This window comes from Pan troglodytes, chromosome 13 (genome assembly GCF_028858775.2).
Source record: "Pan troglodytes isolate AG18354 chromosome 13, NHGRI_mPanTro3-v2.0_pri, whole genome shotgun sequence".
In the NCBI taxonomy this organism is placed as follows: domain Eukaryota; kingdom Metazoa; phylum Chordata; class Mammalia; order Primates; family Hominidae; genus Pan; species Pan troglodytes.
The window spans coordinates 131027133-131571220 of NC_072411.2; the positions used below are offsets into that span (position 1 = coordinate 131027133).

Genomic DNA, 544088 nt, shown 5'->3' on the forward strand with positions numbered 1-544088 from the left:
TTTATGCTAAAACTGAAATAGATGAAAGATAGGCAGAAACAGAGGAGAATAATCCAAACAAAGGGAGAAGTGTGTATGAAAAATCTATAGATGAGAGAGCTAAAAAATACTTAGCAATGGCAAGCTTAGTTGAAGCAAAAGTTGAGGCTTGGAAAGTAAGTAAAAACCACATCATGAGGGTACTCCACCTTGAAAAAAAACGGAGCTCTTGAAATATTTTAAGCGGAAGAGTAGCTTTATCAGATTTGCACTTGAGAACAAGTTTGTCAGCCGTAATGAAATCTGATTAAAGGAAACCAAACTTAGATTGGAGAGGCTCTTAAAGAAGTGCAAATACAAAATGATGCTGGCCTGAACTGGTGAAGTGGCAGGAAAAGAGAATAAATTGAGAAGGTTTCATACATTTAATGGAATGCAGGCTTTGATGATGGATTAGATTGAGGAATGGTTTTATGTTGAAATAAGTTTTTAGATTTTGGCATGCTAATTTTCCGGTATTTGTGGGAAAGCCAGAAGCAGAGGTCTAGCACACAGTAGGATATTAGGATCGGAATATCAAAACAGACCTATGAGTTTTAGTTGTGAATTTATGAGTTAGTGTCATTAGATGGTAATTAAACCATGGGAATGAATGGCATTCACAGAGGCAAATAGTTAGAAGACCTAGAATAAACCCTGAGAAACACAGAACTGTAGTGGCTTGGAAGAGCAGAAGCCCCTGAAATAATGATAAAGAACAACCAAAGGATGTGGAAAACCAGAGGACATCTTGTCACAGAGGCAGCAGGAAAGGATGTGCTTTACAGAAATGAAGGTTCGAGCGTGCAGTGCTCCCAAGCAATCGAGTCAAATAAGGAGTGAGATGTGCCTATTTATAGGATTCCCATAGGTGCTAGTTTGCCCAGAAAAGTCTGAATTTAGGCTAAAATGGTATGACTAACCCATCTTTCGTTCTGAAATGTGTCCCATTTTCAACAATAAATGATAAACCTATTGTTGGTAAGGATAGTTTTGGGATGTTAGGGAGTACAAAAAATTAGCAAGCAGTGGGTTAAGAGTGGAGTTGTAGAAATTAAAACAGAAACCCACTTTGTATAGGTGGTTCTTTGAATTGGTTATGGCAGAAAGAGAGGGATTAGATGAGAGAAGCATGGAGAAGAGGGATGTTACCCTAAGGATCATGTTTAAATGTTGATGGGAAAAAAAGTACATATAGTTGACCCTTGCATAACACAGTTTTGGCCTGTGTCCACTTATATGTGGATTTTCTTCCTTCTCTTCTGCCTGTGAGGCAGCAAGACCAACTCCTCCTCTTCCCCCTCCTCCACAGCCTACTCAATATGGTGATGATGAGGATGTAGACCTTTATGAGGCTCCACTTCCATTTAACAAATAGTAAATATATTTTCACTTACGATTTTTTAATAATATTTTCTTTTCCCTAACTTACTCTATTGTAGGAAACAGTATAAAATTCACAAAACATACAAAATATGTGTTAATTGACTATGTTATTAATAAGGCTCTAGCTAATGGTAGGCTATTAGTAGTTAAGTTTAAGGAGTCAAAAGTTATACACAAATGTTCAGCTGCATGAGGCGGTCAGCACCCCACAACCCTCATGTTGCTTAAAGTTCAACTGTGCAAAGAAAACATAATAGAAAGAAGTTTCTCAGAAGGCAGGAGAAGGTAAAGTTGGAAACACAAAAGCATAATCATTAGAAAATAAAATGATAGCTTTTGTATTGCATTCAAAGAGGAGGAAGAAAGAATACATCACCTAATGCAGGAAATCTGTAGATTTTTTAAGGGTTTCTATGAAGTGACTTATCCTTTCTTGTCAAAGTTAGAAGGTAGGTTATTTGCTTAGACTTCCTTGTTCTTATACACAAATGCCATTTGTTGAGTTTTGTAAATCAAAGTACAGTATTTTAGCTATTATTAGCTGAATTTGGCGAGGTTAGAATTGAGGATTAGTTATTTCAGCTTAGTCTTCAGGATCTACAGTCAGTGGTGGAGGTGGGATGGGGCAGAGTTGAGTGCGGGTGGGAGCTGGGGGTGTTCCCTGATTCCAAAGCCTGGTCTCTGACTCCTGAGCAGGGCTGCTGCTATCCTTCCATTTCCACATACATTGAACAACAAACTTTTTTTCAGTTTTCAGCCTGTGTTTTGAAAGTGGTGGGAGGTGGTGGGAGACAACACTTTCACTTGGTGCATTCACTTAAGTGTCTCTCTGATTTCTCCTTTGGGAATTCTTCTACACTTTAGCAAGGAGGGAAACAGGAGCATATTTTCACAGCATTTCTGCCTCCTAAAGAAACCATGCTCATGTTCTTGCAAGTTTGAGCATAGTTATGCAGATTCTAATTTAATATGTAAAATTAGGACCGGACAATATAAATCGGATGTTTTGTACTAGGAGTTGAAAGTCTTCTGAATTGAGAGATAAAACACCTGGGCTTGAATTTCAATTTTGCCACTTACTAGTTGTGTTACCTTAGAAAACTTACATAAACTCATGCCTTTATTTATTTACCTATAAAATGGGATATTGTATTCTACTCTGCTAAATGCCTGTTGCTTCTATGATAATTAGATCAAGCAATATATGTGAAAGCACATCTAATTAAATTCAAATTATGAAACCAAAGGAAGAATCTGGGATTCCTCTGTGGACCATGAGATCCACATAGGCCCATGAAAGTGGGCTCATTCTGATGTAAAATTGTGGAAACATAGAGCAGAAAATATAAAGAACAATCTGAAGTCAAGTTTCAATCAACTAGAAGTCAAGTTTCAATCAACTAGAATTCAACTAATCAACATCAGTCAACTGATCAAGGGTTTGTGGGGTGTAGTTTTGTAGTTTTGGTTTTGTTTTTGATTTGGTATTTCATTTTTAGGATTTAGACAACACACACACACACACCCACATACCCATCACCAAATTCAGAGGCTATAACCTGGAATAATTTTTAGAAAGACAGTCAGCATAATATCTGCATCAATAATATATGAGAATCATAAACAGTGACCCTTAAAGCACATTGAGTTCAATAACTTCCACTATAATCTATCTCCCAAGGCAGGAAAATTTTAGAAGTTTATAATTAAGTTATAGGGTTTTTTCCCCTCATTAATTCTGAGATGGCCAATAATGCAATGCCATTGTTCAAGTAATTCAAGAAATTAAAGTTATACTGTAGGCTATCATTAGACTTTTGACTCTTCAAGCTAGTCTACTTAAAGCTTTTCATGCAAATGATACATTTTTAGCTCTACATTTTGTGATGGTCTCACCCTGCCTGCAGCGCTCTTCTTTATAAAGTGGGTCCATCTGATAGTTCCAAATGGAGCACATTTCTACTCTTGATTTGCAGAGATATATCTGGAAGTATATTCGGTTTGAATCTCTGCTTTGGTAGTTTAGAAGAGCTGTTGATATGTTTCAGCAATGGGAGTACTGTCCAACAATCTGCTCCTCCTCCAATCCTTCCCTGCAAAGATCCATGAGTGTAGCAGCACAGTCCAGGCCAAGTGGAAATCTCCCCAGCTAGTGATGGAGTCAAACCTTATAATAATGAGAGAGAGTAGTTTTTCTAAGATGTTTCTTCCAGACATGATTCTCTTCTCTAACATGGCAACTTCAATGACAGTGAAACACTCTGAAGACAGACGCCACCAAAAGGATGGTCATCCCCTTCATCCATATGGTCCTACCTTCTCCTCTCATATGCTTAGGATGAGGAACTTCTTCTATACCCACATTTGGAAGATGACAGTTAGTCTAGTTCACTCATGGGGTTTCCACTCCCTTTGCCAATAATCAATATAGGAATAGACATATGACAAAAATGTTGATCAAGAAGATAGAGGAAAAAATATTGCTCAAAGTGTCCTGGGAAATGTTTTACTTGTTATTACAAAAAAAAAAAACTGTTGTAAAAAGAAGCTTCTATGTTTTTCTACCCCTTGGTGAGGTTATATGTGGACAGTTGTCTAAGGGTGTGGTATCTGAAGCTGTGACTGCCATTTTGTGACCATGAGGAGGCAAGCTGGAGGATGATAGCCAATGGGTACAGACAACAGAGTGGTAATATGGAAAGAAATTGGGTCTTCTACTGCTGAGCAAACTAAGTCTGTCACCACCTGCCTCTGGTTTCACTGATACTTGCAACCAAAAGCACCATACACTACCCTTAATTAAGTTTACATGAGCTGATTCTAACCTTTTTTTCTCATCAAAGACAGCATTTATTGGAAGGCCTTTGGTTGCCTTCTGCATGGAATGAGTAACCACAGGCCCACTTCACAGATGAAGATGTAACATAAATAGGAACAAGTAACAAAATGCCTCTATCCTAGAACCAGAACTTTATTCACCTTGAGTTAGTCCATTTTGCATTGCTATAAAGGAATACCTGAGACTGGGTAACTTGTAAAGAAAAGAGGTTTATTTGGCTCACAGTTCTTCAGACTGTACAAGCATAGCACCTGTATCTGCTTGGCTTCCAGTGAGGATTCAGAAAGCTTTTAGTCATGATGGAAGGTAAAAGGGGAGCAAGCATATCACACAGTGAGAGAAAGTGAGAAAGAGATGGGGGAGGTCCCAGACTCCTTAATAACTAGATCTCACATAAACTCATTACTGGAGGGAGGGAAGCAAACCATTCATGAGGGATCCACTCCCATAACCCAAACACCTCCTACCAGGCCCCACTTCCAGCATTGGGGATCACATTTTAACATGAGATTTGGAGGGGACAAAATTCAGATTATATCAACCCTACTTGCTTCATCAACTCTACTAACTTCCTGACTTCCTGAGTCAGGAGCAAACACCATCCCTTTGCTGCCTCTGCCAACCTCACTGAACATGACTACTCTGCATTCCCCTGATCTTTCCTGGTTGTTTAAGTTTCTACATAATCCCAACTGCTGCTCTGTGCTTTCATTCCACGGCCATCCACATACCAGCATGACATGTCCTCACTTTTGAATGTGACTGATAACTTTGACAGCACTCAGCAGGCGATACCTCTGTGTGTTCTGCTTTCACCCCTAGAATTCCTCACATACGTGGAGATCAGAAAGCCCCCACCCCTCAAAACCTGGCTGGATGGAAAGCTTTTCCTCAACTAAGACATTATACTATTGTTAGAGTGTGAATCTTAAGACAGGCTTGACTTAGATTCTCAGGTCATTATACAAATGACCGTCAGTCAACTCCTGATCCTTTTCTTCCACCTTAGTCTCCAGCATGGTCTCTTGATCTACATTAGGGTATCTTAAATCAAATCTTACTCTGTCTGGATAACGTCTTAAAATCACAAATTAAATTATTTATTCCTATTTATGACAACCCTATTTAAAAATTATTTACAACTATTTTCTGTACATTTCCATATATTCCTTTTTTACCTTGTATATGTAAATATAGCTATAGATATTTATATAGACATACAAATAGATAGATACAAATAGATACAAATATCTGCCTATAGACAGTCAGCTCCCCACATCTTCAGGTTTCATATCCATGGATTCAGTCAACCACAGATAGAAAATATTTGGGAAAAAAAGACAATAAAAAGTTATAATGCAACGATAAAAATAATAAAAATAAAAAATAATACAGTATAACAAATATTTACAAAATATTTACATTGTATTAGGTATTATAAGTAACCTACAGATAATTTAAAGTATATGGAAAGATGTGTGTAGTCTTTATTCATGTGAGGGACCAGAGCATCCATGAATTTTGGCATCCAAAGGAGTTATGGAACAAATACTCACTGATACTGAGAGATGACTATATAAATATATGCAATATATATATAAGAATATAAAGCTAGATATATTTCTATCCATCTATGTATCTATCATATATCTATCTAACATATCTATCTATATTTTTATTTAAAAGTTTTCCTGAGGCTAAGAATCACGAGCATTTATTTTTCTAATGACCTTAACTTACCATCTCTTCTTATTTCTAGTGTAAACTAATTTTTCTATATTTCCAATATACAAAATTGGTTTTTTTTCAACATTTTTGTGGTCTTTTTTTTCCTAAACCAAGACTGTCCCCCCACCTCCATGGCACGACTACTCTCCCTAACACTATCAGCATTGATCTTCTTCATGGTTCCTGTTTCATGCAGCATGTACATGCACATACACACATATGCATGAGTTAAGAGAGTAATTTTTTTAGAAAATGAGTAGAAAAAGTACTGTTACTCTACACTCTTCATATCAACCACCAGCCTCTTTTCTTTGGAAGTCCATACAATCCAGCTGAATCAGCTTTTCAGCTTTTGGGTCCAGGACTCCATGACATTCCCATACATGCTTCAAGATCTGGCATCAGGCTCATAGTTCACATACCATATTGAGAACCTGACTTACTTGGGTAGACATGGGAGCCATCTATGGGTTTTAAATGTGAGTGTTCCAGTGTCACGTTTGTCTTTTAATTAAAGTCCAGGGGCTGGGTTTAAAACGGATTTGTGGGAGACACATCTGGAGTCCAGAGGCCCTTTGGGACACTGTCAGTAATGCTGAAAATATTTGGTGGGGGTTTAAATTAAGGGAATAGTACAGGCCATAAATGAAAAGAGAAGACAGATGTTTTTAAATGCTTAGTAAAATTACTGAGGGTTAGCCATTGGTAGATGTGGAGACTGAGGAAGGCAGAATCAGAAACATTCCCTAAGCTTCTAGTGTGAGTAAATTGGTAGGCTAAAATGCTCCAATGAAAAGAGAGAATGAGAATATTGCAGTAGCAATAATAGCTATCTTTAATTTAGCACCTTTACGCTAAGCTTTCTTCTATATGATTTTCACTTTTTTAAACTTTATCCTCAGAATAACCCAAGAAAGCTAAATTCCATTATTTTCATGTTAGAAGAAAAAATTGGGGTATAGGAATGTTGAATGTTTTACATAACATCACACAGGCAGGAAATGATGGAGCTGAGTTTTATACTCAGGAACTTTAGCTTCAGAACCTGCACTGGGACTTTTAGTAAGCAGAGTTTATGGGGATATGGAAACAGAATGAGTGGTTTGATGATGAGTTTCATTTTATAAATGCTGGGTTTCAGGTACCTGTTTGAGATCTCAGATACTTTAATCAAGGCATTGGGTGTAAGAGTTTAAAACTCTGGATAAACGTACCAATTTGAGAATCATTAACTTAAGAGGGGAGCAGTTAAAAAAATGTTGGAGTGAATTATATCTCCAGAGAACAGTGAAGAGTGAGAATATGTGAGGGCTGAGGATGGAACCCAAAGAACACCATTGAAGACATGGCTAGAATAAGACAGCCTGTGAGTGAGAAAGAAGCAACAGTCAGGGATGTAGATGCTGGACCAGGAGAATACAGTGGGAAAGTTCCAGAAGGAGGCTGAGTGACTATGCAACTGGTAGGTTTAGTAAGATAAGCACCAAAAGAAAATTAAAATTAAAAAAAAAAAACCTATTCACTACTCAATGTGAAAATAAAGGATAACGACCAGAAATATGGTGGATGTGAGGGAAGGGGTCAAAACCCAGGTGACAATAGGTTTAGAAATGAACGGGAGGAGGTCATGTGGTTAGGCAAATTTAGATCAATTTTCGAAAAGTTTGGACAATGAGAGTGGTTAGATAACAGCTAGAAGATGTAGACTCAACAGAGTTTATTTACTTTTATTATTCATCTATGTATTTCTTTAGGATGACAGAAATCATATAGGCAATTGCAAAATTGTCTTTGTGAAGAGGGAGAATAAACTAGAATGGTTATGGAAGGAAAATCCCTCAAGAACAGAAGAGGATCAATAACCCATGGGGTAAGACAGACTTCTATGTGAACATTACTCTATGTCCACTCCCATTTTTTGTTCTCTCATTCCAATAGCATAAAGCATAAAAATAAATATAAGGGCAATTTCTTCTCATCTTTCTAAATTAGATCCTACCTATCTGACCATGATTCTATCCCTACCTCAAGAACTTTGATCCTTAACTACCCCTACCATCCTTCATACTCGAAGTTTGCCCACTCCATTAACACCTTCCTCCTTGTCTTTAAGAATACCCAAGAGATTCTACTTCTTTTCCTCAATACTACATCCGCCTCCGATTTCCAAACATTTGGGTCCTATCATTCGCTGCCAAGCCTTTAGGAAGACTGATCTATAGGCAAAAACTACATTTCTTTATTGTTCACACACTCTGCAAGTTTTTAGATCCCATTAAACTAGTAAATTATTCTTTCAAAAGTCAATATTGCTCTTCTTATATCCACATCTGTTGAATTGATTCCTTTTCTTCTTTTGCAACAATTGACTTCCATTTTTCCCCTGCTTCTCCCCCTTCTAATTGTAAATCTATCACTATTTCTAGCTGTAATAACATTAACTGGAACTTCCTGAGTGCTTAAGGTGTCCTATAGATTCATTTAAAGACATTACAAATATAAAACATTTAATTTGTTCACTTATATATGAAAGGTACTATTATCAGTCCCATTTTGTAATTGAGGAAACAGAGATTCTGACTGGTTAACTAACTGACTCAAGGTTACATAACTAGTGAGTGATGCACACAATTTTTTTCTGGGGTCAGGGACAGAATCTTACTCTGTTGCCCAGAATGGAGTGTAGTGGCACGATCTTGGCCCACTGAAACCTCCACCTCCCGGGTTCAAGCAATTCTCCTGCCTCAGCCTCCCGAGTAGCTGGGACTACAGGCATACTCCACCACTCCCGGCTGATTTTTATATTTTTAGCAGAGACAGGGTTTCACCATGTTGGCCAGGCTGGTCTCGAACTCCTGACCTTGTGATCTGCCCGGCTCAGCCTCCCAAAGTGATGGGATTACAGGCATGAGCCACTGCGTCAGAACAATGTACACAAAATTTGAACCCAACAGTGTAATTCAAATCTTATGCCCTTAATGCCTGATCAGTGACACCTTGTCAGTATCATTTATAAGATGACCCTATATAATGGTTGCCTAGGACTTTCCAAGTTTACAGCGTTATTGCAGCATAATTATTAAAATGTACCCCTTTATACTGAAGTCCCAATAACGGTAGTCAACTACATGGTCATGTTAACTTTATAGTCCCCTTTTCCTGTGGTCACCCAAAAGCTACCATTTCCTAGTAACTGTGTGAGGCATATAACATCCATAATTACTAATCGTTATAACAACACGTTGAACTTGGTTTCCTTATTTCAAAGGGGAAATGATGAGGTTCAGGTTGAGGTTAATTGCCTTAATTAAGGCCACACATATACCAAGTGGCTGAAACTGGCAGGATAAAAACATAGATGCCTCTGGCTCTGAAATCCCTACTCTGGGTCTTTTCTTCCTTTGCATTGTAATCATTTCAGCACCACTCTCTGGGATGTCTCCAGACGCTGCCTTATCTCCTACCTTATGTCCCAGTTGTATAGCTGTCTATCCATCAGTAATAAGTGGGCTCTCCAACAAGATGGCCTGTGCCTCAATCATTTCTGTTTCCTCAGGGTCCAGAGCATTGTTTACTCCACATAAGACCCTTAGTTAGTTTGTTTGTTTATTTATTTATTTATTTATATTTAATATTATATTTATTTATACTTAATATTATAATCTTACTACTGTTTATGTTTAATTCAGGTGTTGAATTTAACTGCCCTATTTTTCTGTCTTTCCTAGGGGGAGGCTTCTCATATATTCATTTCACACACTACTCCATCCTCTGATGCAGTCAGACACAGTCTGCTGAACACAATTTCCACCCGATGATTAGAAAATGCAGTCCCATCAAAAGCACATCTGCCCCAACATCCTCTGTTATAATTTGCTAGCACTGGGTGCCACCTCTTGCATTCTGAAAGCACCGACCCTTTCCTGCTCCCCAAGCTGCAGAGACACTTATGTTTTTTCCCTCGAAAGAGGAAATGTGTTTCACTTTTTTATACCCACATGTTGGGAGTGGATTAAAAACAATATTATTTGATCCTCTGCTCAATGTCTGAGGCTCAGGATTACATAGTTTTAAGTTAATGCGGTGGTTCTCAATGCTGGCTGCACAATAAAACATCCGAGGAGCTTTTAAAAATATTGAAGCCTAGACTGCACCATGGACAAATTACATCAGAACTTTTGGGCATCTGTGTTATATTACACTGCCCCTTGGTGATTCAAATGTGCAACCAGCTTGAGAGATACTAAGCGAAAAGAAACTTTTCTGTTCTCTTTGAGATTTCTGAAAACATTCTAAAAGAATCACCAAATAAGAAAATCTCAAAATAAGATAAAGAAGCTATCATATTATTTTGGTCCAAATTTGTGGATTTTATTTTTGGTACGTACACAATCTGTGTTTCTGCAGAAATGCAGAATCATATCCATCCTTGCTCCACCAGAGGTCCAACGACATACATCTTTACTGTCTCATTTGAAAAAGACTGTTCACCTTTTCTTCATCCCAGACCATCAACCATTGCTAAGCCATATACGCATTGACTCCCTTTTTTCTGACCTCAGAACTCCCACAGGCCTTGTGCACCTCTGCTATTCCTAGGCAACGAGAGCCTTCCTGCAGTAGGAAACACCTATTCCACTCAGTTCTGTTTAAACTCAATCTTTTTCATGTTTCAAGTTCCTCCTGATACAAACCTGACTCCAAATCCCCCAGCGCAGATGAACTTACACTGAGCATTAGAAGCAATCTCCTAAAATTAATTCCCAATGGGTCAGTGACTGATAGCCCGTTAAAGCGTGTGAAGGTAGCTGCATTCTCCAGTGTTGAATGCCTATCAACCTAAATGAACTGGTGTTTCATGACATTTCAGGGGCTAGAAGAGTTGAATTGAGAAATCCGTCCATTTGGGCAGAGCTTTTAGTAAAACTAAAAGTATTCAGCCCAGCCGGGTGGGTGGACCAGCCTTTTCTTCTAGTTTTATTGCCATCTACTCTCACCTCTCACAGTTTCCTTTATTCTAGTTTCACCAATTAAAAAAAAAAAAAACCTCTAAAATTTTATCTATGGCAGAAGAATCTGGTTATTTAGATTTTTTGTAATTTAGCTCATTGTAAATTAAAGACTGGCTCTCTACACTAGACTCTGCAACACATCTCTGACTTCTGCTTTACCTAAGTATATATTAAAACTAAGCCAAGTGTGAATGTGACAATCTAAGCAATTAAAAGGCAATCAACATGATTAGAAAGTTCCTTGGGTTTTCCCTAGTAAGATAGAGTAGTGGGCCTTATAGGTAGGGGCAAAGCCAGCTTCCTGCTCTGTCCTTTCTATCTGTGTGACTCAAGGCAAGTTTCCCTAACTCTTCTTTCAACCATTTGCTCTTTGACACATTTAGAAATACCGGTATATTTCCTGCCAGCTTCTTGTTAAGACTAAAAAACATAACATACAAAACTTCCTGTAGAAAGTTCTACAGAAGAGGAACAGCTCCGGTCTACAGCTCCCAGCATGAGCGACGCAGAAGACAGGTGATTTCTGCATTTCCATCTGAGGTACCGGGTTCATCTCACTAGGGAGTGCCAGACAGTGGGCGCAGGTCAGTGGGTGCGCCCACCGTGCGCGAGCCGAAGCAGGGCGAGGCATTGCCTCACTTGGGAAGCGCAAGGGGTCAGGGAGTTCCTTTTCCGAGTCAAAGAAAGGGGTGACGGACGGCACCTGGAAAATCGGGTCACTCCCACCCGAATATTGCGCTTTTCAGACCGGCTTAAAAAACGGCGCACCACGAGACTATATCCCACACCTGGCTCGGAGGGTCCTGCACCCACGGAATCTCGCTGATTGATAGCATATCAGTCTGAGATCAAACTGCAAGGCGGCAGCGAGGCTGGGGGAGGGGCGCCCGCCATTGCCCAGGCTTGCTTAGGTAAACAAACTAGCCGGGAAGCTCGAACTGGGTGGAGCCCACCACAGCTCAAGGAGGCCTGCCTGCCTCTCTAGGCTCCACCTCTGGGGGCAGGGCACAGACAAACAAAAAGACAGCAGTAACCTCTGCAGACTTAAATGTCCCTGTCTGACAGCTTTGAAGAGAGCAGTGGTTCTCCCAGCACGCAGCTGGAGATCTGAGAACGGGCAGACTGCCTCCTCAAGTGGGTCTCTGACCCCTGACCCCCGAGCAGCCTAACTGGGAGGCACCCCCCAGCAGGGGCACACTGACACCTCACAAGGCAGGGTATTCCAACAGACCTGCAGCTGAGGGTCCTGTCTGTTAGAAGGAAAACTAACAAACAGAAAGGACATCCACACCGAAAACCCATCTGTACATCACCATCATCAAAGACCAAAAGTAGATAAAACCACAAAGATGGGGAAAAAACAGAACAGAAAAACTGGAAACTCTAAAACGCAGAGCGCCTCTCCTCCTCCAAAGGAACGCAGTTCCTCACCAGCAACGGAACAAAGCTGGATGGAGAATGATTTTGACGAGCTGAGAGAAGAAGGCTTCAGACGATCAAATTACTCTGAGCTACGGGAGGATATTCAAACCAAAGGCAAAGAAGTTGAAAACTTTGAAAAAAATTTAGAAGAATGTATAACTAGAATAACCAATACAGAGAAGTGCTTAAAGGAGCTGATGGAGCTGAAAACCAAGCTCGAGAACTACGTGAAGAATGCAGAAGCCTCAGGAGCTGATGCGATCAACTGGAAGACAGGGTATCAGCAATGGAAGATGAAATGAATGAAATGAAGCGAGAAGGGAAGTTTAGAGAAAAAAGAATAAAAAGAAATGAGCAAAGCCTCCAAGAAATATGGGACTATGTGAAAAGACCAAATCTACGTCTGATTGGTGTACCTGAAAGTGATGCGGAGAATGGAACCAAGTTGGAAAACACTCTGCAGGATATTATCCAGGAGAACTCCCCCAATCTACCAAGGCAGGCCAACGTTCAGATTCAGGAAATACAGAGAACGCCACAAAGATATTCCTCGAGAAGAGCAACTCCAAGACACATAATTGTCAGATTCACCAAAGTTGAAATGAAGGAAAAAATGTTAAGGGCAGCCAGAGAGAAAGGTCGGGTTACCCTCAAAGGGAAGCCCATCAGACTAACAGCGGATCTCTCGGCAGAAACCCTACAAGCCAGAAGAGAGTGGGGGCCAATATTCAACACTCTTAAAGAAAAGAATTTTCAACCCAGAATTTCATATCCAGCCAAACTAAGCTTCATAAGTGAAGGAGAAATAAAATACTTTACAGACAAGCAAATGCTGACCGATTTTGTCACCACCAGGCCTGCCCTAAAAGAGCTCCTGAAGGAAGCGCTAAACATGGAAAGGAACAACCAGTACCAGCCGCTGCAAAATCATGCCAAAATGTAAAGACCATCGAGACTAGGAAGAAACTGCATCAACTAACGAGCAAAATCACCAGCTAACATCATAATGACAGGATCAAATTCACACATAACAATATTAACTTTAAGTGTAAATGGACTAAATTCTCCAATTAAAAGACACAGACTGGCAAGTTGGATAAAGAGTCAAGACCCATCAGTGTGCTGTATTCAGGAAACCCATATCACATGCAGAGACACACATAGGCTCAAAATAAAAGGATGGAGGAAGATCTACCAAGCAAATGGAAAACAAAAAAAGGCAGGGGTTGCAATCCTAGTCTCTGATAAAACAGACTTTAAACCAACAAAGATCAAAAGAGACAAAGAAGGCCATTACATAATGGTAAAGGGATCAATTCAACAAGGGGAGCTAACTATCCTAAATATATATGCACCCAATACAGGAGCACCCAGATTCATAAAGCAAGTCCTGAGTGACCTACAAAGAGATTTAGACTCCCACACATTAATAATGGGAGACTTTAACACCCCACTGTCAACATTAGACAGATCAACGAGACAGAAAGTCAACAAGGATACCCAGGAATTGAACTCAGCTCTGCACCAAGCAGACCTAATAGACATCTACAGAACTCTCCACCCCAAATCAACAGAATATACATTTTTTTCAGCACCACACCACACCTATTCTAAAATTGACCACATACTTGGAAGTAAAGCTCTCCTCAGCAAATGTAAAAGAACAGAAATTATAACAAACTATCTCTCAGACCACAGTGCAATCAAACTAGAACTCAGGATTAAGAATCTCACTCAAAGCCGCTCAACTACATGGAAACTGAACAACCTGCTCCTGAATGACTACTGGATACATAACGAAATGAAGGCAGAAATAAAGATGTTCTTTGAAACCAGTGAGAACAAAGACACAACATACCAGAATCTCTGGGACGCATTCAAAGCAGTGTGTAGAGGGAAATTTATAGCACTAAATGCCCACAAGAGAAAGCAGGAAAGATCCAAAATTGACACCCTAACATCACAATTAAAAGAACTAGAAAAGAAAGAGCAAACACATTCAAAAGCTAGCAGAAGGCAAGAAATAACTAAAATCCGAGCAGAACTGAAGGAAATAGAGACACAAAAAACCCTTCAAAAAATCCATGAATCCAGGAGCTGGTTTTTTGAAAGGATCAACAAAATTGATAGACCGCTAGCAAGACTAATAAAGAAAAAAAGAGAGAAGAATCAAATAGACACAATAAAAAATGATAAAGGGGATATCACCACCGATCCCACAGAAATACAAACTACCATCAGAGAATACTACAAACACCTCTACGCAAATAAACTAGAAAATCTAGAAGAAATGGATAAATTCCTCGACACATACACTCTCCCAAGACTAAACCAGGAAGAAGTTGAATCTCTGAATAGACCAATAACAGGAGCTGAAATTGTGGCAATAATCAATAGCTTACCAACCAAAAAGAGTCCAGGACCAGATGGATTCACAGCCGAATTCTACTAGAGGTACAAGGAGGAACTGGTACCATTCCTTCTGAAAGTATTCCAATCAAGAGAAAAAGAGGGAATCCTCCCTAACTCATTTTATGAGGCCAGCATCATTCTGATACCAAAGCCGGGCAGAGACACAACCAAAAAAGAGAATTTTAGACCAATATCCTTGATGAACATTGATGCAAAAATCCTCAATAAAATACTGGCAAACCGAATCCAACAGCACATCCAAAAGCTTATCCACCATGATCAAGTGGGCTTCATCCCTGGGATGCAAGGCTGGTTCAATATACGCAAATCAATAAATGTAATCCAGCATATAAACAGAGCCAAAGACAAAAACCACATGATTATCTCAATAGATGAAGAAAAAGCCTTTGACAAAATTCAACAACCCTTCATGCTAAAAACTCTCAATAAATTAGGTATTGATGGGACGTATTTCAAAATAATAAGAGCTATCTATGACAAACCCACAGCCCATATCATACTGAATGGGCAAAAACTGGAAGCATTCCCTTTGAAAACTGGCACAAGACAGGGATGACCTCTCTCACCGCTCCTATTCAACATAGTGTTGAAAGTTCTGGCCAGGGCAATCAGGCAGGAGAAGGAAATAAAAGGTATTCAATTAGGAAAAGAGGAAGTCAAATTGTCCCTGTTGGCAGACGACATGATTGTTTATCTAGAAAACCCCATTGTCTCAGCCCAAAATCTCCTTAAGCTGATAAGCAACTTCAGCAAAGTCTCAGGATACAAAATCAATGTACAAAAATCACAAGCATTCCTATACACCAACAACAGACAAACAGAGAGCCAAATCATGAGTGAACTCCCATTCACAATTGCTTCAAAGAGAATAAAATACCTAGGAATCCAACTTACAAGGGATGTGAAGGACCTCTTCAAGGAGAACTACAAACCACTGCTCAAGGAAATAAAAGAGGATACAAACAAATGGAAGAGCATTCCATGCTCATGGGTAGGAAGAATCAATATCGTCAAAATGGCCATACTGCCCAAGGTAATTTACAGATTCAATGCCATCCCCATCAAGCTACCAATGACTTTCTTCACAGAATTGGAAAAAACTACTTTAAAGTTCATATGGAAACAAAAAAGAGCCCGCATCACCAAGTCAATCCTAAGCCAAAAGAACAAAGCTGGAGGCATCACACTACCTGACTTCAAACTATACTACAAGGCTACAGTAACCAAAACAGCATGGTACTGGTACCAAAACAGAGATATAGATCAATGGAACAGAACAGAGCCCTCAGAAATAACGCCACATATCTACAACTATCTGATCTTTGACAAACCTGGCAAAAACAAGCAATGGGGAAAGGATTCCCTGTTTAATAAATGGTGCTGGGAAAACTGGCTAGCCATATGTAGAAAGCTGAAACTGGATCCCTTCCTTACACCTTATACAAAAATCAATTCAAGATGGATTAAAGATTTAAACGTTAGACCTAAAACCATAAAAACCCTAGAAGAAAACCTAGGCATTACCATTCAGGACATAGGCATGGGCAAGGACTTCATGTCCAAAACACCAAAAGCAATGGCAACAAAAGCCAAAATTGACAAATGGGATCTAATCAAACTAAAGAGCTTCTTCACAGCAAAAGAAACTACCATCAGAGTGAACAGGCAACCTACAACATGGGAGAAAATTTTCGCAACCTACTCATCTGACAAAGGGCTAATATCCAGAATCTACAATGAACTCAAACAAATTTACAAGAAAAAAACAAACAACCCCATCAAAAAGTGGGCAAGGGACATGAACAGACACTTCTCAAAAGAAGACATTTATGCAGCCAAAAAACACATGAAAAAATGCTCATCATCACTTGGCCATCAGAGAAATGCAAATCAAAACCACTATGAGATATCATCTCACACCAGTTAGAATGGCAATCATTCAAAAGTCAGGAAACAACAGGTGCTGGAGAGGATGTGGAGAAATAGGAACACTTTTACACTGTTGGTGGGACTGTAAACTAGTTCAACCATTGTGGAAGTCAGTGTGGCGATTCCTCAGGGATCTAGAACTAGAAATACCATTTGACCCAGCCATCCCATTACTGGGTATATACCCAAATGACTATAAATCATGCTGCTATGAAGACACATGCACACGTATGTTTATTGCGGCATTATTCACAATAGCAAAGACTTGGAACCAACCCAAATGTCCAACAATGATAGACTGGATTAAGAAAATGTGGCACATATACACCATGGAATACTATGCAGCCATAAAAAATGATGAGTTCATGTCCTTTGTAGGGACGTGGATGAAACTGGAAACCATCATTCTCAGTAAACTATTGCAAGAACAAAAAACCAAACACCGCATATTCTCACTCATAGGTGGGAATTGAACAATGAGATCACATGGACACAGGAAGGGGAATATCACACTCTGGGGACTGTGGTGGGGAGGGGGGAGGGGGGAGGGATAGCATTGGGAGATATACCTAATGCTAGATGACGAGTTAGTGGGTGCAGCGCACCAGCATGGCACATGTATACATATGTAACTAACCTGCACAATGTGCACATGTACCCTAAAACTTAAAGTATAATTAAAAAAAAAAAAAAAAGTTCTACAGAAGTTGGTTTCCTTCCTTCCAACTCCAGACCTAAGGATAAGGAGTATGCGTGGGAAAGAAGCAGACATCCTCATTCAAAACCCTCATCAAAATGGAACCGTAAGGTAGCATAACTACTGTTGCTATAAATGGGGCTTGAGGCAGGAATATGCCTCTTCTGCTTTGTTTAGCACATTTTTCTGGCTTATTTAGAGCAGGAAGGTATAAAGGATACTACTGAAAAATTAATAGCCTTCAACATAGAATCCTGAAATAGTTACTTGGAAAGGATCAGAAGAGCTGGAGCTGAGTGGAAAAGTGGGCTGAAGCACCCTCTTCGTTATTTGACTTCAGGGCCTCGGCTGGGAGCCCTTGCCTATTACACAGCCTGAACTCAGCAGTCTGCTTTGATTGATGACCCCTCATTTTCTTTTCCACTCCCTCACTCAAGCTCCAGACCTCCCCTGTCAGGTGAAAGTCCATCTGCATTGACGACCTTGACTGTATTGTCTCCACATGAAAGTGCTATTGGCAAGAGAACCTGGGCTGTCGTGACCCTGTAATCCCATTTATGTCATGCAATGCTAAGCTCATGGGCTCCATGAAGAGAGACTCACATTTGGGCAGAATTATAAAAATCATCATCACGTTCCTCAGAGGTCCTCATCCCAATTATGCATGCCTTCTAGGGCCATCATTTAGTTCACCTTCTAGAGCACGCTCAGCTAGGCATGATAATTACATCTGTGTTCTAAAAATGGAATAGGAGGGAGTCTTAAAGACCCATATTTCATATTAATACCCAATTACATCTGGGATGTGTTTTTCTTAGTTTAAAAAGAACTGGTGACGAAGGTTAATGATTTAATTAAGTCCACTGCCCACCCCCACAGCAGCCCCACTCTCACCACGGAGAACATGAAGGCGGCTAGCAGCAGACACCGGAAGGAAGGCAGACACAGAACAGCAGCTTGCATTCATCTGCTGATGACAGCTTTATTATTACATTTTGAATTAATGCCATTGGCTCAGTAAGTCGCAGGGGAAAAGTTCTGATTGATCAGACTCAAGGACACCTATGCTAATGAAGAACAGGACTACAAGTGGACCACAAGGAAATCAAAACTCTCCTTTTTGACGGGAACAAAGGTCTCAGTCTGTGCATTACCGCACTTTTAATCTAACCACAGAGGTTTCAAGGTAATTTTGTAGCCAATCCTGTATTCATGGACAGTAAAAGTGGCTTGGACGTTGGCTCTTTTTTCTACTGAATGCCCAGTAGCATACTCAGTACACATTTACTGAGAGAATAGTAGAAAGAAACATCAATACAAATCCTAGCTCACCTGCAGTGTAATCATCAGTCAGTTCCTGCATTCATTTATTTCATTCATTCTTACAACTTTTGCTTATGTTCTTTTCATTATTAAGCATAGGCACTTGGGATGCATTAGAGAAAACAGTCATGGATTTCTATCTTCATGGAGCTTACATTCTAGGCAAGGAGAGAATAATAAGGAACTAAATATGTAAATTACATACTTTGTAAGAAGATGGTAGAAGCTGGAAATAAAAGAAAAACCAAAGTAGGCGAGAGGATTGGGAATGGCAGCAGAGGAAAGAGTATGTAGGTTGCAATTTCAAAACATGAGGGTAGGTTCAATATTATTTAAGAGATGCCCTTTGAGCAGAGACACAGGAGAAGGCATATTAACTAGCAAACATCTGGGGTAGAAGCAATCTAGGCAAAGAGAAAAGACCTTGCAAAGGTACCTAAGCCACAACCTAAGAAACAGAAGAGTGGGCATAGGGTGGGAGCTAGGCAAGAGGACATAAAGCCCGAGAAGGGACAAAAACTAGATCATGTGAGGCCTGAGAGTCACTGTGAGGACGTTGATGTTTACTTTGCATGAAAGGAGATATGGTGCAGGTTTTGAGCAGAGGAGTGACTTAGGTTTTGAAAGACTCTCTCTGGTTGTCTTGAATAGACCAGAGGGGCTGTGGCCAAGAATGGAAGCCAACTGGGTATTTGAAGACTTCAAGACTCAGGTTTCTTATTTAGCCAGTACGTAGTAGGTTGTTACTGAGTACCTTTCCATATCTCCACTAATGTGGTGATCCTTTGGCATCTATCAACATTCGTTGCAATTATCACGTTTTTGGGGCAGCATTATGAGTTAATGTTGTCCTCAGGCTCTCTTTTCCTGAATTCCCCCAAATCTGTTTGGTCTGGTTGACAACACCTACCTACACCTGCATGCCACAACTTTCATACTCTGAGATTCTTTGTGGTGTCCCATAACATTCTAGATCCAGCTTTTCAACTGATACTCAAGGTTATAGATAAGCTTTGCCCCTTTTAGTCTCCCACCCTCCCACCACCATATCAGACCACACTGGCAAGACAAGATGAGGTTTTTCTCTCCCAAGCAACCTAGTTTTGTGATTCCTTCATCCAAGTAACCTCATTCAGTGTCCTTTATTATGTCCATGATTGCAATCTTTCCCATCTATTTATATGTTATTAGCTAGTAATGATACATTTTTCTTTTCTCAATTCAGTCCTTAATCCCAGAGTGGGTAAATGTTACTTTGAGAGCTTGCTAGACTGTGTGACTATGTAGAATAAAACCATAGTGTTCACTATTAATTACGAATTGTATTTGTATTATAAAATGGCCCTTCAAACACTAAACATGATCTATATGCTTTTCTCTATAAATGGGGTAAAATAGTCCAAATGATCATGATTTTAATGGAAAACTTATTCATCTTTGTTTGATCTCATACAATTCCCAAGGTTTGCTTTGTTTAGCATTGATTCAGTGAAGTGTTATATCTAGAAATTTAGAAAATAAGATATTATTTAGGAATTATGGGAGGTTGTCATACAACGACCTTTACAACTTTTAGGTAACTCTTAAGAAACCTAATTCAGAGATACGATTTATAGCTCCAGAAGATATCCCAGAAGACAGAAACTCATGGATCCCTTAATAATAACAGCATAAAAATTCTGGGGTAAAATTTTTGTAAAGAATGTGCTTCATCATATCTTTCCTGAGTAACACTGACTCTGGTTTCTGAGTTATATACAACATACATGAGTAAAATTTCATAAATATACATCAGCATTTTGTCCCACCCAGACTTAAACTGTTGTTTATATTCTTTGAAGATTAGATTTCTTCTAGTGAAACAGTATGGGCTATGAGTTGCCTTAAGAATTATGAACATACATCCAATAATAAGAATTCAGTAATTATGACACAAGTTACAACAATTTTAAGAATTGTTTTATCATTAATGGGCTGTAATTTAAAACAAGCTTCTCTAATCTCAAATTAGCATCACTAGTGGTCAAAATCAGTGTTTGTTGATACAGAGCTTTAAAAGTTGTATGTATCTGATTCATGTGATTGATGTCAACGTTCCTATCAGATGATAAAATCCATGAAAACTGAAATCGTGCCTTTGTTTTGTTTTGTTTGGATTTGCTTTCCATAGCAGAAATCAGTTACAAGGGAGAGATATGGTAAGGACTTCATCCTCTCTTATTTTCCTTCTCAACTCATGGTGGGGCTGAGAGAGAAGCAATGGGTGTTCTTAGCATCTGTGTGTGAACAGTTTTCCTTCCCAAAGCTGTGCTCTCCAGACCACTGCCATTTGGCAAACCAAAAAGCATGATTCAAGCTCCACCCTTACCTTTTACATTAATCTGCATTTCCTTTGAGCCTCTTTTTTCCCCATCTATGTGAATTCCAGGGGACAAGTTCATTCAAGTTCATGTCAATGTTATCAGTAAACATTAAAAAATTAATAATATGTATTATTATTTATAATAAGCTACTAATACAACTATATCCCATCCAAAATAGTTTCCTTATGCCATCAAATAAATCCATATGGTAATTTGTTTCAGTGTTAAACTTCAGTCCACTTGTCTTCTCATCCAATTGATGTTCCTTCAGCACAGGCCAAGAGTAGAGGAAAAAAAATGTAATCCATCCCCAACCTAGGAATTCAGACAGGTAAAATCTATTTCCCAGGTCAGATTTCAGACATCATTTCCACATGAACAATAACATTAAAAAATAAAAAATAAAAAGCTGTGGTCTTCTGGCTCACAGGAATATTTGGGGGAAAAGCATGGATGTTGGATGAATGTAAGAAAAATTTTAGATGGAGTTTGCATAATTGTTAAAACAGAGCTGTATAAGATTCTGACTTATTAAATAGAAATATGTATTTTGGCCCATCTAGGAGAAATGCTTCCAAAATGAAATGCTTGATAATAATAAAAGAAGAGCAATGCTATCCATATGACTATGATGTGAACTTAATTGAGAGGATAAAAGGCTCCAAATTGTAATTACAGATGAATTACTCCACGGCTTGCGATTTTCAAGAGGAATCTTGTTTCTAAATCTTGACACAGTGGGACCAAAGAAACCTATCTGTTTCTATTACTGGGAAAAAAGTGAATCTCAAAATGAAAAACAATCTGCGGCTTCAAAGAGAGAGAGCTGACAGCAAAATATTTGAATTAATTAAAGAACTACAGGTTGTTCATTGACGGGTTCTTTTTGCAGGCATATTCTGAAACATCTGTGCTTGTTTCCATGGAGATGTGGTTGATTTATTTTGTTGTTAATATACCATATGAGCATGAAGGAAATTAGAGGAAGCTACCTGATGGAAAACTAAATTTAGACATTTCCAGACAGTCTGAGAGAAGTTACAACCTCCTGAGCCAGGCAGAGGATAGTTCAATTCCTTGATGAACTATGCCAAGTTAAATGAACATCAGCTATTTTTAGAACACTGACAGTCTTCTTAGACATGACACCAAAGAATATTAGTTTTGATGTCCACTGGACGGCGTGCTCAGGTCTGAAGAGTTCCAAAAAATAAAAATAAATTCACCCATTTCTAAATTTTAAAAAATAATAATGATTTTCCTAAAGGGGCCAGCTCTGACTCTAAACACCTTCTTTGAAAGGCTCAAATGTCCAAGGGTTGGTTTTCTTGTATAGGATTTCTACTGTTTCTCTCAAGGCCATGTTCTCTGTTATTGTTCTCGTATTTTCCCCTACAGCAGAGAAGTCCTTATGTACCATAGTTTAATATTTTTTTCCTAAATTTATTTTAGGGTGGAAAAGAGAAATAAGGAACCCTGAACTGCTTCTAATTTGCTTTTGTTTCATCTTCTCTCTTCCTGTTGCAATCTCTCTTTTCACTAACTCTACCTCGTTAAGCTTTGTCCATTTGGTAGGTCTATTTTTAATTTTCCAAAAATCCTCCATACTGTTTTCTGAAAGTTCTGTACCAATTTACATTTCCACCAACAGAGTACAAGGGTTCCCTTTTCTCCACACCATTGCCAACACTTACCTTTTGGCTTTTTGATAGTAGCCATTCTAACAGGCATGAGGTGGTATCTCATTGTGATTTTGATTTACATTTCCCTAATGATTGATGATATTCATCATCTTTTCATGTATCTGTTGGCTATTTTTGGTCTTCTTTGTGAAAATGTCTATTCATGTCCTTTGCCCCTTTTTAACTTGAGTTATTTGGGGTGTTTTTTGTTTATTTTTGTTACTTGTTTTTGCAATTAAGTTATATGAGTTGCTTATATATTTTGGATATTAACACCTTACTGGATATATGGCTTACAAATATTTTCTTTTTTCTGTAGGTTGCCTTTTTGTTTCTTCATTGTTTCATTTGCTATACAGAAGTTTTTAGTTTGATGTAGTCCTAATTCTTTATTTTTGCTTTTATTTTCTGTACTTTTGAGATCAATTCTAAAAAATCATTGCCAAGACCAATGTCAAAGAGCTTTTCCTTCATGTTTTCTTCTGGGAGTGTCATGGTTTCAGGTCTTACATGTAAGTCTTTAAACCATTTTGAATTCATTTCTGTGTGTGATATAAGAGAAAGATCTGATTTTAAGGTTTGCATGTCAATATCAAGTTTTTCCAACACCATTTATTAAAGAGTCTATACTTTCCCCCATTGTATATTATTGGAACCTTTGTCAAAAATTAGTTGAGCGTATATGAACGGGTTTGTTCTGGGCTCTCTATTAGGTTCCACTGGTCTATGTCAAGGCAGCCAAGATCTTTTTCCTTCAGAGCATTCAGAGTTGAAGGGAATAAAACATTAAGTCCTGTCATTTGGCATGTTCATTTAAATTTCAACATATTTCAGAATTTCATAGTCTCATTGTTGGGCTATCAAGCCTACATCCCCATAACATCATTTATGTATATCATTAGCCCATATAAATCTGCCGTTCCAAGCAGAACACATTGTTAGTTCTAGAATTTTCCATGAGATGGGCAGGTACCTACAGATGCTAGACACTTTTGGGTTGTTTTATATCTAATTAGCAACAGAATTATGACACCAAATTAATTTCAGGAACTGTTCTTCAAATGCCAATATACATAAGGTTCTAAGAATTTGATACTGCACAACTTAGAGAAACAGATGGAACTTTCTGAACAATAGAATTCATCTCCAAGTGACATTTAATATAAAGCAATACCTGAACTATAAATGGCTTTAAAGTTATTATCTTTGAATTGTTTTCCTTTCAAACACCTACCATGCAGGTAAAAGAAAAAAAAGTGTGTGTGTGTATGTGTAGTGTTAGTCTACATATATATATAGAGAGAGAGAGAGAGAGAGTGTGTATATATGTGTGTGTGTGTATATATATACATACATGTAGAGAGAGAGAGAGAGAGATTAAATTTTGAAATGCTACGTACTAATAAAAATTTGGAGAAGATTTTCTTGAAGGGTCATAATGGCATAATTCCATAAATAGAGCAGAAGACTGAGTATATGGGAAGGAAATTTCGTTGTGTCCTGGTTTGTCCTCTCGCTGGATTTAAAATATTTATTTTTAATGAATAATGATATTATTTTCCAAATACATATTAGCTAAGCCAAAAAATAAAACAACACAGAAAAGTGACATATTTAGCACTTACAATAAGCTAGGGACAATGATAGCACTTTATAGTAATGGACATGTTCGTTTTTTGAATAATTCTATGAGATGTATATTATCTTTATTCTCACTTTCTAATGAGGAAACTGAAACAGCAGGTGTAGCAACTTGCGTAAGAAGCTATAAATGGTAGGTAGTGTGTTCATTATTTTAAACTCATCTCCAGGGTCTACACCATCAACCACAAAATTCCACAACCTCTTGTGTAAAGGAAGAAGGAGTAGTCAGAAATTTAAATCAAGCTATCCTTGTTATTTTTACTTTACAGAGCATACATTTAATTGGATTTAACAGAAGAATAATGAATTGCAGAAAAAGTGAAGGAATTATTAAAATTAAGATTTCTCTTTCTTCAACAAAGGGATAGTAATTGTTCCTGAAATTGTCCCCAAAATTAAAGTAGTGGGAGTTCACAACAGCATTAAGAAGCTGGACATGTGTTTATTATTTTAGTATACATCAATTGGCTTCTTGTTTTGAAGGCAGAGGAAACAAAAAGCTTTACTACTTCTGCTCTTTATCTTGATTATTATTATTATTTTTGGGCTTTATAACATGTAAATTCTGTTCTGTAGTCATAATTTACAAAGTGATTTTAATCATAATGTTATATTTTAAAGTGATGAATGCTCATTCCCACTTTGTTTACTTCATCTTTTCTGTTCTTAATTGCTTACTTTGATGCAAGTCTTTCAACTGGAATTTGACAAACAGCAGTGATTTTTTTGTTTTGTTTTGTGAGGGGGGTGATCGTTTCTCAAGGGCTCTCATGTTTATTTCTTGAATTCATGCATGCTTGTGAATCTATTCTTTGTGTTTATACTTGAATAAAACCTTGGCTAGGTATAAAGTTCTTAGCTGTAAAACCAACCCTCCATATCTGCAGCTTCCACATATGCAGACTTACCCGTGGATCACAAATATTCAAAATAACAACAATACAACAATAAAACACAAAAATACAATATAACAACTATTTGCATAGCATTTACATTGTACTAGGTATTATAAGTAATCTAGATGACTTAAAATATATGGGAGGATGTGCATACACTTTATGCAAATACAATGCCATTTTATATGGGACTTGAGTATCCTCATATTTTGGTGTCCATGGAGGTCCTGGAATCAATCCCCTGTGGAAACCAAGGAATGACTATTCTTTCCTCTTAGCCTTCTGCCCACAACACTGTCAAATTTTGTTTTTTAAACATTAACTCATGTTCTTCCAGCACTGAATGTGGAGAGCGCTGAAATCAATGTTTCCTTTTTTTTTTTTTTTTTAATAGGTGATTTACTTTTCAGGCCACATGCTTAGACAATTTTTTTCTTCATTCTTGAATTTCAGAATATGTTTCATTGTTGACCATTCTGTTTCAACACTGTTTCTCCCAGACATTGTGCATTTTCAATTTGTATTTTAACAAATTTATTTTAGGAAAGTTTTCTCCCATTATATCTTTTATCTTATTTTTTCAGTTCTATTGTTCTGTCTGTATGTTGGATCACTGTGTCATATATTCATATATTCTCCAAAATAATTTCACTGTCTTTGTTCTTTATTCATTTTGTGTTTGCATTGAGAGGCCGAGAGGAAACATTTTAGTTACACTTTTTCTGTTTTTTCTTGCTTCTAGTGTGCAGTGTGCTTTTTTCATCTCTGTAATATTTTTTGCTTTATTCTTCCTTGGCTTTTCTGTGCACCACTAGCTTGCTTTTTGTTTTCCGGTGTTGTGATATAATCTCTTTTTTGAATCCTTGAGGCTCTTCTTTGAGCTTTCCTTAAAAAGAAAGAAAAAAGGAACAACAACAATAAATCATATCACCTGTAGTTACTTTGGAACTATTAAATACCATTTTTCATCTGACTTTTGCTTATGTTTCTTTTCTTTGAATTTTTTCCCCAGTATCTATGCATAGGTCCTATGCTGATTCCTTCTATGTTATGAACAGGAGAATTAAGCTGGAAGAGCCTGCAGCTTTTACTGGGCTCCATCCCTTTATTTTGAGCCTATGTGTGTCTTTGCACATGAGATGGGTCTCCTAAATAGAGCACACTGATGGATCTTGACGCTTTAACCAATTTGCCAGTCTGTGTTTTTTGAGGGCATTTAGCCCATTTACATTTAGGGTTAGTATTGTTACGTGTGAATTTGATCCTGTCATCATGACGCTAGATGGTTATTTTGCACACTAGTTGATACAGTTTCTTCATAGTGTCACCAGTCTTTATATTTTGCTGTATTTTTGCAGTGGCGGGTACCAGTTTTTCCTTTCCATATTTAGTGCTTCCTTCAGGAACTCTTGCAAGTCAGGCCTGGTGGTGATGAAATCCCTTAGCATTTGCTTGTCTGGAAAGGATTTTATTTCTCCTTCACTTATGAAGCTTAGTTTGACTGGATTGAAATTCTTGGTAGAAAATTCTTTTCTTTAAGAATGTTGAATATTGGCCCCCACTCTCTTCTGGCTCATAGGGTTTCTGCTGAGGCATCAGATGTTGGTCTGATGGGCTTCCCTTTGTAGGTGGCCTGACCTTTCTCTCTGGCTGCTCTTAACACTTTTTCCTTCATTTTGACCTTGGAGAATCTGATGATTATGTGTCTTTGGGTTGATCTTCTCATGGAGTATCTTACTGGTGTTCTCTGTATTTCCTGAATTTCAATGCTGGTCTATCTTGCTAGGTTGGGGAGTTTCTCCTGGATAATATCCTGAAGTGTGTTTTCCAACTTGGTTCCATTCTTCCCATCACTTAACCAATCGTGGATTTGGTCTTTTCACATAGTCCCATATTTCTTGGAGGCTTTGTTCATTCCTTATCATTCTTTCTTTTCTCTAATCTTGTCTGTATGCCTTATTTCAGCAAGGTGGTCTTCAATCTCTGATATCCTTTCTTCCATTTGATTGATTCGGCTATTCACGGCGTTCTTGTGCTCTGTTTTTCATTTCCATCAGGTCATTTATGTTCCTCTCTATACTGATTTTTCTAGTTATCAGTTCCTGTAACCTTTTATCAAGGTTCTTAGCTTCCTTGCTTTGGGTTAGAACATGCTCCTTTAGCTCAGAGGAGTTTTTTATTACCTATCTTCTGAAGCCTACTTCTGTCAATTCTTCAATCTCATTCTCTGTCCAATTTTGCACCCTTTCTGGAGAGGTGTTGCAATCATTTGAAGGAGGAGAGGCATTCTGGCTTTTGGAATTTTCATTGTTTTTTGGTTTTTCCTCATCTTCATGGATTTCTCTACCTTTGACCTTTGAGGGTGGTGACCTTTGGATGGGGATTTGTGGTGGGGGTGTGGGGGTTGTTGATGTTTTGTTGTTGTTGCTTTCTGTTTGTTAGTTTGTCTTCTATCAGTCAAGATCCCTTTTCTGCAGGTCTGCTGCAGTTTGCTGGAGGTCCACTCCAGACCCTCTTTGCCTGGGTATCAACAGTGGAGGCTGCAGTACAGCAGAGATTGCTGCCTGCTTCTTCCTCTGAAAGCTTCATTCCAGAGGGGCACCGGCCTGATGCCAGCTGGAACTCTCCTGTATGAGATGTCTGTCGAACCCTGTTGGGAGGTCTCTATCAGTCAAGAGGCATGGGGGTCAGGGACTCACTTGAGGAGGGAGTCTGTCCCTTATTAGAGCTGGTGCACGGTGCTGGGAGAATCCCTTGTCAGGATCAGCCCCTGTCTTCAGAGCCAGCAGGCAGGAAAAATTAAGTCTGCTGAAGCTGTGCCCACAGCTGCCCCTCCCCACAGGCCCTCTGTCCTAGGGAGATGAGAGTTTTATCTGTAAGCCCCTGACTAGAGCAGCTGCCTTTTCTGCAGAGATTCCCTGGCCAGTGAGGAGAAATCTAAAGAAGCAGTCTGTCCACAGATGCTTTGCCATGTTGTGGTGAATTTCGCCCAGTCCAAACCTCCCAGTTTCCTTAGCAATGTCATGGGGAAATCGCCCACTAAAGCCACAGTAATGGTGGTCACCCCTCCCCCAATCGAGCTTGATACTCTTAGGTCAACCCCAGACTACTGTGCTGGCAGTGAGAATTTCAAGTCAGTGGTTCTTAGCTTGCTGGGCTCCATGGGAGTGGGACCTACTGAGCGAGACCGCTTTGCTCTCTGGCTTTAGCCCCCTTTTCAGGGGAGTGGATGGTTGTCCTGTCTCACTGGAGTTCCAGGCGCCGCTGGAGTGTGAAAAAACTCCTGCAGCTCGGTGCCTGCCCCAACAACCGCCCAGTCTTTTGCTTGAAACCCAGGGCCCTGGTGGTGTTGGCTCATGAGGGAATCTCTTGATCCCTGGATTGCAAAAATCCGTGGGAAAAGGGTAGTACCCGGGTGGGTAGCATAGTCCCTCACTGCTTCCCTTGGGTGAGAGAGGGAGGTCCCCCAGCTCCGTGCACTTCCCAGTGAAGCAATGCCCCACCCTGTTTCTGCTTGCTCTTCATGGGTTGCACCCACTGCCTAACCAGTCTCAGTGAGATGAGCTGGGTACCTCAGTTGGAAATCACCCACCTTCTGCATTGGTCTCACTGGGAGCTGCAGACCAGAACTCTTTCTGTTTGGCCATCTTGGTCCCTCCCCCTTTTAGTTAATTTTAAATGTATAGTTAAATTATTGACGATAGTCACCCTGTTGTGTTACCAAATAGTAGGTCTTATTCTTTTTTTTTTAATGCTTATCAACCATCTTCTTCTCCCCTTCCATGCCCCCCAAACTTCCCCTTCACTATCCTTACCAGCCTCTGATAACCATTTTTCTACTCTCTGTGTCCATGAGTTCAATTGTTTTGATTTTTAGATCCCACAAATAAGTAAGAACATACAATGTTTGCCTTTTTATGCCTGGCTTATTTCACTTAAAATAATGATCTTTAGTTCCATCCATATTATTGCAAATGATACGATCTCATTATTTTTTATGGCTGAAGAGTACACCATGTGTATAAGTACCACATTTTCTTCATCCATTCATCTGTTGATGGATGCTTAGTTTGCTTCCAAATCCTGGCTATTGCAAACAGTGCTGCAACAACCATAGGAGTGCAGATATCTCTTTGATACACTGACTTCACTCTTTTGGGTATACACCCAGCAGTGGGATTGCTAGAACATATGGTAGCTTAATTTTTAGTTTTTTTGGGAACCTCCAAACTGTTCTCCATAGTGGTTGTACTAATTTACATTCACACCAACTGTGTAGCAGAGTTCCCTTTTCTCTGCATTTTCATCAGCATTCACTATGGCCTGTTGTATTAGTCTGTTTTCACACTGCTGATAAAGACATATTCAATTTACATAGGCAGTGTACAAAATAAAGAGGTTTAATGGTTAATTAAACCTCCCCGTGGCTGGGGGGGCCTCACAATCATGGTGGAAGGTGAAACGGATGTCTCACATGGCAGCAAAGAGAAGAGAGCTTGTGCAGGGAAACTCCCATTTTTAAAACCATTAGATCTTGTGAGACTTATTTACTATCACAAGAACAGCATGGGAAAGACCTGCCCCCATGATTCAATTACCTTCCAACAGATGAGATTTGGGTGGGGACACAGCCAAACCATACCAGCTGTCTTTTGGATATAAACTGTTTTAACTGGTTTGAGATGATATCCCATTGTAATTTTCATTTGCATGTCTTTCATGATCAGTGATGTTGAGCACCTTTTCAAGTGCCTGTTTTCCATTTGTATATCCTCTTTTGAGAAGTGTCTTTTCAAATCTTTACCCATTTTTAAAAATCAGATTATTAGATTTTTTGTCCTATAGAGTTGTTTGAGCTCCTTATATATTCTGGTTATTAATCTTTTGTCAGATGGTTAGTATGCAAATATTTTCTCCCATTCTGTGTATTGTTTCTTCATTTTGTTAATTGTTTCTTTTGCTGTGTAGAAGCTTTGTAACCTGATGTAATCCCATCTGTCCATTTTTACTTTGGCTGCTTGTGGGGTATTGCTCAAGAAATTTTTGCCCAAATCAAAGCCCTAGAGATTTTCTCCAATGTTTTTCTATAGTAGTTTCATAGCTGAAGAACTTAAAGTCTTTAATCCATTTCGATTTGATTTTTTAATATGGCAAGAGATAGGGGTCTAGTTTCATTCTTCTGCATATGGATACCCAATTTTCCCAGCACCATTTATTGAAGAGACTATCTTTTCTCCAGGGTATATTCTTGGCACCTTTGTTGAAACATGAGTTCATTGTAGGTGTGTGAATTTGTTTTGAGGTTCTCTAATCTGTTGCATTAGTCTATGTCTCTTTTAAAACCAGTGTCATGTTGTTTTGGCTACTATAGCTCTGTAGTATAATTTGAAGACAGGTAATGTGACTCCTTCAGCTTAGTTTTCCTTAGGATAGCTGTAGTTACTCTGGGTCTTTTGTGGTTCTATATAAATTTTAGGGTTTTTTTTCTATTTATGTGTAGAAGGTAATTGGTATTTTGATAGGGATTGAATTGAATCTGAAGATTGCTTTGGGTAGTAAAACATCTTAACAATACTGATTCTTCCAATTCATGAACATGGACAATCTTTCCAATTTTTTGTGTCCCCTTCAATCTCTCATTAGTGTTTTATAGTTTTCATTATAGAGATCTTTATCTTCTTCAGTTAAGTTAGTTGTTAGGTATTTAATTTTGTTGGTGGTTATTGTAAATGATACTACTTTTTAAAATTTTGTTAAAAAGTGTTCACTTTTGGCAAATAGAAATGCCACTAATTTTTTTGTATGTTGATTTTGTATGCTACAACTTCACTGAATTTGTTTATCAGTTATAATAGTTTATTTGTGAAATCTTTAGGGTTTTCCTAGTATAAAATTATATCATCTACAGACAAGGATAATTTGACTTCTTTCTTTCCAATTTGGATGTACTTTATTTCTTTCTCTTTTCTGATTGCTCTAGTTAGGGCTTTGAGTATTGTGTTGAATAACAGTGGTGAAAGTGGGGATCCTTGTCATGTTCCAGATCTTAGAGAAAAGACTTTCAGTTCTTCCCTATTCAGTATGATACTAGCTTTGGATATGTCTTATATGGCTTTTATTATGTTAAGGTACATTCTATCTATTCCCAGTTTTTTGAGAATTATTATTATGAAGGGATGTTGAATTTTATCACATGCTTTTTCAACATCAATTGAAATGATCATATAGTTTGTATCTTTCATTTTGTTGATGTGATGTATCACAGTGAATGATTTGCACTTGTTGAATCATCCTTGTATCCTGGATATACATTCCATTTGGTCATGATGCATGATTTTTTTAGTGTATCATTGAATTCATTTTCCAAGTATTTTGTTAAGAATTTTTGCATCAATATTTATCAGAGATACTGGCCTGTAGTTTTCTTTATTTTTGATACGTTTTTGGTTTTGGTATCAGGGTAATTTTGGCCTTGTAGAATGAGTTTGGAAATAATACCTCCTCTTCTATTTTTTCAGAACAGTTTGAGTATGATTGGTATTAGTTTTTCTTTAAATGTTTGGTAGAATTCAGCAGTGAAGCCATCAGGTCCCAGGCTTTTCTTTACTGGGAGAATTTTTATTATTGGCTTAAATCTCATTATTTATTATTAGTCTGTTCAGGTTTTGGATTTCTTCCTAGTTCAATCTTGGTAGGTTGTATGTTTCCAAGAAGTTTTCCATTTCTTCTAGATTTTCCAATTTATTGGCATATGGTTGCTCATAGCAGCCACTAACAATCCTTTGAATTTCTGCAGTATCAGTTGTAGTGTCTACTTTTTCATCTCTGATTTTATTTATTTGGATCTTCTCTCTTTTTTTCTTAGTCAGTCTGGCTAAAGGTTTTCCAATTTTGTTTAACTTTCAAAAAACCAACTTTTTGTTTCATTGATCTTTTGGATTGTTTTCTTCATTTCAATTTTATTTATTTCTTCTCCAATCTTTATTATTTCTTTTCTTCTACTAAGTTTGGATTTAGTTTGCTCTTGCTCTTCTCTTTCTTTAAGATGCATTGTTAGGTTGTTTATTTGAAGTTGTTCTTCTTTTTTGATGTAGGCACTTATAGCTATAAACTTCCTTCTTTGTACTGCTTTTGCTGTATCTCATAGATTTTGGTATGTGTGTTTCCATTATCATTTGTTTCAAGAAATTTTTCAATGTTCTTAATTTATTCATTGACCCACTGGTCATTCAGGAGCATATTGCTTAATTTTCATATGTTTCTGTAGTTTCCAAAATCCCTTTTGTTGCTGGTTTCTAGTTTTAGTCCATTGTGGTCAGATAAAATGCTTGATAATATTTTGATTTTTTAAATGTCTTAAGACCTGTTTTTTGACCTAATATATGGTCTATCCTTCAGAATGACTCATGCTGAGGAGACGAATGTGTATTCTGCAACCATTGGATGAAATGTTTTGTAAATATCTATTTTGTCCATTTTGTCTATAGTGCAGATTATGTCCAATTATTTTTGTTAATTTTATGCCTGGAAGATCTGCTCGGTGGGGTGTTGAAGTCTCCAGCTATTATTGTATTGGAGTCTATCTCTCTCTTTAGCTCTAAGAATATTTTCTTTATATATCTGTGTGCTCCAGTGTTGGGTACATATATATTTAAAATTGTTATGTCCTCTTGCTGACTTGACCTCTTTATCACTATATAGTGACCTTTATTGTCTCTTCTTATGGTTTTTGTCTTGAAATCTATTGTATCTCATAGAAGTATAGCTACTCCTGCCCTTTTTTCATTTTCATTGGCATGAAATATCTTTTTCCATCTGTTTATTTTCAGTCTATATGTGTCTTTATGGGTGAGGTGTGTTTCTTGTAGGCAAAAAATCAATGTTTCTTTTTTTAAAATCAACTCAGCGTCTCTATGTCTTTTTAAAAAATAAGTAATTCTGTATTTTTAAAAACTTTTTATTTCCATAGGTTTTTGGGGAGCAGGTCGTATTTGGTTACAAGAATAAGTTCTTTAGTGATTTGTGAGACTTTGGTGCACCCATCATGCAGTATACACTGAATGTTTGGTTTTCCATTCCTGAGTTACTTTACTTAGAATAATAGTCTCTAATTACAACAAGGTTGCTGTGAATTCCATTAATTCATTATTTTTAATGGCTAAGTTGTATTCCCTAATATATACCACAGTTTTATTTTATCCATTCATTGATTGATGGGCATTTGGGCTGGCTTAACATACACAAGTCAATAAATGTGGTACACCACATAAACAGAATTAAAAACAATCTGCATCTGCAGAAAAGCATTTGACAATATCAAGCATCCCCTTCCTATTAAAACCCTCAGCAAAACTGGCATACAAGGGACATACCTCAATGTAATAAAAGCCATCTATGACATCTGTGTCATCTATGACAAACCCACGCATAATACTGAATGGGGAAAAGTTGAAATAATTCCCTCTGAGAACTGAAACAAGAAAAAGGTGCCCACTCTCACCACTTCTATTCAACATAGTACTGGAAGTCCTAACCAGAGCAATCAGACAAGAGAAAGAAATAAAGGGCATTCAAATCAGTAAATAAAAGTCAAACTGTTGCTGTTTGCTGATGATATGATTGTATACCAAGAAAACCTTAAAGACTCCCCCCAAAAGCTCCTAGAACTGATAAAAGAATTCAGCAAAGTTTCAGGAAACAAAACTAATGTACACAAATCAGTAGCTCTGCTATACACCAACAGTGACCAAGCTGAGAATCAAATCAAGAATTCAACCAATTTTTCAATAGCTGCAACAAAATTAAAATACTTAGGAGTAAACCTAACCAAGGAGATGAAAGACCTCTACAAGGAAAACTACAAAACACTGCTGAAAGAAATCATAGATGACGCAAACAAATGGAACCACATCCCATGCTCATGGATGGGTAGAATCAATATTGTGAAAATGACCATACTGCCAAAAGCTATCTACAAATTCAATGTAATTCCCATCAAAATATCACCATCATTCTTCTCAGAACTATTAAAAGTAATTCTAAAATTCATATGGAACCAAAAAAGAGCCCAAACAGCCAAAGCAAGACTAAGCAAAAAGAACAAATCTGGAGGCATCACATTACCAGATTTCAAACTATACTATAAGGCCATAGTCACCAAAACAGCATGGACCTGGTATAAAAATAGGCACACAGACCAGTGGAATCCAGAAATAAATCCAAATGCCTACAGCCGACTGATTTTTGACAAAGAAACAAAAACATAAAGTAGGGAAAGGACACTCTGTTCACTAATCACAGAAATAAAATCACTAATCATCAGGGAAATGCAAATTAAAACCACAATGTGATACCACCTTACTTCTGCAAGAATGGCCCTAATCAAAAAATAAAATGAAATAAAAAAATGTTGGCATGGATATGTTGAAAAGGGAACACTGCTATACTGCTGGTGGGAATGTAAACTAATACAACTACTATGGAAAATAGTGTGGAGATTCCTTAAAGAAGTAAAGATAGAACTACCATTTGATCCAGTAATCCCACTATTGAGTCCTACCCAGAGGAAAAGAAGTCATTATATGAAAAAACATACTTGCACATGCATGTTTATAGCACAATTTGCAATTCCACTCTATTTATTTTGATTGAAAGATTTTAGTCTATTGACATTCAATGTTATTATTGATAAGTTAGGACTTACTCCTGTCATTTTGTTATTTCTTTTCTGGTTCTTTTGTTGTCTTCTCTTCCTTCCTTCCTTCTTTCTTTCTTTCCTGCCTTTCTTTTAGTCAATGTGATTTTCTCACATGATATGATTTAGTTTCGTGATTTTTTTATATTAATTGTATTTTTTTGGTTTGAGGTTAGCATGAATATTGCAAATGCTATCTTATAACCTATTATTTTAACATGAAAACAACTTAAAACTGTTTGTATAAACAAACAAGCAAAAGGAAAACTAATAAAAACTCTACACCTTAACTTTTCCCCCACTTTTTAACTTTTTGTTGTTTTTATTTATATCTTATTGTACTGTCTATTTCTTGAAAAGTTGTTGTAGTTACTATTTTTGTTTGGTTCATTGTTTAATTTTTACACTTAGGATAAGAGTAGTCTACACATCACTGTTACAATGTTATATAATTCTGTTTGTCTTTGTACCTACTATTACCAGTGAGTTTTGTAGTTTCAAGTGATTACTTATTGCTCATTAACATCCTATCCTTTCTGATTTAAGTACTCCCTTTAACATTTCTTTCAGGACATGTCTGGTGTTGATAAAATTCCTCAACTTTTATTTGTCTGGGAAAATCTTTATTTCTACTTCGTGTTTGAAGAATATGTCCATTGAATATACTATGCTAGGGTAATGATTTTATATTTTCCCTTCAGAACTTTAAATATGTCATGCTACTCTCTCCTGGCCTGGAAAGCTTCCACTCAAAAACCTGCTGCCAGATACACCGGAGCTCCATTATAACTTATTTGCTTCTTTTCTCTTGATGCGCTTAGGATTCTTTCTTTATCCTTGATCTTTGGGAGTTTGATTATTAAATGCCTTGAGGTAGTCTTTGGGTTAAATCTCCATGTGTTCTATAACCTTCTTGTACTTGATTATTTATATCTTTCTCTAGGTTTGAAAAGTTCTCTGTTATTATCCCTTTGAATAAACTTTCTACCTCTGTCTTTTTCTCTACCTCCTCTTTAAAGCCGATAACTTTTAGATTTGCCCTTTTGAGGCTATTTTCTACATTCTGGAGGCATGCTTCATTCTTTTTTAGTCTCTTCTCATTGTGGATTTTCAAACTGCCTAACTTCAAGCTCAGTAATTCTTTCTTCGGCTTGATCAATTTTGCCATTAAAAGACTTTGATACATTCTTCAGTATGCCAGTTTCTTTTTCAGCTCCAGAATTACTGCTTGATTCTTTTTAATTATTTCAAAGTCTTTGTTAAATTTATTTAGAAGAATTCTGAATTTCTTCACTGCATTATCTTTAATTTCTTTGTTTCCTAAAAATAGCTATTTTGAGTTCTCTCTATGAAAGGTCATATACCTCTTTTTCTCCAGGATTGGTCCTTGGTGGCTTACTTAGTTCATTCAATGAAGTCATGTTTTTCTGGATTGTCTTGATATTTGTAGATGTTCATCTGTGTTTGGACATTGAAGAGTTAGGTATTTATTGTTGTCATCACAGTCTGGGCTTTTTTGTACTAATTCTTCTTGGGAAGGCTTTCCAGATATTCGAAAGGACTTGGGTGTTGTTATCCAAGCTTTATCTGCTTTAGGGGGCACCCCAAGCCCAGTTACATCGTGGTTCTTTTAGACTCATAGAGGTACTGCCTTGATGGTCTTAGATAAGATCTGGAGAATTCTCTGCATTACCAGAGACTCTTGTTCTCTTCCCTTACTTTCTCCAAAACAAAAAGAGTCTCTCTGCATTTTGGACCACCTGAAGCTGGGGGTGGAGTGACACCAGCACCCCTGTGGCTACAACCACTGTGACTGTACTAGGTCAGTCTTGAAGCTAGCACAACACTGGGTCTCACCCAAGGCCTGCTGTAACCACTCCCTGGCTACTTCCTCTGCTTACTCAAGGCCCTGGAGTTCTACAATCAGCAGGTGGTTAAGCCAACCAGGCCTATGCCTTTCCCTCCCGCGTGGCTATATCCCCCAGGTCCCAGGCAGGTCCAGAGGTGCTGGGAGCCAGGGACTTAGCTAAAAAATCTTAGAAGTCTACCTGGTGCTCTATTGTACTGTAGCTGAGCAGGCACTCAATCCAGAAAACACCGTCTTTCCCACTCTTCCCTCTCCTTTCTAAAGGCAGAGGAGCCTCACCCCACGGCCTCCACTACCACAGGCCCATAAGGAGTACTACCAGACTACCATTTATTTTGCCTTGAGACCCAAGGGCTCTTCAGTCAGCTTGTGATTAATGCTGCTTGGCCTGGGACTAGGCCTTCAGGGCAGTGGGCTTCCCTCTGGCCCAGGGCAGGTCCAGAAATGCTGTCCAAAACCAAGTCCTGGAATCAGGGTACCCAAGTGCCTACTTGGTACGCTACCCTGGTATGGTTGAGCTGGTACCTAAGATGCAAGTCAAAGTGCCCTTTACGTTTCCCTCTGCTTTTCTCCAGCAAAAGAAGTCTCACCCTGAAGCCACAACAGTTGAAAATGTGCTAAGTCTCACTTGAAGCTAGCACAACTCAAGGTTTTACCAAAGGCCCTCAACGTAGTACTTGGGTATCACTGCTGGTTATTCGGGCCCAACGGCTCTTCAGTTAGTAGGTGATGAATGCTGCCAGAATTGGGTTCTTCCCTTCAAGGCAGTGGTTTCCCTTCTGGTCCAAGGGGTGTGTAGAAATGTCATCTGGGAGGTAGGGCTTCGAAAGGGGGCCTCACGACTCTGACCAGTGCTCTATTCTGCTGTTGGCTGAGCTGGTATCCAAGATGCAAGGCAAAGTCCTCCCCACTCTTCCCTCTCCTCTCCTCAGGCAGAAGGAAAGGGTATCTTTTGGAGCTGTGAGCTCTGCTGCCTGTGGTTAGGAGAGGGGTGATGCCAGCATTCCTTTTGCCACCTCTGCTGGTGTCTCAGTAGGCTGTGTGCCATCCCTACCGTCTACTAGCTGTGGGCCCAGTTCAGTACTAGGACTTGCCTAAAAATTTCAGTCTTTATGGACCTAGTCCATCTGTCAATTTTATTTAGAGCGCCAAAGCACTTTAGCCTGAGGTGGCAAGGCTTGTGGGAACCTAAGTTCCAACAGCTGGGATCAGTGATTCCCCTCTGATTTGAGTTAATTTAAATACTCCCTCCATGGGCAGGTGTCAGCTGAGTTTGGTCTGGTTTTCCTTTCTGCTCTAACAGGACAGCACTGAGTTCAATGCCTCACAATTGCTGCATGCCCCTCCATATTCCAGCACACAGAAATGCTCTCTGTGCCACACTGCCACTGCTGGGGTTTGGGGGTAAGGTGGTATCAGCAATTCAAGACTGATTTTTCTACATCTTCAGTGCCTCTTTCAGTGATATGAAGTTAAAACCAAGTACTCTGAGTGGTCACCTGATTTTTGGTTCTTTTGGAGGTGCATTTTGTGTGTGTGTAAATAGTTGTTAAATTACTGTCCTTGTTGAGGGGGTCGATTGGTGGAGACTTCTATTCTGCCGTCTTGTTCTGCTTACCTCCAAATTCTAAATAATGTTTAAATAACAGACCAACATACGCAATCTTTGAATTATTTTCAAAATTGAGATTATTGATTTATACCTACAGTTAAATTTACAGTTTGGTTTTATAAACATGGGCTACTTTCTTATCTTCCATGCCACATAGCACTTTTAATCAGTGTTTGACAAGGAAGACATATACCTATGCATCTGCCACAGAAAATTTATGGTTCACATGTCTTTAAGAATGTTTCATGAAACCTTTTCTAACACTGTATTATCTTAATTGTTTTACTTATGATAATTCCACATAGATATTAATCTCCTTATTCAACTCCCAAAGTATATATGCAAAACTTATAAATTGTAATTTTTTCTAAATTTAGAAACACAGTAGAAGCCACTTCTAAGAAATGATAAAGAAGTTGTACTGAGAGCACTAATTAGGAACACTGGGAGGTCATTTTGAGTCTTTTACATCAGACAAGTAGAATACATTAAAATTAACGTGATAGAAAATACTCACTGGTATGTCACCCATTAACTCATTTGGAACACACTAAACTAACCCCCCCTGGCTCTTTCAGCCCTTGCTTCAGGAAGGGTAGGCACTTAGGAGGAAGAATGCCTCACTTCCTGGGCCTTCCAAAGACCTGAAGTTACAGCCTGGTCATCAGACACCATCTGCTCCTTCTAACTGCCTCTGACTTCCAGCTTTCAATCTGAGGTGAGTGCATGCTAGAGGCAGCAGGTTCATTATGGGACAGCATGGCTTCTTCTGTTTTATGGGAGGTAATCATCATTAAGTTGGTTATGAAATGTTCATCAAGTATGTCTTTTGGTTTTGTAGCAAAAACAACTCAATCAAGAAAGCTTTCTAGTAATTTAAGAGGGCTAAGTCTATAGTAAAACTCCCTTTTACTTGTTTTTTTAAATAAACACTTTATTTTAGAAAAGCTTACATTTATAGAAAAATTGAGGAGATTGTAGAGTTCCTATATACCACACACACAGTTCTATTATTAATATTTTACATTTGTCACAATTAATAAACAAATATTGGTACTTATTAACTTTTTTCAGTTTCCTTAGTGTTTACCTCATCCTTTTTCTGTTCCAGGATCCCTTCTGGAATATCATATTACATTTAGTCATCATGTCTCCTTAGGATCTTCTTGACTCTGACAGTTTCTCATAGTCTCTGTTTTTTATGACAGTTTTTTGACAGTTTTGAGCGGTACTGGTCATGTGTTTTGTAGAATTACCCTCATTTGGGGTGTGTCTGATGCTTTTCTCATAGTTAGATAGTGGTTTGGATTTTGGAGAGTACGACCATGGAGGTAAAGTGCCATCTCATGACTTCATGTCAATGGTATACAATGTCAACATGTCTTATTATTGTTGATGTTGACCTTGATCACCTGGCTGAAGTCATATTTGTCAGATTTCTCCACTGTCAAGTGACTCTTTTAGCCCCCTTCCATATTGTCCTCTTTGAAAGGCAGTCACTATGTGCAGCCCACACTTAAGGAGGGGAGAGTTATCCTCCACCTTCCTGAGGACAGATATTGTGTCAGTGTTCTCATGCTGCTAATAAAACATACCCAAGACTGGGTCATTCATAAAGGAAAGAAGTTTAATGGACTCACAGTTCAGCATGGCTGGGGAAGGCTCATAACCATGGTGGAAGGCAAAGGAGAAGCAAAAGTATGTCTTACATGGCAACAGACAGGAGGGTTTGTGCAGGGGATCTCCCATTTATAAAACCATCAGCTCTTGTAAGACTTATTCACTACCACAAGAACAGTACGGAGGAAACTGCCCCCATGATTCAATTATGTCCACCTGACCCTACCCTTGATTTGTGGGGATTATTACAATTCAAGGTGTGATTTGGGTAGGGATACAGCCAAACCATATCAGATATTTATTTACATTATTTGCAAATCATCTCCTTGGGAGATTCATTTTTGTTTTAATCTACAATTTTCAATTAATACTTAAAAGGGAAGTAAGACAGTTTAGGGAGGAGACTTGGTCCTGGCAGACAAGAGACATGGTAATTAGGATCCCAATGAGCCTCACATGTCTGGGCATATCCCCTCCCCTACCTTCTTGTCTCCCTCAACAAGCTGACTCAAATTAGTAGCAGAAAGGGGGACCCCTCCTAACCTAGAAGACCAGGCAAAATTCCTAACCATAAAAGGAAGAACCTAACCATTTATCTCCCTGTGTAATGTCTTCCAAGGTTGCTAACGTGCAACTCTGCCATTCCTGATAAGAACTTCACAAGATCCAGCTGGTTGGCAACAAGATGGACTTCAGTGCTGACCTTTCACTGACTTTTCTTTAACCTTTCATTGACTTTTTCCTCATTATAATCTCATTGTAATACTAAAATCTCTGCCCAAGGCAGGTCCTATCTGCCATTTTCTGTACATGCAACGCATGTTAGGGCATGATAGTTCCTATGCAGGTGCAAAGAAGACCCTGCCTAAACATGTCTACATGTTTCTCCTTTTTTCCACCTCAACTTCCTTAAAAGGACAAGAGCTGAGCCCCTCGGTGGGGAGCTGGCATCAGGACTCTCCCTGTACTCTGGTCCTTTGTGTAGCTTGAACCACAGGCTTATTATACCTTGCCTTCCTGTTCACCCTGGGGTCAATTTCTATTACCCAAGAGCCATCAGAAGTAGAAGGTGACTTCAAGCTGGAGTCACTATATATCAGAAACTGTCTATTATTGTTTACTACCTCAATGTTTAAAATTTCCCCCATTCCTGGAAGATTGAGGCTGCAACAGTGTTCCTGGGGGGTCTGAGTTGACTCCTGAGAAGCATGCATCCTCTTTATTAGTTTCCTGTCCATTTGCTCATCCTTTGATAGTGAGTCAATGAGGAGGCTCTTTGGAATGTTGTAATTTTCTTTGTTTCCATTTTCAATTTTTCAATTTTCTACAGTAGAGTATAAAATGTTATTAGTCCACAGCTTGTTCAGATTGAAAACATACTTATTCATAATTAGGTTATATACTTGCCAAAGTCTATTAAGAAACTTTCAAAAATAGGTGGACCTGGGAAAGACTCTTGATGTCTTTGGACCTCAATTCTCCATCTCAAAATGGAACTCATAATAGTAATTTATAAGGTTAGCATAAGGCTTAGTGTAGGTAATTTATGTAAAGTGCTTGATGCATATCAATAAATAGTAAATGTTACTATAAAGCAAGACATTTTAAAATTATTTTTGTGTCTTTTTACTGGAATTCAAATTTTTTTAAGACAGGATCTCACCTGTTCCCCAGGCTGGAGTACAGTGGTGTGATCATGGCTCACTGCAGCCTCAACCTCCTGGGCTCAAGAGATCTTCCCACATCAACTCTCCAAGTAGCTGGTACTACAGATGTGCACCACCATGCTTGGCTAATTTTTTTTTTTGTAATTTTAGTAGAGATGAGGTATCACTCTGTGGATTACAGGCGTGAGCCACTGTGCATGGCCCCCGAGCAAAATTTTCAATGCTATACTTTCCATAAATTTTTATGGAATGTTTTTGTATGCCAGGTCTTGTGTTATACTGGGGACATGAAGAGGAAACAAGGGCTCCTTTCCAAGGGGCATCAACCTTGTGGCAGTTCAGTTCAGATGATAAACTCTCCATCAACATTGGTCCAACACAATACTCTAGAAGTAATAACTATGCTTACTACATCTCTATATATTGTTCCCAAACATTTCTATGAAATCAAAAACAAAGAACATAAAATAACTTTTTTATTAGAAAAAGAATTTTATATTACTCTTAAAAAAAAGGAAGAGGAACAAAATTTTCAATTCACATACAAATAAATAAGTCGATTAGGGATTAAAGAAAATGCTCTTTGTTTTCCTAGCAGAGGAACCTAATAGAGAATTTATTATAAAGTTTAAATGCTTTGAAATGTGACCTGCAGGATAAGTACTGAAAGAGGCTAGATTTCTTTTCAGTGTGAACTCAAACCATCATTTCCTCAGGCCTTTCATCAGAGCTTCAAAGTTCTGCAAGTCACTATCACATCCTAATAATTTTTGATAAAAGTCTAACTGCTCAGCCTCAGGTTCAGAATGAGGAGAAAGAAACTCCTGTCAGTCTTTCAGCACTGAAACACAATAAAGCAAGCACAAGCAATCTGTGGGGAAGCTCTGTGAACAGACACCCAGAAACTTCTCCCTTCCTTCCTCCCCCAACTTTTCTCTTGAACCTAGATCTGGTGATGTTTTCAGTCCTGCTTCCTTTCCTCAGTTGCTACCTCACTTCTCAAACTCCTCGGAATGGAGGGATGCCACAAGGGCAGGGCCAGCTGCAGGTGCAGTGAGAAAGGACACGCAGGGCTCCTTATTCACAAGTATTAGGAATTTCAAGATGGTGACAACAGAGCCTTTCACCAAGGAACAGACCCTTCAGAGAGCGTGGCCCTGTGTACTTGTGCAGTCACATGACCATGAAGCAACCCTGTAGGATGGATATACAAATTATTCCACAGGAAAAAAGAAAATATTCTCCAGAATACCAGAGAGGCTCTCCTTTCTGAAAAGCTGTTGGAACTGGTGAAGAATTGCAATTTTTAGGTGGCTGTACCCAGTGGGAAAAGTCAGGTGTTGGAATCTTCCTCTAATTACCAGACCCTTGTTGAAAGGGAGGACTGAGAGCACTGCAGCGGGGAGGGGTCTGCATGGGAAGAGAGGGGAAGACAGCCCCCAAGCTGGGAAGAGGAGGCTTGGAAAGGCAGAGAGAAGAGAACAATGAAGAGGGTTTGTTGTCATTGTTGTTTCTTTGTTTGTTTGTTCGTTTGTTTGAGACAGAGTTTTGCTCTGTCACCCAGGCTGGAGTGCAGCGGCACGATCTCCACTCACTGCAACCACCGCCTCCCAGGTTCAAGCAATTCTCCTGCCTCAGCCTTCCAAGTAGCTGGAATTACAGGAGAGTGCCACCATGCCTGGCTAATTTTTGTATTTTTTAGTAGAGTCAGGTTTTCACCATGTTGGCCAGGCTGTTCTTGAACTCCTGACCTCGTGATCTGCCTGCCTCGGCCTCCCAAACTACTGGGATTACAGACATGAGCCACCATGCTCAGCCTGTCATTGTTGTTTCTTTCAAGAGTATAAGAAAGCTGATAATTGGGAGAAAGTTTACTATGCACAAAGGATGAACTTCCCTTTTAGCATGTTTTTTTCCAAAAGACTTAAAATTTGCAGTTCTACAATTATAGGTATTATATCATGTTGAAGTCTCAATGAATGTGATTTTGTACCAAGAGAGGTCCATGCATGTAGAGCCCTCGGTTTCATGAGTTGTACAATAAAACTGCTATTGGTTAAATTCCTAATTCATAAACATAAATGTAACTGCCTTAATAAGTATTCACTGGATAGACTTAGAAATACAATTACAGTTTAATTTTCATTAAGTCAATGATTCACTCACAAAGAGAGAATTCTGAGAACATTTTAAATCACAGAATTCTCAAGAATGCCATTCAGAGCTTTATTTTTGATGCTGATGAAACCAGTGGGATAAGTAGACCCCTTCTGCTCTTACTGATATGTCTTAAATTAGACAACAAAATAATAGCCAACAAATAAGAAGTATTGTCAAGTTGAAATAGTTTTACCAGCATCTTAATATATTAACAGCTCTCTGGTGGTGCTACTGAATCAAAGACAAATCTTAGACAGTCTAGAGAAAAAGGCAAAAGCATACTCTTTAGGAAGTTGTCTACAAATAAGTTTCTCTGAACTGGGAGAAGCGAGTTTGGGGTTTTAGTCCCTGACAACTCCTTGGAAGAGAGCAGAGCTAAGCCTTGACTTGATGGCCTCTTATGAAAGCGGAGAAGCCAGACATGAATCCATACCGAAAGGAAGACCGCCTGACCTTCACACAAAGCAGCCCAGCTTTATAAATGTCAAGAAAGGACTCAGAGCTAGCCTATCCATGGCTTCACCTTTGTTGCTGAAATGGACTATTCACAAGGAAGAGGGCAACAGATAGAAGAATATCAATAATCTCAGAAATTCTCCAATTCTTTCCTCTATCAAATTGCATTCACTAAATTGCACTTTGGCTTTATGACCCTGGTTTACATTGAGAACCAATAAAAATGACCCTTCGCGCACTCTAAGAAAATAGTTGAAAACAATACTGTTGAGAACAGTCATGTCTCTGACATAATATCCTCGGGAAAAATGTTCCTTTGTCATATTCTGAATAACAGGTAGGTTAGGGGGCTCCTACTTCTCCTTCTGATGACATTCAAGAGAGAAGGACATCCCTTTCCTATCAGAATTTTTCCTTTAGTGGAGTTAACATTTCCTATAGGCCTGAGGCAAGAATTCAGAGACCAGCTTCTTCCTCTAGGCTTCCTCTCACATAGAATAGGGACATGGTAGCCAGTCTCTGCCAGTGTCAGATGCCCTGATAGAAAGTGCCCAGCAAGCAATATCACATTGTACCACACCACTAGCCCCAAACTGCTCAGCATTTTTTTTTTTTTTTTTTGAGACAGAGTCTCTCTCTGTCACTCAGGCTGGAGTGCAGGGGCGCGATCTTGGGTCACTGCAAGCTCTGCCTCCCGGGTTCACACCGCCATTCTCCTGCCGCAGCCTCCCAAGTAACTGGGACTACAGGCGCCCGCCACCACACCCGGCTAATTTTTTTGTATTTTTAGTAGAGACGGGGTTTCACCGTGTTCGCCAGGATGGTCTTGATCCCCTGACCTTGTGATATGCCCACCTCCGCCTCCTAAAGTGCTGGGATTACAGGCGTGAGCCTGCTCAGCATCTTTATACATGAAACATATTTTTAAAAGGTGACTATCAAAGGCAGCTTTGAAGAGGAAATTAAGACACAAATGGCAATGAGCATCTAATAAATAAGAGGGGAAAAAATGTTCCATCAACTTAAAGATGGATGTGTGTGAAAGTGCATTAATGGGTTAATTGTGTGTGTGTGGTGCGTATGTGTGCACACACATATGATAGCAAATGTATATATTAAATGGTTATATAGGTATTGTGTATTTATATATGATTGTATGTGTATATACATTATTAAATATGATTATATATGTATGTATGTATTTATATAATTTCATAGGCATATGTGTGAGTGTATACTTCCTGTGGGTCTCTTAAAAAATGAAATCACAAGGAGTTCATCATCCTACTTCTGTACTGGGCTACTTCTTTGACTTACCAACCAATTTGTAAAAATGTAGCCCTGATCCCTAGTATGTGCCCAGAGAGCCCTGTATCTCACCATGAGCTTTGGAACTTGTCTGACCAGGGCCATGGGAAACTTGATATTTAACACTGCTGCTAACTCTTGGCTCCTGCAGCAGAGTACGTTACTGGGATGGCAGTACAAGTAAAAATGGTATGGCAGTGCGGGTCATGGTGCCCATGTACGCTGCTTGTAACAGGCTTTCACGAACCCTCAGGATGAGGATTCATAGCCTACTATCACTTCAAGTCCAAGATGGAAAGTCCTTTTGGTGTCTTCCACGTCATGGTTCATGGACAGTTAGTGTCAGCATCACTGAGGAATGTGTTAGAAAATCAGTCTCAGGCCCCAACTCTGTCCTATTAAAACAGAATCTTGCAATGAGACTGAGGAAACCATGATCTGACAAGCTGTGCAGGGGATGCACACTGAAATTTGGGAATCAAAGAGGCCTCAGAAGTGGGTAACTGATGTGTTATTAGAAGGTTACTCAGTCTTCTGATTTAGAGCAGGTGGTCAGGAAATATTCAGTCTCCAAGAGAATGAAAGTAGGGGGCTGACTTACCATTGTAGACTTTTGGGAATTAATAAATATGTATATCTGAAAAAGAGAGACACTTTGTCTAAGTGAATATAGTATTAAGATTCTGTAATTGCCAGAGCATTTCAGGAAGCAACCTTCTGCCTGAGGCAGGACTGTTAGAATGAAGTCGTCTTAGTATGGTTATAATGCCTGCCAGATGCATTTTAAAACACAACTGGTTTGACTGGTGTCTAAAACAGGCTGATAAGGAGTTCAGTGCCTGTGAGTCTAAAAAGGCCAATCCTAGAGTTAAAAAACATTCAAAAGCCTCAATCACTTCATTTTGAGACCATATTTTACCTGTGTTACAGTTTCCCAAAATTAAACAGCTTTGTATCATAAACAGCTGAGCAGTCGTCCCGAAATTGTTAGGAATGACTGCCAAAAAGAACTTCCTGTTATGTTTTTCATTATTGTGGCTATTGATCATTTATGAGTAACAGCAAAAAATGAGGGATTTTTCTAAACATTGAGATCTTCCCTTTGGGATCAAAATGCAAATAAGTCAGATGAGGTTCAGACTGGAAGAGGGAGAGGGAAGGAGAAAGTTATTCATGTGAAGCAACCAACTGCATGTTGCAGCGCCTCTAAAGCCTTTGGTCCGTTACTTGTGTTTTCTTTAATTCTAGTTTGCTAATGTCTTTGGATGCCTAAGCTCCCCTCCTATTTTTATCCTATTAACCTTACATCTCAGTTCAAAATTATTAGGCATTCTCCACTGCTATTCAGTGTGATGATCAAAACAAATTGCCAATCCTATTTCCCTGGTAAAGAGTCTGAGGCACTGACAGTTCAGATAAGCGATGTGTTTCTACAGCAGTCAGAAGTGTACAAAAGTGTTCATCTTGGAGCCCTTAGCTTCTTTGCTCACCATCTCCATTCTTACACCACAACATATTCTGCACATAAAATACTCACATTAATTCAATCATGAAAAGACAAAGTTTACACACTGTCATAGCTCCAGCTGCTGTGACAAAAATGCCATAGACTTGGTGGCTTACACAACAAACTATTTCTCAATGTTCTAGAGCCTACAGCTTTAGTCTCTTAGAAGTAGGTATTTAGTGCAAAAAAAACAAGAAACTTCTGGACAAACCAGGATCCACTGTAGGCTCAGGTCACCTCATTTCCAACTCCTTGAACCACTTCTATTGTTAAAGAAAAGTTATTCTAACACTTGCTAAAATGGTAAGGAAAACTTCATTCAAGACTTTATTCAGGACTATTGCAATAGGTGTCAAGACTGTAGCAAGCAACCGGGGAGAGATGGAGCTCCACTTCAAATACAAGAACAAGTGGAAATTTCTAGCCAAGGAGCAGGTGGGATGGGGATGGATGTTGGCAGAGGGAAAATTATTAACAGGAGACATCAAGGATAGGGGGCATTTTTGTTAGACTGACCACACAGGATTCTTGCTAAGAGCAGGCCAGGGTGATCAGAGATCAAGGGCGTGAGGGCTCTTGCTAAACTGACCTAGCAGGATTCTTGCTAAAACTGGATTCTGCCAGGAGGGAAGGCCAAGACCTAGTTGAGCACAGGGTTCAAACAAGCCTGACTAGTTTGGTCAGGGAGAGTCTTTGTCACTATGTACCATAAAAACATGCTGACCGTGTCATAACACTCTAAGCAGACAGCATCTATGACTGCCCTCCATAAATGACTGGGTCCCATTCCACCATGAGTTTTATTATCAAATCTTGCCCTTAAGGTCTTGTTCATGTCCTCTAGCTCAGCCTACTCAGCAGGGACATAGGAAGATTTTAAAACAGACTCCTTCAAAGCAAAGATATGAAAGGATGTGGCTTTGTATGTACTCAGAGCTGGGAGCTGCCACATAATCTGAATAGAACCAAGGGGCTCAATGACACCCACCTCCCAAGTCTTAGTTTTTTGTGGTACCTGGTATTTTCATCATGGAAATAATTACTCAGAGAAATATCTGAAAACAAAAACACCTGTCTACCTCCTTCCTTTGTCACCTATAGTTTGTTGGATTTCAAAGCACAGAAATTGAGTCGGGGTTAATAGTTATGATGCTTTCAAAAGTAGCAGAAACCAGGACAGAAACTGGCTTAAACAATAATGAAACTTACTTTTACACATAAAATACTCAGAAGTAGGGAGTCTTCAGAAATAATATGAAGAGTTGCAAAATTATGTAATTTTTTTTTAAAAAGTTATATTTTTCTGTCTCTTCGCTATTTTTTCCTTAATATCTACTTCATCCTGGTCTTGTCATGGCTTCAGAATGACTGCCTATGAAAATTTAAGTTATATGCTTCTTTGTGCATGTTAAATAGAAGGCAGAGACACAGTGATATGGTTTGGTTGTGTCCCCACCCAAATCTCATCTTGAATTGTAGCTCCCATAATTCCCACATGTCATGGGAGGGACCTGGTGGGAGGTAATTGAATCATGGGGGCAGGTCTTCCCGTGCTGTTCTTGTGATAGTGAATGTCTCACAAGATCTGATGGTTTTATAAATGGGAGTCCCTGCACAAGCACTTTCTCTTGCCTGCCGCCATGTAGGATGCCCCTTTCTCTTCCTTCATCTTCTGCCATGATTGTGAGGCCTCCTCAGCCATGTGGAACTGTGAGTCCATTAAATCTCTTTCCTTTATAAAGGAAATTTATAATTTCCTTTATAAATTACCCAGTGTTGGGTATGTCTTTCTGAGCAGCATGAGAACATACCAATATACACAGAGATATGCCCCCTACACATAAGTTATATGCCCACCCCAACCACATTTATCATCACTGGGTTAATTCCATGACAACAAAATTTAGCTCTTTCTGGAGCAAAGGATGAAGTAGATGCTTGATCCCAATCAGGGCTCTGATAAAAAAAAGGAAATGGGAAAGGATCGCAGCTAGGTGACTTTCCTTAAAATCTGTTGTTAGCACACCACCGTCACTGTACCCCCAACTTTCCTCCACAATTCAAAGGCTAAAACCCTGTAACTACATTTTATAGACACCCTTACTTGTATGATACAGGTACAAACTCCTGCAAAGAAAGACAATTCTGTGAAATGTAGAAAGTGAAAGAAAAGCAGAAGCTATAATATGATAGGCAGACTACAGTCATGAGAAGTTCAGCGGTTTCCAGAAGTTCTGTGAATTGCCCTCTTCAGCAGGCAGCAGAAATCACAGGAGGCAGCATCCTATGGCCCCAGTAATTCCTGATTCCCAAAATGTTAGCAGAGGTTTTCCTCAACCTTCACTTCTCCTACACTTCTGATAGTTCTGCAAACATCTATTTCTTGGTACTAAGTTTTTTCCTGTTTACAATATCTAGAATAGTGTCATTTTTTGCGACCCTTAACTTACTGCAAACTCAGCGTTCCCTTTACCTGGAAAGAGAGTGACACCAACTAGTATAAATGCCATTAGGCGATCTGGAGGAAGGACTTCCAAAAAGGAAAACAGCATTTCCACTATCATCTCTAGTCTCCTCTTTCATGATATTTTAGATAAGTTTTGAGCATAACCACTTTCTCAATACTTATTTATTGACCAGAGAGATACCCCTCCATATACGACACAAACCTTACAGTGGTGGCCTGGAATATACATTCATGAATTAAGAAATTTAGCACTGCCATCTGCTCTGCTTTTGATGAGAGCCTCGTGCTGCTTGTATTCATGGCCAAAGGCATGTGCAGAGATCACATCGGGAGAGAAGAAGCAACAGAGCATGATGGGAGGTGCCAGGCTCTTTTTAACAACCAGCTCTCACAAGAACTCATCAGATGAAAACTCACTCACAGAACCAAAGACAGAAACCAGATGATTATCTCAATAGATGCAGAAAAGGCCTTTGACAAAATTCAACAACTCTTCATGCTAAAAACTCTCAATAAATTAGGTATTGATGGGACGTATCTCAAAATAATAAGAGCTATCTATGACAAACCCACAGCCAATATCATACTGAATGGGCAAAAACTGGAAGCATTCCCTTTGAAAAATGGCACAAGACAGGGATGCCCTCTCTCACCACTCCTATTCAACATAGTGTTGGAAGTTCTGGCCAGGGCAATTAGGCAGGGGAAGGAAATAAAGGGTATTCAATTAGGAAAAGAGGAAGTCAAATTGTCCCTGTTTGCAGATGACATGATTGTATATCTAGAAAACCCCATTGTCTCAGCCCAAAATCTCCTTAAGCTGATAAGCAACTTCAGCAAAGTCTCAGGATACAAAATCAGTGTACAAAAATCACAAGCATTCTTATACACCAATAACAGACAAACAGAGAGCCAAATCATGAGTGAACTCCCATTCACAATTGCTTCAAACAGAATAAAATACCTAGGAATCCAACTTACAAGGGATGTGAAGGACCTCTTCAAGGAGAACTACAAACCACTGCTCAAGGAAATAAAAGAGGATACAAACAAATGGAACAACATTCCATGCTCATGGGTAGGAAGAATCAATATCGTGAAAATGGCCATACTGCCCAAGGTAATTTATAGATTCAATGCCATCCCCATCAAGCTACCAATGACTTTCTTCACAGAATTGGAAAAAACTACTTTAAAGTTCATATGGCACCAAAAATGAGCCTGCATCGCCAAGTCAATCCTAAGCCAAAAGAACAAAGCTGGAGGCATCACGCTACCTGACTTCAAACTATACTACAAGGCTACAGTCACCAAAACAGCATGGTACTTGTAACAAAACAGAGATATAGATCAATGGAAGAGAACAGAGCCCTCAGAAATAACGCTGCATATCTACAACTATCTGATCTTTGACAAACCTGAGAAAAACAAGCAATGGGGAAAGGATTCCCTATTTAATAAATGGTGCTGGGAAAACTGGCTAGCCATATGTAGAAAGCTGAAACTGGATCCCTTCCTTACACCTTATACAAAAATCAATTCAAGATGGATTAAAGACTTAAACGTTAGACCTAAAACCATAAAAACCCTAGAAGAAAACCTAGGCATTACCATTCAGGACATAGGCATGAGCAAGGACTTCATGTCTAAAACACCAAAAGCAATGGCAACAAAAGACAAAATTGACAAATGGGATCTAATTAAACTAAAGAGCTTCTGCACAGCAAAAGAAACTACCATCAGAGTGAACAGGCAACCTACAAAATGGGAGAAAATTTTCGCAACCTACTCATCTGACAAAGGGCTAATATCCAGAATCTACAATGAACTCAAACAAATTTACAAGAAAAAAACAAACAACCCCATCAAAAAGTAGGCGAAGGACATGAACAGACACTTCTCAAAAGAAGACATTTATGCAGCCAAAAAACACATGAAAAAATGCCCATCACCACTGGTCATCAGAGAAATGCAAATCAAAACCACATTGAGATACCATCTCATGGCAGTTAGAATGGCAATCATTAAAAAGTCAGGAAACAACAGGTGCTGGAGAGGTTGTGGAGAAATAGGAACACTTTTACACTATTGGTGGGGCCGTAAACTAGTTCAACCATTGTGGAAGTCAGTGTGGCGATTCCTCAGGGATCTAGAACTAGAAATACCATTTGACCCAGCCATCCCATTACTGGGTATATACTCAAAGGACTATAAATCATGCTGCTATAAAGACACATGCACACATATGTTTATTGTGGCATTATTCACAATAGCAAAGACTTGGAACCAACCCAAATGTCCAACAATGATAGACTGGATTAAGAAAATGTGGCACATATACACCATGGAATACTATGCAGCCATAAAAAATGATGAGTTCATGTCCTTTGTAGGGACATGGATGAAGCTGGAAACCATCATTCTCAGTAAACTATCGCAGGAACAAAAAACCAAACACCGCATATTCTCATTCATAGGTGGGAATTAAACAATGAGAACACATGGACACAGAAAGGGGAACATCACACTCTGAGGACTGTTGTGGGGTGGGGGGAAGGGGGAGAGATAGCTTTAGGAGATATACCTAATGCTAAATGACGAGTTAATGGGTGCAGCACACCAGCATCGCACATGTATACATATGTAACTAACCTGCACATTGTGCACATGTACCCTAAAACTTAAAGTATAATAATAATAAAATAAAATAAAAAAGAAAAGAAAAAAAAAAGAAAACTCACTCACTTCCCCCTCCCAAGGAGAGCATTCATCTATTCCTGAAGGATCGCCCGCATGATAAAAACACCTCCCAGCGAGCCCCACCTCCAATACTGAAGACCACATTCCAACATGAGATTTCGAGGGGACCAAGTATACTTTCCAGTATACTTTCCCATTTCGACTGTGTGTACCTTAATTGCAATCATATCAAGTGACCAATTATTCTTTCTACATAGTCCCATGTCGTTATTCATATTGTTCACACCATAATTTTTACCTGGAATGCTCTCCTCTAGTAATTTAATGATGCTTAAATGCTCTGTCAAGATTTGGAAAAACATACTATCACTTTACTAAAGATTTCAATGATTCCTCCAAAGAGAAGGAATCCTGAGCCTTTTCCCAACTACCCAGGCAGTTATTAATACCACCCTTAAAGAATTTTCTACTATTCTTCTTAGTTATCTGTATATATATCTCAACTTTACCATAGATGGTATGTTCTTTGAAGGCAAAAACCATGTCTTACTAATATTTTGAATCCCTGACAGCATTTGGCCAAATATCTTATACAACATGTTTCAATAACGAAGACAAAAATAATGTTAGTAATAAGCCTGGTATTTAGTGTTTACTATGTGCCCAGCATTATATAAAACTTGATTGGAATCATTTAAGCCTCATAAACTTTTGAGATAGATACTGTTATTAGTCTAATTACAGACTAGGAATCAAAAGCATAAAGAGAATAAGTAATTTGCCTATGCAAAAACAAATCTCTTTGAGCCCTTTTCTTTTCTCTAATGGGCCCATCAGTGAATCCTGGGGGTCTCATAGCATTCTTTCAGTACATAATGACAGAGAAAAGGGAAAGAAAAACAATGAAAACAATCTCCAAATAATAAAAATAGAGGCAGATAAATGGTATATACATTCAAAAGGGTAAGCAAGGATCGGATTATAAAGTAATCTGACAATAAGAATTAGTGAAATAGAAGTAGGAAGGTAAAAGTAGTAAAAGCATATTTGTTATTTAAAGATTGCCATCTTAAGAATATTTTGTTCATGACTTTTTATATTCTTTAAAATGATAGACAAAAACAAAACCACTAATTTACATGTAGAACAAATGGGTACAAGAACACATTTTGCCCTCTAGTTCTGCTTGAATGAGTGCTTAAATGGAAATTCTCTATTGTTACTGATTACAGCTTTCTGTAACCCAACCATCTTCCCTTTGAAAAGGAGTTTTAGTCTGATAAGGATTAAAATTCTGTGTACTTTTCCAACTCGCTTGGCATTTTTTCAAACCCCACAGCCCTAGGACTTTGAGGATATTGAATTTGGATCATTCGAAGGGCAAAAGGGCATGTTTAAAGAGGTTAATCGTGACCTCCTGTACTTACTGGAGGCTGTGCTTCTAGTTCCAGAACAAAGGGAAAACCTGGCTGTTTCTGTTTAGAAGTTCAAGGGCTCAGAATGCTCCAGAAATATATAGGCATTCCAGGATTGGATTGGATTGGATGAAATTGAAGCATTGGATCACAATGGAGTGTAAACCTAAACCTCTCTGAATACGGGCAGTGAAAGTGTGTAATTCATGGCAGAAACTTAAATTTGAAAAAGAGGAATGTTAGAAGTAATAAAAACAAGAAGAAATGAAGTGAGAATCCCAGAGCCTTCATTACTTGCCAAAATAAAGTAGACATGTATTACATTCCTCCCTTCTGTGGGTCCCTTCCACACCTGTTGTTGCTTTCCTGGGGAATTAGCCAAAGTGATACAATTTCTAAGTTTTAGTGGGGAGAAATAATTGTATCCCAGGAACAGGAGGCCAAGGTTCAATTTTTCCACCATTGTTCTTGTTTTTTAATATCTTTGACAGAGGACTATTGATTTAGTATAGTGGTTCAGGGAAAGCAAAAGGCACATCATGTACACACAGCACAGGAAACTTTTTAGTATGTGTTTATAAATTGCATCACCCCTGGCTCAGAGCTTCGTTTGATATTTTTTGCGGGGGGCGGGTTGGTTGATTGGTTAATTGGTTGATTGGTTTGTTGGACACGTTATGTTGGAGAAATGACCCCTGAGAGGTGAGTCAGCTCTATCTCTGGATGATTTCACACATACTTTATTGAAAATGTTTTCCTGGACTCATGGTCTTCAGAAAAATACAGACTTTGATTTTATTAAAGTGAAATATTATTCTGCAAAAATAGCCCATTTGTTAAGATTTATAGGAAGAATATTTCATGCATATACTCTTTCATCAATTTTGTTCTGAGCAATTATGTGCCTGGCACTGAGCTTTACTGAAATATTGAAAAGATGGAGTATTTATCCACAGGAAATCTAAAAACTAGCATGGGAGAAAAAGCAATGATGGTAGTTATCAGTGGCCAACTTCAAATCATTGTCACACGTTTTTTATCAAATATGGTATTAACAACAGTATCACTGTCACAAATAAATGTGTTTGTACTCAAGAAGAGTAGGTTAATATTTTTTCTCTGCCACAGTGACACTTGAAAGCACAGACATTCATTCATTCCCAGTTCATAAGGTAATGCGGCCACCTACCGCAAGTCATTTAACCACATCAAGCCTCTGTTTTCTCATTTCTAGAATAGGAACTAATGATAATACTTTCTTCTGAGAGTTTATGTGAGAAGAAAATGTGACAATAAAATACGTCTTTTCAGAAATCTTAACAGCATAGCTCCTTTCAAATATGCATGCAAATCTTGATGACCAAATCACTAAGTGATAGACATTGGCACATTAGAAGATATAATTCTAGCTGCCAGAAATTTCCAAAGACAATGAATGCTATTGGGCAGTTGTGATTGCTGCCACTGGGGAGCCTTAAGCATATGACCAATTGGATGAAATGTTGCATGAGAGATCTGAGTATTAGATGGGTACGTGGACTAATTTCAAGATCTCATTCTCTAATTCTATTATTTTTGCCTATTATTTATGCCTCACACCCTCTTCCTGGAAGAAGTTTCTATTTTACGTTTTTCCTAGAGTTAATGAAAAGAGAAACCAGCAGTGATTTGTACTTTCAGCCCAAATGCCCTGGAAAAGGCTGTGTGGAGCTGATTCTTCTGGAGTGCCCAGCCTATGAACTTGGAATATTCAAAAGAATCAGGTGACTCTGATCTCCTGCCAATCTGAATAGGTTACTTAACAGCTGAAAGTTCTTTACGGTACTGTTACTTCTGACCAGAAGATTCAAGTACCAAACCCAGGTCGATCCGACTGCAGAACGCTTGCCCTGCATTTCTACCCTGCACAGCTTTCCAGATGGGTTTGTCCACTAGCAGGCAAGAATGGCCCAGCTCAGCAACAGAGAAGGAAGATTTCTCAGCCAGCCAAATTAACTCAGTAAATAAATACTGGCCAATATTTACCAGGAACCCTGAGATTTCTACCTACATAAGCACAAAATGTGGTTGAGGTTCCTGGGCACTAGGCATGTTTAGATATGAGATATGCCTTCATGTTCTGTTTGGTTTTCTAAATGTCTTTTTATGTGCTGCTGATCTATATTAAAATATAGTAAAAAAACACTAATAAAATAAAATGTCCACACTGGAGGAATTTACTAAATTTGAATACATTTAGACAGACTCCACATATGTACATACCAGTGAATGTAGAAACTTCTTGATGTCCAGTTCGTTATGAGATTCGGCACCGTGGTCCTGACTGGTGGTTGTTCTGGGGCTGAGCAGGGCTGGGTTTGGCAAGGGAGTGAAATACTTCTTGACCACAATTTTAGTTCATAGAATTGATAAGCAATGAACATAAATAATGTCGTAAAGGTTATCCATTAGAAATAAAGGTAAATAGTCTGAATTCGACTAATAAACCCAAGAGCAAATGACTGAAAGAGGCAGCCAAGAAATAAAGCCAGAAGGGTTAGGAAAGAAGGGAGACTGACACCACAGGAAGTTTGATTCGGCTGGAAGAAATTTAATTCAGCTGGAGAACTATCCTTAGTGAATTTGATTCAGCTGGAGAAATTCTCTAGTCTTGCGTTAGACATTTACTATCATTTATTTTTCTTAAGCAGCGTTTGTGGTAGGCAACTACAGACTTCCATGATACCTGGTTCACTTCTACTTCCAGTTAAAAAAAAATTAGCATTCCCCACCACTTCCCTTGCCCTCTTGCTTTCAGTAGTTAGGTAGGGCCATGAAACTAACTTCAGTCAATGAAATATGAGTAGTTGGTATGTATCTCTCTTCCAGGAAAGCTTTGTAATAATTGCTGGTGGTTGACTTTCCAACTTTTCTCTTCCTGCTTCAGGGAACACTGATAATGCATGTTGAAATTGTAGTGCCGTAAAGTGGTGTAGCATAAATACAGTCATGTGTCATTTAGTAACAGGATTCTTCCCCCAGAAACGTGTCCTTAGGTGAGTTCATCCTTGTGCAAACATCATAGTGTACTTACACAAACCTAGATAGTGAAGCCTACTAAACACCTAGGTCATGTGGCATTGCCTATTGCTCCTAGGCGGTACTGAATACTGTAGGTAATTGTAACACAGTGGTAAGTATTCATATATCTAAACATATCTAAACATAAAAAAAGGTACAGTAAAAATAAAGACTTACAATCTTATGCAACCACCATCATATATGCTATTCATCGTAGACTAAAACGTCATTATGTGGAACATGACTATATATTGAGCAGAGCCTCCTGCTGACCTGCAGTGGACGGACGGAGAGCATGAGGGATAAATAAACATTTGTTGTTCTAAGCCACTAAGATTTGAGGGTTGTTTGTTACCACAGCTAACCTGGTCTATCCTGTTAGGATGTTCACAGCCAATGGGGTGAGCACACCAGAGCTTATTAAAGGGGTTACAGCAAACGGACTGCAACAAACGTGCAACTTCATATTTCTCTCTTTCTCCAAAGCTATCATATAAGGTTTCATTTTTCTAGACATTTCCAGAAAGTAGCAAAATACTGGTGGAGAAATCAAAGATCAACTTATAAAGTATTTGGTTCTTTCATTTCAAATACATCAATCTGTATTACAGTACTTTATAACTAAATAGGCATTAAGCTGAGTTTTTGCAGGACAGGAAACAAAACTTATTTTTCTTCCAGGTGCCCCAGTGTCTACCACATAACTTTAAAAATAGCCTGCATTGGCCAGGCACAGTGACTCACACCTGTAATCCTAGCACTTTGGGAGGCCAAGGCGGGTGGATCGCCTGAGGTCAGGAGATCGAGACCAGCCTGGCCAACATGGTGAAACCCCATCTCTACTAAAAATATAAAATTAGCTGGGCCTGGTGGCACATGCCTATAATCTCAACTACTTGGGAGGCTGAGGCAGGAGAATAGCTTGAACTCAGGAGGTGGAGGTTGCAGTGAGCTGAGATCGCGCCATTGCACTCCAGCCTGGGCAACAAGAGTGAAACTCTGTCTAAAAAAATATAAAAAAATAAAAAAGAAGAAGATAAAAAAATAAAAGCCTACATTTACTGAATAATTACTGACTAAAATACATAATACACCATTTGAAAAGCACTCCTTACTTCCCTCTAATAAATGTAATGCCACATATTTGGGGATTACTTCCAAGAATCATCTAGCCCAAGCAATGAGCACTTTAGATGCTTAAAAATTATTGGGAATTCAGAAGAGCACTTGTTTACATGTTTTATGGCTATTTATATTTATTGTGTAAGAAATTAAAACAGAAAATTTAGAAACACGTATTTATACTAGGTATATACCCAAAGGATTATAAATCATGCTGCTATAAAGACACATGTACACGTATGTTTATTGTGGCACTATTCACAATAGCAAAGACTTGGAACCAACCCAAATATCCAACAATGATAGACTGGATTAAGAAAATGTGGCACATATACACCATGGAATACTATGCAGCCATAAAAAAGGATGAGTTCATGTCCTTTTTAGGGACATGGATGAAGCTGGAAACCATCATTCTCAGCAAACTATCGCAAGGACAAAAAACCAAACACCGCATGTTCTCACTCATAGGTGGGAATTGAACAATGAGAACACAAGGACACAGGAAGGGGAACATCACACACCGGGGCGTTGTGGGGTCGGGGGAGGGGGGAGGGATAGCATTAGGAGATATACCTAATGTTAAATGACGAGTTAACGGGTGCAGCACACCAACATGGCACATGTATACATATGTAACTAACCTGCACGTCGTGCACATGTACTCTAAAACTTAAAGTATAATGAAAAAAAAAGAAATATGTATTTATTAGTTTATTTAAAGTAATAAAATAAATCCATTACATGTTAATGTAAATAACACTTTTTGATTTAAAAAACTACATTTTTCAAATCAAGAACATTTTTATTGAGAAGAATACCATTGCTTTACTTTTTCCAAAATCTCTTTAATGTCTGGCTTAATAGAAGACAGCTGGATTCTCTTATCTGATTCTGCATTCAGGTGGCTACAATAGCCTACACTAGGTATCTTCAGAAAAACTCCACTGTATAGTTTTGAAAGCATGAGAGTAACAATGGCAAATGCTATCTTAGTGTTATTATGGATTTGTGCACCCCTGAAAGAGTCCTGGGGACTCTGAGGCGTCTCTCTCTTCTCTAAATGCTTTTGTGTCAGGAAACCTTATAACAGAGTTTACCACTTGACTATTATCCAGTTGTTTTGTGTATGTTACATGTGGATCCCAACCTAGATTGTAAATTCTATGCAGGCAGGAACAATGAGTGCTTACCAAATACAGAAAAGGACAAAGCCTGCTATAACCAAGGACCACAGAACAATGATATAGAACTACTAAGTCTTAAAGTGCTGTTATTTTTAAAACAAATATACCATAATATAAGTTTTTAAATGTTATCTTTTTCAAGTCCTTCTCACCTCTAGAAAAAATGAAAATAATAAAATGGGTAGTTATCTTTGTAGTTAGTTTTTATACTTTACACAAATATGTCTGTATACAATATTTAGTATCAATGTTTCCCTTATATAAATTATGTTTTGTGTATCTTCTTTTTAACTCAGAATCATGATTTTGAGATCTATCCATATTGCTATTTATAAACCTAATAAATTTATTTAAATAGCCATATGGTCTAATGTAAGTTCGTTTTTTTTTTTTTCATTTGTAATTTGGATTTTTTTTTCTTTTTTTAAATTTCATTATTATTATACTTTAAGTTTTAGGGTACATGTGCACAACGTGCAGGTTTGTCACATATTTGTTTACGTTCAAATAATGCAAATTCAAATAGTTCCCAATTTGTCACACATGCCAATCAATGATGCTAAAATAAATATCTTTGTTCATGTTTCTTCAGTTATTTGTGCAATATTTGTTCTAACTTAAATTTTTTTAAATGAAATATCTGGGCCTTTGTATATGTACACTTTTTTGTTTGGCGAGATGTAATCCCCCAAAACTGTATGCACCAATTTAAACTTCTACCAGCAGTATATGAGAGTGCCATTTGCCTTATACTTTATGTTGCCAGGTTTTATTATGTTTTACTCTGCCCTTCTGCACCTAGAACAGTGTCAGCGAATAGTAGGCCTTCAGAAAATACTTGTTACCTGTAGCAACTCTAGTCTGAGGCTTGGACATTTGAATATGGACACATTTTGCAAGCATAGACACATGACCTCTTTGTCCTATGTGATCCTTGCAACAGACTAGCAGGCTGTCTCTCATGCAAACCCCACAGAGTATAAAATAAACCCAGAAGCCCATTTGGGTTTATTCCATTCCAAGAAGCACTTTGTGCTCCACATTCTGTAAGTACAGTAGTTCTGTACTTCTGTTCCTCTTTTGATTGTCCACATCCTTAGCCTCCAAGACAGCCATCCTGTCACCATGGAGGTCACCATTACCATAGCACTGAGACAAGTGCAGCTGAAATGCTTCATCCTGGACATAAGCTGCCAGAACTCTCTTCTGCAGACTTTACTGTGGGATGCATAGCTATGCAGTGAGAGACCACTGTCTGCATTCAATTACACTGCTGCAAAGCTAATGTGATTGTTTCAAGACCCTACAAATGACCAGATGTCGACAATCAGCTCAAATGTGTTTCCCTTTTCCTATAAGCTGAGGAAAAATTTAAAAGTTGAGGGGGACAGTGGTATCTCCTTGATACCTCAAATATGTGTTTTCTCATTTCAAGGGAGTTTTGGACATGTGTTTAAGAAAATGTGATGATAGCACTGTCATAAGCCAGCTTGGCTTAAATACCCACGACAGAATAAGCTTGCAATCGTGCACACTTTATGGCAGAAAATGTGCATTAGAGATATAAATGAGCAGTGTTGAATGATATACACTAGGTATTCCTATTAATTAAGTGAAATTATGGGTCTATAATCACAAAGATTATAAGAAATCTTTGTGATTTTCTTATAAGATAAAACACATATATGCAATAAAAGCCAATAAAACATAGCCACAAAGCATGTAGGACAGTTGGAAAATACTGTTACAAATCATTTAAAACATGAATATGGTCATATTCCACAGAAGAACTGAGGCATGAAGCGTGAAAGTCATTTAACAAGACAGTTCAGTATACAGACCAGAACCCAGTTGCCCTGCCCAAACATAATCTTTGACTATGCCCCCACTTCTGTTTTTACAAACAGAATGTTCTGGTGCTCATTTCTGCTGAGCTCTAGCCTCTAGATCAAGTCCAGAAAAAACACAAAGTTCACAGAATTTGCGAGCTGACCCAACGATTTGCATATTATGAGTAGTTTCTGATATTTCTCTCATAGCTACTTTCCTAGGATGTTTAGTGAATGAGACAATCTCTAGATTTCAGAAATTTCTAAATTAGGGTCTTATTTTTGTTTAAGTTTCAAATTTGTTTCCCCCGCATGATAGAAGTGGGTATGTTTATTTAGCCCTCTTTTCTCCAAATCTCCTGAAAATGCAGTGAGTTTTAAGTAGCAGAATGTCAATTTTAGCTCTGTGCACATGGCATTCAAAGCACCAAAGCTAATAATGTTTGGTTTAATTATTATCCTAGAATATTTACAAATAATTTACCATTCTTTCTCAAAATAAAAATCTTTCAAGGAAAGCAAATCTGGGGTGGCTCCATGTTTAATTTCTTACTATTATTACATGCAAGTATTTTGTATCCCAAATATATATTAATAGAGTGTGTAAAATATACAGTTCCTTTTGGAGCAAGAATTAGAGAAAGTGCTAAGTTTGGGTTTATGAACTTCATGAGTCCTTCGAGTTTTGCAGTAGGCATTTGTATGATGGTTAATATTGAGTGACATCTTGACTGGATTGCAGGATGCAAAGTATTGTTCCTGGGTGTTTCTGTGAGGGTATTGCCAAAGGCAATTAACATTTGAGTCAGTGGACTGGGAGGGGCAGACCACCCCTAGTCTCGGTGGGCACTATCTAATCCACTGTCAGCTTGGCTAGAATAAAGCAGGCAGAGGAAGCTGGAAGGACTAGAATTGCTGAGTCTTCCGGCCTTCATCTTTCTCCCGTGCTGGATGCTTCCTGCCCTCGAATATCAGATTCCAAGTTCTTCAGCTTTTAATTCTTGGACTTACACCAGTGATTTGCCAGGGGCTCCCAGGCCTTCAGCCACAGACTGAAGGCTACACTATCAGCTTCCCAACTTTCGAGGTTTTGGGACTCAGACTTGCTTCCTTGCTCCTCAGCTTACAGATGGCCTATTATGGGACTTCACTTTGTGATCACATGAATCAATTCTCCTAATAAACTCTCTTCAAAAATACATATATCCTATTAGTTCTGTCCCTTTAGAGAACTCTGACTAATACAACTGGTAAGAATACACCTTTTGCCAGAGACTTATCATAAAGACAGATAATCTGGGTGTGTAACACAAAAACATTGATATGATAAAACACATGCCAAAAATGGAAAACTTGTTATAATGCAATAAATAAATTTTATTTAACAAAAGCAAACAAAAAATGAAAAGGAACAAATATAACCCCAAGCTGGTAAAACTCATTTTAAGCTCTCAAACACTTATTTGATATTATCTTTCCAAGAATAATGGAGCAGAAGTAATCACATTCCTTTTCCTTTACATATTTTTGCTCAGAGAAACCAGATGCAGAATGCAACTTTGCCTCCTTGCCAAACTGTCAAGTTTGTTTAATATTTAAGTTTCATATGACATAAATGAAAGAAGCAAAAGTATTGTTAGTGCTGAGAGTTCTGAATTTGAGTCATTTTTAACTGATCACTGTATGTTCTAAAAATAGAAATGAATCTCCATCTTCCCCAGCTCATTTGAGTGTTTCCTACTACAATTCCAGTGGTGATAAAAAGTGGAGAGGTGTTGTAAGTGTGGGCCTGCATCCATGATTTATGTAAATTGCAAGTGGTGAAGTTTTTCATGATTGAAACATATTCATGTATTTTGGAAGAATGTTTTTCATGAATAAACATTGAAAAGCTTTCAAAAAGATGAAAAAAGATGGATCGTTCATCAATTTGACTTAAATTGATCTTGTTCGTATCAATCATGGTTATAGTCAAAAATCATGCTAAGATTTATTAAGTATTTACTTATTTACTCTGTGCTAGGCACTGATCTAATCTCCTTATCTACATGTATTCATTTAATCTTTACAACGCTTTGATGTAAATACTATTTTCATCTTCATTTTAAAGAGAAAGAAACTAAGGCACAGAGAAATTAAGTAACTTGACTGATTTCGTGTGAATCATGAATTGAGTAACCTTTTCATCTCCCTTCCTCCCGAGATCCACTAAAATGGTAGTGAAAAGCTGTATTATTTAGAAATAATAATTATCATTTGTTTGCAATGATAAATTATTTTATGAACAAATAATACAGGTTTGTATTATTTACAAATACCATGTCCTGCCATGAGCATGCTTTCCTCTAAATGGACTATATCAAACTGCCATGTTGACTTTGGACTTGGCCATGTGACTTTCTTTGGCCTATAGGACATGGGTGAAAGTTTTAATGCCAAGTTCCAAGCAGAAACTTTAAATGGGTTTGTGTGGTTTGACACTATCGCTCCTGTGTTCCTGTTCTCTGCTCTAAGAAGAGCACGTCCCAGGCAGGAGCTGATCCTTCACCCTTGAAGCCACAATGAGAAGACATAAGGAGGCAGCCAAGCCCAGCATTGTCAAGCAGGGCAGCCGCTGACCCAGAGCCCTCACACAACGTAAGTGGGAAATAAATCTACTTTGTAAGCCACTGAGTTAATGTAGTTGGTGGTTACAGCAGCAAAAACAAACTGAAAAACAACAATAAAGGAAAAAAATTGCTATAAATTCACAATAATAAAAAGAGCCACAGACAGGCTATCTGAGGTTAAAAAGACTCAAAAACTTCTGAAGGATAGAAAGTTCTTGGAGGAGTACTGACTGGAACAGTTTAAGTGAAACCACAGCTTAAGAAACACACAGGGATGCTGCCACTAGGTTGGGAGGAACCTAGGTTAGATCTTGGACCTAGAAAACTATAAGCTCAAAACTTATGAAGCAACTAATTTCACCTTCCAGTCATCATGTTACACCTACATTACCTGGTTAAGAAGCCTCACTTAGTGCACGATGCTCATGTTTCTTTATTGCCCCATTGTCATCTACCAGGAGATACTAAGCTTTTGATTAAAACCTGCAAGAGAAGCAAGACAAAGACCAATATTATCATGGATAAAACATATCTTTGGAGGAGAAGGAGATATTCATAAACACAAAAATATTTTAAAATATTTCAAATTACTATTCTCTAGAGCTATTTGAGAAGAGACTACATAAATAGAAATAAGAAAGCAAAAGAGTGTCAAGGAAAAAGAAAAATCAGAAACTAAGAAAGAGGTCTTGGAAATTCAAAATATTGTTCCCAGCATTGGGGATACTGAGTTTGATTACTTGATTACACTGGAAACAATGGATATATCTATTAAGAAGGTTTGTCTTTTGTAATGTAATTGAGAAATAACTCATGGGTGGCACTTTGAGACTATGAATAGCGGGTTCTGTTTCACAGCCACCTTTCATTCAGTCAACACTAGCATTTGTTGACAATCCTTACCTTCCAGTCGTCACATTGAGAGTAGTGAAATGATATTTTCAAATGTCTTTCCTTTTACATTTATTGTCTGACATTGTGTCTCTATCTTTCTTTGGGTATCATTAAAGATTCATGGGTCTTTATGAACTTTTAATCAATGTCTTGTTATCCACTGTTACCATCTTTATTGTGGATACACAAATGTGTATCTTAAATGTGGCCTCTTGGAGCCCCTACAAACTGGCTGCTATGCATTATGTGTCTTAAGATTGTGAGAACAGCTATGTATATACCATATATACCTATATGTTAACATATTTAATTATGTGAAGTCAATTACTACTATAATTGTTGCCTTTATTTTGCAAATGATTAAATTAATAAATGAAAAATGAAATTGGTAGTCCAAGGTCACACAGCTAGTTTCTGGTACAGCTGTATTTTAACCTAGGCAGCTTGACTCTTAACCAGACAATGCATGTATAAAGGCATTATACTGAAAGACCTGTAGAACATAGCAGAATGCATTAAGAAATACAGTGAAAGATCAATTATAAATCCAGGGAAAAATGAAATGTAAACATAGTCTATTATTTGGTTCTATAGCAAGTGACTCATTATGATCATCATAATTAAAATACCGTTTATGAAATTTCAAGTTTTTAAATCAAGCTAATAGACATAGCATAAAAGGCTTAAAGGTGTTTAACAGGATATAAACTTGATCACCCTTCGCAATTTAAAAGTAAAATACAGGCCAGTCGCAGTGGTTCACGCCTATAATCCCAGCACTTTCAGAGGCTGAAGTTTGAGGATTGCTTGAGGCCATGAGTTTGAGACCAGCCTGGGCAACACAGTGAAACCATGTACCTACAAAAAAATAAAAAATAAAAAATTAGCCAGGTGTGGTGGTGCCACCTATAATCCCAACTACTCAGGAGGCTGAGATGGGAGAATTCCTTGAGCCCGGGAGTTTGAGGCTACAGTGAGCTGTAATCACCACTGCACTGTATAATCACCACTGCACTGCAGCCTGGGCCAGAGTGAGACTATGTCTCCAAAAAAAAAAAAAAAAAAAAAGCGAAATGCAGACAGAGGATTTAGAAGAATTTAAAAGAAGTTCAAGGATGTTAACAGTTGTCATCTTATACGGTGAAGTGTCTGGGGAAAATCTTAGTGGAACAGGAAATAAAGACATAATATCAAGATATAATTATTGTTCTGGGTTGAATTGTGTCACCTCCCAAAACATATGCTAGAGTCCTAGCCCCCAGTACCTTGGAATATGACCTTCTTTGGAGACAGGGTCTTTGTAGGGGTAATCAGGTTAAAATGAAGCCATTCAGGGGATGGGGTTGGGCAATACAAACCCGTGCCTTTATATTGCACGGGAAAGTAGGACACAGATGCCTGCACAGAGGGAAGATGCTGTGAGTATATGGTAATCTGTAAGCCAAAGAGAGAGAGGCCTGGGGCAGATCTTTCTCTTAGAGCCCTCAGAAGGAACTAACCCTCCTTGATACCTTGATTCTGGGCTTCTGGTCCTCAGAACTCTAAGACAATAATTTTTTTCCTGCTGAAGCCACCCAATTTGTAGAACTTTGTTATGGCAGCCCTAGAAAACTAATACAAGTATATTTCTTAATGTTACAAATCTATCAAATAGAGAACCAGGGAATAGTGGTATTTCTAAATTGGGAAAAAGAGGAAGTGCTACATTTACTCAATCATCTTTTATCAAAGCAGGAACCCAGGAGATAACATCTAAAATTAATAAATAAACACACATTATTAAATGCGAGATGGGACCTTCTGAATTATTAGAAACAGATTCAATTAATTTCCTCTGGAGACTGGACTGGAGGGGGGAAAGAATGAGGCAGCTTGTCAATGAAAGTTTTTTTCCATTAACAGATTTTTAAATCATAGCATATATTACTTTGGCTAATTTTTTAAATGGATTAAAAACAATATTCATTTAAGGGTTTTGGAAGGTCAACATTTTAGATCAAAACCTGTATAATCAACTATCAGTTTTTGTAAAACAGATCTCTTTACCATGTGCAAATGTAAGTTATAGCTTTCAGTTGATTCCAGCTGAAACCTCTCAGAGAGTCAGCAAATTAAAGATTGCCCCTAAATCAGGGGCAAATTCCAGGCAAGTGAGGCTCTGTAAGTCCCATAGATTTTTAAAATGAATAGTTAGAAATATTGTTGACTGTTTTTGATGTTTAATTGTAAAAAGAGCAGAAATAGTGTCAAGCTTGCAATATGCTGATGCTTTTAAGACAGAAGAAAATAAAACAACCTTGGGAGGCTTGCATGGGGCGTGAGGTGTACTATTATATAAGGTAAGGTGACAGGAGGAGCTAGCTTCATTTTATTCCACTCTATAATTTAATCATATGTGATTGGAGTTCCCATCCACAGTAGGAATACAGTCTGAAGGATTAATGGGGTCAACGTTCAAAGATAAATGGAGTCATGTCAAAAGGACACAGGAGCTCCCACTGGCCAAATGGGGGAATATACGGGCATCAAGTAGAATGACAGTGATAGATTACAACACACACAAATTTGAAAACCCATGAATGCATTGTTATAATCAGAACAAAGGGAGGGTAGAAAGAGAAAAAGAAAAGAATGTTCTTCTTTACAGAATAATATTAAAAGGTTTATCTTGTTTTTAAATAGAAGAATGTGAAAAGGATTGCCTTCTCTTAAATAGGAAAACAACAATTATAAATATATCAATTCTTCAAATCCTTATTATGTCAATCTATGAAGAGAATGTAATTAAATACAAATAACAAATTAAATACATAAGGGATTTAGCAACATGATATTGACATTTATCTAGAAAAATAAGCTGGTAAGAATTACCTACAAAATTCTAAGTGAGAGAGAGGGAGGTACATAGTTAGTACTATGTAGTAACCATTATTCAAATGGATTAGAAAACTGCAGAAATTAACATTTAGATAGTTTTACAGAAATACACAGAACAATCAATGAAGAAAAATTGAGTATAGAAGTGCATCTGGGATGTTGGGCATGTTTAAGTTTCCATTTAAAAATCAATGGAGGAAATAGATTGTTAAATAAGAGAAGCTGGAACAATGTCTAGCTATTTAGGACTAAAGGATGAGCAAGAGAAGGAGGAGGAGGAAGAGGACGAGGAGGAGCAACATTAGCAGCAGCTGGATTTCTTACCTCATGTCTTATTTCCAAATACACTCTAAATTATTCTAAGATTTAAACGTATAAAATATAACTAAATAACCCATAAAAATAGTGAGGAAAAGTATCAATATATATCTTAAAATATTGAGTGGAGAAATGGACTAACCAGAGTCCTTATTTTCAAGTAATAATAATAATAAAAAACTGGTCATCCAAAGTTGTAAAATAATGTATGAAAACACAGAGAATCATTGGGTGAGCTAGAAAAGCAGGCTTGGAAAACGAGCAGGAACAAAGGAAGACTAGGCAGACAAAGCACCACCACATTCATGCCACAGAACCAGCCCGTGAGTCACAACTGCTATCACCCCGAGCCAGGAATGTCTGCATCACCTTGCTGTAGGCACTGGTCATGGACTCTCGTCCCATCAGCACCATTGCCACCAGTGATCCCACACTAAGAATGTTGCTGCCGCTGCTGCTCCAGCAGGTCTGTGTGCTTACTTCACTGGCTTCTAAAGCAAAGTTCTGGGTGGGAGACTCAAATGGACTGAATCTAGATCATATATCAACCAGCACTCTGGCTGCAAGGGAAACTGAAAAAGCAAGTATCTAGTCCTTAAATCTTCAGATTAGGAAGTGGACTCTTAGCTGGGCCTGTCAATGGAGCTTTTATGGTCAGTAATTATCAAGCATAAGAAGGGGGTTCAGATTCTGGGTAGTCCCTGAACTACAAGTATCTGTACAAGAAGTACACAAAGCCCATAGCCACATAGGAAAAGATTATTTCATTTATATAAGAACTGTTTAAAGTTGTGGGGGGAAATCAAAATTAAAAAAGAAAGTGCATGCAAGAGCTCTTTCTAACACACATAAAAAGTACATATATTTATATAATACAGGAATCAATCCTACAAATGTGTAATTGCATGTGTATGTATACACACGCCTCCAACAGAAATTGGGCAAAGCAGATATTTCAGAAAAATAAATATAAATGACCGCTCAGGATAAGAAATAGAAAAAATGATGTCTTCTAATTCAAGAAATGCAGATTAAAATTAGATTTTTTTTTTTTTTTTTTTTTTTTTTGTAGTAGAGATGTGGTCTTGCTCAGGATGACTTAGAACTCCTCACTTCAAGAGATCCTCCAGCCTTGGCCTTCTAAAGTGCTGGGATTACAGGCATGTGCTACTGTGCCTGGCCCAGATTTAAATTTTTTACTAAAATTAAGAATGGCAAAGGATAGAGGGAAATAATGTCTCCACATAGCAGCTGCTTAAAATGGGTGAATATGTAATATGTAAATACTATACCAATAAGGTTGATTTCTATGAAGTTGCTCCTTAAAAAATGCTTGAAACACTCTAGTGTCTTCTTGATCCTCAGTCCAATTCCCCTTCCAGGGTCTGTGATTTTTCTTGTGGAAAATCACAAGCTCTAGCTCCCACAGCACTCCAGCCTCACATCATACCACCTTCCATTCCACCCATTTTGTTTGATTCTTTCACACTTGCCACCTTTTCTTCCAGCACTAATATGTGTCATCATCTGTGCAACTTTTAAAAAAAATCATTAAATAACAGAATGGCCAAAATTTGGGCAGAACAGGTATACATGAGTAATGGTAATGGACGTAGCTTCTTCTGCTGCTGGTTAAGCTATTGTCAGTGACAAAGTCAGCCCAATCCTCCCCTCTCCAGCACCCATCCTACAATACGCCTGCTGTAAAACAAGGGTGGGAAGGGATTTTAGAGAGACAAGCACAGTGTTCACGCACAAACCCATTGTTTGGAGCAGCACTTCACAGAGTATGTTGCCCCCAAATATGAGGCTTCTAAAGTGTTCCACAAGGAGAATGTTTATGAGATAAAAGTTCTGAGAAAATTTCATATCTTCTCTTTGGAAATTCACAGTAGCACATTTGACAACCTGCTTCATAACAGCCTATTTATCTGCACTTAAAATAGTATTGTCTAACAGTACCTAACTATGCAGACTTTTAAAATAATGCATAATGCCCCATGACAATAATGAATTAGAGGAATATGAGAATCATTGTTATCCCCCTTCTCTGAGAACCTCTTTCAATGGCTGTAATGGCATTATAAGACCCACTTTTGGAGTTAATAGTGAATGTGCCTGGTTTCTTGACTCATCAATTCATGCATTTACTAAGACAGCATCACTGAGTTTTTAGAAGGTCATATTCCAGCAGAAGAGGCAGACATATATGAAACTAGCAATACGCAATGAATGCCTGTAAAATAAGTGCATGCAAGGAATTCTAGAAGCACAGGGGAGGGAGAAATTAACTCCACTGAACTTGAAGGAGCTGGTTGAGGGAAGCAAGTGGAACAATCTTCACAATTACAGAAGAGCTCAATTATAGTTGACTTTAAGGATAGTCAAGAATGGCACAGAAGGAAAAGCCATCTCAAGCATGTGAAATAGCATGTACAAAAACATAGAGAAGTATCAAGAGATGTGACCCAAGGTTATGAGATAAAAAATTAAGAGAGAATTTGCATGGCTTCCAAAGGTACTGAAAAGAACAATCCAGGTCAAGTTGTCTAGGGAATAGTTTAGCCTCTAGACAAGTAGTTCTCAAGTTGGAATATGCATGAGAATCATCTGAATAACTTGTTAAAATACAGATTTTCTGGATCCTAATATATTGATCCAGACTAGGTCTGGTGTAGGGCCTGAGAAATTGCGTTTCTAAAGAGATGCTGATGCTCCTGGTCTGGGACCTCATTATGAGAACTACTGCTGTATGCATTTGCAATGCTCTAAAAAACGGTACTCCAGGGGGTAAGACAGAAAGACTTTGGTTTTTGAAAGGTCACTCTTGTGGTAGATTGTGTGAAGGATGCAATAATTGTAGTAAGTAAAGAGAAGAATTTCAAGGCTTTTGACAATGGTCCAAATGAGAAATAATTAGGATCTGAACTGGGTCTGTTCTTTAGTGGGGGTATAACAGAGGATATGTTTTTGATACATATGGGAGGGAATACAGCTATGGAGGCCATGATGATCATCTTGACATGACAGTGAGAGAAAGAATGAAGTGGAAAATAACCCCAGTTTTCTAGGTTCCCATGTCTGGGTGAATTCTATCACCCTTAGCCAGAAGAGATAAAGTAATTGATGATATAGATAGATGGATGAATAGATAGACAGACAGATAGATAGACAGACAGACAGATAGATGATAGATAGATAGATAGATAGATAGATAGATAGATCATACAGACATACAAGATAAATGGATGGCTGAATAGACAGATATCGATAGTCAGATATAATGAAGAGACACTAAAAGTTTAGCTGTGCATATTTTGAGCTTAGGGTATTTTTGGATTAATCCCTACTTGACTGTGATATTATTTGAGTCAGTCTGTCTAGGTTTTTGGCATCAAAGGATCAAAGTATTGTGAATTACAAATTGTGCATGCTCCATGAATGACCTGGAAAATCAGCTTTAAGTTGAATAACTGGAATAATTTGAATCCTTACCTATACTACACCCATAGAAGACAGCTCTCATTATCTCTGCTAAGCCCTAACAGAGCCTCAGATTCTTCCCCAGCCAGCCCTCCAGAGGCACCCTCTGTTTAGAGCTGGCAGATAATTGAAAATCATTTGCTAAACTTGATCTATAGCCAAACTCCATTTGCCTCATAAAGTTATCCCCTGAGTAGTGTCTTCATATAATTTGTCATTCAATCTAGGACATTGCAAAAATGAAATGTGACACTATTAAGAATATACCAGAACAAAAGGAATGAATCAGGGCTTTCACAAGCAAATGAGAATATAAGATCATCCAACCTCTGAACACCAAGAAATTATAATTGTAACACAATCATGTATAACGTCAGTGGTGAATTCCCTTTCTGCTCCCTATATTACAAGTTGTTTCCCTCTCTCTCCCATTCATCCTATCTCTCTACTCAGCTTCACCTTTATTCTGGCAGACAAAGTACACATGCATGGATTGCTATGTAGACCATTCACAAGTAAGAATGAAAACCACTACATCTGGTAAAGACCCATCCGGCCACGTGAAATCAGCAAACAGTAATTTCTCTCTCACCACTGGAATAGTTGCTATAAGACGGACTGCAAGAGAGGACTAGAAGAACATATGAGGAAGAGTGAGACCACCACGCTGGTCCTCCACTTGATGATGAAGGGATTGTGGTGAGGCAACTGAGGGAATCTCCCTTGATCTTTTGGGAAATATGCCCTCATCAAGACTGAAAATCAGATGTGTCCCACATCAAGCCAGAGAGACTACCATAAGCACAGGCAGCTGCACCATGCCAGCACGGGTTGCACAGAGCTGGCAGTTGAACAGCAGACTAAAGTAGACTAGAAAAAAATATGTACTTGAAATTGAATTTTTACGTGAGACTATGTTCTAAAGGTTTTCCACTGCTGAACAAGAATAAGTGCTTGTAAAGGAATTGAGATTTATGAGCAAAAAAAAAAAAAAGTTTATTCCTACACGCTTCTGACTCATGGCTGTGCTATAATCCTGTGACTTTTCCCCCATTCTCATTTGGCCCTTTCCATGATTGCTTCTTACTGGGGTTAGTGCCATTTTACCTCCTGAAAACAGGATAAGGCCTTATATTTTTTTTCACACCCTGTGCTTATTGCAATGCCTTACAGATGGCTTGTTCCCAACATGTATCTATCTACTAAATGCATGAGAAAAAGACTATATAACAAGAGTAGAAAGTCTTCTCCAAAGTACATGTTTATACAAGAATTGATTCAAAGCCTGGGATTCATGTTTCCATTCACTGCCAGGACTTGGATAGTTGAACTGACTGAAGAGATTTTTGTCTCTCTTCCTCACTACACTATTTATATACACAGAACACTGCTCCTCAATAACAACATCAACAGCAACGAAGATTACTTCTCCTAACTGTTCTGAAGTTGAACATATGAGTAGATTCATTTTCCTCTAGAACCTCAAAAGCCATTATATTTTTTAAAACAAACACAATGTAGTGTTAGAGCAAGCCTTCTATATAAAGTTTGGTTAAATAGGCATCTCCTCAGATATTGAGAATTTTGATTTATTGAGGAATACCAAAAATGTTGGTTACCATGACCATACATGAGTGCCTTCTCTGTAATCTGTTGATGAATCAAGATCAGGTCCTCATGATTAACCAGCCAGATGAGGCTTGCTGCAAGCCAAATTGTGTTTGGCCTTAATAATAGATCATTATAATTTGGTTTAAAAAAGTCTGATAATTTAAAAGAGCTGAACATCACCAGCAAACACACAAGACCTTAGTACACAATCTTTTTTCCAAAACATCAGATTGAGAAGATGATAAATATAGAGCATAAAATACCAAATACTTTATCATGTATCTCAGATGTGTATCACATACAGTCCACAGAAACAATTCACAGAAAGCATTCTTAGTGGTCAGAATTAGTAAGAGAGCTTTCAAAAAATACTTTTAAAATACATTAGAAACAAAGAAATTCCAAAGAGAATCCAAATATCAATCTATTCCAGCTGTTTTTATGTTGATGGCTAACATCTCAATAGTAGTGAGTGGTGGGGGTTACAACTAAGATTCTGAAATCTGATTTGTATTGTCTATCAAGTCCTTCCTTTGACTTGTGGCACCATTCCAGACAAGTTGGTCATCTCTCATGAGTTTTCTTATTATTTAAGGATTTCTGATGTTCATTAGTGTCTTGACAATGTTAGAACGACAGGAAAGTTTTTCACAGCCTTGCAGATGAGCCCTTCTCCTGTCTTACATGTTGGCTGTTCCATACATGACTTTTATTGGACACCCTGTTTAATGAATCTTGAACTGTTAGAACAGGAAGATAAGGAAAAGTTTAGAGATAAGGGAGTCCAGGACAGTCACGTCACAGACTGCATTTAGAATTCTCATACTCAAAAGCAAGAAGCAAACTGATCACATTATTGTAGAATCAGAGTCTGAAGGGGAAACCAAGTTCCCTAACACTTGGAGTTTTGTTCTTTCCAAATACATTCTTGTGCCTCCTTGCATTGATGTAAATCATATTCAAATTATGTTGGAACAGGTATATAAGTTGTTCACTCATTTTATCTGTCTAGGAGAGTAACAGAGTCAGTTGGCAATAGCCTGGAATCTTAGACAATCATTTAAGCTTGCTGAATCTCAGTATATTCCCTTATAAAGTAGTTTATGCGTTTATAAAGTAGTTATAAAAGTGCTTAATGTTGTGAAATGGTTAGTGTATGGAAAAACCAAACATTGACTAAAATACAATAGGAAAGGCAGATTTTATTCATTTTTATATAAGGTTATTAGTTATTCTCTCTCTCCCTCCTGTCTCTCTCATCATTTCTTCCTGCCACCAAGACTATTCTCTATATTTACCCAAATCCTCTCTTCAGTCAGGATCCAAAACTGCATTAGTGCCATAAATGTTTTTTTACCTTTATAGTTTAAATTACAGGTTGTAATTTAAGTCCTGCAATTTATCCAGTCAAAATTTTCTTTGATAACTTCCTTCACACCTCCTCCATTAGTTCAATGGTGGTGTCCATTTAATACCAGCAGCCGAGTGCAAAGGGATTAAGGTAAAAAATTTGGATAAATATGTCGAAATAGATCATTAAACAGATGCGAATCCAGAGTTAGAGTACAACCCAGAGATGACCAGACAGATAGAATGATGGACTCATGAAGTGGCGGGGCAGGAGGGTAAATGGGAGGGTCACCTGCTGAATTCCAGAGAAAGAGAGCTCATTGCAAGTATGGATAGCCTCCACTTAAATGGCCAAGGCCAAAGCTGAGCAAATGGAAAATTTTTTAAGGTAGGAGCTCTGTGTATCTTGTTAACCTTGCCCACAGTATGTATTCACAAAGGTAAGTTGAGCTAAATATGAGAAATACTTGGTATATTGGATTCACGAGGGCTCTGCTTTCTAAGCTGCTACTGCCTTTTTTCCATTCCTTTATTCATGCATTCAATAAGCATTCATTATGTTGTTCCAGCATATCATTTGAAGGACTAAAAATAGTGGGGGTGAAGCATGAGGCAACAGAGATTCCTTTCTTCCTAACCTTATTTTTAATGGATTTATTACATTTCTGTTTCTAATTTTTATGCATGCCTTGAGTTGTCAAAAAAGATGATCTTGCGGTTGCCTGTGGACATGCCCTGCTGGCTTATTTATAAGGATAGGATTCCAGGTATCAGGTGCAGTGAGAACCACAAAATCTAGGGACAGAGAAACTTATGCTGTAGCCCCCAAGTCCTAGGACAATCTAGGACAAATCCTAGCTGACTTACCATTTCAAAAGTGTAGCCTCCTGAAGCCTTATTGACATGATGAAATACATCTGGAGTTGTCATGTTTTCTGAGCCCCTGGGGACAAATGTGTGGGAAAAAGCATAATGCAGGACATTCTCCCAGAAACTAATGTGTACTTCAGTAGTTGAAGACGTAGACACCTGTGGTATTTTTCTTTTTCTTAAAGAGCATTTGTTGACCCCTGCCCATAGGACTTAGCTCTTCAACAGACTTGAATGATTCCCTCCCACTCCCATGGTTGTTTTCTTCTTTAAAAGAACAACATAAACTTCAATTTCTGGTAGATGATTGCATTCTCTAGTGATCTCATGCTCACCTAAACTCTTAGAGCTTTTATTTTGTTTATTTTTCAAAATGACAGTAATGTCTATTGAATGCCGGCTATGAGGTATTTTATTTTATATTCTACATGCGTTAACTGGTCTCATCCTTATAACCACTCTATGAGGTAGATACCACTATTATCTTTATTTTGCAAATGGGGAAACTGGCTCCAGAGCCAACACTGTCAGCTACTACATGCTTCACTCCCTCTTGCTGGAAAAAAAATTAAGAAAAACCCTACTAATGTGCAGACCAAATACTCCTCGTGTTAATAATATAAACAATTGCCTTTCATTTTGGGGAACTGTTTTTTTTTTCTACTTGTATATGGTCAGGTCACAAATTCACCCATGAAACACTTAGCATTTAAAAGAAAATGTAGCTTTGTTTATTTCATATAATTTACCCTACCTTTTTCACAAGTCCCCATTCACTGAATAATAAAAACAGTCGTACTTGCCAATAGGTACTATCTCAATCTTCTAGCATAACCAGTCTCTCCAATTCTGTTCAGTCTAAAGCAGTCTTATTTGTCTCTATCTTCTTTTCCTGTCTTTTCCAGATAATGTTGGCTCTGTGGGGGAGGTGGGTCTGACATTACATGCAGTGGAGAATGGGAGGTAGAAATGACTCCTGTTCCCTTCAGCCTTCTCTGGAGCCTTACTGGTGGGTGATGTGGAGTAGCTTAGTCTAGTTTGCTCTCTTGAATGGTAAACACTTTGGGGTAACTGCTCTGAGCTGGCCTTAAAGTTTGTTTGTTTGGGCATCCAATGCTAGATTCTGTGGTCTTGGCCAATTGATTGTCCGCTTGCAAATTCCCACAAATTGAACCTTCTTTGTCCTGAGCCTCACTTCCTAGGGGCCTGTTATCTCTCTAGCTTTCTGCACCTCCCCACTGAGCAATCACTACATTTTAAATTCCATGATTTTCCTGCATACGCCATGGAAAATCAGCAGCCCCATCTCAGGCTGATAGTCAGTCATCTCCTGCTGCTAACCCTGCACTAATATTTCCATGCCATGCTGCACATGGCCATGTGAGGGCTTCTCACAAGGCATTAATTAGTGTGTAGTTTTATAATCTGAACTTTATGCCCTACTTCTGTCCTACTTACAATATCCCTAAGAAAGGGAGTGAACTTTCTCCCTTTGCTTCCTGTCTGATTGACTTTTCTATGGTACATAGGGTTCAGAGAGAGAAAACAGCATACCCTCAGGGAACATAAATTGGGAGATATTTTGAATGCAAAACTGAAATCACAGTACAGCACATACCCTCTCTAGCACTCATCATTATAATGGATTATACTTCCTGGAATTCGCTGAGCACAGAATCAGGACACGGATTTATTGCATAGGATTTGTGAAGTGATCCCATTATTCGGAATTCAAGATAAGAAGTATTTTAGGCTTTTCTTTTAGTCATTTCCTTTAACTTCATCACTAGAATTCCATATCAGCAATGTCAATTCTACACTAAAAAGTTCAGCATAGAGCTGATCATACTGTGTAGACGTGATCCTTAATTTAAAACGTAGGCTTGGATAGCCTTTGTGGAAAAAATAAGAGCAACAAGGATAAAACAAATTACCTATGACCCAAGAAAATATTTCCTGGCAAAAAAAATTTTTTAAAAAGGGAGGGATTGTAAAATTTCCAAAAGATGCCTTTGAGACAGTTATCTAGTCTAATCTGGGCTAAGAATGACGCAAAGGAAATTGTGGGTAGAAGTAAGGAAATTGTGCTCCCTATGCAAGACTTGTGATGGAAAACCTCAAGGACCCAATTACCATGATTTAAGGGTATTGCCACAAATAGCATAGGCCAGGCATAACAGTTTTGGTAGTGATGTATAGTATCTGACCATCACCAATGACATGCATTAAATAGTGAAAGGATACCAATAAAGTTTTTTACAGCTGCAGGCCCACATAAATTTTTAACTCTGCTAAACTTTTTTCTAAAAATAAAGCAAAATATACATTTTTTTAAAAAAAACCTCAATGCACTCCATAATTTTGGTTAGCTGTTAATTTCAAATATAATTTTTGCTCAAAATATGTCCCTATTCTCACTCTTAAGTCTAATGCTCCAACCTGTAATTCCTCAGTGACCTCTTTACCTTAAAACTGTGTCTTCTCTTCCAGTCAGCCCTCACACCTGGTTTCACTAAATGTTGAAAGAGGCGCATCCAGCTATGCATGAGCATTAGTAAATTAGTCCATTGTTTGAGGGATCATTGAGTAATAACTATTTTAAATACTGTATTCAGCAGAAGTTGGTTGCTAGTAGCAGCCTGCTATCAGTGAAATTCACCTTTAGTTGAGCTTTCATCTGGAAATTCACAGATGTCTACATTGCTTTGGAGGCTGCAGGACCGAAAAAGTGGTTCTGAAAGGTAGAGAAACTTCTTTTCTTATTCATATTGAAGCAAAGTTGATTAAAAGGGGCCAAGTGAGCACAGAAAAAGTAATCTAGGAATATGCTTCAAATACAATAAGAATTCCACTCAAAATTTGTTTACATAATTATGCCTTCCATTGTGTTCATTATTTATTAGGGAGGAGGGTATGGGGATGTGGGAGATTAGTTCTAGGACCTTCTGCAGATACCAAAATCTGAGGATGCTCAAATCCCTTTTATAAAATGGTGTAGTATTTGCATAAGCCTGCACAGATCCTCCCATGTACTTTAAAACATCTCTAGTTACTGACAATACTTAATATAGTATCAATGCTATATAAATAATTATACTGATTTTCAAATTTTGCATTATTCACTATCATTATTTTAGAATATTGTCTGTCTTTTGTTAGAATATTGTCTTGTTGAATCCCCAGATGTGGAACATACAAATAGGAAGGGCTGACTGTGCCTCATTTAAAATTATTGGATTAATCCAAGACAGGAACATCTCCATCATTACTTTTGATGGCAGCAGCAGCCCATCTAGAGTGGCTGCTGCCACAGTGCTGGCTGCAGTGGGGAGACTTCCTGAGCCTCCCACTCCACAGAACAGGCAGGAACCTCATCCTCCCCAAGTGCCACTGCACCTGCCCTGCCATAGCTCCAGAACCGAGTGTCCCTGTGCTCCTGGGGCCCTGGAAAGGCTCCCCTTCCCCCAACAGGCTCGGAAGTGCCTGCTCCTGCTGCCTGACCTCTCCCTGCTACCAGTGCCCACTCCTGTCATGGAGCAAAGTTGGGCTGAGCCTGGGTGCCATCACAGCCTGGCTGGGTGTGCACACAATCAGGGAAGGGTTGACACACCAGCCCCCTGCTGCCTCGGCCCCCTTTGGACTTTGGGCACAATGAGCATGGGAGGAAAGCTGAGGAGGTCTTGATGGCAGCTTGGCACTGGTCTGCAGGTGCCCCTTGGTATGAACAGCTTGGGCACCATGAATGGCAAGGCCGAGAGGAAAACAGGCTCCTGGGCAGAAGCAGGCAGGTCCCCAGTGAAGCCCCACTTTCAGGCAGGGGAAGGCCTGAAGCCTGGCAGCCAGGCTGCCAGTCCTGCCAACTGGAGGGGGGAGCTCATGATACTTTTTCCTGAGCCCATCCATGGTGGCTCATGGACCAATCAGCATGCACTCCTTCCCTCTGAAGACCATAAAAATTCCAGACTCAGGCAGAGCAGAGGAGACATCAGGACAACCAGCTGCAGAGAGGAGCTACCCTCTCCAGGGCCTCCTCTCTGCTGAGAGCTGCAGACTATGGGATAACCAGCTGCAGAGAGGAGCTACCTTCTCTGCTGAGAGCTGAATGCTGGATGGGACGACTTGCCTACAGAGAGGAGCTGCCCAGTGCAGGTCTCCTCTGAGCTGTTCTAACACTCAATAAAGCTCTTCTTCATCTTACTCACCCTCCACTTGTGTGTGTACCTCATCCTTCCTGGGTGCAGGACATGAACTTGGGCAAAGGCACCACAGGCCACAGAGGGTTCCAGACAGAAAAGCAACACTCCAAAGATTCCTAAGACTTTTACGTCTGGCCTATGCCTGTATGTAGCAATACCCTTAAATCATATTGGTCCGTTTTAGTTAAACAAGACTGAAAATTGATGTGATTCATCCCACACTGCTCCTTCTTGTTTTTTTTTTTTTTTTTTCCATAAAATTTTCCCTCCAGGCAACCATTCTTCTGACTTCTCATGTTTTCCATTTCTTAGGATTTTTTCTTTACCCAAGAAGATTATTTAGAATTATGTTTTTAAATTTCCAAATAGTTGGGGATTTTCTAGTTATCTTTTTCTTACTGATATCTAATCTAGTTTCATTTGTCCCAGAACACAAATCTGCAAGTTTTTAATTCTTGGAAATTTACTTAGACGTGCTCTAGGATTCAGTATATGTTTACTTTGGTGAATGTTCCATCTGAATATGAAGTGTTAAATTAATGTCAATTAGCTCAATTTGCTTAAAAATCTTCAAATTTTTGCAGCTTTTTTTTTTTTTTTTTTTTTTTTTTTGAGACAGAGTCTTACTCTGTCACCCAGGCTGGAATGCAGTGGCATGATCTCAGCTCAACACAACCTCTGCCTCCCGGGTTCAAATGATTCTTCTGTCTCAGCTTCCCAAGTGGCTGGGATTACAGGTGCCTACCACCATGCCTGGCTAATTTTTAAATTTTTAGTAGAGATGGGATTTCGTCATGTTGGCCAGGCTAGTCTCAGACTCCTGACCTCAGATGACCTACCTGCCTCGGCCTCCAAAAGTGCTGGGACTACAGGCGCAAGCCACTGCACCCAGCTAGCTGTTTTTGCTTAGCAATGACTAAGATAAAATCAGTCCAGGTAGGACTGTAGATTTGTGTATTTCTCCTTTAGTTCTGTCAAATATTGATTATTTTTATGAATATGTGTTATTAGGTATATCTACAGTGAGAATTTTTAAATAGTCATGGTGAATTCCCCTTTTATCATTATAAGAGTTACCTATTTATGATAATTTTTCTTGTCTTAGAGTCTATTTTGGTTGATACTAAAATAGATTCTGGATATTTCTTACAATTAGTGTTTGCATTTTACATCTTTTAAAAATATTTTTAATTTTTGCGGGTACATAATAGGTGTATATATTTATGGTGTACATGAGATATTTTGGTACAGACTGCATGTCATATCTTTTTCTATAATTTTACATTTGATGTAAATGTTTTTATATTTAAAATGTCTCTGTTATACAGAGCATATAGTTGGGTATATTTTAATCCACTCCCTAAATCTCTGCCTTGTAATTGGAGTGCTTAGTTCATTTACACCTAATGTGTTTACCTGTACAGTTGAGTTTAAATTTACCATTTTACATTTGGTTACTACCTTTCACACTTATTCTGTGCTCCTTTCTTCCTTTCCTCCTTTTTGTTAGATTAGTCATGTATTTTTCATTGGCTTTTTATTATTGGCTTTTTAGCTTTACTGTTTTTTGCTCATTTTAACAGTTTGCTAGAACAAACATTACAGCATACATTTTAAGTTAATGCATTCCACCTTAAATATAAAAACTTTAGAATAATGTCTTTTCCTTTGCTCCTCTCATTCCTTCTGTTATCACCATCATATATTATACTTCTATATCTTTTTAAAAGTCCACAGCACTTTGTTATTATTTTACCTTTAGACAATCGATGGTCTCTCTTGAAATTTTACTACTTTACAACCTATTCACCATTTCCAGTGCTCTGCATTTCTTCTGGAGATCCACATTCTCCTATGGTGCTATTCTGATCATCTTTCATGAGCATTTCTTCTAATGCAGATCAGCTGACAAGAAATTCTCTCAATTTTTGCTAATCTAAAAGAGTTTCTATTCTAATGCAGAACAGCTGACAAGAAATTCTCTTAATTTTTGCTAATCTAAAACAGTTTCTATTTTACCTTCATTTTTGATGAATACTTTTGCTAGACACTGAACTATGGGTTAATGTTTTTGTTTTGTTTTGTTTCTTTTGTACTGTCTTCTGGCTAATTGTTTCTGTTGAGAAACCAAATGTCATTCTCACTGTTGTTCATCTGAATATGCTGTCCATTCTTATTCTAACTGATTTAATGATTTTTATTGTTTGGGGATTTTTTGCATAGGTTTCTTCTTTTTTCACAAGTTTTATTTTGATGTGTCTAGTTGTCTTTATATTTAAACTGATATGCTATTGACCTATTTCTTGAGTTCCTGGTTCTATCTTCTGGTGTCCAGAATTATATTAAATCAATCCAATGAATTCTTTGTTTCATATATTGTAAAATTCTAGAATTTTCTAGAATTTTCAGTTCTAGAATTTTCATTTAGTTCGCTGCTACAGTTAGTTTCTCTGCTAAAATTCTCTATGTATTTTATCCATCTTGCCACTAAATGTTTTAAATTCTTCATAACAATTATTTTTAAATTCCTTATCTGCTTAGTGTAAAATCAAGGTTGTCTATTAGTCTGCCTTAATTGATTGCCTTTTCTCTTGATTATGGCTCATATTTTTTGTTTAGTTGTAAATCTCATATTTTAAAAAACTATATTGTGCATTTTTTATAAACGAACAGTAGAAACTAAAGTAGATAATACCTATATGTATGTATTTTGTTTTCTTTCATTTTGTTTTTCCCAGAAAGAACACACACTTTTCTTCTCCACACAACTTGGGTGAAGGCTGATCACTAAGATACCCTCATGGGCCACAACTTTAATTAGTTTCAGTTTCTATCTGTTTTCCAAAAAGATTATATAAAATCTCTCTCTGCCTTACAGCCCTACTTCTAAGTTGCCCTTATTGCCCTCTGAGGAGCCCATTTACTTAATCTTATCAGAATTTGAGTGAGAAGGAGGTTGGGTTAGTTTTAGTTTACCTCCAGACTAAACTTTAGTCTTGTTTGTGATGCAAGATCTCCTGCTGCTCTCTTGCTATTTCCCCACTACTATTCAATCACTGAGATTCCCAGGACACGAGGATTTTCAGAATGAGGGATTTGTTTTTGCATTTATGCTTCCCCAGACTTCTTTTTGTCATGTCAGATCATTCTCTCCATCAAATTTTGGCTCATTTCTCTTTTCCCACCAAAATCTGTCTGCTTAAGGGAGGCAGACTGAACAGCCTCTGCCAAGGCAAAGACTAGAAAAAGGTGCCCTGTATGAAAGTGGCTGCTGTTCTTTACCCACCTATGAAGGCCTTATCTCTGCCTGGAATTTAGTTCACTTAGACTTCTATGCATCCATCACACTGTGTGGCTTAAAAATATACATATGAAAGTAAAAAAAATTGGGAGAAGAATGGAAAGCCTTTGGATAAATGATTAGCTGGTTAAATAAATGAGCCTGGGTTACTGAAAAAAAAACAACATATATTTAAAACCACTCAAATATATATATATATATACATATATATAATGAGTATATATATAAAAACTCATGAGTGTTTTAGTTTATATATATAAAACTCATATGAGTTTTAGTTTAGTATATATATAAAACTCTTGAGTTTTACTTTAGTATACATATATAAAACTCATATGAGTTTTAGTTCAGTATATATATATAAAACTCATATGAGTTTTAGTTTAGTGTATATATATAAAACTCATATGAGGTTTAGTTTATCCAGTGTTTCCTCACTGTTATAATGGAACTGATGGTCATTCCATCTTAAATGAAAGTGAAATCCACTGTGTTATCTTCATTATGGAAAGAGATATAAGACATGAATTGTGCAATGAAAATAAATCATCAGGTATTAACAAAATGGTGGACTGGAATGAAGAAAGAATTTAGCATGAGTGTAGATTTAAAACTAATAAGCTTTTTAAGATAGTAAATCTACAGAAGAATAGGTGAGAAAATAGATACCTGAATATTAATAGGAACACCTAAATAAATACATAGAAAGAGTTTTACCAACTAAACTTCAGTGGAATTGCTAATATTCTGTCAAAAAGATAATTTATTTCAATATCTTTTACATGACTTGAAAAATGTGCATTCCAACTGCTATTGGCTGGATTATGTTTTCCCAAAATTCATATGTTGAAGTTTTAACCTCCAGTACCTCAGAATATGACTATATGAGGAGAGATCTTTAAAGAGGTAATTAAGTTAAAATGAGGTCTCTGGTGTGGGCCTTAATCAGATCTGACTAATGTCCTTACAGGAGGAGGAACTTAAACACAGAGAGAGACACCAGGGGTGGGTGCACACAGAGAAAAGACCACATGAGGACACAATAACAAGACAAGCATCTGCAAGCTAAGGAGAGAAGCATCAGAGGAAACCGAGACTGAGGACAGCTTCATCTTGTTTCTAGCCTCCAGAACTGTGGCAAAATAAATTTTTGTTGTTTAAGCCACTTGGTTTGTGGTATTTGCTATGGCAACTCTAGCAAATGAATATACCAACCAAGAATCAAAACTATCACGTCTTGTTTCAGTCTAAAACCATAGGTATCATCTAATTAAAAGTTCAAGGCTATTTAAATTTTACAAAGTACTGGAATTTGTCATTGTCCTTTAACATGCTGGGGAGACTAATGTCCATTCTTCTCCTGAGAAGATATAGTCTGTTGGTGATGGTAAAACGTTCATGAGAATGTCTTACACTTATATCCCAGACAAGGTGGCCCCAAGTCCAGGGGAAGCATAGCTATCATTGTCTTTTAATCACACGGAGCATAATTTTTGCTGACTTCAGAGCTAAGAATGTTAAGGCATCACTCTCTTGGAAATGAAATTAGTAGTGACAGGACAAATGGGATTGAGCATGGCTTTATGCTTCTACCATTATTTCCACAAGCTAAAGACAGCATGTATTTGTGCAGCACAAGTCAAAACTGTCCTATAGTTTATAATGCACTCATTCAAATAAAATTAAACTTTATCTACTGTGTGAGCAGCCCTATTTTATCCACCTCTGGTGATCCAAAAAATTTCATTCATGGCATTTGATTGATGGCCTCATAAGTCTCTTCAAATCTATTATTTCCCCCTGCATTTTCCTGCTTGCCATTTTTTTTTTTGAAGAAAATTTTTTTTGTCTCATAGAATTTCCATATTGTAGATTTTACTATTAGGATGCATGTGGTTTTAAGAAATGTTCCTTCAACCCTTAATTTCCTCTAAATCGTTGTGAGATACTGTGCTTGAGCAATTCAGATAATTTTTTTATGTCTCACTACACCACACCCTTTGTTTATTTTTAACATGAAGATTGATTGTTCAGGTATTGTCAGCACTATTCATCCATCATCAAGATTTCTACCCACTTTCTACCTAATAGTTTTGGCAGTCACTCATAATCATTATCTGCATCCATTATTGCATTGGGGGAACAAAATGGTTATATTCTAATTCCTTATTACTTCTGCATTTACTCACTGAATTTTTAAAACTTCAAAATATTTAGGGATTTTCTAATTATCTTTTTGTTATTGAAATCTAATATCAATAATGAATTTTTTAAAATAATGAGTATTTGTTCTCATAATGATTACCCTGTGAAAAGTTAACATAGAGAATAAATGCTTGATTCTTTCCATTTACTTACTAGTTTCTCAAATTAAGTATGACTTCTCACTTCGTCCAGGGGTTGTCTAGAAGGCATTTTGTTTTATTTTAAAAATATTTTTACAAACTCCTGTACATTTTAGCATAGGTATTGCATTTCAAGCTACTACAGTTATCTTTATTGATGATGTCTGATTGCTCCTATTTTGCCTGGGAGAACTCTTTCAGATTGACTCCCAACTACTCCTAACACAACCCAGAGTCTTTAACAAAGTCCTTTGCATCTGGTGTGAAGAAATATTCCTGAACTATCTTGTCCTTTTCTCATCCCATACCTGGAATCAGCCACTTCTGCAAGACAGGCTGGCTTTTTGTGGCAAGAAATGATATTTAGCAATCACAATCTGGGTTCTACAGGGTGCTCATTGCTACAGATGGATCATTACTTTCATGTTTTTTCCAGAGACAGAGCTGAGAAAAAATGAAAATACAAGAGCTAGAAAATATATCGTGATTTTATACTGTTATTTTCAATTCAAATTTGGGATTAACTGGTTTTTGCTTCACTTTTTTTGTCTTGTAATATGTCTCTTTTGTATTGAATATTACGGTTCCTAACAGCATTACCATAATCACTTATTTGCTTGTGTGTGTGTGTGTGTGTGTGTGTGTGTGTGTTTCAGACTACATTCAGAGTTGTTTTTTAGAATCATATTTACATGGGAAAAATATGTTTAATGATATGTACAAACCGGTTAACTCCAATATACATCTATAGCCCCCCTCCCACCTCACTAATCTCATTTTACAGACATTCCAGAAAAGGGAAGAAACCTCATTTTACAGAGAGGGTATTTCATATAAATTTTCTCATATCTATGATAAAAATGAAAAAGCAAAACTTCAGACTATATAACAGGGGCAGATCTTTACATTCAGGTCTCAAGCTGAGTGACTGGGGCTTCTGTTTCTCCAAGTTAAAGAGGAAAAGACTAGAAAGCTAGGAGAATTCACAACAGATTTTTTTCACCGCCTGAGAAAGAAGGCCAGTGAGGTGGTGATGAGCCGTACTCCATGATGTCTGGAAATTTCTGAAGTAGGAGCTGTAGAGTAAGTAAGCTGCATAGGAAGTGACAGAAGGAGAATGGCAGATGTAGAGATCGAATGATGACATAATTTCCAGGACGCAACAATTTGTATGGGTGTCTAAGGGATGGAGAAGGGAGAGGCCAGTGGAGCTAAGGGAGTCAAGAATTGGGAATCTAGAGTTGGGTGGATCATCCATGTAAGTATCTGCAAAGTGGGATATGATCAACTCAGGGAGTGCTTTAATTACGATGTGGAACTACATTACCAAGATAAATACATTACCAAGATTTCTCTTTATGCCTGCTAATGTCCTTTAAACATTCCTTTCTAGAGCGTGTCTTAAACTATACCTTACGGTACAATACTTTTTTTTTTCTTTCTTTCTTTTATTTATTTATTTATTTTTATTTTTTTTTTTGAGATGCAGTCTCACTCTGTTGCCCAGGCTGGAGTGCCATGGCGCCATCTCTGCTCACTGCAACCTCCACCTTCCGGGTTTAAGTGATTCTCCTGCCTCAGCCTCCCAAGTAGCTGGGACTACAGGCATGCGCCACTATGCCCAGCTAATTTTTGTATTTTTAGTACAGACAGGGTTTCACCATGTTGGCCAGAATGGTCTCCATCTCTTGACCTCGTGATCTGCCCACCTCGGCCTCCCAAAGTGCTGGGATTACAGGTGTGAGCCACAGCGGCCAGCCACGGTACAATAGTTTTTTGGGAGTGCCTGAGTCACATGAGCAAGGAGCCTATTAAAGACTGGAGTTGGCAGACATCTCTGCATCTCCTTCGTATTGGCCAAATTAGACTCAATGGCCTGTTTATGCTGCCCATTGTTTCTTAGGAAAGTATTTGGTTGTTTTCAAAAATGCTAGCTTAAACATTCTTCTATATGTGTTCCTGCATACGTATTCAACTAGGATAAATTCTTAGAGATGGTAGGTTGAAAGTTATGCATTTTTAAAGGCATATTAACTTAATTGGTACTTTTAATTGGAAAAATGTCATACTTATTGCCAAAATATCATTGAAAATGTTAACTGGTTTTTATGTAACCCAGGTCTTATTGAGTCATAATTTAAAATATTCAATAGGAGAAGGGCAAAGAAAAAAATGTAATCAGCATAAACAGAGATGAATCTAGATTTAGGAAACCTACAAACCTACTTAAATAAATATATTTCATAGTAGATTGTGTTTTTATTTTAATAAGAATCCCATTTTTCCAATATTTCCTTTTACATGTCTATTTTTCTGGCATAAACTAGTTTGTGTGACTCTACTAGGTGGCTGGTGTCTCTAGAATCTTGGAAATTTCACCAAGCAGCACAGGAAGTGGTTTATGTGGAGATTATGTGGAGCACAGATACATAAAAGATAACATCAGGTATTCCTTTTTAAGCTCAAAGTAGACAACTGGTTCTTAAAAAAACAGCAACAAAACATCAGCTAAAGCCTTCAGTCTAGTTTTTATTTATGTATGTATTTGTTTATTTACTATATGACCTCTTTTTTCTATTCAATACTAGTCAATGTTACCTAATCTCAATTCACTGCTTCTGTTTCTATATCTGGAAAAACAAAAAACAAGATTGAGTTGTAGAATCAATGACATTCACCTTTAATATCAAGTTGACCTCCAACAAAATTGTTAGAAATGATGTTTCGTATAGAGGAGGAACCATTCCACTCATCTATGTAACAGCATGAGAATTGGCTTCTGTTTCTGTTGTTAGTTAGGCATGCTCTCATCCTCCAGGCTGACAATGCACAAAGGAAATGACAGAAATCTGATCGTGCATATGAGAACAGTACAGGCCTTCTCAAAACATATTAACCAAGGAATGGAATTTCTGTGGTTAAAGTCATAAATGGTCCCCAGAGAAGCCACTGATAATCACGGTTTTGATTGAATGAGGTCCTTCAGCAATGCATACTGTTTACCTATTTTTTAAATTATCTAACAGATTCAATGTTTTTGTTGTGGTCCCATGAGGCTTTGCCTTCTTCTGTGGAATTACCTTGACCAGAGCCTCATTAAATGACATTTCTTCTAATTAGATTTCTTGGCTGTTAAAAATTATTATGCTGGAAAACCCACATCCCATCCTCCCACTTCCCTCTTCCGTTACTTCAGTCTCACTCTTATGTTTTTATTTATGCAAGATGCAAGCCAGATGTTATATTAATAAGAGGGCTGATGTTCCTCAAGGAGCCACTCATCAGCACAGAAGCAGACCCTGTTGCAATTTCTGGGAATTCCTTAAGTTTTTTCCTTGCTTTTTTTCCCTCATTTTAAGTAGAAAATTCTGGAAGATACACTTAAAAACAATATTATTGTAAGTACAGGATTACATCTGTTTATTGTGAATGCTCATAGAGATTTGGAGTTTTCACAACTAAATTTTGTGTGTAAAGAAGAAGGAATTTAGAAACAGGAAATATATTTTATATAAATGTAGGTAACATATTACAGTTGACGTGCATAAGCTTCTCAAAAAGTTAATTAAAGTGAAACAGAGATTCCTTATCAAAACATTGAATTATATGACATTTTCATTTCTGTGCTAATGAGTGATATTAAAACAAAGAAATAATGAGCTTCTTATACTCTTCAGATGAATACATCATCTAGAACACAATAATATTTTTTTAAAAGAAAGGCCACAGTTAAATTCATTACGATTCCAAAAATAATCTTTTAAAATTGACATGAAATCCTTAAACTACCAAACTCCCAGGACTATTCAATAATAATTTTTCAAATATTTAAAAAATACTGAAAGGCTTAGTTCTAAGCCTCCCCTCATTCCCACATTGGGTTTGTTTCTGCAGCTTAGATGAACTGACCGGATGACAGAGGTCACGTTGAGTCTGAGACCACACAGATAAGACTTAATCCTGGAAAGCCAAGCAGTATTTCTCCTTTTAAACATGTTGTCCAGGCACTCATAACCTATCTGTTTATTTGTAATTGGGAGCACGCTTGGCTTTTTTTCAGTTGTACCCTTTAAATCAAAATATGTGTATAGCCCCAGCAACCACTGCTAACTCCCCTAGCACCGTCATAGGCGGGAGCTGATAAGACACAACCTTGATTTTACTAAACCAGTTCTAGTAGGAGTAATTTGCAACTAAAAATCAAGTCCTCACTGTTGCCATCAAAACTTTGACCAATCAAAGGAACAATGATCTTGCTACTTGAATTGATTTGAACCTCAAAGAAATTACGTGTCCCATGAAGAAGGAATACAAAGAGTAAAGAAGTTCCATGTTACTGAATAATTTTTAACATTAATTAACCAAGATAGAAGAGGTATGTACATGGACCAATGATTATCATGTATAATAAAAACTACAATTAATTCAATTTGAGACACATGTCCAAGTAAAAAATATGAATTAATGAATTATTGAGCACTTCACTATAGGCCAAGCATCCTCAGATAGTTGATAAATTGTATTTATACAATTTGGAATATGTTTCATTGCAAAAAATAGAAAACCCAAATTATGGTAGCTTAAACAAAGAGAAGTCTAGTTTACTTAACAAAATAAGAAAGCCAGAGGTATGCAAAAATCTAGCATTGGGAACTCAGGATCTTTTCATCTTTCCTCTCAAAACTGTTTTATGTATTGGCTTTTATCCTCATCTTATGGTAACAACGGAACTCCTCTAGTTTGAAACACAATTTCCATATTCTTGTGAGGAGGAAAAGGAGAGAGAAGAAAGAGGGAACACCAGCCCTATTCTCTCTATTATCAGGAAAAACAAAAAGAGCCTTCCTTAAGCCTCTAGTAGATGCCTATTTTTTTTTTCTCATTGGCTGAAACAGATTGCATAGATACTCCTAGCTGCAAGGGAGCCAGGGACAATGAGTATCTCACCAGGGTTAGGAACTCTCACTTGCCAAAAAAATTATAGATTTTTTTTAGACAAAGAAAATGAGAAAAGATATTCGGTGTGTGCCCCAGGTTATGTTTAATACTTAGAAGAATACTGCCAATTGGGTATTTTCTCCATTTACTTTTGAGGAAACTGAGGCACACAGAATTTAAGTTATATGGTGCAAGGGCTCACAATTGGTAAGTACCAGCCATAACTCATGGCATGCAGGCCAAACCTGGTCCATAGGAGCATGTGGCATGACCTTTAAGCCAGTCACTGCCATTACCCTCTCCTCTTTAATTCCTTGTGACAATCAACATTAATGCTTCCTAATTGCTTATGAGGATGTGCACAGCATCTTTATTTTTATCCAGCTAGGACAGTGCATATGTGATCATTGTGGCACCTCAGGGAGAATACAACATTGGGAGATTAAATAGAATTACTTTGGTATTCTCTTTGCATTTCTTTGATAGCATCACCCAAGCCCAAATACCATCTTTACATGCTGACTCTAAAACTTAGACCTCCATACTGTACTTTCCTCTTAAACTCCAGATTTGTATATCCAACAGCCATTCAGCATCACTATCCCAATGTCTAGAAGGCCTCTCAAGCAGTACGTACTCTAAATTTCACCTGCTTGCTCACACTTCTCACCTCCTCTACTGATACCACCCACATCCAAGCTACCAATATTTCCCCCTTGGACCACTGCAATAAGAATCCCAACAGATTCTCCCGGCAGCCCCTTTCCCTCCTACAGTGTACCATAGACCTGCCAGTCAGAGTGATCCTTATAAAACATGATAGATTATGTCACTGGTCTATTCAGCATCTTCCAAAGTCTTTCCAGCTCACATAGAATGAAGCTCAATCTATTTGCACTGACCAAGAAGACCTGACTTCATCCCCTAGGATTTTGCTGACCTCAGCTCCTACTACCTTGCCCCTCATTCAACTTCAGTCACACTGGCTTCCTTGGTTTACTCAAGATTCTTCCTGCCAGAGAGTCTCCCACCTCAACCCCTTTGCACATGCTGCTTCTCTGCAGTGTTCTTCCAGTATCTAGGTGGCTTGCTTCCTAGGAACCATGGGCTCCTACTTTATTTTTTGCCATCACCCTTGTTGTCCAGTCACATACTTGATGTTTCATTTATTGCCTGCTACCCTCAAATAAAGTTTAAACTCCCTAAAGGCAGAAATTTTTGTCTGAATTGTTCACTGATATTCTACATTCCCTAAAATAGTACCTGGAATATAGTAAACACTCAATAAATAAGTGTTGAGTAAATGAATGTCAAATAGTCCCTCCAGTCATAGATAGTATCAGTCAATCCATTGGCAAACGTACAACATAGACCTACAACATTCATGGATGTATGTTTAGTGCATCATGGAGAAAAATAAGAAAATTATATTCTAGTTGTGGAGTTTGAGAAACATGTACATAGAATCCAAATAATCAAATACAACACAGAACTATGGCAAATCAAATAAGAACCACATTTACTTAGGCCACTGCCATCTTCTGAGACAAGACATACAAATACATCATTATTAAATTTATTTTTTTAAAGCAAGTTTCAGGTCTATTTATTTATTGAAAAATTTCATGGTAACAGAGGTTGATTTCAAAATAAATATTCATTTAAACATTCAAACATCCATTCTTTCAAACATTCATTCAAAAAATGCTTACAGTGAATGTCTTAGTTTGGGATGTGATAACAAAGTATCATAGACTGGGTGGCTTATAAAGAACAGGGCTGGGTGAGGTGGCTTATGCCCGTAGTCCCAGCACTTTGGGAGGCCAAGGCAGGTAGATCACTTGAGATCAGGAGTATGAGACCAGCCTAACCAACATGGTCTAACCTCATCTCTTCTAAAAATACAAAAATTAGCCAGGCATTGGGGCATGCACCTGTAATCCCAGCTACTCAGGAGGCTGAGGCAGGAGAATAGCTTGAACCTACGAGGCAGAGGTTGCAGTAAGCTGAGATCGTGCCACTGCACTCCAGCCTGGGTGACAGAGCAAGACTCTGTCTCAAAAACAAAACAAAACCAACCAACCAAACAAACAAAAGAACAGAAATTAATTTCCCACAGTTCTGGAAGCTAAAAGTTGGGGATCAGGGTGCTAGCATTGGTGGGATTCTGGAGGGCTCTCTTCGTGTTGCAGACTGATGGCTTCTCATCGTGTCCTCAGATGGTGGAAAGAGAGCAAGAGAGGTCTCTGGGGTCTCCTCATAGAATTCTTTCAATGGGCATGAATCCAGTTCAATTATAAGGGCTCTACTCTTATGATCCAGTTACCTCCCGAGGTTCTTACCTCCTAAATCTTCACACTGCGGGTTAGGATTTCAACATACGAATTTTGGGGAGATGCAAACATTCAGTGTGTAACAATGAGCCTCTCCTGTTCCAGACACTACCTAAAGGAGGTAGGCTCTAATTGTGGATAAGTAGAGACAGGTCACTGGCACTTATAGAGTTTATCATCATTTACTTGAATTTTGACCTGACATATGTTGAGAAACTGCTAACTATTTTCATGATTGTACTCCATAGAAACATGCTTTTTCTTATACCTGGAATTCCATTCAAAATATTTTTGCAATTATAAGCTATATGAGGAAGAGGAATATGGGCACAGGAAAACTGGGGAGGCAAAAGACAGGCTATTTCATAAAAAATTAAATATATACTTAACCATATGACTGGGGGGTTCACAGCAGTAGAAATGTCTTGTACAAGGAATCTCATTAATAACTAAATCAGTAATATCCAAACACTGAAAATGATCCGATGTTCATCAGCAATTCATTGGAGAAGATAAAACCAAACAATTGGATATTAATAAGTAATAAGAAGGACAAACTATTGATGCACCCAACAATTTTGATGGACCTCCTAGTTGTTGTAAAAATAAAAAAAAAGACACAAAAATGAACTGCATAATTCTATTTATATGGTTTCTAGAAAATGCAAATTTATATAGTTTCTAGAAAATGCAAACTAATCCACAAGGACAGAAAGCAGATAAGTCATTGCAGGGAGATGCATGTGGAGAAAAGGACAGATGGCAAAAGACTCAAGGAAATGTTTTAGGGTGATGGGAATATTTGTCATGTTGATCATGGTGACTGTTTATGAGAGTATTCATCTGCCAATACAAATCAAATTGAACTCCTTATATATGTCCAGTTTTTTGTATAAAAAAAGTACCTAAAAAACTTTGTAAAAAAATACATGGTACAATTTCTTAAAAAAAAAATTGGCACCTCCTGTCACCCTAAGACAAAGCAGTGGCTGAAGCACACAGCAAAATATTTAGTGTATATTAAGTACTAAATACAACCTTGTTGAATTATATGTATTTGTGAATGACAGTAAACACATATAATGCTTATAATGCTCTAGCATCATTTGTCAATATATTTAAATTAATTCAATTATTTAAAATTAATTTATATATGTTATTTTATAAAATTAATTGAAATATATTATTTAAAATATAATTTTAAAGCACTATGAAGTAAATTCTACTAGTGTTACCCATTTTAAAAATAAGAAAAATTAGGCATAAGTGTCTTCTATCTAGATTAGAACATTGAAGCACTGAGAGAAGCTGAGCCGTAAAGGTTACCCAGTTGGTGTCTCACAGAACTGAGGCTCCTATGAAAGCCATCTATCTCCAGAGACATATTTTTAACCCCACAACATACCACCATAAAGAAGGACGGTAAGAAGGAATTCAGGAATTCAGAAAAGAGTGAGTGCTCTGTGTGCTTGGAAGTTAGAGAAGTCTTTATAAAAAGACAGGATGTTTGCTGAGCTATGAGAGCTAGGGAAGCTCTGGAGAAGGAGGAGGGTGGACGTGCATCCCAGACAAGGCTGACCTCCAGGCATGATTGGGCCTGAGAAGCTATTTGTCCAGTCTTTGGTCACATTTCCTTAAAGGATGAGCTAGATCAAGATCCACGGACATTTTATCTTATAAATATTGCATGTAGGATATAAATAGCTGGTTCAGTAAGGAAAAGGACAGAGGAGGTGGTATCTCCTCTGGCAGAGGCCCAGTGACAGGAAGAAACAGAATATGGAACTAGAGCTGATTGTTTAATGATTAATGAGACAATTCTTTTATTCCATGTATTACGTGACTAGGGAAACTGATGGGACTTGGCTGCTTATACTGATAGAAAAAAAGAAAATATTGCTTTCAAAAGTGTCATTTGCCAACATCAAAATTGGTTTCCAGAATTACTGATGAGTAACAACAAAAATATTACTCTTGTGATTTTACCATGGTGGTAAAGATGGCATTGACCAGATGTCCAGGAGAACAAAATCAGTACATAGACTCAAGTCCTAAGACACCAAGAAACATCTTTTATACCAAATAACAAAATGAGGGAAAGGCAGTCAGATGAAGTAAAGGTCACACAGGGTTGCAGGAAGAAGCCAAGAGGGCATCAAGTGCACATTTGGAGACAGCTCACAAGGCAAAACCAACAAGTCTCCACTCTGAATGAAAGGAGAGCAAGGTTGTAGTGAAGCTGCCCCAAACTCTTGCTGATACAACAATGATGAAAAAAACGTGAGGCAGTAAGAAACACTGCTCATACGCCATGCTTGCAGGATGCAATCTGCCAATGAGGAAGTGGGAGGAGACATACTCTGCATTATGAGTAACGCTGTTGCTACCAGTTTGATTAGGAAAAATAGTGCTAAGATAAATTCACTCTCACATTGCCACAGCCTCCTAAAAATAGTAAGTCTAGAAGGAATTTAACTTATTCAGATATGTGCAATGATCAAAAAATTACCCTCACCTAAACAGAAGATATTACATGCCCTCAACCAAGGGAATAAAAGAATGGAAAGTAACAAACAGAAAATTCTAAATAATGTAAAAATGGAAATAATTTAAATTGTTATAAAGATATCACCCCAACCTATAAAAACTTAATAAACAATAGTCATGAACTAAATGCTGTCTTAGAACAAAAGCTTAAAGTAGACATATGAAACAGAAAGCCGTCTCAGAAACAAATGTCGTTGAAAGCAACAGAGGAAAATAAACACTGCTAAACACTTAATGAATAACTTGATAGCATGGATTATGAAAAGCAATAAGCAAAATAAAATTGAAATGAAGAAAGCTGAAAGTAAAGAGAGAAATGGTAGCTGTAAAAGTAATGCAAAGATAATCTGACAGATAGTTAATTGGTATCCTTAACAGAGAGGACCAAAATAATAAAACCAAATATATTTAAGAAAGATAAAATTCAAGAAAACATTCCAATTTACTTAAAAACATACATCAATTAGACTTTAAATTTATGTAACAAATTCAGATTTTGTGGAGCATAAAGGCTAAGTGATCAAGTTACCTCTCAGATGAAAAATATCACGCTGACTTAAAATTTCCTCTCAGCAACATTAAATCAGACAAGGCAGTAAACAGCGTTCACAGAGTCCTTAAGGAAGCTTATGTCTATCCAAGGCACCACTCAAGTATAAAAGCAACAGACTAATATGCTTTAGATATGCAACACATCAAAAAATATGATTTCTATAAGTCTTTCATGAAGAAACTAAAGAACTTCCTTTATCCAACCTAAAGATAAATGGAATGCCATTGAACTCATTTAGCACTATGAATAAGACTAAAATAAATGTAAGGAATGTGATTAATGATAAAATAACAACAAAAAGCTAATATTTAGTCAGTGTTTAATAAGTGTCAGGCACTGTTCTAAGTCCTTATAAAATTTCTGTGAATTGTATGGTGGGATAATAATAATACCCACTTCACAGAAATTTTATGAGGACTTAGAACAGTGCCTCACACTTATTAAACAATAAATAAACATATGTGCACTCAGAGGTTTAGTAACAGAATACAAATATCTACTTTAATAATACACAAATAAGATAACTGAAAAGATTAAAAATAAAGGAAAAGACATCACTAATGTCTTCACCTTCTATAGTGATAGGGAAATGACATGATTTTAAATCGATAAACTAACGTAACTCTAATTAAAAGTATAAAAGTAATCACTAAGGTAAATAATAGTAATTATTAAAATCAATTGGTCGAAAGAATGAGGATGAATCAGAAATATAATTATTTTAATGATTGATTATAATAAAAGATGACTTTTATTATATAATAGTAGAATTATGAAAATTATTGCTAATGTAAAAAGTCAAGCTCTCCAAATTATTGGAAGGAATACATGCACACAAACCAAATCAAAGACTATACACACTACAAAAAGACTGATACAAGAACTCCAAATGCAATCAAATCAGAAAGCTTAGAATAAAATATGCTTCTACAACTAAACAAACCTCTCATATCATAATTGTAAGCTAATTAAAATCACATATTTAAATAAATAAAACATCTGACTGAATCACAAGATAAAACTATTTTATATTCAAGAATCAAAGAATCAATGTTACGTTCAACATTTTGTTATATGTAGGACGCATACTGAAACAAAATTACAACAAAAAAAATTGAAAGTAAAAGAGTATTCAAAATGACTCCTGAAAATACAAGACCAATGAAAGCAAGAGAAGTAACTTTCATATCAGACAAGACTGAATTTAGGATAAAGGGAATTAATAAATAAAATGTGAACACTTTATTGCCAAACGACTGAACAATATATATCAACCAAATAATATATAACCAATACTTTTAAAAAAGTTGAAAGAAAATACAAAGAAAACTGACAGGTTATATTTCATCTCTTCTTTTCTGTGAAAGATTATCAGTGGAAAAACACAAGTAAAGATAAAGGAGATTTAATTAACAATAATATAAATCAAGCTAATATGCATATAAAAAACTATACTTCACAAATAGAAAATACACATATTTTTTCAAAGACCCTTGGAACATTCAGAATATATTAGATCACAAAGAGAACTGCAATGAATATGAAATTGTAGAAATAATGTTTGCAATAAACTCATGAAAGAAAGAAAAGCCTACATGGGGAATTAATAACGAGCCTGTGATTGTTTCACATGGAATCTTACCAAACCTTAATTAACCAACAATTCCAATGCTACTTAAATTATTCCGGAGTGGGAGTCTGCAAACCTTTTCTCTAAAGGGCTTTGTGGGCTACCCGGTCTCTATTGAATCTACTCAACTCTATGTCCATGCAATGAAAACAGCCACAGATAATATATAAATTAATGGACGTTGTGTGTTGTGTTCCAATAAAATTTTATTTACGAAAACTTTATTCATTTATTATATTTTGGCAGCAGGCAGCAGTTTGTCAACCTCTGTTCTAGAATATAAGGGGGAACATTTAAAAAATTATTTTTATAAATATAATGTAACATTGATAACGAAATACAGTAAAGCATCACAATAATCCTAGTTCTTTCTTATGAAAATCTACACAAAAATCCACAACAGAATCAGTAATCAAAATTCAGCAGCACTTTAAGAGAATAATACACAATAACCTGGTGGTCTTTATTCAGTAATGTAAGTATGGCTCAATGTTAGAAATCCATTAGCATAATTCAGTATATTAATGGTTCAATAGTGAAAATTTTAACATCCATTATTTATGAAAAAAGTATTTAAAACCTAGTAATAGAAATATAAATCTTTAATATGTCTTTATCAAACTGGCCCAGAATTATGCTAAATAGGAAGCAGTGAAAGATTTATTTTTAAAAAATAAAATGTCCATTATCAAAAGAAAAATAAATGAGGTATGAAAATTGTAAAGGACGGAAATACATGTGTCATTATGTGCAGATGATATTATTGGTTTACCCAGAAAACTCAAGAGACTCCATTAGGAAACAATTACAAATAATAAAAGGAATCAGTAAAATGCCCTGGTACTTTCTATATCTGTATCTACGTATCTGTATCTATATTAGTCCATTCTCACATTACTATAAAGAAATACCTGAAACTAGGAAATTTATAAAGAATAGAGGTGTAATCGGCTCATGTCCTGTAGGCTGTGCAGGAAGCATAGCATCTTGTGCTTCTGGGAAGGCCTCAGGAAACTTCCAATCATGGCAGAAGGTGAAGGGGAAGCAGGCACATCTTATATGGCCAGAACAGGAAGAAGGTGCTATATACGTTTTTCTTTTCTCTTGTTTTTTTTTTTTTTTTTTTTTTTTTTTTTTTTTTTTGAGACCGAGTTTCACTCCTGTTGCCCAGGCTGGAGTGCAATGGTGCCATTTCGACTCACCACAACCTCCACTTCCTGGGTACAAGCGATTCTCCTGCCTCAGCCCCCCAAATAGCTGGGATTACCGGTGTGTGCCACCTAGCCCGGCTTATTTTGTATTTTTAGTAAAGACGGGGTTTCTCCATGGTGGTCAGGCTGGTCTCAAACTCCCGACCTCAGGTGATCCGCCCGCCTTGGCCTCCCAAAGTGGTGGGATTACAGACGTGAGCCACCGCGCCTGGCCATACCATATACTTTTAAACAACCAGATCTCGTTAGAACTCTATCAGGAGAAGAGTACCAAAGGGATGGTCCTAACTATTCATGAAGGATACACTCCCTTGATCCAATCCTCTCCGACCTGGCCCCCAATGTTGTAATCTCCCAGTGTTGGGGTTACAATTTTACATGAGATTTGGATGGGGGCACAGATCCAAACTATATCAGTATCTGAACTTACATATATGTCATATGTAATAAGAATCAGGTAGTTTAATAGAAGAAACAGCTAAAAGATAAAATAAATTACCAAAGCCAAATCTTATCAGAAATGTGCAAAATCCGTATTAAGAAAAACTTTAAAGCATTAGTGAGGTACCCAAAAGACTGAAAAACAGTTGAAAATACACCATAATATTAGCTAAAACTCAAGGACATTATTCGATAATTTTTTCCTAAGTTACTTGACAAAGTTACAACCTTCCAAATAGAGTGACTGGGGATTTTAAAAAATAATCAAGCGGATTCTGAAGTTAATATAGAAAAATCACAAGCAAGAGGAATCAACACCTGAAAGAAGAGGGTAATGAGGTGACACCAGCCCTGGTATAAAGGCTAATTAATTACTATAGAGTCTTACTGTGCATGGATAGATAGATCAAAGAAAGAGTATGTAAGTAGACCCAAATACAACAGGGATTTTATTTTAGGATATTCATATCATTCATATTCACATTATTATGAATATCCTAAAATAAAATCTGGATCTGGATTACTCAATAAATGGTAATGAGGCAATCGGGTAGCCATCTAGAGATAACAAATACTAAATCACTATATCCCTCTCCAATAAAAGTCAAATGGGTAAAAAAATTAATTCCAACAAGTAAAGCCATAGAATCATGAATGTGTATACAGTGCAGAAAAAGACTTTCTCAATCAATCACTAAATCCAGAAACCATTTATGGAAAAGCTAATTATTTTGAGTATATAAACTCCATAATGCATCCATGAACAAAAATAATCATAAACAGAGGCAAATACTTAAAAATATTTTAAAAAGCACATAAACCACAGTCTTTAGAACACATCATTACAAATCAATAAGAAATTCAAATGACTATGATTGAATAAAGGTATGCTATTTTGTTATTCATTTTCTTTTTATCCCATACATCCTTTTGTGTTCTTCTGTCTCTTTTTAGCCTTCTTTTGGGTTGAGTATATCTTAAAACTCTGTTTTAATCTCTTTATTAGATTTTTGCTTATTTTTGGTAATCAAAAAATGTTGGTGGTTATTTTGGTGGTTAGCATTAAAAACAAAGTGCAAATGACTCTTACACATGTTGAAAAAATGCTCAACCTCACTTTTTTATTTCATTAATTATTGCTCTTGTCTTTATTATTTTCTTTCTTCTACTTACTTCGAGTTGATTTATAGGGTTTTTAAGATGGCTTATGTTCTTACTAATGTTTTACCTGGCTGTTTCATCAATTACTAAGAGAGAGTTGTTGAAAGCTTCAACTATAGCAGCAGATTTATACAAAGAGACACAGAGATTTTAATTCATTTAAATTCTGTCAATATATACTTCATAAATGTTGAAACTCTATTATCAGACACACACATATTCATAATTGCTATGTATTACTGAGGATCTACCATTTATTAGTATAAAATGTTCCTTCTTGGTTTTGATAAAACTCTTTATCAGTAAATCTACTTTATCTAACATTAATGTAGACATTCCAGCTTTCTCATAAGTATTTTCAGGATATATTTTTCTCTCCCTATTTAAAGTGAATCTATCTGTGTCATGATAAAGTGTATTTCCTCTGGATCACATATACCTGCATCTTGATTTTTTATTTTTATTGAGTCTGATAAACTGCCTTCTAATTGGAGTATGAAGTTCATTTGCATGTAATGTTAATTATCGTTGAATAAAGGTATGCCATTTTGTTATTCACTTTCTGTTTATCCTATATGTCCTTTTTTAGTTCTGTCTCTTTTTAGCCTTCTTTTGGGTTGAGTATCTCTTAAAATTCTGTATTAATGTCTCTATTAGATTTTTTGCTTATTTTTGGTAGTTAATTGGGAGATTACAGTACTGTGTTAACTTTTCACAATCTATTTAGAGTTAATATCACAACACTTCAAGTAAAATGTAAGTACTTTATGACCACATAGTTTCAATTTTCCTGAACCCATTTGTTTATTTATTATGAATATATTTTCTTATAGGTCCTTGAACATCATTATAACAGCTATTTTACAATCTTATCTGCTTATTTCAATATCTGGATCATCCTGGAGTTGATCTCAGCTGATTTCCTCTTCAGTATGTGTCACACCCTCCTTTTTCTTCATATGTCTAGTAATTTTGCATTCACTCCTATACATTTTAAAGTAAAGATTGTAGAGACTATGAATTCTGTTGTGTTCCTCTTAAGAGAGCTGATTTTGTGGACAAGTAGGAAGTTAATTTGTTTAAACTCAAGTTCCACTCTCTGTTTTCCTTGTGTTGGAGTTCAGTCAAAAATCTTTTTTCACTTCTTTTAGCCTTAATTGGTCTGCTTGGAGTCCTCCCCACGATTGTGTAATTCAAAGATACATTCTTATATTCAAAGATGTAAGAATAACATACATCCAAAATTTAGGGCTTTCCAATTTTGAATCTCTGCTTTCCAGGGTTTTTCTCCTCGCCTTTTTAGCTGTTGTGGCCCTCAACTCTGTCCTGTGACTTGATTTCCATCCAGTTCTAGCCACCTTGAGAGGTGATAACTAGGACCTGCCTTTAGTCAAAGAATCATTAAAAACAGCATAATCACTCAGTGTCATTCTGTTCTTCTGAGTGTCCACTCACTTCCAGTTTCTTCCTGCTTTTGTTACACTCCAGGACATATAGATAGTAACAATGTTTCTACAGATTGTCTAATTATTTTGCCCAGAGTTTATTATTGCCATCTATGGAAAGCTTGGTCTGATATGAGCTATGCTACTACTAGTGGAAATGGAACTCTACCAGGCTCTCTTTTAATTTTTTAAGAGGATATTGAGATTACAATGAGATAGTGGTTTTGAAAGATAAAAGTGTATGTAATAGATAAAAAAAAGATAAAACTGTATGTTGGCTGCAATTGAAGGAGTAGGTACTTTCGTATACTGTTAGTGGAGGTGAATTATTATGAACCATTGGTACCTAGTTGTGTGAAGTATGAAATTTCTTATTAAAACTAAAAATTTACATTTTTGAGTGTGTAAATCCAAGTCAAATCCATTCCACAGATATCCACATGCAAGTGCCAGTGGTAATGGACATACAAGGATATTGATTACAATATAGTAATTGCAATGGAGTTGAAAATCTTATACATCTAATAGTGGGAACATAGTTGAATTAATTTCATTGCATCAATTTAATATAAAAATTACCATGAAGACAGCAAACACATATATAGTGGTTGGTCATACCATACAGCATCCTAAGTGCTTTACATGTATTATCTCACACAGTTTCCCAACGATAGTACTATAATCCCATGTACATATGAGTCACAAAGTTCAGCAACATGTCGAAGATGAAACAGATAGTAAATGCCAAGATTAGTATTAAAACCCAGGGGAATCTGATTCCAAGATCATAGAATTGACCACAGTACTGTGCTGTCTCACCATAGTATAATAATGAGCATCATAATGAGAATGAAGCAGTCTTCCAGGTACTGATATGGGACACTTTCAGGATGTAAATTTAATGAAAAAGGCAAGGTGAGGAATAAGTATACAGAATCCCACCAATAATAACTAAACAGTAATTTACTAATTAAAGGATGATATACACACATTTGTATATATTTGCATATACATAGATTATCCCTGAAAGTGTACTTAAGAAACTGGTACCTGTGGAAATAATTGGGTAGCTGAGGCACATGCTAGCAAGGGAGAAATTTCACTGCATACCACTTTGTGACTTTTGAATGTTGTGCCATGTCATATATTACCTAATGAGGAAAATGAATTAATCTTCTTTCCAGAATAACACGTTTAGTGCTTAGTGCAGTATATGGTTTACTGTAAACACTCACTCACTTTGTAATGGAAGTGCTTATAAAGAGTGAAATGCCTGACTCTTTGTACATAGGCAACACAAGAAAGCTTCAGCCAAAAGACTGTTAGCAGCATTGTAACTTTCCTTTTCCCCAGCGCCCTCTAGACACAGCCCACACAGAGCTGGGTCTAGAGTAGACAGTGAGTAAACACTTGTGCCCAACCAAAAATCTCAGTGACCAACTGGAAATTGATCACACTAATTCCTTTAATTCTTAGGTTGACACATTTGAAGTTTCCTTTTCCATTATCACTTTCTGTCTCTATAATATTCATTTTGATGTTATTTCCTATGCTGTAAACCTCAAATAATATCGAAGAAAGAGATAAAATACTTATAGCTGGCATATACAAATACACAATTTTAAATGCCTGTTTACCAAGGCTTTCTATAAAATGGAAAGGGAGAATTTATTGCTCTCACAAAGCATTGACACTCAGGCTGTCCATTCAACTGAGTGAAATCATTTACCTATGGTAATGTGCAATTTGCTAGTTTTACCAATGCATTTTGTTTTTCTCTAGTGTCTGTAACATAGTAATTCTCATTTCCCTGAATGTGAACTCTAATCCAAATGATCGACCAATATACTCCTTAAAGCTTAACTTGGAAATGGTAATCTCTTTCTAAAAACATTGCAAAATAACAAGATCCTGTCTTAATGCAAAGGCTGAAGTGTAATGAAGGATTTGTGATACTATTTGTGAATTGCTTAAGCATCTGCCAGTAGCATGAGTTTTATGCATTCTCCGGCTGCTAAATTATGCCTTTGTATGTACCAAGAAAACACGCTTAACATTTTTTACGCAGGGGAGATAAACCCAGTTTGTGGGCTCTGCTGTGAATGAGACTGCACTCAATACTTGTTTATGGCCCCTAAGACTGTGCAAGGAGCCTGAAATTTATCAAGTAATTATATAGTGGAAGTAGAAGCTGGAGCTTTATGTTGACTGGCTCAAGTCAATTATAACTTCTATACAACTGCTCCCATCAACTTTTGCAATTTGTAATATATATCACCATGACAGAAAGTAGGCTCATCTATACATTGCTTTTTTCCCCCCAAAGTTTAAACATAGAAAATTCTGCCTTGACTCATAATAAATACCCCTCTCTTTGGGATATGACTGGGACACCTAAGGATACCTGCTTTTCCTCCCTTTCATAAAATGAGAGCCTTAACTATTTCAAATAAATTGAATTTTCCTTTTATTTTCTTATATCTCCGTAGGTGCATAAATACATCCAGTTATTGCCTATCTGGCTATTCAAGGAAGCACTGCAATTTTCTCCAGAGACACTTCAGGATCAGCCTGACACAGAGTCATTAAATGCAGAAATTAATTATTTCCCCATTGTCCTCATTCTGCCTCTTGACCACCAGAACACTTGCTCCAGAACCCACTTAGACTGTGGATTATTTAGCTCCGTTCTTACTCATCAAAACTCATCTGTCTTGTTTCTCATTCTTTCAGGCATTTATGAGACTAGCAACTCATTCCACTCTGGCCAAGCTTGAAGAAGGGAGTGAACAGCTGGTTGACTAGAACTATTATACAAAAAAGCTTATGAGTTACATTTCCCCAGCATGGGAATGGAAACCACCTAATCCTCAGAGTTACAGTATTCTGGACATGGAAAAGATTTTTGAAATTGTGCATTTTCCACATCATAGATTTGGAGACGGATGTTCAAAAAGACCACCTAGTATTACAGAGCTAGTTAATTGAAGATCTGGAACCAGACATCAAATCTCCTATTTTTTTTTAGCTTGTTTAAGTTCAGGGGTACAAGTGCAGGTTTGTTACATGGATAAACATGTGTCATGAGGGTTTGTCATACAGATTATTTCATCACCCAGGTATTAAGCCTAGTACTCATTAGTTGTTTTTCCTGATCCTCTCGCTCCTCCCACTTCCCACCCTCCAAAATACCCCAGTTTATGTTGTTCCCCTCTTTGTGACCATGTGTTCTCATCATTTAGCTCCCACTTATAAGTAAGAACATGTGGTATTTGGTTTTCTGTTCTTGTGTTAGTTTGCTAAGGATAATGGCTCCTCCAGCTCCATCCATGTCCCTGCAAAGGACATGACTTCATTGTTTTTTATGGCTACATAGTATTCTATGGTGCACATGTACCACATTTTCTTTATCCAGTCTATCATTGATGGGCATTTAGGTTGATTCCATGTCTTTGCTATTGTGAATAGTGCTGCAATGAACATACGTGTGCATGTGTCTTTATAATAGATTATTTTTTTCTGCGCTAATTTTCTGACCTCAAACCCTTAATATTTGTTGAGGTTTTGAATTGCAAAAAGTAAGAGAATCATTCCTATTTGAATCTCTGACATAAATCTATCAATTAATAGAAGATACTATAAAATAATAGAAAATATGTCTGCATCTACCTATCTATATATTTCCATAAAAGAATAATAGAAGATATCTATCAGATAACGAAGAACACTGGGCATGTAACATAAGATGAAAATTGTCATGTTGTGTCTGCTTGTTGGATAAGAGGACTGGTGGGCACTAAGACCCTTCTTCCTCAATGGGAGTGTGCTGTGCAAAGATATTTACACTGTGGATCACCTTCTCATATTTTAGCCAGGTAAAATTGGGTGCAAATAATCACCATGTTTATTATTAAAAGAAGAGAATCTGTTGCTCTCCTCAGGCATCAACACTCAGGCTGTCCATTCAGCTGTGAAATTGTTCACCTATAATAATCAGCTATTTGCATTTTCACAAAGATAGACTGAAAGAGGAAGACATCACAAAAGGCTTATCCCCTTAATGGGGGCAGAAAAGCATGGATTTTAGGACACAGGCTTCAGCATAAAAGAGATGTAGTTGTGAGTGCCAGTTGTCCCATTTATTAACTAGGCATCTTTGAACATTTATCTTCTCATCATTGGTGAGACAGTCATCACAATGAAACCACCCCACAGGTTTTCCAAAGATAAATACAATAATGAATGAGAGTGTCTAGCACTGTGCCTGATTCATAGTAAGCCCTTACTGAATGCAGCATATAGTAGCCAAAGGGTATGTGGGGAAGAGAAGGAGCTGTTACAGGTTGTTTCTAGTTTTTGTTTTTGTTTTTTGTTTTAGGGTTTCTTTGTGTGATAGAGAATATTGGAAGAAAATATGTCTTAAATAGAGTTTGTGATATAAAAACATATTTATAGATGAGGCTCCATAATGTCATCTTTAATGTCAGGAATGGATGAGTCACCTCCAAACCCACCCTGAGCTCTTTCTAATCAACATTTAGTCATTTTACTTGGTTTATCTTCAAAGTTTTTCCCCACCCTGTGTTGACTGTCTGAAATGCCCTCTGCCTCTCACTACCACCCTGACTCTCTTGGTAAAGTCAAATGTTCATCATTCTCCTTTCAATTTCCCATAGCATATCCTTGACAACACTTGCCAGCATATAGTGTTATTCTCTCCTTTCAAGTCTACCACCTCAGGGAATGGAGCTCTTTAAGGAAATGGACTATGACAATATCTATTATCTTATTCATCACTTCATTCCTACCACTTAGCAGAGGGTCTAATAAATAATAGTTGTCCAAACATTATTTGATGAATAAATGAATGTATGAATCACTTATTCCTCAAGGTCACTGGATTAGGACCATTAGGAAAATTCTGCTGATGGTGCTGATGTTTTTCTCCCTGCAAGGAAGAGCTATTCAATTTTCTCTTGAATGAATGTGACCAGGCACTGGTTATTCTTAGTGCCCATTTTTTTTTTAACAAGCATAATTCTTCCCCCCGACCAATAAAGAAAGAAAAAAAACTAGATAAGTACTTTTTCCATTTAGATGCATTTTAAGAAACAACCCTTTATAATATAGCCAAACAAGACAGAAAAAGAAATGTAATGCCTAACCAATTTAAAGGATTATTTTACTCAGTCCCCAGAATTCACCTCTTGTCTAGATGGCCTGTATACTATACAGTATTACTTCATCAATGTTAAATTTCTTGCATATAAAAATGTTTTATATCTTCTTATAGACTCATAGCTGCAACAGTCTCTTTCCAGAGACTTCTTTGAGTAAATTCATCATCTACTCCAGACTCACTGTTCTCATCTAGAAAATGAAGATAATAGTAAGACATACTTGACAAGGAGATTTTGAGGAAAAAATTGCATGATACAAGTTAATCAATTAAAATAGTATTTGTTATATAATGAACAATTAATAAAGTTAAATATTATTATTGTATTTTAAGATTTATGCTAATATACAGAATTTTAGGGTCATAACTGTGACATAACTATGCTATTTCATAACTATGCCCCTGTGATCATACACAGGTTTGTAAATAAATTACTTTTATAAAAATGGAATATTTCAGTCTTCCAATGCCCACATCATAGCTCTTTCTTATTCTCCCTTATTCTTCTTCCATTTTCTCTCTTGTTACATTTCTACCATGCATGCTAATTTACAAGTAAAATTCATGTGAGCAAAGATATATTTATAACAAGATGCATAGGTTTGAAACACCTCCATGTTGCCTCTTGATGGCACACCCTCTCCTCTCCCTGTTACCTCTAAATGGTACACTCTCTCCATGTGGATGCAAACCATTCTTTCTTCCGTATTGCCTCCTGGTTTCTCACCCTTCTTCTCACCATGTTGTCTCTTGGTGATACACCCTTCATCTTTCCCCTCCTGTTGCCTCTTCATGATACATACTTCTACCTTTTGTGTGGTCTTTTAATGATACACCCTCTCTGCTCCGTGTTGACTCTTCATGGCACAGCCTGTCTTCTCCATGTTGCCTCCTGATGGTAGACTCTCTTCACTTCCTATTGCTAAGGGTACATTGAGGTGTACCCTTCTCCCCTCAATGTTTTCTTTTGATACTACACCCTTTTCCCTTGTGTGTTGCCTCTGATGGCACACAATCTCTCCTCCTTGGTGCCTTCTGATGGTACACCCTTTTCCCCTTCATGTTTCCTATTGATGTCACACCCTCTACCTTCCATGTTGCCCCTCAGTGGCACACCCTCTGTATTTCATGTTGCCTCTTGATGGCACACACTCTTCCCCTCCCATTACCTCTTGTTGGCACATACTGTTTTCTTCCTGTTGTCTCTTGATGGTTCACCCTCCATGTTGCTTCTTCATGGTAAAACTTCTCCCCTCCATGTTGTCTCTCGTTGGCATGCCCTCTTTCATCCGTATTGCTTCTTGAGGGTACACATTCTACCCTTTGCCTTGCCTTGTCATGGAACACCCTCTCATCTCTTTCTTGCCTCTGCATGGCCTTTTCCTTCCCATGTTTCCTCTTTATCTCACACACCCTCGCTTTTCTGTGTTGTTTCCAGATGGGAACCCTTTCCTTTCCTTGTTGCCTCTTTATGACACGCCCTCTCCCCCACATGTTACCTCTTGATGGCACACTCTTCTTCCTTCTATGTTTCTTTTTTTTTTTAATTGGGACACCTTTCTCCCTTCCAGGTTGCTTCTTGATGGCACACGCTCTATCTCATGTTGCCTTTTGATGTCAAAACCTCTTCTGTCTATGTTGTCTCTTGATTGTACACATCGTCTCCTCCATCTTGCCTCTTGATGATATGCCCTTCTCCCTTCCATGTTGCCTATTCATGGTACACTCTTCTCATCTTTATGTTGTCTCTAACAGTACAATCTTCCTTCTCCCTTTTGCTTCCTGTCGGCACATCTTCCCCCTTCCATTTTTCCTCTTGATGGCACACGATTCTCCCCTCCATGTTGCCTCTTCGTGGCACACCCTCTCTGCTCCATGTTGCCTCTTGTGGCATACTCTCTTCCTTTTGTGTTCCCTTTTGGTGGTACACCTACTCCCCTCTGTGTTGCCTTTTGGTGGTATAAATTCTCCCCTCCATGGTTCCTCTTGATGGCACACCCTCACTCCTATATGTTAACTCTTCTTGGAACACACTTCTCTCTTTCTTGTAGCCTCTCTTGATACAACCCTCTCATCTTCATGTAGCCTCTTGATGGTACACACCTCTTCCCTCTATATTGCCTCATAATGACACCAACTCTCCTCTTCATGTTGCCTGTTGATGCCACAACATTCCCCGCTCTGTGTCACCTCTTTGTGGCACACACTATTCCCTCTTGGTTGCCTCTTGGTGGTATAACCTTCTCTTCTCCATGTTGCCTCTTAATGGTACAATCTCTTTGCCTGTTGCCTGATTACGCCATTCCTTCATTTCCCGGTTGCCTCTTGATGGCACACCCTTCTCTTCTCCATGTTGCCTCTTGTTGGTACGCCCTCTAACCTCCATATTGCCTCTTGATAGTAAATGCTTTCCTCTCTTTTTTGCCTCCTTGATGGTACACCTTATCCTCTCCATGTTGCCTCTTGATGATACAACTTTGTCTCTTTCACGTTGCCTACTCGTGGTAGGCCCTTCTCACCTCCATGTTGTCTCTAATGGCACAATCTCTTGCCTCCATGCTGACTCTTGATCATACACCCCCTCCTTCATATTGGCTCCTGATGGACACCCTTCTCCCCTCCAGGCGGCCTCTTAATAGCACATCCTTCTTTCCTCCATGTTGCCTGTTTATGATACACTCTTCTACTATGTTGCCTCTCTTTATGTTATACAAGCTCCCCTTTTGTTGCCTCTAGATGTGCAACCCTTTCCCGTCTATGTTGCCTCCTGATATGGTTTGGCTTTGTGTCCCTATCCAAATCTCTTCTAGAACTGTAATCCCCACTTGTCAAGGGAGAGGCCTGGCAGGAGGTGATTGGATCATGGGGGCAGTTTCCCCCATGCTGTTCTCATGATACTGAGTGAGTTCTCGTGAGATCTGATGGCACTTTATAAGGGTCTCTCCCTGCTTTGCTCACCACTCTCTCTCGCCTGCCACCATGTAAGACAGGCCTTTGCTTCTCTCTCACCCTCCACCATGATTGTAAGTTTCCTGAGGCCTCCCCAGCCATGCAGAACTAAGTCAATTAAAACCCTTTCCTTTATAAATTACCCAGTCTTGGATATGTCTTTATAGCAGTGTGAGAATGGATGAATACACCTCCTAATGGTACACACTTTTCCCTTCCTCATTGCCTCTTGATAACGCAATCTCTCCCCACCATATTTCCTCTTGATTACACAACCTCTCTCCACCATGTTTCCTATTAATGATGCCACAACATCCCCCACTCCATGTTGCCTCTTCACAGCACACACTATCCCCTCCCTGTTGTCTCTTGGTGGTATACTTTTCTCTGTGTTGCCTCTTGTTGGTATACCCTCTCCCTTGCCAGTTGCCTATTTAAGCCATGTTCTCTTTGCTTTGTTGCCTCTTGATGGCACACCCTTCTCCTCTCCGTCTTGCCTGTTGATGATAAACCCTTCTTCTCACTATGTTGCCACTGGATGGCACACCCTCTGCAGTCCATGTTATCTCTTAATGCAACACTTTTCTCCCCTCCATGTTGCCTCTTTATGGTACATCTTTCTTTCCTCTGTGTTGCATCTTAATGTTACATGTTCCTCTCTCCACGTTCTTCTTAATGATACACCCTATCTCCTCCGTGTTGCCTCTTGATAGTACACCTTTTTCCCTCCCTGTTGCCTCTTGATGGCACAACTTCTCTTCCCATGTTGCCTCTCGATGGTACACCCTCTCCCCTCTGTATTGTCTCTTAATGTTGCACCTTTTCCCCTTCATGTCGATGAAACACCCTTCTATTCTTGGTGTTGCCTCTTGATGATACCCTCTTCTGCCTTCTATGGTGCCTATTGATGATACAGCCTTCTCCCTTCTATGTTGCCTCTTGATGGCACATCCTTTTCTCCTCCATTATGCCTCTTGATGGCACATCTGCTCTGCTCCATGTTATCTCTTGATGGTACACAATGTCCCCTCCGTGTTATCTCTCAATGGTAGATCCTTTTCCCTTCCATCTTGCCTCTTGATGGTGCATCTTTTCCCATCCATGTTCCTTGTGATGGTACAGTCACTCTTTTCCATGTTGCCTCCTGATGGTATGCTCTCCTCTCTCCATGTTTCCTCTTGATGGTACAAACTTCTCCCTTTCTTCTTGTCTCTTGTGGTACACCTGCTCTCCTCTAAGTTGCCTCTCGTGGTACACACTTCTCTGTGTTGCCTCTGGATGGTACTCACCCTCACCTCCATGTTGCCTGTTAATGGCACACACTTCTTTCTTCCTAATTACCTCGTGACGATCTACTCTCTCCCCTCCATGTTCCCTCTTGTTGGCACACCGTTCTCCCCTTCATGTTGCCTCTTGACGGTACACCCTTTTCTTTTCTATGTTGTCTCTTGTTGACACACTCTTTTGCCTTTATGTTGCCTCTTTAAGGTATGCACTACTTCTTTCCCTGTTGTTTCTTGATGGTACACTTTTCTTTTTTTTTTTTAATGTTGCTTCTTGATGTTACACCCTCTCCACTCCAGGTTGTCTCTCGATGGCACACCCTTCTGCCCTCCATGTTACCTCTTGGTGGTCCACACTTTCTCCTCTGTGTTGAGTCTTGATGGCACACCCTCTCCTCTCTGTGCTTCTTCTTGATTGTCACCTCCTCTCCCCACCATGTTTTATCTTGATGGCACAAATTCTCCCCTCCATGTTGCCTCTTTATGACATACCTTCTTCCCCTCTATATTGCCTCTTCTTGACACACCCTCTCCCCTTTATGTTGGCTCTTGATGTCACACCTTCTTTCCTCTGTGTTGCCTCTTGATTGTAAACCTTCGCCTCTCCATGTTGCCTCTTAATGATACATCTTCTCCCCTTTTTGTCGCCTCCTGTTGGCACACCCTTCTCCCCTCTATGCTGTCTCCCATTGTTCTACCTTCTCTACTGTATGTGTCCTCATGATGGTACACCTTTCTCTCCTCTGGCCTTTCACAGCTCTCTCCAGCCCTCTCACATCCAGTTAAATTGTTACATGATCCCCAGCTGCCACCTTGATAAAGGTGGAGATTGACAAAGGCTAAGAGACAGGGCCTAGCATCCAAACCTATAATTTGCAACTTTATTATTCGATCTCAGCAGGGTATTTCCTGTTGCCAAGGTTTCCCTGCTTTGATATTATAGATGAAACGGACACTTGCAGAATGTGTTCCTCATCCCAGGTAAGAAACTGAATAGAACAGGGGGAAATGCTTTAGAGGAGCATAAGGGAATAATATTCTGTGCTAGAAGAGACTCCTGAGGTGAATGCCCAGATGATTACTTTGTTCAAAGGGCAATTGTGTCCCCAGTGGAGAAAAAAAGAGAGCCCATTCTTTGAAGAAAAATCATTTTACTTTCAGCTCTTTTTTTTTTTCAGTTTATTTGATCAGGCCAGACATTTTCTTCCATTTTTTACTTATTTTGTACTTTTTTTCTGACAGATTTAGTTGATCTAGGATGACAACACATTTTTATCTTTGCAGTTTCAGGTTTAATTAAGCACAGAAGTGACAATTCAGTTTTTCAGGATACCCAACCTCAAAAAAAAGAGGTTCTTCACCTAAAGTTTTCAGAGACAATAGCCATCTAACTTTACCCTTAGAACTTCAGTTTCTTATAAACCCAGTCAGAATTAATCTTCATCCATTTATGTTGTCCAGTTTACAATCAAAGTACAAGAGACTCTTCTTTTTCCTCCTTACCACTAGCAAATTTTCTCTAAGCTTAAATACAGTCAGAAATGCACCAAGTGATATCAAAACAGAATATGATATTACATTTATTATATTACATTATATTATATTATATTTATCACAAGCAGTATTGGGGCACACCATCCATCAATCAAGGAAGTTGTTATTATGCTGTAGTATTGAATGATTAAAGTCATTGAAAAAATGTTTGTCAGGGAAATGTTCTTCAGTTTTGTTTAATACCAGAGCTTTTCTGCAAAGAAATTATGCATGTAATCTTATCTATAATAATTTTTGCCATCTATGTATTTTCAGTGCTTTATTTTTTTGATGTTTTCTCATAACTATCAAAAATGTAAAAATAGAAATATTCTGCTCCCATTCAGCTCAGAATAGAAAGCAAGGAAGAAAGGACACTAGTGTGGAAAAAAAATGCTTTGCTTATTTATAAAATTTTATTTCTTCATTTATTCAGTAAACATTTATGGAATGCCTACTGTGCCATGTGTGAATAAGTCCAGTTTATAATGGAGAAAAAGACAGAATTCCTGCTTCCTGAGGTATCCATTTGTCAGCAGAGGGGAAACAGAAAACAAACAAATAATCTGTGAACATATCAATTTTACACTACAGATTCTCATAGACTATAGTCAGCTCTAAGAAGAAAATAAGACGGAGTAATGTGATGGGGCGGGAGGAGGGAGAGGAAATTTCAATCAGGGTGATCAGCGAAGTTCTCCCTGAAGTGGCATTTGGCTGAGCCATTAAGTTTAAGAAGAAGCCAAATGTGCAAGGTCCAGGCACAGAGTGTCCCTAATGGAAGGGTCAGTGAATGGAAAGCTCTAAGGGAACAATCAAGGCCATGGTGTCCAGATCAGATCTAGCAGGTGGAGAGGGGTGTGGGAAGAAACCTAAGAAGTAGCCAGGAGCCAAATCACATAGCCCAAAAGAAGGATGTGGCCAGGACACTCTCTGTTTGTGAATGGGCAGGAGGGCAGAAAGATGAGTGTGAAGGCAGAGTTAACAGCCTAAAGGTGTGTAAAATCATGCAACCCCAAGGGAAAATGCAGTCATCAGATGCATTTTCCACTTTGAATCTATCTCAAGAAGAAAAAAAAAGCACAAAATTGCGCTACACTATTTATCAACTGTGTGCTTGGTATTCCAGTGTCTGGAACTCTGAACACTTTAGATTTTTTAAATATAGGATATTGTTGCCTTGAGCAAAGTTACTTTGCAAATCTGGAATCCTCTTATACATGTAGATGTAAGTCTTTCCATGCACTAGAATGTTGGAAAGGCATATTGTAAAATACTGTTTGAAAATAATATTGAGGTTATGTGTAAAGCTACATATGTATGAAGCAAAATGTGGAAAGGAATGTGCAAAATGAAACATTTCATTAAGGTAGTAAATAAGGGAATATTTCATTTTCTTCTCTAAGGTTATTATGATAACATTTTTATAGTAAAGAAAATCCATTTTTGGCTCCGAGGGTACGAAAGCATACATTTGCAACCAGGCAGAAGAGCTTTAAATGCTTAAAAGATAGAAAGTGACTTTGATTTTTATTTTAAGTTTTCATTTGAGCCAGGTAATAGAAACCACCATAAGATAGAATGCTGGTAATCTGAATTAATAGGTATTACTTTACAGAAGTCTAAGAGATTTCAAGAGGGGGTACAGGATTAAATGAACACCAAGCTGTTCAACAGTTAATTGACTTCTTTAAAATATTCAGTAAGTATTAAGGACTGTTATAAAGTTGTTCTGTATGGAACAGTCACAAAGAAATAACACACAAGATCCCTACTTTATGAATTTGAGCTCAGCATGTTTTCCAGCTGACTTATACTCCTTTAGAGATAAGATTTTCCCCAAATAATTAAGCCCTTATGTCTTTAATGTCTTTTTGCAATCTAGCATAATGATGTGATCACGGGAATGGACCAAGTGTCATATGGCCTATGGATATGAAAATTCCCCAAGTGAGTGCTGCTGTCCCACCGTCAAAATTGCGCTACACTGTTTGTCAACTGTGTGCTTGGTATACCAGTGTCTGGAACTCTGAACTCTTTAGATTTTTTAAGTGTTTCTATCAAGAGTAGGTTCATCATAGGTATAAAACTTGTTGAGGTAGTTTCTTAGATATGGCATCAAAAGCACAAGCAACAAAAGGAAAAATAGATAACTTGGACTTCAAAATTAAAAACTTTTGTGTTTCAAAGGACATCATCAAGAAAGTGAAAAAAAAAATCCAATCCAGGAGAAAGTATTTGCAATTTGTGTATCTGATAACATATCTAGAAAATACAAAGAATCCTTACAACTCAATCATAGACAGGCAAATGTTTACTGATTTGAAAATGGGTACAAATTTGAATAAACATCACTCTAAACAAGATATAAAAATGGCCAATAACCACATGAGAATATTCTCAACATCATTAGCCATCAGGGAAGTGCTCATCAAAAGTACAGTGAGATAACACTTCGTACTCACTAGAATGATATTACTAGAAAGACACAATAACAAGTGTTGGCAGGGATGCAGTGAACGTGAATCCATCATACACTGAGTGTATGATGTAGGGCAGCTGCTTTGGCAAACAATCAGAGTTTCTTGAAAGATTAAACATAGAGTTAAGATATGACTCAGAAATTTCACTCCTAGGTATCCATCCAAGAGAACTAAAAACATGTCCACACAAAAACATTTATATTCAGTTCATAACAGCACTATTTATAATAATCAAAAGTGGAAACAACCTCATTGTCCATCAATGGATAAATGGATAACTAAAACGTGATACGTTCATATAATGAAATGTTATTTTGCAATAAAAAGGAATGAAGTACGGGTAGATGCTACAACATGGATGAACATTAAAAACATCATGGTAAGGGAAAGAAGGCAGTCATGAAAGATCAAATACTGTATAACACCATTTACATGAAATGTCTAGAGCAGGCAAATCTATAGACACAGAAAGGAGATTAGTGGTTTTCTAGGGGTAGAGATGGGGAGAATTCAGGGGAAGTGACTGCTAATGGGTAGAGGGCTTGGAGGTGATGGAATATTCTCATATTGAGTGTGATGACAGTTGTACAACCCTGTAAATATACTTTAAAATATTGAATGATATACTTTAAAAAGGCAAATAGTATGATGGTATGGTATGTAAATTATATCTCAATAAAGCTGATGTTTTTTAAAAAGATAAAAGTTCTTAACAGAGGTGACTGCACTATGTAATTTCTACCTTTGCACATTTCTCCCCAAAATGAAGAATTCTGACATACTAAGAATGAAATTGTCAAGAAATAAGACTAGAATTAACTGTCCTTACATTGAGCTACATACGCTGCTAATTAAGCTTTTGGCATGGATGTGGAAACCAAATGAGCCAAAAGCTAAGTAATTTTCCAAAATATACAATACTAGCAGAATTAAAATTTACTAAATATTAATTAACTCCTCAATTACTATTAGCTTAAGACTCTAGAATTGTATCTTCAGAAGGCACCTAAGTAATGAATCTCCACACTGTAAAACAGGGAAACCGGGCCCCAGAAATTTCAATGTTTTGCCCCCCAGTTCACATAGTAAATGCTAGACTGAGCAAAGAACAAAAGCCAGATCTTGTGAATTTCAGTTCACTAGAAAGTCAACTACATAAACAGTTTGTAGTACATAAACATCTTAGATAATAAGTTCAGCCATTATTTAAAGAAAAAAAAAGGAAGGTATGTCCCCCGTAATGCAATTATTTATTTTAACAACAGATATCAAATTCATTGCCTTATATTGAAAGAAGAACAAACATTTCTCCTAGGAGTGGTTGCCAGTGTTGTCCTAGTGATTTCTGTCATGTGAGATTCAACCCAAGAACCAAAATTTAATGTCTCCGGACACATAAAAGCCACATTTTGTTTTCTGCTTTCTAAGGAATAAGAGATGGGCTGTGACAATTCCAACAGAGGATTGTTTTAGGCCTTGGACAAATCACCACTGTGATCCTTTCATGTTGCCCTGCCTCTTCCATCCCAGGATAGCACAGACATCCAGTGAGGCCAAGGCAGGAAAGGCACAATGGGGAGAAGGATGGTGATGAAAGGGAAAAGTGCCCTCTTGCCTACTTTTTGTTGATGTGGGAGCTGGGTAGGAGAAGTGTGAATGAGACTCCAGGTTCTTCTACCTCTAAGAGTCTAGATTCCTAGCCGAAGTAGGGACCAGCATCACCTTGTTAGAAATGCATACTCTAGCCCCACCTCACTGCCGAACAATCAGAATCTCCCTTTTTACAAGATCCTGGGTGATTAATATCTGAGAAGTGCTGGATACCCAGCCAGTCTGTGTCAGCTGTTCTCTGAAGCACTGCTCAGCTGTCTGCATCTTGGGGACCCAGGTGTCAGTGTCCAAGAAGGCGGGCAGCTCTAGTTTCTGGGCTTGCATGGACGACATCCATTTTTGTTCCAATTGGAAAAGAAATTATGTTAGAAGAAGTGTTAAGTCAGTCAGCTGCCTCACTAACTCGACTCTCAGCCCAAAGTTAATGTTCCAGTTTTTTCCCCTTCTTATGTTGACCTTTAAAAGCTCTCAACAAGCTCCCTCAGAATTTCTGTGAATGCCTTTTCATTACATTTCTGTGCCTTTATCCATGCAAAATAAGGAAGTCCTCTTTTCCCAGAAATTAATGTATCTCCTGTCAAACTCTTCATGAGTTCAACCTAATTACGGCTGCAGATGGTACTGCTAAATAAGGTTCTCTATTGTGGACACTTAATCAAATCAGTGTTCCTCATAGAAACATCTGTCTTGTGGTATAAACCTGTTGCTGGAGGTTAGTTGAGACTTTTAAGTCATTCTAGGAAGTTTTTTATCCTAATTTTATTCTGAAGCAAGGATTGCTATCAAACTCCTGTGCAGTCTTAGAAGTATCTCATCAGGGTTTCTTTCGTCTAAATAATAAATAAAATGGTGGCATTACATTTGTATTTAAACACTGCCTGGCTTGTACAGAGGAGTAAACAGCAGTAGAGTTGGTGAAGTTGCATCCATTTTGAGCCTGACTGGTGCTGTGTGGATGCGCATTTCTCCTCATCTTCAGTTGATCTAGAACTCTTCTTACAGCTATTAACAGTCTTGAGACAATCTCATAGCACTTTCACCAGAGAGCTAGTGGCTTAGAGAGATGGTGGCAGGGGGAGTTGGGGGGAAGAAAACAGAAACTGCATTTTTGAGTAATGTTTTACTGTGGAAAGTTAAACCCAAGGTCTGAAACGTATCTTTAAATGATCAACATTTCTCGAGTGTTCTTCCTTCCCTCTCATTGTCCATGGAGGCAATAGAGATCTGTCTTCTCTGATGTAAAGAAATCAGCATCAATGGCACTAAATTGTATGGGATTTCAGAACTTAATTATGGTTTTGATTTTACACTGTGGTGGCATGAGATGAATCTAAGGAGAAATGGAAAACTGTACCAACTGGCAGCTCTATATAAGAAAAGAAAATGTTCAGAGTTTCCAACCATAGCCAAATCAAGACAGCATTTCCAGCTTCAGAAATTACTAATCCCTGCCAGAGTCTCATTTTCAATGGAATGGATTTGGATGATGTGAAGGAGAAGGGTTGATTTATAGCTTAGATGGAATCCAACTCGAGCCAACATAAAGAAGCTCATTATAAGCAATGGTCACATGTGTTCCCCCACTTACCTGAGTGGCCACTTGCTTGCTGGCTACACAATGACTGCAACCTTTACAATTTACAGTTCATCAAGAACGATTGATTCCCAGACCTAACATTTTACTGTGGCCTTCACTAGGTTCACACTGACCCACTAGGCTCTCTCCCTGATAGTTCCAAACCCCCAAGGGGTGTCCTCAGATATTCCCACCCTCCAAGGAGTGGCCATGAGCCTGCTCGAGATGTGTATATGGTAAGTGCAAACAATTTTTATTTTATTAGAAAATATCTTATCATTTTCATCATAGTAGTTAACCATCAACAGCTGTGCTGAGAGCTGAGCAGTCTGTATGGAGAATTAATTCTATCTCATTCAGTGAATGTCAAGCGTTCTGGCACTTCCTTATTAGTTTAATTTAAATGAAATCACTCATCCCTCTGGGTTTCCATTTTCTATTTCTGCAAAAAAGAGCCAAGCATTGTGGAAGAAGGAACTCCACCTGCCTTTGGAGCCAGATACCTCCTCTGGTTCCTGGCTTAGCTGCCAAAAAGCACGAGCTCTGGTCAAATCACAAAAGCTCTACATGTTTCACCTGTAACATAAAATGTTTATGTTTTATAATGATATAAAATGATTAGGTTAAATTTATATGTAAAATGCTTACTGGGTTCTTTCATTCTCAAAAGTGGTTCTCAGCAATTAGATCATTCATGTGTATTTCTTTCTAAGGGAGCTTGCAATTTTTGTGCTCTTGGCAGGCTCTGTAGGTAGCTTATCTTACATTATGAATAAAAGTTTGTAAACAGAGATGGACTTACTTTCATGTAAGTTCATGAATGAGAATAAAATATTTTGTTGTACATGAAAAATTATAAATCTATACTATACACAGATATATATATATATATCCATGTCTATCCTTGTTTCTATTCTTATCTCTATCTCTATGATCAGTATATCTATGCACAATTATATCTTCTAGAGGCATGCAGATCGTGCTGTCATCTGGATTTTTCCCTTTGCAATAAAGGCTCTACTTGAAAAATCAACCTTGAATAATGTAGAAAACAAGTAGAAGCATTTTTCTCTGCTAGTGAATAGATAAAACTTTTTTATTTTTATGTTTATTTTTTTATTTTTTAGAGACAGGGTTTTGCTCTGTCACCCAGGCTGGAGTGCAGTGGTGTGATCATAGGTCACCGAAGCCTCAAACTCCTGGGCTCAAGGGATTCTCCCCCCTCAGCCTCCTGAGTAGCTGGGACTGTGGGTGGGTGTCACCATGCCCAACTAATTTTTAAATTATTTGTAGAGACAGGGTCTCACTATATCGCCCAGGCTGATTTCAAACTCCTGGGCTCAAGCAATCCTCATGTCTCAGCCTCCCAAGGTGCTGAGATTACAGGTGTGAGCCACCTTGTCCTACAGATAAAAGCTTCTTTCTATAATAGGGAATATAATTAATTACTTTTTCCATTTAACCTGTAATGTATACTCACTTGAGTACCAAAAAAGATCGCTACTTTTTATTTGACTCCAAAAGCACATGCAACAAAAGAGAAAAGAGATAAATGGAGTCATATCAAACTAAAAAGCTTCTGCACCACAAAGGAAACACTCAACAGAATGAAGAGACAATCTACAGTATGGGAGAATATATTTGCAAAACATGCATCTGACAAGAAGTTACTATCCAAAATATATAAGGAATTCAAACATCTCAATAGGAAAAAAAGAATAACCCAATGAAAAAATGCACAAAGGACCTGAATGGACATTTTCCTAACAAAAGGCATAAAAATGGCCAACATATATATGAAAATATTCTCAACATTTCTAATCATCAGAAAAATGCAAATTAAAACCACAATGAGATAGCATGTCATGCCTATGAAGATGACTGTTATGAAAAAGACAATAAAATAACACGTGTTGGTGAGGATGTGGAGGAAAGGGAACTCTTGTATGCTCTTGGTGAGAATATACATTACTAGAGTCATTATGGAAAACATTATGTAGCTTCCTTAAAAATTAAAAATAGAACTACCATACGATCCAGCAATTCCACTTCTAGGTATATGTCCAAAGGAAATTAGTGTGTGAAAGATATCTGCACTCGCATGTTCATTGCAGTAGTATTTGCAATAGCCAACCTATGGAATCAACCTAAGTGTCTATCAAGGAATAAATGCATATATAAATTATGGTGGGGCCGGGCACAGTGGCTCACACCTGTAATCCGAGCACTTTGGGAGGCCGAGGAGGGTGGATCACCTGAGGTCAGAAGTTCAAGACCTGCCTGGTCAACATGGTGAAACCCCGTCTCTACTAAATATATGAAAATTAGCCAGGCATGATGGTGGGCACCTGTAATCCCAGCTACTCAGGAGGCTGAGGCAGGAGAATCGCTTGAACCCAGGAGGTGGAGATTACAGTGAGCTGAGATCATGCCATTGTGCTCTAGCCTGGGAAACAAGAGCAAAACTTCATCTCAAGAAAAAAAAAAAAGAAATCACGGAGCATAGACATGATAAAATACTATTCAGCTCTATAAAAAAGAGGGAAATCCTGTCATTTACAACAACATGGAGGAAACTGGTGGACATAATGTTAGGTGAAAGCCAGACCAAAAAAAAAAAAAAGACAAATACTGTCCTTTCAGGGACATGGATGAAGCTGGAAGCCATCATTCTCAGCAAACTAACACAGGAACAGAAAACCAAACACTGCATGTTCTCCCTTGTAAGTGGGAGTTGAACAATGAGAACACATAGACACAGAGAGAGGAACATCACACACTGGGGCCTGTCAGGGAATGGGGTCAAGGGGAGGGAGAGCATTAGGATAAATACCTAATGAAAAAGGGGTTTAAAACCTAGATTACAGGTTGATAGGTGCAGCAAGCCACCATGGCACATGTATACTTATATAAGAAACCTGCATGTTCTGCACATGTATCCCATAACTTAAAGTAACATAATCAAAAAGACAAATACTGCATGAAATCGCTTATATGTGAAATCTTAAAAAGTCAAGCTCATGGCAGCAGAAAATAGAATGATGGTTACCAGAGGGTGGAGGATAGGAGGATTGGGGAGATACTGGTCAAGGGATACAAAATTTCAGTTAGCAGGAAGAAGTTCAAGAGCTCTATTGTATACCATAGTAACTCTAGGATTTTTTGGTTTTGTTTTTTAATTTCAAGTTCCAGGGCACATGTGGAGGATGTGCAGGTTTGTTACATAGGTAGACATGTGCTGTGATGTTTTGCTGCACTTATCAACCTATCGCGTAGGTATTAAGCCCAGCATGCATTAGCTATTTTTCCTGATGCTCTTCCTGTCCCCGCACCCTCTACTCCCAACAGGCCCCAGTGTGTGTTGTTCCCCTCCCTGTGTCTATGTGTTCACATTGTTCAGCTCCCCCTTGTAAGTGAGAACATGCAGTGTTTGGTTTTCTATTCCTGCATTAGTTTGCTGAGGATAATGGCTTCCAGCTCCACTCATGTCCCTGCAAAGGACATCATCTTGTTCCTTTTTACGGTTTCATGGTTTTCCATGGTGTATATGTACCACATTTTCTTTACCCAGTCTATCATTGATGGGCATTTGGGTTGATTACATGTCTTTGCTGTTGTGAATAGTGCTGCAATGAACATATACACATGCAGGTACCTTTATAATAGAATGATTTATATTCCTTTGGGTATTATAGTAATGGTACTGCTGGGACAAATGGTATTTCTGCCTCTAGGTTTTTGAGGAATCACCACACTGTCTCCCACAATGGTTGAACTAATTTACATTCCCACCAACAGTGTAAAAGTGTTCCTTTTTCTCCACAGCCTCACCAGCATTTGTTGTCTCCTGACTTTTTAATGATTGCCATTCTAACTGGCGTGAGATGGTATCTCACTGTGGTTTTGATTTGAATTTCTCTAATGGTCAGTGATGTTGAGCTTTTCTGCATATGTTTGTTGTCCGCATGAATTTCTTCTTTTGAGAAATGTCTGTTCATGTCCTCTGCCCACTTTTTAATGAGGTTGTTTGCTTTTTTCTTGTAAATTTGTTTAAATTTCTTGTAGATTCTGGATATTAGACTTTGTCAGATGGATAGATTGCAAAAAGTTTCCCCCATTCTGTAGGTTGTTGCTTGCTCTAGTGACAGTTTCTTTTGCTGTGCAGAAGCTCATTTAATTATATCCCATTTGTCAATTTTTGTTTTGTTGCAATTGCAACAAAATTTCAGCATTTTCATAATGAAATCTTTGCTTGTGCCTATGTCCTGAATGGTATTGCCTAAGTTTTCTTCTAGGGTTTTTATAGTTTTGGGTTTTATATTTAAGTTGTTAACTCATCTTGAGTTAATTTTTATATAAGGTGTAAGGAAGGGGTCCAGTTTTAATTTTTCTGAATATGGCTAGCCAGTTCTCCCAGCACCATTTATTAAATAGGGAATCCTTTCCTCATTGCTTGTTTATGTCAGATTTGTAGAAGATCATGTGGTTGTAGATGTGTGATCTTATTTCTGAGTTCTATTCTGTTCCATTGGTCTATGTGTCTGTTTTTGTACCAGTGCTATGTTGTTTTGGTTACTTTAGCCTTGTAGTATAGTTTGAAGTCAGATAGCATGATGCCTCCAGCTTTGTTCTTTTTGCTTGGGGGATTGTCTTGACTATACAGGCTCTTTTTTGGTTCCATATGAATTTTAAAAGAGTTTTTTTCTAATTCTGTGAAGACTGTCAATGGAATGTCAATTAAGGGGAATAGCATTGAATCTATAAATTATTTTGGGCAATATGGCCATTTTCACAATATTGATTCTTCCTGTCCATAAGCATGGAATGTTTTTCCATTCACTTGTGTATTCTCTGATTTCCTTGAGCAGTGGTTTGTAGATCTCCTTGGAGAGGTCCTTCACTTCCCTTGTTAGCTGTATTCCACCACGATCAACTCAGCTTCATTCCTGGGATTCAAGGCTGGTTCAACATATTGAAAATAAACGTAATTCATTACATAAACAGAACTAAAGACAAAAAGTACATGATTATCTCAATAGACGCATAAAAGGCCTTTGATAAAATTCAACATCTCTTCATGTTAAAAACTCTCAATAAAATAGGTATTAAAGGAACATACCTCAAAATAGTAAGAGTCATTTATGACAAACTCACAGCCAATATCATACTGAATGGGCAAAAGCTGGAAGCAATCCCCTTGAAAACTGGCACAAGACGATAGGAGTGCTCTCACCACTCCTATTCAGCACAGTATTGGACATTCTGACCAGGGCAATCAGGCAAGAGAAAGTAATAAGTGTATTCAAATAGGAAGAGAGGAAGTCAAATTGTCTTTATTTGCAGATGACATGACCCTATATGTAGAAAATCCCATCTTCTCAGCCCACAAGTTTCTTAAGCTGATAAGCAACTTCAGCAGTCTCAGGATACAAAATCAATATGCAAAAATCACAAACATTTCTATACACAAACAATAGGCATGCAGAGAGCCAAATCATGAATGAATTCCCATTCACAATTGCTATGATGACTGTAGTTAATAGCAATGTATTCTATACTTAAAATTTGCTGACAGTAAAATTTAAATGTTCTCATCACAAAAAAAAGATAAATATGTGGTATGGTTTGGCTCTGTGTCCCCACCCAAATCTCATCTTGTAACTCCCATAATTCCCACGTGTTGTGGGAGGGACCCAGTGGGAGATGATTGAATCACGGGCACGGGTCTTTCCCATGCTTTTCTCATGATAGTGAATGAGTCTCACGAGATCTGATGGTTTTAAAACAGACATTTCTCTGCACAAGCTCTCTCTTTTTGCCCTCCACCATCCACGTAAAATGTAACTTGCTCCAACTTGCCTTCCACTATGATTGTGAGTCCTCCCCAGCCATGTGGAACTGTAAGTCCAATAAACCTGTTTCTTTTGTAAATTGCCCAGTCTAGAGTATGTCTTTAACAGCAGCATGAAAACTAACTAATATGGTATGGGAGGTAATTAACATACTAGCTAATTAATTTGATTTAGCCATTCCACAATGCATATGAATTAAAAAAACACATTGTACACCATAAATATGCACAGTTCTGTCAATTAAAAAAATCAAAAGGCTGATAATTTACAATAGAACTAAAATTTTGAACTGTTCTAAAAATAACATTTTTTGTTTATTCTGTTTGGCAGATTGGCCTGGTCCTCTTATGCTAAGTACCAAGATTAGATGATTAAATTTAATATATGTGCCTATAGGCATAGTTCTGGATATAAACATGACCATCAGAAGTTTAAACCTAAAAGAACAACATTAGAACAATATTGGAAGAACAATAATGTAATAAGTAGGAGTTATGGACTGCATTGTGTTCGCTCAAAATTCATATGTTGAAACACTAACCCCCAATGTGATTGTATTTGGCTTTCTAAAGAGGTAATTAAGGTTAAATAATGTCATACAGGTGGGGGCCTAAGTCAACATGACTGAGACACCAAGGATGTGCTCACAGAGGAGGGGTCATGTGAGGACACAGCAAGAAGAGCCAATCTGCAAGCCAGGAGAGAGGCTCAGGAGAAACCAATCCTGGCTGGCACCCTGATCTTGGACTTCTAGCTTCCAGAAATGTGAGAAAATAAATTTCTGTTCTTTAAGCCACCCAGTCTATGATATTTTGTTATGGCAACTCTGGTAAATGAATATAGTAGGTTAATATCAACTTGGAGTGGAGAAACAAACTTGGAACCTGGAGTCTTTCATTCTTGTACAGACTCAGGGAATATCTCTTTTCTCACCTTGAGCAAGCCTCACATTCTTATTAGGACAATTAAAAAAAAACTTAGCTGAGAGAACTCTGATATTTGCTCTTGTTCTCATATATTTTGTCCTATTATAATGACAATAATAATAATAAGAGGTAACTTGTATTTGAGGTTCTCTATGCATCTGGCATTCTTCTATTAATGCATTCTGGCACAAGGATGATGAAACCATTGCAGGCTATAGCTCTCCCAGGCATCCAAGGGCAAGACTGCAATACTATTCTTCATGGTGTTGCAAGCATGCAGAGGAGGATAGAATGCTATTGCATTGATTCTATCAACTGCAACTCTGCAACATCTGTTTACATTGTATTAGGATCTCTGAAAGATTACCAACAACAGATTTTATTTACATGATTTCATTTATTCCTTTCAACAAACATACAGTGCCCTTACTCATCTACTCCTCAGAGCATTCCAAAAGATGAGTCTCAACATTGTTATTTCATGATTTTAAATTCCCTAAGGTCTCATGGATACACACATACATACTCCCTCACATTGTATAAATATGCTTTTGCGTAATATATTTTGAAAAATACTCTGTACACATTCATAATGGTAGCTAATATCTTACGTACTAGAAACTTTATTAAGCAATTTACATGCATTATCAGTTCTTTGAATCCTCCCCACAATACCATGAGGTAGGAGTGTCATCAACTTCATTTTACAGCAGGAGAAACCAATCATTCACTCAAACAATTCAAGGGAAATTTTGCTGGCAAAAGAACAGGGACCTGAACCCAGAGCATCTACGCACTTTTAAGGCATAAATGCTTAATAAATTATGCAATCCTGCTTCTTTGGAAAGCTACTAATTTCTGTACTGAACCACTTTAGGTTAATAAGTAGAAACAAGCCTTCAACAACAATAAAACTCAACAAATTCCTTTCCAAAATTACCGCTTCCAAAAGAATGTTTACGCAAGTTTTTTTTTCAAATTGTGACAATTACCATTTAAGAATCTAAACTAAATTCACATATAGTTCTTTCTGTGTCTTCTACATATAAAGTCAAGGCCTCACTGCTATGATTTCCAACAAAACCTCAGGCTAACAGTTGTATTTAACACTTCATCTTCATCCAAACAGTGTAAGCCCTGCTGGAACATTCAGTGAAACAAGGTCCAGGACTTGCCATGGAAAAGAGAAATTATCCTTCTTTATCCAGCCAACTGAACAGGCAGGCAATATCATGTTAGAGGTGAAACTGGCACTGGATATTTTACCCCTGGATTCAGAGTTGTCCATCCTGGTCATGACTTCACCAGAAGAAGAATAACGTCCCCAATATACAATGTGTCCTGTATTAGCCCACAAGCCATTGGAAAACATGATTCTTTGTGGCCTAGTTGAGAATAACAGGTACCTTGAGCAAATAAACTAGAATGCTCCAACCAGAATGCTGCATTTATTTTGAAGCATTATAGAATTATTTTAAATCTACATAGGAATATTTTAAATCTGCATAGTAAAAATTTCTAATTTACCTGAAAAAAATGATATTCCCTTAGCATCATTGCCCTAAACATTAAAGTAATATTTGCCTATTGTTTTAAAGATAAAATAACGTTAAGACTAATAAGGCATATAGTAGCATCTCACCGCATCCCATTCTACTTCCCATTTGTACTCTACTGAGAAAATCATATATAGCATCTAGCTATTGCTTCCAAATAACATATTTATACTTCTAATATATTTTCTGTTTTTCAGTTTTTTATATTATGCAGGATTTTCTGTTGCTAATTCATTACCACCATTATCACACACATTTGAAGTCAAAACTATGTTTCCTGAGTCCTGTTTCCTATGTGGTCCAGGTTAGAAGTTGTCATCACATAAAACTTGGAAAATGTAAATGTACCAGAATATGGTAAACGGGGGTAGGCAAGAGTGATTAGTTGTGTGTGCAGACATGAGCTTCATAGTGGCTTCCTGACATGCCTGTAGAAGGCACTCACTCCACTGCTTCAGAAGAGATTTTCACTGTCACCTTCTCCACCTTCCTGCAGCTGCTCGCCAACTTTTGGTAGCATCTTTACCAGTGCTTGCTCTTTCCCACTCAACCCAGCTCTTCCAAAAGTACCACCATCTCCCAATTCTATGTAAATATTTTTTGTTCAGAATTCAGAGCTTAGTTTGTTTCTTTGACCAAACCTAGACTGATACAGTTATTGATACTGGAATTAATTCCAAAAATAGAGAGTTTTGAATATAAAAATCTAAATTTTGTTCTGTGATATGACTAGATATAAAGATAATACTGTCCTCTGTCCAGTGGCATATTAGTTCGTTCTCACACTGCTAATAAAGACATACTCAAGACTGGGTAATTTATAAAGGGAAGAGGTTTAATTGACTCACAGTTTCATATGATTTGGGAGGCCTCAGGAAACTTACAATTATAGCAGAAGGGGAAGCAAACACTTCCTTCTTCACAAAGTGGCAAGAGAGAGAAGTGCAAAGTGAAGTGGGGAAAGCTCCTTATAAAACCATCAGATCTTGTGAGAACTCACTCACTATCCTGTGAACAGCATGGGAGAACTGCCCTCGTGATCTAATCACCTCCCATGAGGTCGCTCCCTCAGCACATGGGGATTACAATTCAAGATGAGATTTGGTTGGGACACAGAGCCAGGCCACATCAAGTGGCAAATGGGAAATTCTATGGTCTTCAGGGGCTACTTACCAGTAGTCACCTGGAATAAAATGCCTAGTTGAAGATACATCTTTGAAAAATCATATAGCCAACTCAACAGAATACTATAGTGGAAATAAGGAGTGTAAATACTATAAGGTTGATTTATTACTTCTGAGTAAGCCAGTAAATGTGGAGTAAAAAAAATGATATCAGGACCAAAAATTTCCAGGTCAATTTTCAGGTAAAAAAACAAAAAACACGGAACTTTTCTGTGACTATCCTAAACAAATTATTTATCTTCTCTAATGATTGGGTCAACATTTCTGAAAACCAAGCTCAAAGTGTGATGCTACAGGTGAATAAATTAAATTCAAAATCTTGTGAAGCCCCTTATGATGAGGTTAAAGTTTTGATTAGGAAAGAGTAAAATTCTGAAAATTGGTATGGGATATATGGGCAGATCCTGATGAAAATAAAAACTGTGAACACTCAAATCCACCATGCCATTTTTTAAATAGAAGTGGTACTTTCTCTCTTATTTGAGAGCATTAGCCTCTCCTTGTCTTAATGACTTGTATTAAACTCTTCTGAGGTAACTGAGTTATAGAGGGAATAATGATCCTTCTCAAGACCCACTCTTGTCACCTCTCATAGCTTCTAGGCTTATAACAGACTCAAATCTCAGCAAGTCCCAGAAGGATAAGAACAATGCATAAGCTAGCTGAAGCCCCATACGCATGAAAATAATTTTAAAATTTTGCCAATGTACGCTAGTACAAACCTGAATAATATATATGGGAATGAATTCTAGAGATAATAGACTATGGTAGAAAATGTTAGGATATTGGATTGGGTTGAATTTATTGATGTAGTACACACCCCAAATATTCTGGATTCTGTGGCATAGCTTGAGTGGCAGAGAGTAGCTCTCATAATTTTCTTGAAGACAACAGTGGCCTATGCCAAATAAAGTTGGAATGCAAGAAATCCCTTGGTATGCTCAGTCTAGAGGAAAGCATGTAATACTTTAGGACGGAATCTAAAGGATTAGAGAGATACAACATGTAGTAATATTATGTACCTACTCAGTCGTACTTTACCCAGGTACCCTAGAACATTCAGGATATTACCCTTACCAGAGTTTCAAAAAACACATTTTTGATGGAAGCATCAGAATCCATGAAAACTCTTCTAGTGGATGATATCTTTAAGCCAGGAATAAGAATGGGAGATGCTACTATAAAAATGGGGTTTTTGAATCCCGTGAGGTTGATGGCATTTCAGAATGGTGGCATCTATGTGGTATAATTTAACACATAGAGACAAGGTGGACATGGACAAAATTACTGTAATGGATAGCAAAGCTAAAGCAATAATGGTTTGTCTCATGAGATTATTGGTGTTGTCCCCAGGATTGAAATATATGAACACTCTTTCAAAGTTTTACTTAACTTCTGCAAGTGAGGAAATTTAAGTTTTGTGAAGAGAAATCTGACTTGAATCATCACAAGAGGATCAAGACTCCCCAGTAAACTTCAAGACTTGATGCAGTTCACTGATTTAGAGCCAGTTGAATGGAAGGCTGAATTCTTTTAAAGAAATCTGATACAATGCCAACATTTTGCACTGTATATTTTCTTCTTAGTTTTCTCCAATGAGACCTTACTTGGGATCATTTACCAAAGCAGTAAATTGAAGAAAGGAAAATACTCGGATGTTGGGGGGATTACTAGACACCGTCTTTTAATTGACAATAATTCCTAGGAACTCAAACATGATTAAGGTTTACCAGACAGAGTAGGGGTTTACGAAAACCAGGTGATTAATGGGATTTGCCTTTGATCCATCTAACTATGGGTCTCTTGGGTTCCTAATCCACTGTGTGGTTATTTTAATAGTCTTGGAAATCACAGTTGGAAGAGACATAACCAGCAACTGGCAGAATCCCCATGTCGTTCTCCTGACCCATAAAGTGAGGACTATTGTAGTAGGAAAAGCCACGAGGAAGCCTCTAGAATTGCCACTGTGTGCCAAAATAGTAAATCAGAATCAATACTGCCTTCCTGGGAGAATTGCAGAGATACCAGCCACATCCTCATTCAATTACCCTATCCAGCCTATGTGGAAGAGAGACAGCTCTCAAAGAGTGACAATAGATTACTATAAATTTAATCAAGTGGCAACTTCAATTGTAGATCATGTTCTGTATGAGGTTCTTTGCTGGAAATAATACAGTCCCTCTGACCAGGCACGCAGTGAGTAGGCTAATGAGTGTTTTTTCCTCTATAACCACTAGACAAACACAGAAATACTTATTCACTCTCCTACTTCAGGGATATATGAAATGTACAGTCCTGTGTCATAATCTAGTCCAGAGACACTTTTATCATCCTGCATTCCACAAGATACTATGCTATTCCATCATACTGGTGATAGCATGCTGATTGAATGTAGTGAAAAGGAAGTAGAAATATTCTGGCAAAATACATGCATACCAGAGAGTAGGAAATAAATCCAACAAAATTTCAGCAATCTGCTACTTCAGTGAAATTCCAGGAACTAGAGAGTTCTGAAGCACGTTGAGATCTGTTCTCCAAAATTAAGGGCTAAATCTTGCATCTGATATCTTCTACCACTAAGAAAGGCAAATAATAGCTAGCAACCTATTTGAATACTGGAGGCAAGATATACTCACATAAATTGTATATGAAACAAATAATTTACCAAGACCTCTGTTAGCCTTCCAGTTTAGAATGTTCGAGTGGGGCGCAGAGTAAAATACATCTCTGTAATGTGTACAGTGTACTGTGCAAGCTGCTCATTCACTTACACCATATGACCTAGCAGATGGAATAGTACTTGCAGTACATGTAGCAGGCAGGGATGCTACCCCATTCTCTTTGACCAGTTGGGTAAATGCCTTTTGATTCCTTCACTTTCTTTTCACTGAACTTTTCAGAGGGGAAAAGAAAAGTATGTCTTCAATCTGCCCTGTTTAAGCATAACACCCTATCATTTTACAGGAGAATTGATCTTATGGGAATTCAGGACTGAGATAAGTACCAAAATGTACTTCTTTATATTTACTTCTACAATTCCTATAACTCTCTAAAATCTAATTCATAGTCAATTATTGAATTAACCAGTGCCAGTTCTATGACCTACACTGCACGTGTGATAAGTACAATAGTTACACCTTTTCTAAATGGACTCTGCTAGTACACCCCTAATTTGGAGGACTTGAAAACTAGAAATTTGACTTCAGAAGACCTGAATATGAGGTCTGGTGTTTCTTTACTATAGGACTCTGGACAAAATCACTTCAACTCTCTGTGAACCTCAGGTTTATCTTATTTAAGAAGCAGGTGATAGTACTTGTTTTACAAAGCCAATATGATAATTAATATAAGATAATGCATATGAAACTTTCTGTAAGACCAGTCACTCAACAAGTAGAATTATAAATAGGAAATGGCCAACATCACCTGGTAATGCAAGTAAAAGTTATCTTTATTGGCTTAGCTACACCTCCTGGGAACCATCTAATAAAGAATTGTCATTGTCATGTGCAAAGCCCTGTGTAAGTAAAATTAATCTTTTGGATGGGAACATCAGCAGAAACAAGAGATCCACCAATTATCCCCTGGTGATGCACAACATGGAACATAACAAAGGGTTTAACCCTTCTTGGCTTACAATTAACCTTACAGTTAAGAATGTTGTATAAGAAAAAGAGAGATTATTAGAAACCAAAATGAATAGGTCAGTAGGCTGTCAGCAAAAAGAAATCTTAATATTGAAAAATAAAGTATTACATATCTACAAAAAATTATCTCAGTTCTGATACTATACATAAGGAGACAGAAAATCACTGCCAACTTTGATATTACAGAAGAAGTTGTGAAAAAAAGCTTGTCAATATATTTTTAGAAAATTTAAATTTTTTAAGTTTGAAAAATGAAATAGGACTAGTCCATTAAAATATATTGTTAGAAAAAAACAGCTGCTGACAATTTGATAAATTATTCATCCAAGAGTCTCACCAACGTAAAACAACTTCTCCCACATATGTTGACAGAGGAAGAACTATCTACCAAAAATGATGAAACAGAATAATTTTAGGACACTTCTGAAATGATTAGAAAATCCATTTGTCTTCTAAGTCTCTGCTCTTAATTTTAAACTAAAATTATTGGTCATTTATGCCAAAAATTTGATGCAACGTTTAAAAAATACTTATGGTACACAAAAATGCTATTTTGGCAACATAGCAGAATTCAACATAGTCTTTTGTAATAGAAATGGAAAATTTGGGAAAAGAAAACAGCAGAATGTGATTATGATATTGCCTTAACTAACATTTTGGTTGAAAGAAAAAGAGAAGCTTGATGGACACAGAGATGCACAACCCAGATCTGCTACAGGGAAGGACCCCTTGTCAGCACCTTCAGGGATTTCTTCATAGCAGAAAGCAACTGGGCCCAGACCACACCCTGCCCATGATGACCCACATCGAATGATTGACTAATGGAAGAGGGATATGATGGCGTTGCCATTTCAATGCAATATGGGCAACTCCTACTGGTCATTTTGGCTTCAGAGCTTTGTGCACGGTTAGCTGGGGTCATCATAGGGAATTTCACACAGCTCAACAATTTCTGGGCCCAATCCCACTTCCTCCCTGATACGATTTGTATCTGTGTCCCCACACAAACCTCATGTCCAGTTGTAATCCCCAGTGTTGGAGGAGGGACCTGGTAAGAGGTGATTGGATCACGGGAGCAGACTTCCCCCTTGCTGTTCTCATGATAGTGAGTGAGTTCTCACTAAATCTGGTTGTTTCTAAGTGTGCAGCACCTCCCACTTCCCTCTCTTTCTTCCTGTTCTGGCCACATAATACATGCCTGCTTCCTCTTCACCTTCCGCCATGATTAAAAGTTTTCTAAGGCCTCCCCAGCCATGCTACCTGTACAGCCTGTGGAACCATGAGCCAATTAAACCTCTTTTCTTTATAAATTACCCAGTCTCAGGTATTTCTTTATAGCAGTGCAAGAATGCATGAATACACTCCCCTTATTTTTCAAGGGCACTCTAATAAATACTCTGCAAACTAAACTTCATCTCATAGTCCACTTTGCAAACAATTTGCAATAAAGAGCAAATAGCAGAAGTTAAGTATCAACTATTTCACCATTTCCTCATTCATTTATCAATTCAACAAGCATTAATTTAGTGCCAATTGTAAAGTAAATTAAATTGTGAGAGTTTGCAGGAAAGAAAAAGCATTGATACATCAAAGAACTTTATAATCTATTGAAGAAGATTATAAATTGCAATGAAACTGTAAATTGCAGTAAAAGAGGATAAGTCCTATAAAGTAGATATGAAAAGCCCCCTACAGAATAACAGAGAAGGAATGAACTTCCTTGCCCAGGAAATCAAGCAAAGAAAGAAAAAAAAAAAAAAACCCTGGATTTGTGTTGACTCTGGTTAGATAAGCAGGCATTTTGGGTTGAACTTAGGAAATGGTGCCCACCCTTATTTAGATTCCAAGACAACACTAGGGCATTTGTTAAAGAAGGTATACCCTATTCCAATGCATTTGAATAATGCACTGTATAAATAGTCTCCTTTATTCACCAGTGACAGAACTATCATTTTGATATCAATAGAAGTTCCAATAGGTTTTGAGTTGATGAGGGTGGCAATCATGGTTAAATAAACTATCATTATTTAGAACTAGACATTTATGCCTTTGCCAAAAAGGAACTGATTTTGGCTCCTGAAGTCTTTATGAAGTCCTTTTGTGGCCAGTATATAGGGGCATAATTTTGCCTTTTTGTGTTTTAATTGGCTTGTTTTTCTTGTGTTTTTATTAGAAAACTACAGGGCAAGCAGGCAATCTTTTAAAATTTATTTAAGGACACCTAGCATGCAAAAACTGACTACCAAATCAGTTTGTAAAAAAGGAGCCCACATCATAGTGGAAAGTACAAAACCTACATTTCTAATTCTTGTTCCCAAGGAATATGATTAAAAAGATATGATGGTGCAAACCAGAAAGACCCTAACTAACATAAGAGAGCAAGGATGGAGACCCCTTTAAATGCAGACACCCAGACTTATTGCCTATGTTCTAGAAAACACAGGCTGAACACCCAAGGTGAAGGTCAATATATGGATCCTGGCAATTAGGGGATGAAACCATTCTCAATGACAAACCGCAACAGGCTAGGAGGATAGCTGGAAAAGTGAACCATAATTGAAGCATGATCCAAGACCAGACCAGCTCCATCTGATGAAGATGGAAGAAGCAGTTTCCAACACCTGAGCCCAAAGTCAGGGCATCCCAGGAGTGAATGGACCATACACTAGAGTGCTCTTCATTTGGGTGTGGAAGTCAGAATAGACTACCAGGCACCCAAACACCATGTTCCTCCTTGGAATGCAACCTGATGTGGAGGAGGATGTCCAGGTGGAAATATTGAACTTGCTGAGTAAATATAAAATTTAATCGTAGCCCAAAAGTGGAAACAACCCAAAGCCCACCAACTTGTGAACAGATGAATGAAATATACTATATCTAAGCAATGAAATACTATTGGTAATAAAAAATAACGAACTACTACAGCACAGATGATTCTCAAAATTGTGAAAAGAAAGAAGCCTAACACAAAAGACCACATACTGCCTAATCCATTTATATGAAATATCCACAAAAAAAAGTAGATTAGTGGTCACCAAAGCTGGCAGTGGAAACTGGGCTTGACTGCAAATGGGATGTAGAATCCTAAGAGGATGATGACAATGTTATAAAATTGTAGTGATGGTTGCACAACGCTGTAAATTTACTAAAATTTATTAAATAATTGTACACTTTTAAATGGTTGAATATTATGATATATAAATTATACCTCAAGAAAACTGTTAAAAATAAAAGACATTTGACATTTTTTCTTTAATTCCATGCACTAGATTACAAATGATTTCTGTAACTTCATTAGTCCTCAAAACCACAAGAGGAAAAACTTATTTCTTCTAAAGAATGATCTGACATAGCCATGGCCTAGGATATTTGAGAAGAAAAATAGCATGAATTATAAGTTAAATGTAAAAAGAACTTTAACCTCAAAATTGGGCATGTAATTTACAGACAGCTAATTCTCAATTAGCAGAAAATATATTCTTTACATGGTCCTAACCGTAAAAATCGTCATGCTGTCTTCCCAGATTAGTTCTTGGACAGATACTATTATTTGTCCATTAATCTCTGCTGCCATTTCTTTTAGCATCTCATTTAAGACCTACCAGTACAAAGAATCTGTCCTCCCATGAGGAGTTTTTAAAAGAAAATATTAAACCTGAAGTACTAATTTGTCCCAGTAATAATTATTCAGGACTGCTTGCGTTCCCAAAGTTATAAATCCAATAATAGCTCAAAAAGAGAATATTCTTCTATATTTAGTTATCAGATACTTTGTTACTAGACTCAGAAATAACTTAACAAGACTGAGGATACATTTTATCGCTTCAGAAAAGAAGGATTTATACCAGTGGTCCTCACCTTTTTGGCACCAGGAAGCAGTTTCATGGAAGACAGTTTTTCCATGGATCAGGCCGGGGGTTGGGGAGAATAGTTTCAGGATGATTCAAGTGCATTACACTTATCATTAGATTCTCAAAAGGAATTTGCAACCCTATGCAAGATCCCTCACATGCACAGTTCACAATTGGGTTTGAGCTTCTATGAGAATCTAATGTCACTGCTGATCTGACAGGAAGTAGAGCTCAGGCAGTAATGCTCACTCGCCCACAGTGGCTCACCTCCTGCTGCGAGGCCCGGTTCCTAACAGGCCACGGACCAATACCATGGTTTATATTACCTATAATGCTGTTTTGTCTGATACATTCTCTCTCTTTCTCTCTCTTCCTCTCTCATAAATATTTGACATATTAGCATTGCTCTATTAATTAGCTCAAAAATATTTACTGGACTGCTACTACAAATGAGTGCTGGCATTTCATGCTGAAGACTTAACATGACATCATCTCCGACTTCAAGAAGCGTTCAGTTTAATGATTTTTAACCCAATTTTTTTATGATCATGCATATGTAATAGATCAATTTAAAATGCATTTTCATTGGAAAGTGATATGGTTCAGCTATGTCTCCATCCAAATCTCATCTTGAATGGTAGTTCCCACAATCCCCATGTGTCCTGGGAGAGATCTGGTGGGAGGTAATTGAATCATGGGTGCGGTTACCTTCATGCTGTTCTCAAGATAGTGAGTGAGTTCTCAGGAAATCTGATGGTTTTATAAGGGGCTTTTCCCCATTTGCTCAGCACTTCTCTCTCCTGCCACCTTGTGAAGAAGGACGTGTTTGCTTCCCCTTCTGCCATGATTGGAAGTTTCCTGAAGCCTTCCCAGCCATGCAGAGCTGTGAATCAATTAAACTTCTTTCCCTTATAAATTACACAGTCTTGGTTATTTCTTCATAGCAGCATGAGAAGGGACTAATACAGAAAGTGAAAAATAACTTTTTGTGTTAAAAGATTTTTTGAAAAATTTTAAGTTTCATATATATGATTATTATTATTAATTATATGTATATGAATATATATATAATTAATCTCCCTGGCTATTTTTCTATGAAATTATTTAGCTTTTATTTTGTGTAGATCTCAGCATTAATAATATATATCTAACATCATATCATATTCTTCATTTTGCGAGGGGATTGTAGAACTCTTATTTTGCACAAAGCATTAGGATTTAGCTGTATTTTGAAGGTGAAAAAACTGGGGCTGTAAGAGTTAGAGTCTAATTTCCTGCGCTTATCTATTGACTGACTTGCTCTCTTTGCTATTACATACATTTTTCTCTGCTCTCCTCACTCTCAGTCGATGACATGGAAAATTTAAGCAATGTTTTAAGCAACCGGGAAAGAATGTCAACAAATTCCTCTACCACATCTGCATGCTTTCCAGCATCTGTCCTCACAAACTCACCATCCTTTCTATGATCAGAGATGCACTATCCATGCTCCAACCTAAAGAAAATCTCTTAATGTGTGCACTTGATTCCACCTCTTCTTGCAATCCCAAGGGCATTGTTTCAGAAATTGCTCAGTCAGTTTCCTATACAATCCATATTTCCCTCTCTACTGAATCATTCCCATCAATACACAAACCTGCTTCCATTCTCCCATTGTTTAAAAAGAAATCTCATCTTGACTTCTAAATATTGCCTAATTTCTCTGCTTCCTACTACAGCAAAATGCTATGTATATTGAATGCTATGTATGCCATCCCCAAAATGCTATGTATACTGAAGTCTTTAATTTCTCTACTCCATTTCCTTCTTAAAATCCCAAAAGGCCTTTTGTTCCCACCACTTCACCAAATGATCAAGTCACCAATGACTATATACAGTGAAGTACATTAAATAATTCTTGATTCACAATTTACTAGTTTTTTTTTAACATTGTATACAACTGATAAACAGTTCTTCTTTAAAGTGCTTTATTCACTGGGCTATCAAGGATTCTTTCAGCTTTCCTCCAATCTCACTGATTGTTCCTTCTATGTCTCCTTTGCTCCTATTCTGCTTGATGCCTCAAGGGAGTGTTCCAGGACTTGAAGCACTATCTACATTCACTCTTTGGGTCACTCTTGGTGATTCTGCTTTTTGTTGTTGTTGTTCCAGCCTAAATGCAGGAGTACAGAGGCATGATCATAGCTGACTGTAACCTTGAACTCTTGGGCTCAAGCAATACTTCCTCCTCAGCCTCCCAAGTAGTTAGGACTACAGGCCCTTGCCGCCATACCTGGCTAATATATTAAATATGTTATAGAGACAGGGCCCTGCTATGTTGCCCAGGCTGGTCTCAAACTCCTAGCCTCAGGCAATCCACTTGCCTTGGCATCCCAAAGTGCTGACATTACAGCCATGAGACTGTAATGACACCTGGTCCACATTCTGTTTGGTGAAGCTGGGACAGGAACTCTGCAAATCACACTTCTCTTTTGTCTGCTGGTCCCATTTATGTTCTGCCATTTGGAGGTGCGACAGGTAAATCAAAAGATTGGGAGAGGGAGAAGAAACTTGAACCACAATGGCCCATCACACTGGAAGACACAGCTAATTCCAGTAGTGGCAGTTTTTCACTTTCCTTGGGGAGATTGTAGGGTCCTTGCACCCTAAATTACCAGAATCAGTCTCCTTATGCCCTCTCAGAAACACCAGGCACATGGTGTCACCTCCTCAGAGGTCTGAACCCTAGCCCCATGGACCTCTCTTCCAAGCCTTTAAATTTGATTAATCCCAAACTCTGTTTTGCTTCCCCAGCCAAGGTGTGAAGTTATTACATATGTGATTCCTTATTAGTGCTTTGTTGTCTTCTTGTTGCTCTAATACGTAAAGTCTATTTTAATTGCATCCTCCAGTTAAAATAATGGTATGGTTTCTGCTTCCTGGTTGGACAGTGACCATCACAGTGATCTGCTCTTACAATACAGTTTGAAATATCACCTTACGCTGATGATTCCCAGATCTTTCTTCTAAACTTCAGACTTATATTAGGTTGAATGATGCTAACTTGATAATTTTATAGTTATATGCAATTAAATATCAGCAACTTCACGTGTTTTAACACCAATATAAAACTAATGGACATCTCATGTCCAAAACAAAACCCTCCACCAACTTTTCTGACTCTCACATCTCAGTTTTATGGCATCATCACACCTTCCAGTTGCTCAGGCAAAAATTATGGAGTTGTCCCTAACTCTTCTCTGCCTACACCCCACATTCAAACTATAAGCAAATACTGTTGGCTCTACTTTCAAAACATATGCAAAATTTGGTCATTTATCACTACTCCCAACACCAACCTGAACTGAATATCAACTCTCATCTGGTTTATTGTGATACATCCTAACTAGTCTTCCTACCTCCCCTTACAGTTATTCTCATCAAAACACCCAGAATAGTCCCTTTAAGTCATAAATCAGATGATGTCACTCTTCCACTAAAAATCCTACAGTGGTTTCCCACTTTAGCTAGGATAAAATCTCCACCAACGGTGGTCTCCTTGGTATGATTTGAACATTCCAGGCAAACTCCTGCCTTATAGTCATTATGCTGAAATTAACAGAATGTTCTTCCCTGAGATATCTGCTGGAATATCCTTCACACTTATTTCAAGACTTTGTGAAATACTACTGTTATGGACTGAACTGTTGCCCCTGCAAATTCATATGTTGAAGTCCTAATCCCCAGCACCTCAGAATGTGAATGTATTTGGAAATATGAGTCTTTACAGAGGTAATTAAGTTAAAGGTAGGTCATTGTTGTAGGTCCCAATTCAAAGTGGCTGGTGTCCTTATAAAACGGGGGAATTTCGAGACAGGCATGCACATGGGGACAAGACCATGAAGGTAAAGATGGCCATGTACAGGCCAAGGAAAGGGGCCTGAAACAGATCCTTCCCTCATAGTCCTCAGAAGGAACCAAGCCTGCCAACACTTTGATTTAGGACTTCTGGCCTCCAGAACTCTGAGACAATACATTTTTGTTGATTAAGCATCCAGTCTGTGGTACTTTGTTACACCAGCCCTGGCAAACTAATACACCCCCTCACAAGAGTAGATGTACCTTAGGCACTAGATAAAGCCCATACTCAATCTGGCCTTTGGGAGCTGGGGACATTCAGAAAAAAAATTCTGTGAAGACACAGGGGGAAATGCCCATCTACATACCAAGTTGAGAGGCTTCAGAAGAAACTAATCTTACCTACACCTTAACTTTGGACTTCTCAATTCCAGAATTGTGAGAAAATACATTTCTGTTTAAGCCATCCATTGTCTGCGATATTTGTAATGGCAGCTCTAGAAGACTAAAACCTTCACCTTCTCAATGAGGCAACCCTAACCATTCTAATTAAAATTGCAATCAGCCAAACCTTGGTACCCCATGCCCATCTACCTTGCCTGTTTTTGTATTTCTCTTTGCAGAGAATACCTTCAAACTGACCATATAGTTATTTTACTGAGAGAATGCTAGATTGCAGTATAAATAAAGCCAATGCTAGATTGCAGTACAAATAAAGCCACTTAAGAACCAAACACAATACAATTTTATTTGTCACAGGTGAAACAGTCATTGCTGTGTTTCTGGTCAGAGGGCAGCTTTTCTTTACATAGTGATTCAGTGCATGGCCCCTTCCATTCTGTGGCTCCATCATTTCCTGGGACCTTGGGACGCATGAAGTCAGAAGACAAATGAAGGTGAACATGCAGGGTCATGTCAGCCTTGGCCAGAAAATGGCACTCTCTGCTTCCAGTCGCACTGGCAAGAATGTAGTCATAGAGCACATCTAACTGCAAGATGACCTGGGAAATATAGTCTAGCTATGTGCCCAGGAAATGTAAAAATAGAATAGATAAACATCTCTTCCATGATAGCTTCCTGATTTCTCATGTTTATTGTTTAGCCATTGTCTCCCTCACTAAAATGCAATCTCCACGAGAGCAAGAGACTTTGCAGGCTTTGTTTATTGATGTATTCCATGAAACTGGACTAGTGCCAGGTACAGAGTAGTCACTCAAAAATATTTGACTAATAAATTAATGAATACCACATGTTGTATGGGAAAGAAAAGGAGGAAGGATTATCCACACCTTTGGAGAATTTGCTTTCTTTGGGGGAGCATAAAACATTCTTACAAATATACAGTTAAAAGGTAAAAAACATAAGTTGAATAGTGGGTAGAGGACACACAGTGTACATAAGCAATAAGACAACTCATTGCCAAGGGTGGAACCAGCTTTGGTTTAGATAAGAACTGGGGGTATTGGATTTAAATTAGCTGAAAAATATGAATGTCATTGTGTGGTTTATAATTGCTTAGAGGAAATTCAGAGCTCTTAGGAGGTATTTCGTAAGTTCTTAAAATAATGAACTATTTTTATAAAAATTTACTAAAACCCATCTTCTTTTAGCAATTGTTTTGCAAGGAACAGTGTGAAATGGTTTAAACATATTACATCATTTAATCTTCAAACAATCCTAACAAGTTGGTATGTTTATTTTTTTACCGAGGAATTTGAGGACAATAGGACTTTTAGTTTAACATATTTTATAATTTTCTCCATGAGGATTTCTAAAGAATTTATTGCTAGCTAATTCACTGTTTTTGCTGCTATTATAAATTACATTTTTTGTGCTTTAAGCTTTAGGTGCATTTTTAACTTGACTACATAACTAAAGAATATATAGATATATACATACACATATAATTTTGTAACCAGAAACACTTTAAGCCAGTTCATATATTAATTTGACAATATATTCTCTAATACATTTTATGCAGATGATCATAATATCTGCAACAAAGTTTTTCTCTTTCTAGCCAATCCTTACATTTTATTGCAGGTTCTCTCTATTCCATTTCAGATATCTGAGGAGGAATGACAGCTATTAAAATGTTGAATACAGGTGAAAATAGCTGGCATCTTTAATCACTTATGGATGTAAATACTTTTTAAAGTTTTGGAAGATAGTCTTTAATATGTTAATTTATTTCACTTTCTTATTTTTTAAACTGGTTTTTACTGTTTTTACTCTGTAATTAATGTTGAATTTCATCCATTGTTATTTCTATAACTATGAAAATGATTTCATATTTTCCTCTTTGTATGTCAACACTGCCGGCTGTATCCAAGATATTATTTTAGGTCTATCTTACTAAGAGAACATTGATTGTGTTCAAGTATAGATTGGTCATGTAGTTCATAAGCTGGACTCCTCCTCAATTTCAAGGGTGAATTTTGATTAGTCTGAATTAACCATGGTAATTCTATTATCTATCTCAGTGATTGGTTTAAATATAAATGAATGACATGATCTGGCCAATGAGACATAAGATGTATTCTTGCTTGGGGATTCCAGAAAGAGAACATGGAAAGAACTAATCTACACAGCTGTCCAGGGAACCATCACACACTAAATATTGCAAAGGGTAAAAATAAATGGAACCTAAGTCCCTGGTAACACAGTTGTTCTCCTAAGTTAGCCCTAAACTCATCCAACATCTTGGCTTCTTGTTTTGTAAAATAATACCTGCTATTTTTGTTATCCTCCATCTTACTTGAAGTCAAAAGCATCCTAACATGCAGTGAATTGCCCATGTAGGTTTTCCAATGCCAAACCATTCTTGCATCACAAAACACACCTTACCTAATCCTGATGTTATTTATTTTATGTCACCCAGGATTTGGGGTAGCTGGATTTTATTTAAACATGTGTATCTACATTCAGTTGTGAGATTGCTCTATAATTTCCCTTTTTTATATTGTCAATGTACAAAGTAATAAAAGCAGCATAAGATGGGATGGGAAAATCTCTTTCTTCTTCTGAAGAGCTTGTGTCCAGTTTGAATTATTTATTCCTCGAACATCTGCTGTAACTTGGCTAACAATCTGAACCTAGTAGGTATTTTTTTGGTTTAGTTGTATTAGTTATGTGTGTGCGCATTTTGTGGGAGGAGGGATAGGTGATTTATTAACAACTAATCTGATTTCTTAAGGGTCATAGAGTATTAGATTTTCTGTGTTCTTTTGAATCATTTGTGGTAGCATATATAAATGCATATTTTTACAGAAAATTATCTGTTACTTCCAAATTCCAAATACGTTGACAGAGAATCCTTTAGTATAAATACACAATATTAAAACATGGACACATTACATCTTGCCATCCCCTGTACATTCTTAATATTCTTCTTTCTCCTAGATCAATCTTTTCAGAAAATAGGGAGTTGACCCTGTCCTCTCTGTTGTTCTTTTGTTTCTAATTAATTAATTTTCACTTTTTTTATTCTATAGTTTTATATTGTTATTTTTTGACTTGGATTTTTAGATTATTAACCTTTAATCTTCTTTCCAAATACATAGATTAAAAACAATACATCTCTGCTTGTGTAGCACTTAGACTGTATGACACTTAATTTTCTTTGTGCTGTATACATTTTTATTCATTTTTACTTACTCTTCAATTTCTATTAAAATATCTACTTATGTCAATGAATTATTCAAAAATTTGGCTTGTTGTTGGTGTTGTCATTAATATTGGAATGAATCAGCAAATTACACTGAGGATTTGGATCAGGATTTCTAATCACCAGACTACACATTCTCTCTAAAACATCCTGGCTTTACCATAGCTCTTCATCTATGGAATATTGGCTTTCCATTCATTTCTTTGAAAGAAAACTTACAAATATTTTTTGATATAACTTATCCATAATTTCTATATGTATGTTGTAAGAGATAGGATTATGTTAAGTCAATCACTGTGTGGCAGAAACTAGAATTTTCTTCCAAATTATACTTTATATATTTTTTCTATGACTAGCAATATGCTTATTCAGATGGTCAAAAATTGTTTCATTCTTTGATGCTATTGTCTAGAAATGAATTGCATAGACCCAGTGGAAATCTAGTAGAAAACCAAAGGACAGTTTTTCTTTTTTTTTTTTTAATTATACTTTAAGTTCTGGGATACATGTGCAGAACGTGCAGGTTTGTTACACAGGTGTACACATGCCATGGTGGTTTGCTGCACCCATCAACCCATCATTCTACATGAGATATTTCTCCTAATGCTATCCCTCCCATAGCCCCCCATTCCATGATGTCTCCCTCCCTGTGTCCATGTGTTCTCATTGTTCAGCTCCCACTTATGAGTGAGAATATGTGGTGTTTGGTTTTCTGTTCCTGTGTTACTTTGCTGAGAATGATGGTTTCCAGCTTCAACCATGTCCCTGCAAAAGACATGAACTCATCATTTTTTATGGCTGCATAGTATTCCATGGTATATATGTGCCACAGTTTATTTATCCAGTCTATCATTGATGGACATTTGGGTTGGTTCCAAGTCTTTGCTTTTGTGAACAGTGCTGCAATAAACATACGTGTGCATGTGTCTTTATAGTAGAATGATTTATAATCCTTCGGGTATGTACCCAGTAATGGTATTGCTGGGTCAGATGGTATTTCTGGTTCTAGATTCTTGAGGAATCGCCACACTGTCTTCCACAATGGTTGAACTAATTTACACTCCCACGAACAGTGAAAAAGTGTTCCTATATCTCCACATCCTCACCAGCATCTGTTGTTTCCTGACTTTTTAATGATTGCCATTCTAACTGGTGTGAGATGGTATCTCATTGTGGTTTTGATTTGCATTTCTCTAGTGACCAGTGATGATGAGCATTTTTTCATAGGTTTATTGGCTGCATAAATGTATTCTTATGAGAAGGGTCTGTTCATATCCTTCAAATACTTTTTGGTGGGATTGTTTGTTTTTTTCTTGTAAATTTGTGTAAGTTATACATAGATTCTGGATATTAGCCCTTTTTCAGATGGATAGATTGCAAAAATGTTCTCCCATTCTGTAGGTTGCCTGTTCACTCTGAAGATAGTTTCATTTGCTGTGCAGAAGCTCTTTGGTTTAATTAGATTCCATTTGTCAATTTTGGCTTTTGTTCCTATAGCTTTTGGTGGTTTAGTCATGAAGTCTTTGCTCATGCCTATGTCCTGAATGGTATTGCCTAGGTTTTCTTCTAAAGTTTTTATGGTTTTAGGTTTTACATTTAAGTCTTTAATCCATCTTGAGTTAATTTTTGTATAAGGTGTGAGGGAAGGGTCCAGTTTCAGTTTTCTGCATATGGCTAGCCAATTTTCCTAACACCATTTATTAAATAGGGAATCCTTTCCCCATTGCTTGTTTTTGTCAGGTTTGTCAAAAATCAGATGGCTGTAGATGTGTGGTGTTATTTCTGAGGCCTCTGTTCTGTTCCACTGGTCTATATATCTGGTTTGGTATCAGTACCATGCTGTTTTAGTTACTGTAGCCTTGTAGTATAGTTTAAAGTCAGGTAATGTGATGCCTCCAGCTTTGTTCTTTTTGCTTAAAATTGTATTGGCTATATGAGCTATTTTTTGCTTCCATATGAAATTTAAAGTATTTTTTCTAATTCTTTGAAAAAAGTCAATGGTAGCTTGATGGGGATAATATTGAATCTATAAATTACTTTGAGCAGCATGACCATTTTTACAATATTGATTCTTCCTATCCATGAGCATGAAATGTTTTTCCATTTTTGGGGGTCCTCCCATATTTCCTTGAGAAGTAGTTTGTAGTTCTCCTTGAAGAGGTCCTTCACATCCCTTGTAGGTTATATTCCTAGGTATTTTATTCTCTTTGTAGCAATTGTGAATGAGAGTTCACTCATGATTTGGCTCTCTGTTTGTCTGTTATTGGTGTATAAGAATGCTTGTGATTTTTGCACATTGATTTTGTATCCTGAGACTTCGCTGAAGTTGCTTATCAGCTTAAGGAGATTTTGGGCTGAGACGATGGGGTTTTCTACATATACAATCATGTCATCTGCAAACAGGGACAATTTGACTTCCTCTCTTCCTATTTGAATACCCTTTATTTCTTTCTATTGCCTGATTGCCCTGGCCAGAATATCCAATACTATGTTGAATAGGAGTGGTGAGAGAGGGCATCATTGTCTTGTGCTGGTTTTCAAAGGGAATGCTTCCAGTTTTTGCCCATTCAGTATGATATTGGCTGTGGGTTTGTCATTAATAGCTCTTACTATTTTAAGATATGTTCCATGAATATCTAGTTTATTGAGAGTTTTTGGCATGAAGGAGTGATGAATTTTATTGAAGACCTTTTCTGCATCTATTGAGATAATCATGTGTTTTTTGTCATTGGTTCTGTTCATGTGATGAATTACGTTTATTGATTTGTGTGTGCTGAACCAGCCTTGCATCCCAGGGATGAAGCTAACTTGATTGTGGTGGATAAGCTTTTTGATGTGCTGCTCGATTTGGTTTGCCAGTAGTTTATCAAGGATTTTCTCATCAATGTTCATCAGGGATATTGGCCTGAAATTTTCTTTTTTTGTTGTGTCTTTGCCAGGTTTTGGTATCAGGGTGATGCTGGCATCATAAAAACAGTTAGGGAGGAGTCCTTCTTTTCCTATTGCTTGGAATAGTTTCAGAAGGAATGGTACCAGCTCCTCTTTGTACCTCTGGTGGAATTCAGCTGTGGATCCATCTGGTCCTTGGCTTTTTTTGGTTGGTAGGCTATTAATCACTGCCTCAATTTCAGAACTTGTTATTGGTCTATTCAGGGATTCAACTTCTTCCTGGTTTAATCTTGGGAGGGTGTATGTGTCTAGGAATTCATCCATTTCTTCTAGATTTTCTAGTTTATTTGTGTAGATGTGTTTATAGTATTCTCTGATGGTAGTTAGTATTTCTGTGGGATCAGTGGTGATATCCCCTTTATCATTTTTTATTGTGTCTGTTTGATTCTTCTCTATTTTCTTCTTTATTAGTCTATTTTGTTGATTTTTCAAAAAACCAGTTCCTGCATTCATTGATTTTGTGAAAGGTTTTTTGAAGATTTATGAACTTCCTGAGAAAGAATTCAAAATAACTCCCTTAAGGAAGTTAAGTAGGCTACAAAAGAAGACAGTAAATCTCTAAGAAAATAACAGAAAAACAAAACATGAACAAAATAAGAAGCTCAACAAAGAAGTATAAAATACAAAAAAGAACCAAATAGAAATTCTAGAGCTGAAGAATACAATAACTGAGTTGATCAATTCAAAAGAAAGCTTCAACATCAGGCTCAATCAAGCAGAAAAAAAATCAGTAAACTTGAAGACAAGTCATTTGAATTTATCCAGTCATAGGAACAAAAAGAAAACAGAATAATACAGAGTGAAAAAAGTCCATGAGACACCATCAAATAAACCAATATACATATTATGAAAGTCTCAGAAGGATAAGAAAAAGAGAAAGGGTAGAAAGCATATTTAAAGAAATAGTGGATGAAAACTTCTCAAATCTAACCAAAAAATGGACATCCAGAATTATGAAGCCCAAAGAACCCAAATAGGTTGAACTAAAAGCAGTCTACAGTAAGACACATTATAATAAAAGTATCAAAAGTCAAAGACAAAGAGAGAATTTTGAAAGCAGCAAAAGATAAACAATTTGTTACATGCATAGGAAGCCTCATGAGAATATCAGCAGATTTCTCAGCAGAAATCATACTGTCCAGGAAAGAGTGAGACACTAAATTCAAAGTGCTAAAGGAGAAAACTGCCAACCAAGAATACTATCCCTGTACTTCAAACATGAAGGTTAAAGATATTCCCAGACAAACAAAAACTGAGAGAGTTAATCATCATTAGACCTGCTTTAGAAGTCCTAAAGGGAGCTATTCAAGTTGAAACTAAAGACTGCTAAACAGAAACACAAAAGCATATGAAACTACATCTGCACTCCTATATTCATTGCAGTATTATTCATAATAGCCAAAATATGGAAGCAACCTAAATGACTGTCAATGAATGAAGAAAATGTGGTATATACATGTCATATATACTATTATTAATAGTAAATATTATTTTAATGTTACAATTGTATAACACATAATTATATCTTCTAAACATAGCACATATATAGGATATATTACAATATATAATTGTATGTTATGTATATAATATATAAATAATATCATATTAATATATGATACTATTCAGACTTTAAAAAAAAATCCTGCCATTTGTGACAACATGGATAAAGTGAAGTACATTATGCTACATCAAATAAGCCAGACACAGAAGAACAAATACTTCAGAAAATATTATTTATATGATGAATCTAAAATAGTCAAAATCATAGAAGCAGAAAGTGGAATGGAGGTTTTCAGGGGCTGGAGCAAGGAGATGGAAATGGGGAAGTATTAGTCAAAGCACACAAAGTTTCAGTTACACAAGAATACATTCTTGTATTCAGAATACATTCTACGAATTTACTGTACATCATAGAAACTATAGTTAACAATACTGTGTTGTACACTTAAAATTTTGCTAAGAGAGTGGATCCTATGTTAAGTGACATTATTACAAAAATATAACAAATAACTAGGGCAGGAGGAACCTTTTGGAGCTGGTGGATAGATTTATGGCATGGATTATGGTGATAGTTTCATAGGTGTACACTTACCTTCAAACTCATCATGTTGTATACTCATCATGTTGTTCATGAATGTATGAAACATGTACAACTTTTTGTATATTAATCATACTGCAATAATTTTTTTTAAAAAAGAAGGGTAGTTCAGGTAAATGTGGGTAGGCCCAATGCCAACTTTGCAGGTCAAATAGAATGTACTTGGCCCACTAGCTTTTAAAAAGCATTCGTAAAATTGATTTCAGATGAACATTCTTTTCCACAAGGAAATTAAAAACACATTCACAGACCATCTCATTTCCCTTCAGAATTTCTCTAAGCAGGCATTTTAAGGAGTTTACTTTCCCACTTTATTTCTAGGGAATCTAAAGTTTAGTATCTGAGGCCCAATTTCTGATGAAAATCCAACGTGCTATTTAAAATACAGCTTAGCATTACAGAAAGTATCACTCTAATATTGGATTTTCTTTATGAAACAAGATATTCTTCTGGAATATGTACTGAAAGAGGCAGCATATTTCTGAAGCAAAATTTGAGCCTTCTTTGGGTTTTATTCGTTCTTCAAATAAGATCAGATTTAGAATAAGGCTACGAAAGTGTCATTATATTATTCTACCCCAGTCTGTGCCGTGTCTTTATGTAAATAGTTTTAAGTGACACTGTTGCTGGCCACACAGACAGAATCTCAAATGCTGGGGGAAATACTTTTTCTCTTAAACATTTTCTTTCATTTTTACTGTAAGAATGATATATTCTGCAGTTACAAAGAAGAGAATTACATAGTCTTAGGGATAGTGGAATAATGGCTAAAAGTCATATTTGATATAGCAAAGCCTCATTTGTTTGATCTGTAATAATTTTTAAAATTGATGAATAGACAGTGATTAGCCTTGTGTTTCTTCTCTCCCATATATCAGGAATAATTTTATTAAGTAACTTTATAGTGCAAAACATATGTAGGGAAAATACTCAAACTCTATAGGTAAACATATTTCCTTCAAATCATTCTTATCTATTCATTTAAATGTATTCCTTTAGCAATATGGTAGTCTGGATATAATTTATTAGCTATATCTAGAAGCAAATAATTGGAAATGTTTTGAAATATATTATCCTTCAAATGTCTTATTACTTTAAACTGACTATAAGTTTCTTAGCTTATATTGTATTAGCTGACATTGATCCATAACTGTGACCCAATTTCTTAAATAAATCATTATTGATTCATTTTTTGTTGTAACTCAAGAACTCATTGTGGCGGAAAAAATAACTAATTGTGGGAAAGATGAAGGAAACTTGGGCCTTCACTCATTATTGTCCTCCAGCTTGTCTCACGATCTACTTTGTTCAGAGTTCAGAATCAATATCTAATTAGATGTAGTCAAATCAACGAAATAACAAACACATCATTTCTGCCTCCCTACATCAGAATGACTCTAAATAAAAGTAAGAAAATAAGCCATCATCTTTCCCATTACTTTAAGGGTCTGTTCACTAAAAATCAATACGTATTACCAAAGACTTTATAATCGTTTATCTTTTAATTACCTCTGGAATGTGAAAATACTCTGAAAACAAGACATAAAAGCTTTCCTCCATTTGTCCGTCTCTAATTCTCATGCTACACTTTTCTGTCAAGGATCTTTTGAATTTCACTAGAATCTCACATAAAGAACAATTAAAAAATATCAGCCACTTGCAGCCTTTGCAAAGAATTCTACATATCACAGATCTGTTGGGATTTGGGGGTGATATTTGATGCTATGAAAAAATAGCAGAGCTGTTCACACTCCTATAGTATTTGGACACATTGCCATTGCCAGGTGGTGCAGAATAAATAAAGCAAGATTGTTGACAAGAGAAAGATTACTGTAACAAAAATTTTGCACTAGTTGAGCTGCCATACCCCAGCATGGTAGATTTAGGCCATTCAGTAATATTTATAATGTTCATATTTCAGTCAAAATTAATAATAATATTTTTATGTCTTCAGCCAGTCTTTCAGGAATTAGAGAAGAAACAATAAGGATGGCCTTATTGATCTGCTTAGCTGAAACATTAAGAAGGCTTTTATAAGACAACGTACAGAAAAATCTGTTTGTGGCACCAAATGATATTAAATATGCCCACCTCCTGTTCTAATCATTTGCTTATTTTACCTGTTTTAAAATGTTTACATAAAGTAATTGTACTCTTATTCTAATAAATGTTTCCTATTAAAATATTCTTTTTTGTTCCCCTTTTTCTATTGGATTTATATCACCATAACTATGTGAGAAGGTCATAATAATCATGCACCCTCCATGAATGGTATTGCAAAATGAGAAACAGCCAACTTGATTTACTCTTCCACTCAAAATGAAGGCAGCAATTTTTCAGAAAATGTACATACCAATATGTAGTTTTGGTTGATCTCATGTGATGTTTTCAGCATGACAATAGTCATAGGTAGATTAGGTTACATAATTGTGGGAGGAGGAGGAACAAGAAAACAAAAACTATATTTTGTTCCGTGAGGTAATTTTTTTGTGATAATAACACAAAACAGTACATTTTACATTTGCTCATAGAGTAGGCATGAGAATCAGCCCTACATTGTCACACGAACTACAACTGCTCCCACCAAATGAAGTAGTGGAGGGGAACATTATTTGCTTTAGTGAATAAGTCACTCTTGCACTAGAATAAACAGGGAGTGGAAATCCACAGCAATGCATCCGTACCTAAAATCCATCCCAGGCAACAAATTGATTTGAAAAGCTGTGGTGTTTAGAATCATAAAAATGATGAAGAAAGTGAAAAAGTCAGATAAGCAACATTCTAAAAGTTAAGAGACATGTGAGTAAATTAGATCAGCTTTTTAACTGGGGTAAGGAATTGAGGGAGAAAGAAAGGGCTGCCCTGTCCTGCCTGCTGACACACAGAGAGCCCTCAGCATGAAAGAAGTGAAGAATATTGTGCAGTAGGCATCAGAGAAGTCAGGAGCACAGACTCCAGAAGTGTTCAGTGGGCACCAACCCTACCTCTGCCACTTTCTAGCTGTGTGACCTTGGCTATGTTGTAGTCTCTCTAAGTCTCAGTTTCCTAGACAGTAAAATGAAGGTAATATTGGTACTAGTGACTTCATCTTCCACCACTCACCCACTCCTGAACATGTCAAGCACCCCCGGCCTCAGGGCTGTTGCTTTTTTGTTCCATCAGTGTGGAATAGCCATCATCCAGAGAAATTCAAGGTCTACTCCCTCTTATACATTCTTTGGTTTTTCCCAGATCTCTCCTACCCTATCTAAAATGGCACCTCTTTCTACTTCCCACATTCTCAATACTTTTTCTCCATAATGTTATGCATTTATTTCCATTGTCTGTTTCTTCCACTAGAACATAAGCTCCAAAGGACATGGACTCGCTGTATTCAGTGTTGGAGCACTACCTGACCCATCATGGGCGCTTGGTTAATACTTATGGAATGAATGAATGAAAAGCTGATGAATGAATGAATTAATAAAAGGAGGGTTGTGGGTGAGGGGATAATGTTTTCACTGGAGGCTGCAGTGGCCAAACCATACAGGCCATAAAGAATGAGTTAAGGAATTTGGCCTTTACCTTCCCCAAAAAAGGGATGTGATCTCCAAGCATTATTGTGAAAAATAAATGAGAGAGGTAAAGCAATTCAGCCCAGAATCAAAAACATCTTTTACTCAGTACATGTTAGTTATCACTGTAGTATGAGTGTAAGTCCCAGTTAATCAGTTGCACAATAAAATCGCTATTCAGGTGTTCGTGGGAGATACCACTTCCCCTTGTAGAACTTTAGAATTTTTACAAGAAAATAGATTGTGAAATCCTCTGGCCAATTGCCTTTCAAAACAATTTTCCATTTCCTGCCTCCTAAGCTAGCTAATTGCAATGATGGTTTTATAAAATCTGACCTCCTGGGTGCTTAAAACCTCACATGCATTTGATCAGTTAAAAGAAAAAAAAGGACTCTGCAGGCATGAACAGATTGTTACTTTTATTCACTCTTCCTTGATAAGCCAGAGTCTGCTAGGTTGAGTAACTGTACCAGCTTCCATGTATTGCTCATTTACTAAGTGCTAGGCATTGTGTTAACCATTTTTAAATAATATTCCTTTTAGGAAGATAATCCTCACAATGACCCTCAGAGATAAATATTATTATTATGCCCAGGTTACACATGAGGAAACAGAGCCAGAATATCTGTTTCCCTAGGTGCTGCAGTCAGCCACAGTACACGGCAGAGACAGGCTTTGCAGGCATGCAGTTGGCTTCCAGAGCCAGCACTCACGAGCTCACCGTTAGTCTCCTTCAAGGAAGGAGCACCAGAGAAGTCCAGCAAATGGTCTGCCACACAGCTGGGAAGACAGCCAGCATGGATTCAAGCCTGAGTATACAACACCAGATCCCATATTGCCAAACTGCCTCCAACTATTAATTCTTTATTATTTCTTAACAATTTAGAGACCTTGGCAATTCCTCCCCACTTCAATACAGGTGTGATGCATTGCCTTCCAGAGTTGTGAAAAGTGAGAATCTGTCTACAGATGAAGTTTTCTGAAGTCTGGGGTTGGAACGTTTATGAATAAACTTATGATTTGTATAATCTGGGAATTTTTAAAGTTTTCCCTTCCTACTCACATGATATAATGCTTGCACATGCATTTGCAAATAACTGAGCAGGTTATATACACCCATGATCAGTTCTTCTTTCTGCTTTGAATATGATCATTACAATTAATCCTCATCACTTCTTTCTTTAAAAGGGCTAACGGAGCACAAAAGAAAAGGGGAAATACCAACTTTAGGTGACAGAAATTATTAAATCAAGTAGTTCTTTTACTTCTGGAATGAGAAAATAGGAAGTTTAGAGACACTTATTTAAATGAACTATATCATAATGCCATTTCTGATTTTTAAGGATCTGAGATAGGATGTTCATGTAGAACTTAACTGGTAAAGGGAAAATAGCAGGAATCCAATTTCTTCAAGAAAATACTTAATGTGAAAATTGGCTCAAAAACATGATAATTGTGGTTCTGTCTTTTCAAGCCAGCAGAAATGGCATATAATCTTAGTATCAGCTTCTCAAACACATGTGTTTTCAGCTTGCCTTACCGGGCCCCATCTGGCCCTTATTGCTATAGGGTATATCCAGACGCTACTGTTAACCATTGTAGAGCTATGAAAAGTAGAAAAGTATAAGCTAAAAAAAGGATTCTGATCAATTTTTAAAAATTGGCGCATTACCACTTCTTTTGATATGTCATTCTAGGCTCCCATCAAAGGTTATTAGTTCTCAAGGCAGTACCAAGCCAAGCCAATGCTTTAAAACATTTCCCAGCCATATGCTAACCATTAAGAATGGGTCTTCTCATTGAAAACAACTGCCATTACCTCATCTTTTCTAAATAGAGGGTTTTCTCATCCTTTGTTGAAAATAGTGCTAAGTATCTTAGTCTAGTAGATAGCATTGCCTTTCCCCTCTATTGATCAAGATGACTATCTATTAAAAAGAGTTTGATTTGGATTCAGAGAATGTTGATACATGTAGCTGCCACTGAATCACAAAGCCAAGATGTCACATTGTATATTAAATCCAAGACAAATTCCCAGCTAGAGAAAACCTCTTATCAAGAGCAGTCAACCTCTGAATGTCTCATTCTCCCAATTACTCTCTAGAATAGTGTGGGTGGCTTGTGGTAGCAAAAAAGAGAACACGGAGGCATCCTTTCTGCACATAAGCGTAAGCCTTACTTTTTTGGAAGAAGATCCTACCATACTCCGCAATGAGGGGATGGATGCAATCAATGGAGCCAGAGCCTAGCTTTTTATTTTAGAAAAATCTGGAATTTGGTACTGTTTTAAGGAATGAGCATTCCGTTGGCCCTAATTACTTTTGGAAACAATTCTATTGGAACTAGTGTAATTCAATATGGAATTTCTCTCCAGACCACCAGTTCAAAATTGGCTCCAATGAGAAAGAATTCAGAGTTATTATCTGATGGCTGTCTGCCTGCCAGAATGAGATGGGTTAGGGGAATTGACTACTTTCCATGTAGGGATGCAGGGCCGTGTGCGTCAAACATTGTTAGTATCGGTGCTTCATCACACACCCTCTCCCCTCCATCTCCCACTGCCCTCAGCAGCACCAAAGCCAAGAAATGGTTGAGATAAAAACTATATCATTAGTTTTGCTCTATGTGTGGTCTTGTCTTTCAGAGATAGCTTTAAGTCCAAAAGAACCAGTGTTAACAGTTATCACTGGTATGTAAGTCTCAAGAACTTGCTTCTGCCAAGCCAATGTGTGGGTCCATGTAAGGTCAGATTTGGATCTTTAGAGAGTCTAAAGTCTGAAAAATATTGTAGTGCCACTCACACACATGCCAATGAAAGTGAAAACAGACAAAACCATAAAGCAAGTATAGGAAGGTTCAACAAAATAAAAAACTGAAAACTGAAAAAAAATTAAATATCGAATTATTTCCAAATAGCTTTCTCATTTGTGGGGGAACTTCTGTTTTATGGATGCCCTAAGCAAATGCATAGGCTGTATATGGAGTATTAAACAAAAGGTGTGAAACAGCACAGCGATATTCTGTACATGGTGTCCAAACATCTGTGTTTAAAATATGACTCTACTTGTCAGGTGCAAGGAGCCCTGGACAAGCCTACGAACATCATAGCACCTCCATTTTCTCACTTTTAAGCCAATGGTAATATCTGCTCCTAGGGATGTTGGCAGTGTAATGTGATTTCCTACCAGGATGTAGTTTTCTAAATGATATAGTATTAAACACATGTTAGGTCTTAATATTTTAGTTAGAATTGAGATCCTTCTTTGCATCTTACTTTTTAGAAATTTAAGTAAGATTATTTCAATGTTTTCCAGTTTGTTACATAAAATTATAAACAATGCTCATCAATTTTGCCAATAAACTTTTGTTAGATTCATTTTAATATACACTTAGTAATATTTACACAGTAGTAATGATAAATACAGGGCACTGGTTGTGTGTCAGGCAGTATCCTCAGTTCACTATTTATGATAACTCATGTAGCTCTTGTAATAACTCTATAAGGTAGATATTACTGTCTTTATTTAAATATGAGAAAATTAAGTCACAGAGTAGCTCAGGAGTACATCCAAGTTTATACAGTCAGTAAGTATAGAAATGGGATTTGAACTCAAGCGCCCTTGCTCCAAAATATATATTAATGACTCAATTAAACTTACTTTCTACAAGGTGTAAATTTAAAAGAAAGATCCAGGTTGTGGGGGCAGTGCTATTTAAAGGCTTTTCTTCATTTACTCATTCTTGCATCATGCCAAACATTGAAGATATAGTCACACTGCTCTTTCTAATGGAGAGACAGACAAGAAACAAGAAAAAAGAAAGAGATAAATGCTATTAGGAAAACAAACTGAGATAATATGTTGGAGAATGATTCTTTAGTTGGGGAAGACCAAGAAGATGATATTTGAAGCAAGATGGAAATGTCAATGATGAGTTCACCGTGTGAAGATCCGAGCATTCCAGGCAGACAGAACTGCAAAGGCAAAAACTCCCAGTTGAGAATGAGCTTTGGAAATAAGGCCCGGTGTGAGTGGAAGGAAGTGCGTAAACGAGGAACATGGAGGGAGGTGAGGAAGAAGCATAACTATTTTTGAGGAATGAAAAGATGGCTAGCATGGCTGGAGAGTACATGTGAGAAGACACCAGAAGGGTGACCTAAGCCACAGAAAACAGGCCTCAGAGGCCATGCCCAGCACTCTCCATCACTGAAGAACAATGGAAAGCCACAGTGACATTTCCAGCAGTTGAGAGAGACGATCAGGTATGTCTGGCATGTTTTTGAAAATTATGCTGCCTGCAGAGCAGATAAACTAATGGAAATCACAAGAATGAGAGAAGAGAGAACAGTCAGGGACTACTACAATAGCACAGGCAAGAGATGACTTCTTGGGCTAGGGGTGGTGGTGATGCAGATGCTGAGAAATGGATGGATTGGAGATATATTTTTGGATGTATAACTGACAGGACTTGGCGAGAGTGAGCAACAAGATGGTGTAGAGGATGACTTCTAAGTATCTGGTTTTAATTAGGGAATAGATAGATCATTCCCTGAGAGCACTGAGATGCATTAGAAGATTCCAAGTTTTACTGCGGATGTTTTGAGGCCAAGAGACATACAATAATGACAGATAAAAACAAGCAAAATCCAATGAAATATTTAATATATATTTATTGAATGGTTAAAACAAACTCCTCTCCATTTTTCTGACCCTGGGTCACCAGCAATCAGAGACTCACACACAGAAAATCTACTAAAAATACAAAAATTAGTCGGGTGTGGTGGCATGCACCTGTAGTCTCAGCTACTCAGGAGGCTGAGGTAGGAGAATCACTTGAACCCAGGAGGTGAGGCTGCAGTGAGCCAAGACCACTGTACTCCAGTCTGGGTGACACAGTGATACTCTATCTCAAAAAAAAAAAAGAAAAGAAAAGAAAAGAAAGAAACGTGGTTGTCTCTTTACATCATTCCCAAAGTGACATTCTCATTTTTCTGGTAAAAGTTCCCAGTTTGCTTTCAGGAAGCCATTCATACTCATTGCATGCATCCTACTGTGGCTCTCAAAGTTTGCCTGCCATTACTGCATGCGTGTCCTACACAGGCCAAGCTAAGTATTTCATGATTCTGGCACACACACATTCACACACACATGCACACACAAAAACCGCTTATGGTTGGGGCCAAGTTACAATGATTTGATGACTGATATTGGAAGAGATAAGTTTGTTCTTTTTAAAAATGTCAAGCCATAAAGATGATATAATTTGGATTCTAGAGTCATCTTCCAAGGCTACATAAATGAAGTCATCTGCAGTATCAGTGAGTGAGATCAATGAAATGAGATCAAATAACAGAACAAACATCTAGCATTGGGATGACAGACTCAGGCCCATGATCATGCCCTCAGTTATAAAAGCAAAAATAAACTCTCCTTTTAAAAAATCTACTTCAGTTGAAAGTGGATTTCTAATGTTTTCATACAAAGGGATTTGGAAAAATAAAATTTTACTGTAAATATCACAAAATCCCAATGAATTCAGGCAATTTCAAAATGTAAGACATGCAACTATTACAAATACACCAGTGGCCGACTTGATTAAGGAGAAAATAACGAGTAATTTGGAATACAGGTTTGTCAAAAAAAACACAGAATGCGAAGTCACTAGGAAAAAGTTTTAGCATGTCATAATGCAGCATCTGAATTAATATTTTATTTATTTATTCATCTATTTATTTATTTTATTTATTCATTTTTGAGACAGAGTCCCACTCTGTCACCCAGGCTGGAGTGCGGTGGCGAGATCTCGGCTCACTGCAACCTCCACCTCCTGGGTTCAAGTGATTCTCCTGCCTCAGCCTCCTGAGTAGCTGGGATTACAGGCACGAGCCACCACACCCAGCTAATTTTTGTATTTTTAGTAGAGATAGGGTTTCACCATGTTTGTTAGGCTGGTCTCAAACTCCTGACCTCATGATTCGCCCAACTCAGCCTTCCAAAATGCTGGGATTACAGGCATGAGCCACCGTGCCCAGCCCTGAATTAATATTTTAAAAGGGCAGACGACTTCATGGACACAATAGATCATGGATAAATCAATCTTTCTAGTTGAGTGTAACTCTATGGACAAAGAGAGAATGGTTTTGAAGTATTTTGGAAGTACAAACAATGTAAATAAAAAAATACGCAGTATGCCTTAAGAAAAAAGAATGGTCCCCAGATATGAAAGATTTCAATGTAGCAAGATGGACTTCACTGGCATATCTAAAAGAAGAATGTTTTAATCTGTAGGGGAATGTAGTGCGCCATGCAAGCACAGTAAATGAGACTTACAGGCAGAAAACACTGTCAGCCCTCACTCAAGGACAGCACAGAGAGAATGAAGGAGAATGAAGATTTAACCTTATATTTTCCATTGCCTAGTCCTTTTGGCAGGCGTTGCCAATATTGAGACAGTGACAAGGAATGGAGGATCAATGCACATTGAAAAGCCACCCCTGTTGCTAGATGAGATGAGTCCTCATCTAGCCTTCATCTCAGATGAAGCCAGTGTATAGTCAGTCCCTCTAATTCCATCCAACCACATACAATGTTTTGCCTGATTCCAGCTTAATAAGGAGACTTCAAAATTATTCTCTATATTATTGCCCAAAAAAGGTTTGCTGCACAGAGAGAATTTTCTGCTCATCACAGTCTTTGAGCATTTGAATTATAGTGACAATAATTTCTCACTACAATTTAATGAATCAAAATTCTGATTTTATGTATCAATCAAATAGGATAGGCCAACATGAGTCTGCATTTGGGAAATGAAATTATTCTCTGTGAGTCCGTAAAATCGGGTTTGTGAGTCTCTGAAAAGTAAGATCCAGACTGTGAAACATGGTGAATCCACGAAGCCAGCAAATATCTTACTTTCTCCCTCCCTGGCTCCTCAAAGCCACTTACCAGGGAACCTGTTTGGTTTATCAGGTGGAAATTTTCCTAACAGAAACACACATTATTCCATGTCTATTCATGTGTCTCTTGGTTTTGTCCTCGGGGGCCTTGGTTGCATGCTTTGGGTCATCCTACCTTTTTCTTGAAAAATAGCCTGTATTTGAAGAAGTGGCCTTCTCATTTGTTTTCCTGCCTTTGGGTCATTAATTTAGGAAAGGCACAGCAGGAATGGGCTCCTCACTTCTCACAATGAGAATATCACATACTTTCTGGGCTACAGCTGAGAATATTCAAGTATCTGGGAGTAACTCAAATGGATGGAAACAGAAATCAATTGGAGGCTACTTCAACATCTGGCATGTGGGCAGGAGTGCCCTGAAGGCTAGGCTGAGCTGAGATTACTTTACAGAGCACCTACACGTGGTCTCTCCATATTGCTTGGGATTCTCACAACATAGAAGCTACATTTCAAGAAGAATCATTCCAAGACAACAGGTGAAAGATCTAAGCCTTCTTCTGACCTATCTTTGAAAGTCATGCAACTTCACTTCTATCACATCATACTGTCCATTATAATCTGAAGTCTTGTATATTTTATGGAATTTTTATTCTGTGAATAGAATTCAAAGTAAATCCCTGAGTCCAGCTGTTTCAAGGGGAGAGAAAGTAGATTCCACTCCTTTAACAAAGAATAGGAAGTTACATCACTAAATAGAAGGTCAGTAAAGAGATATTGTTAGGCTATCTTTGCAACTATGTCACAGACCATTTAATAAAATTGTCAAACAAGGAGAAAAAATATGAGGAAAGTGACTTTAAATGCCATAAGCTTATAAAGAAAAGAAAGGCTGCTAAGAAACTGAACTGTAGCTTAGAAAAGAAGTTATTTGTTCGAGTTTCACATTTCCTATACTTTGCTACAATATTCTGTCCCTAAAATGAGGCCAGCATCATCCTGATACCAAAGCCTGGCAGAGACGCAACAACAAAAAAAAGAGGATTTTAGACCAATATCCCTGATGAGCATCGATGCACAAATCCTCAACAAAATACTGGCAAACCGAATCCAACAGCACATCCAAAAGCTTATCCACCATGATCAAGTGGGCTTCATCCCTGGGATGCAAGGCTGGTTCAACATACGCAAATCAATAAACATAATCCAGCATATAAACAGAACGAAAGACAAAAACCACATGATTATCTCAATAGATGCAGAAAAGGCCTTTGACAAAATTCAACAACCCTTCATGCTAAAAACTCTCAATAAATTAGGTACTGACGGGACGTATCTCAAAATAATAAGAGCTATCTATGACAAACCCACAGCCAATATCATACTGAATGGGCAAAAACTGGAAGCATTCCCTTTGAAAACTGGCACAAGACAGGGATGCCTTCTCTCACCACTCCTATTCAACATAGTGTTGGAAGTTCTGGCCAGGGCAATCAGGCAGCAGAGGGAAATAAAGGGTATTCAATTAGGAAAAGAGGAAGTCAAATTGTCCCTGTTTGCAGATGACATGATTGTATATCTAGAAAACCCCATCGTCTCAGCCCAAAATCTCCTTAAGATGATTTCAGCAAAGTCTCAGGATACAAAATCAATGTGCAAAAATCACAAGCATTCTTATACACCAATAACAGACAAACAGAGAGCCAAATCACAAGTGAACTCCCATTCACAATTGCTTCAAACAGAATAAAATACCTAGGAATCTAACTTACAAGGGATGTGAAGGACCTCTTCAAGGAGAACTACAAACCACTGCTCAAGGAAATAAAAGAGGATACAAACAAATGGAAGACCATTCCATGCTCATGGGTAGGAAGAATCAATATCGTGAAAATGGCCATACTGCCCAAGGTAATTTATAGATTCAATGCCATCCCCATCAAGCTACCAGTGACTTCCTTCACAGAATTGGAAAAAACTACTTGAAAGTTCATACGGAACTAAAAAAGAGCCCACATTGCCAAGTCAATCCTAAGCCAAAAGAACAAAGCTGGAGGCATCATGCTGCCTGACTTCAAACTATACTACAAGGCTACAGTAACCAAAACAGCATGGTACTGGTACCAAAACAGAGATATAGATCAATGGAACAGAACAGAGCCCTCAGAAATAATGCCACATATCTACAACCATCTGATCTTTGACAAACCTGAGAAAAACAAGCAATGTGGAAAGGATTCCCTATTTAACAAATGGTGCTGGGAAAACTAGCTAGCCATATGGAGAAAGCTGAAACTGGATCCCTTCCTTACACCTTATACAAAAATTAATTCAAGATGGATTAAAAACTTAAATGTTAGACCTAAAACTATAAAAACCCTAGAAGAAAACCTAGGCAATACCATTCAGGACATAGGCATGGGCAAGGACTTCATGTCTAAAACACCAAAAGCAATGGCAACAAAAGCCAAAACTGACAAATGGGATCTAATTAAACTAAAGAGCTTCTGCACAGCAAAAGAAACTCATCAGAGTGAACAGGCAACCTACAGAATGGGAGAAGATTTTTGCAATCTACTCATCTGACAAAGGGCTAATATCCAGAATCTACAATGAACTCAAACAGATTTACAAGAAAAAAACAAACAACCCCATCAAAAAGTGGGCAAAGGATATGAACAGACACTTCTCAAAAGAAGACATTTATGAAGCCAAAAGACACATGAAAAAATGCTCCTCATCACTGGCCATCAGAGAAATGCAAATCAAAACCACAATGAGATACCATCTCACACCAGTTAGAATGGTGATCATTCAAAAGTCAGGAAACAACAGGTGCTGGTGAGGATGTGGAGAAATAGGAACACTTTTACACTGTTGGTGGGACTGTAAACTAGTTCAACCATTGTGGAAGTCAATGTGGCAATTCCTCAGGGATCTAGAACTAGAAATACCATTTGACCCAGCCATCCCATTACTGGGTATATACCCAAGGGATTATAAATCAGGCTGATATAAAGACACATGCACACGTATGTTTATTGAGGAACTATTCACAATAGCAAAGACTTGGAACCAAGCCAAATGTCCAACAATGATAGACTGGATTAAGAAAATGTGGCACATATACGCCATGGAATACTATGCAGCCATAAAAAATGATGAGTTCATGTCCTTTACAGGGACATGGATGAAGCTTGAAACCATCATTCTCAGCAAACTATCACAAGGACAAAAAACCAAACACCACATGTTCTCACTCATAGGTGGGAATTGAACAATGAGAACACATGGACGCAGGAAGGGGAACATCACACACTGGGGCCTGTTATGGGGTGGGGGGGAGGGGGAGGGATAGCATTAGGAGATATACCTAATGTTAAATGACCAGTTAATGGGTGCAGCACACCAACATGGCACATGTGTACATATGTAACAAACCTGCAGGTTGTGCACATGTACCCTAAAACTTAAAGTATAATAAAAAAAAGAATGTTCATAAGTGTCAATATAAAATAACACACTGGGGCCACCATAGAATAATTCTTGACACGCTATTTCTCATAGAACTAGGCATATTTTGCCTTTAGTAAGAGATAGGGAAATATAAATTCACCTGGGGAGAGTCAACTCCTTTTTTTCTTTTTTATCCTGCCACTGAAGATTGGTTTATTGTCCATTTAAAAGACATGTCACACTTTGGCAACCAAGCGAGACCAGGATCAGCCTCTTAGGAAAAATAATAAAATTGGTTAATCAGCCAGGGTTCTGGTCAAGATGCTGCAAGATATAGAACTGTGCATTGCTGGGGATTGGGAAGTATTGGGAATGATCATCCATCATGGCAAGATTCAAATTACAAAGTATATGAACACATAGGTATTTGGGTTAAACACTGCCCAAAGTGCTTTCTTTGTTGGTGCTGTTAAAAGCCTTTAAAAAGCTAACCAGATGGCAAATGAGTGCTGTGGAGAGGCAAGAAATTCCCAGTAGTGGAAAAGTTTGGCTAAATGTGCCTTTTGTAAGTATAGTGCTTTCTTAACTATTCAATTGTTTATTCAGTGTTTCTTAAAACTTGGTGTCTTCACTGAACACAAAAGGTAAATGCTGGGTTACACTACCTGAGTCATGTAGTTTCTCTAAATCTAGACCCAGGTTGTAACTGAAGGGGAAAGTCTGGCTAGTTTTTCAGTCTTTGAGTCTTGGACTTAATAGTTGATTAATGAAGTCTGACTTCAAACTCCTAGGATTCCTTTACCTTGGCCATATGGTCAGAACTTCCCATCAATGACTATTTCCCCATTAGTTATCCTGTTGTATAATTCCCAGTTCAGTCTTTATACTGATAAGTTGATGATCATGATGATCAGAATAAAATCACAGACAGATGATAATTTGGCCATTGAAATTTGAAATTGTATGCTTTTTGTGGATATACAGAAATAACCAGAATCCCAAAGCTTTCCTTGCCATAATGCTTTGTTTCTTTTTCCACAGAGCATTACATCTCTGAGATTACAGTTGGATTTTTGTCTTATTCCCATGCCAAAACTGAAATGTTTACAAAAGAGCCTAAAAAAGTATGCTAGAGAGATAAGTTAGCTGAGTTCACAAGTTCAAGGAGCACAAAGGCAGGAATATGCCAAAAGATGTTTTAAAATCCATATCTGAATAAAAAGCTAATATCTTCATAAATGTGTATAGCAGATCAAAAGCATTCTTACCAATAAACTAAATATAATTTGTTCTCTGTTATGACAGAATAAAATATTTTGTTTCTAACAGCATTAAACTGTCATTGAGAGTTTTACTGAGAAAATGGTTATCATTTCCACAAGGTATTCATCGTTATTTTTATGATAGACATGTTACTGTATTTACACCAATCCTTATTAGAGTTGGTATGGAAAAGCAAAAACAGTGGAAGAATGTTCTGAAACCCATATGAGATAGATATCACCTGAGACTTCTTCTTTGAGGCCATATAGATGTAGATATTGGCTTATGAACAGCATTTTCTTATCTGTTCCGGTATTTATAGCCAGTTCACGAGTGCTGTCCTCTCCAACTCCATCTCTACATCTCAACTCCATCTTTTGCCTTTTACTAAAAAATAGTCTTGAATACATGTTTTCATTATATCAATAAAACCCCTCACCTCTGAGGTAAATATAATGGTTTAAGGTGGCCAGTTCTGGTATGGTTTGAAAGGAAATGAAAAATTCTTGTCAGTCTACTCACCAAGTGAGTCTTCTCACCAAGCCAAAGGTGCAAATGAGTCCCAATGAAACTTCCAGGGACTCTTTTAAAATCATTCCAGGACATGTAGGTGTCCTACATGTGTCCTTAAATATCCTTGGTGAGGTAGTCTAGAAACGCCATCTTAAAAAGTGGCCAAACTGAAAGAGTAGCAAAGCTTGCAGCATATTACCCACAAAGATGATGCAAAAAAACATGATGCTACCCAGTCTCAACTTGGGCAGCTTTAATTCACTACAATTATTGCCTTGTCCCTTCTGCAGTGACTTTCTCTGCATTCCACTCATTTATTCTACAAATATTGTTGAAGTGTCTTCTATTTTTCAGACACTGTTCTGGGAACTTGGGATATGATCAATGATCAGAGCAAAGATCCTTGCTGTCATGAGCATTCACAAATAGATCAGAGTGAAGTGAGAAAGCCCTCAGTAATCATAAATGTAATAAATAAGCCATATGACATTTGAAATGATGTCAAGTACTGTGTTAAAAAAAGAGTGAAGTCTTTGAAGGTGCAGGGGCTGGGGCAAATAACACTTTTAAATAAGGTGCTCATGATAGGTCTCATTGAGAAGATAAAAGTAAAGCAGATTCAAAGGGTTAACAGTAAATTAGGTGTACATGGAAAGACACTGACATCATTAGCTTTCAGGGAAATGTAAATCAAAACCACAATGAGATACCCTTGCACACTTTTATAATGGCTATAGTCAAAAAGACAGACAATAGCAAGTGTTGACAAGGATGGGAAGAAAGGCACCTGCATTTACTACTGGTGGAGATGTTAAATTCATAGCTATTTGGAAAATAGTCTGGTAGTTCCTCCAGAGTTACACACACCCACCCTGTGTTGCATCAAGTTTATTCTTAGGTATATGCCAAAGAGGAATGGAAACCTAGGTCCACACAAAATTTGTAGATGAATGCTCATCGCTGCATTATCCATTATAGTCAATAAGTGAATGACCCAAATATTTTTCAACTAATTAATGGATAAATAAAATGTGGTATATCAATATAGTGAGATATTCTTTGGCAAAGAAAAGAGGTACTGACACATGCTGCAAAAATGGATGAATCTAGAAAACATTATGCTAAGTAAACTAAATTGGTCAATAAGCACCCCATATTATATGACTCTGCTTATATAAAATAACCACAGTAGGAAAATCCACAGAGATAGAAAGTGAATTGTTAGGTTCCTAGGGCTGGGAGTGGAAGGGCATGGGCAGTGATTGCTAGTAGTTATGGAATTTCTCTTGTGCTGATAGTTGCACAACTCTGTGAATATACTAAAAATCATTGAATTGTATACTTTAGATGGTTTAATTATATATGTCAGTAAAGCTGTCATGTGTGTATACATATATATACACATAAATATATAAGATGATCCATAAGGTGGGTATTTCAGAAGATGAAAAGAGAGCATTTTAGGCAAAGTGAACAGCTAGAGCAAAAACTCACGTCCAGAGAGGGAGAAGAGGGAGGGCGGCCAGTATGGCTGATGGAGATAAGAGTGAGCAGGATAACAGAAAAAGAGGGCAGAGAGGGCTTGGGGAGCTAGACCATGTAGAACTAGTAGGCTCCAGCAATGAATATGGTTCTTATTCTGGATAAAATGAGGGAGCGCTGCACATGTTTGAGGAGAGGTGTGCCATGATATAAATCATGTTTTCAAGAGGATATCCTTGATCTCCAAGACCTTTCCCAAGGATAGATACAGAGCAATCTGTCAGGAGGCTATGAGATAACCCAGGCAATAAGTTAGAATCTATAGGATTTGTTGGTGGATTGATGTCAGAGATGGAAGAAAGTGAGGGATCAAGGATGACTCCAAAGTTTTTTGTTTGGGCAACTGGCAGGATGGAAATACCAGCAACACGAGGAAGAAAGATACAGATGGAGAAGTGTGAGAGGGGCAGCAACCAGGGATTTGGCATACAGAACATTAAGTTCCATATGCTCTTAGTAAATGTCCAAGTAGAGATATTGAAGAGGCAGGTGTTGCAAAAGTTTGAACCTTATTGTATTTTATCCTTTTATAGTCACCTTAATGGCCAGAAATCACAGTTCAAATTTTCTTTAAAGAGGCCGGGTGCAGTGGCTCATGCCTGTAATCCCAGCACTTTGGGAGGCTGAGGCAGGTGGATCACTTGAAGTCAGGAGTTCAAGCCTAGCCAACATAGTGAAACCCTGTCTCTACTAAAAATACAAAAATTAGCTGGGCGTGGTGGCAGTTGCCTGTAATCCCAGCTATTCAGGAGGCTGAGGAGGGAGAATTACTTGAATCCGGGAGGCAGAGGTTGCAGTGAGCCGAGATTTTACCACTACACTCCAGCCTGAGTGACAGAGTGAGACTCCATCTCAAAAAAAAAATTCTTAAAAGATAGTTAAAGTTCCTCAAGATTAAGAGAAAAATCGATTTAGATTGCACTCCTATAACTAAACCAAAATGTTGCAAATTCCCAAGTGATGAGAATTGTTATAATCATGATGTTGGCACCAAAAATAAAATATAATAGTAATGATGATTTTTAGAGCACATATTATGTGTATTTCATTGACATTATGTCTCATTCAACTACTCCTCATGAAAGTATCAGGATGCAGAAAAGTAAGTTACTGATCTTGCTCAACCACACAAAGCTAAATGAGTGGTTAAGCCAAGATTTGAACACAAATCTGTCTAACACTGTTCAACACTTCCATTCTTACCCAAAACTGCACTGCAATATGAAATATTAAAATATATGGAAGTGCTTTAAATTACTTTTAGCATTACACATGTCTAAACTATAATCATTGAGCTTGGAAACCTAAACAGTATTGCTCTTGGTGATAACAGCAGCAAAATACCTCTCTAATGGACCATCTGGCTCTACTGCCATTAAGACTTTGTGTCATAAAGAGAAGAACTTTCAAAATAGCCAGCTCCCTTTGCCTTATTGGCTAAAAAAAAAAAAGGAATTTTTAATAGCGAATAATAACAAAAAGATACAGATAGAAACAAAGGCAAAGTTTAGAGAAAAGAGAAATCTTACCAGAAAAACAGAAGAAAGCTGGCTGGTTGAGGCATAAAATTAAATATAAAGTAATAACACATATTTAAGGGAAAATACATTTATTTTCAGGTAAAGACTTAAAACAATTTTAAAAATTAGCAAGAGAAATGTTTGTGCTATTGGAGATTCATAAATTAGACAAAACTGGAAGTCAAGTGTCCTGATATTAACAACACGCATTTATCTATTACTGATAATAGATTACCTGAGAGAAACCTTAAACCCGGGAGCCAGCAACTCAAAAGAAAATTAAGAAAATAAATGAAAAGTGAAATTCTTAGTGTTGAAAAGACTACAGGGAAGTAGAAAAGAGGAAAGCTTTAAGTCAGGAAAGCATAAAGAAGACAAAATTAAAGAGATGATTATAGGTACAAAATTAGCACTTCCCAAAGCATATGCCATAGTTTAAAATATCAGTTTAAATAATAATTTAGAAATTTGCTTTTTTAAAAATATCTTGGTGCTTATCTAGTGATTCTCCTTGAAATTTCTCTAGGCACACCCTGGGACAGCAAAGGACATCAGCCAGCTCCACACCCAGACGCTAAACACATCTCCACTGGACATCTGACCACTACCAAAAAGGATTCACTTGACATTTTGTTGTGTGATTGCAAAATGTATTTACTTATTTATTTGCTAACTGAAAGACAAACTGTTTCTTGAATACAATGGGCCTCCTAGGATAAATTTGGCCTATTATACACTTAGTCAAGTCCATTTTCTTTTAATTATTTGGTTTGCATTCTCACGGAAAATAAATCTAGTGCACAAACAGCAAGTTTTAAAAAGATCCTTGCCATCTGATATAAAGCAAGCTGACAGGAACAATATTTACAAAGCGCCCATATTATGGCCATGTGGTAGCACATCCAAGAAATTGGTTATTATATTCAAATTGTTATTTGATGATGATGGTGATGATTTTCATAATACTTATTGCACTGAATCAACATCTCTCCAATATGATATGCAACCAATCTCTTCTATTTATTAATGGATGAAGTTAAATCTCAATATCTATAGGAATCTCTATGAAAGATGAGCTGATTACAGAAGGCAATTTTTTTAGCAATCAGTTGCCAAACACAAAAGCCCATTCTGGTTAATGAAAGCACAAAAATAAATTATGAAAATAGTTTGGGGGTACTCACTTAATCAAATAGAAAGTTGAACAATTAGGTCTGGGGAGGACAGGCTCCAGGGCAGCTCAGAAAGTCTTAGTTCCAGAAAGTCTGGGGGAAAATGATGTACATATCAAAGCTTGGGTCTTATGTTCAACTTTGGAGGAGAGGCAGGTCAGGGAGATAATTCTGGAATTCAAAGTCCCTGTGGACCACATGGAAAAGATAAAGGGATATTTTCCCCCACTCCCCCATGGAGAAATGATGTTTTATAATCAGAATAAGGAGAGAGAGATGCTGGCAGGACAAACAACAGATAATGGTACTCGCCTCCTTTACTCTGGCACTTGCATTTATCAATGACAAGTTCTGTCTACTTCAGTGCCTTCACAAGTTGTTAGCCTCCCTGCCTGGAATCTTAGCTTGGCTGGGCCCATTACATCATTTAGGATTCAGCTAAATGCCCCCCCATACAGAGAGCTCTTTCCTGATTATCCTATCCAAGTATCCCCACTGCGCAGTCACTTCCCAGACCCCAAGACCCTCCCTTATTTACTTCAATGCACTCATCGGCACCTGACTCATCAGATGCTCTACTGAGATACAGACTCCATGACAGCATGGATAGTCTTGAAAGTCCAGGATGAATGAATAAATGAACAAACCATAAAAAAATGAACTATTAAGGTCATTGGACATGCCTGATAATAGCTTTGCTGACTTCTTGCCTCCTTTTTTGAGCCCTTTGCCCCATCCTATTGGACAGAAAGAGATGCTCTGACAGCCATGCTATTTAACCCTGCTCTCTGGACTGTTCAACACGGTCAAAGTTTGCATCCGGATGTTCCATGGCAAGAGTTTGTTTCAGAGAAAAGGAGGCTGAGGATGGGCCAGTTACTGAGCTGGCAGAGTTGATCTCTGGCTCTGTTTCCTGGTGCATCTACCTCCTTGTGGGCCCTGGGGCAGGTAATCAACCTCTACAACGAGAAATGGAGACTGGCCCAGTGACTGGCAATGGGAGTAATACAGGCCCCTATGGAGTATTATGGGAAGCTATAGCAGTGTTTTGTTATTCTTGTTGTTTTTATCTTCTAGTATAGTCATTTACAAGTGGCTACATGTTGTAATGCATAATACTGTCAGTTAATTTACAAAGACATCTACTTCAAAGTACAGTTTGAAATTATGTTTGTGTGTAGGTGGGTTACACAATCTATTATTATAATGCAGTAAAGAAAACCTCTCAAAATATTTGTTTTTTAAAAAAGGCATGGGATTTAGTGGCTGGATAATCAGGAGACCAGGCGGTCTCTATGGTGAAACACAAAACACGCTACTTTCTATCTCCTCTTCCACAAGGTCGCCTCAGCCTGGCATCATGGTCTCATCTGCTGCAAATTCTCACACCGGACACACTCAAGTGCAAAAACAAATGCAATGGTCCCGGGGCATGGGGAGGGGGATAGCAGGACTCGTCCACCAGCCAATTGCGACAATATGTGGCATCTTGACAGCTCCCTTCTCCAATATAGACCTCCATCTATGCTCTCCCCTGTTCTCTCTCTCCACCACTGTCCTCCAGACATAAGCAATCTACTCTGAGCCTCATCTACCTTCAGGATGCTTACCATCACTTTACCTTTTCTATTCTCACTGCCACCATCACTGAGGATAATACGGGAGCCGAGAGTTCTGCATTAAGTAAATAGCACCGTGGCTTGTACTCTGGACAGTAAAAGCTCTTGTCTTCTTCTACTTCATTCCACCTGCCAGAATGTTTCTTCTAAACCATGAATCTTATTTTATCACTTTTTCAAAACCTTTTAAGTGCTTCCAAGAGCTACAATGAAGTCTAGCTCTCCAGACTGCCCACTGCTCCAGACAAAGCCTCCTCCAGATGAAGCCTCCTGGTGTAAGATTTGAAGCCAAGCAGAGCTTGATGTCTGGCAGTTACTTATAGTCTAAAATATACTAACTATGATTTTCTGTAGGAAAAGGAGATTTTCCTCATCGTGCTAGGTTTTATGTTTTATCTCTCTGATGATGACCTTATGAAAGTCCCTAATTCATCCTGTAGCTTTATACTCCTCTGACAAACCAGTGGTAACCATGCAGATTAATCAGAGATCTGCATTCCTTTTTTGCTCTTAGAGAGTGCTAATAAAGAATGAAATCTCCTAAAGAAGGGCATTAAAGCAAACAAAAATGAAAGCACCCGAAGTATCTGCCCCATGTAGATGCCATGCCCTATGCAAATTGCAAAGGCGATGCATACTCTTAGACCGCTCTGAAGGGGTGGTTCTGAATGTCACTGGAACAAACGTGCTTGCAGCTGGGGCCTGGGCCTTGCTTGCCAGGAAAGATTTTCATTATCGTAGTGTTGACTGTGCTTTGATTTGATTTGTGCTGTGTGCAAACAGGAGTCTTAGGTTATGGGAATCACTTGATAAAGACATTTTGGCTACTGGCTGATATGAGGCAAATGATATGAGGCAAATAATGTGGGCTCCTGCAGGAAGATGCTCTTTCTCAAAACCTTTCCGAATACATTTGAAACCTATTCATATACATCATTTATCACATATTCAATACTACATTGTAGAAGGGAAAAATCAGGTGTTACAAGGCTTTTATTCCTCATCTACTGCCAACTATAGGGTTCAGTTGTATTTGCTAGTTTTTGTCTGCCCGGAATCTTTTTACGTGGGAACTTTCCTTTTACCCATTCTCATGGTGGGGCTGTCAAATCAATGATCCTATGATCAGTCGTCCTCATCAGAGGGGTAGTTCCATGACCCAAGTCAAGCAATTAGTATGTTCCCCCTGGTAGGACTTTTGTTAGATCAATCGGGAAAGATCTGCTTATTTTAATCTGGGACCCTGTGTAGAAAGCCTGCCTGAGATTAAAGCCAATCAAACAGAAAAACTCAAAAGAGAGCAGGAAAAAGAACAATTGGTGGCATGATTTGACCCTCTGAATCGGACCTTGCCTGAAGCCTGTGACCTTTTTTTATTTTACTTAAGCTAGTTTGAGTTTTGATTTATCACTTGCAATCAAAAAGAAATATTAACTAATAAATATGGATTAAATATTGACTAGTAATATGGGGAAATAACATTTACTTTAAACCATTGAAAATTCATCTTCACTCTTTAAACTCTGTTGTGATACGAAAAAGGCTCACTGTAGTGCAGGCATGAACCTACGCATTTAATGTATCAATTAGTCCTTAAAATATGAAGTAAATACTATCATTATCTCCATTGTTACCTGACGCACAGAGATTTGCTGAACTGCAAAGCTCTCATGCAACTCGTCATTTTCAGAGCTGGAATCCCTTCCACTCCTCACCATTATGCAGATTTGCTTTCCGAGATGCCATCAAAACACTGGACTCTTTCTGTGCTCAGTGGCAAGGCTTTTCCAATTCTTCCACACACGTGTTTCCCAGTTGCCTTCCTACAGTATTTACAAGCGCATAAGGGAATGACTGGGTGTGTTCACTCTAGGCTTCCTCAGATCCGGGTTGAAACTCTGACTTTATTAATGGCATTACCCGAACCTATGTCTCATTTACCTTTTCTAAAAAGAATACAATGCCAAAGGCTCATACCTACCCCATGGGTTGCTGTGAGTGTTAAATGAGTCCATGCACACAAAGGATAGAGCAGACCGTGGCTGGCACTCAGCAAGGCTCAACAAAGGCCACCAGCAGGACCCAAATCATATGTCCTGCCAGCATGGTCCACCTCTCCAGGAGCGTCCACCACACCTGCCACACACTTCGGGAGCCATCAGTCATCATCTTGGACCAGTGTGAGGTCACTCCTTATGGATTTCTCCCAATCCATTTTTCTCATCTCAATTCTGCTATTGAAATAAACCTCAATCACGTGTCTTAGAGGCCTGCCCACCACACTTCCTCAGTGCCCATCCATGAAGCCTTGTCACCACTCAAGCAAGAAGTTCACCTCTGGAGAGCCAAGGGCTTCCTCCTCCCAGTGCTTGTTATCCAAGTTACGGACTCTGTTTTCCTTTTACCAAACAACTCAACTGTGCCATTAGATAAAGACTATCTGATTTAGAAACATGCCAGGAGAGGTTACAGAAGCCAAAATTCTTGCAGGGAATGGGATCTGACTAGGGTTTCCCAAATCTCATTTACTTGCTGACACCATTATAAGGTAGGTCAGATCCAACCTGATTCAGTCTCTTCTAGTGTAGATTATGGAAACTGGACCAGGCAATTTTTCTAAGTCCATGTAGGCTACAATGTACCCTAAGTCTTTTTTTTTAGTGCAGCACGCTAAAGGAAGAATTAAACTACAGGATAACTTACTCAGAATACATTGAGGCGACCTTGGCTGGATCTGTAACAGTCAGGTAGACACACAGGGAAGGACATCAGGTGCCCACCAGCGTGTGCCAGAGCCATGCTTCAGCCCTGCTGACGCCCACAGATCCCTCTCCTACTTCCTTCTGCAGGAGTTGTTCACAGGTCACAGAGTCTTTAGTCACCTGATTACCCTATTTAATGCACCTTTGCAAAAGCAACAAACAAGCGCTCCTGAGACCTTAGGATCCGGATGCTTTCATAGCTGCCACCTCCAGAGACTGTGTTGGGTTGTGCACACCTCACCTCTCCACCAGTGACTTCCAGATTGATGACACCCTGCCTTTGGCTTTGCCTTGTCCTCAGTTACTGAGCCCACTGTACTTGTGGGCTGACACTCTGCAGAAACCATCCCATCATTACAGCGATTTCTACATTTTCCAATTTGTGTGAACTCCTCTGAGGCTTGAAGCATCTAACTTGCATTAAATCTGTGAGGAACTCTTGTTAAAAATAAAGGGCCTGTGTTTTCAATTATATGATTCATTGCATTACCTGAACCTATGTCTCATTTACCTTTTCTAAAAAAAAAAAAAAAAAAAAAAGCAATAAGGCTACTACTGGCCCCAAGGGTTGCTGTGAGTGTTAAATAAGCTCATGCATGTGGAGCACAGAGCAGACCGTGCTTCTGAGGGTGTTATTTCTAGGTTGCAGTATATTAATTTTATTATATAAAATTATTATATGATATATAATTATATATTTAGATAAAAATTACATAATAGTCATTAAATGAGTGAACAAGTGAACTAATGGTCAGGAGAATAGATAAACAAATGGCTACACAAATAAATGAAGACAGAACCATCCCAGGAGCAGCCCATACCCTGTACCCATTACTCCACTGATGACTTACATAGATATTATCTCAATCACGCATGACAACAACCTTCTGAGGCAGGAAACTTTAATTTTGCTTCAATTTTAAAATCAGAGAGCTGAGCTTCAGTTCATTTACTTTACTTATATTACCTAGAAAGAAAGTACACTTTGCCCACAAAATTTACCTGACTCAAAACGTTTTATTTTTACCACTATTTTGGTGCTTTTTCCTAATATTGAACTAAGCTACAGCTGCTTTCCCATCCAAATAAAGAGCGAATAGTGTGCCCCCAAAGGCACTGGGAGAATAAATCAAAGCAGCCAGTGGCAGGATAATTTCCCTTAAAACCTCATATTTTACTTAAAAATTTATGTAAATTTTGCCTTGTACCTCAAAATAGGAATGAATTTTATTATGATCAAGATAATGTGGTTTTGCTGTTTGCATTAGTCTGTTCTCACATTGCTAACAAAGACATACCCAAGACTGGGTAATTTATAAAGGAAAGAGGTTTAATTGACTCACAGTTCCACATGGCTGGGGAGACCTCACAATCATGTTGGAAGATGAAGGAAGAACGAAGAGATGTTTTATATGGTGGCAGGCAAGAGAGCTTGTGCAAGGGAACTCCTCTTTATAAAACCATCGGAACTTGTGAGACTTACTCACTACCACGAGAAAAGTATGGGGGAAACCACCGCCTTGATTCAATTATCTCCACCTGGTCCTGCCCTTGACACATGGGGATTTATTAAAATTCAAGGTGAGACTTGGGTGGGGATACAGCCAAACCATATCACTGTTGCTTTTGCTATTTTTCTCTCCCAGATTGTCTACTAAAAAATCATTGCCCCTTAAAGAGAAGCCGCATTTGCAGCGTGGCTCTACATATTCCCATCACGCCAACAAGGTACAGTTCAGGTGGAGAAGCATCTGATGCACTTGACAGGTGCATTTTGATGGGAGATCAAGGAATATGGTGGCATTTCCCAGGGATAATTGAGCCCAATGGGGTGCCACACTCGAGGGCTCTGTACACTCAAGACAGAGATCAAGAGCCCTGAGATTCTGAAAAAGAGGAAACAGCACAGAAGTGGAGGGTAAAGTGGGTTAGTGTGACGTGCAGAGCAAAAATATTTTTTCTCTCCTTTATTTATTTTTATCTTATTATTAAAATGTTTTTTATTTAATGTATTAGTTTTGCTGCTGTTAAGGGGTAATTGTGAAGTGGTTGGCAGGGACCTCCTCCCTAAGTCTGCTGGGTTCTTCCACGTGGAGGGGCTTTGTTATTATAACATTTCCACCTTGCTCCTTCCCCAGGGGAGGAAAGCTCTTACTGATGAGGTGAAGAGAGGGACTGGGCATTTGTAAACATGGCTCTTCCTCTCCCTTTGTTTTCCAGAGCCAGCTGTGCCCAGAAGCATGAGTTCTGGTCTGTTCCCCCTTGTTCTAAGTTTTACAGTGGCCTGCGTAGGGATACCTATGATGGTCCAGCCTTCCTGTGACCAGTAGGTCCAGCTGAGGTTGGGGTTCAGTTTGACAAAGCTCACTTGCCCCCAGGTATATGCTGCATTCCTCAAAATCAGCATTATTGAAAATTAAAATAGCATTTTCGTTTCCCATCTGCCTTACTTTTCACTTAGTTCAAAACTCAGGTGAGGAGATTATTGCCTATTGAGCCTCTCTCAAACTCCATATTTATTATGCAGTGCCAGAGACCTTGAGAAAGAAAGACTGGAATCTGTGGACCAAAATGTAGGTGAGTTTGAGGCACATAGCTTTGGATCTTGAACTTCAGTGTGCAATGTTCGAGTGGATGTCTAGACTTTGCGATTTCAGACTTATATTGGGCCATGAGGTTGGATGAAACCTGAGTTTGCAATAGGCCTTTGACTCTTGATACTTGGTGGGTAGGTGTAAGGTGAGTTGTGTATTAGTCAGGACTCTAGGCTTGGCAGCTCACTGCAGCTAGATGATGGCCATGTCCACAGGCAAATTGCCATCTTAATAGAGTCAGGGCTGTGGACGTTAGGCCTGAAGTAAGTAGCTTGCAGGCCTTACTTGCTTGAAGCAAATTTGAACTCTTCAGCAGAGGCACAGGCCTCAGGGACCAGATCAGATGCTCGCTAGGAAGGAATAGGGCTATAACTTGACTTATAAAGATATATAGTCCTTTTGTTAAGCTTTTCTTAAGGTGGTATAGCTGAGACAACGATCTGTTATAGACCCAAAAAAAAAGTGTACCTTTCTACATATGGGCCTTTCAGGCCTTAGTGAATAGAAAAGTATATGCCATTTTTTAGAAGGCAAGGCCAGCTAGTTTTTCATGCCCTATGATGCATTCATTAGTGAGAATCAAGCTCAAACTTCTAGCTCTGGGCCTAGGAAGCTGTATCAGTTGCCCCAAATTCCATTCTGTTTCTAGAGCCAAGGAGGGAATTATGGCAGAATCAATCTTTCTGCCATGTGGCTTCACAGATTGGGGAGTTGGGAAATACTTCAAATCAAAGAAATATACGAGGAAAAAAAGATACTTATTCCAGAAGACAGCACCTGTGTTAGAGAAGGGAGAAGGCCATCCACCTTAGCAGGCAGGTTAAACCTTTATCATTTTGTCTGAATCTTTCTGAGGGAAGCATGGAAAGAGCAGAAGAAAATCAAACCAGAAAGGCATGTCTGTCTTCTGCACATGTGTGTGACATACTGAACAGAAGCTGGGTCTCAGGGCACACGTGCCGCCCAGCTTGAAGCTTCAGAAGCATCAAGAGCAATTTGAGTTCAGGGATCAGGACGCAGCCTTTCCCCAGCTGAAACACATTGCAGGGTGAGACGAGCCTTCCCTCAGAGGTGGTTTCCTACATCATAGTGAGAGAAGCCTAGGATGAAAGTGCCCACTGATACAGGTGGAATTTTATTCTCCCTCCTGAATGTGTATGTTGAAGTGCTAATGCCAAGTACCTCGGAATGTGACCTTATTTGAAGATAAGGTCCTTATGGTGGTAATTAAGGTAAAATTAGATCATTGCGGGGGGTGTCTCTAATCCACCATGATGGCATCCTAATAAAAAGGGGGGAATTTTGAGACAGACAGACAGACAGACACACACACACACACACACACACACACACACAGGGAGATGGCCATGAACGTGAAAATGGCCACCTATAAGCCAAGGAAGAGCCTGGAACAGATCCTTCCCTCACAGACCTAAGAAGGAACCAGCGCTGCCAACCAGGACTTCCAAGTCCTTTGATATAGGACTTCTAGCCCTCAGAACTTTGACACAATGCATTTTTGTTGAGTAAGCACCCAGTTTGTAGTGCTTTGTTACAGTGGCCCTGGCAGACAAATACACCCCCTCACAAGGGTATACAGACGTTAGGCTCTGGATAGAGCCCATACTCCATCTGGTCCTTGGGAGCCAGGTGCATGAGGCTTACCAGAGAAATAAGAATTAAGAGGTTTTGGATTAGATCAATAAAGAAAATAAATGCAAATTAAATCTTGTGATTGGAGCTTATACCATTGCAAATTTCTGGTCTTTGCAAGAAGGTAGCAGTTTTTAATATTGTCCTTTGAATGGGTTTGTAGAAAGATTTCCTCCTGGGTAAGTTAAGTGCACAGTACTTAGGTTACTTACATATCTCCGAGTACTTAAGTATCTAATTAGTAAGTACTTAGTGTCTCAGGGTACTTAGGTATGTCTGCTGAGAAGCTTCTCTTAATTTATTTTAAGTTCACAGATCATGTACTCTGGCTGGTCACTAAGACTGAAAACCACTATGGAGAAGCTAAAACCCAAGATGTTCTCTTTCTACCATTGTTTTGAACTTCAATTATTATTCTCATTAATAACTTTACTGCAAGGTGACTTAAGGTTTTCATAAAAATTAATAATGAAAGAGGATTTATATTCAAGTTTGGGGCATCTAATATTGACATTTTAATATCGAAAAATACTTATGAGCTCTTCGACAATCTCTAATCTCTAGGCTTACTTGTAGGTGGCTGGACATAATTTGGGATCAGAAATATAATAGGATGTGAAATTTTAGCCTTGAGCAACAAATGACCATGGGTTTTGATTTCAACAATACACTGTTCTAAAACCCAACACCCATCCTAAAACTTTCTGGGGGAAATCTGGACCACTCCCAGAGGTCCAGTTAGGGTAACCAACATCAGGTATTGGTACTGGGAAGTGGACTCCTGGAACAGCCTCTCTCTTTAGACCACACATCACTAGGAGTAAGCCAGCCTCTCTAGATTTTTCAGAAAGCACCATTTCAAAAGCCAGGAGCAAATTCCATTAGAAGAGACTGTCTTAAAGTGACTCTATTACTGGAAGACAATTAGATTAGACATGCTTCTCTAATCTTCTCCACGAAACAGTGGTAACACTCTTCCCAGGAAGCCAAATTGACTCTGTCACCCTTCTCCTTGTGCAGCAGCTGTTTAAATTCACAGCCAGTTTTTAAAGAAGAGTTATAAGACACTCAGAATTGCCTGTGATCGATAGAAGGGGAGATGAGCCACATCTCTGGAATTGCTGTGCCTGAATTGAAGCACACCTCAAGAAATGTACAAAACCTCATTTCATGCAAAGTCAACTGTCCTTACTATCCTCCAAACCAATTTTCTTCTGTTGTCAAGTGTTCGGCTCAAACAGACATGCTGAAGTCTGCTGGAGCTCTGCCTGCTGATTACGAAAAGTCCTCTGTTTGCACCAGCCTGCATAGGAGAGAGTGACAATCCACCTGAAGTCAATTGACAAATGACATAGAGCTATCCCTGCTTCTAAATTTGACCAATACCACTCAGCAGAGCCATCAAAAGAGGCATATGAAATGCTCATGTAAGGCTGGTCTGCCCCTGTGGTGGCTCTCCCCCGACAGAGATGGCCAACGTTGAATAGATATGCATTACATCAATGTCACTTTCCAGTGCAGGACTGCAACAGAACCTGTGTCTCAGAAACATGCAAAGTGTGGATGTTTTTATGTCTGAAGTTGATGGGGTTGAGCATAAATATAAGGGAAGGTGAAAGAATATAAAGAGAATGCCATCAGCTTCCAGTGTGGCCAGTTCAAACCCTTGCCTCAGCATAGTAAAAGCAAACATGTACAGGAGTAAAAGCAGCAAAAAATTACAATTCAAAAATAAGCCCATGAAAATCTGTGTGAGTCCTTCAATTATAACGGTATAACAGAAAATAAATGGGGCAAGCATATACAAATTTGCAAGAAACCATGATTGTCATGACAAGTCAATTCTGCAGCTGGGGCTCCAGCATCAGTCTAACCACCCAAAACGAAGTGCAATAATGATTTCACTAGCTCTGAATCCTGGTCTGAATTATCTTCCAATCATTGTGATCATCTCACCAAAAGAAAGGTAATAGAATAATGAAATGCCTAAGAAATGTTCTTTTTCAACTTTAAGGAGAAAGATTGTGAAGCAACCATTCTGGGCATCTTATTTATAAACAGAGATGTTTGGGGGTTTTTAGTCCAAAAAAGGTAAATTTAGAAAATAAAAAAGTGAATAACAGAAAAAAATTATCCATTTGCAATACTCTATGATTAACATTTGTGTGAACTTCCATTTTCTCATATGCATGGAAAATCTAGTGCATATGCTGGTAGTAATGTAATATACAATATCATTTGTACTTTTATTTCTTTACCTAACAGTATATTATTAGCATTTTTAATTTTTCCATGTTGTCTTCCTAGCCATCATTTTTAATGGTTGCATAGCACTCCTCTATAAATATGTCTAATTCCCCTCCTATACTGGATAGTTTCTTCTTCTTTCTTCATCATTTTTCCATTGACACTTACAGAGCTGATAAATTTAATAAAAACAGGCATGCATATATACCAGTTAGTAAATGAGATTTACTATCCTAAGCACTTTACATATACTAACTCATGTAGTACAGTAGACGGTGGGGGGACTGTGAAGTGGAGGCTTTTTATTTCCATGTTACAATGAAGAAACTGAGGCACAGAGAATACACCCAGCTTCTGTAGCAAACCAGAGTTTCTGACACAGACGATCTGGCCCTTGAGTCTATGTTTTCAATTATGACTCTTTACTACCTCTGGACATGAAGTCTTTATCCCCTCACTTAGGATTGTTTTCCTTAAGATACATACACTTTCTTTTCTGAGAAGGAAAATAAGTGAACCAGGAAGTAAGAGCACTTCAAAGATTCCCAAAATGTAATTGCTGAATTGCTTCCCAAACCCGTTACAAATATTGTACCTGTCATTTTATCCTAAGTCGATACATTGTGAAGTCATCATATTCTGTTTCTAAAGCTTCAAGACTGTTTTATCTTCAGCACATTTTTTAGTCAATAAAACACGATTCCTCATATTTCCTGTTAGATATTTCCCTCATAATTAACCCTTTTTGTCAATTTTCATGCTATTAGCTTCAATTGGTTTTTTGGTTGTGTTTGTATTTGCCTATTACATGGTTGTCCATCCTTTCACTTTAATTCTCCAGTATCTTTTTGTTTTCAGTGTATTTCTTATAGGAAGGTAATTGCTGACTTGATTTTCATAGTCTGACAAATTCATAGTCTTTCCATTAATACACTACTGGTATCCTTCAGACTATTGAGTATATATTTATAATAAAAAGGCATTGAAAAATTGAATAATTTTCTACTACTCTCATCATTTGGATACCTGAGTTTTACTTGCTTCTTAACATTAATTTGTAACTTTTTAAATGTTCTGGATCATTTTAAGTAGCATGAGAATGATCAACTGACTGAATATCTAAATGCAAAATTAAACTTTCCAGATCCAGAATAATTTGGGTAAAGGGAAGAAGACTTTTTTATAATGATTTTCAGTTTCCTTCATAGTTACAGGTCAATTCAGATTTTAAAAATTTCTTCTGAAGCAATTTTACAATAGCATAATTTTAAATACTGTTCTTTCATAATTAAAAATAACTCTATCTGTGGTTGTATCTTTTTTCACATTTCTAATGCCGTGGTTTATGGTTACTCATTCTTCCTCTCTGAAGTTAGCCTACTTTCTTGGGCCTTCCAGAGCACTGGGACCTTATTTTTTTATTATTTATTTATTTATTTTGAGATGGAGTCTTGCTCTGTCGCCCAAGCTGGAGTGCAGTGGTGTGATCTCAGCTCACTGCAACCTCCTCCTCCCAAGTCCAAGAGATTCTCCTGTCTTAGCCTCCTGAGTAGCTGGGATTACAGGCATGTGCCACCACGCCCAGCTGATTTTTGTATTTTTAGCAGAGACAGGGTTTTGCCGTATTGGCCAGGGTGGTCTCGAACTCCTGACCTCAAGTGATCCGCCCACCTTAGCCTCCCAAAGTGCTGGGATTACAGACATGAGCCACTGCACCTGGCCAGCACTGGGACTTTAAATTAGTTCATATAGTTCAATATTTATTTTATTTTATTTATTTACATACTTAATTTCTGTCTTGATCTTTGTAAACAATTTTTTCCTTTTATGAATGTGCTGTTTCTGCTTTTCTTAGCCTCTTGAACTTAAAATTTTATTTCCCTTTAATTCTTCTTTATTTTATCTGGTTAAATAATAAAAGCTTCCATCACTGATGTGGGTTGACTGTCCCCACTCAAATCTCATCCCAAATTGTAATCCAAATTGTAATCCCCACGTGTCAGGGGAGGGACCTGGTGGGAGGTGATTGGATCATGGGGGTGGTTTCCCCCATGCTGTTCTCATGAAAGTGAGTGAGTTCTCACAAGATCTGATGGTTTTATAAGGGGTGGTTTCCCCTCCTCGCTCTCTCTCCTGCTGCCTTGTGAAGAAGTTGTCTGCTTCCCCTTCTGCCATGATTATAAGTTTCCTGAGGTCTCCCCAGCCATGCAGAACTGTGAGTCAATTAAACCTCCTTTATTTATAAATTACCCAATCTCCCATAGTGTCTTTACAGCAGTGTGAAAATGGACTAATACAGTCACACTTCACAAATATTGATAAGTATTAAGATTATAATCTTTATTTTTAAAACGGTGTAATGTAGCATAAAATACATTCACAAATTTTGTGACACTCTCTTCAAAAGGGGCCACCTAATTTACTTCCTAAGTGTGGGCTGTTCTCAGCAACCCACCATGAATAGAATAAGATGAAAGTGACCATGTATACTTAGATTAGGTCATAAAAGATATAGACGCTTCCTCCTCTCTCTATGGATCACTAGTTCTAGGGAAAACCAGCTGCCGTGTTTCATACAGCCTTATGGAGAAGTACTAGACTAGGCCCTATGGCTATATTCTGAGGTGTCCTGCCAACAGCAGTCTGTTGCATGAGCCATCTGTTGATCCCAAGTGCACCATCTTGGAAGTGGAAGTTCCAGTTCCAGTTCCAGTCAAGCCTTCAGATGAGCATGGCCTTAGCTGACATCTTGACTGCAACTTCAGGAGAAACCCTGAAGTAGAACCACCCAGCTAAGCTGCTCCTAAATTGTGCCCCACAGAAACTGAGAGATAATAAATGTTTGTTGTTTTAGTCTTGAAATTTTAGGGCAATTTGTTATACAGTAGGAAATAATACATCAAATATCACAGTTTTTTATTTTTTTCTTTGACCCTGAATTTGAGTTGCTTTCACTCTACATCATTGTATTTATTTTTGTCGTGGTTCTGGTTGTAACCTTTCTAAGGCCTTTGCAATTAGAAAGTGGAGTTTATACAATTTCAGCTATTTAGGACTTAGTAAGATTTTATTTGTAGCTTAATATATCACTAAATTTTGTAAATATAGCGTAGATGTTGAAAAGAAGTGATGTGACTCTATATCTATGGCACGAATCTGATAAATCAATCTGATAAAGTGTATTAGTCAAACCTTATATAATCTCATTTATGTTTTATTTACTTCATCTTTAATAACTGAGGATGATATGGTAAAATCTTTCATACCTATGGTATTTCTGTTCATTTTATCTCAATTTTGAACAAATTTTTATGTATGCATTTTAGTGAGAGTTTTTTGTTAAAAAGTTTCTTAGTCATTATATATTTATTATAAATTTAATCATTTAGTTTTATGAGAGCCTTTTTAAAAACTAGTTTAATGAAATCTTCCTGTAGATCTTTATTATATTTATTGCATTCCTAATATTAATACTGTAGTGCTGTACTTTCTTTTTAGATTTTGCTGATATAGCTTTCTTCATTTTTAACATTTAACCTTTCAATCTCTGTTATGAGTTGATCTTTTGTACCCAGAACTTAATTGCTATTCTTTGATCTGAAAGACTTTGACTTTTAATTGGGGAATTTAATTAATTTACTTTTTAAATTATAATCATTTGGTTCTGAGCTTTTCTTTTCTTCTTTAATTTTTCACTGATATCTTTTGCCCTTGTCTTTTAATGTGTAAAATCTGTTTGTTGGTGGTGGTGGTGATGGTTGGTTTGCTTAAATTAAGCAGTATTTTTGAAGGTGATTATGCCAGTGATAATTTTAACAGTTCCCTGTAAGTTTTTCAGGAGTACTCCTCAACTTATATGTATGTAAATATCAAAGACTAAAATGAAATGTTCATTTTGGTCTCTTACATGAGATGAACTTTATATGAGAGTGTACTTTTACTCTCCTTCATCTGTTAATCTATTTGAAGTTTTGGATCAAGAATATCATATTTGTTTCATGACATGGAATCATACTGTGCCCCAAGATGAGGTTTTTCAGAGATTTTCTTAACTCACACTCTTCCTTCAAATGAGTATCACTTCTTTTTAGATTCTAACTTTCAGTATTAGATTCTTAAAAGTTGCTATTTTATTTTTCACATATCATCAGGGATTCTGAGGAAAATTTGCACTGGAGACTGCTAGTGAGAGTTCATTTTAGACTAGATATCTATGCTAGAACTTAAAATATAATAAAAAAAAAAAAACTTTAAAAAAAGACTATCCCAACCTCCTCTGCTTTCTTCAAATGTCCGTCCTCTGCTCTCACATCCCCATTCACTCTTAGCAGATAAAGTCATCTCCTACTTCACACAGAAAGGAGAAGTAAACAGACAGGAATGTCCACTCTTTCCTGTAACCATATTGATCCTTTTGTTTTCTCATGCTTCTTTTTCATTCTATCCTTGCAATAAAGTAATGTTTTGTTTGCATTTATCTTCTGCAAAAATAAAATTAAAAGTAACTCCAACTGGTAAGTCCCATTAAAATTTCTCAAAGTAACTAACATTATATCACATGTATCTAATATATATTACAAAACTGAGTTAACATCCATTATCAAATAAAAACATTAAGTGTTTTAAAATATACTATATACATAATATCATAGATAGATAATAAAACAATAAATTTTGATATCCATTCCCAAATAAAATAACAATTTTGGTACTTCTGACTTGGGTTTATATAATCCCATAATTTTAAAAATTAAAAATAAATAATTATTCTCAAATGTAAACATTGCTTAGATATTAGATAAGTTTAAGAAATTACTCTAATCTCGTGGTGTGATTTTTCCACTGTGGTTATGTTTGCCTTAAAAGTCCTTATCTTTTTAGATATGCCTATTGAAATAATTATTAATGAAAGTATATGGTCTTCAATTTGCTTTTAAGTAATCCAGTGATTGGTGGAGTAGGAGGCTGTTAGAGAGACAGGGTTGGGATATAGAGGAAACAAACTTGGTCCTGGATTAGCAACTGTTGAAGCTGAGTGGTGTGTATATGGGAGTTCATTATGCTTTTTTCTTTTTGTATGTTTTTGAAATTATCACTTTAACAAAATTTTAATTGCTACAATTGTATAAACACATATGAAGCTGATTTTAACAATCACTCCCAGTCTCTGTTACAACCTCCTTTCCATTTTTCTAATGATGTGGGAATAAGTATATCTTTTGGGATAGCCTTTTTCGGGAATTACTATGGGTAGTATGTTTTCAGGGAAGAAGAATAAGATATATTTATGAAAGCTAAATATGAGAATATATCTATTGTCTTCATTTGGCCTGGATATTCTTGAACCCAAAGAAATTTTATGCTGGCATCTGCCTAACTACAAGTACCTGCCACTAAAATACATTTGGCTTATTAAAGTATGTGTGACTTGATATAATTTTTTCATTTACAAGTAATAGAAACTACTTCAGCTCTGATGATTTCTTTGAACAGTGGTAAACACTATGAGTTTCTAAATCAAGTCTTATGAATCACAAAAGCATAAACACTGTGATTTAGAGTAAGCAGGGGAGTTATAGGAGAACGCTTATTCCTGTTTATATCCCTTGCTTACTGAACTAAAGCCGGTTGACATTTTTTCCTGTGGTATTACTAAGACTTTCTTCTGCTACCCGCAAATCCTAATGCTTTGGTTGAGTTGACCAACACTGAGAGGGGAACAGTATTGTGAAATGAATAAATTATACTTCTTTATCGCCTCATTCTATACAATCTTAGAAATTGTAGGATTTTTATTTTTTACCACTGTCCTGTGTTAGTTTCAGTTTTTCTATGAAAAGTTGCAAAAATTATGTGTCTGTATATTGTTGGTGTTTTCAATATAAATCTAACAAGAAAGCTTGTGTTGAGTCCTACTACACGCATACATCTATTAATCCATTCTTTTATTCAAACAAGTGTATTGAGTGCTTAGCACACTCAAGACAATGTGTTCAGCTTACAAATATTCTCCATCTCTGACTTCATGTAATTTCCATCTCAGAGCTAGTGGCTTTTTGGAGGGAAAATAAGAGGATAAACACTTAGCCTGACAGGTCGTGATGGAATTAGTGTCTACTTCTCATAGGGTAAGAGAAGGAAACCCAAGTTTCTCCATCTCCCTGGCTCCAGGCTTAGGTATGGCAAATGACTTAGACTATTCATTTTTAATGTGGTGCCCATGGATTCTAGGAGGGGTCTATGTAGCCATTTTGTGCTTTGCACATTCTATCTATTCATAGAGACTTCCTCAGAGTCTCAGAATAGCTCATAATATTAAAAGGGTTAAAAGCCACTACCTTGCTAGACTATGCTAATAAGACATGAATAAATATGATTCATAAATGATGATGTATTGATTTTTCTCATCCACACTATGGGGGAATTCTGGAAGACTGCTGGTGTGTTATAGGAGCAGACTACAAGGAGATCCATTTAGAATGATAAGTGGCTTGCAAGACAAAGGCTTCCTCATCAGTCCTTTCTTGGCATGGCACATTTTCTCCTGCAGTTTAGAATCAATTATTAGAATTATTGATACCCATAGAAAATGAAAGAGATTTTGCTCATTCTAAAAAGCTGAATAATTCTTTTTTTGAGGTGACGATAGTCTGGTTTTAGTGCAATGGTCCCAGAGAATAATGGATGAGGTTTATTTCTCTTTTAAAGTTTAATACAGAACATCTGTTTGATAGTTACTGAACTTAGTTTCTTCAGAGATGACTTGACATTACATAAAGCATTATTTTATTTTATTTATTTCCATAGGTTTGTGGGGAACAGGTGGTGTTTGGTTACATGAGTAAGTTCTTTAGTGGTGATTTGTGAGCTTATGGTGCACACATCATCCGGAGCAGTAAACATTGTACCCAATCTGCAATCTTTTATCCTTCACCCACCTCCCACCCTTTCCCCCAAGTGCCTAAAGTCCATTGTACATTGTATCATCACTCTTAGGTCTTTGCATCCTCATAGCTTAGCTCTCACTCATTCTTAATGACACAGTAGTGGTTAAACAGAAAAAAAAAAAAGACAAAGACTTTACAAATTGAAATGCAATGCCCTTGTTTCAAAATAGTCTAATGTCCATAAATGTCTTCTTAAAATAAACACTAAATGCATGTTTGACACTTTAAACTTTGTATAACTTCAATACCACAAAATATGCAAATTATATTACGCAGACGTGGAAAAAGTGGGTTGTATATAAGCAACACTTTTCACTACTAACAATTTGATAATATGAAATGCACATATTGACTTAGAAATCTAGTTTTGAGCTCAAAGAGTAACTTTGAAATATTACTCTATGGTTACAATAGAAATAAAATAAAAATTACAGAATATCATTTAAAATGTTTTAAAATATCAGCTCCCTAGCACTGGGTTATAACCCAAAGCATAAAATAAATATCCATGAGTTCTTACTAATATAAATAAGTTGTTGCATAAACAAATAAATAAATGAGGGAGAAGAGACAAATCTCCCATGGAAAATAATTTCATAAAATTATGTAGATGCTCCGCCCTCAAGGAGGAGGAGTAACTCCCCACTCTGTATGGTGACTTTCTTCTGGAGAGCACAGAATGGAAAGAGAGAAGTTAAAAGGGTAACTTTACAGTGGAGAAACCTGGCAGACACTCATTCAGCAGGTGATCAAGGTCAACATCAAGAGTGAAAAGTCACATTGATAGAATGTACCCTTGCTGTGGCGTGATGAAATGGCACTTTACTTGTGTGCTCTCCCTACCAAAACCTCATGGCTCCAGTCTAATCATGAGAAAAATATCAGACAAACCACAGTAGAGAGTTTACAAAACACATGATCAACACTCCTCAGACTCAGTTATCAAAATCAAGGAAAGTCTGAGTAACTGTCACGACCAAGAGAAATCTAAGGAGACTTGATGACTAAATGTAATATGGTATCCTGGATGATATCCCAGAACAACAACAAAAAAAGAACATTAGGCAAAAACTAAGGAAATTTGAATAAAGCATGGACTTCAGTTAATAACAGTATGCCAGTATGGATTCATTAATTGTGACAAATGTACCATACGAAATTAATATGTTAATAATAAGAGAAACTGGATATAGAGGAACTATAAATAGTCCTGGAATACAACTGGAAATATAGGAGAGCATTCTGTACCATATTTGTAATTTTTCTGTAAATCTAAAGCTATTCCACAAAATAAAGTTTATTTTTAAAAAGTCATCTGCTTAAAAATACTTTGTATATAAGAAATGTCAAACAAAAATTTGATCACGTACAAAATGGGAACATTCTATCAGTCTTCAGCAATACTTTTCAGCACAATCTTTAAAGAATTTTAATGACTATGTAAGCACTTCATCCTTCATATGCATGATTTTCTAAATCTTTCAAATAAGAGTCTAGATAGCAATTTCATAACTGTGCCTACCTACCCCATACTGGATTTCAGGTACTGCTGCCAACCCAGCCAACTCTGTGGGTGAGCTCCCAACCTTTATCTCCCAACCTCAGTACTGTTGAAAGCGTGCGCCAATGATTTGTCAGTTGAGTGCATAAAGTCATGAAACAGGGATCCTTCCTGAAAAGCAACAAAAACTCAACAGTATAAATAATCATGGCATTGATTTGAATTACATTTTCAGATAGGTTTATCTAGAAGGAACTGAGCAAGTAAAGAATTCTAGAGACAGGAGAATTGATTGCTTGATTCTAAGAGTCCAAGGCTGTAGTGTGCCGTATTAGTGCTTGTGAATAGCCACTGCACTCCAGCCTGAGCAACGGAGTAAGACCCATCTCAAAAACAAACAAACAAACAAATGAACAAAAACAGTAGAAAGAAAGTACATGTGGACTCAGTAAGAAATCTGAACTGAATATCTTTACTAGAATTTCTGGATGGGAGCTTTCCTACACTCTTGTCGAAGGCTTTGTTTGTTAATTTTAAGAATGTCATTTTATGCTTAGCTGGGTAGTAGTAGAAAGAGAGGCCAGGTGCGGTGGCTCACGCCTGTAATCCTAGCACTTTGGGAGGCCGAGGCAGCGGATTGCCTGAGCTCAGGAGTTGGAGACAAGCCTGGGCAACACGGTGAAACCCTGTCTCTACTAAAATACAAAAAAATTAGCTGGGCGGGGTGGCAGGTACTGTTAGTCCCAGCTACTCAGGAGGCTGAAGCAGGAGAATTGCTTGAATCCAGGAGGTGGAGATTGCAGTGAGCCAAGATCACGCCACAGCACTCCAGCCTGGGTGACAGAGAGAAACTCCATCTCCAAAAAAAAAAAAAAAGAGAGGGCAATGAACTTATGTGTACATATGTCTTTTTGGTACAATGATTTATTTTCCTTTGGGTATACAACCAGTAACAAGATTGTCAGGTCAAATGGTAACTCTCTTTTAAGTTCTTTGAGAAACTGCTTCTCAAAGTGGCTGGACTAATTTACATTCCCACCAACAGTGTACAAATGCTCCCTTTTCTCCACAGCCTTGGAAGAATCTATTGATTTTTGACTTTTTAATAATAGCCATTCTGACTGATGTGAGATGGTATCTCACTGGAGATAAAGAAAATGTGGTACATACACACAATGGTATGCTATACAGTCATGTCCTTTGCAACAACATGAATGCATCTGGAGGCCATAATCCTAAGCAAATTAGCACAGGAAAAGAAAACCAAATACCACAGGTTCTCACACATAAGGGAGAGCTAAACATTGAGCACACATGGACACACGCTTCGGAACAGTAGACACTGTGGACTACTGGAGGTGGGAGGGAGAGGAGTTGTGGGTTGAAAAACAACCTAGTATGTACTATGCTCATGACCTGATGGGATCCGTATCCCAGACCTTAGCACCATGCAATATACTCATGTAACAAACCTGCACATGCACTCCATGTATCTAAAATAAAACTTGAAATTTAAAAAGATAGTTAAAAAGACACAGAGGGCCATCATACTGTCATTCCTAAAAGACAACTTCATAATGTGACAATTCTCTGGTATTTTAGGATGCTTATAGATTTACATGACTTAATTTAAACCAAACTCTGATGCTTTCATAATCTATCACCAAATTGCATAGAAAAGAATGCTTCTTGATGGGCACGATGGCTCACACCTGTAATCCCAGGACTTTGGGAGGCTGAGGCAGGTGGATCACAAGGGCAGGAGTTCGAGACCAGCCTGACCAACATGGTGAAACCCTGTCTCTACTAAAAATACAAAAATTAGCCAGGCATGATGGTGAACACCTGTAATTCCAACTACTCAGGAGGCTGAGGCAGGAGAATCACTTGAACCCGGGAGGCAGAGATTGCAGTGAGCCGAGATCGCACCACTGCAGTCTAGCCTGGGTGACAGAGCAAGACTCTGTCTCACAGAAAAAAAAAAAGAAAAAAAAAAACAAAAAAAAACCTTTTTATTTTAAATATTTTCCATTCCTTTTTTCAGAGATAGCAAATTCTTTTTAATGAAACAAAGGAGTCATTCTCATTAGAGTTTGGCAAGACCTGCATGGACTACCAACCGTTAGTAACTTCCTGTCCCTGGGTAGCTTGGCTTCCCGGTCTAGAGGTCTGATGTGAGATTTTCCATTGGTGAATTTTGTGAAGATATTCTCATAAACTTGACCAGTTTGGCCTCTTCTCAACATACAACACAAGTCACTCCACAAATAGTTATCTCGTCTGTTACTTATTTTACTAAAGCAAGCTTAGATGTCCAATATTATTTCTTATTGAGGGAAGAATCTGCCTCTTGGATGTACTGAATAATTAAGCTGAAATAATATTACTTGAGGTAATCTGTTTTTTTTTCTCTATGTTTGACAGAATTTTAAATTTACATAAGAGTTGCAATAAAGTACAAAAGCCCTCCGATGCCCTTCATTCAGTAATTTTCTTCTTCTCTTTTCTTTCCTTTATTTATTACCCTTCTCCCTTCTCCTTCTCTCCTTCTTCTTCATGTTCTTCTCACTGTTATTTTTTTAATAATGCATACATAAATGTCTCTTTATCCCTATACTATAGTGTATATTTTCTCTCTCCATTGTTTTTGTTTGTTTGTTTTTGTTTTGAGACAGGGTTTCACTCTGTCACCCATGCTGGAGTGCCCTGATGCAATCACGGCTCACTGTGACCTCAACCTCCTGGGCTTAATCAATCCTCCCGCCTCAGACTTCCAGGTAGTTGGGACTATAGGCATATTTGGCTGTACCTGGCTAATTTTCATATTTTTTGCAGAGACAGGGTTTTGTCATATTACCAAGACTGGTGTTGAACTCCTGAGTTCAAGGGATCCACCCGCCTCGGCCTCCCAAAGTGCTGGGATTACAGGCATGAGCCACCAGGCCTGACCAAATATAGAATTTTTTTACCTATCTGTAGGAAAATTAGCAAAATCAGGATACTAACATGGATAATGTATTATCTAATTCCACAGAACTCATTCATATGTTGCCAATTCTACAATAACATGTCCTTCGTTGCAAAAAAAAAAAAAAAAATCCAAGATAATTCACTGTATTTATTTTCAGTCATCCTGTCTCTAATCATTTTTAATTTGGAGTGTTTCATGATTTTTTATTTGTTTTTTATGACATTGATAACTTTGAGAAGTACAGATCAGTTATCTCATGTACTGTCCCTCAATGTATGTTTGTTTGATGGTTCCTTATGGTTAGATTCAAGTTATGCATTGTAGTCAGAAATACAATAGAAATTAGATTGACATCTTAGTGTGTAATACCAGGATGCACATGCTGTTGATTATTCCATTGCTGGCAATGTTAATTTTCACCATTAGGTTAAGATGGTATGCACTGGTTTGTTTAAGCTTGGTTTCCACAGTAAGGAAGAGTTGTCCTTTCTCTGTAAATTATTTATTGTTTGTTTTTCTATTTCTAAAATTTCCCTTAGTATTTAGGAAGCTTTGTGTTTTGTGCAGGTGGTAACCTTTGTATTTATCTTTCTGATGTTGTTATTTTATGTTTCCTTTTTTAACCTTTAATATCTTGTCAGTTTTTAATGGTATCCTTAATTTTCACCTATTGCCTATATAACAATCAATGACTTCACTCCAATTTCCTTTTGCCCTGAGACTTTTCCTCCCAAATTTTAGTTGCCCTAATTCTATCAGAACATACAACATGTAACTTATAGCATGTGTTGTATAACATTTCACCCTTGACCGCACCTTCATCTTGGTCTCATTCCAACAAATCTTTACTCATTATCTGTCATTTTTCTTAATTGATTGAAGTTCATCTTATAGTAGATTCTTTAAGATGGGATAATGAGTATAAAATTATTTGATCTCTTGAATGTCTATCTTTGATCTCTTGAATGTCTAAAAGTTTTTTATAGCAATAATACTTGAAGAATGGCTTGACTGGGTATGCAATTCTTAGGCTTTTGAAAATGCTCCTCCATTATTGCCGTGCCTTGTATGTTGTTTCTGAGACAGGTGATAATAATCTTTTCCCCTTGTAAGTTATTTGATCTTTTCCCTAGAGGTCTGCAGGCATATTCTTTATCTTCCAACTTTAATATTTTTTCTAAGATATGGCTTGGAGTTTAACATTTTGTTAAATTTTCCTGGTAGTAAGATGACCCTATTGTTATGTACATTCAGGTCTTCTATTCCCAGAAAGTATTATTAAATTATAGTTTCCTTTCAACACATAAAAAAATGTTGTTCCACTCTCCTTCAAGTTTAAAAATTTCTAATGTCACCGCTTGATATGGTTTGGCTGTGTTCCCACCCATATCTCATCTTGAATTGTAGCTCCCATAATTCCCATGTGTCATAGGAGGGACCCAGTGGGGAGTAGTTAAATCATGGGAGTGGGTCTTTCCCATGCTGTTCTCATGATAGTGAATAAGTCTCATGGGATATGATGGTTTTATAAAGGAGAGTTCCCCTGCACATGCTCTCTTGCCTGCTGCCATGTAAGACATGCTTTTCCTCCTCATTTTTCTTCCACTATGATTGTGAGGCAAACTGTGAGTCAATTAAACCTCTTTCCTTTATAAATTACCCAGTCTTGGGTAATCTTTATTAGCAGCTTGAGAACAGACTAATACACCTCTTAATCAAATTATCATTCACTTTTATGCAACTTGTCATCTTTTTCTTGCTCCTCTCAAAGTTTCTTTTTTACGTTGGCTTTCAGCAGGTTGACTATAATGTGCCTAGGCATAACCATTTTTTTTTTCATCTTTTTCACGCTTGATGTTCGGTGAGCATCTCAAATCTGTAAATATATGTCTTTCCCTATTTGGAGAAATTTCAGCTGTTATTATTTTCAAACACTTTTTTTCTGCCTGATAGTTTTTCTTCTCATGACAAGGGACTCTGGTTACATGTATGTTTGACCTTTTAATATTATTTAACAAGTTTTTAATGTTCTATTTATTTTTTAATGTATTTCTCATTATTTTCAAATTGAATGCTTCCTTTATTTATTTTAAAGTTCATTGAGTCTCTCCTCTGTCTTCCCCATTCTGCTATCTGGTAAGTTTATTTCAGTTCTAATGTTTTGATGCAGTTATCTTTTATCCATTTTTCTGCTGAGATTTCATATTTTTAAATTCATTGAAAACATATAATCCTTTACATTATCAAGGATATTTATACAAGATTCTTTGAAATACTCAAACGTTAATTCTAACATTTATTCTATGTCTCATGTCTGGCCTTCATTGATTTTTTTTTCTATTGAGAATGGATTCTATTTTCCTGGTTCTTCGTATGTCAGGTAATTTTGAATTATATCCTCAACATTCTAATGTTAAGCTATAGAGATTCTGGATTTATTTATTTTTAGCTGATAACTGGTTTTTAGGGATATTGTTGTTTGTTCTAACAGACACTTAATTTGGTTGGATTGAACTACAAATGCACTCCTGGGAGTTAGCTAAAATTTTAAAATAAGAATTTTGTAATTAAGCTCTCTTCAGTCTAATGCTCCTCCAGCTGAGCTATTTCAGCAAAGACAGTTAAACTGTTCTGAGTATGCTCCAACCACTCATGTTTCATCAGTCATTCAGAGATGCAGGTAGACATAAACCAAATAGTCCTTGGCTGACTCTTCGTCATCTGTGAATAGTCCTCCCTCTCCAATGGTTATGGTTGTCTCATCCTAAATCTTCTAATTAACCAGAAAGATTGTCATTTTTCCAACAGTGCCCTGACAACTGCACCTTCTTCAGGCTAAAATGATAAAAATAGAGATTTCTTACTATACAACTCCTGCTTACAAGCATGGACTCCACTAGAATCTGCTTCGATCTATTGTTTTCCAGTAACTGCCTTTTGTGGTTTTTTTTTTTTCAGAGTTTATTTTTATCTGCAGTAGAGTTTGTCTGTCTAATTGGAGTTTCTCATCCATTACTGAAAGTAGAACAATGGATAATACTTTTAAACATTATTTCTGTTTTCTTGTTGTTTTTTTTTTAAAAAAAAAGTCCTTTTCAGTACTCCAATTATAAGTATGTTGTTATTACTTTGCTTGTCCTTCATTTAAACCACTTTCTTTCTGACTCTTTTTACTGCTTTCTTTACATAATTTTTATTATATTTTATATTTTCCTGCTTTTACTCAATGTTTTTCATATTGTTTCAAATTGTTTTTATCTTCCTTAGGCAACTTCTAATTTAATCTTCATTACTGGTATATTTTGTCTTTTTAAATTTACTTTTTGAGTTCAATTAATTTTAATTTCATTGAGAGAATTTTCCTGACGTGAACTGTTTAGATTTTAATTTTCTAAGTTGTTTAAAGTACTTATAGATAGATGAATAAATGGATACTGTTTTTTGTATCTGCAGTCTGTGGACAGAGCTGGTAGTTTAGTGCCATTTATGAGGTTCCAGGCACAAAGCATATCTTCAGCCAGTATAGAAAAGAAGGGTTTCTTTACTGATTTGGTAATGGGAGATAAATAAATGAGAGAAAATACATAAGAAGGTGTTTTGTGTTCCTCTTTATTTGATTTAGTAATCTTGCAGGATAATGAATTCCCTCTTCTTGCTTATTTTTTCCTTGTCTACTCGATTTCAAAAAGGCACCACTCCACTTTTTCTAAAAATATTTTTCCCTTCAAACAATATTTTTCTAAGGCTCACTTTTTAGGTTCTGGATGCATTTTTAGTGTTTTTCCTGTAAACTGTGCCCTGAACAATACATTATTTCAGTGTTTTTTACATCTGTGCCTACTTTCTTTTTTGGTATTTTTTTTCTGATCAATTTTAGGCTTGTCATAAATTTTGTATACTCTGTGTCTTGCAATTTTTCCAGAGCTATTTTTATATTACCCAAAAGCTTGTATCAAGAAAGATAGGAGACACCTTGCCAGGATTTGGTATTTATTTTTCTACTTACAATTAATTTGAGGGTTGAATGGTCTCTGTTTTCTTGTTTTGGGTGTAAGTTTCACATAGGTTTTTTTGTTTGTTTGCCTGAGAAGTTAGGAATGACCTCCATTGCTTCCCCTACTAATAATCTTATATTTAGTATATTGGCATGAAATTAGAGCTTAGGTTACAAACATACTACTCACTCTGCAGATCAGCAAACGAGTGTGAAAATTCTCATTTTTGATAAGGATTTATATATCTGCATTCATCAGCTAGGGAAATAACCATAGCATGAACTGAGAGGTGGCCCTCTTGGGAGACAGCCTCAGTTCAAAATTTTATTTGTAACTTAACCCATTAAATCCCAAATCACTGAAGGTTTGTTCTAGGTCTCTCTATGACCGGGTTAAACAACTTCCACACCTCTAAGCATTACCCTGCTAAATGGATGCAAGTTCTTCTAAGAAAGGCTGAATGAAGATTCACATGACATGCCTGTGACGATATTGTGAGTCTCTTCTTTTTGAGTTCCTAGGCATTCACTTTATTAGGGCTTTGGATATGTGAAAAGACACATCTATTTGAATTTGATAAGAAACTATGTTTCTTAAGGAGACCTCAAATTTTTTATTTATATTTTTTTAATGTGAAATAGCTGTTTAGTAAGTTATCCTTTGTTTTAGCCCCTAGGAGTCCGTGATCAAAAAGTCATAATTGAAGCTCACTCAGAGTCAGGACATTTAGTTCACCCCCTTGGTCCCAATATGTGAGTACCTTTTCCACCATGCTTGTAGTGATCCCGTGCTACTTATTGGTGTCCGCCATCCTACATAGCTTAATGTCATTAAAATTAGATAGCCCATTTGAGCTACTTTGTTGTCCACATGCATCATCAGCCCAGAGAGAACCACTAAACTATTTTAAGAAATACTAATATTCATGAGAACATATGGATACAGGGAAGGAAACAACACACAGTGGGGCCTGTCGCGGTATGGAGAGCAAGGGGAGAAAGAGCATTAGGATGAATACCTAATGCATGCAGGACTTAAAACCTAGATGACAGGTTGATAGGGGCAGCAAACCACCATGTCACATGTGTACGTACCTATGTAACTAATCTGCACATTCTGCACATCTATCCCAGAACTTAAAGTAAAATAAAAAATAAAAAACTATAAAATTAATATATTCAAAGTGATAGTTATCTACAAAATAAATTCCTGTTGACAAAAAAAGAAATACTAATGTTCCTTTCACTAACGACTTCTTTAAGGTTTTAGAAAAGTCATGTCTTCTGTGTCTTCCTATAGATTATAGATGAATAATGAATGGATTACACTCAATAATTCCACCCTAGCATTTTTCTCTTTGTTATCTGAAAGAATTTATGGTATCTCAAATTAACTTAGATTGTGCCTCTCGAGTAGACCAAGCAAACCTTTAAAACTACTCCTACTGCTCTAAGTAGCATATTGAATCCAGAATCTCATATGTCTTCCAGATTTTAAAATAAATTAGTCTGATCTATATTTACATTCTTCCCTATTTGTTCTAGCATCCTTGGAATCCATTCCTACACATACTGCTCAGATTGTTTTTGCTGATACAAATTAACAAAGAACTGACTTCTTCAGACCTCTTAGGCATGCATGCTGCAATGTGTGTGCACCTATGTATCTGGAGGAAATGAGGGTTGGAAGGGAAGGGAATGAACAAAGTTGAGGTTCTTTTGCAAAATAGACAAGGGAGACACAATGACTTTAAGCCAAGCTGGAACAGACTCTTTAGACAAAAACAAGCTTACTTCAGCCAGCAAGGTAGGCTCAGTAGCATTAGAAGCTTGGGTAGCTCCAATTTTTCCAAATGCTACTATGGCAATTCTTAGAGCCCATTCTTTCTTAATCAATTTCCTAAGAGATTTGGAAACACTATATATTTAACCAATGTTGTAATTTGGCAAAGCATATAATCCTCGACGCATTTGTTTCTCAGCTTACAATCTCAGCACTTTAGGTATAAAATGTATTAAAGATGTTATTTTAGTAGTTATAGAAAGTTCTTAGTTTTCAGTTTGTGCTTTGATACAAGAATACACTGATTTCAGCATATTATTCCTTTTCAAGCTATCCAGTGCTCTTAGATGTGACCACCCCACATCTAATAATGAATACATTATTCATTCTTTGAATAATGTATATTCTTTATAATACTTTATAGCAGTAGTCACTTAGTGGCTTTCAGTGTGTATTCCAGGTCACAATTAGGCAATAATTTAACAAATTATGTTGCAACTGTATATCACAGGCTGCTACAGGCTCATCCTTTAATGCTCTGGAAAGCACTAGATTTTCATTGACTTCTTTTCCATACAGGTCAGATAACAATGTGAGATTCCCCCAAACCCTATAAGGAAAGACCATTCACTCCCTTAATAGTCCCCATACTATATATCAAGGTTCTTTGTTACAAGAAGCAGAAACAAACACTGATTTAAGCGGAAAAGACTTTTGTTGGAAAGATATTGAAGAACACATATATGGTCATTTGCTTTACCTTCCTCAGTTCTTCACCCTTCTTCATATTCACAGCCTCAGCCTTTGTAATATCCACTCCCTAAGATGTTACATTTCTTTCCACTAGAGGCAGCATATATGCCTTACCCCATCGATTTTGGGCTCAACCATGGAATTTGCATAGTCCAATCAGGCATTCGAAGGTGTGACGTAAGCAGAGACTTCAAATGTGCTTGCTCGCTTGGGCCTTCTGTCATGCATTGTTACCTTTCATCATCAGAAAGACATCCCTCCAATAACTGGTAGTCCAAGAAACATAAAGAAAATGTGGAGGAGACCTGGACCTAACCACAGCTTGTAGCCACACCCTGCAAAGTCCAGCCTAGAAGGGCTGATCTATCAACCTGCATCTATAAAAGTTTTTAAAAAGCTTATGTTGAATGTGTTAAATGCCATTGACTTTTTTTTTTGTAGGGAGCAGGGAGGATTGTGTTGAAGAATTTTTGTGGATATAGCTGATGGACACATCACGAAATCATAGAATCACCAGAATTACTAGATAACCAAGATTGAGAATGGCGGCAAGAGCCAAAGGAAACTAGGAATAGCTAAGACTCCACCACAGAAGGGATTTCTTAGGAGGGTACTATAGGTCTCATCACCACTGGATACTCCACTCTCCCAGCATATTCTGCAAACCTCAGGTACATGCTGAGAGTTTACTATTCAGCCACAGCTTCAGAAAACAATCTCTAGTGGCCTCTGCTCTCTTCATCACTCTTCCATATTCAAAACTCAAGTAATTAGCCAGCCAAGGTCACGTGTTTCCATTCTCATTGCCAGAAAGTTGGGAGAAGGAATATCTTCCTTGCTGTGGCTTATAACAATCGTGTGATTCCTGAAGCATGTAAAAGGTACGTGAAATCTGGGTAGCTATAACATGACAAATGTTTATTACAAGTCTTTGTCTGAAGGGGAATGATAACGCAGTGGAACCCACAGTCATATTTTCAAGCCAGACTATACCTAAACATTACAGCAGTAGCAGTAACAGCCAACATGCATTTACTTTGTGCTAACCAATTGTTAAAAGAATGATCTATCCTTTTATTGTAGATAATGTATCTCCTTTATAGAAATGAGAAAAATGGGGTTTAAGATGGTTAAGTAACCTGCTCAGATTCATACAGCTCAATGTGGCAAAGCCAAGCAACAAACCAGGTTGGTCAGAGTACCAAACCCTGACTCTTAACCACTGGGATGCACTATTTCTCAAGTACTAAAGAACCATTTCCAAGACACAATGAGCTCTACGTCTTGTTAAGACTAAGAGAGTTGATTACTCCATAAGCATCATCAATATCCTCCTCTGAGTCTTAATTCCATCGCTAGTTATTTTGTTATTGCTTTTATGCTATATTTTAAGCCAAGTTCCTCCTCTATTTTTTGCACAGATGAAATGGGAAATAACTGATCTTTCTTGAGTACTCGAAAACCTATTATAAAGCTTCCTCTCTGCTTCTCTCAACCAGCCTCTCACAATTTTTCTGTCTCTTAACGGAGCATGCTATTTTTTTCATTTCATTTTCTTTAATATTTTGAGTGGTTAGTGCTCCAAATATTTTCTAGAGAAAAGAATAATTTTACATTTTCCCTAAGCCCTGACAAGCTATGAAAGCTCTTTGAGGTTTGTGGTGTATGTATATGTGCGTGTGTGTCTCTGTGTGTATACCCTACTATTGTTGTTAACAGAGTCTCTTAGAGGCCTGACAGTTACACTGTTCTCCACAAATACCTTGACAACTTACTAAAAAAAAGGAGTCATGAGAGAGAGAAGGGTGGAGAAAACCATCTAGTGACCAGAGTCGTATGGTTGAAATCCTCACTTGGCCATTAACAAGCTATGTGGCACTGGCAATGAATTCAGATTATCTGAGGATTTATTCCACTGTTTACATAACAGGATAAAGAAGAAAGAATGTTGGCTGGGCGCAGTGGCTAACACTTGTAATCTCAGCACTTTGGGAGGCCAAGGCACATGGATCACCTGAGGTCAGGATTTTAAGACCAGCCTGGCCAATATGGTTAAACCCTGTCTCTACTAAAACCACAAAAATTAATCAGGCATGGTGGTGGGAGCCTGTAATCCCAGCTACTTGGGAGGCTGAGGCAGAAGAATCACTTGAACCTGGGAGGCGGAGATTGTAGTGAGTCGAGATCGTGCTACTGCACTCCAGCCTGGTGACAGAGTGAGACTCCATCAAAAAAAAAAAAAAAAAAAAAAAAAAAAAGGAAGAAGAAGAAAGAAAGAAAGAAAGAAAGCTGCACACAGTTCAGAGCCTAACAAAAAGTAGGTACTTAATGACTTAATGGTGGCAACTATCATCACTATTGCTGCTGTTGCTGTTGTAGTGGTGGTGAAAATATTGATCTTCCATACATATTCATTGGAGACCATTTCTTAGCATTTTTGACAATTACTACTAATCATATTAATAAAAAACCATATCCTAAGCAATTCAGTTTATTTTGAGGAATAACAATAAAATGTATTCCTGAACTTTAAAAATTACTATCCCATGAAATCATTCTCAGGGATCCTTTAACAGTTAGATATTCATGTGGGCATTATTTAAGTTTTCCATGGTGCAGTTCTTGTGTCACCACCACATAAATGAATTGGCTATAACCACTAATAACCTACCTGAAAGCCAGGCCCAGGATTAAAACACATCTCATTGTGTTCTCACTACTTACCTCACTTCCCTAGTGTTTCCTACCCTTACAACGGGCTCTCAGTTTTGAAGGATTCCTTGCAATGTGAGCACTGAAATATGACTGAGAGGAGGAAGAAGTGGAGTTCACAATGCTTGGGCTAGAAGGATTGAGGGGAAACCATTGAGGAAACACCTATATATGTTGGCCAGAACCATTTTTACATGTATTATTTTCATTTTTTTTTCAGCATCTGAAACCTAAAATACATGGTGTCTTTGGGCCTTGAAGTCATTGTGTTTCCTACAAATGATCTTTCAGACAATCTAGCGTAATATGTAACAGAATTACTGAGTAAATAAGGAGCTGGCAAACTCAAAGGGTATCATAGTTGAAGGACTATCATGTCATATCATGACAGTGTGGAAAGTCAACTTGATGCACTATTGAGATTTCTCCTCTTTCGGGAAGTCATCTTACATTGTGACTGCCAAGTCTTAAAGAGACAGGGAATTAGTGATGTCGGTTTGAAGAACTGGGAAGTGATTTTCCTTTCATTTTTCATTACCTTCTCATCAGCTGCACAAGCAGGAAGTGAGATCATTTGTATTCATAGAGACAAAGAGAATGGCATGTCATAAGCAGGGAGAAAAATTACTATGGCCTGGTTATACTCATATATGTTTCTAGCTGACTTGAGCCCTTTTAGAAGTTAGTGGGATATAAATCTTTAGTATTGTGTGAAGCAAAGTTTATTAGGTACCATAGCTATGCAATGAGTAACTAAGCAATACTAAAGTATTTGGGTAGGACTGGGATGGGGACAAAAATAATTTTATTATTGAATCAGAAATGAGCTAATTAGTTGAAGGACTTCAAAAAGGGTCTAGATGATTCATGCTCTTAACTAAAAATAACCAAAGAAAGAGAATTATAGATTAAAATGTTTGATATTGCTTGGTATTTTTCACCTTGACCATATATTATTGTCTACCTTCTACTTTATTTTTTTGCTTAAAATGATATGCAGTAGAAAGAATGCTCTCAGATGCCATTTGTTTGTTTTCTGTAATATAAATAACAGAGCTAAACATGTGCACTAAACAAAAATAAGTTATTTGTCTCCAAAACACATTCCATTAGTCATCTGGAAAACATCCGAGGTCGCACTTCATGATCCTCAGATGAAATAAGTGATATGAATGAAAAATGATGGGGTTTCTCCAAAGGATGGCAAAAGAAAGATTTGAAAATGAGTTTTTAATCTTCTTTCTTTGGTGCATCTCCTGGTCCTTATTAAAAGACAACAAAATGAGCTCAAGACTCCCTGGCAGGGCCCACACATAAATGAGCTGGCCTGGGGCTTCTGCAATCGTCAGATACTTCAAAGAAGTGTTCATGATGCTCATCTTACTCAGTGCATTTTACACCCAGTTGTCTAGTACCACATTCCCAGGGGGAAATTTGGGTACTTCCATCACCACCTGAAATTACAGTTCCAGCTGTCAATGACATAACAGCCCATTCTACTGTGACCAGATATATCAGCCAAGTATGCCACTGTGCAGGGGTCAAAGGAGGCTGGGTAGACTCTCCATGCTGGCTGGCTGTGGAACTATTTCTTGCATACTTGCTACAGGAGGGTTCTCACCCATTGGTTATCCATGAATACAATTATATTCATTTAAATGGAAATAGAATTATTCCCTCTCTGCCTCTCCCCTAATTTCTATCTGAAATTATTCTCTGTCTCTCTCTCTCCCCTGATATCTATCTGAATTTCTCTCTCTCTCTGTCTCTCTCTCTCTCTCCTAATTTATTTCTGAAATGTAGCAATTGCTTCCATTCCATTTTCATCCTTGAAATACTGTTCTAAGTCAGATTCATGATTGAATTCTACCAGATGCACCAAGAAGAGCTGGTACTATTCTTACTGAAGCTATTCCAAAGAATTGAGGAGGAGAGTCTCATCCCCAACTCATTTTATGAGATATTATCCTTATACCAGTACTTATAGGTATCATCCTTATACCAGTACTTGGTATAAGGTACTGGTATAAGCATCATCCTTATACCAGTACTTGGCAAAGACACACAAAAAATGAAAACTTCAGGCAAATATCCTTAATTTATGTAGATGCAAAAATCCTCAAAAAATACTAGCAAACTGAATCCAGCAATACATCAAAAATCCAATCCACCACAATCAAGTAGAGTTTGTCCCTGGGATGCAAGATTGATTCAACATATGCAAATCAATAAATGCAATACATCACATAAACAAAACTAAAGACAAAAAACCACATGACTGTATCAATAGGTGCAGAAAAGACTTTGAATAAAATTCAACATTCTTCTTGTTAAAAACCCTCAAAAACTAGGCACTGAAGGAACATACTTCAAAATTGTAACAGCCAAATATGACAAACCCACAGCCAACATCATACTCAATGAGCAAAAGCTGGAGGCATTCCCCTAGAAAACTGGAACACTGGAAAAAGACGAGGATTTCCACTCTCACCACTTCTGTTCAACATAGTATTCAAAGTCTTGGCCAGAGCAATCAGTCAAGAGAGAAAAAATGAAAAGCGAAGTCAAACTATCCCTGTTCACAGATGACATGATTCTATATTTAGAAAACCCCTTAGTATCTGCCTCAAAACTCCTCGAGCTGAAGTAGCTTCACAAAGTTTTGGACTACAAAATCAATGTACAAAAATAAGTAGTATTCCCATACACAAACAGCACCCGAGCCAAGAGTCAAATCAGGAAGGCAATCCCATTCACAATTGCCACAAAAAAAGAATTAGATACCTAGGAATACAGCTAACCAGGGAGGTGAAAGATGTCTACAGTGAGAATTACAAAAAACACTGCTCAAAGAAATCAGAGATGACACAAACAAATGAAAGAACACCCCATGCTCATACACATAGGAAGAATCAGTGAAATTAAAATGACCATACTGCCCAAAGCAATTTACACATTCAATGATATTCTTATCAAACTACCAGTGACATTCTTCACAGAACTAGAAAAAACTATTCTAAAATTCATATGGAACCATAGAAGAGCCAGAATAGCCAAAGCAATCCTAAGCAAAAAGAACAAAGCTGGAGGAATCACATTGCCTGACTTCAAACTGTAGTACAAGGCTACAACAAACAACACATCATGGTACTGGTACAGAAACAGACACATAGACCAATGGAACAGAATAGGGAACCCAGAAATAAGGCCATAAGTCTACAATCATCTGATATTTGAGAAAACTGACAAAAATAGGAAGTAGGGAAAAGAGTCCCTGTTTAATAAATGGTGCTGGGATAACTGGCTAGCTATATGGAGAAGATTGAAACTGGACCCCTTCCTTATACCACATATAAAAATCAACTCAAGATGGAGTAAAGACTTAAATATAAAGCTCAACACTACAAAAACCCTGGAAGACAACCTAGGCAACACCATTCTGGACATAGGAAAAGGCAAAAATTTTATGATGAAGATGAGATGCCAAAAACAATTGCAACAAAAGCAAAAATTGACAAATGGAACCTAAACTAAAGAGCTTCTGCACAGGAAAAGAAACAGTTAACAGAGTGAAAAGGCAACCTACAGATTGAGAGAAAGTATTTGAAACTCTGCATCTGCTGACAAAGGTCTAATATTCAGAATCTACAAGGAACTTAAACAAATGTACAAACAAAAAACAACACCATTCAAAAGTGGGCAAAGGACATGAACACTTTTCAAAAGAAGACATACATGTGTCCAACAAGCATATAAAAAATGCTCAATATCACTAATCACTAAAGAAATGCAAATAAAAACCACAATGAAATACTATCTCACACCAGCCAGAATGGCTATTATTTAAAAGTCAAAATATAACAGATGCTGGTGAGGTTATGAAGAAAAGAAAATGCTTAACACTGCTGGTGGGAGTGTAAATTAGTTCAACCACTGTGGAATGCACTGTGGTGATTCCTCAAAGAACTAAGAATGGAACTACTATTTGGCCCAGCAATCTCACTACTGGGTATATACCCAAAGGAACATAAATTGTTCTACCATAAAGACACATGCACGTCTATGATCATTGCAGTATTATTCATGACAGCAGGGACATGAAATCAATGTAAATGCCCATCAATGGTAGAGTGGATAAAGAAAATGTGGTACATGTACACCATGAAATACTAGGCAGCCATAAAAAGAATAAAATCATGTCCTTTGTTCAGGAATATATGGATTGAACTGGAGGCCTTTATCTTTAGCAAACTAAAGCAGGAACAAAAAACCAAATACTGCATGTTCTCACTTATAAGTGGGAACTAAATAATGAGAGCACATGGATAGGAAGAGAGGAACAACAAACACTGGGGCCTACTTGAGGGAGGAGGATAGGAGGAGGAAAGGGTTCAGAAAAAAAAAAACTGTTAAGTAATCTCCTTAGTATCCAGGTGACAGAATAATCTGTACACCGAACCCCTGAGTCACGAGTTTACCTATATAACATACATGTACATGTGTCCCTGAACCTAAAATAAATGTTACAATATTAACAAAAAAAAGTTCTAAGAATTTTAGAAAATGAAGTGTTGCCCCACTCCCTTTTATTTTTATTTCTTTTATATTTTCTCCTCTTCTGTCTCCTCCTACTTCTCTTATTTTAGAGACAAGGTCTTGCTCTGTTGCCCAGGCTGAAATACAGTGGCACAATCTTGGCTCACTACAACCTCAAGCATCTGGGCTCAAGCAATCTTCTCACCTTAGCCTCCCAAGTAACTGGGACTAAAGGCACATACCACCATGCCTGGCTAATTAAAAAAAAATAAATTGTAGAGACAAGGTTTCGCTATATTGCCTTGGCTGGTCTCAAACTTCTGGCCTCCCAAAGTGCTGGGATTACAAGAGTGAGCCACTGCACCCAACCTGTCTTCATTTTTAATCACATTGTTGCAGGATCCTTGGGGTGTCACTTTTCTGGCAGGAAACCTCTATGGCTGGTGGCACTTTTGCCTGAGTTTTGCTTGGGCCCACTGAGCTGGTTCCACCCACTCAGCCTGGCAAGGCTGCACTTGGCTCACACTACCAGCCTGGATCACATGCCTCACAAGGGCGAGCCAGGTGTGGAGTGGTGAGGGGTGTGTGAAAGAGTGACTGTGGGGTCTGGCCACTGCACAAAGTCAAGTGTGCTGGCTAATGCAGTGTGGTGGGCAGCTCCAGGTGGGGGCATGGGCACTGGCTCTCTGCAAAACTGCGGCTGGACCAGGTGCACCGCAAGCAGCTTCCACAAATGCCAATGGGGAATGTGGTTGCGCCCAAAATATTGGAGACTCCAGGAACCGCTGGCCCCAGAAGAGGGAGTCACAGCCCTTGTTTAGGGGGGCTCCCAGGTCTGCACTCCCCAAAGGGACACAGCTCTTCTCCCCTTCTCTTCACCTGCAATGTGGCAAGCAAGGAGTGTGTTTCAGCCCTGTTTGTGTTACAACTCTTTCACCCAGCCATTTGGCAGGTCTTGAGTTCTTGTCCTGCATCCAGGAAGAACAAGGTATGCAGATAAGTGGAAGGTGAGCAAGGCAAAGAGGAGCTTTACTGAGTGACACAATAGCTCAGAGGAGGTCCGGGAGTGGGTAGCTCCTCTCTGTAGGCAAGTTGTCACATCAAGTGTTCAGCCCTCAGCAGAGAGGAGGCCCCTGGAGTGGGTAGATTCTTTCTGCAGGCAGGTTGTCCCATTGTCTCTGCAGAGAGTTGCAGAGAGGAGGCCCTGGAGTGGGTAGCTACTCTCTGTAGCTGATCATCCCATCTGCTCAGCTCTGGCTGAGCCCGGGACTTTTATGGGCCTCAGATTGGAGGAAGTGCATGCCAATTGGTCCATGGGCAGCCATGATCAGGCCCAGAAAAGTCACCACAAGTTCCCACTCTGGTCCACGGACTGGCAGCCTGGTCCCCAGCCTTCAGTTCCTCCCTGGCCTGAAAGTGGGGCCTCACCAGAGACCCACCCCATTTTGCCCTGTCTGCCTCCCATTGCTGTTCATGGTGCCCAGGCTTTCATGCCAAGGGGCACCTGAAAGCCAGAGCCAAGCTGCCCTCAGCACCCCTTCAACTTCCCTCCCGTACTTGTCAGCACCTGAAGTCTGGAGGAGGCTGAGGTGGCAGTGGGCTGTCATGTCAGCACTGCCCTGAGCATGCACATGGCTGGCCACGCTGCAACAGCACCTGGGCTCGACCCGAACCTTGTTCTAAGATCAGAGTGGGTGCCAGAAATGGGGAGAGGCCAGGTAGTGGGAACAGACACCACCAAGCCTGTGAAGGCAGGGAGTGGGTCCTTCCTGGGCCGCCAGAGTGCAGAGGTACCCAGGTCTGTAGCTGTGGCTTGGGTGGTATAGCTTCCCCAGGGAGGGCAGGGCTCCTGACTGCTCTGTGGAGCAGGAGGCCCAGGTCTGCAGCCACCACTTGGGTGGCTGCAGCTGTGCCCAGCAGGGCAGGACTCCTGCCTACTCCTGGCACCCCCAAGAGCACAGGGAAGCCCAGGTCTGCAGCCAGACTTGGGCAGCTATAGCTGCACCCAGAAGGGTGGAGATCCTGCCTGCTACATGGAGTGAGAAGCCTGTGTCCACAGCCATGACTTGGGTGGCTGCAGTTGCACCCAGGGAGCTCCTGTCCCACCAACTTGGAAGGGGCAGGGCTCCCACTTGTCCCTGGCTCCCACTTGCTCTGTTGATGGAGTGTACAGCTCTGGCCATCCTTCCCTGCTGCAGCCAGAGTGATGGCAGCAACCACTCCAGATGGGCCACCACTGCCATCAATATCATTTCAGCCAAACTAAGGGAACCTATCCAATTTGAACTCAGTTCTCTTTTGTATTCTCTAAGACAATTGCAGTTCCAAATCTTCAGAGTCGTGTTCATTTTAAAAGGTTTTCATTGTAAAGGTTCTTGTTCTTTAACTTGAATAACAATGTTATACTGTGGAATGGTCTCTGGCTAAATTTTATCCAAATATTGATCAACATAAGATTAAATAGAGAGGGTATACTATAATGCAGATGTAGTTGTATGTATACTGTAATGTAGACATTTCAGTCACCAATATAACATGTTGCTAAAGTGTAGACTTACCTGATAGTTGACCATTTATGTTGTGTGATAATCTGTACAGAAAACCATAATCATGTAGAAGAGCATAGTTTAAATGTACTATACAAAATGATGTACTAAAACTTATCCTGGGAAGAGGCCAATAAGATTCACCAGATTGCCAAATAATCCATGAAATTAAAAGATTTGGAACTCTGCTCTAAGTCACAAACAGTGGCTTGTGCTGCATGAGGAGATAATGGAAGAGCCGACGAGGTCAAGGACACACCTGAAGCAGGGCTAGTATCATGGGCATGTGGCCAGTGCAGTTACACAGAGCCCCATACTCAGAAGGGGACATTATGCTTGGAGTTAATGCTCTGCAGTTGTCATCTTGAAATTCTTAAACATTTTATCTTTGCATTTTAGTTTTGCAAATGAAGTCAGTTGAAAAAACAGAACATGTGCCAGTGGCCTGGAGACTTGGTTCATCCACCTACTACCTCCTCCTCACCTTCCTGCCTCTCTAGGACAGGTTCTTGGCCATCAGTTCCCTCAACACTGCACAAAGCCTGCTGCCACCATATACCTGGGCTACAGCTTAGGCATGAGTGCAGGGAGAGTTGATGTTAGACACCACCAAAGGCTGAGTCATGGGATAAGGCCCTCATGCCTCAGGAGTATTCTATACCCAAGGGAGGAAGACGTTTAGTAGCAAAAACATCTTGACAGATCAAGGCTTCAGACTACAGGAAAAAAGAACAAGCACTTTTCTCCCCCTGCTTTTTGAACAAAGGAAACTGCATTAAAAAAAAAAAAACTATGAGGATGTTACAGAGAGGTCTCATATACCCAACCCTTAGTTAATTAGTGATGAAGTTGGAATTCAAACCCAGTTTATGGGGTCCCAAGACTCACAGTTATGTAAGTTGATGGAGCCATTATTTTGTTTTCTAGCCAAGGGCATTGAAAGGTTATGTAGTGGGCCATCTAGATCTCATTGAATTTCCCCAAACTCAGCTTCCTCTTCCACCTAACATCACCAAATGCCACACTCCTTTCTCTCAAGACTGAATTTGGAGGCCTTTTTTAAACCCCTGTAATCACCTTCCTGGTGGCACAAGAGTTCAATATATTCAATGGCCAGGCACTTAAAAATACAATTATCAGACCTTGAATTTGAAGATGAAAGTCAAATTTTCCAATTCTGCTTTTTAAAAATGCAAAGGTCTGCAGCATCCCCTAAGAGAAGAAACTTGGTAGGTCACTTTTCAAATAGGGATAAAGAATGTTCTATCTCTGAGTGAATCCTTATAGAAATCTAGCAGTTTCCTCTCAACATCTTACTCTCCCAATCAAACTAGTTTTCTCTGGCTCCCCTAAGTGTTGGCACTATTGCTTATTTTATTACCTACAGCAATAGAGTTTGTCATCAGTCTTATATCTGTGCCTAATTACATCTATTCCAAATGTAAAAAATCAAATCCAGACTTACCACAGTTGCCAGCCTCCCCTGAGCTCCTGCCAAACATTGAGAGTAAGAAGCATGAACAAGGCTGTCCACAGGAGCCCATAAGCCCTACTTGGCCTATCCCCGTCAGTGCTGTGGTCCTGGACCAGGTGTTGTTGCCACATAAAGAGCACAGTGATTGAACAATATGACTGAAACTCAGCATGGCACCCATTTTATATTCACCATAGAATGATCTAAATTAATCATGTTGCAGCTCTAGAGTTGTAGAAGAAAAGAAAAAATCCACTCTAAGTACAGCAAAAAAAGTATTATATTATGTTAACTATCCATTTTTTAACCTGTTCCTATGGTTGAGTAAGGCTGGCCTCTCTCATGGTTAGAAAAATAGCCAAGAGAGATCAAGATGTGAATTTGAGTGTTTCTTCTTGGGGGTTTGCTTTGAAGTGTTTCTAGTATTTAATTATCCTCTAGGGTTCTAAAATAGGTTATGTTTCTTGAAGCTGCACTGAATCTGGAATTCATTACATAAGTTTTTGGTTTAGTGGAAAATAATTTAACAACAGGTAGTATTTGAAATTAAAACCATGTTTGCTAAGGCTGGAACACAAGAGAGAAGTAAAGGTGGACAATCTAGTGAAGCTATTCTGAATAAATACTATTTTAAAATCATGCAACTTTTCTTTCCCCTTGTAAATATCTCTAAATCATTTCTTTCCTATCATTTCTACATATCTTGCTGTAAGAGACATAGCTGAGGTCAGTTGAGTGATGTGATTTCTGGGAAAGTAAAGGAGACATCCAGTGTGGAACAAACATGGATAGTAACCTTGGAATGAGGCTCAGCAGAAGTTCCCAAAAACAAGATTTCGGGAGGAAAATGTTTGCTTTGCTTTTTAGTTTCCATAGAATATATGTGGCTAGACTAGAGAACAGTGACATAAGCTGAAACCAACTTAGGTTCTACTTTATCCTTAGCTTCGTGGAATAAAAATATTAAGCCATAAATGTAATTTCACAATAAGAGACAATCTTTACATCACTCTTCTCCTAGAGTTGTCTTTTCATCAGCACAAAACACATATTTAGAACATGAAAACAACATATGCCATGAGCTGTGTTAACATAGAATTGCTAATACTAAAACAGATGCCTAGTCTTAGCAGTAGAATAAAGGTTTGTTTGTTTGCCTTAAATTTTCCTCTGGAAAATGTCCCAAAAGTGGCAAGAAGGATGAGATGATGAGTGTTAATGGGAAATCCAAAATCCATCATTGATGAAACTAAATAAAATTGGTCTCTCTGAAACACATTATCAAGAGAAAGGCTGGCTGATTCAGGGAAGACCAAACAGGAGTGAGAGGTGTGGCTGGCCAAAGACCCTCTTGGCAGAAGAGCCAGAAGAACGCAGTTGTTGAAAGAAAGCAACAAGTCCAAAACTTTCCTTTTGGTTATGGCAAGAATGGACGCACATGCTGGCAGTGGGAGGATATTTGAACCTTTATAGCATAAGGTTTTGAGGAGCAGGGAAAGTAAGTATGAATGAGGAATCACCAAGTAAATCAAATAATCCCAAAGCCACTCACAAAGGAGGGCAGATGGAGGAAAAATACTGCATACTAAGGAATTCTGCAGCAACTCATCCCAGCTGGGAAACAGCAAAGGCTAAAGGAAGTCACATGCCTAACCTGAAATTATGAACAGAATTCCCCGTAGTTTATGGCATGGACTTTGCTCCTTCCCTAAATAAATTTCACAAAATATCTATCCAATAATATATAATGTAAATCAAATCTGAATAATTATAATGATATTTATTGTCATGAATCTGATAGTCATGGAAGGAACCTGATGGGAGGTAATTGAATCATGGGGCAGGTCTTTCCCATGCTGTTCTCATGATAGTGAATAAGTCTCATGAGAAGGGATGGTTTTAAAAACAGGAGCTTCCCTGCACTACCTCTATCTCTTTGACTGCTGCCATCCATGTAAGAAGTGACTTGCTCCTCCTTGCCTTCCACCATGATTGTGAGGCCTCCTCAGCCTTGTGGAACTCTAAATCCATTAAACCTCTTTTTCTTCCCAGCCTCAGGCATGTATTTATCAACAGTCTGAAAACAGACTAATACAGGGTATCTGGCAGAAGAAATCTTTAAGCAGCAAAGCATTTAATATGTGACCTGGCTTTTTCTGAAAACATATAGTCATATATATTCACTAAGAGATGGTCTGAAATTGGAACTTATGTTTAAAAGGGAAGCAGAGTGAAAAGGTTTGGAAAATTTGTAGCATGACCATGTAGTAAGGGAAAAATAACAAACATTTTCTGGGGATAAATTTAAGCCACAGCTGCAGAAATTTCCATAAGTATCAAGGAGGTAAGTGTTAATAGCCAAGACAATGGGGAAAATGTCTCCAGGGCACATCAGGGATCTTCATGGCAGCCCCTCCCATCACAGGCCTGAAGGCCTAGGAGGAGAAAATGGTTTGGTGGGCTGGGCCCAGAGCCCCACTGCTCTGTGCAGCCTCAGGATATGGTGCCCTGTATCCCCACCATTCCAGCTCTAGCTATGTCTAAAAGGGGCCAATGTACAGCTTGGGCCATAGCTTCAGATGGTATAAGCCTTGGTGGCTTCCATGTGGTTTGGGGCCTGTGGGTGCACAGAAGGGAAGAATTTAGATTTGGGAGGCTCTGCCTAGATATCAGAGGATGTATGGAAATGCCTGGAGGTCCAGGCAGAAATATGCTGCAGGGGTGGAGCCCTAATGGAGAACCTCTACTAGGGCAATGCAAAGGGGAAATGTGGGATTAGTGCCCCCACACAGAGTTCTCACTGGAGTACTTCCTAGTGGAGCTGTGAGAAAAGGGCCACCGTTCTCCAGACCCCATAATGGTAGATCCACTAACAGTTTGCACTATGCATTTGGAAAAACAGTAGGTATTCAATGCCAGTTTGTGAAAGCAGCCCTGGTGGCTGTACCCTGCAGAGCCACAGGGGTGGAGTTGCCTAAGGCCTTGGGAGCCCAACATTCATGTCAGCGTGCCCTGGGTGTGAGACATGAAGCCAAAGGAAATCATTTCAGAGCTTTAATATTTAATGATTGCCCCACTGGGTTTCAGACTTGCATGGGGCCTATAGCCCCTTTGTTTTGGCCAATTTTTCCCATTTAGAACCAGAGAATTCACCCAATGCCTGTCTCCCATTGTATCTTGCAAGTAACTAGCTTGTTTTTCATTTTCAGGTTCATACGTAGAAGAGGCTTGCTTTGTCTCAGATGAAACATTGGACTTGGACTTTTGAGTTAATGCTGGAATAAGTTAAAACTTTGGGGGAATGTTGGGAAGGCATAATTGCATTTTGAAATGTGAAAAGGACATGAGATTTGGGAGGTGCCAGGGCAGAATGATATTGTTTGATTCTGCATGCCTAACCAAATCTCCTCTTGAATTGTAATCTCCACGTGTCAAAGGAGGGACCTAATGGGAGGTGACTGAATCATGGGGGCAGTTTCCCCCATGCTGTTCTAATGATAGCAAGTGATTTCTCACAAGATTTGATGGTTTTAAAGTGTTCAGCAGTTCCCCCCTCATTCTCTCTCTTTCCTGCCACTTTGTGAAGAAGGTGCCTGCTTCCCCTTCTCCTTCCATCATGACTGTAAGTTTCCTGAGGCTTCCTGAGCCATGAGGAACTGAGTCAATAAAATCTCTTTCCTTTAAGTTACTCAGTCTCAGTTCTTTATAGCAGTGTGAAAATGGACTAATATATGCAGTTTCTCCATCAGCTATTTCAGTGTAAAAACGATATTCCATTAACAAGGAGTTCATTTTCTTTGAGATGACCATTATATTTTCATATTCAGCAGAAGTGCCTTATGTGTAATTCCCATTTCATTATGCAGAGGATTGTAAAGCTATGTACTCAAAGAACAAAATTTAATAAAAATTAACCATAATTTTCGCTTTATTAAGAACATCTAGCCAGGTGTTCTGGTGCATGCTGGTAGTCCTAAGTACTTAAGAGGCTGAGGTGGGAAGATTGGTTGCAACCAGGAGATTGAGGCTTCAGTGAGCTGTGATCATGCCACTTCACTCCAGCCTAGGTGACAGAGCAAGGGCCCTGTCTCAAAAAAATTACATATATATTATATATATACATATATATAAAATATACATATGTGCTATATATATGTTATATATATAATATATATGTCTTATGGAAAACTAAAACTGGGAAGTTTCTGAAACTGTGAGTTTGTGGCTGTGAAGGCTTCAATGACTGCTAGTACTTTTTGGTGGTACTTCCTAAATTCATGCTAAGACACAAGCAATTTTACTCACCATTGCTTTTGCAACATCAGCACAAACATAAAAACAATAAAAGATAAAAAAGTTTCAGCATTATTATCAAAATAGTTTTGACCTTGCAGACCCCCTAAAAATGTTCTCAGGAAACACAGGATTCTGGAAATCACATTTTAAGAAACATGCAGAGAAACATGTGGTTAAGAAACCACATTTTAAGAAACACATTTTACTCAGTATAAAATTAAAAATTATTAAGTATAGTATATATACAAAGATATGGCAAAAGAAAAACAAAGTCTTGCATATTGAATGTTTGTGACCCCCACAACTCATATATTGAAGCCCTAACACCTAATGTAGCAGCATTTGAAGATGGAGCTTTTGGCAGGTAATTGGACTTAGATGAGATCATGAGGGCAGCAACCATATGAGATTAGTGCCCTTATAAGAAGAGACACCAGAGAGCTTTCTCTCTCAGCCATATCAGGACACAGTGAGAAGGTAATAATCCACAAGCTAGGAAAAGAGCCTTCACCAGAACCTGACCATGCTGGTGTCCTGATCTCAAACTTCTAGCCTCCAGCACCGTGAAAAAGTAAATGTCTGCTGTTGAAGCCACCCAGTCTGTTGTACTCAAGACACAATTCACTCTGAGGAGAAATTTCTTTCCAGCTGTAAACCTGTGACACAAGACAAGCACAAGTTATATGCTTCCAAAATATAATAATGGGCAGACATAGAATATAAATATTCCTATTCCAAAAGGGAGAGATGAGAAGAAAAAAATGGGTAATTGATCCCAAGCAGGGTCCAAAACCTTTCAAGGCAAACTCCATTATATCTTAGTGTTTGAAAATAATTTTCTTTGGCTTGATGCCCTGCCTTCTGGACATGTTGGGGTAACAAATCCACCCCTGAGGCTCTGCCAAGCTGTAAGGTTACATCTCCAAGGCCTGCTTGGAAGGGGTCTTGCATCCAAGGCTCTTCTGGGCATAGTCATGCTCTCAAATCTCTTCTGGGAAGGAGTTGTGTTCCCCGGGATCTTCCAGGCAGAACTGCCTCCACAGATTTGGACAGAAGATTTCTAGCCTGTTGAAACTAAGGTGGTGGCTGTGATGGTCTCTGAATTTCCTTTGGTCTACTTTTCTGTCTTCTTGAAGAATAGCACATGTTCATAGCCAAATAGCTCTATCATCCCATCTTGTCAAATCCAAGAAGTCTGACAGCCTTCTTTCATTCACCCCCCTTTCTGTTATCTTTAGTGGCAGCTGGTGGTGTTCCTGCTGGTAAAATGCAATCTCTATTCTAAGCCACTGCTGATATGGCTGATTAGATCCATGGTTCATACCCACACTAATCATCTTGAATGGTTATTCAGCCACACCCTTCGTATGCTCTTCAGAAAAAGCTTTCTCATTTTTTGCAATATGGGCAGGCTGACAATTTTCCAAATCTTCCAGTTCTGGACCATTTTTGCTTAACAATTCCTTCTTTAATTTATTTCTCTCCTTTTGCATTCTACTATAAGCAGTCAGGAGGAACCAAGCCACTCCTTCAACACTCTGCTTGGAAATACCCTCAGCTAAATACTCAATTTTATTGCTTGTAAGTTCTAATTCCACAAAACCCCAGTACATAAATGCCACTTAGCCAAGTTCTTTGCCATTTCATAACAAAGATTGCCTTTTCTATATTGCCCAATAAACTCTTCCTCATTCCCATCAGACATCAGTAGAACAGCCTTTTAACATCCATATTTATATCACCATACTTTTCATGATTACTTACATAGTCTCTAAGATGAAAACTTTCTCACCAGTTCTCCTCTTTTCTTTCTGAGCCATCACTAGAATCACTATTAACATCTATATTTCTGACATGCACCTCAAAACTCTCTCAGACTTTACCCTTTACCCGGTTCTAAAGCCTGTTCCATATTTTTAGGTGTTTGTTACAACAGCATCCCACTTCTTGCACCAAAATTTGCCCTACTTAGCTTGAGCTGTCATAATGAAATATCACAGCCTGAATGGTTTAAACAATAGAAATGTATTTCTCATAGTTCTGGAGGCTTCTTGGAAAGTCTGAGGTCATGGTGCTGGCCAATTTTGTTCCTAATAAGGAATCTCTTCCTGGCCTGCTCATGGCTGCCTTCTTACTTGGTCCTGACATTGCAGAGAGAGGGGGAGATCAAGCTCTCTGTTGCCTCCTCTTATAACGGCACTAATCCCATCATGAGGTCCCTAATCTCATTATCTCATATAAACCTAATAATCTCCCAAAGGCCCTAATTTTGGGAGTTAGAGCTTCAACATACAAATTTTGAAGGGGGGACACAATTTAGTTTATAACACACAAATATAAAACCAAAACAAATCATAAAAGCTTTTTTGTTGATATAGCATATATATATACATTGTGTATTTATACACACACACATTACATGTATATATGGTATCACTTCAAATTAGAAGGTGAGAACTGTGTAAAGGATGATGGGCTCTTTCCTGAGTGGCCTGAAGTGATCTGTAAAAATGGTCCACTATTTGCTTGACCAAGAAAACCCCACAAAATCATGCAAATCAGAAGGTTCAAATCTTCATGTTCACTCTGAAAACACCCATGAAACTGCCCAGGCCACCAAGGGTATGCATATATAAAAAGCCGTCAAGTATCTGAAAGATGTCACTGTACAGAAACAGTCTGTACCATTCCAGTGTTACAATGGTGGAGTTGGGAAGTGTGCCCAAGCCAAACACTGGGGCTAGACACATGGTCAGTGGCCCAAAAAGAATGCTGAGTTTTTGCTGCACATGCTTAAAAATGCAGAAAATAAGTCAGAACCTAGGGGTTTCGATGTAGACCCTTTTGCCATTGAGCATATCCAGGTGAACAAAGCACCCAAGATGCCCTGCCAGACTTACAAAGCTCATGGTTGGATTAACCCATACAGGAACTCCCCCTGCCACATGGAGATGATCTTTACTGAAAAGAAACAAAATCAGAAGAGAAAGATATCCCAGAGGAAACTGAAGAAACCAATACATAAGGCACAGAAATACATTCAGAATAAAAGAAATGTAATTAAAAATAAATAAATAAATAATGATGGGTCAACTATTAGCCATATGGAAAAAAATTAAATGGATCACTACCTAATAATTTACACAAAAATGAAATCTAATGTAAGGGAGATTGATATATACAAAATAGTAGTATGAAAATAAAGAGCTGGGGGAAATTGTTTCTTAACTTTTGGGTCAGGATGACTCTTCAGGAAAAAAGTCAGGGAAGAGACATCCCCTTCTACCACTCTCCAATCTCCAGCCAGTGCTCCCCAGTGACTGAAGCCAGGTGATGTGGATGACAAGTGAGCATGTATGTGCAGTCCTTCATTACAGAAAAGGCTGGAGAGTTGATCCAGAGGGAAAAATGGAAAGTATCTAGCCCATTTAGTGAGACGGGTTACACCATGTCTTCCCCAAATGTATGTTTAAGTCTTAACCCCTGGTACTTCAGAATGTGTCCTTATGTGGAATAGGGTTGTTGCAGATTTAATTAGTTAAGATGAAGTCATATTGAAATAGAAGGAGCCCCCAATCCAATAAGACCTGTGTCCTTATTATATAAAGAAGAAATCTGGAAAGAGACACACACAGAGGGGGAATGCCTTGGAAAGACTGGAGTAATGTTGCCACAAGTCAAAAAACAACATGGATTGCCAGCAAACCAGCAGAAGCTAGGAGGAAGGCATGGATTCACCTTCACAACCCGCCAACCCCCCCCCCAAAAAAAACCCTTCCAGCATCTTGATTTAGGACATCTAGCCCCCAGAGTTGTAAATGAATTCCTGTTGTGTGAGCCACCCAATTTGTAGTTCTTTGTTATGGCATCCCTATCAAAATAATATACAAAGTCATCACAGCATTTTTCATAATAATGAGAGATTGGAAATAGTGTGTCTATCTACCTATGTCTTTATCTACCTTCTGAGTTCTATATAGTATTTACGCAGGTGGGGAAGAGGAGAGCCAGGGTTTGTGAAGCTTAAGCCTGTGCAATTTTAGGCGGTCAGTTGAATTTAAAGGAACACAGAAATTTCATAGTTTTGCAAAGTTTACAAAAACTCATGACACAGTGAACACATTGTTAGGCCTGCCCAATGGCCATGTGCAAGGAAGGGCCCTAAAGCTTAAGCCTCATTATCTCCTGTATACAGTTCCTATAAATAGTAAATAAAATAAATAAATAATGATACAACACAAAACTTAATGACAGAACTAAGACACAACAGTTTTCTTATACACATGAATTTAAATAACTATGCTTTCATGTTAAAATAGACCTTTATATTGGATAATAAAATTAAAAATGCATATAAACAAATAAGTAAAAGAAGACAAAATTTAGAAGGCCTGCCAGGTTGGACAACTGAGTTAGCTAGCTTTGCCATATCCCCATCTCCCTAACCATAAAAACCACCCCATGGGAACAAACACAACTTGACATTTTTCATTTCTCTGAAGTGAGTGCCCATCATTTTCTCATTTTTACGACTGCATTTTATTAATTTGCAAATGAAAACAAGGAAACATTAAAAGATTGGCTCAGCCATTAGCCATCCCAATATAGTTGAGGTTTGGTCCTCCTAATTGAAACCAAGATTTCGGTTTCCTGGAAAATGTCAGAAATTGGCAGCTAAATACTAGCAGAAGACTGTTCATTTCTCAGGGCCTGTTATCTGACCATCATGAGGAGGAGCTGGAAATCTGTCAGAGCAGATAGTTTCATTTTTGAGTACTGATGTCCTATGGACATCATCAGCCTCAGTCAGCCACACAGAGCTCAGAAGCTGACCCCAGCCAGAGAATAGGTGTTTGTTTTCTATGATTGTTTAAGATTTATATGATTGTTTATAATTTTCCTATCTTGTAAGCTTGTATCTTTTCCTATTCTTTTTAAAATTGTATATACTCCTAAGAAATGAAATTTTATTTGTATTTAAATGCCTTGATTCGATGTGACATTGGTTTTCTTTCCAAATGAGCTAAACATTACCCAGGAGGGGTGTAGGAATGGAGTTGTAAGGATGACGTAGGAAAAAGTATTATTTAAAACAAACCTTTACTCTTGAAACATGTAAATCCATTATGTAGAATAAGATATTCAATTGAGCATCCAAAAAAAAGAAAAAAACAAACAACTCTGGTCATGCTAAACCACTAGGGATTGTCATTTACATGGTAGTTCATTCAGAATTAATGAAGTCAATATGACACTACGTCTCAAGACTAATTCATCTTGAGTATTCTATATGCTAGAGCTCCTGTGCTATATGAAGCATTCAAATTTTAGCATTTGTCAAAATCACCTTCTCATAGCACAGATTGGTCTGCCCCATCTCCACATTTTCCGAGTCAGTAAGTTTAAGGAGAGGCCCAGAAATCTGTGTTTCTAACAACTTGCCAAATGGTGATGCTGCTGCTGATCTAGGTACCACACTTTGAGAACCACTGTTATAGGAATTTTGTTGGGTTCAGGCTACCAGAGTTATATTTGGATGGGAGACAAGATACTGGATACCCAAAGGGTGGGCCACGTAGATCTGAGGATACGGGAAGATAATCAGTTGATTTAAAGATGTGTGAACATTCTAAATCATTGTGAAGGGTTTATGGAAAATGAAAATTCACAAATGAAGCTTGGAAAGACAGAGACGAATGTAAAATCTGTTGAAAGGAATGGTATGAAGAGTCTAGAGTGTCTCTGGAAACTTGGCTATTTCCGTTCTAGCACTCATCAAAAATTTTTTACACGTTTTTGTAAGATTATTTGATTAACTTGACCCTTTATTACATTCCCTCATGAAGAAATGAAGAGTAACTTCTTATGATAGAGTGCCTGTCACAGAGTTGGATAAAGAAGTGAGTCTCCAGATATTTGATGAATTAATGAAGTAGTGAAAAATGCATGAATGAACACATGAATAGCTGTAGCAAATGTGGGGGAGGGTGCTGTAGACAGAGGCTGGAAAAGACTACATGAAGATGAGCTCTTAGTAGATGACTGCACAGTAAAAACCATCTTCTTGACCATGAGGGCTGTTAGGCTGCAGGTTTGAAGAAGGGCTTGTGGTATATTCTGTCCTTAGGGATAAAGAGGGGTGGGCATGGGGGTGATGTAAGAACCAGAATTGATGCCCAGATCTTGGAGGAGGATGTGAAGGCGCCTAGGTCTGTCTGAAGCTATGGATAGGGCTCTCACATTGTGGGTACCAGTCTTGTCCAGAGAGTCACAGTGGACTCTGGAGCTTCAGAAATTCAACAGTCTTGCAGAGGACAAAAGAAGACTGACCTCATAATTGGCTAGGTTTCCCTAGTTTGCCTGAATTCATGTGACAAAAAAGAAAAATATAGGAGAAAAAAAGATAAAAGAAATGAAAGTGGGTAGAAGACAATACCTTTTTTCTGAAATTCCTGAAACAATATTTTAAGGATGAAAATAAAATTGAGCTCCATTTTTAAGGGTTTAGGGAATGTCTCTCTTGACCAAATGGCTTTTGTTTTGTTCTGTTTCATTTTGTTTTTTAATATAATGGACTTCATTCCACTATTTTGCTTGTTATCAGAATAATATGTGGAGATTCTTCAAAAATTTTTTCCAATTCCTGTCTCACATAGATGAAAGTTTCCAGGTGGTATTCTTTCTTTCTTTTTTTTTCCTTTCTTTACATTCACTACTAGGACACCAAGAACCACATCTAGGAAACTGTTCCAAAGACTTTTGATATTGACCCTATCCATCGACTTTCCTTCCCCCTTATTTATTCATAAGTTGTGTATGTGGTATAGTGTGTACATCAGTAAATTACTCCTAATCCTTTTGGAAAATAAGTAGTATATAAACAAAAATATAAAAGGCAAAGTCCACTTTGCACAGACAGTTGTCTGTAAATTAAGTCTGTATGGACTCTGGAGACAGACTGCATGTATTCAAGTCTGAGCCCTACTGCGTAGGATCTGTGAGACCTTGTGTATGACTTTTAAGTTTTCTATAGGTCAGTTTTCCCATCTGTGAAATGGGAATAAATACTAGTCTTTCCCATAAGGTCACTGTGAGGATTAAATTAGTTGCTATATGCGTGTCTAGCATATAGTAAGTGCTATATTTACACTACTGATTATTAATGCTGAACTTTCATATCACACTGAGTGGGTTTAGAGATGATGTCCAAGGCATCGTGCAGTATGAGAAGAGCAGAGGGTTTGTTGATAATAACAAAAAATCTACAATTCAAAGGGATTTTTAGACATTATCTAGCACAGCCCTGTTCTTTCACATCTGGGAAATAAAAGCCTGAGGTCCCTGAAGGTTAAGTGGTTTTCCCAGGTCACCTGCTCCTAGGTAGCAAGGCATATGAGTGAGGGGTTCCAGGTATATAAGCAGCAGACTTGCTGTAGGAAAAGCAGGCAAGTAGCTTGATAGAAAGAGGGCTGGATTCCAGACCTGATAGTGGTGTGTGGACAGGGTCAGGTCTGGAATCCAGCACTCGGTGACTGTGGGCAAGTCACTGCCCTGCTCCAGGTCTCCATCTTGGGGAAAAAAGCATTAAACAATTTTCTAAGGCTTTTCCCAGTTCTTGCAATTTATAATTCTAGTCATTACTATTCTCTTTGGGCACATGCCTAGAACTGAACTGGAAACATTTGCAATATGATAGAAACAGAGCTTCATAAAGTCAGAATAGAAGATTTAACGTTTCCTACATCCAGACCTTCATCTTCCTTGGAACTCTTGCCCAATCTTTCCAATACAGAAGTTTCTTTGAAGTCCTTCTGATTGGGTTGATTAAGGAATCAGTTGCTCTAATTCCCCCCCACCTACTTTGATCTCCACACAGCCCAGATAGTTTCAAACAGATGAAATCGCTATTCCTCAGTCCCCAGCCATGCTTGAAGGCAGCCAGCAAAGCATGCCAACCACCAGCTGAACCACTGTTGCTTAGTAAAACTAGTGGTGAACTTCAGGATGGTGGTCTGTGGCCACAGTCATCACTACTATAAAGCCAAGTCATTGATTCTTTCAGAACATATTTATGGGTCCCTTCTAAGTGGCAGGCATTGAGTTAGACACTTAGGGAACTTAAAATCTAGCAGGGAATGGACAACCATTATTCAAAAAGTCATGCCAATAAGAACACAATTATAACTGTGATAAGTGCATAGAAAATGCTCACAGCAACATGCCAGTAGTGTATAGTGAGGGCTTTTTGATCCCTCCTCTAGAGGCTAAAGAAGTATTGCTTATGTCGTAGGGGTTGGGTTTAAGACTGGGGAACTGGGGCCAGGAAGTTGGAACTGCTCCAGGCAGAGGGGACAACATGTGTGAAGGCCATTGGTGTGAGTATATGAGGAACTAGGAGGTGACCAGGACACTGAAGCACAGAGAATGACATGGATATTGGGTCAAGCTCATCACAGGTTTACTTAAGGATAACTCTAAGAAACAGAGTTTTTTCAGTCTTATTAAGCCTCAAGATTCCCCCTATCCCTCTTCCCGCATTTTATCCAGCACATGGAAACAGGCACATGGTCTTGGTTCAGTTCCTCTTACTTTGAAATGCATGAAGTCATAGCCAGAAAATATAACCAAATCCTATTCATAATGACTCTTTCCAAATGTTCTTCCATTTTCTACTAAAAAACTACTTTGTTGACGCAATTACTATCATCATTAACCTAAGATAACATAATCATACTGACATGCATTTCCACAAATTGTTTTTTTCCAGATGGTATATTTTCCAGTAGAAATGGCTTTGTATATTGCCTGCTGTTAGTGAATATCTCATACCATATTGTGTCTTCTGGAAAGAATTTTCACCAGGGAAACCAATATTGTGTTTCTATTTTTTTTTCAAAAATCAGAGAGCAACAGAAGTTTTAAATGAAGCATTTATGCATAATTTGCATATATATAATGTTCATATATAATTTTCATATATTTATTATATATACATATGAAAAGCATTCCATATTCATTAGCAAATGAGGAGAACTTTGGAAGCAACAATCATTCCCTAATCACAACAGCATGAGAAGGTCACTGTCGACATGAGATATATTAGGACTAACACTGCCTTTTCTCTCTGTTATAAATGTGTTTTCTTAGATGATGAAATGAAGTTACAGGAGAAAATGCCAAAAAACAAAACCAGAATTGTTATATCTCCCCCTGGAATAACAATCTGATTGTAAATTGTAACATCTTCTTTCAAAGTTGGGAAACCAAAGATAAAATAATAAAGCGAAGATAATACAAAAGAACATAAGTGCACTCAGGATGATTTTCACAAAAATACTGATATTAAACAGACGTAATGGGTCCTGAGTTTTAAAAACTGAACAATAATTATAATACAATGACCTACATTTTTACTGATGTTCTGAAAATTAGTGTTATACCATTTATTAAAGTCAATGGTACATTTGATTAAATGGTAGTGTATGAAATAACACATTTGTAATAATGAAAGGGCTCGGGAAACCATCAAAGATCCAATTGTCTCATTTGACTATGCTCAGTATCGTTTCAGTACTTTATTTTGTTTTTATATGTTCCAATTATTTGAAGAGTGTCCCTAGACAGGGTGTATGTTATCTCTGTAACCCTGGAGTTATTGATTCATGATAGCTTCTGTATTTCTAGTCTTAAAGTCTCTGGATAAGAAATTAACGTGTTAAGAAAAAATAAAAAGAATAATGTGTCTAAGACACTCACACTCCCAGTAATTTAGAGATCATCTCTTGTTTTATCATAGAAGGTGCCCCCCATGCAAAAAATTGGGAGGAGTGTCTTGAGCCTCAGTCTAGCTTTGTGTAAAATAGGAGAAGTCAATCTCTCTGGGTCTCAATATTGATATCTGAAAAATGTTTTAATAACACCTGCTGTTTAAATAAATAATATGTTAAAATGCCCAGTCATAACCTGACTTGTTAGTTCTTCTCTTCCTTATCGGAGGAAAGAAATCCTTGAAGCGGGCTCCCAACTGTAACTTATTTTACCAATAAGAAAGGTAAAGCCGCTCTTGTCTGGCTTTACCAGTGCACCTGAGAGTGCACTGACAAGAGTGGCTTAGAAGAGAGACTGCAGAAACATTTTTATGACTTACCTGAGCTAAGCGTGCCTTGCGCCAGACACCAGCCAAGGGCCTTCACTCACCTGAAAGGCTGGAAAAGATGTCAAACTAAGGATTCAGACAGCCTCAATAGGGTGGTGACATTTAGCAAAAGGATTAACATCTCTACACTTAATTGTCTCCAACTATAAAATAAGGATAACGATAGTTCTCTCTGTATATGGTTTTTGTGAGGCATAAAATTAGGGAATGACAGTAAAAAGCTGAAAGTGTGATACATGGTAAGTACTCAATAAATGCTCACTTCTCTTTTTATCTCATTCAAATCTTACATGACTTAGGCTCAGCATTTAGATTGTGACGTGCACAGAGGAAAAGAAGGACTGAAATGTATTTTCTGATTCGACACTGGGTGCCCAGGAAGGCATCAGAAAGAATCGTTGGAATGGTCCATGGAAAATTTCACATTTTGACTTCCTGGGAAGGGGCTCTGATGGGAATGAACCACCCTGGGGTATGTCTTGCAGCACAAGCGCTGGGGGTGAAACATTCTTTGTGGCTGGCTCACCAACAGCTGGCCAGGGAGGAGGCACTATGTCCTCTAAATCTGAGCTGAACCTCGATCTGCTGGAAAAGTTTGAGGCCCAACCTAGAAGTCCAAAATGCCATGTGGAAAAGCTAATCAGGGTGGGAGCAGCTCTGGGATGTCTGTGGGACATGTAAGCACATCACATGCTTTCGGACCAAGTGCCCTGAGCTCAGACTTAGCTCTGTTTCTGAGTCATGGTGGGCTTCCACCAACTTCCTTAGGCTTTTGCAACATCAACCCTTTACCCATAATGAGTGAATGATAATTCCTACAGTCATAAGGTTCTGTCATCTTAAATGAGATGATGTACTTAGGGTGTCACGACCTTGTATATATGCTCAAAACTATTAGCTCTTATTATTTTGATTCCCTCGAAACTCTCTTCTCTCTTTAATCCTCATCCCCAGCCCCTACCCATGCGGGAGCCTAATGGACCAGCTAGTACACAGTGTTGAGCCTGAATGAAATGACTTGTTATTCACCATCTTGTGTCTAATTTTCTCTCCAAGAACAGGGGGACCTACAGAAGTATTTTCTTGATTTCTTTTTCTAGTATATTCTGAGTTTATAAAGAAAGCCTGGAACATATTACTCCAAATCCCATGTCTTAAATGCTTAAATAACTCCTGAAATAGTCTCCATTGGATACTCGATATATTACGGTGTCAGTTGGATTTGCCTAGAAACAGAGAGACAAATTTTAGCACTACCAAAATTATTAGGCTGAAAGGAATTGCAGAACTCATTATTTTTTCAGAGAAAAGGAGAAATAAAAAGTTTTCCAAGTCCTCTGACAGGAGCCCATTTTGGCAAAAAAAAAAAAAAAAGGCAATTTAAAAAAAGGAATCTTTAATCATAATGTAACAAAGTCTGACCTTTAGAAAAAGAAATTAAATAATTGGTCTGGAAAATAATTTTTAGTAAATTCTCTCAGCTGCACAGAAGTTCTTTGGTTGCGGGCCAACTGAAAGCTGGTATGGGCTTATCTTAAACAAAGTGGCATTGAAGTAGCTTTTTAAATGCTGGCAAAAGATGTTCCTCCACAGTGAGGCAGAGGAATAGGATTCCTCAGTGTGTTGCAGAGGGAGACGTAACCACATGACCTGGGCCTGCAAACGCAGCAATGCACCACAGTCCTGGCATGATTGGCAAATCCCAGATTCTGGCCTTCAAAGCCTTCTCCTCTTTGTGATGTGGAGATTTTAGCTGGATCATCAGGCTGAGATGCCTAAAAAACACCAATTCCCAAAGGAAACAAGGGACACCACGAGAGGGACTGTGGCATTGGCTTAGACCAGAGTTGGCCCCGTCTCGGAAACTTGACCTCAAAAGAGTTGGCTAACGTCATTACACAGAGAAAGGGGCCATCCTGCCGACTTGAAACCGTCTTATTTCCTTCATCCTCAAACTGCTTCCCCCTCACAACCTCATTTTCCTCAGTAGACAACCCAAGCCAGTGGTTGGCAGACACCAATGCAATAAAAGGAAGCAGCTATGATGGAGAAATGAAAGACGACAAAGGGCAAGTTCAGGGGAATTTCATCTTCTTGTAATGTGGGTGTATTTAGATCCATGCTAATTTTATTTCACGAAATATTTTTTGAAAATTAAGTAATAATAGGCTTCAGAGAAATGGTCTGCTCTGTCCTTCATAACCCAACCACAACCCTGACTGGCCAGGAGAAACCAAGCCCAGACACTGAGGGCTCCCCAAAGTCGAGGAGTGGGGATTTGGGAATCAAACAACCTGGAGAGAAGCCTGCGGTGCCCCTCTAAGCTGTGAGACCTGAAGCAAGACTCAGCATTAATATCTGCCTTATTGTGATGGGGTGAATTGTGTTCCCAGCCACCTGGATTCATGTGATGAAGCCTCAGCCTCAGTATCTCAGAATGCGGCCTTATTTGGGAATAGTGTCATTGCAGATATAATTAGTTAAGATCAAATCCTAACCCAATATGACTGGTGTCCTTATAAAACAGGAAAATTTGGAGACAGACAGACAGACGCAGACACAGACACTCAAACAGAGGAGAACATGATGTGAAGATGAAACCAGAGACTGGAGTGATGCGGCAGAAGCCAAATGCAATCAAAGGTGGCCAGCATGCGCCGGAAGCTAGGAGACAGGCAGGGAACAACTTCTCCCTCACAGACTCAGAAAGAATCAACTTTGCCAGCACCTTGATGTCAGCCTTCTGGTCCTTAGAACTGGAAGACAATACATTTCTGTTCTTTATTTTTATTTTTTTATCTTTCATTTACTTATATTTTGAGATAGAGTCTTGCTGTGTTGCCCAGGCTGGAGTGCAGTGGCACAATCTCAGCTCACCACAACCTCCACCTCCCGGTTCAAGCGATCTTCCCACCTGTTTCTCAAGTAGCTGGGACCACAGGCATGCACCACCACGTCTGGCTAATTCATTTCTGTTTTTTAAGCCACACATTTCATGGTACTTCGGTACAGCAGCGCCAGAAAACGAATACACTTACATACTCGCAGGATTTGTTCATGTTCAACACTTTACTGACTAAACAAGCATTTACGAGTCCCTCTTAAGTATCAGCCACCGGGATGGGTTCTGTGAAGGAGGGAGGATCAGGCTGTGGTTCTCACCCTCTTGGGCTATGCAGCTCAATACAATAGCCGCTAGTCATATGCGGCTATAGAGCCTTTGTGCTATACAGTATAAAATATATCCTCAATTTCACACAATACAACAAGAATAAAATATCACATAAATAAATTTTATATTGATCATGTGTTGAATGGCAACTTTTTTAACATATTGGGTTAAAGTCTGCTATTGAGATGAACTTCATCTATTTCTTTTTACGTTTTTAATCAGGCTGCTAGAAATTACACACGTGGTTGGCAACATAGAGATATTGGACAGCATTGCCCTGGGAGCTCTCGGACTAGGAATGAGAGCTTTACATGAAGGTGGTGGTGGGCGTGTCTTCACGTGACTAGAAGGAAGAGCTGAATAAGCAAAAGTGGGTTCATCATGTGATCTAGGAGCAGGGCATATCAAGGTGAGTCCAGCCCTTTGGAGAAATTGAAAAGTGCTCCTCTGGTGATCTGACAGGTATCCATTGAGGAGTAAAAGAAGAAAATGAAAACCCTAACACAGGCAGCATTGACTGAACACTCAAAAGGCAGCAAGCCCTAGACTAAATGCTTCATATATATTCACTCCTTTAATTCTCATTGCAGCTCTGTGATTTAGGCATCATTTTCCCCATTTTACAGATGAGAAAACCGAGGCCCAAGTTGTTAAGTTCTTTGCCGAGAGCAATGTAGGCCCAGGGTTTGAACCTGAACCTGGAATTTCAGGTGAGAGGCAGCTCATGCATATTTTTTTATAAGCAGCTTGCAGTGGCTCACGCCTGTAATCCCAGCACTTCAGAAGGCCAAGGCAGGAGGATCACATGAGCTCAGGAGTACGAGACCAACCCGCACAACATAGTGAGACCCTGTCTCAAAAAAATTATTTATTATAATAAAATATAAAATTAGGGAAGGGAAGCAAGCAGGGAGGGAGGTAAAATGTTAATTAGTTTCTCTTGCAGACAAGAAGAAAGCCAGGAAGGATTATTACTATAATTTTTTTTTTGAGATGGAGTTTCACTCTTGTTTCCCAGGCTGGAGTGCAATGGTGCAATCTCGGCTCACAGCAACCTCCACCTCCCAGGTTCAAGCAATTCTCCTAGCTGGGATTACAGGCGCCCGCCACTATGTGCAGCTAATTTTGTCGTTTTAGTAGAGATGGGGTTTCTCCACGTTGGTCAGGCTGGTCTTGAACTCCTGATCTCAGGTGATCCGCCAGCCTCGGCCTCCCAAAGTGCTGGGATTACAGGCGTGAGCCACTGCGCTTGGCTGCCATGAAAGGTTTTAAGTGAAAGTCTGAGGTAATCAAATTCGGGTTTTAGAACAACAGGATCTCTGGAGGCTGAGAAGAATGGTGGGGCTAGAGGCTGTGTGTTCAGATTCCTTGCCCAGAAATATTAGAATAAACCAGACAGATCCCTGTTACTATGGACTTTGAAGGATATAGCGCCCTCAAGAGGCATTTTCCAGAGAAAAGACAAATGTCACACATCTAGAAGATCTGAGGGCACAGAGCTGGTTCCACTGAAACTAAATTGTGGGTAATGCTGGGCCCCTTCCTTCTTCAGGAGTTCTGTTGTTTGGCATCAGTCCATCCCTGCCACGACACTTCCAGGGCTGGGAAAGCGTGGTCAATGGAAGGGCTGGGAAAGCGTGGTCAATGGAAGGGCTGAGACAGAAGAAATCAATGAGACATCTGCCCAGGATCCCACCTTGGGAAATGAGTGTGACGCCAGGTTTTACCTTCAGGTTTCAGGGCTTTCTGGCATGGACTTTAGAAAGCTCATCCCTGGGTTTCCCCAGAATGGATTTTATCTCATTTTCTGAGGTGCCTGATGTGTGTGTTGTGCCACACTTTCCCTCAAGAGTAGCAGAGAAGAAATATCACTAAGGAAACAATGATTTTGGTTATTTAAAAAAGCAATTTTCATACAATAGCATTAAGGATGTGATGGGCCAAAGTTTTCAATTGTTTTGATTCTGAGGGTTAGAAGGAAGACAACAACCACTGCAGTGAGATTAGATGGCTTTTCTCCAGAAGATGACCTTCGAGTCATCAATGGCTCCGTAGAGGTCCTTGGGTCTCCCTCTGTGAGCTCTTTTGTTTGTGAAGCATGTGTCTAGTGAAGTACCCAGCCTTTGGTGTGTTATGCATCTGAGCTTCAGTCCTGATCCTGTCTCTGACTGGCAGTACAAACTTCGGCAAATGTCTTAACTTCTTTCAGGCGAGCTGCCTCACTCTCATAAACCTTAATACAGTGCCTCGCCCAGCGTGTGTATGTGTTCAAAGTGTGAAGTCCCACCTTTTTCCCATCTCCTTAAGCACAGACCATGTGGGTTAATGATAGGCAATAACAGAAGAAGAAAAAAGATCAACTTGTAATCACTTTTAGGAAAAAAATGGTGTAAGTATTAACCAAAGACTCCTGAAAAAAAAAAATACCCTAAGTACCAATATATGGGTCAAACTCATGCCTGCTTTTTCTAAGGTAAAGCACACCCTCTGGAGAGATAATTACACAAAGGCACTTCTCTTGGCTGATGGGTTGCAAAAGGTTCCTCTTCCTCTGGCCTGATGCCGCCTCACCCCAATTTCCAAGGCACAGGCTCTGCTAGAGGAGCCTGAGGTGGTTTCCAACAGCCACTTGGCTATGTTCACTGTGGCCCTTTGGTCAGGGCATAATCTGCGTGCATTCATCCTCAGAATCTCACACATTATTCGGATAGAGCTAACATATAGTAAATTGGCAGTGGAGCAATGCAACCAGAATAGCAGACCCGAAAAATCACAAAATACTGAACTTTAAATACAAACCAGACCACTACAAATAATTGTCATAATTGTTTTACTATATGACTTGCTAAGTTATTGAGCTTCTTAAGGTGATCTACAATAATGCTGGGTCTTGATAATTTAAGAAAAAGAAGAAAAAAAGCTACTAGTAGCAAAGTGAAGACTATATTACAGGTTGGTGATCAGAAAAATAATTTCAACTGTTTCAACAGCTGTTTTTATGAGAAAAAAGAATACTTCAGTCATTTTTAGTTTTTGTTTTTTGGCTAATTGAACCAAACATTTATACAAACTAAAAGGGAAGATGTATATAAATTATGGATATTTTAAAAGAAGAGGGCTTATATTACTTTCAAGACTCCAAATCCTAGAATTACATTAACCATCTGTTGCTCCATTGAGAACCCATTTTAATAAATAAAGAAGAATGGCTTGAAACTAGCACATCAAAGCCACAATTTCAGTCATGCCAACTTCCACTTATACTGAAATTACACTATATCTAGTAAATTGTTATTTTAATATGCAAAAGCAGTGTTTTCCCAAGTAGGCAATACTTCCAATAGCAGTGTTATTCATCCTATTTATTTGCTTATTAAAATAAGCATAAAATTTAAATTTTCAAGGCTAAAACGACAAATTCATAATTAGTTTTATCTAAATTAACGAGGTTTTACTTTCAGTACTAAATTCTAGGAAAAGCTACTGAAATTAAAATGGGAAAGGCAAAAAGATAATTTGGCAGAAGGCTGATTAAAGGTCCAATCCCATCTCAAGCCCCCCATTTAAGATGTTTCTATACTGATAATACCATCTATGTGAAGATAATCTAATTATGAACATAATGAAATTTGTTAGATTTTGTTTTCTGTGCAAAATTGGAATCAGAACCACTCCATTCAGACCTATAATGAGCTTTAGTCTTCGTTGATCCCAAATTTACTTTAAAAATGACCACAGATGAGGCCTGGCACTGTGGCTCTTGCCTGTAATCCCAGCACTTTGAAAGGCCAAGGTGGGTAGATCACTTGAGCCCAGGAGTTCAAGATCAGCCTGAGCAACAGAGTGACACTCTGTTTCTGAAAACATACAAAAATTAGCCAGGGGTGGTTCTGTGAATGTATAGTCCTAGCTTCTTGGGAGGCTGAGGAAGGAGGATTGCTTGAGCCCAGGAGGTGGAGGCTGCAATGAACCAAAATCGTGCCATCACACTTCAACCTGAGCAACAGATCGAGACCCTGCCTCCAAAAAGAGAAAAAGAAAAGAAAAAGACTATGGATGGATACAATGCATTGTTATCAACTGTAGTCAGCATGTTGTACAATGTTCTTTTGAACTTATTCCTCCTATTTACCAGAAATTTTATATCTTTTGACCAACATCTCCTCAACTCCCAAATCCCCAGCCCATAGTAATCACAATTTTTCTCTCTGCTTCTGTGAGTTTGACATTTTAAGATTCTACACATATGTGAGATCATGCAGTATTTGTCTTTCTGTGTCTGGTTTTCTTTACTAAATGTCCTCTAGGTTAATCCATGTTGTTGCAAATGACATGATTTCCTTATTGTTTAAGGTTGAATGGTATCCCCTGTGAATATGCACCACATTTTCTTTATCCATTCATCCTTTGGTGGACACTTTGTTCTCACATCTTGGCTATTGTGATTAGTGTTGCAATAAACATGGGAGCGCAGATATCTCCTTGACATGTTGATTTCCTTTCCTTTGTATATATACCCAGTAGTGGAATTGCTGGATCATATGGTAGTTCCACTTTTAATATTTTGAGGAACTTCCATACTGTTTTTCATAATGGCTGTGCTAATTTACATTCCCACCAAAAGTGTGCAAGGGTTTTCTTTTCTCCACATCCTTGCCAGCACTTATCTTTTGACTCTTTGATGATAGCCATCCCAACATGTGTGAGATGGTATCTTATTGTGTTTTTAATTTCCCGAAAATTGCTGAGAGTAGATTTTAAGTGTTGTCTCCAGAAGAGATTACACGTATGTGAGAGAATGTATACATTAATTAGCTTAGTCATTCCACAATGTATACATACTTCAAAACAATTTTGTACACTATAAATATATACAATTTTTATTTGTCCATTGAAATAAATTAATTTTAAACAATTAGTGACCTTGGATGCAGCCAACTCTTGGCTCTTCCTTGAAGGTGGGTATTTCCTTAAGTGTTTCTCTTAAGCTTTGCTTCCAGAGGATAAAGAATGTCTAGAATAGCAACCAAGGCCATGTAATGACAGGCCTTTTATCAAGCAGATCTCAAATAGTATCATGTTTTATTTCACAAACCTCAGAATGTTTTTGAATAACCCAATTTTAATATGAATGCTTAAAGAGATGAATACATCCTCATTAAAAAAAATATATTATCAGGGAGGCTGAGATGGCCAAATTTCTTGAGCTCAGGAGTTTGAGGCTGGCCTAGACAACATGGTGAAAGCCCATCTCTACAAAAAATTAAAAAAATTAACTAGGCATGGTGGCAGGCACCTGTAGTCCAAGCTACTCAGAAGGCTGAAGTAGGAGGATCGCTTGGGCCCAGGAGTTTAAGGCTAGAGTGAGCCGTGGTCAAGCCACTGCACTCTAGCTTGGGTGACAGAGTGAGACCGTATATATAAAAAAAAGTGTGTGTGTATATATATATATAGTGTGTGTGTGTATACATATGTGTATATTATATATATGTGTCTGTATGTGTATTTTTCAAAAGGTATAGACATAAAAGTATTGGTAATTATTGGTAATTCATTTACTAGCACATTCCAAAAAAAACACTTTCTCCATAAGATTGTGTCTTAGATTCAACAAAAAGGGTTTATTAGTATATATCCAAAATAAGGTGGTTCAGATTTTTCCGCTTCTTAGCAATTCACTTTTACCCATCCAGATGTTTTTCCTTCTGAGCTTGGGTTTCAGCATCATACGTAGTTTTCTTCTGGTGACTAGTATCAGTTGATGCCACTTCAGAAGGAGCAGCACAAGTTCTCAAGCTGGACAATGTATCCCATAAAATTATTCCAAGAGCCAAATCTTGGCATTTCACAGGAAAATTTCTTGAAGATCAATAAGAATCTGGGAGTTACCTCTGACAATTATGGGAATCTTTACCTTCACTATAGGTTAAGGTGTGTCTGGGAGACGGAAAGATACTTAAGAAATTACTTAAGTAAGCTATGAAGAAGCAAGTTGTCATCAAGTCCTACCTGACTGAAAAAAATAAATAAATAAATCCGTAAAGGGAATTTAGGATAATCTGCAGTGTTCCACAGTCTGGTCTAATTTTGTGTCAATGGATCATGAACCAAAAATGTGTTCTCTGGAATTCAGAGCACATATGCTCTTCCCGTCTAAAATGTGAGAAAGTCTGAAAAGTGTCACGTAAATAAACACCTAAGGCAGAAAAAAAGAGAAACAACCCCATCAAAAAGTGGGCAAAGGATATGAACAGACACTTCTCAAAAGAAAACATTTATGCAGCCAAAAGACACATGAAAAAATGCTCATCATCACTGGCCATCAGAGAAATGCAAATCAAAACCACAATGAGATACCATCTCACACCAGTTAGAATGGCAATCATTAAAAAGTCAGGAAACAACAGGTGCTGGAGAGGATGTGGAGAAATAGGAACACTTTTACACTGTTGGTGGGACTGTAAACTAGTTCAACCATTGTGGAAGTCAGTGTGGCGATTCCTCAGGGATCTAGAACTAGAAATACCATTTGATCCAGCAATCCCATTACTGGGTATATACCCAAAGGATTATAAATCATGCTGCCATAAAGACACATGCACACGTATGTTTACTGCGGCACTATTTACAATAGCAAAGACTTGGAACCAATCCAAATATGCAACAATGATAGACTGGATTAAGAAAATGTGGCACATATACACCATGGAATACTATGCAGCCATAAAAAATGATGAGTTCACGTCCTTTGTAGGGACATGGATGAAGCTGGAAACCATCATTCTCAGCAAACTATCGCAAGGACAGAAAACCAAACACCACATGTTCTCACTCATAGGTGGGAATTGAACAATGAGAACACGTGGACACAGGAAGAGGAACATCACACACCGGGGCCTGTTGTGGGGTGGGGAAGGGGGGAGGGATAGCATTAGGAGATATACCTAATATAAATGATGAGTTAATGGGTGCAGCACACCAACATGGCACATGTACACATATGTAACTAACCTGCACATTGTGCACATGTACCCTAAAACTTAAAGTATAATTAAAAAAAAAAAAAAAGAAAGAAGGAAAGAGGAAGGAAGGATGAAAGAAGAAAAAGAGAAATGAGAAAAAGTAGGAGAGAGTGCATAAGGAAAACAATGTTTTCTAAAGTATAAATTTGGGGAAAACCCAGCTGAATTCATATGCTTTATACTGTCAGAAAGTAAAAACACCCTCTCCCAACATTCTCTCTCTTCTCTTTCAGCATCAGAAATGAACAGGAGCAGACGCATGAGAGGAGTGCTTTAATCTGCTAAATGCAGGTGTCTTAAAATGCAGCATCTGTCTGCTTCCTTGGGATAATGTTCATTTCATTTCAATCATGTGGCATTGAGTATCTAACATTGTTTTTCTATGTATAAACAGCCATAATTTCCTTTTGGAATTAGGTAAAGGCCAATGTTTTTCTTCAATAAAAAGCCATTTGCTCACCTTTGGAGAACTGAGCAAGGAAGTCACTAGGATACCTTTCAGGGTTTCAAGACTCTGTCCTAGAACTTGCAAATCGATGAAACACATGGTGATTTTCCTTCCATCTGTCTATCCCTCCATCCATCCTGCCAGCCAGCTAACAGAAACTAAATGAGTTCCTCCCACGTGCCTGGTCCTGCCATAGGAGCTGGCAATAAACATGAACAAAAGAGATAAAACCCTCATCTCAAAAATGTTGACACCCAAGAGGTTTAAACAGACATTTACATAATTATACAAATAAATATGTAATTAAAAACTGCAATGAATGACATGAAGGAAAATGACAAGAGGGCATAGAATCCTGTAACAGAAGGACTTGATTGAGAATTTTAACATGTCCTCAGAGAAACAAAACAAACAAAACAGACATCTTGATTTTGTAGAAGTAGAAGAATGTGTCGATTTTGCCTATAGCCATTAAAATACTTAAGCAAAACTTCATATTATGTTATCTGGCCTCAAAAAAAAATTCTTGGGACTTTGCTTTTAATACTGTTGGTGTCAAAAATACTTCGAAAATGAACAGCAAATAATGCTTATTTTTAATGATTTAGTGTGCTACTTTAAAATAAGCTAGAAGGTTTTAAGAGGAATAGAAATGAAAAATCCAAAGGAGGTAGATCTTGTCTTGACAGAGCCACAGCCCTGGACCCGAAGTCAGAGGCTTCTAGTCTCATCAATCACGCCCTAGCTGTGCTACCATGGCCAAGTGATGTAACCTCTCTCAGGATGAGTTTCCTCGTCTCTGAAATAACTGCTATGCTCACCTATGAGGTTCTTTTCAGGAGCATCTGAGTAATGTACATGAAAGTACTTTGTGATCACTAGCATAGAAAATACAGTACAGAAAGTGGGTATACAAAGCATCAAAAAATAGTAATGCAAAGCTGAATCACCCTTCAGAGAGGAATTAGGATTGGCCATCCCAAAAGACTTCATCAGCTAATTGGAAAACATCATTGTGTGTCTATCTTTAAATTGCTACCAATCATCCCAAGCAAAAACTTATGCCAATATTATCAGAGACAATTACTTAGCATGTCACACTTGGTAGTCTGAAAAAAAAACTAGCAAATGCTTCCTGCAATAAATAACCACGTGTGCACTTAGGATTCAACTTAATTTTACTCAGTGAGGAAAAGGGCACTGTTGAAATACATGCTGGCTGTTTTTTTTTTCTTTTTCTTTGTTTCTTCTTTTTAAATGTATATTCAAGGACAACAGATAAACTGAAATTGGGAAAAGTTTGACCTGAGAGAACTGCCATTTCAATCAGAGGAGTTAGGTTACAATTCTCACTTGAATTCATCTCTTTATAACAGGCACCTATATTTTTACTTTGGAAGCCTTTATATTTGTTATTGATTCCATGAAGGGCATTGCTGAAAAAACATAGGCTCCATGGTCACCTGTCTTGCTTGTTTAATGGGGCCATTCTGAGATATCATAGCCTGGAGGAGACATTCTTTAACCAGTCCCATCAGAAAAAAATCACTCAGTGTTTACCTTCCAGGGTTTCAGTCTAGGTTCTTCAAAGACATACACGAGATTTTTGTAAATAGCAATCATTTGCAACATGTTCTGGAAGACCGCGCACTGAAACAAACCCATCATACTATAGAACTATTTCAACTGTTGCCACTTCACCATCTCAGGGGCATGCAAAAATTTAAAACAAATTGAGCATTTAGAAAATAAAACAAGATTTTTAAACACAATCAAGGAATAAGTTATTTATGACCCAGTTTAAAAATATTTTTTGATAGAACTATTTGATCTAATTTGTTCTTCATGTTTTTATTACTTGAAAGAGGACAGACACAAAGTATGAAACTCCTCAGCTTTATTAATGCAAACATATTTTTATTAAAGAATGAATGCATTTATGCTAAAGAATAGCTTACATATGTTGTAAAGCAACAAGCATATCTTCAAGAAGTGAGTCCTCCTCAATATGACTCCATGCTTATTCTACATGCCTGAAAACTGGGCCCACACACAGGGGCACACGTACACGCACACAAACGCAGATACGGACACACAGATATGCAGACCGAAATGCTGACACCATCGCTCTCTAGATTGGATTAGCTCTCATTTAAGGCTTCTTAGGTGCCGCAGTGCCCCTAGTATTACCAGGATTGAAAACAGACTTTTAGGAAGGAGCAGCATTACTTCGAAAAGTAGTCATCTGCTCTTGTCCTCCACTGTGTGTATTTTAACAAATACAATTTCATTCTATGTTGACTCTGTGTTTATAATATTTAAAGAACCATGAAATTAAGAAATCTCAGGATTGTTTTAGTGAGAACTTCCCATTCAAAATAAAAAAAAAAAGGGCAATACTGACCCTAAGATATCATCAATTTTATGATAACGCAATAAGATTTCCCTTTAGGTTAAGATGACATGGGTCTCTAGACAAGCCAAGTTTATCTAACTCATTCTGTATCTAAGTGCAATGCTGAGTGATGGGGGCAAGGTTTCCTCGGTGATACCAAATCGGATTTGAAGCTTGCCATCAAGGATGCATCAGACAGGACCATTAATTAAATAAGTTACCATAAATCTCAGCTGGATAAAAGGAGAGTTGACATAGAGTGTGTTCACTTGCTGATCACTCATTCCTCTTTGCCAAGGCTTCTGTTGTTGGGGTTGTTGTTTTAAACTCCTGGTTTGTTTGACTGTTTATTTTATTTGCTTGATTGTTTTCTTCCTTTTGGTGTCCTGCAACATATGCTGAGATTTCATCCCTCTAGGGATGTTAGAAGGGGAAAGAGGGTGGACAGGGCAGCAGGAGGGAAAGGGAAGGGGTCATTAGTAATTGCAAGTATTCTAAGAAAATAGATGAAGTGAATACAATAAGAGGGTACTACTTGGTATATTTATGTAAATAAAAGCATTATCTGTAACTGTGAATTAACTGCCAACTATCAGGTTGTTAGTTGTAAAGCTCAATAAAGGCTGTGCTGATTTGCATACAGAGGAGGGCATCTGCCGTGGGAGAGGAACAGAGGGCCCTCCCGAGATGTTCCTTCCTCCCTGCGGCCAGCGTCCCCATCAGCACCCTGCCCACCCCACTAGAGATCCCATAGGTGCCCCTAACATTCTTGTGGAATTTCATAAGGCAGATGGGAATGGCCCATCCAATAACAGCTGCAGAGTATTTGCCTGAGCGTGGTGAAAACTGGCATGGAGCTCTCCCACAGAGAGGCATTGGGAAATGAGAAAAATAAGAAGAGAGCCTAGAACCTTCCTCCCCATCCACACTCCCACCCTCCTCACAGTCACAGCAGCAGCAGGTTTCAATGTAACGTAATTACTTTAATGATACATTTCTTTAGATTTAGAATTGCTCTTCTGAATTTAAAAAGCTTGGTCAGCCAATAGTTTGGCAGTCTTTTCATCCCAAATTTGAAGCGTTGCTTACTCATCTATTCCCTTGAACTCCGTGACCAATGCTGCCTTTGCTGAAGCGTCTCAAGTTCATTCAGCCATCATCGGATTCCAATTCCTGGGAAACCTCTTCGGAGGAGCTGTTGCTGTGGATCCGCCCGTCGCTCTTCATACTGTGGAAAGTCTTCCTGAAGGCCTCCATCATGGCGTGGGCCAGTTTCTTGGCCTCGAGCTTGCTCTCGCACTCCACGGCGTGGCAGTCCATCTGGTAGGACAGGTCATCATTGATCTCCCTGTAGACCCAGGCGAAGATGTTGGGGCTCACGTTGTGGTCGGCGGTGCAGTAGGCGATGCGGGCCACCTGGAAGGTATCCATGTGCACTGTGGCCTCCCCTTTGTGGTCGAGGTGATGGAGCCAAACTTGGAATGGCCGGATTTCCAGGAGGGCATTGGCCGGAAAGACATCCTCTCTGGCTAGCGTGTGCTTCTTCCAGAGCTCAATGACTGGCTTTTCTGTGCAGCCTGACAAAAACTGCATGCCAGTGGTGGAGACTTTGCCCAGGTAGGTAACCTGCAGATGCAAGAGAGGAAGAAAAGGGAGGCATCAGCAGAAGGCTCTTTGTTCTGATAGACTGAATGAGTAGCTGTTCCACACAGTCATGGTGTCACATTGGGAAGGTGAAGACACTTCTTTCTTGCTCCCTGAAAGAATAACTCATCAAAATTTCTACCTTTTCTCTCTAATGAGTTGCCTACTTGGCAAATGTATTGAAATTATTTGAATAGAGTTGGATTTTAAAATCTAATTTCTAGAGAACTACTCTCCCTCTCCTTACTCCTTTTTTAAACCCCAATTAAAACGAAGAGTATGATCTTTTACATAATTTGGCATTCCTTTAACATCATAAAGTCACTCAAAGTTTATTTTCGGCCAAACACACACAGAATTGAATAATAGGAAGGAATCAAAAGGACACTGAGTTGGAAAAACAAAATCTTTATTAAACTTATCTCCTAGCCTGGGTCTCTTTCCAAATCTCTCAATGTTTGATTTCACTTAGGCTGCCTGCTTCTAATGCCAAGGACGCAAAAACTGTTCTCTTGAAATTATGGCCTAAAGCATGATAGTTTTCCTTCCCAAGATAATTTTTAAAAATAACAGCAGTGCCCAGTTCTTTTTTAACCTAAACTGTTTTTGAACTGATGAGCATCTGTTGATCCGATAATAAGTGAAAGATCTACAGAAGAATCAAGAGTAGAATGCTGGCTTATCACCTAGCTAGGTAGGCAGTATGAAAACTAAGAAAAATAATTCCAAACGATTCAAATACTGTCTTTTTAAAAGCGTGTTTATAATATGCCAAGAAGGGATTTTCATCCTTTCATTGTTTTATTCATTCCACAAAATGCACAGAATTACTATTATCGGGGCATAGGCATTATGGAAAGGCATAAAAACTTAAGAGATCATCTAAGAAATAATATGAAATAGTATATACTTACATTTAAAATTAGTGACACAAATAGAAATACTACGAATGCGAGGACAGAAAGACCAGAAGAGGGTCCGTGGAAACCGTGAGAACTGAGAGGGGACATTTGGTCAGAATGATTCCAAACAATGGTTATATTTAGTGGGACAATACAGGCCACATATAAAAAATTAAAACACAGAAGTTAAGGACTATTGTATCTTTGTGACAAGAGTAGTCCCTTTAAGAAGATAACTTTTTAATAAAGATGTGTAAGTGTGATACATTCCAGAAGTATTTATTGGGAACCTCTTATACACAATGGCAATATAACACATAGGCATGGGGGTTGCTATGAAACTGGGGAGGGCCGAATATCCACAGGAAAGAAATAATTGAATATTCATTCAGAGCACAGTCTTTGAGGCAGGTGAAGTTGAGGTTTAAATCCTAGCTCCACAGTTCACCAGGACAAAACTCTCACCCTTGGCACCTGCACAGCTATGACTCTGATGTAAGGCAGGCCATGGAAAGGGCAGGAAGGGGAACAGCAAAGTACTATGAGTGTTCAGTGGAGGAGGCAGTGGCATACTGATGACAGAAGGCCTCAGGAAGAGGCATTGGATTTCAAAACATTGGCCTCAGACTACATAGGAGCCCAGCAAGTCAAGGTGCTAAAAAGGAGGAGGGAACAGTAAAGGCAAGTAGTAGAGAAAGTCTCAATCAGCTTGGACAAAGAGGCTGTGCTAACCTGAGCACACGTAAAGCGGTAGCCTAAGACAGCCCTGGAGCAGAAGCCGTGTAAGAGGTCCACGACCTCTGGATAAAAATAGGCTGACCTTTGCAGGATCGCCCCACATGTGGTCTGAGGAATCGGGGCATCGTTGCTCCTGCTGGAATGCCACTGAAGGGCCAAGGTCCAAGGAGTGCCTGGATGTGATAGAGCCTGTGAACTCAGACTTTCCTGATGCCAGGAAGAAAGGTGGATGGGGAGGCCTGACTGATAGCAGCGACACAGCCAGCGGGCAAGGGTGGCCTGGATTAGGAACAGAGGCAGTGGGAAAGGACAGGAGGAGGCAGAGGGAATAATATTGCAGGACAAAAACTAACAATACAGGGTGAGTATCCCTTAGATAAAATGCTTGGGACCAGAAGTATTTCAAATCTCAGTTATTTTCAGATGTTGGAATACTTGCATATACATAATGAGATATCTTGGGGAGATAATCTAAGTTTGAACTGAAATTTATTTATGATTATGATTCATATATACCTTATAAACATAGCCATTAGTTTTACCCAATATTTTTAATCACTTTATGCATCAAAGTTCGGTAAATTGAGCCATCAGAAAGCAAACGTGTCACTATCTCAGCCACTCGTGGACAATCTGTGATCATTTGGCAGCAAATAAATTGTGGTGTTTACGCACCAAATAAATTGTGCATAAATAGAAAATGTCAACATATTTAAAAAGGCAGCCCATCCAATGGGAGAAAATATTTGCAAATCATATATGTAATAAGTAATTAATATCTGGAATACATACAGAACACCTAAAAGTCAACAACAAAAAGTCAAAAAACCCAACTTAAAAATGGGCAAAGGCATCCACAGTGGACTGAATAAAGAAAATGTGGTACATATACACCATGTATAAATACTACGCAGCCATGAAAAGAACAAAATCATGTCCTTTGCGACAACATGGACATAGCTGGAGGCCACTGTCTGAAGTGAATTCAGGAACAGAAAACCAAATACCACATGTTCTCAGCATCCAATCCAAACTATGCGCTAATGAGTGTATTATGAGCTGTTGCCCAAACAATTTCATACGAAGTTACCCTAGCCATCATCCTATTATCCTATTATCAGTTCTACTAATAAGCGGCTCACTCAATTTATATACACTTATCACAACACAAGAACCCCTCTGACTACTCCTACCACTTGTTTACTCACTTATAAGTAGGAGTAAACATTGAGTACACATGGACATAAAGATGGGAACAACAGACACTGGGGACCACTAGGAGGGGGAGGGTTGCGGGCGTGAGGGTTGAAAACTACCTACCAAGCATCATGCTCACTACCTGGGTAACAGGACCATTAACACACCAAACCTCGGCAACACGCAATTTACCCATGTAACAAACCTGCACTTGTACCCCTGGACCTAAAAGTTGAAAAAAAGCTTTAAAAAAATAAAGTTCCTGTATGTCAATCCCTGGGGGGAAAAAAAAATGGGCAATGGAAATTAATAGATATTTTTTGAAGCCAAAAAAAAAAAAAAACAAAACATGAAAACATGCTACCATCCTTAGAAAAATGCAAACCAAAACTACAGTTAAATACCACTTCGCACCTGTTAGGATGGCGGCTATCAAAAAAGCAGAAAATAACAAGTGTTGGCAAGGATGAAGAAAAATTGGAATTCATGTATCCTGTTGGTGGGAATTTAAAACAGTACAATTTCTACACCATGTAGAAAACAGTGTGGCAGTTCTCCAAAAAATTAAAAGTAGAGGCCGGGCGCAGTGGCTCACGCTTGTAATCCCAGCACTTTAGAAGGAGAGGCGGGCGGATCACGAGGTCAGGAGTTCGAGACCAGCCTGATTAACATGATGAAACTCTGTCTCTACTAAAAATACAAAAATTAGCCAGGCATGATGGTGTGCACCTGTAATCCCACCTACTCAGAAGGCTGAGGCAGGAGAATCGCTTGAAACCGGGAGGCAGAGGTTGCAGTGAGCTGAGATCACATCACTGCACTCCAGCCTGGGTGACAGAGTGACACTCCGTCTCAAAAAAAAAAAAAAAAAAAATTAAAAGTAGAATTACTATATGACTCTGTAGTTCCACTTCTGGGTATATACCCCAAAGAATTGAAAGATGTATATCAAAGAGATATTGTACACATGTTTATAGCAGCACTATTTACAATAGCTAAAAAGTAGAAGAAATCCAAGTGTCCGTTGATAGATGAATGAATAAACAAAATATAATATATATGTATAATGTATACTGGAATATTATTCAGACTTTAAAAGGAAGCAAATTCTGACAGATACTGCAACATGGATGAATTTTGATGACATTATGCTAAGTAAAATACACCAGCCACAAAAAGACAAGTACTGTACGATTCTATTTGTATGAGGTATTTAGAGTAGTTAACATCATAGAAACTGACCAATTAGAATTGTGGTTGCCAGGGGATTGGGGGAGGGACGAATGAGGAGTTACGGTTCAATGGGTGCAGAGTTTCAGCTTTGCAAGATGAAGACAGTTCTGGAGATGGTTGGTGGTGATAGTTGTGTACATTATGAATGTATTTAATATCACTGAACTGTGCACTTAAAAATGGTTAAGATGGTAAGTTTTATGTTGTATGTATTTTACCAAAATAAAAATAAATTAGGGAAAAAAGCATACGGAGGAAATTAACTTTAGTGCCTGAAATGAGGTATATTTATTTTTACTATTCACTGAAACTAGAAATAACTGTTTTTATGTTTGGTAGAAAAAATCCTGATTTGCTCTAAAGGCACACTTTCTCTCTCTCTCTCTCTCTGATATTTTTCTAAAAATTGCATACAGAAATATATATCATGACATAATTTAAAAATACTTCTAAAAAACTTTATTGAAAGTTGTAGATGATTCACTCCAATGAAAACCAATTTCATAGTAGCAAAATTTTGGTAACTAAGAGAAAATAACTTCCTCTTTATAAATCTTTATAAATATGTATTACCTATAAAATAAAGATTTTAAAAGAAATAAAGTTGTATTTTGGAGGTGTACTGGAGAGATGAGTGGAGCACAGATGTGTAGCTTATATGAGATTATATAAATTCGAAATATATTATCTATATGAGATTATATAAATTCAAAGAAATATTGTTAATGGCCGGGTGCAGTGGCTCACACCTATAATGCCAGCACTTTGGGAGGCCGAGGTGGGCAGATCACAAGGTCAGGAGTTTGAGACCAGCCTGGCCAATATGGTGAAACCCCATCTCTACTAAAAATACAAAAATTAGCCAGGTGTGGTGGCAGACACCTGTAGTCCCAGCTACTGGGGAGGCTGAGGCAGAAGAATCGCTTGAACCTGGGAGGCAGAGGTTGCAGTGAGCCGAGATTGTGCTACTGCACTCCACCTGGGCAACAGAACGAGACTCTGTCTCAAAAAAAAAAAAAAAAAAAAAAAGAAATATTGTTAACAAGTTGGCACTTCTTAAAGAAATATAGGGGCTGGGCGTGGTGGCTCAGGCCTGTAATCCCAGCACTTTGGGAGGCCAAAGTGGGTGGATCACTTGAGGTCAGGAGTTCAAGACCAGCCTGGCCAACATGGTGAAACCCATCTCTACAAAAAATACAAACATTAGCTGGGTATAGTGGTGCACGCCTGTAGTCCCAGCTACTCAGGAGGCTGCGCAGGAGAATTGCTTGAACCTGCAGGAGGCAGAGGTTGCAGAGGGCTATGATTGCACCACTGCACTCCAGCCTGGGCAACAGAGTGTGACCTTGTCTCAAAAAAGAAAAGAAAAGAAAAGGAAAGAAAAGAAACGAAAAGAAAGGAAAAGAGAAACATAGGAAAACAATTATCTGAATGGGGTTTCCTAGAAATGGAATGGAAAGAATTCTTTAAATAGCGTGTCCCTAAAAATGGAATGCAAAGGGATAAAATGATGTAGCAAGACCGTCTCCCCTCAGAAACTCTTTTCAATCAGCCCTGCTGTTATCCATAATGGCCCAAGTTCCGGAATCCTGACCTATGTCTGTGCACTTTGCTCTAGGAAGTCAATTATTTACTGCCTGTCCACATATTTCTTAATTCTCCCATTAAATTCTCCAGAGTTTGGCATTAACCCATAATGTTGACTGTAAGTCACTGAAAAACACTATTCAGACCTTTTTCCAAAAGTGAACTTCCCTCTTTATTTTTTTGTATACGGTTTAATAGAAATGCATCTTATGGCTCTGATTTTCAAGGGAAATTGAGTAAAAACTTAAAAAAAATTAATTGTCTCAAAATACCAATGATTCAGTTATGCTCTGCATGCAACCATGCCCCCTGTGTATTTGGGCCATGGAGTTCCCCCATCTCAATAAACAGAAACCCTATAATATGGGCCATTATACCTGTATATTTCTATATCAACACTGTTACAGGGACTTGCTCTAAATATAAATAGAGAGGTCTCCTCCTGCCATGGTTTCTCTCATGTGGGAAAATTCCCTTTAATATTCTTCTGTGAGCACACCCTCCTTATGAGTAAGAACACAGAACTCAATGTGCAAGGCTGCTTCTGGAGGTTCCGCAACCAACATAGCTGTGCACCAATGTCAGGTTTGGTTAAGGAGAATCCTGTTATCCTGTCTATGAAAGAGGTGAATACTTTCTAGAGGAATAATAGGCCCTGTCTTTAAGAGTCGCAATCTTCCAGAGCCACAAAGTAGACAGAAAACACCAACTTATAAAATTGGTCACAAAATGTGTCCAAAATGATACACAGATTTTTCTTTGAGCCTTCACCACCCAGGGTGCTGGAACAAAGGGACTTGGAAGATGACAAGAGGAGTCTTCAGGAAAAGTAACAACTAGCTGGAAATTGCAGTAAATACCAGCATCTTTTCTATGGTTGCAGAAACAGGCATTGGGCATGAAACTTATTACAAATGAATCATTCTGAGAGAAATAAAATGAACACTTTCCCCATGTGTCATTCCATGGCATAAACTGATCTCCCAAACACAGACATTTGCAGTGTGTGTAAATGGACTTGCCCAACCCCAACTGAAGAAGTTATTTAAGAATATTCACAGCCTGTGAAAATATACAGAGGCTGTGAAGCCAAGGGACCCGCCAGAGTGTCTGCAGTGTTAACAGCGTCGGATCAGGAGAGAGCAGTGTCCTCAGAATCTCTCCTTCCAACTCATGAGTTTTCCAACACCCCAGCCAGCTCTGCATTCATGAATCACCATTCCCTGCTCATCTGTGGCAAAACAAACTTGGTTGCCCGACATTTATCCTTCTGGTTGAGCAGTACCATTTGTTTCCCCTGGTGGCCGGTCCCTATTTCATTCTGGCCTGAGAAGCTGCTGTTTTGAACCTGACTCACCTCACGCTAGACTGGAGAGTGGGATCAAAAGGGTAATGTCAAGGGTTCCCAAACAAAGATGGAAGATGGGATGGATGATTGTGCAAGAACCCAAGCACCTGCTTTCCTGGAGTTCTTCGACTTCCCAAGCTGGATGAGCCCAGCTTCACAAGCTTAGCTTGGGTTCCACTTACTGCTGGGCTTCTCAAGAATGACAAGCCAAGAATAAAGACTTTCTAGAGGTCTCTCTTGAGATACAAAAGACTTTGCTGTGACTAACACAAGAACAGAAAACCAAACACTGCATGCTCTCATTCATAAGTGGGAGTTGAACAATGAGAACACATGGACACCAGGAGGGGAACATCATACACCAAGGCCTGTTGGAGGGTGGGGGGCTAGGGGAGGGAGAGCATTAGGAGAAATACCTAATGTAGATGATGGGTTGATGGGTGCAGCAAACCACCATGGCACGTGTATGCCTATGAAATAAACCTGCACATTCTGCACATGTATCCCAGAACTGAAATATAATAAAAAAATTTAAAAAATATTTTACTGTTTTTCCATTGTCTGTAGGACATACAATATGTACCCAGCTGACATAAAATAACATGATAGGAAAAGAGAATGGAGGAAACTTTGCTGGGAATCCTAATAGCCTTTGGGTTCCAAGGCAGAAGATGAGAAAAAGAAAAGCTGCTCTTAACCCTGGGCAAAATACCAGAGTCAAGCTCTTCTTCCATCACATGGATTCGCACCTGCACATTCCAGAGAAAAGGCAAAGGGTGCAACACAGAGATTTATGACCTCAGCTTGAATCTGCTCCTTTCTTGCTGGCCACAGAGGCACAGAATCCACTGGGCACTTTGAAGAGTGGAGATGGATCTGCATGCCAATTTCCCAACAATCTAAACCACAAACACTGACTCGATAATTATGACCATGAACCTGTATTACAAGCTTTAAGCCATGAAGAAGGTATCAAAGGATAGATGCTGTTCATAGTGAAATCTATGAAATTATTGTCGGCACAATAATAAATTTTGGAGGTCTAGAAGAATGCAGAGGGAAGACACAAAGGGGGCTACTAGAACCAATTCCTGGTTCCTGGGAATCACTAACAGGAACAGAACCAACAGCCAACATTTATCCAGGACTTACTCTATGCCAGGTACTTGGCTAAATGCTTTATATGGATCATTAATCCTCATAATAATTCCATAAGGTATGTACTAGCTGTTTCTATAGATTAGGGAACTTGTAAGAGGTTGAAGTAACTTGCCCAAGGTCACAGAGTGGCCAGAACTTGAACCTGGACAGTAGGACCCAGAAACCTGGCTCACATTTGCCACATCCCAACTGCCCTTCTCAAGGCTGGTCCCTTTAGACTTGTGGTGAGCCTGCTAACAGGATCCTGTCTGGTTCCTCCTGGAGCTCCCTGCCCAGTTTCAGCATCAGCCATCAAGGAGTTGCAGGGTCCTCCATCAGTCTTCCTGTACCCTGGAGACACCCATAACAATAGCAAAGGGGAGTGGAAATCTGGGAATTATTTTCAATACTTCAAAAGGGCCAAGAAAAGTTGTTTTCTGACAGTGTCTCTTTTATTGTGTGTATGTATATATATATATATATATATATATATATATATATATATATACACACACACACACACATATATATACACATACATAGTATAAGCAAAAAATGAACTCACATTTACATAATGTGATTTATTGGGCAAATAAAATTGCTCAAAATATGGAGCCTATGATGGAAAATGTGTACCTGTCAGTGATCACATTGGAACCCAGTGATCAAAACTAGGCCACTCATTTTCCACTGAGAAGTCAGTGGCAGTCCCAGAGCCCACCAGTGAGAGAATCAGCTCTTGGGCCCATGTCTCCCAACTCTAAGAAAAATGTTCCTTCCATCTCAGCATGTGACTCCTTAAGCTAACTTCTATAATAAGGCATAGCATTAGATACAGTGATGGCTGATTTTATGCATGGATTTGGGTAGGGCATGGTGCCCACTCTTAGGTCAAACACCAGCCTAGATGTTGCTTGAAGGTATTCTTTTTTAGATGTGATTAACATTTAAATCAATAGACTACGAATAAAGCAGATTACCCTTCAGAATGTAGGTAGGTCTCATCCAATAAGGTTAAGACCTTAGTAGAGAGAACAGATGCCCAAGCAGGAAGAAAATCTGCTTCTAGACTGATTTCTGACTCAAGACTGCAACGTCTCTTCCCTGGATCTCCTGTCTGCCCACCTTCCCTTAAAATGTTGGGACTCGCCAGCCCCTACAATGATGTGAGTCAATTATTTTAAAGATATGTCTGTCTCTCTCTCTCTCTCTCTCTCCACCCCCCTCCTTCCCTCTACTCACACACATACATATAAATGGGGCCAATCATTTATATGTGTGTGTGTGTGTGTGTGTGTGCACCAACCTAACACCACTCCTTTGTTGCAAATGCAATGATTCTGATACCCAAAGATCTGAGAACGCTTGCCCCAAATCCCACAGCTGGTCTCGGAAAAGTGAAATGTAGAACCCAAGTCCTCCACCACAAAACAAAAGCTCTTTCCACTGCTTTAATTTCTTCACTTGAAGAGGATTCAGACACCTTAGTTTCCATTCTTATATCATGTACCTTTTCTCTGGCCATTTCTTCAAATGTCCATACTGAGACCAAGGCCTAGTCAGGGACAGCAAAAAGCAATAGGCACCCTACCAAGGCTTTTTAAACATCCTGCAAGGTGGTTTGGGTCAAAGGCAGGTAAACTGTCCTTAACCAGAGATGTGTTTGCATAGCCCAAGGATTTTAAATTATAATGCATCAATCATTGAAAGAAAAAGACAGTGTGCATAGTTAATATTCAGACATCATATTCCTAAAGAACTCTGAAATGGTGTTTAACAAAGCAAACCATTCCCACTTCAAAGAATAATTCCAAAAAGCAAACATTAAATCTGTGCTATGCTGGTTATTACCCTGCCTCTCGTGCATTGTGTATCAACATACTAGACAACACATGCTAAAAAATTGCTCTTGGAGCCCAACACTATGGTGGGTAGGACTGTGCACATCCCTCAATAAAGGCAGTTGAAACCCTCAGAAGGCCAACCCAAGAGGCTTGGTCTCGGCTCAGAGCAGGCCTGGGCATCCTTTATGGTTGCAATGGCTCCAGAGTCCTACTCCTCAGCCCTACAGGCTTCTGTGTGTCATCCTCAGGAAGCTCATATGACTCTGAATCAAAGCTAGGTTTTTTCTTTTGTTTGGTTTGTTCCCAGAGTGAGTCTCTGATACCATTTTGGGGTCTGTTTTTTGGCAGATCTATTTCACTTCATCAGGATAAAAGTAGATCTAGGCCAGGTGTGGTGGCTCACGACTGTAATCCTAGCACTTTGGGAGGCTGAGGCAGGCAGATCATGATGTCAGGAGTTCGAGACCAGCCTGGCCAACACAGTGAACTCCACCTCTACTAAAAATACAAAAATTAGCTGGGTGTGGTGGCAGGCACCTGTAAACCCATCTACTTGGAAGGCTGAGGCAGGAGAACTGCTTGAACCCGGGAGGCGGAGGTGGCCGTGAGCTGAAATCACGCCACTGCACTCCAGTCTGGGCAACAGAGCTAGACTCCAGCTCAAAAAAACAAAACACAACATAACAAAAAAAACCAAAAATGGATCTAGCTGTCCCATGGCTAGACTGGGATGAAGCCTACTAATTGTCATTCACCATGGGGCTACCCCTCCAAGTCTTCTGCCTAATGTCTGCTTAGCCAGGTTAACCTGCCTGACCACGAAGTAGAGGGTAAGCTTAGCTGCCTAAACAAGGCCTCCCTCTGACTTTAACAGTCTGTTTTGGTTTGTTTTTCTAAATGGAATGATTATGACCCAGAAAGGCATACAGACTTACTCTTAATTTTTTTAATAGTATCAAACATGCCGATTTTATAAAGTACACAATCTCTAGGGCACATATATGCACATGCCTTGGTTGGGAGATATTTATTTCAGTAACTTTCCTAAGGCTAAAAATATTGAGAAAATTTAAAAAATGCTTAGCACTTTTCCCTAAGTATTTGCACAGATTATGTTGATATAATCTATAAAAATATTAATAGAAATTTTATTAGGAAATATATTTTTATTATAGAAATATATACCACGGAGGAAAAAGAAAATTTACCAAGACCCAATATCAAGGAATAACTAAGTACTATTTTTGAACTCTAGCAAAGAGGTGAACATTCCTTCAGCTGTTAAATACAGCATGTGTCCCACAATTAGGTAGTAAAGTGACAGATTTATTTCTGCCACTTGTATTAGAACTTAGTTCCAATGATGCAGAGTGACTTGAGATTTTGTGCCCCATTTTGCACTTATCAAGCAGTCCCCATGTGCAATTTGTCCTGTCGATTGGCTCTTGGATGTGTGAAGCTTGGAAATATTGTCATTGTCACTGTCAAAGACAGAAGCGATTTATCTTGAAGGTACTGAAGTGTGCCCCTGAAGACAAAGTCACTTAATAAAAACGACACCATATTGAAATACACATCCCCTCATGTGGCCCCTTCTGGTGAGCTGGCCTTAGGATGATAAAACCTGGAGCTGTTCCACCCAGAGGCCCAAGAACAATTTATTTCCTGACAGGTCTGATACCTCTCCCTCTGCTTTCTAGTCAGAAGAGTATACTGAAAAGCGACAGAAATTCAGCAGAGCTCTCTAGGCCCTAACATGTTCACAACGAGAAAATTCTCTAAATGATAAATCAATATCAAGCACACTGCTTGAGAGTCATCCTGACAAATGGATTCAAGGGACAAACAGTGTGGCAGGTGAAAAATGTCACCAATTTTAGTCCTTGTAGCACTTTATCAATTCATTTTCCTTCATGCACAACTCATTAGGAATGGATCACAGAAGGCACTAAATATTTAGAAAGAATAATGTTGAGACAGCATGTGGTTAGAGGTCACAAACACACAAATCTACTGGCTACAAGTCTAGAGATTCTAGTAAGCAACCAGTGGAGATTTGGAACAAAAGAAGGAGAGGTACACTGAGGCTAATTAGACCTGGAATTGTTATATATTCTAGAGAAATGAATACATATTTAAATAAATACCTTTACATGAATGTTCATAACTTTATTTGCAATAGCCAAAAACTAGCAGTCCAGATGTCTTTCATCAGATAAATGGTTAAGTAAACTGCGGTACATCCATATCATGGGATACCACTCAGCAATAAGAAGGAATAAACTCTGATATGTGGAACAACTTGGATGAATCTCTGGGGGGAATTACACTGAGTGAAAGTCACCCTCCAAAGGTTACATACTATATGATTCTATTTATATATAAATTTTGATATAACAAAACTTTAGAACTGGAGAACAGATTACTGGTTGTCAGGGATTAGGGGCAGGGACTACTTTTATTTATAACTATCAAAATGTATCATATATTTATGTTGTTCTGATCAATGGATATTAATACTAATTGTAAGGATAACTCAAACCAAAGAAATATTTAAACTTAAAGATGTATTGTTACAGAAAATAATTTTTGAAAATTTCAATTGCTTATATATTTTTCTTGCAGAGAAAATATGACAGGGTAGACAATAAATGATTAAGCAACAGTTATGAAATCCACTCTCTCCCTTTATGAGGCAGAAAGGGAGGTAACCCTAGAGAAAGAAAGAACCTAGTCTAATCTTATTGTCAACTTGTTAATGACCACGTCTTCTGCTGTTTGCAAGTAAGCAAATCCTTTATCTGTGGAATTCTTTTTGTAGGATATACCTGTTTGCCTAGAATCGGTAAACAAACCTGAAATCTGTGGATTTATGGCATATAGCTTCCAAGAAAGAATCTCACAATGTAACTAAGTATAAAATGGAGATGTTTCAAGATTAAAAGGGTGCCCTCTACTTAAGTAACGCCACTGTATACAGTATTAGGTATCTTCTGTGCCGATTTGAGCCAGACCATATATAATGCAGCGAGAAAGGACTGAGGGTGCTGTACTGACAGTCCTAGCTCACATTCTATTTGCTTGTGCTTTCTAATTATTTGGTTATTTGTAATTATTAGTAAAGTTTGGTACTAGATGAGCTTTTTTATTTGAATATCCAATTCTTTGTATAATCTCACAGAGTAACATATAAAAGACTGAACCATAAACTTATATTAGGTTGAAATTCTGTGTGGAAAATAGAAGGGCTGTTAAAGTTCAAGGAAAAACAATGATAAAATTTATGATTATTAAAGAAGAGCTTGTTCATGATATTTTTAAAGAGATGCCAGCTTGGTGTTTAGATTATATTAGCTACATTTAAAAGAGCCATGTAGAAAATTATTTAAAATGACAGTCTTTAACATATGCTAGAAATTATATCCCTTGCAACTATTGAAACTTAGAACAAAAATATTTGATATATACTTAAAAATGTGTGGTTAACTAGAATATTAACATATTTGGTAGAAAACTGAATGAAATCCCTAGATTATCTCTTAACTGGCAGATTCTTATTTAAAATATCTACTCGTAGTATTACATAATTAGAGAAATGCAAATTAAAACAACACTGAGATACCTGTCTCACCGGACATACTAATGAAAAGTAAAATGTATGGCCCATATTCTGTTAGCAAGGCTGCAGAGAAACAGACACTCATATATTGATGGTTGGAATGCAACTTAGTACAACCCTTTTGGAAGGGAACTATCATTCTATAACAAAACTCTATATGTCTTTTGAATCATCAATATCATACCTAGGAATTTACAATGAAGGTACTCTTCAATATGAAAATACATAATCACAGTTTATCCAATGTTGCATTATTTGTAATCATAAGATACATAAAACAATCTAAATGCTCGTACCAAATAAAGCAGTTGAATACATTACAGTAAATCAATCTAATCTACTATTCCACGTGTGAAAAGGAGTAAGAAAGAGTATATGTACTTACATGAAGTGACTTATTGGGTATATTGTTATGTGGAAAAAAAAAAAAAAAAGGCTGGGCACAGTGGCTCAAGCCAGCAATCCCAGCACTTTGGGAAGCTGAGGAGGGCGGATCACCTGAGGTCAGGAGTTTGAGACCAGCCTGGCCAACATGGTGAAAGCCCATCTCTACTAAAAATACAAAAAAAATCGCGGCACTGCACCCCAGCCTGGGCAACAAAGCAAGACATCGTCAAAAAACAAACAAACAAACAAACAAACAAACAAAGTAAAAAAAATTGTTTTGTGTAAGCAAGTAGGGGAAGTGAAAGTGTATATTTTTATATATTTGTTTGTGAAAAAAGAAACCAGAAGAAAAAACTGATTACCAACATGCAGTGGTTGCTTGGGAATGGGGTTAAAATAATGGGGATGTGGGAATGGGTAGAAGGCATGAAGAAGTGATACTTCTTTAACTATACCTTTTTGTATAGTTGTGACTTGCAGAATCATGGATACAAAAATTAACACAATCAAGAGAAACAGGGAGAAAATATTCAACATATAACCGAAGTAAAAATGAGTAAACCTAACTGGATTGCAAATGAAAAACATAACTGCAGTGAAGAGAGGAAAAAACAAGCTCAAATAACATTTTAACACAGTATTTGGACAATATTCCCTCTGGCTAAAGACAGAAAAACTATAAACCATCATTGTACTTTAGTTAGTAGGTTTATTTATCAAAGTGCCATAGACTTACAAAGCTGAACTTACTTCATGCATATTAAAGAAATAAGTTAAAAAGTAGCTATACAGTAAATGTTGAGAACCACATTTCTCATTGCTAAAGAGAGTTACAAATATGCAAAGCGGGGAGGCTACACAGAACCCTGGGACATTGGAGTGGAACTGGAGTAATTCCAAATCCATGGCTTTCAATATATCTAGATATGTAGACACTGACATCAATATACAGGTGAGTTTGTGTGTACATGCATATATACATATACTTCTTAGCTGTGCCTAGCACCCTGCGAGCAGTAATGTGCCAGTCACTGTGAGCGTAACTAAAGCCCAGATCTTGGTTTCTAAATATCATTCTCCACTAAAAGAAGCCAGCCCTACTCAGACAGAGCTGTTTCAGGGCTGTCACACAAAACAGTGACATGGTCCTGGAACATCACGCTTTACCAGAAAGGAGGAAAGTGCCCAAAGAATGATATAAACATGTTCAAAGGACAGAGGCACTTGAAGGGGCTCCTGCTGGCCAAACTGGGGACAATTAGACCATCAAAGTAAATTATTATAGTAATGATTACAACCCACAGAATGGGTAGGAATCCATGAATCAATATTGATATAAATAGATAAACGAATAAATTGTAGGAAGAAAAAGAAAAGTTCCTATACTAGAACACAAACTAATAAAGGTAAAAGAGGCGATGAGACTAGAAAATCACCGTTTGACTCCCAGTGAAGTAATAAATGTTGCAGGCAAGAAGTATCAGTGGATGCTAAAATTTGGGACTAAACATCTGATGAGAAATCGGATATTTACACAGAAACAAAGTACCTCCACAAGACACCTATTATTTACAAATGGAGAGCAATAAATTCTCAATGGACAAATCTAACACACCCCATCACAACTAAGTGATAAAGTCATATACACTGTGAAGAATTCAACATTACTTCCATTATCCCCCTGCCAACCCCCTGAACCCAATCTTACGGAAATGTTGAACAAATCCAAATGGAAGGGCATTGCTTAAACTTCCAAAGTATAAAGGTCAGAAAGACTGAGAAAGAATAAAGATCTGCTCCAGATTAAAGGACATTAATGAGACCAATCTCATTATCCTGGATCAGTTCCCGGGCACTCATTTACTTTTAGTTTGATGTAAAGTACAATAGTTTACAATTGTGAAAATATGAGTAATGTCTCTAGATTATATAATAGTATTGTATAAATGTCAATTTTCTGATTTTGATAACTGTCCTGTGGATAAGAGAACCTCTTACTTTCTAGGAACCATACTCTGAAGTACGGAGACATCATGTCTACATTTTGCGATCAAACAGTTCAAAAGACAATAATTGTGTGTCTGTAAGAGAAAAAGATAGAAATACACATACATATAGAATATAAATGATAAAGTAAATAAATATTGGGGGAATATGGGAAAAAGAAACCTATGTATATTGAAATATTTTATAATAATTTTTCAACTTCTTTTGTTAAAATTATTTCATAATAAAAAGCTAAAAAGAATATCAATGAAGACGTGTCCTTGGCTCAATCTTAAGTGAAAAAGATGAAGATTTTCATGAGCACATACAGTTGACTAAGCAATGTTCATATCCTGAAGAGTAAATTTAAGATATATTCAAAAGACCTGTTTGTGATCAAAATCCACCCTCTCATGCTGGCTGGATCAATCTATTTTAGTGACATGTGACAAATTCTACTCTGACCGTCCTGGAGCACACATGTGTGTGGCAAGAAGAGGGCTGAGGGAGGAGGAGGAGAGTGTATCCAGGGATTTAACTGGAAAATACACCAGGTTAAAAATAATACCTTTGGCAATAAAATCTGTGACCACTCAAAAGCTTTCAATGTCATATTCTACCTTCTCTTTACAAAATAGAACTCAATGCATGATGTGAAAGTAATTTTTAATGACTAGTCCCGTTACATTTTCATATTCTTAACATAATCTTGGAACCACAGATTTTCTGCTATTACCTAATGAGCTGATCCAAGGAAATACTGTGACAATTTGACAATATTGTTACTATTCATCTCCATATTAGAGTTATTACATTGAAAAAAATCCTACAGGAGTTTCCTATTAGATTTTTTTCTTTTTTTAAATTTTTTTTTGAGAGAGAGAGAGAAATGGGGGAGGGGAGAAAGAGAGAGATAGGAGAAAGGGAGAATTTTTTTTTTTTTTTTTGAGATGGAGTCTTGTTCTGTCTCCCAGGCTGAAGTGCAGTGGAGCGATCTTGGCTCACTGTCACCTCCGATTCCTGGGTTCAAGCGATTCTCCTGCCTCAGCCTCCAGATTAGCTGTGATTACAGGGGCTCGCCACCAAGCTCGGCTAATTTTTGTATTTTTAGTAGGGACGAGGTTTTGCCATGTTGGCCAGGCTGATCTCAAACTCCTAACCTCAGGTGATCCACCTGCCTCGGCCTCCCAAAGTGCTGAGATTACAGGTGTGAGCCACCGTGCCTAGCTGAGAAATTTCTTTTTAAGAAAGGAGAATGATATCAAATATTTAGAAATACAGAAGAAAGTACTGATAATATAGAGGCTTATGGATTGTAATTTTGAATGGTGTCTAGTTAAAGTCATTGCCAAGAAGTGTATTCTTAAGAGAAGAAAAAAAAAGAAGCTTTTCTCTTCTTTAATGTTTGGAAAACAAGAATAAAGAGCGAAGCAGACTCAGGATATTTTGAGATGAACGGCTACTTCAGCGAGCACATTTATTTTTAGTGAGAGTGTACTTGCACTGGTGCAAAGGTTTCAAATCATGATGGATTAAGGAAAAGCATGAAGCTCTTTCATTATTTTTCAAGAAGCACCTTCTCAGTGGTCCAGGGAGCAGTCTTATTTTCTTATTTTAGGGCACAGCAGCACATTACTAGCAGGGCAAAGCAGGCAATCACTGTCTAGTAGATAGATTCAGAATTGCTTCCTTCTGATTCATTCAGAAGGAGAGAGCCATGCCTGGCCAGCCATGGAAGCCATCGGCTTAGGTAAGCAGAAAATGCATCTTGGCAATGCCCGGGGCAGACCTGTGAACCACATTAGAAGAAATGGCTCTGTGGCCAGCCAAGGAAGAGCAAGGACACATCCAGCTCAAATCCTTTGAAGTCCTTTAAAAGATGATTATCTGAATTCTCTGGGCCCCTTCCATATTTCAGGACCTTGTATGTGTAAAGCAAAGATACAGAAACCGTGACTCACAGATTTAAACCAGGAAAGCAGATCTCTTTTTAAAGAGAACTTTATTTTTATTGTTTTAGGAAATGTCTCTTTATGATGAATGTCCTTGTAAACTCTGGATTTTCCATGTGGCTGTTTGCATATTGACTTTTTCGACTGTGCTTTTCCCAAAACCCTTCTGTTGGGCTGGAGTGTACCTGGGTGTTCCTGCTTTCCCCCATCACCTGACTCATGAGGATGCTGAGATGCTTGTGTGAGAAGATCTACCAGGACTTAAAGGGCAATCTATATCCTGCAGGAATACAGAGGCGGATCATTGACAGAGCTGGTGCTGAGTTAGCTCCTCTCTGCCCATCCCACCAAGAAAAAGGTGGGACCTGCACTCCACCACCACCTGGCCCCTCTCCCCTGCTTCCCCCACAAATGGTCTCCCTCAGAACCCTAGATGAGAGACAGCCCTGCATGTCCCTCTCCTTCCTATCTTAGAGACAGTTCCAAATGTCCCTCCATTATTGCCAGCTCTCAAACTCTACACTAGTGATTTGATACTGAATCTAAGTTGGAAAGTCAAACTTGATTTCCCTGTAACACCAAGTTCTACAATGGACAATAATGAAGATAAGTCTTTGTGCTCATCATTTCCTGAGGAAATGGCCATCACAGCCTCGCTCTGCCCCTTGGACTCAGGACTGTTTTATGCTTCTTGCCAGGCCCCTCCATTTTGCTTTGTGTATGACTGTCTAGGAATTCACAGTAACAGCCCATGCTAAAGTGTAAATTCCTAGAATGTAGAGATGTGAGTCATAGTAATAGCATACCACACACTGCTTGAGCCCAATAAAGACTAACGAATAAAAAATAAATTAATTCTCCTTAACGTCCAACATTCTAATGGCACAAAAACATATTAGGTATTACCATTTTTAAATCTTTTAAAATTCAGGGTAGTTTTTTTTTTAGATGGAGTCTCACTCTGTTGCCTAGGCTGGAGTGCAATGGTACGATCTCCGTTCACTGCAACCTCTGCCTCCCAGATTCAAGCAATTCTCCTGCCTCAGCCTCCCAAGTAGCTGGGATTACAGGCACCCACCACCACGCCCGGGTAATTTTTGTATTTTTAATAGAGATGGGGTTTTGCCATGTTGGCCAGGCTAGTGTCCAACTCCTGACTTCAAATGATCCACCCACCTTGGCCTCCCAAAATATTGGGATTACAGGCCATAAGCCACTGTGCCCAGCGATTCAGGCTAGTTTTATGTGGAGAGTTTATTTTTCTTTTGGATATTGGTCTATTGGTGAATAAGTGATAATAGTTGATTAATAATAATTTCAATTAATAAAGTGAATGACTGATATCCTAATAAACATAATAAGGATGTCCATGTAACCTAAAATGTGGCCAACCTGATACTTATGCTCTTTCCTAAGTTAATTTTCCTTAATGGTTGGTTCAAATGAACAGGAGCTGCTGGTGGCTTGACTTGTGTCCATGGTTCTGTTCCTTTGTTCAAGGTTTCTGGGCTGTCAGGTCTCTACTATCACAGGTGGCAGTGATGTCTTATTTTACTTGGGAAGTGCTTTGCACAAAACTTGTGAACATTCTCAGAAAGTAACAGTGAGCAGTGCCTTGCGTGGGCTATACAACAAAAAAGAGTTTGGGGTGGGAGTGAATTGATGAGGAAACCTTTCTTTTGTGAACACACCGATGAATTTCAGGAGACTTCAATCAACAGCAAATGTCTCAAGCCAAGGTGCTGCATTGCCTGCCCAGCACACTGTCACGGAGTGTGCCCTTCTGGGCCACTCCCACAGCCTTCTCTGTCAGTCACTGTTGCTGTGTCTTGTCAAGAGCAGACAGCCCTTGCCTGGTCACTTAACATGCTTTGATTTGGCAGTCACAGAATAGGTTGCAATTGCTGAGGCTCACTCTGTGACAGGAAGGCCTCCGCTGCCTGCCTTAAGTGCCACAGCCCAAATTAAACTTGACATAGCCCATCTCTGACCACCATCGTTCTGCCCCTGGCTGGTAGCAATTCAATCAGGGCCTAAAGGAAAAAATGGCTTTTGCAACGTCTCACATATTCCATCAACGAACCCACCGACTCTGCTGGGAACCATGATGCAATAAGGCAATATTTCCTCATCTTTAACTAGTAGATTGTATTTAAAAAATAAACAAGATGAAAGAATGCTACATTTTCTCAGCAAAGCTTAGTCCTATAAATAATACGCAGACATACACATATAACTAACTTTCTAAACATCTTTTCCTCCAAGGTTTCCCTGTTTTGTTTTGGTAAATGCTGAAACTTTAGCATCCCTAAATTAGGAAAGTGTGTGTGTCTGTGTGTGTGTGTGTGTGAGTCAGGAGGGGGAACCAAAAAAACGCACTTTGTGGTAAAAAAATTTAAAACATGCCTCAAACAGCTTTTCTTTTTGGAGAGGTATATAGAGGAAAAATTAATAAACTTGGCTAGATCTTATGGTGAAAAATCTTAAGTTCTTTCTTAGTTTACCTTAATTTCTTTCAGAAAAAGTAAAAAAAAAATTATATAATTTAAGCCCTAGATAATGAAAAACTATCCCTAAATGAATTAAATTCACCCCTACCCACAATCAGCTTCGAAAAGCAGACAGGTGAGGTTTTTATTCTTCAGACTAGAACCCTAGATTCAAAGAGGAACCCAAACAGTCACTCCAAACAACTTGATCTCGCTGTTAGATTTTGGTTTAGACAAAAATTACAATTTGACGATACCATCTTGCTTTCAAAATGCATAGAAAATCCAAGCAATTTAAACTCAATGTTCTACAATCCAACGGTCTACTCGTTCTTGACTGCACATGAACCTTCAATCTCCCAAAACCCCCAGCCTGTGCTTATAAAAATTGAATCACTCTCAGTTTATATACATGTAAATAATGTGGCAAGATCTCCTACCATCTTGATAGCTGCAAAATAGCTCCCAATAAAAGAATAGGCAGTTAATTCAGGGTGTCTCCAAGGAAATGTCCTCTATGGCCCCACAAAGCCTGTAGTCACCATTTAACACCACCATGTTCTTCCTCCCCAGTCCTGTCTGCCGCTGCTCATGCATTTCGGAGCAGCATCACATCCGTGAGGGTAACACCAATGTTCATGCCAAGGATACAGACCCTGCTGTCAACCGTTGGCCTTCCAGAACCATGCAGAGTTAGAATCAATCCCGGAAAGGGCTCCTGCCCAGGTTCCCTTGAGATGATCCTTCCATCTGGCCCCCACCCTGCTAGCAAAAGGAATTTACACCCAGGCCAAAGGTCTGGACAGAAAGCCTAGTTCAGCCAGGTATAGATGGTCTTTTGGTCCCACAGTAAGATTGAAACAAAACAAAAACATAATCCACTGGAAGCCAATATCACACTAAGTAATGATCTAATTAGAAAACGAAGGAATAAAAACAAAATAAAAGTTAAAGAAAGTTTTATGTCACCAGGTAGTTATATTACAATGAATTTATAGGACTTCTATTTATTTTATGGATCTCATCCAAAATATAAAGATAATAATAACATTTAGCATTTATTGAGTGCTATTAGGCACTGTTTTATATGCCTAATGTATGAAGTCATTAAATTCTCACAGTAGCCTTGGAAAATAAGGACTGTTATACCCAATTATACACCAGTTTAGGAAATGAAGAACAGAGAGGTTAAGTCATTTGTCCGGTGATACACAGGCAGTTCGGAATCAAAGCTCTTACCCAACTCTCACAACACCTCTTAGAAACAAAATGGGATCTGAATTCAGACACTCTCCCTCTGAGCCCAAGAGCCTGAACAAAGGTTTTTGAATGGCTTGGCTTTAAGAAGCTGTTCTACATCTTGGTGTAAGATCTCAGCCAGAGATGCTGCAATCACAAAAGAAGAAAAGCAGGAGAGTCTGCATAGTAAGACTGCTGAAGTGAAGAAACCAAGATGTCCCTTTATGACAATATACTGTCACTTCCACAGATTTTGCTTTTTAGGGTGAGCCTCAGAGTGGCAGATGATTTCTTGATACATTCTACTCATCATACCAAGAGCTATTTTCTAACTCTGAGACAGTTTGTTGGGTGTGAATAAATCAGTTACAACAGCATGGTATAGGATCTAGTGATTTTCCCCTCATTCTAAAATCCCTCTGAATTGGCTTAAGTCACAGATGTTCTCCTAACTCAGGAACCCCCTTTAAAGCAGCACTGTCTCAGCCTTTTTTACTACCTACCAAGCTTGATCACCCCATTGTTCCCGTCCACATTGTGCCAATCTGCACTGCAGCCCTCACTCCCTAAAAACATTAACAAAATGCTGTATTTGGCCCAGGACGAGGGAATCCTCTGGAGGGTTTCTCTACTGCAAAGGGGAGTTGAATTCCCTTCTGTGCTGGCATTTATTTTTGCTCTCACAAATCCCTCTCCTTGGTAGAGGAAAGAGAAAAAGCAAAACTTGCAAGTGGAAGGTGCTGGCTAGAGCGAAGGAGCAGCCCAAAATTTGGTTCTTAAAACTCCACTCAGGGGCACTAACCGCGGCAGGAAGGGACTGAAATTCCATCAGCTCCATGTAGGCTGCAGCTCTGGTGGGGTAGAAGTCAAAAGGAAGGGCAGACAGCAGAGGCTAGTAATGTATGTTACAATGATAATATGTGCTTAATTTTTTAACTTTTCTAAATGCAAAATTTTACTTTGTGCCTTGTTTTTCTAATTTAATATGTAAAATGTATTAAAGTTTCCCAGACTCGAGTTTATGGATTCCTTCCAGTTTTTAAAGTAACAGTATTTTGGGTGTTACGCAAAATCAATATTGCAATAGAGGGTGCTGTGATTTTGCTGGGGTTTGGCAATCACCACAGGACCTGAGAAATTAAATGCAAACTTGATTGTATATTTGCATTTTTCTAAGAGAGGATTCATCACTTTCATCAGATTCTCAAAGGGATTAGCAATGCAAAAGAAGAGAGGAGACACTGCCGATAGTAAATTCCTAGAAGTGGAGCTGTGGTAGAGATGACTATGGGCATCTTTAAGATTTTGATGTATATATTAAATTCTCTTTCAGAAATAATTTTCCCATCTTTCTTTCCAATAGCTACATAGGAGACTCCCCCGACATACCAGATGTTTTTCAATAATGATGATCATCACTTTATCATCTTTGCTAATTTGACAGATGAAAAATGGTATCCTGTTATTTTTTGATTGCTAGTAAGATTATATTTTTTTCACATGTATGTTGGCAATCTGTATTTCTTCTTTGGTAAATGACTTGTTCAATTTCTCTGACCCTCTTTGTTTCCACAGAGGGTGGTTTATCTTCTTTCTAATATTTATAGTTCACTTTGTTTTATACCGCACTCCATTGGCCAGAATGTCTAGAACAATGATAAATAAATAATATGGCATGGTAATGACAATCCTGGTTGGTAGCTGAATTTATTTGAAATGCAAGGCAATTCTAGAACATTAGAAACATACCATGAGCAATTATAAGCACCCAAATACATTTTACCAACTTGCATGTCACCTAGTAATTTATTAGTAGTAGCTCAGATAATTGATAACCAAGAGCTTAATATAGTATAAGATGATATAAGAGATGTGTTCTCATTTCTATCCCAAGTTTCACAGCTCAGAAATCTAGAGGTTAACCTCTTTGCACTCAGAAGACCATAAAAAACTTTCTCACTGTATTTACGCTGTTTTGAAATTCAACCAGAGGGGTGAAATCAGGAAAAGTCATCGACACAGAACACATATAACTCTGGAAAAAATGTGCTGCATTACAGTGTCATGATATTGAGCTGCCTTTTCCCAGAAGCATCCAACTCTTTTATAACCAGTTTAGTTTACACACCAAGATATATATATATATATATACACACACACATGCATAGAAGTATTTATATATACACATTTATATCTACATGTACACACCTACATATAATTATCCTCAGGCAGTCAAAATTTCTATAAACATTAATTATAACAGAGGAAAAACATGAAAAAATGTCCAAATAATAAGTCATTTGTCTGTAGAACTCTTCCTAAATGACAGCTCCCAATTCTTTGGGTTATCTTTCTGTGAATCTCACCAGAAGCACAATCCCTGGGGCAAGACAAGAGACTCTAAAATCTTAGCCAACCATACAAAAGGCCCGCAGCTGTATCTGTACAATCCCCCATTAGAGCGTGTGGTCATTAGTTCTGCTTCTCTCTCACATATCACAATGCAAAATGAGGGCCATGACTGATGAAAACCATGGAGATGGCTCTGGCTGTCAAAATGTATAGCCTCTCCAGCAGAGCTCTAGTGCTCTGCCCATCCTAAATCAAGGGCTCAGGACTGCTGCAGCAGCAAACCCCTTGTTCTGTGGTGAAACAGACGCTACACATCTGGAGAGTGTTTTTGATTATACTGAATTGAGTCATGGGTCCTTAACAATATTTCTTTGCTAAAAAGTCTTTCTTTCCAAATGTTTACATGATTAGTATACTCTCAGTTCACAGCATGGTAGCTGCCAAATAATGGTGGATTGGGAAGAGTCCCATGAAGCTGCGGCCACTCTACCTAGTACAGTGTATAAACCGGTGTGTACATGCAATAGACTTGCACAGGACTCCCACAGACACATACTTGTCCTGCCATTAGCCATCTGGTCACTGAGTGTCCCATCTCAAGCTCTGGGGGTAGCTCAGATGGAAGTCACTGTAGGCCTTCTAGTAAATAAGCCATGATACCCTACTGTCTTGGGAGTGGCATAAAGGTCATATGCCAAACAAAAACAAAACAAAAACAACAAGAACAAAATCATATGGTTAAAAGCCAATCACTGCTCTTCAAATGATATGCCTTTTATGCATCTCCTAATATTTTCTATGAAGAAAATAGCTATTTGCTATCCATAATAGGCCAGCAATGCATACAATGAAAGAGAAAAGCTTAACAGAACTTAGGCAGGAAGGCCAGTTGAAAAGGTGATATGAATCTAGTCTGAATTCCGAATTTCTTTTAGATTCTCTACATGTACTCTCAATGATCACCATAACTCCTGGGCTCTGTAGGAATTCTAGTCTCACTCCATGACTATTTCAGGTGTGAAGCCCTGTACCTTTCCATTTTCCTACTGCATGGGGGAAATTAACGCAAATTCTCCAGAGAATTTTATTAGAAGAAAAGGAACACGAAGGTAAACAAATAGAAAAATTTAATTTACTAAAACAGATAAATATGCGAAAAAAGCTTTTGGATCCTAAGATATCTGATTGTTATTATCATGTGAATTATGGTCTTTTCTATTTTAATTTTTTGAGACAGGGTCTTACTCTGTTGCCCCAGCTGTAGCGCAGTGAGGTGATCTCAGCTCACTGCAGCCTCTGCCTCCCCGGTACAAGCAGTTCTTCTGCCTCAGCCTCCCAAGTAGCTAGGCTTACAGGCATGTGCCACCACCCCTGGCTAATTTTTGTATTTTTAGTAGAGACAGGGTTTCACCATGTTGCCCAGGCTGGTCTCGAACTCCAGAGCCCAAGCGATCCGCTTGCCTCGGCCTCCCAAAATGCTGGGGTTACGGGCATGAGCCACCACACCATGGACTTTTTAAAGCTAACAGTCCATTACCATTACATAACAAAGTAACAATACCTAAGGTGTACGTGTGTTGCAGGGAACAAACTTAATGAGGTAACATGCATAAAAAGTCAGCATCACGTCTGCCTCATTCTAAAGTCTGCAAACTGTTGTGCCCCAGCTTATCAGTCCAACTTGGATTCTTCTTCAGCTCCCAATTCTCTTTCTCCCTGCCTTGTGGTAGGTAACACATTCTTCCTATAACATTGGCCTAAATTCTTCACATCCTGTCTAAAGCCAGACCTAGACTAAATATCTCCCTTTAGAAAAGTCCCAGCTGCCTAGTATCCAGGTCAGGAGTGTCCTTTGGTCCCCAGCTCAACTGAAGAACAGGGAAATGTGTGGGCTCTGGGGCTGACAGACACTCAGAATGTCCTGGCTCAGGCTTTCATTGCTGGTCCTATCCAGGGGACATTGGATAGTTGACGCCCTCCACTTCTCTATTTCCAAATTTTACTAAAGTGATTTAACAACATTATAGTGCCAAAATATTCAATGACAGGAATAAACATAATTTATATATGAAGGCATTCTCATAATTCATATATGTGGACCCAAAGGTTACAACTGCCCAGAGGAAAGTACAAACTACAAATCATCTTCTTGAGGCCCCTGGGGGGAAAAAAAAAATCCCATAGAATAAAATATACTATGAATGTTTGCACCAAATAAATTTCAGACTTCTTTATAATACTGGATATAGGGGGAAATTCTCCAATTAAATATTCTGTTTTAAAGATAGTTTAATTTTAACTAAGGTGTTTAGCAATAAAATTTCATAGTAAGTTTTTACTGCTCTAAAGAGCTGAAAGACCATTTCTACTTCTACCAAGGATCTTTCCACCTAACTGTTATTTTTGATGGGACTTGGCTTAGAGAGCTTTTTTTTTCAACAAATGGGGATCAATAAAGTATTTGCTGCTTTTAAGACAGATTTATGTGTTGGTTTACTTTCTCCTCCAGAAGCCCTCATACATGAAATAAATTTACTGGTAATCTGTTGTCTAATTTGACCAGTGGGAAATGTTCATTTCAAGCAGAAAGGAAAAAAAAAAAATGGCCTGAAAACTACTGGAGGCAACTTGGCTTCTAGTTGACATGAGGAAAAAAGGTATTCAATAACCATTCCAGGAGCTAGCTCACTGTGGATATTGATAGTGGACCAAGAATAATTAACATAAGCAGATTTTTACTTTGAGTCATTTGAAAGTTTCTTTTATAAGTAAGAATTTTTTAAATAAAAAGCTCCAACACTAAAACAAAGCTTTGTCTCAAATGACTTCTATTATTCTATATGTGCCATGTACAATTATTATGAAAGCTGTATTTAATAAGTAAATAATTTTGTGAGATTTTAGTCAATTGTAATTTACAGCAACAAAAGCCTGTGCCATAAGAACCTAATAGAACACTTATAAACGTAACCACTTATAGGTAGAAGGTAGAATTCTATCAATTAAAATATATGTGAGGCATATAAATGTATGTAAATATGTAATACACGTGTCATATTTTGGCTGTAATTATATTCATTCTTTTTTTTTCTTGACTGGACATTTCTTATACAACTGGGTTTCTTGAGTTTCTCGATTAGAGAAAACAGTTTCATTTGAATTCCACCAAAATGGGATTTTCAAAAACTATAAACTCAGAAACTATAAATATGTTACACTGATTAGAGAATGAAAAACAAGATTTGTTTATTCGAAAGCAAACATTTACTGAGCACTTAAAATAAGCCAGAACTGTTATAGGCATGTGGAGACAGAAGCGAATAAAACAGACACAAATTTCTGTCTTCATGAAGGAAGAGAAACATCATATCCTCTCCTTTGCTGTAATCCAAGCTAGAACTTATGGCACCTGCCAACCCCAGGGGCTGCATGGGGCTTCAAGGAAGGTCTCCCCCAGCAAGCCCGAGGAACAGCCTCAGTTTCCCTCTCTTGGCCTGCATGGAGTTCCCAACTCACTTCACTTTGGACTGAGAGAAGTTAACTTTTTGCTTTCCAAACTGGTCTATTGTTTTTGGACACAATATAAAATGTAATTTTGTGGTTTATAGTTACTCGAACAGTTGCTCTGAAGGGGCTTAATGATAAAATATCAAATGATTTTCTGCTCCCATTAAGTACATTCTTTCTAAAATGAAACCCAGCAATCAGGGAGAGCCCAATCAGTCAAGACAGAGTCATGACCAATGTTTTGGGATCTCCTGGGGGCAGGTTTTAGAACTAAGATTCAGGTAAGTGCTTTGAATCTCAGAGAACAACTTTAAGAAATGAAAATTTTCCCTGTCTCTCCTCATTTATTCAATTCTTGTTCTAATCACACAAATGGATGGTAACCAAAGACTGGATCATTACAGAGTGGGAAGTATATAACAGGTGGCTTTTATATGCTCATAATGCTATTAGGCAAGGTGGGATATTAAAAAAAAAAGAGCTTGCAATCAAATTGAAATCAGCAAACACAAAGTGAACCCCAATAATGCAAGAAAGCAGGTAATTAAGTGATGGTTTGCTCAGTACAACTGATACACCCAACAGGGGATCAGAAAAGACCAGGCTTAATAAGGCAGAATAACCTTTTCAACAAAGGAGAGATCTGCGTAAAGCTTGGCTGAAGGAAGAATTGTGCAAATGTAGAGTGGAGAAGCCCATCTGACTGGGGTAGGGTTTGTGTTTTGAGGAGAAGTGGCATGTGATGCTGACAATGGAAGCGATTACCGAAGGACAAGATGACTGGGAAGACTTTACACTAGGTAGAATCTATGATGGAAAGCCAAGGAACATTTGGTGGGAATGAGTCAAATGTTGAAAGCAGTGTTTATACAAGTTTATTTTGGTGGTGGTGGTGGTCAAAGTCAACCGCAATGTGACCAGCCAGTCACAGGGAAAAATGTTACGTTGTGTTTCCATATAATATGGTACATTGTCTAGACCCTAGAGAACCCCTCCAGGTTATCTGATTGTGGTTATACGGGAGTATTTTACAACTGCTGCAATGCCATAAGCTCTAGGTAAATGACAGTAATGCAGTGTGTGTGTGTGTGTGTGTGTGTGTGTGTGTGTGTCTGGTTTTACTCAATTTGTACATTCATTTCAATATTCCTGACCTATCAGTGAATCTGCTTTTTGGATTTTCCTTGAGAATTTGTTATAGCATCTGCTTGGCTCCCTCATGGATTGGTAAGTATTAACAGAAAAAATTATTAACTCATGTTCATTTCATATCTGTATAAAAGTCAGGATTTTGTCTTTTTCTGAAAGTTACTGTCTTTTAACACAAACTAGAAGATAAAGTCAAGTCATGGTGCAGACATGAGTACCTCAACAGAGGTCAGTATCCGTGCAAATGAAGAGAAGGGAGAACACCAGATTCTTCAAATAAAATGATGGACAAGACATGGTGACTGACTAGGTACTCCGAATTCGTCCATTGTGGTCTCAACACCTGCCATTCATCATTGGTGCTCACACTCTCAAAGTTTACAGATCCTTCAATAACAGGTGAAACATGCATGGGTGCCTGATGCAAGAAGAGATGTGAAGCAACTCAAGCAACTTAGGCTCCCTCGACATGGCCTCCTTTTGCAACCTTTCCTTCTCCTCATGGGCAGCTGACTTCCTACAATTTATTTCAAACACCAGCCTTTCTACCTGTGACTTCTCTCCTTGAACCTTCCCTGAGGCAGGTAGGGTGAGAAAAACAAGGGGAATTTAGCATGTTTAAAAGGCATTTCCTTTTGTCCCACCAAGCCACAATTTAAAGGAGAAAACTAAAAGATAAGCAGAGGAAAAAATACTGTCAGGAAAAAGATAAAAAGTGGAGTTGCCTTGGGTATGTGCCCATTTGATTAATCTATATGTGGATAATTGGAAATTGATTCTGATTATAACTATGACTTTTCCCATTCATAAAAGCCCCAGACGTTTGTATCTTTTAAGTTCTCTGTACCTATAATATGTTTTTGGTTTGATACACAAAATACAGCATGTGTTAAATTGAAGATAACATTATACTCATATTTAAGCAAACAAACTTACAAAGATATCTACCAATTTTGCTGTGTAAAGCAGGATAAAGCCTGAGAATATGGCCATAAAGGCTGGATTTGAACATTCTTCGGCATACAGCCTGATTTCAATAAAATAACTCATTTGTAGTGCTTTAAAAGTTTCCAAAGCACGTCCACATAGGGCATTATACTCAATTCTAATCTTGTAAATCAAAGTTCCCATTTCACATAGGAGCAAGTTAAGGCTGAGAGGATGAATTGCCTGTCCAAGTGGACACGGCTGACTGTTAAGAGCTGGAATTCAAATCCACAGAAACCTCACATTCAATTAACCCTTCATTAAGCAGAAAAGGCAAGTCATTTGCATACTATACATAATCTGGTTATTTTGAGTGGTAGAGTATATCTATTCATGGGTAGTGTTCCCCATTTCCAAATGAAGTCTCAGTGGCTGGTCTCAAGAATGTTTTTCATAGCTCCTGGATCCAGATTAGCCAAGAGATAAGAATATTAACAAGAGTATAAAATCCACAGAATAAAGCCCCAACCTCTGGAAGACTAGATGACTAATGACTCATGCCCCAATTAACGGCCAAACCCTTGCCATTTATGGTCACGAGAGTGCCACATAACAAGCCACTGAGTTTTGGGGTGACTTGTTACGCAGCAATATTGTGGCCTTAGATAACTGATACACACTGCTTCTGTTAGGCACACTACCGACTTGCCTTTGATCTCTGAACATATCCCTCTTGCAAGAAGGAGTAATTTGTATGATTAAGTCATCTGTCTTTAGGAAACTAAACCCTGACATACTAAATGTAGCAAATCAATAAGGCCTCAGCATAATGTAGTATAAATAAATCTATTTCAAAAAATAAAAAACATATTTCTCTTTGACTACAGCCCAGAATATAAATAAATAAAAATAAAATATATATATATTTCTCTTTGACTATAGCCCTTTCACCTGATTTGGCTTTTTTTCCCTCCCTTCCCAATGCAACCACCAAGCAATCTGATAATCAAAAGGTGTTCACACATTTCTTGCTAAAATCAATTTCCAGGGTAATAAAGGGCATTGCCAGTATGATTACAATAATTCTACCTCAGTGTCCCTAGTGGTTCATCCTCTAATACACTCTAATATTAGAGATTCATATTTCCTGATTTTTCATGCCCTGAGGTGAAGAAGAGAGAGGCAGGATCACCTGGTCCTTATGTAGCTAGAAGAGACAACGTATCTATTCCAACAAAGGATTGTCGGCTTTACCTGACATAGTATTTTTCTAGGATTTTAAAAATTCCAAAAAGAAAGGAATACAAGCCACTTTATCATAAGAGAAAGAAATGATTATTTTTGCTGACCTCAAGACGTCTTGAATATCACTATTATAACATAAGAAACAACAAACAAAACATCCACAACAACCTAGAAGAACATAAAAGTTAAAAACAAACTAATAGCCAGGCCTGGTGGCTCATGCCTGTAATCCCAGCACTTTGGGAGGCCGAGGAGGGCAGATTACTTGTGGTCAGGAGTTCAAAACCAGCCTGGCCAACATGGTGAAACCCCATCTCTACAAAAATACAAAAATTAGCTGGGCATGATCGTGGGTGCCTGTAATCCCAGCTACTCAGGAGGCTGAGGTGGGAGAGTCGCTTGGAGGCCGGAGAGTCACTTGAATCCAGGAGGCGGAGGTTGCAGTGGGCAGAGATCATGCCATTGCACCCCAGCCTGAGCGACAGGGCCAAACTCTGTCTAAAAAAAAAAAAAAAACTACTAATTTTTCTTTCTGCAACTGCAAAGAAGCTACTGCATTTTGCCTTATCAAAATAAAGATACACACTGCAAACAGAATTGGAACTGAGTGAGAAAATTTTTGATACTGTGATAACTAAAATTATGAAAAAATAATAATTTAGCAAGTAAAATACCTAAATAATGTATCAGAAATATCACCAACATAGGAGTGCCTAATTAAAATAATATTGCAGATTGTGTGAGTTGGTAGAACTGGTTAGCTTTAAGAATTATCAGTGTGGGTTTTTGTTTCAACTTTCCAGGGAGATGTTGACAAGGCATTTGAGATTACATACCTATGAATAATTCTCTTCTGAAAACTATGATTGCAAAGATAATGGACACAGCATTCTACCTCCACATTCCTTAAAAGCCGGATAGGAGCAGAAGATACTTAAAATCAGTATTCGATACATGTCAGAAATGGGACAATGATATTGTGCTGACTTAAATGTTTACAAAGGAATTAGAAAGCAATTAGAAATGCAAAGCCTTTCTTCCTCCAAGGCAGGATACAATTCATAAGGTCAATTGTGCTATGGTGAATGGCTGTGTCCCCTAGGTAGAGGAGAAGCCAGAATAAATATAATTTTCATGGCTTGCAAGGGGCTGCTTCTCCGTGGACACCCAAATACTAGAGAGTTACTTCTTAATCCTGCTCTACATTACATCATCCCAGGATGAATATTCAATGAACTATTACTGGAAGTCTGCTCAGAAAAATCAATAAAAACACAACCAGCAGTTTTACTGACAGATTTCAGTATGTTCTGTTTCTTTAATGGAAAATACCACATTCTGAAAAGGAGAGAAGAGATGAGTTCACAGCAGGAACTTTCCAATGGTCTTCCTCTGTTTGTTTGTTTTGGTGTCTTGTCCTAGCTGTTGGTTTTCCAGCAGAGAAGGTACTCTGCAGCATGGATGCTGGTTACACCTAGAGTGGAGACACACGATTCTCTTCCGGCTACATGAAGGTTCAAATGTGTGAACTGGTTATACCGTGAAGATGTCCATATGACAGCCGCCCCTGCTGGCATGCATCATATATTCTGTAACTCTCTCAGCAGTTCTCTTGAGTATATATTTTAAAACTACAGCTCTTGGCCAGCATCTCATTTTTATTCAACCTCAGCGTCATTGCACTTTCAAAGAAACTTGATAAGAATGCTAAGTCAATAAATGTGCGTTTGATCACATTCATTATGTTAATTAAATTGAGGGTAATAATTTGAAAAAAAAAAAGTGAGTTCCATGAGGGCAAAGTCAGAATCTATTTTTTCCCTACCACTGATTGCATCATGTCCTTGAGGTATATTTGTCAACCATGAAATATGCTTACAGAGAAAAAAAGCTCCAAAACCACATCTTAAAAGAGCTTCAGAAGTCCGTGGAAAGTGAGGCAGCCCAAAGAAAAGTGTGACAATACTTCAAAAAGGAGACAAATGTGAAATTACCTGTTAGGGGAAGAACACTAATGTGTTTCTTCAGTGTCAATATAAATTTTGTAAATATAAATTTGAAGTTATTTCAAGATTCTTGAACTCAAAATAAAACAAACAAAATGAAAAACCCAAGCTAACTTAGAGACAGAGTTATCCCTATCCTTGAATGTTTTCTATAGGACAAAATACAAAAAAACGAAATGGATGAGACATGAGGGAGTGGATGAGAAACAGAATAGAAATGATGGAAATGGGCGTGTGTGTGGCTGAGTTAGTCAAAGTTGTACTATACATTTTTAAAGTAAAAGTGAGCACACAAAGTTAGGATTGGTAAATTATGTCCCACACAGTGACTTGAATTCATGAAAAAAAAAAAACTAAAGCAACTTGACCAATATGAAACATCAGTATTTCTTAGCTCTCACTCATGGCAATACATGAAAGCATCGCTGAATACCTATTATGTGCTAGGCACAAGGTTAGGTGTTTTCACATGTAACCTCATGTGTATATGTCAGTGTCATTATCAACTCCATTAAACAGAGGAAAAAACTCAGTATCAGAAAAGTAAACTGACTTGTCCAGTTCCACAGTCTAAGGGATGCCACCATGGCTTGAACCCAAAATTTTCTGAATCTAATTTTAGTGTGCTTTCCACCCAGCTATGATACAGGAATTCAAAACTGTACACTAAATTAAATCAAATGGTCTCAGCTAGCAAGTTTACTGTGTAAGTGCTACGATGTGTTTACTTCTCATGAGAATTCTAGCAAATATAATTTGATAAACCAATTGCAAAATCTGTTAAATGACATTTTTACCTCACCTTGCGACATCCCCCAAAAGTGAACATTCTTTCACTCAATATTTACAGAGCACAGACCATGTGCCAAGCATTATGCTAGGTGCTAGGGATATGACAAGGAACAGAGTCCCTGGTCATATACAGCTTATGTGGAGGGGACGATGCAGAATTACAAACAACACTTAGAATCAGTTTCTCAGGTCCTATTTTTTCCCACCAGTTGACTTTTATTTATGTATTTATATTTTATTTTTAATTGACAAATAATTGCATATATTTATGGGGTGCACAATGATGTTATGATATATATTTACATTCTGCAATGATGAAATCAAGCTTATTCACAAATCCATCACCAGGCTACATATTTTTGGTGGTGAAAATATTTAAAGTCTACTTTTTTAGCCATTTTGAAATACACAGTGTATTATTTATTATAGTCACCATTCTGTGCAATAGATCACTAAAGCTTATTCTTCCTGTCTAACTAAAACGTGGTACCCTTTGATGAATGTCTCCCCATTCCCTATCTCCCTTCTCAAGCCTCTGGTAACTCCCATTCTACTCTTACTTCCATGAGATCAACTCTTTTAGATTCTACATATGGATGACATCATACAGTATTTGTCTTTCTGGGCCTAGCAATAAGCACTTCTCATAATGTTCTTCAGATTCACCCATGTTGCTGCAAATGACAGGACTGCCTTCCTCTTAAAGGCTGAATAGTATTCCATTGTGCATATATACCACATTCTCTTTATCCATTCATCTGATGATGGACATGTAGGTTGGCTCCATATCTTGGCTATTGCGAATAATGCTGCAATGAACATGAGATCACAGATCTCTTTCGCACCCTGATTCCAATTCCTCTGGTTCTATACCAAGAAGTGGGATTTCTGTATCATATGGTCATTCTAACATTAGCTTTCGGAGGCACCTCTATACAGTTTTCCATAATAGCTGTATTAACTTATATTCCCACCAACAGTGCACAAGATTTCCCTTTTCTCCATACCCTCGCCAACACTTCTTATCATCTGTCTTTTTTTAAAAATAGCCATTTTACCAGGTTATATTTCATTGTGGTTTTAATTTGCATTTCCCTGATGATTAGTGATGAGCGATTCTTCATATATCTGTTGGCCATTTGTATGTTTTCTTTTGAGAAATATCTATTTAAGTCACTTGTCCATTTTTTGATTAGATAATTTGTTTTCTTGTTATTGGGTTGTTTGAATTCTTTATAAATTTTGGATTATAGCCTCTTATCCCACAAATGGTTTGCAAATATTTTCTCCCAGTCTGTGCATTGCCACTTCATTCTACTGATTGTTTACCTTGCTGTGCAGAGGCCATATTGATGCAATCTTATTTATTTTTTGCTTTTATTACCTGTGCTTTTAGGGTCATATCCAAGAAATCTTTGCCCAGACAAATGTCGTAGAACTTTGCCTTTATGTTTTCTTCTAGTAATTTTATAGTTTCAGGCCTTTCTCTTTAGTCTTTAATCCAAATTGAATTGATTTTTGTATATGATGTGAGATAAGGGTCCAATTTCATTCTTCTGCATGTGGAGAACCAGTTTTCCCAACAGCATTTATTGAAAAGATTGCCTTTCTCCATTGCGTGCTCTTGGCATCTTCAGCAAAAAAAACAATTGACTATAAATTGGCGGGTAAATTTCTAGGATGTTTATTTTGTTCCATTAGCCAATGTATCTCTTTTTATGCTGGTACCATGCTGTTTTGATTACTACAACTTTGTAATAGATTTTGAAGTCAGATAGTGTGATGCATCCAGTTTTGTTCTTTTTGCTCAAGATTGCTTTCGCTATTTGGGGTGTTTTATGGTTCCATATGAATTTTAGGATTATATTTTCTATTTCCTTGAAAAAAATGACATTAGAATTCTGACAGAAATTGTATTGACCCTGTAGATCACTTTGGATAGTATGGAGATTTTAATAATATTAATAGTTCCAATCCATAAGCAAAAGAGAACTTTGCATTCATGTTGTCCACAATTTCTTTCATCAGTGTTTTATAGTTTTCAGCACACAGATCTTTCATCTCCTTGGTTAAATTTACTTCCGTTTTCTTGACACATATTGTGAATAGGATTGATTTCTTAATTTCTTTTTCAGACAGCTCACTATTAAAGAAACACTATTGATTTTTGTGTGCTATTTTTTATCCTGAAACTTTACTGAATTAATTTATCAGTTGTAACAGTTTTTTTTGGTGGAATTGTCAGGGTTTTATACATGTAAGATCATGTCATCAGCAAACAGAGGTAATTTCACTTCTTCCTTTCCTATTTCAATGTTTTTAATATATTTTTATCTAATTGTTCTAGCTACAACTTTCAATACTATGCTGAGTAAAAATGATAAGAGTGGCCATCATTGTTTTATTTCTGATTTTAGAGAAAAAGGTTTCATCTTTTCACTGTGGGGTATGATGTTAACTGTGGGCTTTTGTATACGGACTTCATTATGTGGAGGTACATTCCTTCTGTGGCTAATTTGCTGAGTTTGTATCATAAAAATATGTTGTTTTTTGTCAAATGGTTTTTCTGCATCTAAGAAGATGATCTTATGGCTTTTGTCCTTCATTTTGTTAATATGTTGTAAAACATTTATTGATTTGTGTATGTTGAACCATCCTTGTATCCCAGGAATACAAGGGATAAATCCTGCTTGATCACGTTTAACAATCCTTTTAATGCACTGGTGAATTCCACTTGCTAGTATTTTGTTGAGGATTTTTGCCTCTGTTTTCATTAGGGATACTGATCCATTATTTTCTATTCTTGTAGGTCTTGTGTGATTCTGGTGATGATGATTACCAAAATCACACAAGGCCTACAAGAATAGAATGATGATTAATGTTGGCCTCATTAAATGAGTATGAAAGTATTCCTTCTTCAACTTTTTGGAGGAGGTTTAAAAATATTGGTATTAGTTCTTTAAATGTTTGGTAGAATTCAGCAGCAAAGTCATCTGGCCCTGGGCTTTCCTTTGATAGGAAATTTATTTATTACTGATTCAGTTTCCTTACCTGTTATTTGTCTGTTCGGATTTTCTTTTTCTTCTTGAATCAGTCTTGGCAGATTCTAGGAATGTATTCATTTCTTCTAGGTTATCCAATTTGTTGGTGAATAATTTGTTCATAGTAGTATTTTATGATCCTTTGTATTTCAGTGGTATTTGTTGTAACATCTCCTCTTTTGTTTCTGATATCATTTATTTGAGTATTCTCTCTTTTTTCTTAGTCTGGCTAAAGGTTTATTGATTTTGTTTACCTTTTCAAAGAACCAAACTTGTAGCTGCACTGACCTTTTCTATTGTCTGTCTAATATCTATTACATTTATTTCTGCTCTTATCTTCATTATTTCCTTCCTTCTATTGACTTTGGGCTTAGTTTGTTCTTCTTTTTCTAGTTCCCTGAAGTATAATGTTAGATTGTTTATTTGAGATCATTTTTCTTTTTTGATGTAGGCATTTATTTCTATAAAACTGCCCTCTCAGAACTCTTTTGTTGCTTCCCACATGTTTTGGTACGTTGTGCTTCCAATTTCATTTGTCTCAAGATATTTTTTCAATTTCTTTTTTAATTTCTTATTTGACTCACTGGTTACTGAGGAGCATGTTGTTTAATTTATTTGTATTTGGGAATTCTCCAAAATTCTTCCTGTTGTTGATTTCCAGTTTCATTCCATTATGGTCAGAACAGTTACCTGATATAATTTTAATCTTCTTAAATTTATTGAAACTTGTTTTGTGGCCTAACATATGATCTATCCTGGAGAATATTTCATGTGTGCTAGAGAAGAAAGTGTAATCTGCTGCTGTTGAATGGAGTATTCTATATATATCTGTTAGGTCCATTTGATCTATAATGTTATTAAAATCCACTGTTTCCCTGTTGATTTTCTGTCTGGATGATCTATCCATTGCTGAAAGTAGAGTACTGAAGTCCCCTACTATTATTGTATTGCATTCTATAGCACCCTTTAGATCTATTAAAAATAACTTTATATATTTATATATGATTTGATGTTAGGTGCATATATATTTACAATTGTTATATATTCTTGGTGAATTGATCCATTTATCATAATATAATAACCTTCTTTGTCTCTTTTTACAGTTTTTTTGTTAGGTCTTATGTTAGGGGAAGCAATGAGTGCCCAGGGCCTCAGAGAGCTCCAGACTCAGACTCAGGAGACCAGAGAATCATCCTAGGGGAAAATATTCAAAGCTAAAGTCTAAAGAACTGAAAAGGGTGAGAGAAAATGTTGAGGCTGGAGAAGAAATATGAGTGTGTAAGTCACCTAATTGGTCAGCCATTCAAGTGTTTCAAGAAGGCAAATAACATGCACAGATCTTTTATTTTCAGGAAGATCCTTCTGAATGCAATAAGGTGAATGGATTGGGGAGATTGGAGGCAGCGAAGCAAGGTAAGAGGCTATTTTAGTAGTTACAGTGAAAGAGGATGATGGTACAAAATAGAGAGCCAGGAACAAAAGAAAGTGATGGGAAGTAAAATTGAGCTGGTTCATGATTGACAGAATAGGCAGGATCATGGTGGTGGGGATTTGACTGAGTGGGGGGTTGTGCCACTCACAGAAGAAAGAACAATTTAGGAAGAAAAATGATGAATTAAGTTTTGGATGAGATGAGTTTGTTTATCAGCCATGAAGTTTAGGGCACAGGGAAATGGTCTGAGCTGCATAGACATTATTGTTTTTCAAGAAATGTTTTGAACAACAGTAAGCATTGAACTTTCTTTTGACTTCCTCAAAACATAAGTAATTGTCCCAAGAATTCATTAAATTCACAAATTATCCAATTTTTGATTAAAAAATTGCCATATTCGAAAGTGAAAAAGCATATTTGTTTGTGTTTTTGAAGAGTCACAGTGCAACTGCCCACTACTGTAATGACTTAAAATTATTTAAACTGCAGCCATTTTCCCTTTGATGAAAAGAAGTTTGAGGAAGTCGTGGAACATGATCATACTGGAATCTTCTAAGCTAAAACCCTGGAGTAAAAGCATAATTAAGGAGAAATGAAACCTACTTGTCTCGGATGCTGATGCCAAAGAGAGCCCATAAATGTAGACTATATAAAGCCAGCATAATGGAAAATATGCTGGAGTCATGGAATGGTATGGCAATTCCTTCTAGCGAACAGATGGTGGCTATGAAAACCGTGAAATTTAATGAGGCTGGAGTAGCCTTTTAAGTGAGGCAGGCTCAAGAGAGTGATAACCAGATGCCAATCACTGGCCCCATATTGATACTTTGCTTCTTACTTTAACAGCTTGCACAGACGAACAGCACATTCTCAAGGTGCTTGGCAAGAAAGACCTTGGCTGAATGGTAAGTATCCAGGACTTTCAGAAACTTTGCTTTCACTTTAAACTATTCATTTAAGCACCTGAAGGAAACTCTTCTTTTGACCGCCAGCCAAAACCCAGGATTCTATAGCTGCCTTCCTTTGAGAAATACTGTTAAGTTCTAGTCTAGTTTTTAGGTGGGGCAGGAAAAAAATTCCTTCTCCAAAGCAGAGTAGATATGACATACGTTATAAGCAATGCTAGTGACTATTTCTCCCACTGTTGTGACCAATTAGATCCTGCAGAAAAATTAAGTGAAAAGTAGAAACTGTTGGCTTCATTGTCTGCTGGAAGTATTTGCTGTCATATGGAATATTAATTCCATTTCTATTATAAATTTTTAAATGCTTCTCACTTTACACTCTCACATCAAAGTAAAGTACAAATACACATGCACAGACACAGAGACACACACATGCACATCAATTTTTAAATGTAAAGAATTAAAACCATAAGGGAGCTTGTTCAAGGTTTATTGAGGTCATTATTTCCTCTTAAGAAAAGTTTTTTCATTGTATTGTTTTAAACTAAAGCTACAAATGGGTCTTTTGTGATTTACAAAAAAAAAACAGGTTGAAATTCAGAGATTTATGTAAGGCATGAACCTGCATGATAAATGCAGCTAACTGCAGCTACCATCTTGACCACCACATAGTCTATTGCAACACATTTCCAAAGGTTCTACTCCAGTGGTCAAATGGATTCGCCAGTAGTGGATGAAAATAATTTGTATGCTTGACATTAAACTACTGATGTAAACATAGACCCCCAAGTAAAACATTTCATAAGTATGGAAATAGTATAATTTATACTTCTTTATATAATCCAAGGAAAGCCAGGTGATTCACCAACAACCTTTCTACTTCTAACACAATTGCTGTTGAAAGGAAACATGAATACAGAACTATGTTTTAAGCCACACACAAAAAAAGGAAAAAAAAAAAACAAAAAAACAACCAACCAACCAAACAGAACTAAATTGTCAAAATGAGCACAATAGGAGCTGGCATACGGCAGAATCCAGATTCTATCCATTCATTTACCTAATGCTTAATCTACACCAGGCACTGTTCTAGGTGATGAAAGCACAAAAACTAAACAGTCCCTCTCTTCAAAGACCTCACAGTCTAGTCAGGAAGACAGATGACAGGCAATTCAATACAAATTGCCAAATATGTGACAAGAGGGGAGGTATTTCAGTGGGATTAGAGGAGTTGAAGGAAGCCACTCAGAGGAGGTAACACATGTGTTGAAATTTGAAGGATGTGCAGGAGCTAGCCAAGAACTTAAAATAGCCAATTTTTGAAAACCATTCTAACTTTTATATATGCAAAAACAGTCTCAAACACTGGGAATATAACAATAACTTCCATATCCTGGATGAAGTCAGAGGCACCGTGACTCCTTCATTATGCTGAGTCGTTTTTACAAAGTGTGATGATGCTTGGGCTGAATTTGAAAATACTCAGAATTTTCCACCCCTGATCCTCTGGTCCCTCAGAGACAGATATTTGAAAAGGAGCAAGTTTCTATTTTGAGGACATAGCATACGCATGCTGAAGACTCCATTCTAGATATTAAGCTGTAATCCCCCTCCATTAAGAAATCAAATGGCTAAAGTTTCATCACAGCAAACCAGCAGGTAAATCACTGTGTTCATACCAAGTGTGATTTGGCCAATCCACTCATACGAGGTTCATTAACACCCACAAACCTCTCTACAGGTTTCTTCTAACTCCATAGGAACAGATTATAACCAAATTTTTAAATATATGCCATCGTTACTATCTTAGACTGTTCTCACACTGCTATGAAAAAACACCCGAGACTGGGTAATTTGTAAAGGAAGAGGTTTAATTGATTCACAGTTCTGCAGGGCTAGGGAGGCCTCAGGAAACTTACAATCATGGCAGAAGGGGAAGCAAACACGTTCTTCTTCACATTGGGGCAGGAAGGAGAAGTGCCGAGCAAAAAGGGGAAAATCCCCTTACAAAACCATTAGCTCTCGTAAGATCTCACTTACTATCATGAGAACAGCATGGGGGTAACTGCCCCCATGATTAAATTATCTCCACCTGGTCTTGCCCTTGACATGTAGGGGTTATCACAACTCAAGGTGAGATTTGGGTGGGGACACAGAGCCAAACCATATTACCCTTAAATAATTCAATTTCTTAGCATAAAATCATTACAAGAATGATAAGCTTATGAAAAGCCGGAAAGGATTATATATGATGTGTCAGGTACAGACAAGTAAGGGAGAGGATGGGGGGAATGTGAAGTTTATACTCAGTTTTCCTTCTTTTGTGAAATTGAGGCCACTGACTTCCCTCCATTGCAGCTTGTACAATTCTCTTTACTCCCATAGCCCCACCAAAGGCCCTCAATGCCCATCCCCTGGAGGATCGCCATGCTTTTCTAACTGGTCACTGGTCTCCCTGCCTCCATCCATACTCCTCTGCCCTGCCCATTACCAATCCTCCGTGAAGTTGCCAGTGAGAGAGCTCTAACATGCCTCCCCCGATAGGATAATGTCTATATTCCCCAGCATGGCAAATAAGACCTTCCTTAGCCCATCCATAGCCTGCATCCATCTCCCCTCCAAGATGTGACCTCACACAAGAAGATCTGTGGTGCTCTCCCACCTGCTGGGCCCCACGGTGCTCTGTCTTGTCATCTTGGCTTCTGGTCATGCTATTCCAGCTACTGGAGCAGCCTTGTGCATTCTGTGCAATGGGGGCAGGGCGGGGTCTCTCTATTCATCCTTTAGAGCAAAAGTCAGTTCCAAAGCTTTCCTTGAAGTCTCCAAGAGGTCTCCATTCTCTGTACTCATGTAACTTCCAGGGCTACAGTCTCCCTCTGTCTGCACTCAGTACATTCTATGGACAGTCTCTGTCTAGCTGCTTTTCTCTCACATTTGACTGGAAAACTTGGATACCAGGGTCTGGGCTTTGGTCAGCTGTGAAGCTGCCCACTGCAATGAGCTCCATGTAATGCACAATTGTAGAACCAAACTACCCACTGCCCTGGCATTGAGAAGGGAGCTGTGCTTGAGGGGAGTTCTGGGGAGGACTCAGTGTGGCTCAGGGTGGCCTGATGTGTTGGGAAAGTCTCCACAGTGCCAGAAACTTGGTGGCTTTCAGCCTTGTCTTTAATGCTTGGCTTGTGAGGTTTGTCTCCACCTCCCACCTTTATTTGTCAGGGTGTCACTTGGCAAAACCCAAAATGTCTTACAAAAGTAGACTGTCCGGGTGTAACAAATACTGCAGTTTGTCTTCAACAAAAAAAAGGATTTCCTCTGGAAAACAAGCACACTTTACAAAAATTGAGAAGTAATTCAATTAGGGTGTCAAGGTTCCTTTCCACTACGTTATTTTGTCAGTTACAGGTATTTGGATAGAATGAGTACATTCGTTGCCCTTCCATTTGTGGGGAAAGCTTAGTTGGAGAGCCTTCTGACTTCCTTGAGGTTAAAAGCGAGTTTGGGACTGAAGGCTGGGCTAGTCCACATGTTGTCAGCATGGTGCGGATCAGAGCAATTATGTTCCATGGACACAGGAAGCCGCCCGCAAGGGTATCCAATTTTCTCCTCACAACCCTGTATGTAAGAATTGGTGTCTGTTTTGTAGATGAAGAGAAAGACACCCACAGAGGTTAAGTCACTTGCCCACAGAGGGTCCGCTATTTTTAGTAAAAACTGGCAATCCAACCCAGGACCAACCACTGACCACTGGGTGTAAACACTTTCCATGACGTGGTGCAGGCAGTCCTTTGCCCAATCCCTCTCTCTCTCTCAGAGTGCCTACAAATTCTGCCCAGCAGCCCAGTGTCTTCTGTCCTTTCTCTCTTTGAGGAAGAATATCTTTCTTTTCCTAACCATCTCTACCTCCAGTTTGGAAAAGAGTTTTTAAAATTTTCTCCCTCCTCAATAATAATAACAATCAAAATTTCTTTCCTTTCTTTAACGAGAAGGGTTTTTGTGTGTGTGTGTGTGTGAGATGAGGGAGCAAGTAGGGTCAGGTAGAAAAATTACATATTTTCTCCCATATTTAAACAAGGATTATCAGGTCAATTTGTAATAAACTCAGCTGAGGACATTAAAAAATATCACTCCCAAGGGTTAGTGAGTTTTAGGTTCCAAGATTTGAACTTTAGACAGTAAGGGAGAGAGACGCCAGGCACAGTGGAGGGTATGCCTGTTCTGTTGGTGTGAGGTTGATGGCTGGAGATGAGTCACAGGGCCAGAACTTACCATCTATGGGACTTTAGGCAATGGAGAAAACAGTCCTACCACACTGCAAGGACCACAGTTGATAAGCACAAAGCAAATACAACAAGAAAGTACTTGGTGGCTATTTCTCCAAGGCACAATGTATACATTTTAGACTTAGTTGGACAATATTGAATAACTTAGCCAACATATATTGAGAAATGCCCCATGTGTGAAGGCTTCTGTTAGAGCAGCGGGGGAGAGGATACAGAATTCAGTAAGACGCTGGTTTTGTATTCTTGGGCGTCAATACCTGAATGGGAAAAGTAGGCACATGTACAAACAGGTGTCATCCAATCAGCCTGTATTACAAGCTACCAGTGAAGTGCTAAGCACTAAGATATTATTACTGCTTTATCAAAGAAATAATATTTTCCTTTAAATGTGTACTTTCTTAAAAATCCTCTATTATTCAAACTGACTTTTCAAGACTCACAATTCACACACAAGCACAAATCAACAGTTTGACAAAAGAAGTCAAGAGGGGGGAAGAAAACAGAAGACAGAAAGCACCTATATCTGAACATCTGCATAGTATTTTACTTTTAGAAGCATTTATTGGTCGCCTGCTAGGAGTCAGATCAGTGCTTGCTTTGAAGAAAACAAGCCAAAGAAGCCAGCCCTGCTCTCAGTTTGATAGGATTTGCTGGAGACCACAGTATACACAGAGCTTTGGATATGCACTGTAATCTTTTCTAAATATGTAAGAGCTGAAAACAGGAAATGCAAAGATGACTGTTCCCATAAAGTAGTTTGTAAAAATTGTATGTTAGGTTTATATGAAGGGGGAGGCATTGAAGCCATGCTGCCTGGGCTCAAATCCTAAGTGGCCACTTACTAGTTATGTGACATTAAGACTGCTACTTAATCTTTCTCTGCCTTAGTTTTATCATCGAAAATGGGACAATGAGAATCTCTGTATCAAAGGCTCTTGAGGGGATTAAATGAGATAACCCATGTAAAGGGCTCAATATGATTCATAGAGGAAGTAAGAATTTGCTTATTATTTTTCTTCTGACAATATTTAGAACATACAAACAACACACAAGATGTAGCTAAGAAGCTCTGATCATAAACTTATATCCAGTAATTTTGTGGCCCCTCCGAAGGAAGAAGATGGACATCCACCCAAAATTCGGTTCCAATGTTGAGAATGATGATGCCTCCCTGCACCTTCATACCAAGAGGGCATGAAAATGTTTACGATTCACATAATGAGGCCTTCTGGGGGAGCAGGACAGGCATCAAAAGCAGCTACAGAAGTGGCTTGAGAGCAAGACAAGGAACCTAGGCTGGAGTTTTAAAATACTGATTAGAGGGTGGGATGAGGATGAGAATTCCCTGTGTGGCTTTTCACTGGCACAAGGGAAAAAGCACCAGGGCTTTCTTATCAGCTTACCCAGATGTGGATAGAAGACTTAAAAGTTATGAATGATCAAACATCAAGAAATGGTGTCAGATTCTTCATTACCGGTATCTACAAACCTCCTAAAACAATCCAACTGCAGTTCACTAATACATGCTTCACATGTTTTAATTTTTAGAAATCTACCTCTATATTTAGATTATATCCCATAAAGTAAATGTGTGTATTAATATTTAATTTTTTGGTTCATTTTTTAAGCAAATGAATGTTACTTGATACTGACAAACAGTAGAATATGATGTTCTTTCAATGTATTTTCACTATAATTTTTAGAAAGAAAAAAGTCAGACCAGAGACATCGCTGAGTTGAAAAGTTTCATCCATGAGCTTGCAGAGGGTCTGACTCTACACTGACTCTGAGAGAAGTTACAATTCCCACCTGCCACAGTCCATGGTATCACCTCATACGCCTGAAAGTAACATAACATTTAAATAATTATACCACATTTGCTTCAAGCAAGAGAATTTTTCTTTGTCCAGGTGTTGTTGTTGGGGTTGTTGCTGATGCCTTTGGTGTTGTTACTGTTGAATATTCTCTGAGCACTTGCTAAGCGCCAAGCACTCTGTTAAGGACTCTGCATGCATTATGTCATTTCATAACAATCCTATGAGGTAGATACTGTTATTATCCCATTTTACAAATAGAGGAAACAAAACAGATGGCGCCCAGCTGGCCAGTCCATGATATCTTCTATATATAAGTAACAATGATTTGTTTTATCATCTTTCTGCCACACATGGATTCATGCATGTTAAGTTCTATTTGGTGTAATTAAAACCCCAGGATAAAATTTTAACTCTACCTTTGAAATAATATAGTTAGAAGAGAAGAATCTATTGAGGAAAGCCCACAGTAAAAGATAAGCTTCAGCATTTCCTAGTTTATCATCATAACCATGTTTTTGAAACCACTGAAATCTATGGTGTAAAAGATATTATGGTGAAAAAGAAACAATGACTCATTCTATCTCTGTATTGTCTCTTTTGAAATAGAAATCTTTGTTTTATTTCTAAACATATTTTCTCATAGAATGGAAATCATTTTCTATGTCATCCTTATAAAAGTAATTTAAGTAACAGACATAATATAGAAATTTTCTTATTTTATATTCTCAAATGGCCCTGTGTCATTCTATAGTTTTGAGTACTCATGGGATCATATACAAATCTGTAAAACAATGAATTCATTCTCCTCTTGTTAGCAAAATTTGCATTTTCAAAGGAACAATATGATTTAGTCCATCAATCTGAACCAAGTAAGAGAACTCACTGTTTCATTATGAACCAGACATTTTTCTAGACTCCTAAAATAATAATAAATAATAATCAACTAAGAAAATAATGTATAGTTGGCAATGGGAGTTTTAAACTATCTAACAAGTTTTGCTATCATAATGTTAATATCAGGAGGTATGCTAATTGTATAAAACTGTAGGCCAGGCATGGTGGCTCATGTCTGTAATTCCAGCACTTTGGGAGGCTGAGACAGGTGGATCAGGAGGTCAGGAGTTCGAGACCAGCCTGTCCAACACGGCAAAACCCTGTCTCTACTAAAAGATACAAAAATTAGCTGGGCATAGTGGCACATGCCTGTAGTCCCAGCTCCTCAGGAGGCTGAGGCAGGAGAATCACTTGAACCTGGGAAGTGGAGGTTGCAGTGAGCTAAGATCGCACCACATCACTCCAGCCTGGGCGACAGAGTGAGACTCCGTCTCAAAAAAGAAAAAAAAAAAAAAAGATAAATAGTTTGTCCAAATCTAGTGGTAGATTTTCATTTTCAGTGATGGTTTTAGCTGTGGCTTTCCTTTAAAGTTGCTGTATTAAAAACATGTATTGTTATGTATTTGGCAGTTGTGCTTCGCTGTTTTCAAAGCCAAGGTACTCATCAAATTTGATGTAGGCTTTATGTGCCCCCATGAACACCTAGAAAGGAGTTTAATCAGTGGGAAAGATCATAACAGGGTGCAAAAAGATCTTCTGAGAAAATAAGAACTTCTAGAAGGTGTTAGAGTGCTTGTGAAATTGGAAGCCAAGCTTAAAAACAATCTGCATCATCCCAGTGTTATAAGATGAACAAACCTACTCAGCAAGGTGATTACAAACTGCAGGGCCTAAAATGAGGTTATCCTCACAAACTGGGTAATTGCTGCCATTTATTTATTTATTTTTTTGAGACGGAGTCTCGCTCTGTCACCCAGGCTGGAGTGCAGTGGTGGGATCTCAGCTCACTGCAAGCTCCGCCTCCCAGGTTCACACCATTCTCCTGCCTCAGCCTCTTGAGTAGCTGGGACTACTGGCGCCCGCCACCATGCCCGGCTAATTTTTTGTATTTTTAGTAGAGATGGGGTTTCACCATGTTAGCCAGGATGGTCTCAATCTCCTGACCTCATGATCCGCCCGACTCGGCCTCCCAAAGTGCTGGGATTACAGGTGTGAGCCACCGCGCCCAGCCAATTGCTGCCATTTTTAAGCTAGGGTTTGACCAACTAGCAACAGGTAATCACTTGAGAGTTGAGAGACAATTTATTGTGAAAACTAAGCTTCATCAAAAAATGAGAGGAAAATTATGGTGTAGTTGCATGAATTGCCACGCTCTACGCTTCTAGAGGAGTTGGGAGAAAACATCTCTTCTCACACAATCAATATTCTCCTGTCTTCAACAGAACTAACCCTATCCCCCACGTATTTTGGGGGATTTACAAGTTAGGCTAGAGGAGTCCTAGCCTAACTTGTAAATATTCAGTAGGAAGTACAGACATCACAGAGGACAACAGAACTATAATTACTTTTTAAAGAAATCAGTAAACATTATTACAGATCCAAACAAACCTTTATTGGATTTAACTAAAATTAAGTTAATACAACTTGCTCCAAGTTGGTGAATACATTTTTCTCATTTAGGGCAATTATGAAGAAAGCCGGGGCATTTAGGTTCTCAAAGATTTTGGCTACTGGGAATAAACCTGAAACAAAATAAGTTTCTATTAAAATGAATTTTACTTTCTTATTTTAGAGGCCGCACAATGGTCCAGGGAAATCAGTATGTATAAATACACATAAACAATGTCATTGCCACACAGTTGTAAGAAATGGTATGTTTTCCCATCCTGGGGCCATACTTACCTCCCTGCATCATCCAAGTTAAATGTATTCCTGTAAAACTCCCTCAAAATAGAAATCATTAAAGCATAAGTCAAACGGCTTACAAACTGACAAACTGTCAGATTTACATTTAGGTTTTACAGGGCTTGTAAAATGGCAAGTCAGATGGTAAACCTGTTTATGAAGACAGCACAAGAAGCTTCAACAAATGCCACAATCTGTTCCGTTAATGATGTTTAAGATATTTGATTTCTGTCAACAGATACCCACTCCTCTAGGTTTTCTGGGAAAGAGACCTGTCCCCAAAAATCCAGAGCAAAATATACTTCAAGAAATTAACATTACTTAAAAAAAGATAATAATAAAAGAAGGATGCAGCCGCAACAATAAGATAGATTTAAAATGGAGACAAACAGAAATGAGGAAGAGGGAAGAAGAGAGGGAAGAAGGGAGAACAAGTCAACTAAAGCAACATCAAAATACATAGGGGATTTTAGTAATGCTTTTAAATGTAGTATTCTTAATTAGTAAAACTAATACACAATTGTGCAAGGAAATAATGACTTTAGGAGATGATAATACTTTTATTGATTAAATACTATCTCATGATTCTTCATAATTCTTCAGTCAGGTGTGCCTAAATAAATCCTAAGTGTTAAAAGACACTTATCTATATTTAAATAGTTAAGGTAGAAATGAGTTAATTAGCCTGGTCTAAAATATGTCTCAAATATCAAATATATTTCAGAAATATAATTTTGATCATAAACTACATAAATAAATTATGACAGAATACTTTATTTCCTTTAAATGATCAACGGCCTATAAATTGATGGCAAAATATATTTCAGATTTCAAGGTGATTTGAGCTTGCTGTTGAGAAAGTTTTAAAAATGCGGGGACAAAACTAGTTCGACCAATATTACATATTTTTTCTCTCCAGGTAGCTAAAAGTGTAGAATTTGTAGTTATGTAATATACAGGGCTCCTTGACTTACAATGGGGTTGCATTTCTATCAACCCACCATATGGTGAAAAATATTGTTAAATCAAAAATGCATTTAATACACTTAACCTACCAAACATCATCACCTAGCCTACCATAAATGTGCTCAGAACACTTGCATTAGTTTACAGTTGGGCAAAAGAATCTAACACAAAGCCTATTTTAAAAATAAAGTATTGAATATTTCATGTACGAGGATCATAACGCATAATGCTACCCCAGGAAAAGGTCAAAATTCAAAATTCAAAGTATGCATTTCTACTGAATGCTTATCATTCTTGCACCATGGTGAAGTAAAAAATCGTAAGTCAAACCATTGTAAGTTGAGGACCATCTGTATATGCATTGAGAGATTTTATCTACATTAGTATTCTAATAAAATATACTGGTATACATAATTTGCAGTCACTTTCATATTTTTCACAAAAGCCTGGCCCATCTGTCATGCCCACCACGTATCAGTGAACACTGACTACTTTTATAGAAAAAAACAAGACAAACACAACAAAACCTCCACAACTTTATATGTTTGGATTTTAAAGTAAACTCCATAAATCCAGTGAAAGTCTAAAAAGCGACTTGAATCATGTTTGCAATCAAGATGGCCACATGACTATGCAAATGTACAAATGAGGAGGACTAAATGCTGTTCTACACAGAGCAAGGCCACAAACACAACAATCACAGGGAAGTCGGTCACCATTTGCCACACTTTCTCTGATGTTTTCCTCTATTCATTGTCAATTAAGCTGGGTCCCCAACTCTCACTAAAGATTAATTTAACTGCTATGCTCTTCCTTTTTTCCTGAGAAGTACTGTAAGAATACTGGTCTCACACTTGTCCCTGCCCTCCCTGGTATCTTGCTGTGTTCCAATACCACTGGTACTTTCCTCTTTGTTTTTAAATCAGAATCTCTTCTTCAGGGTGGTGGCTGGATCTTCACATCACCTTACTACTGCTTCTACTCACCACTTTGTCTCTTACTTTCCTTTCCCTGATTCACTTCCAGAAGCAGCAGGATACATTGGTTGTCTATGCCATACCATTTATCAAAAGGTGTTCTATAGACTACCTATTATTCAGAATCAGAAGGAATACTTAGTTAAAAGCGTTAATTCATTAGTCCATACCAGACCTTCTGGATTGAAGTTTCCTTGCGTAGGGCCCAGTAATCTATATTTTTAACAAGTTTTCAAGATGATTCTTAAGTAAATTTTGAGAACCACTGATCTCTTTCCTCAACACCCAATCTCTTCCTAATCTTACAGTTGTGCTGTCTATTCCAGAATCCTCTGAATCTTCTCCCCAATCCTCAATCACTTCCCCACTGTCAAATCCCAAGCCAATTTTGCATTTATGGACCATCCTGCTGCCCTTTGTGAAACTCTTTCTTGAGTTTTTTTTTTCACTTTTTTTATGATTATACTTTAAGTTCTGGGATAACTGTGCAGAACGAGCAGTTTTGTTACACAGGTATACATGTGCCATGGTGGTTTGCTGCACCCATCAACTCGTCATCTACATTAAGTATTTCTCCTAATGTTATCCCTCCCATTGCCTCCCACCCCCCAACAGGCCCCAGTGTGTGATATTTCCCTCCCTGTGCCCATATGTTCTCATTGGTCAACTCCCACTTATGAGTGAGAACATGCAGTGTTTGGTTTCCTGTTCCTACGTTAGTTTGCTGAGAATAATGGTTTCCAGCTTCATCCATGTCCCTGCAAAGGACATGAACTCACTCTCTTTTATGGCTGCATAGTATATTCCATGGTATATATGTGCCACATTTTCTTTATCCAGCCTAACATTGATGGGCATTTGGGTTGGTTCCAAGTCTTTGTTATTGTGAATAGTACTGCAATAAACATACGTGTGCATGTGTCTTTATAAAAGAATGATTTATAACCCTTTGGGTATATACCCAGTAATGGGATTGCTGGGTCAAATGGTATTTCTAGTTCTAGATTCTTGAGGAATCACCACACTGTCTTCCACAATGGTTGAACTCATTTACACTCTCACCAACAGTGTAAAAGCATTGCTATTTCTCCACATCCTCTCCAGCATCTGCTGTTTCCTGACTTTAATGACCGCTATTCTAACTGGCATGAGATGGTATCTCATTGTGGTTTTGATGTGCATGTCTCTAATGACCAGTGATGATGAGTTCTTTTTCATGTTTGTTGGCTGCATGTCTTCTTTTGAAAAGTGTCTGTTCATATCCTTTGCCAACTTTTTGATGGGGTTGTTTGTTTTTTTCATGTAAATTTAAGTTCCTTGTAGGTTCTGGATATTAGCCCTTTGTCAGATGGATAGATTGCAAAAATTTTCTCCAACTCTGTAGGCTGCCTGTTCACTCTGATGATAGTTTCTTTTGCTGCACAGAAGCTCTTTAGTTTAATTAGATCCCATTAGTCAATTTCGGCTTCTGTTGCAATTGCTTTTGATGTTTTAGTCATGAAGTCTTTGCCCAGGCCTATGTCCTAAATAGTACTGCCTAGGTTTTCTTCAAGGGTTTTTATGGTTTTAGGTCTTACATTTAAATCTTTAATCCATCTTGAGCTAATTTTTGTATAAGGTGTAAGGAAGGGGTCCAGTTTCAGTTTTCTGCATATGGCTAGCCAGTTTCCCCAACACCATTTATTAAATAGGCAATCCTCTCCCAATTGCTTGTTTCTGTAAGGTTTGTCAAAGATCAGATGGTTGTGGATGTGCGGTGTTATTTCTGAGACCTCTGTTCTGTTCCATTGGTCTATATATCCGTTTTGGTACCAGTACCATGCCATTTTGGTTACTGCAGCCTTGTAGTATAGTTTGAAGTCAGGTAGCATGATGCCTCCAGCTTTGTTCTTTTTGCTTAGGATTGTCTTGGCTATACAGGCTCTTTTTTGGTTCCATGTGAAATTTAAAATAGTTTTTTCTAATTCCGTGAAGAAAGTCAATGGTAGCTTGATGGGAATGGCATTGAATCTATAAATTACTTTGGGCAGTATGACCATTTCCACGATATTGATTCTTCCTATCCACAAGCATGAATGAGCATGTGCATGGAATGTTATTCCATTTGTTTGTGTCCTCTCTTATGTCCTTGAGCAGTGGTTTGTAGTTCTCCTTGAAGGGGTCCTTCACATCCCTTGTAAGTTGTATTCCTATGTATTTTGTTATCTTTGTAGCAATTCTGAATGGGAGTTTGCTCATGATTTGGCTCTCTGTCTTTTATTGGTGTATAGGAATGTTTGTGATTTTTGCACATTGATGTGGTATACTGAGGCTTTGCTGAAGTTGCCTAACAGCTTAAGGGGCTTTTTGGCTGACACAATGGGGTTTTCTAAATATACAATCATGTCATCTGCAAACAGAGATAATGTGACTTCTTCTCTTCCTATTTGAATACCCTTGTGTCTTTCTCTTACCTGACTGCCCTGGTCAGAACTTCCAGCACTATGTTGCATAGGAGTAGTGAGACAGAGCATCCTCGCCTTGTGCGGGTTTTCAAAGGGAATGCTTCCAGCTTTGCCCCTTCAGTATGATATTAGCTGTGGGTTTGTCATAAACAGCTCTTATTATTTTGAGATATGTTCCATCAATACCTACTTTATTGGGTGTTTTTAGCATGAAGTGGGGTTGAATTTTATCGAAGGCCTGTCTGTATCTATTGAGATAATCATGTGGTTTTTGTCATTGGTTCTGTTTATGTGATGGATTATGTTTATTGATTTGCTTTCTTGTTTTTGTTTCACAGATGACATCATCTTCATCTTACTTCCCACCTCTCAGAACATCCTCTCCTGCTCTGCCATATTTCCTACTTGTCTTCACACTGTGAGTGTTCTCTGTGGCTGAATCCTGCTTTTTCTTCCAGGTTATAATAAATTTTTACTCTTGTTCCTCAGCTGCTTTGCAATGAAAAAAAAATACTTTTCAGAGAATGAGGAAACTGGAAAAGAATGCTGAAGTAAGTATAGTTTAGACAAAAATGTTTTATAACATTGCTTAGGCAAAACAAGTGATGCTATGTTTCCAAAGTAGAACTGTATGTAATATCAAGTGCCTGTGGAAACAATTTAAAACAAAAAGGGAGGAAATAAATTGAAAAAAGCAAAAAGTAGATTATTTAAAAGATCTACTTCTCTTTTTGTCAAGTTATTATAAATCAGAAACCAAAGCAAATTTACTCATCAAAGACCAGGATGAGTATCGGTCTAAGTGGGGGCTAAGAAGACTGGCCAGGAAATTGTATTTTAACTCTAAAAAAGCCTCTTTGGGACATCCTTTATTTGCCAGGACTGCTATATGGTTTGTTTTATTCAAAATATTTATTCATTGTGTCTACTTATCCTAATTCAACAGGACTTCAAAGATTTGAAGACACTTTTATTTTTTAATTTAAAAATAACATATCTATTAAATCATTTTGCAGTTTGTCAAGAATATATGCTCTGAGGAATCAAAGATGGGAAACCTCTAAAAAGGTTTGAGTCTCTTTCCTTAAGCTGCTATACTATCTGTCTTTCTATCCTCTCTAGTTCCATTTTGGTTTCTACAATTTGTTTCCCCAGTTCTCCACTGAGGCATGAGCCACTATTAAGTGTCTATGGCACTCAAGACGTGCCAGGGAAGTGAAGTACTACAAGTTCTTTTCTGTCCTGTAATTTCAAGAACTGGGTTTTTAGCATCTCCAGTTGTTCCATTTGAGGAGATAAATAGTGGCATGGAAAGATATAAGATGAGACCAATCTTTCTCTGTATTCTGTCAAGCATCAGTTAAATCCAAAGTTAAAAGAGCAGAGCCTGGGACCAAGGGGCTGAATCTATCCAGTAATTATTGTGCCCCCATTGTACTATGGGAAAAAGAAGATGTTTAAGCAGAAACACTCTCAGGTATTCTGGAGGAGGGCAGTGAGGTTGAAGCCATGGCAGGGGAGGAAGGAGATGGGCATGGAGCACTGGCATGGAAGCTGTGAAGTGGGTCCAGGAGGGAGCTTGCCTGGGACTCTGCTGGTCAGAGGCAGCAAGGCAGCTGCAGTCCAGCAACAGGGGAGGGGACAGGTGAGGCGGGGCCTCTCCTGCCTCCCTGTTCTCCAGTCCACCCTCCCAAGGCATGACCTATGAGCACCTCAGCGGCTGCCTGGCCAGGAGGAGACATGGGTAAAACTTGTCTTCCATGGTTCATGTGAAAGAATCAACAAACAAAAATCAAATACAAATCTCATCAGGTTCCTTCCTTAAAACTCATGGCTGCTCACTGTCTTCTGGACAAAGTTCAAGGCACTTGAGGCTTTCTGTAATATGGCTTCTACCTACCTTTGTAGCCTCATTTTCACCCCGATACTGAGGCCCTAACAAATCAGGTACCTTTCCCTGAGTCAACACACCCTTACATACCTCTGTGGTTGTGCACATCCTGCATTCTCTCCCGGGCATGGCTCTCCAACACCCATCCTAGCTTCCTGACTTACTTTGTGAATGACCCCTCACACTAAGACACAGACCACAAGTCACCTCCTCACCTCCTAGCCTTTTCCTAACCCTCCAGGTGAAATTAGGTGCTCTAAATTCTGTGTTCAACCCTCATATATGCACCAATTAGAGTTCAGATCACAGAACAATTTAATGCATGTCTTTCTCTAGGAACCTAGGATGTTCTCAAGGGCAGAAGTCACATCCTATTCATCTTGCATCTTTCAGCCATTAGCACGGTGCAGGATGCAGTAGTGACTCAATAAATATTTATTAAATAAACTGTTGTGAATGTTGCCCAAATCAAAATGCAGTCACATATGTTTAAAACAAACAAGAAAACCTCTAACAAATAGAGCTAGGGAAGGCCATGAGAAGGTTCTCATGCACGAATGCCTGATAACAAGAACTATCATAAAAGACTGTAGAAAGCACAACCTCACACAAAAGCCATCTCAACCTTAAACAAAATACTTCGGTGAGGACATCTTCCCAGTACCTTCCTGTCCAGCCTCAAACTGGAGCCACCCTTGTTATTGCTGGATGCTAGTGGCAAAGGATAATTATCTCAAACGATAATGTAATCTTCCTCATTTTTTCTCTAAAAACCTTTGCTTTCCTTCACCTCCCCGAATACATACATAGCTTACTATGTTACACATATTCCCATTGCAATGCCTACTCCTGAATAAATATCATTTTCTTTTAGAGAGCCTCTCCCTGTTTATTATTTAGGTTTACACTGTTGATACATACATTCAAATACATTTAACCATTGTTTTCTGAAAACTTACCACTCAGCAGACCTCTACAGGATCCTGAAGCTATCAAGGTAGTTAAAACATGATTACTATGCTTAAGAAGCTTGGACTCTTGCAGGGAAGACCAAATATCTAAAGACATAATGATAATGCAACATAAAATGTACAGTGCCTAGGTATATAGTAGGTTCAAAAATATGACTCAAGAGAAAAATATTGAGATGTAACCTGTCTATAGCAGAAACTTTAATGAAAGGAGAAATAAATTTGGCCAGGATGCTTCAAGCTGATTTAGCAGCCAGCAGAGAGCCACTGAAGGGCTTGGGAGAGGAATGGCATGCTGATGCAGATGGCATTTTAGAAGAACCATTTGGCAGCAGCATGATGAAACCACTGGAGCAAAGAGAAGGTGCAATATGAGACGCTCTAAGCTTCCTTGTTCTGAGTTACAAAACATGACTTCCTGCTTTATAAAGCTGCTTCAGTTCCTTCCATTAAAGGTGACTATATCATCAAGGGAAGCCAAGGAGTGCCTGCCACAAAGAGTTAAATGCTGGACAAACAAAAGTTAATAGTGTTTGCAGAATATGATGCATGTTGGCATTTACTGGGAAGTGCAGCTAAAAGCAGAAGAATTTGCCAAATAGCTCAGGAAAGTACCATAGAATTCTCAAAGTCAGGGGAGTTCAAGAAGAGCAAACTGCATCATGAAGAATTCTCAGTCTAGTCCTTCCAGCTGGCTTTTCAGAGAAACTGTTTAATCTCAGCAACACTTAAGTCAAGAGAGGGAAACACAAATTATAACCTTAACCTAACAGAAAATGTGCATAAAACCTCAGTATTCTTTAATATGTCTCAAAATTGTATTTTCAAGCCCAGAGCTACCACAGAGTCAAGATCAGCATTCTTGAGATGTCACCATGATACTCAGAGTAACTGCTCAAGTTTATCAATGATTCAGAGCCTCCTTCAGACTCTGGAAGAGGACGAGGCTCCAACATGGACTATGATGCCAAAAAGAAGGTATAATGTTGCATGGAGAAATGCACACCACCACCAGTCAGTTAAAAACAAACAAACATGCCTGTACCATAATTTGGTATTTCTTCTCTCCCACCTTCTGTGATAGGCAGAATTCTAATTCTAAGGTGGACTCACTGACCTTTACCCCATGGTGTTACTCCAGTGATTATGTCATATCACACAGTGAAAGAGAGTTGCCAGTGTCATTAAGGTTACTGATCAGTTGACCTTAAGAAAAGGAGATGACGCAAGTGGGTTTAATCATATGAATTTTGTTTTTAAAAACAGAAAATTTTCTCTTGCTGTAACAAAGGGGGAAGCCAGAGAGACTGGAAGTGTGAAAAGGACTCCAACACTATTGCTGGTTTGAGGATGGATGGAGTCATGTGAAAAGGGATGCAGTTGGCCTTTAGAGCAGAGAGTGGCTCCTGGCTAACAGCCAGTGATGAAACAAGGATCTCAGTCCTACAACCACAAGAAACAACTCTGCCAAAGATCTGAATGATTTTGAAGTACATTCTTCTTCACATCTTCCATAAGAGAATACAGCTCAGCCAACATCTAGATTTCAGATTTTTAAGACCCTAAGCAGAAGACCCAGTAAAGCCCACCAGAACTTCTGACCTACAGGACTGTGAGATAACCAATGAGTGTCATTTTAAGCTGAAAAAGTTTGCATTAATTTGTTATAGTGGCAATAGGAAAGGGATGCACCTCCAAAAACTTATTAAATTGATGCCCATAAATTGACGGACATAAAGGTCTCAAAACTAAACAAATACTTCCATCCTAATGTGATTTCATAAAGCAGGGGAATTGTACATTAAGGAAAACTATAAAGAAAAAAAAAGCACATTGAAGAATGATGAATTTGGGAAAGGCACCCAAGAGATTGTAGGAACAATCTTTTCCCTGCTGTTCAGAGAACCCATTTCTTTCCATGGCCCAACTGAACACCTTATTTTCCAGTAACATAAATATTATAACTCCATCTATTTAGTTGATCATTCATTCATTCAATCCAATATGTGCTGGAGTGGCTAATGTATACCAAGTAATGGACTGCCCAGCACACCCAGGCCAAGAGTGCAAGGGCAGAAAAAACTACTTGGCTGTGCTACAATTCATCACTGCCCATGTCAGGCAAAACATTAAAAGAATTTTTTTTTAAGATCCAATGTTACTAGCAAATAGGATGCTAAATTAGACAGGGAAAAGGAGCCTCTGCCCAAATTTTGAATCATTATTAGCCATAAACACTAGTATGACACTAAAGAACTTGAGGCAAGAGAAAAACATCTGTTATTTGAGAAATAAGTGAAAAGGATGATACCAGCAAACAAACACTTGATTCAGAACCACCTCTTCAGTTAAGCAGTGAAAATATATGGGTGTATTCTCATTCTGTAGTGAGTGTCAGAAATAATTCCATTATGAAAAGATCTCTTGGTTTGATGAGAGTGAAATTGACCCAGGGAAGCTCTTGGGACTCAAGGGTTACCTGTTCAGAGCTAACATGTTTATTCCAAGTACAACCTTGGCAAGCTGTCAAAGGCAATTCAGATTTTAACACCCTTGGTCACGTGCAATAGCTCAAAACAGCCAACACCACAAGAGAGCTGCCACAGGGGCAACCTCATGACAGAAAGATGTAAAGTTTGACTGAAATATTGAAGAAGTAGCTAAGGAGTTCAATGGCTGCCAGATTTTTACATTCTTTGCATTACTTTAACCAGGCAGTGAAGTTCAGTAACCTACCACATGCTGTCTATATAATAGGAAACATTTACTTCAGTGAATGATTATAAACAGAAGACACTTGAGACAGCTCACTGCCAATCGGACCCTTTAAATATTTACATTCTGCTGGCTGACACAGTGTTTATTACTGTGGTTGCTTCAAGCAAGCTCTAAACTAGAACTATACATGAGGAGGTACTCTGGCTTTCCTGGTCATGCCACTGGCTATTTCAGGGATAAAGAGGTGACAAGGTCAGACACAAAGCCAAAGGATACAAGTCTTCTTGCTATTGGCCACCTCCTGTATTATTTATTATCATTATTTTTATTCATTGCCTAAATGGCCACCACTTCATACAAAGTGGAAATTTTCTCTTGGCATATGCATGGGGATACTTTAATTGTTCCTTATGCCAATAAGTGGCAGGAAAAGTCTTTTCTTTCTAACTGGTAATGGTGTTGACAGCTCTGTTTCGCCTCCAGGTTAACCTAAAACGATTGAGCTGGCAATAGTGATTTGACTTAGCTGGTGGGTTTACAGGCATATGAATTGCGACTGTCTCATCCCATCCTGCCAAGATAAATGGTTTCTTTTCTATGCTTCAAATATAATTATGTTCCTGATTAATAACAAATGTGATGACACAGACTCTGAAGCAATGCGAAAGCAGCCAACTTTCAACCACTACAGTATTTGTTGTATGACCATTAAAAAAGGGTTCACCAGACTCACAGCCAAGATGGCAAGACTTTTCAAGAACAAAGGGCGAGTGGGGTCTGTGAAGCAAGCTCTAACTTAACATCACATGTGAGAAACAATGCACAGCATTCACTCTCAAGTCACTTGAGAAAAGCACACATTTCTCTTTACTGCTTTAAAGCTTCATAATTCACAGCGAGCAAGCAGTTAGGATATGGCCTAAGAAAAATATTGCTTTATTTTCCTTAGTAGTTCAAGGGAGATAGTTCATCTCAGTAGAAAATCGAGTCACCTCTTTTTAAAACTATGTTTTCTTCTTCTTCCTTTCTCCTTATCATTTCTGGATTCTGAACACCTCCCTCTTTAAAGAGCTGAAGACAAGGCTTTCTAACTAGGAAAATGATACAAGATAATGCACCATATTTTTTCTTTAAATAAACTGTGATAATTGCAACTATTTTATTACAATTATTTTAATTATAGAGATAGCTTAACAATGATAAACCCATTGCATACACATCTCTCTCATCCTCATACTACATATACTTGTAAAAAAAAAAAAAAAAGAGCAAGTACAGGTATTGTCTTCACGCAAATGAGGGAAACTTAATCACATAATTTGATGTGACTCCCTTGGTCTTTCAAGAAGTCCATGAAAGATCTCATCAATTGATTCTAGAGTCTTCTGACCTCCGTAAGATTATGACTCTTTCAAGTCAGGAAAGTCATTTCATTTACCTTTGCATTTTACCATCAATCCCATGCCTTGTATTCAAGAGGTGTTCAATAAAGCTGTGTTGGATTGAATTGAATTTTGAGAGAGCTGGCTGGCTAATTAATTGTGAAATTCAGGTTCTGAATCATTTTAGAAGCTTTAGGATCATTTGATGACTATTGTAGAAACATCAGTCAAAATGGTAGTTAGAAGATACCCATGAAGAAACATTGCTTAAATATATATGACATATACTTGTGATACCTGACAACACAAGTAACCTGTTACATAAATAGAAAAGTAGATTCCATCAATCAAGTATGCCCTTTGTCCTTCAACTAGTCAATTAAGTATATGGTTCATCAGACCACAAAATTCAACTCAATTTCAGCTGATCTGCATCATACCAAATAATATTAATCCACATGATACTATAAATGAGACAAACTTGAAACTACTGGGAGCATGAGGAAGCATTCAAGAGACAGCTGATTAAAGCTTCTGAAAAATCAGTTGAGGGGAAATCTGTCTATTATTATAAAAAATTATATTAAGATTATATTCAGATTAACAACATTTAAAATAAGGCGAATGGATTTCCTTAAAAGTCAATATTTTATTGACCCTGTAATACATACCCTATTTTGCACTGCCTAATTATATTTAAATTCAGGACGTATTCAAAACTTGTAATGGACATGGAAAGAGCAATATATCTTTATTTTTAAAATATAATTAGTTTTGGGTGATTTCTTATTTGCATTTTCCATTAGCTTAAATTTCTATTACAGAAGCTCCTCAACTTATGATGCGGTTACATTCCAATAAACCCATTGTAAGGTGAAAATATCATTACATCAAAAATGTATTAAATACATCTAACCTACTGGACAGTATAGCTTAGCCTAGTCTAATGTAAACACGCTCAGAACACTTACATTATTACAATTGAGCAAAATCATTTGACACAAGGCCTGCTTTATAATAAACTGCTGCATATCTCATGTAATTTATTGAATACTATACTGAAAGTGAAAAACAAAATGCTTGTATGGGTACCCAAGGGACAGTCTCTACTGAAGCCATATTGCTTTTGCATCACCATAAAGTCAAAAAATCATAAGTCAAACCATCTTAAGTCAGGACCTTCTGCATTTCTAAAGGTTTTATAAAAGTAAAAGAAGGAGAGAGTAAACTTAAATCATATAATTGCTGATGCATCCAAACATTAGGCGGCTCTTTCATTTTACTTACGTGAAAAACTTAACTGAAGGCTTGATGGCAGTGAGACAGAGGGTGGAGTAACAACTAGAAAAAGATCACATAAGCTAAATATGTCAATTAAAGTCTCCTGGTATGAGTGGTAAGACAGAGACAGCGATTTATACATAATTTTTGTAAAGCTTACAACTGTGAGCAGCAATGCCGTCTTTCAGTATAGCATGCTTCATATTTGCAGAGCATCCGCATGCACATAATATTCTCACCATCACAACAGTTAAGTATGCTTGCACACGTGTGTACACACACACACACACACACACACTGAGAAGGCAGTCAGTGACTACCTTCCATTTTCCAACCACAAACTGCTGTCAGGATGAATACTATGTTTTAGCTTTTCAAATAACTGGAAATAACACCAGATTAAGTAAAGAAGACAGCTGCTGCCTTCAAGGATTCACAGTCTGAGGCATACACATTGTGCTCAATGTTGATCAAATTCACTGGGTAACTGCTTATCAAATTACATTAATTTTTTTTCACCCTGTGGGAAGAGTTAAAAATCATAATAATGGTTATCACAGCAGATACTGACTATTAAAAAAAGATCTATTGTGGTCTAGAGCACGCATACATTTTTCAAATCAGGTGCTGTGGAACTCAGCATATTTTTAAGAGTCACTGCTAAGGACATGATGTTCAATAAAACAAACCAGACAACGAAGAGTACTTGTGGGATTCCAGTGACATGTAGTTCAAAAACAGGCAACACCAATCTATGCTGTTAGAAACCAGGACAGTGCCTACCCTTGGGAGATAGTGACTGGCAGCCGCATAAGAGGGGATCAAATGTCTCCTGCAAAGGTTTAAGGTTGTTTCCTGATCCCAGTACAGGCTGCATGGGTGTGTTCATGAAAACTCAGCAGGCTTTATGTACACTTACAATTTCCATGCATGTCAGTGTGCACGTTAGACATCAATAAATGTTCCTCGAAGACAGTTGCCATTGAGTAACGAAGTCTACAACCTTCCTGCTTTTCTCCCTTTCTCCTTAAACACACACATGATACAACACACACAAGCTTTAAGATCATTTGATGACTACTGTAGAAACATCAGTCAAAATAGTAGTTAGAAAATACCCATGAAGTAGCATTGCTTAAATATATATGATATATACTTGTGATACCTGACAACTCAAGTAACCTGTTACATAAATAGAAAAGTCAATTCCACCAATCAAGTATGCCCTTTGTCCTTCAATTAGTCAATTACGTATATGGTTCATCAGACCACAAAATTCAACTCAATTTCAGTTGATCTGCATTATACCAAGTCATACTAATCACACATGCACCCCCCACACACAAACACCTGCACTCTGCAGAAATCCCAGAATAGAAGCTTCTGAGAGGACTTCTTGTTCCATGTGGTCTCTAAGAGCTGCCAGGAGCAGGAACTAACTCCCAAGAGACAGAACTGAGCTCCTTTCACTAACAGCTCCTCACAAATAGGTTTGAGAGTTTCTAAACATGGTGTATTCTGAAGAGTATAAAGATTCTTGATGAAACAGGTGAGTCCTTATGAACGGACAGGCACCTGAGGAAGGTAGGCAACGATTTTTTGGGTTTTGGTTTTGCCCTTACATGTGTCTTCATTTTTAAAACATTTACTGAGCAACTACTGTAAGCCAGGCCCTAAGGATATGATGATAAAGAAGGCAAATGCCTTAGATAAGAAATCCCTCCCAGTAAGATGAGGACAGCGTTTTCATACCTCAAAAATGTGGCTTAAAAAAGGAAGAAAAGAAGGAAGGAGGAAAAAAGGAAAGGAAGCGAGGAAAAGAAAGAAAGTGAACAGGCAATGGAGGATTCATGATGAAATGAAGGAGTGGACAGAATACATCTTCCTAACAGAAACCAGACCTCTTCACAATAAGAAATACTCTTTTGTTCTCAACCTTCAGTCATTAGAGAAAAAATCTGGTACTATGGACCTGAAATAGAGACTAAATACAGATGGTGTCAGTGGCAAGATACACAGCAATTTGATCATAGTTTTCACATTCACACCACGCACTTACTTCCAGTTGTGTCTCATTGTCATAAACTACAAAAGAAAAAAAAATCAGAGGCAAAAATACACTGGAAGCCTGCTTCTGCTCTGCTGAATAATTCTCAAAAGCCAGTTCACTCCTTTCCATGAATACTGCCTGAGATTTGTAGGGATTCATCTTTGTCCAGGTTCTGTTTATATTTAAAAGCTACATAGTAGCTTATACTGTTAGAGTCACTGGAATAAATTATTTTTGTGCTTGCAAAGTATTGCTGGTGACAGTGATTTCCATAATTTTCTCAGGAAATTCTTAAATCTCTCCTACTGAAAGCCTGTTTAATATTTTAATTCTAACTTCACATTGGCAACCAGAAGATAGGAAATAGAGCCTTACTTTTATACTCTGAGACATTCAGAAGTAAAACAAAGGAGTGAAGGAGAGAGAGAGAGTGGAGAAACGTCATAGTTGTTCATTCTTTCCTAACACATTAGCAGAAGCAAAAGCAGCTGGTCATCAATAACTCGCACTTGCTGCTTGCCTGCAGCTATTACTTGTCTGATATTGGTAAAGTTCTCTATATTTAAAGGTGTCTGAAAACACTGGCTTATTTATCAACTTTGAAAGGCAGTAGTTAAAATGTACTTTGGTATATTCTGTTCCTCAGAGCTGCATTTACTCCTCAAACGCTTAAGCCCTATGAGTTTAATCTCTACTGAGATTTTAGTTGTATCAACCTTGAATAGACTAGACTCCTTTAAAAGGAAAAGAAATAATCAAGTCATTGGAATAACCTTGATCCCTAGACGCCGCCATTTCCCTCAAGTGAGTGATTCTTATTGTCACACTAATTAAGTAAAGACATAAAGGCTTTCCCAATGCTTTTCACAAGAGATCTTTCCTCGCAGATTTCATTTTATGAAATCTGTAAAATGCTAGGAGGCGTATTAATTAACTGCAGTGATGCTAAACATATATGGAATACATAATTAATTACCACATGACACACTTAATGCTGGAATACTAAAGAGCCAGTTCTCAGAAATTTGTCTAGAAAGGGAGTCTTTGTTTCTCAAGAAAGGCAACATAGACTTCAGACTGTGGTGTTGATTTCTGTTTCACCAGCTGGAAAATGTCAGTTATCAGCAACTAAAAGGTGTATTTCTATATGGATGGCAGTTAAGTACTCCATAGTAGATAAATGAGGCCAGAGAGTAGAAAGAAGAGAAATAAATGAGACAGAAGAACTGAAATTTGAGAATGATTGTGGCCTGTGGTTTTCTAAGTAAGTAAAAAACCCATTTGGTTAGAACAAGTTACGTACCCCAAATAAGAAACATACGTGAACAGTTCCTGCTGTTATTTCCTGGTCATCTGATCTCAACTGTAATTACCGTGCAAAGCTCAAACTCAATCTAGATCCTTCATTCATATCTCCCTAAAATAAAGACAATGATCCCAAACAATTTGCTCATCCACCCACCAATCAGAACACCTGCCTATTCCTAAGGTATTCTTTTTTGTTATTTTATGTCTCATCAAATAAGCTAATCAACATAGAAATTAAAGAACGTAATCTGGAAAAAACAGTTCAAGTAAAGCAAAGCAGGAATCTACAGAATAACAGACTAATTTAATTAATGCCATTTGATTAAATAACTGTCTTTTATTGAAAACCTGAATACACACAAGGCATTGAGTCAGGCACTGATGAAAGTCATGGCAGGGGGAAGGGAGGTGAGATCACTTCCTGCTGCTTTGGCTGTGCCTCCCTGGAAGGTCATGAGAGTCAGGTGGTTGTCAAAGGGCAACTGCAGTGTCCAGTGTTGTGGCTTGTAGCTTCCAACTTCCCGATGCCCAGATCAGAGTTTTCTTGAACTTAATAGTACAAGCAGGCCTTAGTCCTACTCCTCCAGCTCTCTGAGTAATTTTTAAGTACCCAATTCCCTGTCTTATATCCCATAGTTTTTGTTTTCTGTAACAAATCCTAGTTGATTCATGAATGCTCTACTTCAGCAAACTAGGGATGCAATGGAAGCCAGGCAAGAAATGAGAGAAAAATACATGGATGAGTCATCATCATTCATTCATTCACGCATGCATTCATTACATGATTCACACATATTATTATTTATTGAACATGTACTATGTGCCAGGCACTGTGTTACTGCCAAAAAGCTCTAACCTTTTATGAAACCAGGGTAGTGATGGGAGTAAAACAGAGAACCAGGAACATTCACTAATGCTAATCCCTCTGGCTGAGGTTCCTCTATTGTTTACCACATGTGAAATCTCTGATAACTGCCTGAAGGGCCTTCATCTCTGTATCTTTTGCCCATTCTCTCTGTTATCGATTACAGTTTCTCCTGTGTGACATTAAGTTCGAAGAGATATTTCTCTTTTAAACTTTATCTATAAATAATTACTTATGATATGCATCCTATAAAATAAAAATAAACATACTGCCATCTATATAAAATTTGCATAATACTATTATGCAAATAGGGTTAGAATACATTCTGTTACTGTAGAAAATAAGAATTAAATTATTTTCTAAAAATGTATATTAAAATTCATATAAATGATTACTAGCAAAATGGACATGCAATTCCCTTTCAAAGCAATGGGTTTAGACAGACACAAATAAGTAAGAGAGTCTATTCAAATAAGTAAGAGATTCACAAAAACTCCCTCTGGTAAAGAAAAAAAAAAAGCTGATATGCAATTACATTTCCAGGAAACATCATCAAACTCCTTGCTATGACCTGAATGTGTCCCTGCAAAATTCATATATTGAAATCCTAACCCCCGAAGTGATGGTATGAAGATGTGGGGCCTCTTGGAAAATGGTTAGGTCATGGGAGTGGAACTCTGAGGAACAGAATTAGTGCCCTTCTAAAAGAGGCCCTAAAGAGATCCCCCACTCCTTCTGTCACTGCAAAAAGACAACAATCCAGGAAGCAGGCTCTCACCAGCACCTTGATGTTGGACTTCCCAGCCTCCAGAAAGGTGAGAAATACATTTCTGTTGTTCATAAGCTACCCAGGCTAAGGTATTTTGTAATAGTAACCTGAATGAACTGAGACACTCACAAAAATTTATCAGTCACATTAACTGGACAATTTGAGCATCAGCCCTGATAGTCACAGTCAATGGCAATGGTAACCCTTTGGCCAGAATATCTTTGGATTTTTCACTGCCATCTGTGAGTAACAAGTGTCTGCTGCCAGGCCTTATCCTTATCCTGCACACTTGCTCTGTCCTTCATAAACAAGCTACTCCTGGTACAAATACTTGGGATGCATAATGTCCCATCACACATTCAGCTAAATGATGTCTAACCTTGAAAGTACAGTGCACGTTCAACCTCTTCTTGAAGTTAATGCCAATCGTCCTGGCTTGCACTGATTTCTTGTTGATATGAATGCCTACTGCATTTACACACAGAACCAACAAGTTTACTAGCAAGGTGTTTCCTACCTGTCTTGAGTGTGGGCTTATAACCCTCAAACTCATATTTTAGCTCAGTTCAATCTTTAAGCATTTCTTTAGTGCCTGGTCATCCAAGGGTCTCCACTGTACGGTGGTGGTACAAAGGTGGAAAGACATCGCAGCATGACTTTAAGAAGTAGACAGTCTATTCTGGGAATCACTTGAGCATAGAGAGCACTTATCTGAAACAAGTGAAAAGCAAAGATGAGAGAGGCATAGGCAACTCAACTAACTACCCAATCCTTGTGTTTTCATAGTGCGAAAAGGAAAACAGCGATGGAGAAACTAGCCAAAGAGAAAAGAGAGCCGCTATGGTGGTGCAGCTGGCCTTCCTTGAGGAATCTCTCTAGTGGCACCATCATGATAGTCCAAGCTGAAAGGCAGTATGTCCAGTTTCTCACTCAACTAAACTACTAGGGACTGTGCATGATGACTAAAACCCAAGAGCACTGTCAATTAACTAACAGTTTCACCTTTCCTTTTTCCAAGTGCTGACCGAGAGCTCTTGAAGTCACAGGCACCTTTGGCTCACATATCTGAGCTGGTCCCAAAAGTGCTCTTGGAGGTCCCAGAAAACCAAAGAACTTAGACTCATGCTTAAATGCATCCTCTCGAAAAATAAAAACTTAATACACTGCCCATGACACCATTTCATTTTTATAACAGATCTTTGTCCGTATACCTCTCTCAATCCTTTTGTTTCTTGCCAAATTCTGGGTAAGAGAAGTCTACAAATCATGTTTAAAGTTCTTCATCATTTGTTCACTCTCTTATAACCTGACTCATGCTCCAATTCCAGCAATCGACTCCACTGAATGCCATTCTCTATCAAGGTTAAGAACAATGCCCAAGTCAGACTGTGGTCCTCTTCTCACTGTCAGTCTCCTTCATAGTTTGTGATGTTCTGTCTCCCACTAGTTTTCCTTTCTAAATTCTGTTTCTCCCTCCCCTTTTCTGGTCTTGTCTTTCTTTCTTTTTCTTTTTTTTTTTTTTTCTTTTTTTTTTTTTTGAGATGGAGTCTCGCTCTGTCACCCAAGCTGGAAAGCAGTGGCACGATCTCAGCCACTCCACCTCCGGGTTCAAGTGGTTCTTGTGCCTCAGCCTCCTGTGTAGCTGAGACCACAGGTGCATGCCACCATGCCCAGCTAATTTTTGTATTTTTAGTAGAGATGGGGTTTCACCACGTTGTCCAGGCTGGTCTAGAATTCCTGGCCTCAAGTGATCCACCTACCTCGGCCTCCCCAAGTGCTGGGATTACAGGAGTGAGCCATCGAGCCTGGCCGCCTTTTCTGGTCTTTCCTCTCCAATCCTCCTTGTATCAGCTGACTTTTGCTGTGTAACAAAAATATCTGAAGCACCAGTGGTCTGCAATAACATTTACTCATTACACATCTACAGAGTTCAGCTGGGAGTCTGCAGATCTTGGTTGAACTTATCCATGTATGTGTGCATCGGCTGAGGGCTCTGGGTTTCATCCCATGGATTCAAAGATGATTCAACATATACAAGTCAATAAATGTGATTTACCACATAAACAGAACTTTAAAAGAAAAAATTCATACCATCATCTCAATAGATGCATAAAAGGCATTGAATAAAATCTAGCATCGCTTTATGATTAAAAAAAAAAACCCTCAACAATCTAGGCATAGAAAGAGCATACCTCAAAATAATAAACGTCATATATGACAAACCCACAGCCAGCATCACATTGAATAGGAAAAAGTTGAAGCATTCCTCCTAAGAACTGAAACAACACAAAGATGCCCACTTTCATGACTTCTATTCAACATAGTACTGGAAGTCCTAGCCAGAGCTATCAGGCCAGAGAAAGAAATAAAAGGCATCAAAACTGGAAAACTATCTCTGCTTGCCAATGATATAATCTCATATCTAGAAAGCCCTAATGACTCCTCTCCAAAAGATTCCTAGATTTAATACATTCAGTAAAGTCTCAGGTTACAAAATCACTGCACACAAATCAGTAACACTGCTACAAACCAACAACAACCAAGCTGAAAATCAAATCAAGAACTCAATCCACTTTAAAATAGGCCGCAAAAAAATAAAATACCTAGGAATACACTTAACCAAAGAGATAAGAGATCTCTAAGAGAATTACAAAACACTATTGAAAGAAATCAGAGGTGACACAAACAAATAGAAAGCCATCCATCCCATGGCCATGGATTAGAAGAATCAATATTATGAAAATGACTATAATATCCAAGGCAATCTACATATTCAATGCAATTCCTATCAAAATAATGTCATTTTTAACAGAATTAGGAAAAAAATCCTAAAATTCATAAGGAACCAAAGAAAAGCCCAAATAGCCAAAGCAATCATAAGCAAAAAGAACAAATCTAGGGGCATCACATTGCCTGACTTCAAATTATACTAAAAGGATATAGTAACCAAAACAGCACAGTACAGGTATAAAAGTGACACACAAACCAGTGGAAGACAATAGAGAACTCAGAAATAAAGACAGATACAACCAATTGATCTTTGACAAAGCATACAAAAACATAAACTGGGGAAAGAACACCCTATTCAATAAATGGTGATGGAAAAACTGAATACCACTTGTAGATGAATGACACTAGATCCCTATCTCTCACCATATACAAAAACTCCTAAAACATGTACAAACTATATGTCTGACAAAGGCCTAATATCTACAAGATCTATAAGAAACTCAAACAAATCAGCAAGAAAAAACAAACAAACAAAAGAAAAAAACAAGTACTATCTTAAAGATTTTAGTGAGGCCACAATTTAGTATCGGCCAAGTGCCTTGCTACACATGATACGTTACATGTATTATCCCCACCACACTCTAATAACAGATAGCGTGAGCCCCATTCTACATACGAAGACAATAATGATTTGAGTAATTAACTAACATGCCAAAGACATGTAGCTCCTGAGTCACAGTCCCACTTCTAAGGATAGCAAAACTACACTTCCCATACCCTTCCCTAACCTAAACCACACAAACACAGAGAGACCCCGGTTTCTCCTCTTAGAAACACACAACTGGAAAACATTTAGAAAGATTAAGGTAATAAAGGTTTGATATAACACCTCTAATTTAGGTTTTTGCATTTCAAGGCCAAAATGAGGGAAAAATGCTTAACACAAATAAAATGAGACTTTCAATTCTCTAATGGTAGAAATTAAATGACCACTGAGGTTTATAGGTTGTGGTAGGTAAACCTCTCTCAAATTATAATATTTAGGGAAAATTGCCCATTTTGCATTTTTGGACAAAGGCTACAGGGCCTCATTTTTATTGCACAAATTTGGAGTAATTTCTGATTAACAAATTACTTTTAAATTGCTTTCTATGCATATTCCTTCAGAAATCCAATTACCATTCCATTATTGGGAGGAGTGAATTAGAAAGTGAAGAGATGCTTGCATAAAATTAACATACCAATGGTTCTCCTTGCATTGATAAGCAAATTTCTTTTCATATCAGAAACCATTCATACAAAGATACTCATTATAGACACTGGAATCTGTCAGCATATTGCACACAGCATAACATGATCATGCTGTACCCAACATTTGTCCAATTTCAAATTAGACCGATCAGTCATTCACTGAAGGGTACAGACTGAAAAATGTTTCTTCTGGATATGAGCAGTCATAAAAAAAAGTCTTTGACTTACAGCTACAGAGTTAGTGTCCACTCTTAAATGTGTGATAATTAGTAGATTTTCTGATAATTACTGGATTTGGTTCTACTCAATTTGATTTTCAAGTTTCAAGAATGAGAAGAATCAGATATCTTTGCACCAATGTAGGAGAAAATAAATGATGAGTTTCATCTTGTGCATGACTTTTAATCTGTGGGAAAATATATAAGCATGTCAAATGATGTTGGAGAACAGTCATATAAGTAACAGATAGAGAAATGTCCACAGGCAAAGTCTGTAATTTTGTCTACAAGCAAAATTCTCTAATTGTCTATAAGCAAAGTAGCTATATTCCTATTAGAATTACACTTACAAATTAAAATGGACATTCATTTGGAGGTTGGATCTAAGTAAATATCATGTACTTACCTCTTTTACTTTGGAAAAAAATGTGATTAATCTGAAATAGAGAAGGGAATCACAATGCTACCATTTGCTAATTTATGCCTTTATATTCTCATTTTACTAAGTAGATGTATGCCACTTTTTGGACAGTGTCAGCATTAGTCTAAGTAATTTGTTTTGGAGGCAATATCCCTGCTAAATAGAGTGAAGATAATTTGTAGTCTTCACTCAAAAGAAAGAACTCAGCAATTTTCTCGTAACATATTAGTAGAGATGTCTCAGTTTCATACACCTGAGGTCCATGTCACTAAGCTTGACCATGTGACATAAAGAAGACAGCTTTATGATTAAAGCTCTGACTCATGGACACATTATAGGTCTTGGCTTAAGCTTTTGAATTATTGGTCTTTCCCTTCTAGTGGTTGAGCTAGATGATAATAATATAAATCTCTCTAAAGAGGATCAGACAGATAACATCAAAAGCACCAGGGTCCTACATACTCAGAGCTTTCAGAAATTCAAGACTGGCTTCTATCTCCTTGGGAGGAAAAACATCATGCATATGTTTGGTCAGAAAAGAAAATAATTTCTGAACCATGTCTCTTAACCCCTCACTAAGGATCCCTGCAATGTGCCCTTGTAATAATAACCCCACAGTTGGATCTCAAGACAAGGGCCCTGCTTACAAGAAGGCATTCAGATGTGTCATGAAAAATAAACAAATCGAAAGTGAAGAGCAAAGCGGGAACATACAAAACACACTAGAAAGCTCCAGCACTGGGAAGTCAGCTGTGAAAATAGCTTGTTAATGTCACCCTGAGTTTGATTAAAGAATAAAACATTTCTACAAAAACAGCAATGTTTGAAGTCCACCACTGCCACAAGATAAAATAAAGCCTTCAAGGAATTTTCAGGACAGAAATACATGACATGTTTATGAAAATGAAGTTCTACTGACCTCATGTGTGAAATCACTTTAAGCTGGTATACAAGTGTCTTACTGTAAACTTCAAATTGAAGAAGTCACACTTGTTGGGAGAGCATCGTAAAAGTAACAAACCCCCCCCCCGCCCCGCCCCGTCTTACATATGTGCTATGTTCTTTGTCGCATATAGAGAATTCTGAGCTTTGAATGCATTAAAGAAAATCAGACTAGATATAAATCAGGGTCCACAATATTTTGACTAAAAACCTAAGCACAACAACTTGGGATATCATTGCTAATATAGCTGAATCGGATTGTATTTGCAGTAAGGAGGGAAACTATATTCCTTTGATTAGATGTTGTTAAGTTTCCTTCTGTTTCTGTTACCTCCACTGAAAGCATAAGAATCAGATATTATATAAGCCCTATAGCTTTTCTGCTTGTATAAATTCATTCAGTTGACAATGTCAAATACAAATGTCAATACTGAAAAATAAAACAGTATATTAAAGACTGAAGCATAATTAGGAATAGTTCCCAACCGATGATTTATATGTTCTTTGGGAGATTCTGTAGAAACACCTTTTAATCACTATTTCCCTTGTAAGTGACACTTATAAATCCCTCTTTCTTTTCTAACCGAAAAAGCTGAAAGTTTTCCTCCTATTTTTCCCAAAATGATAATGAATAAGACTTGCACTGAAGCCACAATACTCTGATTCTACAGAGAAGACAAGCAAGGAGAAATTCTCAGAAGATTTTCTTTCAATAAGCAAACTCACTGCCAGTTCGATAGAGCATAAGGTTTATCTGAATTGTTCTGAAACCAGAGCTAGGAATTCTGGGAGGTCAAACTCTTGTTACACTTCTAGAATTTCTTAGGTCTCTTAACACAGGCATGAGCTTTAGGTCCAACAAAAGTTTTGTTCAGTGCAAAACCAACATTCAGAGGCCCATTGAATCATGAGCCTATGCCATAGAGCATTCAAAGAGTGCTCCTGCTGCAGTAGGACTTTTATCAGTCTTAGAGGACAACAGTAACAGGTGCGCTCTGTGCAAAACACCGACGTTCTAATTTCAGTTCAGTCCTTCCAGAGAAAAGAAGCTTGGACAATTATCTTTTCTTTTGGCTCATGTCCTTATTTGTAAAATGAGGGAGATAGACAAGCATTCCTTTTAAGTTTGTTTCACCAATCAGCACGATGTACAAAGCAAAAGATAAAAGGAGGGGAAAGGAATATTATGGTGTCAGGAATTTAGCAAATGTTCTCATGGGAAACAGTTTCTTTATGACAGGACTTCTCAGAGCCTTGAAATGAAGCTGCTTTGTCCAATTGACACATATCTAAAGCACATTAAATATTCTTAAGTAGTTTCCACTTGTAAAGTGCTCATCGTGTGCCCGTAATTTTCTATATCTCTCAGAAGAAACATAGTCTTTATGTTTAAAAAATAGTAGCTGCTCTTTCCTGGGGCTGGGGGGGAAGAAATTAGGATAACATTTCATCCCAAGAAATATTTAATATGTGAGAGTGCAGTTCCTTTCTCAACCCATTGTCTACTCCTCAATTGCATGATTATTCTTCTTTCTGAGACCAGGTTCAAGCAGGCTTTCCAAAGCTCTGCTCCTCCATTCTTTCTGAGACAGCATCTCTTCCGCTAGCTATTTGCGCCACAGATTTCATATTCAGAGCAAGTGAGGAGTTAATGGATTATTTGCTTTGGCAGCTCAGAGCAATCTGCTCTCACCATGTTCGTGCTTTTTTTCCAGTTTTCTTTATTCCTTTTCCCCTACTGAATCTCCATCATCATTTTTTGGCTTTCTTCTCTACCACGCTTCTCTAATACTAAAGAGACGGTGAAGATTTTCTCTTCCTTTTGCCAGAGCAAACAGTCAGAGGATGACGCCTGGCCAAGTGCACTGAGGCTGCACTGGGGAAGTTGGTTTAGGCCTGGGAACTTACAAGAACCAGAACTCTTTCCCAACAATTTTTGCGTCTTTCAACCACTGACACGATTTTTCAAAGACCAACATACCCCTGAACCCCAAATCTTGTGCTGTATAATCAGGGAGTTAGAAACAAGGTAAGAACTTTTTAAAAATACGTGTTTCAAACAGTAGAAAAATTTAATTTTAATTGAAAGGCAAGTAAGGGATTGAGGAAAGTAAAAATAATACAACACACTCTGATTTTATGCCCTACTTTCCCACATATTAGGCAGCAGATGTAATTTTCATCAACCAGTTTACACAGGCAAATTTGCACCCCCTGGCTTTGACACAGACCATTTTGAGGCAGGAAACTCAGTACCAGAAGGCAGGGCACCAACAGCTTAGCTTACTGCACAGGTTTCCATGAATTTCTAATTGAACATGCATAAAGATGCATAAAACATTGAGAGAAGCGGGAGAGTTTATTTGATTAGAACTTGGGGTAAACACATTCATGTCACATGTAAGTCCCATGTTAGAATGGCATTCTGAATGTGATGCTCCAACAGTGAATTGAAATTCAGCCCAAGAGGAAGTGGCACTAAGAGGTACACCATGTGACCAGTGCTTGAAAATTAGGATTTTCTCCCTAGAAGACCTATCTCTTGGTCAAGAAATGATTTCATTGCCTAAAAGAATCAACTGGAAAGAAGTAGAAAGTGATTGGAGGAAAACCTCATTGATTTCACTCACATTTGAAAGAATATAATCATCCCCTTTCCCCTTTATAGAAGCTTTTATTTTTACATTGTATAATTGGAACATCATAACTTTTGCTACACATTGAATGTTTGTGTCCCTCCAAAATTCATATGTCAAAGCCTAATCTCCAATGTGACATTGTTAGGAGATGGGGCCAAGGGGAGGGAATTAGGTTATGAAGGTGGAACCCTCATGATGGGGGACAAGTGCCCTTATAAGAAGACACACCAGAGAGCTTGCCTCCTCCTTCTCTGACCTCCAACATGAGGATACAAGAAGCTAGCCATCTACCAACTAAAAAGAGGCCCCTTACCAGACACTGGACCTGCCAGCACCTTGATCTTGGACTTCCAGCTTTCAGAACTGTGAGACACAAATTTCTATTGTTTAAGCCGCTCCATCTATGGAATTTGTCATAGCAGTCCAAAGTGACTAAGACACCTTTATATTTATTTCATACTCCAAACTCAGTTTTATTTAGTAATAGAATTGTAATAATTTATAGTAAGATTATATACATTAACATTTTAATTCCCTATGCTAATTTAAAATTAAAAATAAGTTCTTTTTATCACATCAAACAACATTTCAATGAAACTATTAGAAAAACTACAAAGGAAATTATGACTCCCTAATGATCTAGTTCATTTTCTCCCAGAAGATAAAAACTGGGCTTCTTACCTAGAACAATGGTGAAACTTACATTAAAAAATATATATATACAAAGCATCATTGCCTTCTTCTTGCTTCTGTTGCACAGGCAAAAATTTAATACGTGTAGACCAGATTCCCTGGTCTTCTGTCAACTACTTCAATAGAATATAGATAATTCACCCTCTATGCCCACTCGTAAGGATGCAGATCCAAGGTCCCTTGACTCCCCAGATGGTTTGGTTCACTAAAATCCCTTGTGCTCAGATAAAATCCATCCCAGGCCTGCTTTGGTGATGGAGATGTATCAAGTTGAAACAAAGTCAGGGCCCCTCTGCAAGCAATGATCAGAAACAGAAGGTTCCAAGTAGAAAACCCTTTCCTGCTCTTACCTACACCTGGACAAGCCAGATGCTCAGGGAAATCTGACATCACAGCATAAGGTCTGGCGACTAGTCAGCCCTTTGTCCCTTAAATAACCTACTGAACTATCCACACTTCTCAGCAAATAAAACTACTGTGTTCCTACTGAATACATCTTCAAGTAGTCTGTTACCCAAGAGACAGTGTGTGTTTTGCACCATCCAGGCAGTTGGTGAAATTGACTAACTAGGGCCCTCCTCCCTACAATGGAAACTTGGGGAGGATGGAGAAAGAATCTCACCACGGTGTGAACACAGGATTCCCATGAGGGGAGAAAGCATCCATATCCAGTGTCAGGACAGAATGGCAAATGCAATTAGAGAGAATTTTCATTTCCAAATGGATTTTTTTTTATCTTTTTAAGTACCAGGGTACATGTGTAGGATGTGCAGGTTTGTTACATAGGTAAACGTGTGCCATGGTGGTTTGCTGCACTTATCAACCCAACACCTAGGTATTAATCCCAGCATGCATTAGCTCTTGGGTTTTTATACTTTCTTGTAAGCAACCTTGAAAAACCACTCTGCCTCATCCAGAGAATGCAAAAGCCAGTGTAGGCATGTGCAGAAACTGAGCTGCACAGCACACTGCCATGCCTTGAGTGATCAACAACAGGAACTTGCTAATTACTAACAGCCAGTATATTCACTCTAACTATGGGCCAAATGCTATGCAAAATGTTTGCGTGTATTACCTCATTTAAATTTGCAAAGACTTTAGGAGGCCAGTCCTATTATCACACCCATTTTACAAGGCAAGAAATGGAAATGCAGAGAAGCTAAAGAGTTTGCCCAAGGTCACAAAGATGAGAAACTATTAAAGCAAAAAATCTCAGGCAATCTGATACCAAAGACCTTGACCTTCAGATCACCAGCTTCAATTGCCTTCCCTTAGTCTCAAACTCGGGCATTTGCAGAGCCTATGGTGGGCAGATTAAGAGCCTCCAAAAGATGTCCATATCCTATTCTTCACAACCTACTAATGTTATATTACATGTTACAGGGAAGTTAACATAGGAGATAGAATTAAAATTGCTAATCACCTGACCTTAAAATAAGATTAGCCTGGATTGTCTAGGTGGGTCTAATGTAATCATCAAGGCCCTTAAATGTAGAGAGGAAGGGAGAATAATCAGTGTCAGAGTGTTGCAGCATGAGAAACATTTGGCCACTGCTGGCTTTGAAGATGGAGAATGGGCCACACACCAAGGGAAGCAGGGGGCCAGGCAAGGCAAGGACACAGATTCTCCCCTACGTCCTCCAGAAAGGAAGATCGCTAAGCTAACACCTGGACTTCAGTTCACAGAGACCCATCCTAAACTTCTCACCTGCATAAATGTGTGAGAACAAGCTTGTGTTTTCCATAACACTATGTAGAACACTATATAGAACTGTTCTATAACAAGTTAAAAAAAATACATTTAAAGACTCATCACAAATAAAAAAAAAAAGTAAACAAATTTGCACTGTTCTAAGCCATTATGTTTGTCGTCATTTATTACAGCAGCAAGAAGAAGCTATTGTTAATAGAAGACTCACTAGTTAGAATTCTGAAGAGAGAAGCTGATCAAGAGGAAGAACCATGTGGGCCCACAGGTAAAAGGAGGAAAGCGAGACTTAAGCAGAGACGGTTCCTCTCCAAACTAGCTCAGAGCTTGCAGCTTTTCCTTAGGGAAGAGAAATGGAAGACTGACACCAGAAGCTGGTCTGCATCGTTTCTGGTGCTGCCTATAACTAGGCAGGGAGATGTTTGTTGTTCTTATCACAGAGTGAGGGCTCATTCTCATCAAATCCCTCTGTCATCTTAATAGAACCCTCTAGGTCCTGTTATAGATGGCAACTGTCCTGAGGGGCCTCTACCTGACAATTAGAGTGAGTGAAAACTGATGCCCAGAGTGGGCAGAGCCGGTCACAGAGTGCCCTGGAAGGATCCAAGCCCAGCAAAGCTGATTTCCACCTGCCATGCGGCTCATCACCCAGGACAGCCTCCATGAGGGTTTGGAGAAGATGCTGTCTTTCAGGTACTAAAGCCTCAAAGTCCCTCCCAATCTTAGCAGCAACTTTATTCAATCTCTCAGGACCAAGGAAGTTGACGAAGAGGAGGTTACCCTGGGATTCAAATTTCAGATCTTACAGGCAGGGAGAATAAGGCTTGCTCATCAGATATCAAATCTTAACAGAGCTTAACCTCTTCCGGGCAAAGGTTCCTCTTTTTGAATCAGGGATGATAATCATAAGATGGCCATATTTCTATTTTTTAAAAAGTCTTTAGGTGTGGGAGAAACTTCTGGTGCCCACCAACATCAGAGTCCCCCACTTAGGCCTGGACAGCCTGCTAGATGACAGTCCCCAGTACCTGCAGCAAGGTAGGGTCATGTGACTGGCACTTGTCAATGGGACAAAGGAAGGGCTGATGTGAGTCACATTTCGCACAGAAACACGGTCCATACTCTCTTCCTTTGTCTACAGATGCTGAGGATCCAGGGGAGGAAGACAAGCCCCAACGCATGTTGGATGAAGTGACCAGATGGCAAGAGCTGAAACCCTGAACCCTAGCAAAGAGCCCTCTCACTGACAGCCCTACTGGACTTCACTGTGTGCAAGAAATAAAGACTCAATTGTGTTAAGCCCTGGGAGTTTCAAGGTCACTGGTTATGGAAATTAGCCTAGACTGCCTAGACTTATATGCTGGAATTTTTTTTTTTTTTTTTTTGAGACAGAGTCTCACTCTGTCATCCAGGCTGGAGTGCAGTGGTGCGATCTCGGCTCACTGCAACCTCCACCTCCCAGGTTCCAGCAATTCTCTGCCTCAGCCTCCCGAATAGCTGGGATTACAGGTGCCCGCCACCATGCCCGGCTAATTGTTTTGTATTTTTAGTAGAGACTGGCTTTCACCATCTTGGCCAGGCTGGTCTTGAACTCCTGACCTCGTGATCCACCCACCTTGGCCTCCCAAAGTGTTGGGATTACAGTCGTGAGCCACTGCACCCAGCCTATGCTGGATTTTACAAACCCAGGAATTCTCCAAGATTGGTGATTCTGCCAGCCGTCTCTCCACTGCCTATGTTTGGATCATCAAAGAAAACAAGATGCTTCTTATTAGGCTTTTAGGACCATAGGTTGATGTTTCTTATTAGGCTTTTAGGCTTTTGATCTCAGTGTACAAGTAATTCTACCTTAGCTGGTTTACTTATTTATTTATTTTTTTACAAGAGCCTGAGTTTCTAGAGGCAGCTATCTAATTTCTCGAGTCAGTCTCGGTTTATAACAAGCGAAGCAAGGAAATTCACATGGCCTGCCATGTCATTGGCTTATCTGGTTCAGCCTGTGCTACAGACAACCTTTCACCTAAATTGCCCTTGAACCACCACAGCACATGTCTTTGTGGGGTAAGTATGAATTAGCCTGACAAAGCCACACTGTAAATGTCAATGTTTTCAGGAAATGTTTACTATGAACAGCATATTGAACAATGCAACTGAAAACAGATTAAGAATTGACTTTGTGGTAGAAAATTATAGAGGGATGTTAAGCTGATTTTGAATAACCAACTATATGTTTTATCTAATTTTTAAAAATACAAATGTGTACTCCTATTAGTTTGAGCACATATAGTGAGTATTGGCTGTTTCACTCATTAGGAATTAATCATACATTATCTTTTGCCGTCTCTTCTGTTGCCTTAACCCATAGTAAATTGTTAATTACCACAATAAGCTTCCAACTTACATAATCCCAACTTAGGCAGTGCTCATTCAGAAATGCCCTGCTGAGACTCTCAGTTTCTTACATTATCTGTATGGATTCCTAGACATGGAACCTGGGAGAAGTGACTCTATCGCTTCTGAACTTCTGCCTCTCTGGGCTGACTTTCTTACCTTTGAAATAGGTGCAATATTAGTGCCTGACTTATAAGGATGGAATGAAAAGAAATAACCCATGTGAAGCATTTCACATCCCACCTGGCACATAAGGAGGCAAGCCACATTGCTAGCTATAAACAACATAGGTTTTAGGCAAGTTCCCAACTCTTTATAAGCCTGAATTTCTTCACCTAGAAAAATACAGACAGACACAGACACAAATGTTCCCAGAGACAAATGCACTGCTCTGACAAAATTCCCAAAGAGCAAACAGAATTTGTGGTGCGTCAGTTAGATGATGGCCGTAACCTGCTGAATGTTTATGTAGCAAGTGCATTCTGTGAAACAAAGATTTTTTATCATTATTATTGGCCAATAGACTTTTGAAACATCCTTACGCAAGAGGGATCACCACGTTGTAACATGCTATCACATAATTTATCTCCATTTCAGAATAATAGGAAGGAATTTCCATGAGCCAGGGAGATTGGGGGCACTTCCTTTATCCTGGTCTCTAATCTGATCTGGTCCCACTTCACTCAGACCAGCGCCATGTGGAAAGGAAGCAGCCCATCCTCCCCAGGGGTGATTCAATCACCGACAGTGAGTTTCCTTCTGCTGCAGGCAGCTAAAAGCTGAATAACCAATTCAGCAAGGCTAAACCCAATCTCTCCCCTCAAGAGAGAAGGAAACAGTCCATTTGAAAATGAATTTGATCCTGGGATCTGAGATATGGAATTTTTTAAAGTTCTTTGTAAATGGGTGGGGCTAGGGGCAAGGAGTGTGAACTTGACAGCCCTTACAATTGTTCAAGTGCCACCAGTGGCTTCACCTGCTGAGTACTGTCAGTTCCCAAGTCGCCCTGAACTCTCATGTGTACAGTACCTAGCAGAATGCTTGAGAGAAAGGTCAGACCCTGAGCTAAGGGCTCTATGTGCATCATTTCATATCAGTCCTCATGAAAGACTACTATCCCAGTTACAGATGAGGAAACTGAGACCCAGGGAAGTCCAGTAAACAGCTGGAATTGGCATTTGCCCCAATCAATATTACTTCCAAGAACATGGCTGGGCACGGTGGCTCACGCCTGTAATCCCAGCACTTTGGGAGGCCAAAGCAGGCAGATTGCCTGAGCTCAGGAGTTCGAGACCAGCCTGGGCAACATGGCAAAACCCCATCTCTACTGAAAATACAAAAAATTAGCTGGGTGTGGTGGCACATGCCTGTAATCCCAACTACTGGGGAGGCTAAGACACGAGAATTGCTTGAACCTGGGAGGCAGAGGTTGCAGTGAGCTGAGATCATGCCAGTTCACTCCAGCCTGGGTGACAGAACGAGACTCTGTCTCAAAACAAAACAAAACAAAACAAAACAAAACAAAACAAAATATGCTCTGCCCATTATCCAGCATAGCATGGAGATCATATGCAGTAAATATTATTTTGCAAATGCACTTCCTTTGAAGAAAAACACAGGAGAGGTTAGAATCAAAAGATGACTTGGGTCCTTAGCATATTTCCAGGAGGAGAATCATATGCCTGCTTTCCCTTGACATTTTCACATACTTAGGAATAACTAAAAGTTCTTCCCTTTTTGCACTTTATAATACATTTCATCACCAGCATTTGATTCTTATCAATATAATTGTGAAATCATTTCAGCCAATAGCATCATTCATTTGGTGGGTGTGTGAAGATGATTTGCTTAGGACAGGGGTTTTTTAGTCTCTACATGAGCATCAGCTGCAGAACCCTGCAAGCACACCCAGGCCAGAGCCATGCCCCAAACCAGGGGGAATCAGAAACACCAGGGGAGAGGCCAGAGATCAGCAAAATGATAGATCACATGAATAATTTGTATATTGATTACATGTTGAAGTGAAAACATTTTGTATATATTGGGTTAAAGAAAGTACATTATGAAAATTAATTTATGTTTCTTTTCACTTTTTCAATGTGTCTGCTAGAGAATTTAAAACTAGCTATGTGGCTTATGTTACCTTTCTATTGGATGGGGCTCATATGACATTTCTGTTGGATGGTGCTACCTTAGGACAAGTCAGTGCTCACTACTTCACTGTTCCTACTTAACCATCATGTCAACTCTACAGCAGGGAAACTCTAATTAGTCCCATTTGCAGATAACTGAGGCACAGAGGGTAGAAGTACTTTGCCCCTAGCCATGGAGCTAGTAAGAAGTGGAGCCCAGGGCCAGGCACGGTGGCTCATGCATGTAATCCCAGCACTTCGGGAGGCTGAGGTGGGCAGATCACGAGGTCAGGAGATTAAGACCATCATGGTTAACACGGTGAAACCCCATTTCTACTAAAAATACAAAAAATTAGCTGGGCGTGGTGGCAGGCACCTGTAGTCCCAGCTACTCGGGAGGCTGAGGCAGGAGAATGGCGTGAACCCGGGAGGCGGAGCTTGCAGTGAGCCAAGATTGCACCACTGCACTCCAACCTGGGTGACAGACAAAGACTCCGTCTCAAAAAAAAAAAAAAAAAAAAAAGAAAGAAAAAGAAAAAAAAAAAGAAATGGAGCCCAGATTTGCTCCAGACAGACAGAGCCCAGTATACTCTTAAACACAACCCTGTACAATACTTTTTTTTCTGTGCCACCAAATTGGTGTAGGTTAAATGTGTAATAAAGTGTCTAAAGAAATAAAAGCCTTTCTATTATTTTTCTAAAGGATTGATAGGGTGTGGATCTTTGTCCTTCTAAATCTCAATGTTGGAAGTTGGGCCTAGTGGGAGGCATTTGGGTCATGGAAGCAGACCCCTCATGAAAGACTGGGTACTGCGTGATTTCTCCCTGTATTAGTTCTCGGGAGAACTTAACTGTTAAAAAAGAGCCTGGCACTTCCTTCCTCTCTCTCTCTTGCCTCCTCTCACCAAGAGATCTCTGCACACACCGGCTTCCCTTCACTTTCTGCCATAGGGCGAAGCAGCCTGCAGCCCTCACCTGAAGCAGGTGCTGGTGTCATGCTTCTTGCACAGCCTGCAGAATCGTGAAGCAAATAAACCTCTTTTCTTTATAAATACCCAGCCTCAGGTATTCCTTTATAGCAACACAAATGGACTAAGACAAGGACATACTACCTACACATAAATTCGTGTTCAAAGTTCAAGGCAAAATAATTTCAAAAACCAAAGTAGTATATTTTTTTCTATTGATGGAATACTTAATAATAAGGCTGACATGAGATACATACCCTCATTTTCAAGGGCAGCCATTTAAAATACAGGATTCTAGGTTAGTTCTCATTGTCCACCAAAGAATAGACTGAATATTCCTTTCTGCGGACACAATTACAGTCTTGGAATCCTATTTAAGCGATGGTTATTAATTTCTGGAAAATTTAGTTACAACCGATGCCAGATTCTGAGAACAGAGCCCAGAATAAAAGAGCTGATAATGTGAAGGTAAAGAATTTCTGAGGCAGTTGAAAAAGATCATTCAATTGATCAGAAATTCAGTTTATACACAGATTATCAGTTGTGAGTTGACTGCAGAAAGTGGGATGTATTTCCCTTGCATTAAGTAAGTTTCAAATTTCACTAGCTACATTTACAGGGAGCGGGATGGTGGATGGAATGTCCACCAAAGAAGAGATGAATAAACCTTTCAGTGGACACAATTATAATCTTGGAATGTTATTTATGCAATGGTTATTGTCTTAAAATTTAATAATATGGGCACAAATGGACTAAGGATTTACCTGCAGGATGGCTCAGCGAGAGCTGGTGGTCTCTCTGTTAAGGCATAGTGAACCATCCTAGAAGGCACTAACCACTAAATTCCATGAGTTTTCCAGTAGCTGCCTGTAAAGTCATCGGTTAACCAGCCATTGCTTTGAAAGATAACACCAATTTCTCTATCTATCTAATGGCAAGCAGCAGTGGGACATTTACTGACAGTCTCAAGAGACTGAAAAAGTCATACAGTGAAGAATTTACATTCCATTCACCATCCTGCCCCCTGTAAAGCTAGCTAGTCAAGGAGAGAGGTAGTGAAATTTGAAACTTAATGCAAGGGAAATATATCCCACTTTCTGCAATCAACCAACAACTGATAATTTGTGTATAAACTGAATTTCTAATCAATTGGATAATCTTTTTCAATTGCTTCAGAAATCCTTTATCTTCAAATTATCAGTATTGTCTTCTAAAGTCTTCTGTATCTAATTAATTAATGAATGATTAATCAGGACTTACAAGCACTAATAATTCATATTCTTGAAGAATGCCTTAGTAGTTCCTGGAATGGGATGGAGTACAAATAATTAAATAGGTCAGTAGACAGCCTGGTAGAAAGCTACCTAGTTCAGTCATTCACTAGTCAGAAAGGGAGGAAGAAAAGGTAATAAAGAGGCTAGTGTAGATTTGGAGAAATAGATAAAAAGGGGAAAAGAAGCCGGGCGTGGTGGCTCACGCCTGTAATCCCAGCACTTTGGGAGGCTGAGGCAGGCAGATCATGAGGTCAGGAGATCGAGACCATCCTGGCTAACATGGTGAAACCCCATCTCTACTAAAAATACAAAAAATTAGCCAGGTGTGGTGGCGCGTGCCTGTAGTCCCAGCTACTCGGGAGGCTGAGGCAGGAGAATAGAGTGAACCCGGGAGGTGGAGCTTGCAGTGAGCTGAGATTGCGCCACTGCATTCCAGCCTGGGCAACAGAGCGAGATTCCGTCAAAAAAAAAAAAAAAAAAAAAAGGGAAAAGAAGAAGAAAGAAAGAAATAAACAGAGGCCAATTATCTAAAGAAAATATATTATAAATGAAGGAATAAGTCTGTAATATCATTCAATAACAGGTTATCTCATATTTGGAAAGATTAAACAAAAACTTTCAAGAAAGCCCTTTTACAGACTATCACACATAAAAATCCAGTAACTATTCATTATTTCTTCTCTAGTTATCATGATTACCACTTTGAGGGCAGAGGCTATGGCATAGACACCTTCCTAATCCCTCCCTTGAAACTCAGGGACAAAGCATCTCTTACTGTGCTCTGCAAAGAACAGGGTATTTGCATGAATTATTCTTTTGCAGCAATTGTGGTCTGAATGTTTTTATCCCTCCCAAATTCATAGGTTGAAATCTAATCCCCAATGAATAGTATTGATAGATAGGGTCTTTAGGAGACAATTAGGTCATGAGAGTGGGACCCTTATAAATGGGATTAGTGCCCTCACAAAAGAAGCTTGAGGGAACTTGCTCACCCCCTCCACCATGTGAGGACTCATAGAAGGCGCCATCTATGAAGCAGACAGCAATCCTTTATCAGACATTAAATCTGCTGGTACCTTAATCTTAGACTTCCCAGTCTAGAAATAAATTTCCATAAGAAATGCATTTCTGTTGTTTACAAGCTACCCAATCATTGTATTTTGTTATAGGAGCTCAAACAGACTCAGACACCAGTCTTGATATTCTGGATCCATTATGGATTCAAGGAACTAGGATGCAGTGGATTGCATGATGTCCGCCAAAAAGATATGTCTAATTGCTATCCCCTGGTACCTGCAAACATGATTTTATTTGGAAACAGGGTCTTTGCAGATGTAACTGAGTTAAGGATCTACCGATAAGGTCATCCTGAATTTAGGGTGGCTTCTAAGTCCAGTGACTGTTTCCTTATAAGAGACAGGAGAGAGAGATTTGAGACACACAAACACATGGAGAGGAAGGACCTATGGGGATGGAGGTAGAGATTAGAGTCATACTTCCATGAGCCAAGAAATGCCAGAAGCCACCAGAAGCTGGAAGAGGCAAAGAAGAGGTCCCCCATAGAGCCTTCTTGGGGAAAATGGCCATGTGACCCTGCTGTCACCTTGATTTCAGCATCTGGCTTCCAGAATGGAGAGAATAAGTTCCTGATGTTTTAAGCCACCAAGTCTGTGCTACTTTGCTGCAGTAGCCCTAAGAAACTAATGCACAGGGGTTTTGGGGAACCAGTGGGAAAGACTTCTTAATCTCCAGGTACAAGGATATTCTACTCTTCACTCAATGGGAATAGGAGACAATGAAATGGTTTGGGAAACGCCACAAAATTGCCAGCTCCTCTCAGTAGAATTCTCTTAAAGAGAACAGTGAGATGTGTCTCCTTTCACTCTAAATATATCACCAAAAAAAAAAAAAAAGAAAGAAAAAAGCTGAAATTCATCAGGATGCAGCACGTCTTGTTTATGTCACATCAACTTGCCTAGACTACAAAAAGGTCCTTCAAAAGCCTAGACAGACAACAATATGAGTTTTACTTGGGTTTCTTATAATCAAGTTGTCGACGGTGCTTTTATATTTGAGCATTTTGAAACAGGAGAAAACAATTTGGCTTTAAAGTCTTACCCACTGAAAATAGTGAGACACCCTCAGCATACTAATGCGTCTCTACTCTAAATGTGTTGTACGGAACGGCAGCGTTGGCATCCCCTGGGAGCTTGTTAGAAAATGCAGGGCCCTTGCCAGAGCTACGGATCCAGAATCTGCATTTTGACAAGAGTCCCAGGTATTTGGGTGGCACATTAAAGCTTGAGAAGCTCTCATCTAAAGCATTTACGAGACAACTGTTTCAAAGGCTGTGGAATTTTGCCATCTTAAAACAAGAATGACCAGAAATCCGTGCAACACACATACACACCGACATCAAATCATTTAGCCTTCTCAGCTCTCTTGACCTTGACAAAAACTGTACATGGTTTTGAAATTTAAAACAAGAAAAGAAAAGAAAGAAAAAAATGAAAAAGAACATTTATGTGTTTCACTCCATTTATTGAATACACTATTTGCTAACTGGGTTAGACTCCTATGTAAGAGTTAGTCCCAGAAATCCAAGAGATCAGAAGCAATCCTTTTTAAAAATTATCTTTTTCAGCTGTGGCTTTAATGCATTTTTTAACTCAGTTTATTAGTTTATTAGGAGAGTCCAATGTTTCCAGTAGAGCTCAGCTAGTGATCACTACGCACCCTGTAACTACTACTCTGAGCATAGAGCACTGAGTGACAGATGACACCAATGCATGGGGGAGCAAACAGTGACCCAGCACTGCACAAAGCAGAGGAGAGAGGGACATGGCTTATCTCAGCATGGGGAGGCAAGAGATATTCTACAGGGTGTCCCTGGGATTACATAGAGTCTTCCAGCCCTACCTGGGAGGATCAGAGAGCAATTCCTGGAGGATATGGTGTCTATGCAAAGTCATAAAGAATAAATTATAGGAATGTTTCAAAGAAGGTAGAAAAAGACAGTCTAGGCAGAAGGAACAACACAAGTAAAGGCAGAGAGGTGTGAAAGAATCTGGGACTCTAGCAATTACGGAATACGAAGTAGGAGTCAGAGAGGGATGGCAAGGAAGCAGGGAGAGGCCAGCCCATGGGGAGATCTCTGTTGTCTAAGGAGCCTGGACACAGTCGTCTGAGGGATGGGCAGCTCATCTTCTGCTACTGCTGCTGAGAAGAAAAAAAAAAAAGTGCCTAAATTCTCTGAAGTCTCGCATAAGCCAGGCTCAATAATAGAGTAATGAGGCTGTGAGTATCTGAGTACTCTCTGTATGATATTAGCAAAAATTGGGATACTTCTAAAAGGCAAAATGCATTCTATGAATTAGATTTTATGATGACAAGGTACAGATCAGAGGAGATATTTGGGTCATATCACATGGTTAATTCAGTGCAATCAAAGCTCTAGAAATGAAATATGAGAGGAAGCTCACTAATATCAAGACTTTTAGGTGATTACATAGCTAAAAATGCACAGAGTAGATTAAGTCCTTAAAGACATTTTCTGCTGAAAAACCCTCATGAAGATCACCTTGGTAATTTGGTAGCCGAATCACCTATTTGGGGAGATTCTTTGAATCTTCTTCAATATAAAATATTAACAGCCTTTTGGGTTACAGGTGATTTCAAGCTCTTCGGGCTGCAGAAACCCCCGAGTTCTAATATAGTGTATTTCTGTGTTCATGGCAAGGAGTCAAAAAAAAAGCATGAAATGTTCTAGGCAATTAGGGGAGCAGAAAAACCTGTGTATGTCAGTCACACGCTAGTCGGCATGTTAATTCATTGTTGGCTGTGGTGCGGAATCCCACATGGGCCAGTCCACAGGTACAAACTGCATGATTACCTCCCACCCACTGTTTTGCAAATGCATGCTCCCCATCACAGAAGGCATCAGGCCAGAGGAGATGGATGACTTAAGACCTCTGTCAATATAACCCCCAAAATCACCACTGCTACTAAGGGAGGGCCAGTAGAGCAATGCTCATAAACAGGAAACTCAGATATTGTCTACTTTTGTTACAATTATTTGACACAATCATATTTTATGTTTTTAATTAGAATGCATGTATCCAAAAGAAATCGATGTAACGCCTGGAATGTACGAAAAAATGTACGAACCCAACAGATCCATATCTGGAGAATAAATAGCAGCTGCATATATTGTGTAGCCAGGGCTGCAGTGCATCAGTGAAGAGCAGATTCAATCACTGCAGCTATCCCATACAACAAACCACAGTTTTTTCCCTTTAAATACCAAAGCTGTTTTTAAGATATTCCACCTTATCATGCAGAACATATTAAAGAGGACTCCAATTAGTTACTCAGTAATTGGAGGAGTCACTCTACCTGTTTCTGTCTGCTGAAAGGAGCTTTAAGACTGCTGCCTCCTCTGCTGGGCAGATGCCTGGACTCCCACCCTACAAGACAACTTCAGACCTAAAGACGCTGTAACCTAGTAGTACTCTTATGCTGATGTGAAAGCCTGACAAGCGTGTTAACAAGCCCTCTAGGTTTTACGTGATTTATATCCTTGTTCCTTGTTCCTTTTCCTATGACATGTGCCATGGATGTCCAAGCGACTTCCTGGCTGTGGGGTGAATCAGGACTCAGAGTTAGCTGTGGAAGTGATGAAAGCCCACCACCACTGGGAAGACAAGCTAAGAGGACCCCAAAATGGGATAGATGAGGACAAGAGTCATTCTACCTAAGCAGTAGTTCCAAGACAAGAGTCCTAATTAACAGGAAGTGTCTGTATCTGAGGGGAGGCAAGATCAGGTGAGAGAAGCAGAGAAGAGGTTCTCTAGGAATGGGAGGTACAGCCAAGGGGCAGTTCACAGAATATAGCACCAGGGAGGACATTCTTATGGGGGCAGAGATTGCATGCTGAAAATGCTGTAAGATCGGTCATCAAAGTGCTGCCAAACCTTAGTTTGATATCAGAGATGGCAACAGGGAATCATTAACTGTATGGGTGAAAGAGGAACTCTAAAAATCTTGATGAAAATGGTTAGATAATATAGTAATTATTATATATAATATATGATAATATCTAGAATGTTATCTCTAGCCTGTCACAATGCAGTTATTGTCCAGTCCTTGGCTGGGATGTTGGTGGTACCCCTAGGACAGGAAGGATGCATAGTCAATGCCATGACACATCTTCCTCTTCTGCACGTCCTGTGCTCTCCTCCCTGCTCACTCACATAGGGCAGATAGGAGGGAGGCTCATATGGTTTGGCTATGTCCCCACCCAAATCTCATCTTGGATTGTAGCTCCCATAATTCCCATGTGTTGTGGGAGAGACTTGATGGGAGATAATTGAATCATGGGGGCAGTTTCCCCATACTGTTCCCATGGTAGTGAATAAGTCTCATGAGATATGATGTTTTTATAAGGGGTTTCCCCTTTCACTTGATTCTCATTCTCTCCCTTGTCTGCTGCCGTGGAAGACTTGCCTTTTGCCTTCCGCCATGATTATGAGGCCTCCCCAGCCACATGGAACTGTGAGTCCATTAAACCTCTTTTTCTTTATCAATTACCCAGTCTTGAGTATGTCTTTATTAGCAGTGAGAACGGACTAATACAGAGCCCAAGGCATGGAGGGATGGCAAAGGAGCAGCGATGCCACAGGCAGGGGCAGAGGCATCCTGTTTGGATATTGACCCAGGTAGGAGTGAGGCAGGAAAGAAGTTCCAAATAAAAGTACTGAGGAATGTCCTGTACATCTACATTATAACTATTACATCGATTAGACTGGAGTTTTCACTGTCTCAAGAATTAAGTCATAGAAACATATAGTAATATTGTTCTGACGCAAAAATCTACAATTAAGACATTTTATATTTATTTGAAATCTGCCTTCTAGAAAACACAAAGTGATGGGGGAAAGATATGGGATTAAGGCCAAGGAATTCAAACAGCATCACTTTTGACTCCCTTAATCCCAACTTAAGTAATAGAAAATGAATACTTTTACTTGTCTTTTTTTCTATACAAATTGAATATTCAGTGCCCCTGAAACAATAAAAACAATTCCAAAATGAGACCCTAAAAATGGTAATGGACTTATTTTAAATACTTTTAAGCCTTTTAATAAAGAATATACCGCTAGAGAAGTAAAGTGGATTTAAAACAATCTTTCCAAGGCAGCAGTGAGCCTAATGTTCTCATCATGTGATAAGTTAAATGACATCAAAATAGGAATGAAGGCAATTTGAAAATAACCTTTCAAAAATTATCTCAAAATGCCAGAGATAACATTCTAGAGGGTTTAGCACGAAAAGAGAAAGGCTGGCAAAAGCTTCAAAGATGAATATCCTGTCTGAATTGCTGTGATTGAGGGAAAAGATAAGTGTCTGAATGTCATAAAATCTTCAGAGCTGCACGACAGTAAATCAGCACATTGCTCCAATTATTGGATAGCATGTGATGGCTAATTCAAGAATGTCCACTGGCCTTATTAAGAACTTTTTATCCATTATTTCAATGTTAAAACGATTTCAATCATGTAAAGTTCTCAGTTCACACTGATCCACATAACTTTGTATTATTATTACTATTTCCTTATATGCAAAACAAAACTAAACAAAACCACATTCTAGAGAGGAAGAATTATTTTTAAGTTTTGATTCTATTGGCTATTTTTTCTAGTTTCTCTACCAAGAAGAAAATGCTGTTGATGATTGTTTTGCCAAGTAACTTACACTATCATTAGAGTTCACCACTGAAATGTTAAACGCTCCTTAGCAATGTACTCAGCTGTATTAGTGAACGTCACATCTAGAAATGCACCTCCTAAACAGAAGGGGTAATGCGTTTCTAAAATTTTATTTATTTATTTATTTATTGAGACAGAGTCTTGCTCTGTCGCCCAGGCTGGAGTGCAGTGGCGCAATCTCAGCTCACTGCAAGTTCTGCCTCCCGGGTTCATGCCATTCTCCTGCCTCAGCCTCCCGAGTAGCTGGGACTGCAGGTGCCTGCCACCAGGCCTGGCTAATTTTTTTTTTTAGTAGACATGGGGTTTCACCATGTTTCCCAGGCTGGTCGCAAACTCCTGAGCTCAGGCAATCCGCCTGCCTTGGCCTCCCAAAGTGCTGGGATTACAGGCGTGAGACACCATGCCTGGCCTCTACAACTTTTTTTAAGAAAAATGAGTCACTGTCTTTCTCTGAAAACCCTACACCTGATGGGGAATGACAAAACCCTAAAATCAGCTCACAGATGCTAGTGCTCCTCAGAAAACAGTCATGAACAATGTTTTCATTTTGCCTGTGGCTTGGAAGCTTCTCTCTGTATAGGCGAGTCTCATACCAAGGCCCTATCTCTATCTACCTCACAGAAATTCAGTAACGTATGCTAATATCTAAATTCCCAGCAGACTCTATGTGAGAGTAAAGTAGGAACATCTCCCAGAATGTTTCAAACAAGATTGAAGCTATGGAAATTTGATTTAGTGCACTTTGGGGAAAATATCTACTGCAGAGCATGGCATCCTGAAAGAGAACAGCATAGTTACCTATTTGCATGAATGGAGCAAGTTACCCCGAACTCCTCATCCACTATATGAATTTGTTGGAGTAGATGTCAAGGGCACCTTGTAGATCTAAAATTTTAGAATCTTAAAATAAATTAAGTAATACTCCTTAACTTGTATGTAACCATCACAGTAACTTAAGGCCTAGGTGACCTTAGGCAAATTACTTTTAATGTCTGGAGCCCCTACTATTTTTTATATATACTTTTATATATATATATATTTATATATATATTTATATATATTTATATATTTATATATATTTATATACATATATTTATATATGTATATACATATATATTTATATATGTATATACATATATATTTATATATGTATATACATATATATTTATATATGTATATACATATATATTTATATATGTATATACATATATATTTATATATGTATATATATTTATATATATACACACACATATATACACACACAAACACACAAACACAAACACATAGATGTGTGTATATATATATATACATGTATGTGTGTGTATACATATATATATATATAAAATACATAACCATCAGTGTCACTTAAGGCCTAGTTGTTTGTGTATGTGTGTATGTGCGTATGCATATATGTGTGTGTGTGTGTGTGTGTGTATGTGTATACATATTTACAGATGGGAAGACTGAGGCACAGTGAGGCTAACTAATTGATACAATAACCTGAGGGTAATAATGGGCTGAGATTCAAACCCAGGTCCTCTGGCTCCCATGTTTAAATTCTGGTTCTTAGTCAACCTCAGAGAACCTCAATCAGCTAAACAAGAACACGAAGGTGATGGTTAGTTTTATGTGCCAACCTGGCCAAGCCACATACCCAGAGAGTTAGTTGGTCCAACTTTATTCTAGATGTTTCTGTGAAGGTATTTTTCAGATGCTAAATGAGCGAAATTTCTACTTAAATGAGTAGATTTAGAGTAAAGCAGATGACCTTCCATAATGGGAGTCAGTCTCACCCAGGCAGCTGAAGGCCTTAATAGAAAAAGGCTGACGTCCCTGGAAGAAGAAGTAATGCGTCAACATTACCTCTTTCCTGGGTCTCCAGCCTGCTGGCCTACCTTGTAAATTTTGGACTTGCCAGCCTCTCTCTCTCTTTCTCTCTCTCTCTCTCTCTTTCTCTCTCTCTCTCTCTCTCTCCACACAAACACACACACACACACACACAAACACAACACATGCATACATCCAGTCGGTTCTGTTTCTTTGAAGAACTCTAATATAGTTACAAAATTGAAACTGGAATCCAGATCTATATTTTTTTCAGGGATGCTTCTGTTCTATTTGAGAAGTGCAGCTGTCTTTTTACTGGTAATTTTCTCCTGTGCTTCACCTGGACCACTGTAATGGTATCTTAACCAGTCCCCTGCCTCTAACCCTACTCCCCATCCTAAACCTTGCCAGAGATTATGCCCTGTAATACAAAAAGTACCTGTCAATCATTTGAAATTGCTCACCAGCCCCCTAGCTTGGCAGGCAGGTCCTTCACAATTGAGGTACTCTCTACCTTGACAAATTCATCTCCCTCTATTCCACTAGATGCAACTTCATGCTAAGCATGCCAAATGACCCTTCCCTCCTCCGACAAGTCTTCACTATTCGCATTGACTGTGACTCAGTTCACTTTATTATATCCTCTGTGCATCCTCTCCCACAACATTCTACCCTCCTCTTGAGTTTCTAAAACACATCTTTGTAATAAAAATCAACACCTCCTTGTTTTATAATTATTTATATACACTTGTCTTCTTCCACTCAACTATGAGCTCCCTGAAACAAAGACCTGTGTCTTATGAAGCTCTAGAAATTTGCACAATGGATTTTCCATACACTTTTATTGGATCTATAAAAACCAACTATCCTGACTCTTAGTCAATGATAGACCTAATTTCACTTGAATGGTAAAATTTTGTTATTTTTCTCCAGATCGTTTTTCACGTGTTATTACTGAACAATGAAAAAGTCAGAGTCTATAACATCTTAATTTTTTGCAAGAATAATAGAATACCTGAAATTCATATCCAAAGTAGAATTCAATTTCCTATCTTACCTTGCTCTTTTATGTGACAAGCTCAACCAATCAACCAAAACAAGCAGCTACACTCCTCACTGAGGGTCAGGGTTAGGGTTAAGGTTAGGTACACTCCTCATTGAGGTGTGTAACACCTAAATAATAATTAAAGAAGGCTCTGGGCCAGGCACTGTGGCTCAGACTTGTAATCCCAACACTTTGGGAGGCCATGGCAGGAGGATTGCTTGAGCCAAGAGTTTGAGACCAGCCTGGGCAACATAGCGAGACCCTGTCGCTACAAAAAATTAGAAATTAGTCAGACATGGTGGCATGCACCTATAGTCCCAGCTACTCTGGAGAAAAAAAAAAAAGAAAAGAAGAGAAAAAGAAATAAAGGAAAAAGAAAAAAATGAAGAAAAAAAAAGAAGAAGAAGAAGGTTCTATAGCACTAACCATAAAAATTTACTGTAAACTACACATTTTAAAGCAGAATTTAAGTAGAGGAAACACATGGTTTGAATTCCTCAAGTAGTATTATTTCCTAACCTGTGTTTCTAAAATCTTTCACCTAAGTCTCATTTTTTAGACTCCACTCCATTCATATTGAAGACTCAAAAAAGTCAATCAGGAAACTGCATGAACATCAATTTACAATACTGACACACCAGGTGTGCCCCACATTGTCTACTCAGACTGGAAAAGCTACTTTCAATATTTTAATTTGTTAAGGCCTTGAACTTGGCAATACAGAAACAGTATTGACTTCAAGTTACTACATTGGTTTTCTACTGCCCCAAAATCCAGAGGTGAGTCAGTGGAGTTCATTTCTTAATTGCTTCATGGGTTTCATTCTATTTTCAACTAGCTTCCAGGTGAAATATTTTTAAAAATCATTTTAATCATTAAAAATATACAGAAGATCCCAGCACTTTGGGAGGCCGAAGTGGGCGGATCACGAGTTCAGGAGATGGAGACCATCCTGGCTAACACGGTAAAACCCCGTCTCTACTAAAAATACAAAAAAAAAAAATTAGCTGGGCATGGTGGTGGGTGCCTGTAGTCCCAGCTACTCTGGAGGCTGAGGCAGGAGAATGGCGTGAACCTGGGAGGTGGAGCTTGCAGTGAGCCGAGATTGCACCACTGCACTCCAGCCTGGGTGACAGAGCGAGACTCTGTCTCAAAATAAATAAATTAATAAATATTCGGAAGAAGAAATTCTACAAAGCTTAGTAATGAGCCATTTAGTTATTAGGACAAAATCGGATGCTGAGTCTTTATGCTTTAGTGTTTCATCCAGCTTGAGGTTGGGTTACCCATGATCCTCATGGCACTTCATCCTGCCCATGCACTCGGCAGCATCCACGCATATCTTGTGTTGCTGATATGGTTTGGCTGTGTCCCCACCCAAATCTCATCTTGAATTGTAGCTCCCATAATTCCCATGTGTCATGGTAGGGACCCAGCAGGAGGTAACTGAATCATGGGGGTGGGTCTTTCCCGTGCTGTTCTCATGGTAGTGAATAAGTCTCATGAGATCTGATGGTTTTATAAATGGGAGTTCCTCTGCACAAGCTCGCTCCTGCCCACTGCCATGTAAGAAGTATCTTAGATTTTCCTTCATCTTCTGCCATGACTGTGAGGCCTCCCCAACCATGCAGAACTGTGAGTCAGTTAAACTTCTTTCCTTTATAAATTACCCAGTCTTGGGTATGTCTTTATTAGTTGTATGAGAACAGACTAATACAGTTGCCTTCCACAACATCACACTCTTCTGGCTTTTCACCTTCCACCCCAGTTGCTTTTTTTCAGTTTCCTCTGCAAGGTTCTCCTCCATATCTCTAAACACTGCCTTCAACTTTGCTGTCCCCACCCTAAACTTTGTCAGTGATGATCTCCTGTAATGCACATCTTAAGAAGCCAAACAACTGTTCCTTGGGGCTGCTCCTGGGACCTCTTCGCTTCTCATGTGTCCTTTCTCTGTTGACCTCGTCCTCCCACATGCTTTTATATGTTATTTATATGTGAATAGCTCAGATACATATCATTTCAATCCAGTTCTCTATTCTGAGCTCCGGCTCAATACAGCCAAGATCAACATCTCTATTTTGATGACTCACATACCAAGGTTAGTATGCCCAAAATATAACTCTTGTACCACAACCCTCCAAACAACAAAACAAAGAAACAAACAAAAATGTGTTCTAATGATCTCATCATCAGTATGGAATCATGCCATACCACCAGTCTCCCATGCCCCAGTCTGGGGAGTTATCATCAAAATCTTCCTCTCCCTCCAGTCTTGCCTCTAATCAAATCTGCCTTCACAATCCGGATCAGATGTACCATGCTTGTATCCCCTACCAGCCACCTTCCCAGACAAAGACAACATTATTGCTTGACTGGATTATTGCAAAAATCTCCTACTGGGTCTCTCATACAGTCCTGCCCTTCTCCATCCTTCCTTTCTCTGTAGCCAGGCCGATAATGCCCCTGTCTGCTTAGAAAGATAATTCTAATAATTTTCCATTGCTGTGTGAAAGAGGTCAAAATAGTCTGTGTGATTTCCAAAGCTCTTCTAAGACCAAGACCAAAGATCACCAACAACTCCTCTTCCTATCCCCTTTATGCCCTTCCACTTGCTCTCTCACTTCAAATCTCTGTTTCTCAAACATGACAAGATCCTTGCTGCCTCAAGATTTTTGCTCAGACTCTTATCTTTACCTAGACCCTTCCTGCTTGTCATGTCCCCAAGCTTCCACCATCTGCCACACTCCTACCCATGTTTTTAGTCTTAGCTAAGGAGTCCTTTTTCAGGAGACTTCCCTATACTTCTGCACTCAGCTGAAATGTCCTACTGTAGGAGCTCATGGTACCCTGTCCTTTTCTTTCAATCATTTATCCTCATTGCAATCACAGTAACTGGGTGATTTATGATGCATTGCCTTTCTGTCTCTCTCAATAGATTGGAAGGTTCATGAGGCTGGGATACTTAGGATTTTCTTTACTCCTATATCTTTGGTGACTAAAACAGAACCTAGCACATAGTAAGTACTCAATAAATACTTGAGGAGTAAATCGATAAATGAATGAATGCATGACAAAGAAAGTGATTTGTTCATTGTTTTTCTGCTTTCATTCTATTATACATCCAAACCATCCATCTCTTTTTATCCTCCAAATGTAGACACAGAATAATGACAGGAAATGGAAAGTGGTAGCTTATTTGGAAATGTTCCCACACTCAGGATTGGTGCTACTAAGCAAGGTTATTTTAGAGAAGCATAAGCATATTACTCTCCTCTTCTCTAGGGTTGGCAAAGGATTCTTCATTTCTGCTATTCACATGCCTATATGACAGAATAATACCAAGACAATGCCCTTAGTATTATGAGGAAAGAAAAAATCCTGGCTCTGCCACTAACCAGCTCTGAGACTACACGTGAGTCATTTAATAGCGCTACATCCTAATCTTTCTTCTATGAAGGAAAAAGACAGCCCTGCTGATCCCATATCTTGAGATGCTTTACAACAAAGTTTTGTAAGAGCAAAGGGAATGATGAATAGGGGAGATAAAATGCTATCCATCCCACACAAATGAGAAAAGAGTCAAAAGCCACAGACATGCTTGCTGGCTACTCAAATAATGCTGATGTATTGTTCTTGGGGGAAAGTACTAAACATGAAAGGACTTTAAGTAAAATACATTCAGAGAGCAAAATACATCAATCCTGCCTAAAAGGGCAGGATCTTTGCCAATGAAGTGCTGTCTTTTTGAACAAGAGAAAACAAAACAAAACAAAACAAAACAAAAAACCCTAAGATCTTGACCAGTATAACTACGAAAAGAAATCGATCTCTCAGGAGTAAGAGTCTGAACTCAGGTCTTTAGCCAATTGTTTGAAATGTACCTGCTCAAAAAAATTGGGGCAGGCTATTCCTCAAATTGCCTTCTAAGTTATTACACATAATTTGTTGTCTTTACCTGAACTGTCTTTTGCACTCCAGAGAGAATATCATTTTCAGGGTTTCAGCTACTAAAGAATGCCATTGGCCAGGGAGCTTGAGGAACTCATGCAGTCACTTTCTAAAGAAATGAAACTACTGTAAAAATGTGTGCTCACACAATAGTGGTATTATTTGCATGTAGCAGTCTAGAACAAACCACTTTCACATGTATTATCTCATTTATTAATACCCTGTATTCTTTTCTGTTTTACAATCAGGAAACTAAATAAATCAATTAATTTGTCTAAAATTATATACTTTGTACATATCAAAGCCAAGATCCCCATCGAAGTCTGTGTACTTTCTACTATACCCTTCATTTCTCCAGTAACAATGGACAATGCCTGAAGAGTTTAAATGTCTTAAAAGTTATTTCCTTAAAATAGTAGTCAGTGGGTGAAAATAATTCAAATGCTTTACCTCATGTCATCTGTTCTTTATTTAAAGCCATCAGTAATGGAAGACACTCTTGCCTCTTAAGGGAATGATATAATTTCTCCTTTGGTTTAGCATAATACCTTTACAGGCTACTTGGGAACAAGGCAAGGTGTCAAAGGCACAGCATATACACAAAAAATCAATGGCCTTACACTAACTTGGAAGAAGCAGGATATGATGGTTAATTTTATGTGTCAAGTTGACTAAGCAGCAGGCTGACCAAATACCTGATCAAACATTTGTTTCTGGGGATGTGTGTGAAGTTATTTCTGGAAGACATTATCATTTGAATTGTGGACTGAGTAAAGTAGATGACCCTCCTCAATGTAGTCAGGTCTCACGTAATCTGTTGAGGGCCTAAAAGCAAGAAAAATGCAGAGGAAGGTTGGATTCCCACTCCCTCTGCCTTAGTGCTTGAGCCGGGACATCTATATTCTCCTGCCTGTGATGCTCCTGGTTCTAAAGTCTTCAGACTCGGACTGGCCTTAATACCATCACGTCTCTGGCTCCCAGACCTACAAACTACACCACCAACTCTTCTGGTTCCACAGCTCACAGACAGCAGACCGTGGGACTTAGCCTCCATAATCATGTGAGCCAACATCTTATAATAAATTTTTTTTCTAGAAAGATATTTCTTACAAGGTATTGCCTATACAACAGCTGACTCTTGAACAACACAGATGTTAGGAATGGCAAGCCCCCATGCAGTCAAAAATCCACATATAACTTTTGATTCCCCCAAAACTTAACTACTAATAGCCTGCTATTGACCAGAAGCCTTACCAATAACGTAAAAAGTTGATTAATAGGCCGGGCGCGGTGGCTCACGCCTGTAATCCCAGCACTTTGGGAGGCCGAGGCGGGCGGATCACGAGGTCAGGAGATCGAGACCATCCTGGCTAACACGGTGAAACCCCGTCTCTACTAAAAATACAAAAAATTAGCCGGGCGTGGTAGCGGGCGCCTGTAGTCCCAGCTACTCGGGAGGCTGAGGCAGGAGAATGGCGTGAACCCGGGAGGCGGAGCTTGCAGTGAGCCGAGATCGCGCCACTGCACTCCAGCCTAGGCGACAGAGCGAGACTCCGTCTCAAAAAAAAAAAAAAAAAAAAAAAGTTGATTAATACATATTTTGTATATGTATTTCATTCTATATTCTTGCAATAAAATAGGCTAAAGGAAAGAAAATGCCACTAAAAATCATAAGGAAGAGAAAATACATTTACCATTCATTAAGTCAAAGTGTGCCAACATAAAGGTTCTCATCCTCATCGGCTTCATTCTGAGCAGGCTGAGGCAGTGGAAGAAGAGGAGGGGTTGGTCTTGCTGTCTTAGGGGTTGGTAGAGGTGGAAGACATTCCAAATACAACTAGACTCACAATGTTCAAACCCATGCTGTTCAAGGGTCAACTGTGTATATATATAATATCTATATTATATATAGATATATACAATATATATGTATAATGTATACACACAATGAGATTAATCATTGTCATGGTTTGGATATCATTTGTCCCCACCAAAACTCATGTTGAAATTTGGTCCCCAACATGGAGGTACTGGGGTGTGGGCCTAGTGGGAGATGTTTGAGTCATGGGGATAGATCCCTCAGGATTGGCTTTGTTTCATTCTTAAGGTGATGAATGAGTTCTTGCCCTTGTGAGACTAGATTACTTCTCACAGTAACAGGTTGGTTCCCAGGAGAGGCAGCTGTTATAAAGCAAGGTTCCTCCTCCTGTCCTTCTTTGCATGGGTCTACTCCTCCTTTGACCTCCCACCATATGATGCCACATAAAAGCCTTCACCAGAAGCCAAACAGATGCCAGCATCATGCCCATTGAACTTCCCAGCATGAAGAATTGTGAGCTAAATAAACCTCTTATTTATAAACTAACCAGTCTCTGGTATTATGTTACAGCAACACAAAATGGACTAACACAATGATATATTATATTGGTTATAAGTCCTATTGGTTCTGTTTCTCTGGAGAAACCTGAGCAACACATAGGAATATAGAGCCACCTGTCTGTACACCTGCACATTCATCTCTGGTGGGAGTACCACATGGGAGATGGGGTCTCAGACAGTAATTTTTGAACCTCAAAGAAGCAACACTCCCTAGTTTATATCTGGCTTATAATTATGATATAATCCTCATGCATACTAAATTCATTGCAAGGGCTAAACCTTGCAATAAAACTTCTGTTCTACACATTCTGACATTGGGAACCCTGTGCCTAGGAAGCACTTCATCCAAGCTATAGTCTTTGCTCTGTCATTCAATTTTGTTCTGACCATGAGTAAGTCCCTTCGTGACTTGGGACCTCAGTCTCCTAATCAGAAAAGGGAGTTGGATAAGAGTGCTCTTACAAACTCCTACATTCTCTCCACTTTTTTCTGCATGACCCTAGGTTTTTAGAAGCTGGGTAATGACTAATTACCATTGGAAAATGGGCTTATCCATTTGCTATGTATTCTGTGGGGCTCTCCTCTCAAATTATACTTTGGAGAGAGGAGTATGTGTATGGATGGGGGAGGTATTTGTTTATTCATTCAAAAAATATTTATTGAATAGTACCTACAAGAAGTCATACACTTGATCGAGGTCTAGGGACAAAACAGTGAATAAGACTGACATGGTCCTTTTCTAATAAAGTTTACATTCCATGAGGGAGATAAACAATAAAGAAATAATACAATAGAAAACAGAGAGTGATTATGGCTATAAAGAAAATCAAAGGAGAGCAAAGAGATTGGGAGTAATAGGGACCCTGTGGCTTTTGACAGGGTGATCAGAGAAGTCTGCGAAAAAAGTCCCATTCTAGAAGAGGCCTGAATAAAGTTAGAGAATGAGCTATGAAAATATCTGGACTGTCACTTTTACTAAAAATAAATTTTTCATAAACATCTTAAGAGAATTAGTAATAGCTTTTCTTATAGTTTACAGAAAATCCTGGTTGAGGCGAAGAGTTTCTCTACTAAAAAGTTAATGAAAAAGGTTTTATAATGTACAGTAGTTCAGGTCTCTTTTGTAAAAAGTGGCAGAAAGATGGTTTTTACACCGTTAATAATAGATTCAACAAAAATGTATTATGTGCCTAAAATGTTTAACTAAATATAGTCCATACAATATTTGGCTTAACGGCCTTAGCAGGCATATGCCTGTGGGGCTCTGGTAGGGGAAAGTCCAGGGGCATTGCATAGAGAGGATAAGGGAACCCAGGAATAGCTGAATGATTTGCCCCTGGAATCCCAAACAGGACATTTCTCTTCCCTGTAAAACCCTGGGGTTTTACAGCTTTTCCCCAGGGACACAGCGCCTGACCCTGCAAGTGTGTGTCCCCCTACAGTGAGACCAAGACCACACCAAGGCAGGCAGATTTGATAAAGCTCTAGGTGGTTCCAGCATCACACAGCCAGTCAAACATTGTTCAAGCAGGTAGCCAGCATTTGTGGAACACACTGAAGGGAAACAGGCCTACTATCATCATTAGTGGATATCAGGATTAAGGACTTTCATACAGCATTTCAAACAAGTTTATTAGAAAATATCATGAACTTTTAGCCAACCCTATGCCCTGAAGCAAGAAGCAAGAAATGAGGCATCTCAGTGTAGGTGGTGTGGAATGGAGGCAGGGAAAGGCCTCCAAAAGTTGATCATTGGAACAGTAAAGAGCTGTCATTCATTCCTTGGACAGATACTGGAACCCGCTGTACAGCATTATAAACTACTGAGCTAGCAAACCCTCCCAGGCGGCATTATGTTTCGGTACTGGAGCTGAGTGAAATTTAGCTTACTGTTTTTTGTTTTTAACAAAATAGCTTTATTGAAATAAAATTCATATAATATAAAATTCACTTATTTAGAATATACAATTCAATTGCTTTTAGTTTACTTCCAGAGTTGTGTGATCATCACCACAATCTAATTTTAAAATATTTCTATCACTCCAAAAAAAAACTCGTTATCTATTAGCAGCAACTCCATCCTACCACCAGGCCCCACTCCAGCCTAAGGCAACCACTAATCTACCTGTCTCTACAGATTTACCTATTCAGGGATACTTCAGGTAAATGGAATCATATAATATGTGGTCATTTGTGACTAGCTTCATTCACTTAGCATGATGTTTTCAAGGTTCATCTATGTTGTGACCTGGATCCACGCTTCATTTCTTTGTATTGCCAAATAATAGACTATTTTATGGACATACTGCATTTTGTTCATCTATTTATCAGTTGATAGATATTTGAGTTCTTTGTACTTTCTGGCTATTATGAATAATGTTACTATGAACATTTGTGCATGTTTCTGCACAGGCATATGTCTTCATTTGTCTTGGATATGTACTCCTAGGAGTGGATTGCTGGGTGATACGGTAACTCCAGTTTAACTATTTAAGGAATTACCACGGTGTTTTCCAAAATGCCAATACCATTTTACCTTCCCACCAGCAGTGTTCAGGGGTTTCACTTTCTACACATCCTCACCAACACTTGTTAATATCTGTCTTTTTCATTCAAGTGGGTATAAAGGAGTACCTTATGGTAGTTTTGATTTGCATCTCCCTAATGACTAAAGATGTTCATCATCTTTTCATATGCTTATTGACCATTTGTATATGTCCTTGGGCAAAATGTCTTTTTAAGTCATTTGCACATTTATTAGTTGGTTCATTTTTTTATTATTCAGTTGTAAGATTTCCTTATATATTCTGGATACAAGTTCCTTATTAGCTACATTATTTGCAAATATTTTCTTCAATATTTTAGTGCACAAAGTAGGCTAATGCTGGGTAATGAACCTGCTTTAGGGAAGGCTGTCTTGGCAGGTCAGAGCACTGTTAGGTTCTGCTATATGTTAAAATATGGCAAGACTGGAAGGCAGCACGAGAGACCTTCTCTGTATGTGTTTGATAAATTAAAACCTGAGGCAAAAACAAAGTAGAATGAAATGTTTACTCTTCAGGCATCATGCTGAGTTAATTTTACTATTTTCTTTTTGACCTAACAAGGAGTTTCAAAAGAGAAGTCTGGGGTTTTGTTTTTGTTGGTAGCTGCATTAGATGGATATTAGCCAACCTCTTTTCCTCATCATACTTTATCCATCTGTCCTGCCTTCCCACAAACTGGGATAACTCCATTTTATTGCTGTGTTGTCTCTTCCAACTTCTCCAAGGCAACTGGCATTTTCCCTATTTTGGGTAAAGAAAACTAAAAAAAAAAGTTAGAGGAAAGAGAAAATGAAAATAACACTAAGAGGTTATCTTAATGTTGTAAACAGTTATAAACAAGAAAGAACTGAGATTATATCTGTGGCAGTAAAATCAGATAGTACCACCCTCAATTCTTCCTAATCACAAATTAAAGTCTTTTTCTCACACTTCATATTTGCCTTTATTCTACTCAACAGACCTTGAAAATGGGATTCAGTAACAATGTTTCACATCCTTGGACATATTTCTCACTGATATTTGACCTGCTGTTCAAAAAGAAAAAAAAACTTTAAGTCAAAATTTAGTCTGAACTGTATTCAATTTATTTTTTAATGAGAAGACTAAATTACATATTCTCAGTTCAAATTATATTGTGCTAGTTTGTAACAGAGTCTGGGTGGACAAGTGACCCCTGAATGCATTTCTACTACCTGTTGACTAACAAGTCCTTAACCAGCAGAAGAATCTTATTCACTGTGTATCTCCCTAGTCTGAGCTACAATTCTAAAACTGTCCCGAATTAGATGTCTTTATTTTCCTCTGGTCAATTTCATATTTGAACTTAAGGCTAAATGTCTATACATGTGTGAGTGTGTGTCTGTTGGTATGCAACAATGAAATGTGTATGACTATTTACCAATATCGAGGTCCTATTCCAGGTATCAGGATGATCAGACTTTACTCTTTCAAGTTAGCTTTCGCTGCAAGACTTGCTCTGGCCAATAAAACTGAGCAAAAATGATGTGTGTCTCATTTTTGCTATAGTGTTGAAGAATCCATGTGTGGGCCTCCATGGTTTTCCCCACTGTTACTGAATTCTATGACATTCTAAATGGAAGAGGCTTCATCAGCTTGGGTCTCAGAGTAGAAATGACATGAATCAGAGCCCTCCAGCAATGAGTATGTGGTATGAGTAAGAAATAAACCTTCATTGTTTTTGGTTACAGACATTTGGGGATGTTTGTTACTGCAGCATAACATTCCACCTAACTAATTCAAGTAGCCAAAAAAAAAAAAAAAAAAAGCTGCTTTTATTTTCAGTCCTGTTCTTCCTCAACATACTTAAAAGTTCTTCTCTATTAATTACTGACGCAACTAACAACCCAAATCCAATTTGGTCAGACCATGTTGCAGAATCTGCTGCTTGGAACATGACAAAAACATCAAGAAAAAACTGTTCAGATTACAGAGTTTACTACACTGAAGTATATAAATGTCTTCCTCCCTCCTTGTCCTCCTGTGTCCTAGTACATTCATTGGCGTTTCACATTCATACAAATAAAATAAAAGATGAGAATACACGGTTTTGCTGAAAATCTTCCCATTCCTTAAAGTTTTTAATATGGAACATTGCATGTTTTTCATACTTGATATGAACACTTCATGCACGTTTTCCCATGTGCAATGCATGCTTGTGGGAGCCTGGCCTTCATGCAGGCAGCTGGTGTACCACAGAAGGCTTTCTCCATTGAAGAAAATCGAGCATGTTGAGCAAATATGAAACTTCTGTTTCTCGGCAACAAAGTTCCTGCTTAGGTTCTGGAATAGCTATGGATTGTACATTCCTCAGGTGCTACTTAGGGAGCAATAGAGGATAATCCACCTCTAATGTGTTTACCAGGTCAATTCTCTGCATAGTTATAAAGCCTAATTTCTCCTTACAGCCATCCCGCAAAGATCCTAAAATGTGACTACATCACGAGTTTGCAACACTCCCAGAAAAAGCCACACCACTTGCCAGATGCAACAGTAAATGCCTCTTTAAAAACACAAAAACAAAAAAGTTTTCATTAAAAGATGCTCCTGCCCAAATTTCCTATGAAATAATGATGCTGCGGTCCCAAAGGAGGTAGGCTTTTGGAGAAAGAGGAATTCTTTAAAATGCATTTGGAGCCAAGATACTGAGTTTTTCCCATTGTGCTACACGAAAAAGACGAGTCTGGAGGCAATTTAACAAGTTTAAATTACCATTTGGAAAGTAATAAGCTTTGGCTCCTGAGATGTGCAACCAACTGGGAATGGTCTGGCAAAAAAAAAAAAAAAAACCCTGTGTATTACACATTTCTCAGCTAAGTCCCAGACTCACATGCAACACTTAGCTTTTAGGAGATAATATGTGAATTAATGACTCTTCATGCATGGTTTAGGAACCCGAAATCACTAAAATGGCTGCCTGTGAGATAAATAACCTTTCCTCCATCATGTAAAATACTGATAAAGGGATTTAATGTATACTCTGATTCTTAAACATGATTCAGAAGAGAGTATATACAAATAAAAACAGCAGCATTTTCAGAGCATCATCAATTTTGTAAATTTCTTCGTACCTTTGCTCAAATTTGATCAAAGTGAATTTCTTCACATAATCCCAGTCAGCTAGCCACAAGCCATGTCACCTCATGTCTACACTTGTCTATTTCATTGCTTTATTAGTCAGAGCAGGCTAACTTCTTTCACAATTACCTCAACATTTTAGTGGCTTAACACGATCTAAGTTTACTTCTTGCTCATGCAACACTCTAATAAGGCGAAGCTTTCTGGTCAGGCTCCTCCAAACAGGAAGTCAAGAACCAAGGCTTCTCCCAGCCTGTGGCTCCGCCATTCCCCAAGTCCTCAAAGCCCCGTCTATTTGGATGCCAGCGGGGAGAGAGAATAAAAGGCCATCAGCACAGTTAATGGGCCTCGCTTGGACTAGGAATTCACCACTCTGCCCACATTTCATTGCTCAGATCTCAATCATTTAGGACACCCAAATGCCAAGGACAAAGTAGGAAATGTTGTTAAGCTGTGTGTCCAGGAGGAAAGGGGAAAGAATTTGGGGACTCCCCCTCTCTCTTGCTGGCTGGGACATAACCTCTCTGTTTGTTTTCTGTTCTGCAAAGTGGGCCTAATAATTGTATCTACTTATGATTATTCCTACTACATTTTTTTCAGGGATCCAAAACTGGCCAGACTGAGAATTGACTTGAATTGTAAGAGACCTGTGAATCAGCAAGATTGCCAGTTTATTTCCAGTAGAGGCTATAAACTTATCGGCCACCAGCTAGGACATCTTGTTTTTGACTCAAGCTGTGTAAACTGCCAAACAAGCCATCAGAAGGTGATATTCTGAGTAGAGGGGATCAGAGAAAAGGACATAGGACAGCCTGAAGGGGTGCTTTTTCTCTAGACCAAGTGACCAAGGTTTCTAAGCCTTGTCACTACCGACATTTTGGGCTAAATCATTCTTTGTGGCAGGGCCTTCCCATGAATCAGAGGTTGTACAGCGGCATCCCTGGCCTCCACCCACTAGATGCCATTAATACTTCCCCAGTTGTGATGAACAAAAATGTCTCCAGACATTGCCAAATGTTGCAGAGGGACTAAAGCACACTCTTCTCCACTTGATAGCTACTGTTCTAGATCATGAAAAAGAATAATGAACTATTTGACTGGAAAACACCTATATGCAGAGACAGTGCCTGTCTGTAGGTGTTCCTATCTGTCTGTCTGTCTCTCTCTCTCAGGCAGTGCTGGGAAAACTGCCAAATACCTGCTCTTTGGCTTCCCTTTGTCCAGCCACCATGCAGCTCATCTTCCTCAAGATCATTTGCTTCCTCCAGCTGTGCAGATGCTGCTGATGGAGCTACAAGCCCTTTGTGTGCAGGGAGACAACAGGGCTGTGTGTGTCTCCCATTCCCCCAGGGCATTCTCCTCACGAGATTTTAGGGGGAAATTACTAAACAAGCCTCCAAGCAAAGGTAAATGGATTGGGATTTTTGTACCAGAGTCCCCCAGACTTCAAGTGCTCTCAACAGCTAAAGGTATTTCCAGGGAGGCAGTAAAAAAGATGACATTTGCAACTTCTCAGAAGGCACTTATTCCAAGTATAATCCAATTTAGAAAGTGCATTTGCTTTAAACTTCCTCTAAAAACCTAAATAGAAAAAATATTTCTAAATCTTGGTTCAAATAGTGACATTGCCTTTTCTCCCTCCAACTAGCTGTTGTATTCCAGTAATTAGGGAAAGGCTCTCTGATGTGGGTATAACTGTATAAAACTCCAAGTGTTTCAAGTTGAAATGTGCAAATGGACTTATTTATGACTTTTGTTGCTTTGATACGAAAAAAAAAAACTGTTCAAAGCCAAAGGTTTTTTTAATTTGAATATAGTCGACTTACACCAGATAACAACACTTGAAAAAACTAAGCTATTTAATGAATATTAGACAAACGCTATACTAAGAACCATGAGGATTTCTTCATTCCAATTTATTTTTAAGCTAAAAAAAATCTAAAAAATAAATAAGCTAACCACCGTGCATTGAATGTCTATTATTTCTCAGGGCATTAATGTTCATTTTCTGTAATCCTTATTTATTCCCTGTAAAATTGGTATTCATATCATAAAGAGATGAATAAATTAATGGGTAAAAAAATAGAAAGAGTAAAAAAGACCCACAATTTGATACCACGACAGGGTGACTATAGTCAATACTAACTGAATTGTACATTTTAAAATACAGAGTGCAACTGGATTGTTTGCAACTCAAAGGATAAATGCTTGAGGGGATGGATACCCCATTCTCCATGATGTACTTATTTCACATTGCATGCCTGCATCAAAACATCTCATGTACCCCATACATATACACACCTATTATATACCCACAAAAATTTAATAAATAAATAAATAACGAGATAAATAAATTGAGGCTTAGAGAGACTGAACCATTTGCCCTGAGGCACACAACTGTGTACAGCTTGGTGAATATAGAATCAGGACTTGAGCCCAAGCCCTGCTGTCTCCAAAGCCTACCACACTTGTGCTAGTTTCCCACCAGGCTGTAATGCCTCCTTAAGAGACTCATTTAAAACCCCGTCTCTACTAAAAATACAAAAAATTAACCGGGCATGGTGGCGGGCGCCTGTAGTCCCAGCTACTCGGGAGGCTGAGGCAGGAGAATGGCATGAACCCAAGAGGCAGAGCTTGCAGTGAGCCGAGATAGCGCCACTGCACTCCAGCCTGGGCAACAGAGCGAGACTCCGTCTCAAAAAAAAAAAAAAAAGAGAGAGAGAGGCTCATTTATTGCAAATTCCATATCAGCAATCACAGCTACTTTTACACACCCAAACCTAAATGTGACTATGGTAATAAGTATCTTAATTTTCATTTCATTGCCTGGCAGTTCTCCTCAACTGGATAACATATTAGGCTCTGGATAACTATATTAAACTGAATCCAAATTGCTTAGAAAGCATTTATCATTACTATCTCAGAAGAGTAGTTATGCACAAGTATGATCAAGAAGCACATTTCTGGCAACAATCTATTTGTCCCTTTTCCCCCCAAATTAGTCATGGTTTCTTCCCTAAGATGAGCAGAGAGAACCAAACTAGATGTTTCTCTTGCTCATGTACACTGGGCAGGGACTGCATGAGCTAACAAGGGAGGTGGCTCCTCCGGAGACTGGCACCCACGGCTCGCTAGTCGTGTTCACATTCGTTATAATGAAAATCTATCCTGCTGCCCAGTGGGTTCAAGTAACCATGGCAACTTACCAGCAACATCACTCACACAAATTATAGCAAAGAAGCTATGACCAGCTCCACCCAGAAACTGAAACGGTCACACCAAGAAGGAAACATTTCTCAAGGACGCTTAGCTCTTAAAGAGCCATTGGCAATCCTGCATCTGTTCAGCTTTATCACCAGAATAAATCTCAGCTCGCTTTTACTGAACAGCGTTAAAAGCTGTTACACATAATACACTTGAACTTTGGTTGTAATTAAACTGGTGAATCACAACTTTGACTAACTCTCTGTGTCACAAAGAGCATTGATAAGGAGTTGTCTGGAGAGCCAGACAGCCCTCAGCCCACCTGGAATGCTGCAGACACCCGTCCTTGCATTCTCAGGGCAGACAGAACTTTCACTGCAGAACGTGCAAGTCCCAGCGCTTCTCAGAGACCAGAAGCTTGGCGCAAAGTGATGCCTGGGGGACAGTGACAGCAAGAAAAGGAAACTCTGCCTTTCTGGAAAGTTCTGAGTTTACTTTTTTAAAGAAAACATAGCAAAGTCTTTAAATAAATTATTTTTTAAAACTACCACATGAGAGATAGGAAAAGGTCATTTGTTGAATGGTGATTTGAACAGCCACTGAGGGATGTGGCGGAGCAAGTTAATGAGGAAACTCATAGGCTTGTCAGGCAGTTTCATGGGTCTAGTTGAAGCTGGTCACTACGAATTTAGAGGCTCGTCAAAGTTCTCAATCCATGTCTGTTCACCAACCCCACCAGACTGTGTTCCTGGAGGGCTTAATTCATCTTGTGTCATCAGCACCTAGCTCGGCTCTGATACAAAGCAGATGCCCCCAGTGTTAGCTAAACTCAGTGGCAACGTCTGCAATGTCTGATGGGTTATTTCCTGGGTCTGCCAGAAATGAAGTTTATTTTCTCACAGTTCTGGAGGCTAGAAATCCAAGCTCAAGGTGTTGGCAGGCCAGGGCTAGGGAAAAACCTGTTCTGGGCCTCTCTCAGAGCTCCTGGCAGTTACTGGCCTGTAGCTGTGTAACTCCAATCTTCACATGATGGCATTCTCCCGGGTGAACGCCTGTGCCCAAATTTCCACTTTTTATAAAGATACCCACCATATCGGATCAAGGTCCCTCCCTACTCCAATATGACTTCATCTTAACTTAATTATATCTTCAGTTACTCTATTTCCAAATATGCTCACATTCTGAGGTACTGAGGGTTAAGACTTCAATTCTGAGGGATCACGATACAGCCTATAACATCGGAGCATAAACACTTTAAATAAATACTACATTTTTCTTTTCTTTTCTTTTCTTTTCTCTTTTCTTTTCTTCTTTTTTTTTTGAGACAGAGTCTCACTCTGTCTCCCAGGCTGGAGTGCAGTGTTGCGATCTCAGCTCACTGCAGCCTCCACCTCCCGGGTTCAAGCTATTCTCCTGCCTCAGCCTCCCAAGTAGCTGGGACTACAGGCATGTGCCACCACACCTGGCTAATTTTTGTATTTTTAGTAGAGATGGGGTTTCACCACATTGGCCAGGCAGGTGTCAAACTTCTGACCTCAGGTGATCCACCCATCTCAGCCTCCCAAAGTGCTGGGATTACAAGTGTGAGCCACCATGCCCAGCCACATTTTTCTATGAGAACAAAGTCACGTGAAAAGAGTAAAGAATCTCCACATGCGAAAATCACCATTTTGGCTAGAGTTTAGAAGTATTAATAATTAATTTCATAGCTTAGGCAAAATGTCCATTGTTCCAAAAGTCATCATCAAATATTCACACTAGATACGAATTTCAGTAATTAATCCTATTTGTAAATTAAAAACCAAGATTTCAGCTTGAATAAACGACGAAGATCAGCCAAGCAACGTTCACTTCTTAAAAGCGTTTGTTTTGTGAAAAATGTAACAAGACTCCGTCTAGGTGGAAAGACGTGCTAAATATTCATTTATCTCAATATCAATCATTGTTAAACAACAGTGACATGAGGGTGGGCAGGTTAGTTATGATCTAGTACTATCATGCTCCTGTCTGGGAGCAAACCCTCTCTAGAGCAGGATTAAGCTATCTTAGAAAAGAGCAATGTAGACAGTAACAATCTTTATAGTTCTCGCATCTGGTTTCTTGAATATTCACTTCTTTGTTTCCAGGGACTCCAGATGATGGCACTTGGTAGAACCATCTCCTTTCAAAGGTATATAGACTGCTCACTTCTGGGAGATGGAAGGCTTAAAATTGGCTATAAGAAAGGAAGGATACACTTATTATCTCAGGGGATAAAGAATTAATAGACAAATAAAGCCTTGTTCTATCTCCTTAGGGTCATGGCTCCAATGAGCTTCTGAGGACCACAACCATCTATGTTCCATGTGTGACATCAGGAAGAAGGGCTCCCCTTCAAGCTCTGGCTCCTTTGTACTTACAGGATGGGCTATCACGATCCCAGAGGAAACAGTCAACATTATAAAACTGCCTTTTAAACCACATGATTCAGCATAAGAACATGAGAGATCCAGCTTTCGGTGTCACTATCACTGCCTGCTTTTCTGACCTTGAAACTGGCCAGAAGTCCTCCTGCTTATTACCGGCTTGGATTGCTAGAACTTCAAAACAAAGTTTCAAGTGCTAGAAATTCTTAGTTTCTCTCTCGTACATACCATTTTGAATTTTATGTGAATTAGCTTTTAGATTCAGGTTACAAATTAATCCAGGCTCATTATGTAATTAAATGTTTGATTAGGAGCATGAATTAACATATTACAAAGAGGCATATAATTTTATGAGACAAACTCTTTAATTCCAATGAAGAGATTCACCATGGTAACAAATTATCTGACCCATCCAATTCAATATGTAATTCAAAATGATTTTTCAAATTAACTAAAAATGCTGCCATTATTAAATAGGTATATTACAACGTATGCACTGCACTGTAGAGATTTTTAAATACTTAGGCAAAAGATGAGAGAATTCTAAATATGCTTTCATAAATACACAAAGTAAAGATCAAAGCTGAAATTTTGAAAAAGGATAAAAATGTTGACAATTTTGTTGTAGCCAATGCTTTGTGCTTTAATTTTTTTTTTAACCTGGCGACATTAGGAAATGGTGCATTTAATGCATTTTTAATCTTTCTGTGTTATCTTGGTAAGATGGCTCCTAGCACTCTACCTGGAGACGGATTTATTTTGATTGCTAGACACAATCTGTATTAATCAATCCAAGGCCAAGTACAATTTAGTTTGCTACTTCAGGAGCTGGATGGTATGCAATTGTTCACAGCTGTTTCTAATTACACTTTGATCCGATAATAACTAAATATTGTTTAAAGTTCTGGCAGTGACTACTTAAGGAGATGTGCAAGATCAATAAAGGAAAGTAACACTTTCAGGTATAAGCCTGCATAAATTAGAACCTGTAGAAAACACAAACACAATTCAGTAGGTGGCACTATTCCCTCAGCCAGAACTCTCTTCATTCCCTGTGACTTGAGTAGTCCTCCTATGGCAATCACCTTTACCAATTTCTTCCATGGAATTCTGTGACCTAAATTAGTATCAACAGACTAACCTCAAATATATTGCCTGGCGTCTTCCCTTTGAGATACACAACCCAGATGAAAACTATGTGAATTGCAGATGTAAGAGTACAGAAATTTGATTTCATCTCAAATCCTTCGATAATTAGGTCAGCATATTGTTACAGGTTACCTGAAAGTAAATTAATTCTTCATGCCCAATATCGACAACTCAACTGATTTGACCTCTTCCATTGATATGAGCCAATGAGGTAACTTAAAATATTTAAACCAGCCAATGAGCAGGTTTTTCAATCTCAGAATTATTGACATTTGAGCTGGATAATTCTTTTTTTTTCTTTTTTAAATTATTATTATACTTTAAGTTTTAGGGTACATGTGCACAACGTGCAGGTTTGTTACATATGTATACATGTGCCATGTTGGTGTGTTGCACCCATTAACTCGTCATTTAGCATTAGGTATATCTCCTAATGCTATCCCTCCCCCCTCCCTGAGCTGGATAATTCTTAACTAGGGAGAGAAGGACACATGGTAAAAATTTTAAAATGTTGAGCAGCAGCCCTGGCCTCTGTCCACTAGAAGCTAGTATCACTTCCCTAGTGTGACAACCAAAAGTACCTCCAGACATTGCCAGATGTCCCCTGCGTGGGGACAAAATCATCCCATTTGAGAACCATCAGTCACCTAGTGATCTTCCTTTATACTAAAGGCCGATCTCTGGCTTCATTGCCAAAGATTGAACTATTCCACTAGCATTCTTTCAATAACAATGTTTACTACCCATTTTTTTTTTTTTTTTTTTTTGAGACAGAGTCTTGCACTGTCACCCAGGCTGGAGTGCAGTGGTGTGATTTTGGCTCACTGCAACCTCTGCCTCCCAGGCTCAAGCAATTCTCCTGCCTCAGCCTCCCAAGTAGCTGGGGCTACAGGCGCCTGTCACCACTCCTGGATTTTTTTTTTTTTTTTTTTTTTTTTTGTATTTTTAGTAGAGACAGGGTTTCACTATGCTGGCCAGGCTGGTCTCGACTCCTGACCTTATGATCCGCCCACCTTGGCCTCCCAAAGTGCTGGGATTACAGGCATGAGCCACCACGCCTGGCCACCGTTGTTATCTGATTCCAAAAGTTAAAGCGTGAGCATTGTTGAAAAATGTTGAAGCTAAAAAAAGTACAAAGAAAAATAAAAGCCACCAGGAATGGTCCCATACTATGATAATAACTGTTCTAACTTCAAGGGTATCACCTTATTTTTTTTCGGCATAAAGATGAATGCAGAGTACATGTAATACTATTTGATTTATTAAAATCTTAGACTCGTGTGGCAGTATTAAGCATGATTTAATGACTATATAGTATTCTTTCCAAGAGATATGCCATACTTATTTTAGCTGATCTCTTATGTCAATATATTGAACTTTTCACCTGATCACAGGTTAATGTATATTATTTTTACTATGTCCGTGGGATAAATCCCCACAAATAGAAATTTTAAGTACTAACCTATTTTAGTTCTGCCCTCACACAAAGGGAACATAAGAGAGAATGAAGAAACAAAGAAGAAAAACGAAGATGGGGAATAAAGAAGAGGAGAAAATAAGAGAGAGAAGGCAAAAATAAGAGGAGATGGGAAAGAGAAGAGGAGGGAAAGATGTGAGAAAGGAAGGAGGGAATGATGGAGGGAAGAAGTGGAAGGGTCTTGTCTCAGTAGAGGCTAATCTAGAAATGAACTTGACTGGCAAAGCCTCCACTTGCTTTTTCTCTTGGGTTTTGCATCGTTCACGTGGTTTGTTCCCCCGCAGAGATGACAATGCTCTTGTCCACCATTCAGGGGGCATATGCTTCAAGTTATCGTCTTTCAATTCTTCCTGTGACTAGCATGCATTCGTGAAATGGCATGTAAAAGTAAAGTGAGAAACCTTGAAAGTATTATGCTAAGTGAAAAAAGCCAAACTCATGAGGCCATAAATTGCATAATTCCATAGGTATGACATATCCAGAATAGGCAAATTCATAGAGACAGAATTACACTTACAGAAAAACAATGGTACATCATAGCTGTGAAGTGAGAGCTATGGGGTCTGCAAATGTACACCCAGATAGACTATTGTATGAAAACAGTAGCATTCTCCCTGGGTGGCACTGATGCAAAGTATTGTATAGAAAGGTTCAGATAAAATTACAGTAAAACCTGAGGCTATAGAAAAACCACTGTTCAGTACATCCAGTTATCCAAAACAGTGCTGGACTGAGGGATGTGTGGATGGGGAGTGATGCACGGCATAAAAACATGTCATGTCCAGAAGGAACCTGGGGTCAGAAAAAAAGACTTGAAGCTAAGGACAGGCCATGTTTAAGAGGGGAGAAGAGCAATCATGTGACATGCAGAACTCAGATTATTAGCAACATGCTCAATTTGTGCCTGTTGATTAATTAATGGAATGAGGTCTGAAAACATGGTCAGTAAACATAGTAGGCAGTTTCTAAGATGGCTTCTGACAATGTTAGGGTGGCTCACCACCAAAATCTATGCCTTTTTACTCTTGCCTTGAGTATAAGATGGATTTGGTTATGACTTGCTTCTAAGATGCCACTTCTAAGTTTAGGTTACAAAAAAACTCTGCTGTCTGTCTTGCTCACTCACTCTTGCTGTCTCACTTGCTTGCTCAGATGAAAGCCAACTGCCACGTTTTGAGTTGCTCCAGGAAAGGCTTTTGTGGTAAGGAACTGAGAAATCTCTGGCCAACAGGCAGCAAGAAGCTGAAACCATCAGTCCAACAACCTAAAAGGAATTGGGTCCCACCAACAATCACCTGAACGAGGTTAGAAATGGAGTCTCCTTCAGTTGAGCCTTCTGATGAGACCAATGCCCCAGCCAACTGCTTGACCACAACCTCAGGAGAGACCCCGAGACAGAGGTGGTCAGATAACCTGAACTCAGATTGCTGAACCACAGAAACTGAGAGATAATGTTTATTGTGTTAAGCCATTAATTTTGAGTTAATTTCTTATGCAACAATATGTAACTGGTACAACAGGGTTTTCTGGTATTTCACTGGTTACCAGACAAAGATAATTGTTTCAAAAATGTAATTTTCCCCCTCTCAAACTTAGCCATATATTAATGCCTCTAAACAAGTTACCTACGTATGAAAATAACTTCCGCTCTTTACTGAATTAAGGATAATGAACTGTTTACCCTCCATTAAAAATCAATTAAGGAACGGCACTTTCTCTCTTTGATTTCAATCTATTGACTAGTTATCCAGAACCTCAGGGACACAAATTGACAAAGGAAATTATTAGTGCTATGTCATCCCCCGAGAAAATTCAGACAAATCTTCTCTTGAAATTCTCTGCCCTCCTTTAACTTAAAACTATTCACAGCCGTAATGGACAACAGCACCGACGGAGAACACTAAGTAGCAGGTTCATATATTCTATGCCAATACTTACCACGTATCTTTATGGTAAACATGTTTCTCTTGGAGAAAGGAGCCATAAACTAAAGTCTATGCAGCAGAAAAATCCAACTCCCTTAAGGCAAGGGGGTATTTCCTACTACTAAGCTTTACTTTGCTCATCATAATGAGGGAGAAATGCAAAGGGAAGATGAGAGACTATTTTTATTTTTATACATTTAAGAACACTAATAAAATCAAGTTCATGATCTATTTTCTTTAATCACAAAATCTCCGCATACATTATCAGTTTCAAGTAAAATAAACCGCATTGAGGAATGCAGTTCTCTGATTCCTCATAAATAGCTGCTCTGTTTAATACATTTGAGAGGATCCCAGGAACAAAAGAGCAGAGAGAATAGAATGATTTCTGTCAAATGCGCTACACTCATTTGTATGAGTAAGTAGCTTAATTGTGACATGTGTGTTTTAACAAAAAGGACTTGAGGTCCTGAGTGTGGAAAATAGAGCATCCCTACTTATCCTTTTATCACTCTTTACCATAAAACATATTTAAGTTAATTTCTCACAGTAAAGATGACATTTATCTCTTACCATAGGACTAGCGTTTAATACTTACTACATTTCAAATCAAGGACACTAAATTCAATCTGATGTTTCCAATTAGATACTAATGGTTTCAATAAAATATTTCATGAATCAAGGCAAAGAAATGAACAAAGTCCTGAAGGCAGGTAATGCACTGTAAAGTAAATCAATCTCTGGGTGCTGAAAGACTTACAAAAATAAACAAAGGAACAATAAAGATAAGCAGACTCTTCTACTTAGAAGTGCACAGAATAGGTGAATTTATGTCAAATGCATCTGCCTCAATTATGCATGTAATTTAAGCTCCATAAACCAGCACTAAGAGTTATGCTTTCTATAAATGAAGCACTTTGCTTGGCTAATTTTTAAACATACACACATCAAGGCCATTGAAAGCAGACTGAATGAACTCCCCATTGTTCTGTTTGAGACACTGGAATATGCACAAGAGAGACTGTGCAGATGACAAATAAACCCATCGACAGTTCCCTACGTAGAACAGGTGAAGATTTTGCTTTGTGCAGATGTTCAAAGAGGGCCAAATTAAAACAAAAGGGTATAGATTCCCTTCACACTACGTTCCCCAGAAAACACTGGAACCTTAGCTGGTAGAATGGAGAAACCACATTCCTAGAGAAAGGCAAACAAGTTCCTGGATCCCTAGGCGATAAATGACAGCAAATTTGCAGGTTCCACTGTCTGATATGCAGCCTTCACTGCCAAATCAGGGAGCAGACCCTGCCCTCTCTCCTGGACCCTCATAAGGGGGAAGAAAACAGCAGTGATACTCACATCACCAGGTGTAAAAGCTAGCACATCTGCTGTAAAAACTGTGCTCTAAAAACACTCAGTGCTTATAAAAATTGTACTAAATTTTAACTCATGCAGTTTCCCTCTTCTATCTGTCCATCACCAAAATCTGATTGAAATCCCTGCTCTTCAATATAGGTACCGAGAACGTCTTGGAGAAGTCCCTGCGTTCCCTCTAGTATTCAGTAAAATACCCATTTGACTTGGGTGATCACTGAACCAAGCCTGGAAAAGAAACAAGATACCCAGTGGCCCAAGGTCTAATGTTCTACATTGTGGTCTCATGGTGTATAATGTATATGTATAAGGACTCCCTCCTCAGAAAAAATGGATCATATTTGTTGTAGACAGTAATTTTTTGGTTCTCCAGTGTTCATTCCCCCACTTCTTCATTCCCAACATATCTGATTTCCCTTTGGGAGTCCACATAGTTTGAGCAAACAGACCCCATGCCTGGCTCCATCACAGAAGAAACATCCCCAGCTAGTGTATTTCACTTCCTGGACCGAAATGATTTGTTTGGGGCTAGACAAGTTACTTAAACCCATCAAATCAAAGAACCATCAGTGCTTTTGCTGGACAGATGAGACATACGAATGTAGAAGGAGGAAAAAAAATGGAAAGCGGGTGGGGAAAAGAGCACAGAGGGGTAATGGACAGGGGATGAAAGAAGTAAGAGAAAAGGGGTACTGAAGAAAAGAGAAATAAATAGAAAAAAATAGAAGAAAGAAAGAAAGGAAGGAAGGAAGGAAGAAAGAAAGAAAGAAAAGACAGAAAGAAAAGACAGAAAGAGAAAGAAAGAAAAGAAAGAAAGAAAGCAAGCAAGCAAGCAAGCAAGCAAGCAAGCAAGCAAGCAAGCAAGCTTCCCTTCCCTTCCCTTCCCTTCCCTTCCCTTGACCAAACACTCCCTTGGAATACATGTATTTTTAGTTTTGCTTCACCATGATAGTCAGGGCACTTAACCTGTCTTTAGCTACACTTAAAAGAAAGAAAAAGGGATACAGTGTCACAAATGGCACTTCCTTCACAGTGATGGCACAATCATGAATGAGTCAAATGCTGCAGCCTAAAGACAAACGACTACAGATTAATGAGCTAGATGAAGAATCTATCCTACAAATACAATGAAAATACATTTTGCCCCACCCACAGAATCTAAGATTTTCCATATTTCACACAGTGCTGATCTTAGCATCTTTATCCTCTAGGAACATGTGAACTCTTCTAGCTGTGAACTACTGAACAAGGAAAAAACAAACAATGAACAAAAAAGCCTCCTAAATCTGAATATCCCAGCACTGAGAAAGTCACTTTTCCTTTCTACAAAGAAATCTTGATCTACGAATGTAGAGTCTGCCCTAGCTAATGAACCATCTTGACTATCATAACTGGCTGCTAGTTGTCAATAAATCTCAGACCGTGGCCAAAGCTACACGAGCTACATTTCATTTTAATGTCTTTAACATCCACACAAATGATGATGAGTTCTCCCTTATCTCTCCCTTGATATAATAAGGAGGAACAGTCTCAGCACTGGAGGATTGGCCCGAGAATGAAGAAAGAGAAATACCAGTTCTGCTCCTACACCTGTTTGCTAAGAATATCACTTGGTCTGATAGGTCTAGTTTTTCTCACCCTCCACATGGGGGCCAAGAGAGGATTTTGGTCTTGATCAGGATATCTGACACCAGTCTATCATTTTCTCCTCCTGAAACAATAGCAGATATTCGTGAATGAGCTTGGCATGCTTTTCTGAAAAGCCAAGAAGCAGCCTTCATGTCCTTAGCGTGGTACTCCAGGACCTCATCCCCAAAGTATGCTATGTACACCCCGGAAGCCACATAATAGAATCACCTAGGTTGGGGACAGAATATATTAAAATTTCTATTTATAGTTATTTTTATCTTCAAAAATATGAAATAAATTCAGCATTACTAATGCTTAATACATAGGCCGACACTGGAGTCCTCCACCAATCCATTTGTCATATAATCAGTGTCACATACAGAATTAGAAGTATCCTAAGGGAGGGTGGGCATCCTATAGTGGGAAAGGAGTTGATGGGACACTTCACCTGCGGGATCACTCAGAGCTTTACAGTCCACATTCGCTCACTGCAGTGAAGTTATGGATTACAAATCTGGTTTTAATAAAATCCTGCTGACATTCCTACAAATAAATGACAGATTTAAGGTAATTAAAAGAGTGCACACACACACACACAAGAAAATGGTAGAGCTGATGTATTTCCTTCTCCTGGCATATGATCTTTTCTACCTTATTCTGGGGTGAAAACTGATGATCCAATTGCATCTGACAAGAAGTCAGCCAAACAATATTAAAACTATCAAAGCCATGTGAAATTCAGTTTTATATCCATTATTGTTAAAGAAGAGCCTTGCCTACACTAAGAGAAATCCATCATAATAACAAGATATACATACAATATAGTTTATTCCTAATGTAGCTCATGCTAACATTTCTACTTTATATTTGTTTTAAAATAGTCATAATAAACCCTATCTCTAAAAATATACATTTAATAATTAGTAACTATTACAGTGATTTAGCCTATGTATTAATACATTAATAATTATCAGTAGTGTTTCTTTTGTTTAAAGGGGTCTGTAATTTAAAAAGAAAAAATGAGTAGGGTTCCTAGTAGAGGATTTTACTGACCATGAACAAATAAACTATTCTTTTTTTGCATTGCCCTAATAGGTCTGCACATTTCCTTCCTTTGACTCTCTTTGTCTCAGACTGACTCTAGTATCTACGTGGCAGGATGACTTATCTTCCTCTCTGCTCTTTCTCTTCCAGAAGATGACCCTTGCTATGAAGCGGAAATGAAATTAGGGTTCTGTTGGCATAGTAACTATGAAGACACCACGTTTTTGCAACATAAAACTTTCTTTTTTAATCTTCAAGACTAAGGTCCATTTCTCCTATTGATGATTAATGCTGAGGATCCTGACGCTCCCTTTCCCTGGAGCTCCTTCTACCTCCAAACCAGATGTTCCTGATAGACCAGGATTGTTGGGGATGGGGCTGCAAGGAAGGGCCAAGAAGTAAAAAGACTTTAGGAAATCTCTGGAAGGAGAATAAAGAGGGGAGAACAGAAGAAAAGGGACTTTTATCCACAAGCAAGGTGGACTCTGAATGAGCTGTCTGGTAAGTAAGCACCTGTTTTGCACCACCCCATGAATAGACTAATAGGAAAGTGTTTCCATAATAGTGGATGGCACCACTCCTGCTCTAACACTTATTGCAGGCATACTAGGTGGAAACATGAGAATTCTAGCACTGCTCATAAGTGTCACGAAAACAACTCTTAAAGAGAATGCATTCATCAATCAGTGTGGGGGGGAACTAATTTCAGTGGGATTTTCAGCTTACAGGGTAACTTTCCTGGCTCCCAGGATGATGAATTTCATTTATCCTCATTACTTCCTGAGTAAATTATTTTATAATTCCTGGATTTGGCTTCTGAAGATGCCTGGTGACTCATAAACGCCAATCTGACTAATGTCTCATTCAGAGCACTCAGTACGCACAGAAGCCCAGACATCATTTCTCTTGCCAAGAAACGAATGTATAATATTTTCATTAAAAACAAAGAAATGAACAACTGGCACACCAAGGAACACATCTGCACCTGTTGTTACAGTGGTTTTTATATTCTACTAGCTGGACAGTCAGGAGCTGAAACGCCCAGGGATGTAATGAAAAAAAAAAATCCCTCTTCATATTTAAAAGAGGATTTTATGAAATTTTTATGACCCCGTGTTATTTATTGCCACTTTTTGGTCATATCTTATTTGTTACCATTTTCTCTATAGTTCATTGACCTCTACATTCAAACCCGGGGCGGGGGCTGTATTTGAATGGCAGTATTTTATTTATATAGTACTGCTCCCACAAAAAAGTTCAAAGTGCTTTATAAATATCTCTTTAAACTTGAAAGTAACTTAAGTGTCACTGTCTTCATCTTAAATAAAGATACAAGAAAGGAAAGTTCAAATGGCTAAAATTAGCAAGTTAGAGAGGATTTAACAATCCAGAGAGGATTTCTGGGAAAAGATGGCAAATTGTTCTTCAATATGTATCGCCTCTCCTTCTCAAAATCTACTAAATCGATCATAATGGAAAATATTCAGTTGTAAACAAAAAGGAAAAAATCAATGAGAGAGAAGACAGTAACATACCAGGGGTTTCAACCAAGATATGGCAGTTTTAGAAAGCCCACTGACTCTACATACCTAAGCTACATTTTCCTAAGCAAATTTATTTATGCAGCCAAAAAACACAAGAAAAAATGCTCACCATCACTGGCCATCAGAGAAATGCAAAGCAAAACCACAATGAGATACCATCTCACACCAGTTAGAATGGCAATCATTAAAAAGTCAGGAAACAACAGGTGCTGGAGAGGATGTGGAGAAATAGGAACACTTTTACACTGTTGGTGGGACTGTAAACTAGTTCAAACCTTATGGAAGTCAGTATGGCGATTCCTCAGGGATCTAGAACTAGAAATACCATTTGACCCAGCCATCCCATTACTGGGTATATACCCAAAGGACTATAAATCATGCTGCTATAAAGACACATGCACACGTATGTTTATTGCGGCACTATTCACAATAGCAAAGACTTGGAACCAACCCAAATGTCCAACAATGATAGACTGGATTAAGAAAATGTGGCCCATATACACCATGGAATACTATGCAGCCATAAAAAATGATGAGTTCATGTCCTTTGTAGGGACATGGATGAAATTGGAAATCATCATTCTCAGTAAACTATCGCAAGAACAAAAAACCAAACACCACATATTCTCACTCATAGGTGGGAATTGAACAATGAGAACACATGGACACAGGAAGGGGAACACCACACTCTGGGGACTGCTGTGGGGTAGGGGGAGAGGGGAGGGATAGCTTTAGGAGATATACCTAATGCTAAATGATGAGTTAATGGGTGCAGCACACCAGCATGGCACATGTATACATATGTAACTAACCTGCACATTGTGCACATGTACCCTAAAACTTAAAGTATAATAATAATAAAATTTTAAAAAAAAACAAAAAAAAACTGATATTTTGACCTAATCTACATTTATCATCTGTCCTTATATCTTAAATGGTTCCCAAATTAGGAGGGCAAGTCAGGATTTTCCTTAAGTTTGTTGAACTGTTAAGAAACAAGAGTCTCCAAATTAAAAAGGCCCACAACCATTAACTGGATGAAGTGGGTGAAAATCCACACCAAGGCACGTAACCATAAAATTAAAGAGGACCAAAAACAAAAAGAAGATCTTTAAAGCTTGCAAAGTGTTGAGGGATGATATGGTTTGGCTGTGTCCCCATCCAAATCTCATCTTGAATTGTAATCACCACGTGTCAAGGGAGGGACCTAGTGGGAGGTGACTGGATCATGGGGGCCGTTTCCCCCATACTGTTCTCGTGATAGTGAGTTCTTACAAGACCTGATGGTTTATAAGTGTGGCACTTCCCCAATCCCTGCTGCTATGTAAGATGTGCCTTGCTTCCCCTTCCCCTTCCGCCATGATTTTAAGTTTCCGGAGGCCTCCCCAGCTGTGTGGAACTGTGAGTATTAAACCCCTTTTCCTTATAAATTACCCAGTCTCAGGTAGTTCCTTATAGCAGTGTGAAAATGGACTAATACAGGGGGGAAAGTCACATACAAAAGAATATTAATAGCTGAATCAAATAGGATCAGGTTCCTGAAATGTAACAAGGGATCATAGAAGTCAATGGGTAGTGCCTTCACAGTGCTTAGTAGAAATTAATGCCAATCTACATTTCTATACCCAGCCAAAAGGTGAAAAGGTGAGAGTAAAATAAAGAAACTTTCAGATATAAAAGGCACACAATGTTTACTTCTGGGAGACGTGCTCCAGCATAACACAGGAGTAAACCAAAAAAGGGGAAGAAAACAGAGGAGCATCCAACACAGCAGAGCAACAGAGAGAAGTCCCTCACTTACAGAAGGAGCACAGCTGACCCAGAGACAGAGTCTACTCAGGAACAAGAGGACAAGGAACTCTCAGGGTGAGATCCCCAGGAGGAGATGAAGAATACACTATGTCATATAACCGGGTAGCTGGGGAACATATTGATAGTCATACGCCAAATTTGATAAAGCATTTGTGGAAAATTAAGTGTAGATGTATATAAAACTATTCAATTCTAAAAATAATACATATTCTAAATTGAACAATAAAGGAAATAAAAATTATGCTGCACTGATGGGCCCTTTAGTTATCACACAGACATTGAGTTCACTAAACTTTCAGAAGTAACTATATCAGCAAAACGGAGGAAAGAGAGTGAGTATAGTCATTATTGGCCTAAATGTACATCTACCAAAACAGAAAGCTAAAAAATATTATCTATCATAATGGGATAAAGTGTAGTGTTTGGATATGTAAAGGTAAACACAAGAAGAAACTGCCAAAATAAATAATTACGATCACTTCTTCAAGCAGGACTGAGGTGTGCAGAAGGGATGAAAGAGACAGCTAAAAATATTTTTTGTTTAGTTTTTTTCACTGTTATTTGATGTTTTCATCTCTGCAAGTATTGCTTTGATAAAATTTAAAACTCAAGGGAAAAAAATCACTTACAAAGAAAGTCTAGGTTTATATAAGATTACACTCACCATCTATCTTGTTTAATGCTTTCGTACCTAAAGCATATTTTTTTCATTTAATAAACAATAAATTACACTACTCTTGGAGTAGCAGGTAGACTTGTTCTCACATTTGGTTCCCTCAGTACAGATTCCTCTAATGCAAAAGGTGAATAGAACATTGAAAATAAGAATGATATAACGAATGCTGAGTTTAAATATATATATATATAAACTTGAGATAGCATTTTAAAAGTTAACATCTTATATTTAAGTATTATATTTGTATAAACCAGATTTTAGTTTTGAAGTTATTATAATCTTCAGAGAGTCTCTAAGAAGTTATACAATCTCCACTGGAAACCATAAGGCACATTATTAATGAATTTCTACCAACTTAATTAGTTTTCTGTGGAGTGTTTCTATGGTTGGCTAACAAATGAAGTCTACCATAGTGGAAATATATTTTATCCACAAAACCAACCCAGAAAAATATGTGGAATAATTAACCTTTTTTCTAGATAAATAAACCATAAATTCAGATAATAACTAAACTAAACTTTCAGAACTAAACCAACAAATTATTTCAAAGATGAACTCTCTTAACAGGAAATCATAAGGGGAAAATAACTGCATAAAAAGGTACTTCTCTCAGACATGCATATTATACTCATATTTCCCACATCATTTTCAAACTTATGCTCAAAGCTTTACTCAAAATGAGGAGAAAAGTATCTATTCACTGTCCCTGTGACAGTACCGTGAATCTTTTACAAACACTGTTTCATGTGCCCACTATATTAGAAGATAACAAACTACTAATGTGAATATTTGTAGCACAAAACCTGTGTAGAACAGGTTAAAAAAACCACAGGTTTTGTGTAAAAAAACCTATATTCTATATAAAATGTTAAAGTATCTCTTCTTTTTCAGAAATTTTAATTAAAAAATGAATTTGGCTCAACATATGAGTAAGATGCTACCTTTACAGAGCAATTTTCTTTATTTTTCGATTTTTTAGTAGCTTTCTGAATTCCAAGGAAATAATTTTCTTAGGCTTAAGAAAAAATAAACATAACCTAAAAAACTGATGAACTGAGAATGATGGCTTCCAGCTTCATCCATGCCCCTGCAAAGGACAGGAACTCATTCTTTTTTATGGCTGCATAGTATTCCATGGTGTGTATGTGCCACATTTTCTTTATCCAGTCTATCATTGATGGGCATTTGGATTGGTTCCAAGTCTTGGCTATTGTAAATAGTGCTGCAACAGAAAACCAAACACCACATGTTCTCACTCATAAGTGGGAGTTAAACAGTGAGAACACATGGACACAGGGAGAGGAACAACACACTCCAGGGCCTGTCAGGGGGTCAGGGGCAAGGGGAGGGAGATAATTAGGACAAATACCTAATGCATGCGGGGCTTAAAACCTAGATGACAGGTTGATAGGTACAGCAAACCACCATGGCACATGTATACCTATGTAACAAACCTGTACGTTCTGCACATGTATCCCAGAACTTAAAGTAAAATTTAAAAAAAAATTATGAACTATGAACATTTTGTGTGTGTGTGTGTGTGTGTGTGTGTGTGTGTGTGTGTGTGTTTGACAATTTTTGCATTTTTACAATTCCCCAATTATAAGAGAACCATCTGTAGTAGGGTGAATAATGGCCACCGAAAGACATTACATCCTAACCCCTGGAACCTATAAATGCTACCTTACAAAGAAAAAGCCTTTTTGCAGATTTGATAAAATGAAGGATCCTAGATAGATAGATTACTGGATTATCCAACAGGCACTAAGTCCAATCACAAGTGTCCTTATAAGAAAGGAAAGCAGAGGGAGGTTTGATAGAGACAGAAGAGAAGGCAATGTGACCACCATGCAGAGATTGCAGTGATGTACCCACAAGCCAAGGAATGCCTGCAGCCTCCTAAACTGCAGGGGGCAAAGAATGGATTGTCCCCCTAGAGCCTCCAGGAGCATGACCCTGCTGACACCTGGATTTCTGTCCCATGATGTTCATTGTGGACTCCAGCCTCTAGCTCTATGAGAGAGTAAATTTCTGTTGTTTTAAGCCACTAATTTTGCCAGGAAGGAGCCTTCAGCAAACCAGTATGTCATTCTTTCAAATGTGTTTGAGTAGGTTTACAATTACTATGCTGAGCACATGAGGCAAGTCTGACACCAGACAAATCACAAGTTAAATGGAAAAACGTCACTTTCCCTGAAATTTATGAAATTCTGTTTGGGCACAGAGAAGAAACAAATGTCTAAGTTACTGACTTGCAGCTTTTTACAAAATGTTCCATTTAGAATGGTGTCCTATAAATTTTCCAGACAAACTTTCAACATCCAAATAAATTTCTTCTTTAATTATTACTTTTTAAAGCTAATTTAAAAAGTAATACTCATTCAGCATTAAAAATTTAGATAATGCAAATAAGCAAAAAAGTAGGAAAATCAAAAGTGTATCTCTAGTTTTATTATCCAGGGATCACTTCTATTCATACTTTAGTATATCTGTCCAGTGTTCTATTACAAATATCTACATATAATTATTTTATTTTACATTATTTTATAAAAATGGATACTAATAACATGTTATAATCAACTTTTTTATATACTTAATACATTATAAATATTTTCCATATCAATATAATTTCTACAACAAAATTTTTGATGACTGCATATTTTCCATAGTATTGCTGAACAAAAATTGTATATTATCTTTTTCATACATTTAAACGCTTAGTAGGTTTTCCCATTTTTTCACTAATGAATCTTTGCTGATCCCCCAGGAGTTTTTAAAATCAAGAAGTAGACTAATTTTGTCAGTAAGAAAATTATAATATTTGTCATTTGCCCAAAAGTTGGGCTTTAATGTCAAATCTGATTCTCTATAGTAAAAGGACCACGATTTACAGCTATAGCCCTCACAGTGTATGGGGCACATGGAAATAAGTAGTTGGAAGCTTTCAGGGATCTCCAGAGAGTCCCTCCATGGGACAACAGCTCTACTGCACCCACCAATCATAAGAGTGACCCCATAAACAAGTCTGTCATCCAACTCAACAGCATTAAGCAAGGGCCAATTCTATGTGGCAAACCAGATAAATCAGGCAAAGTTATAATCTTCACTTGAAACACCTGTATCAGCTGGGAAGTTTTAATTCCTAGTATGAAAAGATTTTAGTCAATAAATAACAAAAGTGAGGTCACAAAGGATAAAGAGCTTTGCCGAAGCCACCACGGCTGTTGGTGGAAAGACCACAGTATAGAATTCAAAGTTGTAAGTTTGGACCTGCGGTGAAGAAGTTTACATTAAAACCACATGTATAATATCCTTCCACGCTAGGTACACTAGCAGTAGCATAAGGAGTGTGTATTTGAACATATATTTAAAGATCAACACTAAAACAATAGATGGAGGCTTCAGCTACCCCTGGAGCCATATCCACTTTCTCTCCTGACTCCACTGGAACAGGGAGGTTAGGAGAATGAGCACTGGACAGGGTGAAGAGGGAGGAGCAAGGCTGAGGGCGGCTTAAGTTCCTGCTGGGGACGAGGAGATTCCTCCGGTTTTCAAAATCTTCCTTTTCCATTGATTCTGCTAGGTCCTTGGTCCTTAAATATCAGACGCAGGTAGATGTTTATATGTAAGTGTACAATCCTGACAGTGTGCAATAAATTCTTGTGGATGTAGAATGAAAGAAAAGTAGAAAAGAAGGAGGAAGAGAGAAAGCGAAGGAGGAAAAAAGGGGAGAAAGGAAAAAAGGAAGGAAAGGAGGGAGGGAAAGAGGGAGAGAGGGAAGGAGGGAGGGAAGAAGGAAGGGAGAGAGAGAGGAAAAATATTTACAAGTCTACAAAGAGTAAAAATTGCAGAAAAATAAAAGCTTGTCTCTGAAACAACAAAGGTTAGCTCATATAAGCTTTTAGCTTCCTGCATTTGAGGAGACAAGCAGAAGTGAATGTTTTGATTTGTTTACAGGAAAGTGTAAGAAAGAATAAAGAGAAAATAAATATCAATGACTCTGAATTTAGATGAAAATATCAATGGAAACCACAGGCTTGAATCTAATATATATATATTAGATTAGATTCTATATAAATTTTATAGAATATTATTTGTATTCTGTCTTGGTATTAAAGTCAGAAACTTACTTTGCAAAAGAAAGTCTGTATAATTGGCATAGGATTCAAGAAATGCCCAAAATGGCCAACACCAAGAAAGAGCTGTAGAGATGCATGTGATGAGGATAGTCACATAATAAAACTAACATTTTCATTTGTGTTAAGGAGTAAAAAATGGCCCTTTGTCTAAAATGAGAAAACATGACTGTATTTCAAGTTAAATACATAATTGATCAACGGAACCCAAAGATTTAGGTGTAGAAATCAGATACATGTGGTGCTAATTTCAAATACACTTACATTCAAATCAAGAGTCCTTATCATGAGATAAGCTGGATTACTGGAATTCATTTCTAAGACTGGCTATTTTATACAAGCACTCCCTGATAGTATTTAAGGGTTACCTGCAAAGTCTTCAGCTCAGAAACATCTCCCCTCCCTTCTATGAAACTGTAATCAATCTCTTCCTTCCTGAGAGCTAAGGGACTACTACTGTTATACCTGAAGGCAAGGAATCTCAAAAAAAGCAATATAAAAATTGTTATGGTTTACAGATCATTAACTCCTTCTTGGAAACTGGTTTGTTTGACAGTTACCCTCATAAATGGGAAGATGACAGTAGCGGCTTTAGATTGGGCTTCACATCAAGCCAGGCCAAGTGCCTCACTCAAGAGGAGACAAGATTTGGGTACATGGGGCCAAGCACATGGTGAGCACAGGCCTAGGTGAGGGGCTGGTGGGACTCTCGGCAAAGGACAAAGGAACAAGCGCTGCCAGATAGGCTGCAGAATCAAGACATGGACACCTTCAGTCTAGGCTGGGAGGGAACAGAAAGGAAGGGGAGCACAAAGAAATATCTCATTCTGGCTGGGTGGTGGCTCAGGTCTATAATCTCAGCACTTTGGGAGGCCGAGGCGGGTGGATTACTTGAGGTCAGGAGTGCGAGACCAGCCTGGCCAACAAGGTGAAAACTCCTACTAAAATTATAAAAATTCGGCGGGCCTGGTGGCGGATGCCTGCAATTTAAGCTACTCAGGAGGCTGAAGCAGGAGAATCGCTTGAACCTGGGAGGTGGAAAGGTTGCAGTGAGCTGAGATCACACCACTGCACTCCAGCCTGGGAAACAGAGCGAGACTCAAAAAAAAAAAAAAAAAAAAAAAAAAAAAGGAGAGAGAGAGAGAAAGAAAGAAGTAAAGAAAAGAAAAGACAAGAGGTCATGCTAAATTAGCCCTGTTCACCTCGGACATCCAAGGTTGCCTCAGGGGCCAGGAGAAGCAACCCCCTGAAGCCAACCCTCAGGGCTGACCTCAGACGCTGACCCCACCAGCCATACGAAAAGGATGTTGTGGAAAGACAGCAATGTACTCTCTCAATCAAGGCAGACAGATTCAGTCCCAAACAGGAGACCCATGTCAACAACTGCTAATGATCCTGCTTTTCCTGTTCCTACACACACACCTACCCTTGGTATTTCTCTTCTGGGTTACTTCCCTTTTGTAACTCAGAGAAATCCTCATGCTCAGAAATTAGCACCAATCACAAACTTTATAAAACATTTTAAATAAAAGACATATGTTATGTGCTAAATCCCCAGTTATGTGTCAGTTTGTTTGTTACAGTATTGCTGCTATTTTGCTTTAACAGTATAAGCACTGTGGAACGGGTATTGTACAGCATCCACACGGCCATATAGGAACTCGGTGGGCATTTTGTGTTGGTTATATATCTACACATATAATTTTTATAAGGCATATGATTTTTCATTGTAGAGTGCCTTTTTTTTTTAAGAAAACCAAATTTGAGAATCTGCGTGGTATATCTGGGGTAAAATTATATGATATTTTTAGTACTTTCCTTATGCTTTCTGGTTTCTGTAAGAAAAGATAACATCCCAATCCAATTAAACAAGGTAAATCCTCCAGCCTTGGACATCTGGATGAAAGAGAGCAGGATGGGATGGTAGGCACGGAACTCAGAATCCACTAAGGAGTGTGTAACGACTCACCTGCCAAATCAACTAGCCATTACATTTTTTTTTAATTTTGTATAGTCCATGAGATCCTGATACTGACCTATGAAAGGTGCAAAAGCAGAAGCCTGAAGAAAAGAAACAACTTGCTCAAAATCACATGACACAACTGCCCCACCTGTTTCAAGAGGTACCTGTGGATAGACACAGAACCCACCCAGTGGCAGTGGAATCCGGTGTTGGGGAGCACAGGCTGTGGAGTCAGAATGCTGCAGTTCAAATCCAGGCTCTGCTAGTTACTAACGAGGGACCCTGGGACAGTCAGATGAACTTCTCTATGCCTCAACTAGTTCATCTGTGAAATGAGGCTACATCTGGCACTTAAACCGTTGAGTTGCCATGAGGAAGAAATGGCTCTATGCCATGAAAAGTGCATAGATGAGTGCTTAATGCATTAATTAACACCTGTTCTTTAATGTCAGTTCTGTATTATTAAGACTTCTATTTCTATTTTGTTTTTTCTTTTTTTTGAGACGGAGTCTCGCTCTGTCGCCCAGGCTGGAGTGCAGTGGCACGATCTCGGCTCACTGCAAGCTCCGCCTCCCAGGCTCACACCATTCTCCTGCCTCAACCTCCCGAGTAGCTGCGACTACAGGTGCCCACCACCATGCCCGGATAATTTTTTGTATTTTTAGTAGAGACGGGGTTTCACCGTGTTAGCCAGGATGGTCTAGATCTCCTGACCTCGTGATCCGCCAGCCTCGGCCTCCCAAAGTGCTGGGATTACAGGCGTGAGCCACCGCGCCCGGCTATTTTTTTTATTACTATGGTCATCATTATTATCACTATTTTGTGAAGGCTTTGAGGACATCAGTGAATGGGCCTGCAAGTCTCAATGAAAGGAGGGCAGCTCCTGCTGGAGGATAAGGTGGCACACACAGTGCTCACATCTGATCCAGTAATTCCAGAGCCCAGTTCTTCCTTAGAAGTCAGCTTTCTGGACTGCGATAGCAAATCCACCAAATCCCAATGTCCATCCCACTCCCCACCTCCCAGGGTACGTGTCTGTTCATGTCACTTACGTTGCTCTTGTCACATTACTCTGCAGAACTTCAACCTCCAAACATGGTTTGCCTTCATGTCAATTACATGGTATAATTTAAAGTGCAGGCTCCTGTTCCCCACCACTAAGCTGAGTGCCTGAGTCAAAATCTCTGGGAAGAAGGTCCAGGAGTTTGCTTGCCAGGGGATTCTGATACTCACACAAGTTTCAGAAGTACTTGTGATTTATTTATTTGGGCACTTGTCTTATTCCTTCTACTTGGCTATACGTTGCATCCCCCCACAATACCTATTTTTATTCCTTTTTCCACAATACCATGTACACAGTAGGTTTTCAATGACTACTAATTCAATAAATGTTTGCTAACAAGCTGAAGCCACCTAGGATTCCATCTTGCTAGATAGGAGGAGAAAGGTGTGACAAGCCATCATTGCTGCAGCAAAATCACACACAGCGTCTGATACTCCAAACAGCTCCAACAAGAGTCCTAATGCACTGCAGTGGGTTGTACAGTTAAATAACTCTACTCCAGAAAAAAAAAAAAAAAGTGGCAGCAATAGAGGAGAACACACAAAGACCCAGCTGCCCGAAACATGAATAGCCTAGCAAGGCAATCCCGTCAGGACCCACGGAGAATACAGATCAGCAGAAAATGGGAAATCTGAGATGAGCTAGGGTCTCAGTGGTGCTCGCCATAACCCATTTTCAACTCCCCCTTTCCTTTGCTTCCTCCTGCCTCTTTCCCTCCCCAAACCCAAAGTTATAAGAGCTATTAGGAAAAAAGAGCGACTACTGTGTGAAGGCGGAGGGTCCCGTGAGCTGGCCCTGCAGCTGGGCCCGGGCTACATTGTGTTCATTATTCCTGGGAGGCGTGAGCCCGAGACAGCGTTCCTTCTGCAGCTGGCATCTTGTGAGCTAAGTTACTAGCAAGAATCAGAGAGGAAACACTGGGCTTTGTTCTTGAAGATGATCAGAAAAAATTGGGGAAGATCTAAAAGGATTTTAAACCAAAATTTCAAGGTTCAAATAGATTTTTTTTAACAAAACTCAGAACACAAAAGTGACACTGTCTTTGAGAATTAAAGAATAAAACACCAGTACATTTCCAGTCAAAACTTAAGTGTATTCTGTCAATAGTATACAACTTGGAGAATTAACACGTTGCAGGTTTTCTTCCTTCAGATAGAATAATAACGCTGGAAAAGCCCTCAAGAGGTGTTGGCCCAGATTCCTGACTCCAGGGTTATGATTATCTATGCCTGGAATCGCCTCTTCAAGGTTTCTAGGGATGGAGAGTCCATAAATTTTTTATAGCCCAGTGGAATGTGTTTTTCTCCTTGAATGCAGAAGTTCTTCCTGGTGTCCAAATGAAATCACTGTCGATTTCCTTTGTCTAGCTAGCCACACATACCGAGGCCAGCGGAACCCTTGCCCTCTTTGGCACACTCTTCTGAATTCCTACTATTTTTTTTCAACGTCCTTTTAAAAGTAAAATAAATGAGTACAACCTAAGGCAGCACACAGAAAAAATTAGTCCAGGAGACATGAACCCTATAATCCTTTTCAGAAAAATGATGGTTTTTATTCTAGCAAATATTTTTCTCTCTCTTACAAACACACACACATTTATTTAATATCTAAATTAGATTGTTAGATTGCTAGGTATTTTTATTTTAAAACTGTGTAGTTTTTGCCCTTCCCGTTTTAAACATACTTTATAGGCTTTATCACACTTAATTCTCCTCCATATACTTGTCCCTACTGATTTCATCTTGCTTTGAGGCACCATCTTTCCTCATAGGAACAGAAATCAAAATAGCATTAATAAATCTCCTGAAGAATGTATAACGAATTTGATCTCATATCACTTTCAAATTTATAATTCCCTTGTATCATCAATTCACCAAAAGCATTAAATGCAAGGTACCTAATGCCAGTTCTGTTGATTCACTCTCTCCTGTTAAGGCAGAGCCACTGACAATAGCTCTTGGGAAGTTGGAAGTTCTCCTTATCAGAATTACCATTTAAAATCACTTTAAAATGAGTCACACAGCTCACTTGCCTTATCCCACTGATGATTCCCCCATCATAATTAGAATGAAACCTAAACTTCTCGCCATGACCACAAGACTCTTTCCCCCCCCACCCCCAGCACCACCACTCATCACAACTTTCTCAAGTTCTCAGGTACACTGGCCCATTCCCTGTTGTTCCCAAACACACCAAGACCACCCACCTCATAGAATTAGTACGCCCTATTCTTTCGCCTGAAAGATTCTCCTGCAAGTTCTTCACAAATTGGATTTCTCACTAGTCATGCTTGTTTACCTAGATTTTCTCCTCCCATGCCCCTCAGTGAGCAGTTAAATCCCACAAAGATGCTGGTGGGTTTTGCCCACACTGTGACACTATGCCGGTCAGACAGTGAGCACCCAATGAGTATGTGTGGAATGAATGAATGTGGATGAGGTTTTGTGCATACCACCATCACCCAAGATCGCTGTAGACGCCAACCTGACCACAGCTATGCGAGAACTGATTCCTTCACACTAAGCAATAAGGAAAAGGAGTATATCTCGAAAGCAATAAGGAAAGCATCAAGGAAAGGAGTATATCTACAAATTTATGAAAGAAATCCATATACAAATGCACTTTCCTTGTCTCTGATTTTATTTCCACTACTCAAAACAAATTTCTGATGATAAAACATGCATAAAACATATTTTCTTTGTGATCTCTAAATTGATTACTATATTCATCAACTCAAGCAAAAGAGAGTATCGTGTGAGAAAAAATCCAAAGCTTACCAAAATTATACATTTCATTTCTAGTTTTGTTTCCACGTTGGCATTAAAGTTTGCATAAATGAAAATGCTTTTTCTGGATTCTGAGGCATGAATATTAGTATAAATTTTGAGAGCTGAAGCAAAGCAAAAACTGCAAAATTATCCCTAAAGGATTTGGAGAGTATAACTGTTAGAAAACTTGATTTTTTATGTTTTTTTCATTCTTCAAGATATGTTTTATTCAGATTGAAAGAACAAAGGGAAGAATTATCATTAAGAACAAAAGTTTTCTTGTGAACTCCAAAGTTCCACAGAGCTACAGAAATCACAGAGAGAATACAATTTTATTCATATATACTAAAACCTAGGTCTTTAGGCCGGGCTTGGTGGCTCACATCTGTAATCCCAGCACTTTGGGAGGCTGAGGCGGGCAGATCATGAGGTCAGGAGATCGAGACCATCCTAGCTAACATGGTGAAACCCCGTCCCTCCTAAAAAGACAAAAAATTAGCCGGGCATGGTGGCGGGTGCCTGTAGCCTGTAGTCCCAGCTACTCAGGAGGCTGAGGCAGGAGAATGATGTGAACCCAGGAGGCGGAGCTTGCAGTGAGCCGAGATCACACCACTGCACTCCAGCCTGGGTGACAGAGCGAGACTCTGTCTCAAAAAAAACAAAAAACAAAAAAACCCTAGGTCTTTAATGCGTGTCCAAAAGTGATAGTGTTAGGTCATTTAGAAAAATAAAACAGGATATGAATTCAGTCTACCATCACTCTGTGAATTTATTTTGTTGGTCATTTTATATTTTCATTCTTAAAAATGATTACCATTGTGAAACATAGGTCTCAAGCCCACACATCTTTGAGGCTATCTCACCAAGAGAACCCCTGCTGGCCACGTGCCCCATACCTTGCAGCCACTGTGAGTCCTTGTCTTCATCAGCGGTGTGGTCGTGCACAGCTCAATGGCCTCCGGCTCATGGAAGATGACCGCTGGGAGAGGTTCCTTTTTCAGTGTTAAGACATTCAATTTAGACTTCAGCATGGTCTGAAAGTGCTGAAAAGCAGAAAAATAAGCCACATGTAGTTTAATCACTTGGACTTATATGTCCTACAATTGTGCATTAAACCCAGTAGCAACTTGTTTTATTGACTCTGTTCTATTAGGGGAGGCCAAGAGATATTTAGTAAAACAGAGGAGGGGGAACTGTGTCCTGTCAGGACGTCACTCAGATGAAACTGTGGAGACAGTCAATTCCTAAGCAGAGTCCACAGAAACATGACTTAGTGGTAAAGTCACCTCACCAGGACATTATGTTCTGAGAAGCTCTTCCAACGTACTGTATACAGATGAAATTGTGGCAATGGAATCCATGCAGATTCAGCTACATAAGATGTTTGGAAGAGGATGTTATAGGGGTTATTTTGGGAAAAGTCTAGACACTGTAGAAGGAGAACAGATGAAAAAGTACACAAGACTTCTGTTCTCTGCCTTCCTGAGCTCTTTCATGCACTGGCTGTAGAACCTTAGGAAATTCACTACTTTAGGACAGACCATTTTTATCTGCTGTCTTAGGCCAGGACCCTAGGTAAATATCCATTTCATATGCAACATCCGTTGGCTCTTGTTGTGAAAGATGCTCAGAATCCAACCAGATTCAATTACTGCTATCCATACCACCCAGTCTAAGACCCCTCTTTCCTTGGTCTATGATAATGACATCCAAACTGGTCCCATCACTTCCAACTTTGTCCCTATACAGAGAACTACCCCACCGTCACCAGAGAGATCCTTCTAAAATCTAATTGTGCCATGCCACCTCTGCTCAAACCCTCCCATGTCTTCCCATCTCCTCATGGAAAAATTCCAAGTTCTTACCTTGGCCTTTGAGACCACACATGATTCAAGGACCTACTGCCTCTCTGATTTCATCCTCCATCCCCATCCTCTCATGTAGGGGTCCAGACACAGTGTCCTCCTTACTATCCTGAGAATAAACCAAAGACACTTGTGCCTTAGGACCCCTGATCACGCTGCTCCTGTCGTAGGTATCTGCAAGTCTTGCTTCCTCGCCTCCTTGAGGTCCCTGATCAAATGTCACCTCATGAGACAGCCCTTCCTCATCAAAATATAAAGCAGCCAGCATACATATACACACACAAACACAGACTCATGCCTGGCTTCATGTGCCTACAGCCTGTGCTTAGGAGGGCCTCACACTCAGAAGGACTCCATACTTGGTTCAATGCCTTTGGTTTAATGTCCCCATCTTGAAAGTGGGAGGCCAAGGAAAGGGGATCACGTGAGCTTACAAGTTTGAGACCAGCCTGACCAACATGGTGAAACCCTGTCTCTACTAAAAATACAAAAATTAGCCGGGCGTGATGTCAGGCACCTGTAATCCTAGCTACTTGGGAAGCTGAGGCAGGAGAATCGCTTGAACCTGGGAGGCAGAGGTTGCAGTGAGCCGAGACCACACCACTGTACTCCAGCCTGGGAGATAAGAGCAAGATTCCATCTCAAAAAAAAAAAAAGTCTTAATAATGTTATTTTGAACTTGTATTCTGTAAGGAAAGTCTGATGGGACAGTGGAGCACAGATGTGAGTGGATAAGAAACATACAGTGTGCGCATCCCCCATCCTTACCACCCACCTTCACAGAGCATTAGTGATGCCCCATAAAGACAGAATTCTGTTCAACTCTTGACATGTAGGAATTTAGCAAGAGTCAAAGTGAGTACAAGGTAAGTATTTAAGACTTGAATAAGCAGGGGCACGCACAGCCCCAAGAGGCCGTGCATTGGAACCAGAACTTGCTTCAAGTTCAGGAAGAAATTAGCCTTGTTCTAAGAAACAGGAATGATCATGGAATCCTATCACATCCTTTCCCACTTGTATTACTTCCCTGTACAAGGCAACCACCTACGTACTGAAATGATAACACAGAAGGAAAGGGAAAGGTGAGGCAGACACAGTTCCTTCTCCTTTCAGTCCTTCCTTACTCATCAGTAAGATGAAGGCAAAGTGGTGAGAGAAAGTGCACGTATCAAGAAGTGAGATAAAAACAGGTAAGTTAGTTTTGTGCAGCGTTTTCACTGTTCCGATAAAAACAAAATACAGCATGAACTAGAAAATGCAAATTGGATAATTTCTATGACCCCACCCTTACATTTGCATTTAAAGTAGGCACTGCACAATGTAAATTCATGCTCAGAATCTAAATGTTTAATTTTTCTTTACTTAGAACAGCATTAAATGGCAAATAATAATTTTAAAAACACCAGGACTATTCCAGACAAAGATTTATTTTAAAAAAGCTTTATGTTTTGGTACCTTCAATGGTACATTTCTTCTGCTTTTTCCATAAGAAACACTGAATTTTCATTTTACACTGGGCCCTATGAGTCGTGTAGCCAGTTTGCACACATATATACTCATCTCTGCCTACTCCTTGTCCCTGCTTTATTGTTCCTATAATTTATCCCTACTTATCGCCACTATAAGATTATGTACTTGCTTTGTTTACTTTATTGTCTTCCAGTAGAATATAAAAGCACCATAGGAGCAGAAACTATTTTATTCAAGGACGTATCACAAGGGCCTAAAACAGTTCCTGGCACATTTCAGAAGTCCAATGAATATTTGTGGAAGGTAATGAAGGTAACATAATTTTAAAAAACAAACCACAAATATTAAAAAAAAAAGAAAACTAAATCAGGATTCACAGACTAGATCAGCTCACTGCTTCGTCCAAGTTGACCTTAAGGACCTGGTATGGTTTATGAAACAAACACAAGACTGAAAGAAGTGGATAATGATACACACACACAAGTACCTTCGCCTCAGTAAAAACTGCCAAAAACAGTTCTTTAAAAAGTAGAGATCATTATGTTACATGAAATAAGCCAAGCACAGAAAGACAAACATTGCATGTTCTCATTTATTTGTGGGATCTAAAAATAAAAACAATTGAACTCATGAGCATAGAGAGTAGAAAGATGGTTACCAGAGGCTGTGAAGGGTAGGGGGTGCTGTGGGGGAAGGCAGGGATGGTTAATGGGTACAAAAAAACATAGTTAGAAAGGATGAATAAGACCTACTATTTGACAGCACAGCAGGGTGACTGTAGGCAATAATAACTTAATTGTACATTTTAAAATTAATTAAAAGAGTGTAATTGGATGGTCTGTAACAAAGGATAAATGCTTGAAGGGATGGATACCCCATTCTCCATGATGTTATTATTGTGCATTGCATGCCTGAATCAAAACAGCTCATCTCACATAAGGGCAGTAGAAGTTTTGGAATTTGTGGCAAGACAAAGTGTCTTGTTCACAAGTCCACTAGGACTCCATCTGGCCTCTCTGGTGGTCCATTTAAAGCATTGACTTGGCTAGGCTACCATGCCCAGTTATTCAAACACCAATCTATGTGTTGTTGTAAAGGTATTTTGTAGATGTGATTAAAGTCCATAATCAGTTGATTTGAAGTAAGGGAGAGTAAGCTAGATAATTAGGGCAAATTTGATTCAGTCGGTTCAAAGACCTTAAGAGGCAGCCCAGACTTCCCTGAAGAAGAAAATATTCCTCCTATGGATGCCAGCTTCAGCCCACGGTTCCAGCCCACCCTTTCTGACAGTCTCCTTTGCAGTTTTGGACTTTTCTTGCCAACCCCCACAAGTGCATATGCCAATTCCTTGAATAAACCTCTAAATATAGATGTCCTACTAGTTCTGTCTCTCTGGCTGAACCCCAATTGTTACAGCCACCTTGTAGAATAAAAAGTTGCCAGCTCTGAGGGCAACTTCTTTTTAATGGAAAAGAGACTTGCCCTTAAGTTTTCCAGAGTGTTTGACTTGAATTTAAAAAAGAAAAGTAAGGGCAAGTCTTCGTATTTCTTCCAGAAACTTCGTAATCTGGAAGTTTCTGTCCTTGCTCCTAATAGATTCCAGCCCAATGCAGAGTGTAGGGTTTGGAGTTGCCAACAGGGGACAGTGGTCTGGAAGGAGCCACATAGGTCACTGAGAGTGAGATCTGAAGGTGGTTTGCCAAGTTGGTTGGGAAAGAAATTGGGGCCAACAGAGGAACAGGATGAAGGAAGAGGGAAGCTCCAAACGTGAGGTTTGAGTAAGTGGGGGTATCTCCCCTGTCTGCCATTTTCCTCAGGCTCTACAAGACATTCATAAAAGCACAGAGCATCAATCCAACTTCTGCCACACACCAATTTTCTGAAGAGGGCACGAGAAGTGGCCCTGCTTTCAGGAGGTTGAGACAACCACACTGCCTGGAAGTTCCGAGATGGTCTTCCCATCCGTGTTGTAAACCAAATGCCGCAACCATTGATTCAGTCACTAAGCAAACAGGGACTGAAAGGTGTGGACCAGCACACCTGCCCCTTTGATTGCTTGGCTGGGGAGCCAAGTGAAATAAATACACAGATAAACAGAAAAAGAAAAAAAAAAAAAAGCTAAATTGGAGACAGGAAGATAACAGAGTTCAAATTCCAACTTCAACACAATATGTTGTGCAACCTCAGCTACCTAACTCTTCTAAGCTTGTCTTCTCCAGCCAGGCAGGCATGTGCCACACATTTGCCTGCTGATTCATTCCACCTTCCCTGAACACCTATATGCAGCCAGATACTGTGATAGGCACAGCTGGAACAGAAATAAAACATTAGTCTCTGCTTGAAAGGGTTTCTCACAGTTGATGGAGACTATTAAGTCCAATGAAAACTGCAAATCTGTGTGAGAAGTTCTATAGCAAAGCTAGAGAGAGACTAAGAAAATATTTGAGGTGAAACAGAGAAAATGATTCCTTTAAAACGGGTACCTTCAATGGCTTTGTCCTCTTTGCCCACTATCAAAAGATGATGGTTAAAGAGGGAAATAAAATGTGGATTGCTTGATGAATTATTTAATCTATAAGAATACATCTTCCTATGGCAAAATTAACATTTTATGTAACTCTGAGTGGCTCTGGTACATTTTTGGTGGTTAAAAGCATGAGAGTTATAGCTGCTTCTGCTTTGGAACACTCTTCTGTCCCCTTCCTTGGGGAAGCTTCTCCACTACTGCATGCTGCCTTGTTGAATGAGGCTGTCAGTCACAGTTCCTTGCCCCCGACACTGAATAACGTCATTGCCCCCTTTACACAAAGAATATGCAACATGACACAGGCTGACCATCTGAGTGTCTCATGTCCCTGCCCAAAAGCATTGGTTCAGAGGAAACTCAAGACTGGCTGAACAGAATGTCCTGGAGATGGGCATGCAGGGTTGTGGACTGGGGTGATGTGAGCCCAGAGCTGCTGCTGGCCTCCTTCCCAATCGAAGTCAGCCTGAGAGTGAGACCACACTGAGACAAGGAAAGACAGAGATAGACAGAGAAATTTCCTGAGAAATGGAAAGACAGCCTTCGCATCATTGAACTCCTGGATCCAGCTGTGTCTAACTCAGATCCATCCAGGGACCCACCTAGAATATGAACCAGTGGACTGAATTTTATGTTTAAACAAGCTTGAATTGGGTGTCTGATCCTTGCAACTAAGAGAATCTTGCAATACAAATATATGGTAATGAAAAATCGCCTGTGAAAATAAAAAGAAGCCATTAACAAAAATTTTACAAAGACGTCATCAATTTTAAAACTGCAGAAATGCATGGTAACGTTATCTCTTTTTTAAAAAAGTGAATCTTGTACTTATTTGAATAGACTAAACCTTAATGATAAAGTACCAATAATCTGAAGTAGGTATTACGGTCCCCAGGTTATCCATATCTAAGACAAAGCCCTCCGAGGTACTGCCAAATGAAATGAATTCCACCTCTCAAGAAACAGCCAAACAGTGTACCTGCAGTGGCATCCCACTTAGGTGGCACATGCTCTTACTGGATAACAGAGTCCTATATGCCATACCCAGTTCTGTGGCCTTGTACTTCCTGGTCCTGTTTTCTCATCTGTCAACTTTAAAATGTTATATTAGCCATGTCAAAAACAGTATCACTTGTACTTTGCATGCACAGGCAAGTGCAACACAGACAATGCACCTTAAAATAGCAAAAAGAAATAGCATTATAAAAAGGCAACAAAAGAAGAATCTAATAGAGGAGCTTGGAAAAGCTACTGCTTGCAAACCAAAGGTGCACAGAGATCCATAAAGAAAATGTGTTATTCATTTTTAAAGAAGTGAATAGTGTTGTAGAAAACTAGGGCACTGCCCTGGACAAATTAAACAAAGGTTGGCTTTCTGCATTGGGTGTTTTATGTGTGATCCCAAAATAGAGCCTCTAAATCAAGCCCCATTATGCAGACGGGGTAATCGCCATGCCCTGTATAATTTTACAGTTGGCGCTGCTTCCTACCCCTATTCAGACATTAATCTCTGACAGTTTAGCAAGTGGCAATTTACATATTTTACCAATTCAAATTGGTTGTATCTCACCTTTGTATTGATTTTGTATCCAAAATATAAAACATCTTTGGAAGGCAAAGCCTGCTTAATGTTTTTATAAGATAACTGGAACACTACCCATACTTAAAAGAGAGGGAAGGCATTAAGATTTTAATCTTTGGTTGATCCTTGCATGTTGAAGACAGACTATAATGGTCAGTTTTAACTTGCAAATTACTGACTTATTAATGCCCTAATCGAGCTTCAAAAATATGGCAAATGTTCATCTTAAGAGAACCACAAGGAACAATTGGGTGAATCAGATTAATGGAAAACTTCAGTCCAAATAAATGTTAATTTGTACAAGTGCACAGAAAACACTAGGGCTTTGACATTCTATTTATAATCATGCTTCATTTTATTACTTTGGGGATTCGAAAGGATTAATGGAACTCACTTGTGGTTTTCTCACATTCTATACCACTTATTGTAAATAAGGTATATTCAGGCTCCAACTATGAGAAAAGAAACCATAGTGACACTTTTTTGTGACCTTTAATAAGACATCTTGCTTATTCTTTTTAATGAAAATTCTTAGATTTCTGCTTTTAAGCATTTATTCTAGCATTTTTCACAGAAATAAATGACATACAAGCAAAATAAAATTCTGTTAAACAATTTGTATATTTAACAACTAATTTGTATATAATTAAAAGTAATGATATGGAAGAAGAAAACTTTTACTTAAAATGACCTTTTATTTAAACTTTTTTAAACTATTTTTCTCTTACATATTAGTTCAACTTATAACCTATAAACATTTTTCATGCTAAGAGTTTGTCTATTTTTTCCTTTGACCCTTTTTTAATGCAAAATAGGTCGAATAATCTCCAAAATCTAGCAGGCATATACAAAATTAAACCTTCTTCTTCAAGAATTAACCTTCTTATGAAGTTTATGTCAATCTGGCATTTCAAGAAAAGAAAAACCTACACCAATTTGGCATTTATCTTCTTGTTACAATTCATCCTAGTCACTGTCTTATTCAAAATAGTTTCAGTTTAATTTTAAAGGCCTACATCCAAATCCTTATAAATTTAAAAGGCGCTCTATATCTATTAAAGAAATGGCTATTACTAAGCTAACTGAAAATACTCATGTTCACACAGCCATATTTATTCATGCAGCTTTGATCATGGAAGCATTTTTTTTTAACATCCCAGAGTCTCTCAAGTGATTATGTGGGAGAGGCACCAAAATAACTCCGTGCCCAAGGAGTATGCAAAAGCCCCCAAGGCTTGTGAAGGGCTCACTTACTCAGTGGGGAGAGAGAGAGAGGGAGAAAGAGAGTGTGTGTGTGTGTGTGTGCGTGTGTGTGTGTATACTCACTAATTCATTGATTTTGTCACTGACTTGAAATACACACACACACGCAAATGTGTTATGTTCCTAGTTAAGCAGTTTCTGTCATCTTCTAAACCATTTTGCTATATGTAAACAGTTATTTTTCCATTTTTCTAACTGTGAACAGTTAAACAATTCATTGTTAAACATGGGTTACAAGCTGCCTCTAGGTAAGTTGTATTTAATTCACAGACTGCTTTGTTGTTAAAATTTGAAGTGGTTTTCAAAAATTGAAATACATACATAGTTGAAATCTATATTTCCATGTCTTTTGAAAAATCAGAAGTTCTGCAAAAGGAACATTCCCTCATGGTTAACAATTAGCTCCAGCTGACTGTTGCAACTGCCTTATTGACCTAGGGGCTTTCCTCTGCAATTGGCCATGGTCTCTGCCTGCCCTCCTGCCAACTTTCTCATTTATACTAAACACCATTTGCTATTTTTATAGTCATTGTATGCCTTACCAAATTCACTCCTATACATTACTTGCTTGTCCCTTTTAGGCATTTGAATTTGCAACCCCTGATGTAAAATGCCAAATGCTAGGAGCACAGAACAAAAATTTCACCTACTCATGAAAAAAAAAAAAATCAAGTATAGCTGAATTGACTCCTACCTATATTTAAATTATGAAAATTGAACTAAGAGGGTGTGAGTCAGTGAATGATAGAATAATAATATAACACAATATAAACAGGTCAACATGTCCGTCTGTCATTGCACTCAATGAGGATGGGACATGAACAAGTACTTAGAAATCTGCTCTTCTCTGAGTTATTCCCACATGCCCCTTGTGGTGTGAGTATCTTGTTGCACTGAATACAATTAAAATGCTAACAATCAATATTGTTTACTTCCACTTTTAATCAGGACGAATTAACATGAACAGGGATGACTCTCCTACTTAAAACAACCAAAAGTTAAGAAACAACAGTTTGTGACCCTGGGTATGAAGCAGTGAAGGACAGTGGCCCCTGAGAGATGTGAAACAAATGAGGTAAGATGTACACCTGCCCAGCTTCCTGCCTTGAAACAGTTTGCAGGCTGCAGAGCAGGGAGGAGAAACACAAGCAGGGCGCAGCGGAATCCCTGAGCTAAGGAGACAGAGATGAAAGCCTGGGGGGACAAACAAGAGAAGAGAACTTCACAGAGAGAGAATTCTGTAAATTTTCAGAGGGTCTCCTTAAATATTCAGCTGACTACTGATCAGCATATGCATAAAAGGAAACTCAAGGCTGGACAAGATCTACTGGAAAGAATAAGAGATTAGAGTGCTGGTGCTCACACAGGGCCAGTTACATTGCCTGCTCGCATCAGCCAGACTGAAAAAACTCATGAGTCACAGAGCAATGAGTAGAGAAATAACGAAGTTCTAGTGCCACTAGTGGGGAAATTAGCACTAGACTACATGTTGCTCTGGTCTCACCTACAAATCTTAAAAGGAAGATTCAAAGGATCAGATTGCTTCCAAGTAATTTAACAGAATCTAACAACAACAAAAAGTTGAAGAATATAGGAATACAAAAATATCCAGTATCCAATAAGGTAAAATTTAAATGACCTAACATCCAATCAAAAATCACCAGACAAGGCCGGGCATGGTGGCTCATGCCTGTAAACCCAGCACTTTGGAAGCCTGAGACAGGCAGACCGCTTAAGCTCAGGAGTTCAAGACCAGCCTGAGCAAGATGGTGAAACCCCATCTTTACTAAAATTACAAAAAATTAGCCATAGTTCCAGCTACTTGGGAGGCTGAGGTGGAAGGATCACTAGGCCCAGGAGTTCGAGGCTGCAGTGAGCTATGATCAAGCCACTGCACTCCAGCCTGGGTGACAGAGCGAGACCCAGTCTCAAAAAAAAAAAAAAAAAAAAAAAAATTGTCAGACATGAGACATGCAAAAATGGAAGAAAATAAAATCCATGAGGGTTAATAAACCAGTTAATGAAAGCCTACCCAGAACTGACAACCATGTTATAATAAACAGGCAATGACCTTAAAACTATATTCAATGTTACACTGATGGTTTTAACCAGTGCAATAAGGCAATAAAAAGAAATAATAAGACTCCATATTGGAAAGGAAGAAGTAAAATTGTCTTTATTCATAGAAAATTTGATTATCTTTGTAGACAATCCAACAATTCTTTTAGATAACCTAAAAAAAAGCAAACTACTAGAATGGATGAGTTTAGCAAAGTTGAAGGACACAAAATCAATATACAAAATTCTATTGTTTTCTATTGTCTAGCAATGAAAAATTAGCAATGACAGCAGATGTCCTTATAAAAGACTTGTACACAAATGCTCACAGTAGCTATATTTTTAAGAGCAGAAAATTAGAAACAACCTAAATGTTTCTCATCAAGCGAATGGACAAACTGTGGTATATCCACACAATGGAATGCTCCTCAACAAAGTGAAAAGGAATAAACTACAGATGCACACTACAACATAAATTATAAAACAATTATCCTGAGAACACAAACAAAAAAAGAGAACATACTGTATGATTCCATTTATATAGCATTGTAGGAAATAGATCAATGGATAGTGACTGAGAGAAGATCAGTTGTTGCCTGGGGATAGTGAGGAACGAAGAGAGGAGAGTGAGGTACATGAAGAAAGCTTTGTGGTTATGGTCTCATGCAGGTTTACAAATATCCAAACCTACCAACTTGTGCACTTTACATATGCATGGTTTATTATATGTCGAGTATACCTCATTAAAATTATTTTTCAGAGAAAAAATAGTTTCAAGTAATATGGCCCTTTAATTCATTCAAATGGCTTCATCTGATTGCTCAATGCTAGAGGGAAAATTTGCTGAGTGGAACAGACTAAGAAATAAATTCTGACCTCTAAAATGGTGCCTTCCTAAGAGACTCCCAAGTAAAATTTTGACTTTACATGATTTTAATCTCCATGCTGACTTTGAAACTTAACTGTTGCATTGATATTACTCCCTATGAAATTAATAGTCAATGTGCTTCTCCTTGGATAAATGGCTAATTCTAGGACTGGGGCAAGAAAAGCAAAAGATGATCCTAGGGCATCTTGTTGAGCTAGAAATGAAGACGGTGCTCATAAAATGATGAGGACTTGTCGGATGAACGCTGGGAATAACCTGAAATAGCTCTCAACTTGGCCAACATTAGACAATTTCAGTAACAATAAATAATGGTTGCAATGGATTATAACCCTAGACTAAAAAAAAATCAATGAACAGTACTGAAAAGAAAAGAAAGGAAGGGGAAGGGGAAGGGAAAGGGGAAGTGGAAGGGGAAGGAAAGGAAAGAAAAGGAAAGGAAAGGAAAGAAAGGAGAGAAAAGGAAGGAAGGAAGGAAAGAGAGGGAAAGAAGAAAAGAAGAAACGAAAGAAGGGAGGAAAGAAGAAACTCATCCTTACAGTAAAGTTATTCTTTTATAAATATAGAAGAAATTATCAAAATCTAAAGTTACCATATTGCAAACACTATAGCAATGTTTCAGGCATGAATCATTGTTTAAGGCTAAAATTAGTGGGCTAAATATGATGAGAATGAAGATATTTATATTGTCTCAAAGAATCTTTCCAGAAGATAATTATTTTACAAAGAGAACTTTACTTTGGCAAAACCTGGCAGACATTACCTTGACTGAGGGACCAAAATAACCATCTCTAACAATGAGAAATATTGACATAACTTGTCTCTAAATATAATATACTGAGAAGGTTACAATGCCACTTCTGTAGTAGTCCTGCCAAAAATGCATAACCTGAATGTGATCATTAGAAAATACAGACAAACCCAAACTGAGAGACATTGTCAAGAATAACAGGCCAGAACTCTTCAAAAATGTTACAGTTATAAAAGGCAGAGAATGACAGTAGAACTGACCAGATTAAAGAATACTAAAGAGATATGACTACTAAATACAATATATGATCTTAAATTGACATATACCTCATAAAAAGGCCTTGGTGGAACAACTGATAAAATATGAATCAGTTCCTAAAATTACAAAATAGTATTTTACCAATATTACTTTCCTGGTTTTTATTATACTATGATTATACAAAATTTAATCATTTGGGGATGCTTGAAAATTCTTTATACTATTTTGTCACTATTGAAATCTAACATTATTTTAAAATGAAAAGTTTTAAAAATGGAAAGTAGTCTTTGAATTTTTGAATTTTTATTTTAATTGTTGTTAAACATCACTTGTACATTTTCAAATAATACTTTTTAGAACTAACTTTAGATTTAACTTGTGTTCATATTTTAGCATCATACAGCTACTATTCCAGTGTAGACTAAGTTATATTCTAGTTTCCGACAAGAAGTCTGTTATAATTCTTAATTTTGTTCCTTGTAATATGTCTTTTGTTTCTGACTGCTTTTAAGATTTTCTATTTATTTTTAGTTTTCAACTGTTTGGATATAATGAAGCCAGTTATATAGCTTGTTTCAGTATTTGTCATGTTTAGTGTTATCTTGAATCCGTAGATCTGTGGTTTGATATCTTCCATTATTTTTGGAAAATTTTCAGCCTTTATGTCTTCAATAGTTCTTCCATCCCATTCTCTCTTCTCCTTCTGGCATTTCAATTACATATATTTTAGACCATTTTATAGTATCCCACAAATCTTGTATGGTCTGTTTTAACTTTATACACTCTTTTTTCTTTTTGGATTTCAGTGCGGGTAATTTCTCTTGACCTATATTCAAGTTTACTTATTTTTCCTTTGGCTGTGCTGAATCTACTAATAAGCTCATTAAAGGCCTTCTTCATCCCTTTTACTTTGTTGTCATTGTTTCTGCTATTGTTACTGTTTTCCCCAGTAGTTACATCTGACTGTTTCTTACATGGTTTTTATCTCTTTGCTGAAATTCCCTATATGTTCATGCATGCTTTCCACCTTTTTCAATAGTGTTTGATATATTAAATATTAATCATCATTATTTTAAATTCCATATCTGAGTCTACTCAGAGTCTGGTTCTATCAACAGCTTTTTCTCTTCACAATAATTTATTTCCTTGTTTCTGTGTGTGCGTCTCATATATTTTGGTTGAATGCTGAGCATCACGTCCAATATAGTCTAAGGTAAATACCATTTTTACATTACATTCTTCTGTCCAAGCTAATTATTGTGGGGTTTCAAGTCAATCTAGTCTAGAACTGGATTGAGTTTGGGTTTTATTGCTCTACCACAGACTTCCATTTCTCTAGCATTAGCTTGTCCTTAAGGTGGAGTCTGGTTTGCTTAAAAGTAATCATCCATTATTGCCTCAATATGCCTATGCTACTCTCAGCTTTCTTTGTACACCTGAGACTAGGAGAAGGTCCCTCTCCTCACTCTTGCCTTGTCTCCAAAGGCTGACTGCAATTGCTTGATACTAGCCTGTGAGTTAGTATAAACTCTCCTTGGGCATCCAGCTCCCAGTGGTTCTACACTCTCATGCTAGCCCACAATTGACTTTTAAAAATGTAATAATTTAAGCTGGATTTTTCTTACCCCTTTGTATTGCAGTCCATGGTCTTCCTGTGATTTGCCATGAGTGAGTCAGAATTCATTTGTAGCCTCTTTTGGGAGCCCTTGTTTTCTATATATCAGTCTAGTTGGATGTACTATATGATCCCAGATCATAGTACATGATTTGATGGGTTCAAGAGAAGTTATGATTGTATAAATTATCTACATTTTTCTTTTTTAAGTTTTTAAACAGGCTCAGAAGGTATGGATTTTTCTTACTGGTAAAATGAAAGCAATGCTTTCTCTAGCTTTCTACATCCTAGGCAGAAACTAGTAGTAAAATTCATATTTTTAATCAGTTAAAAATTAATACATTGAGGAATGCTATATGTTCGGCAGACACAAATAAAATGTTCTGAAATAGGCATTAGCATTACTTATCATTTCCAAAGGTCCTAAGGTCCTTTCTCTCAAATGCTGTCTCTTTCCAACTCAGATAATTACGTTTTCATGAATACCGACTATCTGGTTGTGGTCAGCTTCCTATCTGCCTTCTCAGACATCTCCTCTTACAGATATATTAACCCTATCCTCCCTGACAAATAAATGTGGAAACATGAACCCTGCAACTCTCTGTAGGAAAAACTACCCAGAATTGCAGAATATTCAGAATAGAAGCAATGTTCCAGATGACTTAGACAAACTCCCTTATTTCACAGATGAAGAAACTAAAGCCCAGAGAAGTGAAGCAATGAGTCCAAGGTCATCCAGAGCCACACGCTTCAAAGAAAACTAGACTCACAACCCCAGACATCTGGTGACTGGCTCAGTTCTGAAGACAGCATGCCATCCCAGATCACTTCCGAACCCCTGTCAAGAGCTGACAAGGTAGCTGCTGCATCATCGCTTAGAACTATGAAATGGAAACCTTTATAATCAGAAAATCCAAACATTTGACTTTGGCCAAGTCGCATGTACTTCCTGAGCCTTGGTTGCCAATAATACAAGGCCAATAATACCTTTCATGAAAAATTGATTTAAATATGTGTGTGTATGTGTGTGTGTTTGAGAGACAGAGAGAGACAACATGAGTGTGAAAGATATCTTTCTCATCAACTGTCTGGTACTTTACAAGGATGTTGTTATTTACCTTCCAATAATACTCTAAAAATAGCAGGGCAGATTCATTTTGAGGCATTTGAACGTCAGAGCCCAGATTCTCTAACATCTTGCAACATTTCCCCCCACAATGTACATTAAGTACATAGAAGAGTAACTGGCACATGCACACATTTACAACAATTTTATTCTTTTCCCTCCTATTTTCTGCCATTTAAATATAGATAACCATTTAAAAATGTGTAAAAGCATATATACATAAGCATATATACAAAAGTATTACATATATACAAAATGTGTAAAAGCATATATACATAAGCATAAATACAAAAGTATTACATATATACAAAAATGTGTAAAAGCATATATACAAAAGCTATTATCAGGTGGTGGAATTGAATATAATTTTTTTCTCTTTTCTCTTTTGCTCTCTTCTTGATAATTTTTATTTTCTACCAATTTAAAAAAAACGTGTTTTCATTTTATGGAAAGTTTAATGTAAGTGATTTGTAATTAGATGGAAGATGAGGCACAGATCAAGTAGACGCCTCTTCATGACAGTCTTTGATGCACGCACGCATGGGAGTGCTGCAAGAAACACAAAGCAACCTCTGAAAACCTGCCCAAACCAAGTGCAGAGGGAGAAACAGCCCTGAGTGCTTATCTTCCTCCGAAGTAATAAATGAGGACACAGAGCAGAGAATAAAAACAAAACAGAGTAAACATACTTTCAAAAGAATGAAAGAAGTCAGACAAAACAATGTAAGATTTAGAAACCAGACCAAATGTTATGAATTTAAGAATCCAGGGACTGTTTCTCATTTTGTCCCAACGGACTTCATTCAGTCCCCAAGTATAGCCCAAGGGCACCTTGATTTGCAATTGGAAGTGCTCAGCTTAACAGTATCAGAGTGAATACCCTGCTCATCGGAACATAGCACATACATGTTATAAACACACACATATTTATGTCCATGCACATTTGGTTTTGCTTTCATTTCACTTTTGCTAGACATAATTCCTTACAGGAATATGTTTTGGTTGATGCAGGATTGAACATCATCTTGGCAGTTTGGGAAGAAAGTAAAAATAATTTTATTCCAGGGCTTCAAGTGGTCAGGAAGGTGACATGCCAGAGCTTTGGCAAGCCAGAGTTCACTTCAATAAGAGCTCAGTGGACAGCATTATGTCGCAAAGTCATCTATGGAGGACAGAATTTATCTGTTCTACACGTTATCTTTAAGGAAGGTTAAAGAAAAAGAGTAAAATTAATCTTCCACATCTAGGAAGACAGCAATTCTAATATTCTGTGGGCATTATCATATCTAGAAAGGCTTTTCTGAAACTCCCAACCTAGAACTAACCCCTCTCTCTGTTTATGCCTGAACTGTACCTTGTGCAATAATTCATACTTTCATAGCATTTGTAACACCTGAATACATTGTTTAGATGATGTTTCTTCTTTGTATCCTCAGTACCTATGAAATGTCTGGCACATAGTAGCTCCTAAATGTATATTTGATTAATAAATTAATGAATAGGTGAGTGACAAAAATATCATTGGAATTTAAAAACAATGTCTTCAAACTAAACACACGCCTAAGCCATGCTGTTCCCATCTTGCCTCACTCCCTTCTGTTGCTTGACTATATACCACTACTGGTTACCATCAACTCCATAGCTTCAACCTGGACACCATCTTGCAATGAGCTCTGGTCTAAATCCAGAGTCAAATATCCATGCTCTTTTGCAGGATGTTGACAATCTTCGGCCATGAAGATTAACAATGGCCACACTGGTTCCACTGAAATCATACAACTTTCCTTGGACAGAAAGGGCTCTGTGCCTGCAGTATCATAGAGAGCTGTGCACAGGAGTTATGGCCTAGGCTGGTCTCAGCAAATTACAACAGCAGAAAGGGCTCCTTCCTGCCAGATCCTAGCAAAGAAGTCAAAGCATTCCAATGAGGAAAGTGACTTCCTTTGAGTAACAGCTAAAAGGTCTAAACATCTGAAGAAGGACCTCTCTAATCTCCTCCAAATAGTTTCAGGGTGGAATGTCATTCCTGACTGGAGGGAATGCACAGGCAAGTTTGAAATATTGATCAATGAAGCATATATAAGAAAGTACCAAAAACCAGGTGGTTTAAAACAACAGTTATTGTCTAACAGTTCTAGAGGCTAGAAGTCTGAAATCAAGTTTCCAACAGTGCCATGCTCTTTTTGACAGCTCCAGGAGAGGCTGCTTCTTTGTCTCTTCTGGCTTCTGGTGCTGCTGGCAACCTTTGGCATTCCTGGGCTTGTAGCTGCATTGCCCCAATCACTTGCTGTCTCAGGCCTGCATTTCTTCACACCCTCTTTCCTCAGTGCACGTCTATCTCTGTGTCTTAATTTCCTTTTTTCTAAGGACAGCAGTCATATTGATTAGGGCCCACCCTAATGATCTCATTGTAATCTCTTAATTACCTCTGTAAAGGCCTTATATCCAAAGAAGATCATATTGTGAGGCTCTGGGGATTGGGACTTCAACATAATTTTTTGTTTGTTTGTGTTTTTGTTTGTTTTGAGACAAGAGTTTCACTCTTGTTGCCCAGACAGGAGTGCAATGGCGTCATCTCAGCTCACTGTAACCTCCACCTCCTGGGTTCGAGCAATTCTCCTGCCTCAGCCTCCTGAGCAGCAGGGATTACAAGTGCATGCCACCATGCCCGGCTGATTTTTTGGATTTTTAGTAGAGATGGGATTTCACCATGTTGGCCAGGCTGGTGCCGAACTCCTGATGTCAAGTGATCAACCCAACTCAGCCTCCCAAAGTGCTGGGATTACAGGCATGAACCACCGGCCTCAATGCACTTTTTGAAGGGGCTCAGAAGACACTATTCAGCCCAAAACAGAAAGGAAAGGAGCTCTCCATGTGAGCTCTCCATGAGTCCACCTGAGCATAGATATTTCACCAGCCACTGCCAATCATTATTTGTTTTCATTCCACCTAAACCCAACATAATTCCAAACAACTCAGGACTAGATATCAACGTACATGGGTAGGACCTAGCATGGGGTCTGTCCAAATTCAGTGGACCTGAATTGACTCAAGGATGCACGGTCACCAAAATGCCAGTGGTTTCGATAAGCAGTTCGGGCTATTCCCAGGCACAATTCTGCTTTGTGGTTGGTCTGTTTGTTTTCTAAGAGTAATGAAGGCAAACAGCACTTGACATCTGTCAAGTTCCATTACCAGCTTGTGTCTTACCTGCTCTGATCTATTTTGAATTGAAACACAATAAAGAACCTACCTCTTAAATCCTACTGCTGGGTTATTCAGCCATCTATTCATTAATCTTCTTATTAATATTGAGTCATGCACTCTACTGAGTATACAGTGTTGAATAAGACAGGCATGTTTCCTGCCTTCATGGAGCTGAACTTGAACCAGGGACACTGACATTGAGAAAATAAGAGTTTCCTGTTTCAAAATAAAAGGCCAGTCATCACATTTCTTAGATGGTGTGCTAAGGAAGCCTAGAGCTGGTGCTATCAGTGCTCTTCCCTTATCCCTCAGGCCTCCCCACTTCGGTGTGCCCTGAAGCTTCTTCAAAGCCAAGGGAGAAAAGTGCAGTGGAATTAACACCCCCTGGAAGCCCCAGTTCTCAATCAATGAGTAGCAGAGTTAAAGTATAAACACCTCAGCAACCTGGCCCTGCAAGTGGCTTAACTCTGAGTTGGGATGGGGAGGGGTGGTTGTTTCCATTTCTGAGAATTTCCACACAGGACTAAGCTCCACTTACCTCACTCCTGAGAGCTAACTAGGAGAGAGCACCTTCACTGGCCTCTTCCCCTTCCCTGCTCCACTTCCCTGACCTCCATCAGTGTTTCTGCATGCACAAAAGGCTACTTGCACATAATTCCTTATCTCAGGAGACCTCAAACTTAAGAATTTCTTGTTTACTCAGTGTTTGCTCAGGTTTCTTGGTATTTAAACATAGCCAGAAACAGGGAACAGAGCTTGATTCAGAGTGTGGTGTAAGAATCTGTAGTGGACTTGCTGTGTGTGCAATTTGGTAGGCCTGAGGGATAAAGACAAAACTTTACTTTCCCTTAGTCCATTTCAATTCAATTCAATAAGTAGTTTATGGACATTCCACGGGTAGATGATACAGGTACCTACAGAGTTCACGGTCAGGTAACGTAGAGAGAGAAAGAAGCATTATACAACCAACATAAATACAATGCAGAATTACATGAAATGGTTGTAAATGTAGAGTGAACAATTAATTCTGACTGCTGGGATTGGGCTGGGATAGGCATTATGGAAGAGAGGACTACAGATCTGGGCTTGGAAGTAAAGCAATGTTTCCCAAGTATTTTTTACATTATCACCCCCCTAATGAGCCTTTTTAGACTTTCCCCCATTACCTCCCCCAACCCATAAAATGTCAGTACCACAGATATACTGTGTACCTATTTATGCTGTATGGTACAGAGATTTTTTTGCCGCTCCCCAACCCCAGAACCAAGCTTCCTCCCATTGAAAATGCATGAAGAAAAAAAAAAAGAAAGAGAGTACAGGTTTAAATAAAACACTATGATAAATGCTAAAAGGTATGAAAGTGAACAACTCATAGAGGCAAAGGTAAACCGTCTAATTTGGCCTCTGGTAGATTAATAATGATTGCAACTTCTTTGATACTCCTACGTCAAGAGAAGATGTCTATGTCCCTTTCAGTTCAACCCTTAAGAGTCTGGCAGCTTCCACTTGCTGAACACTAAGCCTTGGCATCCAGCCATGCTGTGAGGAAGCTCAAACATCCCCAAGGAGAGGTGTATATGGAGAGAAAACAGGGCAGCCCCGTTGCCAGCTTGCCAGCCATGGGAATAAGCCATCTTGAAGTGGATCCTTTAGTGCCAGTTGAGCCATTCCTGCTGGCCCACATAGCCCTGTCCAAATTGTAGATTTACAAACAGAAAAAAAGTTCTTGTTTTTTTGAGCAACTAATTCTGGGAGTGATTTGTAATAAAGCAATAAATAATCAGAACATGACACAGACACTACTCAAAGCTACTAAATCACACACACGGCAAGTCCACTACAGATTTTCACACCACAGTCTGAATCAAGCTCTGTTCCCTGTTTCTGACTATGTTCAAATACCAAGAAACCCGAGCAAACACTGAGTAAACAAGAAATTCTTAAGTGACTGATTCATTAATTAAAGTCACAAGGTCATACTTTGCTTGTCAAATACAATTTTTTAAATTTTAAGCAAGGCTGCTGTTGTTTATGAGTCAATTAGCTTGTAAACAAAAAGTACTGCAAGTCTCCATGAACAACATTTTTGCATTTCCAAGAATCAGGAAGACACTGAATACATACTTTATCATAATAAATAATATAAACAGCCTGCTCTAAAAGAATAGTTCAGACCAGAACTGAATGAAGTGAAAACATTTTCAAATGAAAGTGGCAGGCAAACTGCCCCACCCTATCCTGGAAAACAATACAAAGAGGGATGAGGGAGAGAAGAAAATAAGTGATTCTCCTACACACCCAGCCCATGCCATGCTAATCCCTTCTTGAAGACCACTGGTTTTAAACAAACTCTCTTTTGCTGTAAAACAAAGAAGACCCTTTCTTATCATTGCATCCATTCGCCACATTTAAATATCAACCTAAACATAGACTACCCAACACTAAGATTCGCAGTTACTAGAAAAGGTGTTTTTACAGTCCAAATGATCTGTGATGGACTTCACCATCCCCACGGCTGCTGCCTCCTATAATCTGCCTCAAGTACAACACAGGCTCCCTGCACTTATTCCAAAAAGTAACATCTATCAAAGCTACAAATTTGAAACAGGTGCATATTTAGCATGTAAATGTAGAACAACTTTATATTTCCTTAGCTGCATTCAACACGCTCATAAAATTTAGATTTCTACAGTTTAGCCCAAAGTTCCTACAACCTTCAAAAATTTTTAAAAAAACAAAAAAAGATTAGCAAATTGAATTATAAACAAGAAGGATATGGAAACTTGACTTCCCACCAGTGAATGGTCTCGGTCAACAAACCCTAAGTCCACATGCAAGCCTCCATTAATTGGTTCCTTTTGGCTCAGCGCTCCCCTGCTTGCCTCAGCTCACAGTCACACGCCCAGCTGACTTTGCCCAGGGGGCATATGATTTTCAACCCCTGGATTCAGCACGCATTCCCCATATATCCTGTGCTGTACCTTGTTTCTATTAGGGAACCAGGCCTCCAAATTCAAAACCTTACATTCTTACAAATTTTGAAAACCCTAGTCAATGCTGATGATACTTAAAAATACAAGATCTTTTCCTATAACATACAGTCTGCAGATTAGTCATGCCTGATTTCAACAATTCTTGATGGATGTCTACATCTACTATGTTGTCTGTTGTCATTAATATTGTTTTTCAACCTTATCATGAAAAAGAAGACGGCATTGTATAAGCCCTATGCTCCCAAATATTTCATTCGTACGACAGACATCATCATATGCTTTCTCCTTCGCCGTGTAGTTAATAAAGGGAAGCCAAAAAATCTACTGTGGGCCAGAAAGAATCCAGCAGTAGGTCAAGAAAGAATTTAAGAAGCTCTATTTCTTCCACAACAGCAAGGGTTGCCTGAATTTGAATCCTGGTTCCACCTCTTACTAGATGCATGACCTGGGAAGTGAACTTAACTTCCTGTATTAGTCTATTTCCACATGCTGATAGACATACCCAAGACTGGGCAATTTACAGAAGAAAGAGGTTTAATGAACTCACAGTTCCATGTGGCTGTGGAGGCCTCACGATCATGGCAGAATGTGAAAGGTACATCTCACATGGCAGCAGAAAAGAGAAGACAACTTGTGAAGGGAAATTCCCCTTTAGAAAGCCATCAGATGTCATGAGACTTCTTAACTATCACAAGAATAGCATGGTAAAGACCCACCCCCATGATTCAATTACCTCCTACCAAGTCCCTCTCACAACACATGGGAATTGTAGGAGTTACAATTCAAGATGAGATTTGAGTAGGGACACAGCCAACCATATCACCTCCCAAGCCCCAGTTTGTTCATCTGTAGATGGGGACGATTATATATAATACATGCACTTCACAGGGCTACATAAGGATTAACTGGGTAAAATAAGTAGAACAGGTAGCCCAGGTCCCAACATCAGGCAAGAGCTTCAAAGTTAGCCATAATTGTTATGTGAATTATGCCTACATAATTAATTGTTATTGTTATTTTCTTTTTTCGTTGTCTTTTGCTTTTCTCATTCTCTCAATTCTTCATCACATCTCTTTTCTCCCCCTCCTTATTTGCACTGATTTCAACATGTCTACCTTTCATCACTCTCATCTCACCAAGTGACTTATTTTCATGAGTGACTTATTTATTCATGGGTGAATTCTACAGATTGTTGTTTTAGATTTCTGATAAGGAAAGGATTCATATGAAAAAATGTTGATCAGACAGACTAGGGGAACAACTATCCAGTTGAACCCCTGGCATCTTTCATCATCATCATCATCATCATCATCATTGTCAGTCATTCTCTTGGCTAGCATCTATTGAGCTGCGCCTCCAGAGCTATGTCAGGTATAATGACTCAGGAAATGCTCACGACAATGCTCTGAGGTAGGAACTACAGTTAAACCCATTTACAGTGGTCCAAACTGAGGAACAAAGAGGCTCAATAACTGAGCCCACAGGTGTGCAGCTCAAAATCAAAATGCCCCAACCTGGGCCACTTGTCCTCCAGGGTCTCCCCACCGACAAACCTTCCCCTCTTTCCAGAGTGTCCGTCAGCCCCAGCAGCAGCTTACAGGCCCAAGTCAGAGACTGGGGCTGCAGTTTTTACTCACTTCTCTTTCTTAAACTGTACATCTACTTAATAAAAATAGTCAGCCAGTTATTTTAATCAAATCCCCTTACTGCTATATTTTTATTTTATCAGAAGCTGAGGAAAAGAAATAGAAGCTTTCATACTTGAGGCGAACATGAATTTAAATTGCAATTTCCCCATCAGAGCTCTCTATCCTCAGGAGAGGGACCACAACAGAACCAAAACTTCCCAGTGGGGAAGGCCAATGCTGTGGGCTGCTCAGGACAGGCATCTCCTGGGTGTGTCCCTCCTGGCAGGCGTTAGCAGTTGTCTAACAAAAACCTCCCCGTAAGCTCATGTCAAAAGGCATCTTAATCAAAAAGGTATACATAGAAATTTTAGCTTATTTTCTTCAATTAGTTTTTTTTAAGAAAAAGAAAATACAGGTAATAATTCTTTTGTTGGTGATTATCTTATTGTCCCAACATTAATCTTGATTGTAGTCTTTCTCAGTGACTCTAATCCTCCTGGCCACTGTGCCATAAATTTTATGGTCATTTTCTATAATAAGCCACAATAAAAAAAAACAGTCCATTTCTTCTGAATGTTTACTAATTATATCCAATTAAATATATTTTATTATTTATAAAGGCATTTTAAATGACCCATATTGAAATTAACCTTTGCCATTAAGTGTCAAATTCTGTACAGAGCTAGATTATGTGATCGAGACTACACATCCTCTGACATTTCAGAGGCGGAAAGTGTCTCTTGTGGTCTGGAGGAATCAGAAAAAGATGTGAAGAAGGAAGTGGGACCGTCCCTGTGCACCGGGCACAAGTCAAGAGAAGGAGGGACGGAGGACACATGGAGACCACGTGAAGAGCAGAGCTGACCCCAGGGTGAGGCCCCAACCCAAAGCCAGATCCTCTCTGGAAAGGTCAGATGTGAAAACTCAGTCCAAAGAAATTGCATGTGATCCCTTTAACCACTAACTCTTTCACTACTCGCCCCTCTGGTTTGCAAATGTTTAAAAAGAGAAGGTGCAAATTTCACTCCCCTCTTGGTCCCAAGACCATCAACAAATCTTACCCCTCATGATCTCAATTCTGTGTCTCCTCAGCCTGAGGCTCTGTGCCCCTCCCCATTCACACAGAGAAGCTGTGAAAGTCCTGGGTTTCCCACAAGCAGAGGCCAAAGAATGGCCAGTCCTCGCAGACAGAGCCTGCAGGCTAGGGACCTCCATGGCTCCCATCAGCCCCCAGCCCACCCAGCCTACAGAAAACAGAGCCCATCCATGTATATTCCCTTCTAAAGATGTTAGTGGATGTCTGGGTTCCTCTGGCTCCTAATCTTATACCACATTAGGAAAATGCTTCCCATTCAAAACACTAAAGCCCACTCTTAAAATGGAGTGATGAACAGGAAACACCAAAAAGAAAGAATTTGGAGGAAAAAAAACTACTCAAAAGTAAGTTTTAAGTAAAAGACGCCCTCAAATTTTCATACCATTTAAAAAGAGCTCATAGCATCCATTTAGGAAAACTGAACCATTTTCATTACTAACCTATTGGAAATTGCATATGCCCTTTAATGCAAGATTATAATAAAACCCAATCATGCAAGATTCCCAACAACAACAACAACAAAAAAAAGCAGCTCTCCTCAAAGCAAAGGTCGCCAGATACAAAGTAAATGCCAGATTTTATCTAGCTGTTTGAGAACACAGTCTGCTGAGCTGATTTAAGCAAAGGCAGCTGCGTGTAGGTCATTTGTTTGTCCTGGATTTAGCCCTGAACTGAGCAGCACGAAGCAAAGAAGAGGCTGGACTCTCCTTGGCCACACGGACCTCTGCTCAGAAACAGGCCCATCTGCCCAGACTCACCTTGTCCCTTTTGTCCTCAACTGAGTCCCTCATTGGACATATCCCCCACCCAGCACAAGACCAAATCTGCACCAAACACAACAGCCAAGTCAAAGGGACTGGCTAAATCTCCTGTAGTTCGAATAAATGCCAATAATTACAACCACATGCACTTCGTATACATGTCCCAAATCTGAAGTCTTCATCTTTTAAACCTCTGCTTGATGAGTCTTTGCAGAAAGTTCAAGTGACCTAATTCTTTCTAGAGTACCAGAAGTGATTGATGTTTATAAGGTACACCTTAGGCAATGCACAGAACAGAGATATTGGTCGACTCATCAAAGATTAAATTATGTCCTACATAATTTTAAGTGTTATAAATATTGCAGTTAGTTGGGAATTAGTAATCCATCTAAAGTGCATATCTGTATGTGCATAGAAGACATTATTTGATAAATAATTATCGCTTAATAAGTATGTGCTAACATTATGCTTCCAGTGACAGAACGAAGCTTTAGGAAGGAAAAAAAAAGTCTCAAAATGTCAATGTAACTAAGAAAAAGATTTCAAACCTTCAGCATGGTAGTTCTCAAAGTCTGGATTCACAGCATCAGCATCACCTGAGAACTTACTGGAAATGGAGGTTTCCATGATCCACCACAGACCTGCTGGATCAGAATCTCTGGGGATGAGGCCAGGTCTCCTGCCACCTAGCAAGCCCTCTGAAGGGGTGGGTTGCCCCTCCAATTCCATCACAGGCTTTTAAATACTCTGAGATTACATCTGATCCTGCGGGAACCTTTCCTTTTAATGGCTTAATGGCTGATTGACACTCACGATTGGCGTCTTCGTATGCCATCAACTCCACTACGCCCATCTCCGCCACTCCGGATTCGGGGATCTGAACCCGACTCCCTTTCGATCCGCTGAGGGCAAGGGAGGCCACCGCCCGTCCCTTCGGAACGGCGCTCGCCCATCTCTCAGGACCGACTGACCCGTGTTCAACTGCTGTTTCACCGGACGCCGCCAGAACCGCGACGCTTTCCAAGGCACGGGCCCCTCTCTCAGGGCGAACCCATTCCAGGGCACCCTGCCCTTCACAAAGAAAAGAAAACTCTCCCCGGGGCTCATTTTTCTTTCTCTACACTTTGTCTCTGTGTCTCTTTCTTTTCCAAGTCTCTCGTTCCACCTAACGAGAAACGCCCACAGGTGTGGAGGGGCAACCCACACCTTCACCCTCCAGCTAATTCTGATATGGGATAATGTTGGAGAATCTCAGGACTAAAGGGAAGCCTTATTAGTGAGAAATCCTCTAAGCACGGCCTTGAAGGTCAGGTGAGATAACAGGATGCTAACAGATGAGGCCCCGAGGGGAGAAAGAGCCCAGGGGCAGAAAGCAGACGTTGTATTTGAGAACCAGCAAGAGTCTACTTTGGTTGAAATATACAATCCAAAAAGGTGAACAGCAGAAGTTGATGCTGGAAAAAAAAAAAAAAAGATATAGCTCAGGTCATAAAAAACTATACTATATTCTGCAGGCTACGAGATGTCAACGAGAATCTTACGAGAATCAACGGCAAGATCAAAGCTATCCATCAGCAAATATCTTTTGAAATCAGATTCACTACCACCTTATAAATAATACAAGATGACAGTGAAGTCAGGAAATTACACTGATCAGCCTTTTCTCCAAATATTCCTCTAAGGCTTTTCTACTGATAATCAAAAGATCCAAATTTATAACTACAATATCCTTAGCATCTTAATTTTACATTTAGAAGTTCTGAACCATTTAAATGCAATAGAACGGCTAGAAATGACATGCTGCTTTATTTCTCTTTGTAGACATTATCATTATCAGAGATGTCTCTCACCTAAGTGATGAAGACTTAAGAAAGCATCACCAGTATGAACAGATTACTTTTTTGTAATGAAAATTAATAACCCTCTGAATTGCCTCCAGCAATAAGATTGAATGGCACAGTTAAAAGTAATAAAGAGAAACTTAAATGTATATTACTCAGTGAAATGTATATTACTGAGTGAAGCCAATCTGAGAAGGCCACATACTGTATGATTCCAATTATAAGACATTCTGGAAAAAGCCAAACTATGGAGACAGTATAAAGATGAGTGGTTGCCAGGGGTTTGAAGGGAGGGAGGAATGAATAGGAAGAACACAAAGGATTTTTAGGGCAATGTAACTACTGAGTGTGATACAATAATGGTGCATACCTATCAAAACAAATGTGCCCAAACTCATAGAAGTACAACAGCAAGAGTGAACCCTAATGTAAACTATGGACTCTGGGTGTTAATGATGTATCAGTGCAGGTTCATGAAACATAACAAATGTGCCCCTCTGGTGAGAGACATTGATCAAGGGGGAGGCTGTGTGTTTTGAAGGAAAGAGGTAGAGAGTATATGGAACTTTCTGTGCCTTCCACCTCAATTTTGCTGAGAACCTAAAACTGCTCTTACAAAATAAAACATATTTTTTAAAGTATTTTAAAAAAGCCTCCCTAGAACAACAGTTGAGTGATTTTAGGAAATTTACTTAAAATCTTAGGTACTTAGAGGTCACTTGTCCACAGCTCCATTTTAAGCATCTAACTCCCTGACCATGAGCTTTTAGTTTTTCAGCTGAAGTCCACGGATTCCCACCATCTTCAACCAGACAGGGACCTCATCTGCCCATTCATCTGCCATCTGTTCCCTGTGACTCGCCCTCTCACGTCCCTTGGTCTTTCTTACCCAGCTTAATTTCCAAGGTCAATCATCATGACAGTTCCCTTTCATACACTTTGATTGACTACTTCATCAGCTCTTTTGAAAATCAACCATGTAAAACTCACTTTCTGATCAAGTCGTGGATCTATGCCCAGGTCTGGGGAAATCCACATGACCAAGCTGGCTGTTATGTACACTCCATGCCTTAACCCCCAAGTCGGCAGTTCAGGCTGCTCAGCATTCTCACTGTAGTCCCTTAATGCACTCATTTACATGAATGTTTAATACCTTCTTCTCTTCCCCATTCTCATTCTCAGCTGAGGGCTTTGCTTCCCGCTATAGGTTGAACTATGTTTTCCAATGTGTTTGATGTTCTAACCATGGAACTCGTGGATGTGACCTTATTTGGAAATAGGGTCTTTGCACATGTAATCAAGTTAAGGTGAAGTTATACTGGGCAAGGATGGGCCCTAACCCAGTGACTTCTGTCTTTATGAGAAGAGAGAAATTTGAACACAGAGACGCATGAGAGTACACCATGTGAAGATGGACGCAGAGGCTGGAGGCAAGTGTCTATTATGCAAGCCAAGTTTTCAGCAACCCCCTGAAGCCAGGGAGAGGTATGGAACAGATTCTTTGTTAGGAACCAACCCTGCTGACACCTGGATATGGGACTTCCAGCCTCCCAAACTGTGAAAGAATGAATTTCTGTTGTTTTAAGCCCTCATGATAGTTAACTTTATGTGTCACCTTAATTGGGCCATGGGGCCCAGGTATTTGGTCAAACATTATTCTAAGTGTGTCTATGAGGGTGTGTTGGGTGAGACTCACATTTGAATTGGTAGACTGAGTAAAGCAGATTGCCTCTCCTAATGTAGGTGGGATTCATCCAATTAGTTGAAGGCCTAAATAAAACCAATGGGCTGACTCTCCATCAAGTAAGAGGAAATTCCTCCTGCCTAACCTCTTGGAGTGGGTACATCAGTCTTTTGCTGATTTTGGACTCACACTGAACCATCAGCTCTTCTTGGGTTTTGAGACTGCTGGCTTTTGGACTAGAACTCCTACCATCATTTCTGCTTCCCAGGGTTTTGGACCCAGACTGGAACCACATCATTGGCTATCCTGTGTCTCCAGCTTGCCAACTGTAGATCTCTAATATCACAGCCTCCATCACTGCAAAGCCAATTCCTTATAATAAATCTCTCTCCTTCTCTCTCTCCTCGCTCTCTCTCTCTCTTTCTATATATATATATATATCCCATATATATATTCCCTATGTATATCCCATATATATATATATCCCATATGTATATATCCCATATATATACCCCATACATATATATCCCATACATATAAATCCCATATATATATCCCGTATATATATCCCATATGTATATATCCCGTATATATATATCCCGTATATATATCCCATATATATCCCATATATGTATCCCATATATGTATCCTATATATGTATCCCATATATATCCTATATATGTATCCCATATATATCCTATATATGTATCCCATATATATATCCTATATATATAATCCCATATATATACTATATACTATATATATCCCATATATATACACTATATATCCTATATGTATACTATATATCCTATATATGCTACATATATATATCCTCCACATATATATATCCTACATATATATCCTATATATATCCTATATATATCCCACATATATATATTCTATTGGTTCTGTTTTCCCAGAGAACCCTAATACAGCCTCCCAGCTTGTGACACTTTGCTATAGCAGGCCTAGGAAACTAACACACATCCTATCTCTGAAAACACTTATGCACACAGAAGAGAGCTTTTCTAAGCTCACATCCCTCAGCATCTGTCTGCCAAGACTCCATCTTGCCTCATGTTTCTCTAGATGCCCTCGCTATACTCCTATGGATGGCCAATTGGTCCATGTGCACACTGATCCCATCCCCTCCTGTCTACTTAGGGATGCTGCTCCAGCAAGTCTTTCCCCCTGTATTAGTCTGTTTTCATGCTGCTGATAAAGACATACCCAAGACTGGACAATCTACAGAAAAAAAGAGTTTTAATTGGACTTACAGTTATACATGGCTGGGGAGGCCTCACAATCATGGGGGAAGGTAAAGAGGAGTAAGTCACATCTTACATGAATGGCAGCAGGCATTCATGTAAAGAGAGCTTTGCATCCTGCAAAGAGAGCTTGTGCAGGAAAACTCCCCCTCATAATAACCATCATATCTCATGAGACTTACTCACTATCACAAGAACAGCACAGGAAAGACCGCCCCCATGATTCAATTACCTCCCACTGGGTCCCTCCCACAACACGTGGGAATTGAAGATGAGATTTTGGGTGGGGACATAGCCAAATCATATCATTCTACCCCTGGTCCCTCCCAAATCTCATGTCCTCACATTTCAAAACCAATCATGTCTTCCCAACAGTCCTCCAAAGTCTTAACTGATTTCAGCACTAACTCAAAAGTCCATAGGCCAAAGTCTCATCCAAGACAAGTCAGGTCCCTTCTGCCTACGAGCCTGTAAAATCAAAAGCAAGTTAGTTACTTCCTAGACACAATAGGGTACAGGCATTTGATACATACAGCCATTCCAAATGGGAGACATTGGCCAAAACAAAGGGACTACATGCCCCATGCAAGTCTGAAATCCAGCAGGGTAGTCAAATCTTAAAGCTCCAAAATGACCTCCTTTGACTCCGTGTCTCACATCCAGGTCATGCTGATGCAAAAGGTGAGTTCCTATGGTCTTGGGCAGCTCCACCCCTGTGGCTTTGCAGGGCACAGCCTCCCTCCTACCTGCTTTAGTGGGCTGGCATTGAGTGTCTGCTGCTTTTCCAGGTGCACGATACAAGCTGTCGGTGGATCTACCATTCTGGAGTCTGGAGGATGGTGGCCCTCTTCTCAGAGCTCCATTAGGTGATGCCCCAGTAGGGACTTTGTGTGGGGGCTTTGACCACACATTTCTTCTCTGCACTGCCCTAGCAGAGGTTCTCCATAAGAGCCCTGCTCCTACAGCAAACTTTGGTGTACTAGCAGGCTCAACACAAAGTGGAAGCTGCTAAAGCTTGAGGCTTTCACCCTCCGAAGCCACAGCCCAAGCTCTATGTTGGCCCCTTTCAGTCACAGCTGGAATGGCTAGGACACAGGGCACCAAGTCCCTAGGCTGCATACAGCACAGTGACCCTGGGCCCAAGCCACAACAACATGTTTTCCTTCTAGACCTCTGGGCCTGTGATGGAAGGGGCTGAGATGAAGACCTCTGACATGCCCTGGAGACATTTTCCCCATTGTCTTGGGGATTAACTTTTGGCTCCTCATTACTTATGCAAATTTCTGCAGCCAGCTTGGATTTCTCCTCAGAAAATGGGACTTCCTTTTCTACTGCATTGTCAGGCTGCAAATTTTCCAAACTTTTATGCTCTGTTTCCCTTTTAAAGCTGAACGCCTTTAACAGCACCCAAGTCAACTCTTGAATGCTTTGCTGCTTAGAAATTCTTCTGCCAGATACCCTAAATCGTCTCTCTCAAGTTCAAAGTTCCACAAATCTCTAGGGCAGGGGCAAAATGCTACTAGTCTCTTTACTAAAACATAGCAAGCGTCACCCTTGCTCCAGTTCCCAACAAGTTCCTCATCTCCATCTGAGACCATCTCAGCCTGGACCTTATTGTTCGTATCACTATCAGCATTTTTGTCAAAGCCATTCAACAAACCTCTAGGAAGTTCCAAACTTTCCCACATTTTCCTGTCTTCTCCTGAGCCCTTCAAACTGTTCCAACCTCTGCCTGTTCCCCAGTTCTAAAGTCACTTCCACATTTTTGGGTATCTTTTCAGCAGCACCCCACTCCTGGTACCAATTTACTGTATTAGTCCATTTTCACACTGCTGATAAAGACATACCCGAGACTGGGCAATTTACAAAAGAAAGAGGTTTAATTGAACTTACAGTTCCACATGGCTGGGGAGGTCTCATAATCACGGCAGAAGGCAAGAAGGGGCAAGTCACATCTTACATGAATGGCGGCAGGCAAAGAGAGCTTGTGCAGGAAAACTCCCCCTTATAACAACCATCAGATCATGTGAGACTTACTCACTACCACGAGAATAGCATGGGAAAGACCAGCCACCATGATTTAATTACCTTCCACTGGTCCCTCCCACAATACCTGGGAATTCAAGATGAGATTTGGATGGGGACACGGCCAAACCATATCACTCCCTTATTTCATTTATGTTTTCCTCTCTCCAGGATCATTTCCATGAGCATAAAACAAACTATAATTTCCCCTGGCTAAAAACAAAACAAAAATCCTCTTTCAAATCCACACCTCCTAATCTCTCCTCCACCACAGCTATTTTCCCATTTCTCCCATCCCCTCTATAGAAAACCTCAGTTTTAAAGTTGCTTCACTCTCTTCTCCAGTATCCCTTTTGCCCCTCTCTCATAAACCCATGCTAATCTGGCTGTAGCCTCATCATCCGCTGAAATGACTCAAAAATATTTGCTGAATTACAGACTGGTACCACTGTGTCACCGGGAATATGTTTACCCTTCACATTCTTATCCCTACTTATTCCTATTGACTTTTAAACCCATAGTTACCCTCATCAATTCTGATCCATGACACAAATTACACATTACAAATACACATCATCACAACAAAAAAAGCGGTGTGGCTGAGGTGAGACATTCATTTTCTCCAGGTTTCTTCATCTTTAAAACAGGGGCATTAAAAGAGTTGACTCTGACCTATCCTGCTTTGACCTTGTCCAACTGGCTTCCATTCATTTCTTGGTGGTCAGCTATGGTCTAACAGTGTCATGACAAATATTTGCATGATTTTTAAGACTTTGGGATGCATTTGCTTCTCCCCTGAAAAAAAAATAAAAAAAGGAAAAGGCAGAGAAAGAGAAAAGAGAGAAGGAAAGGGGAAGAAAGGGGAAGAGAGTGACTGGTGGAAGGAAGAAAGAGAACCAAAAAAGAAACAGAAGAGATTGTGTCTGTTAGGCCAGGCGTGGTAGCTCACGCCTGTAATCCCAGCACTTTGGGAGGCTGAGGCGGGTGGATCACCTGAGGTCAGGACTTTGAGACCAGCCTGGCCAACATAGTGAAACCCTGTCTCTACTAAAAATACAAAAAATTAGCCAGGCATGGTGGCGGGTGCCTGTAATCCCAGCTACTTGGGAGGCTGAAGCAGGAGAATCACTTGAACCCAGGAGGCGGAGGTTGCAGTGAGCTGAGATCGTACCACTGCACTCCAGCCTGGGCAACAAGAGCGAAACTCCACCTCAAAAAAAAAAAAAAAAAAAAAAAAGAGAGAGAGAGAAGGAAGGTAACACCACTCAGAGCACAGTTCTGTTAAAGAAATATTGATTTTTAGATCCTTACTCTACAGCATAAGATGATTATGTGAACTAGCTGCTCCTTAAATCTCCTTGGTCTTTAGTAAGCATCTTTTTAAATATCTATATAAAGTCTGTTTTTCTTCTGTATTAAATTTTTCTCAATGACAATTACTGGTAACGGCTCCTTAAGTGCTCCTCAGATCAAAGAGAATAAATACATCTAAGGCACGCCTGAAAAAAATTGAACTTCTTAGGTTACCCTTAAATCATGAGAAGAACTCGTAAAGTGAAAGTTCTCTTCGTGTCTATTAACCACATCTCATTTACCGTCCTACACAGCAGCTGGGTGTGGTTGTATAGCTTGTTCTTGCAAAAGAGTGCCTTTCAGTCAAGGGCAGGTAGAGGCTGAAATCCACTGAATCCTCTGCTCACCAAGCATGCACACATGGAGCTGCACCCAACCCTAAGTCACACAGAGTCAATTTACGCACTACCTGGGCCAATGTGAGGTCAATGCACAGCCCCAGGTCCATTAGATCATGCAAGTGGCAGAGAAACACTGCGGCTCTGTGTCAAGCATGGTGCTTGGCACTAGGAGCCGAAAGAGAAATAAGAAACCTCAAATGGTGGCTGGGCGCAGTGGCTCATGCCTGTAATCCCAGCACTTTGGGAGGCCAAGGCAGGTGGATCACCTGAGGACAGGAGTTCAAGACCAGCCTGGCCAATGTGGTGAAACCCCATCTCTACTAAAAACACAAAATAAATAGCTGGGCATAGTAGCAGATGCCTGTAATCCCAGCTACTCGGGAGGCAGAGGCAGGAGAATGGCTTGAACCTGGGAGGCGGAGGTTGCAGTCAGCTGAGATTGCACCACTGCACTCTAGCCTGGGCGACAAGAGTGAAACTCCATCAACAACCAAAAAAAGAAGCCTCAAATGGCTCATAGTTGATTGTTGATAATAATCCATAACGCAGAACAGTCGAGGGGCAGGCAAGGGCGGGGCACAGAGTTAACTGGACTTAGCTTACCAGTGTTTCCCAAAATGTGGGAGCGCCTCATGGGGTGCATGAGATGATTTAATCTAGCCCACAGATATAGAATTATATAGTATTCATCTCCCTTAATAATGAGAAAGTTATTCCCATTTGAATTATCTTTCAAATTGCTAATATCGGTATCAGTGAGAAAGCCTCAGTTTGATGCCAGTATACTTTCACCACCTTTCTTACACACTTATCTTCCTTTTAAGCTGAGTGATTACTGACTCCAGGCTCAGAGCCCTCAGAAAGCAATAACAGCTCATGAACTTTTTTTCCACTGTATTCATTTTTATTGTTTCCTTCTGGTTATGGCAAGTGACATTGGTTCCCCTCTACGGCAACGGCATAAATATTCCCTTTTAAATAAATGTATTACCTAACAAGATGTGTCAATTTAATAAAAAGAGAGAGTAAATATTTCAGTTACCATATAGCTATACAAAAATTGTGGAGATGGCATAAGGTATCAAAACACTGGCAACTGTATTATGCAATGATAGAGTTGAACCAGCGCCAAGCTATACCCCAGGCTGCAGGAGGGGCAGGACCCAGTCCGTCTATCCCAATGGAATTCCTGGCATTTGGCATGAGCCAGACATGGAACAGGCATCCTTGAAGACTCCTGGAAGGAACTAGGGGAAACAGAGATGGTCACCCACTGATCAACTACAGAGGAGACGGGCACAGAGAGAGAGGATATGAACATTAAGTCCGTGTCTATAGATTGTTTCTGTAGAAGAAGAGTCCAGGGCAGGGGCCTGCCTGTTGAGAGGCAGGAGAAAGACTGAGAATCTGTTTTATCTGTCTATCTACAGCTCATAGTTGACTGCTGATACTATATTGGGCAGACATTTTGCTTCCAAGCATCACTACTAATTTCCTAGGTATGTCGGCTCTTCTTGGGTTTTTTCTTTTTCTATTGTTTTTTGTTTGTTTGTTTGTTTTTTCTGTCTCATTCAACAATTTGTTGTGGACTGGGTTATTTACAAGCCTCTCACTTCCCAAGGAGATCCACTGGTACATGCACTCTCCACAGGGACCACATCACCCCCATAGAGGCAAAAACTGGTTCTTGATAGCTAAAATAACCGATTATTTTTCCTATGTGTAAACCACAGATAAAACAACAGTATATGAACCATTATAATGAAGCACATTAACATTTCATTGAGGAGTATGTTACTAGGGAAAAAATGTCTAAAAGGATCTTTAGGGGAGCAACAATGAAAAAAAAAAAGATTGGGAAACCAGAGTTGGGTTTCTCAGCCTCAGTACTACTGAAATTTGGGCCACATAATTCTTTGTTGAGGGACCGTCCTGGATGTATTGGGTGTGTAGCAGCATCCTTGGCCATTACCCATTAGATGACAGCTGAATCTCCCAGCTGTCTTTAGAAAATGTCATGTGTCTTTTGGGAGGAGGGCAAATCGCCACCGATGGAGAACAAGTGGGCTAAAGGAAAGTGTTCACAGGTATCAAATGAAGGCAGCCAGCAAGTCAGCCACGTGGCCCAGTGCTCTGGAAAGAGGGAGCTTCTAAGGATGCCAACACCCTCTCTCAAGAGAAAGGAATGAAATGCTCATATAACCAGGGTCCTCTCTCAGGGCTCCCTTGGCATGGCACAGAGCACAGTTCCATATACAAAATGCTTCCCAATAAATGCCATGAAGTGATACATCCATCAGTGCCTCAAAGAGATCTTCGTCATGAATAAATTTGAGTTCAGCAGCTAATACACACCCTGCAACTAAGCCCTAAAAGAATTAGGGGTATTTTTCAATCCACTCAGCAAGTTCATTCATGAGATTATATTTAGACATTCTTAATACTTCAACAAAAATTAACAGGTTCAAAGCACCAGGGAATGTTATGCAATATGCGAATCAGCACTCTTAAATTGGATTAAGATTTTTTTTAAAATTGGTAAGTCAAATTAAAGTAAAATAAATCTCATCAACTAAAGAGCAGGCTCATGAGAGATAGTGAGGAATATTGTGTATCACAAACAGGTTTAGAAAATGGATTCAATCCAATTTCACTTTTACTACCCAGGTGGCTTGGGAAAACCAAATCAATCTAAAATATTTACATGTTAAATGCTTAAAAATTTAAACCTGAAATAGCAAGCACAAATTAAAGGCACCCCATTAATATTAGTGGTTTTCCTAATTTATTTTATTCCTTCCTTCCTTCCTTCCTTCTTTTTTAAGTGATAATGAACACACACTATATAAGTATAAAGGGAAAGAAAAATTATTAGAAGAAAATAGGGGGTATAAAAAAGAAAGCCAAACCAAAAAAAATACAGAAAATGTAGGGCAATTTACTTTTTGCCAGTAATTAAGAGGAAGACTAGCTCTTTCAATACACAACACAGTTTGACAGTTGTCCTAGGAGTACCTTTTTTATCCTCTCTGCCAAGATCTGTTTCTTTAAAATATGTGTCAACTGTTGTCACTAGTGTGTTCCCATTTGTAAGGTGCACCTACACTTTCTAGTGTGACTTCCTTACAACCTGACTGGGGACCAAAAGAAGAACCTTTTGACATTTCTGGTTGCTTCTACTGTCCCAACATATCAAGAGTATCCGGATAAATTGTACTGTAAACCCTTGTGATCTCTTTATGTAACTGACTTTGTCCTAATTCATAACTATAAAATTTATTTTGGAACAATAAAAAAGAAATTATTATTGAGCTATCACAAAAAGGAAATCCTAATTCACAAGCAATAATCTGAAGAATCATAGACACCCAATAATCAAAGACTGAAGGTTAACAACAAAAGTATCTTAAGGAACATACAGGAGAAGGTTCCTGCTATCTCCAAGCCTGTTTTTCCATCTTTAAATTGGTAATAATCATAGTGATACCTATAATTTACAAGGATAATGTGGTATTTAAATTAGATAATGGATTAAAAGTCTTACTTCAGCACCTGACACAATGGCATTCAATAAATGTTTAGTTTTATTGCATTGAGGTTTATTCTTATTATTATTACTAGGCCAATTCTCTTTTATAACCAAAAAAAAGTTGAGAGAAACCAGGTAATTTGCTCTCAGCCACACAGGTTATTAGGAACAATACCGGAACATAAATGTCCAAGCTCCTAATTCCATGCTGCTTCTTTAATGTGCTGTTTCAGTCATCATATCCAAATTGCACTTTAGAGATTAGTACAGATATGCTATTTTGGTTATCTCTTACTGTATAATAAATTACTCCAACATTCAGTGGCTTAAAGCAGCATCCTTATTTTACTCTATCTTGTGATTTAATGGATCAGGAATATGGGCAGGGCTCAGCTGGGTGATTCTTTCACTGCACAAGGTATTGACCAGGATCACCCGGTGATATTCAGCTGGTGGACGGGCCAGTTAAGATGACTTCATTCACAGTTGAATCTCTTGGCAGGGATGGGTTGAAGACTGAGTTCAAGTGAGATTCTTGGCTAGACCCCTTGTCCATGCCTTTTCCAGTGGTCTTGGGATAGTCAGACTTTGTTCATGGTGGCTCAGAGCTTCCAGAGAGCTGGGTTCCGAAAGGTCTGGGAAGAAGCTGATGCTGCTCTAAGGCTTGTTCTGAGCCAACATCAGTCTCAGAAAATCACTTCTGCCACATCCTGTTAGTCGTGTCACTAAAGCCAACCCAAATTCAAGAGGAGTGGAGTTAAACTCCATCTCCAAATGGAAGAAGTAGCAACAAATTTTCAAGCATTGTTAGTCTACCACACACAGACCACATGTAAAGAAAAATGACAATATTGTTGTTCTTGTGAGTCAAGTCCCTAAGATATCACAGAAGAGGGCTGTATTTTTATTGTTATTGTTACTATTTGTTATGTCGTGTGTGTGAGTGTGTGAGAGAGTATGTGTGTGTGAAGAACTTAAATGACACATAATTAATAAATAATATATACTTAATAGTATGTACTTAATAAAAATTATATCATAGCCTTATTGGAAAAAAAAAATGACCTTTCAAAGTAATTTATCCAGAAAGAAAAACAAGTAAAATTGATGTCAAGTAAAATTTGCTCCCAGCCAAATTAAACACTGGCTTCACAAAATGAAGGGGAAAGCCATATGTTATTTTCAAAATGGCTTCCCAAGAGGGCAAGCAATAATGCAAAGAGGTATTGAAGCTGCAGAATGGGGGATATTGTCAAAGAGAATTTATTACCCCATGTATAACAAGAATAATCTCCAGTCCCTTGCCACCAAGTTATGGTTCAGAAAGCCTAATGAAAATTCTGGGAGGGAATTAAATTTAATTTGTTGTTCTGGGTTTAGAATTGACTCATAGTTATTCCAAGGATATATTGAACCTTCTGAGTTTTCAAAAAATAATTTCTAGATGGCTAGTTAATCTCAAAGTCAGAAGAGAAAAAAATGCACAGTTTAAAAACCCCATTAACTAATTGGATTGAAGCAACAGAAGACCTAAGATTTATTACTATCTCAATCCTTATGAATTTTAGGCAATTCTCTTTTAAAAAGAGAAGAAACCAACACAGAGCCTTTGAAAAATATTCTAGAATAAGAGAAAGACAATGTCATTCTAAAGACTTACTGTAGAGGCAAGCTTTCACATATCATTACTACAAGAACTTAAAAAAAATAAAAATCATTTTCAAATTCAATAGCATATAAGATGATATTACCTCTAAGAAACAGAATTTTTAAATTAAGGAGAACGTAAATTGAAAATACAATAAGATTACACTAAATACAAAAATATTTCCAGATCAAATTTAGAATTACAGAATGTTCTTTTAATCCTGAGCTTCATATTAACTCTAGGTTCCTTAATAAAATGAACATAATCACTATTTTTAAAAATTTCATAATGTATATGAAATACATATAATAGAATGCAATACATATCGGTTAATGTACGTGAGTGAGTGTGTGTACACACAGGATAAAGCAAATAAGTAATAGAGGATAGAATACTGCCTGATAGGATATTTTAGAATAAAACAATTAACATTCCTATATTACAAATATATACATATGCAAATGTACATGTATATAGTATAGATATATACCCATACACACACCTGAAAAAAGCTCAAAATAACAATGCCAATCTCATTGCTATAAAAAATTACTGTAAGCAAATGATTACTACAAAGCAGTTTAATATATCTTTGTGGATTTTTTCTTTGTTTTTAGTTTATATCTTACTAATGACAGTCAGTGAATGTTTTACAGTTACTTGAAATAATTCTTGTCCATGAGGTTGAATCATTAAATTAATACAAATTTATCTGCATCGTTTAAATCTTGATTTCAGGTTTTAGAGATTATATATTATATTTTGCTTTAATTTTATCTATAATTATGGAAAACATTTACATGGTTTCACAAAATTTTCCTATATTTAGAAAATTCTAGTTTCTATACCAGTCCCCTCTACCCTTCTGCCCTGTCCCTTCCTTCCCCCATTGAAACCTCATTTTTTTATTCTTCATATACATATGGTTTATCCTTCATATACATAGATAAATGAAGTATATATACACACACACACATGCACATACAGACACATACATATAAACACACATGTATATACATATACATACATAACATGCATACATACATGTATAAACACATATACACATATTACACATACATATACATACATATATTCATATTTTTCCATTCATATTGTGTCATTTTTTCCTTAAACACTAGGATACTGTGCACAATGTTCCCTACTTTGTTAATTTTTAGCTTAGTGATAGATACTGTACACAATCTTCCCTACTTTGTTAATTTTTAGCTTAGTGATATGTCCTAGAGATAATTATTTTTTTTCATAACTGCACAATACCTAGAACATGGACAAGCATATAGACAAGCATATATACATGGACAAGCATACAGACAAAAAGTGTTCCATGGTTTACTAAATTGGTCCCCTTCTTATGGGTTGTAAGATATTCCCAGGCTTTTGCTAATACAGTGTTGTAATGAACAGCCCTGAGATTATGTCTTTTTACATTTCCAGAGCATTACAGAGTTTTAATCAAAACAACAAAGAATCCATCCAACACATCATTTTTATAGACTGCAAATGCTCAGAATATATAGAACCCACATTTCTTTCTTTTCTTATAAGTGTATTAAACGATGCAAACTGAGAGAAGTACCAACACTAAGAATCCAAGAATTGTAAAAGTGTGATATAGGAGAACTGACCACTAAACCAGTTAAACATCGAGGTGAATATAAAGAGTTACTAATATATGTATACAACACTAAAAGTAAAAGTCAAAACTGTTTCTTGAAAGACACAATATGGAATCTAAAAATCATAACTCAGTAATAATAACCTGGTTATAACACCCTTCGGTTACATTTTCAAAGACTGTAAAATAGTGAGGGAGAAGGAAAAAGAAATTCATTATATTCCATTTTATACTCAGAGGCAGTAAAAACATACAGTTTCATTGTTAACCTTGATAAAAGAAATACAGGTTAGCCTTTTCAAATATATTTTTCAAAGATAATCAAAGAATCTATGCCTTCAAAGACTAAAATTTATCCCTTTTCAAAAATATTTTTCAAAGATAATCAAAGAATCTATGGCTTTAATGACTAAAAGTTATCTATACTTTCCAAATCAATGGAGAAAACACAATTAAAAACAATTCATTAAAACATGCAGTATAAGAAATCATAAAAACAACAAAGCTCAAAATAAGATGATAAAAATGTTTCTAAGTACATCAGTTACAACAATGCATGTAAATCAGTCAAATTATCTTGTTAAAGCTTCTCAGACTGGGCTACATGTAATGCAGTGTCATATCGCTTACGAAACTGCCTGCAGGGAATGCAGGGCAGACTTTGTGGTCAGACAGACCTGGCTTAAAACCCCAGCTCCATCATTATTAATTACTTGATCCTGTGCACGTCATATTTATGCTTTGGGTCTCACTTCTTTTATCCATAATACTGGAACTAATAATATTTACCTCTGAATGTTTTTGTAAGGATTAGAAAGAACGTATGTTACATGCATTTCCTAGGGCAGACAAAGATCTGTCTTTTATTAAAGGCTTACTATTAGAACATTAAAGTAAGTAGCATTGATACACTAGTATACCAATGAGCTAAAAATAAATGGACAAGCATATAGACAAAAAAGTAAGACAGTATCAACTGTAGAACACAAGGCAAACACATTTATCACTGTATACTAACAAAGGGCAAAATTTTCAATTAAACTGTAACAAGCATGCCCTTTTATGCCCCAAATAACATACTATCAAAATAGTCAACAAAAAACACATTAGGATACAAAGGTGAAATAACAAATAATACTATGAGATACTAACAAGCCACTTTCCATAACTGAGAAATGAAGGCACACAAATTTGAATTATATAAGTAATAGTGGCAACTTAATTGATATAACCCAAATCAAAGTTCATAACCCTTGATGGTACATAAAACCTTTGCAAGAAAAAAATGTAATAAAATTCCTAAAGAGAAGAAAAAAAAATTTGACAGTATTTTTTGTTTTATAGCATAGTCTGGAAATCACACCTTCTATCCAGTAAAGTACCACTGGGCATTATCATCATATTAATCTAACTCTAATAAACTCAAAAAGAGAAGATACATTATACATAGCACCACTTAAAAATAGTAATTTAGGTTTATTCTATACCTATCTTACATAATCGCATACTATAAATCACATATTTCTTTTTTTTAAGGTGCAGATAAAAACAAAATTTTTATCATACACTTCAAATGCAGCATAATTATATTATAGAAATAATGCATGTTTAGTGTTCTACATTGGGTGGTAAACAATTACAAATTGGTACCAGGATAAAGTAAAAATTTCTTACTAAACCCTAACTGAGGTCAAAGCAATATAATCCCTCTTGCTTTTATTTCTGAGATTCACAGCATGGTGAATGACGACACCAATACCTTACCGAGGCTGTATATGTTTTTAAATTCTTCAAGCAATGGAATGTTGATATTTATTGGATCATCGTAATTTTCCTTTTATGACTATTTTACAACCATTTCAAATGCATTTCATTCAAATGCATTCATCAAAGACAATGCTCTGAAAAACTCAACCAATTTAACATTAGTATTCTGGCTCAAAACCTAAAGTTTTAAAGTAGTGGTAGCAAAATGAACAACTCAAATAAAACTTTTTTGAGTTCTTGATGCAAATCCAACTAATTACAAAACCGCTGATAGCTTTCAGGCTTAAAGTAACAGGAGGCTGTAAAATATTGGCACATTGAGAAATCAGTCTTAGCTTTTCAAACAAATATTTTTCTGGAAACTATATACAAAAATCTTCCCGAAATTTATTGTCTTTCCCGTTGTACTAGAAAGATACAAAACAAAACACGTGAGGTTTTTGCACAGACTTCATAATTTAATTGGAATTTATGTATGTAACATAAATACCTTTCAAACATTCACCAACTGTAAGGCAATTATCTGTTCTCAACATCTACCCTCAGAAGCAGTTGATACGATAGTCCACATTTCAAGGTCTCTGGTACAGAAGGAGCTCTGTCCTCTGCCCACGCTCTCTCCTGATCTATGGCTTTAAATTCCAGCTATATTCCAATAACTCTCAAACACATATGCCTAGATGAGACCTATCCTCTGTGATCCAGGTTCCTATATACACTTGCCTTCTTCATGTCTTTAACTAGATACCTGAATCAGGATCTTGAAATTGATATGTCCCATATGGAATACATATTCTTTCTCCAAAAACCATGTCATCCATCTCTTCCCTGGAATCCTTCCCATCTCAGTAAATGGTACCACCATTCAGCTATTTGTTTCAGCTAAAATTCTAGGAGACACCCTTGATTCCTCTCTCTGAGAGTTTACACCTTACCTACTGATAAGTCCTACTGGGTCTATATTCAAAACATATTGCAAATGCAACCACTGCTTACTTTCTCCCATGCTATAGCCATAATCTCTTCTCTAAACCAAGTGCAATAGCCTCATAACTGGCCTCCTTGCATCCACTCTTGTTGACTACAATCTGTCCTCCAAAACAATAGTCAGAGATGTTCTTTCTGAAAGATCAGATTATATAATGTCGACTCTGTTTTAAGATCCACTACCAGCTTCCCATCACTCATGGGATAATATCCCAAACTCCCTACCATGGCTAACAAGGTCTAACTCCTGACTTTTCTAGCCTCATTTTCCTCCTCTGTTCTGTTTCCTCACAATGTTCTAGACACTGTGGCCAAGCTTGTTCCCAAACTGACACCCTTGCCAGTGCTGATCCTTCTACCTGCAATGTAACCCCCACCCCAAATATGCCTGAGACAACCTCCTTATCATAATCCATATTTCAATGAGCACCTTCTCAGAAAGGTCTTCCTTCTCCTGGGCTGAAACTGCCCCCGGCAAGTATCACGTTGCTTTCTTTTTATCTTCTACCCAATACTAGTACCAACTGATGTTATGTTATTATACTCTATTATATTATGTGGTATTTGATTTTAATTTTTGTTGGTATATTTATTGTATGCCTTCCACCATGGGAAGGGCTCTCTCATCACCCAGAGAGCAAGAACTCTCTCATTCTCCACCACAGTTGGATGGGTACCATTGTTCTAGTACCTAGAGCAGTATCTGGCTCGTGGCCAACTTTTAATAAATGTGCCTTATTGTGGTGGCTACAGCAAAAGAACAAAACTATCTTTTTTCAAATAATAAGAACACACATAAAATAAAACTGAGGTGAATTAGAGGATATTTCCTTAAACTAGGAAGCATTGGATTTATGAAATCTATAAACTATCTTCATGATTGCATTTAAAGGAAGCTGCTTAATGTTCCATGGAATATATATGTCTTCAAGACAAATGAGAAATATCTAATTTATATATATATACACATACACACACACACACACACACACACACATATTCACACACACATATATATAACCCAATCTATTCCAACAGTTTTCAAGAATATTTGAGAATTCTGCAAGTCAGAGCTTGTCTGTATAATGAAACACATATAGCAAAGAAATTTAATTTTGAAATCAAATAACAAAATGTTTCTACATATATATGTGTGTGCATATACAGATACTTTTAATAATTTTAACAATTGCTAATAATTGTATTTCACATCAAGACTTTCAGTAGGTCAACTTGAAACTCATGCATTCTCCTTGTTCTGAAAGAAGCACAGGTTCCGGCACTAAGAGAACTTGAAGAAGGCAATTTGGTTCGTTTGTGAGGCTATTGAACTAAGTGATGACTCTGCTGCTGCCCTCCCCCGACTCATCCTAGGTCCAACACGAAGGGAGGCCATGGCCATCTGAGGAGTTATTTGGTTGGTGCAAAAGTAATTGTGGTTTTTGCCATTAATACTAGAATTCCTTCTCAGGTTCTCAGGTAGGCACATCACTTTGCCTCTCTATTCTTTAGAGGAGTCAATCAAGTGAATGTATACAGAGAATTGCTTGGGGGGAGTGTATCCTAACAGTTTGTTTTGCTTTGACCAAAAAGGCACTGAGAAAACAGTATGTGGCTGAAGTAACATTAATATGGGCCCCATGCCATTTAGCCACTATAAAGGAACCCTCCCCTGCCTGTTGAGTTAGCTGTTGAGATGCTGGTCAAATCGCCATGTATCATATATCCCACGATAGCATAATTGTGAGCAACTGTATCTGCCACCCCCACTACACTGGCAGCTTGTCGGAGAAAAGGAAAATGTCTCTTCCTCCCAACCACCGAGCTCCCACTATGCTACCTGTCTACCCAGCACCTCCATCTTCTTCCATCTAGGGCTTTCAGCCATGTTGCTCTTGTTTTTCATGATTTAATTTACCTCCACCACTAGAATGACATGATTTTCACAGAAACGGTTAATAATCTCTTCAATTCCTTCCCAGTCATTAAACAGGCAAATAGAAAGCTAAGCATATTATCATGGAATTACATGAAATGATACATCCTAAGTCAAATGAGCAGGTCACAAAGGGGAATGCCTCACGTGTTCCCTGCTGTGTGAAGGCATGTGGGTGCCTGTGTATGTATGTATGGAGAACACAATGCAGAATGGACACCAACGCATTAACAGGAGAGTCTGAATTGGGTTTTGCTCTCTTTCTGATATGCTTCTATACCATGAAACCTCTCACTATGAAAATGCCACCATGTTCAAACCAAAACTAGGAAAGCCATTTTTTAAACCTGTGTGAAAACCTCTAAATCATCTTCCCTTTTTCTATTTATTTTATTATGGTAAAATACAAATAACTTAAAATTTAATATCTTCACCATTTTTCAGTGTACAGTTCAGTGGTATTAAGTACATTCAAATTGCTGTGTAACTATTACCACCAACCATCTCCAGAACTGTTCATCTTCCCAAAATGAAACGCTATGCTTATTAAACAAAAACTCCCGTTTTCTCCCTCTCCCTAACTCCTAACACCATCATTCCGCTTTCTATCTTTAGGCTTTTGACCACTGTAAGAACTTCAGAAAAGTGGACACATACTTGTTCTTTTGTGACTGTCTTCTTTATTTCCCTTAGCATAATGCCCTCAAGGTTCATCCATGTCGTAGCATGTGTCAGAATTTCCTTCCTGTTTAAGGCTGAAGGGTATTCCACTGTATGGATTACCACATTTTGCTTATCCTTTCACCTGTCAATGGACACCTGGGTTGCTTCCATGCTTTGGCTATTGTAAATAATACTGCTATGAACACGGGTATACAAGTATTTCTTTGAGATCCAGCTTTCGATTCTTTTGTGTACATATCCAGATGTGAAATTGCCGGATCATATGGTAATCCTATTTTTAGTTTTTTGAGGAACTGCCACGCTGCTTTCCACAGCAGTTGCACCATTTTACATTCCCACCAACAGTGCATCAGGTTTCCAATTCCTCTACATTCTCACCACCAATACTTACTTCTTGTTCTTATCAGTAGGCTTCCCAATAGGTGTCGGGTAGTATCTCACTAAAGTATTTATTTGCATTTTCCTTATAATAAACCATATTCACTTTGGCTTCCATGGCATTTTTTTTCTTTCTGGCTGTGAAGATAAAAATTCTTCATGTCTCAACCAGCCAAAGCCACATTCCTATGGCTCCCACAATATTTTTTAGGCCTAGGCTTTCCTCCTGCCACCTATTATGTGAAAAGAAATAGCAGTGAAGCTAGTATTTAAATTATGTTTTTAAAATTTTTTTTAAAGTATTTCTTCACTCACAGAGAAAACTCTCACAATTCTGGGAATCAATTGTCAAACATTTCTTAAAGAGAAAAGCACACGTAATCCCTAAAGAAAAACTACCCACTAATTTGACCGTCTGGAAGTATAACAAAACACGTCTGAAGAATATGAGGTTCTTATCGCTACTCTGCAAAATGTCCTCATTATCAAGAAGTTTTAGGGAACTGAAGAAGCTATGAATCCAGGGCGGGCATCAATTTGCCTTTTTTTCACTCCTCTCATTGAGTCTTAAAGAATTTTTCTTGGAATTCAAGTCAATTACTTTGATAACATCATTATTTTATTTATACTTGCACCATGTCTGACCTGAGTTATCAATGCCTGCTTACCATTCCATTCCTATAGAGTGAATGGCAGGCAAGGGGTTTGGCATGAGCTGAAAACTTCCAGGAGCATTGTACTGGGATGGCTAATTGAAAGAGTACTCCAGTTGCCTGATGTACTATTCATAAGATACTTTCAGATTCCACCATACCAGCCTCAGGTAAGGCATAAATAATGTACTTCTGCATATATATAATATAAACTAAATCTTCCTGTCACCTGGTCATCAACTATTATTATCACTTTTAAGTAATACTGACAAAGTACATAAAATGGCATTTCAAAAGCAGTACTTTTTATAAGCTTGTAAGCGGAAATGGTTTACTTTAATAGTGTTCCAATTACAATAGGATTTCATCACACTGTCTGTGAATTAATCCATTTCTCTCCAGAGCTCAGAATAACAGATATATGGTTACCATTAATGTCCTTCATTCCATCCTAAGAACAGTGATTCATAAATTCTTTTTGGATTTCAGGCCTCTTTAGAAATCTAAACAAAACCATGGATCCTCTCCTCAGAAAATAAGCACAATTCAGATTTAGAAAACAGTTTCAGGGGTTTCTGCTCATGTCTCTATGAAGTCCATATACATAGCCAGCCAATTCAGTATCAGAGTCCTTTGGGGTACCAGTTACAAAAGAAGATCATTCAGTAGGAGAAAGACATCTCCACATTTTACAAAACCCCTGGTGATTCTAGTGAATACCAGTACTTGAGAGCCAGTGTCCTTGAAGTTGATAGACTCCAAGTAAAACATTCCTGATATAGACAGTAGGGCTACAAAGTAATAGGATCAGTGTTCAGCTCTCATTGGCAGTCAATATTATTAGAGTTATATCTACAAAGGGGATGGGGGAAGGAAATCCTTAAGCCAAAATATATTATTAAAGTGTAGTAAGTCTTCACCTAATGTCATCAATAGGCTCTTGAAAACTGCAACTTTAAGCGAAACATACAGCAGGTCCTCAAGCAGCATTGTTTTCTTTAACAACTTTTCTTTATAACATTGATGAGAAAAAAAAATGGTTTTAGTATACATCATTTCACTTAAAGTCACAGTTTCCAAGAATCCATTGACAATGTTAAGTGAAGACTTACTGTATAAGAAAAATAAATGATATAATTTCATATACCTTCTCTACCAGCAACAATATGCTATACTACTCTAATCTAGCATTTAGAGTCAAATGTTCTTACCTTGAAATGTTTATTGTATCAAAATTCAAGGGACGGAAATGTGAGCAGCAGAATATGAAGTAGTCTGCACATAAGTGAGTCATGACCACCATCTACACACAGGTGGACATACCCAGCTCCTTAAGCATTTGGCCCAGGCTTTGCACATCTTCCCTTCTCCAAGCATGGAGACTAATGCCTTGTGCATGGTAGATGCTCAACACATTACCTTCAGATTTCATTTTAATGAGTCTCTGCTGACAACTCTATGCCAAATCCAACTGTTTGCTTAATGATAACTGGACCTTATTGTAATGGTCTAATGTTTAGACCATTAGACCTATCTAGACCTATTAGACCCATAGGTCTAATGTAACAAACCTTACTGAGGTTTATTACAGTATTAATATGAAATTTAATAGAGCTGAAAATTTGGCAAACTAAACTTGTTGCTCTCTTAATGCTGGAAGAACCCTGATCAATACACACCATGCCTGAACTCAGTCCCTTCTACAGCTAATGAACTTTAAAATGGCAAGAGGAGGTCAAGTCTATTTATCTGTTGTTTATTGCTAGAGCTGCTGATCGGGGGAGGAAACTATAGTTTATATAGAGCGTGACAAGCAAGAAATGAGAGTGACTTTTAAATGAGTACTTAGGAACATTAGTTTCTCAACTTCAGAATTATGTGTACTACATACAAAAAATGATGATGATAATGGTGAAAAAACACATCTTAATCCACTCTAGTATGATTAGACATATACTAAGTTAATAGTTTGAAACATGGTAAAATGATCTTTGCAGGGATCACTGACCTCTTGAAGAATCAGATAAAACCCAAAAAGCACAAAATTCATACAAGATTTTCACATCTTGTCAAGGAGTTCTCTGATCCCTGCAAGGCCATCTGTGCCCACCATTTTGTTTCAATAGTATTTGATTAGTTTGTCCACCTACCTAGAGAATCATGAGGGCAATTTAGACAAGAGGAGAAAACACGAGGGGTGGGGTCACACAGGCTTTGATCCTGCTGTATACTGTACAACGGAATGATCATGGGATCTGGACCCAAATGGTCCTGATGCAGGGCTCAACCTGTGGCTTTGTAACCTCAGAACAGTGAGGACTGCTATAAAGATCAAGTGAATGAATCATTATGGGTGGTACGGGTGGTCTTCAGTGAATGCATGCAGAGGTCATTGTTATTAAACAAATATATATTTTTTCCTGATTATCCAGGAGCCTAATGTTACTATTCTCTAGGTCAGATTTATGGTGTGAAACTTCTCAGATTACAATGAGAACTAGAACTTTACAAAAAAAAATGACTTTGGTATTTATGTTATTAAGACCTTTCGGATGAAATTCAAGAAAAACTTGACTTAGCTAATTCTATCCCAAAGTGAAAAGAAGAAGGTAATGTTTTTCTACATAAATAGAATAACACTTAACTTTAAATCTCTTCTCAAGAGAAAGTCAACATCATCCTTCCTGAAAACATAAATGTTTAAAAAGTAGCTAGAATACACATCATTAAATCATCCTAAACATTTATACAGCCAACCTACACAGACACATGCACACATGCTACACACACACAATCACACATACATACTACATACACACACATACTACACACACACACAAACACACATATACTATATTTTTTACAGCTATCTACCTGTGTATCTTTCCATCTGTATATGTGTACATATAGGAATCACTAAGTAATCTTGATTTATTTTTCATTTCCTAGACTCTACTTGGCAATAATTAACACTTTTATCTACCAATTAAAACCTGCCACAAATTCACATCTTCCACAAATTAAAATACACTTCAAAAAGAACACACAATCTGGTGGGTGGAGGTCGTGGGCACTTTGCTCAGCGGGAGATTTAATTAAATTATTATTTTCTCACCACCTTTTACACACACACACACAAAACCCAAATTATATTCAACCCTAAAAAGATATTCTTTCTCCATATTATGTCAACAAAATGTAGAGTTACAAGATCAGCAGCAGGGATCACAGGATTTGGGGAGGTCAATGCCATCATTTCAAATCTCAGAGTCAATTCACAGTAGCTACTTAAGAGATGCAAAAGGCCTGGCAAGAGTATTTATTTCCTGCAAGAATCCTCTGCAAGCAAACTGTCCATTCAGCAGTTCTGCAGGCTACTGTTTCACCATGCGACAGGCCCACTTATTCATAAACAAATCATTAACATTCTTGACATAAATCCATAGTGGACCATTAATCCCAGCTATGACAATGTTTTCGTACATTTGCTCTGCCCATCATGAATAGGAGTGTTGTTTCGCAGAACCCATCCCTGACAAATAAGAGACAAATTATGCCCCGTGAGAAAACTTGGAGAATGAACGGCTTACACACCAATTACTGTCTCATTATCTGGCTGATGCAGAAATAGATCCTGTGTGCTTTGGGTGAAATGTAGATTTTTCTTACTCAGACCAAAAAATATAAGTATACACAAAATCACTTGCCAAGGTAATTTTTGTTGCTCGGATTCATCTGAAGCCACACTCTGGGAACATTCCTCATAAAAACAAATCAATAATTATTGCTTAAGGAAAAAACAAACAAAACCCTAGTATAAGTACAAAAAAAAAAACCCCAAAGATCCTAGCAACTATCAAGACTAATAGTTAATTTTTTTTTTAGCTTTTCAATGTTCATTGAATATTGAAATATTCTGCCCAAGAGTTATCAGGAAAGGGATATGAATGACAGAGAAACAACAAACAATGTATAAGAAAATAAGAAACTCATTTAAGTGAAATAGACTCTATGGCCTGACAAGACCCTTAAATTCAGTTTATAAATTCTCCCCACTGAACTTGAACAAGAAAGCTCTTCATGATCAAAACACATTGGATAAGCACCCATACATAAGAAGGATTTGCTGTATGTTTTTATGTTCTAAGATAAACAGACCCAATTCTAGCTCTTTAACCATGACATTATAAGTTAAATAAATATACTAACAACTCCACAAAAGCGACCAACTCAAACATTTTATTTTATGTATTGGTACCCGTAGTTCTATCTACAAACCATCTGCTGGGCTGAAGCCAAGGCTCATGCTCTGTCAACCAGCACTTCATATATTTGCATTGGCAGGGACAACACCAAGAGCCTATTTATTTCTCTGTAAGATATCTGTCTTCCAACAGCTGTTGGGTAGAACAATGCTTCTCAAACTTTATGTGTATAGGAATCACCGAGGGATTTTGTTAGAATGCAGATTCTGGGTCAGTAGGTCTGGGGTGACGCTTAATAGCTTACATTTCTATCAGGCTCCCAGGTGATGCAAATTCTGCTCTCCTGGGACTACACTTTGATAAGCAAGGTGGGAGATGACTAAGTTTTGATTATGGCTTAGTAGACCAATAGCTTGGCTCTCTATAAGCATAAAATGGAAGCCTCCTCTTCTGTTCAATTTTGCTTTCCCTACTACTAATGTAATTATTAATTTCATCAATAAGGATAAAATTTGAAGTCAAGTTTTACACAAGTCTTCATTTAGAGTAAGAACGAGAATGCAAAAATCTAGACAAATACTTGCATAACATTGGTGTAGGGGCAAAGCACCCTACTAAGGACCTGGATTTCAATCTTATTCTACCCTTCCATAAAATAAAACCATGAGGCCATAAGTATGGGACTGAACTTCTCTTAGCCTCAGTACCTTGATCTGTAAAATGGGAACTGAAAATACTCACCACACAGTATTAGCACAGGATGAAATAAAACATGCAAAAAGCACCTTAGCACAACAGGCCCTCAACAAATATGAGTTTCTTCTCTTGCTTTCTTTGTTATCCAACATTAGTAGCATGGCTTGGATCTAGTAGGACGACCTCAATCTGATGTAAAAGAGCCAGCTGGGTTTGAATCGTTGCTCTGCTCCTTCTTACCTATTTATCTGTAGGCAGTCACTCAGCTGGCGGTTCTCAGATGCAGACGGTCAGACCCATACCAAGTTGTCTGTGTAATGATCACTTGACAAAAATTCAGATTCTTCTGCCTGCCACCCTGTAATTCTCACACAACAGGCTTGAGATTTCAGTTTAGAATCCGTGTTTTCAAATGCCTCCCTAGCAAGGATTGAAACCACTGCCTTCACCTTTAGAACCTCAGATGACTTGAGCACAATGATGCCCATGACAACAGTGATGCCCAACCGCTTACTGCAATGGGGCTCTGACAACACGGCTCGGTAAATGGAAAAAGGCTAACACTGTGTTGCCATTGAGACCCCTACACACAGGATGAGAGGATTAACTCAGTGACAGCCCTTAGCTGGAGACACTGCTTTCCCTGAATTTATCCTCCATTTTACAACTCAAGCAATAACTGGATCCAAAGCAACTGCAAGCTCCAGTTCCTGATTTGTTTTTCTCTTTTAATCACCACAAATAATCAGTTTGCTTTTCCCAGGCCTCTGGGTTGTAAAGGAGATGGCTTCATTGACTCTTCCTACCAGGTCAATGAATGAGTCCATTTCTGATTGCCTCCAGATCCTGACTTTCTCTGATACTTCGTTGCAAAATAGAAGAGCAAGTGCCCAGTCACTACCTGGAAACTCAGTGCATAGGTAGTGCAGTAACTTCATCAATCACTATGAACAGCCTTCTCAATCAGAAGGGAAACATTTTTTTCTTAGATCACCACTTTATCTTGCATCTTTTACCACTTCCCATCTGGTTTACCTTGGATATGTATAGAATCCAAGTAACAATTGTCTCAAAAAGAAACATATATCCCTGCCCTTTGGTTTTAGAGGATAAAGATCCCATTTGCAATTATAAATTTTAGATCAAACAGAATAGGGATTATGAAACATATTCATGCAAAAGGCAGCCACATATTTATGCAGAGATCTAGGAGCTTTTCTCAAAAGCATAGAAGGCATTCCCTTCACTGTTTCCTTTATTCTCCTCTTTCCTTTCTGCCCTCCCTCCCTGCCTTCCTCTTTGTCTTCTTTCCTTCCAGTAGCATTTGTAATTCTATAAACTCATTGAAATATTTCTTAACGAACAAAACTATTATTTATTCATCCTCAGTTTCAAAGCAAAATGTGTCCCTTAACTCCTGTGGTATAATGAGAGAGGGAGAGAGGAGGCAGGAGGAGAAAGGGGAAGAGGGAGAGGGACAGGAAAAGGGAGAGAAAGGGTATTATCAGTGCTCTGGTTTCCAATCCTGGAGTCTCACAGTTAATGAAAATTAGAGAGGAGCCCTGGTGTAAGATGATAAATGGCAAATGATACTTGGCTTTCATGGCTGGAGAGTAAGAGTGGGGGGTGACAGGAAGTGGCCAGAACTGTGGCAAACAAAAGAAGTGCATGCTCCCTTTGAAGGTAGAGTTGCTGTTCAATTCTAGGCTAGAGTGGCAAATAAAAAAGGGGGATTAACACTGTCAGACTGTCAAAGGTTTCAAAAAAGGCCACACCTGAGAGGGCCACATCTTATGCAAAATGTCCTGATCTTTTGGGGCTTGCTACAATTTTAAAATTCTATAAGCACTGTGCTGGCCAAAGGAACTATACCAGCAAGGCAAATGTGGGTTGTGGGTCAACCACTTGCAAACCCTCACCTACATAGTTTCTGTGGCTGGGATGCTGGCTGGTCACCAGAGTCTGCTTCTCTTTTTTGTGGGCACTCATCTGGGCCACATTTCTCCACCTACTTTGTAATTAGGTATGAAATGATGACTGAGTTCTAGCCAATGGAATGTGAGCAGAAAGAACAACTGCCTCTTATCAGCAAAATCTTTAAGGAAGTAGCTGTGCCTCCTCATGCTATCTTTCCACTTGTGCCAACTAGGTGCAGTCAATGAGGCCACAGGGGCAGTGGAACCACAGTGGGGAAGAAGCCTGGATCCCTGAATCACCACATGGAAGACAGCCACCCAATTGTCCAGGAACACAACTTTGAATTAGGACTTGGAAATTAAACATTGATCATGTTTTGTCCATTTCATATATTACATCCTATTAATTACTGCAACCTAGCCTGGAATCCTCTGGCTTTGAAAAATAGTGATCCTTCATCATCCTTGAGATGTCCTTACTTCAAGTGTAAGTGGAATGCTATTCTTTTTTCTCTCCTAGATAAGTTTATTTTTAATGCTAAGTATAATAGGCCCTCCATGCCTACTCAGGTTCATTTTTATTTGTCAATTGCTTAAGGGCAGAAATTCTGATCTTCTAGAGCATTCAAAATTCAAGCACTTAGGATCAGATTGATAGCAGGCTACCATGATAGATCTATCAAGGAAAGGTTATTACCAAGGAAAATGAACATACATTTTGAAAATCTTCACCATAATCACTTTTTTTCAAACCACAAAATATCTCCCAAGAGCAAGGTCATTACTTTTTATAAAGCCCGCTTCCCTAAATTTTTGTTTATTAACCTTTCTTTCTCTTGACATGACCTCTGAGATGGTTTAGTATCAGACAGCGACTACTTGAACTTAAAAAAAAAAAAAAAAGTAAAATATGTAAAGGAGGGGGAGGATCCATTCCAAACAGGAAGCAAGGAGGTGACACAAAAACCTAGAAGGCAAGGCCGGGCATGGTGGCTCGCGCCTGTAATCCCAGCACTTTGGGAGGCCGAGGCAGGTGGATCACGAGGTCAGGAGATCGAGACCATCGTGGCTAACACAGTGAAACCCCGTCTCTATTAAAAATACAAAAAAATTAGCTGGGCATGGTGGCAGGCACCTGTAGTCCCAGCTACTGGGGAGAGTGAGGCAGGAGAATGGCCTGAACCGGGGAGGCGGAGCTTGCAGTGAGCTGAGATCGTGCCACTGCACTCCAGCCTGGGAGACAAAGCTCCCAGGCTGGAGTTTTGTCTCAAAAAAAAAACCTAGAAGGAAAAAGTCAGAAGACTTCAAGTCACTTTTCTCAGCATCTTTTGCTACACAAGTAAAGATAAAATTCAAAGAATGTAGCTTTTTGTCTTATAAATTCTTTACGTGCAGATATTTTGTTGAGAACATAGGAAAATGAGTGAATGTGATGTGCCAATATGGTGCTAGAAGCCAGCAGTGAACTTTGGCAGTTCAGGAAAAAAGCTCCATCCTTCCAGGCAAGCTCTGGTATCTGCCAGCAGCAGCGGTCCCCTCCAGGGGAGACACCTAAAAGCTTAGGGAAAGCTTGGTGAAAGCTTGGCAAAAACAGTCAAGGACGGTTAATCACTTTTTCCATTTATTTTGAGCCAATAGGATTTAATTAAGTATACTTTAATTAAAATTTAATCAAGCTTTCTGGGGCTGCAGACAGTCAGTGCTAAAAACTGCATCGACTACTAGTTTCTAAAGCCCCTTTCCAAATAAAGCTGCCTTACAACGAAGAAATATTTACTGTGGCAATGTTGTATTCTGTCCCCAAAAGTGAGAAAAGGAGAGCAACTTGGGGACAGTGAAATGATGAGAGACTATACAAAGAAATGTGTAAACAAATAGGAGAGGCTGGTTTAGGGGAATTAAGTTGAGCACAAATCAGAGTGGAGCAAAGGAGCATTTACTTGATTCAAAATTACAGTAACACCTATTTTGTGCAGGTTGCTGAGAAATGGGGCGTCCCACATAATCTAATATGCCTATATCCCTTCTGTCCTTCACTTACTTGTTCATTCAGCACTTTGAACGGTAACTGTTCTGGGGACAGTAGTCTAAATGCAAAGCTGATCTCTCCCAATGCCAAGTCTTAAATTGACAGTGATGAATGAAAAATCTTTATTTGCATGCTTTTGGTTTTCTTAAACAGACTACACGAGTAAAATTTAGCTGTTTATTGGTCATATTTTTTACCCATTTGAACATAAATTTTGTTACTGGGCTAAAATGGAGAAATGCTCTCCAGGATATTGAGAAATGTATATACTCTGCCATTAGCCAAAAAAGCACCACATTCTCTTTTTAATGTACATGTGTGAGCTCTCTATCTCTTCTACAGAATGTGATGCATGGGCTTTGTGGCAGCTGTCTGAGTTCCAGAGGACTTTCCGTCCCACTATTGCCAGACTCTGGCTGTGTTCTGGATAAATGAGGTTGTCAGAAAAGAAAGTTTCTGGGAAAGAAAGCATCACAACACAGCTATACACATCCCTTCCAACAGTAGCCTGCAGTGAAATGTTTGGGACAATATATTCGCAAATGCCAATTAATCAGAATTTTAAGAAAATTATATGTTCTAGACTGAATTTCTTACTCATCTTAAGGCGGGACACAACTCTGAAAGTAATTGCATCTTTCTCCAGTAAATCAGAATCTTAGTTGATCTCAAAGTCATTCTTCTAAAATCAGTTTTAACTTTACAGTTCCACAAAGACAGGTGGTATCAAACTGGTTGAATGTATAACAATTCCAGACCTACTCAGTTGGTTTGTAAAGTTAGGTCTTTATTATGGTCTCTTTTTGTCTGAATGTGCATTTTTGGAGGGAGGGGGTAGGACAAAGAAAAAACACCTGTTTGAGGATTCTGCTTATTTTTTCCTAAGTCATGTTTAAAATACAATTTTCCTCAACGCCCTTGAATCAGGCATCTAAAAGTTTCTTCTGGAGAAATTTATAATCCCCTTTCAAAGAACAACTTTTTGAAGTTCACCAAGAGTAAGTAGAAATTCATCACAGAGAGATGTTACAGCTGCCACATGCTGCACACTGTCTTTATTTTTCCCTATTCTGTCAAAGGAAACACAACCCAGGTTCCCATACAGCAGGAACAGGAAATTCCCATGAGAATGACACTAAGAAATGAAGGCAAGTGTGAAGTAGGACTCTGTGTTCTATCTAGAGCTGAAAGGGCAGCTGGATTTGGAGAAGTGTCCTCTCTGATGTCCTATTTTAGATTGTTATTTCCATGTTAAGGTATCCCTCTACAAATGCTCATAGGAGTAGGGCACAAAGATATAACAAAAGGTTTCTTTGACAAAGACTGGGCCTTGTGCTTATCCCTGCTATCTGAAGGTTTAGAATGTGGTTGGGAGGTGCACAGATACTCCCATTAGGTAATAATAGGTAGGTAGTAATTAAGTAATATTGTCCCCATTTCACATGTGAGAAAATTGAGGATTCGTTACTGAACTCAAAGCACAGCAAGGCAGGTAGAAGAGACAAAATCAGAACGCAGGAGCTCCCACCCCCAGATTCCAGCCATTCTCCTGTCCCACACATCCCTGCTGACCCACCTGAAGTGCACCCTCTCACCCCATCCCCATCCCGTGACCCCAAGCTAGTTCCTCAAACTTACTCTCAAATTGAACCCCTTTTGTAACCAACAAAAATTAATGATGCTAGAGGAAGGGGTTAAAAAATATACTCTGCGATTCATGAAATAAAACAAAGTTAACCAAGGAGACCAGAGGTAGCGAGAAAAATGGAGGAGTTGAGGAACAGGTCAGGCCTGGACTTCAATCCAGGCTCTGTGACTTACTACCTTAAAGCTTCAGGTGGGGAAATTAAACCCTCTAAGCCTCCATTTGTCACCGGTAAAATGCCCAGCTTCCAAGATAATTCAGGAGAATTAAGTTAGATAAACAGGCAGAGCATAGGGCCCAGCACACAGAGGACAGCCCACCCCCTTGCCCTCCACATCCAATGCACCATCCAACCATAACCCTCATTCAACCGCACCAGGCTCTCCAGCCATTTTGAGTGTCATTTCTTTCAAGGATGCATCTGTCTACATCACTCATCTGCATCCAAGGTTGGCTTTTTCCAATTAGGAAAATTAAATTCAGAGTATATGAGTCAAATACAAAGGCAAAACCTAGACTTCAGAAAGCTAGAACAAGCATTGATTCGGGGAAGGGTAGTTTCCATATTCTAAACTCTAGGGTTCCTTGCAAGAATAGCAAATTGCTCACAATTCTTCCAAGCAGTTTCTCAGTCAATTACATGTTGACCAAAACAGTCCATTATATGATCAGTCCCTTTCCCAAAATTCTTTAAGTCATATACCCCTGTGCCTCTCAAAGGTAAACATTGTATCTTCCTTCTATTCTCAGTCTTCAGCACAATAGATACGTGACATTGACTTGGAACAGATGTATATAATTTCTGTCAATGAGAAAAGAACCCACAAATCATACAATATGTTGTCTTCATTTAAGCTACCCAAGGACCCTTGATTAAAAACACATGAAGCAGTAAATTCACAATCAAATACCACAAACAACTCTACATAATCTTTAACTATGTAGAATTTAATTCAGAGTGCATCAGAAATACAAATATTACATCATTACACTTTGAACATGAAGAAGACCTTCCCTGTTATCCCATTCAGCTCTCTTTAATTACAGTTAAGGAAAGTGAAACATGGAGCACAGGTGGGCATGTCTATAAACAAACATAAATGAAAGGATGACAACATCTGATATAATCAGGACTGTGTTCCAGATTCCCTTCTAAGTAGTGTTAGGTAGCATAACTTTTCATTCATACCATTTTGTGTGGTTAACATCAGTAGTCCTGTTTTACAGTGTGGAACAGAGGCTGAGAAAGTAGCTTGCCCAACAGCATAACTCTAGCAAGTGGTAGAGCAAAGATCTAAACTCAAGTCATCTTACTTGGGGGTATTTTCCTAACCACTGCTCTTGACCGAGAGCCTGGAGCAGAGGATCCCCCATCCGGAGCAAGCGTGGTATTCTTCCACCCTGCCCTTCCCTGCTGCTGAGGGTCCAGTGAGCTGTCAAGGCAAGTCAGCCAAAATATACTGACTTCTTAAGAAGTAGATCCTGAGGATATTGAAGGCTTCATCAATTAAAAACAAATCTACAAGTATTTGGATTTGAAAAAACAGGATTCTAGAATCAGATATGAGGGAAGATTAGGACATTATTAGAGAATGATTGAGAAAGAATCGAGCACTGTTTTATTAGTTAGTTTTCTTTTCACTAAATATCTGCCTGTTCACTGTAAAAAATAAAATTAAAGTGATATAGAAGAACATATAATGAAATACAAAAGATTGATCTTTATGCCCTGAATATCAGTGTGCCACCCCAGAATCAACCACCTTCAGTAGGGTTTTCTGTTGTTGATTTGTTTTATTTTGCTTTTGTTTTTGTTTTACATCTCACTGCAGAAATTTCAATGCATTTGTAAGCACAGGAAGACTCTTCTTTCATTTTTATATAGATATACACATATACACACACACACACACAAATATATATAAATGTGATCATACCATATGTACTATTTTACAGCTTACTTTCTATTTTTACTATATATCCAAAATTTTTCCCTAACAGCATATCCCCCCTTTCTCTCTCTCTCCTTTCCTTAGGCTCAATAGTGTTGTAATAAATCATGATACAATTTTACTAATCACATATGGATATTTAGAAAAATTAACACTCCCACAAATAACAACAATGTGGGAAAGCACCTGTTATCCCTCAACCATCAGCATAGGCTTTATCCTACTTTTTAACTGCTACTTGCCTGATACGATAGTTGGGTCTGCAGCAGAGGGGAGTGGTGGGCAGGGGAACTCTAACTATTGTTATATTTTACAGTTTATTAACTGAATGAGGCTGAACACTTTTATGCATGTTTATTGAAAATCGGTACTTTCGTGACTCTATTTGAGTCTTTTGCCCATTTTTCTACTGGATTGCTTGTCTTTTTCACATTGATTGTGAAAGCACATTGCGTATTAAGAGAATAGAACCTTTGTTAGTCAAACGTCTTGCAATACATTTTCTTGAATGTATCATTTTTTCATTTATCTTTTGGTGCTGTTTAGGGTAGTTCTGCCTGAAAGTTTTAAATGCTTACTTAAAATACACTAGGTTGCAGCATGTTTCTTTATTCTCACAATTCCCCTTGACCATAAGCAGAGCAGTGACCAAGCAGGTGCACCTGGGTGTTCCTACACTCAACTGAGCACTCAAACTACCACCATGGGGAGTTCCCATGAAAAGGGTATGTATAGACAGGTGTAGGCTTGACTCCAAAAACAAACAGTGTTAGCATCTAATCGGGAACACGTTTTATCATAAGTTCAAATATGTACACAGATATGGCAGAGAATGTTATGATAAAATCAGAATAAAGTAAATAAAAGAATTAAATTCTTACCCATGATCTCCAATTAATGTACTGGTGCTTTACCAATCAACCTGTTCAAATGTAATGCATAACACAGTAAACGATTTGTGCTGCCTTGTATTATGGTTTCCAACTAATGAAAAGATACTTTAAAAATATAATCAAAATCAAAATCAAAATCGTTTGTGAGACAGCAGAATCACCTCTGCAGAACGCGGTCTGGAAATCACTGAATACCAGGAGGAATTCAGCAAAACCTCATTTTTCGTGTGGAAGAGGATGTCCCCCTCAGTGACCCAGGCCTTTCTGGCTTGATAGCCAGACACTCGGCTTTAAGAAGAAGGGCTCTCGGAAGGTGAAGCTGTCAATACTTGGCCTTGTGACTCCACTGGCAGACTCCTAGGCAGCAGAAGAATGAACTACAAAGACAGCTTTTTAAAATAGCTAACAGCAACTATGATGCTTGCCACGTGGTCCCCCTCAACATGCCCGGGGGCACGTGCATCTACAGCTGTGGAGGAGAAGTGGACGCTCAGATTCATTGGAAGGTTTCTCCTCCCAATTCAGAGCTTGATACTGACAGTCTGCTTTTCACCTCCAACATCCAGCATCATTGTCTTGGGTGTTCTGATGGTTTTCCTTTCCAAAACAGTGGGATGAGAAAGCTGCATAGATAAGAACTCACAGGAAGAAGAATATACTACCACCATGATGACCAGCAGCAGCTAAATGACCATGTCTCAGAGAAAAGAGCAGAAAAATGATGGAGATGCTACAAATTAGAGTTGGTAGATTAGGGTCTTAGGTTTTAACCTTTTAAAAACACGCGTGAGTAATCCTCGAGTTATCAAGCTCTTAAAACGTAAAAATATAAAAAAACTATACAGGTTTTTACAAAGTATTTCTTAAATATGCTTCTCATATGAGGAGGAAATAAGCCAGAAATAAAACCCATAAACAAAACCAAGAACGTGGCATGCCACTTTCAAAAGAGAAAACTAATACAAAACAGTGACTGTCCCAGAGCTGCAAATGATGTTATTACTGTCACTGTCCTTTTAATTTTCAAAATTCTCTCCTGAAAAAGGCACTTTAGAACTCTCATTTTATATATACATATATATTTTTTTAAAAAAGCAAAGGAGAAGGAAGATTTCTTAAATAAGCAGATAACTGTTTTTGTTTACTTAGAATTTTATTGGGGTATAATTTACATAGTGAAATGTACACATCTCAAGTACTTTTAAATAGATAAGTAGATAAAATCACTATACAATCATGGCCCAGAGGTCCACATTCAAGGCTGCTGGAATTGGCTACCAGTGTCCTTTACTTTCCATTAGCCTCCTTGCTGGAGCAGCCAACTGGGGACAGAGCCCATTTTTGTCCAGGATCTACAGGGAGCCCTGTCTGAGCTTTGGATGACTTCAGACGATTCTATCCAGAGCATAGAACACTCCATCAAAATGAAAGTGTGCACTTGGTAAGCTCCAAATTTAATTTATTTTATGCTGATGAGGTTTATGGGTCTTTTAAAATATGAAGCTCAGCTGCTTAGGATTTGCTTTGTTTACTTTGCTTTAATTAATGATAGTGCCTTTCTGGAGAGAAAACAGCATCAAGAAGAAATTCAGTCAGAAATTATTCATTCAAAGCCTCTCCTTTTCCCTGGCTGTGAAGTAAACAAGATTCATTAATCTCACTTGGGATCAGAAAATGGAGAGAGATGGAGGGTGAGAGAGGAGCAGGTGGCTCCACCTGTAGACAGGGAGGATGCTACAGAAAACATGAGACCCAGTTCAAACGCAGGGCTGGTTGGAGAAGGTCAATGTATAATTGGTAATTTACAAAGAGGAGCCAGAATTACTAGTCCTATAAAGAAGGTCTCCAAAAGCTTCAAATAATACAGAGATACTCAATGTGAAATGAACAATCATTATTTCCCAAGTTCCTCATGGTAAAAAGTCACTTAAAGTCAATTCATTCTGATTTTGTAAGAATTTCCTATCACCACCAGACAATCTGCTTCTCATGGCATTCCAAGGTAGGTCTAAACATGGTCCTAGTTCTACCCTTCTTGCTTAATCTTCTCCTTATGCACCCTCCAACTACCCCAAACCAGTCCATTTCTAACACATATTTCATTCCTCTGAGCCTTTCACTATACTGTGTTCTCCATCTATAATGACCTGTAAGATTCAGCCTAATGGTCACTTCTGATGGGAATCCTCCCCAAGCCTAACTCCAGACAACTGAGTGTTTCCTCGGCTGTGCAGCCCAAAATCTTTGTACATATCTATCTCTGTAATAGTCCTTTACTTTCATTAACCGGTTATTATTTTTATCCTCCACTAAAGTACTAATTCTTTTTCAATGAACCAAAGACGGCCTGTGAGACTGACTGGAATATAGCAGCTGATTGAAATGATTCAACACGAACTAATACAAAAGTTCACAACATAAGTTTGTATAGATGCATGAATTTTTTATCACTTGAAATAACTTCTCTACAATTCTGTTTCCTGAGCAAAAAAAAAAAAAAAAGCATGACAACAAAAGAAATATAGAAAAGAAATCACTGACAATCTTCACTTGTTTTACTTCTTTTTGTGCCCATTCAACCCCTGTCCATATACTGTCAAGTCGCACAAGTCGTAATCACAGAGTAACTCTTCCTGCACACGCTGCAGAAATCAATAATGGAACCAAGCTGAAGCTTTGCCAGCAACAGCACAAGGCAGGATAGAGGCCAAAACCAGGGTCAGCAATTACCTGGAGGATAGAAATGTCACCCAAAAGCAGGATGGTGCAGACAGGTCTCAGAGGACAGGTAAGCAAATAGGCAGGATGTCCAGCATTTGAGAGAAAGTGCATGAGCTCAGTCTGAAAGCAGATTCCATATACAGAGTCCAGGTTAGGAGCCCTGGGATTTAGGGAAGAAAGAAGGAGTGGACTGATGGACAAAGTCCAAAGACACAGGCCAGACTGCAGAGTGGGGAAGAAGGAGCTATGGTAACAAACAGAAGACGAGTAGCAGGGATGCAGGCAAACAAGCCCACACTCTGCCCAGTTTATTGATTTACTCAACAGAAACCCTCTGTATGGATCTGCATAAAGACAGACTAATCTTGATCCATACTCCTTTCTTTGTAGACCCTCTTAAAGTCTTTCATCCTCAACTAAATTCTCACTTTCAAAGGTCAGGATATGCTAAATTGAAATCTTCTCCTGAAGCCAGTCTCTCAAGCCACCACACTAATACACATATATTAACCCTCAGCCCAAGCTTCAGTTGATGGTACAGAAAACACAATGTTCAAAAACTGGGCAAGACTCTACAAATTACCTAGTTCAGGCCCTTTTAATTAACTTATTTACTTACTTATTTATTCTTTACAGACAGGGTCACTGTATTAGTCCATTCTCACACTGCTAATAAAGATACACCCGAGACCCGAGACTGGGTATTTTGTAAAGGAAAGAGATTTAACTGGCTCACAGTTCCACAGGGCTGAGGATGCCTCAGGAAACTTACAATCACGGCAAAAGGGGCAGCAAACATGTCCTTCTTCATATGGCAACAGCAAGGAGAAGTGCAGAGAGAAGTCTGGGGAAGCCCCTTATAAAACCATCAGATGTTGTGAAAACTATCACGAGAACAGCAGCAAGAGGGAAACCGCCCGCATGATTCAATCACCTCCCACTGGGTCCCTCCCACAAAATGTGGGGATTATGGGAATGACAGTTCAAGATGAGATTTGGGTGGGGGCACAGCCAAACCATATCAGCCTCACTTTGTTGCCCAGGCTGGAATGCAGTGGCACAATCATAGCTCATTGCAGCTTCAAACTCCTAGGCTCAAGTGATCCTCCCACCTCAGCCTCCCAAGTAGCTAGGAGGACTACAGGTGTACACCACCACACCTGGCTGATTTTTTTTCTTTTTCATAGAGACAGAGTCTCAATAAGTTCTACTGGCCTCAAATGATCCTCCCACCTGGACCTCTCAAAGCACTGGGTTTATAGGCATGAGCCACTGTGCCTGGCCAAGCCCCTTTTATTTTTATTTTTTTTGTCATTGTTGTAGATAAGGAAATAAAGAGCAAGAAAGACACTTGTCTAAGGTCACATGCTAGTAAATGGTTGAAGAGGGACTAAGAATAAAAATGTGGGAACACTGAGCTAAGCACTGTATATATGTGATCGACTGTAAATTTCATGACACCATTTGTCCTTTTGTTTTGGGGACTCTTTTTTTTTTTTTGAATCAAGGCCTCATTCTGTCACTCAGGCTGGAGTGCAGTGTCACAGCTGCAGCTCACTGCAGTCTCGATCTCCCCAGCTAGAGCGATCCTCCCACCTTAGCCTCCCAAGTAGCTAGGACCGCAGGTACACTCCACCATGCCCATCTAATTTCCTATTTTTTGTATAGACAGAGTCTTACTATGTTGCCCAGGCTCCCATGACACTTTAAACCTCATTTACAGAGAAAACTGAGGCATGGAAATGTTGGGTGACTTGTCTAGAACTAGCAAGTGGCAAGCAGCCAGGTGAGAGAGCCCCAGATGGAGGGGCATCCTTACTGCACAAACATTGCTTTTAATTTTCACAAAAGGACTGTACAACTGATGAGGAAAATGAGTCACAGAGACCCAGAAGTTGGCCCCAAGCCCACATGGGTTGGACGCCAGGACTCCAATGGTCCATGCTCTCCAGTGAACCAATAGGCAATGCGATTGGGAGCCTGTGCCAGGAAACTGAACTAGGGGTAGGAACTCCAACACCCAGGGATGGCAGCAGGCAGGGCCCAGCCTGGCAAACAAGGAGGTGATTCTATGAGTTCAGTCGGCCCCCCTGCACAACCTGGGTCTTTTCTAGGATGGAGGGGCTATTAGCATTGAACTTCTGTAAACTCAGTGTTTGCCCGTATCAAATAGCACTCCACCTCCGCATTAATGCAAATTAATGTTGTTACAGGTTTTTATTCCCTTTGGAGTAAAATTAAAACTAAATAAATCAAACAGTAATTAGAAAACTCAATAAGAAAGCTATTTAGCTTAAAACTGACAATGTTTATACCAGTGCTTTATTCACTACAGTTTTATTGTGCTATTCTGTCTTGATATTTTAGTGAAAAAAATTTTTTTTAAAAATTCAGCTTATTTTTCCCAAAATTTCACCAAATTGCTTTAACCCATAAATATTTTCAAAAACATCCCCAAACTGTCTGTCCCACTGAATTGGCCGATCAGTATAGACTTGCCCCCTTGTATTGCTGTTTAACTGCATCACGTACATACATCTGGTATCCCCATCCAGCTTTAACCTCTTAGAGAACAGATATGTTAGCTTACATACTTTTGAGTAGGGTGGACAACTTGTCTTGGTATGCCCAAGACTTTCCTAATTTGGGGAATGAAAGGTCCACATTCAGGGAATGCCCTTAGTATCAGGCAAAGTGGGATAGTTGGTCACCCTATGTTTAAGCCTCTGAAAGTCCTGAGTACTTTAGAGCCATGTATCGACTGCATCACTTTCCTTTAGCTTCTCACTCCATGTTCCCTGGTTCCTTCCTCCACTTCTGTCCCCACTCCATGCTCCACTGTAACCTGCATGGTCCAAGATACAACAGGCTATCCAAAGCCACCTAAAGACTTTAGCCTTCTAAATCTGCAGCCCTCTTTGGCTCCACCATCTACTCCCTCTTCTTGAGACCTTCTCTTCATTCCATCTGCACATCTACCTCAAACTACTCCTTCCCCAGCTGTTCATCAATGCCTCTTTCCATCTTTAAACCTTAGATTTCCCCCACGGTACTGCCCTCAGTCATCTTCTTTCCTCCTGATATTCAGTTTCCCTAGGCATCCCACACTCTCCCAATTTCATCTACGGCCACAGATAATCATGCTCAAGTTCCACCACCATTCCCTCTCTCCCAAGGAAAAGACCTATATTCCAACTGTCTCTTGGAAGAAACACAGGATGCCTCTTGATGACCTGACTCCCAGTAAACTCAACACGGAACCTGGCATGTTGCCTCCCTCCCTATTCCTCTTAACCACATCCATCCAAGCCAAAAGAGTGGCAGTCCTGCTTCCCTCCTTCCTTTCCCACATGTCCACATCTGAGCACTTGGCAAATGCTGGGGATCCCCCCTCTGACATTCCTGTCAAGCAACTCCACTTCTCTCCATCACCACATTGCCATTACTAGTTGAGGTTCTCACTTCCTGCCTAGACCATTACAAAGTCCTCCTAAGCACCCCTCTCCCACTCGGAAGCCTTCAGTGCTGTCAGAATTCCCCAAATATAAATTTACTTATAACATTTTCAATGGCTTTCCAATGTCTATAAGAACAAAGTTCAAACTCTTTAGGATGGCATCAAACAATTTTCCTTACTTACCTCTAACTTCTATTCAACCTGATCTTGGAACACTCCCCTTCATGCACCCAGAACTCCACTTACCCTGAATCACATGCCAGTGCCACAAAAAGCCCATGTGTTCGCGGGTCTACATGAGCCATAACCTCCCCATCTTGTTATGGTCACTATTGTTATTTTTATTTTTCCGTACTTACTCTTAATACCAATCTACATGTGGACATGTTTGCAATTAAAAGCATAGTATAAATATAATTTTTCTTCCCTTTTTCAATTAACATCATTAGTATTTCATACTACTATGTGGCTTTTATAATTACTTTGATGGTTACACAGACTGTAAGAGTTAATTTTATGTGTCAACTTGACTGGACCACAGAGTGCCCAGATGTTTGGTTAAACATTGCTCGTGTCTATGAGGGTGCTTCTAGATGAGACTAATATTAGAGTCAGTAAAATTGAGTGAAGCAGGTTGTCCTCCCCAGGGTACACAAGCCTCACCCAACCTGTTGAAGGCATGAATAGAATGCAAGGTTGCGTAGAAAAGAATTACTGTCTCCACCTGACTGTCTTTGAACCTTAGACATCAGTCTTCTCCTGACTTAAAACTAGGACTTCTAAGGAACCTACACCATCAGCTCTGCTGGGTCCGGATTTCTCAGCCTCCAAAACCACATAAGCCAATTCCTAATTTTAAAAAGTCTCTTCACACACAAACACACACACACACACATACACACGTACCCTATTGGTTCTGTTTCTCTGGAGAACCCTAATACGCAGACCCATAATTTACAAAATCACTTCCTGTTATGAGACCTTTAGGTGACTTCCAATTTTTACTATTATAAATACTATTGCAGTTAACTTTTTCCTACACATGGCTTTCGTTGTCTTTTTAATAATTGCCTCAGGACAAATTCCCAGGAGTGGGATGGTCGGGTCAAAGTATGTAGAAATTTTATGATTCCTTAAAATTGCTGCCAAATTGCTTTTCCAAAGTGGCTGTTCAAATTCCATTGCCACCATACCAAGGGCCTATTAATTTCCCTAGTATTAGCCTAAAAAACAACCAAAAAGCCCCAAAATTATCCATTTGAAATTTGCAAAATGCTATCTCATCATTATTTTAATCTGCATTTCTTTCATTATTAATAAGCTTAATTTTTCTCAAATGTGTTTACTAAGCATATTCTAATGTTTATTCATATCCTTTTGTCCATTTATCAACATGGTGTTTCTTATGCATTGGTTAAAACCTTTGTTACAAAATTTAACCCTTTGACTGTCATATTCAATGCAAATATTTTCCCAGTGTCTTTTATTATTTGCTTTCAGCTACACTATTCACCTTATGGAAATCTAACAAGTCTATAAAACAAAGTGCTAATTTCTTCCTTCACTGTATTCTAACAGTCAGGATGGAAATTATTCTAAGAGCACAGGGTGGTTAGCGATGTGGAGTCTGGAGTCAGAACAGTGAAGGCTCCTACTGGGCTACAACACTGTCTGCCATGGGGCTCTAGACAGGATTCTGCACCTTGGTTTTCTCATCTGTGAAGCCAATAGTAACCTCCAGCTAAGCTGTGGCAAGTGTTAGATGGACAAACACTCTCTATTTTTCTTTGATTTTAGATTCAGGGGATACCTATTCAGGTTTGTTACATGGCTATGTTGCGTAATGCTGAGGTTTGGGTTTCTAGTGGACACATCGCCCAAATAGTGGACATAGTACCCAATCGGTACTTTTTCAACCCTTGATCCCCTTCCTCCCTCCTGGCTTTTGAAGACCCCGGTCTCTACTGTTTCCACCTTTATGTCCATGTGTACCCATTATTTAGTTCCCATTTATAAGTGATAACATGTGGTATTTGATTTTCTGTTTCTGCATTAATTCACTTAGGATAATGGCTTCCAGCTGCATCCATGTTGCTACAAAGGACAGGATTTCATTCATTTGTATGGCTTTGTAGTATTCCAAGGTCAGAATAGCTATTATTAAAAAGTCAAAAAATAACCAATGTTGGCGATGATGCAAAGAAAAGGGAATGTTTATACACTGTTGTTGGGAATGTAAATTAGTTCAGCCCCTGTGGAAAGCAGTTTGGAGATTCCTCAAAGAACTAAAACTAGAACTACCATTCAACCCAGCAATTCCATTATTGGGTATCTACCAGAAGAAAAGAAAACTCTTTCTGAGCCCCTACACTGCAACTGGTGTCCAGGAAACACAGACCAAACAATGTCGGCTGTTTCCTTCACATTATCTTTTGGGTGTCTCTCCATCTATTAAGCATTTACATTTAACTCTGTATCTGGAATTAATTCTGGTATTTGGTATATTATATAAATTTATAATTAACTTTTTTAAGAAATTGCTACCCATTTATTCAAACATTTTCCTTCCTCTTATTTTTGAGTCATCTATTATTTATTCACTTGTTTTACAATGGACCATCATTGTTGGTAGGCTTTTCAAAATGGACAAATTAAAAATAGCGATCCATAAGGTAAAACAGGTATTAGTACTCCACCAGAATATCTACATAACATGGCTTTTGTTTTCCATTTGGTTTGGGGTTTTGGCTTAATTTAATTAAACTGTCCTGCTGCCAGCATTTTCTAATTAGCAATGTGGTATACTTGACTGACTGATGGATTCAGAATAAAAAAAAAAAAAACCTATATTCAAATGCCAGCCCTGAGATACTCTTTTGTAGCAAGTCATTTGGCCTGAACCTTTGCTGTTTTTCATCTGTAAGGTAAAGTTAACAATACCTAACCTTTTTAACTCCCAAAAACATTGTGAGATTCAAGTGAGATAATGTCTCTGAAATGTCAGGCAGGGGTATTCTTCCCATTACTATGACTATAATTGATACTATAAGGTTAGTTTCTATATTCCCTCTACTTCTGATAAATCTCCACATCCTTCTCATACCATAAAGGTAAGAGCTTGGACTGGGAGTCTGAGGACAGTTCAGGCTACTGACTTGATCATTAACCAGCTGCTAGATTCGAGGAAATTTGCATAACTTCCCTGAGCTTCAGTCTTCTCATTAGTAAAATGGAGATTGTAGTGGGAATGAAATTAGCTAATGTGTATGGAAGTATTTAGCAGCCTGTACCCACAGAGAAGCACCGGATAAATTACAGTAATGCGTGGGTTATTCTCCTTGACCCTCAAGGGTCATTCTCCATCCTCTATGGATTGGATCCTTCACTTGCTCTCAGGCTTCTGAGAGGTGCCAGACAATAGGAGACATGGGAAAAACAAAGAAGCAACTGGAGAAAGACATAAGGGTGTTATTTATTCTCCCACCCCTACTCCAGGGCCAGGGTGTGTTCACTTGGATGCTTCTCCTGCACCCAGGGACATAGCTCCTCTTTGGTGGCCTCTCTTCCAAAACCAAGGCTCTACTGAACCCTTTTCAGGATGAGTGGATTAGTCCCTTCCCATGCTGCTAATAAAGACATACACGGGACTGGGTAATTTATAAAGGAAAGAGGATTAATTGACTCACAGTTTAGCATGTCTGGGGAGGCCTCAGGAAACTTACAATCATGGTGGCAGGGGAAGCAAACAGGTCCTTCTTCGCATGGCGACAGCAAGGACAGGAATAAGAACCAAGAGGGAAAAGTTCCCTATAAAACCATCAGATCTCGTGAGAACTAACTCACTATCATGAGAACAGCATGGAGGTAACCAGCCCCATGATTCTGTTATCTCCCACTGGGTCCATCCCAGAACACGTGGGGATTGTGGGGATTACGGGAACTACAGTTCAGGATGACATCTGGTTGGGGACATAGGCAAACTATGCCAATGAGAGACCATAAGAATGTCCCATTTATGCTGGCCTTCAGTGCTTCATTATCTCCTATTAATTCCCTTAATCCTATCCACATATCTGTAAATAGTCTCCTCTTAAAGTCACTTCAGTTGATCTTTGAGTATGCCATCTGTTTCCAGCCAGGATGCTGATGCAAATCTTAGTTCTTGTTTTAATTGGTGAGCCAACCCTTCAGGGTTCATTGAGTAGTATGAGTCTGACACTTAGGCAGCAGTATCCACAACCCACCTAGATCTGTGGCCCAGTCCAAAAGTAAGCACTTCTCACACTTCCCAACTTTCCAGAATTGGTTTAACAGTTGCTTTTAAAGGTACAGAATTTCCCACTAGAGCATTTCATGGCTTTTGTTCTGAATATCACATAAAGCAAAAGATGTTGTTGAATCCAGCAGTAAAATGAACATTCTAACTGGAAGATAAATTGACTTGTTGATGTCATATCTCCTGACAAAACTTAGCACAGGATGACACCTCCCAAACCCATGGGACACCACCCAAGATGCTGGACTTCCAAGCTCCAGTGATGTTTCCTATTAGCACATTTGAGATCTGTACTATTCCAGCTTGGCCATGTTCATTCCATCAGAGCTTTGGCCAAAGAGCACTGCCAGAATGTTCACCAACACCCAAGGGTACTAGGAAATCAGAGCCTGGAAGGACTCGTGATACTGAAAGTTCCCTGATCTCCTCTGGTATTTCTTTCTCATGAAACTTGCCAGAAATAAAATTAAATCCAAAATAAACTCACACGTTTCAGAGATTGAACCATTTCATGACGGAAAAATGCATTTACAGTTTATACAACAGCAGACAGAAAGGAGGTAAACTGTTAGACGACCCCTTTAAAAGGCATTTTGTTCTACTGCCACTGAAATAGTACCGTGAAAGAAAATGGGGTGTTTAGAATTTTTTTAAAAAATTCTGTAGTGTCAAACTTTCACAACTATAAAAGAGCAATCTCCATGCAAAATTTTCAAGAAATCTGTGTTTAGGCAGAGAAATTGTTCTTCTGGTTGACTTTGTGAAGAAAAAACAAATAAACGCAAACTAAACACATATGCACAAGGAAATAACATTTTGATATTTTGATTTTTTAATGAAATAATCATAAAAGGACTTGACCTCCCAAATGTCAACCTTCCTCTCCTTGATAACTCAGATGATCAAACTTATGTTGCCTAATATGATAGCCACTAGCCTTGCAACATATGACCACTTAAATTTAAATTTACTAAAGCTGAATTTTAAAATCTGCACTTCAGTCACAATAGGCACGTTTCAAGTGCTCATTAGTCACCTATAGCCAGTGGCCACCATATTGAACAGTGCGGATTATTGAACATTTTCATCATCACAGATAGTTCTAATGGACAGCATTGGGTCAAATTACTTACGTCTATGCATCTCAACTATTCCCAATGACAGCAGATCAGTACCAGCTATCACAATTTACTGAAGTTACAGACCTTTCAGGGGTAGCAATTATCCATTCCCTTAACCTCAGCCTTCCTCTTCAGAGGCTGGAAATGCTCAAGAGGCTTGGTAAGCTTGCTACAGAACTCTGGCAAGCCCACCATCAAACGGGTGCGGATAGAATTCTACTGGGACCTCCTAGAGAAAGTTTTATTTCCCTCATAAGGGTACTGCACCTTGCTCTTTCTTCATCCCTAAACATAAATATAGTTGGCCCTCTGTACCTGTGGGTTCTGCATCAGTGGATTCAAGCAACCAGAGATCAAAAGTACTGGGGAAAAAATTGCACGTGTACTGAACAGGTACAGACTTTTTTCTTGTCATTATCTCCCAACCAACACAGGGTAACAACGATTTATATAGCATTTATACTATATTAGGTATTGTAAGTAATCTAGACATGATGGAAAATATACAGGAGGGTGTGCATCAGTTGTATGCAAATACCATGCCATTTCATACCACGGTCTTGACTATCTGTAGATTTTGGTATTCACAAGGGGTCCTGAATCGATTCCCCAGGGATACTGAGGGACAAGTGTATTGTGACTGGAGTTGCAGCAGCCATCCTGCAACCAAAAGGCAAATGCGTGAGAATAAAGGTCGACACACCAAATCCAAGAGAATCGAGATAAAGAACCTGCAATTTTGATGGGATCTTTGTGGAGCAAATAAAACCGATACAAGCAATTATTCATCTCTACTTTTCATTAAATGAGAACTTGTGTCCCTACTTGTTTATATGACTATGAAAAGGATTTCTATTAGGAGCAGTCATTTTCTGTTACAATTGTTAATTCACAAAAGGGACGTTCTGTAAACTAAGTATCCCAAAATCAAAGATAATCATTACATCTAGAACAATCCAACTGGTAATAACAATTTATATTTATATTTACTTTCATGTCAAGCCTCACATATATTTAAGCAGATAACATAATCACAAAAAGAATTTGATTGATGTTACCATTATGTAATATACGTGGGTGGAAATATATATCCTGCAAATATATAAATTTACATTTTTTAAAAGCATGGTGAGAAATTATAGGCTGAATGGCAATATACTGAAGAGTTTTAACAAATAGCTTTGGATGTGAGTGTATGGATAAATTTTCTGCTTTAAATGTGTTTTCTAATGGACACATCCTCCTTTTGTGTGTATATATGTGTAGTTTATAAACATCCAGAAACATATGTGGATAGATAATTTAACACTCTTTCAGATTTAAACAAAAAGGTATCTGCTAAAACCATGTCGGTAGTTGTTTTCCTGAAATGATATTAGAGGTTAATGAAAATATCCTTTTATCCACAAAAATACCATTTGTTCCTAAAATCCCACCATAAGAGATACTTCTAGCTTAAGCAACACAGGAGTTTTTGAAGCCTGTGAAAAATACAGTTCTCCCTGAGGAGAGAACATATTCCTTGTTGGTTCTGTACATGACCTGGTGTGAGAAATACACCTTATCTCAAAGAAATGCCTTTGAGATATGGAAGGCTGTGGCTTGGAGTCTCATCAAATTAGATAATGGAGACACGGTCTGCTGACTTCCCTTTCCAACCCAGTCCCAATGTCATCTAGGACAGCTTGGAGCTATCACTAAGTCTATGTGTGCAGTAAAGACTGTGACTTTTAGTGGGAGCTGAGTAACAATTTGTGAGTAAGTGAATGAAGGAATAAATGACCAGCAATAAAGTCCACCCTTGGCTCTAGAGCACACACTTTCTCCAGCACTACCACCTTCTCTCAGAATGTTGCCAGCAACCTCACCTGGAAGCTACTGTGGCCTCCCAAACTCCACATTGCAATGCATTTTTTTGATGCCATGCATCATGTTTATTTTCACTCCAACTTGTAACTGGATTGCAATTGGATGTTCTTGCATTGCCCCCAAAAAATAAAATGTTTAAAAGCAATGTTCTAGGAGTTCAAGATAAGCCTGGGCAACAAGACGAAACCACATCTCTACAAAAAAAAATATGAAAAATTAGCCAGGTATGGTGGTGCATGCCTGTAGTTCCAGCTACCTGGAATGCTGAGTGGGAGGATCGCCTGAGCCCAGGAGGTTGAGGCTGCAGTGAGCTGTAACTGTGCTACTGCATTCCAGCCTGAACAACAGAATGAGACTCTGTCTCAAAAAAATAAAAATAAAGCAATGTTAATAGTGATTTTAAACACTGTTATATAACTTTCCTTATATCAAAACGTTCTACCATACAGACAACTCAAATGTCAGAAATCCACAGGCTTTCAGATGGTTCTGTCTCTCATCTCCCACCCGTCTTCTCCCTTTCCTGGTGGAGCTGGGTTTCACCTACAAAATTTCAAAAGTAAGAAGTCCTCTTTGCTTCATGTACCCTACATCATCACATGCTGATTCTACAAAGAGGACATTTGAACTTGGCTTTAGAGCAGATGTTTTATTCAATAACTTGACTCAGGTGATCTATTAAGTTTTATTTAGTTCTTCTATTTGCACATATGGTCCATATTAAGACTATTACAAAGACACAAGGCATGCTGGGAGAGAGCTCTGCTAAGACTTTATGAAGTAAAACAACTGTCCCAGTTTGATATTTTTCCTGACATTTTAATCCATTGCTTATACACTTCTCTAATTGTAATGTTTAACCTTGGCCTGGGAAAGGGGGCCAATCTAAAAGAGAGTAATTGTTTCTAATATGTTGTCAAGAAGTTTTTAGCTGTATTCATGGGTAAATAAAGGTGTTCAGAACTGTAATTTGGTGCCAAAAGCAGATACCATATTGCACTTCACCATTAGAAAGAAAGAAGCGAGAGAGAAAGAAAGAGAGAGAGAGACAGAGACTGACTGAATAGAATAATAAACTTTGGTCAGTGAAGCCAGGACCACTAAGGTTTTAAAGTGCTGAGATTCTTTGGTAAGTTTTGCAATATGAGCCCTTCTTGGCCCTTATGCACACTCAGATTAAACACCACTCAGATCCAAAGCTTGTTTATCTCTTTTACAACTGGAAGTTCTTCTGTGAATAACTCCTATAAGCCTCTTTGGTATAAAGCCCCCTTAAGTCATCTGCTTTGTCAGCTATAGGATTTTCAACATTTGTTTCATAAGTGTGGACCCTAATGGGATTTAAATCAAAAGAGGAATTTACTGCCGCCTTTGGGTCTTTGTAGTACCAGCTTGTGAAGCTCTGTCTGAGTTACTGGGAATGAAAAAGAAGTTAGTTTTTTAATTTTACATATCAAATCACAGTCTACTTTTCAAAATACAGCACACTATAATTTCCAAAGGGACATATTTTATACACACACACACATATGTATATAATGTTTATAGAGTATATATACTTGTCTGTGTATATATAAACACAATATAAAATATAGAATATAAGTATAGAAAATATATTACTCATTTCTCTTGATTTGTTTCTTTATTTAACACTAAACAGTATTTATTAAATGTAAAAGTTTCCACAATACCTCCTAAGAAGACAATTACAGAAATCAGTCAACTCCTCTTACTTTTTTAATGGCAAGGCATGTCCAGCCATGAAGCAACCACAGCCACATGAGCTGCTAAGTTCTCGCCCCAGCCAGTGTCCCAGCTGAAGCCAAACCGCCCAGGGCCAGGAACGGTGGCCAACACATCTGTGCTTCAGCCCACCTCTGTCTACCTGGAGATGGGATTAGAGGCCACCAAGATCTCAGAAAACACTCACAGCTCACTAGCAGCCAATGCAATCCATGAGGTCAACTCAGGTGCAGATTAGGTCTAGTCAAGTAAAGCACACAGCCCCTCATCCAGTGAACTCAAACCCAAGCTGTCCCTTTAGTCTACGGAGGATTCATCCAAGCACCACAATTGGCCTTCTATAGTAATTTTCACAGTCAATTGCCCCATCCCCTTTGAAGCAGATCCCTTTGCACATAAAGTCATTCTGGGAATCTACCATCACATGACTATGTCACAGAAACAATGTCTCCCACTTACTTAATATCAAGCAGTAACAGGCATTTAACGTGTGCTCTCTCTAACCCTTCAAGGCAAGTACTATCAGCCCCATTTTACAAGTGACGACGATAGAGCCCAGGCACTCTGAGACATCTGTCCAAGATCACTCCACTGATACAGTAGCAGACCCAAGGCTAAAACCAAATGTGTGTGGCTTTGGAGTCACTTGGAGCTACTTCAGAAGAACAGAAGAACACTCTCTCAGCTATGCTGGAGTTCCCAAACTTTGATCAGTTCTCTCCCATAATCAGGTTTCTGTCATTCATGTTGCCATGGATATGTCTCAATAGTCCAGATGTGTGATGGCATTTTACCAAACCTACTTCCCACTCCTCTTCTTTTACCTCCTTGTCTTAATCTGTTCGTGCTGCTATAACAAAATACCACAGAGTAGATAATTTATAAAAAAAAACAGAAATTGATTTTCTCACCGTTCTGGAGGCTAGGAAGATCATGATCAAGGTGCGGGCTTGTTTGATTGTCTTGTGAGAGGTGCAGCACTTGGAAGGAAGGAATGCTGTGTCCTCACACAGTGGAAGGCTAAGGGGCAGGCTGAACATGGCATGAAGCCTCTTGTACGAGGCTTTTCATTCCATTCAAGAGGGGAGGAGCCCTCATGACTTAACCACCTCTTAAAGGTCCCTCTTGGCCGGGTGCAGTGGCTCACGCCTGTAATCCCAGCACTCTGGGAGGCCGAGACAGTCAGTTCATGAAGTCAGGAGATCAAGACCATCCTGGCCAACACAGTGAAACCCCGTCTCTACTAAAAACACAAAAAAAATAAAAATTAGCTGGGTGTGGTGGCGGGCACCTGTAGTCCCAGCTACTTGGGAGGTTGAGGCAGGAGAATGGCCTGAACCTGTGAGGCAGAGTCTGCAGTGAGCCGAGATCACGCTACTGTACTCTAGCCTGGGTGACAAAGCAAGACTCCGTCTCAAAAAAAAAAAAAAAAAAAAAAGTCTCTCTTAAGGTCATCACTTTGGCCATTAAGTTTCAACATCTGAATTTTGGAGGGGACACATTTAAACTATAGCACTCCTCAACCATGTATGCAGAGAAGGAAATCAGAGATAGGAAGATAATGTCACGTAACGTTCCTCTCCCTTTTCCAACCTCACCCATCTCCACTCAATAAAATCACATCAATTTGTGTGTGTGTGTATGCATGTGTGTGCTATGTATGTATACATTCATATATATATATATATACACATTCCAATATGATGCATTGTGGTTAATAATGTTTGTTGACTGACCAAAAATGGATATATATACTCACGCACACATATAAGTATATATATATATATATTTACATGCATGTGTGTGTGTGTGTATTCACACTTATAGGAAAGAAACTGCCGAAGAAAGTATATGAGATACGAAATGCAAACTAAAGCAACAGAAAGTCACTCCGAGTTGAGACTGGAGGATGTGTCTCTCAAGTCTGCTTTTCCATATCATAGTATGGCCACTAAAACAAGTGAACAAGTGTGTTTCCATTTCTCAATAAAGCAGAGCTGTAAACTGTTCAATGGGAAGTGCCAAGAGACTCTTATTAGCAGAAAGCACAAGAGAAGAAGGCAGCGGATGTTTTCATAAATCACATAAATTCCTTAGTTTAATTTTTTTAAATAAGATCTTTGTTAGAAAATAAAAGATCAGAATGGTTAAAATTGCCTTAAGTCTTTCATAATATAATATGAATTATTCAAATTGGATTACTTGTTCAAAGCTGGAGAGGTTTTAGATGTGCAAAGAGAACAACAGGATAGGAATAATATATTTGTAATACGAGAACATTTAGAAGCTAAAGGCCAGCTGGCATGACATCATAAGGTCTTTTGAACTACTTAATAGTTATAGATGTACATGGGCAGGGTGGGGATGGGGCTGGGAGACCAAGATGAAAAAAAGAGGTATAGAAATGAAGGGTCTTGAAATCCAGGTAATTGAAAGTAGTCAGTGTGCTAGATTTTTTTTTTTTTTTTTTTTGAAATGGAGTCTCACTCTATCACCCAGGCTGGAGTGCAGTGGAGCGATCTTGGCTCACTGCAACCTCCACCTCCCGGGTTCAAGCAATTCTCTTGCCTCAGTCTCCCAGGTAGCTGGGATTACAGGCACCCGCCACCACGCCTGACTAATTTCTGTATTTTTAGTAGAGATTGGGTTTCACCATGTTGGCCAGGTTGGTCTGGAACTCCTGACCTCAGGTGATCCACTCACCTCCGCCTCCCAAAGTTCTGGGATTACAGGTGTGAGCCACCACGCCCAGCCTTGTACTAGATTTTCTATAGTTATTATACAACGAGGAAACCTCTACTACCAGCATGTGTCTCAGTTATTTTTATAGAATTGTTTTTAGCCAGTCAATCAACAAACATTTATTATTTACAACAATGCATCATGTTAGGATAGGCACAAAAATATCCTTAGTCTCAAGAAGCATATGACTTGGAAGGCTAAGACGTACAGAAAATAATGTATAACCCTTAATAAATGTGTTGAACACCATATGCCAAAGATGATCAAAGCTGTGGGGAGAGGCCAGCATGTTGACCAGAGTAGCCAGCGCTTCATGGAAAGGTTATGACTTGAATTTAACTTTGAAAAATGAAGAGGAATTAGAGACATTGAGCCAAGACAGAGAAGACAAATAAAACCTAAAACCATGGAGGGCCCTGAAAGAAATACAAAAAGAAGATCAGCTAGACTTCAGGTATAGGATTTAAAGCTGGTCAATTAAAGTTGTTAATTCCTTAAAGTATGGGCATTATAGTGGGTTAGCCAGGTGGGTCCAGTGTAATTCAAGGGTCTTTTAAATGTAGAAGAGGGAAGAAGACAAGTCAGTCTCATAGCGATGCCATGTGAGACAGATGCAAGTGCCTTTGAATATAGAAAGGGGCCACAAGCCTAGGAATGTGAGCAGGGAAACTTCCGGTAGCTTAAAAAGGAAGAAAACAGCATCTTCCCTAGGCCTCCAGAAGTAACTCAGCCCTAACAACACCTTGATTTCAGCCCACTAAGATCCATTTGGGGCTTCTGACTTCAAAATCAGTAAAATCATAAATCTGTATCATTTTAAGCCAATAACTGTGTGATAATTTATTAGAGCAGTAAGGGAAACTAATGTATGGAATGTTCTCAAATTTCAGGTATTAGGGTGAGAATGGGGGGCCATTTGCCTACTAGACATATACCCATCTCTTTAACTGAAGAGAAAGCTAACAGGAGGTTAGGTAAGTAAGTAGTAGGTAAGTCTGGAGTTTCTGATAGCCACTGACCATCAAACAAGCACCTATTTTGAAAGACCATGGCGTTTTCAGAGCACCTAGCATGGTGCCTGATGCTAAATATTAAATATAAAAACTCCCTTCATAAATATTAATAGCAATTCTTACATCATTAGTGACTACAAGTCCAGTTTTCTAAATCCTGGTAATCAAATGCATCATGCTTTATTTTGAGTACTGAAATAACAGTTGTGATACTATTATCTCAGCCTCTGATCAACAGCTTTTTGTCCCCTTTCTTGTCCCTCTCCATTGTTTCCTCCTCTCTCCCACCCTCTCTCTAGGCTTCTCTGCTCCTCTTCACCACTCAGTTCCTACAAGTACAGCTCTCTCCCTCCAGCCCCTCAAAAGCCATCAAAAGTTTGACCCCTGTGGCGGGAGGAGCTCTCAGAAGCAGTGAGTCTCTCCACTGGAGAAAAGGAAAAGTAAGGCAGATTCAGGAGGAGAAATCAGTCAAAACCACAGCTACTCTACTCAGAGCCTGAGGCAGAGCAGAGGAGCTGCCCACAGGCTGTGGTCCTGAAAGTTTGCACTCAAGGGAGCAAAACAGCAGGAAGAGTCTGAAGTCTGTTGACGAAGACCTCAGAAGGTGGTGACTTCCAAGGAGACATGAGAAAGGGAAAGGACACAAGAGAGCGAATGGTAACTAGATGGGTGATTTGCAATATGTTTATGTTTTTTTTTTCTATGAGAAATCTGTTTAAGATTTATTTTCATTTATTTTTCCTGACTTTTGAACTACTTCTTTCTAGAAACACTAAAATTAATCCTTGAAATAGTCACTGCAACACTGGCACCAACACTTTCCTCCACTGTTGCAATCACTGACAAGTATTATCGTTGTTCTTGAGCAAGGAAAGGGTGAGCTCATGCAGTGACATTGTGGTCCTATTAGTTACTTCAAATGGATGGGCTGGAGAGATGAGAGATTAAAATCATTCCAAGAAACTGGCTAATCGGCATTCCAGTCTGAAGCAAGAAGAAACGCCAGCCAAACAGACCTCCATGGAAAGAGATTCAACATGATGGCTTCCAGGCATCTCGGGACGGGGGGCCAGGCAGGAGGGAATAAAAAAGACCTATGGCCAGCTGGACGCAAAAAGCAGCTTGTGGCAAAGTTGGCAAAACACATGAAGACATTTATTCTTCAGTAGTTCTTCAATGGAGTGGAAAACCAAAGCCTGTATTTTGAAGAAAGGGGTATGAATATTATCTTGGAACAAGATTCCCTGAGATGTGAGGCAGCACATCACCCGAAGATGATCTGTTGAGGCTCGATGAGCATACAAGTCTACCAACGACTTACTCTATGACCATATTAAGCAATGGTTTTTGGCTTTTGAAAAAAACATGTTACCTTTAGACAGTCACCCATGGGGTCAATTCAGGTACAAACTTTTAAGAAAGAGGCCCTCTTTTAAGCACAGAAGTCTCCTTAACATAAACTCACCCCCAAAGAAAAGTGAGGAACAGAAGGAAGAAGAGGGAGGAACAGGGGCCACCTCACGATGGCAGGTCAAAAAACTTGCAAGAGATTTGGAGAGTTAGGCATCCATTTCCAGATAGAGTGGTCAGTCGCAGCTTCACAAAGATGGTTCTCCCACTTTAAAGGAGCAAAGCCACCTTCTTCTGAGAAGGTCACCGTTTTCTGCTGGGAATGAAATTTCAGGAGGGACTTTCCTGAAATGGTAAAGGAGAAAGGAGCAGCCCAGTCTGGACAGTCAGAACAACTGAATAAACCCTGGTTATCAGTGGGGAAAGAGGCTGCCACCAGGTCATTTTCACATCTTACAAAGGAATCTTCAAGGAAGAGCAGAGAGATAGCAGATAAGAAAGCATGCAAAGGTGGAGAGCATAACTTGAGGAAAAATGAAGAAGAAGAAAGCAGGCGACTATCACCAGGTAGAAGGAAGAGGCCAGGAGGGTGATGTGGAAGATGATGGGTTACAGAAGACAGATAAAGCCACAGTAATTATCACAGAGCAGGGTAGGCAAACTATACCCAGTTCCAAACCAGCACAATACCTCTTTATATATTAAAGGTTTATGTAAATGCAGCCACACTCACTTGCTCATGTGTTGTTTATAGATAGCTATTTCATACTACAATATCAGGGTAGTATGTCCCGCAAAGCCTAGCATGCGGCCTTCTCCTTTACACACACACACACACACACACACACACACACACACACACACTGACTTCTAATATAGATGAGGATCTAAGTATTTTGGAAATCTTGTAAAATATTACTCCATATTAAGAAATTAAAACAAACAGAGGAACTACATGATAGATCATGAGTAATCAAGAAAATTACCCATTTTAGGAGCTAGGAAATCTTTTTGCATCCAGAGAATAACAATAGAAACCCAAACTAAACTTTATTCTTTCTGTGAATATGTTCAAGGACTTAGGAAAAAATATGCAGTCACCAACACCTGTCAGTGTTGTAGAATGAGGCAGTCAGCACATAAAAAGACATCTACAGTTATGAATTACTTTGGTGGACAAGAGAAGCAAACAAATGTTATGTGAACATCTCCACTTACAATTTTCATTCATTCAAGCGTATCCCCTATAAATATTGCCACACCAAACTGACCTAACAAGCATTATTCTCTAGAGAGAACACTGTTTTGATGGAAGAGATAGCAATTGTTTGCACAAAAATCACCTTGTACAACAGAAAAAAAAAGGTTTTTTAATCTCTGGCAAGTGCAAAGCTGTTCACTTGTTTCTAATTATAAGTGGTGTGAGAAAAGGGAAAGGGACCTAGGTAGAGAAGGAGATGAGGGAGAAACATTCTAAATAGGTATTTTGCTTAAAATTGAAGGCTATCCTAACATAAATAAGAAATTGGAGTAAAAGTGACATTTCTTAAATATCTATACATTTTCATGTCCTTTACCTGCCCCATACACACAAGCACGTATAAATGCTTATTTGAATTCTGATATCAGAATGACTGATAAATTCTCAATTATTGAAGCAAACCATGGAAAGGAAGTCTATGGAATTACTAACACTGGAGTTAATTTATACTGACACTGGAATTAATTTACACAGACACATAACGAAATTAATCATTCCAATTTTAATTAATGTTCTTCTTTTACTCTCCTCTACTAAATGAAATCTACATGGTAGAAAAAGTGGAGCTAGTATCAAACTAATTAGTAACTCTGAAGGTTACTTTAAGTTTTCACTTTTATGTTAAAATATGACCCCATTAAGTTTCAATTTAGATAGTTCCTTTCCATTTAATATGAATTGCCTTACTTCTTTAAAACATTATATTTCCTTGGTGGTCAAGAAAATAAATATATCTTGGAGTGCAAATGAATCCCTCAATTGTCATGAGTGGAATTGGAAAGCCTGCCTCTAATCATCCAACAAAGTTTTTTAAAAGGGTTGGGTGGGAGACCATAACTCAGTGGGATAAAGACTTCATTCGAGCATGAATTGCTCTCAAAATCATCCAACTTTATACTATATTCGCGGTTTAAAATGCCAAACCATATCATTGCTCAGTTGATCTTGGAAAGTTTCAAAAACCGCAGGCCAGAGCCCAAAGATAAATTGGTCAGTGAATTCAGTACTTCCAGAAAGAGAGAAACTTTTGAAAGAAAAGAGGCCATAGTGGCTCTAGCGGTGCAATCGATTAGCGTACAGTACTTATAAGAAAAGAGGCCATAAACATTTGTTTGCCTTACGAATGAAGTACAGCATTCCCTCTCCTTGATCCAGGTAGCTTTGGCTACTAGTTTGGGAGGTGGGATAGTCTACAAATAAGTAAGAAAGGCCAGAGTTAATCTACAAAGACATGAACTTTCACTCCACCTCTTGCATTTTTAAAAAGAAACGAATAAGTCTCTGGCCTCACAGGGAAGACATGGGCAGGGATAAGAGGAGACAGGCATTACCAGGCATCTCAGGGAGCATTACCAAGTGGGCTGCAGCATGGGTGCTAGTATTGGTCAAACCAGCATCATCATCAAGGCTCCACTACTAAACACCTTGACTTTGGCTACCTTCTTTCCTAAACCTGTTTCCTCAAAGTAACACAGCAATAGCATTAGTAATGACCTCAAGAATATTGTAAAGATATTACTACTAATTATTGTTACTATTTAAAATACATCACTTAATTTGAAAAGTGGTTTATTCAACACCCCGCTACCATCACCACCAAGAACTCTTAGATTCTGCTTTACCTTTGTTGTCAAATAACCAAAAGGATGAGAAAAAATTGATTTAAAAGTTTTTTCTTACTATAGAGAACAAGTTCTCAAACTTCAGAGAGCCTCAGAATCTCTGGGAAAGCTTGTTAAAGCACAGATTGCTGGGCTGCACTCCCAGAGTTTCAGATTTAGTAAGCTAGCAGGAGGGGCCAAGAATTTGCATTTATTACAAGTTTCCAAGTGACAGATGCTGAAGAACTGAGGACCAATTAGAGAACCACTGCTGTAGAAGAAGTTTATAGTCGTTGGTTGGAAGCCTTTGGTTGAGAGGGAAAAGAGACTGAGACTCACAAATTCCTGGAGGAAACGAGTAAGGGAAAAACACAGAGAGAGGAATGTCCACCTTGCCCTTTACAGCCACAGACAAGAAGACAAAGCCAAACCCCCCGTGTCAATCAACACTAATGCGGTGGGAGCCTGAGAGCCTCAATGTTGGCTATGTAGAGATTTCAAACTCTGCTGTGGAAAGGAAATATGTTAGACATCTAGGGGGTTATGACTAGATTTAGGAATAGGGGATGGAAAGAAAAAAATTTCACAATAAACCTTTTAAATGATGATCTCTTAAGCTCCATTTTCTAATATATTCAAAGAGAAGGTCATGTTCAGAGCAGCGATGAAATTTAAGTCACTAATCCTTCACTGAATTATTTCAAGACATTGAAATTTTATTTTAATTAGATGGCTTAAGTCATTTACAATGTAATTCTGGACTACTTTTACAACTTGCTTTTGGTAGCATTAATTTGTAACACTCATGTTTAAACTACATGTAAGAGTACACATAAATACTCACAAGACAGAGGCATAAAAGATAATGATTTTATTGTAATCCAATTCAACCTATATTCCTGGCACTATTATACTCATAAAATATGCATTGAAAACTCTAGGTGGGAGTTCTATTTTCATCTATTTCTAAATAGTCCAACAAGGCAAGACTGAACCATTAGGCCTGCTGGAAACTATGTCACCTGGCAACAGCCCAAAGCCATTCAACTCTGAAAGTGTTATTAGAAGAAAGAAAAGTCAATGTAGGTAAAACGTCACATTTTCATTATTACAGATGCAAACAGATACATTGCTAATTATTTTCCAAAATCACTTCATCCTGGCAATATCATGAAAATAAAAATGAAGAATAAATATCAAATTCCATTCCTGAAGCTTAGTATTTCCAGACGTGTTTTACAAATACAATGAATCCCCTGAGACATTCTGTGAATAAAGGATTTATGGTCAAAAAAAAAACTTGGATATCAGTGAATGTGACATCCTCTTCTTAGAACTTCTCTATTACTGAGAAGTCATACAGTACAGAAATCTACTTAGCTTTGTGTAACTCAGAGGTTCCCAAACCAAGTAAGCAAAACATCTTGTTTTCATGTCCGTGGTGTATGTCTCCTGGATATAGAGTTCTGGGTTGACAGATGGCTCTTTTCTTTCACCACTTAAAACAAGTCATTCCCATTGCCTCCTCCTTTCCATTATTTCTGATAAGTTAGTGAACATTCATCATCGCTGTGTATATAATGGACTGTTTTTCTCACTGTTGTCATGATTACCTCATTGCTTTGACTTTCAGCATTTTGACTATGATTTGCCTAAAAAACAAAAGTGTAGTTTTCTTTGGATGTCTCCCACTTACGGTTTGCAAAGGTTCTTGAATCTTCAAGTTAATATTTTTCACCAAATTTGGGAAATTTTTATCCATTATTTGTTAAAATATTGTTTCATGTGCCAGTCTCTTTCTTGTCTCTTTCTGGGACTGCAATCACATGTATCTTATATTGCTTGATGTGTCCCATATGGGGCTCTGTTAATTCTTTTTATTTCTTCTACATTCTTCAACTGGAGTAATATCTATTGATCCATTTTCACATTCACTGGCCTTTTCTTCTTTCTTCTTCAATTTGCTGTCAGGCCCATATTGCAAAATTTTCTATTTTAGATATTTTACTTTTCAATTCCAGAGTTTCTATTTGGCCCTTTTGTAAACTTTTCATTACTCATTTGAGATTTTCCATTTGTTCACTCCTTATGACAAAATCCTTAGTTCCTCTAACAAATTAATAGTAGCTGTTTTAAAGCATTTGCTATTCCCACAGCTGTGTCTTCTTAGGGTCTATTTTTATTGACTCCTTTTTCTCTTGTTTATGTTTCATTTTCCTGCCAGAATTTTTTTAGTTTATACTGACCATAGTGGATGACACATTTTAGGACTCTGTATTCTGTTCTAATTCTGCAATAACAGGACTATTGATTTGTGTTTTAAAAAGCAGTTAAATTACTGGCTAATCACCTTTAACATGTGGAGGCTTGACTTTTACAGTTTGCTAGGCTAGGTCTGTTTCCATTTTGCCCTCAGTCCAACAGAAAAATTTATTTTACCCAGAAAAGCCTATAAAACACTATTAACCTAGCCACAGAAATCTGAGTGTTGCACAAATAAAACAGAATGAAAAAGTACTCTTTATGAGAGCACAGGTTTTTAAGAGGTCCAATTCTTTCTTTATAATTCTGAAAGCTACTCAAACTATATCTTTTCCTGAAAAGTTAGTGAGTTATTAGGTAGTACAAATTCTCAGCATTGTAAATCAAGCTTTATTTTCCCCCATATGGTCAGAAAAGTTATAATAACCAACCTAGATCACCAAATAAGAAGCAAAGCACCTAACCACTTCTCTGCTGAAGTTAAAATAGAATCTTTTCATTTTTTCACCTGCTTTCTTACAAATGTTACCTTTTTTCAAAACTCACATATAACAAAATGCTTACATATAATACAGAACTGTCTTGCTCCCATCTTCACCACTTTTGACAAATTCGTAAACCTCTATAAGTACCCTTTTTCTCCCTTGTAAAATACTAGTAACTAGTAACTAGTAACACAGTACCTCTTAAGCACAGCATCAGGTACAGAGCTATCACTCAGTGAATCAGTGTTTTTGTTTTTGTTTTTGAGATGGGGTCTCACTACATCACTATTTCACCCAGGCTTTTCTCAAGCTCCTGAAACTCAAGTGATCCTCTGGCCTTGGCCTTCCATGTAGCTGAGATTACAGGTGGGAGCCACCATGCCTGGCTAGTAAATAGCTATTTTTAAAGTCAGAGACCTCTACCTCTAGATCATGAGGTGGAAAAATATTTAATCCAACAACTAAAATAGAGTTTTCCTGTTCTGCCTAATTAGAGGCCAGCTAAAATCAAAACTCACAGCACTTGCTATGACTCAGCTCACTCCATATAACAAGAACTGCATGTCCACAAGCTAAGATATAGCTTAGTTATAGGTCCAAAAGAAAAACCCGTGATTCTACACCCACCCTATCCCACTGCCACCTGAAATATGCTGCTTCGACTGGTAAAACTGGCTGACTCCATATTTGGCCTCATGCTCCACTCAGCTGCCTACACTAGGAAACTCAGGACTCTCCTCTACATTTCCCGTCCTCTCTAATCAGCTGTCAACCCATTCTGCCTCTTCACCCTCACTCAAAACCTCTGCCACCTCCTCAACCCCAAAGTCACTGCTTTAGATGATATCCTCATCCCCTTTTGCCTGTACCATTTCCAACAGCCTCCTTAAAACATTTCCCTGCTTGCAATACATTTTCTATACCACCAGCAGAATCATCTTAAAACCAATCTGAGTCATTTGTTACCTATAAGCTCCCAATAGTTTCCCAATGCCTAGAAAATGAAGTCCATGCTCAGTAACATCCTATAAAATGTTGTGCTATAGCCCAGTTGTGCTTCCATACTCTTTCACTCCAGTTCTTCTCCAACCCTTCAGCCTCATGTGATGTGCTCACTCTTGTCTGGAACAGCCTGAGTTCACAGCTCTGTGAAGATTCTTCCCTATGCCTAGGGTAATCTTCTCTACCTACCAAATGCCTATTCATCCTTATATTAGTCCATTCTCACGTTGCTGATAAAGATATACCCAAGACTGGGCAATGTACAAAAGAAAGAGGTTTAATGGACTAACAGTTCCACATGGCTGGGGAGGCCTCACAATCATGGTGGAAGGCAAGGAGAAGCAAGTCACATCTTACATGGATGGCAGCAGGCAGAGAGAGCTTATGCAGGGAAACTACCATTTTTAAAGCCATCAGATCTCGTGAGATTTATTCACTATCATGAGAACAGCATGGGAAAGACCCACTCCCATGATTCAATTACCTCCCACTAGGTTCCCCCTACCACACATGGGAATTGTGGGAGTTACAATTCAAGATGAGATTTAGGTGGGGACAGAGCCAAACCATATCAATCCTTAAATAGGTTACATCGTCTTCTTTGTGAAGGGTTCCTGTCTAGGGCAAGGTTTATAATTCCCCACTCTGCTTTTATTATAGCACTGATTCCGCTGTACTGTAATTACTTATCCATAGGTCTATTGCATCCTCAAGACTGTACACTCCCAGAAGACAATGACAATGCCTGGTATAGTATCTGGCTCAGAGTAGGTGCTCAAGAAACATTTGTTGAATTAATAAATGAATATCACCTTTAAAAAAATTTTCTGTAGCTAACATCCTACAGGTAGGTGGTATTTGAATATGAAGCCCAAAGATGAAAAACAAGAATGAAACAAAGTATCTGCCTCACAGTAAATCCCACCACCCAAGGGAACTAATCAAATAAAACAATAAATAAGGAGGCTTAGTATTAATCTCAATCATCTTTATCTGTATTCCTCCAATACCAAGAGAAATGAAACTCATGTATTTTTACACAATCAAAGTTACATCTCCACCATTCAAAGCCCAATTTAGTAACTCTCAGCTTTTCCTAGCTCATACATTTTTGTTATAATGTTTTCTTTTCAGATCATCTAAGTTTTTTTAAAAAATCGTCTTATCTTGGTTTTTGTCAAGCAAAGGTTAATATTGGATACTTTAATCACAAAATTCATGTTTGGCACTGGGTCTTGGCAGAAAGCCCCACATGTAATTTCTCTGGGACTAAATTACTCATTTCTAATATAAACATAAGAATAAAGCAAAAACTAGCATTATGTAAACAAAATATGTTATTTTTTAGTTCTCAACTGAAAACTCATGCAACCTCATTTAACCACTATTTCAATGAGACATGGGATTTTAATGTGACACAAGACAAACCAGGATCCCTTGTTAAGCAGTCAGCATAGTCCAAAAGAACCCCATACCCAGTAGCCTTTTTCCAGTCAAATTTTTAAGCAGTCTGGTTTCATTTTTTCCAAATACAGAACCAAGTATCCCTGATTCTTATCGTCATCCAAACAACTGCAACCAGCTGTGAAAACTAGAACTAGGAATCAAGTCTGTCTATAGGGAGTCCCCTCAAAGCTACTAAGCATGACTGTTTTCATCAACAAATATTCATGACCCTATTTTCCAAAATTCCAACTCTGCCGACCATTTCATTTTAAAAAGAGAGAAAGCAAATGAGACAGAAAGAGAGATTCAATCCTTTAAAATCCTTTAATTTTTCTTCCTTTCAACTCAGTCAAAATTAGGTAACCTCTCATAAGAAAGTTAATTATCTTCTCCTCTTTTGGGATTTTATTTTGTAACCCCCCCAAATAATGCATTTATTACAAACACAAGATACCTCTTCTATTGCCACAATCCTCACATATTATCTAATCTGCAAAAGCAATTCCCTACTTTGTTAAAAGTAAAACCATGGACTCTTCCTTTCCCATTTCCTTATTGAGAGCTTCATGTCCCAGGCTTTGCTCTCTGGATTCCCATCAGAAGGTTCCTACAAAATCCTCCCTACCTTATGCTCTGCTTCTGCAGCATTAGGTATGACATCTGCCATGGCATTAGCCACTTCAGTGCTCAGAGAAATAGAAAAACCATCCTGGAGAACTTCAAAACTCCATAAGCAGAAGCTTCAGGTAATAGAAAGGGAGCGTTACTTGCTTTTCAGTTGCCTAAGATCAAAATCCCACACACAGGTCTGTTGTGTTGCAAAGCCCATCTCCACCAGTAGACATGTTTTTCTTTACACTTAAAAGAGCTGTCCAAACTAATTAAGGCATTTGCATCTTCTCCTTGACAACACTCTTAAAAGCCCACCTGTTGTGTGAAACTCTTCTGCATGACTAAGTCTCTTGCACTCCCTTTTTCCTGTGTTCCCTTTGGAGCACATGACTTCATAAAGCTTGTCTCTTGGCCATGTGCCTCCCTACTCCCAAACAAGGCCAAGATGAAAATGATGCTTCTTGTAACACTCCAAGCCTCCTGGTAAAAGATGCAGTGGTGGATATAAGCTCAAGTGCTTCTTACTCCTCATTCCCAAGTTCAAGTGAAAAAGGCAACTTGTATTGCCTTGCCTACTTTCCTTCCCTCTCATCAGCCTTTACTAACAACAATTATAATCCTGAAGGTATGAAGATGCTACTTGTTTTAATCAGAATAGATATGTGCACATTACATTAAAAATTCTGACAAATTCTTAACACTTACTATTACTTAGAGTGCAAATTACAGTGCTGTCTACCAAGACCATTATAGCACTGGGGGTCTGGGGCAGCTATGCCACACCTTTGATTAGCTGACTGATAAAAAATACTTGAACGTATTTTATAGTTTATGAAACACTTTTACATATATGATCTCATTTCACACTCAGAAGAAGCTAATGAGGTAGATTTTATTAGACTCATTTTGCTGAATGGGGAAATTGAGGCTCAGAAGTTTGTGTAACTTGCCCAAAGTTATAAAGACAGTACTTAGTAGGGCTAAAACTTCCATGAAAATTTCCCAATTCCTAGTTCTACCCTGTTCCCATTATACCACGTTCACTTAGGCCAAGGGAATGTTTAAGTCATGTTTTATCCTGCATCCTTCATTTTGGCTGTAGTTTCGTTGGTTATTGGGCTGTTTTTCGTGCTCTGTTTGTTTCATTTTGCAGACCAAATTGTGACAGGTACTTCTTTGGTAAACCTGAACAAATAAGAGTTATTTCTTCTCTTTTTCTGTAGAAATAAAAACAGAATTTGCATATAATAGCAATCGCTGATTCCTGTCTAGGCTAGTTAGAGTTTAAAAAGTTGGAAGACCTCACCCACAGCAGTTCCAAATGTAATGCTTTACATTTAGGTAATTATCAATTATCTTTCAAATTCATATTAGCCAGGGAGCCAATACAGCCAGCCTACCAGAAGGAAATGATGCTTCAAACTGCGAAGCTGCTGGCATTCAGGTCATGAAATAACATAACTATGAAATTATGCAAGTAAATACCATCCTCATTCACGTAACATTTGAAAAATAATTGCTGTAAAGGAAATAATGGAATATCATGCAATATCCCTGCAAGGTCCATTTTTCTGGCCCATATTTGACTACACAGAAACACACATACACATAATTGAGGAGTTAGGCTTCCTTGGTTACATACCCGTCTAACAATAAACAAGCTGGAAGTCAGTCACTCTATTCATGTTGAGCTGTGGGCACACACACCCATTTATTATCTGTGGGACTGACTGTGCCGCAAACCTTAGTGGCAATAAATAGTTGCAGAGGAAGAACCATCCACGGAACAAATAAAAACATGAGTGGATTCCAAAAAGTACAAAGATTTGCTCAACAAAACTCACTAGGCAAGGCCAGCACTATAAAAACCTGCCTCCAATCCTTCAACTGAAGTAAAATGTCTCTGGCAACTGGGAATAGTTAAAATTTCCTATTTTCTGATTATTCCAAGTGCTTACCTCCGCACATCCGGTCTCCAGCTGGGTTGGTCAGGACAAGAAGTCGCCTAAGAAAGCCAGTTCTCACAACCTTTTCAGACCAATTTAGCAATTTGCAAAATGGAGAAGGTTTACCATGATGGAAAAAAAGTAAGGTAGCCTCAGCAGTAAAAATAACCAAAGCCACAGACAATGACCCACCAACTCAAGTACAGAAACAGAATCCACATCACAATAAGAAAAATTCTACTCAGGGAAAACAGAAAGGGAATATAAATAAAACCAGAGAACTTCTATCATTAATGTGCATATGGGGCAAACTGAATACAAAGCTCCATAGAGGAGCAAAAATTTAACAACGATGATTTCTAGAAAGCACGGTGTATCATTGAGGATTAGCTTCAGCTGCAAATGAAAGATAAAGCAAAAGAACATTGGTTTAAAGGACATAGACATTTCCATCTCTCACACAGAAACAAAGCCTGGAGTGAGAGGCCCAAGGCTAGTATGGCAGCTCCAGAACTCACACATCTTTATGTTCTACAGTTCTTAGCACATGGCTCCTCTCACATGGCTTAAAAGGGCCTCTCAAATAACCATTACATTTATATTCCTGCCAGATTACAGGAAGAAGAGTGCAGAGATGCATGCATCCTGCCTGTAAGATATCCCTGCTTATGTCCCACCAACTACAACTAAATTGTTGTATGACTAGTGCAAGTGAACTTGGAAATAGCAAAACATCTCATAACTAGTGCAAGTGAACTTGGAAATAGCAAAATATTTCTTTACAATTGGCATTTGCAATGGTTGGAAGATAAATATTTTACAGCTCGAGGGAATTCAGGGCCTTGGGGTCCATGCAAACATCCAAAAGATATTTAGAAACTACCTACTTTTGCCAGATACTAGGCTCTGCACTGGAGAACAGCCCCTGCCCTTAGGCACAGACAGTTCAGTGACCACCACTCCCTAAAACAACTAGAAGTGACGTTTATGAACACGCATGCATAATGTCTTCTTCTTTAACGGTTTACTTGGAAATAACCTCCAACATACCAAAACACAGCAAGAATAAGACAGCTTTATCAGATCTACCAACCACCAACACTTTATCACATTTGCTTTATTATATATTGTCATTCTCACTTATTCACTTTCTCCCACCTCCTTCCCTTACTACTCCTCTTCCTTCTCATCCTCCTCATCCTTCCTTCTCTCTCTTCCCTTTCCTTACCTTTCTCCTCCTTTCACCCACATGCATTTGAGAGTAAGATACAGATGCTATTTCCCCTTCATCCCTAAATATATCAGTATATATTTCCGAAGAACAAGAACATTCTCTTGCCTAACCATAGTAAAATTATGTCACCAACTAACTCAGTGAAGTCATTTATACTAATGTTTTTCCTGGTCCAGGATCAAATTCAAGATCATGCACTGCACTGGGTTGTCATGTCTACTCAATCTGGACCAGTTTCTTAGCCTTTTTTTCTCTTTCATGGTACTGATATTTTTGAAGAGCCTGAGACAATTGTTTTAGAGAATACATGCTCCTGGAACAGGAATATGATGCAAGTGAGCCTTCTCAGTGTGTTGTATCAGGAGGCAGACGATCATGGTTTGCCTCATTATGGGTGATGCTAACTTTGATTCTTTGTCTAAGTTAATTTCTTCCATTGGACTTTTCCAGTGGAAAGTTAGCATTTTCCTGTAGTCAACTGATAGTGTCTGGTGAGATACTTTGAGATTCTATAAATAACCTGTCCCACATAAAACATTCACACACTAGTTTTATAATCACTAATCATTCTTGCCTGGATTAAGTATTATTATGATGATTGAAAATGGTGATTTTCTAACTCCATCATCCCTGCTTTATTTACTAGGTAACATTTTATTGTAAGGAAGAGCTTACCTTTCTTATCTATTTATTTGTTTGCTTATTCCTTTGTTTAAACCAGTTTATATTAGTATGAACTCATAGACTTATTTTTTTTAAAGGGCTAAAATCCACAAAAGCTGTTATTTATTTTGAGGTGTACTAAATTTGTCCAATGAAAGCCAAGGGGCCTTCCGTGTCATGTTGAAATAACTTTTTTTTTTCTGAGCACTTCCTTGCTTTCTAGAACAACAGATAATGTGTTTAGGAATCTTAGAGACCTCTGGCTTTCTTGATGATGCTCAAATGGAGCTCACTTTGTTTTACACAAGGAAAAGCAACCTAAAACTTTCTCCCCCATCTGAAAGCCCACCAGAAAACAGATGCAACTCTGAACAAGACAGATTCTATGTTTTATATTTTTAATTAATTGCCATTTACGAATAGCTCCAACTATTGCCATCTCTCGCATTCCTGAAATTAAATATAACAAAGGGAATGTCCCTAACAGTAAGTAGAAATAACTTGGGTACAAGCTATCTGCAATGTGTAATATTTTCATTTAAATGTCAAGAAAATCCAGAACACATTTCAAAGAGTTTAATATAAACACATAGAATTGTGCATTTTCCCCCATTAACATGTGGCTCTAAAGATAAATGTAAGAAAAATACCTCTCTCAACACAAAAGTAAAATTCTTCTCTTAGCATGCTCATTATGCCACTCTATCTCTTACCTTTCCATCCACAGAAATTAAGAGAGATGGCAAAAAATAAATTATAAAATATCATTAGTTTATTGAAGCATGACATAAATATATTCACTGAGCTTGTATGGTGTTGCCGGCCTTGTATTCCAAGTATTATTCCATGTGCAATGGGGCACACAAAGATGAACAAAGACCCAGCCCTCAGCTTCTAGGCTTTTGGAAGATAGAAGTCCACACATAATTCCAATAAAAAGAAAAACAAGAATGAGCTGAATGGTATAACTGAAACAGAAGAACAAACTGTGGACACCCAGAAGAAAGGGACGACTCATTGCAACTGGATACCAGGAAGGACTTTGGCAGAAGAGGGGCAACTTCAACTGCTATGAGAGGAGTATGATCCCCTGGGCAGGGCAGGCGGCTGACAGGAGTATGATCCCCCGGGCAGAGCAGGCGGCTGACAGAAAAGCATATTTCAAAGTTACAAAACAACATTAGCAAAAGCATCAAACATCAAAACACACAACTGTGGAAGATGGTCTGGAATGTATGGAAGGATGTAGAGAGAGATGAAGAAGATGCTTTACGAGCTTGAACCAAAGCATCAAAGCAACTTCTTAGCATCCGATAAAGGCACTTTTTTATAAACACTAACTACAGAAAGTGGAGGGAAATTGTTTCACCTAATCACTGATATTTGAGTTCATTTGGCTTTGTTCCCTACAATCTGCTCACATCCAATGTGAAAAAGACTGCAGAAAAATGAAATAAAAGGAAAAGAAGGTATAAACCAAATGATATTTTCCCAAATAGAAAATTATCCAAACAGCATCTGTCCAAACAAACATAAAAATTCCCAACTTCTGCGTACTCAGATGCAATCTTTTTAATCACAAAAAAGAGTCTTTCTTTCTTAGGACTCTTGGCAGTTTTCAACACATGCCATTGGACAAAATGCTTTTATTTAAAGATGGGCTAGAAAACCATCTGATACCATATCAGACCCAGTATCAACTGACTGTTCAAATCAGAGGACTGTGTTGCTTTCAGCATTATTGCACCAAACCACAGGAAAAAAGCACAAAGGTGCTACGGCAAATAAAAAAGTTCACAGCATCTGGGCATATCACATCTTCCACATCTGCCATTATTTTAAACTCAGCACCTGTGGTAGAGGTGGCTGGTATGATGCTGCCAATTTTCTCGTTTTCCTTATTGACAGAACTCCGATTTGGTTGGGGGCAAAAAAGTGCCCAGTTAAAATATTTTCTTTCCCAAGCAAATATTTGGGCACATGTCACAGTTCTCATCCCTGAGGTGTTAGTATCCTTCTGGGTAGGACTCCAGGGGAAGCTTTTGTTTACCTAATAAAAACCCAATGCTGATGAAGACCCTCATCTTTGCCCTTTACAGCGTCTTAGGATGGAGGTTTCCCCTGTAGTAACATGGATCTACCCGGCATTTAACTGATTGAAACCTTCTTGAGCACAGGGACCTCTTCTTTATACCCACCTTAAAACTCAGTTTGGCTCCTCACTCAAAAACAAAAGATCAGTCAACATTTGCTGAAAGTAAAGACTATGGGAAATTAACACGAGGAGAAGCACTGTGACAAATCCAAATCACAGTCAGTGCACTTTTACCCTACAGTAATCTCCATCAATCAATTCAAGAGTGCCCAAATCTTTCAAGTATCACCATCCTTTTTACATCCAAAATGTTGCCGACCCACACATAGTACTTTGATGCTCAATGATTGAAAATGCACTTAAAGTCCAAAAGCCACTGTGAATCAATAATGATTTCAAATAAGTATTTCTTTTAATAAAGCACACAAGATTTGAAAAGTAATTGAAATATTTGCAAGGTACTGTATTTTTTTTTTCAGTGTATAGGAAATGTAGAATGCACAGAAGGTTAACAGTGGCCTGGAAGTAATTCCATGGCCCTCTTGAGTTCCAAGACCCGTTGGTCAAGAATTACTAATCAATACTAAAAGCACTGTATCTGAGTCTATTCCACTGTCAGTATATCACCCAGAACTCCCCAAGATGTGAGTTTTAACATAGCCATGACTTTGCCTTTCATTTTGGCCAAACTTGGTTTCCAATTTCTAAAGCAGGCTTCTGCTCATATTTATAATGTGAAAATTTTCTTAAATGTTAACACTTATGAAATCGTTATGCTACATAAAAATTCCCCTGAGTGTGAGATACACGAAGAAATGCAAGAGATGAAAAATAATTTGCTCTATCACACATTTTCATATTTACCATTAGGCATTAAAAGCTTCAAATCAAAATTAAATTTCCTATGTAAAATTAAAAAGACAAATAGCATCAGTTCCTTAAATTAGCAGAAGCAGGCATCTGCTAAAGTTCTGAGGTAGACATTCAGTGCATTTTACAAGAAATCAACAATATGTCCATTTCTTCCAGTCCTTGGATCAAAATAAGTCCATTCGTTCTCTTCATCTATAACCCAATAAATAAGTTTTGATGGCCATCTAATGCAGAGATAATGCCCTCTTAACCGTAAGCTAAAAAAAAAAAGAAAAGCTTAAAAAAGGAAAGAAAAAAAAACACACACAAAGAAAGCAATGGCTTTGAAGCAACAGCCAAATTTGCTTTTGTCCAATTCATTTGTGTCTTCCAGCCCACCAAGAGCTTACAGCCACTGAAAAGGGAAGATGGAAGAAAGGAGAGGTGGTGATGGCCCCTTGGAAAAGCCATAAAAAAGTGTCTAAAAGGCTCAGCAGTTAGCAAGAGAGTTCAAAGAAATCAGGAATGGAAAGAACTTCACTCCCATTAATTATAGGGAAAGGAGGAAGAGAGAAGCAAGAAAGGAAGAAAGTTGTTTTTGTTTTTGTGTTTTTAAGTTGGGGGCAGAAAACACAGATGTGGTCACAAATAACAGAGCAATTCCACCTTACTTGCAAAGTTGGGATCCCTGTAAATGCAAATTAATTTTGATTTCCAAAAGACTCCCTCTAAGTTTCATCGACTGCTTGCCTACTCCTAGGACGTGCCAGCACACATCCTTTCCAGTGCAGAGCAAATACATATCTCATGGGCCAGCTCCTGTTCAGCAAGGGCATTGAATTACATTATGAAGAAAAATGCCAATTCTCTGGGCCAAGGAGTAAAGAGATCAGCATTGAGCTTGAGCTATTTACCATTAACAGAGTAGAGAGGAGACATAAATTAGTAGGTTTTTTAAATTCTGTATTCTTCTTTCCCTAGCCTGCCTTACTTCCAGAAAACCCCTGAGCTGTATCACTCAGTCAACTTCCTAAAACAGATATTGGCTGTACTCTATACCTGAATATTTAAATATAATTTCTCCAAGAAGATTCCCACAAGGGGAATACTAATTTGAATTTCTTTGGTTGCACAACACTTCCCCAAATTTGCACTTTTGCAAAGCCATTCATTTCCTACAAAGCATCAAGTTCCTAGAGAAAAGACAAGGAGGTGGGTGGGGAAGGGGGTAGGGGGTGCCAAGCTAACTAATGCCAGATGAACTTTCCTGGATCCAGAGGGCTTTGTTTTGAAGATTTCTGCCTTGTGTTAAATCAAAGTAGCAAAGCAGGTCTTGAAAACTGGGGAACTATATTCTCTACCCAGAAGGTCAGGACTGCCAAAGTTGGAGGTATTTAACTTTCTGGGCTTAAGAATCCACATTGTCCTAGAGTGAACTTACAGAGCCATTCACATTTTTAACCAACAACTACAAATGTTTCTTAAGAAATGAAGCTCAGACAGACTAAGGCCATGTCTTCTTTGACTATTTTGGCCAAAGCAGCTATTTGCATCCCTGACACTATTTCCACTCTAGGCTCAGAGATAAGAGGGATTTGTTTCATAATGTGTACCAAAATTACTTTATTTGTTTTGGATGCAGTAAAAGCATCATTACTTAAAATGACACTTTGCTTTCTCAGTGCAGCAATTTGGCAGGAAGGTGAGAGTGACATCCAAGTTATAAAAATCTTAAGATTTATAGGAGATGCCAATAGCAGGACTACACCCTTATAAACAACAAGGACCAAAAAACCTTTCTCCAAAGATGGGCCAGAACCTGGAAGCTGTGGGCCAGTACTACGGTAAAATGAGGATTATCTTCATTCAAAGTCACTTAATAAAGTAAGGGTATGCGCTTAAAAGAAATTCCAAGCAAAAAAAAAAAAAAAAATTGCACCCTTTCTCCATCCCCCAGTTAAGCATGCACAGTTTTTACACGGAAGGGTACCCATATACGAGGACACTGTGCATCCATGGGTTTCTGGTATTTTACAGAGCTTTCAAGCATGGCTCCTTCACTTTTCCCCAGACATATGCTCTGCCCCACATATCACCTGTTGTGAAATAGAATTTGAAGACTGAACATCAATTGGTTCAAGGGAAATGTTACCTGTATATCATTCAGTTCTATGGTTGCAAGCAATAGACACCAACTCTGGCTGACTTAAGCAGAAAGAAAAAATATTGGAGTAACACTGAATTGAAAGGAGAGGGAGAGGATCCAGCTCAGAAAGGAGAGGGATAGAGCCACTACCAGGGTCTGGGCAGCAGGACGACAGACCCTCTTTGGAAATGGTTGCCAGCATTATCAGCTCTGACTACTTTGTCTTTTTGTCACCCTGCTGAGGATTCCAACTCCCGGGAGAAAGTGTCTAATCAATCTAGTTTGGGTCACACATAGTCCCCGTGGCTAAAGAATGGCACATTCATTACGAACAACAACAAAAAAACCTCCAAAATTGAATGGAGTCTCCCTACTGAAGAGGGATAGAATAGTTCCCCAAAGCAAAATCAGGGTGTTGTTACCAGAAGATGGGAAATGAAGCTGAACAAAAAAACAAAAACAAAAACAAAACACAGATGTCCACTTCTGCTTCTACATAAACAGTCTTAGCATTCCTATTGAACTGTTTATTTTTTCAACTTCTAGGGACAACTTTGGCAAAAACTACAACTAATGCTATTACCCAAGTCTGCATTACAATGTCCCATATAAAGAACCACATGATAAATTCCAGGGCCTTCAAGTTAGAAAAACGTCAGGGCTCCAGATGAGCCAATATACATTCTTCTATTAGGCCATGAAGGTTAAGTAACTAATCATGTTTCTTTTTTTCCTTGGGCTGCTAGGAAGCTCAGACCTAAAAGTTTTAGGCTGAGTTATGACCTTGGTTATAATTCTAGTCTAAGTTTTCAGGCACAACTAAATTCCTCCTTTCATTATATGACTGGTGTTCAAGGGGTTTTATGTTTAAATGGTATGTTTTAATGTTTAAATGATATGTTTCTCTTTTATTGACAAGTACTTCAAAAGCATGTGAATTTTTTTCCCTTACTAACCAAAAGCCAACCTTTTCAGAACTATATAGGAGTCTAATGTATATTTGTATTTTCTGAGTTTGTAGTTTGGCCAGGACTTTTATATTCTGTGGGCATCACCATCCCTTTCATTTTCTGCTACTGCAGAAATAATAAGCTTCTGCAGCAGAAACTATTTCAGATGAATTTCTGGTTTTAAAAGGTGCTACAGGAAAAACAGATTCGATGAGAGAGAGTATGCACACTAAATCTCAATGTGATTAGAGTGTGCAATATTTTTTCAAATAGTTATCAATAGAGTTCACTTTTTATGGGAAGGGGGTCAAATGGAGAGCAATAAACAACTGTCTCAAGTCTATAATAGCCTCATCCAGCTCAGATGGATGATGGACATCTCAGGGACTGGAATGCACACAGCATCCGTGCTTTCATGAATCAAGTGGATGGGTTGAGGGTGGGAGATCTAATTCATTGTTTTATAGCCCAAGCCACTGTGTGAGTCGATTCCAAGTACGTTTATGCTAAAAATCATCAGAATCCTGTAACTGCAGGAAATGGGTAGCGTTAAGCAGATGGGTTCCACACCCAGCAAAGTAAATGAAAGCAGCAGGAAGTTTGCTCCCAAGATGACCAGTAAAATGTCTGCAAAGTGCTTTTCAGTGTTTTTTGGTGGGAATGGAGATTCTCTAAATAGAGAGGTATTACCACCATTATGGATGTTTTTCAGTTTGGGTTTTCTGAAATGGCATTTGAATGGGTCTTCCATCGGCTGATAATCTGTGAGGTATATGTTGAAATCCATTAAATTAAAAAATTATTCTCCACCCTCTACATGTCCTCCATTTTTGGAAGTAATCTCTTCCAATGTTTGGCAGTAAAATTCCCCAAAATAAGCCAATATCATAACAATGAGAAGTTTTAGTTGCCTGGCGTGGGATATGTAGGAAACAGGGATCTGCATTTAGTTAAAAGTAGAAGAAGCCTCCCACTTGTGCCTGGAACCCCTCCCAGATGCTCTAGATTAGAAAATAGGATAAACCCCAACACTTCTAGTTTCTATGCATTGGTTTGCCCAGGAGACAAGCAATGACCACGGCTCCCCACTCCAATCATGAAAACTCCATCGCACAGCTCTCAAAAGAGAGGGAACAGAAGTTGGCCTCCATGCACCTGAAGGTGGGCTGCGAGAGCTGTGCTTGGAGAGCAATGAATGGTGCTAAACAAGTAAAATCAGTTACCACCTTGGTCTTTAAGAGTCAGAAGACCAAGGACCTGGTTCTGTTTCCAACACAAGGTGAACTTGAGAGGCAGCTTTTACATTGGCCAAATGAAGGAGCTGAACTAGATTGGTGTCCCCAATTCAAGTATCCACAGGGCTCAGCAAGCTGGGTGACTCAGTGAGATGCACCAAGGAAAGCTCAGAACCAGCTGGAGGCCACATCCCATCCAGATGGAACAGCAGCTGCTCAGTGGTCGCTATTTGAAAATTCAAGCCCTCCGTGATCTGACGTTTTTCAAAAGAATTAAGAAGTCCAGATTTTCTTATAAATTCCTCTAATTTTCGAAGCCTGGAAATGAATTTTTAAAGATTTTATATATTGAAGGAGCCGAAGGAAATATTTCTGCAAGCTAGAGCCAAACCTCAGGCCCACAGTTTGTCAACCTAAAGGAGTTCAAGTATTGAAGCACCCTGGACAATGGAATGCTTCTTTACAAAGGAGCTAAAGCTGTCTTCTTCCTTCACTTGGAAACTCCCAGGGCACTGGCGTCTTAAATGCTACAAGAAGTCTTGCACTAAGTAATCAGCCTGACTTTGTTTCATCTAAGGCTTCCCCAAATTATTTAAAGACTGAAACTTCTGTGGCAAGACTTATGAGCAACACACTGAATTCATGGGACACGCTTTGGGAAACAGCAAACCTCTATTATTCACATGGCTGTAAAGTTCTATGCTTTTATTCCTAGGGTACCCTTGGATCTGAAATAGGGGAAGATATTAGTATTTATCTGACTCCCAAAGATGTGCCGGATACTAAGCTACGCTCTTTGTAGTCCATATCTCAATTAACATTCACGGCAACCAGGAGCTAAGTGTTATAATATTATCCTTATTTTTAAGTTGAGAAAATACAAACACAAAATACATATCAGAGGCTCTGAAATAACTCCTAATAAGTGAAGCAGCCAAGATTTGTATCTATGGGTGCCTAATTTAAAAACCCATGGTCTTTCCACTGTTTAACAGTCTGAATGGGTTACAAGTGGTCTGACTTGTAACCTAAAGAAATATTCTCATTATCCCCATTTCCCCCAAACTGCTCACCCCTGTGGCTTTAGATCTGCTTTTATGATCCCTCAAAGTGTCCAAGCTCTTCCTCTAAAGGGCATTGTTTTTCCAATTGAGTCAGATAATCCACCAAAGCATTCAACGCCTGAGCAGGGTGAGCATGTGATGTCTTGGCTCCAAGTAATAATGTATTAGTATCCAACAACTGCATTCAATATCTTATAGATAATTATGGTGGAGCATTCATGTGCCAGGGACAGTGCTAACTGCTCGTGTGACTTCCTCTAGCCTACCATTTCTCTCTCTTTCTTTGTGTGCACATCCTTTGCCCCTCCGACTCTCCTGTCCCCTCTTCCTGGCTTTCTTGTCCACGTGATGTCCCTCACTTCAATGTATTTCATTTCTTTCCTTCACCCTCAAAATAGAGTTAGAAGCAGAAGTACAGTAGTTTACTTGCTGTCTCAGGATAACCACATGTACAGGTTGACAGGGGATTCTCGGTTTATGCCTGCTGTTCCAGTTAATTTACAATGCATTCATCACCTCGACAGAGCCCCAGACTGGACAATATGCCACATCGTTTCCTTACATATTTATTGAACAAAGTCTTATATTCCTTACCCTTGACCTTAAAGGAGGTTGAGTTGAATGTCTCAAATTTTCCTCCTTGAGGGGCAAAATGTTTTTAAACTACTAGGTTAAAGTCATTTTGTGAATGTTTCTCATTAGCTTTTTACTGAGGGTCAGTTGCCACTAGTGAAGTTATTCCATCCTGTCTGGTTTTCAGTTGCCATATTCCTGAGAAAAACAATTGTCTCACAAGGAATCCAGACCCTACGTCTGCTACACACATTACTTTAATCCACAAACTAGAATCAAGACCCACTAATGGTTTTGCATGATGGATTTGCTCTTTGCTTTCTGTCACGGGAGGAAAAATAACAAGAAGGCAGCCCAGCCAGTCATAGGGGCCACATCCCAGAAATTTACCCTTTCAACAGCAATATCTCCTGAGTCTACTGGCCATGGAGGCTGGAGCCAGGCACTGCGATACAGGGCTGGAAAAGGTCTCAGAGGACTGAGCCAGAAGGGAGAGTCAGCTGGAACACCAACATGCTAGAAACAGGAGAAAAAACGAGAAACAGGGCCATCCAGAATGAGGAAGAATCAACAAGGCAACGTGAACTTTCCACCCTTTGGTCTGGATTTGTTCTCTTGCTCAACCACTAGTTTGACTAAGATCCCTAGGCAAACTGAGATGGATGAAAAATGTCATTTCAAGAACTAAATGAAGAAATGTTTTAAAAGAAGAGAATGCCAAGAAAAATTATAGAGTTCATTATTTATATTCTGGGTTAGAATTTTTATTTCCAGTAAAAAGGAAATGAAAATGACAGGGAATTCTCAGGAGTGAGAACAGAAACAGTGTATTGTTTAGTTCTCCCAACATCTAGCACTATGCCTGGCAAATAATGAGGATTTCACATACACATTTTTAACAGCTCTGTATAGATAGAGTTGACATATAATAAGCTGCACAATTTGATTTGTTCTCAATGAATGTATAAACCCATGAATCCATCACATAATCAAAATGTTGATCCTGGCTAACACGGTGAAACCCCGTCTCTACTAAAAATACAAAAAATTAGCCGGGCCTACGTAGTGGCGGGCGCCTGTAGTCCCAGCTACTCGGGAGGCTGAGGCAGGAGAACGGCGTGAACCCAGGAGGCGGAGTTTGCAGTGAGCTGAGATCGCGCCACTGCACTCCAGCCTGGGTGACAAAGCGAGACTCCGTCTCAAAAAAAAAAAAAAAAAAAAAGATGTTGAACAAATCCATCAACCCCAAAACTTACCCCAATCCCCTTTCAGGCCCCTCCCTCCAAGTCCATCCTCAGGTAACTACTGATCTGAATAAATCATTTTACCTTCCCACCAGTAGCGTATGAAAGTTCCTGTTTTTCCACATTCTCATCAACAGTTAGCAAGGTCGTAGTTTTTTTTTTTTTTTTCAGTAGTTCTAATAATTGTGTAGTGATACCTCATTATGATTTTAATTCACATTTACCTAATGACTAATGACACTGAACATCTTTTCAGGCCATGTATAGACCTTCTTAGTTCAAATCTTTTCCTGGTTTTTAAAAATTGGATTCTCTTTCTTATTATTCAGTTTTGACAGTTTATTTATCCTAGATCTAAATCCTTTAATATATACATGAGATGCAAGTATTTTCTCCCAGCCTGAATCTTACCTTTTCATTCTTTTATCCATATCTTTTAAAGGGCAGAAGTTTTTAATTTTGATAAAGTCCAATTTTTTCTTTGTTGATTGCATTTTTGTCATTGTTCTAAGGAATCTCTGCCCAACCCAGAGAAACTCTGGGATGTAATGAATATGTTCATCATCTTGATTGCAGTAATGTTTACACAGATACACACAAAGGCACAAAGATTTTCTGCTGTTTTTGTCCAGAAGTTTTATAACTTTAGGTTTTATATTTAGATTTATGACCCATTTTGAGTTAATTTTTGTAAATGGCATGATGAATGGATTGAAGTATCTGGGTTTGTTGATGTTTTCACTGTCATTTTGTATATGAATATCCAATTGTTCCAGCATCATTTGTTGAAAACACTATTATCCTTTCTTCAGTTGCTATGGTCTAGACTCATATGTTAGAATCCTAATGCCCAAGGTAATGGTATGAGATGAAACCTTTGGGGAGGTCATGGGAGTGGAGCCTTCATGAATGGGATTAGTGCCCTTACAAAATAGGCCTAAGAGAGCTCATCCAGCCCTTACCTTATGTGAGGACACAGCATGAAGGCACCATTTCTATGAATCAGAAACAGGCCTTCCCCAGACACTGAATCTGCTGGCATCTTTATCTTGGACTTACAGCTTTAAGAACCATGAGAAACTAATGTCTGTAGTTTCTAAGCTACTCAGTCTAAGGAATTTGTTACAGCAGCCCCCAAGCAGACTAAGACACTAGTGAACTATCTTCTCTGCACCTTTGTCAAAATAATATATATTTCTGATCAAAAAGCATAACTCTCAATAAAAGCCCTCATTGACAGCTGCTGAAATTTAAAACATGTATACTCTGACTCAGCCATATCAGTTTTGGCAGTTCAGCCTAAAGAAATACAGGCACCAGTAGGTCAGGATATACACAAAAATTTATAGCAGTATTATTTATAGGGGAAAAAAACAGAACATGAACACAACCTAAATACTCCCTCAAGAGGGAATGGGGGAATGAGTAAATAAATTATAGTCCAGCTTCACCACAAAATTCTACACAGGTACTAAAAGGAATGAGTTGGGTCTACATATATTGACCAGAAAAGATACCCACAAAACACTGTAAAGTAGAATTTTTTAAAAAGTTGCATATATATATATATGTATATATATGTGTGTGTGTGTATATATATACATATATATAATTGAAATTCATGAGAAAAATTAAACATGTGTTTACACATATGTATACATTTGCAAAAGCCTGGGGAAAGTATGTGGAAAAATAACCACTAGATAGAAGGAAATCATGGGTTTCCTTCATGGGTAGAATTGGGAATTGGAAAAGGCACAAAATTACTAACTTCTTTACATACTTCTAAACTGACTGATTTGCTACCCTAAGCAGACATTATTTTGTAATTTTTAACAATCAAGAAAGTAGTAGACATGACATGGAGCAGATGTAGAGAAAATTCTGATTGCCATTTTTTTTTTTTTTTTTTTTGGTGGCTGGTCAAGTAGGGATAAATATCTTGGTGACTGGTAGATACCCAAAAGAAAATTCTACACTATTATAGATTAAATTGTGTCCCTCTAAAATGTACATGTTGAAATCCTAACCCGTAGTACCTCGACATGTGACTTTATTTGGTCAGTAAGGTGGGCTCAACCACTAACCCAATATGACTGGTTTTCTTATAAACAGGGGAAATCTTGACATAGAGACACACACACAGAAGAATATCACATGAATACTGGAGTGATGATGCCACAAGCTAAGGAATGCCAAAGGTTGCCAGTAAACTACCAGCGGCTAAGAGAAAGCCAGGAGCTGTGTCTCCCTCACAAGCCCTCAGGACAAATTAACCCTGCCAGCATCTGATTTCAGACTTCCAGCCTCCAGAACTGTGGGACAACCCACAATACCAGTACCACCCGGTTTGTGGTACTTTGCTATTGCAGCCCTAGGAACAAATACATTAAGCTACCAAGATTTTATGTCCAAAAGCAAAATAGCTACCACCAGGACCAGGCCCCATAGCCTCCAGCTCACTTACTAGGAAACAACCTCAGAAGACTTGGAAAGGAAACAGCAGTTGCCACTGCCCACATTACAGGTGGCTTGTACAGCAGGATTCCTCTCTCACCTGAGGAAAAGTAGGCCCATTCCTGACATGAAACCATCAAAGCATGCAGTGGGTGAATCTGTGAATTTATTCTCAGACCCACAACTATAAAGCAACTCTGAGGAAAGGTTTGTCATGAAAGGATTAGGATGGATCTAACAATTATGCAGCTCCTTTCCCCTGGTAACTGTCCATTCCCCTCCTGCTCCCATGGACACAGGGGATATTCCTTCTAGAGAAGAGAATGAAAAGCAAAACAGCATTTTAAGACCAGAATGACTCTTCACTCTCAGAAAGAGACACTGACAGAGCAGTTCTGCAGTTGGACAGGCTCCCTGCCTTCATCTCAGAGGGACTGGAAACATTTGTGCCTTCCTGGCTGTATCAAAAAAAGACAAGCTTGCCCAAGAAAATAAGTATTATGACATGGCTGACTTTTTTTTTTGTCTTCAAAGTGAGTTCCAGAATAAGAACAGGCTCTTCACTAAAATAATTTATACAGTTATCAAGTAAAAAACAAAACAAAACACCAAACCAGGTACAAATAATCAACCTGACATACCATGAGGCTCACCTGGAGGTCAATTTAAATATATTTCTTTGTCAGCTTACAGGTTTTCCTAGTCAGGAAGAGGCAAATCACAGAGGCTGCTACCCAGAGAGCCTACAGGGACTCTGACAACCTAGTTTGTTTTGAGGATAAAATCCTTAATACTAGTCTTCCCTTGGTCTCAGCCTGTCTGGAAAAGTTTCACTGAGGTCCACCTCAAAGTGACTGTGTTTCACATTCCAGCCCATAAGTTTCATCTCCAAAGCGAACCATCTTCAGGCCTGAAGCTCATGTACCATATTTTCCAGAGGACCTTCCCTGAGCAACACAGCACATGTTACACTCAAGGTTTGCCGCCTTTTCCTAGGATGTTGTCCACCAGAAGGAAATAAAGGAGAAAGAAGCAATAGCTTAGTTGTTTGCTGTTTTCATTTTTTTTTTTAATCCACAGTAGATAAACTCACACTCGGTATTAAAAAAAGGATTCCTTATAGACACATGCATTGTGTCCCAGTATGTGAAAGTTGGGGATACCTACAACACAGAAGTAGAGTGACCAAACATAGTCAAGAGGCTATATGGTTTCACTGGTGTAGTAGCTACCTAGGGCTGTTGTAACAAATAACCATAAACTGGGTAGCTTAAAACAACAGAAATTTAATCTCTCACCATTTGGGAGGCTGGAAGTCCAAAATGTAAAGGTTGGCAGGGCCACACACCATCCAAAAGCTCTGGAGAAGAACATGTCCTCGACTCTTCTAACATCAGGTGGTTGCCAGCAATCCTTGGCATTCCTTGGCTTATGATGCCATAACTCCGGTTTCTGCCTCGATCTTCACAATGGCCTTCTCTGTGCCGCTTCTGTGTCTTCAAATCTCTCCTTATAAGGACATTAGTCATTGGCTCTAGGGTTCACCCTAATTCAATATGACCTCACCTTAACTTGCTTACATCTGCACAAACCTTATTTCCAAATAAAGCTACATTCACAGGTACCAGGGGTTAAGACTTCAACACATCTTTTAGGGGAACACAATTCAACCTTCAACAATGAATAACATATGGAGGCTTGGGTTTGAATCTGAATTTTGGTCCCTTAGTAGCTGTGTCGGTTAGGAATGTCAAAGATACATGTAACAGAAGTCCCAATTCACATATGGGCATAAACAAATGAAAGGGGGTCACATTTTTCTCATATAACTTTTGTTAGGAGGTAGGTTCAGGTGCTGCTTACTGATCCAAGGCCTTCCATCTTATCATGCTAGCCTTCTTAGTGGACTGGTTTTAAGGCTTGTCATTTATTGCTGCAGAATCACAATATGGCTGCTGCAATGCTAGACATCACATCTATGCTCAGGACAGCAAGAAGACAGAAAAGGAGGAAAAGGCTATTTCCCCAAGAAGCTTCATTTGTTATTCATGAAGGTAAAGTATCTTTAGTAGATATCCTCTCATATCCCAATGGTTAAAAACTGGTCTCTGACAATCCTTGGACCAGTATGAGATTATTATCATGGCTGGGCTAGAACACCCACCCTCAGGCCAAGGTATGACCATCTGCTGCCTGAACAAGCTGGGGCTTCATCTGCAGAGAAAAAGGTGAGATGGAAGATGTGTAGTTAATGAACTCAAGCAAAAGTTATCTGTAGTCTCTGGAGAACTGTTACATCATCCAGAAAAATGAGACAACAAAATCTCTGTCCCTTAGAATTTTCTCAAGGATTAAATATGCCTCTCATATAAAACAAAATGTCTGCTCCATGACACAAGAGGCACAGTGCTTAGGAGTGCAGACCCTACAACCAGTCTGCTGGCTATGAACCCCAGCTCTACTGCCACAGGCTGTTGGGAGGACAGGTCAGTGCTGGGAACACAGTAAATGCTAAGAAAAAGTTGGCTGCTATTGTTATTATTACTGACACTACTACTAAATAAGCCTGCAATGAATGGTAGCTGACATTTCTTGATTTTCTCCATACTTGGAAATGAGCATGGCTGGAAAAGTAAAAATCACCAATAAAACCCGATTAAATGAGAGTCTGCTAGCAGCACTGCTGGAGTGGAAGGAAATGTTGCTTCTGGGACCCTGACCACAGCACCCCTTCTCTGTGCCCTGTTTGAGAATACTTGCCACGCTATATAACCTTCTAGCTGTGGCTAGTTGGGAGCAAACATGCATTTGATGGCTTCTGGAATGGCTTCACTTATCTAAAATTTCTTTTGGAGCAGTGGACTCTCAACTCAATAGTATACACGAAATTTCCCAATAGTCAACTTCAGCACGACTTCCCTTACTACATTTATAACACGAGAGAACTAACACTTCATCCTGACCTGGAGACCACTGCCTGGCAGAAACTAAAGGAGATATAAGAGGTATGTCAACTCAGACCATTTTCAGGATAGTCACGCCCAGGCCTCTCTAAAACAGGGACCCAAGTGATCAAGGGCCACAAGGTATGTGGCCCCCAAGTCCCAGCCCAGCTCACCCATACCCTAACACCCACTATCATATATGAACCTCCATCATCTTCACCCCCAACTGTAAAGACAATTGCATTCTGTGCATCACACTTTCCTATACATTGAGAATAAAAGGAGCTTCCCCAAGTGAGGAGACAGAGACAAGTGGACAGTGAGCAGGTCATTAACATACTGGTTCTGGTTTATAAAGCTGAGCTAGCTAGGGATCTTCTTCATATGAACAGAAACACTGAAAGTTACAATCATACTAGGAAATATATATTAAGTCCAACTTTGAACAATAAGGAATAGGACTGTGAGTCCTCTAAGTTTACAACTATGCCCTTCTTCTCACCCTTCACCCACACCCAGCATAGTACTTGGGACGTAGTAGACGGACAAGAAAGATGGACAGAAGAGAAGACAGGAGCTTAGATCTAAATTCAAAACTCCATTCCTACAGTGACCAACCATAACAACATTAAGAAGTGCTTCTGTTTATTGAGCACCTACTATACGCTACATACCAAAATCTCTGCAAAGCACATCTCTCTATTTTACAGATAGGGAAAGCAAAGCTCAGAGAAGTTACAAAACTGAAACATTGCTAGTAAGCGATTGAGTCAAAATTATTTATAAAGAGACAGATATGCTTTTTTTTCGTTATTTTTTTTTACCCAAATGATTTCTTATTCAGGAAACAACCTGGCTAAGAAGGCCATTACTGGAGCCTCCCTTATCAAAGTAAGAACTCGGTTGAAACATAAGAGAGCAGAGGAATCCTGGGCCATCAGGCATGGGAAAGAAGACCTCAGCCAGATTATTGATCCACGTGGCATCAGCATTAAGTGGAAGAGCATGTCAAGATGCTGGAAGCATTGAAATATGCCAGTCACCAAACAAGTCTGTGTCTTTTCCCTGACACCTTCCTTTTGCAGTCTTTGGCCTCAAGGGTTGGACCTGGTGAATACACTGATGCTTTATCACTGATTAGCAGCTAAATAGGGATCACAACTTTTTTTTTAAGTGAACACAAAATGACAGTAGACTAATTCCACTAGACTTTAAGGAGGTCTTTGGACAAACGACTCAACTATTTCTTCTTGCTCTACTTATATAAAGCCTCTGTTTAAATTTGTGTCCACAGGGCTGAAAGAAGCACACTGCAGTCATTGAGTGTTCTGGACTAGTTTTATTTCCTGACCACTAACAAGTCCCTGAACTGCTGCTATTCACAGAATAAAATACCTTGTAGAAGGCAGCCTGATCTCCGGTACCCTTGAAGCTGTAAGGCTGATTCTCCCAGAGTCTCCTCCAAGGCTAATTTTCATGGTAGAATGGGGTCAGTGTGGAGGGGTATTGGTATGGGAGGCACCTAATCTGGAACATCAAACAAAATGCAAAAGTTGCCTAACACTCCAAGATCACTCAGTACAGTCAACACGAAACAGCCATTAGGCCATGGTTAAGCAAGGGGCACAGAGTTTGTTCCCAGGCTAGGATTTTGCAAATCGCTTGAAAGAGATTTGCTGACAAACTTGGAGAAAGACTCAATGATGTAAGATAGCATTTTATTCCTGAGGGAGACTAAGGCCCTGGATTAATGACAACTCCAAGTTTTCTTTATGAACAATAGGGCCCGATGTTTTGTGCTTACTCAACTACAATTGATGAAAACAACAACAAAATCTAGAATGGGTTTAGTGAGAAACCTGTGCCTCTGTAATAATAGCTGTTGCTTTTTTCTAAGCAACCGCTCTGAAAATCTCCAACCTCCTCCCTCCTTCTCCCCATTTTTTTTTGTCTAAACTTGGAATGAATGTGTACGCAATCCACCCTAATCACCGGCTTTCAAGGTCTCTAGTTTGGATAAATGCTATGTGCTTCAGCTGAAAAGCTCTTCAATGGCACTTGTGAATTTTAACTTCAATAGAAGACAGCAGCTTATGTGCCACCAAAGATTTGAGCCACCAAAAACAGAGTAGCCTTTGGTCAACCCACTGCTTCAGCAAGAAATAGGACAGCAGCCTCTCTGAGCCCACAAAACAGTCATTGCTCTAACTGTATTTATTAATAACAACAGCACCAACATGTACATTGCACTGTGCCTGTCTTATCCTTCTGCACTATGGTGAAGTGCTTAAGAAGTAAGGATTGGAACCAAACTGTCTGGTTCAAACTCCAGCTCAGTTCATTTCTAGCTGCTCAACGCTGGCCAAATCACTTCGACTCTCTGGCCTTCAGTTTCTCTCTAAAATGGGGATAAAAGTGGTTACAGGATGCAAATGAGCCAGATAGTTAAAATAAAGCTCCTCGGCACAGTGCCACACACAGTGCCTGCACCACAAAAGCAGGTTACTAGTATCTTCCCATTCTTAATCCTTGCTCCTTTTGTCAATTTGGTCAGCCTGGAAAAGTATCAGATTTGCCGGTTTTCACCCTGCCTGATGGGCCAGGGCTAATGGTCTCCAGTTGACGTTTTAGAGGGTTCTCCAGTCTCACTTCTCAGGGGAAAAGTGAAAGTGGCATCATCATAGAGAAGAAAAATCTAGAACGATCCACACTCCAAGTCAAGACAACATCTACCAGATAGGACAAGGCAGAGAAAGGGTGAGATAATCCTCAGAGGAGGACTTTGGCTCCTAAAATCCCCAGATAGTATTTAGCTGGAAACTTCGACCACTTCATCAACCAAAAGTTTCAGAAGAAACCAAAAGAAAGCTTTTTCAGGATCTGGGGTCCTCCCTACTCTTCACTGTGTTTCTCCCTCTTGTGGAAGTGCTAGTACACAGACATTGGCCACAATGAGGATGAAAAAGGAAGTAATGGATGGAACAGAAAAAAATGCCCAGGCTGCAAAACTCAAATCCAGCTTTGTGAATAAAAAGCTGTTTTTTCTGAATCTGCCATAGAGAAATGGTAATCTCAGTGAAGACAGCTAGATGATTATATTGGAACCTTTATAGAATGCCTCATGAGAAGATGGTTACATGTAAACTTCACAATTAGAATCTGCTAGAACTCATATGCCTATCACATTCCACTCTATCCTAGTAATAACTACACCAAAGACCTTTAAGGATGTGTTGACCTCCTTCGTTTCTAAGTCAGCCTTGATTCATCTTTCTCCTCCTATCAAGGCCTCCAGAAAATGCATCTGGTAGCTCAGTGAAGACATTTGCTCTGAGAAAATATTTGTTCCTATGGATGGGACACACTCTTGCATGGATGGGTTTGTTACTTCTGAGGGATCCACCCAGTACAATCATCAAGTCAATCCAGAAACTCATACAAATTTTAAAATTTCAAGGCCAGAGGTAATCTCATCTCTATTTCATAAAAACCAGTAGGGTTTTTATTTGTTCAGAAAAGTCTCCTTTACTTTTCTGAAAGGAGTCTGTTTCAAATCTGCTTCTTTAAAAATGTATAACTCTCCTCAATACCTCCAAGAAAAAAAAAAAAAGTCTGCTGTGCAGACGGGAAGGTGAAAAGAGAAGAGTTCATATTTATTCACTGTAAAAAGTTAGGGTGGTAAATTAAATCTTCACATCCCTTTTGATCCTATTATATTTTTAATGGCAGAAGCTCCCAGCGAGGGCTCGAGTGGGATGCAACAGAAGTTTTAACATTCAAGGGAGCAGATGAACTTGCCTCGGTTTGTGTGACTGAATGAGAAATTACCCAGCGCAGCTCTGCTCAGGGCAATAGGTCCCTTTGCCTGTGCTGGATTTGGGTCAAACAGCTAAACCTCAAATCAGAAAATATCAGCATCATTTTGTGGGGACACAGAAGTGTGGGTAACAATAATGATAATCAAACCTGATCAAAGATGCCATTTCCTGAGCAACGGAGCCAGTTGCTACACTCAAAAGTCCATTATTTAGAGGGTGACTGTTCTACACAAAGATCTATCACACTCCCCTGGGACACAGACTTCTCAAACCAGCCTCATCGAATATGAACTATATCATCAAGAAAGGGTCTGGTTATTTTCTTCCATCCCCTCTTTTGATTCTAGGTATTGATAAAATAAATTGACTCCTTAGTCCTATTAGGAAGTTCTGGGAATGTTTCCTTGACGAATTTTCTTCACTCTGGCTCATCTAAAGTAGAATGTTTGTATTAAAGATTAATGAGAAAAAAATTAATGAGGTTGAATGAGAAGGTTTAAAAAGATTTGTGAAAGGCACATGGAGCTCAGACATCATTAAAGAGCAGGACTCATTCTCAAGTTTCCTATCCAGCATGATATCCACTGCTATCTCTGTGGCCACAGAGCCTGGGAGTGGCAAAGTGGCCTCTCACTGAGGAATCGGACAGGCATGTTTCTATATCACGGTGGAAGGAAAAGAAAAGGAAAAAAACCCAGACAGCAAACAGAGATTGTGACAAAGATACCCACAAGGAATGTAAATAAAATATGATAAGCAGCTCACTCACCATCTCATCCTCAACAGCTCTTTCAGAGGCAAAAGTAAAAACATATAAATTATGTGTTTTCAAGAAGAGTCAAGCAAAACTCTTTGGGAAGAAGCCACGGATATAAAAAAATTTTTCCGCATTTGTCTCACTTCTCTAATCTCAAGGCTTGAGATGTATGTACTTTCAAAAGAGACTCATTGAAATTTGGGCAGCATGAAGTTGAGCCCCCTGTTGGTAAGGACCTTCCAACAGTGACTCGGTCTTATCGGTGATAAGCCCTGTTTATATGAGCTTTCAAAAGCCTAAAAACAGGTTCTTTCAACATGACACCTTGAAATAAAATAAACGCATTGCAAACACCAACTGCAATAAACCAGGCTCACGCCAAAATGCCCACGTGCACATTTCACAAAATAAGGGGGAGACATTTCTAGTGAGGAGCAATCTCTATGGGAAGGCAAGCGAGAGCGCCCGCCTGCCAAGGGTCACCTGCTCCAGAGCGCACAGGATTCCCTAAGTGAAACAGGCCGGTAGGAAGAACTTGAATAGTCAAAAATCTACAAACTCTTCAGAGGTACAGATCATCAGGCCATAAAAGCCACCTCAAGGAACTTTGGTCACATCTCTCTAAGGACTTCCAAAAGCTACCCTCTGCACTTGAACAGGAAACCTGCCAGCTCCCCTCAATCATTCTGCTCCTTTGGAATAGAAGTTACGCCTTTAACCGAAGGAGAACTTCAAATGCACCACTGGTATCTGGTGCCACTGCCAAAATATATTTACATCACCTTCTGCCAGTCATTCAGAGCCCAGTGCTGATATTCTCTTAGTAAGACAAGGAGGGGGTTAGGAGGTTGGTCATCCACCTCCTCATCTGCAAGGCTAAATGCAGGTTTTCTTGTTTATTCTACTTGAGACCCTGGGGAACTGGTCTGGTGTCTCAGGCTCTGATAAATTGAACACACTCCCCACCAATCATGGCCCAGGGAGATTTGGAAAGGAGCTGTGTGTGGGGCATCTGTTTCCGCTAAATGCAATGCCCTCTGCAGGTTGTTCCTCTGTATGAGGACTCCTAGACAAAGGTTAGCCTCTCCCTGCATCTGAGAAACTGTGCTTGGGGCTGTAAATGTTCATTGAGAAGCCTCCAACCTAGCCAGGGCCTGGCCTCACTGTCCTAAGTCTTCAGATGCACTCAGCCTCCAGTGGTGCTGTATTTTACCAGTTAAACACGTCTTCAAAGTTTACTACGAAACAATGTGGCTCCTAGCTTGCCAAAAGTTTAACTGCAGGATTCAGTGGATTTTATCTGGCAGAGTAGCTGCCGTGACTCTTGACAATATTTGCCAGCAAAAGGCAGTCCTCAAACCTTGCAACCAGGGCAATCCCAAGGCCCAACGTGTCACTGAAGGAGTTCTTCTGGGAAAGGTCCCTCTTTCTCTTCAATCACCTCCCGCAAATCCCCAGCTTCCAGAATCCAATTCAAGGCAGTCTGGCATTTCAGGAGACAGCAGTAAAAAACTTTTGATGGGATAACCCAGGACATAAATATTCCTGGCTGAACTTACTTTTGATTCTTAAATATCTGAAGGAGCTTGGGTTTAAGGAAGATAAAGGGAGAGAACCAATGAATAGGGAAAAATAAAATAAGTAGCATACCATGACCAAGCCAAACCAAGCTTGATATTTCCACATTATATTGGCAAATGGATGCTTTCACATATCACTTGTTCTGTCTTTCCTGGAGACCACAAAAAAAAAAAAAAAAAAAAAAAAATCTGGATTCAAAAATCCTAACCCCAGACCACTGCATTGTGTCAGTGGAATGCAATCTAAATTGCCAGTCAGAAAGTCCAACCTTATATGTACCAACCAACACGCACACAAGCACCTCCAAGCCAAAAGTTGTAACGCCTGAATCCGTGCGTTTATCAATTTCATCATCCCCATACCCCTGCCGGGTTCCTGGCGCTGGGTTAAACCGACAGCATCATGTTGCCATCGATGCGTCTTACAAGATGGTTTTGGGCAAATCCCCTAAAGTAGGCAGAAGCAAAAACTAGGTTCCTCTGCCCGGGCACCTCCTCCTCCAGGCTGGCCCCCGGCCTCCCGGGTGCCCCTTACCTGCAGGCGCTCCGTGGCCGGCTGCCACATCTTCCAGCCCTGGGTTTTGGCAGAGGAGACGCTGGCGAGACTGTCGATCGCGCCGGGGGGCGAGGGGCTGGGGTCCCGCTTTACATCTGGGGTCGGTGTCCGCGGGATGTGCGTCCTGGCGCTGGCCACCGCCGCCGGGTGGGCGTAGGGGGCTGCGAGCAGGAGGAGGCGCGGCGCTCAGCTGCCGGCAACTTGTGGGCACGGCCGCGCGCCGGCTGTCCTGGCGCAGCTGCGAGAGGACTGCGCAGCTCCGCCCGGGCCCGGCGAGCGCGCGGCGGCGGCGGGGGCGGCCGCTCCCTCCTCCCCCGCCGCCGCCGCCCGGACCTGCGCGCTCTGAGCATGCCCGGGGCAGGCGCCCAGGGGCCGCGCGGGGCGGGAGTGCAGCGCGGCAGACTCTAAATCCTAGTGAGGGGTGAATGGGGAGGCTAGAACAGCCGGCCCTTCCCTGCAGGAAGCCCCCATTGGGTTGAGGTCTGGGAAAAGGGACAGACTGGCTGAGGGGGGAAGGGCCTGGAGCCGGGGGTGGTGGGGGCAGCGGGGATGTCGGGGGTGGCGGGGGTGGGGGAAATTCCTAAAATAAGGAAACCGTAGCCCCGGGGGTCCCGGGTTTCCATATAACAGGCATCTCTGAAGTGCCTGTGCTGTGCCTGGCGCTGTGCTAGGGAGACACTTCCATTCATTCTTCCCACTCCAGTTAACTGAGCATCTATTAGGCTCCAGCCCCTATGCTGGGTTCTGAGGATGCGGCGACGCAGAATAGAAGACAAGAGAATGTTCCTTCTCTCTGGAGCTTACCTTCTGCTTTGGAGAGAGAGTCGTGACTGAGCAAACACATCAACAAGCCGGTGCTATATCGGGTGGTGATAAAACAGGGCAGATGTGGGAAGAAGGGGAGAGGAGAGTTTCTTAGACGAGGGCCCTGGGGAATGCCTGGAGTAAGACCTGAGAGATGAGAGGGATTGGCCATGAGGAGGCCATGCTTCATGATGGGGAGAGGACTCGACTCCTAACCTATACAGGGATGAGGAGGGCCATGCAGACTCCCGCATCACTAACTCATCCTGAGATCTGCCAGGTGCAGCAGGAGGCTCTGAGAACCCAAGGGAAAGCCGCTCTGGGCTCACAGGCCTGGAGGCTCCCCGGCTAGTGCCGGCCACCATGAGATGACTTCCTGTCCTAAACAGGCCAGCCCTTCCCATTCTCTTGACAACTCGGCAAAATAACTATTAATATTTTCACCATGTGGATCAAACAAATGAGGCTTATAAGGTTTAGGTCACTTGTCCAGGTCACACAGCCAGTGAGTGGCTTAGAGAGTGCACAGTCAGATGACTTCGGGGCAGGAGATCTGGCCCTGCGCCTCTAACTGACCATGGAAACCCAGTGGAGAGAGCATCCGTCTAGGGCTGCGGGTTAAAGGCACTTGGCGAGTCAGGGATACTAAGCTGATTCTGGAGCTGATGAAGAGTGGGAGAGGAGAACATGGTGGGAAGAACTCACGACATAGAATGACCAAAGAGAGCAGCAGAGAGAACACATTGTTTGTGGGGAGCCCTAGGATCCTACAAGGCAGGGTCCTGAGAGCAGAAGGGTGTGAAAGAGAGGCATTTCATACTGAGACAGCTGCACAACTTGGGCCCTGAGCTACCCATGCAATGTCAAAATCCACACTCCATGTCTGGAAGGAGGATCTGTCCATTTTCCTTGTTCTGCATGACTACAATGATTTCCAGATATGGAACCACTCCAGAATCTAACCCTCAGCTCATCCGACCCTCGCAGCAGCTCTCCGTGGGACAGAAGCCCCTATCTCCCAAGGCTTAGGGAGCACAGGGTTCACAGAGTCACACTGTGGGGAGTCACAATGGCGATTCATATCCAGGATTCCAGGCAGATCCTTCTGGACCCCGCGGTTGCTATCTTGGTGCCACCAGCCTTGGCAAGCCCAGGACCCTCAGTGCCTCTAGGAGCCTCTGGCAAAGCCACAGAACTGCCTCCGAAGAGCTTGTCTCTGTCTCCCTGGATATCCACAGGACCCTCCCACTCCTGCCTGATAACCACCTGAACCTTCTCAGCTCCTTCTCCAGTTCCTGCTACTTGTTCTGAACTTATTAATAAATCTCTTTTCATGAGGTGTTTGCCTGTCAGCCCTGCACAGACATGTGCCTCACATGCTTGGTGATATGGTCTCTGTTTGCTTTTCCGGTAACTCCTCCTGCACACCTCCACACGTACAAAATTCCTTATGACCTTCCCGGCCCCTAGTTCTCTTTTATCAAATCCCAAAGTAGAAAGAAATGCAATTCATTACAAAAATCTAGAAAATCCAGACATGCATATAAACCCCACCCCCCAACCCCCCCAGGAAGCTAAAACAGGAATATTCAGTTGCCAGGGATGTCTTCAGACTTAAGCTCTGAAACCATCCTTAGTTGCAGATGCTTCCGTGGAAAAGTGATCTTGTTTTAAATAGCAGTGGAATGAGATAACGGCCTAAATTCAAATCGCATTAGAGCGTTAAATCCTGTCTTCTCACCTCCGAACGTAATTAATTGTTATGACTCAGTAATACAGCTTTTAGTACGGAGTATGGTGCTATTTAAAGAGAAAAAGCTTTGGCTCTGTAAAGATTGCTTTCAGTTACCGTTCCCACTTTGCAAACAGATTTGGTAAAGTAAAGAATGTATTTAAACTCAAATGGCACTCCTGTTTCAATTACCTTTATGCCACGAATCAGGAAGCTAGGGGAGGGGGTGGAGGAGGGGCAATTGCAGGCTTGTGGGAGGTGACAAAAGGATGGGACAACCTCCCACTCACAGATTTTGCTCCCAAGTCTTCCCATTCAGGAGGAGCCTGCAATGAAGGGTGAATGAAATAGAGACATCTGCTGGCTAGAGATGAGACCTGCATGCCAATGTCTCCCAGCTCTGTTCTGTGACATTGGAAAACTCATCCTTCCTGGTGAATCTGAAAATGCTGCCTTACGATGTAAATAGGTTTGTTCTGAGCAAGAAACCACCCTTAAAATGAGCAGAAGGTGTTTTGGTGCAATGAGTAGAAATATTAGGCATGTAAATGTGTGCCTAATTTCATGTACTTAGTCTCCTGCAATTACCGAAACAGGTCTAATCTTGTTAATAAATACCATTTGAAGGCAAATGACAGAAATCAAAAAAGCTTGACGAGGCGCAGATGCGTTATTCACACATTTGGTTCAGAAAAATAATTACAGCATCCCTAGAAATTGTGTTAAGCCAGATTTGATCTAGTTCATGGTTCTGAGCCCTAGCAAAGCAACCTCAATGTCCAAGTCAGAGTAATGGTGAATGAAAGTATGGTCCAGCATATCAAAGAAATATTAAAATATTATACACCATTTAAAAGGATAATTATAAAGTTGTGTTGCAGCTGAAAATGATACAATTATGGTTTTTAAAGTAGGATAAAATGTATATAATTTGAATATATGTATAAAATATGTATCAATCTCAGTAAATATTGGAAAGGAGCTAGGACAAGCAGAAGACTCAGGTTGAATCCCAGCCTTCGAACTGTCTACCTAGGTATCAGCTTTTCACAAGTCATTTGCCTTGCTGAACCTCAGATTTCTCTTCTATAAAATGGGTGATAGTATCACTTAATACTTAGGATTTTTGGGAGGAGTGAATGAATTAATATGTGCAGCATGCCTGACACATGGTAGGTGTGTGGGAAACATTCATTTTCATCCCCATTATGTTTCTTTCTCTTTTTATTATTGGAATGATCCAATTCTCACAAAGCGGCCCATGCTTCCTGTGGTTACACTATTTCCATTTGGAATATTTGTGGGTTTCAGTTATTTGCTTTAGATTCTCAAATAAAAATGACAAAGGATATTCAAGCTCACTTATGATTCTTTTTTCTTTTTTGAGATGGGATCTCATGCTATCGCCCAGGCTGGAGTGCAGTGGCGCGATCTCGGCTCACTGCAACCTCAACCTCCCAGACTCAAAGCAATCCTTCCACCTCAGCCTCCTGAATAGCTGGGACTACAGGTTTGTGCCACCACACCCAGCTAATTAAAAAAAAAATTTATGGAGATAGAGTATTGCTGTGTTTCCCAGGCTCCCTGGGCTAAAGTAATTCACTTGCCTTGGCCTCCCAGAACGCTAGGATTACAGGCGTGAGCCACCATACCTGGCCCACTTACAATTTTAACTTAAGCAGATGACAGCAAAATTTATTATGGTTGTGTATTTAGCAGAATTATCATTAAAAAGCCCTTGTTATGGTATCACTAACCTTATTTCAAAATCACCAAAACAGCTGTATATAAATGAGCAATATAAAAAAGTCTGAAAATTCATTCGACCATTTAAACCTCCCAGTAGTGACAGAACCACTGGCTTTCATCCCTACAGAGTGATAGGAATTTATTGGGATGTTAAGATGACGCTTAGCAGGGTAGGACTGGCTCATTCGTGTGTTGTGACTCTCCTACTCTTGACTCCTCATATCCTCACGAACCTTAGACACCTGATAGATTATTTTCAAAAATGCCCACAAAAATCTCCCCTCCCCAAGGAAGTCATGCCCATTTGCACTGTAACTTGCCTGCTTCTCTCATCATGAGATGCAGTCTGTCCACATTCCTTGAATCTGTGCTGGACTTGTGGCATACTTGACCAATAAAATGCAGCAGATGTGACACTGTGGAACTTCTGAGCTTGGGCCACAAAACACTTTGCAGCTTCTGCTCTCACCCTTTTGGAACATAAGTCATCCTATGAAGGAGCCTGGACTAGACTCCTCAAGATGAGAACCACACAGAGGGAGGTCAGACCATGAGTTAGCACCCACAGCCAGATATGTGAGTAAGCTCATCTCATAACACCCAGCTCAAGCCACTACACGACAGCAGCCACATGGGTGATCCCATGTGGGTCCCACCAGCGGAAGAACCACCCAGCTGAGACCTGCCAACTGCCGACCCACAGAATCATGAGTACATAACAAGGTTGGGTTTTATCCCTTAAGTTTTGGGTGGTTTGTTAGGTAATAATAGAAAACTGATAGAGAAAACATCACTAATAAGTGTCTGTCTTTCCCGCTAAACACACCCTTCTCAACATTTCCTAACAACCAATTGATCAGGGTTAGCAGTAAAATGAAGCCTAATAGTCTAACATAAAAACTTATTTCCTCTTTTGGTTTTATTTCTGCTCTCACAATTCCCTCATACACACCTCCATCCTAGTCTCAGATTGTGTGGGCCCTGTATCCAAGTCCCATCTGTTAAATTTTCTAGTAAGTCCCTCTGAAAAGAAGATGGGAATTGGGCCGGGCGCCAGCCATATAATGATTAAGATGAATTTATTTTCTGGCACAATTTGCAATAAACATGAACATATCTGCTCTTTTACAGCCCTTCTCACCCTCTCAGCGACACTGTCTCTAGACAGCTATCTGCCCATCATTTTGGATGGGTAAATACAGCTCCTCTTTCACTTAGAGCCTGGGGGAATTGAGAGTGAAATGGAGAGTGGTGTTTAGATTTGCCTTCACCACATTTAGCCCAGAAAGGGGCAACTCTGCACTATTAATGTTCTCTGTGGTTTCTAAGGGTCCTTGTCCTCATCTGTATTTGTGATGAAATGATTAGCTCTATGATCCCAAATACATTCTCATGGGGACTTGTGTGAAGCCACACCTTATGCTATCTTCCCACTTCATCCTTTCTCCATCTGAGCTGACTTCACACAAAAACCAATCTTCCTTTGCTTCTATTTTTTTCTCCCTTTTCTTCCCACTTTCATTATCAAAGCCAAGAATTACTTATCCTAAAACCTATAGGAAATGTTTGGGCATAACTTATAGAAATTAGGTTGTCTAGAAAAAAAGTCTCCACAATAAGAAAGATGATTCCTGATCTACCCTGGCCTTTGCTTAACTCAAAACCTCCATGTACAATTGTGCAGTGCATAACCTGCGCTGCTGAACATGGCAGCCCTGGCTAGACTACTTTTTCTCTGCATTTCATTCAGAGATCCACAGGACTACTCCATCATAAAATCATAAGGGAGTGGTGTAGATAAAGTTGGTGACCTTATGGATAAGAATTGGAGAGAGGTAAGGATAAATGAAATCTTCATCTTTAACAAGCTCTACCTGGATTGCAGGAAGAGTACTGCAAAAACTGTGGCTATATAGTCTGTTCTCTGTTTTTACTGGTCATATTGTAAGTAGCAGCAAGAAAGCAGGAAATCATCAATGACCTCTTAAAGTGCTGAAAACATTCAGGATTTATCTGTTGGTAGTGGTGTAGTGGATGTTGCAGTGTGCCATCCAGATAGCCCCTTCAGGAGCACTGGGTTCATTGCCTCAGCAGCCAGGAACATCAGATGATGCTGGGAGTGTGAGCCAGTGACCCTGTCTGAGTCCCTCTCTTGGCATTGCCTTCGGCCAAAGAGAGCTGACTTGCTCAAGGTTTTGCTGCCTCCCTTGATGCAACCCACCTCCAAAGGCCGGCTAGTGTGGGGGTGTGAAGGCCTCAATGGGTGACAATCGTGGAGGGCCATCCCTACTCTAGAGCCTCCTATTGGATCAGCCAAATCTCAGTTGCAGCTGCCTCAAGAGTCCAGCTTCTCTTCTCATTCAAAATTCCTCACTTGCTTCCAGATTCTTAAGTAGGCATTTGGAAGCTGGACCACCCACTGGATAGTAGCAGGTAGAGTACTGCTCACTACTGGGAGGTGGTAGGGTAGCAGGGCTATTGTTAAACCTTTCACCAGTGGTGAACTGAAATGGAATACAAATGGAAGGAAATGTGCTGATAGGTGCACTGCCCCCAAGCATTAGAGAGACTTAGGGGAAATAGTAATTATAAGGATTACAGAGTCAGATGGTTATTGCTGAGCGCTGTGGATGCATCAGAGAAAGACATGGAAATGCTGCTAGTGATTATGGCTCGTATGAAAGCCAGGGTGCTCCTTTGCAGCATATACAGAGACCCTCATCTCCTGCAGCTAAATGAGGGAGAAAGCTGAGGATCAGGTCCAGGAATTCATTATACAGAGAGTGGAGCTCCAGAGAAGATTGAATTCACCAGTCCAGTAAGTGTTGTGGCAAGTTCAGAACCTTTATTGGGAAGGAGTGAAACCCTGAGGCTTCGGTTGTGAACACAGGTTTCTGCCCTTTGGAAATCTTGAGCTCCCAGGTTCTTCCATCTCTCTGCACCTTGAGAAGCGGCCCACTTCTCTATTGAGAGAAGTGCCGCTTTCCTTGCTCGTGAAAGATGCATCTAACTCTGCTTTGCAAGATAACTATTTTAACATAATTGATTTTTATAAAACACTGCACATGACAAAAGCAGAATACACACTCTTTTAAAGTGCAGATGGACATTCACTAATATAGACCATACACTGCTTCATAACACAAGTCTTAGTAACTTTAAGAGAATTGGAATCATACAAAATATGGTCTCTGACCACAACAGAATTAACTTAGACATGGATAACAGAGAGATGCTTTGGAAAATCTGCAAATATTTAGAAATTAAACAATACACTATTAAATAATCTGTGGTTTAAAGAAAAAATCACGAAGAAAATTTAAAAATATGTTTAGTTAAATAATAATAAAAAACCAGCCTATCAGAAATGTTGTATGCAGCAAAAGCAGTATTCAAGAAGAATTTAGAACTTATATTTAGAAAAGAAAAGATGTCTACAATCAGTTATCTAAGCTTCTGCCTTAAGAATCTGGAAAAAAGAAAGAGCCGTCTCATGGGGACTTTTCAGCATTGCTGCTTGGAACATAAAATGGCACAACCATTTCAGAAAACGGTTTGGTAGTTTCTTATAAAGTTGAGCATATGCTTATCATATGACCCAGCAATTCCACTTCTAGGTGTTTACCCAAGAAAAATGAGAACATATGTCCACACAAAGATGGAAGTATTTATAACAGCTTTATTCATCATAGGCCAAATTGTAAACAACCTAAGCATTGATCAACAGGTAAATAGCTGAACATATTGTGGTACGTCCTTACGGTAGAATACTTCTCAGCGGTAAAAGGGAACATGCCACGAGCAAATGCAATGACATGGATGAACCTTAAAAACATTATGTTGATTACTTTAAAAAGCTCAACATCACTGACCATTAGAGAAATGGAAATCAAAACCACAAAGAGATACCATCTCACGCCAGTCAGAATGGCTATTATTAAAAAGTCAAGAAAGAAGAGATGCTGGGAAGGCTGTGGAGAAATAGGAATGCTTTTACACTGTTGGTGGGAGTGTAAATTAGGTTAACCATTGTGGAAGAAAATGTGGTGATTCCTCAAGGATCTAGAACCAGAAATACCATTTGACCCAGCAATCCCATTACTGGGTATATAGCCAAAGGAATATAAATCGTTCTATTTTAAAGATATATGCAGGCGTACGGTCATTGCAGCCCTATTCACAATAGCAAAGACATGGAATCAACCCAAATGCCTAGCAATGATAGACTGGATAAAGAAAATGTGGTACCTATACACCATGGAATACTAAGCAGCCATAAAAAGGAATGAGATCATGTCCTTTGCAGGGACCAGGATGGAGCTCGAAGCCATCATCCTCAGCAAATTAAAGCAGGAACAGAAACCCAAACACCACATGTTCTTACTTGTAAGTGGGAGATGAACAGTGAGAACACATGGACACAGGGAGAGGAACAACACACACTGGGGCCTGTGGGGGGTGGTGCTGCAGGAGGCTGCAGGAAGGAGAGCACCAGGATAAACAGCTGATGCATGCGGGGCTTACTACCTAGGTGATGGGTTAATAGGTGGAGCAAAGCACCACGGCACACGTTTACCTATGTAACAAATCTGCACATCCTGCACATGTATTCTGGAACTTAAAATTATTTTTAAAAACATTATGCTGAGCAAAAGAAACTAGATACAAAAGACTCCATATTATATAATTCCATTAATATTAAATTCTAGAACAGGCAAAGCTTATATATAGACACATAGTGATGGAAAGAAGATTAGTAGTTTCTTAGGATTGGAGGTGGGGAATCCCAGGGGGCGGGTGGTAATTGAATACAAGTGGACATGAGGGAGCTTTCTGAAATAATGGAAATATTCCTGATTTTTATTGTGATGGTGATGAGTCAAAACTCACCAAACTGTACACTTAATGCACATGCATTTAATTTCATGTAAATTATACCTCAAAAGAGTTTATTTTAAAAATTATTTTCGATTTAAGTGATAGCTATGCCCAGTTACTTCTGATTTCACATGCTGAGAGGTCAGCAGTCAAGAAAAATACTGATCCTGCTGCAGGGGTCATTGACCTGCATTATGGAGAGGATGTAGGGCTGCTCCTATACGCACAGGCAGGGAGGCCTTCATTTTGACATTCATGTGATACACTAGGGTGTTTCTTAGAACTCCCCTGCCCAGTTATAACAGTAAATAAATAAATGCAGCAGTCATGGCCTGAGAAGGACATAGTGACCAGGAGTTGAGCTCCCTTCGGGTATGATGGCCCGGGTCATCTCATCAAGTAAACTGCTAAGACCAGCTGGGTTGCCAGCCGAGGTTGAACCAAACCTGGAATGGGTAACTAAGGAGGGAGATGATGCGCATCAGCGGGGCCTTGACTCCAGGTCACGGTGCATTGATGAGGCTGTGCTGACTCCCACTCATCTTTCTCTTATAAGCTTCCTCAGGGAAAAAGACCTGTAAGAAACCTGGAGCCTCCAGAGTCAGACAGACCTGAGTTCAATTATCATTCCAAAAGCTCACCGGAAACTAAAACCACAGAAACAGTCCCACTTAATCTTTACATAAATACAATGTTCTAGAATTTTTAAATTTCGAATATTTTAATGGAGGGTCATATTCTGTCCTACTGACAATACATTAAACATTGGGCCCTCCATGTTCCCACTACGATCGCTGCAGTCAGCAGGCAGTCGCCCTTGCTTCCTTGGGCTACCTACAGTGAGTCAATGTTCTCATCTTTCCTTCTCTGATATATAATTTTTCAATGGAATTAAAAATCCAGTTTAAGAACATTGTGTTGAATTAAGGGATACAGTGGAAATGTTTCCAAGTTTTAGTCTCTGGCGAGTTACTGAGCCTTTCACTATTTAGCTTCAGGGCTGAGATCCATCATTTTGCAATTCTGAGATTCCCCTCCACCCACTGAAAGGATCATTAATATTATAAGAGTGGATAAGGAAAGAGCCCTTGCTTTGTTAATCTACGGTATGTTTAACATGAATTTATAAACATCATAAACATTTCTCCTTAGATAATCACTGTCCTGTGACGTCCTCATGAAATGTAAGAAAGCTTATGGTCTTCAAACATCAATAAGGACAGGCGTGTGTGCAGAGTCCGGGTCTGGATACCAGCCCCAGCCCTGCCACTACAGCACCAGGTGACTTTGAGAAAGTCACTTCACCTCTCAGTCTCATTGTCTTCATCTGTAAAATAAATGATTTGGATTCGTTTACCTCTAAGCTTTGCTCGAGCTTTAAAATTTTATTATTCGATTCTTTGGCTAATGATCCCATTAAAAGTATATAATGTGGTACATCAATAACACTAATGGGATTCTTTAAGGCCCATGATTGCTTCACATTTCTTCACCATCATTTAAATCTATTTTCAGAATAGGAGTAGCTGTGTGATTTGCCCTTTGGGGATCTCCAACTCCAAATATGGTGCATAAGGTTAAGGAGTGAGATTAGAAGTTATTTTATATCCTAATATGTTGGTAGAAGGCAGAAAGGAAATCTCATCCCATAAAATAATGAATCCTTGGTTGCTAAGAACATCGTTGTTATACTGCTAGTGGTGGTAGTATCAGTCCCAACAAGTTTCCCTAGAACTGAATAATTTCAAACACAAACTACTTCAATGGGATTCCACCTAATGGGTTCCATTTGTGAGTCCAGTTCCATTTATCCTGTCGTATTTTCCATAGGATGTTACCATCCTTGACCCTCATTTCTGCCTAACATCCATCTAGCTGTCCTCTAGCCATGGTTTAAATGTATAGCGAGTGATTGCTAAGAACAGTAACTTTATTTTCTGAGCCAAAAATCAAAAAAACAGTAACCTTATTTTCTGAGTATTGGGATTACTCGGAATTCTGTACCTACCTAGTAGCAAGAAATTTTCCTGTGAAATAGTACTTGAATTCTCAGCACAGATTATAGTTTATGTGGACAATGGATAGAATATTTGAAATAGGAATGATTGTATTTCTAATGTCCCTACCAATGCCCAGAAACCGTGGTAGTGTGATTCTAACCATGTTCAAACCATAATAACAATCACTAATAGGTTGGCGCAAAAGTAATTACAGTTTAATGGAAAAACCACAATTCCTGTTGCACCAACCTAACAGCTATTACGTTTACTTTTAATGGCAAAACTACAATTGCTTTTACACCAACCCACCTTCTGTTGAACCCTTATCTTTGCAAGCCACTTGGCTCTGTGTCTTACTTCTACCACCGCTTGGATCCTCACAACAACCCTATGATGTAGGCGCTCTTATGAGTCCCATTTTGCAAATGACAAAACTGAGGCACAGAAGCATTAAATAATATACCTCAAATCACATTGCTAGCAAAAGACATAGCTGAAATTCATATGTAGGCATGTCTGGCTCCAGTAGTTCAAGTTCTTAGGCACTAGGCTAGACAGGACTGTCTCATCAACAAATTTCTAAGTCTAGAGGGACCTGAGAGACCATCTAATACAATCCAACTCTCTGAAAGATTAACTGATGTGTAAAAACTCAACTGGCTAGTTAGTGGTATGCTAGGACCAGACCTCTAGAATCTCTGGCAGATATATTGCAACAAATAAGACCCAGGGTTTATCTAGTGGTCAAATTGTGCCAGCCACTGAGCTGTGCATATCTGAAATATATTATCTCATTAGTCCTATCAACAACTCCAGGCACTATATTACCTCTACCCTATGAAACAGGTAATTGAAGCACAGTAAGTTGATACAGAGTCACACAGAGCTAATAAGCCAGGATTCAAACATTGCTAGTCAGTCTCCAAAGCACAGGCTGTTGACTACCATCCACCAGGGCTCAGGTAAGGAAAATGGCCCAATGTGGTGGTTCCAAAGTCTCCTCTACTCCTAAGACCTGCACTCCACATCCCTGGGTTGAGTCTTGGCACTGGCCTTTCTTTTATCATCGTCTGAGCTCACTCCCTTTCTGTGGTTTGGCACTGACCACAGACTGTCTTTTGAGCCAGTTCCTGAGTGACTGTACGGAATCCCTTTTCCACTTAAGCAATTCCTAAAACTACCTTGATGTAAATCCAGCAAAGAGCACGAGAATAGTCATCCCCCAATTTCTCAATGTGTTTTAATCTTAAAAAATATTCCCCAAGAATTATGCAAACAATATGAATACTTTTATGACTCTTAGTACATGTTACCAAATTGTCTCCAAAAAAGATTGTGAAAATATACAGTCAGCAGCAAAATATGAGAATATCATGTCATCATTAGCATTGGATATTTTCATTCAACTCTATTAACAACTTTAAAAACAAAATGCTTTATTATTTTAGTGTGCATTTATTCAGTTATAACTGAAATTGAACATTTTTCTGATATTAAAATAGTTGTATTTCTTTTATAAGTTATCTGTTCATATCTCTCTTTTTAATGCAACTGTCTGCTGCATATTTAATTTCAAAATTTATTACCATAGGTAATGAATATTAAATCTCTATGTTTAAGTGCTATTCCCTTTCCAACTTCTAATTTTGCTTCAGTTACTTATTGATTACAATGGTCAGAGAATTTTTGGTTTTATTGTTTATGTCGCTCATACCAACCTCTAATAATATTTTTTCACTGTAAGTCACAGTTTTATTCTTTTAAGATTCCCATATAAGACAAATAGTTTTAAATATGCTTGCTATTGAATGCCAAAAAGGCTTTAAGGCAATAATTTTTTTCTGATTATACTTTTTATACATCTCATACATTTTAGTTAAAATGTTCTTCATAATTCTATAAAACATACACTTATTTAGACAGCATTTTTGGGCCTGAGTTGTCAAAATATTTCAAGTTTATATTATTTATTTCTATTTTTATTGTATTACAATCAGACAATGTTATACTACTGTATATTATAATAAATTATTATTATTACGGTTTTGTATATGTGAATATTTGGCCTATTATGAAAATGCTTCATATGTGCTTCAGGAGAAATATACTCTTGCTTTTAGCAATACAAACTGTAATATGTCTTTTAATCTTACTTAGTAATTATTTAATTTTTCTGTCTCCTTACCTTTTCTTCCAGAATGACTTTTAGAATCAAAATGTCCCATTTCTATCATGTTTATGTCATTTTTCTCCACATATGTTAAACATTTTTTGAGACATAAATGTCATTGCAATATTACTTGGATCATAGTTTCAGTACTACAGTTATTTACTAGTAATTCTAATTTTACAAATATAAAATAATTCTCTATGAAATGTAAGATATCTTGTTAGTTCCTATCTAATTATATTTACTTTGATTTCTTGCTCTTTATTGTTTATAGTTCACTGACATATTACTATTACTGTTAATATTTTAATATCATTTTCCTTCTTTTGCATTTTCAAAAAATCTGAAACCTTATTTACCACAGACTTATTAGTAAATAAATGGTATTAAAAGTATTATTATACATATTATATATGTTATATTTGACTTCTGTATAATTTTTAGCTTGATATTTACTTTTTCATTCAATAATTTCTTATTGATATTTCTTTATTTTTACCTTCTTGATTTTTAAAAATATAATTTATACTGCTTTTTAATTCTGCTTCTAATTTCATGAAAGTTTTTTACATACATTTTCAACCCACATTTATCCTACTTTAAGAACTCACCATTTTTATGCCAATCATGGTGGACAAGAAATTTAGTGTGTAGGTTTATATTTTTCATCCTGATACTTATTAGATGTTAAATTATCATTTGAAAAAAAATAGGAAGAAAATTTCTTGGAAAATATAAGGCCAGGAGAGAAGTCTAGCCTTAGCAGATATTAAAACATATTATAAAGCCTCATAGCATTGACTCTTAAACATACAGAAATACCAACAGAACAAAACAACAAATACTGAAACAGACCCAAATGCATATAGAAATTTAGTGTACAATAAGGATAGCATCTCAAATTGGTGGGAAAATAATCAACTTTTTTAAAAGTGGTACTTGAATAACTGAGTAGCCACATGGAAAAAAGATAAAAACTAGATTTATTCTTTTTTGGTATATTAAGATAAATGTAAAATACAAGAGAGATTTAAATAGGTAAAATATAAACTCTATATGAGTATGAAAGAAAATATAAATGAATTTCACTATAGGATAAATTTTCTATGATTCAAAATTTAGAAAATAAAAAATTATAAATTTGACAAGACACAATATCTTTAGAAAATTTTTTATAGCAAAAAGTTTTGTAAGCAAATTATTTATTGATAAGTGACAAATAAAAACTGAAAAACATATTTGAAAATTAACCACAGAAAAGTGCTAAAATTCCTAATGTATAAAGAACTTATAAAATAGAGAAAAAGGGCAATAACCCAAAGAACACCAAACAGGATATAGGAGCAAACTGTTCACAGAAAAAAAAATGTAAATGGCCCTTAAAATGTGAAAAGATGGTCAATCTTCCTCATAATGGAAAAAAATGAATTAAAACTACATAAAGATATCACTTGTCACTATTAGATTGGCAAAATAGAATATATTTTTATAATATATTGATGAGGTTGTAGAGAAACAAGTATTTTTGTGCTTTGCTGGTGGGAATGCAAATAGCACAATCCCTGTGTACAGGAATTTGGCAACATCTGCCAAAATTGTATATCCATATGGCCATTGACCCAAGAATCCTACCTCTGGGATGTAATCTCAAAGATATCCTGGCAAAATATGAAAAGATACATACACAGGTTATTTATGACAGTGCTTTTGTAATGCGAAAAGAAAGGAAGCGATTCAAATGCTTATTAATATGGGATTGATTAATAAACAATGGTACATCCACACAAGGAAATACTATACATCTGTAAAAGACTATCTCTATAAGCTATGGTGTTCTCCAGGATACATTGCTAAACAAGAAACAAAGAGTAAAGAACAATATACATAGTGTGGTGCCAAGAGACAGGGAATACACACATACACACACATACAAAATGGTAACTAATTGTGATGATGGATGTGTCCGTTAATTTATTTATGGTAATAATTTCACAATGTATACATATAACAAGTCTTCTCATTGTATACCTTGAATATGTAGTTATATTTGTCAATTATACTTTAATAAAGCTGGAAAGAATAATAACAAAAAATGACAATTGGTAAATAAAGAGAAAGAATCAAGCATTTCTCTTGACTTACCTACACAAACTATACTTAAGATAAACAAATTGTTGATGTGGCTAAGCGTTTTTGTTGTTTTTCAAGCATTTCAGCTAATAAATAAGAAATAACATTTTTCAATCCTCAATGAAACGATGAATCTAGAAAAAAATTTAGTTTCTGCTAAAAGCATTACGTAAAATACTAATGAAGGATTTATAAGGTATAATTCAGTTTGTTAGCATCTGCATACACCAAATAAACTAAATACCATAAAAGGAAGAGACCAGAGACTCGTCTATAGAAGCAAACACCAACAATTAAGGATTTTTGTCTTAAAAAAACAGCAATCAGATAAAGCATCTAGATCAGCCCTGTACATTATTTTCTAAGCAATTGAAATGTGGCTAATTTGAACTGAGATATGTTATAAGGGTAAAGTACACATGGGATTTTGAATACTTAGTATAAAAAGTAAAATATTTTATTAACATTTTAATATAGTATATATTAAAATGATAATATTGTGGATATACTGAGTTAAAATACTGCATAATATTAAAATCAATCTGACTTACTGCTTGTGGGAGTGTCAAATGGTACACTCACTTTGGAGAAGAGTTTAGCTGTTTTCTAAAATCTTCAACCTATACCTACCATATGACCCAGTCATTTCACTCCTAGGTACTTACCCAAAAGAAAAGAAAGATTGTGTCCATAAAAGACTTATGAACAAATGTCATAAGTAGCTTTCATGGGGGTGGTGGATATATTCAATATCTTGATTCTGGTGATGGTTTCAAATCATACACTTTAAATATGTTCAGTTTATTCTATGTCAATTATCTTTAATAAAGCTATTATGAAATTAATTCCATCTGATTCTTAGTACTCTCTTTAGATATCTACTGGAAAATTTGCAATTACATATGTGGCTTGAATTACAATTCTGTTGGACAGTGCTGGTCTAGACCTAACCACCATTTTGTAGAAAATATGGGGGACAAAAAAGCACTTTAAGCAAACCATTGGAATTCAATCAACAAAACTCAGACTGTGGACACTGTAGAACAAATGACCAGATTTCTTCAACAGTTATATGACAAGGGAATTATGAAAATTAGATTAAAAAGGGAATAATGAAAATTAGCAGTGTGTGAGCTTTTTTGACTCTGATCTGAACAGTCAACCCAAATAGGAGATTTGACTACTGATTTTTTGAAGCCATTAGGGAGTTAACTATTAATTATTTTGGGCATACTGGTTCATACAGACTCTCTCATCTCAGCCCACCAGAGAGGACAGCTCTGCTCTCCATAATGTCCACAAATGACAGATTGAGTAGCTTTACTTTCAAAATCTTCCTCACAAATTCCTGATTATTTGTCCTCCAGAGATGTGTATAGGTTATCCCAGTAAGTGCTGAGGAAAAGAGACAACATCACAACATCAACTATGACCATCCTCAGAGAATTAAGGATAAAGTAACACTTAGTAGCCATGGGAAAGTTATCAGTGACTGTGCCAATATGATGACTAGATTCAGTAGTAACACCCAGTAACTTCCCACTTTATTTTTTCACTTCCTTTTTTTTTTTTTCCTGGAGTCCTCAGGCATTAATCTTGTTCTCCTTCACTGTAACAACCATTTATTCTTCCTCCCATAACTTTTCCTTCAGTCATTTGTAAATAAAACTTGGGTACTCAGTTGTTTTTCACATCAGAACAAGGGAATAAGCCCATACACTATTTCCTAAGCCTTCATTTGTAGTGATATACACAGGGCTCAGATCTTTTTTAATGAAAAAAAAGTGAGGTTACTAAAAACAAATACAAATCACTGAGTTCCCTTTCATTTGTGCCTGGGTCTATTCTTACATTGATGCAAGTCCTTTAGTTTTTCAAGCATATTACTACCACAAATGTGGTCCATAAACAGACAAGTCCAGAAACTGAGAGTAAGAATTTTGATATACTTGTATAGCAGTTTGGCGGAGTAATTATATGTCTTTTAAATCTAATAAAAATGGGGCTTATATTTTATATTTTACGTTTAAATATTTACTTTTCTAGTAATTCATTTTTATTATGTTAATTCATGATGGCTTAGAACTTAGAAAAAACTGTTCCAAAAAGAAGCAGATATTTTTAACCCTAGTGAATAATGTCTGTCAAAATCTGGTTGATAGACCATCTGCTTCTGAAACAGGTGCTTGTCAAGCTATGATTGCTACAGTTCATTTAAATCAGAGAAAAGGGGGAGATGTAGGGAGACCCCCTGAAACTATTGCTACGGAATAAAAGATGAAATGATCCTGATTATTGAAAATACAAAATTGCGTGCAGGATCGTGTAAAGACAATGGCAGGTTGGACTGCCAGAATGAGCCAACAGTGTGTGATGTGCTTCCCCCTGCAGAGAGCCTATGAACGGACCTGAAGTCAGGGAGGTTTAACATCACCAAGATTCCTATCCCAGAAAAGCAGATGTTCATAGCTCTGGGAATGGAATGCGACCCTTGTGGAGAGCCTATAAACGGATGCATGGGGGGCACCTGTCCATATGGATAAGATAGGGCTATAAACGCCCTCATCTTGCCGCGGCTCTTCTAGGCCTCTTTAGGGTTAAGGCATACTCCCTTCTGACAATTTCTGGTCTAACCGGTTGTCTAGCTTCACGTCCTGTTTCTATGGATTGTTTGTAACCAGCTTTTGCTGCAACTGTTACTGCTGATAATATCTTGCTAATCATAGGTTATGGAAAGACTGTGTTTCTGTGTTAAGGCTCTGTTAGAAATTATTGATGCACACACTATATTGTAAATTCTTACCTCTGTATACTGTACTTCTGCATAGAGATGTTATGTTAAAGAATTACTTCATCCCCATGTGACCATCTCACCTCATAATCAAATGACCCTAAATCCCTCACTAACCTACCCCTGCCCTCACTAAACTTAATAATAAATTCTGGTATATCCAGTGCATTAGCGGCACCATAGGACCAGAAGGCAGTGACCCCTCTGGACCCAGCTTTCACAAAAAAAAAAAAAAAAAAAACAACAACAACAACAAAAAAACCACAGGTGCTTGTTACAAATGCAGATTCCTGGGCCCCACCTAGGACCAACTGAGAAAAGATTTGAGAATCTGTTTATTTTTTACTTCAACATTTACTTATTTCTTAATTGACAAATAAAAATGGTGTATTTTGATTGTGGGGTGGCTAAATCAAGCAAATTAACATATGCATTATCTTATTTTTGTCGTAGCACACTTAAAATCTACTATCTTAGCAATTTTTTTTTTTTTTTTGAGATGGAGTCTCATTCTGTCGCCCAGGCTGGAGTGAAGTGGTGTGATCTCAGCTCACTGCAACCTCCACCCCCGCTGGGGTTCAAGTCAAGTGATTCTCCTGCCTCAGCCTCCCAAGTAGCTAGGATTACAGGTACCCACCATCATGCCTGGAGAATTTTTATACTTTTAGTAGAGACGGGGTTTCACCATGTTGGCCAGGCTAGTATCGAACTTCTGAACTCAGGTGATCCACCCGCCTCGGCTGCCCAGAGTGCTGAGATTACAGGCATGAGCCACCGCTCCCGGCAGCAATTTTCAAAAACACATTATATTGTTTAGATATAGTCACTATATTGTAAAATAGATCACTTGAACTTCTTCCTCCTTTCTAACTGGAAATTGTGTATGCTTTGACCAATATGACCTCAACCTCCCTGACTTCAGGCCCTGGTAACCACCATTCTATTCTCTACTTCTATGAGTTTAACTTTGTTAGCTTCCACATATAAGCGAGATCCTGTGGCATTTGTCTATCTGTGCCTGGTTTATTTCACTTAACATAATGCCCTCCAAGGTTATCCATGTTGTCACAAATGGTAAGATTTCTTTCTTTCTATGGCTGAATAATACTCCACTGTGTATATACCACATTTTCTTTATTCATTCATTCATTGATGGACACTCAGGCTGTTGGCATGTCTTAGCTATTATGAATAATGTAATGAACATGAGAGTACAGACATCGCTTAGATATACCGATTTCATTTGCTTTATATAAGGGGTCTTCAAAAAGTTCATGGAAAATGTGTGTCATGAAAAACTATGCATGGACTTCAAATTTTTTTGCACCAAAATAAACTCAAGCTAACTTGTTATAACATGTCTGAACAAGATCTATTCTGAGGCACTACAAAGGATAAAACATCAGTTTGAAAAGAGCCCCTAACACAAAATAACATGAATTCTGCTAAAATAGAAGCAAGAACAAACATCAAAGCTATGGTGAAGCTTGGGTGGAAGCATAGTGAAGTCATTGATGTTTCACAAAAAGTTTATGAGAACAATGCCCCAAAGAGATCAGCAGTTTATAAATGGAAAACTTATTTTAGGAAGAGATGAGATGATATTGAAGATGAAGACCACAGCAGTAGACCATTCACATCAATTTGTGAGGAAATAATTTTGTTTGTGCCCTAATTGAAGAGGACCAATTATTAACAGCAGAAATAATAGCCAACACCATAGACATCTCAATTAGCTCAGCTTACACAATTCTGACTGAAAAATTAAAGTTGAGCAAATGTTCCTCTTGATGGGTGCCAAAACTCTTGTGCCCAGGCCAGCTGCAGACAAGAGCAGAGCTTTCAATGGAAATTTTAAACAAGTGGGATCAAGATCCTGAAGCATTTCTTCAAAGAACTGGAACATGGCTTTACCAGTACAATCCTGAAGACAAAGCATGACCAAAGCAAAGGTTACCAATATGGTTACCAAAAGGTGGGAGTGGTCGAATCAAAGCAAAAGTAGACTGGTCAAGAGCAAAGGTCATGGCAACATGTTTTGGGGTGCTCAAGACATTTTTCTTGTTGACTTTCTAAAGGGCAAAAAAAATAATAATAATGTCTGCTTATTATGAGAGTGTTTTGAGAAAGTTAGCCAAAGCAATAGCAGAAAAAAACACCTAGGCAAGCTTCCTCAGAGAGTCCTTCTCCACCATGACAATGCGTCTGCTCATTGCTCTCATCAAACAAGGGCAACTTTGTAAGCATTTCAGTGGGAAGTCACTAGGCATCCATTTTACAGTTGTGATTTGGCTACTTTTGAATTTTATTTCCTAATCATATAAAATCTTTAAGGAGCCCCATTTTTCTTCAGTTAATAATACACAAAATACTACATTGACATGGTTATTAAATTTCCAGGATCCCCTATTCTTTTTTTTTTTTTTTTGAGTCAGAGTTTTGTTCTTGTTACCCAGGCTAGAGTATAGTAGTATGATCTTGGCTCACTGCAACCTCCGCCTCCCAGGTTCAAGTGATTCTTCTGCCTCAGCCTCCTGAGTAGCTGGGATTACAGGTGCCTGCCACCATACCCAGCTAATTTTTTTCTGTGTATTTTTAGTAGAGACAGGGTTTCAGCATGTTGGCCAAGCTGGTCTCGAACTCCTGAACTCAGGTATACGCCCACCTCAGCCTCCCAAATTGCTGGGATTACAGGCGTGAGCCACCACGCCTGGCCAGGATGTTCAATTCTTAATGGACTAAATAGCTTGTGTCATTGCTTACAACAGTGCCTTGACTTTGATGGAGCTTATGCAGAGAAATAAAATTTACATATATATATATTTACCTTAAATATATATAAATACACATATGTATATATGTGTATATATATGTATATGTGCATATATATGTATACGTGTATATAAATACACACATATTTATATATATAAATATATATATATTTATATTTAACTACTTCCATTTTTCCACCAAACTTTTGAAGTCCCCTCAGTACTGGGGCATCAGATACCCAGTAGTGGAATTTCTGGATCATATGGTAATTCTATTTTTAATTTTTTGAAGAAACTCTATTTTGTTTTCCATAATAGATGTACTAGTTTACATTGCCACCAACAGTGTGCAAGAGACCTCTGTTTCTCCACATCCTCTACAACATATCTTTCATCTTTTTTGTAATAGTCATCCTAACAGGCCTGAGGTGACATCTCATTGGGGTTTTAATTTGCATTTCTCTAACGATTTGTGATTTTGAGTATTATTCCATATAGCTGTTAGCCATTTGCATGTGTTTTGTTGAGAAATATCTATTCATATCCTTTGCTCATTTTTAATTGGGTTATTTGTTGTCTTACTCAAGTTGTTTAAGCTTCTTATATATTTTGGATATTGACCCTGTCTCAGATGTACGGTTTGCAGATATTCTGTCCCATTTTATGGGACACTCTGTAGATTGTTTCCTCGGCTGTGCAGAAACTTTTTAGTTTAATGTGAGAATCTGCATCTTTAACAAGATTCCTAGGTGAGCCTTCTGCAAAGCAACATTTAAGAACCACTAATCTAGACCAGCCCTGTCTTACAGAACTTTTTGTAGTGATGAAAATGTTCTATTTCTGCACTCTATAATATGGTAGCCACTAGGCATATACGGCTATTCAGCACTTGAAATGTGATTAGTGTGACTGAGGAACTGAATTTTACATGTTAGAAGTTTAATTTAATTGGCCAGGTGTGGTGGCTCACACCTGTAATCCACACACTTTGGGAAGCCAAGGTGGGTGGATCACTTAAGGTCAGGAGTTCAAGACCAGCCTGGCCAACATAGAGAAACCCCGTCTCTACTAAAAATACAAAAATTAGCTGGGCATAATGGTGCAGGCCTGTAATCCCAGCTACTTGGGAGGCTGAGGCAGGAGAATCACTTGAACCCAGGAGGCGGAGGTTTCAGTGAGCCAAGATCACGCCACTGTACTCCAGCCTGGGCGACAGAATGAGACTTCCAAAAAAAAAAAAAAAAGAAAGGAAGGAAGGAAGGAAGCAAGGAAGGAAGGAAGGAAAGAAGGAAGGAATTTAATTTAATTCAAATTTAAGTCGCTGTATGTGGCTAATGCCTACTGTACTGGGCAGTATAACCCTGGAGCATTACCTGGGTCCCTGTGACTGAAAATGATCTGTCCAGAGAATGTTCAGCCAGGCCTGCTGATGTTAATTAAATCTTTTTACACACACATAAAATTATATTAGATTATTCTTTGAGAGTGATTCCCCAGGGTGTTTGATCTTGGAGCTAAAGTGAACATCGTCAGACTCATAGAAAGAAGCATTTTCAAGATACTTGTCTGTTCCTGTGAATGTGGGTTCACTTTGTCCACAATAAAATTTAGAGGCTTTGTTAGTTATTACCTCACATGGAAATCATAAAATAAATGATAACTTCAAGCAGTTATACTGTCTTTGCATGAATTTGAAGTGATTGTTAAGCAGCTAACTCTCCTTTCTGTTTCGGATGGTAGGGAAATTTAGGCTAGAATCCCGGTGCAAATGTGGCTCTAATGCAGAAAAGATGTGGAGATTCTCATTCTAACCACTCCTTAAGCTATGGGTGGATATCAGCATGTGTAAATTATTTCTGTGTTTATAGCACAATAGGATAATATGACAACTTTAACCTGGTTGATAAAGAGAGCCTAACGTGTATGAAAGGCATCTGTATATTTCCAAGTATAAAACTGGGAAACTGGGATATGAAGTGGTAAGTGTGAAAATAACAGTCCATGTGACAAAGATTAAAATACATACCTTCAAGTCATTCTCATATTTAAAAAAATAACCTTTGGGTAAGCAAAGGGTTATTATCCATGGTTTTAGTTCTATCCCAGTGGCTTTCAAGGTTAAAAAAAAAAAAAAAAGAGGCCGGGTGCGGTGGCTCACGCCTGTAATCCCAGCACTTTGGGAGGCCGAGGCGGGCGGATCACGAGGTCAGGAGATCGAGACCATCCTGGCTAACATGGTGAAACCCCGTCTCTACTAAAAATACAAAAAATTAGCCGGGCGCAGTGGCGGGTGCCTGTAGTCCCAGCTACTTGGGAGGCTGAGGCAGGAGAATGGCGTGAACCCGGGAGGCGGAGTTTGCAGTGAGCCGAGATTGTGCCACTGCACTCCAGCCTGGGCGACAGAGGGAGACTCCATCTCAAAAAAAAAAGAAGGAGGCATGAAAATTCTTCCCAGAATGATAGAGAGGTCTATTACAGAGAATTTCTTTTCCTGATGAAGAGGAAAACAAAATAAGCAAATATACTAAAAAGTTTTTCAAATAATGTTTCATATTGAACTTACCAGAAATAGTATTGTGTTGAAAAAAAATCAAAGAAGAACTAAATAAATGTAGACATATTTCATGTTCATCGACAGGAAACTTCAATATTGTCAAGACATTAGTTCTTCCAAACTTGCTATAGATTCAATGCAATTTCAATCAAAATCCCAGCAAGTTATTTTCCAGATATTGATAATTTGATTCTAAAGTTTATCTGGAGAGGGGAAAAAAAACATGATTTCCAAAATACAGAAGAAGAAGAAATGTGGAAGATTGACATTACCTGGCTTCAATACTAACTATAATGCTATGATAATCAAGACAGTATAGTATTGAAATAGTATCGTGAAAGTTTCCAAACTCTTCCATTTCTAGCATTCTTAAATCCACTGTTCTTTCCTCCCTCTGAGATTTCTAAATCAGACCTTGGAAAAACAATTTGTGGAGACAGAAAAGAGGTGAGAAACTCAACTTAAACCAGATGGACGCAGAAGGCTGTTTTTCAACCTTTAAGGAAGCATGTGTAGAAATGCAAATCAATGCACTGCTTCCTTTATTGAGAAATCCTTACTATGAAAAAAGAAATGTCTGATAAACTAAGTAGTGTGCTTAGGGATGTGATTTGTTTATAAGTTCTTTACCTTTTAAACAACAGCCTTCACTTCTCCAATCACACTCTGAGTAGCACCCTATATATACTATAATGCTATGAATAAGAACATGCCCTCTGGCATGGGATTACATGCACTTTACCCAGGGTTTGCCACAAACTAGCTGTGTGACTTCGGGCAGGTTATTTAAGCTCTCTGAACCCATTGCATAATTTACATAAAGGAGGTTATAGTATTTTGTACCTTTTAGCGATATTGTGAGGATAAATGAAATTATATTTAACACACACACACACAACTAGTGCATAGAAAGGCATAAAAATGCTAAATAAATGTTAACAATTTTTATTATAACATAATCTACTGAGGGTTACATTGTTAGATTCACAAGTAACTAGATTCACAACTCTCTGTCTTTGAAGCCTGTGCTCTTAACCATTGAGCACACTGCCTCTTGAAAAGCACCTGCTGCTTCTCTAAGACGCTAGGGCTAAGTTTTGGTCACCCAGAGAAGATTTGAATCTGGGCACTGCAGGCTGTATCTAGCCAGCCATTGCAGAGTGCAAGAATATCTGCATTCTTCTGAACGTCCTTTGCAAAAAGAACTAAGATCGCGAGCCCTTAAACAGGTCTCCACAGTCTGGAGGATGAAACTCTGGGACTCTGTATACCAGCATCTGCTCCAGGAAGGCCCACAACACAAATTTTTTTATGTTTTTATTTTTATTTTTTTGAGACAGGGTCTCACTCTGTCACCCAGGCTGGAGTGCAGTGATGCTCACTGCAGCCTCAAATTCCTGGGCTAAAGGGATCCTCCTCCCTCAGCCCCCTGAGGAGCTAGGACTACAGGTGTGTGCCACCACACCAACTTATTTTTTAATTTTAGTTTTGTAGATGCAGGGTTTCACTGTTTCCCAGGCTGCTCTCAAACTCCTGGGTTCAAGTGATCCTTCCCACCTCAGCCTCCCAAGGCACTGAGATTACAGCAATAAGCCACTGTGCCTGACCACAAAATTTCAAAATAGTCAAACATTAACAATGAGTTCTTTCATATAGTCTCTCCAGATAGAATCATATGCATTTTCTTAAAAGAAAAAAATAGGACTCTGTCTATAGCTTTTAAAGTGCAGAAAATGGTATGATTGCTAAAAGAAAAGGTAGCAAGCTCCAATTTTGTTAAAGACCGAAGACCATCTTTGGGGCATCATAAGATAGAACAAGGGCAGGTCAACCCTTTGCCTTTATTCTTGTCAGGCAGCTTTTGGGTGGCATGCGTTGGGGAGGAGGAACACTGATTCCTTCAATCACAGTTGGGCAGGGTAGCTTTGCAGTGCATCTTGGAAGGATTTCCCCCATTGATTTGTCAATGAGCAGATGAAGCTGGCTGTCCTCGACTTGCCTAAATTTGGTCTAGCAATTACTTGTAAAAGTTAACTTCCTATTCCAAGTGAAAAACCCAAGTAAGAAAAGAAGACATAAAGCTCCACCCTGGCCAAATCCCCACTGATGTCACAAGACTTGGCTAAAATGTGACCATGGCTTGGGGCACGGGGTATGATTATGGTGAGCCAGCTGGAAAAGCAGACTCTCTTTATTTCATTGCATACTGGCAGAGCAAAAGAAGAGGGGCTGATAAAATATTTTCCTCATAGAAAATTTCTTTGTGTGCTCCTGTTACTTAAATTTCCGTATACTGAGTTCTGGAGGTGACATTGCTAATGTATGTTCTCTTTTGAAAAAGAATGCCACATCTAAATTTTATATTTCCATAATATTTCACTTACTTCAACTTTTCCCAAATCTTTGTTTCATGCCACAGGCCTTAATCTTATTTCAACCAAAATAGAAGCAAATAACTTGAAAAACAAACTCTTAATATTTTTGCATCTCTATGTCATTTTCCAAAAGGTCAGTATTTTACATGTGTCAGTCTTTCACTGCAGACACCAGTAATGTATCTACTACATTCTACATTCCATTTTCTAGAATTAGCTGCAATTTACATGAGGTCTGTCTTGTTGAAATGCAGGCTGGCTGTGTTCCTTCCTTTGATTCAAATAACAGCAATTTGCTTCCCTTAATAAGAATATATTCTCTCTTCAATATTTTCCTTCACTCTACTGGAGAAATACTGGTTAAATGAATGTTTAAAAGTGAGTGGAGGCTTCTCTGCCCAGACTGAAGGGTTAGCAAACAGGCTCTGCTTTCTCTGTCGAGTCCTCCCCTGTGGTTTCAAGTCCTGTGTTCTCCAAAGGAAGCGGTGGAGCTAACAGAGAGCCATTGCAGCAAGACCATGATAATGACGTGAGAACATGAGAGAGGGACAAGCATACCAAGGTGTTCAAACGGAGCCTTGGTGATGATTTTTTAATGGACATTCTGCCAAGTTCCAGCAAACAACTGTGGGCTTTCTTTGGTTGTCACCTCAACTACATAATCACAGTTCTATGTAATCAGGTATCCTGTAATCACCTGTCTTGTTGTGCCAAAAATAAAAGGGTTTGCATTACCTTTGATTCACTGGGAAACTAAAAGCAGCAGATCCCAGGGACAGAATCTGTAAAATATACCTTCCTCATATGAAATTAAAATTGGTGGGAAGATATGTTTTCAAACAGCTCAACAAAAAAATCTGAGGCATCAAGAAGGATTAAATAAATGTTGAGGTAAGAGAGATCTGAAACTCCTGGCGGGGCTGTCTTAACCCTCAGACCTCAATTTCCCTATCAATAAAAGTAAGAGGAATGATGATAATGCTTCCCAATAGTCCTTTTTCAAAGGTATTTTTTATTATGCATGTTTCCTGAGGAATACTTTTTGAAAATATTTTTCAACAAAAGAATTGTTTATAAAATAATAATTCACAGGTTTTCTCATTTTTTTTACTCAAAGACTTATATAACTGCTAATCAGAGCTTCCAATCAGCAAAAGATGGACAAGGTTGGCACACAAAGCTGACAAAATACTTACCAAAGGCAAATAAGCTTAATATGGTTAGCTTGCATGATCTTATCATAGGAAAATATATGGTTTCTACTAAATTCTTAGAAAAACTGAAAGTAGCTTATGGACTCCTTTTGCTATCTGGCAGACCCTGAAGTTAGAAGACTTTGGGATAGTGATTATCATGTTTCTCCTTCACTGGTGATTTCTGCAGTTCTATTATTCTTCTATTCTTACCGAATTGGACAAGAGAAATAGAGACTTAAAGAAAACTTCACAATAGAAAATGAATCTAAAGAAATATATTAAACCATGCCCTTCTTCTAATGGCCAGAATAATAATCTTTATTATCAATTGGCAACCAATCATTTGTTTTTGTAGATATTTTAATTTATAAAATAGCAATTTTCCACAGAGTTTTAATAAGCACTGTTGTACCCACTTTCTTTTATCAACCAAACGACAGCTTCAAAAGAAACTTTAGCTTCCGGAGTTTCACCATTGACTGGTCCTTGACATCATAACCAGTCATCAAAAACGATACGTCAAGAGGATATTCATGAGACAAAGAGCTGAGTTCCCTTCAACCTGAGCTTTAAGATGTAACTCTTACCTGCTGGGGGCTTATCAGTCGAGACAAGTAGGATGTACTTCGTTGATCAAAAACCTCCCACACTGTTGACCCACCCCTTCTCATCTTCAGTCACTCCAATAATTAAAGAAGAAATCCAAGCTTGCTTTGTCAATCAAGGCTCTAAAGTCTAGCTTCAATCTGTGTCTTCAATCATATCCCCTTCTCAGTTCAGTTCAACTGAACAAATATTCACAAGTCCCTTCTGTGTGCCAGATACTTGAATGAGTAAGATACAAAGATAAATAAAACACTAATACTATCCCTGCCCAAAAGAAGCTCATGGCCTCTTGTGTAAGGAGGAAGGCATTGACATGAATTTAACAGAAAATACACTAGTCCTGCCTTCTTGGATTGTTGTGAGGATTAAATGAAATAACAGATAGAAAGGGCTCAACATGGCATTAGGCACAGAGTGACATCTGGCTAAAATGGTGTAATGGGATGTGACAGGTCTCTCATGTGTACCTTCCACTTCCCTGCTACTCCCCCACTCACACATCCTCACACACACCCTCTCCACCATGAGACCAGCGGCCCATTGCCCCATCTTCCAAACAGATCCAACCACACAGTACATTGACAAGTCATTTTGATTCTGCTGAAAATTTCAGGAAGGTTTGAGGAAGAGGATTTAGAGACAAATGTAATAAAATTCTCCATTAGACATTTCTGTATTTCCTTGGAACTTTTCCCCTTCAAGTTCTGCCACTCATCTCTCTACTCTCCCCAGACAAATCCATTCCACTGGGCTGAGCTCCAGCCTTTCTCACTCAGGGAGAAAAAGCAGCCTAAGAGTTTAGGGGCTGTGTCCTCTTAGAAATCACTTGAATTTCTATGTATTATCCAAGCATGCCCCATTGCTGTTGTTCTAGAAGTGTGTGGAGTGTTTGGTAGAGGGGCTCTCTCCCTATGATGGTTAATACTAAGTGTCAACTGATTGGATTGGAGGATGCAAAGTATTGTTTCTGGGTGTGTCTGTGAGGGTGTTGCCAGAAAAGATTAACATCTGAGTCAGTGGACTGGAAGAGGCAGACCCACACTCAGTCTGTGTGGGCACCATCCAGTTGGCTCCCAGCAAGGCTAGAAAAAGCAAGCAGAAGAAGGTGGAATGAGCTGACTTACTGAATCTTCTGGCCTTCATCTTTCTCCTACTCTTTTCCTCCAGGAAGTATGCTTCCTGCCCCTGAACATCAGAATCCGGTTCTTTGGCCTTTGAACTCTTGGATTTAAACCAGCGGTTCACCAGGGGCTCTTGGGCCTTTGCCCACAGACTGAAGGCTGCACTGTCGGCTTCCCTACTTTTTAAGTTTTGGGACTTGGACTGAGCCACTACTGCCTTCCTTGCTCCTCAGGTTGCAAATGGCCTATCGTGGAACTTCACTTTGTGATCATATAAGTCAATTCTCCTTAATAAACTCCCTTTCATATATACATATATCCTATTAGTTATGTCCCTCTAGAGAACCCTGATGAATACACTCCCTTACAAATTTTTCACACAACAAAAATCAGATCTGTGCTAGGCAACAGAGGCCAATATTGCCCTTCTAAGAAAATAAAATTTTTTTTCCACACTTTTGGGATCAATAACAATAAGCACCTAATTTACTTGAACCTGAAAAATCTCACCAGACAATCTCTGTTATTAAATGTCACAGGGGCAGAGAAAGAGAGGGCCAATGGAAATTTTATTTTCCTGGATTTCAACACCTCAACTTTGCCTTTAATACTGCTTCCAAGATCAAGAGCCCAGTTTTTCCAGCTTGCCCAGAACTTCACTTTCTGTGCTATCCTTGTCCCTCAGATACTCCCTGGATACATCCCCAATCTCCATGGACGTCACTCCACTCCCCATGGTTTGCTGGTACAAACAAGTAGAACCATGTTGCTTAGAGCAGAAAAGGGCATAGTCTTCTTAAAGACATTCTTTTATTTCTCTTGTTCTATATGATCTCCCCTTCCATTGCATGGAATCATAAAGTTACACCAGTACTACATGTAACTCTTGGCAACACCTTCCTCTGCAAGTACCCCCATCTCCATGGGTCCAACCATAAAGCTCTTGGTTCCCTTCACAACTGCCTCAGTAGGGAAAGGATTAATCCATCATGAACACCATGCTGAATATTGTGGTTTTGTTTCATGCCATTACTCAATATAGCTGTATTTCTTCTTTTAGTATTGAATCATTGAAATATTATGCAATAGCACAATAACTAGTAAGGTGTCATTTTACACTTGACTAGATTTTGTGATTGCTATATTCATAATAGGAAAGGTCACTTTGCTGTGACTTCACATGCTTCTCACTCCCGGATGAACCTCCCTCCATTTGGACTCCAACGCCCTCGACAGGAAGACCTAAAGAGAGTTAATATATTCTGCCATAGAAACACACATTCTCATTAGGATGCCTCAGAAGGACAGAATGTGGTCACCACTGTCCCTGGGAGTCTTTGCAAACACAATTATCCTAAAGAGAAAGCGGGCTTTTTTCTAAACCACATGGATTCATGTTCCAGCACCTAGAACCTCGCAGGAGCTGTGCCATCTCATCTCCTGGAAAGTTCTGCTAAAACCCAAACAGTGAAGAGCAGTTTCCCACATGTCTGGCAGCTCAAAGATCCATGTCTGCTCCACACAGCTGTTTACTTGGCACCCAGGCAGAGTTGGTTCCTCTTTTTCTCATTCTATCAAGATGTTCCTTGTTTCTGATAATGACTATTAATAATAATATTTACACAAACAAGCTCTTCATTGTGCCAAAAGATCTCAAAATGCTTCAGAACTAGTCTGCCACAAATTCAGGGCCAGATTCGTGGAGTGGAGCATCCAGAGTGGTCTCTGAGACCAGCTAACTGATTGTTGAGAGAGCACAGCAGAAGGAACACTTCCTGTCCACAGGACAGTGTGCATGGACCAGCTGCCGTCTGGAAAGGAGCACTGACTGGGACACTCTAGGGGATGTGCACTAATTAAACTGTGCACAAACTAACATGGTATGCTCACATATAACTCTGCCATAATAAAGATGCTCATGTTTCCATTTGTTGCCTTTGGGTTGCCAATTTTCTTCTCTACCTTTTTTGGAAAATTACATTCTGATTTTCTTTTGGGGAATGGGCTCCACCTCATTGAATACAGTTGGATGGAACAATTACCCAGGGTGCCTTGTGCTCTCCAGACAAGGAGCAGGCAGGTGACCCAATATAGGTCAGAAGCCCAACCCTTTCCTAGAAGTAGAATCGGATGAGAGTGATGGAGACAAGAAAGCTTGTTGAAGCTGATGAATTCCAGCAGCAAAGCCTGACAGTACTCACATAGTTCTACTACCGAGACTCTTCAGAGTCACTTGTTTTCTCTTCTTTCTTCGTCTGGTTCTTTAGTCATCGATATTGCTTTGTTCCATGTTGCTTTATTTTTTTTTATTTGTTTAATATTGTGACCTTCCCACAGCTTTCCTATAATTTGTTTGTGCTTAGCTTAACCAGAGTACACTTCAGTTACTTGCATCAGGGTGCTCTAACTGATGTACGGGATTTAAGTGTTTTGTGAAACACTTGGGAGATCTTTTATTCTTACTTACGCTGGACTATATTGATAGACTACAGCAGGCAGTTAAACGTTAGGATGAATGTGCAGCTGGTAGAAGAGAAAGTGGAGCAGTGTCAGAAGGATACGGTCACCTGTGCTAGATGCCTAAGAGTTGGGGATGTTGACTGATATCACCAAACCTACAAATGTTCTACAACTGTGGAGAAATTTATTGGGGTTTCCTTGTCCTGTAGGCACATGCTAAATCACAAGAAAAATTAGAGATCAAAAATGAATGTTTTGTTTCTTTGGAATACAGGTGAACTCTAATCCAGCATGTGAACAACTCTGGCTTAAGACCATGGAGACAAAGGGGTGAGGCAATCATGTAAGGCACTGATGTCCATGGATGTAAGATATTTTCCCATGTGGCCTGTTCATGCCCCCACACCACAGACTGTCCCTGCAGCGATGGCCTAGGACTATACTCATCAGCCACTGTCGACCAGGAAATTCCAAACAGCGGACCCTCATGCTCATTAAAGTGCTAAGAAGAAAGCTGATCGATTACAGGTGTGCAGACAGTAAACGCTCCGTAAACCAAAAATGCTAGTGCTACAAACAACTAACATTACTCTATACAAGGAATTTTGTCTCTTCATCAGATGAAAAGGATGAAGGTGGAATTGGAGGTTAGTTTCACTGAAAACAGATATCTTAATTGCCGCCATGACTCTCGCATAGATTGACTAGAAGAAATAAGTTTCCAAGTCCAAAATTTTTACTTCATTCTAAGTATGGTCCAAATGCGTCATATGCTGGCCATAACTCAACACATTTTAATTAATGGATAAGACCAATCAACAGCTGATGTAGGTAGGATATTAAACTGCTGGGAAAGTCTTAGCAAAATGCCACAGGCTGTGTGGCTAAAACAACAGAAATATTTTCTCACAGTTTGGAAGCCCAAGATCAAGGTGTCAGCAAATTTGGTTTCTTCCGAGGCCTCTCTCCTTGGCTTAATGGATAGCCACCTTCTCATTCTGACCTCACACAGTCTTTCCTCTGTGTGTATGCATCTCTGGTATCTCTCTGTATGATCTAATCTCCTCTTTTTAAAACAATGTTAATGTTTTTTAATTTTCAGTGTTAATAGATATTTATTATTATGTGTTGAACCGATATATTATTACATTATTTCTCTATTTCTCTACCTATTATTTTTGACTTGCTTATCATAACATCACAAATTTTTTAAATTAATTTTTGACATACAAAAAGCTGTAAATAATTAATATACAACTTGATAAATTTGGAGCTAAGTATACGTTTATCTTATGAACCCAACACCACAATGTATCCATAAACCTATCCATCATCTCCAAAAGTTTCCTCCTATCTCTTATTTATTTATTTTTGAGAATGATCTAGTTCTGTAATCCCAGCACTTTGGGAGGCTGAGGCGGGCCGATCACGTGAGGTCAGGAGTTCAAGATCAGCCTGGCCTATAGGGCGAAACCCCGTCTCTACTAAAAATACAAAAATTAGCCAGGCGTGGTGGTGGGCGTCTGTAATCCCAGCTACTTGGGAGGCCGAGGCAGGGAAATCACTTGAACCTGGGAGGCAGAGATTGCAGTGAGCCAAGATTGTACCACTACCTCTTATTTATTATTATCATTATTTTATGTGTGATAAGAACACTTAACATAAGATCTACCCCCTTAGCAAATTTTTAAGTATACAATACAGTATGATTAACTATAGGTATATTGCTGTACAATAGATCTTTAGAACATATTTGTCTTGTATAATTGAAGTTCTGTACCCCTAGACTGTATCTCCCCCAACTCCAGCCCCTGGAAGCTATCATTCCATTCCCTGCTTCTATGAATTTGACTATTTTGGATTCATCATATTAGTGGTATCATATAATATTTGTCCTCCTGTGTCTGGCTTACTTCACTGAGCATAACGTCCTTCAGATTAATCTATGTTGTCTCAAGTGGCAGGATTTCCCTCTGTTTTAAGGCTAAAAAATATTCCATTGTGAATGTACCACATTTTCTTTATCCGTTCATCTCTTGATGAACATTTAGGTTGCTCCTGTGTCTTAGCTATTGTGATTCATGCTGCAATGCACATGGGAGGACAGATATCTCTTCAAGATCCTAATTTCAATTCTTTTAGATATATATCCAGAAGTTGGATTGACAGATCATACGGTAGTTCTATTTTTAGTTTTTGAGGAAGATTCACAGTAGCTGCACCAATTTGCCTTCTCACTACAGTGTACACAGATTCCCTTTTCTCCACACCCTCATCAACAACAAATAAGGAGATCAAATCAGTAATTTAAAAAAAAAAAAAAAAAAACCTTCCAACAAAGCAAAGCCCAGGACCAGATGGTTTTACAGGTGAATTCTACCAAATATTTAAGGAAGAATTAATACGAATCATCCCAAAACTCTTCCAAAAATAGAAGAAGGAACACTTCCAAACTTTGTCTATGAGGCCAGCATCACCCTGATACCAAAGCCAAAAATACCACAGGAAAAGAAAACCACAGGCCAAGATCCCCAATAAACGGGGATAAAAAAATCCTAAAGAAAACCTTAAAACTGAATTCAACAGCATATTTAATACGAATTATATGCCATGATCCAGTGGGATTTATCCCTGGGATGCAAGGATGATTCAACATATGCAAATCAATGAATGTGGTATACCACATAATAGAATGAAAGATAAAAATTACATTATTATCTCAATAGATGCATAAAAATCATTCGACCAAATTTAACTCCCTTTTAAAAATACTCAACAAATTAGATATAGAAGGAATCTAGCTCAACACAATAAAGGTCATATATGAAGAGCTCACAACTAACATTACCCAATAGTGAAAAAGTGAAAGCTTTTCCTTTAAGATCAGGAACAAGATAAAGAGACCTACATTTGCCACTTCTCTTCAACATGGTTCTAGAAGTCCTAGTCAGTTAGGACTTTCAGGGCCAATTAGGCAAGAAAAATAAATAAAAGGCATTCAAATTGAAAAGGAAGAAGTAATTATCTCTGTTTGCAGACCACATGATCTTATATCTAGAAAACCCTAACAACTCTACAAAAAAGTTGTTAGAAGCCATACACAAATTCAGAAAATTTGCAGGATACAAAGTCAATATACAAAACTCAGTTGCATTTCTATACACTAACAATGAATTATCTGAAAAGAAAATATGTTTTAAATTCCATTTACAATAGCATCCAAAAAATAAAATACTTGGGAACAAACTTAACTAAGGATGTGCAAGACTTGCATACTGAAAAATATAAAACATTGATGAAATTAAGTAAAGTAGACACAAATATGTACATGGGAACACATCCATGTTCATGGATTGGAAGAATTCAAATTGTTGAAATGTACTTACCCAAAGCAGTCTACAGATGTAATGCAATTTCTGTCAAAATCCCAATGGCATTTTGTACAGAAATAAAATAAAATTATCCTAAAATTTATATGGAACCACGAAAAACCCAAAATAGCCAGAGCAATTTCAAACAAGCACAAAGCTGAAGGCATACACTTGCTGGTTTCAAAATAGATTTTAGAGCTACAGGGATTAAAATAGTATGGTACTGACATTAAAAAGACATATAGACCAATGGAACAGAATAGAGAATCCAGAAATAAACCCATGCATATATGGTCAACTGATCTTTGACAAGGGTTCTAAGAATACACAATGGGAAAGTGTGGTCTCTTCAATGGGAAAACTAGGTATTTACACACAAAAGAATAAAATTGGACCCCTCTCTTACACTACTCACAAAATTTAACTCAAAGTGGATTAAAGACTTAAATATAAGACCTGAAACCATAAGACTCCTAGAAGACAACATAGAGAAAAAGCTTCTGGATGTGTCCTTGGCAATGACTTCTTGAATACGACACCAAAAACACAGGCAATAAAAGCAAAAACAGACAAGTGGGAGTACATCAAACTAAAAGGCCTCTGCATAGCAATAGAAATAATCAACAAAATTGAAAGGCAGTCTTCAGAATGGGAAAAAGTATTTCCAAGCCATATATCTGGTAAAAAGTTAATACTCAAAATATGTAAGGAATTCCTGACCTAATTTTCTTACATAGACACCAGATTGGATTAGGACCCACCCTATCAGCCTACTTTTAACTCAATTACCTCTTTAAAGGCTTTATCTCCAAATTCAGTCACAGTTTGAGGTACAGGGCATTAAGAACTCAAACACGAATTTGGAAGCATACAATTAAGTCCATAACAGGTAGCAAGGAAAAATTATAAAATGAATGAATGTCACAATTTTCCTATGAAAGTGAATTGAATCCTAATGTAATTCCTCCTATTTTGATTGTTACTAGCTGTATTCATTTCTTGTAGCTTCCTTAGCAAAATGCCACAAACTGGTTGGCTTAGAACAACAGAAATCTATTTCCTCACAGCTCTAGAGGCCAGAAGCCCCAAATCAAGGTATCAGCAGTCCATACTTTCCCTGACAATGATAGGAAAGGATCTGTTCCAGGCCTGCCTCCAAGATTCTGGGAGGCTTAGGCATTCCTTGATTTCTGGATGGGCATTTTCTTCCTGTGTCTCTTAGAAGGCATTCCTCCTGTGTACATGTCTGTGTCCACATTTTCCCATTTTATAATGACATTAGAATTAGGGGCTTATCCTACTCCCATATGAACTCATCTTAAATAATTATATCTGCAATGACCCTATTTCCAAATAAGGTCCCATTCTGGGCGACCGGAAGTTAAACTTCATTATGTGAATATTAAAAAGGACAAAATTCAACCCATACACCATATAAAATGTTAAAAGAATTCAATGTCATAGACTAAAATCAAGAAGCCTGAACTCTAAACAGACTTTTCCCCCTTTTCCCCCACTCACTCCTACCAAAAACAACCAACAACAACAACAACAACAACAAAAAAAAAAAAAAAACAAGAAAAAGAAGAAATGAAGAAGAAATAGTCTGAACTATCATTCATGGATCAATCAGGTCCAAATCCCTTAGCCAAAATTAGTTTACTATGTTTGAAGTTTACGTAATTGCATAATTCATGAATTTCCTAAGTCATCTCCTTGCTGGAAACATTAATATGGTATCTGATTATACTAAACAGGTAAATGGTCCACATGAGAAATATGAGAAATTCTGTGGCTCTTGTGATCTATCACTGACCAACGAGTTGGTTGGTTTCTCCTGAAGTCCAGAGAATCTTTATTCATTATAGAAATCAAGTCAAATCAAAACCAATTTTTTCAGTGAACTTAGAGATCTGCATAGGTAAATTCTTCTCTGTCTTGGGCTAAGCACACTAAAACATATTCTTTTTTTTTTTTTTTGAGACAGAGTCTTGCTCTGTTGCCCAGGCTGGAATGCAGTGGCTCGATCTCGGCTCACTGCAAGCTCCGCCTCCAGGGTTCTGCCATTCTCCTGCCTCAGCCTCCCGAGTAGCTGGGACTACAGGCGCCCGCCACCACGCCCGGCTAATTTTTTGTATTTTTTTTTTAGCAGAGACGGGGTTTCACCGTGTTAGCCAGGATGGTCTCGATCTCCTGACCTTGTGATCCGCCTACCTCGGCCTCCCAAAGTGCTGGGATTACAGGCGTGAGACACCGCACCTGGCCAAAATATATTCTTTAAAAGCGTTGTATTTAAGCTTTACAATCTTTATTTTGAACATCTGAAAGGCAGAAAGAAAAGGTGTTTGAATTAGTTCCCATTTGGATAAAGTAGCTTAAGCAAAATAACAACCATCTAATTTTTAATAGCTGTCAATGGCTCTTCAGGGTGGCTCTTGAGGATTGTATGTAACTTGGCTTCATAGTTATTTTTAGTCACTGTGACCCCATTTCCCCCTAGATTTTACCCTCTAGAATCAGACTTAATTCAATGCCTAAAATACCTGTGCTAAGAAACACAGAAAACAAAGAAGCAAAATTTTAATCATCCTAATAAAAGATGAAAGAAGTCGGCTGGGCAGGGTGGCTCATGCCTGTAATCCCAGCACTTTGGGAGGCCAAGGTGAGTGGATCACGAGGTCAGGAGATCGAGACCATCCTGACTAACATGGTGAAACCCCTTCTCTACTTAAAAAAAAAAAAAAATACAAAAAATTAGCTGGGTGTGGTGGTGGGTGCCTGTAGTCCCAGCTACTCGGGAGGCTGAGGCAGGAGAATGGTGTGAACCCAGGAGGCGGAGCTTGCAGTAAGCCGAGATGCGCCACTACGCTCTAGCCTGGGCGACAGAGCGAGACTCCGTCTCAAAAAAAAAAAAAAAAAGATGAAAGAATTCAAAAATATACATTCTCTGACTCAGCAAAATAGAGTCGATAATCAGAAATGACGCCCTACAAGATGGAAATCCAAACAGACACAGGGGGAGAAACTTTCAAGGCCATCTGGCCTGGCTTGGATTATAATTCACCCAAGACATGTTAAGATTAAGGGAATAAAGAAGACATTATTAATCATCAGAAATGAAACAAAGAGCCTACATTATCTATTTACTTATAAAATTTTTGTAAAGGGTGTAAAACATCAACTTTGGAAGTTACATTCTATATATTTAACTTTGACTTGCTATTTTAAAAGGTGTATCTGTATATTCATTATATTAGTAAATGCTTACACGTAGGAAAGTGGAAATCTTTTTTTTTTTTTTTTTTTTTTTTTTTGAGATAGCATCTCACTCTGTCACCCAGGCTCAGCTCACTGCAACCTCCACCTCCTGGGTTCAAGCGGTTCTCCTGCCCCAGCCTCCTGAGTAGCTGGGATTATAGGCTGTGCCACCGTGCCCAGCTAATTTTTGTATTTTTAGTGGAGACAGGGTTTTGCCATGTTGTCCAGGCTGGTCTCAAACTCCTAACCTCAGGTGATCTGCCAGCCTCGGCCTCCCAAAGTGTTGGGATTACAGGATTGAGCCACCGTGCCCAGACAGGAAACTGGAATTCTGACTGATGTTTAAACTTTGGGCAGTGCCTCCAAATTACAGTGATAGAGAAAGAAAGCACCCAGATTAAATGTCACATATAGGATAGTTTTGTGACAAACTTCTAAATTCTACAAACAAATGTACACACACACAAAAAGATCACATATTGACAAATGAGTGTGATCGTGATGGTTTATATGTCACTTGGACTTTGTTACTTTTCTGTTAAGTCAGAAAGGGCTTCCTAGAAGGTAGAGCAGAAATAGGGACAAGGTGGCATGAGTAACTGAGCCCTCTGGCCCTTCAACATTCATCAGCTTAAACCAAATTCAGATAATTCTCACTACTGTTTGCCTCTGTACACATATGTACACAGCGTACGTGATCCTTAAGTGTGATGGTGGGAAGGGCTGAATCAAACATACCTAAGACATCTTTTCATGAGATTTTACCCATTAACTAGAATTACTGGAAAAACAAGGATCCGCTTTTCTGTGTGTGTGTGTGTGTGTCTCTGTGTGTGTGTGTGTGTGTGTGTGTGTGTTTTGTTGTTGTTGTTGCTGTGATACTTCAACATGTCTTTCCTCAGATATATAAAGTTTGTGCATTATGGTTAAATGCTGAAATTGCTCTTTCACTAACAAATCCTCCTAGAAATTTTATATTATTGACTTGATATGACAAATATCAAGCCATTTCTTCTTCTTATGTCAACATAAACTTTTGAAAGTTTATAGAGTTATTGTTATTGGTACAGATTTTTCATCTTCATTGCAGCATCATAGCACACAAGTGCCTCTATTTGATTCTTCTGCTAAATGTGCCTTTACTAAAATTAATTTCAATAAATTGATGCTTTGAGAACCTCTGATCAATGACTGTTTTAAGTATATAGCAATGAAATCAGAAGATTAAACAAGATGATTCTTGATCAACTTGATGAGGGCAAGAGGAAGTGTAGCAAATCCAGCAAACAAATATGTGCATGGAAAAGACCCCAGGTGAGTCTTTAAGCCATAGAAATTACACTTAATTTTTGTGATTTTTCTTATATAGATACTTGTTTGTGGTACCCAGCCCTGTAGAGAAGGGTTTTGCTAAAGTCTTTGTTACAGGGGGAGGGGAAAAAAGAAAGGAATTCCATCAAGCAATAAAATTTGCAGAACTTAAAAACATTTTTTACATTTACCCCAAGGATTATGAAAGCAGCAGAATTGTGAATGCCAATTGGGGAAGTGACTAGACAATTGGCTTTCTTCCCCCACCAAAAAGAGAAATAACCGATTATTCATACATGCAGTCAGATCAGATTATCTGCCTTGCTTTCTTTTCTTTTTTTTTTTTTTTTTTTTTTTTTGAGACGGAGTCTCTCTCTGTCATGCAGTGGCACCATCTTCCGCCTCCTGGGTTCAAGTGATTCTTCTGCCTCAGCCTCCCAAGTAGCTGGGATTACAGGAATGTGCCACCATGCCCGGCTAATATTTGTATTTTTAGTAGAGATGAGGTTTCACCTTGTTGGCCAGGCTGGTCTTGAACTCCTAACCTCAGGTGATCCATCCACCTTGGTCTCCCAAAGTGCTGAGATTACAGGTGTGAGCCATCACGCCCAGCCTGCCTTCCCTTCTAATTTTTCTGTGGTTCTGGCTCCTCCAGGACCCAGCATAGAGTTCACCAATCACACTGACTAGGGTTAGAGGTCACTGGGAAAGCATAGTATGGAGGTTGCATTACAAACTAATAGTGGGAATGAAATTGAGCTAGGCCAGGGGCTTTTGCAGGGTAAGCCTATACACCCAGAACAATCAACACATGGAGTCTTGGTTGACTGCACTATCAGATAAATAAAGAAGGGTTGGCCAGAAGTCAACAGGTCACAGCCATAAAAGTTCTTGGGTCTTTTCTCCTACCGCTTAAGCCATCACAGATCGATGGGATGCTGTACTCAAATCTCTTCCTGACACATGTGTTGATGGGGCCATGAAGTGTGGCTGCCCTGCCTTCACCACAGTGGTCATCAGTGACTACACATTTATAGACCAAAGACTCAATAAATAGATGTTGAATAAAGAGAGCAGAATTTCAACTGAACAGTGGATAACGGGCTAAAAGGGAAACAGGCCTCAAAGTTAGTAACATTTTCAATAAAAAGGCAAAATAACACCTGTACTGACTATAAAATATGGCACAGATTCATAAAGCCACACTAAGAAGTATGTTATGTTTTTTTTCTTCTTATCAGAACTTTTGAGCCCAGGGAAGAAGGGAGATATACCTTCTTCTCATTACTCCTTAGCCATACCATCCCTGTTATATCTTACCTCATTCTCAACACTGTTTCGGGTTCTGAGAGGTAGAGGGAGGAAAAGATGAACTTCAAGAAGCAGAAAGTAAAAAAGAAAGTGGAAAGAAATGTGGAAAGGACAATTCTACCAGCCAGTGTTCAAGGAAGCAAAACTTAAAGTGTTTAAAAGGCTTAAAGAATGTGCTTAAAGCATTTAAAGAAAAAGAATCACTCCCTTTTTTTCTCCTTATTTTATTTCATTTTTTGAGACAGAGTCTAGATCTGTCACCCAGCCTGGAGTGGAGTGGCCTGATCTCGGCTCACTGCAACCTCCACTTGCCAGGTTCAAGTGATTCTCATGCCTCAGCCTCCTGAGTAGTTGGGATTACAGGCACACGCCACCACGCCTGGCTATTTTTCTTGTATTTTTGGTAAAGACAGGGTTTTGCCATGTTGGCGAGGCTGATCTGGAACTCCTGTTGCATATATAAACAACAGCAAGTGTGCACACTCACACTTTCCCCTCATCTAACGCGGTTTCCCTTTCTGGCTACCACTCTTATTATTCTCCTCATTCCTCTCCCATTATTCCAATGTGCAAGGGATCCCCACCAGCTCCATTTCTCCAAACCTCTTACCTCTGCAGCTTTGGCAGTCAGACTTCCCTCCATTTCTCCCCCAGAAGTTGTATTTGCCTATGTCACTGGTGATCCAGCTTTTGCTGAATCTAACTGAAATACTTTAGATCCTCAATCCTGTTTGACACCATGGCAGCACTTAGCACTGTTGATATTAACTCCTTCTGAAAATTGTGCTCATCTTTGTCCCCCTGTGATACTAGCTTTCCTGGTTCACCTCCCGCTGTCCTGGCTGTCCTCTTCTCCATGTCTTTTGCAGGCTTTCTTTATTCTAACCACAACTCTCTTGGTTTCTCTTAGACCCTAATTCTCAGCTCTCTTCTTCATTTACTCTCCACCTGCTTCTGTGCAGATTACAGGCACACCTGTGGCTTCAACTTCAACCTAGCTGACCACTTTCTTGCCTTGGTCCTAAATCTACATTTCCAACCAGTCCATGAGAGGAAAGAGCTTGAAGTGCGTACAAATATTATATCAAACTTAGAATTTATATACCAGAAACAATGGCATGAACAGAACCCAAGATCAAGGACAATTATTGAAGTAGGGCTAGTGTGGAGACTTCACTGAGTTCCATACTCTCAACTAGCCTGAAGATCCAAATGGCCAAGTGTGGAGCAACAGATTCAGGGACACATCCAAAAAGAGATTAGAGATCAGTGCTGTGGGATCTGGGATAGAAGGCAGGATTGAGTTATTGTGGATAAAAGTATAAATGGGTTTTTTGCTTATAGTGAAAAACACAGTAATAACTTCAGGGCTAGTCCAACAGCATGGCTTAAAATGTGAATAAAAGATTACCAGAATTCCTACTAAGTCCAGGGAAATTTAAGGGGCATGCCAGTGGAGCATACCAACAAAGATACATGAATTCTGTAGCCACAGTCAAGAGGCTAAGGGATCAGAAATTTGAGCTGATCATTAACTGTTCTATTCTTTTTCCATGAAGTTCTAAGTATAGAATTATACATTTGTTTTTGTTAAATTTTATCTTATTGGTTTCTGCCTAGTGTTCTAGATGTCAAAATAAGTTTGAATCTCAGTTCTTTCATCTGTCTATATTAGCTCTTCTTGTCACTTGGCTCTGTATCATCTGCAAATTTTATGTGGCCTTCTATGTCTTAGCCAAGCAATTGATAAAAGGTTGAACTCAGCCAAGAATCAAACAACATGATGTTTTCTCTTCAGCATTTCCTCTAGTTGACAACAACCCATTAGTCAATACTTTTTTGGAAGTTATTGTTCAACTGGCCACAATTTTAATGGATTGACCCAATACCAATCTAATATTTCATTATTTTGTCTACCAGGCTATCATTTGTCTTTGGCAAATGCTATTTTGAAATCAAGGCAGGCATTTTAAACGTTTCCGTCAATTTTTCCTGCTCCACCAATGTAGAAGTGTAATGAGGAAAGAGGATGATTATGAGTTTGGCATGACTTTTCCTAGTGAGTCACTGCTTCCTCTTCTCTGCTCACACGCCATCTGTTTAATATTCTATTTTAGAAACTTTCCCCAAAATGAAATCTGATTTGCTAGTGTGTTGTTTGCAGAATTCCTCTTTTTCAAAAGTGAGAGAGGCTTTGTTCATCACCAATATCCTGGTCCTGCCTTCCCCTTCCAGGGTCAGATGGTTTAAAGATTCCTGAAAGGGACTCTGAGTTCACATACAGGTCTGCTCCCTTTAACCCTTATAAAACGGAGTCGTCGGAAATTCGGAGATGGCCTTAGTATTTCCATATCTATCCTCTGCTGTTTTTCTTCTCTGATGATGAAAATATAGAACCCACCAGTTTGATTACCATTCTTCTTGTTGGAGATGGTAGAAACAAAAGTGCCTCTCCTTTGTCGTCAGTTACAATCTCATCATCTGCCTCAAGCAACTGGACTTCGTCCACCCTATTGGCTCTGGACATCACGTCTACACCCTCTATCCTTCTTCATTTACTCAGATCTCAACAAATTCTGACCTTTGGTCTGTGACAGTATTTTCACGTGCTCCCACTGCTCTGTCTACTTCTCCTACAAGTCTTTTGTAAGCATGATGTCATTTCAAGGCTTCCTGTGTAGCTATGCAAATCCATGCTCCTTGACTTTTCTGAATGTCACAAATCCCTTTTTAAAGATCTCTGCCTCCCTAAAATAACATTATAGCATTGACCTTATACCCAGGATCTTGTTTAATCCTCTTGGATCTCCTTCCACCCAAAGGGAGTGTCAGTCAGGCAAGCAGGAGTTGGCTGGGCTGGTTTGTGCAGGTGTATGACCTGCACAACGAAATAGCAGCCGCCCACCACGCCCAAGATGCTCTTCAGTAGAAAGGAACCCAAATCCTCTCCCATAGTCTCTTATCCAACGCCCTCCAAATTTCATCCCAAATCCCATCTCCAAAGTGGAAACTTACAGGATTGTTGCTTAGTTTCTGATTACCGCATTTTCAGGTGGCTCTGCTCATTATACATCATTAGCCTGAGAAGAGGATACTATTCCTGGGGCAAGAAGAAATAACTCTGACACAGTCCAGTTTTTACATGAGGTCTGCCCACCTGTTCTGACTCAAACTAAATTCTTGGCTCACTTACATGTTGCAAACTCAAGAACAGAATCTCTTGACAGTTTCTATTTATCTAACCTGAGTCTTCATATTCCTCACTGACCCAGACATGTTCTTCTGAATCTATGTATTTAATACATTCTGTTTCTCCTAACATCACCTACAGACTATTCTTAAGTTTATGTAAACGTACTGCTTTAGCTTTATACACCCTCCAACCAAATACATTTTATATAATTAACAGTTTAATATATTTTGCTCTTTTAGTTTGATAGATTTTTTTTCCTGTCAATACTATACCTCATATCTAGTTTGAGTTAGATTGGGAGAGCTGAGAGAAAATATTTTCCAGAATTTTCTTTCTTAACAAAGAACAATTTTTTCCCAAAATATCTTTTGATATCTGATTGTAAGTAGTTGCCTTTGTACATATTTTCCACAAGCCACCCTACTGAATGTGGAAAAATGAATATATTTTATCGGACTTGTCAACAGCCATTGCTCTCCTGACCTCCTCTACATATTTTGAACTTGCCAGCTCCCAGATTCACAGAATTATAAGAGCCAATTCCTTAAAATAAGTATCTTTATTATATATTATCCCCCTACTGGTTTTGCTTCTCTGGAGAACCCTGACTGGTACACAATTTAATACAGCCATAACTCTAGATCCTTGATGAAAAGCTTTTCCCTGTCAGTGTTTTAGAAAAATTATTGATTCCTGAAGAATTAAAATAAGTCTGGTTTTCTATTAGAAGGTGATCCAAAACTGCACATAAGCACTAATACAGGCCTTTCTGGGAACTCCAGAAGTGAGGGAAGGAGCCAGGAGATGCCACCAGGACAGAAAGGCCAGTGGTCCATGAAAAATTCACTCCAAGCTGGGCTGACATCCTTCTGTAGGGGTGGGAATGGCAGGACTTCCATAAAGTGTCCCAGTCAGAGATTGTGTGTTGCCTACATGTTAGGGTAAGAGGCCCTAGAAGTTGGGACCACTCAGCAGAAATGCCTCACAGGATGATTAAGGGGAGAAGTTCAGGGCTGTATTCAGAGCTGAAGAAGAATGGGACCAAAAGCCAGAGGTGTGGAGGAAGCCACCACAGGGCTGACTGGCCTCTGCAGTGAGGGGCAGAGGAAGCCAGAAGGCTAGCACTAGCATGGGCATCATGACATGGGATCGGAGACAATTTTTGAATTTGCAGACACTGTCCCCAGTCCCTACCCTACTATCCCACTGTTTTTTGGGGGGATGGGTTTTTTGTTGCAGGATCTCACTCTGTTCCCCAAGCTGGAGGGCAGTACGGTGATCATAGCCCACAAAAGCCTCAACCTCCAGAACTCAAGTAATCCTCCTACCTCAGCCTCCCAAGTAGCTGGGACTAGGGGCACATGCCACCACACCCAGTTAATTTTTTTATTTTTATTTTTTATAGACACAAGGTCTTGCTATGTTGCCCAGGCTGGTCTTGAACTCCTGGCCTCAAGTGATTGTTCCACCTCGGCCTCCCAAAATGCTGGAACTACAGGCATGAGCCACCACACCTGGCCTTCCTCACTCTTAATACAAGAGAAATTAACCCAGTACAAGCCAGCTTCTCAATGGTTCAGCCTGCACAAGCCTGAGCCTGCTGGTATCAGGTTATGATAGCTAGAGCAGGGGCAGAAGTTGATGGATGCTTCTAATGTTGTACACTTAGTCCAGATTTCCAATTTGTGTGGGAACAGGAACTATTTGAGATTGCATGTTTTTAGAAATATGTTCAAATTCAAAATAATGAAATTTAAAATTATTTGATTTAGCGTTTTGGCTTTAAATAAAATCATTTCAGTGTTTTTCTTTACTGAATTATTATGCTGATAATTCGATTTGCCTAATCTTTTCCATTTTAATTTTAATAACTATACAAACGTACTCTAAATTTTTTAATTCTACTTTCTTCCGCAGATTTTTCAAGAAAATTAACATGTGTTCAGATTTCTGTATGTTTCTATGCATTAATAGTTGAGATATCTTTCATTCAAATATTTATTTCTACACACATTTGTGAACTACGTACAAGTCCATGACACTGCATTAGGTGTGGGGATGACACGAACAAAATTGCAAACATTATCCCTCCCTAAAAGATTAAATTTTTCATATTTATTTTTCCCTAATCTTCTCATTAGAATGCAATTTAAAGGCATTACCTCAAAGAAAAAAAAATTACTCCTCAGGAAATGTGGACGTTAACTGGTTCTAAAACAGATTATTCCTGTTATGAAAATAAATGTTTAAGAATCCCCCAAAAAACTTGCTACATGCCTGCCTAGCCTCATGCCTGTATAGTTTTATTAAATGGCTTGACCACATACCCTCTGTCTAGAGTTACTCATTGCAGATTTTCAGACACTCCCTTCTAACCTTTATCTCTTTTATCGTTTGAGTTTTGTATTAGCCTTCTAATGGGTTTTTGGGGTTTTTTGTTTGTTTGTTTGTTTTGTTTTATTTTGAGGCAGGGTCTCGCTCTGTTGCCCAGGCTGGAGTGCAGTGGCACAATCTCGGCTCACTGCAACCTCTGCCTCCCGGGTTCAAGCGATTCTCCTGCCTCAGCCTCCTGAGTAGCTGGGACTACAGGCATACGCCCAGCAAAGTTTTGTATTTTTAATAGAAACAGGGTTTTACCATGTTGCCCAGGCTGGTCTCGAACTCCTGACCTCAAGTGATCTGCCCACCTCAGCCTCCCAAAGTGCTAGGATTATAGGCGTGAGGCACTGCGCCCGGCCTAATGGGTTTTTCTTCTACCTTGATGTCTTCCAACTTTTTAAAAATATTTTTATTTGTACGTATATTGTTTTTTATTTTATTTATTTTATTTGTACATATTTTTTACCGCTTTCCTCTGTGAGATTACTCTGGATTGAATTGTATTGAATGTGACTCTCCATTGATCTTGAAGGTGAAGCTACATTTTGCTTTCATTAGGCATTATGTATAACCCCCTACAGTGACGTTTCATCTACCTGTTGCCTTCTACTCCTGATTGTGGCTGTCCTGGAAACCTGGCCTTCCACTGATCTGACCCCAATTTCCCCTCTTAAACCCCCACATTGAAAGCCAGGTTCACAAACACAGACATGTGCTCACCCACCTTTCCTGTAGCCCTCAAGTCATGCCTGTCTCTGGGAATGGCCTTTTCTTCATCCAGGTGGATGAGGCCCTGTGGCAACCCCAACCTTCTTGTAGCAACTTCTCTAGTTCTCTGAAGCAGGTCTCTAAGCAGCCTGCCTTCCCCCATTCATTCATTGCCTCGCTGGGCCTTGTACTTCACTGCCAGCTAGTTCCTGGTTTGAGGGCAAGAAATGCTTGCAAATATTTTATCTTTTTTTTTTTTTTTTTTTTTTTTTTTTTCTGAGATGGAGTCTTGCTCTGTAGTCCAGGTTGGAGTACAGTGGCACGATCTTGGCTCATTTCAGCCTCTGCCTCCCAGGTTTAAACCATTCTTGTGTCTCAGCCTCCCAAGTAGGTGGGACCACAGACACCTGCCACCATGCCCAGCTAATTTTTTTATTTTTTATTTTTGAGTAGAGATGGGGTTTCACCATGTTGGCCAGGCTGGTCTTGAGCTCCTAACCTCAGGTAATTGGCCTGCCTCAGCCTCCCAAAGTGCTGGGATTACAGGAGTGAGCCACCGTGCTGGGCCTATTTAATAGGCTAGATCCAACATAGGTGAAGGGCCATAGCTCTTTCCTAAATAAGGTGGGCAATACGACAGACTTTGCCATTTCCCCCCTTTTCATAAATTTTATTAAAATCCTTTAACACAGACGGGTTTAGCCCTTCAGGGAGCCTTCCCAGCACCAGGCAGTAAACCCACCTGTTCTACGAGCAAGCAGTTCTCAGTAGGTTTCAACCACTCAGATGCTTCCAGATAGTTTCTCAGTAAATCCTTAGTTTCTTCTGCTGTGAGAAACAGCTTAAGGGACTCCTGAGCCTTTCCCAGGCCTTTCTACTTCCCATCCTCTGATCTTGATGCCTCATTTTTATTTTTGAGGTGATCTCGACATCCACATCCTCTTTTTTGTTTTCAATTATTTTAATCACATTTTATGCCCTCCGCTTCTTAAGGTGTTCTTGTCTGTCTACAGATAAAGCGTCAGTGAGTGATCATAGGGGATCATGTACAGCAGAGCTCTCACAGAACATAAAGTTTGTTGCACAATTTGGCTATTGGTATCATCAGATTTATCTTTTAACCTCTGCTCGTTGTGGAATTTTCTGTCGGACAAAAATATTTTATTTGAAGCATCTTCAGTTCTTTAGCTTTCTTTTTTTCCTCAGGCATCCTACCTGGTTTCCACTCCTGATTGTCTTTCTCATCATTACAGTGTTCAGGTTTCTATGGCTGCGTTCACGGGTTTCAATCCAGCTCTGACTCTTACCAGCCTGCAGACCTGGGTCACCCCTGAACTGCGGCTTTCTCATCCACACAGTGGGGATCATGGTGGTACCTACCTTAGGCAGAGCTTTTGGGAAGAGTAAGTGAATTTGTCCATGTAAAACGCTTAACACAGGACATTGGCATGTTCAATAATGTTAGTATTACTTCATTTTCAATATTTGTTATAACTTCCATAGGCACTGAAAGCTAACCACAGTTCATCCTCTTTTAACTTCCGTTGAATTATTTCATATGTGAAATGTGGTCTCTGTCTTTCTCAAACCGCCAAAAATATTCCAAGGAAAAATTGATAATTGAAATTAAGCGATCTAAAAACTACAGTTTCTTTCTTTCTCCTTCATAAATAAAGTCAACACAGTCATGTAATCACAAGTTATTACTTCCATTTAGCATATTTCTCGGCCTATCTCTACATACATAGTTACATAAAGTTACATTACGTCATGTAAACACAAATACATAAAATAACTTTATGTAACTACTTATGTAAATCTGTCTATAAGTATGTAGTCACAGTAAATATTGGGGATAACCAGAATTTAAGGAGGTGAAACTCTAACCTTATAGGTTGACCTCCAGAAGGACAACTTGAATCCCAGTAACCCAACTTCTGTACCACTATGAGAGACGGGAATGCTGAAACCACAATGGGCTTAATCCGTTGGGCAATCCTCATATTCTTATGCCCACCTATGATTATGTCTTACAGGGAAAGATAATTTTATTGCTTTTTTCTTTCATAAATTATCCTAATATTTAAAATTATCAGCAGTTTGTCACTCCTTCTATCATGCCTTCTATAATTACCACCTTCTTCAAAGTGTCTTCTTCTTGAGGCTCAAGAATAAAAACCTATTTTCAATACAAATATTTTTTTCCATTTGATTGTACAGATCTGTTAACTAACTTTCTATTCAGTGCCTTCCATTCGATGGCTAATACTTTGCATCTTCCAGCATAAATGCTTGTGATTTCACACACTTTCATATGTGAGAAAAAAGCATAAGAGGGAAGCCTTATCTATCCAAATTCTTCTTACTCTGTTTTATAATTTAATGAGCATAAGAATAAGCTGTAGAGTCTATCAGTGCAGGTTCTTGTGCCTACAGGCAGCCTAAGATTCTGAAAATTTTGTCAGCACTGCATACACATCTGATATAAGTGGTCCATGACCACACATTTTAGCAAACTCTGTTTTAGGTGAACAGTCTCATCTGTCATATAGTCACTGGTATTATTTTGTATTGTAAAGACACAGCTCTGGCCAAGCATGGTATTTCACCCATAATCCCAGCACTTCGGGAGGCAGAGGTGGGTGAATCACCTGAGGTAAGGATCCTGTTCAAGATCAGCCTGGCCATCATGGTGAAACCCTGTCTCTACTAAAAATACAAAAATTAGCTGGGCGTGGTGGTACTTGCCTGTAGTCTTAGCTACTCGGGAGGCTGAGTCAAGAGAACCGTTTGAACCTGGGAGGTGGAAGTTGCAGCGAACTGAGATTGTGCCACTGCACTCCAGCCTGGGTGACAAAGCAAGACTCCATCTCAATAATAATAATAATAATTTTCAAAAATAAAGACCCAGCTCTGACCTCTATGCAGAACTCCATATCCATCTATCTCCATGTACGGTGTCCCAGAAAAAGCTCAAACACAATGTTTTTAGTTTTGATCTCAGCATCTCTCTCCTCAGACTACCTGTTCCACGCTCTGTATCTCAGCTGGCATCATGACAGTTGATCCCATCACTGGAGCTAAAAACCTGAAAATTGTCCCGAATGTCTCTGTTGCTCTGTCCTCCAACAGCCAGCCAACCACCTAGCGCCATTGATTTTAGCTTCTAAATGTCTCCTGAAGCAGTCCCTTCCTCTGCCTCTTCACAGAGATTACATCACTCCAGGCCTACATCTCTAATTCACTGCAATCTCGCCTGAATTCTTGCAATAGGCAGCTGACTGCTCTCCAGCTCCTCAAATAATTTATTTTTTATTTTTTGAGACAGAGTCTTGCTCTGTCGCCCAGGCTGGAGCGCAGTGGTGCGATCTCGGCTCACTGCAAGCTCCGCCCCCCACCCAGGGTTCAGGTCATTCTCCTGCCTCAGCCTCCCGAGTAGCTGAGTCTACAGGCGCCCGCCACCATGCCCGGCTAATGTTTTTGTATTTTTAGTAGAGACAGGGTTTCATCGTGTTCGCCAGGATGGTCTCGATCTCCTGACCTCATGATCCACCCGCCTCGGCCTCCCAAAGTGCTGGGATTACAGGCGTGAGCCACTGTGCCTGGCCAAATAAATTTTTTCACTAATGCCATGGTGATTGCCCTTATAATGCAGATTTGATCAGGTAACCTGCCCTGCTTTGGAGGTAAAGTCTAAAGTCTGTAAGATGACACTAAAGCCCTTCCAGAGTCTGGTCGCTCCAAATCTCTTTCATCTAATTTGGGAACCAATCCTCTAAAACCCACCGTTAAAACCATCCTCTTTGAATGTAATGCTGCAGCTACACTGAATAATCTATGAGTTATTGCACATTTGACTTGTTATATACCCCCCTTTTAACTTGCTTTTCCTTATGCCTGAAAAGCCTTCTCAATTTACCAGGCCAGAGAACTCCTCACATTTCAAAACTTTGCTCAATTATTTCCTCTGTAAAAATTTTGATAAGAGAATAAAAGATAGATTTAAATTAAATTTAACTTCCTTAAAATATGAATCATTCTACCACAAAGACACATACATGCAAATGTTCATTGCAACACTATCCACAATAGCAAAGACCAGGAATCAATAAATGCCCATCAATGACAGATTGGATAAAGAAAATGTGTTACGTATACACCATGGAATAATATACAGCCATAAAAAAAGCATAAGATCATATCTTTTGCAGGAACATATATGGCACTCGAGGCCATTATCCTTAGCAAACTAACACAACAACAGAAAACCAAAAACAGCAAGTTCTCACTTATAAGTGAGAGCTAAATAATAAAAATTCACGGACACAAAGAGGAGAACAACAGACACCTTACTGGAGGGTCGAAGGTGGAAGGAGGGAGAGGAACAGAAAAAAAAATAACTATTGGGTGCTATGCTTAGTACCTGGGTGATGAAAGAATCTGTACAACAAACCCCCATGACACAAGTTTACCTATATGACAAACCTGCCTATGTACCCCTGAACCTAAAATAAAAGTTTATTTTAAAAATTACAAATAAAAATAAAATAAAATAAAATTGGTTTCCTTCAACAGGAAAGGGCTGAGAAATAGAGTTAGGGTAGGAACTTGTGAAGAAGAGAAAAAAGAAAAAAAAAAAAAGGAAATTGATTGCTTTTTCTGGGATGCTAAAGGAAAAGGTTGAGTAGATGACCTTTTATTTTAGTCAAACATGAGAGATTTGGGTATGCAAAAATGTTTCCTAAGTGGTGTTGGAATTAAATTACTCCATAAAAAATGTAAACCCCCACTTGTAGCCAATGAATAGTTGGTATCAAACTTATCCTTCCCTGGTAAGCAACTAGTAAGCTTGACAAAAATATGTGAAACAACTATTTTCAGATATTGGACAACAGGCAGCAAAGGACTGTGATCCCTAAGAGAAAGGATTGCCCTGGTTTTCCACCTGGAGAAACTCTCTGGATGATTCCTGGGTATATATCCCCAAGAAAATAAATCATTCTACCAATAAGACAGCTGCATTTGCATATTTATTAAAGCACTATCCACAATAGCAAAGACATAGAATCAACCTAGGTGCCTATCGGTGGTGGATTGTATAAAGAAAATGCATATATATATGCCATGGAATACTATGCAGCCATAAAAAAGAGCAAAATTATGTCCTTTGCAGCAACGTGGATGCAGCTAGGGGCCATTATCCTAAGTGAATTAACACAGAAACAGAAAACCAAATACCACATGTTCTCAATTATAAGTGGTAGTTAAACACTGGGTACACATGGACATAATATTGGGAATAGTAGACAATGGGGACTTTAAAAAGGGGGAGGATAGGTGGGAGTAAAGGTGGAAAAACTACGTGTTAGGTACTATGTTCACTATCTGGGTGACGGGTTCAATCAAAGCCCAAACCTCAACATCACACAACATATCTATGTAACAAATCTGTACATGTATCTCCTGAATCTAAAATTTAAAATAAAATTAGCTTCCTAAAATACAAATCATTCTACCATAAAGACACATGCCCACAAATGCTCATTGCAGCACTATTCACAATAACAAAGACAAGGAATCCACCTAAATGCCTACCAATAACAGATTGGATAAAGAAAATGTGTTACATATACACGTTTTTAAATTTAAAATTAAGAAAATAATGGACAGTCTTTGGATGCTGGGAATTGAAAGAAAATCCTAAGCAGAGGACAGTCATCTTACTGAGCAGAGGAGTCAGAAATCAAAGTTCGGAGAAGCAGCTGGAAGTTGTGGAAGGGAGTACCAAAAAGAAAGAAGCCAGCAGAGAGGGAGTTCCAGAAGTCATCACAACTCCTCTTGAGTCTACTGATGGAAAGTAGGTCGCATATTGCAAGGAGAAACTCTACAAGGCTGGTTAACAATTACCAAAGATGGAAGCTGAACAATTTCTAAAGCACACAAAGGGCATGGAAACCTGTGAGTTCTGACCAGCCATACATTCAGTAGAAGGGATACATCTTGGCAAAAGGACAAACTAAACCTAGAGGAAACATAATTCTAAAGCTATCTTTAAGAAGTTTAAAAATAAGACTTTAAAGGACCAAACTGGCCAGGCCTGGTGGCTCACGCCTGTAATCCCAGCACTTTGGGAGGCCGAGGTGGGTGGATTATGAGGTCAGGAGTTTGAGACCAGCTTGGTCAAGATGGTGAAACCCCATCTCTACTAAAAATACAAAAATTAGCCAGGCGCAGTGGAGGGCGCCTGTAATCCCAGCTACTCAGGAGGCTGAGGCAGGAGAATTGCTGAGCAGGAGAATTGCTTGAACCTGGGAGGCAGAGGTTGCAGTGAGCCGAGACTGCACCACTGCACTCCAGCCTGGGTGACAGAGCAAGACTCCATCTTGGAAAAAACAAAAAAAAAAGAAGAACCAAACTTATCCACAAGTAACTTAATCACTTGCCATTACAAAGAGCAACACTCCATAAAGGAAGGCAACACCCAATAACATGAGGAAGATACCCAATAACATAAAAATGCTAGACACACAAAGAAGGATAACTTGAGTTTTAACCAGGAGAAAAATCAATCCATAGAAGTAGATTCAGAATGGCAGAAATGATGAATTAGCAGACAAGATGTTAACATAGTTGCGATAAGTGTGTTCAACTATTTTAAAAAAACAACATGAATATACTTTCAAAGATAATAGAAGGAACTTTTGCAGATGAAAAATGCAATATCTGCAATGAGAAGTTCACTGGATAGTATAAGTAGATTAGGCACATCAGATAAAAGTATCAGTGAATTTGAAGACATAATAGAAGCTATCCAAGGTGAAACACAACAAAGTTGATAAATGAATGAAGCCTTAATGACCTATGAGTAACATAAGCATAATTGAAACTACAGAAAAGGTTGACAGAAAACAGTATTTGAACAAATGGCCCAAAAAATTTTAAATTATGCGACAATTATAAACTTACACGTTTAAGAAATTTAAAGAACCCCAAGTAGGACAAACACAAAGAAAATTACACTAACACACCCAATCAGTTTATTGAAACCTAGTGATAAAGATAAAATATTAACATTTTTCAGAGAAAAAAAGGCAAATTACATTTAGAGAAACAAAGATAATAATGACCACAAATTTATCATTTAAACACTATATAAATCCCCAAAAAACCCAATAGAATGACATTTTTAAAGTGTTGAAATAAGTGCATACTCTTAAGCTAGAATTTTATATACAGTAAAAATACTCTTTGAAAATAAAGGTGTTTTTCAGGAAAATAAAAATGGAGATAATTTGTCACCAGCAGACCTGTAGAAAGAGAAATGTTACAGGAAGTTCTTTAGGCAGAGATGAAATAAACCAGATTGAAAGTTGGAACTACACAAAAGAATGAGGACAGCCAGAAATGGGAAATACGTGGGTAAATATAAATTAATTTCATCATTTTCCAGTTACTTAAAAGATAATTCACTATTTAAAACAAAAAAAAAAGAATAATATTGTGTGGACTAAAACATATGCAGAAGGAAAATTTATGACAAATACGATAGCACAGTGCATGGAAGGAGGGAACCAGAAACACACACTGCTGTAAGTTTCTTTCATGATGTAAAGTGATACAATATATTTGAAGATAGAGTATGATTTTTGAAAAGACATATGGCAAGCCTTAAAATAAAACAAAGAATTATAAACCAATGAGGAGACGAAGTGAAATACAAAAAAATACTTGATTAATTAAAAAAAGGGTAGGAAAAAGAAAAATTAGAAAAGTATAGAATTTCAACATAAGTTTATTATTGATAATCACATGAAATATGAATGCTTTAAACACTCTAAGTGGTAGATTTTCATATTGGATAAAAAGGGAAGACCCAAATATATACTACCTGGAAATTCACTTGAAATACAATTACAAGTCGAGTGTGGTGGCTCACACTTGTAATCCCAGTACTTTGGGAGACCAAGGTAGTGGCATCACCTGAGGTCTGGAGTTCCAGACCAGGCTGGCCAACATGGTGAAACCCCATCTCTACTAAAAATACAAAAATTAGCTGGGCATGGTGGCGGTCGCCTGTAATCCCAGCTACTCAGGAGGCTGAAGCAGGAGAATCGCTTGAACCTGGGAGGTGAAGGTTGCAGTGAGCCGAGATTGCACCATTGCACTCCAGCTGGGCAACAAGAGCAAAATTCCGTCTCAATGGAAAAAAAAGAAATGTAAGTACATAGATAAGTAAAAATGAAAGGATAGAAATAAATACACAATACAAACACTAAATGCTAGAATATGTCTCTTCCCAAAATTCACATGTTGAAATCCTAACCCCCAAAGTGATGATATTAGGAGGTAGGCCTTTGGGAGGTGATTAGGTCATGAAGTTGAAGCCCTCATGAATGGGATCAGTGCCCTTATAAAAATGATCCAACAAAACTCCCTTGTTCCCTCCTGCCATGTGAGGTTACAGTAAAAAGAGGGCTGTCAAGGAAGAAGTGCATCCTCACCAGACACTGAATCAGTCAATGCCATAATCTTGGGCTTCCCAGCCTCCAGAATCATAAGAAAAAAATTTCTGTTGTTTTTAAGCCACCCAGTCTATGGTATTTGGTTATAGCAGTCTGAATGGACTAAGACACTAATGAGAAGAAAGCTGGCATAGCTGTATCAGTAATGGGCGACACAGGCTATAAGAAAAAATTATCAGGGGTAAAAAATTGTTTTCATAATGATAAGCAGAATCAATCCATCAGGCAGACATATCACTCCTAACAGTGAATACACCTAATTAAAGAGACGTCACTCCTAACAGTTTATACACCTAATTAAAGAGATGTAATATAAGTGATGCAAAATCTGACCTAAAAGTAGAAATAAATACACAATTATAGTCGAAGTTTCCAATACTGCTCTCTCAGTAATTGAAAGAACAAGTAACCAGAAAATCAATGAGAATAATCTTATCAAGCAACTTGACCGAACTAACATTTATGGAACATTTTATTCAACTATAGTAGAATACATATTCTTTCCAATACACATTATTTTCAAATGCCTAAAGAAAATTTTCCAATATAGATTATATGCTGAATCATTTTAAAATTCTGAATAAATGTAATAGGCTGAAATAATAAAGATTAATTACAGAGAACTGAAATCAGAACCCAATAACCAAAAGATTTCTAGATAGCTAATCTCAAGATATATAAAAATTAAATAGGACCAGGGCCAAAGAAGAAATAGAAAACCTGAATAGCCTATAGCTATCAAACAAGTTGAATTTATCATTTTAAAACTCTACAAAGAAAACTTAAGGCCAAATGATTTTACCAGTAAATTTCATCATAAAAGTAAACAGTAAATTATACCAATTCTACAGAAATCTTTCAAAATCGGAGAAAAACAAGAAAAATACTATAAGAAAATAGCAAACCAGTAGCTCTCATGAATGTAGACTCAAAAATATTTAACCAAATATTAGCAAAGAAAACCCATCAATACATAAAAAGAAAAGTATTTCATGTTCAAATATGGTTTATCCCTGGAATAAAAGGGTAGTTTAACATTAGAAAACCAGTCAATATAAATTCAACCATATTAACAGAATAAAGGTTAAAAAAATCATACGACCACCTTATTGTATGCAGAAAAGACTTTTAACAGAATTAAACACTTATTTATGGCAAAATTCTCATAAACCAAAAATGGAAGGGAATTTCTTAAACCTGATAAAAGGAATATATGAAAATTGTTCAATAATATGCTTAACGGTGACACACTGAATGCTTTTTCCTCTATGATGAAGAACAAGGCAAGGATATATACCAAGACTACTTCCATGTAGCATTGTCCTGGAAGTCCTAGAGAGTTCAGTAGGAACTAAAAAGCAGAAAGAATGGAGACAAAGAAGGCTGCATTTACTGAAAGATGACATAATGATGAGTACAGAAAATTCTTTTAAAATTTCAAGAAAACGTGTAGCCTGAAATACATAAAAATCAATTATCTTTCTATATAATCACAACAAATAGTTTGCAAATGAAATGTCAAACATGAAGTTTTATAGAAGCATCAAAACATGAAATCATTACTGACAAATTCAGTAAAACACGTGGAAGTCTCATACTCTGAAAACTAGATAAAACTGCTGAAAGAAATTAAAGGAGACCTTTGAAAAATGGACACATACACCATATTTGTGGATTTGAGGATTCAATATTGGTCATATGTTATTTCAACCCAAACTGACCCATAGATTTAAGGCAACCCCAGAAGGTTTTGTTTTTAGAAATTGGCAGGCTAATTCTAAAATGTATATAAAAAACAAAAGTACCTAGAATTGCCAAAATAATATTGAAAGGAATGGGCAGAGTTATAGAACTTACACCAGCTGATTTCAGAACAGTATAGTTACGGTAATAAAGACAGTGGCACTGGTGTGAGGATGGTCATTTACATCAACGTGGCCAAAACAGAGTCAAGAAAGAGAACCAATCAGATCATCAGCTGGTTTTTGGCAAAGATATCAAAGCTATTCAAAAGGATTTTCTTTCCAACAAATGGTACTATATATTCATTTGGAAGAAAATGAACATCGTCTCTTACTTTACACCATTTGCAGATATTAACTCAATCACAGTATTGTAGACTTAAATGTAAAGGCTAATCTATTAAAGTCATCTATAAGAAACAAACGCAAGAAAAAATCTTCATGATTTGGAGGAAGGCAGATTTCTTGGAGAGAAGACAGAGCGTATAAATCATAAAAGAAAAAAATATAATTTGGACTGTATAAAAAATAAAGACATATGCCTTCCAAAGACTGCAACAAGAAAATGAAAAGGTGAGCCACAGACTGGAAAAAAATAGATGCAAAACAGATAAATGACAAAGGCCAGGTGTTCAGAGTATATAAAGAAATGCTATAAATTAATAATAAAAAGACAACTCAATTTTTGAAATGGGCAAAGATTTGATCAGACATTTCATGAAGAATATATATAAATGGCCAAGAAACACTGGAAAAGATGCTCAACATCATTAGTCAAATGAAAATAATCATGAGACACTATAGTTGTGCACCCAAGTGGGTGATAAGTATGGTATCTGACATACCCAATTAAAAACACTGACAATACCCAATTTTTTTTTTTTTTTTTTTTTTTTTTTTTGAGACGGAGTCTCGCTCTGTCGCCCAGGCTGGAGTGCAGTGGCGCGATCTCGGCTCACTGCAAGCTCCGCCTCCCGGGTTCACGCCATTCTCCTGCCTCAGCCTCCCGCTACCACGCCCGGCTAATTTTTTGTATTTTTAGTAGAGACGGGGTTTCACCGTATTAGCCAGGATGGTCTCGATCTCCTGACCTCGTGATCCGCCCGCCTCGGCCTCCCAAAGTGCTGGGATTACAGGCGTGAGCCACCGCGCCCGGCCGACAATACCCAATTTTGATGAGGACGTAGAGTATTTGGAAATGCTGTGCATCGCTTGAGGAAATGTAAAATTGAACAACTTATTTGGAAATCAGTTTGACAATTTCTTATAAAGTTAAATACACACTTAGCTATACAACTCAATAGTTTTACTGCTAGGTATTCACTCGAGAGAAATAAGGACGTATTTCCATGCAAAGACTTGTACAAATATGTTCATAGCATCGTTTGTAATCATCAAAAAGGGGAAAGGCTCAAATGTCCATCAGCAGGTGAATGGATATACAAATTGTAGTATATTTCTTCAATGGAATGCTACTAAATAATAAAAAGGAGCAATCATGGGCAACTGCTTTGTTAAAACTCATAAAGTGATTCATAGACACAAAAGAGTACATACTGTATGATCCCATTTGTATGTCATAAAATACATAGACTTAAGTAGACAGCCAAACACAGATCAATGCATGCCTGGAAGCAGAGGTGGGAAAGACACCACAAATGGACGTCAAGAAGCTTTTTGGATGGCGGCTATGTTCTAGATACTGATTGTGTTGGTTAAATAGATTTATACTTTTGTCAAACCTCATCAAACTGCACTCTTAAAATGGGTGCATCTTATCTTATTGTATAGAAATTGTACCTAATTAAAATGAATTTTGGAAAAATGCTGGTCATGGATTGGTAAAGAGGCTCTGGAGGAAAGATGATCAAGCAGCGATGGAGGAAGGTAGCAGTTTTCTGGGCAAGTTGGCCAGTGAAGAATTCCCATGGTGAGAAGGCTGAAATACTTTTAAAGATAGGACTAAGTCATATTAGATCTTCAGTCATTTAAGTGGAAAAGCCATGTTCACATATTTTCATTAAATTCAGTTGACCTACATGTGCCTTGTGTGAAGAGCTGATTTTCAGCTGGTAAAGTAGTCACATGAAACTTTTAACAGCTAATGCCAATTCTGACTGGGGGTGATTTATTCCTATTCTTTAGTGTTCATCTCCATACTTTTTTGGGTGTTTTTTTTTTCTTTTTTTTTTTTTTTTTGAGACAAAGTCTCATTCTGTTGCCCAGGCTGGAGTGCAGTGGGGCGATCTCAGCTCACTGCAACCACTGTCTCCCAGATTCAAGTGATTCTCCTGCCTCAGCCTCCCAAGTAGCTGGGATTACAGGCACGCATCACTGTGCCTGGCAATTTTTGTATTTTTAGTAGAGATGGGGTTTCACCATGTTGGCCAGGCTTCTCTCAAGCTCCTGACATCAAGTGATTGCCTGCCTCAGCCTCCCAAAGTGCTGAGATTACAGGCGTGAGCCACCGTGCCTCGCCATACTATTATTTTTTAATGCAACTCCAGCTTGTGTGAAAGCTTTTTGTAGAAAAAGGATGAGTTCCATATCTGGGTCAGAATGGAGCACAGGAAAGAAAAGCTGTAGAAAGTGAGACACGTGGTCTTGTGAGTCTGACCTCTGTTGGGTTCTCAGAG

The 544088-nt window shown here is 38.6% G+C and overlaps 1 protein-coding gene and 1 long non-coding RNA gene across 4 annotated transcripts in view; one reads left to right on the top strand and one right to left on the bottom strand.

The window, feature by feature from the left end:
* LOC107973946 (uncharacterized) overlaps nt 1–10958 on the top strand; it is a 109469-nt gene extending 98511 nt beyond the window's left edge. Inside the window, exons 7-8 of the long non-coding RNA XR_010149911.1 lie at nt 7726–7841; nt 9700–10958. This is a non-coding gene — a long non-coding RNA (uncharacterized LOC107973946). The remainder of the gene's footprint in view (nt 1–7725; nt 7842–9699) is intronic.
* Nucleotides 10959–234316: 223358 nt separating this feature from the next.
* On the bottom strand, nt 234317–484600 carry PID1 (phosphotyrosine interaction domain containing 1). Of its 3 annotated transcripts, none has more exons than XM_526050.8 (3): nt 484300–484600; nt 369992–370138; nt 234317–236455 (listed from the first exon to the last, which is right to left on the bottom strand). In XM_526050.8, exons 1-3 carry the CDS (start codon nt 484327–484329, stop codon nt 235979–235981), a joined length of 654 nt encoding a protein of 217 aa, XP_526050.2. In that variant the 5' UTR covers nt 484330–484600; the 3' UTR covers nt 234317–235978. The 3 variants fall into 3 exon arrangements, with proteins under 3 accessions (XP_526050.2, XP_024210872.1, XP_063646917.1); XM_024355104.3 differs by lacking the exon at nt 484300–484600 and adding an exon at nt 479005–479332; XM_063790847.1 differs by lacking the exon at nt 484300–484600 and adding an exon at nt 445343–445486.
* Between the last annotated feature and the right edge of the window lie 59488 nt (nt 484601–544088).

Coding starts and splice junctions, on each gene's coding strand:
- PID1 (XM_063790847.1), bottom strand. CDS start 445,471: ATGTTCAGCCTGCCCCTTAGCCTTCCACTGTGTGAGGACACAGCATTC. Junction 370,139..445,342: donor TCTTCCTAGCCTCCAGAACG/GTGAGAAAATCA, acceptor TCTGCTTTTCAG/CACTTTCAGACCATGCTGAA. Junction 236,456..369,991: donor GGACTCACAGTGGCTGCAAG/GTATGGGGCACG, acceptor TTGCATCTGCAG/GTTACCTACCTGGGCAAAGT.